General features: G+C 41.7%; 9 protein-coding genes across 16 annotated transcripts; 4 read left to right on the top strand and 5 right to left on the bottom strand.

The window, feature by feature from the left end:
* Window positions 1–15,643: 15,643 nt before the first annotated feature.
* Window positions 15,644–65,565, top strand: CHM (CHM Rab escort protein). The gene is made up of 15 exons (XM_056491423.1): window positions 15,644–15,726; window positions 24,361–24,427; window positions 30,033–30,105; window positions 31,248–31,372; window positions 35,011–35,425; window positions 36,488–36,604; window positions 37,237–37,357; window positions 39,555–39,780; window positions 49,517–49,594; window positions 54,388–54,492; window positions 55,325–55,388; window positions 55,949–56,045; window positions 58,257–58,349; window positions 60,728–60,894; window positions 63,572–65,565. Exons 1-15 carry the CDS (start codon window positions 15,678–15,680, stop codon window positions 63,767–63,769), a joined length of 1,995 nt encoding a protein of 664 aa, XP_056347398.1. The 5' UTR covers window positions 15,644–15,677; the 3' UTR covers window positions 63,770–65,565.
* Window positions 65,566–103,908: 38,343 nt separating this feature from the next.
* On the top strand, window positions 103,909–121,627 carry POF1B (POF1B actin binding protein). 2 transcript variants are annotated; one of them, XR_008840502.1, is made up of 16 exons: window positions 103,917–104,287; window positions 109,449–109,487; window positions 109,838–109,939; window positions 111,814–111,996; window positions 112,910–113,040; window positions 113,986–114,013; window positions 114,823–114,897; window positions 116,997–117,089; window positions 117,713–117,826; window positions 117,977–118,129; window positions 118,243–118,353; window positions 118,943–119,071; window positions 119,342–119,415; window positions 119,505–119,619; window positions 120,656–121,232; window positions 121,374–121,627. XR_008840502.1 is itself a non-coding variant. In XM_056491308.1 (15 exons), the coding sequence occupies exons 1-15, from the start codon at window positions 103,961–103,963 to the stop codon at window positions 120,659–120,661; spliced, it is 1,680 nt and encodes a 559-aa protein (XP_056347283.1). In that variant the 5' UTR covers window positions 103,909–103,960; the 3' UTR covers window positions 120,662–121,627. The 2 variants fall into 2 exon arrangements, 1 of the variants encoding a protein (XP_056347283.1); XM_056491308.1 differs by having other exon boundaries at window positions 103,909–104,287; window positions 120,656–121,627.
* Window positions 121,628–124,429: 2,802 nt separating this feature from the next.
* Window positions 124,430–144,732, bottom strand: ZNF711 (zinc finger protein 711). Of its 3 annotated transcripts, XM_056491307.1 has the most exons (10): window positions 144,275–144,732; window positions 139,584–139,688; window positions 138,327–138,857; window positions 131,205–131,363; window positions 130,278–130,424; window positions 129,577–129,714; window positions 128,409–128,456; window positions 127,750–127,893; window positions 127,118–127,287; window positions 124,430–126,688 (listed from the first exon to the last, which is right to left on the bottom strand). In XM_056491307.1, exons 2-10 carry the CDS (start codon window positions 139,660–139,662, stop codon window positions 126,110–126,112), a joined length of 1,995 nt encoding a protein of 664 aa, XP_056347282.1. In that variant the 5' UTR covers window positions 139,663–139,688; window positions 144,275–144,732; the 3' UTR covers window positions 124,430–126,109. The 3 variants fall into 3 exon arrangements, with proteins under 3 accessions (XP_056347282.1, XP_056347280.1, XP_056347281.1); XM_056491305.1 differs by having other exon boundaries at window positions 124,430–127,287; window positions 144,275–144,730; XM_056491306.1 differs by having other exon boundaries at window positions 124,430–127,287; window positions 127,858–127,893; window positions 144,275–144,729.
* A 1,001-nt stretch (window positions 144,733–145,733) lies between these two features.
* LOC130253249 (uncharacterized) lies at window positions 145,734–153,214 on the bottom strand. Its single transcript, XM_056491691.1, has 7 exons — window positions 153,058–153,214; window positions 150,774–150,879; window positions 149,735–149,908; window positions 148,887–148,986; window positions 147,884–147,972; window positions 146,976–147,114; window positions 145,734–146,544 (listed from the first exon to the last, which is right to left on the bottom strand). Exons 1-7 carry the CDS (start codon window positions 153,125–153,127, stop codon window positions 146,536–146,538), a joined length of 687 nt encoding a protein of 228 aa, XP_056347666.1. The 5' UTR covers window positions 153,128–153,214; the 3' UTR covers window positions 145,734–146,535.
* Window positions 153,215–158,795: 5,581 nt separating this feature from the next.
* APOOL (apolipoprotein O like) lies at window positions 158,796–168,671 on the bottom strand. 2 transcript variants are annotated; one of them, XM_056491345.1, is made up of 9 exons: window positions 168,620–168,671; window positions 165,320–165,424; window positions 164,650–164,769; window positions 163,634–163,688; window positions 163,408–163,506; window positions 162,969–163,060; window positions 162,536–162,622; window positions 160,865–161,021; window positions 158,796–159,194 (listed from the first exon to the last, which is right to left on the bottom strand). In XM_056491345.1, the coding sequence occupies exons 1-9, from the start codon at window positions 168,629–168,631 to the stop codon at window positions 159,097–159,099; spliced, it is 825 nt and encodes a 274-aa protein (XP_056347320.1). In that variant the 5' UTR covers window positions 168,632–168,671; the 3' UTR covers window positions 158,796–159,096. The 2 variants fall into 2 exon arrangements, with proteins under 2 accessions (XP_056347320.1, XP_056347322.1); XM_056491347.1 differs by lacking the exon at window positions 168,620–168,671 and having other exon boundaries at window positions 164,650–164,755; window positions 165,320–165,402.
* Window positions 168,672–169,363: 692 nt separating this feature from the next.
* LOC130253067 (connector enhancer of kinase suppressor of ras 2-like) lies at window positions 169,364–335,802 on the bottom strand. The gene is made up of 23 exons (XM_056491344.1): window positions 335,739–335,802; window positions 277,254–277,417; window positions 257,089–257,291; window positions 255,748–255,835; window positions 249,178–249,219; window positions 246,564–246,683; window positions 237,787–237,846; window positions 235,696–235,764; window positions 227,032–227,178; window positions 223,172–223,305; window positions 222,404–222,609; window positions 218,970–219,060; window position 217,914; window positions 217,530–217,775; window positions 199,261–199,322; window positions 198,107–198,266; window positions 196,752–196,825; window positions 191,332–191,403; window positions 180,964–181,034; window positions 180,146–180,249; window positions 178,333–178,840; window positions 177,353–177,552; window positions 169,364–176,698 (listed from the first exon to the last, which is right to left on the bottom strand). Exons 1-23 carry the CDS (start codon window positions 335,800–335,802, stop codon window positions 176,483–176,485), a joined length of 3,102 nt encoding a protein of 1,033 aa, XP_056347319.1. The 3' UTR covers window positions 169,364–176,482.
* An 18,758-nt stretch (window positions 335,803–354,560) lies between these two features.
* HDX (highly divergent homeobox) lies at window positions 354,561–395,046 on the top strand. Of its 2 annotated transcripts, XM_056491592.1 has the most exons (11): window positions 354,561–354,842; window positions 357,843–357,986; window positions 362,029–362,175; window positions 364,620–365,669; window positions 369,374–369,427; window positions 378,203–378,349; window positions 381,710–381,917; window positions 384,795–384,874; window positions 386,403–386,486; window positions 388,431–388,553; window positions 388,765–395,046. In XM_056491592.1, the coding sequence occupies exons 3-11, from the start codon at window positions 362,029–362,031 to the stop codon at window positions 388,888–388,890; spliced, it is 2,019 nt and encodes a 672-aa protein (XP_056347567.1). In that variant the 5' UTR covers window positions 354,561–354,842; window positions 357,843–357,986; the 3' UTR covers window positions 388,891–395,046. The 2 variants fall into 2 exon arrangements, with proteins under 2 accessions (XP_056347567.1, XP_056347568.1); XM_056491593.1 differs by lacking the exon at window positions 357,843–357,986.
* A 17,047-nt stretch (window positions 395,047–412,093) lies between these two features.
* RPS6KA6 (ribosomal protein S6 kinase A6) lies at window positions 412,094–448,831 on the top strand. 3 transcript variants are annotated; one of them, XM_056491373.1, is made up of 22 exons: window positions 412,094–412,268; window positions 420,298–420,357; window positions 423,910–424,026; window positions 426,561–426,642; window positions 427,379–427,459; window positions 427,949–428,028; window positions 430,798–430,904; window positions 431,168–431,205; window positions 432,268–432,410; window positions 433,170–433,240; window positions 434,509–434,597; window positions 435,018–435,082; window positions 436,531–436,633; window positions 437,658–437,782; window positions 438,059–438,181; window positions 438,630–438,719; window positions 439,340–439,498; window positions 440,521–440,682; window positions 441,073–441,149; window positions 441,841–441,958; window positions 442,984–443,124; window positions 443,948–448,831. In XM_056491373.1, the coding sequence occupies exons 1-22, from the start codon at window positions 412,194–412,196 to the stop codon at window positions 444,071–444,073; spliced, it is 2,232 nt and encodes a 743-aa protein (XP_056347348.1). In that variant the 5' UTR covers window positions 412,094–412,193; the 3' UTR covers window positions 444,074–448,831. The 3 variants fall into 3 exon arrangements, with proteins under 3 accessions (XP_056347348.1, XP_056347347.1, XP_056347349.1); XM_056491372.1 differs by having other exon boundaries at window positions 438,056–438,181; XM_056491374.1 differs by lacking the exon at window positions 412,094–412,268 and adding an exon at window positions 412,596–412,763 and having other exon boundaries at window positions 438,056–438,181.
* A 33,660-nt stretch (window positions 448,832–482,491) lies between these two features.
* On the bottom strand, window positions 482,492–485,258 carry POU3F4 (POU class 3 homeobox 4). The gene has a single exon (XM_056491362.1). The coding sequence runs from the start codon at window positions 485,171–485,173 to the stop codon at window positions 484,058–484,060; it is 1,116 nt and encodes a 371-aa protein (XP_056347337.1). The 5' UTR covers window positions 485,174–485,258; the 3' UTR covers window positions 482,492–484,057.
* Between the last annotated feature and the right edge of the window lie 70,520 nt (window positions 485,259–555,778).

Raw genomic sequence — 555,778 nt, 5'->3', positions numbered from 1 at the left:
TACTTACTTTGGCAGAGTGTTCAGTACAATCAAGCCCTGAACTCATCTGAGGTATTTATATACTGGAAATTATAGAAAGAGCAAATAACTGACTCCAGACAGAAACTTTTGGGCGTTAATTTTCTGAATATGATTGCTATTAAGAGATTAAATGAATCAGATTCAAACACTGCCATTTTAAAGACTTTTTTTTTCTCCCTTTGAGATTAATGCGACAATCAAAATCCACCGTGAGAATTCTTTTTCCTTTTTGACTTTAATGCTTTCCATAAGCTAAACATATTTCTAAATAAGACTGAATTTTCACAAGGCCAGAGGAAGCCTTGCACATCAACACCCAGCGAGTTGGAGTGGCATGAAGCAATATAAAATCATAAAGGCTGTAGTAAAAGCAGTACCCTTGAGAGGTGACTGTCCATGGAGAGAAGAACTGCTCTGAAACTCAGAAAATGCTCAAGGTTTGAGAATTAATGCCAGGCAGCTGTCCAGTTCAACTAAGCATATACAAATCAACTATAACCATGAATATTATTATTTCTCCGTAATTTTGTTAAAGACAAGGCAAAGTTACTAAAGCCTAACAATCACCCAGTAATATCTTGTCAGTTATAAAGTATCCAGATGGTTTATTTGAATGGAGTCCAGCAGAACGTAATCTGAATGTGTACAAACTACTAAGCCTCCCTATAGCTGAAATAAGTATTTCAGAATATTACTTTAAATGTAAGGTTTCATTATTTTGCTTCCTTTTTGACTGGTGTGCAAAACACTCTGTTTTCTTACAGTGGCAGCCATAGAAATATTGTTGTATTGTGTATTAATCCTATACAAAAATTGGCTGTGTTTGTATGGCAAGATGTCAAGCAAAGGTTCCATTTGTTTGTTTTTGTTTTTATCATCCTTGCATATGCCCCACTGGAGTGAAATGGGGAAGAGTCTTCCCTGGAGCAGGAGAGAGGAAAGCCCCAGTCAAGAGTGTTCTGGAAATCTCTTTTTGCCAGCTGGCAGGAACATGGCTGCTGCTCCCCATGGGCTCCAGGGAGAAAATGATGGGGGACACACCTGATGAGAGTGAGGAAAGCTAATGACAGCTAAGTGAAGCAGTAGGGTATGAACTAAAAATAATTATTCTGTTCAGAGGAGACTCAGTACTTCTATTTGTGCTCAGGTCCCTGTAGCCAAACATGAGGCAGGACAATAAAAATAGGAATTCCATAGATATCACAATGTGATTTTTTTTAAATGTATTTTTTTTTTCTATGGACATCATAGAGTTATGTCCAACGTGAGTAGATTATAGGAAAAAAAGTTGCTTTTTAGTAAAGAACTTGGATTTTCCCTAAAAGAAGTGGGAGGGAATAAATGTGAACATAGACTTACAAGGGTCAGAGGTAACTGCAGGTCCAAAATGAAAGATAAGAGATAACTGGAAGATGCATTTGCAATGCACCCTAATCATAATGAAATGAAACACCTTTTTTTACTGAATTCCAACCCAACAGGAGTCCGAGAGACAAACCCTTCTCCTTGTCCTTAGCAATGAAATTTCTCAGGGCCCAGTTGAAAGCTGGTCACAGAGCTGGTGAGCTCTGAGCTTAAATCCTGAGCATGCAAAGCCCTGATGGTGCTACACAGCTTGAAAAGGAAGAAAAAACAGTATGAGCTTTCTGCTGGGTTAGTATTTAATGCCTTGGATTCCTTGAGAAAGAGTACCTACAATTATATTAACAAATGTAGGCCACTGACGTGAGAAAGAGACTGAAATTAGTGTGTCATTCTTTGTGCCCACATTTTTCTAGATGCACTCGTACTTGACACTTGTCTTCAATTTAGTTCTGACATTTCAGCTGAGGTTTTTTTTTTGGAATTGTGGATTAAAACTTCCCACCTAAACATCAAGGATTTTACATAAAACTGATGAATCTAAATGTCTAAGTATCAATAGAAAAACGATCCCTTCTCTTAGGTGATTAAATGTATTGTATTAATGTGTGCATAACGCAGAATCAATAAATAATGAATTACCACTGATTGTAATTGAATGTTTTCATAATTTTATTGTCAGCCATGATAAATAATCAGTACATTTATACTGCATTAAATTAATTAGTGTGTCATTTCTATTACATACATCAGCAGTGAAGTAATGCAGTGACATCTGTTTCTAATGTTTTAAAGATGTGGTATTCCTTATTAAGTAAAAGGAAGAGTTATTAGAGGTATTTCCTGTGATTGGCAGTTATACTGGTACAGTCAAAGGGATCAAATAAAGGAACTTGCACTCTTGGCAAATGCTGCATTTCAACCCTTAATGGCAGCAAGTAACAATGATTGGAGTCAATTTTGCTTCTTTAGGATTTCAGAAAATCCTGCCTACCTTTCTAGAGAAAGCAAGACCAGATCTCTTCTCCCTAATACAGCTGGGAAGATTCTAACATGCAAAACAATTAAAGCTCTACAGAAGAACCAGGCATCCACATCCATTTCTGTATCCATTTTTCTGCCTCAGTCCTCTGTAAATACAAAGGAACTCCCTGCTAAGTGCTCATTAAAGAGTCTCAGATTAAGCCTTTATTGGCTGTGATGTTCTTATATGGAAGTGTCTGGACTATTGGGTCTGTAATCTTGGTTGGAAGTCACACTAATGTGACATATCTTAGCTTTGTGCTGCTGTTCATTATGCTACCTGCAACAGAAATAGGAAATTGAGGAGATGTTGCAAACAAGGGAATCAAAAGTGAAGGAGTAGAACAGGAGGAACAGTATAAATGGAAAGGAGTATCTAGCAAAGAAGCATGAAGCAATCTGTGCCAGAAGGAGGGCTGGTTTCTAAATGATTCCAGGTGTTATAAATATATTATAAATTTTATTTTTTTCATACTAACAATGGCCATCATGATATTTAATCTAAATGAAAACAGTTCAGACTCCTTTCATTCTTTCCAGTGGAAGTCTCACCCGTTGCTTCTGACTGATCCCTACTTTGCACAGATTTGGGCGAGTGGCTCCTGGACCAGCCATGTGCACCCAGCAGTTTGTGCCCATGGCTTGCCCTGGACCCAGGAGCTGTGGCTGCTTTGGGAGAGCCTGTGTGGGCAGGGCTGGTGGCTGCTCACTGGCAGAGTTGCACATTTCATACTCTGGGAGCTCCAGCCCAGCACAGCCAGCACCCCAAGGCTCCCTCTGTGCCCTGAGTGTCACTCGGGGCCTCCTCCTGGGCCAGCCCTCGGCAGACACAGCCCTCGAGGGAAGTCCTGCACTTCTCAGAACCTGCCCTGAACTCCCTGCTCGAGCTCTATGTGAGGCATGAAGGATGTGACCATTTACCACAGAGCCTGAGATAACTAAAGCACAAACATGCTCTCTCAAACAAGGTCCCATCCACTTTTCCTATTCATCAAAATGTCACTTGTGTTATCACTGGAGAGATGTGACCTGCCACGTTTGGCACTATCACTTGCTGTCTAACAGATGTGTAAATACATTTTCTGAAAGCCAGCAGCACATTTGTCACACAAAAATGTGAGTGGTTCTTTTAAGCTTGTTCCACTGAAATCCAGAAATAAAAGATGCAGTCATTGCTAATGATCCCCCACATTAATCTGGATTTTGATTGAGGAGGGAGGGCAGCAAAAGGACCAGAACCTCAGTGGAACAAGGCTGTTTTACACAAGATACATTCATTGTTAAGGTTCAATGTTGTTTGCACCTTTTCTTCTTCAGGAAAAAAAACTTGATACTATTAAATATGTATGGAAGTTAAAGCACATTTCATAGCAAAGCACTGTGGACACAATTCCATGTACTTCAATATATTCAGTAAGTCATCAGAGCCAAGTGCTTGTTACCGTTCCCAGAGGAACAAGATCAACCTCATCTCTCCACATTTGCAGGTCAGTTAAAGAAAGCAAAAGTTTCCTTGCACTGTCTGAGCATCTCAGCCCTAATCTGAAGGCACCACCATCTAGTGGGATAAGAAGGTATTTAATTTTCTTTACTTTTTTTTTTTTTTTTGTTGTTGTTTGTTTGTGGGTTTTTTTGTATTTTTAAACACAGACATCAAATTCTACTTCAAGTAGCAAAAAAAAAGTTTCTGGGATTTTTTTTTATTAATTGATACATATAAGGCTCATGTGGCCCTTCTATTACTTCTCATTTCTATTTTAACTGCAAAGCATTTTCCAATACAAACCTTAGGAGTCGTTTCCTTGAAAATAGGTTTTCATAAACAGAATTTTATCAATGAGAAAACAATTTATCCAGACTCTGTGGAAGTGTAATTGATTTATTGACTAAATATTTCCAGTATTTTATTGAATCTACTTTGTGGAAATCCAATTGGCAGAATTATTAATATTGTGAAAGTAATCATCTTGAGCTCATCTTTAAAACCAATATGTATTTTAGGCAGTAAAGATCTGTCCTTGCAATTTTCCACAGAGCCATTAACTGTCCAGCTTCTGGTTGTAAGCAGAGTCTGACCATTAAGTCCCATCTAAAATAAATCCCCAAGCTGAATGCAAAGCATTCCTTTTACCTCTAAGAGTCACCATCCCTTGTACTCTGCCTGTGCTGATACCTGACTGCTACCTGCTCTGATTTGGTTTTCCTTTCATGCATTTCCAGTTGGGCAGGGTAATGGCAGGGATTTTCTGTGGGGGAGGGAGAGCCATCAGGGTGAGCAGTGTGTGTTCATTTGGTTGGTTTTTACCACAGAACGTGTGCATCTGCAGCTGTTATCCTAAGATGCCTCCTTGTGTTCAGGTCTCATTGATCTTGTTACAGCATTTCACACACACAGGGATAATTGATTTACATCATTCAGGAGTCCAGATCTTTTATAAGCATGAGAGTAAATATTAAGAAATTACCATATTTTAGAATTCTATAGATACTTTGATTTTTTTACTATCTAAACCAGTAATTAAATTATGAAGATTTAAATACTTCATCACACAGATAATATTTTAGTATTCATAATGTGGGCCTGTTTCTGTTTCCATGGAAGTGAGTGGTATTTTTACCTTGGATACTACCAGACAATTTCAGTGTCTTACTATCTTCAAATTATAGAAAACTTATTGACATAAATGAGGATCAATGGGTATTTTGCATTGAACATCAATTTTATGATACTGTCTTTTCAAACCCTACATTTCTTCAGAAATCCATAAGCTAATATCAATCAGCTGCCAGTTCCTACTGAAATCAGTCTGGAGTTCTGAGGAAGAATCAGTGGAACTGGTCCAAACTGGTTGAGATAGTAAATGCCATTTTTGGACACTGATCCCTGAACCACATGCCTGGGAAGGCTTGAATTTAATTTAGAATGCAAATTTAAAAATAGGTGAGTACTTTCATTTGGGATACTGTTTGCAGCTTCATCAGCAGGATGTTCTACCTCACACTCCCTTACAGGATTAAAAATCCCACCTAAATAAGAAGTCTGGGAGGTACAGGTATTAGGAAGACAGTCTGGAGAGTACAGAAGGCAGGTGTAGGGAAGTTCAGGCCAGTGATTTGCACAACATCTGACTCCTGAGTACACACAGAGCTTGCAAAAGCCTCTTCTTCAGAATTCTCATCTATTTTTCAACTCCCTGAGGAGTGAGTCTGGTCCTGAGACCTTCCTGCCACTCTGCCAACTCTTGGGTCAACCTTTCCACAGCTCTGATGGGGATTGAAGAAAATATAATGTTTTTGTGGTTTTTTTCTAATTTAAGTAAATATTTAATGAAATTAGCTGCAGGATAGTCCACAGTTCTTTATAGGAAATGGAGGGAAAGGTTTCACTGGGGGCTCATTCTGCTGTTTTACTCCATCACAAAGCCCGAGCTGGTGAGGCTGAGTCCACAGTAGAATTGAGTCTGTCTGAATCTCAGTCAAAGCAACTCAGAGTGAGATCAGAATCAAATATTTAAGAGAAGTTTTGTTTTTAACTTGACCAATCTCTGTGTCTCAGTATGTTCTCTGAGCTTTTGGATAAAGTCATATGAAAGAAGTAGTGTCTTTCTTCATCTTCAGAAGACATTATTGACTTTACCTTTTGTTCCTCTTTCTTACTTTCCCATCAAGGTTGATGTGACAAACATTGATACCCCAGGAAAAAAAAATCTTACATAAACCTGGTTTTATATACTTTAACTTCATTGACTTTCTGATGGAATTACCAGTGACTTGTGGAGGCATAAGGATGCTCAGGCCATGAATTGAAAGTACAGGTTGGAACACCTGTGATCATAATTATTTAATGCATAACCATCCTGTAAGTTTGAGTTTTTTAAAAGTATCCTTGCCTATATTTATAATGTTAAAACCTGTTAGTAGTCTGGGAAACTATCACTGATATCTTTCATTAGTATTATGAATTTTAGAGTATTTTGCATTGTAAACTGAAAGTATTTCTTCATAATTTTTCTAAAGGGATGTCTTACAATTTGATTCCATTATGATTTTATATATGACAAGATCTTCTCTATTTTTTCCTGCAAGGTCTATGAATATAGAATAAAGCAAGGTTTAATAGACACTCTGCAATGTAAATATTTTTTTCCCTATAATGTAAATGTATGATATAGTTTAAATTTTAAAAATTGAACTGAGTGTTCTATTTTTAGATAGTGGTCTATTTTATATGATCAATAGAATAGAAAAAAAATGAAAATTAAAAAATGTTTTTTGTTTAGAGTGATAGGACTTCAGACACCAATTTTCTTTGCTATTTTAATAATGAATGTTGATTGAACACACTGTGGTCACTCCAGTGCATGAAATTAACCAGGAATCCTGGGTTTGCTGATATTTTCCATTCATTGAAACTCACTTGAATCCAGCATCTTTCAGTGAAATCCTTTTCCATACAAAATACATGCTAAAAAATCCAATTCCTGGGCATAGAGAGGAAACTTTAAAGTCTGTCTTTTGGCCAGAGGTTTTCCATGGCTGTGCTGCAGTCAGTCCATCTGACAATTCCTTTGCCTAAGAGCAGCCACTCAGGAAAACCCTTCCCACAGGCTCTCTTCAGTCCATCTCTTGGGCAGAGGCAGCTCATCTGTGAGTTCTTACAGCTCCAAGTGTGTTTTTTTTAAGGTATTTTTCTGTGTAGTGGCATGAATGTGTTTCTGTTTATCCCAAGAAAATAGGAAAGACACCATAACTTAACTGACAAAGACAAGCAAGGCTTCCCATAGAATCCATCTTCCCAATTCCTTTTTAGGGAATTCCTTGTCACTCAGGAAGCCATCTGAAAAGAGCTGTCAGGAAACTGCCATCTGCAAAGCTGCAGGGAGCAATTGTTTCCACAAGTCACAGTAACCCTGGTCAGAAATAGGATTTTAGCACTTGGCTCACTGGCTCTCATGGAAGAGTAAAGGAACAAAATAAAATGAAGTAACACCAAAAGTTAAGGTCTGGAAGATCAAGCCCTGTTTTTCACATATGCCAGGTATCAGGAATTACAGCTATTACCAGCTTTGATGATCCCTCTTGCAAAATGCTTTTCATAGTCATTTCAAAGTCATCAGGGAAATGGGAATTATGAAACTTTTATTTTGCTATGCACAGTATACAGCATTTGTAGTCTTGATTGCTCATCTCTGATTTGATGTGATATAAACTCAGGAAAAAGCAAACTGCTTTCACCAACAAATATTGTGGATCTGAACTGTTCATAACTGTCAATACTGATAAACTCACACAATATAGATTTAGTAGTCGAATACACAGTTTACTGTAGCAACATTACCAGGGAGTATAGAATTAAACCCCATAGTGCTGAAATACAAACTGTTATCAGGAACTTTGGAAATCTTTAGGAGCTCAGTGTCTGCATACAGTCCCAGTTCATTAATGGACTTTTTGAATGATACCCTCATCTGGATGCATGGCCACTTCAATTAGTTCACCTGCTGATTTGTGAGCAGCTATCCCTGTTTAACATCCCCAGATTTAGACAGCACCTCACTATTTAAAATCTCTTTCTTAGGGGCATTTCAAAGTGTCATCTCATAGTATTTATGTACCTGGTTTTCTATACAATTTGATTACATTTTATTGGGGAAAAAAAAGGATGTATGTAGTAGTTCTAGATCTGACTTCTTTTGAAACATTTTTCCACCTTTTAATAAAATTACAATAGCTTCCATGAAAAGTTCAGACTGAAAAAAGCAAATGAAAAACCCCAAGCACTAAAGCACAAAACAGAAAAGAATTGCACTGACATGTGAAATGTGTTAAAAATTCTTCTTTGAATCAGTCATTTAGGCATACAAAGATAATGATGATGATTACGATGACAATAATTATAATCAACTAAAATTTAAATTCATCCATTTTCTTCCATGCAAATACCAATTATATTTCTTTTCTTTAAAATGAATGTGACCATTTTAAGTAGTTATTCTTGCAAATCTTCCTAATAATCTGCCTCAACATTGACAACAGCACAGCATTCTTCTGAAGGGGGGGGGGGTGGGAATTCTGTCTCTTCTGGCTTAATGGAAGGGTCGAAATGAGGGTCTTTATATAGAATTAATATTCCCAGTGTGAGGAGCTACAGCCTATTCCTTTATTTACTCCATCAAACAGAGGAGAAAGTGCTGCTCCTCAGGTGCTAAGGTGGTACAACTTTCTAATGAGTACTGTGCACTATGATTTATGACATTCAAACCTAAAGTTCTTATTCAGACTACAAGAATTGACCTTTTATTGTTTTCATTTTGTGTATTATCACTCTTAAGAACATACAGCCTGGAGAAAACCCTGTTATCAAAGCAATGGGGTTGAAATTCAGGTTGCAGATATCATCCCCCAAAGCCAGATTAAAATGCCAACATCTTAAAAAACATTAAATAGTCAATATAGCTGGCCTACATATTGTTTACAGTAGGAGCATTCTTTTCCTAGATATATAGCTTAATTAAAGTTTAATAAGTGCAATGTGCAGAAGAAAAGGCAGCATTTACATGGAGTATACTATGTTTGGATTAATGAAAAATGGATGTTGAATCCTGAGTGTCCATCCTGAATTCTCAAAAGCATCACACATACATACAGTCTGGCACCAGTTCAAAACTTCTGAAAGAAAAACAAGAGCTAGTCTCATTTCTGTGAGCAAGCTGAGTATAATGTCATTTCAAATGCCTTAAAGATTTCAGTGCACCACTATTGCTACTCTCTGGCTTTAAAATCCCAAAGAGAGTATTTGAAACACATAACTTGCTTGAACTGTAATATTGGGAGGGAAATGCTCAATAAGGATTTTGCTGCATGTGAGTTTAGTAAATTCACTTATTAAAGAGGTGATTACACATATTCCTGGTTTATAAACTGATAACTTTCTTTTTAGCCACAGCTCTTTCACAACTAAAATCTGTCCCAAATCACCCTGCTGCAGCTGACAGATATTTTCATACATGCCCTTTCAGAGGAAGCAGAGGAAGAGGGGCTGGCAGCCCCTCCCTGGCTGGGTGTACCCTCAGATAATGTTAATGTTTTGCAGCAGCAAAGCCCAAACTAAATCTCTGCTTTTACACAGAGCTGCAAGTGGAGCCCTGACAGACCCAGCGCTGGAACTGAGGCAAATCAGCCTCCCACAGAGATTTGCTCAAAGTAGGAACAGTGTTTGCTTTATCATTTTTAATCACCTGCTTCCGTAATTTCAAATGTAGCTGTGTATTAATTTGATTTTTAGCAGTGTTATCACCAATAGCCTGATTTACCTGAAAGTCAGTCCCTGGCTGTTACTCATTCCTGACTTTCAGATTCTCTTGGCTACAGTTTGGTGTTGGAGTCCTTGGTGACACGTGTGTCTTCACAAGAATCCAAGCTGGCAAAAACTCATTTCAGCTGAGGCCTTTATAGTCTTTTGTTTATGGTTTCTCTGGTGAAGTCTAGGCAAAAATACTGCATATGAGACACATCAATTCCTTTACTTTATGGACTACTTTAAACCCTTTTAATTATATGATAATATTTATGGGGAGTTTCCTAAGGGACCTTTATCAGTTTCAGAACTTAAAGTCTTGGTTTATCCTCTCTTTTCATTTCAGCCAGGTGCCAGTTATGATTTTCAAGACTGGAGAATGCTGCTGTTTAAAAAATACTCAATAATCTTGCACTTGCCATTCTTCTCAAATAGGGAAATGCAAAACTTCCAATCTGTGGCTGGCTGATTTTGTTTCATTTGCTGTAGCATCCATCTCCCAGAATAATTCCTGTTTTTTCAGTATTTGTATGGGCACATTTTAAAATATTTATATCTATAAATTCGGTGAAATAAAATAACTGCTCCTATCTCCTGTTTAAGGCAATCTACATTTCACCTTCAGCTGTAATTATGGTTTGTTAATCAAACAGAAAAGACCAAGATGTTGAGGCTGAACTTTGCATGGTAAAACTTGTGCTGACTGTAATGAAGTAGGAATATGCACTAATGGCTGAAGGATCTGCATTCACTAACTGGCAACAAGTCAAAAGAGATGAATTTAAAAAATATATAAAAGAACGGGAATATTTCCAGAGAAAAGAGATTTATTTCTTACATAAGCTAGAGTTCCCAGATGTGTTGGAAAAGGTACAGTTTTCCTAAACTCAGAGAACATAAGTCTGAAAATCTTACTATGCAATAAAACTGCTTCCAGTAATATTGCAAATGCAGGAATGCAGTAACTGTAATGTCATTAGACAAACTTATCCATCTTTACTTAATCCTCCTTAAATCATAATAAATTGCAATCCTAATGAATCTTCATTACACAACTTAATACAGCAGTCTTATACATCCAGTCTGTTTCTCTTTTCTGGTGCTTACTGACACTTTCTGAAGTATTGTAATTGAGCAAGATTTTAGATGCTGGAATAGACAAATAATGGAACTGCCAGGACAGAAAGAATTAAACTCTGCTTTGTGGCATCCTGGATTTTGAACCAACCTGAATCTCGGGGCTGCTGCAAAGACTTTCTCCTTCTTCCTGGACACCTGTAGTTTTAGGAAACCCATAAAACTTATAGGTAATCCTTAATGTAGCTGTAGTGGAACTTTATTTCTGTACTCTGCCAGTTACATTGGCAGTGCAGCCTTGTCAAAACTATGATCCCGGGTTTTTTTCTCCTTGGTGCTCATTTTGTACAAGATAATTTTGACTGCCATGAGAGAATTTTTGCAGATTGTCATTCGTTAAAGAATGAAAAAGTAAGCTCTTTGCCTTGCATGGTTACAGAAGTCAAGTGACATGTAATTCTCTTTCCAGTCTCCCTAAGCAATCCCATAATTTATCCACTTACTAATCAAAAGGGCAACTTCAAAATGAGTTTCAGAGCTCCTCAGGTAGAGGATGTCGGTTTAATTATTCAGAGTTTTAAAAATATATTAAGGTCACTGCTCTACCAAAGCCTGCATCACAAGAATATTCATCCCATCCATGGGAACTGAGTGTCTGCATCCAACTGGGGCTTTGCAGTACAGGGTTCAATGCCACAAATATCACACAAGTTACATGGGCATGATTGAGGCTGACCACTGCAAGCTGTGACAGGAACACAAACCCAGATAATGGTAAAAAAGAGGAAGTTGGAATAAAAGTTGTCTGAGAGTTTAGAATCAATCTGGAAACCGATAATTTGTTCCCAAACAAGCCTGACTGTGGTGAGGCTGTTCATGGCTAATGAACAATCAGGGTGGTGCATTCCTGAGTGGGAGCCACTTGTGGAAGTGCAGAACTGCAGAGGAGAACCAGGCACAACTGCAGCACACACAAACACTGCCTGAACTAATGAGCCATTCCAGTGGGATAAATCAGGTTATTCACTGGATGTTTCAGGCAGCTGATGGGCCCAATCCTGCTGCTGATCCTTATTCAAACTGGTACTCAAGGAGAATTAAATTCTGTATCCATTGAGGGAACAATAGAATGAATAATGAGATTTCACACATGGAATCACTGCAGGATAAAGAGACTACATAACTCAAGAAAATTAAAATTCATCATAGTGAATATGAAGCATTTGCTGTTTGTTTTTGGAGGAAGAAGCATTTGATCAAATGGTGGGAGACTAGATCTCAAGATAACTAGAAACTCCAGAATTCTAACGCTGATTCTTCCTAATTTTCTTTTGGACTTCAGTGTTCCTACCTGGGAAAATAAAAACACTTGCAGTGCTTATGAGATTTTGCTGAGATTACTGTACTTCTGAAAAGCATTTTGGTAGAGTTAGATATTAACTACAGAAACTTTAAAGTAACAAGGGTAGTTCTATGGACATGTGAAAATCCCAAATAAAAATCCTACAGTAAAACATCAGGTTTTTATGAGAGATGTTTTGGTTGAGATCAAAGTTGGAAAATTTGTTCACAGAAAAAGTATTTAGAACTGCTAAAAGTGAGATCCTATTTTTGTGTGTCTTTTTGAACTGTTATTGCTAAAAATTCTATAAATTTTCTGCAATATATAGGATTACATATGTAGGAATTATTTCATAAAGCATAGGGAAAGATTTATTTAATCCAAACATTTTAAAAATTTACATTCAGTTTTTCAGTATGCATTTTGGAATGCATTTAGGAAATCCTAATTGATGAGACCTAGTTTAACAAAATATAGGGAAATTCAGTAATCAGGGCACAGGATGTGCAGTTTAATTACGTTGGTGTGCATTTCTATTTGTTTCTAATGTAGAGGATCTATTGGTAAAATGAATGCCCATTTTGTGGTCTGTTATGCAGAAAATGTTTAATCCAGTGTTTGATTTACTCTGTTAAATCTTCTTTATTGAATGTGCTTATTCATCCATGCAGAATTGGGTATGCTGCTTTCTGTTAATATGACATTGCAATTAAATAGCTAAAGAGAAAAACATGGCAAGATATTTTCTCAAGGTCCATGAAATTCCCATAAAAATTATTCATACTTACATATTTCATTTCTACATTTGCTGATAGTAAAATTGCACACTACAGAGAAATATTTTGGTGTTGTGTGGGACTGAAAAACCTTGCAGTTAAAGATCCTGAATAATCATTTTTGTCAAATAAAAAGTACTAAGGAGGATTTCTGGTCCAGTGGATAATGACTGTCATCACGAAATAGGATTGCACTGATTGCATCTTATGAATGAAGCTAACAGGAACTCACAGCACCAAACAACAGCATTTTGTGGTGGGATAAATACTTAAGCACTTGAGAAACAGTGAGACATTGACAGTGAAATAGCTCTGCTCCAGTGCAGTCCTAGAATTATATTAAACAGTAACAAAAGGATTTCGTGATGATGTTAGACTTTCCTGAGTGTGCAGGAAAAGGATGTGCAAGGGGAGTTTGTCTTATCCCATCTAACCAATATAGTGATGCTTTGTTCCTCAGCACACAACATGTAGGTCAGGGATGATCCAGCATTGTGAGAATTCTGCAGCTATATTTCTTTTATGTGTCAAAAAGTAGAAACGACAGCTCTGTCCGTGGAATTGCACAGGAGCTGCACAATGGAAGTTTTAATCAAAATCTCAGTGGGACAGTTGGAAATATAAATATAAGGAACATAAGACTTGATCTTACTCCTATCTGAATTCCTAACTCCTAATTTTTTCTGTAATGTGCTTATCAGCACAGTAAACAAGTGCTGATGTTTAAATCTCTATTTTTTTGTTTGTGCATGGTTGGATGTTTCCTGCCAGACTGTTTTCTGTGCTGCACTCTGCTCCAGAACGTCTGGCAGGGGTAACCTGGCCTCTGGTTTCCATTAGTCACTTTTTACTATTTTCACTATTCTTTTGCTATGTGAACAAGGAGCTTGTAATAAGGTGTTAACAGGCTGCTAGCTGGTTTATTGTTATTATTGATTCAAGGTGCTAAGACTTTAATATAATCATACACAAAGAATAATATTAAGAGATTAGCTTAAAGCCATATAAGCCATTAAATGCAAAATAAAAAGGAAAACTTTCCAGAAATTTCCAGCATATTCTGGCACAGGTGTTCTGTGCTGGGTTACTTTGCATACATTGCTGTATCTGGCTTTTTCAAGTCTGTGCTCTTGGTCCTGCTGTTCTTACATTCAGACTGGTGTTATGGGAGGGACAACTCTGAAGAAAGAGATTCTGGATTTTATCCAATTCCACTTTCTTTTCTTTGGAAGGTGAAGGAAGAGACTGAGAATAAAGTGTGGCCTTGGGCTTCAGAAGGAAAGAAAGAGTTAATGAACGAGTTGAGAAAAATAGAAAGGGTTTTGCACACAGAATATAGTACAGTCAAACATCTATCTGTTAATTAACAAGAAAGAACATAAAATTAATGACTGAAAAATTTTCTAACACTAATAGCTTTATTTTTATATCTGTGTTCAACGTGATGGCTAAAGGAAAAAAAATATTGCAATTGGGGGTAAGGGAACTTTTTTTAAAAAATGATGAAAATATTTTCTTGGATATATTAATAAAGAGCAGTGAGCAACAAAATCGAAAAAACAACAAAAATTGTTTTGGAAACAGTGAACATGCAGGGAAAATAGCAAAAGTGGAATTTGTTGTTTCTGAGGAAATGGTCAGGAAACCTCAGCGGAGTTCACAGTACAGGTCCCAAAGATGGTTGTGTTGGAAGGACCTTACAGCCCATCCAGTGCCACCCCTGCCATGGCAGGGACACCTCCCAGAGCCCAGACTGCTCCGAACCCCAATGTCCAGCCTGGCCTTGGACACTCCCAGGGATCCAGGGGCAGCCACAGCTTCTCTGGGCACCCCGTGCCGGGGTACCACCTCCCTCAAAAGAAAATTTAATAATTTCTTCCTCAAAATCAACCCGTAAACCATACAAAAACACGCGTGCTTGCATTAAAGCGATTTGCTTTTGGCTCAGTGAGTGGAATGCCGCCACGTAACTGTAGTTAAGAAACTTATTGATGGATGTAGGTGCGTGTATATCTATACATGTTCCCTGCTGCATCCCGCAGCATTGCTGCGCCTCTGGTCAGGGCTGGTTCTGGGGATGAGCAGGACAGCAGAGGGGTGAGGGCTGGTGGGCTGAAAGGGGACGGACTGGCGACACGGCTGCGCTGTCCCCAAGTGCTCCTCTCCCTCAGGCGGGTCCATCCCTCCCTCCATTAGCGCTCCAGTCCCTCAGGCGGGTCCATCCCTCTCTGAGCGCTCCCGTCCCTCAGGCGGGTCCATCCCTCCCTCCCCGAGCGCTCCCGTCCCTCAGGTGGGGTTGCTGTTCCCTCTCTGAGCGCTCCCGTCCCTCAGGCGGGTCCATCCCTTCCCCGGCGCTCCCGTCCCTCAGGCGGGTCCATCCCTCTCTGAGCGCTCCCGTCCCTCAGGCGGGTCCATCCCTCCCTCCCCGAGCGCTCCCGTCCCTCAGGCGGGGTTGCTGTTCCCGCCCCGAGCGCTCCCGTCCCTCAGGCGGGTCCATCCCTCCCTCCCCGAGCGCTCCCGTCCCTCAGGCGGGTCCATCCCTCCCTCCCCGAGCGCTCCCGTCCCTCAGGCGGGTCCATCCCTCTCTGAGCGCTCCCGTCCCTCAGGCGGGTCCATCCCTCCCTCCCCGAGCGCTCCCGTCCCTCAGGCGGGGTTGCTGTTCCCTCCCCGAGCGCTCCCGTCCCTCAGGCGGGTCCATCCCTCCCGCCCCTCCCGCCGGAACCCCGCAGCCGCTCCCGCCCTTTCCGCCGGCGGCGCGCGCGTGACGGCGCCTCCCAAGATGGCGGACAACCTGCCCACAGAGTTCGATGTGGTGGTGGTGGGCACCGGTACGGGCCGGGACGGGCACGGGGGGCAGCGCCGGCCCTGGCAGGGGCCCAGGCTCGAAGGGGCGGCGGGGGGACGCGGGTCCCCGGCTGAGGGGCGGCAGCGGCGTCTGGGGAGGGCGGGCAGGGTGTGCGAGTGGCTGCTGAGGTACCTGCGGTGACATCTCCGTGACACCGGCGGGGACATTCCCGCAGCGTCCCGGGCACTCGCAGCCCGCTGTGGGGCTGCTGTCCACACGGAAATGGCCGCATTTGCTTAGAAATGCTGTTGTCACGGAGAGCCTGTGCGGCCGGCTCTGAGAGGGATTTGCCAGGACCCTGTGACAGCCACAAACCTGTCCCCACACCCGGGATCGGGGGCTCCTTTGTCCGACTGACTCTGCCTCCCTTGCCAGCCCTTGTTCCCGAGCTGCCATCCTGCTGGTCAGGTTTGCTTTTGTGCAAGGAAAACAGCTCTGAAGAGCTGAACTTCTGTCTCATTGCAGTATATGTGCTATAGGCTGATAATATATTTTTTATCATATCCTGCAATACATGTAGTTTTAAATCTTTAAAGTTATTATTCTAATCTCCCGCTTTATAAATAACACAAAACTTTCTGAGTCCTCCTCATTAAAGCACATTTCTCTATGAATGACTGCATGTACCATTCACTTAATTCTGATATTTTCTGCACTTTCTGCATCCTGTACAAGTTCATCCTGTTCAGATGAATGATGGAGACCTGGAGTGTCTCACTGTAACCTACCACAGTGTAACTACAAGAGGAATTTTAAAATATTCCTTCAGAACTAAGATTCTTGGTGCTTGTGTATCACAATAATCTTGAAGCATTGGAATAGATTTCTGTTTCAGAACCCAGTGACAGTGACCTGATTCAGATTGGTCTTGATAAGCCCCCCACCTTAAATTCAGCATTGAGCTCTAGTCTCAACAGTGCATCACTGTTTATAGGTCCCAGATTTACAGTCAGTTTTTGTTTGCCTTTGTAACGAGGTCAGGGTATTGTTTGGAGCACAATCAGAAGGCATTTCTAAATGTTATTGTTTTCCATGTGAAATTTGTAACTCTCTTTTTGGAGTTCACTGATCTGTCCAATTATGTCCATGGGATTTAAGATTTCTAGCAATTTGGAATAGAATGAATGAGTTTCTTAAAGAAATTGCAGATTTCAGCATTCAGCAGAGAAAAGCAATGCCCATACAGTGTATGCGTAACTGTTTAAAAGATTCCTGAATTATATCTGGAGTTCTGGAGTAATTATAAAACCATACTGCCCCCATACTGACCAAAACTCTGCTAAAAATGCAACATTTAAGTTCTTGAGCAAATTAAGAGATCCCTTCTGTGTCTTAACCCTGTTCTGTGGAGTGATATGTAGTAATGAATCTGGCATTTTCACATGTGCTCAGATATGAGAACAATTTGAGTGTGTGCCAAGGTTGGTTAATAATGGGAAGCTGAAGTATCAAACTGTAAGGGTGAAATACTAAACATTGTGTAACTTCTGTGATGTTTGGGGATGATCCATTCTTTTCTGCTGTGAGTTAAGCAGTGTTCATGCAGCCAATGCAGAAACTCAGAGGTTTATGACAATGATATTAATGTTAAGCTATTTGCTGTTCTAGCCACAAAGGGAACAAGGGTTACCTGTGCCAGAGAGAGCAGCTCATGTGCAGCCATCAAACCCAATCTTCCCTGCTCTGGGGTGAGGTGTGATACTGGAGCTTTGATGGTGCAGGAGGGAAATTCTCTGAGCTAAAGTCTCTGAAATATTGCTGTATTTGGGGGTGTTGATTTATATTCAAGGATGCCTTGTTGGCCATCTGTAGAGAGTACTGCTATAACTGATTCCAGGATTCTCAGAATTCTGCACTTTAGGAGTTGTTTTGTCCTTGCATTCCTTTTTACTCTGAACATACAGAAGAGGTGATTAGCACTGGTGACTGACTGAGGGTTTTTCAATCTCTATTAAATTTCTCAGTATGGAAGATTGTTCAGAGTAGAACTTTCATCTGTCTTCTCTTTGGGAAGTGACTCCTGAGGGAATATTTTAGCCTAGTCTTCAACTCTCTGGTTTCTAATGCTGTCACCAGTGCTGAGTGTACCTATGAGTAGCTAATTGTCTTACCATAATAACTAGAATGTTTGTGGTTAATGGTATTTTTAATGCATAGTAGTAATTGTATTAATTTCTGCATGTGTGGCCTTTTCCTGGTGCATCTATTAAATTTAGTAATTAGACTGAGTGGTAACATAAGATTTGAATTTGTTTGTATTTCAGGCTCATTTAATTGTTTCCCTGTAGTAAGCTTAGTGCAAATGGAACCTCAACTAAGTTTTAGTCATCAGTGCTTCAGTTAATGTCTTGGTTCAATTAATTCATCAATATTGCTACGGGAAAAGGAAAATTCCTTTTAGAAGAAATTCCTTTTCCTTAACTCAGATATTTTCTTGCATGAGCAAGTTTAGAGCAAGGTGGATGTGGGTACAGATATACTCATTCTGAAGTTTCACTACTATCATGGAATTTCCATCCATAGCTCTAAAGAAAAGTCAATTATCTCATGACATGAAACTGATATCTTGAGGTTTTTCATGGCCAGCACAGTATGGGACTGAAAGCTGTTATGATGTTGTTGTTTTCTCCACTTCCTCTTTTGTTGCAGCCTTAAAGTCCCTCTCCCTTCCCTGTCTCCTCCAGTGCCTCCTACCCCTGCTTTCCTGCTTTTTGAACAGTGCTGTGCTCGAGTTATCCATCAGCCAGGCAGGAGTGGGTTTGTTAGATGGTTCTTGCCCAAAACAGGTATTATCCAGGATCATCAGTCCTCAGAGCAGCTCTGCTCCTTGGGAAAGGCTTTTTCGTGAAGTGGTTTTTATTGGTCTGAAAGCAGAACTGGGTAGCAGTGGCAGACCTTTTCTGTTCAGGCAGTTGTCAAATAGGAAAATTCATAGGCAAAACATTCAGCAGTGTTGAGTTTAGGGCAGAAGTGCCTGTAAGTGCCAAGATTTGCAACTTTGTGGCTGTGCAGAGTGGTGTGGATACAGGTGCAGGGTCATGTTTACCTTGGAATTTCTTCAGGGAGTTGGATTGTATTCAGTCTTCTCTCTGGCACTCCCCAAGACCTGTGCTAACTGCTGGGAAAGTTGTAAAGGATATGGCTTTTTGAAAGGTGGTGTATTCACAAGTTTGTCTGCCAGTAATTCTAATTTTTTTTCTAAAAAGGAGTTATTCTTTATAAAAGCAGTCACAGTAAATATTCTAGTTCTATGCAATTTTCTTTCCATTCTGGTTTTCAGTGGTTATAAATAACACATGAAATGACTTTCAAGGTAGAAAGCAGGAATCCATTTTGAAATATTCTATAAAATAAAGAGTGATTTATGGTTTCATATGATTTTGGCTGAAAGCACTCGGGCTTTGCCAGGTCATCAAAGTCCTGTCAGGAGAATCTATTATTTATTGTTCGATATGCTGGGAGTGGTGTAAGTACTTTATGTTTATCTTATGTAAGTGTAGTGTGTTAGGAAAAATCACTTCCAGATACTAGCACAGTTTGGAAAATATACCTTACAAAACCAACCCAAATATTACAGATATGAATTTTAAAGTAAACACTGAAGATTGGTATAAAAATAATAATTTCTAATAGTTTTATTGTTGCAGGATATTTTTAGAATGTGACAAAATATTTTCTAATACATCTTTTGGGCTGATATTTAGGTTACATTATCTTATGTAACTGCACAGTGTTCAGTTTCTATCAGCAGCTATTCAGAGCTGATGAAAGCTCAATGGAAAACCAGCTGAAGATGGATATTTCTTGACGTCAGTGGTCATTGTGGACTAACACAGTGATACTGACTTGTGATGTTGATGTCTGGAAGGAGGAAATAGACCCACGTTTTTATAATCAATTGTAGATAAGTTACTGCCTGTCCATTTAAATGTCAAACAGAATGAACACTGACTCACAGTCCTGTCCTGTGTCCTCTGTGTGTGTGTGTCCTCCTTTCATTTTTCAGTATTCTCCACATGTACCTTTATCTTCTTTACTGATTTTTTTTTTAATCGAAAATGGAGGGGTTGGTTTCTGGCCTGGCTTCCAGTCTGGATTTTGGGGTGTAGCAGAGGTGCTGTGATAGCTGCCTGGGAGGTTTAGGTTCCCACTGGTACCTCAGGCAGGTTTCTTTCCCAGATAGTGTGCAGTGTCCCTGGCTGCTCATGTGGGTACACTTATTGTTCTGTGAACCTTTTGTTGTCCTTCTCAGCTGTTTGTGTTCTGCAGCTTTTCCAAATTATATTGCTGATCTTACAGAATCAGAGCCTGTAGGACTCCTGTGACTCCACTGTGAAAAATACAGAGCAGGTCATCTGCATATCAAGGTGAAAAACTCCTTTAGAAAAAGGCTTAGTAAGGTACTTTGAAATTGCAGTGTGAATGAGGAGCAGTGGAACCAGGTTTGTGTATCCCAGTAGGAAATGTGGTTCCACTGCCTGGAGAGTGGCAGAGAGCTGCAGGGTCAGTCAGCTGCTCTGGGAAATGTTTAAAAATGTAGAAGGAGCAAGGAGCTCTTTTCCCATGGGGAAGCAGAAAAGGGAGTGAAAGTATTAGAAGACTCAAGTGAGAATAAAACTCAGTGTGTGTCTTTCTATACAGATCTTTTAATTCAAGTGCTTTGCTTTATCTGCTGCTATTGCTTTAAACCAAAGATCAGACTCAGAGCTGTAGTATGTGCTGGAGAACACTGTTCAGAGAGCATTGCTGGTGTGAGTGTGGTTTTTAGTAAGAAGTTAAATTTTTATTTCAAGCCTAAGTGGTTGTGTTCCTTTTCTAAATAATGCTCATTTACACCAACTGTGAGACTGAATGGTTTTCATTGCCAAGTTCCTCTGATGAGATACAGATAACTGTATGCATTTACAATGTAGGAGAATAAACTTTTTACATGTGACTTGTTTCTTGACCAATAACATTTTCTTACATTTCTTAGTGGACTGTCATTTCTGTGCCATACTCTGTAATGCAGAAGTATTTTCTGATACTGCTCTGCAATATGAGCAAATATTAAAATGAATGAATTTTATTAATCTTTAACTTCAAATATTACATACAAGAAGTATTTTAATTTGCAGTTAAATTATAAAATGCTTTTAAAATTTCACATATACCAAAACCATATTGTGAGTATTTTGTAGTGAGCTCCTCCAGAGTCAGCTGCTCTTTCTACTTAGAAGTTCAGATGCAAACAGAGTGTACTGCAGCTGGTCAGCTGTCTGACTGCAGAAGATTGTTTTGAAATTGTCTATGTTCCAACTTCTTCATATATTTCCCTTCAACGTTTTATATTATGAAAAAGCCACTTGTGATTTATTTAGTAGATGGAGTGGAGCAAATTAAACATTTAAGCCTTTTCAAGATGGATCTTGTGTAATTCAGTAAAAACTTATCATCTGGATGACTGCAAAACAGTTTGCAGTGAGCAGCTCTGGAACCAAGATGCTCCCACAGATATGAAGCTGTTTAGTTTAGAAATCTCTCAAGGCAGTGACTGCATCCTTTTCAAGGCACTGCAGGAGCAGCAAGTACAGCAGGAGACACAATGTGTAAGCCTAAAATTAATTTTTGATCACAGAAGTGAATTATAAGTTTTCATTATTTTGTAAGACTTCAGAAATTAATTTGCTTTTAAAACTGAAGAGAAAAAAGTTTTCCACCTTAGCTGTTATCTCAAACTTTAATTTTTTTCTATTGGAAATAAAAATAGAATTGGCTTTTGGATAACTAAATAATGTGTAGCTAATTCCTCTGATTCTTTTTTACATCTAAAACTCTGTTTTTGAAAATAAGAGTATGGCTGATTTGGTTTCATAGGGAAGCTCCAACAATTCATGTAATGGAGATTATCTTGGTCAGAGGTTACTGGAAACAAGCAGATGCAGACTTCAAGGTCAGCTTGCAGAGCCACCTCTTTGAGATTTATTGAGATGGATCTGCCTGTTATGTATCCAAGAAGGCTGGGGTGGGGACAGTGCTCAGGCAGAGGCAGCAGAGGGGACTGTGCAGATGAACCTCACTGTTCATCACAGGCAGTCCTGAGCCTGCTGCTCCTGCTGGGCACCCTCCTCCTTCCTGCCTGAAGTGGCCATGCCACCATGTTTGTTAGTTGAATTAGAGCTAATTATTAGTCTGCTTGCCACTTTGTTTCTTTCCAGCAGGAAGCCACAGGCAGCAGGAGGAGTGTGCAGTCAGCGCTAGAAACACTCCCAAGTTGGTTCTGTTTGACTTTGCACAGTGTTCCAGTGAGGCAGTGAATGCATTGCCTGCTGGATGGGTGGGTGCCAGGTACCACTTAGGAAAGTCTACCTGGAAGAACATGCTGGCAATCCAGACATCACTAATGAGTGAAATTACTAATTTTATTTTAATTCTCCTAAAGCTGGCATGTGCTGGCCTTGCTTTCTGGCCACATTCCCACTCTTACCACTGGGTGTGTGGGGGGCCACAGTGTCTTAGAAGCAATCCTTAGAAGGGTTGGTGAAGAAAATTGATGCCAGCTTTCAAGAGAGAGGAAGCTAATTCAGGGAACAATTTCATCCAAGGTTAATGGAAGAACAGACCTCCAACACAGTATCAATTGGATCAAGCTTCAAGCAATCAGTTATGCCCTGGTAGCTATAACTCGGCCCAGGGCAGCCAGGCAGCACTGGTGATGTTTTACAACACTTTCTCAGTGGCTTTTATCAATAAGGAAGGAGAAACAAGTTTCTCAATTCCATTTCTAGAGTAATACTCTCTGTGCCCCAATGAGGGACAGAAAAGCTGCTTTGGGAACTCCAAACAAAGAGTAGTTGTAGATTCTATTCCAGATAGTTTATAGAGGGAGCAAAATGAGCCATATATATAAACATGGGACCACAGCTGAGTGTGGAGCTCTCACATAATGACTGTACAGCCAGGGTGCCCTGTCAGTCCTGAAGTGTGTGCTGCACTTAGGTATTTTCTCCTTGTCTCCTTTGTTACAATGGGGTTTTGAACTCTTCCTTCCAAAAATTCAGCTCAGAAGTCTTTTGTCTAGGCTGTGAAACAAGCATCCCAGGAACTGCTGCAACTGTTCATCCCTCATCCTGCCCCTGGAGGTTAATTCTGTGTTAAACCTTCACTTGCTGTGGAAGGTCAGCAATGCAAAACTATCTTCACTTTTTCTGCTTTTTTAATTCAGAAAAGGATTTTTTAAAAAAATCCATTAGAAAAAGTAATCATTAAAACCAGAAAATTTGCAGGGAAGTTGGAGCTATTTTCCTGGGAAATTTGTCATGCCTCTCTTAAACTTCCTTCTTTGTATTGACACAAACATTTGTAGTTTTGGACATCACCAGGGAACTGCTCTCCCAAAAACCAACCATTTATCTGATTTGGAAGGAGGTCAGGAGGGGCAGATGATGAGGGCAGAGGTTGCATCTCTTTATTTTGATGATTGTGTTGGCCTTTGGTGATTTGAAGAGTTGGTGAAACTGTGGTCTGGTGTACCCAGCTCCCAGGGGATGTCTTCTAGACTGCAAGGCTGTATTTGTTGGTGAAGGCCTGGAATTCTGCTGGAGATGTTTGTCATGGCATGGGCCAGAGCAGATTGTGCCCTTCCACAGCTGCTTTTTCTCCTTCCAGTTCTGTCTCTGCACTTGCACCACTGCAGCTCCTTCTGGTGCTGCTGGAAATCAGGTCAGCCAAACACTCCTTTCACTTCCTTTAATCTCATCCCTTAATTGAATACATGGCCTAAGTGTCTCCTGATACCAGTCCCTAGAATTTTATTTGCTGTTCCTGAATTACTTGCTTTAACAGCCAGCAGATCATTGAAAAAGAGATTTGAGAGAAGTCAGTGCCACAGAGCTTAGCTGGTGAGCTGTCCTGCTTTTCTGAACCTGCTCCAGAATCCAAGGCATTTAACTGGGCATGTAAAATCTGGTGAGTGGGAGCAGATATTACAGAGCAGCCCCATTTATTTATTGAGCTCCAGTGGGATCCTGTGCCATTCCAAGCATGTGTTGCTGGTAGAGATATCACAGCCTTTTGGTGTGCTTTATTTGCTATATATTTTTTCTAAATATAATGAAAACACACTGATTCAGTAGAGTGTAATTGAATTGTGTGGGAGATTTTGATAGGAATACCACTCTAAGGACAATCATAGTCTTTTTGTTCACTTTGGAGTGACCAAAAATACACAAAAATGCCTTCAGGTAATACCTGACTGCATTGCCAAGGATGTGGTTACAGAGCAGCCCTCTAAGCTTTGGTATCATCATGCTGGCAATTACTCAATGTGGTGATGATAGCAGGGTATGGAGGAAAGGTGCTGGTGCCAAGCTTTAACTCAGTGGTGTTTGCAAGTGTATGTGCTATAAAGTTATTAAAACAATAAAAACAAAGTTGCATTTAAGAGGGTCAGCAAAATGTTAAAGAGCACTAAATAGTGTTCATTATTTTAGTAGCAAGAGACTGTTAAAAATTTCAGTGCCTCACATTGTAAAATTTCTTTGTTTGAGTTGCCTGCTTCTGACCAAGTGCTACCATTATTTCAATTTCTAATATATCATGGCATGCTAAGTTCTAAAAACTGCACGTGTCATTTCAGGTTTGCCTGAGTCCATTATTGCAGCAGCCTGTGCCAGGAGTGGCCAGAGAGTTCTTCATGTGGATTCGTAAGTGACTCCAGTAATTTCCCTTTTTGGGAGCTAAGCTGACTGGAGGGTTTCTGTGTCTCTGTCAGTGTGGGCTGCAGGAGTCCTCTCTTCATCTGGCACCAAGTAATGTTATGTTTCTGTCTCTGCCTTATTTTGGGGGTGTAATTTCCATCAATAGAGCAGGCAGTTTTTGGAAGCTTGCTCAGGCATTTGGAACATCACTGCTCTGGTGAAGGATGCTGTGATGGCTCCTTCTTTGCTACAGGCAGGAATGGCTACAGGTGTATTGCCCTTGATTCTCATTCCTGACAGAAATTATCCCATTCTCTTTTGTGAGAATGATGTGTTATTTCAGTTTTTTGTTTTCATTGGATATCAAAGTCTTTAATAATACTGGCCACTGGAACTTTGATTTCTGTTATCCATTCCTGTTTTTAGCTATGATGAATATCACCTTTTAACTATGTTGTTCCCTTCACTAATGGTCAGAATTCTGAATTCAAATTTTTCTCAGTGTATAAAGAAATGGGATTTGGGGTTACTGAAATAGCTGTGTTAGGTTGATAAATCTGTTGTTCCCTACAAAGGCCCAAGTTAAGTCAGGCACCAGGTATTTCAGACATATATGCATAAAGTCTTTGTTTATAGTTTACTTGCTCTCATTACCTTGTGTACCTTCTTTCATTACTTTTAATCTCCAGCCCTGTTTGCATTTATCATAATATACTGCATAGGTGATTATGGGAGATAGTTTTGAAGTGGTCTATTATAAAATACTGAGTTCTGAGTTTGATTTATAAACACTGTCCAGGCATTGCCATCAGCAGTAGCTAATCTTATTCAAAATAGTCACTTCACTGCAGTGTTGCCATAAATTGCTGTAGATTGATTTTAAACTGAAGTTAGCTTCTGCCAACTAGTAATTGAAGGAGCTCTATTTCTCTGTGCCAGCTATCTGTCTCAATAAATGTAAAATCTGTGGTTCTTCTCAGAGAGCTACATTTACTGTAGATATTAATGAGCTGTTGACATGTGGAATTTCAAGGATATTTGTTAAATGATTTAGAAAAGTAATTTGCAATTTAAAATGTGGAGATTGGCACTTAGTTTAAATTTGAAGCTGCTGGAGGAAGGTAGATCAAGACTAAAAGTGGATTACTTGAAGTGAATATTCTTCCTGTACTAATTGTGCACATGCAAAGGATTTTCTCCAAACCACTTGCTCAAGTTTCTGCTTTTGGTCCTTTGTTTATTTGCCTCTTCTAATTCTGTATCTGTGGTTCTGCACGAGTTTGGTTACTGAGGATGAAGCAGTTTGGGGTGAGGCATGTTTAGCTACATTTTATATTTGATATTCAGCATCTGGAATACAGCATTTGTAGGCTGCAGTTTAATTGTCTACATCCTTCCTTATTGGCTTATTTGTCCATGTGGAATTTAATTCAAAGGCAAAGGAGGGTCAAGATGCAGGATTTTACCTTCTCTTCTGTGAGAAGTAGACCAAACTGGGCATGTCTTGCTTCTTGACACCTTTCTTATTTTTTGACTGTACTTTGCCTGTAGAACACTTGAGGGTTCCTTGTGTCCAAAATTCTTTTACTTGAGCATCCAAAAGTTTTGGCCTTGCTCCTGTACCTCCTCAGTCCAAAAATCCCTGCTTTTCTGGCTTGTTCCACTTCCTGCCAGACAATTTGTCTCACTTTTTTTTTTCTCAGAACTTGCAACATATATGTTGTAATAGACCCTGTGTTTTCATACAGCCTTCTTTTGGATCTGCTGTGAGGTGAGGGAGCTGTGGGAGTACAGCAGCCATAGAGCAAAACAGGTGCTTCTTTAAGCAGGTCAATTTCTTTAATTTCAATAAGGAAAACTAGGCAAAAAATTTATTAATTCTGGTATCTTTTGAGCTTTTTTGAGAAAGTCCTTTTTCTGTTTATTCTGGTTTAGGATACAATCTCACAGCAAAGGTATTAGAGAACAAAGCATGGTCTCAGCTGAGCCATGGTGATTCTCTTCAGTCATGTTCATATCCCAGGATTTAATGGGATGTAGCATAAGTGACTGCCACCCTTTTGTTGGGTTGAAGGCTCTCAGGAGCTGTTTTGGTTAAACCTCTCCTCTTGAAAGCCAGGCAGCTCCTAAACACCATCACTGGGGCACAATGGGAGTCTCTCATCCATTTGCCTGTGTCCTAATAGGTAGCACAGGAAACTTTCTGGGGTTGAAACATGAATCATTTTGTGTTCAGATCCTTAAAATCGATGTGGCAGTAACTTCCTGTGCAAAAGACAGCTGCCCTGATGGGTCAGGACTTCTTTCTGGGAGATCAGATGCTGGACAGACACATCCAGGCAGCTCTTGGGGGAAATTGTGAGGCATCAGCAGCTTCAGCTTTGAGTGTCACCATGGGGGCTGTGCTGTGGCCCTGGAAGGGCCAGCTCCCAAACCAGCACTGCCCAACAAATGCTTTTGCTGGTCTTACATTTTAATTGTGAATCTCCTGCTTTCTGAAGTGCTTGGTTTCTCAAATTGCAGTCTTGTCTGCAGATGGGCACTTTAGATATTTCCTTGGTGCAGATACAGATTGTTAATCAGTCAGAAACAATTTGTGATTTCAGTGTTCCAGATTGGAATTTGCCAATTATTTAAAAAATGGTCTTGGTAACTGAAGAAAAAAGTGAAAAGCCAACACTGAAGAAGAGACAAGGTTTTGGCAGAGGTCACATGGTACTTCAGCTACATTTCCAAAAGTTTGCAAAACTTTTTTCTGCTGTTATCTCTGAACTGCAGATTAGAGATTTGAAAAATGTGAAGGAAAAGGAGCAGTGTTGTAATTCAGGTGAAATCCAGCTAACAGGAGCAGTCTTGAGCAAATATAATTTAAGAAGCTATGTATGGTAGGGAATGAAACATCTGTGCTTGGTAGAAAAAGTATTTTCCACCTCTGCTGTTACACCTTCAAAATGCTTCCTGTTCTTAGTTAGGGAATAATTGGATTATAACCCTAAAAAAGGGAGAGAATATCCATCTTTGTAGTTTGCTAATATAGCAAGAGGAGAGGGGAGCTTAGGCTTTGAGATTTTGAGACAATATTTTAGCTTTAATTGGGCTTTGATCTTGACCATTACTTAAAGGAATTCCCCAGTTCATCTTCAGGGCAATTATAGCAAAAATATTTGGTTACAAAGGAGTCCTAATTGTAAAACCATTAGTCAGCTCTTCTCAGAATTCCTCTTCAAGACTTGCTATAAACTTTGCTCATTATGTCAGTAATCATGTCTGCTCTGTCTTCCTTCTCTAGTGTTTTCAGATGAGAAAATTAAGCAATCCTGATTCATCATGTAGTGCAGAGAAACTAATTAAAATTCCAGGATAAAAAAAATCTGGAAATTGCTACTTGAGGAGCAGATGAATATTTGAGGTGGCATTACACAGCTTGGGAAGGGTGCTCAGACACCAGAGGAAGGGAGGGACAGCTGTGGTTCATTTTCCTTTGGAGAGGGAAGGGCTGTGCCAGCCACTCAGAATGGATGGAGCTCCACTGCAGACATGCAGTGCTGTGTTGGACACACTGGGGTGCCTCAACACTGGGTAAAACAAATAATTCCACAGGAAAACCAAGCTGATGAACAGAGGAATGTTCACATGAAAGGTGTCTAAAAGCTCACAAATAAACTTCTGCAACTTCCTGTGACAATAATGTTAATTTCTCTTACTGAAAGTTCCAACTTTAAATAGTCTAAATATGCATGACTTAATATTGGTGTAGATTTAAGAAACCCACTCCTAATTTTAGGCAGGTGTTTTCTGGCATTTCTGTGATCATGGCATTGCTTGTTCCAACTGCTATATATTGTATTCCATATTAATTTCCTTAAAAATAAATCTTCATGGCCATGGTTTTTGAAAATCCCAGAAATGCCAGATAATACATGGATATTGAACTTCTTATTCTGTAGAATTTGAAGAAACATGAAAAAATTACCCTTCACCATTAACAACTTAAACAAAGCTGGAAGTTATCATCACATGCCACTGCCAGTGTCTTTTGCAGATTGAAATCTCACAGAATTGGGCATTTCATAGATTTTAATCCTCATTTCTTTGTGTTCTGGGTGATACAAAAAGCTGTAGTTCTGGAGCTCACCAGGAAGAAAGGATGAACTCCTGTTACAGAGGACTGGAATTCCTCTTGGAAACTATCTGCAGATGGAGCTGTGCTGCTCAGTCCCCCCAGTTCAGGGCCTGGAGCACCACAACCCATTGGTGGAGCCACCTTTATTCAGTGAATGCTGAATTTTGTTGTCTTTGCAAAAGATGTCCTATTTATGTTCTTCACTCTTGCCTTGCAGAAGCTGAAAGACTTTTTTAGGTCAGTTTGTAGTCAGGAGCAATTAGGCAGTGCTCAGCAGACATCTGTCCTTCATATGCTAAGTAAGCACCGTGGTCCAGAGCAGCAGCCCCTGGTGCTGGAGCAGGGCTGACACTCCTAATGAAGTCTTTGGCAGTGCAGATAAGCCCTGTCAAAAGCATCCCATCGTAAATCTAGTCAGGAGAATCTAACCTGAATTTAGCTTTTCACTGTTATCACCCTGATCTCTACAATTGAAAAGTGGAGGAGGTTATGATAAGAGTGATTTAACAGCCTTCACATTATTCTTTAAAATGCAAACCCTAGCTTGCTCCCTACATTTTTTAATTTTTTTTTTTTTTTAGTGTATGCAAATCATTAGCTATCTGTTCAGGAGGATATTTTTGGAATGTTTGAGGCTTCTGAAGTGCCAGGACACATTGCCTGTACTGGCACTTACAGCCTGTTACTGTGTTCAGTAACACACAGAGTTAAATCCTGAAATAGCTTTTATTTTGCAAGAACTGGTGACTTTTTAAAATGTAATTGCTCTGTTATTTTTCTTCTCAGAGTTGTTAAGTATTTAAGATGTGCTGTGCATGACAACAAAAGCCAACTAATCCAGAGAAATATTGGTAGAGAAATTTTAAAAAGAGAGAGCAGAGACTTCCTTTGATTAACAGCAGAACTATTAATTTTCTGTGATTTAAAAGCAGTAAGTAATCTTTTTCAAGCAAGAAGGTGGTAAATAAAACTGGAAAGTGCTCAGGGAGGGATGATCACTTTGTACAAACCAGTTCCTTTGGCTCCACCTGCAGTACATGCAGTTCAGTAAGTGTTTTGCCAGAAGCATCTTCACAGTCTGTAATAGGCATAATATGTTGTGTAAGCAATAGATAAACAATAAACTGCACTTCCCTGTGTTTGACATAATGGATAAGAGAGCCAGTCTTGGCCAAAAAGCAGTATTATTTCTATTTTCCTTTTCTTCCAACACCATCCCATGTGTTGTTCTCAGCCTTTTCCATTTACCCTCCAAATAATCTGATTTTGGACTATAGTGTGTGTTTGCTCAGAGATTCATACAGTGAGGAAAATAGAAATTTTGCCTTTCATTAAGAGTTGCAAAATACTGTTTTTATCTATTCTGTCTCTGAAAAATCTTGCCATGTAAAATGTTTTGAATGTATCAGCCTTGGTTGTTTTTTCTTTAAATCTGGGAAAGCTGTTTTACCTGTCCATCAAGTTTTCCTTTTGTTTTTTTCTTTACAGGAGAAATTACTATGGTGGAAACTGGGCCAGCTTTAGTTTTTCAGGATTATTGTCCTGGATTAAAGAAAATCAGGTAAAAAAATTCCCAAATTGCTTCTTTTAGACCTCCTTAACATTGAAGCTCTGTTGTTTGCATGATATATTACAAGACAAATTACCTTTCTGCTTTTGCTCTTTGGTAATTTGACAGATCAAAGAGGTTTGTAGTTCCCAGCTTTACTGGCTGAGCCTCACCCATCTGGCCTGGCACTCTGAGGCTCTGATGTGCTGCCTTGTCCATCTGATTGAGACCAGCCTGGTGCTCAGCCACACTTCTGGGTTCTTGAGCTTAAAGAGAAGCAACTACACCTTTGTTTCAGTTCCTTTGTGATAATCTGGTCTTTTCCATTTCCTCTTTGATTATTTTCCAGTCTGCAATGTTTTCTCATTTGTATTCAGCTGATTCTTCTTTAGAGGGAGAAAAGTGGGTGCTGGATCCCTCCATTGAAATGTCCTGTAACCAGGACAAAAAGATAAATGCTGATAGTGTATTTTTCAATGACCAAAGTTTATCTGATTCATGATTCATAGAAATCTCCCAGGGAGGATATTTATTCAGGAGATGGAGCACTTGGGCTGGGTTAGCACATGGCTGCTCTGTTATTTACAGAAATGCTTGGAGCCTGTTGCGCTGTAGAAGATGGAAGTTTCTCAGCTCAGTCTCTCTCTCAGCCTGTTCTTTACACTGTGCTGCCTCCTGGCATAATCAGGGCATTTTCTCAGTGCCAGAGCTTTATATTCTATGAGTTCTGTTGTATGATTTAGAGATTCCTGCATGCACAGATTAATACAACCCCCCAGATCACCAGGTTTGTCCATAAAGTCTCCATTCAAAGAGTTTTGTCACAGAATCTGAAGCTACCCTGGCTGTGGCAAACCTGTCTTTTAGGTGATTGTATTCCAAGTTACATTCAACTCTCTACTAAAGCCTGTATTTCTTTTAACACTGTATTTCAGATTACTGGAGCCAATGCTGTAGTGCAAATTATGTAATAAAGTAGCCAGCTCTAACTGGTTTAACTCACAAAATATAAATAGAAAAAAAATTAGGATAGTTAAGAGTTTGGTTTTTTTCTTATATTATTAGATGGTACATATTATTTGTATCTACAGGGATTTATAGTTCAAGAACAACTTGCACAGTACAATATGTAATTTTATACTTGTTCTTTTAAGCAAAAGACAGATCTCAGTGATGAATGTGAAGACTGGAGAAAACTGATCCTTGAGGATGAAGAAGCAATTCCTCTTAGCAGCAAGGATAAAACTATTCAACATGTAGAAGATTTTTGTTTTGGCGAGTAAGTAGAAATGCAGAAATTCATGAATGATTTTGTATGCCCAGGGGTAAATGATCATATTGTGCTTTTGGTTTGAAGGGTCTCACCATGCTGCCATACTGCACATTGTCTCAAAAAGTAACCCTGGCCTCTGAATGTTACTCATGTCCTTGTGCTTTGTTGAAATCACTTCACTGCAACAATCTGATCCTTCCAAAATGACCTCTCTGGGTGCAGAGTGATATGTTGGCCAACTTTGTGAGTTTGTGATTTACTTCTGAGTAGAAAACAGCAGTGTTGTGTTTAGATATTAGTAGTAGTAGACAGCTGTGCACTGCCATCAATTAAATTTTTCCATTCTTAATTTGCCTAAAAGCTGCTATTCTCATAGTCAAAAATTAAACCCCTAAATACCTGTAAAATGAACCACATATAAAAGAACAGGAACACAAATGGACAGCAGGACTGTAACTATGAAATACTTCCTTGTGCTAAAATGATAAAGCAATATTTGCCCCTTGTCCTTCTCACATGCAATGAACTTAACTTACTGAAGTTCAATCCACTGAATATAAATTTAACTAACTGAACTGTGTATTTATTTATTAATCTTCTGGATTTTGCACTAAACTGAATGCTCTCTAGAATTCCTGAGAGGAAGTTCTTTGAGATAGTTCTGTAAGCTTAACTTTGAATCCCTTAGAAAATACCACAAGTAGCTAAGTGAAATGCTGACACATATTCTAGAGAAATACAGATTTCTTTCTGTAAACATCATAAGTAGGGGGAAAAATGGTGTGAATTACATAAATACAATCTGAAGGTCACAGGCTGGGACCTTTCCAAGGTTCACTAACAGTGAACTAACAGTGCTTGACTGGGTTGCAGATAAAATGTAATGCTTATTTTAAAGCAATAGCACTTGGGTCTTGTAATTATCATCCTATTGTCCTAATAAATATTGTTCAGAACCAGGATTAAATCAGATGGAAAAATCTCATAGTCTTTTAACTTTGTGTATAATGTTTGACTGATAGCTGGCCCCCCTAGCACTGAGATTTCACACTTAGAAGTGAGATTATACTTAGGTAAAATTATACTTTTAAACATTCAACTTAGCTCAGTATAGTGCTGTCTGCCTTGGTCATCACCAAAAAAACCCCAATCCCCCCAAGGGACAAGGATAAGATTAATAAACCTGGCAAAGAAAAAGTTCTCCAAAAGAACTTCAAACTTTTTGAGAGAGTCAATTACTGTGTTTCTGACAATTTACATGTTCTGCCTAGATTCTGTTGTTTTTGCTTAACTTTTGTAACTCCTATGAAGTAACCATTAAACATTTATTTTGAAAGAATAAACAGCTGGGTAGCAGTATAATATACACAGTGCAAATCTGAAATGAATGGCCTTAGAACAAAGTGCATCCATCAAAGGGAAAGAATACTGTGTCTACAACAAGCTGGATTGAAAAAAGGCAAATGGCTGAAAAATAAATAGTGAACACCTGTGCTGAATAAATTAACCAGCTGGTTGGCAATTTTTCATTTGACCTATCTGAAGGGGTTGCTGTTACAAGGCATTAATAAGACACATTCATTTTAAGATATTCCTTTGTTAGTACCATTAATTGATGAATGGTGGAAGATAATATTCTAAATTTACACAACAATTTGTCTGCAGATGTATTATTTTTTTCTGAATTAGGAGAAGAATTGTCTGTACAGAAGTTCAATTTGAGTCATTTTTATAGACAGTTCTTACATTATTCAGGGATATTTGGTCCTATAGGAAGGATGTCATGAATTTAGATTATATACAGTTTTTAGGCTCTCATTATAAAAAGTGTGGAGCTGTAAATCATGGAGATTTACCTATTCTTTAATGGGAAGTGAATAGAGATTTAAAATATGTTAATATTTCTGTTACACTACTTTTCAGAGTGATATAGAAAAATACAGTGTATTATGAATCCAAATTTATTTTGATTTTAAGAAGTAATAATCAAGGATGTTTAAAATGAGATGAACTACTCATTGGGAAAAGGTAGAAAACCTTATTCTGATATTTTGTGTTTTAAAGGTTTAGGATGAGTTAAAAAAAAGCTTCATTCGTAGTTACTGAATTACTGGCAAGAGCTTTTGCAGTTTTCACAAACACCATGTTCCAAAATCCTAAGAAAACTCCCAAAATCCAAATAGAGCCCCAACATTTAATTGACTTATATTTTTATTTGTAGCAGAGATAACGCTAAAAAAAAACCATTTGACAGAGTACTTATCTTTCTTTGATATTTTATAGTTACTTAATGTTGGCAATCTGAAGCAAAAAGACATAATTAATGTACAGAAACAGCCTTCTCTCATTAGTGCTTCCTTGTAGTAGTTCCTGTATTTCCCAGGGCAATATTTTACCCCAGTCATGAGTTAAGTGCTTCCTGGTGACTGTGCCCAAGTGTTTCATGAGTTCGTGTGAGCTCCATGAGTTCATAAATGAGGAGCAATTTTTAAAGGATCCCAGGTTTTTGTTCCTTTTTGAACAGAAATCCTGTCCCTGCTTCCATCTGCAACCTGCAGGTGTGTGAGGGAGCATTTTGGTATCAATGCTGAGTAATTCCTTGCTGTTCTGGGGATTTCAACCATCCTGTTAATACTCTGTGTTTGCAGGTCACCTTTAAAATCATAGTTCATTCGTTTTCAGCCAAGATTAAATTGTTTATTCAGTGCATTAATGGCTTGTGGTATAGAGATAAAAAGATAGCTTGGAATTATTGCTGAACTCCTTCACTTGCAATGACACTGATTTGATTCATCTCAGCTGGTAGTGTAAACTAAACCAAGTTCAAAAGTCCTGCTTTCTAAGGGAGGTGTCACTGAAGTTCAACATGAAGCAAGTAGATGAGATTAAAAGTGGAGGGCTGCTTATAAAGGGGAATTTTAAAGAAATGTTGTGGAAAGGAAATGAACTGTGCAGAGTAAATGTTTTGTGGGAATGTCTCTCCTGTGACTGGCTGCCTTCATCCACTGTGTATGATTTGGAGCACCTGCATGACAGCATTGCTGCTTGAACAACTAATTAGAATGGAAGGGCACAGCTGAAAAAGGAATTTGAAAGTTTTGCTTAAGGTTTGGGTCAAAGGGGTCTGGTTCTCAATGGCCCTGCTGGGATCATGGCTGCAGAGGAGCTTGGTTGAGTAAAGCTTGGCTGTTTTCTTCAGGACAGCATCTCAGCTTAATGACCTTAATGCATATTTGCATTTCAATTTCATGGTTTTTAATCCATAGGGAGCACCTAATCAAGTGACTGTTTTTATTTCAAAATACTCCATTTCTGTTGTTTATGTAGTTGTGTATTATTTCACCATGAAGGCCTTGATTTTCAGTTTGAGATCCTTCTGAGTATATCTAAAGTAAAAACTCAAATTTTGCTGGCATTTTTTTCTCCTCAATAAAAAGTCCTCTTGAATTATAGCTTTGCAGCCAAAGAACCAGAGTTTTTAGTGGGTGGAACACCTGGTTTGGCCAGGATAAAGAAATTCTAATGCTTTTCCTAGAAATGCTTGAGGTTTCTGTTCTGGCACCGACTCAAAACTTCAAACAAGTTTTTAAGACTCTTCAAAAGGACTTTTTCCCTCTCTTTTTCCCCTCTGTGTTTTTAATCAGTCAGGATTCAGCTGAAGGTGTTGAAGAAGCTGGTGCACTGCCAAAGCTGCCTGTGTTTGGAGCCCCTGGTGCCCAGGGGGTTTCTGCAGCGTCGCAGAAGGAGAATCCAGCAGCAGAGGGGATTTCTCTGGGATCAGAGCAGAGTCCAGCAGCAGAGGGGTCAGAGAAAGAGAATGCAGCAGCAGAGAGCCCTGGAGAGGAGCCACAGAGCCCAGAGGCAGAGCAGGCCCCGGGCACTGAGCCAGGGGCAGCTCCAGGGGACGGGGCAGGAACAGCCCCTGGCAGTGGAGCAGCTCCAGAACCGGCACAGACGGAAACTGCACCCTCCCAAAACGCTGCCCAAGAGCCAAAGAAAATCACCTATTCCCAAATTGTTAGAGAAGGCAGAAGGTTTAATATTGATTTAGTTTCTAAGGTAGGAACTGAATGACTCTTTCTGTTTAAGTACATTTACTTTGCTTAAAATGCTGACATTTGTTTTAAAACCCTTCACATTGAGACAGCACCTTTGAGGCAAAATAGTCACTCTTGAGAAGTAAGAATTGTTATCCCTAAAACAAACATGAGCTATTTTAATATGTCCTTAAGTATTTTATAACCAAAGAGATCAAAAAACACAGCTCAGAAATACCTCCATAAAAGTAAATTTCGTGAAATGTAGCACTTAGGTAGTACCAGCAAAATCTCTCCTTTTAAATAATACCATTAAAAAATTATATTTTTAAACAAGAAAAATCAATCTGCATGCAGATTTTTTAATCTTTTTAAAAAGATAAAAAATGTGTTTTGCAGCACAGGGAAGTCTTTTCAAAGTTGAATGCTTCATTTTTCATATCGTGCCTAAAAAGATTTTTCAAACCTCTGGAAACTGAAAAAGAAACTCTCTTCAACAATTCATTCAATTCTTTGTGAAAACACTACAAAATGCATTATTGCAAAATTTTGTTTCCAAATGTTGCAATGACATCTTGAAGAGGAGTCAGTGGGTGGCAGTTAAGCAGATAATGCTATTTAGTATCCTTTTTATACTCTGGCTGTCCCTCTGTGGGACACGGTGTTAATTGCATTAAATCCCAGAAATGCAGACACAAGATGTGGTCAGCAGGGTAAGGCCAGGAGTTTGTGCTGGGGTTTCCCAGGCAGCTCCCTTGTAGTGTCCTCTATGGTGTGTCAGGAAGTCTTTACCCACAAAATTCCTGTGTGATCTTGCAAAGTCTGTTCCTCAGGACCACTTTTCAATACAGACAAGTATTTTCAGTTCATAGTTACACTTCTGGCCTTTCTATATTTCATCATATATTTGTACCTTATAGAAAGATGATTAAATTATATATGACTAAACCTTAGCTTGAGAGGTACGGAATTTACCTGTGGAAAAGGTGACTCTTTGGGTGACTTAGGGAGAAGCTGGTGAGGATTTTGCTGGGTGCTTCACTGCTGCTGTTCACCCACCCCTCCCTCTCTCCTCCCTGAGCAGCTGCTCTACTCCCGGGGGCTGCTAATTGACCTGCTCATCAAGTCCAACGTCAGCAGATACGCCGAGTTCAAAAACGCCACGCGAGTCCTCGCCTTCCGGGAGGGGAAGGTGGAACAGGTATCAGAACACACTGTGCTGCTTCTGCTTCAGCTCATCTTCTGAAAGTCAGGAAGCTGGAAATTGCTTTTTTGAGAATTTTGTGACAAGAAGCTTAGTTACGATTCTAATTTAATTTCTGGAAGAAAAGGTGTTTGTATGTGTTATATAAAAATATTAAAATAATCAAACCAAACTAAAATAAGCTTGTGCAGTTCAGTATATTGACATAAATCTTTACCTCAGACTAAATGTTTAGGCCATTCTTCAGTTAATTCTTGAAGATTCCCAGATTTTATTTTTTAAGATTGTAACATAGACTTGATTTGTGTTTGTGTGACATACAAGAGAAGTCAGTGTGATAATGCCAAGACGAGATATTGGCACAGTTAATGGAAACTCTAGTCAGAGATGCAAGTGAAATTGAAGGGAAATAAAAAGGAGGAAGAGGCTGAAAAATATTTTTGAATATTCTTATTGTGGAAAATTGGTAGCTTTAGTTACAACAGAAAATAGGGGAAAGAAATATGTAAGAGAATAACTGTAATTGAAAACAGTAATTTGAAGTATTTGTTATTTAATCAGACTGTTGGATGATGCTTTTACAGTCATAATGTGGTAAGTATCTGAAATTATTAAAAAATATTTTGCAGGTGCCTTGTTCTAGAGCAGATGTCTTCAACAGCAAACAGCTCACCATGGTGGAGAAGAGAATGCTCATGAAATTTCTGACATTTTGTTTGGACTATGAACAGCACCCCGAGGAATACCAAGGTAGTGTCTCACTGAACAAGGCACACTCCCTTCCCAGGGAGGGACAGTGCTGAGAGCTCTCCTGTGTTTTCACGTGGTTTATTTTTACAGATTCATTTTTAAAGTATGCTTTCACCTTTTTGTGACCTTTTCACTTCAGTGTTAAATTCTTCTACTTAAGCACTTGCTCTTCTAGTTCCCACATCATTTATTATTTACATTTTTCTTTAACAGCAAAATTATATATTACAGCAAGGTTGCAAAATGCTTTTTATCATTTTTAAGTGTTTCCTCCCTTCCCCCAGGTATTTTTTAAAATAATGTGATGTATCTGAATTTTCTATCTGGTTTTTTGGGTACATGCTTAAATCTTTACAATGCGTTACCACAAAATCAGAAATGGAGAAAATGGAATTTTTTAACTATGAAAGTAAATGTAATTTAATGCTCTTTAGTTGTAGAGGGCAAGTTCAAAGTGCTTTTATCAACTGTTGGCTTGTTTAGATGAGAGGAAATCAGAATAGATTTGAGCTATAATGTGTGAAGAATAACGAGCACCAGGTCAAAGAGGGAAATCAGCTTAACAGGAGGAAGGTGCTTTGGGTTTGTGCTCCTCAGGGTACAAAGAATGAAGTGATGGCCTCAGCTCTTGGAGTCTAAAAGTAAACTAAGGCAAAGAGAAGAAATCTGTCAAAAAGAAATAGTGAGGAAAGAGGAGTACAAACATCAGAGAAAATTTTTAACATATGCGAGAGAAAAACAGTCAGTATCAAGATCTGGTAAGATTAAGAAAAGGAGAGTCTGTAATGAACTCCAGAAAATCCTGAAGGGTAAAAACTCATTAGGCTGAAGTGGTTTATTGATTACAGGTGATCTCAGTTTGCTGCTGCTGGAAGAAATGGAGGTGCTCAGAGTGAGGATATTGGTGGTATTTAGAAAATTTATTAAGTAAAAGAAGGAGATGCCACATTAATTTGAAATGAATTCATTGATTCATGTTCCTAAATAACATTAGATTTATTTTACTTCCAGAGATGGTTAAACAGATTTTGTTCCTACATTTTAAAATAGCCTGAGAAGTAATTGAGAATATTCTGAGTCAGATTAGGCTAATGTAAAAACTTCAGAAATTTAAAATTGCTCTTGATGAGATCATTGCATTCGTGGGAAGGCAGACTTTTAATAGGAAGAGTTCATGAGAGTGAAGAATTTATTTAAAAGCTTTTTTCTGTAAAATATGGAATTATATAAGTTTGAAATGAGGAAGACTTGAGAATTTTCTTAGAATGATAAAACAAAAAAGACCCCTGTCATTTTGTGGCTTTCTGCATGGCTGTACAAAGAGCAGTAAGATACATTTGTAATAAAGCAGAATCTCTAACAGGATATACAGCTTGGTAATATTGGTCTCTGCATTGATGGAAGTGTTTCTGAATTAGTTAGGAATTTCTCCAGGACTGAAAAAAGAGCAGATTTCTGAATAGAATGGAAGTATGCTATTGCTTAAATATAATCTTTTCCTGGAGAAAAATGTTTCAGTTATGAAGATAACTAAAGTTTTTCAGAGATGTATCAATGCCAACATGCTTTAAACATCTCCCAGAAGACTTGTGTTTCTTTGAATTTCAAAATGTGCCAGCAATAATATTATTTTAAAGGGAAGATGGAGTCCTTGATTCCTTTCTGCTCTCTGTCTCATCCACATTTATTTGTTGCCAGCAAATCATCAAATTGAAATAAATATTGCAGCTTCTTATCTCTGGAATGTGGCTCTGTGTGAGGCTCTGAACATAAATATCCAGTCTAGCATTGGCAGTGTGGATGCAGCAGTCCTGTTGTGGAGTGGGTGTCACTTGGGGTAATATTTGGGGTAATTTACAGGAAACAGCATCCCAAGGCACTTCAATGGATTTTTGTCCAGTTTCTCACTTTTCTCTCAGGACTGGGAAATGGAGTTAGATCAAGTCTAACAGAATGAATAGGTGATGCCACTGGAGACCCATAAAGGAGGTTTGTGATATTTCTGTCTTCTGAGAAAACTCAATTTCTGGGAGTAGTTTTTCTAACTTCCATTGACTTGGATGATCCATTTTCAGCAAGGTGTTTGTTGAAAAACTCACTTTTGTTTGCTGAAATCCACAAGCACTTGTTTGAGCTGAAGCACAGGAGACAGGGCAGGTGTCACATGTGCTCAGTGCCTCGTGTGCTTTTCCCCCAGATTATGAGAGCAGCACCTTTGCTCAGTTCCTGCAGACACGGAAGTTGACCCCCAGCTTGCAGCACTTCATCCTGCACTCCATTGCAATGGTGTCAGAGACTGAGAGCAGCACTCTGGAAGGTCTTCAGGCAACAAAAAAATTCCTGCAGTGCCTTGGCCGCTATGGCAACACCCCCTTCTTGTTCCCTCTGTATGGGCAGGGAGAGATCCCCCAGTGCTTCTGCAGGTAAGCATCACTTACCCAGACATGCATTCCAGAAAGGAAACCCTGGTGATCTTAGAGGTGTTCTTCACTGGGATAATACTTTGCAACATTTTTCATTGCATTGCAAATGCAGCTTGTAGTAGCTGCTGGCTGTGGTGGCTGCCTGTGGGCGAGTTAATAAGTGCTAGGAAATGAGAAAGCCATAATTTAACCCATATGTAACTGCCCCTTTTTGAATCTGACAGAGAAGACTCAGTGATATCTGTCCAAAAGGGTGGCTGTGCATTTGGATAGGTTGAAAAAATTTGTGAGTCTTCCCTGAAGCTGCAGGAAGCTGTTGTCAATTTGTGTTACTAATGAATGCTGAGAATGCATCTGCCATTCACAGGTAGATATTTAATAATGAACTGAATTGTTCTGAAAGAGGAGAATGGTGCCATGTGTCCATTTTACAGTCAGATCTAAAACAAACCTTTCTACATCACAGACTTTGATGTGAAATCATGTATTATGCTCTTGGCATCATTTTGTAGCCCTCCCCAGACTACAAAGTTCCAGTTGCTATGAACAGCAGAGGAGATCCTGTGCAGCCCTGTTCACTGAGCCACTGCTACATCTCACATCCCAAACAGCAGCCATATGCTCTCCACTCCAAAAGAAGTAAAACAGAAAAGCCCAGTTGGTTCCAGGATCAGCCAAGATCCACTTGAGCCCCCTGAGCTGTGGCAGTGACAGTGCAGTCCTTGCCTGGCTCCTGAGGTGTCCCTGGCCCGTGGCTCTGGCACAGAGCTGGTGCTGGGTGCTGTTGGGGACCATCAAGGATCCGTGTGCACAGGGTGGGCGGTTTTAATTTCACTTGTTTCCAACAGTTCAACTGCCTTTTAAAAGGCTGAGGGGCTTTTTTCATCTTTGCTTTTGCTGGCAAGCAGCCTTTCCATCTGCTCAATATGGGTTTAATGTGGTAACCTGTAGGTCTGAAGTAAACATTAGCTCTGGTTAAAAAAAGCAGCTTTGCCTGGTGAGGCCAGTTTGTCTGAGTGATATATTTGTACATCAGTCCTTTAAATAGCAGTGCAGGGTCTTACCTGCTTTGTTTGGTGCTGGACAAGTTCTGCTTTTTACATGTGTGCTACTATGAAATTGTGGTTTACAGCACGTTGTTGGGTATTCCTGTTTGTCTCTGTGATAGATTCTGTTTCTCTTCTCCAGAGCAGTACTTAAATTCCTGCCAGAAGAATGGCCTTAGCAGCTTGAGCCTGCTTGGCTGTGGATTGGATGGATGCAGTTATATGTTGATAGAAACATTCTGCAATAACTGTGCTCCATTCAATAGAAATGTTGTTTGTTACCATCTTTTGTCTGTTTTTATATGGTGATTTAAAGAAGTGCAGAGCTATGTAATTAGGTGATTGAACAGACAATTTCTGAACAAGAATTAGGGTTAGGTAACTACAGTCATGCAACAGAACTTGTGTTTCTGGATAGCATGGATGTCTTTGTGTCTTTATAGGACTTCATGTGAAGCCAGGTTTCTGTATGTGACCAGCAGATTAATAAATCACAATATTATCAGAGTCATTGAAGCACTACAGTTTTGGCAGTTCAGCCTTCCTTGGCTTCAAATACTTGGGGAAAAAAATAAATTCAATTATTAAAATTAAAATTTTGCTTGCTTTTTTTTCCTCTGTAGATTCTTATCCATGTAATTTTCTTGCATTCTCAAAATCCCTTTGGCTTAATTTTTTTTATTTAATAACCAGCACATGCAGTTTTCTGATCTGTAACAGCAATATATATTTCAAGAGTTAGCAATAGAGGTGTCTAGAAGTATTATAAATATTCTTATCAGAAAATCATTCTGTGATGACAGGAGTTCTTCAGATTGCCTGAACTTTCTATTTAAGATCACTGGTTGCTGCATTTTAGGGTTTTTTTTGCTAAAATGTGTAAGTTCTACAACAAAGAGGGTATTTTGAAGCAAATTAATCTGTCAACCCAAAAAGTAATTATACTTTTAAAAGGTTCATATTACAAACATTCTAAAACTTTAAGAAAAAAATTGTGTTCTGTTTTTAAGTGAACAATTTAGGAGGCAACTATAATATTTGTGAGATTAATTTTTAAAGGTGTTCTGCCCTGAGGATTGTGTCTTGCTCAAAGTGAGCCAAGAATCCCTCTGGGGCTGTGGAGTAAAGAGCCAACAGCAGAGCCTATAGATCACAGCCTACAGCTTTTATCACCAGCTTATCAGAGGAAGGTGTCACCTGGCCTGTGATTTCTAACCACTGTTCTATATTCTGCTGTAATGTAAACCTCTTAAGCGTTTCTTGCAGCCAGTTACACTGTGTGTTCTCATCAAGGCTACTGTTATAAATGGCACACATGCATATTGATGGGAATGAGTCAAAGACATTTGTAAGTCACATCCTTGCATCCCAAATGAATCCTGCATAAACACCACAACCTTTTAGAACTGCTGACGACACTCGAGTGAGCAGGAGCGCTCTTCCTTCTTTATTGGTTTAAGCAGGGATGGTTTAGGAGAGAAAATTAAACTTTTATATCACTATAATGTACATCCCAATATGGTGAGGTCCAGATGTGAGGTCTCTGTCTCCATAAATTGGAGTCGTGGAACAAGGAAGGTCATTGGAAGCCTCCTGCTCTCCTGAGCTGACAGGCAGCAAAACTTTCCTGGCCCTTAACAGCTTCCTTTGCTTCCTTGGTACAAAACTGTTCTGGCTCTTCCTCTATTGATGTAGCAATAGTCTGAGGTTAAGTAAAAGTGAATATAGCAATATCTCATTCTTGGGGAAAACCTAAACAAGCCTTCACATACTGTGTTTGCTTTGTGAACACTGAATTTGGGGCAGAGCAGGCAAAGTTTCCCTTCATTTTGGTTTCAGATTCTTTCCTCTGCATTTGTGCAAATATGAACAGAATGGAATTAACTTTCTGAGCAGCAGTAGTTTTTTTCCATGTGAACTTTTTAGAGGGAATTGGTGACTGTCCACTGTGTCCTCACCAAGGTTCTACAGGTGACACATTGTGTCTCTTGTGTCTTTAAGAGTTACCCAAAAACTGGCAGATTTCAGGGTGGCAGTAGGTGCTGGGATATCCCTGGCTGCTTTTCCACAGGAGTTGGTGATTCCCTGACTTCTTTGGGTAGTTGGTTAATGATGTGCATTTCCTATAAACAGACTTTGAACTTTTCCATTGTGTCTTCGATGGGCAGTGTCACCCTTTGTAGTAGTTCCTACAGATTCTGTCTGAAATTGTAATTTTTGTCTCTGTGACAGTGACAGCAGTAATTCAGTGATGGAGGAAAGATCTGATTAAGACAGTTCCATCTCTTTCAGTGCCCATATTTACAGGAAGATTAAGAGGCCAGGCTGAGATAAGATGGATAGTGTGATTGATTCTGAGGTTCCTGTATATCTTTAAAAATGAATAATCAGTTTTACCTTTACATGTGCACTGTTACCTGCTACACATCTCAGAGCTTCTGGGGTAGTCTCAGGTCTTTTAAAAGTTCCAGTTATGTCCCTGTTATGATCTAGGAAGGTTTTAGTGGTCTGAATTCAGGACTGGACTTCAGGAAACCTGACTGCAATAATTGACTAAAAATTGAGTACACCATGTTTTTCAGCTAAATCTATACATGAGTATCATGTCTCTGCATGTTAACAGGATGCAGAACTTTCCTCTGTGTGAACTGTATGATTCAGCATATTAATGAGAAATTAATGAGAAACTCAAACCATGTTAATTCCTGGTGACAATCAGATGTGACAGATTTGAGTCTCAGCACATGTGAAACAATCACAGCTGATTTATAAAACATAGTGAGATGTGAGTTCAGTCCTCCATTTCAAAATACCTAATTTTCATATTTATCTAATCTCTTATCACTTACAATTATTCCATTTCTTTGGACCAGAAAATGTAATTGGAATTACTGACAACTTATCACTATTCCTTGGGTTGTACTAAAATACTGAATAGTACCACTAGCTGCAGTGCTGCTTTCCTCCTAATTGTTTTCACTTGCATTTCAGGGAAATAATAAAACTTCAAATGTAGTTTGGCCTTTAAAGACAAAAATAGTCAAGCAGAGTTAGCAGGATTGTTTGTAGGATCAGTTGTTTGTTTTTCCCTCTAAGGAGAAAGTCTTTCTTGGGATAAACATGAGGGAAGTGAGATAATCCATCATTCTGAGACCTGTTCACTAGTGATGGATGGATAGATTGGTAAAGTAACTCAATAATCTTCATTTTTTTTCAGGTTATTCACAGATCAGTGAGCCTTGTCGTTAATACAGCTATGGAATGCTTTTGTGTCCTTGCCCACAGTATTTCTCAGAATTTGACAGGAAAAGACTTTTAATTTGGAAATAACCTTTGTTGTGAAATGCATTAAGTAGATGAAACTTGCAGAATACCTTCATATTTTAGATTTTATCTTCTCAGTGAGTGTTTGTCAATTCTTTGTTTAAAAAATTCCTTGCAAACATGAGAGTTGTTCTGCTCCTTGTTGTTTCTGACTAGAAATTGTGTTCTGCAGGAGTTTGTGCCTCGTGAAAACCTTCAGCCATTAGAATCTGTCACATGGGATGCTCTGAATCATGTGGATGTTGTCAAAGTGTATTGATTTCCCATCCCTAACTAGGCATGGAAAAGTTTTCAGTCAAGAAATTGTATTGAGGGGTGAGACTTACATTGTCCTGTTCTTGATCATCTTGGTTCATTTTAAAAACATATTTGGAACCTAAAAGCACAAATTAAAAAGGCTTTTGTGGGATGCTTTTTCAGGGTTTAATAATTAGGATAATGGTGATAATAGGAGAGAAATGTATCTTAATATATTGTTTGGTGTTAGCTCTTACCAGTCCCAAGGATATTCCTCCCTGGTTGTGTGGGGATGTGCAGATTGTGCCTTGCAAGGTCTTCCTGAGAATTCTGACTCAGACCTGAGTATTTGCAGCATTATCAGGAGACCTGTGGAAATGACATGATTGTTTTACTGGAGCAAACCTGAGATGAGGCAAACTGCATTTAGCAAAGTCCTTTTTCATTAAAATAAAAGACAGAGAAAGGTAGCTTCTTAAACTTGACAGAATTAGTAAAATAGCCCTTGAATTTTGTTGAGGGTTAAGAGAACTGGAATTTTTGTGTCTTTTCTGGAGGCAGAGAACACATAAATGGGTTTTATAGATGAGCTAATGTTTAGTGACTGGTTCTAATGCCTGGGTTTTGTGCCTTGCCCTGCAGTCCTGCTCTCCCCAGCTTTTCTGGGAGGGCAGAGCTATTGTGTAATTGCAGCTGAATGACCTTGGGTGAGGAGCAGTTGCTTCTCCAATGAGATCCATGGGGTTTAGAGCCAGGTCCCATCCTTCCACCTCCCCCAGAGAGGAGCCTCGGGAGTGCCTCAGCACTTCCCTGCCCTCACAGCAACACAAAAACAACTGGACTCTTTTATTTCCTTTTTCTTTTTTTCCCTCTCCAGCTCTGTGACAATTTCTTACAGTAGCCACAATGCTGTAATTTTTAGGCCACTTAACCACATTGCCTGCTGGTTTCTCACCTAACCTTCTTATAAATCATGTTTCTTGAGTTTAGAATCCCAGAGAGGGATTCTTAACCTTGATTCACTAAGAAGTAGGGTTAATTGCAATATCCTTGAAAAAAATAGGTTGATAATGTGGTTAATTTTAAGAAACAATACTTTTATATTGTGACAAGGGTCATCAGTACCATGGCACTTTTATCAGCAGTAAGCTGCTGGTTACTGCACTTGTTTAAATTACTACCAGCTGAAATGAAAAGACAGATTAAACATGGTCTTATTTTTGTCAACAGAATTTCCTCAGAAATCCTAAGAAATCTACACTGGCACAAAGCAAGGCTGAAGTATAGAACACTGAAATATATGATGGATTAAGATTTTTATTGCATCATCTTTTGACATTTAAATTTGGGAAATGGAATTTGAATCTTGGGCCTGTAAAAGGCAGCAGTGACTTCCCAAACCCCAAAATCTGTACATCACATGAGGAACTCAAATGTTGATACTCCTGAAGTAGCTGCACTTCAGTGCAGTGTGGTCATTCAGAATCCCTGAACAGTAAATACCAATCCTTGCCAGACTCTGATGAAATAGACTTAAATTACCCCTATTTTGTAATTATGGAGAGAAGTGCACAGAGGGTCTATTTAGGGTCAGTGATAAGTAGATAGAGCTTTGTGCTCTAACCAAAACCAAGCACACCAGTTTTTATCTTGTCTGTTTTACTGGCAGATGCTGTGTTCACTGCTAGAATATTTCATAGAATATAAATGTATATTTCTATATATGCAGTCTAAATTCCTTATAATTTCCTATATTTCTGTATATGCAGTCTAAATTCCATGTAATAAAAAGGAGCAATTTCTTAGTTTCAAAGTTAAATTTGGTTCTTAAATCCCTAGAAAAGCTGTGAGATATGAAACTTCCTATAACATGACATATGACTGGGCTACCTTTTCTTTTTTCCTAACTGCTCTCTCATCCTCAGTAGTTTTTTCCTGGAGCTGTCACCTTTGCTGCCTGCTGGGTCTTTCCCTATGAGAAGTTTGCTGGAGCTGGAATGGACCCAAGTCCTTGTTCTCCCCCTGCCATTCTAGCTCCTCTTCCTGCAGCATTTCCCAGTCACAGCCTGGTTTTCCAGAGGAAGGGGAGATCTGGGGAAGGAAATCATCTTACTGTGGGCTACAGGCTCGAAATACTCTTTGTGAGTGAGCTGAGTGCTGGTGGGTACCTGCAGGAGCTTTGTGGCTGCTTTACAACAGTCATGTTACTGATTGGATTTACACCATGGGCTGATTCTCTAATCTTACAGGACCTTTTTAAATTTCACAGGAATAATGAACACAGCCTACAGGAAAAAGTCAAAATATTTGACTCTTCATCTGCTTCCTTAAGCATTTATGCCATGTATTTTCCTTCCCATAGCTCTCCAAATGCCAGGACAGTTCAGGATGACATTGATTATTTTCTTCATTACTTTTTTGGTGCTTTTTTGCAGGGGGGGTGGGATTTTTGGGGTTATCCTGGTGGACACACTGAGTTTTGACTTTGGTATGAGAACCCTGTATTGGGAATATTAACCATCAATTTTTGTAGCTGTAGCTATTTAATTTGATTTGATTTGTCTGGACTCTGCTTGTTAATGTTTTTAGAACACAGGAAAGGCTGATGTTCTAGGGGCCTTTCAGGAAACAGAATTTAACATAAGAACCAGGTCACAGCTTGCTCTGTGTGTAAAAATAAATTGAAAGAGGACAATTCATTATTTCAGCACTTGCCTTGTTTTACTTTGATCTTTCTCCAAAGCTTGCAGTGCTCTACATGCAGTATTCAGCTTTAAGGAGAGAAGCAAGTAGTTTTTACTATAGGAAAAAATGCACAGTTAGAAAATAGTAATTTTTTAAATTAATCACAACATGCATTTTAGAAAGCAGAAGACAAATTATATGCTAGAAATAAAAAACAGGTTTTGGTGTAAAATTATTTAATACAGTTTTAAAATTCTTTCAGAATGAACTAAAGCTGAGACTGTAATTTGAGTGTGTTTGTGGTATCTCAGTGTTGGAAATCGAGATGTCAAATGGAGAGACATTCTATTTTTGTTCAATTAATATCACAGAGCATTACATCAAAGCAGTAAACTCCTCTTGTATCAACAGATGCAGCAACCCTGAAGCCTATTTTCTCTCTTGTTACATTAGTGTTTAATTAAAGAAAACAACTAGTTGGAGGCAGTTACTTTCAGTGAAATGTAATGAAGATTTATTTTGTAAGTGACCTTCACTGTATTAGCTGAATCAGTAATCAGTAAAATTAATAGAATAATCAAATTATATACAAACTCATAAATCACTGCGAGTATGCTGTCAAAAAATGCAGTTTTTAATATGTCCTATTGTTTCAGAGCTGTATTAAAAACTGCAACTGCTGATTTCTGCCTTGATGGGGACTGAAATGGTATTTAAAGGCTGGGGATGATGGAGGGCTACCAGGCCAAAAATTTTCACAACTGTTAATTTAGCTGTAATATGATTTGATGTCACCAGGGCAAAGTTGAAGCTGAGTACAGTGTTGTTGCTATCTTTCAGCAAAACTTGAATTATTGGTGGAGGCAGTCACCAGTTAATTAGAGTAATATCAGTTTAAATGTCTGTCATTTAGGGTTAATGGTATCAAAGAGTTGCCTTGTACTTCAAGTGCAGTCAAATCATCTTGAATAGCCCATTGTATCAAAGTAATGCCAGCACAATGATTTCATTTTGTCATAAATTATTAGGGTGCCACTTAGTTTAATATTTCTGTTTCTGTATTTAAATAATTTTGGCAAGTTCTTCCTAACTGTTGTTTTTCATTCTAGGCTGTTTTAATAGCTGTTTTGGCTGTTTGTGATTGTTTAGCAACACAATCAAAATTCCTTTCCATTTTCATTTAAAAAGAGACATTTTCTGCTGGCCTATGAAAACAGGTCATGCCCTCCTCCCCTGGATAGCAGGTTACTCTTGGAAAGAAATAATTCACATTTCTGTGCAGCCAAGCAGCAAAGTTCTTTCAAAGCACACTAGAAAAATAAACTGTATATATCCAAAACACCTGGCTGTAGTTGAAATCAAAGGAAAACTGTAATTAATGTTTTTAACTAAGGAATCCAGTTGTAGTTAAGTGAATAGTCCTATTTTTATACGCAAGATATGAAACAAACTCCTCTGAGCTGGTTTGAAAGATCCTGATAGCTGGTGTGTCAGGCAGGAAGCTGTGGATTGCAGACAGCATTAGAGATGATAAACCCATAGCTCTAGGTTCTCTAAGGATTCTGCAGTGGATGTTTAACCTTTGTGTCATCTTCAACAATCTCCAAACAGCCAGGGCTGGGAATTTTGGGATGTATCTCTGGTTTGCTGTGAGGAGCAGGGGTGTTTTTAGGGAACTCAGCATGTCCTGTGGTACTTGGTGGTGCTGACAGCTCCTTGGGCTGCTGCCCTGGGAGTGCAGAGAGGGGCTTGGGGACACTGTGCCCCTGGCTGGGCTGCAGCAGTCCTGCAGGTCAGAAGGGACTGTGGGACTGACTGTCTTTGAACTGGCTCTTCTGACATTCGAAGGACAAAATAATGCCATTTTCAGAGGTTTGCAAAGTGAAAGTTTTCAAATTCGTCATCTGTGAAGAGAGATGAAAATGCTTTCATTTCAAAATCACAGAATCACAGACTGGTTTGGGTTAGAGACCTTAAAGCTAATGCAGTGCCACCCCTGCCATGGGCAGAGACCCTTCCCACTGTCCCAGGCTGCTCCAAGCCCTGTCCAGCCTGGCCTTGGACACTTGCAGGGATCCAGGGGCAGCCACAGCTTCTCTGGGCACCCTGTGCCAGGGCCTCAGCTCCCTCACAGGAAGGGATGTCTTCCATATATCCAATCTAAGCTGTCCTCCTTCAGTTTAAGGCTATCTACCTTCTGTCCCTCCATCCCTGGTCCCCAGTGCCTCTCCAGCTCTCCTGGATCCCCTTTAGGCCCTGGCAGGGGCTCTGAGCTCTGCCTGGATCCTTCTCCTCTCCAGGTGAGCACTCCCAGCTCTCCCAGCCTGGCTCCAACCCTGCCATGCTGTCAGTAAATCAGTGTTACCAACAGCTCAGTGCTTTGCCTTGCTGACCAGTCAGACTGATTGCAGTGAGCAGTAACCTGTGTTCCCCCCTTGTTGCAGGCTGTGTGCTGTGTTCGGGGGGATCTACTGCCTCCGGCACGCCGTGCGCTGCCTGGTGCTGGACAGAGCCTCAGGAAGGTAAGGCTGACACCAGGAACCTTCTGTTTGTACACAAAATACAGGTGAAAAATGTCTGGAGTCAATTTAAAAAAAAAATGATTCTTCCCAAATCCTCCTTGGTATTAATAACATATCAACCTTGATTAAAAGTAATTTGTGTATAGGTCCTCCAGAACAAGGAAAGTGGGTCTAGAATATAGAAACTAAATTAATTTCCCTGTGATATTACTGCAGCTCCTGATCACCCAAGCTTGGAAGACAAATCATTTCAGCTGCCGGGGGGCTGGTGATGAGTGATGTTAGTTTTCCTTGTGGCCTTACCTACTCTAATTGATTTTCATCAGATGACAACAAAGCCCTCTGTTATTGCATTTTTAAAAATGGAGCTCACCTAAAGACTCATCAGATTAATCTTTGCTGATAATGCATGTCACTCCAAGAGAAAAGACTTTAATGAGTTTTTAGGTAGATTGTTGTCATAAACTATGCTGCCCTTTTATTCCAGAATAAATTCTTTTACAACAATATCAGGCCTGAAGGCAGGTTTAAAGTTAAGCTAAGAAAAATCAACAGAGTTTTTCCCATAGTGGCATTTTTCACACCTCTGTAAATTGTCATATTTCTGTTATACACATTTTATCAGTCTAACTGCAGACTTCAACTGCTTTAAAGACTCTGTTTGCAGCTTAGTTTATATAATTGAAAAGTTCAAGATGTTATGTAGACAATTTAGGACATTAATTTAGAAATTATATAGTTCCAATTTATTAGGAGAATGAGTAGTTAAATGAGGGGGTGGTGTGTTTACTTCCCCATTGCTCTGCAATTCCTTGAGCACAGTCCTTGCAGCTGCATTTGTCACAGCATGGTCAGGTAGTAGCTGTTTTCTCTGAAATGGGATAAACTCCAGATTTTATCTTTCTACCAGTTCCTGAAGATTCTGGAGTTCACTGCACAGTTGTAGACTTGGAGATGTAAATGTGTTTCATCAGGTGTGCTGTTCCAAATTCATTATTCATACGCAAATGAAGCTGTGCCCCTTTCAGAAACTGACATTTATTTTAACACTGATATTTGAACTGTTATTTGAACTGAAGTTTTATATTCCAGTAATGTTTAAATACTTAAATTGCTCTTGCAGGGGGACAAAGCTTATAGCTGGTAGCAACTTCCAAACCCCACTCTGTGCAGATCTTAACTGGTCAATGATACTGATTGCCCCAGTTTGCAGCTTCTTTTGCACATCCTGAAGACCTTTGAAATCAGTGTTTTGTATGAGGTTAGATGTGTTCCAGAAGAGCTGGAGTGCTGCTTTCCCATTAATCTGCCTTTATGTTTTGAATGTAAGTTCCACTGGGTTCAACATAGCTGTCAAGAGTTTTTTTAGGCTGCTTTTGGGGTTCACTTGTACCATTTTAGAATGAGATTTTTGTGGAGCAGAATTATTGAAATAGCTCTAAAGATTTTACAAGACTTTCATTATTTCAAAAACACTGAGCTTTTAATAATGCCATTATCTGATAGTGAATATGAGGAAGCACAACACATCCAAGATACCCATTTCCTTTATCTTCTGTTTTGTTCTTGCTGTTATCTCCTTCCTCACTGTGTATTCCCTCCCTGCACCAGCTTGTATTTCCTCTTGACTTTGGGCTTCAGTGTTTTGCCTAATAAAAATCAGCTATCAAGTTGTTAATGAGGCTATTTATGAGTTACTGAGCTTTTGAGTCAACAGACCATTAATAGTAATTGGTAAGAGGCAAATTCATATCTGGTTGTCAGTGCAGCTGGCTCTGTGCTTGCAGAGCTTCCCCAGGTTACAAATGGCTCACTCAGCACTGCAGAAATGCATTGTGCAGTGGTCATTACCAGTTTATAGCTCCTTCCACAGCCCTCCAGGCTTCATCCCTGCCTTAAGGCAGTGATTTTTTCTCTAGTCTTAATATTCCTGCTTTAGTACACATAAGGAAAATATCTACTTCTACCTACAGTCTTGATTTTCTTCTAAAACTTTTAGGTTAGAGTTAAATTAAAAGTCTCTAAATATCACCAAAGTTAATTCCAACTTTTTTCTAGATGTGGCTAACATTGCTTTTTCACATTTTCCTAGCCATGCCTCTATATACAGAGAACAGTAAATTTCATACCCAGCTCTACAATTATTTCTATCCTTTTTCTCTAGTTCTTTTTATAGTTTTTGAAAATAAGATTCAGGCAAGACAGGGTGAAAGAATGGAAATTTTAGACATCCCTATTTTAAGGTTTTGGTAATGCACTTGAAAATATCTGGGATTTATGTATTGTACCAGATCTGCTATTTTAATAAGTTTGTAGAACATCTGAGTTCTTGGTAGAACTGTGATGCTCTGTCAGAAAATAAAAACCACATTGTATTTCTGAAGCTGAGGAAAAAAACACATTGAATGTATGATAATGTTGTTTTTCTCTGTGTTTATTATATGTCACTTCTCTGTGTACATGTAAAATTTCATCATAACGGCAGGTATTTTATACTGATCACACTTCACATATGTTTCCAATTGCATAATTCTGTCTCAAAATGGAAGACATGAGATAAATGGACATTTATACATCTGTGATAAAAAGACAGAGCAAACATGCAGTAATTTACATATCTGCTGAAATACTGCAGCCTGGCTTTGTCAGTGCTGCTGAGTCCATTTCAAGGATGTCGCCCTTAGTCCATTAGTTTGGATAATGAGCCCTATAAAGTACATTTATAACTCGTGGCACTGCAAGGAGATGGATTCTAATTTTCATCCTTTTATCCAGACACATTGAAAGAAGGTCAATGGAGGGTTCTCTGTGATTCATTGTCTCAACACAGATCAGATGACAGAGACCTGATAATGTCAGTGCACGAGTGTTTGCTGCATGTGGAAGCACCACTTGAAAGGAATTTTCTCAGCATCACCCTTTGAAGTAAAGTGGGACTGAAATGAAAAGCTCTCTCTCTCTCTCTCAGTTTAAAATCTTATCACACATATGACCTGCTGCTATTCCTGAACAAAGGAGAGGAAACAACACTTAGCTGGGAAATAAAACGTGTCGTCGCTTTCGCTGGCTTTGAGTGATGCAACATGACATTTAATCAACCTTTCCCCTTCCATAATGTTTGGGGGGTGGTGGGGAAATTGTTTCATAAACAATAAGAAAGGTTATAATTAGAAATGAGCTGCAGCAGCTCGACTTCCTTGTTTATTTGCAGTATTCAAATGAGAGCTCGAGGATGAAATCACTGGGGTTAACAGTTGGGAGAAACTTGTTCAAGTTGCAAGTGAAACACACATTGGGTAGGATTTGAAACTGAAGAATGTTAGATGTTAAACAGTGCTTGTACTGCTGTCAAGGTACCTGTTGGATGTGAAAATAGGAATACATGTAGGGGCTAAATGCCTGGGAGGTCAGCATTAGAAGTCAGTGCTACAAAACATGTTTAAGAGTCATGAACCTCTTATATTTACAGATGAGGACTGTGTGTTCCCTTTTCAATTCTCTTCTTAGGTTATAGGAACAATAGGTTTACCAGAGCTGGTGGGAGCTGATTGCTATTACTTATTTAGATTTGGGTTTGTAGATCATTATAATCACAGAAGCTGACAAATAGCTTTAAGTTACAGAAATGTTGTTCATTCCTAAGACATAACTTACATGTCAGATATTCCACAGATAAAGTTGCACTAAGATAAAACACAGGTAAATCTGTTCATGGTCTCTGGCTCAGCATTGTGTTCTTTGGATGTTTCCCTGTGCATGCACATATGTAAGTGTGTGAGAAAATTCACTGGTTTAAGTCCTGTATACACTGTTGAAGCACTGATAAAGTCATTCAGAAAAGTTTAAGTTTTAAAAAAGGTAATTTTCATGTCCAAAGAAAAGTGAAGCTAATTTGCTTTATTTATTTATGCAGTAAATGTTCTGATAGTGTAGAAGAGAACACAGATCATGGATGTAGAATCAGCTGTAGAGGTTGCTTTAGTGAGTATCTGTGTGCAGCCTCCCTTTTCTTTGTTTCTTATATATGATGTAGCTTCATATGTCATATATAAGTGAAGTTTGTTCTTTCATAGAGAATCTTCCCCCTTAAAATCTGAAATCTGTATTCTCACTTAAGCTCACTGAATGGATTCATTTCTGTGGTTTGCATTTCTGTCCCACTTCTATTTCTGTCCTCGTTCTATGGAGAATGTTTGTGTCATTCTTAAAACACCAGGACTTAGTTAATCCCTTTGTGTGTAACTTAGAGATAAAGGGTATATTTAGTCACACAGCAAATCACTCATGGAACAGTCTGATGTACTCATTTGTCAGAGAGCTTTCCCAAATGTCCTAAGTTAATTTGCTATTTAATTTGTCAAATATTATTGTCAAAATAAACTTGGTTTTGGTAAATATGTCTTTCTGAGAAATAGGGTAGTACCTACAAAATAATTCACAATTTTATTTTTTTATATATTATGAAGTAAGAAATGTAGTACTAAATGCCAGTGTTGTAAGCTTATATTTTCTGTAAAAAGGGACTGATTTATTAAAGTTGGGATATCATTATCTGTATTGGCATTGCTTGTGGAAAGCTGCATATACCAGGTAGAATGTGTCACTCTAGGATTTGGTGATCAGTTGAATAGGTTTAGGGGTTCACAAGTTCAAGAAATACATAGCTAAACTAATTTAAGGATACAAATATTGTGCTGTGTAAATAAATTTTAACAACTTATGCATGCTTTTTTTACCTTACATCAAAATTTCTTATTGTGATTTCTTTGGTTGGTTTTTATTTTTTTAAACAGGTGCAAAGCTATTGTGGATCATTTTGGACAAAGAATAAATGCCAACTATTTTATTGTGGAAGACAGTTACCTCTCAGAGAGCACATGCACAAATGTGTCTTACAGGTATGTGGTAAAACAAAAAACACAATTTCTTTAAATAATGGTGTGTGAAGTACCCTGCAAGTCAAACTCAGGAGTCTCCTGTCCATATCTTTATTTTTGCAGTACAGTTCAGTTCTGTGCAAAGTATTTCTCTTCTATTAACTGGAGGATGTACTGTGTACTTTCTATAGTCAGGTTTTGTTCAGTTGACATTGAAATCATATTCCCCCTTTCCATATGAAAAATCCAAGAGCTCTCTAAATGTGTTTGGAATTTCATATTTGCTAGAATGTCCTTGCTTTAAATTTAGTAAATTCAGCTTTAGATGAGTACTAAACTTCATTGATTCTGTGATTTGATTATTGTTGCCAGAAGCACTGGGCAGGCCCTGCCTGTCAGAACAGGGCAGGTGAGGGATCAGCAAACTCTGCTGGTGAGGGCAGGGCAGGAGTTCCCTGGGCACTGCAGGAGCACAAACTGCAGGTGGTGAGTGAGCTCCACCCTGCTGCATTTCCCCTTCAGCCCAAGGCCTTCTGTGCTGCTGCTAATCTTGGTCAGGTAGGCAAAAGGACTTTTTAAAAAGCAGAAGGAGGCTGACACTGCACTGACTCATTTATTCATCACCTCTTTTGGTCATTGAACATACTACATTGGTGTTCCAGGTGTTTTTCTGCTTCAGCAACAGGCAAAGTATCCCTCTAAGAATCAGAGTAATCAAAGACATATAGTGAAATAGCTCTGCTATTACCATAACTATCATTCTAAATGTCTATTTTTTACTGTTTTGTTTTAATTTTGCACAATTAAATTGATTATATAATTATTTTTACATCATTCTTTTCTTTAATTGTAGGCAGATCTCCAGGGCAGTGCTCATTACAGATCAGTCTCTATTGAACACAGACTCAGAGCAGCAGGTACACACCAATTCTGTATCCCTTGTCTCATGTTAATATTTAGCTGTTGGTAGGAATTAAGTCATTAATTCAGTTCTCTTTGTGCTTGAATCAAGATCTTTAGTCAGATCTCTACAGGTGGTTGTTTAATTTGTTTCAGTGTCTATAAAACTATTGCAAATTTTAGTTTAGTTTAGTTCAATGACTGGGATTTTCCTGTTTGGCTCACACTATAATTAATAGAGTTTTCTAAGCTGCTGTCTTTAATTTTAATTTTGCTTGCTTTTAATAAACTGTTACCCTTACTATTCTGTTAATTATTTCCTTTGTCTAAACTTTTGTCAAAGTTCCTTTGGTTTTTTCAAACATTCCTTTTTGCTGTTTGAAGTTCTCATTGTACATTCTCTGATGCTTCTTTGGATTTGCTTTGTCAGTCTTTGCAGTCCTTAATTTTAGAGGCTATTAATCAGTGTTGTGTTCTGTCCTAATAAACTAGAAAAGCAGATTGTGTAATTGCAGTTCCTTTTCACCTGTGCTGAGGATTGTTGTGCTTTCCCTCAAGCTCTGCTTTCTCTCCCCAGGTTTCCATTCTGACAGTGCCTCCCCTGGAGCAGGGCAGAGCAGCAGTTTGTGTCATCGAGCTCTGCTCCTCCACCATGACCTGCATGAAGGACACCTGTAAGTAAAGGAGTTTTTCTCCCTTGGCTCTGGCAGCTCTGGAGCAGAACTGAAAATCTCTGTGTGTTGTTCCTCTGCTGCGCAGAACACAAGGAGCAGTGGCACATGATAATTTGTCTTTTTTTTTTTTTTTTTCAAAATTCCCTTAGTTGAACTATTAAATGGAAATACCTGAAATACACTGTATTTGTGAGCTTTTTATCTTCTGAAAGGATTCTGTTGTTGGTATTTTATGTGAACTTGAAATAAATGAGCAATAAAATGCTCATTTTGGATATTTATTGGAATGGAATTAGAGGTTACCTTACCTAATTCTTTTTAACAAGAAGTAAGTAACTGCAACAATAACCAATTTATTTTGCTGTTTATATGTTTGAACTAAGTTCCTTGCATATGAAAGAAGAGTAAATAATTAAGTCATTCAAAGTTATATTTCCTACTAAATAACAGTAAAAAAATAAGCTTATAATTAATTAATTAATAACATAGTGCTGTAAAGCATATTGTTAATATATATTATTTAAATAGCTGATTTCTTTTTATTAAGGATTCACCAAATATATACAGCAGGAAGTGAAACTAAGGAAGGATTGATGTTCCATTGATCTAAAATATTAGTTTCAGGAGGATTTTTATGGTGCTGAAATATTAAGGTTTCTGTTATTTACTTTTCTCCATAAATTCCTTTCATTTCAGAAGAGAAGGTACTGCCTTCCTTAATGAAATTTGTCTTCATATGTTGAAATAATAAAGTTCTATATTAGGCATAGCTGAGTTCCAGTTATGGGGCATATTTCATAATTTTTTAAAAAACTTTTACATCATTATCTCTAAATGGGTTTTAACCTGACTGATTTCTCCTTGGAACAATTATTTAAGATAAGTATACAAATACATCTACTCTTTGATCACACTGCACAAATGACAGGCACATCATCTGTATTGCCACTTGAGTGGAACCAAACTCCTTCACTTGCCCTAAAAATGGAGGCTGTAATGATGAAATCAGGAACTGAACTCATCGTTCTTCTTGCTGGGAGAATTACTTGAAGACAAATGTTGGCAACCACTGTAACTAATGCAGTTATACCTGAGTAAATCAAATATAATCAAAATATATACTGATGACTGTGACTCATAACCATAACCTTAAAGATAATAAAAAAGATTTTATAGAAAGTAAATGATGTGAACTTTAGTGATTTATAGCTGGGTTTTTTGAGGAAAGAATAGATTTTATTACAGTGTTTGGGATTGGAAGCATCTAGTTAAGTTTAGGGGGAGACATTGATTATCACCACCCTTTTCCTTATTTTAGCACATACTCCTTCAGACAGAAGGTTTGGTCTGGGTTGAATAAAAAAATGAATATTAATGTTTGAATGGAATCTGTATGTGTGCAGCCTGAAAGCAGAGAAGCATGAAGGGTTAAATTTTTGTTCCTGATGGAATTAGGGTCAAGATCTGTGTGATGTACTGGAAAATAATGACAACAAATACTACCAGGCTTCAGAGAGAAGAGACAAAGATGTCATCTAGATTTAAAAATAATACCAGAGCTGTGCACTGCTTTTATGTGGATCAGAAATTTACAGTAATGAAGAAAAAACTAATCACTTTAAACTGTACAGTGTTAGATTCCTTCATGATTCTCTGATGGACATTTCTCTGGTGAGAAGTTTCCAGGAGCAAATGAGTCCAGTTAGGAGGTTTTATAAAAAGCTTTAAGGTGAGGCTTTAAAATGAAAGAATGGCTGGAAAATCAGGTGAGGTAAAGCAGCTGGTTCTGGTTCTGAGCAGAGGCCAGTGGGACAGAAAAGTGTCAGGAGCTGCATCAGGTGATTGTCCAAGGAGGCAGCAACTGCAGAGTCTGCAAAACAACAAATAAAGGCAGAGTTCAGCAATAGTTCCTGCCATGAAGGGAGGGAATTCTTCCCATGAAGGGGATTTATTAATGTTATACTAAGGATTGCACAGTCATAGTGTACATCACAGAAGAAGTAACTTAGAGAATTCTGAGGTGTTTCCAGAGAATTTCTCTGTCTGCTGTGCATACACTGTATGCCCACAGTACAGCACTTCCCTGGCTTAAAGGAAGTGATTTTGTGAAGAATTGTGATTTCTAAAAGCCTGCTGTGCCTTATAAAAATTGTAAATGTTTGTCTGTCTGTGTGTTGGTGATTGGAATTAGTTTGTGTTTTCTTTTCCCAGATTTAGTCCATCTAACCTGTCCATCAACTAAAACTGCAAGGGAAGATTTAGAGCCTGTTGTACAGAAGTTATTCAATCTAGACACAGAAAAAGGTAAAAATAAATAAATGAGATATTATGATACTCTCTTGCATAAATATAATTTACTAAAGTAGCTGTTACTGACTTCTTCAGCTGTGGCTTCTGTATCCAAGGACATGACTGTAATTGTCTGGGACCTTTTTATTTTTCACACTTCCTTTTTTCCATGAAACATATTTGCTGTTCAGCACATCCTTGAAAGGTGCAGTAGTGAAATGAAATATTTATAAAATTTTTGGAAGCTGCTTGGGTTGTCCTTGCCTCTTATTCTCAGGCTGTTGCTCAGCCACTTGTCTTCAAGTGTTTCCTTGTTTGCTGTTTGAGTTGAAATTCTCTGAATTCTGCTGTAAACAGAAGCATAAAGTTGTTCTATATTGTTATCACAAAGACAGATTTCCAATAATGAACTAGTTGGCCCTAAATTCAAGGAAACCTTGGCTACTTTTCTGAACTTTGCCCTGAGATGGACAATTCCATGCCCCAGAGGAAAGCAGCTGCTGATGGAGCAGTTGTTGCCTAGAAGGAAATTGTTCCTGAAATACTTGGCTAATTCCACACAAGTTTTTGAAATTGAATCCTGAGATCTTAAATGTAACTATGTTTGTGGTAGATGCTCACAGAGTGGGTGATGTGCATATGGGAGATGCTGCTGTGTTCTAACCCTGGCAAAAGGCTGAAGGCAGTAAATCCCACTTCTGAGAGAAAGCAGTGACAGGGGTTCTGTTGGGATAAATGCAAGTTACTAACTGAGATGTGGGAGTACTTTATAATATTCATAATTGGTTTGCTTCTAATATTTAGAAAACAACTTGGGTTTGTAAATAGAAAACTTTATTAGACTGGAGAGTTACAAGCATTTCTCATTTTTATATGTGTTAACTTAAAGCCTGCTAATTTTCACCTTTTAATATTTAACTTCTGTCTTCAATTTTCAAGACAGTGCCATGTCTTTCAAAGACCTGGTGAAGAGAAGATCAGCTTAGTGTCTTCTAATCATTTGGGGAGGGGTAGCATTAATCTTAATGTTTGAAGTGATCCAGTTTCAAAATGATAGATTGTTTAGAAGCTGACTGAAATTCTTCTGTAGGAACCCTGTGATCATAGGGGTCCTCAGGTGCACTGAGGCACTGAAAAGCCAGTTTTCCCTGACACATAGGCCTTTTTATCATCAGGATGAGGTAGTGGTCGTATTTTAATTAAAATGTCAGAACAAATACTGTTGGAGTTATTGAAAATGAATCACCAGATAAAGTGAGCACTGGGCCATGGCAGGTCAAAGAGGCAAAGTCACCTGGAGAAGAGGACTCCATTCATTTTCCTGCCTAAATGAGGAAGAAGTAACTTTTATGAGCAATGTGAACTTTTAAATATATTAAAGAGCATCTTGCCCTGTATTAAGGCTCAGACTTTCACAGGCTGATGAATTTAATTTATATTTCAAACTGTACAGTATGGGTAGCACCTATTTTTTTTTTAACTATTTGACAGTTATAAAAAGATACTGAAGGAATAGCATAGATTTATCTCTTTTTTGTAATTCAACTGCTTTAAAATACTGTTTTGAATGCCATAGTTATCAAGAAGTTTCTTCCTTGGAAAGAAGTAAATCTCACAAGGTCTTTTACAAGCTTCATTTACTTTAGAGGAGGTAAAATACAAGAAAGGGGACAGCAAATATTCCAAACAAATAGTATCTATTAAGCTCAGAATCTGTGTTGTGTATTCCTCCATTGCATTGTGCACTGTGAAAAAGTGACCTTCATCTTCCCAGAGGGTTTTCTGCCTATGTGCAGTAGGAATGTGCAAAGTACAGCAGGGAGGGACAGATTTTGAGGAAACAAGTTGAGTTTGTGATCATTTTGTATTTTTGATGAGTATTGCAGCAAAGTACAACCCTCAGTAAGTGAAGATAAATACAAATTAGTCACTTATTTTCATTTAGCAGCACTGCCATAATTAGGGATTCTATGTACAAAGATAAAGTATGAAATGACACATCAGAAATATCTGTGCACAGGGAACACAATGCCTTGGGAGCCCAGGGAGGACCTGCTCAGTCTCTTGTGCTCTGGGAGTTTATCCCCAGTGAAGGAGATAATGTGAGAGGTTTAAATTTAAACCAGGCTTCTTGGTAGGGTGCTGGTAGTGATAACTGCTGCTGGTGTGGAGGGGGTGCAGAGAGAGGAGAGTTTGCATAGCTGTGCTTGGAGAGGAAAGGGAAAGAATAGTGAAGGAGAATCTCAGAAAGTTCAATAATTGGCTTTTTGAAGAATAAAAATATTTCATTACCATAATTCCATGGTAAAAACTTGACTCCCAGTATGCTAATTACATTTCTGCCTCATCATACAACAACACTAATTACTGCAAACACTTCTTTGCCTTTTCAGAGACTGAAAATGAAGAACTGGAGAAGCCCAGAGTCCTCTGGGCAGTCTACTTCAACATGAGAGATTCTTCAGGAGTTGAGAAGAGTTCCTATGCTGGCTTACCCTCCAATGTTTATGTCTGCTCTGGGCCAGACTCTGCTTTAGGAAATGACTGTGCTGTCAAACAGGTTGGGCAGAGCAGATTTTGGTTGCCAAATTTGAATTTTAAAGAAATAAGTCCAATACAGTCTGAGTTATTCTGCTATACAAAAATATACATGATAACTCTGCAAAACTGTAAAACTAGGCAGATGGAGAGATCAGGAAATGGTTTCAGGCTTTCACCTGGAAGGCAAAGGAGCAGGTACAGTACAAATCAAAGCCAGAAAATTCTGTCTACGGTTCAGGTTGGAAGGATCACCAAAGAAGTTTAATACTGGCAGCACATAGTCACAAACCAAAAACGTACTGGGGAAAAACCCAGCACAATTCCTGATGTGGTAGATTAGGCCTCCTGCCTCAGTTTACCTTCTCTTTGCCTTGGTATCTCTGTAATACAGAATTCTCCTTTCAGTGATCCCCTGGATAAGGAAGGTGCAAGTTCCTGGGCAGATTTACCCCAGCAGCCCCTGTGGGGTCAGGGCATTTCCAGAGACAGGAAAGCACTTCCCAGCTTTGGAGGGTTAAGTGTCACTAGGCATTTTTAAAGCTGTGTTTTTAATGGCCATATTCAGACAATGTGCATGCCATCTTCTAGCCAGTTGCAGGATTTTTTATGACTAAGTCATAAACCTCTTAAAAATAAGGTTCTGAAGTGGAAAGGCTGACATAGCCTGAGCTGCAGGGTCAGAACAGTGTCATTAAGGACTAATAGTAACCTTCTTTTTGCTTTACAAGGCAATAATTTGCCTCTCAGAGGGATAAAGAAATGTAAAGACAAAAATAATGCAAGACAATTATTATGGTAGCAGTTATAAATTGTAAATTAGTTCCTTTCTAAATTTGATTTTTTCAAACTGTTGTTTAAAACAGGGTATGTTAAAAACTGATTAAATAAACTTTAAACTGAACTATTTCTGATTATAACATTTCTAACATTTAGGTTTGTTTTCCCTTAAGAGCTTTTCTTCCCACCAATGAACAATGATGGGATAGATCAGGCCATGTTTAAATATTCTTGGTGCTGTAGTTCAGCCTTTGTGTTCAAGCTGTTGGCCATCAGTGAGAGAGATGCTGAGCAGATCTCTGAGGAGGAGCCATCAAGAGCCTAAATCACTGCCTTTTAGACAAAATAGAGAGAGGCTGTGTTTTTTTGAACCTGACTTAAATTTTGAAACAAATGGTCACAAAGTGAAAAAATATTTCAGTGTAAACATGTTCATAATTTGAAGTAGTGTGTGAGAGCAAAGTGAATAACAGGCTGAAGGTGAAGCAGGAGTCACCCCATGCAGGGACCTTGTGGACAAGTGGAGGAGAGAAGTGGCTGTAAGTTGTGTATCTTCCAGTCCCAAATCACTCTCACCCTCCTAGGAATGGGATGGGAATCTCCCAACAGGAGATATTTGCAAACTCATGGATCAGAACAGCCTAAAAAAACCCAGTGTTGTGTATTAGTCTTGAAGATACCTTGGAAAATTATATCTGATCTCTCTAATCATTTTGGGATTAGTGTTTTAGTGATACTTGCTGTGATTTATTCTTCATTACCGTCAGTATTTCTGAGTTCTGGTTGTCATGCTGTGTGGTTGCACTGCTGATACATTATTGGGAAGGCAAGGCCACAGCTCTTACAGACAACTCTCCATCTACACCTCGTATACAAATTACTGACCTCTTGTTTTATTGTAATTCTGTGTTCAGTTCCTGGGATGATACTGAATTAATGCTGGTGGTTGCATTTACTTGCCCTGAGGACAGGCTAAATGAAATGAAGATGCCATTTATGATCCTTTCAAACTCTGTATGTGTGGATCCAGTAAAGCATCTGGCTTCCAGTTTTCTGTGTTTTCACTGCTGCACCCTGACATGAATTATTATGAGCTAAAGTAATATATTCCCTGACATGTTTCAGACTTCTGAGGCATCTTCATGGTCATGAGAGGGTGTGCTAAAACTGTCAGGCCAATTTTGTCCTTTAACCTGTTTATTTTCTATATCTGGAAGGATTTCAGAGGTAATAAAGTGTTGTTAGTTTGGTCATGGTCCCTATAAAAGTTACTGTGAAAGTCCAAATGGTTTATCCACAAGTTGGGATGCAGTAAAGCAGGGACAGAATTTAGTTTTATTCAACTCCAACTTACTGGAGTTGCTATGCAAGGGTTTTATACCTGTATCCTTATGCTGGATTTACCTGGACACACATTTCTCAGCTGATACACTAAATATTGAAGGAACTATTGTCCTCCTTAATTACTTACATTATATATCAAAGTGTTATAATGAAAGAGTTGTTAAATTATTGTTTATTCTGTATTGCTGAGTTTCCTTGTTACATGCAGTGGATCCCTCTCTCTGGAAAGAGCCAAGATCTTTCCCATGCTTTGCATGCTAGGGATAGTTTTATAGATCAGCTGGCTTCCAAAAAAATCCTCTTTCTTGTTCTCAATACAACATAGAATGACCAGCATTTTTTACAAAGCCCCATGCTGTGACTTCCTAGTAGAACAATGTAAAAAGATGAATTGCTTTTTCTCTTTCGAGGTCTGCAAGAAGGAATGGATTTCCCATGTGTTTACAATACTGTCAAAGTACTAAATCACCACTGATTTGAAAGAACTGAGGTTAATCTTAAATATCTGTAAAATACTGCTTCAGGGTGTTACATTTCAAGGTAAAGTTTATGTTATTCTTCTTTTTCCTGAATAGGCTGAGACTATTTTCCGAGAAATGTTTCCAACAGAGGAATTTTGTCCCCCACCACCGAATCCAGAAGATATTATTTATGATGAAGATGAGATTGAGCCAGAAGAGTCTGGATTAAATAATTCACCAGAGACAAAGCCTGAATCCTCAGCTGAGGAGAGCAGTAGTGGAGATGGTGCTGCTGTTACAAAGGAAGAGTGAATGAATGAATGAATGAATGAATGAATGAATGAATGAATGAACGAACGAACAGTGTTCTCTTAGGAGGAGCTTGACCCAAACTGGAACATAAGGGAGAAAGGGTAAGAAGAAGAGGTTTAAAAACCCCCAGAGATGTGTTATTTGCCATTGCCTTACTTCCCTTAGCTTGGATCATCTTTTTAAAGTAGTTTCATTGATAGCTGAGGCACTTCTAAACAGTCATAGGTCCACCAGATTCAGTGGGGTTTGTAGCTAAACAAAAAAATACAGAATAAAGCATCTGAAAGTGCTAAAGTAGGATTCATGATTTATTGAGATGATTTGGTTTTGTTTTACATCGTGGAAAGAATCCTCCATCTTTTAAATAGGCAACAAGTCAAAATAAGCAAAAGAAAAAAGTGCAAGTTTGTTTACCAGTTAGAAGATGATTTCTACTAAAAATCCTTGGATCTCTGCTAATTAAACAGCTGAAGGTGAGGCTCACCATCTGTCCTTCACAGTGGTCTTATGAATGGCAATAATATTGACAGTTCTGGAGTGGCTTTATTGTATGGTTTTGAAACTGATGCCATAATCACATAGGAAATACAATCCAGAAGTTGTTCCTCACATGGAACTATTTTACATTCAGTTTTCTTAGTAAGGCCTAACAGATGACACATTTTTACTAGTGACTTCATTTACTAGTCAGGAAAATGGCAGAATTTAAACTTCATGCCAGATTTCCCAGCAAAATTTAAAGTCATGAATGGAGCATTCCTATTACTAGTCTCCCTGGATTTGTTGTACTGTTTGGGCCTTTAGTAAGCCAATAGTTACTTTTTGAAGCTTGGGGTCTGAGAAGTTTAAATGACCATCAACTGAGGGGGTTTGTCTTAGAGAGAAAGTTCAGCTGATAATTCCAAAGGTTTGTATTGATCCCAGTTGGTAGGATTAAAATTAGTGTGATAGCTGTAAACTATGCATTTTGTAATGATAAATCATGAAGCATTTATACAATAAAATTTATTGAACTATTTATAAACCTAGTTTGTATGAAAAAACTCCAAAATGAGAAAGCTGTTATAAATGACCATGTTAAACTTGCACTTTTTCTGAACCATGCTTGAAATCAGATATGAAAAGTATTTGTCATTAAAGATTTACTTTAAAATGCACACCCAGTAGATCAGTAGTATCTCTAGAGTTGATGAGTTGGAATTTAAACTTCTTCATGGAGGTGGAGCCAGTTCCAGCAGTGCTTAAATACTGTAAGTAAATCAAAAATGCCATTGAGTCATGACCATAGAGCTCTTCTGTACAGTGCCTGTGCCTGCCCTGAACCTGGCTCCAGGCCAGAAAGGGGAATTTATTTATTTTTTTACAGCATAACTGATACTGTTCTCTTTGTCCTGCATCATGTCCACTGTCCAGTTTGCATTTCAGGGTTAGTGTTTGCACCCTTTGTTGGATAGGTACATGTGTGTCTGTGTGTGCATAATCCCAAAGTCCTCAGAAAAACATGGCTGGAATGTTCCTAGTGTTCAACAGCTGTAACCTCTGGATGCTTGTGATTGAGCAGTTATTTATATATATAAATATATCTATTAATAAGCAGGCTGCCTCTCCATTTAGCTGTAATTTCTCTGTGTATTGGGAAGCATGAGTGTATGGTGATTGTATTTAACATCTGCAGATCTGTAAGAGCTAAGTGGAGGGAGCTGTCCCTGTTTGTCTCTCAAAAACAGGGATCATAGCTGAATCTCATCTGTGTTTACAAGGAAATTGCTTGATGAAAATTAAAGGTTTGCTTGCAAGTGCATTGTCCTGTGTTTCTTTCAACTTTTTTTCAAAGAAAAAGTTCATTTTTTCCTGGGGTTTCCTGAGGATTCTCTTGGCTGCTTTCAGCACGAGGACACCTGTAATTGCCAGTATGGGTGCCTGTGTTACCAAGTTTATATCAATTCATGTCTGAGTGCTCTGTGTCCATGTGAAGGCAGGTTTGGAAATAGTGCAGATTTGATTTGAGATCCAATGGAATGATGCACACGTTGGAGGCTGAGACTTTACAGTACATTGATTGCTTAAAAACTGTTTTCATGTCTCTTTCATGGGGTGAATGGAAACATTAAATGTTTTTCCTATGGTACTTGAGTACCCAATAGCTCACTTGCAGGAGCAGTAGATCAGACTGTTGATGCTGGTATTTTACAGAAATCATGCTCTGAAGTGCATTTTGTTCTTTCTTTAAATGATGTAAGTATGCAAAGTGAGGATTAGGCTTATTTGAAGTCGTTTTTAAGCCTTGTCATACAGGATGTATTCAAAAGATAACATGACTTTTTAAAAACTGGCAATTTATCTGTAGGATTATTAATAAATCAAGTTAAAGAAAGATAAGGTTAATTGAATTTTTAAACAAGTAGCTGTATTATCCTTCAAGCACCTTGGAGCTCATACAATATTCACACCTTTTTTTTCCTAAGGAGTGCTTTGATATGTTTGAATTCCTTTTTTAATGAGTACATTCTTTTTAAGTTGGTTAATTGGATTAACCCTTCATATTCCAAGAGTCCATTTGATGCCATTTTCCCTTCTATGGCATTGCCTGGGCTGTAGGACTGCAGGTGGTTACTGCTCCTTTGGAGGCATTTTCAGCCATGAAGCTGCTTCGTCTGCTGTTTCTGGTGATGATGATGCTTAGGGCCATTTGACAGGTAATCATTAGAACTTGGATCCTTGCAGACTATGGGGTCTTTTCTCCCATCATTGCAGGGGGATTTATGTGGGCAACTCCTATTAATGTTAATGGGACTTGCATGTGTAAATCCTCCTTGCATCAATGGGAAAATTGACCCCTGTAACAAAATATCTGCATGTTAAACTTGCTGATTCAGAAATATCCAGGCACTGCTGGAGCATGTGATGTTTTACTGGAATGCTCTGGGGGAATTTTCAGGATTTACTCTTTTTCATTGTATTTTATATTTTAAACAGACTGAATCTTGTCAGAGTTCCCTCAGTGATTCTCTTTGTGTAGCTGGGCGATGCAATTTCCCATTCCATACTGAGCACCTTGTACATCTCCTTGGGTTGGATCTCATTTTATTTTAGCCCCTCTCTCTCCCCTCTAAGTCTTTGTGCTTCAGCAGTGTGAGTTGCAACAGCTTAATTTCAAGAATAATTTGCTAGTGATGTATTGATTAATGACAAGTCAGAAGTATTAATGTACTGTTTTCACACAATAAGAGACTGGGTCACTTACAATCCATAATCTCTTCTGGAGAAAGGATAAAATTAATTTCCTCAACACTCATATGTGCTTCAATACCTTGGCAGTACAAATGAGAATGTGTTTTATCTGTGGATAAGTTTATTCATTCTGTATTGTGAATGGTGTTGTTCACTCAGTTACTTCTGTAGATATTTTATATAATCTCTGCAGTGCATTTTTGGGTTTTTCTTACCTGGTGATTTTATATCAGTAGCAAGTCATCTTTTGGATGTCTGGTGTGGAACTACAACCTTAAACTGCTCCAGAGATCTCTCCTGGCTTTTCTGCCATAGCAAGTGCTCTCTTTAGCCAAGAATTATCAATAAGCTTTGCAGATTCTGGTGGGTTGTCTTCTCTTTATGTTCATTTTTTAATTATTTCTGAGGATTTTGTGCCTGCATTAATGCAGTTGTTAATTTTCCAGCAGTTTGCTGAGATCACATCACTAAACAGTTGATTTGTGTGTATATTTCCTAACAATTTTTCTCTAAGGAGTGTATATATGAGTATTGTATGACAAAGTTATTAATTTGTGAAAGTTTATCACTTAAACTTTTGCAGAAACCAACCACTATAGAATGTTCAAAAGTTAGAATTATCTGTGTTGCCAGAATTGTCAAAAGCATGTGGGAGAATTGTGGTGGCAGAGCAATTGCCTGCTTTCCTTGGGCAAGCAATAATGCCAAGTGTCTGTGGTGAGATGTAGAAATGGTTGTGACACTGGAAGTTCAAGACACTGATATAAAACATTCATTTATTGCAACCCAATTTAATAGTGACCTTGCTGCAATGACCAGATGGAAATCTTAGCTGAGGTGTATGATTTCAAATCTTTTAATGTAATCAAAAGTTGCCATGGAGGGATTCCTTGAGCTGCAGAGGTGAGTGGTAGGAAATGGGCAGCCATGTGGAATTCATGTTGTCAGCCTCATCTCCAGCAACAAAACAACCCATGGTGGAAATAGAGCTTATTAGCAATTCCACCATTATGTTTATTTACAGACTGCCAGTTCCTGTTTGTAAGAGTGAATGGTTCTTCAAAATCTGGCTGGGGAGCCCAGCAGGAATGTTGTAAATCTCAGTGACATCTGAGATTCAGAAAGTTGACAGTGAAGTATCAGGAAGATGCAGTTGTTGACTGCATGGGAGTTCTGATCAGAGGGGACTTTAATAGAAAATACTCTTCCTGTCACAATTCCAACAGACAATTTATTTACACTACTTGCATACATTGACAAAAGAGATGGAAGGTATCAACCTGAGTGTATATCAGAGCCAGGTGGATTTGACTAAACAAATCACAAAGTCTCAGAACACATATTTAGATGGAGGTTTTCAGGATCTCATGCTTCCTTCTGAAGTGCCACCCCATAATTCACTGTATGTTTGGGTCTCTGGAGAAGGCCTTAGTGCTGTTCCTACATTCTGTAGGGTTAAGCTCAGGAGTGGGGCAGGCCCAGCCTATGGAGCCCCCTCAAACAGCACATGGCAGCAGCTGGTGTCAGACAAATGCACATTTGGATTTTGGAGGTGCTTTTGTGCTGCTCCAGCTTCAGGAAGTTCCTCCCAGGAGCTCTGCCTCCCTCCTGCTGGGTGAGCATGAAGCTGCTCTGGGAAATGGGAGCAGGTGGTGGCTCCATCCTGGAGCTGAGGTCAGCCATGGTAAAAACTCTGGGAAATGCTGGACCAGACCAGCACCTCAAAGCCAGTTCACAAACCATGGAACCAGTGTGGGTTTTGCTGCTGAGCTCGTAATTGTACCTCAGCTGAATGTCTAGAGTGAGGAAAAAATTCATAATCCCTGAAAATCTGAGTCTGAGATAGGATACAGGAGTCTTCTCTGAAAAAAACAACATTTTAAAACCCCAGATCCTGATCTGTTTTAGACTCTGTGTGCATAAGAAACTCAGTGAGGGCTAATGTGGAATTCTGCATCTATTCTGCCTCAAACCCAGCATATTTCTGGAGCTCACCCAAGGGAAAGCCATTTAATCACATGGGAGACCAGCTGTCAGCCCAATGCAACCAAACATTTCCCTGCTCTGGGAACTCCTCCCTAGCGTGAAAGTCACTGCAAGTCATGCTTGATTCCTTTGTTGGGAATAAATTATCCAGTGAATTCAGCCTTTTTTCTTGTGCAAAAATTTGTGTAAGCCCCAGCTAAGTACCTTCAGTGAATCATTTTTAGACTGTAGATTATCCACCATGGGATTCTTACAGCAACTTATTTAGCTTAAGTCATGGGCTATTTCCCTGCTCCATATTTGGATGCTAAAATAATACATAATAATGAATGCACCATTTTTAATATCACATCAGACATTTTTAAGAAAGAAAAAATGGCTTTATGAAAAATATTTAAAAATCTAATTTTAAGGAAGCTGTAAAATGAAAAAAAAAAAAAAAAGCAACCCTTTTATTTTGGTGACATTTGTACATGATGTATTTTCTTTCCATGGAAGTTTTAAGCCAGGAAACATTTGATTCCTTGCCAGACTCTCAGTCTGACTCCAAAGTGAAAATATGAGCATGGTAAAAGCCAGCAGCCCTCTCAGTTGCATTGGGGGATATTCCTGTCTGCTGAGGGATCACTTGGCATGCACAGGTCTGAAACAAGTGCACAAGTGTCATGGGTGGGGGGAATAGCAGGAATAACACCACCAGTAGATTATGGATCCACTTGGGACTCCAAAAAAGTGTGGGTTTTTTTTTTTTTTTTTTTTTTTTTGTTCTGGCACTGCTTTCCTCACTGAATGTGGTTGAGTCATTTCTCTTTAATGCTGTAGTAAAAAGGTGTAAAATAGTGACAGGTATTTTCTGAAGCCTTTTAGGAGGCCAGTGAAATATAAATGTATTTGAGAAAGAAAATGAACAGTGGTAATGATAACTGTGAAAATGGATAGCAGGAATATTTGAGTAGGGGAGCAAATGATCTGAGGAGAAAACCCAGTGTAACTCTTGTAACATGGCTGGGATAGCAGATGTTTGATTATTCAGGTCCCTCATTCCATCCCTGACATTTCCCATGTTTCTCAAGTGAGGTTTCACCAATCAGCACAAACCCTTTGTTTACTGCTTAATAAAAATAACCAAATTATCCTTATTTTATCAAATCTTTTTCTGATTATGCATATTTTGCTGGCAGATTGTAATGCGTATTGCTTCATTGTTTAATTAGGACTTAATGCTAATGTCATTAACATTCTAGTCGATAATTCAGTTGCCTATTTATAACATAATGAAAGTCATAACTTTTTGTAGTGTAGTGCTTCTGACTGTGCTGTTAAATTAAAAATAAACTTACTCTAACCTGACATTAGCTTTCAGTTTCATTGTCCATGGTCCAGTGAATCTGAAAAATGCTGCTGCATACACTAAACATGGGGGGTTTTAATTATTATTTTTTTTGATTGAGTCTAAGTCATCCTTTCCTTTGAGGGAAAAAAAAATAGACCAAACTAAACAAGAATCTCAAAAAACTGATGTGAAGTTTGATATAATGTCCTTGAAGACAATTGGGATTTGGAACACTGAATTTAAGTAGCTGGAATCTTGTCCAAATTTTATTCTGTGATACTGCTTCTAAATCAAGTAATTAGACAGCATTAACCTCTCAGTTTCGTACCACAAATATGGATTTGTTCTTTATTTGTGGTTATAAAGTGCAAAATAACTGCTGGATTTAACTCCACATAATCCCTTTAGTAGAGATAATGAATTCTGTGGATTTCTTTCTTTATGGCATTTCTAGGGAGATGTTCAAATAAAAGCAATGCGTTGGATGCCTGTGACAAGAGTCAGAAAGCACAGCCCTGTTTTGGATATTTCACTGTTGTCCTTAAGTCCTTAACTCCTAAATGCAGTTTATATTAGTGACCAGATCATGCACATTCTTACTTTAATTCACCTTTTTACAGCTTGAATTCTGCATGTTTATAGGCCTTATTTTGTAAACTTTGTACCATGTCCCAGTCTAATTAAAAGGATCTTTTTTATTGTGTGCTTTGCACTCTTTAACCTGTGAGTTAAGGAGGTTTAATGGTTCCAGGCCAAGAATAATGGAGTAATAAGTGGGAAATAAAGAGAAAAATGAGCAAGCACTGAGCAAGTGAGGAGATGCTGGAGCCTGACTCTGGTGGGGGCTCTGGTGGCTTCACACTGCACTCACAAAGCCACTTGAAAAGGTTTTTACAGGATTATTGGAATTTTTGCATTACCACATTCATTCTCTTTCAGAGAATTGACTTACAGCATCTTATCTGTCGCTACTGTATTAATAAAATGTCTAAACCAGCCTTAAAGCACAGCTCCTTTGTGGAGGGGCTTTAAGCAGGGAGGATTTTTCCAAGCTGCATGTATTTCTGAGTAATGTTGCATGCAGACTGGAGATTGCTTCTTCCATTGAATTGCATAATGAAAAATCAATCAGTTTAATGGTTGACAAACTTTGACATTCAAATAAAAATGTTGCTGGTATTTTCATAAAGACCTGTAGGCATGACTAGATTCAGCCACTTTAATTTATGCAATAGTGAATGTCTGCCAAAACACTGTACAAACGACTGTATAATGAGGTAGTAATAACCATGAGGAAGGGAAGGAAAGCAAGCAGGGGCCAAATCTCTCAGTTTTTACAGATTATACAATTTCACAAAGCCTTTCAATGTAAAATATGTTCCTATGGCTTCCTTTTCAACACCATGTTCTGTTTTGAAAGCAATTGCTCAAAATCATCAAAACAGACTCATCTGAGGCTGTTGTGTAGCATCAGATGACAGTGTTTAGTTTTTTACAGTGTGGTGGTTCTGTTTGTTAGTGGAGTTTTATTTTCCTTGATGCAGAGAGGAGAGAAATCCCAGCAAGGGAAGAGGACACCTTCATTCCTCACTGATTTCTGCTTTTAGTGTGTGCTGCAGCACAGGGAGTGCTGAGCTGTGTTTTCAGTGCTTTGGGCACTGCCTTCCCTCAGCACCAGGCTGGCCTAAGGAATCCCCCCAGCCTTGCCAGGCCTTGTCTGGTTACAGGATTTCCAGATCCATTCTGCTCCAGCCACCTTCACTTGGCTCTTCCCTGCCCTCCTTGGAAATTTCCTCTCTTGTATAAAGAGGTCTCAAACTGTGACTCTCAGCAGAAACAAAGATTGAGTTAAGAGCTGTCCTGGAGATTCTGCTGATGTCTGGAATTTAATACAACTGAAGTAGAATTCTGTGTACCAAAATCAATTCTTTTCCACTCACACTTGGGTTCCCAAGCATGGCTGGCAGGTGAAGGTGTTGAGGTTTGCCTGGGACAGCTTGTTGGGCTCTTTTGTTGTCTTCAAGGTAGTGGCTGTGTCTCTTTCTGTTTCAGTATTGTCCAGTAAATATTAAATTAAATAATGTGCCAGGATTCACACGTTATCCCTGTTTAATCTTGCCTTTTCTCAAAGGAAATAATCCTTTCCATGTCAGGAGAATATTCCCTTTTATTTCCATGGGATTCATCATAATTATGCTTTTTTACCACCTTTAACACTCTTCTGATTTCTGGCTTGATATGATAACTGATATTTAGTATCTCTGGTTTTTAACTTGCAAAAACAAATTGAAGAAGTTAATTGATTTCCCTATGGAATAAACAGTGGAGCACAGATTAAAGCATTGTTCCCATGTTATCCTTCCAGCTCAAATGAGAGATAAGTTACCCTATACCTTTGATTTTTACAGTAATTTGTGTGGTGAACTGCCAGCATTTCTCTCTCAAGAAATCTGCAGTTTATTTTATTGAAGAACTTTCCATTCCCAGGGACGTTAATGCCTAGATGGAATCTAGAATTGGCTATTCCGGTTTGGATTGGTTTTTCTTTTGTTTAAATATAATTGCCTGTATGTATTTGTGGGGACAGGATTTCTTTCCCTGTTCTACATGTGAATGAACTCTTAAATTGTGATTTAGAGAAAAGGCTGGCATCAAATTCCTGCTTCTGCCTTTGAAAATTACACCTAAAACCCTTCTGTCTAGGGAACCAATACAAATTGGAGCCACAGAATACAAGAATGTCAATCAGAAGGTCAGAATTCCTAAATGTGGTGATTTGTGTGGTCCTGTAGTTTCATTAAACATCAAGCACTGAATAAGGAACTTGGTAACTGCTGATCTACAAAATGAGTCTGTTCCATGGCTGTAAATATGTAAAATATTTGTAAATTTGTAAAATATGAGTGAACTGAGCCTGCTGCTGGCTTTACAATTACAAAATGCCCAGTGCACCAACAAATAAGCAGTGGGTATTTCAGACATTTCAGATAATGGATGAGTTGCTGGTTACTTTTCCTCGGTGCTGGAGTTGTAGGTGTACTCAGTAAAATCTCTGTAATGTCAGACAGTGATTAGTTATGTGAAAAATCAGTTGCAGTGGGTTTTTTGCATATCACCATCTTTTTTTGTTCACTGCTCAAATGTCAACTAAATTCTCATATAAAAACCACATCCTAATTGCTCCTAGGTGAAGCTTACCTGTGAAGAATTGCTTGGATTTTACTCCCATTTTACTTTGGCTAAAATTAATATTTTATTTATTGAAATTTCAGAGACCTGTGGGGGAAGGAATGTAGCTTTAAAATTCTGCCAGAAGATATGCAGAACTTTATTTTTTTCTAAACACAGCTTCAATTTTGGCAGGCCAGCCTAGGCTGCTCTGGAGGTAACATTGAAGCTGCAGCTTCATAACTAAAGAACTAAATAATTAAAAATGAAGCCACAAAACTTTCTCACTTCTCCTGACTAAAGCATCCTTCCTCAGCAATAGAACTCAAACAGTTTGCTAACCTCCACCACTTGTGTCAGCAGCCAAATTGAAAGTATTTTTTGTCACCTGCACTGCTGTCAGCAGAAAGAAAAAAAAAAAGAAAGTAGAGGAACATAATTTCAGCACTAACATAAGTATCAGAATGATTTACCTGTCTGTTCTGCTTCACTTTCATCTCAGCTTTCAGGGCTTCATTCATCAATCTTTTATTTACACACGCATATCTCATTTTTACACAGTTTCTCTCTCCCTGACCAGATGGCTGCGCTGGCTGCTCGGTGTTCATCAAAGGCAAGGAGGGGACACAGGGCCCTCGTGGCAGCCAGGGAGGATCTGGGGAGCTCTGCCTTCAGCAGGTATTCACATAACAAAAAAGAAAACTTGGACGTTTCAGGGAAACACCACAAAATTCTCAGCCTTTAAAATGCATTGCTGACTTTTATCCAGCTGGAAATGTTCTGTCTCAGCCAAGCACCAGCTTTGCTCCAGCACGTGCAGCCTCTCAGGGGCAGCAGCTTAGCAGGATACATATAAAACAGAAAGCTGCTCCAAGAAGAAAATACATCTTAAATAAAATGAAGAATTATTTTAACTTTTTAAGATTTGTTAATATTCATTTGAATATCATAAAGAAGTGCTGTAGTAGTTCCATGTATAACTCACAGTGCCCATTTTATCTTCATACAATTCTGGTTTTAGCACAAGCTCAGGGACTTTGTTCCCAGTGAGCTTTCCTTGAAATGTGTGCAACCCTTGAGGAACCAGCTTGGTTTAGTCATAAAATGCTTTCAAATCTTCCTCTAGCTCTTTACCAAATTGTCCTTGCTTAATTTCATATAACCTGTCCTGTCTGCTGTGTTTCTAACAATAATTTTTCCTAACAATATTTTGTTGCATTCTTAACTTCTTAAGTGCTATTCCCATAAAAACTCAGTCTATGGAATTTAGTGGAATCCATTCAGTTTTGCAGCTTGTTCAAAATTTAATAGACACAGAGAAATTAATATTAGGAGCCATGTTTCTATTTTTTATGAGTTTCATCATTGTAAATTAGAGATTTTCCAAGTGTGTGCTTTCTCTTTTTCTACCAGACTCAATTTCTAGTTTTCATTTGATAGTAAGGTTTGTGATAATTACTTATAGGCTTATTAACTTCAGGCAAAGAATAGAAAAGAAGAGGTTTGTAGGGAATTCCAGTCCTTTAGCCAGTCAGTATTACATTATGGATGACAGTAATCATTAGATGAATTTTATTTCATTCTTCAAAATCCATCTTCATAAAGACATTTTCACAGATGTATATATTTTAGGTGCAGGTTGTGCTACAACCCAACAGATGAGCAGAGGATTAGGAACAGAGTAAAATGTAAAATGGATCTGAGCCCTCACACAGGAGGCAACAATGGGAAATACCCTTGGAAAGGCAGGGTGGAAAAGTCTAATGCCTTCAATATTCTTATCAATAATGTAACATAAATATTGCAATAGCACTGACAAAGTGCTTATGGCTTAATCAGCATGGACAAGGACAGGCCCATTCTGCTCAGCAATGGGAATGGCAGCAGTGCCACTATCATGAGCTGTGTGTTAATGCTGCTGCAGCCCAGGGAAAGAGCTCCCAGCCAGGAGGGACTTTGAAAATCACCAAATGACTCAACAGAACCTCCCAGCAAATGCTGTGCAATGTAGGATAAATTTAATAATAATATAAAAATTGGGTTGTGCCCTGCCAAGGTCAGGAAGGTTTAAGTTTTGAGTCCCACAGTGTTTTCTCATTAGTTGTGGTGTTGAAATTGTAAACAGTGCTGAAGAACTTAGAGGGTGTAGAGAAGAGCTCCAAGTGTAAGCCAGGCTAATGAAACATCTCTGCATCTGAAAAAGAACTGAACAGGATAAACTGTTTGCTTACAAATAACTCCATTGGATCAAGGTTTGTTTGCTGAACCCCTTTCATGCAAGGACCAGAACCTCCAGCAAAGTCATCATTGAAAACTGTGCAGAAAGCAACCAGGGAGAAGTGGCTTTTCTTCCTCAAACAGTCCAAAGAATTTGAATTTTGCTCTGCTGTAAAAAAGATGAGTCCAGACAAGGAAGCAACAAGCTGCTGCAGCTAAAGACTGAAATCCCACAATACAGAAATCAGAGTAGCTCATTTAAAGGGAATTGTTGCTCTTAAGGTTAAAAGCATGTGGTAATTTTTAGATATTAATGCTGTGATTACAGACCTGTGTTTTAATTGGTTAAATTACTGCCCAGTAATAAGAACAGAGCCCCTGAACAAAGGGGACCTGGGAGGAACTGGAGGGGTTGAAGGGAAAATGCCCAAATTGCTTGCTGAGGTGATTTAATCTCTTTTCCAACAACCTATAAACTGTTTTTACTCAGACTGGGGAAGAGCTGATGGACATAAAAGAGTGCAAGAAACTGAGCAGCACTGAAAGAGATTTGATGTTAAATGAGAACCAGGAGCCACTGAGGTGAAGCTAAACTGAAACACCCTCTCCTCTCCTTGTCCAGCCCTGGGATCACCAAAGGAGCAAGCTCTGCTGGAGCTGAAATGTAAAAGAAACATGCATTTAGATCATTTCTTGGATTAAGATTTTTAGCAGTTTTTTATCTACTGCTGACAATAATTTTTAGCTCTGAGGACTACTTTGTTGTTTTATACCATTTAATATAGATTTCTAGATGAAAAAAAAATTCCAGTACTGAAATGTTGTCAGACCTGAAGCTGGATACATAAAAAATTATGGCTCAGGGCTGAAACTTAGAAATACAAGGTTCTCTGAATATAAAACAACAGAGAAATAGAGGTTGCAGCTGGCCAGTGTCAGTTCTGCCATTTCCCTTTCAATTTGTCCATACTCTTGATCTTTTTGACTGACAAAATAATGCTGGGACCACGGGTGTTTAGTTTGGCTTTTCTGTAAAAGCACTTTTAAAGTTCAAAATTTAAAAAAAATAAAAATTACTGCAGCTATAGTTGTAGATAATCACAATATCTGACTGGGACATCTTCACTGCATCTATTTTTTCACATTATTTCCATGGGAAGACTGTTTAAAAAAATTATTAAAACTAACAAAGAAACAAGAAACACCACAAGGTTTTTTGTAACCTTTGTTGGAGAAATAAATTTTTCTTTCCTGCTGCTGCCAGAACTGGATAGTAGTTGTAATACACAGGTTTTGGAGTAAAGGTACAAGAATTTGGAGCACTTTTAAAGGCTCTTCCTGGCAGCAGAGATGTGAGAGCCCGATTAGATCCCTCCTCCCTGTAGGTAGAGAACACTGCCATCTGCAGAAAAAAGGGGAGCTGTGTTACACCTGATGGCAGCAAACTGCAGAAAATTCCAAATTCCCCCGAGTGACAAGGGACACATTTCCCAGGGCCAGTGTAATAGGCTGTGAGGACAGCAGGGCATCACTTAGAGCAGAGCTGTGATTTCCTTGATGGAGTGTCCTCAGCAGGGCACTGGGGGCCAGGGATGCTGCTTGCTCACAATAACAATCTTTCTGAGCCTCTCAACTGCCCTGGAAATGAATACCAGCCCTTGCAGCATAGAAATGAGGAACTTCAATTTCTGCTGAATCATTTTTCTCTGTCCTGGAAGAGAATAGCTGTGATAGATGCACTGCAGGGAAAGAACAGGAGCTTCTGGAGTTCCATGCATATCAACAAGTTCCAAAACTGCTATCCCTCCATCTTTATTATGATATAAAAGCTATCAAGCCCCAAATCTCTCCTCTCCCACCATGATGGGGTTTAATACATGGCCATGTTTGTTGTTTGATGGTGTTGCTGCAGTGCTGCTGCTGGCAAAGCTCAAAAAGGGGGCTGAGACCCATTTTGGGGGCAAACAGAGCTCCAGGAGGAGGCTGGGACCTGCCCAAAATCCTGTCAGCTTTAGGTGCCTTGGGGATCAGATTTACCACTGCACAACCCATGAAATGAGGAGTTCTCAAGGCAAAAACTGCTGGAGTAAAACTGTGTGGGAGGGAAAACTGAGTGAGTGTTCAGGAAGGTAACTCAGGTCTGAGCATCCTCTGAAACCCTGAGCTCAGTGTCACTGCTGTGCCTGGGGAACACTTGTAAAGAGAAACACTGAAGGCACAGAAAACACAAAATCAGGATGTTTCTGCTTGAGACAGCCCCTACAATTTACAGATTTCACTTCTGCCTCAGCTCAGGAGTAATGTTATTTCCCAAAGCGTTTTGGAAAGGTGGGAAGGTTTAAGAGACAGTGAAATAAAGGGAGGATGGGGCAGGTTCCCTGCAAGGACAAACCTGGGGAGACAGAGGGGAGAACTCTGCTTGCCAGGCCAGGCTGGCAGGTCTGGGGCTTTTCTAACCAAAATAATTAAACTGAAGAAATGCAGAATTTTTGAGTTTGGGAAAGGATCTCAAACCTTCTCAAAGTACATTGGTACAATTGCAGATATTAGCAATTTTTATAGAGATGTGGCCACATTGACAGGATCCTTGTTTCTTGTGCTTTCTGTTGGCAATGCATTTCACAGATTCTTTATGCCCCAGTTTTAAGAAGAGTGGGTCTTTCTAGATTTAAATGTACTTCAATTTTCTGCCTCTGTTATGAGAGTAAACAGAATAATCAATTTACTCTCTTAAATATTCACTATTTTGTCTATAATTTTTCTCTTACTCATCTTGACTAAAGAAAAATGTCCTGTTTTTCACTCCTGTTTTTTGTTCATAGCTTTGATCATTTTTTTGCTCTTTTGCAGAGATCTCTGGTCCATTCTGTAAATTTTTTTTAAAAGACTGTGACCAGAATTGCAGACAATTGAGGAAGGAAGCTGTTTCACTCTTTTCTAAGACAGACTCATAGTAACATACCTTCTGCAAGCAAAATAAACTTATCTGGCTGAGGAAAATCCTTAAAATTCCTGAGAGTGCTTAGGAAGTGCTTGATTCAGTGCTCTTGGTGGGTTGATAACACAGAGTTTGCATTAACTTCACCCTCACCCTTCTGCTTTTTCTGAGCTGCTGGGTATCTGCTTAGATGAGGATTTTCCAGGGCTGTAAAGGACTTTATGGAACCTTTATGGAACCCCATCAAATTTCAAACCCCACCAGACTCCTTTGAACAGCCCATTCTTATTGAAAAGCATTTTTCTGTATCTCTGGATGTTTAGAGAGCTCTTTAAATACAAAAGAAATAATGTAAACAACTGTTTCTTTTAAGGGTTCATTCAGGATTTGGGCCCCTACTTATAAGTCTGGATATTTTAACTCCATTGCTTTCAAATGGAAGAATTTATTTTCATTTTATTATTGAATACTGTGACCATTGATGTTAATTGTACAGGGATGGTTCTTGTGTCCAGAGGAATTACTGAAAACCTCTGTGAGAAGGTTTTTTACAGTTATTAATTCTATAAATTACTGTCAAGGAAGTTCATGAAAACAACTCCACAGAAAGCTCAAACTGAGCCAGTGGTGATGGTCCAGAACCTTCTGTGGGCTGAGGCCAAGGGCTCCCACCTTTCCCTAACCTGTAATTAGCTTTGTAATTAGCATTTTGTGATGCTAACTCAGGTAACAGGAAAACAAACCTCCATGTCCTGCTGTGTTTTATACTGCTGGAGATTTTTATTCTCCTCCCTTATCAGACAGACTCAAGGTGCTGCATCTGGAGACAAGAACTCCCAGCTTCTCTTCCTGCTCACTAAACTATCAGATTCCTTGGCAATGCTGACTTCCATCACTTTGCCTCACCTGGACAGGAAATAAGTATGAAATTTCTAGAAATATCATGTCCAGGAGAAAACAAAAAGGGATTTTGCTGCCATCCCAAGCCCAGTTGGGAGGGCAAGGCTGCAGCTCATTTCTGCAGGCAGTTGCCATGACTGTGGATGTGCATTGGGTAATTGCAGCACCAGTGGCTGCTGGCATTTGCACACACATTTATCCAATTGGGATGTGCAATCAGAGTCATTTCATGCACAAATTCTGCATGCCTCCTGCACATGGAATTGTGTGTCTAATTGGTCTGAAAGTCTTGTTCACAATGGGTGTCTTGATTTTTATTGTTATATGACATTAAAAACAGTTTCATTTGTAGAAATGCAAATCTTGTATAATGTTAGCATTTAGAAATAATTCCAAGTTCTCTTTATAGATTTCACAAATTAAATATCTCACTGTGTGCTACCTGTGGGCAATGTGAGCTCAAAATCCACAGATTAATGACAGTTGAAAATTTAACTTTCTTTTTTGTTTTTGATAATTATAGCCTTAATAAATCCTATAAACACTCTATCTTTGTGTAGAAATTGGGCCACAAAATTGCCCTATTTTTGTTTTTTCTGTGCTACATAAAAAGAAAAATAACACTATGGTAGGAATCCTTGCATGGGCACATTGTTAAAATATTGACATTGTTTTATATTAAAAGAAAATATATTAAGCAATATATTTATTATTATTTTATATGAAAGAGAATTTTCTATAGAATTTTCTATAATTCTCAGGTTATAGAAAAAAATCTGGAATCAGTGAAGGCATAATTTCATTTGATGCAATAATTCAACATCTTGTTCTCCGTCTGTAAAGCCACTGCTTGCAGCATTCAGACAAAGTTTTCATTCACTTTTTTAAATGGCATAAAGCAGGAATCCTCCCAGTCATCCAGAGGTGGAGTTTTGCTTATTTGGAGCAGAAAATCCTGAGGAGAGCTGCCTCTATCACTGCTGGTGGTGTTTCTTTAAATGAAAATATTTCTTTCTCCCTCCCCTGAAGGTGCAGAGCAAATTCCATTTCTTTTTGTTTGATTTTTAAAGTGCTTTGGGGAGTGCCTATGCCAGTAAAACCCAGCCTGCTTGCACTTGTACAGCTGAGAGCATTTTAATACCTGCATTTGACCAAATTCTGTTTTTTTGTGGCCATTGATTAAAGCTGAGAGCATTTTAATACCTGCATTTGACCAAATTCTGTTTTTTTGTGGCCATTGATTAAAGCTGAGAGCATTTTAATACCTGCATTTGACCAAATTCAGTTTTTTTGTGGCCATTGATTAAAGCTGAGAGCATTTTAATACCTGCATTTGACCAAATTCTGTTCCTTTCTGGCCATTGATTAGAGCTGAGAGCATTTCAATACCTGCATTTAACAAATTCTGTTCTTTTGTGGCCACTGTCAGCAGCAGAATTTGGGGAACACATTAACTGAGCAAAGGGGGCCCTGGGCAGCTCATGGCTGGAGTTATCATTTATTATCTTGGATTTATTTCTACTCCAGCACTGTTTTTTCCAGGAAAGCACCAGCAGAGAGAGCTGTTCTCTCACTTTCCCACCAGCAGCAGTTCTGAATTCTGTCACCTGTGGAAATCAGGTTTCACACAGGATTTGGTGAATCTCTGACTCCAGCAGCTCCTGCAGGGCTTTGCACGTTCTGTGTCTGAAAACAAAAGGGTTGCAAATGTCCAGGGTACTCAGCATTTGCTCCAGGACTGAATTAGAACATGTCTACTCAGACATTTGGAGGTTTTATAGACATTCAAGGGCAGAAATTCTGCTCCTGTAAACTCAAATAATCCCATCAAGACTGACTTTAATGAAGGTAATTTCAGCATGTTTTATGGATTTTGCTTATTTTGAAAAATGTGATCCTTGTGATTATTTTTAAATCTACTTTGGAAGGCCAGGTTAATTTTTAAAGCATAATCCCAAATTCTGGCATCCTTGCAGCTTCTTAGGTCTGGTTTCTCTGTGCTCATCCATCAGGATGTCCTGAGCTGCAGTTCCTTGTCCTCTTTATTACTGTCCAGTTCTGCTTCTTCTTTTTTTTTCTTCTTTTGTTGTCCCAGCAATCCAGCACATCCTTTCCCTCCACTTTGCCCACACTCTGTTTTCTTTTCAGTCTCCCTGCATTTATCTGCACCTGGTTTCCCTTTTGGACACTCCTTGTTTCAGGGCTCAGTCTCTCTCTCTCCCCCAGCCCATCCCTGCTCTCTGTGCCATTTCCCACCCACAAGAACCCTTGGTTTTATTTATTCTCTCATCTCCACTTCCACATCCAGCTCCTTGTTCCCCTTGCCATATTTCCTAATTCATTGAGCCCAGAGGGAAGCAGCATCACTTTAGTGCAAGGTGTGTGGTCCCAGTCCCACAAAACCAGGGGGACACAGGCAAGTCCCTCTGGGCCAAAGGCTCTCAGAAAACCTGCCACAGGTTCTGATAAGCCAAACATTGACACCACAGTGGCTGGTGGTGGAGCTGGCAGTGTCTGCACCTTGGGATGAGGTTTCCCTGGCAGTCAGAGGATGGAAATCAGATCTGTGACACCAAACACATGGATCCCTTCCCAGCCACTGATGTTTTAGCTTTTATATTCTTCAAAATCTCTGCTGCTTAGTGTGTGACTGTGAAACTTCATATTAGGTGTTAGTAAGTTCTCTTCACAGGGTAGTGACAAAACAATTCCTTTCTAGCTGGAGAATCAAGGACACCTGGTGCCCAAAAAGCAAAAACAAGAGTGAGGGAAAGGGGGCAAGGCAGGGGGCTGAGACTTCACAGTCTGGGGCTGTGGTTGGATAATTGACCCCAATGTGCAGATGAACCAAAACTTATAAAAGTGTAAAAACTCGTGACCAGAATCCATCTGGGATTTGATGTGGGTGCAGCCCCAGCTGGGCTCTTGCAGTGCCCAAGGTGAATCCTGTCAATAAATTCCTATTTTATCCCTTCTGCTCTGCCTAGTCTCTGTTCCAGGTCACCACTTCCTCCCAGTAACCTCATTTGTAACACAGGGAACAATTCCTGCTGCCTTTGGGTGGGTTTCCTCAATAATTGGGTGTTTGAACTTGGGCTCTTGGCTCCTGTCCCAGAGCTGCTGGCCCTGCTGAAGGTGTTTGATGGGGCTGTTTGTCCCTGTCCCTGCAGTCCCTGCAGGCCCCAGCTGGGCACCATATGTCACCATGGTTTCTGTGAAATCCAGCTCTTTGACAGAGATTTTTCTTTCAATTAACTGGAAATTGTTGGATTTTCAACCGCAGCATGAGAAGTGTCCACTGGTGGGTGGAAGGTGAAGGCTTCAGGAGCCACGAGGTAAGGAGTGGTACAAGGTGATGTAAAATGGGCACAAAATTTGAGACCCAGCAGTAAAAATTTGTCAGTAGCACAGAATTAGGCACCCACAATGAGTGCCATAATGGATTTTGTGGATTATCAAATTATTACCTTTGCTCTGCTTCCTCAGAAAACAGAAACAAAATCTTTGTTAACCTTGCTAATCCTACATGCTCTTATTGTTTTATATCCAAATTACAGTGTCACATTTATTTTCATCTTTCCTGTATGGAATCATAAAGTCCCAGAATTATTTGGGTTGGAAAGGACCCTAAAGCTCATCCAGTGCCACCCCTGACACTTTCCACTGTCCCACATTGCTCCAAGCCCTGACCAACCTGGCCTTGGACACAAAAGTTATTTAGGACATATTCTCCTATTGATTTGGAGGTGTAAAAGTATGAAAACTATTGGTATATGGATGCAGTTTTTCTCTGTAGATTTTTAACAATGCAAAATCAGTGTTTTTCTCCAGTTTTCAGCCACATTTTTAATTTATTCATTCTGTGTTGTTCTCAGGATGAGGGTATTGATAAGTGCAGATACCTGAAGCAATTCCTTTTATCAAGAAAAAAAGTTTTGATTAAAGTATTTGCAGCATGGAAAGAACAAATTATGCAACTTTTACCTAATTAGTAGTACATATTTATAAGCACATTAATAGAAAAGTGTCTACTGCTTCCTGGGATTTTTGCATTAACTTTAGTAAAAATCCACACTGAGTCATGCTAACAGTGAATTTTTACTGCTTTAGAATGACACTGAACTATTTTGTCTTCAAAACCAGCAGATAAATGCCCATGATGCTGATTGCTGACAGGTAAACAAGGGATATATCAAATACCAGGAGTATATTTTCATGGAATCTTCATGTGCATTTAATTAATTTGGGATTGTAGTTATTGTGTCTGTTTGTATCAAGCCATGTAATTGTATTTTACAGATACACGTTCAGACACAATTTTTTGCATGCAGAAAGAAAATGTCATTAGGGAAAATAATTTCAGATCACCTCCTTTTGCATGTGTTGCTGGCACATAAGTGGCATTTGCCTGGTATGGAAAATCTGCTAATTAGCAGAGCAGCATCAAAGTTGGAATTAAAAATCCACCCCCTAGAATGGGTAGCAGGGCTTAAATGATGGAAACTGAACTGCTGGGGGTTGTCTAGTGTGAAGTCAGTGAATTTATTTTTCATTTCTGTGATAGTTCTATGAAGTCTAAAAACTGGTTGGTTTCTTAGAGGAAAAGCTGTCGAGAACTGAGATTTAACTGTCTCTCCCCAGTCCTTGATAAATGGGATTATGTGTGGCTTTCAGTGCTCTTCATTTTAGAAGATTTAGTGAGGATGTGAAATCATGAACGAGTGGCTCATGAACAAGTGCTCACAGCCCAGGGGAGGCTTCTTGATCTCACAGCTTGTTAAGGAGAAAATGATCTTGGGTTTGAGTGCAGCACCCTGGTATGGACCTGGAGAACACCAGAACCATAAAATCTCCATGAAATAATCAACTTGAGCCTTTCAGCCTGTGGCAAGTTTCTCCTCATCCATTCCTGTGCTGTGCCTGTGCAGTGAATTGCTCCAGGTGGAACCATCCCCAAGTCTTCACTGCAAGAAGGCAAATGCACAACCTGGCCAAGAGTGACCACTGCCCAAAAAAATACCTGCACATTTCAAACCAGCAAAGCAAGAGTGGCTGCCCAAATGCCCACCATCAGCTGTGTGAGAGCTCTGGAAGCCCAGCCCTGGCACAGGTTTGCTCCACACGTCTGTCAGATCTCAGGGGGGTTTGTGATGTCAGTAGAACATGTCATTTAAGTGTTGATTTTTAGGGAGTAAACACTAGAAAGTGAACAGGCTTGCTGCTTGCAAAGTATGCTTGAATGACAGCTGTTCTGTTTTCCTAAATTTCAGCAAGCAAAGTAGCTTGAAGTGTTCAGGAGCTAAATCTGTCAGCTTTCTGATACAAAGGAAATTTTGTGGGGTTGGAGCTCTGACAGAAGTGGGGGTGGAAGCACAGTGACAGAACAAAAATCAGAAATAAATACAGCTTTACTTTGCACTTTAATTTACATTCTTGCCATATTTTAGAGCCCAAGGCAGACACACTTTAGGGCACTGCTAGTGAACAGCATTTCTGACAGGCTGTGGGTGTTTGTGATCTCCCTTCCTCTGGACATGCAGGGACAGCCAGAGTCAGGGCAGGACTGGGAGGGTGAGGCTGAGCTGTGCATCCTCAGGGGGACCCAGCCAGACCCTCCCTGCACTTGCCATGGGTTTATCACACCTGGTAATAAATGATAATAATGACATAACCCCTCACCACTCTCAGTATCTAGTGCATGGTTAGAAATTAATAATGCTTTGGGTGTCATATCTTCGTTTCTGCAACTGCTGCTACTGGAATCTCTCAGATTCTATTTAAATTCCCTTTTTCTTTTGATGTCTCTGTCAGCATTTGAAGCTGACTGGTATTTATCAGAGTGCTCACTGCTTCCCTGCTTTCCCCAGTGCCCTCTTGCATAATGCTGACCTGCCAAAGGTGCTGGCAACACCAGACACACAGACTAATGACTTGGGCTGGCTGCTGAACCTAAAGCTTTTGCCATTTTGGTCGAGGTTATTTTTTTTTTAAATTTTCTCTGCAAAAGGTAAGAGGTGTTACCCCCAAAAACCCTCTCAGTGTGGAAGCAGCCACTGAGTTAGCAGAGCTGGGCTGGCAGACTGGGTTTAATACTTGGTGAGCATTCAGTGATACGTCCTGGAGGCCTTGAGTGAGTGAAAGAAATAATTTAATTCATAGTTTTCAGTGTATGTCTCCTGCTGGTAGGTTACTCACTAGAAAAGTGGCCATATTTTACTGTCAGTAGCACTGGAAAAGAAATAGTGCTCGTTTCAGTACAAATGAGAGAGAAGTGTTACCATAAGACAAATTTTTGACGAGTGTTCTTCTGTTGGTACAGATGGCATCTGTGTATTTTTATCACTATAAATCACTCACAGTTGGAGTCATACTTAGTCCAATATCTTGCTTTATGTTTATTGACATAATCACAGTTTTAGAGACGATATTAATCACTCAGTTCTTTGGAAACATTTGGATTGGTAGATGAAAAAACATATTTATTTTGAGAAAGCAAATGGTACAATTAATTTTCACATATTTGTACATTTGCAAATAATAAACAAACTATATTGCAAAGCAGTGAATTAGTACATTGAAACATTGATTTGTAAGCCTTGTTTTTCTCCTTCAGCACTGCAGGTGTGTGATAAATCAGGACTTCTACACCAGCAGGAAATACACCAGGGAGAGTTACCTACATTTAAATGCAAAGTGTATTTTTGCAGTTTCCCCCAAAAGTCCCAGAGTGTTGGTAAGATTCCTCAAGAAGTCTTGAATTTGTTTTTTATAATGTTATAATTTTTTTCCTGCTGACCACAGCAGCAGGAGCTGGTAATGGTAGATGGGAGGGGAGGGTGGGAGGATTACACAAAGGATCAAACCAGCTTTGTCCTTCCCTTCTTTTGGGGCAGCTGATCCTTGTTTGGGTGGGAGCAGAGGTCAGGTCACCCCTGGCAGGGTGGGAGCGTCTCCTGCACAGCCCAGGAGCTCAGAGGGGAGAGCAGAGCCACGAGCAGCCCTGCTCCCACTGCTGATTTCTCTGACTTGCACCACGACCTCCACATGACAGTGTGATAATTGATAAAAGATTCGTGTTAATCATAGAAATATTGGGGTTTGTATAAAACAAAATACTGGGGTCTGAAGTGTAGCATGAACACTAAAGGAAAACATATGATTAAATCATTCTGTTTTAAATCCCCCTGTTATGAGTATTATGTTTTCTAAATAAGTTGTGTCTACTGCCAGTTTGCAAAACCAGACTTTCCAATAGCCTGATAGATTTTGCAAAATCAGACTTCCTGCCTTTGCTCAATCAATGCTGCCTATCTACAAAAACCAGACTTCCTGATTTTTGTTGGTTTTTATCTACCAAGACCAGGTGGTTATCTGTGACTGACTATCACCCAGAGACTTTATGGATGTTTATTCATCAACACTGCTTACCTGGCAAAATTATGACAGCAAAAACCCAAAAAATATTGATTACAGGAGGCCATACTATAAAGAGAAGCTGCAAACCAAGGTTTGATGGAGAGTGGAGTGGGCAGGAACTCCTCGAGTTCCCCAGTGCTGCTTGCTCCATCTATATAAAATAAAGCAAGCTAAATTTTGCTGAATATCTTTTTGTTTCTCATTTATAACAAAAGGGACTGGGAATCCCTGCTGGTGATGCTGGAAATGTTCCCATCCCAGCAGGAATGAGCTGTGGGCTCTGCTCTGTGCATCTTGCAGAAGAGTGAAGCTGGCTCCAAGCTCTGCAAACAGTGGGCTGCAGCCTGAGGGAGAACAAGAATGATTTCTTCATTTTCTCAATGAAAACCATTTTGTTTGTCCCCTGCTTTCCACAGCTGTGTGGGGGAAGCTGGCACTGCAGATGTGAGGTGATGCCAGCTGGTTGTATAACCCTTGTGACCTGATCAAGACAGACAACTTCTTACAGGTTTTTTCACAATTAATGCAGATTTCCTCTTCTGAACCCAAATATTACCCAGTAGAATTAACTTTGAAAGAATGGTATTCAAATGATGAAATACTTAAATTCAGCTAAGATGTAGCCAGGTAATTTTGCACCAGTAACATTCATTGAAAACTATAAGAAAATTTTGTGTTTCTATAGGCAGACACACCCAACCTAACCAGTTTCAAATTTGTACACACTTGCATTAGCAAACTGAAGCTTGCTTTGCTCAACTGAAGCATGAGTCATAAAGATATCAAAGAAAATAACATCCAAAATTCCACCTGAAGAGTAACACATAATTAAAAAATTGGTTGACTCAAAGGAGCAGCCGTGTTCATGAGCAGAATTATCTCCAATGACCTTGTCTCTATCTAAATGTGCCTCCACACAAAGGGCAGCATTGCTGTCCCTGGGAGCCTCCAAGCACCTCAGCACAATTATTCCAAGAAGTCAGGATGGCTTTGGGGTGCAGGAACGTGGGAGGTGGATCTGGCTTTGGTTCTGGTTTCTGTAGAACTTTTATCAGCTCTAGTTTAGTGTTAATGACTCTGGATGGACCAGGAGGACACGGAATTTTTGTTCCTGGTGTCAAATCTGATCAGAAGCAGTTCCCCATCTTCACTGGATCAGTGAAATTTAGTTGCCACTGTAAAGGAGAAGGGACAAATTCTTCACTTATATTTTTCTGAGTATTTCCATTGAGTCCAGGGCAGTAACTCTGTATTTACTGCCCTGTGACTGAGGTGCCCCCCAGACCTGAGAACTCTCAGAAACAACTGGGAGAGGATCACACTCTGGAGGCTGTAAGGGGGAGAAAGCAATATTGCAGAAAATAATTTGCCTAATCTATTGTCTAAATCCATATTCACACATCCATACATTTCTATTTAGGTATTTACACTTCATAGCAAAAGGGACATCAAAAGTCCCCCAGCTGAAGCTGCTGGATCAGCTTTGCCTGGAGCCTCTGACGTGAGAAGGGATTGTTTACTACAAGGACTTGGAATTCTGCAGCACAGTGCAGGCAGGAGGTAAGATGGCTTACCTTGGATAACCTAAAATTTATATAAAATTCATAACAGAACCAGAGAGAAAAAAGCCTGATCCCATATAAACACATTTTCCTATCAGCTGAGGATCTTCACTGCATTACCATGATGGGTCTGACTCACTCAGAGAGGTTTTGTGTAGGAATGGCTTATAATAATTAATGTACTGAGGTGTTAATAATGTTTAGAATAAACCCAGATGTATTAAATATACAGTATTAACTATGTTTGTAAACAGAAATTCCTGCCATTAAGAGATAATTGGGTGTATCTGTAATTAAGTAACATTCTCTAGTGGAAATGACAGGCATTAAACTTCCTATATCGAATCAAATGTCATTAATATTACATACAAGACAGCCTTCCTTCAAAGGAACACCAGCCAGCTGTGGAAAACTTAATTTTTAAAAAAATGAGGTCTACAGTGGAGTTGCTTTCCTGACTAAAACATTGTGTAGCTCTGTGAACCTGCAGGGAGCTGGAAAGGAAGAGCTCAGAATTGAGGTATTAAAGTGGAATTCTTTGGGAATTTCCCCATGGGAGATTAAATGTCAGACATGTCTGTAATGCCCTTGCAATCCCAGTGACCTCAGGAAGGTCTTTACTCCTTCACTTGTTCCTTCTTCCACTGGGTCAGAGGTACCAGCAGGTGGTAACTCCTTCTATAATCTTTAATAATGTCATGATGCAATAGAAAACACAAAGCACAATGGGAACTCCATACAGAATACAAAATGTAATTATTTCTTACACTTGGTTAAAAGTATAGAGCAACACCAAACCAACAAAATCATATTGAATTCACATGTAAAAAACTATTGGTGGAGTTACAAACTGGGAATTGTCAGATATGAGAGAGCAGAGATTGTTTCCCCACATGTGCAGGAATGCCCTTGGTGAGCTGATAAGGCAGATTGTGAAATTTTCCTATCAAATTTTGCAAGATTGCTGCTGCAAGATTCCTGCCATCTGCACCTCATTTCAGTGAGACCAGCTGTGCTGGTGCTCCTTTGGCCACATCCATTTCATAACTGCAAAATTCATCTTTTTGGCTTGGATTTCACTCAAAATAAAATTTGTAAAGAAAGAAAAAATAGAAAATGGCAATCTGCACCACCAGCCCCTGCCCTGCCTGTCCCTCTGCACTTTGGGTGCAGTGATTTCCATGTCACCTTCTCCCTCTGTTAATGGGAATGAATATCCAAAAATACCACCAGGACCCTTTTATCTGAGTTGTGGTGGTGTACAGAGAGCACAGGTTAGACAATGGCAGGAAACAAAATATTACATAGTACTGAAGCAAGGTTTTATAAATCTGTCTCAGACATCACATATGAAAGAGGCACCTAATAGATGGGATTAAAAGTATTTCTAAGTATTGAGATGATTTAAAAATTCTTCTTGATAACTTGCTGACTCGAGTCAGAATGAAGAAACAGAAATTTACTGGCATGTATTTACAATTTTTATTGAGAAAACACTTGTTTAGATGCTTGATGTCACTAAAATATAAAATATTTGGTATGAAAAGGTATTAAGTTCTGTATGTGAAGTACATCAAAATAATTAAAATAAACCTTACAGCTCCATTCTTCTGTTTAACTAAAATGTTATTTCTATAAAGATTTTTCTCCCTACAGGTACTAAGACTGTCCTAATTATTTATCCTGACATGGTATTTAGATCAAGACCTGTAATAATCTGTTGTTTGCTAGGATTGTAACCAGATTTTACAGTTTCTATTTGTGTACAGAGGCTCAGCTGTGTGAAGCTCTGCTGGCAGGTGAGGACCATGGCTGTTCCTACATCTTCTTTGTGGTTTTTGACAAGTATTATCAAATGCCAATGCCTGACATTAACTAATCTTGGCCTAAATTTCAGCCTGGTGCCTTGACATCCCTGTTGCTTTGGGGAGAATTTGGTAGTTTTGAATGTCCTTTAACTGGGAATGTTATATATTGGAATATTCTATATTGGCCATCTCAAAAATGCAACCTGTGTTCTTTTAGCTTCTCTAGCATTAGCTGCTGAAGAAAGGGAATTTATCAGATGGAATAGTTAATCCAGGGACTGGCTCATGTGTTTGATAATGCAGCTTGTTCTGCAGTGGCTATGGACAGGTTGCAGCTTGCCTGTAATTATAGATCATATAAACACATTACAGCAGGAGTTTCTATAGGCACAGTTCCAGGAACAATCTGGGCTTGTTCTAAATAACAAATATAGCACCAGTGCAAAGTGTGGGAATGGGCACATCCCATCCAGTAAAAATGCTCCTGCTGGTAGGGCTCCCATTTGGCTGCTCTGCACATGAGAACACAAGAAAAACAAAAAAAAAAAATCAGTTAATTGGGGAGTGCTAGGAAGCTGTTGGAAGTAATTGTTTTGCCAAATTAGTAGTCTTGATGATAAGACCAAGTTCACAAGAAAATTCCTCACTGTCACTGTCTGGCACGAATATGTGATATAAAGGGAGGTTAATTGGCTGTTTTTAAAATAATTGAAAAAGCATCTTTTTTTTTGTGGAAGCACCTCCTTGCTAGCAGGCTCTGTTCCTGGGTGAGTCCAGGGAGGGATGGAATGTTTGCAGAACATGCAGGAGCATTTTTGGGTGGTTACATGGACAAGGAGATACCTGTGGCTCCTCGTGACTGCATTCCTTCCCTTCATCCCAGAGGGAATTTTCTGGCAGGGTGGCTCCAGGAATCCAGGCTGCCATTGTATCCCAGCATCCAAAACTGATGATTCCTTCTGCTTCTCCTTCTCCACTCCTCTTTTTATCCATATTTAAAAAAGAAAATGTGGCTGGAACATAACGGGCACCCTCCTTTTCCAAGAACTCTTTGTAACAGCCCAGGAAGGATTTCCCAACCAGCACCAGGGATTTCACTGGTGGTTTTTGGTGCTTGTTGGAAGTGGCTCACTCAAAACCAAACAGGCAAAACCTCACAACAAAAGAAATTTGCTCCAAATAACCAGCTGTAAGAATTGCCCAAGCTGTAAGAACTGGGAATGCACAAGGAAAAGGTACAAAACCTGCAGGAGGAACTGAGCTCCATTGACTCATCCTTTCTTTTTCACCCTAAATATTTCAAAACATCCACCTTTTTGATTTGGTTTTTTGTTTGGTTGGGTTTTTTGGGTTTTCTTAGTTTTGGTTTTTTTTTTTTTTCTTGGGTGAGGTTTTTTGTTTTGATTTTTTGACATTTCTGTCATATTTTCATTGTTTCCATGTTTTCTCCAAAGGCCTGGAGGATAAGGTTTAAAAAATACAATTTATTGAATGACAATTTATGTATATTCCTGTGCTACAGAAGAAATGAATGGATATATCCAATCCAGTTTCTTTTGTGGGAAAGGAAAGTGGTGTAAAAATCAGAGAATAAAAGTCAAGAATCTTATTTGGGGTCTGCAGCTGCAATATTACTCATGCCTTGTGATGAATCATTTGCCATCCCTTTACTTGGCCTGGCCACTGTAACAGGGTGCAAAGTGACAATTTTTCATGAATGTGTCCTGACTAAAAAGAAAGAAAAAAAAAACTTTATCTTTTTTATCTTTATAGGGATAAATAGGTCTAATACAATGGCATAGGACAGCTGTTATTTCATTTAGTCAGTAGGAACCGTGGGATTCTTTGCAATAATTCTCATTAAAGAATGAAATTTATCAGGATACATTCCAAGAAAATATTTTGGTCAGTACTGACACACTGGAATGATTGTCTGTAAGAACTTTTAGAGATACTGGGCATGGGATCTCAGCTTGTTCTCATAATAACTTGGTGATGATTCTTATCATTCTTATGACTATTATTATTTTTTTTTATATAGCTGATTAAATGTCATAACACTTGGCAATTAATGTCCTATTTAATTACAATAGAAGGACAGCTGTGAGCTGCAGTGATGACTGGCCTTTATTTCACTGCCTTTGAAGTTTAACTCCACCCTACAAAGCACCTTATTCCTGAGTTATACCCATAATTCTCTCTCTAAAATGCTTGCACAAGACTCAGCTTTGTTGCCATCAACTCAAAACAACACCAAGGTAACAAATCAAAATTTTCTGGGTCTGAGCCACTGTGAAGTTGCCTTGTCACTTATCTTTCCCAATGCACTGGGCTAAGATGACTCTGAAATGCATCTCTGCTCTAGTCTAGAAAGAAAATTGCACAGCTTGGTCCATTCTGTTGTTCCAGTGTTACCAAACATTTGAATGATTAAACTAAATTGCATATAAATACTTTATTAAATGTAGCCAGATCACTTATCAGAAAAATAACTTTATTTGGTAAATGTTCTATACTTTCCTCTCTAAACACCTTTCTGGTAATTTCTGTCAGCTCACTCATTTTCCCTTTGCATTGTATTGTGTTCAGTCATTGGCTCAATGAGTAGTGACAAAGCTACTCCCAATTCAAGATTTCTTTTCAAATGTTGTTTATGTTTTAAGAATCCCAGAACCAGGCAAATTCTAGAAATTATATTACAAAATCAATCTCAGTGGGAGAAGTAAGGTACAGAACATAAATAATAATTAATAACTGGGAAAATTTAGAAAAAAGTATAAGGCTCTCAACTTTATCTCAATTTTATTGTTTGTCTACAAATGCTACACAGAGCAAAATCTGCCATCATTGCAATGATGCAATGATGAATTACAGGGTAAGGTTATTGTATATAGATTTGAGGTAGTGTCCTGCAACAAAATCCTTCTGAAATAATTATAACAGTAATTATGACACCCTGAGGGTCGCTGTGGCTGTCCCTGGGTCCCTGGAAATGTCCCAGGCCAGGTTGGGACATGGCAGGGGTGGAATGGGATGAGTTTTAGGGTTCCTTCCAACCAAAATAATCCTGGGATTCTGTGAAGGTTTTGAATTCTAAATCTGAAATTTGGGATTTTCTTTCCCATTTTTCAGACTGAAGCTGGGGAACTCTGCTTTAGGGCTGTGGTGGGCTCCTGGTTTGACATTCCCAGGAAGGGAAGATCAGGGAACCAGCTCACCTGGCCCCACAATCAGCTCCCAAAACCCTGCCTGGCCTAAGGGCACCTTGTAACTCCTTGGCCAAACCCAAACACCATCTCTCACTGAGGAGATTTGGGGATTCTTGGGAGTAGTTTTGCAACCCTGACTAATTCTAACTGTGTGTGTTTGGTTTGCCCAGACAGTGAGAGCCTGCCAAGAGAGCTGAATTCTCCTTCTGTCAGGTATTTCCAGAGAGTCTCTCTGGTTTCAGTTTTTTTTCACTGGAAATGTCTTTAAGATTGTTAAATGTGATATCTTACAGTCTTTAACCTGTGAGAGGAAATAGCATTTTTCCCTCTGTTCACCACAAGCAGCTCTAGAAATAATTGCCATAAGAGGCAGCAAGGGAAATTTAAATTTAAAGATAAACTTAAGGAAACCAATGACAGCACTTAAGCCATGGAGTGGATTGCCTAGGGAGGCTCTGCTGTTGCCAGGAAGGGACTGACAAACTCAAAGATGCTTTTAGGTGTAGCTGATCCCTCAAGATGCTTCCACCTTGCCTTGTGAATGGATCAGGAACAGAAATGAAGTGTGCCTCCTTCCTTTTCAGCCCCAGAAATTCCTTTCCTTGTCAAGGCAGGAGTTATGACAACTTGCTTTTACTCTCCTGGTTTACTGGTTTATTACAGTTCAGTCTGTGTGGCTCAGGGAAGCAGATTTAGCAATTGTACATGGCAGAGATTGTCATGGTGCTTTGTAGTTCTTTCACTTTTCCCCAAGACTGACAAAGAATCTTTAAAATAAAAAATTCTAGCAGTCATTCTTAAAGGCTTGAGCTGCCACATCCATAAAAATACACCAACAAATGTAAGTCCACACAGAAATACTAAAGGACATCAGGAGAAGACATCAGGATGTTGGAGGAAGTAAAAACAAACCCAACTGTTGTCTCTAATACTAAATTTTCCTTTGAAATAACTGTCATAGGCAAATTCAGAGTTTGTAATTTCAACTCAGAAATTCAAATTGGTGAAGCCAGGAGAGTTTTTGCAAGTGGAAAGGTGTTTAATTCCCTGGGCTGGGGAATGATGGTTAAGCTCATTTGACAGAGATCTCTCTCATGCTCGAATCCCAGAATGAAATTCTTTGCACGTGTTCATGCACTCTGTGAAATCAGAGGTCTTTGTGCTGTGTTTACTGAACAGCTTTTCTGAGATATAAATACCAGCACATTCTGCTGGGTTTCTAACAAACAGAATGGTCTGCTCAGCCCCAATATGGTGCTGTGTTAGAGCAGATTGGATGGTACCCTTCGATGATGGGAAATGCATTTCAATCCCATCCAATGGCATCTATGGCTTATAAATTTAGAGAGGCTGTGGGTGTAGAGAAGCTGATTGTATAGCACTATTCATTACGTGCCTTATATCAAGTTTTGGCTCCTATTCTGTTCAATGATTGCACATTAGCATTCTTCTTGATCTTTGGTGTGTGATGCTTCCTGCAGAACTGGTTTGAACCTGTCCTCCTGCTTGAAGAATATTCTTTCTTCTGCTCCTGTCATTAGAAAAACTTATTATTGATAGTTGATGGTTTTCCAGAACTCTTCCCAGTTCCTAAAGCTGCAGGATGGATACTCACAGCCCAGCCCTGTCTCTGGAGCACTGATGGGAGGATGGGTGAGGGGCTGCTGGATCACTTAGGAAAGGCTCCTGGTGTCTCCTTCTACTTTGGCCACAGGCAGAAGGTTCTCCTGACTGATCACTTGGGTTGGCAGCTGACTTGCAATTAAAATAATGAGGCAATTATTGACTTCTGGGAGTGATAGTCTAGATTGCACTGACCACAGAATTAGTAGTTTGTGAATTAGTAGCTTGTGAGGAGCAGAGCTCTCTCTCTCTTCACTCTCACTGTCAGTAAAGCACATATTACACTGAGTTTATTTTAGCCCTGTGCTCTGTGGTGTAAAATGCTTTCATCCTGCTTTGTGGATAACCTTCCTTAGAGACAGAGAATTTGGGCTGCAGGGAATGGGGGAACATATTTTCTGATACAGTTATATGGTGGTTTATTGTTGTTATTATTATTAGACAAGATTTTTACCAGTAGCTTGAAGAGCTGATAAGTGAATTTATGCCAGGTATGGCAAAGACCATCCCCAAGGGCAGACCTAGTGTCTGAAACACTCTACCTCTAATTTATCCTTCTGGTTTTAATTTAGGGAAAAAAATTCCAAAATTTGTATCTTAAAATAGTTTTGTTTTTCAGATGGTATGAAAGCATGGAGGAGCAATACCTCCCTTGCAAAGGAAGTAAAAACGTTTCAAGTTGATTATCTACAGCCATATCTCAAGTAAGGACTTCCAGATATTCCCAAATATCTCATGTTACCTTTAAGATTTTATGCAAACAGACCACTCTTTAAACAGCTGCAAGTTTTTTAGCCTCTCTTAATTTGTCTTAAAGCCTGAACGTGTTTATGGCTGAAGTTCCCACTTGTTCCCTGATCTGACAGGACAGAGGGTCAGGGACTGGAGTGATTCTGTGTCAGGGCCATGCACAGCTCTGGGGACACCTCATCCCTTTCAGCACAAGAAACAAGGCTCTAACATCTCAAGAGAAGCAGCTCAACTCCTGGTTAATAACAAAACAATTTATCTCAGCATAAATTGAGATGGAAAATGTGTCTTTCTGAACATCAAAGTGTGCTTCAGGATGGAGCTGATGCTTCACCAGCAAGGTCCAGAAGGTGCTGCTGCCTGAGCAGTTTGTAGGAAGGGTTTTTGTTTTTCCATTTTTTCAGGACAAAAGAAACTGAGTGTTAAAGCAGATTCTTTAGAACTGAACTAATGCAGCAATAGCACATCAAGCAGAGAGAGGCTTGTTTAACATCTCCGTGGTGGGAGCTGCCTTTTTAACCTGTGTATATCTGACAAATTATGCAGGTGAAAACTTCTCTTGAAAAATATAATAATGCACAGAAAAAAAAGAGTAGAAGGATAGTAAATACAGTGACAATAGTAAAAGAACAATTATGTGTGAACCAGACAGCAGAAAGCAGAGCAGGAAAGCTGAAGTGTTACCAGTGTGTGAATGAGGTAATGTAGAAAACACAATCTGGAGGCATCTTAGTGAAATGGAAAAAATGTTTAAGGAAAACATAAATAATCTGATATAAACATAAAAGCACCAGCTAATGGGGATTGCAATAACACATGGAATGTGGGTACTGTGCACATGTGGACTCACAGTGGGGTAAATCACCAGCAGTCCCACAAGAGGGAATCCCTCAGAGCAGCCAATAGCCAGGGGTGACTGCAAACCACTCATTTGCCAAGCTTCTGTAAATGAGGAAACAGAAGGCAATTAGTGAAAGCCAAGCTCTTTAATCTCTCACTGCTCCCTGGACTTTGTTCTTGCTCTGGAGACTGGCTGAGTGTAAAGACCTACCTGGGAGGAAGGTGCAAAGTATCACCTTGTTCATTATAAACCGGGAACCTCCATATCCAAAGGGTGTTTAAAACATCATTTACAGCCCAGCTGTGTGTGGCTGTGTGATCCAGGAGGGAATTTACAGCAGTTGGGAAAAGAGGAATCAGAAGGAGTGGATAAAACTAGGAATCCCCAAAATGATGAGCTGTGTGCTACCCCACTGTGCACCAACATGATTCCTGAAGTGTTAATCAGGCTGAGATAGAGAAAGAAATAAACTTGCTTCCTAGAACTTTTGTGCTTCCTAAACCTGGGTGTATTTTGCTGGCTCAGGCAGTGATTTGTTTTGCCAGCAGTGTTGTACAGGGTTAGCTTTACTGAGGTACAAATAATTCTTCTATTCTAGTCTGGAGGCAAAACAGCTGCTGTGCTGGCAGAGTAAAGCAAGTCACAGATAGACAGTGGAGCTGTGTCAAAACAAAAATTCCTTCCTCAAAAAAATCCAGCAGTTGTGGGTTTAAACCGAAAAATCAAAAATAAAATCAAAATACACATTTGACTGGAATGTTTTGATTTTGACTCTTTTCCAACTTGAAACATAAATAAAGAGTAGTTATAAAATTAAGTGCAACAGCACACGCTGTCCCTATCAGCACAAGGATCTCACTTTTGGAAGAATAAGTTAGAACTTGTCAGGTGGCTTGTGGGCTTATAAAAAAAATCCAAACCACCAAAAATCATACAACACAATCAGGAAACCAGATATTCATCACTTTACATAAAGCTCCTATCTGAATTCTTTCTTGTGCTAAAAGGTTTTATAAGATAAAGAAAACTTTTATGCTCAAATGGGTGATAAAAGCCATAAAGCCTCCCAGTAAATGGAATTCTCATAAACAAAACACCAAGTCCCATTTAAAAGAACTGTTTCATGTTTATGCTGCCAAGTTGCTGATGGTGCATAAAGTTGTTCTCTTAATAATGAGTTGGGTAGAGGAACGCCCAGCATCCAAAAATGTGTTACCTCCTCAGAGATCTGCATTTTAATCAGCTGATGAAACAGATGTGGGAGGATTGTCAGGAGCTCTGGTTCTGAAATCCCAGAGAAGCAACTATAGATCTTATACACTTCTATAGGAAAAAAAAAAATGATGTTGGTTTCTTGCTTTCTACCTGCCTGGTAATAGACAATAGAAATGGAAACTTTCTCAGCAGTGCAAATGGCTCAAAATGAATAACTTTTTCAAAAATAAATTCTGCACAATGTTTTACCTCAGCAAAACCAAAAGCCTGCTAAATGCAACCATAACCTGGAAACTTTTCCATGTTGCATTCAGACAAACAGCATAAACTCTGTACTCACAGAAAATTGAGATTACAGGGGTAAATTGTAGGAATAGATCAAAACTTAGGTCACTCCAAGAGAGAGAAACTATGAAAAAAAAATCCACATTTTCATGACAAAAAGATCTATGTTATAATATTTACTATATATAGCCAAATAATGTGATATAAAGAGAAGCTCTGTAGGACCCAACATGGGACAAGGATTTCAGTCAGGATTTTCTCTTTGGTTGCTACAACTGCAGCAGCAGTAGTGGATAATTAAAATCTAGAGTTAAAATCTGGTAGTTTCTAATGGTCTAGAAGTAGAAGCACATTAAAATATCCCTATTCCAGTTTCTGTGCCCAAATTCCTCAGATATTCAGATACTTTGTTCTAGTCTCTGTATGCCTGTGATACACATTGACCAAAGAACTGTTCAGTACACTTGTTATTTAAAATTCCAACCATCCTTCATCCTCAGCCATAGAAATTTCAGAGCAGTTGAATAATGGAAATGATGATGCATCAGAAATTAAGTTTATCTTAAGTCATTCTTTCATCTTGAGAGGTTTTTGGGTAGAAAAACAGTCTCTAAAATCTATAGTAGATTTTATTTATGGCTGCTAAGAACTTACTCCCTTATTTTTAATAGCTTTATATTCTAAATACTTTTCTGTGCTACTTGCTTAATGATTTCAGATTTTATTTAAAGACAGCCCAGCTGTGTCTAAAACACATTTTTGGTTATGTACAAGTAACAGCAAAGGTAAACCCCAAATCATTGTCTTGTAGTCCCCAAAAACACCAAGGTATCAACATTTATTTTAGGGTGCCACAAGCACAGCTCCCTTATCTGCTGTAATAAGGAGCACAGCTCCTCAGGCAGTCTGCCCAGGAGAGGGAAATGCAAATTGTTGCTTTGGAATTGAACTGGTTTCCTGCTCTTTGGTCATAATGAATGTGATATCTTTCCACATGTCTGCAGGCCCTTTCCTTCATCAGTTCCCTTCCAGCATCCCTGAACTGTAAATTACAACTGGCAGCATAACACAGATATCACTGCTGAGCTCACAGGACTTTTACAGTGTCAGGAAGAAAGTTTAGCACCATCATTTTATTTTGTACTAGGCCTTAAAATGTTATATTTATCATGTAATGTTATGTTCTGAAGAGGTTTTTTTTTTGTTTGTTTTTGTTTTGGTTTGGTTTGGTTTTTTTTTGCATTTGATATTTGGCAAACAATAACTGGCAGTGTTTCATTCAGCTGAGGCATTTACTCCTTAGCATGCTGAATAAGGTCTTTAATGGGTAGGAGGAAAGTTGTGAGGGGTTTTTTCATCACCAATCTCCTGCATAGTATTAATTATTTGAAACAAAGTAAAGTGACTGTTAAATAATCTCAACAATTCAAACAGGAAAATTGTTAGAACAAAGGAATGACTTCTGCTTCAGGGTAAGTGCAGCACTGCATTATTCCATTTCATACCATGAAACACAATCTTGTGAGAAGTTGAAAATACTGAGAGCCATCACAAACCCAGTGTCCTTATCAAACAAAGTCATTTATTCTGTTTTGGTACTCCATGTACTGCTGCTATACTATAATACAAAGATCATTTTTCCTCTCTGGTTGCACAGCAAAAGTAGAAGTGTATTTGCATGTTCCTTGACAATTTTAGATTATAAATCATCCTAGCTACACTAATCAACAAATGCAATTTTAAAATCTAGATTTTTTTTTTCATATTCCAAGGATTTCCATTTCTTTTTGAAATGCATCAACTACAACTGATATCACAATTTATTATAAGGAACATTAATGGGATAAGAGAGCTTTCCTTCACTCTTTATGGTCTGATCATGAGCTAGTGCCAGCAAGGTAAAGGAGAGTCTTTAAACCATACCCTAAACTCTGTCCAACCATTTCTGCTCACAGAATTTTCTTACCACTGAATGTAAAAGGAGAATTATAATTCTGAAATCACTCAAGAAACATTTCAGATCCAGCCTTCCTAGTTATGCATCACAAGGCACCTTGTTAAAATACATTTCTAAGTGAAATATGAAATGATACAGCAGATAAAAGTCACTGTGGGTGAGCACACAGAAATGCTTGTAGGGAGCAGTGGAGCTGCTCTGAGCAGCCACTTGCTGCTCCAGTGTGGGGCAGGAGTGCTGCCCTAAAACAATTCAAGGTATTTCACCTCATGAGATTTTTGTTTTCTTCTAGTGGGGAGCAGAGCATGTTGTCATTGCAGAGCCACGAACCACAAGGGCAAAGGATCAGGCAGCACCAATCCACCTGCCATCCTTTCTCTCAGAGGTGGCAGATGGGGCTCCAGGTGCTGCAGAGCCAACACTCCAACACTCCACAGAGTTCCAGACCTCTGCTCAGTGCTCATCTGTTGTTTGCACCCTGCTGCTGCTCCTCTACACCCCCTCTGCCCCAGCCTGGAGCCCAGAGAGCAGAATCTGCTGGTACCAGGCACAGCCACAAAGCCTGACCTGCAAAACTGGCCTGTGACCATCCTGAGCAATTCTTCCTACAAACACACACTTCTGAACAGGGCTCAGTTTTGAAAAGCCAGGGATGTACTTGTGATTTGAACAGCACATCCCAGACATCTGCTCTTGTCTGAAAATGCCTCACATCATCTCTGGCAATTCCTGGAGCTCAGCCTTAGCTGGTGCAGGAGCAGAGCCCTGCAGCCAGGCTGTCCCAGCCTCTGAAGGAGGAGAAGGACACCTTGCTTTGATTCCCTCTGCCAGGTGCTGTCCCACCACCAGCACAGCCTGACCCAGGCAGCCCAGGGTTAACAGGAACAAAGTGGGGGCACTGGGCTACTGGATCAGGTCATTTGGGATGAACTGGGGGCACTGGGCTATCTCTGCAGGCTGGCACCTTCCACCAAACCTCAGGTGCACCATGGCTCTGCCTTCAAAGGGAGGATCACACAAACACAGCTTCTGCTCACCAGCTGGTTCTGACTTCACTCCTAGCTCTAAAGCCTTCCTTCAGCTGAAAGCAGATTTTTATCTGCCTCATCAAGTTGCTTATGGGGTGCTGCTGCCTGCCAGGCTTAACCCTCTGTGCCTCAGTCCTTCAGAGAGCTTCCCAGCCCCATAAATAATGTAAGTATAAATGTTTTAAACACTGTTCCTGGCCGTTGTTTTCCCAAGGGAGTATTTTTCTATTTTGTATCAAAGCAGTTTTGTTCCTTGTAAGCCCCAGCTGTCACACCCCAGTGCAGCACATCCCAGGGTTTGGACGTACATGGAATTTTGGTCACATTAGAATTCAGCAGCTTTGTTTGAGGCTCTTTTCATTACCTGGTACAGATCACCATGCATGTATTACTTGCTGTTGTTATTTATGACTCCAATAATCCTCACCACATCTACAAAGCTTCCGGAAGCTGTTGTGAATTTCCATTACAATGGGATGACTTGGGGCCTGCTTTCTGCTGACCCTGGTAGAAACTTCTTTATTAAGCAGGGCAACGTGCTGCATGCAGGCAACATTCCTGAGCTGGCAAACCAACAGTGTTCCCACATTTTATATTCCAGCACCTTTTCCCCCCTGAGGAATATTACTGCAGTTTCTGTAGCTTCCTCCTGTAGCACAAAACACTTTCTTATGGTCCGTGTAAAACAGAGGCTGTTGTAATCATATTTTACTGCTTTCCAAGAAATGCTCTTTTAAAAATTGTTGGTTAGAAGCCACTTAGAGCTTTTCCAAGCTGGTGAAGTAAGAATGAGGTTTTATATCAAGATTTTCTTTGTGTTTAGCTGCTTTGTAACCAGTGGGATAGAATTTACTTGAAATGCTTTTTATAAATACTCCTATGTAAAGCAGGGTGTCTGTTTGGGTTTAGTGCCTGGAGGAAAAGTGAAACTTTACGTATGTGATGGATGTCTCCAGATGTCACAGTGCCTTAAAATACTGGATTGTTGTAAGTGCTCACCCTAAAACCCACACCTTTCCCAATGCCTGTTGAGCAGATTTGGTGAATGCTTTTTAATTTCAGAGACAGAGCTTTCAGTGAATGGCCAGTGTAGAACAGTGCAGAAGGCATTGCTCCATCGCCTCAGGTGTTTTGTCCTAACATGGTACTACAGAAATCAGTTTTTATTCTGTGTGACTGAGGCTATGTGGCCTTACAGCACAGTAAGCATGTAGAGGAAATAAAACTGACAAAATTAAGAATTTCAGGTTTGTCATTAAGAAGAATATTCATTACATAAGACTCTACAATTATGTTATTGCTACATGACCTTGCAGAACAAAGTTATGTTCTCAGTTAGGGCTTGCCTGATGCTGCCAGAGGAATCCAACTCAAAATATGCTGGATTGAGAAACCAAGTTCACATTCTTCTCAGCAGAGTGAGATTTTGAATAAGTAACAAACTCCATCCTTTCTAGATAAGGGCCATGTGATATTCCATATGTAATGATGAGGGCTGGGAATGACAGGACAAGGGGGAATGGCTTCCTACTGACAGAGGTGAGGTTAGATGGGATACTGGGGAACATTCTTCCCTTTGAGGCTGGTGAGGCCCTGGCACAGGTTGCCCAGAGCTGCTATGGCTTTTCCCTGGAAGTGTCCAAGGCCAGGTTGGACAGGGCTTGGAGCAACCTGGGATAGGAAAGGGGTCCCTGCCCATGGCAGAGGGTGGGCTCTAAGGTCCCTTTCAACCCAAACCAGGCTGGGATGCTCAGAGCAGTTGGTCACTGCCGGCAGCCCGTGCTCTGCGGTGCAGGGCTGCAGTGCAGGGCTGCAGGGATGCAGTGCAGGGATGCAGGGATGCAGGGATGCAGTGCAGGGATGCAGTGCAGGGATGCCGGGATGCAGTGCAGGGATGCAGGGATGCAGTGCAGGGATGTAGGGATGCAGGGATGCAGTGCAGGGATGCAGTGCAGGGATGCAGGGATGCAGTGCAGGGATGCAGGGATGCAGGGATGCCGGGATGCAGTGCAGGGATGCCGGGATGCAGTGCAGGGATGCAGGGATGCAGTGCAGGGATGTAGGGATGCAGGGATGCAGTGCAGGGATGCAGGGATGCAGTGCAGGGATGCAGTGCAGGGATGCAGGGATGCAGGGATGCAGCGCAGGGATGCAGGTGCAGGGATGCAGTGCAGGGATGCAGTGCAGGGATGCAGGGATGCCGGGATGCAGTGCAGGGATGCAGGTGCAGAACAAGCTCCTTTCCCAGGCACAGCCTCCTGCGAGCCGGCAAAAGCGACCGCGGCTCCTGCGGGCGGGAAAGGCTCTGTGGCCAAGTTCACAACCTCCCGTGAAAAGAACATTTAAATTCACTTGAGCAACAGATAACTATGGGTGTGCACCCCCCCTACACACGGTGTAAAGCGAACAATAGCACAGGGGTATTGAACAGCGTGGGGCTTCGCTTTTCTCCCAGTGCTTGGTGTACCGGGAGCGCGGTGGGTGCGGAGCCCGTTCTGGACAGGTGTCGGTGCCGGTGTCGATGTCGGTCTCGGTGCCGGTGTAGGTATTGATCCCGGTGCCGGTGCCGGTGTAGGTATTGATCTCGGTGCCGGTGTCAGTACTGATCTCGGCGCGGCAGCCGGCCCGGCCCGGCCCGGGGTGGGGCCGGGGCTCCCCGCCCAAGGCGCGGCCCGCGCAGGTAAAGCCGGAGCGGCCCGGCCGCGGCCCCGCAGTCCCGCCGCGATGTTCGGGGTGCAGCAGCAGCTGCAGCCGCCCGCGCTGCCCCCGCAGCAGCAGCAGCAGCAGCACCACTACTACCGGCGGCAGCAGCACTACAGCACGCTGCCCGCCCGCCGGGCCTGCCCCGAGCCGCCGGCCTGCCCCGAGCCCCCGCCGTGCCCGGAGCCGCCGCGGCCGCTGCCCTGCCTGGACCCCGCTCCGCACCCGCAGCAGGACGTGCCCTACGACCGGCTCCGCACCTACGGGCCGGGCTGCCGCCGGGTCAGCACCTCCTGCTCCTCCCGGGCCGCCTCGCCGCTGGACTGCGGCCACGGCTGCGACCCGCCGCAGGTACACGGGCCGGGCTGGGGCGGGCTGGGACTGCCTGGGGTGAGGGGCTGACACGGACCGGGACACGGACCGGACCGGGCTGGGACACACCTGGGGTGAGGGGCTGCCCCGGACCGGCACCGGGACACGGGCCGGGACCGGCCCTCGGGGCTGCTCCGGACCGGCACCGGGCCACGGACCGGCCCCTCGGGGCTGCTCCGGACCGGCACCGGGACACGGACCGGCCCGCGGGGCTACTCTCTTCCCGGACCCGGTTCCTGCCCGGGATGGGAGGTTGCTCCGGACCGGACCCGCTGCCGCCCGGGCTGTCGAAGCCGGATCCCGCCCCGGGAGCGGCGGTGTGCCCGGAGGTCTCAGGGTCGGGACGGGTCCGGCCCCGGCCCCTCGGCTGCCCGGCGCGTTTCCCCGCACGGCAAAGCCGCTGTGGCCTCACCGGGCTGTCCCGGGTCACTGCCACCGCCCCCAGCGCGGTGTCACCTTTCCCTTTCCCACCCTTTTCTTTCCCCCTTTCCCCTCAGAACGCCGCCTTTGCCGGGTCCGTCCCCGCACGGCCCGGCTGCCCTGGGGCTGCTCATGTAAATCCCGCACAAGCCTGTGTGCTGATCAGCTCTCTCTGAATCCATGCTGCTCAGTCGGTTCAAACTGAGCTCGGACGCTCGGTCCGCGGCTGAGGTGTTGGAAAGCTTGGAAAGCTCTCACAATGCAGCTCAGCAGGTTTGTTGTGTGTGTATCCAAGGCACGGCTTGAAAGTTTTGGTGGAATTTAATGTCGTTGTAACACATGCAAATGGTATATTAAAACTAGAAACCAGTGGCTTAAGAACAGATTTGACTGCAAAACCAGCAAGGAGATGGGAATTTATTCTCAAACCATTTTTTTCCTCATACAGCAGAATATCATTAACATCGATAGGATTGCTCTGCTGTACTCAAACGGCAATGTACATTTATTTCAATCTGAACTCTTACTGAGTTTTCTTTCCCGAGTTATATTTACCTGTCAGAAAGATTCTGGATTAAGACCAATACGAGGTCTGAATTCCTGTCCAAGCAGTATTTGCATAGTTTGAGGGCTGCCTTCCTCTCCAGGATGGTTTATGTAAATCCTGGGAAGTGAGCGAGCAGCTGTGCTAATACAGGGACAAGAGAAAACAGTCTCAAGTTGTGCCAGCAAAGGTTTAGGTTTAGGTTTAGGTTGGATATTAGGAAAAAATTCTTCATGGAATGCTTGATTGAACATTGGAACACACTGCCCAGGGAATTGGTGGACTCACCATCCTGGAAGTGTTCAAAAATGTGTGAATGTGGCACTTGAGGGCATGATTGAGTGGTGGCCTTGGCAGTGCTGGGGAATGGTTGGACTCGATGATCTTGGTGAGTTTTCCAGCCTGAATGAGTCTGTGATAATATTGGCTTTGTAGGAGCTGGTAATAGCAGAGCCATTCCTTCTGCATCCTTAATTCTCTTTTGCAAGATATAGGGCAGGAGTGTAAACACAGGTCTCTCACCTCCCAGATAAGTGATCTGCTCAGCTAGGCTGGATGATGGTCTGGATTGCAGTTAATTAATTAAATATTCATTGGCATAAACACTGCAGTCCCAGGCTTCCTCTGCCTAGATAAGTACATGAACAAGGATTACAGACTCAAATGCTGTCGCTGCTCTATGGAGGTTGTTTAATTTTCAACATCTGTTTTAGTCACTGAATCCATTATGTCCTGCTGATGAAAACTAATTTCTTGCTGAAGTGTTTTGCTGGATGAGACTTTAAAGACAAGAGGGTGTAGCTCAGTCAGGCTCTGTGTGGGTTGCAGTTTCAGTGGTGGAGAAGGAAGGCGCCTAATACAGATTATTAGGAAGTTATTAAAGCAGAAAACAGTAACAAACAGGGAAGTCAGCTGGGAGGAGGCAGAAGTGGCACACTTGGTGCTGGATGGGAGTTAACAGAGAGAAGCCCTGGGAGGGGTGCAGGACGTTCCCAAAGAGTGGATCAGTCGCCCTTTGAGCCCATTGTGTAGGGCCACATAAAGTGAATAATGGGCTGATACCAAACTCACACCTGTGTTTGTTGTGACAGGAGAATTTGGGGTTAGTGGCAGCCCAGAGCTGCAGCTTCAGCTCTGCACTGCTGGTAAAGCAAAGGGCTGTCTTTGAGCAATATTTAATTTGCTTCTGCAGAGCTTGTGTGGATTAGCAATAAGGGACATGTACACCCCTGTTGGTACAGTGCTAGTGCCCAGTCATGTGGCTGGGGTGTGCTCTTGTGTTTGTGTACACTGCTAATGAGCTGGAGAGAGGGAGAATTTGAAACTGGTGTGTGCACAGAGCACATGTGCTGGTACTTGTTGTGGTTCAGGATTCAGGGTTTTTTTACTTTCTTGGTGTAACTTTGTTTTGTCCTTGGAGTAATTCACAGCAATTTTTGCTCTGCTTGATCTAAATGAGAAGTGTTTGGAATAAATTCCCTTCCAGTGTGGCTTATGTGTATAATCCCTTCTCCATGGTCATAAAAGATAATTTATGAAGTGGCACATATAAAACGTTTGCAGAGGGGAAAACCCTGACAAGGCTTTGTAGAGGTCCTCTGTCCATGAGAGAAATTTTGGGAGTCAGGTGTTTGTGTGGCTGGGCTCAGTTCTGTGACGTGCAAAGGGCTCCCATGAAATGCTGTAATATTAACCAGCTTTAGGGTTGGTCTGTGTTGTAACACAGCCTGCCATTTCCCCATTTCACCTGCCAACTGGAACTCATAAATCATGAGCAGATGACTAGATTGCTTGTAATTAGCAAGACAATGTGTTGTGGATAAAGGCCTTTGACATAGATGAAATTCTCACTTTCATCTCTAGGTTGGCTGAAGCCAAGGGTAACCTGTTGAAATTTAAAAAAAAAAGACTGAACTGATTGCTTCTATATAAAATTGGCACACAGTAAGGATAAATCTAGCAAATGCTTATTCTAAAATTAAAACATTTTATTTAAAAATCTTAAAGATTAGCAGAAATGTTCACGGAATTTTTAGTGTTACCTTTTACAATTCTCCTTATAAGCCCCATGGCAGGGGCTTGGAAGGGGAAGAACTTCAAAATCCTTTCCAACCCAAAACATTCTGTGATTCTGTAAAACAGACCCAGACTGACTGTCATAAAATTCCAAACCCAGTCATGCCACTGAAACCAACAGCACTGGGCTTTCCCTCTGCAATCACACCTTCCCCCTCCTTCTCCCAGTTAGAAAATGCTGCATCTCCCAACACTGCATCTTTGCTTGGAGAGAGCAGCCTGAGCTACACCCCTTGGGAATGCTGGAAAATGGGAACAGCCTGAGATCCTTTCCATGGCAGTGTCCCCACTGCTGGTGGCAGCTCCTTGTGCAGAGCCCCGAGCTGTGTGTGGGCAGCCCAGGCTGGCACAGACACAGCAGTTCTGCCTCTTGGTCCCCTCCCAGCCTGTGCCAGTCCAGCCTGCTCGGCTGGAATGGGAGAAAGGGCAGGCAAATCTGTCTTTGTAAAGCAGTTCTTTGAAAATGAAAGAGTTTGGGTATCTCAAAAATAAGCATAATTTTATCCAGGCAAAGCATTCTTAGGTTCTGTATAATATTACATCTACAATGAGACTGTTCTGTGAATATTATAAAGGTCTGTTTCACCTTAAAATGCTCCAGATTGCTCCATTGTGTGTTTATTCCTCTGAGACACCCTGGATGTGAATCCTCCCTAGGTCTTGAGTTAGTCCTGGCACATTTGTCCAACCTTTCAGTGAATTCCAAGGCTTTTGTTCTGTGTCACACAGTGGCCCTGTGTTGTCCCTGTGCTGGAATGAAGCACTCCCTGCTGTCCCACGGCTCTCTGGTGTCACAGCTCTGTGTTCTCCAGCTGTGCCTGCTCTGAGACCAGTGACCATTCCTTTGCTGGGTATTTCACTCTTTAGTTCCAGTTCTGCAGGTGCAGGGTTGGGCTGCATGTTCCACCTCTCTGTGCTGTCTCTTCTCTGTGTTGTGTCCCCAGAGCCCTGCTGGCACATGGGGTGGCAGCAGCACTGAGCAGCTCCCCAAATTTCTGCAACAGTTTTAATTTTGAAATTTCTTAATTACTCTGACTGCTGCAAAAACAGTTTCTTTTTTACTTCTGTTTCTCTTTCCTGGTGCTGTTATGATTCACTCTTGGGAGGTTTGGAAAACTGCTCCAGGCTTCCTAAACTTATGCAACAGTTGACAGGAAACCTGACCTACTTCAGAGCTGCTCTCACCTGGCTGAGAGTGTCTGAGACTGAACAACATAAACTTCCCCCTGGCTTTGGGGAAGAAATGATTCATTATGAAAATTGGAGGTTTGTGCTGTGAGGGAGAGCAAACAGTGTGCTGCAAACTGACAGATTGCCCAGTCCTTAGACTGGGTTCAGTGGGAGCTCTGCTTGTTTGGGTAAGGACCTGGAAGAGTTGAAGCAATGTGTGATTTATTAGAACTGGTGGAGGACAGTGTCTGCAATTGCTTCTAGACAGAGCTGGGGCAAAACCTGAGGAAATCTACTTGAAAGCAAAGCTGCAGCCAGGGACAGATTTTTGTAATTTGAAGAGGCACATCTCATTTTTCATTCAGGAATGTGCAGATGCTCCATGTGAGCATCATTCCCAGAGGTGGCAGCTGTGGAGTTGTGTGCACTGGATGTGACCCAGGGGTTGTTGGGCAGCTCCTCTACCTGTTCACTTCTGACTTTAAGCAAAATCCAAATTTTCATACCTTGGTGAAACAAAGAGTATGATGCATCTCCATCTACTTCAGCTGAGTTTGATGTGTAATACAAAAAACTGAAAATAAAAGGGATGGAATATCACCCATGGGACATAGGATCCAGGAAGTCTCATCCAGCTTTGATTTGTAGCCTGTTCTGCTGCACTTACAGAAAATATGGACTCATTCACTCAGACCTGCAAAGAGGGGATTGAGAAAAACCCAGCTCTTAAAATGCAGTGATGGAATGTGTCCTGTACATGAACCAATTCCCTTGGGCTATGAAGGCCCTGGGTTTAAAACATCTCCAGGTGATTGTGGCCAGTGGATCCCAAGGTATTTACAGCCAATGTCCATAATCAGGTTCCTCTGCCAGGAAAGGTGCTGGAGGTTGAAGTGCAGTAATCTCTGAGCCTTGTTTCCTTCCCTGCAGGGCACCATTCGCAGGATCATTATCGAGAACCCGGATCAGGTGAGGAAACTGTGCTGGGCTTCCCCCAGCTCCTCCAGGGGGTGAACACAGAGCACACAGCTCCCACCTCTGAGGCTGGGAGATGGAATTGTGAGGGATGAAAACACTGCACAATGGCCATTCAGGCCATTCCCACCTCTCAGCACTTAAATCTTTATTAATATTGATTAATTACTGCATTTGTTTCACATAGTCCCTAAGCAAGCACAGCCAGTTTGTTCCCAAATGGACACACACTCACACATTCACATCACATATATTTAAATTATCTATTTTTAGTCAAAATGACCCTAATCTTGAGTTTGCTGTTTCACAAGATTTAAGCATGCTTTTATTTACGTGTTTTACAGGAGCCATTATCCCCTTTTCTTAGAGGGGCCAGTTTCTCTCCTGGAAATAATGTCATCTATGAAAAGACAATAAGAAAATATGAGCTATTAAATCCTCTCCAAGTAAGTTGGGTGTTTATATTATCTATTGTTGGTAGCAGGAAATTGATGTTTTTGGGTTGGGTTGGACACATTCAAAGAAAATGGAGCAATATTTAAGGAGAGCAGAAGGTGGAATATTTGCTGTGTTTTTCCTAAGAATTTTTATTAACTAACAATGAAAACTGCTGTATCTCTAATACTGTCAGTCTGTATCTGAATAGTGGCTGTGAATTAGTTTCTTGCAGTAGCTTCACAACAGAACAACCAAGATGCATTTTTAGAAAAAAAAATTTTTTTTACTAACTCTTGAAAAATATATATTTGTCAAACCTGTCTCCAGTTTTATCTCACAATTGGTGTTTTGTCAATAGCAAAACTATTGCTCAATTTTTTTTTGCTCTAAAACATTTCCAGCAGGAAAAAAATTTGAAATTTAGCATATCTCAGAGTGATTTGCCTGAGTTTTTATACTTTGTTTTTTAAAACTGAACTTTTCATGCCTCTCTGGATTTTAGACAGCTGAATTCTCCATGATATCTAATCTCTGAAGTGGAAAGGGGAAAAAATGTAATTATAAATAACAGCTTCTTTCTTTCTGCAGATGATGTGCAAAGAAAATAATAAAAAATTGTGTTTATCCCTGGAAACCATAGCTTTACTTCTGGTTTTTGTTACCTGGGCTATGTTTAGATTTAGGTCAAATTAGGAATGTAGTTTTAAAGGAAGTTTTCATGTGTAATGGGACATCCATCTTGGGAAAGGTTTTTCACCTGTGCTTCTCACTGGCAGCTATTAAAACTGGAAGGAAAATTGGTGAATTACAACCTTGGAATACAAAAGTGGGAGACAAACTCACATTCAGTTAGGTATAAAACTAATTTTATTTGGATTATTAAAACATCTGGAAGCACCACCAGCACTGTCAGTCACAGACACTGTCACAGTCACATTGGCCAGAGAGGTTAATTTCCCTCTCTGTGCAGCACTAACAGGTCCTTCCTTCTCTATCCCAGGAGAGGCTTTTTGCACTCCAAACAGTGTCCAGCACTAGCAGGTTCTTTTATATCCCAGGAGAGGAATTCCCCACTCTGTGCAGAGTGTCCAGCACTAACAGGTCCTTTTGTGTGCCAGGAGAGATTTCCAGGTGTGCCCAGTGGAGCAGTGCCCACTGCTCCCGCTCACCAGCAGTGCCAGCAGACATGTTTCATTAATAATTGAGGTTAATTCCCCACTCCATGCAGCATCCAGCACTTACAGGTCCTTTTCTGTTCCAGAAGAAGCATTTCCCACTCTATGCAGAATGTCCAGCACTAACAGGTCCTTCCCTGTTCCAGGAGAGAGATTTCCAGGTGTGCCCAGTGGAGCAGTGCCCACTGCTCCCGCTCACCCAGCAGTGCCAGCGGACATATTTCATTAATAATAGAGGTTAATTCCCCACTCCATGCAGCATCCAGCACTTATAGGTCCTTTTCTGTCCCAGAAGAAGCATTTCCCACTCTATGCAGAGTGTCCAGCACTTACAGGTCCTTCTGTGTTCCGGGAGAGACATTTCCAGGTGTGCCCGGCAGAGCAGTACCCGCTGCCCCCGCTCACCCAGCAGACACGTTTCATTAATAATTGAGGTTAATTCCCCACCCCATGCAGTGTGTCCAGCACTAACAGGTCCTTTTCTGTCCCAGGAGAAGCATTCCCCACTCTGTGCAGAGTGTCAGCACTAACAGGTCCATCCCTGTTCCAGGAGAGAGATTTCCAGGTGTGCCCGGCAGAGCAGTGCCCACAGTGCCCGCTGCCCCCGCTCACCCAGCAGTGCCGGCAGACACGTTTCATTCACTGTTGAGGTTAATTCCCCACCCCATGCAGTGTCCAGCACTAACAGGTCCTTCTCCCCGCCCCAGGAGCGGCAGTTCCCGCTGTGCCAGGCAGAGCCGTGCCCGCAGTGCCCGCCCGCCGCGCCGGCCCCGCTCCCGCAGCAGTGCCGGCAGACACAGACGGGCTCTCCCTGCGAGCTGTGCCCGGGCCCGGGCGGCGACGAGTGCCGGGCACACCCCGTGAGGAGGGGCGCGGCCCCCCCAGAGCTGGTGAGGGCTGGGCGCGGTTTGTTCTCGGGCAGAGACGAAACTCCGGGAATGAGCGGGTTTATGGCTCTGCAGTCTCCGGGATTTGTGTTGGACTCTGAGCACCGCAGCCTTGTCACTCAGCACGGTCTGTGTGTCTGTCTGGGACTGTGTGGGCTTTCTCAGGTGCTGTTGGGGGGAAAGGCTGTTTGAGGAATTGTATTTCTCCTTGTCACAGACCTGTGCTCAGGTGTGCACTGAGATCAGCCCGTGGTGTTTAACTGTGCTTGTCTTGCCGAGCTGTTTGGTTTTGTTTTTCTTTACCCATCAATTCAGTCGGGTTTCACCTGTCAGTCTGAGGGATGCACAGCCTCTGCTTTGGGAGGAAACACACATTGCTCTGTAACCTTGGCAAACATCAGCTCAGGGTTCCTCTCCTCCCACGCTGATCCACCAGGGCTTCAAATACATTTCAATTTGATGCAAAAGTTGTTGACACGGATTCAGTGGAAACACAAAAGGAGCTTCCTGGTGTTCCTGTAGCCTGTTGGTGCAGCTGAGGAGGGAGTGCAGCAGGTCCCTCCTGTGCACCCAGTCGGTGTTTGGGTCACAAACACCCTGGGGACCTCGGTGTCAGACTGTGCAGAACCTTCTGGAGCCTGACACACCCATCAGCCAGCTCAGGACATTCAGCTTGGGCTGTGTTCCCACAGAGCAGAGGACACTGCTGTGGAAGCAGGACTTGGCCTGTTTCTTGTAGCTCTAAAGGAAGTCATTCCTCTCTGTAGAGTTTATTGAAAACCAGCAGATATGGAAGACTCCCTACCAAGAAAAGTGTAAACAAGTGCAAATGACTAGGAACAGCCAGACCCAAATCCTTGTAGCACTTTGATCCTGAGAAGGGATGCTGTTGTGATGTGCTGCCTGTCTCTGCCAGGTGAGCTGCCCCCAGGACCCCCCTGAGCAGCTGGACTGTCGCTTCTTTGGGGAGCTGCTGGCCGAGCTGCACCGCAAGAGCACCGACCTGTACAGCTGCCTGCTGCAGCACGTGGAGAAGATTGGGACAAGGTACTGTCCCAGACATCCAGCACTGCACAGCTGACAGGGACAGTGCTGGCTGTGAATTGGTTGTGCTCTTTGTTTCTTCCTGACAGCTAGATTGACTGAATGTTTTACACATTCATCTGATTTGCAAGTAACTGAGGTCACAGAAATGCTGTAAGCCAAGGAAATTTATTGAATTTGATGCTTAAGAATTATATAGCCCACATGTGTTTGTACATCGAGCAAACAAGAACTTAAAGCACACTCTGACATGTATTTCATGACACAATTCTATTGCTGTCTCCTGAAGAAACAACCCAAACATCCAGATTTTCTCTGTCCTGTTGTGATGTTGTGTCATGGATTAAAGGACAGCCACCACCAGGCACAGAGCTCAGTCTCTGCTTCCAAATAAACATTAAGCACATTTTCTGCAGAGCCCTGCAGACCACCTGTGGGAAGAAATGAGAGTCACAGCAGGCAGTGAGCACAACCTCCCCCTTCCCTGCCAATCACCCTCATTCTTCTCCCTCACTCTCCATCTTGTCTGGTGCTTTCCAATGTCACTGAATAAGGAAAGTGGTCCTGTAGCAGGGGAAAAAAGGGAATTCAACCATCACAGAAACGCTGAAAGTGCCAAGTCAACACTTGGGGCAGGGCAGTGCATTGCAGCAGAGTTGTGGGCAAACCATTACCCAGGCAATTAAGGGAGTAATTGGGTTAACTGCCCATAATTGGGATAACTGCCCAAAGGACTGGGACAGCCAGCCTGTGTTAGCCCTGCTCCTGCAGGACTCCAGCCTCCCCAGGAATTCCTCCACAGAGGGAAGGTCATGACTCTTCAGCTGATAAAGACCCTTCCTTGCTCTGTATTATCCAGATAATTTTTTAGTGATGAATACTGGCCTGAACCCTGACAGTTCTCAAGCAGCTTGGAGTTAACAGATCCTTGAATTTTGTGTTTTCCAGGAACCACGACATTGAATTCACGTGCCAGGTAAGGCCAGGCTGTCCCCTGACAGTGGGAGGAGGGTTCAAGCAAATTTAGCCAAATGAAGGAGGCTGGTTTTTTTTAGTTAATGCTCCCTGCTTGGTAAAATCATTCAGACCCTGAAAACTACTGCCAGGCAGGTGTTTGCAAATGTGGTAATACTGAAAGGATACTTCAAGAACTTGCATTATTCCAGTCTGAGAGTCAAAATCTGGAAGTCTCTCCTACTGTTCCAGTAATGGTTTCACTGGAAGATGACTTGCACAGGTACCTGTATTTTTACAATGTGTTTTTTGCAAAGGCTCTTTCACTGCCTGGCTAGTGAAGCTGCTGCTGAGCAGCAGGTGCTGCTCCTTTGAAGGCATTCAGTGTGAATGGGGCAGAAATACCTGTGCAGGGTTCCTGCAGGAGGCAAGGCCACTGAATCTGGGCAGCATCTCCTGGTGGTCCTCTGGGGTTTATTGGCAGCCCATTCAGAAACACAAGGTTTTACCCCATGATAAACTGCTGGGAGTTGCTTAGCATCAGCTGTTAATTCCTGACAGAGGATTGGTTTGAATAGTGCTTTTAAATGTTAAATTCAAGGATTTGAATATATGCTTCATGTATCATTTTATCTCACTTTGTACATGCCCCACATATAAAAGACTTTGGAAGTTTTCTGGATAGACTTTGATCTATTTTTGTTCTTATTTGCCTTGTACTAAGGATGTTTTTCATAGCAGAGCTGTGTAATTAATGAAGAAACCACATTACTATCTACCAGGCAAAATTCTTAATCAAGATGTCTCCCCTTTCCTCCCTTTTTTGCTTAGACTGAAGATATTGAAGAATTAATTCCCAAAGGACTGTCTGAGGCAACAAAGCAGCAGATTCGTTATCTCCTCCAGGTATGGGAGGCTGGCAGCCAGCAGGAGCTGGGAGCAGCAGGAGCTGGCTCACACACAGCAGGGCTTGGTACACAGCACCCTTCACTCTGCATTCCCTCATCCCTTTGTTTCCAGAGTGAAGGGGTGGAATGGTGGCTTTAAGGGAAGTGCCACAGTCCACTTGTGTGTTTTAAACTGAATTTTGCTGGGGCTTTCCTGCAGTTTCACTGGAAACTGTCTTGGCTTTGGAGCACTGACAGGAGAACAGAGACCTTTCATCTTTCTGTGTTGTGTATTAAGGCTTTACTTTAAAAGCCAAACGCAAACAGGAGGTGCTAAAAACCCAGAAGCAGAGGCTGAATCCCACCTGCTCCCAGCCCAACCCTGTGGCTGGGCATGGAGCAGGGAGTGAGCTGAAGAACAGCCCAGGACAAAACCCTTTACACCTGAACCACAACAGGAATGGTTCCATTTGTTGGCAGATGCCAAAAGCACAGCTCAGCACTGAGTTGCCAGGTGTGTCAGAGCAGGATCCAGAGCAGCCTCAGCAGGAGTGTCCTGATCTGGGCTCCCTCAGGTAGGGGAAGGGTGATCCTACCTGGGAGCTGCACCTTGGAATCATTTCCTGGTAAAAAAAATCCAATGGAATGAAGTTGGGAAGGAGCAGCCTGGTCTGAGTTCACAGCTGCCCTGCTGTGACCTCCCCCATCCCTTCCAGCTGGAATTCTGTGCTTCTCTTACAAGGAAGATGGACATCACCCCCAAATATTCCATGGGCTCATGCTGGCACACTGTCCTGGGAGGCTGGTTCAGCTCCAGGTGACAAAGCTGGAACAGGCATTTCCTGTTGTCTTTGTGTCCAGCTGGTTTTACATCCTCACAGCTGTGATTAGAAACTGCAGCCACAGTGGCTTTTGGGGAAGCAGGTGTCAGGATCAGAGTGCTCTCAGAGCCCTTGGCCAGCAGGACAGAGGGAGGGAAGGGTTTGCACAGCCCAGGATTCTGAGCTGGGAATGCCCAGAGGCTCCTCTGAGCACACACAGAATCCCACTGGAGAAGCACATGGCATCTCTGGGATTTAGCAACCTCTAGAACTAAGCAGTTGCTGAGAGGGGTTTTACTTATGTTTTTATACTCTAAATTTCACCATTTGACTCAATTCCTTCTTTCAAACTACCCTATAGTGTATTACACAATAAAACCAACAAAACCATAGGCAAAATTTAAATTCTAATTTAATTTCAAAACAAACAAAAAGGTGAGTTACACTAAGAATGAAGTCTCAGTCTCATGGCACCAGTGGGGATAAAGCCCCATATGGACAGAGCATGAGAACACATTCATCCAACCCACAGGAGGGTTTCACTTTTGTCTGGACAGGAAAAAAACCACAGATTTTGCACAGAATATTCAAGAGAGTCACAACTTGAGCAGTTATTTTGTGTGTCCAAGTCTATTTTTCTGTTTTAAATATTATAAATGTATCATGAAATGCAACAATTTATATTTTTACCTGAATCAATACCTAGCTATTAGAGGCTTTAAAATTAACATTCCAAAGGAATATTGGACTGTGGTCACTTCTTGTTTTTCTCTTTCATCCAGGTGACTCCTTTCATCTTTGGGATCTTTTTCCTTTTAAAGGGAGGGGTTGGCTGTATGAGCTTTTTTAATTTAAATTTTTACAAATGTTAATTAAATTCCTTCACCCTTGAGCCCAAAGCTTTGCCAGATCTCAAACATGACTCATTCCTCTGTGCCTTTTCAGGCAGGGCAGTAATTTTTAAAAATCATTGTAATCACAAAGCTTTGAAAGCTCAAATAATTGTGACATATGAACACATTTATTTTTCCCTTTATTGGTGTACAAAGGCAGTTCTTCCTTCTACTTTTAACAGTGTTGTCCTGTGTTACAGGGCAGAAATTGAACACTAGCACTTGCAGAACAAAGTGCAATGAAAATATTTCCTGTAGAAACTGTGGGCACTTCAAAGGATGTGCAATGGTTTTAGAAGTTACTGTCAGCTGTAAAGCAGTTTCTGTTCTACCTCTTGTCAGGCATATTGTAAACAAAGCTGCCTAATTAATCCCAATTATCCTTTTAATTTCTCCCCTCCCAGATGAGAGCGACATCGGACAAATCCCTGAGGCTTGTGCTTTCCACCTTCAAGAATCTGCGTGAGGAGCTCTGCCATTTGCAGGATGACCTGGGGGTGAGTCCTCTTCCTCCCTGCCCATGGCTCATCCAGCTGTGTCCAGGGCTGGCATTCCAGCCTGTGGCTGTGCTGGTGGCAGTGGCAGCTCTGTCAGTGCCTCAGGGGGGCTGGATGGACACGGGTGGCTTTGGCAGCTCCAGAGGTTCTCTGGCCTTCAGCCATCCCAGCCCTGCGGCTGTGGATGCAGGCAGCAAATTCCTGTTGGGGAAGCAGCAGTGTTCTCCACACCAGCCCAAGTGCTCAGCACTGCTGGGAATGTGGCAGCATTGTCCTGGAAAATGCCAAGCTGAGGGAGGAGGAGTTTGAACTTGAGCACAGAACAAGGAGTCTGTGCAGGAGGCTTAGTTTTGGGGTGGGTTTTGTTTGTTTGGGTGTTTTGTTGGCTTCTATTTAAATTGTTTCTGGGACAGACTGGAAGGGCAGTGTCCAGGCTCCCAGCACAAAGCCACAGGCACTACAGTATGTGCTGTGTACCTAAACCCCAAACTTCCAACAAAGTTGAGCATTCTCTCAGTTCTAAAACATCCCTTTATTATTGACTGAATGTGCTGCACTTTATGGGAAGAGTTTACTGAAAAGTTGCAGCTTTTGACTGTAAACTTTTGACTTTTGTCCTGCAGAAGCTGGAAACTGACAATATCTTGCTGAAGAAGGATTTGGCTTTTAAGGATTCTCAAGTAAAAGAATATGAAACAATGCTGGCTTCTCTGAGGGAGAACAACCGTCAGCAGCAGGTGAATCGAGAGACATTTTCAGTGTCATTCCAGGCAGCCAAAATGGGGGCAGTTTGCTGACTTCTGGGTACTCTGAGTAACTGCTGTCTGCTGTGTGATGCTGTTCCTCCCCTGAGGAATTGCTTGTGCTCACTGCCCCTGTGCTTTCAGCAAGGGCTGAGGGACAGCACTGCCAGGTGCCGCTCGCTGGAGGAACAGCTGCTGTCCCTGCGGCTCAGCGAGGGGGACAAGGAGTGCCAGCTGAAGGAGCTGGAGTACAGCAAGAGGGCCCTGGAGCAGGAGATCCAGAGCCTCAAGCTGCAGGTGAGGCCTCACCTGGCTGGGTGTAGGAGCTGAGTCCCAGACTCAGAGGGGTCAGTGTAGGAGAACTAACGATGAGAACTCTTTGCACAATAAAAACGCGTTCTGTGCTGCAGAGCTGCTCCAGCCCCAGCCTGCAGACCACGACGGACGAGCTCTCCAGCCGCTACGTGGAGATGATCAACAACCTGAGGGAGGACAAGGACAGGGAGATCCGCAGCCTCAGGGTGAGGGGACAGCAGGGACAGCTGGGACAGCTGTCCTGCACCTACAGCAGCACACAGATGCCACTGGCACTTCCTGGGTGGATCCTGCTTGTGCAGTTACTTTGCTCATACACTGGTGATGGTTTGAAACCTAAACTGTAATTTAAGAAACCCAACTGTTCTTTAGATGAAGAAATTAGGATCAATCTGATTAGCAGGCTGTCTAAAAGGATAATTTGTGTGTCTTGATAATGTAAGAACTTAGTGAAAAGACACTTAATGGGAAACAAAAATAAATCCCAGTCACAGCTGTATGTAGGAAATGTCTCTCATGGAAATCAGTGGTAAAAGTCTCCAACCCTGAAAGCCAATTCAACTGTTCAGTGTTGGTTTAGCTTTAGAATTACAAAATCATTAAATTAATACTGGGTAGCATTCAGTCTAATTAGCACTTTCTGACTTTCCTGTGTGGCTCAACTTCCTGACCTGAAAATCCCTGGGTCTCACTGTTGGTTGTGTTAATGAAATGCCAGCCCTGGAGCCCTGGGTCGGTGCTGAGGGGCCCTGCCCAGAGCCCCCCACACCTGAGAGCTCCTGCCTTGTTCTGCAGTCCCAGCTGTGCCAGTTCCAGCAGGACATCACCAGGAGAGAGGGGAGCAACAGTGACTTGCAAATGAGGCTGCACGAACTGACATCGCTGCTGGAGGACAAGGAGGCTTTTATTAAACAACAGCAAGAGGTAAAATAATACAAGTTATTTCTCTTCTAAGGGTTTTTGTGTTTAAGCCTCCATGTACTGTGTAGGTGGAACCTTACAGGATAGTCCCTTGTCCTCTCCTGGCTCAGTAAAGGGGGTTAGCATTTGTTCTAACTGAATGCTGTTCTCAGCCTTCTGGAAGGGCAGAGTTTCAGACCCTTGAGACAAATTTCTACAAATATTTTGTGGCTTTAGTGAATTGATACTTCAAAAGCATTACTTCACATCAGTGTTTGCTTTTGGTTTTCTCAGGAGCTTTTCAGACTGAAGCATGAGAAGTTATCTGGCAGTCAGTCCCCTGGGGTGACAGCCATCATCACTAAAAAGTAACGTGTTATTCACCTTTTTTAAAAATACATCATTTGGGCTTGCCTTTGTTTAGGCTCTGTTAAGTAATCTGTTCAACTCTCTGCAGGTACAGGAATCAATATCCTATTCTGGGTCTCCTGTCTGATGACTACAAGGTCACATCACCTGTCAATAAATCACAAACCATTGTAATTGAGAGGACTGGGGAGATCTGGAAACACGTAAGTTTACCAGGAGATGGACTGTTCCCTCTGCAATCCCTAAGTGTTCAATTTAACTTCAAAGCAACTATAACCCAAACTGAGAGCTCAGGGATGCCCTCGTGGTAATTTAACTGCAAGAAGCAAAGTGACTGACTGCCAGGGAACTGTCCTGGCTCTTGGGTGCAGGCAGTAATTGGTGGGTGTGGTACAAATAAAACCTTTTGTTGTTCTCTCTGGCACGTAATTACCCTGAACAAAAGCACAGCGTTGCTCTAACCCCGGCCCCGGGGTGTTGCTGTGCTGGGCAGGTAGGAGGGACTGTGTCCTGCTGTGCTCTCAGGTGAGGAGGGATTTGGGAGGGCTGTGCTCCTCTGCATTAGGAGCATTAATGACTCCAAGCTATTACTAAAACATACAAAGCACCACATCCCTGAAACTCCCCTTGAGCCAGGGCAGTGACCAACCCAGGAATGCAGAAGAGTGGTGACATTTTAAGGAGTGATTCAGAGTTAAAACAGAAAACAGGGCTGCAGAAGCTATTTCTGTTACAGGCAGGGCTCGTGGTGCCAAGTCTGGCTACAAGGAAAAGGCTGCAGAAATGGCTGGGTGGCCAAGCAGGGGTGGTGGTGGCTGCAGGCACAAGGTCACAGCAGCAGCTGGACACAAGCACGGGGGGACACAGCCAGGGGACAGTTCTGTGCCAGCCTCAGCAGATGCAGGTAACACACCTGCATGCTCCTCAAGGGGACCTTGCCTGCAGCAGGATTGAGACAGCAAAAGGCTCGGGTCACTGGCAAAGAGCAGAGTTTTATTACTGATCCCTAAACCTCAGCCAGGTGCATTGCAACCTAGTGAAATGTCAAGCAATGAAAAATATCAATAGATAAATGAAAAATAAAGTGTTTGATACAGAGGAAAGGCTCACTGGTCCCCTTGGACACTCTACAAGAGAAAACAAGTAGGTAATTAAATGAGATGCTTTATGGGAGGTAGTTTTGTTTCACAACAGAAACAGGTTTGTGTATTTCTTCTAACAAGCTGCTTTTTCTTTTAGGAATGAGAGAAACCTCAGAGCTGCTCCAAGGAGTTCACAACCACTAAAACTGCTTTACTTTCTGCTCTTCTGCATCCAAAAAGGTTCAGTCTGATAGTGAGGAAGGCTGGGAAAACATTAAGGACTCACTTTTCCCTCGGAAGAGTGGGATGCTCTCCCTCTGTGGACTTCAGCTGTTCTTGACTGGCTCCTGCCCTTCAGCCAGTCCTGAGGCAATCTAGGAGACAAAAGGAAAACACCTGAAACCTTTTCCTCTTGGTCCTTGCAGCCATGTTCTGTCTCCTCATGCTGAGAGTGGGAATGACCCCGATGTCAGTCCCACCCCTCCCACAGCTGCTTTCAGTGCAGAGCCACGGGCTGCATGGGAACTTCAAAAATACCTCACTGGGAACTGCTCCTTCCCTTCCACCTGCCTCTGTCTGGGAAGCTCGGACACAAAGGACAAAACTTACATCAAACCCAGCTTGTGACCTGGCAAATGCCGGCAGGACCCAGTTCAGTGAAGGGCTGGGCCAAGGCTCATTTTAGAGAATGTTTCTGACCTCAGAGGTGATGTATTTTCAGCCCCAAACCAGCTGTAAGTATTTATTTGCTGTGCTTCAAATTTTCAAGAAGTTGGTATATTTTTATATAGAAGAACTTTGTATAAAAATAGCTCATGGACTAATAAATTTCCTTATCAGACTAACCTGCCATTTACAATTTCTGCTCCTTGCAGGACCACAGAAATTCTTTCAAACTGATTTGGTGTTCATGATTCAGTAGTTGTCTGAGCAACACAGCACAGAGACTCACAGGGAAAGTTTGCAACACTGCAATCCAAAGGTGCTCTTCTATGGTGGGGTTCTTGCTTTGCTTTCCTGCTGCAGCCATGTATTTCTGATCCAGATAATAGGGACCCTAGGCAATGTTTAATGGGGAAACAATACTGGAGGCTACCTGTAACCATGAAATAAACCCAAGTCTAACTCTCTGCATCATTGTCTGTCTGTCCTGGAAACATCTTGTCTACAGCTGGAGGGGGTGGTGGTGTCTTGTTCCCTCTCCATGAATCCTTACAAGTGAAGGAAAAGGGCTGGCTCCCTTTTCTGGCTGCTGCTGCCTGCCCTCCCTCAGGTGATGCAGGATGTCCAGCTGGCCTTGTGCTCTTCAGGCCTGGGCAGAGAGCCACGAGTAAAACCTGTTCCTGCTGCTGCTCTTTGAGTGTGTCCAGCCTGAGACAGGGCTGCAGTTTCACCAGACTGGCTTCACAGAAAGGTTTTAATGAGTTAAATACCTCATTTGAATGAGGAGTGCCTTGCCCCTCTGCATTCAGTAATTATTCTAAAACAGGTTCTAATGCAAGCCCTTTTCTGCAGAGCAGTGAATAAAAGGTACATCTACACTCAAGAGCTAAGGTGCTCCTGCCATGGGACAGTGACAGTGCAATAAATAGTTGTAGTTACAGTGTCAGCAAAAGACTTTTCACCTGTGGTGATCTTAAACACAAAAAGGACTAACAGAGGAAGACCCCATGTTTGTTTAATGCCATCAGAGTTACCTGTGCAGGTGTCTGGGTGCAGGTGCTCCTTGTGCTCCCACCAGGGCCAGGGGTTTCCCACAGCTCAGATGAAGCTACAAAGAGCAGAAATGGGAGTTAATGGCCACAGCTGCTGATGGCTCATCCCAGCCATGGATGTGCAGAGCAGCCCCTCAGTGACACCAACCTGCATTTCCTCTACTCCATGGCACAGCACAGGGCACACAGGGAACTCTCTTAAGGAGGGACAGGGCTCAGACCAGGAGCTGCTGGGCATGGTGAGACAATTCCATGGCAAAGGCCACCATCAGGCAAATGCTCTTTTCAAATCCAGCTGCTCATCCCAGTGCAAACACCATCCAGGAAAGCTGCAGCCTGCTTAGAAAAAGCCTGGCCAGGTCTCTGTCCTGGGGGGAGCAAGGACAGCTCCTCAAAGAATCTGAAGATCACCAGACCCTGCAAATGCTACAGAGCAGAGGCTGTAACTCCACTTTGTACTCACAGAAAACACAAAGCAATGAATGGTTGTCAAAAAGCTGAATTAAGCCTAGTAGATAAAGCATATGGCCATTTATTTATAGGCTGGTTTTGTTTTCAAGCAATGTGTACTTAAAAAGCAAATTTAGTATATTTTACTATGAAGTACCTGTTACTGTGGGCTCAGCTGTCCCCTCTTTGCTGTGGAACTGGAACTGATTTATCTCGTGGTTTCTGCTGGAGTTTACAGAAACTCATTTTCTCATTAACTCAGCTCTGTAAATCCTGGTAAGAAGAATTTTACTTCAGCTCATTTCCCACCTCACTTTCAAGTAGGTCCACCAAGATGACTTTTTTTTTTTTTTTTAAGGAACAAATAATTAAAAAAAAGTCAGATACTATTTACTTTATATAATTACAACAATATACATTCTGCCCTGTCTTTATCTGCCAGAATGCAGAGTCTTTTTTTGCACTGAAAAAGAGAAAACTGTCTTGTTCTGACTGACATTTCTGCAGTATTGAAGTTTCTCTGCCTGAGCTGTAAAATAAAAGCCAAGGAGAGCCCTGGCTGGGAAGTCCCTGACAGCTCCAGCAGCCTCCAGCCCACACCCAGCACCTCACCTTCACCTCCAGATCTCTGCTGCAGCTCTTCCCTGTTTCCTCTCTCATTTATTACCTTTAATTGTGGGCAGTTGAAACCTGAGGAAAGAAAAACACAGCTGATGATCAGGATATGAGTCACTTTGAACTGCACCTGTCAGCCCAATAAAAAGCTGCATCAAACAGCTCTGACATTTCAGAGCAAGCCCTGCACACCTTTGTGAGGCTCAGCTTGCTCAAGCACCTGTCACAGCTCTCAAATATTTACTGGGAAAGGGCACTGAGACTGCTGAGCATTCAGGTAGCATTTTTTCCCTGCATTTCAGATTTAAAATTCCACTTCCTAGTAAAACCTTATGTCAAGAACAGCAACTGCCCTCCTGCTTTGATACAGAACAATTAATTACCTGATTATCTGTAGGGTGGAAAAATGAGCCAGCACAGCCATGGGCAGAGTCAGTGATCATCTTCAGGTTATGAAGAAACTCCTTCACTCCATGTGTTCAACACAACACTCAGGAACAAAGCACTGACATTGTCAGAAATCCACAACTTTAAATCACTAAGTTTTTGTCTCTTCTGACTCCTGGGCATACAAGGAAAAGCAGCAACAAAACCCAGATGAATTCATTCCTGTCTGCTTAATTTCTGCAAAAGCTACGAGTTCAGTGGCTCAAAGCCTGTTGGAAATCCTCCATGAAGGGTTCATTTAAGAGCACATGTTCTTCTTCAGCCTTTGAATCTGTCACTGATGTTGTAATTCAGGTATTCTAAAAAGACAGAGAATTTAGGATAGCAGTGCTTTCAGTATTTCATTATTCAAATTGTTCTATTACACAGGTAAAAAGACAAAAACCTACCTGGGTTTTCCCAAAATATGTGAGAAGTTTTTTGTTCTCTTAAGGGAAAAAAAAATTCAAAGGAATGTCAGAATCACATTTGATGATTATTTTAGAAATAAGTAAAACAAACAAATACATTACCTCTAAGTCCAAAGGATTAAATCAAACCCAATGTTCTCTCCTCAACAGTGTGACAGACAGACCTGCAGTAACCTGTTTACTTGAAATGGGATTACATATTAATTAGTGAATAATGCAATTAAAAACATCAGGCGAATTTACAGAGAATGGGACTTTCCTAAACACCATAAATGAAAAGGAAACTCCAAAAAATCTGGAGTGCAAGAGATGCATTTTATTGTATGCCCGTTACGATGAGTAACACATTTAGAAATAATAATCCCACAGAACAGTGACAATCTTATTTTACAGCGTGTACATCATTTTTTACAGCCACATAAAACACTTATTTGTCTAAGAGTTTTCCCAAATTTTAACTTTCTGAAGTTTAGAAATATAAAAAAAATTTATTCTCAAGGAACTGATTCTCATCTGGTGCAAAAACAAAATATGAACATTATCTGGAACACAAAGCCACAATATAGCATGAAGTTACAATTTCTCATGTGAACAGCTGTGTGCAAACATGAAGCAACTAAAAAAAGTAAAAAATACACATTATATGCATAACATTTATGACCAGGTTTTTCATTAAATAGCCCTAGACCAGCTCGTTATATAAGCGCCATTGGATTTGCAGCATGCTAACACAAAGCATTTTTAAAGGGATGCATATTTTAAATGTATACACTGTAAACTCAAGATCCACCTCCAAACTCTAGTGGCAGCAGATTTTTCTGGTTAAATACTGCATATATACTTTCTTACAAATTGAAAATGCATGTTTATAGCATGGTATAGATCTTTTTTTAAAAGAATCGATTAAAAGGTGCAATTTTATGTCTATATGGAAAATTTCATATTAGGAGGTAGGACAGTAACTGTCATACCTGTTAACACTGCCCTAAAGAACCTCTAAGTACTTTGTATTTTAATTAAAAAATCCCTACAGTTTTCAACTGTTTTTAATATTCTTTTTAAAGAAGACTTTAAAGTAGCAAGGAAAAAAATTAGTGTTGAGTCACAACACTATGAGCTGCATCCATTTTTATCCTTTAAAAAAAAAAATCAAATTCAAAGTTAATTTTGTTATATGTGCCATACTGAACAACATTCAACTTTAGTTTCAGGTAAAAAAAGGGAAATTATATACATATACATCTTTAACCCTAGCACCAGAACACCACCTCTGAGACCATAACATAATGCTCTATTTTAAACATCATATCCTGCAATAAAATAGGTTAGCAGCTTTGAAAACCAGTAAAAAAATGCTTCTTGGACCTAAACTAATAAAGGAAACCAAAAAGTTTCCTATGAAATGTTTAAAAAAACCAAAAACAAACCAACAAACCAAACCGAACAAGGGACACCTCCCCCAAATTTCGCCTGTTCTGGAATTCAATTTCTAGGCACAGTTGAAAACGTTGTGATGAAGTGTCTGACTAAAACTCCCCGTTCCAAACTGCACAAGAAGTGAAGAGGGGGCTCCTTTGCAAACCCTCTGTAGCTCACCCCAGCAGGGACCTGTTTCCATACTGGAGACACAGTTGGGACTGACAGAACAGGTCACACAACCAGCTCTGCCCTGTCCTCTAGACTCAGCAATGGCCAACACTGTTCACTTGGAGACATTCATCCATCTTTCTGCAAGTTTAAGACATTCATCCATCCTCTGCATTCTCTAGTGCTCTTTAGGTTCTGATCAGCAACAATCATAGGGCTACGAGATTCCCCTGCCAACCCTAATACTTTTTTAAGACTTTTAATACAAAGAATGTAAAGTTATGGTTTAATATCAAGCTTTGAAACCAGGAGAAACAGTTCGTGAGATTTATTTTTTTCCCCAATTAGCATATCACAGTTTCTACAGTTCCTTCTGGAGCTCACCTATCACATGATGGCCTCCTTGTGGTGCCTCATGATGTGCTGATTTTTCTCGGAGGGCCTGCGGAAGCCCTTTTTGCAGAACTCACACCTGTGGGGGTAGTCTTTGGTGTGGATGGAGATGACGTGGCGCTTAAAGCCGGACGCGTCCGTGGTGCTGTACTCACAGTACTGGCACTGGTACACCTTCCTGCCACTGTGGGTCTTCATGTGCTTCTTCAGTTCGTTCTGCTGCCTGAAGCCCCTTTTACACCTTTTGCACTTGAAGGGCAGGTCCTTGGTGTGCACGGAGAGGATGTGCCCACTGAGCACGAAGGGGTCGGAGGTTTTGAAGTCACAGTGCCGACACTGGTGGATCTTTTTCCCCTTGTGGGTCTCGCTATGCTTTTTGAGCTCCGAGGGCCGGTGGAAGCCTTTCTCACACACCTCGCACTTGTGGGGAAAATCCTTGGTGTGCACCGAGATGATGTGTCGCTTCAGGTCACTGGAGTTGGTGCTCTTGTGGTCACAGTGGGGACACTGGTGAGTCTTATGCCCTTGGAAGAGCTCGGTGTGCTGCTGCAGCTCCTTCTCGTCGGCGAAGGCCTGGGGACAGTGCTCACATTTAAAGGGCAGCTCGGTGCCGTGTTTGGTTTTGATGTGAGTTTTCAGGTTGGACTGGTCAGCACACCTGAAGGTGCAGTGCTGACACTGGTATGGCTTTTCCCCCGTGTGGGTCCTCATGTGCTTTTTCAGCTCCGAGGGGTGGCGGAAGCCCTTCCCGCACTCCACGCACACATGAGGGAAGTTCTTGCTATGGACTGCCAGCAGGTGCCTGTTGAGCAGCCCCTGCTCTGCAGTCTCATAGTCACAATATTTGCACTTGTGGAGCTTGGGCTCCTTGTCCCTCAGGATGAGTTTATTGGAACTCAACGGGCTCGCCTCTCTGTATCTTCGCGTGTACTCTGTAAACTCGTGCGTTTTATCAACTTTATTTATAAGTTTATGGCTTTCCAGATGATTGTGGAAACTTACTTTTTTGTTAGTTGTAAAGTCACAGTCAGTACACTGGTATTTCTTCTTGATCATATGATCGGGATGGTTCTTCATATGCCTTTTCAAGAATCCTCTGGATTTAAATTTTTTCCCACAAATATGACAAGGGTAAACTGTTAAGGGCTGTCCATCAGGACCTATTATAACAGCTGTTTTTGAACAAACAAAAACAAGTTATGAAGGAAACACATTTACTGAGTAAGAAGTTTTAAATCAACCAAGTGCTGTCAGATTCATGCACTTACACTTGCAGCAGAGAGAGAGTGGCTCAGTAGTTTAAAAACAACCAATCCACAGCACCTATAGTTTATATAGTTCTGTTTTAGAAACTGCTCAAACAGATCAGGAATATCACATGTGCACTGAATATAGCCATGGGTACTTTTTAATAGCTTGCAACATTCCAATGAATTGCATCAGCCCTGAGTGTACTGACTCTGAATAGCAAAAGATGACATTTTCTAGGCACAGAACTGGAGGGGGGAAGGACACAGGAAATATGCAAATCATCATTTATAGCTTTTAATTCTGCATCAGCTTAAAAAAGAGAAAAGGAATAGGACAGGAGTAAGTGGCACTCCATGACAATACCGTAACCATCCAGTGTTTACCTGTTTGCCATTGCCTGGCCTCTCCTCTCCTCCTTTTCTTGGTTTTTTGTTTGAGCACTCTATTAGTGCTAATGCTATCACAAATCTGCAGGTACTGTGTTGCATTACCGTTTTTGTTTTCTAATCGTGTATCCAAGTTATTTCCTAGAAACAAAAATTAAACACCATAAAAAACCTTAAACAACTTGTTTCTTTGGGACTGATGACTGGAATTGCACAGCAGCATTATCTACTTTTTAAAAACAAGAACTGCCCATTCCTCTACCACTAACATACATTATAAAGAAGTGTGCTAATAGGAACCACTATCTATCTTTCCTGGCAAAAGTCAAGGGTATGATTGTTTAAACACTGAATAATTTCTAGATATATTACTTTATTTTTATTTAACTAGCTTTTACTTCTCAACAACTGCATTAACTTTTTTCTGTCTGCAAAACTACAGTAAAAACTTGGCAGTGCCTCCCAACTTCCCCACCCCCTCCAAAGGCCTACAGACATCTAGAATTATTTTCATTCAAAACAGTAGAGAAAGACTGTGGAGTCCTTCAATATCTAATTTATGGCTCATTCTCTGCATCTCTGATTAGGAGCACTGACACAGAAATGTCTCTCCTTTCAAAGTCACTTTTAGTTTTAATGCTGTTAAAAGCTCTCACCTGCCGCTTGCCCATCTTCATATCTTCGGGGAAGCCTTCTTTCATCTCCTGCAGAAAATGGTATTTTAGTCATTATTAAATAACATTCTTTTTAAAGATGCTGCTTTTGAAATCCTGATAATGAGAGAAAACTAACTTAGCTAATAAGTAACAGGTTAACACCACCCAAGTGGAGATGTGCAGCTCGGTGTAACTGTGAGCCTCAGGAGAGAAAATCCCATCTCTGGGAAGAGTTAATATCCACCCCACCTGTGTGTGCATGCTTACCCTGCTGGCTCTCCTGCTTCCCATTATTAATATGCTTGTTTCTGCAAACTTTTAACCTCATCTAGCCCCTCAGATAGCAGTGCAGAGGTTATCTGAAGTGCACACTTTGCTCCTGAGATGGAAGCATGTTATCTGGCTGGAGTAGAACAGGCAGATAAGAGGACTTGGCCCTTATCAGCCTCTCAGCACAATGGAGTTCTGGAGATACACAAGGAATACCTCAGGAGCACATTCCTCATTTTACACTGGAAGTATTTGCTGCTTTGTGTCAAAGCTCTGTGGTTCTGAAGCACTTTACCAGCCCAAATGTTGGGCGCTCATTACACACCAAGGAAATTTCACTAACTTGCTTAATTAATTGTAACAGAAACTATGGATAACTTGGTACCCTCTTAAAAAACATTTAGCACACCAAAAACCAATGAAATTATAAAAAAGAATAGACAGAATTCACAATATATCCCAAGACACTTCCACTATTTGACGACAAATCACTATTTTGTTTCTCACCTGAAGGACTAAGAGGCTTAAAACATGTATATAAACTGAAATTATTAGAAACATATTTACACATTTACTCCTACTATTCTCTTTTTACAGTCTTTCCCCCTTCCTCCTACTAATGTAAAATACTTAAGGCTGTTCTTGTTGTTTAAGACTTTCAACATTAAGCATCAAACCCCACAAACTCTGTACATCTGAGCTGGGATCTGAAACAAAATCAAACTCCTAACAAGCTCTCCTTTCATCTCCATGAAACCCAACACACAGCAATCAGATGTGAGAGATCAGGAGCTGTTTCCAAACCCCAAGAACAAGGTGAGGTCATCTCAGAGATGCTGGCAGCTGGATGAGGGAGGAAATCATGGCAGGGATTTTCAGGAAAGAAAGAGGTTCCTACCGTAAGCAGCAGCCCAAGCAACGGGGACAAACGTTTTATTCACGCCAGAGTCCTCAAGCTGGGTGTCTGGAAGGGATGTGGCTTCTTCTTCCCCTACAATAACTTCCATATAAACTTCATCTGCTATTTCAGCACAGCCTGGATGAAGGGAGGAGAATATATCTTTAATTTTATTCTGCCTGTCCTAACTTTTCCTTCATTTAATTTGCTCTCGCTCTAATTGATACCCATTATAAATTAATTTCCTTCCTTTGGCATTTAGGGGATCATTGCTTATTCAAATATTCCTTAAAGAGAGGAAAAATGTATCAATAAGTATTAATCCAAAACAAATACCCACAAATATACACAAACTCATGAACTTGCAACTGATGACATTTTCACTTTGTCAGAAAGCTGCTTAATTCACAGTAGGAAAATAGAAAAATAAGAAGTTTGAGTAACCTCATTACCTTCATCCATGGACATATTAAATTTTATATAAGTAATGAAACGATTGCACACAGTATGCACAAAGTGCATCATCCACCTCACTTTAAAATAATTATAGCCTGCTTTTAATTTTAGGGAAGATGAACTTAGTTTTCTATTACTTCAAACTGAAAAATCCTTCAGAAAAAAAGTAAAAATGTCCTTGAAAATGATGCCTATATGGGTGTACAAACAGCATGAGAAACAAAAATGTTTCTTATTATGCTTACTGATATCTTCATCTTCCTGAGAAGAGTCCTTAACAGCCATGTAAACCATTTTTTCTCGCTGCATTCTCCCAACACCTCCCTGTTCAATGACTCCAGCTACAGAATGGCCATTGTGAAAGTCACTCTCAGTGACAATTTCTGTCCCACCTTGAACAAAAAGAAGTTACACACATTAAGTCAATGTGAACAAAGCCACTGGTAAGATTAATTTCAGATCCAAGTATTTTTTTGGACTTGCTGGGACCACCTCCCTGACAGCAGCTCTGAGAACACCCCTGCTGGGAATTACTCCTCAGCCATCAGAGATTTTGGTTCTCCCAGCTGCTGCACGAGCAGCCTGTCCCTTCTGTCCCTGGAGGCTGAGAGCCCAGCCCCAGAGGAACAAACTGTATTTTGGGAACAGGGCCTGGGAATGATCCAGAGGTTTCAGCTCCAGGAACAAACAAGGGGGATTTTGCTTTTCAGGAACAGACACAGTGAGCTGTGCATCCCCTGAGAGCACAGGGATTGCTGGTCTGTCCCTGGGGAAAGGGAACTGCAAAGAATTCTGAGTCCCTTGGTTCACCTGCAGACCCAGAAATCCTCCCCTCTCTCTGCAAAGGCCACCAAAGGATCCCACCAACAAAAGGGATCCACTCCAGAGCTCTGCTGTGCTGACACACTTGTCTTGCAAAGTCAGAGAGAAGCAGCAGCTGAAAAAACAGCTGCAGACACACAGCCACTTCTACATTTGGGTTTTGGCTGCCTGGAAATAGCCCTGCCAATCAAAAAAGAACTCCAGACTAATCCACACCCAGCATTTGCTGCCTCCACAAATGTCACATTCTACAAAACACTCTAGTCACTGGATTACATGGAATGAAGAACAAACAGAAAGACCCTGAAACACTTGACACTACTGAAAGAATAAATAGGATTTCAAGGTACCTATTTCAACATCATCTTCAGCTTCAGCTTTAAATATGTAGACTTTGATAACTTCTGAACCAAAGCCATCATCTTTAGCAACATCATCATTTGCCACCTCAGTACTGATCTTCAAGGGAGTGCTTCCTATATGGTCCAATTTCTCTCCAACATCATCCACTGCAAAGAGAAGAGAATAATAATGAGGCTCAAACACATTTTTACAAGTCAAAGCAATCAGTAGCATGATTTTCTCCACTATTCTCCCCATGCACAGGAAAGATTTGTATTCATAAGTAGCCTTTAAAAGCAGCTCATCTCAAGAAATTTAAAAGAGATTCCAGAAGTTCAGTATTTTATTGCAACTCAAGAAACACAGCAGGAATTACAGAGTGAAGGACACAAGAGGGAGCTTGTCATCAAAGGGAATGAGATAACTGGTTATGGCTGAAACTGATATTCTTAGCAAAAATTTATCAATAGTTAAAAATAAATATCTATACAAAAGTGTTAAAAATTAACTCAGAATTGCCTGTTACAGTCTAAGAGTTCTCAAAAGTTTCACTCTGATGCACAGTGATTAAAATTTGTGGGGTGTGATGACCTGGAGTTTATTCACAGCTAAAGAAGTGTGCATCAAAAATATGACTGTAGTTTCTCCCTAAAAGAAAGATGATTTTATCCACTTTATCACTTGAAAACATACACATTAATTAAGACTGATGCATGATACACAGCTGATTAAAAGATGCAGTGACAATAAATCCAAATACAGCTATGAGAGTCTGACTTCTCATTCTTTACACAACTCACTTGCTGATTATTTGGTTTATACATTCAAAATGTTCATTTAATTTCTAAGAAAAAAAAATACATCCAAACTATTAGAAGCAACACATTTTGATAAAAATGGCATTCACAGAGATACACCTCAAATTGCCAAGACAGAGGGCACTGAACTCAGCATCCCTCTGACAAATGTACTGACACACTTCTCACTGAGGATAAATTTAGCTCCTGTGCAGATGGTCAACACAAACCTGTGCAGTGCTGAACGCCCACTGAAATCCTCTAAACAGAGGAGAATCCCACAAAATGTAGATAAAATCTGAATGAAATGCATTCCAGGGAAACAGCATCTTGCTGCACATGTAACATTAAAATATTGTGCACTAAGCAAAGAAAAACTCCTTAAAATGAGCACTGAGGTGACAGCAGAGCTTCCATCTCCATGGGGATGCCCAGGCTCTGATCCCTGGGAAAAGCTGGTTTACCTGGCAGAGGTCCCCAACCCCCTCCCAGTTTCCTGCTCCCAGGGCACTGGGGGCTGCTCCCAAGAGCTGCTTTAACCCCCTTGGGCACTGGGCTAAACTGGAGTCACTTTAAAGCTGCTGGGGGTTAAGAGAGGTGGGAGGAGAAGGTGCCTCTCCTGCAGCAGGGGAGTGGGAATTCACCCCAGCAATTCCAAACTAAACTCTTCCCACTCATGGACAGGATTCCACAGACACCCACCCAGCTCACAGCAGTGGAAACCTCATTTCTATTCACAAATCTTGCATTGCACCATGTGAGCAGAGGAGTTACAGAGGACAGAGCTGGATAAAATGTAGGTAAGCACAAGAAAATATCTGGTTTAGTTTTAGAACCTCTGTGAAGTCCATACTTTGATGAAAATTAATATTCTGAGTTGGAAGGGACCCACAAGGATCAAGTCCCACTCTTTAAATGAATGACCTATATGTGGTTTGATCCCACAATTTTGCTGTTATCAGCACCAGGTTCTATAACCTGAAACATCACTGGAAAACATTTAAAAATGCTGGTTTTGCTGTTTGGTGGGGTTTGGCTTTTTTTTGGTAACTATGGATTAATTTCATTCTGAAAAAATATCAAACATGGATCAGGATAAAAAATTTCCTTGGGAGGAGAGTTTTTTGCTTTTTTAATTTAAAAAACTTCCTAAATCTCTACTGAAATCCATGCCAGGAGCATCAGCACCTTGAGGAGTGAGTCTGACACGTGCTGCCTGATGTTTGTGTGACTGGCAGGACACTGAACAGTCAGAGCACAAACACTGAGAGAGCCTCAGCAGAGAACCTGCAATTCTCTGACACTTGACTTTCCCAGCACCAGGAATTAAACCCCTTTACATCCACTCTGGGGGTGTGACTGCACCTGCTAATTGACATTTTTTATGCTGCCAGAAGGGGGTTGTCAGAAGAGACAAAGTGGAGATACTGAAATTCCCTGATCTTGGAATAAATATTTCCATACATTTACTAAACATGAATCTACTAAATATTTTTTTTTCTGCAAGGCTTTTAACATTTGTAAAATTTTCTTATGTATGTTCTGGAAAATGATAAATATAACTTTAATTTAATACAATGACCATTCCCACTGCATGTGTGAGTATTGGAAGGACTGCAGGTATTCTCAGTACAAGGAGGGATTTTATACCCAGCTCTGTGACTGCCAAAAAGAGAATTTCAAAGCTTACAAATCCTGAAAAATTAGAACTGGGAGGTGGTAATCAAGTTCTTTTCAAATCTGCAACTCAAGCAAGACCAATTTTTTCTAAACTCATATATTTTATAAACATAGCACGTTACCAGTTTAACAGGAATAAGTATTTCTGTCCTGGGAAGTTACTCAACAACAACTTCCTGCTGAACAGGGGAGTTACCACATGTGTGACAGGAAGTTTTCTTCATGGAAAAATTTCCAACTATTTAACTAATATTAATGTGACAGTGACTGTGTACCACTATGGGGCTGGTGAAATAATGTAAGAAAAAATCCCACCATTTTAGATAGTTATCAGGACATCAACTGCAATGCAATAAACATTACATGAAGGAAAAAAAAAAAAGAGGAATTCTTCAATTTTTGTAAGAATGTTTTCAGCAAAAGAGAACATCAAACATGAATACAGCATGTACACTCACATACTCATTAGGTTTTAATATTGCCTATAAAGCCCCCAAATCTTCAATATCCTTTAAAAATAGGGAGTCCTGTTTTAGAGGGGCAAACTTAGAACAGTATTTTAACATTTGTGGTTACTTCTACACTATTAACCATCCTGTGTATTCTCAAAAAAAATCAGTCTTCAGAGTTTAATCTAAAAAAATGGAAACCTATCAGGAAGTTTGGGTCTCCAGGGCATCTGGATTACTTTTCTAAAGAAGCAAATGTGTAATATAGCAAAATATGGAAAAGATCATCTGGGCTGAGAAAATGATATCAATATAGGCTGTTATCTGTAAGATGTTGTTTTTGGTTTCAAATATAACAAAACTGAATTGGCAATTACTTTTGCTTCAAGTGCTGTCTTATCTGAAGTAAATCTCATGGCTTCAATCTGCCTTTTAAAGAGATTTAGGTAAGAGGAAAACAACACAATAGGACAAGTAATCTTTGTCAGGTTCCAAAATATTACTGTTTTTTAGAACAGCTCATGAAAATATTCTCTTGTCTAAGTAAGGTTCTTACTTCAGTCACTGCTAACCCATCAGTGCTAAATTCTGTGCTGCTTTTCCCAGGGATAGCTCAGGGGAACAGGGAATGCTTGCTTCCTTTCTGTCAATGGAATATCAAAGTGTCTTCCAGCTCTGACTCACCCACCAGAAGCACTACATGTTATTATCTGGCCCCTTAAAATAAACTGAAAACACACAACAGAGAACCTCCATAAATAGATGCTGAATCCTCCCGAGTGAACAAGCTTTAAAGGAAAACTCAGCACACTCCCGGTGTTAAACTTACCTGGCTTGGCTGTTTTCAGGTGTGTGATGTCCAGATTCACCGTGGATTGCCAGCTCCCAATCCATGTGATGCCTCACATGCACTATGCTGGTGATGCCACAGCCACCAGAGGGGCAACACGAGGGCAAGGTAAGTCCCAGCTTTGACAATTCTCCGGGTTTTTCTAATGTCTGATCTACTTAAGTCCCATAGGTTCAAATAGAGGAGTAGGAATCCTAAAACGTTTAGCAAACGAGGCAACAGTGTAAGACACTACAAAGGAGGTGTTGGTGGCACAGTACCTTACCCCCAGGCCAGCTCCAGGGTGCTCAGTGGTGGCTCTGAGGTCACCAGCATAGTGCATGGGCCGGCACGCGGAGCGGGGGCTGGCAACCCGCCGTGCGTCTGAATATCGCAAACCTGAAAAACAAAAGAGGGGAGGCTTCACTCCACTGTGCCCTGCAGCACGGGGGTGCTGCTCACAGCTCCATCTCACTCTGACAGGCCTGGCTCAGGGGCCCACACTGCATCTGGGCTCAGTTCCTTCTTATCGAGGTGTTCTGATGGTTTAAAGCAAAGAATCGTGAACACCCCGTGGTATTCGTGTTGGGAACGTATCAAAAACAGACTTTTTAAGTCCTATGCTTATAAAGCAGGTTTGAAAAATTTGTCTGCAGAGTGGTGATAATCTTCCAATGAAAATTTCCAACCACAAAACCATGCAGAGATAGTCATACAACTATCAAGATGAACTTACTATTGTCCAAATAGTATTTACACAGAAAATGCAATTACCAGAAGTGTATGAAGTATCCACGTGGGAATGTCACCTCAAAATGGTGAAAAATCACCTTTCAGTAAAGTCCCTTCCAACCCAACCCATTCTATGGTTCTGCCATTTAAGATGTAACTCCCAAAAAGCATAAGGGAAATCAAAACTCCACAGTCAGTTCCTCCATACCCTAAAATGCCATATTTTGGTAGTTCCCACATGTGTTCCACAGAGCAACTCATGGTATTCCCTAAGGGCACATCTGGCATTTTATGTCTCCCCTTTTCAGATGCTAAATTTCATTAAAAGACAACTAAATATTTTGAAATTCTTTAGAAGTATCACTTTGCTGTGATTTACATTATAAAAACAGTTCAACAGTCTTATATATACACCTCAAATGAAATACTATAAAATTCACTTTCAGCAACATTGACAGCACTTGACAATTGAATATATATATAAGTAAATAAAAAGTTTTGACCTGCTTGATAAATTGAGACCTTCATCTATTCTACAGAACACATTACCTCCACAAATAAAACAAATTCAAGGGCAATATTTAAACAATAAAAAAAACTAACAACTGTATAAGAATGATTCATTCCCCCTGACAAAAACACAATAGCAGACACTTTGTGAGGACAGGCTGGCATCCCCAGCACAACACAGGCTTAAAACTTAGGGAACACAGCAGAGCTCCAACACCTTTATCCATGATCCAGATGAAGGGATCAGCTTTGTAGATGACTCTGAGTTGGGGAAGGGTTGATGCTGGAGGTGGGAAGCTCTGCAGGGGAGTCTGGACAGGCTGGATCCATGGGCTGAGACCAACTGTGGGGGCTCACAAGTGCCAGGTCCTGCCCTGGGGTCACAACAACCCCACAGAAAGCTCCAGGCTGGGACAAAGGGACTGGGAAAGGCCCAGGGGGTGCTGGTGACAAGGGCTGGACAGAAACCCAGGGGTGCCCAGGTGGGCAAGAGGCCAGGTGGGCAGTGGTGGAGTCCCCATCCCTGGAGGGATCCAAAAACCATGTGCATGTGGCCCTTGGTCAGTGATGGCCCTGGCAGTGCTGGGAGAATGACTAAACTCAATAATCTTACAGCTCTTTCCCAACCTAAATGATTCTATGACTGCCTTAATTTATCCAAATGATTACTTAAAATCCTAGATGAATAATGTAGCTCCCAACTGTGACTATTCAGGCACATCACAATTACATGTATATAAAAATTTCATCTGTTGAAAACCAGGTCTCAAAATGGCTTTGAAACATTGTGAAAGCCAAGCTTGAGAACTCCTGACAAAAGCATGAATGTGTCAGACACGTGGGGCCATCAGGTAACTGAAAGCTTCAGATGCTCTGGTCTAAGAGCAGGATCATCAGCATCAATCACACTCATCTCTCTCAGAAGGAATCCCAAAGATGACTGTACTTACAGTGACAAGTTACAGAATGAACTCATCCTAAGTACTGTCAGAAAAGATTTTGTTCAGTGAAACAACTGGCTGTAAAAATGGTGTTCCTTTCATTACAAAAACACACAGGATTTTTTTTTTGGTTGCTTTATGGACTCATTTTTAAAGTTTTTTTTCAAAAAACCCTCTTTTTGACCGTTAGTGACATAGTAATGATGGAAAGCTTTAAAAATCATTGCTGTTCATATGTACTAAACGAAAATAAATATCAAAATACATTTTGCATAAGGGACATAAATGCTATAAAAGAGGGAAATCATTATCATCACAAATAAGATGTGTCCTCTGTCATGAAATTTTTAATAAATGCAGCTTGTTGTGAACAGACTGACACTTTGACACACTTGGCATTGACTTTTTTTTAACATATTGCTTCTGACAAAATAAAATCTGTTTTGACCTAATCACATTTCAGTAAGTGATGTGAAGAAGTAAAAAACTTTAAATTACTTGGAATGTATTTTATCAAATTTGTGCAGCAGCAACAATTAGTACCTTGGGTATAATGTAAACATTGAGGAAACACAAAGTACCCAAGGTTCTTTCAGTGGCCAACTTCAACAGGATCATATGCAATTGGATGCTGTGTGGGAACTGGAATGTGTTAATGAGCCAATCCATTAATGAACATGACCCCTTATTTCCAAGTTCAGCCCAGAACAGCACAACAGACAATTAAATGCCCATTATAATTTTTAATACACTAAACAAACCACATTTTGTGGCCAAGTTGAGAAAACTTTGAGCTAGAGATCTTAAAAAAAATATTTGAGTGGATTCTCCTGATAAATCCCAGTAAGTTATTTTTACATGAATCTACATAGTACTGTAATATACCTGTGGTGCTCTTTAGAAAAAGGTTGTATATTCAAAATAAATGGAATGTTTAACTTTCCAAGGTGTTTTTCTTAAATCTCCTGGAATATCTAACAAACATTCCCACTCACTCACTCAGCAGCACCAATGTCCTTCTCTTCCTTGTTGTACCAGCGATTTTGCATCAAACCCCCAAATCCAAACAGCAGGAATTAACTGGGCACCAGCCTATTCCCTGAGCATTCCAAGAGTCCAGTTAGAGAATTCTCCCCACCAGAGCACTTCCAGCTCAGCTCCCTCCTGCTTCCATCTACCTCTGAGCACTTACAGGATATCATCAGGTAGTCTTCAGACGTGCTCTTGCCGTCGTCGTCGTCCTCGCTTTTGATGGTGACGGTGGAGCCAGGGACGGTGCCGGCTGCCTGGATGACAGCTTCTGAATCCGCGTTGGTCACCAGCACCTCCTCGGACACCATGCTGGGCGACTCGGCCTCGGCCACGGCGTCCTGCACCACGTGCTCCAGGTGTCCCTCGGGGCCCGCGACCAGGTCGGCCACGAACACCTGCTCGGGCACGCGCACGGTCTCGGCGATCAGGTCAGAGGCCAGCACGTGGTCACCGGTGTCCAGAGCCTCCTCGATGGCCACGTCGGCCTCCAGCACGGAGTCGGGGACGATGACGCCCTCGGTGACGACGTCGGTCTCGGCGATGATGTCGGGGCCCTGCACCACCTCGGCGGCCAGGCCGTGATCCAGGGTTATCCCGTCGTCCGTCACCACGTCCGACACCAGCACGGCCTCGGGCACCGACACCACGATGTGATCCCCATCGATGTGAGCCGTGCCGGCCATCCCAGCCACTAGCAGCAACCACACAGGGACAGAAACGTCACAATCTACGGTTAGCTAAGGAGGGAGTTACCACATGGACAAGTCAAACACAGATGTAAAAATCTGGTACTTCTCCACATCCACCCAATAAACACTGTCCAAAGCAACCCTTCTATACAAGTTAAGATAAACAAAACACACCAAGACATAATGTGGAGTTTGTCCCAAAATTAGGATCTGTTAAAAACTAAAGGCCAATTTACAATTCAGTCTCTTTTTTTCCATTCCCAGTTTGAATGTGAACCTTCACAGAATTCTTGTGTGAAGTGTGGTAACAAGCCATTAATTGCTGTTACAATAAAAGAACTCATCCTTTGGACTCCAAGGGCCTTGTTAAAAATAAACACTCAGTTTTATGCAATATTTACAGTAACATTTCCAACAACTCGCCATGTCATAAGGAATGGCTGGAGGTTGAAACCTGGTTTTCATTACTGGACTGGCCAGTCATATTTGCAGGCTGCTTTTCTAGACATAACAAAAAATGCACAGTGAACTATTTTAACACACAAACAGCAGTTTTAATCTTGAAAACACTCAAGAAAATGGCTCTTATCAGAATAAAAAAAAAAAAAATTAATGTTATTCAGTGTCAAAATTCAAATGCAAATATCCTGGGATAGACATGGTCCTTCCCAATACCTGAGATCATCTCCTGGATTTTACTCATTATTTTTAATAGTTAAAATGTTTACCAAAATCTTGCATGATCATAGTGTGAGGCATTTTGGATTCCTGTGTTTGCAATCCAAGACTTCCGCCACCTGGATCCATATTCAGCCAAATTCATTCACAAGTAACTGCAATAAAACAAAAACCAGGATTTATGTTTAACAGTGTTCTTGTGTTGATCAGCTTTACTAGATTGGTATGTTACACTAACAAACACAGAGAAGTATTTACCCAAAAATTCAAGAAAACCATAAGCACTACTTCACACAATTCACTTTACTATTTTGATTTCTAGTTTTTGACCTTAGCATAACAATAAATATCAGCAATTGTGCACAAAGCAGCTTCTGCCCCTGTCTGTACAGACTCATTAACTAATTACCAAGACTGGTGATTCTGGATGTATGGAACTACAATGAAGAATGTGGATAATGGTATTGGGAGTATCAATTTTTCCAATTTTTTCAAAAATTGGATATATGAGGAACTTCCAAACCAATTTTAACGTGTAAATTTAACTGGGGGTGCAGAGTCTCCCGGACAAGGTACAGCTACACAAAGTCACTCCCAGAGGAGAATGCTCTGTACCATTTGAGTGTTCCCATTAAACACAAGAGAGGAGCATAAAATCAGCATTCCAGCACTGCTACCAAACACTGAAGTGTGGGGATTCTGAATTCTTTTGCAATTTGCTGCAACCCAAAGGACTTTACATAAGTTCTCAGTGCAGACAAAGAAACTCCATGGAAGCACCCACAGAAAGAGCTCAAGGCTTTCACAGGTAAAAAATCTCATGCCTAAAAAAATCTCTGTTGCACAAGACAAAAATCTTGTACTTTCCTGCCCTCTTGTATCCAAGGACCAGGAAAAGTGACAGAATCAGGGAGCAAATACAAAGTTTTAGGAGTTGTGGGAAGTGAATGCAGAGTCACAGTTGAGAACTACGTGACCTGAGTGGGGCAGAGAGGAGCAGGGAGTACAAATCTTCCAAGGGGAACTCTCCAAAGTGTGTTGCTTTCCTGTTGTAGCACCAACCTTGTTGTGCTCTCCTAGATCTCATAAAAAGAAATTAGCAGTACCTCACCACAAAAATTCATTAAATCTTAGCATCAAAATCCAAACTAGGAGGGAAACTCCAATTACTCTGTGGTAGAAAACACCTGACAACCCCATTGCAGTGAGTTCTACCTCAAGAGCCAACACAGCCAAGGTCAAGGCAAGCTGGAAGAACCAGTGCCCAAAATCTGAGACACCTCCAAGGCAGAACCAAGGGGCCCAGGAAGAGCCAGGGCCTCCCACAATTCCTGAGCTCCCCCAGCAAAGGTGCCCAAGGAGGACAATTGAAAGGAAAAGCCACTGATCCACCCCAAGGAGGTCTGAATTAAAGAATATGAAAAAAGTCAAACATTATCCATGAGGAAAGTTAGCAAGGATTTTACTAATTCAATTCCACTCCAAAATCAAATTCTTTCAGCACTGTAAGGATCACAGAGCACCTCCAGAACCTCAGTGCAATGCTCCATCACTCCCAAATTATCACCACAGCCATCCAAAATTCTCCCTGTAGCTAATGAATCCTTGCTAGTACAAAATATAATGCAGCCCTAGAGCATAAATAGCTCATTTAATTATTTCAGAATTAAGGCAATACCTAACATTTCCTGACCACAACCTTTACATTCAGAGAATCCTTTTTTCAGAGTAAATGGATATGAAAAATTATCTTAATATCAATCTGAGATCAATGGAGAATATGTCAGACTTTTTTTCCTTCTCAATATGCAACTTATTTTCAGATTCAATAATTATATGCACAGCTATATTATGTATTGTGGCACATAATAAAATTTAATATAAAGTAGGACTGTAATTTGAATTTAAAATTCTGCAGGGAAAGTAAATTATCAGTAAGAGTATTTTCAATAGGCTAGAAAAAGAACCAAAGTTATGGGATGGCACCTCCCTAAAATCAGAGATGGATGATGACACACAGGCAACAACCTTGCTGAAGCTGTACCAACCCTAAGAAGAATGTTCCTGTAAACCTTCACTGCAGACAAAGGACGGACTTGAATCAACCACACAATCACAAATTTCTTTTTTATATCAGCTTGGGGATCTTCAAGGAATGCAGTGCCAGCAGGAAAAGCCCCTCCTGCTACTGCTGGAAGAATGAACCCTGGGTGAGGCCGTGGCTGCCCCAGCCCGGGCGGTTCTGCTCACAGGATGAGCAGTGCAGATGATGCAGCTTCACATGTCACACGTGCAAGCAAATCTTGTTATTGGGAGCAGCAAAAAAATGCAGTGCAGTGATTAATTGTGGTTCTTCTCAGCTTCCTCCTGTAGTACACTGTGTAACACACCCACACCACCACAGACTGATCCAATCATGGCTTTGGAAAGGGAGAAATCAGGCAAAGCCACAATTCCACACCCTGTCACAATCCCAAACTTATTTGTTCCTCTCTTCCTCTAACTTGTAACATCTCAAGTTTTTCCTCTCAATTCCTCTTCTCCTTTAGGTGTTTAAAGACAGTGAAAATGTTTTATTAGCATCAGCCAATAAAATATTCACTTTACATTATTCCATTAATTTTGTAATTGATTTTTTTTTTTTAATTACAGCATGCTATCTTGGCTCAGGAAAAAGCACATTATCATCACATCCCAAAATGAAGTATTTCATGCAACCTACACTGAGACTCTCAGAGCAATGTCTCAAGGCTAAATTTTTAAAATATGTCTGTATCTGGAATGGTTTTGCTTTTCTGAAAAATAACAGTACTCTTTCTAATGAGCCTGAGGTTCATTTCCAATCTATTTCAGCTCTTTATGCCAAAGCTCTTCCTTAGATGGGGCTCAGCAGAGACAAGCAACGAATTTTAGAGTAGAAGGGATGGATATCTGACCTCTCTGACTGCAACTGTAAATTACTTCTGCACATGGCATTTTTAAAAATCCAGGGTAATGGTTAGCAGTTTGGAATGATCTAAGGATGTAACAGCAACACTCATCTGAAAAACTGCTGAAAGTTCCCAGGATACAATGATCTGTTCTTAGCTTACTCTTCCTAGAGAAAATATCACAAAATAACCAGGAATATTTCCATTTTAGAGAAAGTTTAAGAAAACACGCAAAAATGCAAAGATCTTCAGCTAAGCATTTTAAGGAGGAGGAATAACAACCAATGCTTCAGCACTTCTATCCTTCCCAGGAAAAACAGGGTGTCATTGGTGTTCCCAGGGGGAAAAGGAAACTCCCAATCCCTGTGCTGGCTTCCAGGCATTGTTGCCATATTTCAAATGTGTATAACATAAACATTTCTACAGAACACCAATTACAACACGCCAATTACAGCTTAAATACATGCTCTTTATTTATGCAGCTTTAGGAATACATTTTGTGTGGTCCTGCAAATGTTAAGCATCTCCCCGATTTACATACATCTTTATTCCCAGTAGGTTCAGGTGGTGTATTTTCACATGAAGCCTACTTGCATGGTCAGACCTTAATCTCTCCTTTAAAATAGTGGATTTCCTCTAAATAATTTACATCTTGTTTACCAGCTCCAAAGGAAAACACATCATCATCATGCATTGCTGGTGTTTTGAATATTCACAAACCGCATATGCGATTTGCATTAAAGCAAAAGGACCAGGCTCAGACATAGAGCAATGGAACAATAAATAAACTTCTACGCCGTTGAAAAATACGAAGCAGATGCTGTGTAACAATCTAATGTCTTAACATTCAAGCTGAAAAACAAAAAAAAATATCCTCGTCTGATGACACAGTTTTCATTTTTTCCGCCCCTAATTCTAATGCAGCAACTGACAGAAGCGCAATGAGAAACGTCCTGCTTGCGCAAAAAATCTTAATTCGAAAACCCTAATTAATAAAACAACGTGCAGGTTTACACAGACCCTTGGCAGAGAACAGACTGGGTATAAAAAACCACCATATCCATTTTAAAGTCCTTTATTGTGTCCACCTAGGAAGCACCACAACAACTTACACTCTAAATCCATGCAAAACGCCAGACAAAACCAGCGAACGGGATTTCGTCTCGCTGCCTGAAAGGCGCTAAAGGTTCTCAATACAAAATAATAAATGGTGGTGGGGAGGGGAAAATTTTACATCTCCGCGTTGCGGCAATAAAACTTCCCGTAGTACGAATGGCGGGCAGAGCGGCCGGCGCTGCCCGGGGCTGCCGGTGCCCGCGGCTCCCGGCGCTTCCCGGCGGCTCCCGGCGCTTCCCTCCCTCCTCCCCTCCCTCCCTCCCGCGCGTGCCCGGCGCGGGCGCGCCCGCGGTGCCGCCGGGGCGGGGGGAGGCGGCGGAGGGAGCGCGGGGACAAAGGAGCGGCTGTCCCGCGGCGGTGCGGGCCGAGAGGCGGGGACAGCGCCGGGAGAACGCCGTCCAGCCGGGAATAACCCGCTGCCGGCCGGGATAACGCCGAACCACGGCCCCGAGCCGAGGCCTCCCCGCCCCGCCGGCGCGGCCGACATCTTGTGTTCCGCCATTTTCTGCCCGCCCGCGCGGCCCCTCCGCCGCCGGGCCCGCCCGCACCACCCGCCCGCCGCGGCACCGGCGGGCCCGGCCGGGGCTCCCCCGCCTGCCCGCCCAGGGGCGGCCGCGGCCCGCAGCCACCGCGGCGGCGGTGCCGGAGCGCGGCCTGCGCGGCTCCACCGTGCCCGTGCCCGTGCCCCGGCTCACCTGTGCAGGCCCGGGGTGCGCCGGGCCCGCGGGACGCGCCGGGGCCGGGCCGGGCCTGGGCCCGCTCCGCCCGCAGCCTGGGCCGGGCGGCGGCCGCGAGCGCGCGCGGCCCCGCTCCGCTCCCCCCGCACGTCACGCGCGCCCCCGCGCGCCGAGCAGGCGCAGCCGCCGCCGCCCCCTCAGACCCCCCCGCGCCCCCGGCACCGTGACGGGACCGCGGGGGGACCCCGCTCCCGCCCGGGGCACCGTGAGGGGACCGCGGGGGCACCCCGCTCCCGCCCGGGGCACCGTGAGGGGACCCCGCTCCCGCCCGGGGCACCATGAGGGGACCGCGGGGGCACCCCGCTCCCGCCCGGGGCACCGTGAGGGGACCCCGCTCCCGCCCGGGGCACCATGAGGGGACCGCGGGGGCACCCCGCTCCCGCCCGGGGCACCGTGAAGGGACCGCGGGGGCACCCCGCTCCTGCCCGGGGCACCCCGCTCCCGCCCGGGGCACCGTGAAGGGACCGCGGGGGCACCCCACTCCTGCCCCGAGAACCGTGTGGAGTAATTGGGGAGTTTCCCCCACACCCGTCCCCGTGAGGGCGGTGGAATATCTAGTGAATAAACCACTTACTATTTAAATAGCTCGGGCAACAGTTTCAGTTCCGTGGGTCTCTAATCAGCGTGAAAACCTGACTTACCTGGTTAAACGTGACAAGTAAATACAAAGTTAACCAGTTTTTTAATAAATGAAAGTAGTTAAGATACAGACATGAACCTTCTCGTGACAAGCATAGCAACTTGACTTGGAAACTTTGCATTACTCTTTGTCACATGATTCAGAGCCTGGTGTAGAAATCTGAGCAAAGGAGGACTTGGGCAATGCTTGATGCTTGTTCCATGTTTTCTGTTCCTTAAGGAATAGAAAGGAAGAGGAATCCAAAGCCAGAGCTGTGTTTCCAAGTCGGGTGAAAGGCAGAAGTGGATTCCTGGGAAATGTGACCCCAAGCCCTCAGATGCTGGGAGGGCATTGCGGGGCTGCCCCTGCCTGGGGTTTAGAGGGCAGAGCCACCCGGGGTTGGGCCAGCACAGGGGGGTGAGCCAAGGTTGACGTCCTGAGATGGGCATCCCCCGGTGACCCTGCTGAGCACAGCCGGAGTGCTGTGTCCGCTTCTGGGCTGCTCAGGACAACAGAGACATGGAACTTCTGTAATTCATCCTCCTGGGCTTCACCTCCTTAGCAGAGAACTTGGCAGACATTTGCATTACATTTGCCTCCTTTTTTTTTTTTTTTTTTGTTTTTTTTTTTTTTTTTTTTTGTTTGTTTTTGTTTTTGTTTTTTGTTTTTTGTTTTGTTTTGTTTTTGTTTTGTTTTAAAGGGTAAAGCCACATAACACAGCACACACCAAAGTAAATTCAGTAGGAAGGACATTCCAGTCATTTTGTCTAGCTCGAGCATGAGACAGACATTCTTATGACAAAATAATTTCAAACAACCCAATGCAACTCAGGAATGAAGGGAAAATACCTGGAAAAGGTAATGACAAGACTGAATACTGGGAGAAATAGTGAGAGACTGAGTTTAGCCAGCACCCTGGATATTGAGAGCACTGCCTTATCTGTTCCTCCTGCTCCTTTTTGGAGCAGTGGTGGAACATCAAATTGAACACTTGCATTCTGTGGTCACTCTGAGGTTGGTACAACAGAGATAGATTGAGGTCAACAACCACCACAGTTTGTCAGATTGTGGCACCACCTGAGGCTGAGAAGTGACAGAGAAAAGCAATTCACTGACACAATTATGACACCTTTGGATCTGAATTTCTGAGGCCAGAATGGTTTAAACTGATATTCTGGGCTCTAAACAGATGTGCTGACACTGTTTCTGTGTGTTTCTGAAATAAGAGAGAGAACCAGACTGACTTCTTTTATTTCTGACAGAATTTGCAGCAGTAGAAGAGATAGGACAGAGAGAGGCCAAGTCCTTGGCTGTGTTTGTACCACACTGCCAGGGCCAGACCCTTGTGCACTGCAGTATCAGGGATTCACAGGAAGCTGTCACCAATTACATAGTAAATAAATTAAATGTTAATGTCATGTCAGATCAGGCTTTCTTTTACAATTATCCTCATTACCTTCTCTTTGCAATAACTTAGTGCTCTCTAATAAAGGTGGCAATTTCCTCTGTGTCCCACCAGGGTGTCACTGCTCTCTCAGCACCTGGATTGTCCAGTGATCATGCAGCATTCCAAACCATTTGATCTAGGTAGCACATGCTCTTAGTATCTCTGTAAAGAGATGAGAATTAAATCAGTAGCATGACACAGACTCCCCAGTATGCTTGCTATTAAAATAATCTGTATCTAATCAAACTACACTTTTATATATTCCTTTTCTTAGTATGTGCTGCTTCTGGTGTGCACTCACCAAGAGCTTTGGAAGATGATTCTCATGCAGATAAGTGAAAGCATTACCACTGTGTGCACACAAACTGAAACAGCTTTGGAAATATTTAAAAACATTTCAGCAGGGTCTGTAACATTCCTGAAGAAAACACCTGCACAGTGAAAGGTGCCTGTAGCTTTCTGTTAGCTCACATCTTCACTTAGTGACAAACACTATCAATTTAGTGATGATTTGTATTCAGTTCCAGGGTGGATGATATAATTAATATGCAGAGTGTGTAATTAATATGCAGAGGGAGGTAATTGATACGTACCCGGTACTGTCTCGCCTCTGGATAAACCGGGTACGGCAAATCCTTCCTGGGATAGTCAAACTCACCCCGCTGGGCTCGGGACTGAGGGAAATAATCTGATGATGGATCTGCTGTCCTCAGAGGCTGATCATATACATGACTATGCAGAAGAGAAAAAGGTTATTAAAACCTTATCATAAACTGCAAATTGCACAAGGGGTTAGTTTAAACTGAAATAGAAAAATATTAAAGCTCACTACTGCATGCATGGCATTGAGGCAATAACATCTAAAAGGTCTTTTAAGTTCATTTTACTGTCAAGCCCTCATTCTGCAAACAGAGAAGACTGAATTTATAGAAGCAACATTCTCTTTAAGCTTTTATTTTCTTTTCACAACAAACAATGCCACAGTACCTAATTTTCCTTATTCCTACAATTATTTTCAAAAGGTTGTAAATCCACCACAGCTATACCTTCAACATTTTCAGCATTTATATTGAAAAAAACCAGACCTCCTTGAGGGACTGAAACATCAGCAAGCTCCAGCCTGTCTCTGCGGCAGAGCCCTGCTATGTGTGAGTATCTCACTGAGCTGCACCCTGGCAAACAAGTTCTCTGCAGAAGTTGCAGTAAGAGCTGCAGCAGTTGGCTGCCTGCTGAGGGGGATTCGAGTGAGGAAGCACAGGCAAGGAACTGTGTTTCTAAACAGTAATTAAATGAAGGCCTCTGGGGTTAGAGGAAAACCAGAGGAGCCTCTAAATAAAGCAGTATTTTAGGATTTGTATGTGAATAATCCAGTCAAAAGCTTTGCCATTTCCTGGGCCTTTGTTGCTTGCTGTGCCATTGGCAAAGCTGCAAAGTCATTCTGAGTCTCCAAACCAGGGTATAAAGTGAGAATGAGCACAAATGACAAAAAACAGCAGCATACCTGTAATTCTGCTTTTGATTTGGGAAAGAAGCATCATTAAAATCTTGTCTTTTCAGTACAACTTTTGGAATTTGTCCAACCCAGGTATCCTGTATGTAGGGGATCAGGTGGTTACATAGAGCAAAATGACAACACATCAGAATAACCAGCTCTCCAGGTACAGTATGTTAGTAGAAGGTATAAACCAGTTTTTCACTTGTCTGGGCTACAACTCACAGTCTGGGCTGTGAGAAAGCCCTAAGTCCTGCAGCCCTGGCCCAGAAAGTTTCTTTTTACAAAGAGTTTTCTTCCCTACCAAACTGCAGGATTGGGTCTCATTAACACCTTGGGAACAACAGCATCAGCAGGACTAAATTCTAAATTAGTTAAAAATTGAACAGCACCATCTCCTGGTAAAGGCTGGCTCAGACCTGCTGCATTGCCAAGCTATTGATACTCTACAGATGGATTTAGCAGAAAATAATAGCTTATTTTCTCCCTTTTCTCAGACAGCCTTCAATGTCTCCTTCTCACACACTCTGTGCTCTTTAATATGTAAAATAATCCACTGGAGTACCAAATGAGGAAATGAACACACACACACACAAATATTCCCTTTCAGTGATTCTTTGTATTTTATATTGGTTTTTAATGGTATTTATCCATCTTTTCTCTTAATACCCTCTCAAGTTCAAGCCATGATTTCTACTACATCTTGCCTAATGGGAAAACTGGAGCAGCAGAGCATGGTCTCTTTTTAAAGCTGGCTTCTAACTGGCCAAAAATGGGAATATTTGTTTGAACATCCTGTAAAAATAATCCCATGTTCTTTGTTTTCTCCTATGCAAATTAATTTCACTTAATCCTTCATGACGAGTTTCACCTTCTCTCAGCTGCTCTTGGAAATCAAATGCTAGGGAGACTTTAAACTCAAATTCCCTTTTTTTTTTTTGGTATTCCTGTCCCATTGTGCTGTATCCCCCAGGCCTGGGGGCTGTGCTGTGCCCCCTGTGCCTTCTCTTACCCCAGATGGCTGATGGTGCCCGTGCTCCAGGTCGGCAGCTGCGTCAGGACTGAACGCGGGGTTCTGCTGTGCTCCACTGGATGCAGGCTTTGGCTGCTTCCTGGGGGGAACAATGGGAATTTATGGAGGCTTTGGCTGCTTCCTGGGGGGAACAATGGGAATTTAGAGCATTAGCAATGGGGAGGGTCTTGACAGATGTTTTTGTGCTGCAGATTGGTTCAACAGCCATGTCAGAGCTTTAGATGTCCTGTGGCAATGGCTGTACAAGAACTGGGTATTATTGCAGCTTTTTTATGTCAGAGCAAGTACCAGTGACACACTACTGGGGCTCAGTGACAGAAGAAAAAACCCATATTGTCTGTGTTCTTGGGAGAAGTGTCACTGGGAAAAACTGTTTAAAGCAAAAGGCAGCTCAAATTGCCAATATCTGAGACCCAAGAGTGGGAGGAATCGTGTTAAACACCAAGCCTTTTGTCACGGGTCTTACTCCTCTTTTCTTTTTAACCTGAGGAAAAAAAGCCAGTCCTTAAGAGCAAGTAAATCAGTAATACACATTTGGTAGTGTTGAATTTAAGTAGTAAATGTACTTATCAATCTTTAAGGCTTGCCTGGTGAGCCCTAAAGAAAACTAATGCCTGAGAGTGAAATTCTGCATGCAGTGGTAAAATGCTGAGTGAGTGCTGAGTGCTCATGTCAGATGCTTTGAGTTAGTTTTCAATTGTATAAATAGTATTTTGGCAGTATGGCAACCTCATGCTCTTAAACATCCAGAAGTTAAAAATTAACCAGAATACCAGACTTCCCTTTTGAGTACAAAACTCCTTGTAAGTATACCCAGAGTCACTTACCCAGCTTTTTCCATTTTTGAGCAGTAGACAGTTAAAAATATTACAACCACTATGATAACCAGTGCAGCTGCAGGAAGAGTAGCAACTAAAATTAAAGTCAGAGTGTTCCAAAGGTGGTTACATTTGGGGCCCATGTACCAGTACTCCTTCCAGCCTATTCTGTAGTACTCACATCTGAAAATAAACATAAATAAAATATTCACTTTTAGCAATAGCATTTTGATTCAAAAGTATGCAAATACCAAAAAAGTTTAATATTTTGCTATACAATTATTTAGTATTCAACACTGCATGGGCCAAGAGATTCACTATTTTTCCTTTTGGTTTAAAGGTGGTTTTTATCTTAGTTATACCCATCTGTTTCCAGATGTGATGCAAAAGTGTTTTGCCAGGCTCTGAGTAACCAAGTCCAAGTTGGCATTTCAGGAGTCCAAGATAAGAAGCTTTGATGGGAACAGGGTGCAGTACCCAAGCCATGGCCTGGCTCAGGTCAAAGATCTCTGTCTGCTGTCAGCATGGCAAAGCTGCTGGGTGGAAGTGAAACCTCACATTTCTGGCTGTCATTATGATATTGATTTCTTAAAAGGGAAAGAAAAAACCCCAGCTACGTAATGGAGAATAAAACATTCAGATATCGTTTGTTTTTTTTTAACTCAAAAGAAAATTTGATCAACCTGAGAAAAAAAATGAACTTGCAATTACACAGCTAATTCAGTTCTAAAGTGAAATAGTTGAGAGAACAGGGAGCATGTAAAAATTAAGGTTTACAGTGATTAACGTACTAAAGTGAAATAGTTGAGAGAACAGGGAGCATGTAAAAATTAAGGTTTACAGTGATTACCTACGTTAGGAATTACATAGCCCACACATATTTTTAAAAAGAAAACACTGTGCCCAGGTCCCAGATTTGATGCTTTGTACCAGTTATGCAGACTGTGAATGAAAATCAACATTTATTTTCATGGATCACTTTGCAGCGTCTAAATTTAGCTCATCATTTAGAATATATTTAAACAAACAAACCAAGCCCACACATTACCTGCAAAAAGGTTTTTCATTTTTACACTGACAAAGAATATCTTTAGGACAGAATTTATTTGTATTACCCCGACAGGCCTCAAAGTCCTTAACTCCAGTGCAGTTGGCTGTGAATTAAAACAAAACACGTATTTATTGCAATTATACAGTAGCATACTGTCAGTGGGCTGTGTTGCTAACTACACCAGAAATTTAAGCTTCATATGTACTCTGTAGATGATACTAAATCTTACTTTCCAGTGACTTGTCCCTTGAAAATTTTGAAGCTATTTTAGAAACTAAAATTTACCTGCTTAAATTACTTTACTTTTACTTTACTATTACTTTAATTTACTTTAAATTACTTTGGAATGTGTATATTCCTTGTGTTGTTATTATTTTTATCTCATCATTTTAAGTGTGGTTGTGTCTGAATACCACGGTATATCATCTCTGGATTGTTGGCAAAGACTAAAAGTCATGAGATTCATTAGAGATTCCAACCTTCCAATTATAGTCCAAATTAGAACCTTTTTGTGTGTTTTGCATTGGGATTATTCCTTGGTTTAGCCTACAAAAGGATCTGGTTTGTTTTAATATTGGTTCTCCTCTCTCTCTTTATGCTGTGTAAACACTGAGCTGTAAATTATGTTCCAGAATCTGAGTGTTTACAGTATTTCACAGGTATTTGGCTGGCTAAAAATAACTCCCTCAGCAGCCTGAATGAGCCATCAAACACCAGCACGTCGGGCACTCCCACCCTACATCCTCTGCTACCTGCTGCTCTCCTGCTCAGGACTCAGACTGAACGCCAGGCACCAACCTGAACACCCAAAAAGCCCCAACCTGCCTCCAGAGCCGAGTGTAACTGTGCACAACTGTTCCCAGTGAGAGGATCCGTGTTTGGAATCAAGCCAGAGTCAGAAGTGGCCGAGATCTCTGAGCAGAGCCTTCGAGCACAGCAGGCAACTGCTGGAGCAGCTTTAATGTCATTGGCAGAGGGATTTTCCACCAGAACAAACTCCTGACTGATGGGTTATTAGCCAGAGAAACTGTGCTGGGAACAGTCTGCATTGCAAAAAAAGATGGGAGCCTCCTTCCTTTCCAGTGTCCAAGTCCATCTAATCCAACATTTGCTGCTTATCAGACATAAATCTAAATGCTTACAGTGACCAAGGCTTGTACCAATCCATTTACACACACTGCATGCTCTCCTCTCAAAAGGGCATCAGCACTGAAACATTTCCCAAGAAAACCTAACTACAGGTCATGTGTTATGGCTGTGAAGTACAAAACAATGCAAAATCCCAAATAGCATTTGGCATGATTCTTCTAGGAGATAAGCAATGTTTTTAGCAATCCCTCTGATCAGTAACACAATTACAATTCTTTTAGCAATGATACAAAAAAGACTAAGGCAGCAGAAAATCACCAGTTGTGATTCTGCTGGGAGAGAGGGTGTGTGTGCCCTTTGCTGTTAATGCTCTAACATTCCATGTGATAAAGGAACTCACTGCTGAGCCCTTCAAAATACTGTGCCAAGTTAGCCTTCAAGTGGTAACTTCTGTTTTTGCAAATGAAAGTTTAGAGTAGCATAAAAATACTCCTCAGATCAGAAACCAAAACTCTTATTAGAAAAATAGAAACTGCAGCTGGTTTACAGCACTATCAGCTTAGAAATACCCAATTACAAGTAACTGGTAGCTACCAGGTACAGAACAGTGATGATAAAATAAATTGATATATCAATAAAATATGTGGCAAATCTTCCCATAAAATAATTGCAGACCAATACTGGTCTACTCTAACAGAACAAGAGACAATTCCTTTACTTAGCTTCTCACTTAAAATAACTTTCCATCAGTGCATTCTGGTTGTCATGCTTTTAATTATTGATGATTTTCCCCGTTAGTATAAAAAAAAAAAGTCTAAGAACACTTGCTATAAAAATGTATGATTTTTTTAACCCATACACCAAGTGTTATTTTTCCCACTGAGAAAGAACCAAAGCATTAAACTCATTTAAAAATACCCTTCTGAAATTCAGAGTCTGCCTCAAACTGATCCCAGCCCAGCAGGATACCGAGTATCAGGTGTAACTGATATGGCTGGAACCTCTTCTCTGTGACACCAAACTCAGGACAGCAGCTGTCTCACCAAGGTTTTCACATTTGCATTGTTTTGCTATTTAAAATAACCCCAGCCTAAAGGCTAAGGAGAATTCCCAAGCAGCAATCCTCCCCAGAGGGACCCAGCAGCACTGCCCAGTGCCTGCTCTGGCAAGCACAAAGAATTCCAGATCTTACGTTGAGAAGTTTCGCTCAGCACGGGGCTGGCCAGGACCAGGACACACAGCAGGACTTTCAGGAAGGACATCCTGCAGCCAGCTGGGGAAAAAGATCCTTTCTCCCAAACTTTGCCAGCAGCAGAATGAACTTCCCTTTCTTCTGCTGTGGATTGTGGATTTTGAGCCTGTTTTACAGCATCCTTCTCATAAAGAATTACTAATTAACTTAAAACTGATATGACTTCCTGCTAACTTACCCAGCATATTTTCCTTTATGAAACCACAAGTCCATAAAAATATCTCATTAATCTTGCTATTTCTGAATTTTTGAAATCACATGTGAGGTATTCATTTAACAACCTAAATTTCAACATGCTAAGGTACCTGCCAGGAACATTTTTCCTCCTTTTAGGCTTATGTTACCTTTTACAGATAACAAACTTGGACTGTATTTGCAGACAATTTTGTGGAACAGACATTGTTTTTAAAGACAAAGCCATGGTCCTGAAGCCAGCTAAGAGGGATGAGATGGGAAGGAGGGAATCCTCTAATTGGATGCATCTACCATTAAGTTTTGTCAATTAATTTTTCATTTTTCTAAGAAAAGAATAGAAAATGCCCACCTGGTAAGGATGAGTGATGACAGAAATTCACACCTTAGCACACCTCCTGTCATCTTGCTTCTTTATTATTTAAAGAGTCCTGAAAAACTCCCAACATTCACTGCACAAGAAGATCCTGACTGTGTGGTCACCCCAAACCCTACCTAGGTTACACCCAAAGTTTGTGGAGTTTAACTCCATAATCACAAGCATTGTTCTTAGCACAATGCTTTCAAAATTAATCCACAACTGATAAAATCCCAATGTGGATTTGACAGGAGCTGGCTGCTTATGTAAACATGCCAAGCACAGTTACATTAACAGCAAAAGGTAAACTTTAACCTTTGCTTTTCAAAGGATAAATAATGATCTCTAAAAATCAATGCCTAGCAAATTCTTGAAAGAATGCTGCTTTGGCAGAAGCCCAACAGCACTTAATATTACAGCAGTAGATAAGAGATTCTCAGTCCTGCCAGAAGATTGCTTTACAACAGACCACAACAAAGAAATTAATATTTACCTCAGTGAAAGAAATTGCATGATCCTCCTTCAGCTGTAAGGCAGAAGTGTGAAGCAGCAGTTCCTGCAGATGCTCCACTCTCCTGGCTGACAGGGAATTCCCCTCTGGCTCCAGCTCCCAGCTGCTCAGTGGGAGCCTCACCTTGGCTGCTAAACAAACACCTTTACCTGGGGATGTCAGATTTGGTTCAAGGATGCAGAACTGCAGTGGGCAGTTTTTCTGGGTGAGATCTTTTAATGAGGCAGGTTATAAACCCCAAACCCTTGACTTTGCCTGATCATTGGCATTTGTTGGATGCAGTGGATTTGGACCTGGCCTCAGGAAGGGCTGCAGAGTCACTCTGTGAGCTGGTTTCTGTTTTCTGTGCCCATTTGGGTAACAGCAGAGACACTCAGTGCCAGCAGACCTGAACATCTGAGAGCCTTGTATCCCACAGCACACCCATTTCCTCCTCTTGGTGTCTGAGTTTCTGGAACTCAGCAGAATCAAGTGCCAAGTTACACATTCTGTAACAACATCCAGGCTCATTTAATTTCTTCTAAGAGAGACATCTAAGTAAACCAAAGTTAGTGATCAGAATTAATGGTGGAAGATGGAATTGCTCATGATCTTTAATTTTAACTCATTTCAGCTCTGGTTCAAGATGGCTTCAATCACAGCCTTCCTTGGCTGCAGCTTGCCATCAGCACACAGGTGAGTTTGGCCTCTGGGAATCCTGCACTTTAAAATAAAAACCACACACAATCCAGTGCCTACTGATTGTCCTTTTAAAAAGTATTGGCTTTTTAAGACCCCACTTTCTTTTTGGATTTAAAATATGTTTTCAGTATCTCACTGAGATACTCCAAAATTTCACTTCAAGATAACAACACTGCTGCATTGCAATACCTTTGCAGTATTTCCCAAGCTGTTCAAGAATCACAGTGACAATGTGCCATGAAAACAGCCCCATTACTCATTCACACAATTTTCCTCCTTTTGAGTAATTCACTCTTTAGGTTATACCACAGATTACATAATTTATGACCCTTGCTTGGCAAATTACTTTATCTGGAAGACTGGCACAGTCACACTGAGACAAACACATTTACCACCTGCTTCCTTCTTGAACAGTGTCTCTCCTCCAACATGGATAAAAGCTTCAGCTTTTCCAAGTCCTGAACTACATCATTCTTTAGAAAAAAATACCAAGAGAAGAAAATGGAAGCACTTCTCAAAATTTAGGCCACTGAGCATTCATCTGTCCTGTTACTTCAGTGATTTCTTCCAGGAGTGTTTCAGTACTTCAGGGGTGAAGTTTTTCCCCCAACATTAATAAACCAAGTGTGACTTAGTCATTAGAAATGAACTCTTAAAAAGTACTTGAGAGGGAAGGAATTGACAATTTTCCTACAGATAAAAACAACAGACAAAAATTAAACTTACTTTTAAAAAATTATCTTATCACCCTTTATTTCCAGGTGCTTCACAGTGATATAACAAAATAAAGTATCACAATCAGTTTTATGTAAATAAAAAATTAATACCAACAAGTTCCAAATCTCTCTATATTGAATACAATCAACCATAAATAAAAAAACCATGCATTAAATTAAATAAAGCTATTTTTGTATTATAAAATACCATGTGACCCCATTTTTAAGACACTGAATTTTTCACAAATATATAACTTATATAAAAATTACAATATACATTCTTTCTTTTATGATGTTACTGTATTATTGCATTGTGAAATAAACTGAAGTGACACTTAAGGATACATCTGAGAGGCAATTCAAAGTGTTTCCCTATAAATCAATAAAATCATCTCTCACAATAAAACTTTTCCCATGTTTTACATTAATTTGTCTATTGGGTCTGAAATGTTCAAGAGCCCAGGTCAGGCACATGGTTACCCAGGACTCACAAGCATGGCATCATGCAGACCTGAATTTGCTTTTTTAAAGCCATTGCATAGCACCTTTACTAGAAATTACTGATACAGACATGTGGCTACAGCTCCTTGCAGTCAGTGTGAAGTATTATACAACCCTTGGGGGTTCAGGTGCCTGAACTGAAAGCAGAGAACACAACTTCCCATCCTTTTCTCCCATATTCTTTGGCTGCAGTTAGGGAAGAGTTGTCTTTAGCTGTACTTGTTTCACAACCAAAACCTTCTAATTTTAACCCTGCTGTGTGGGGACAGTAAACAAAACCTGGTGATACAAAGGAATCCAACAGAAAACTACCCTGCCTTGAGGAGAAAGAGAAACCTCAAATGTTGAAAAAGCTAAATTAAAGTGACAATAACATCAGCAGCAGCATCACCATCGACTGGTGTGTGTTGGAAGGACCTTACAGCCCATTTCCTTCCACCCCTGCCATGGGCAGGGACACTTTGCACTATCCCAGACTGCTCCAAGCCCTGCCCAACCTGGCCCTGGGCACTTCCAGGGATGGGGCAGCCACCTGGCACACCCTGAGCTGGAATAATCTTGTGCTCACTCCTCTCACCAACCAAAAAATGACACAGCACAGGGAGTCCATTTTGTGAGCCACAGAACTGCTTCCCTCACCCTGTTGGTTCATCACACTGGCAAGAACACTCATTTTATGTCCCAGATGTTAAACTGAGGTTTAGTTCTATCCCCACGTTGCCCTAAACAGTAATTTGAGACTGAAATCCAGCCCAGGACAGCTCTGAGTGCCAGGGCCATGCACAGCATGAACAGGACCAGGGGCTTGCATGGAACACCTGACTGCTGCCTGCCCAACCAAGGAGCCAGTGGACATTTGCAGCTCTGACACCCCCAGCTGTATCACCAGAAGTGAGTGGAAATGCCCTCACAACCTGGGAGGTCCCAGGGCAGTTTTTGGCAGCAGGGAAGCAGCAGTGTCCCAAGGGCTGCTCTCCTGGGCAGGGCAGATGTGCTGGTTCCACACCAGCAATCCAAGGCAGCTCCTCTCCCTGCTCCCATGAGACCAATTCCTGGGCAGAGTTTTTCATTATGTCCTGAAAAATCTCACCACAGTAAACTGCAAAATCCAAATCTGCATCATCTTACCTTTCCTGTTGACTTGCTGTGGTAGCACATCACTCAAAGTTAGAATTTAACAATTTAGGAGTAGAGCAGATGGCTTTTCCTTTATGTTTTTATCCAGAATGTTATCAAAGGGAGACAGATAATACAATTTCTGGCATCCAGTCATGCACTTAAAAATGATAATTTCTTCACAATTTTCTCTTATGTCTTCATCTGTTTCCCTGGAAATGGTATATGAAGCCCAGCCATCTAATTTTTCTACTCCTCTCTCTGTGATGAAAGACTAAATGTGTCATGTCCAGCAGCTCTCTGAAGATTGATTTAATATCCTCTGATTGCTGCCTGAATTCTGACAGTAGCCTGGGCCTTTAAGAGATGATTAAAGAAACAAAACACATTAAATCCTGTCAGCTGTCCCAGCCAAGTTTAACTAATACAATTCTTCTTTCAAACCTCACATTTTCTGACTTCATCTTGCACTGAACTCTGTGTAACAAAGACCAACACTTCACCTGAAATTTGGATTTTAAAGTATCCATTTGTTTCTGACCCAGCCCAAAAGCTTTTCTTCTTTTGCTCACTCACCATTTGTGTCCTCTGCACATTCCATCCTGCAGCATCTCCTCACAACTTTGCTGATGCCACAGGGAACACCAGGAATCCTGCCTGTATTTCACTGGTCATTTGCCTTTGCATTAGCAGCCTTAGAGAAGGAATCAGGTTGTGAAATTTCTTCTTCTGGAGAGGAGGAGCAAATATCCCATCACATCCCAGTGCTGAGAGCACTAAGCAGCATTTCAGGCTTTAGCCTTCCATCCACACTATCTGTTCATATGCTTTCTCTTGCTTCCCCCTCAATTTTACAGCAAAGCCCACACTGTCATTCATTGAAAGGTAACACAATGAAGAGAAAGGGAGGATGAACAGAAGTACAGGGATAAAAGCAGTGTTTGAAAGTTTCATTCTAGGAAACTTAATTTCTAATATCATTCTTATGGAAAAACAGAATTTCACAGAAATTCTACCAAAATTAATGACATTTTGAATACAAACTTGTGGGATGAAAAAGTGGCTGCCTTCGACTTCTGCATTTTTACTGTCTGTCAGCACTTTAAACCTTGAAAGTACAGATTTCCAACTTCCTAAACATTTCTAATGGATTTTATATAAATTCAGTATCATTTTCATCCATTAAGCAATTTAAACACAGTTCTTCCAAGTATTACAAGTAGGTGAAAGCTGTTGCATAGTCTAGAAAGGATGTTTAGAGATCAGTTGTGTGTCTTTGCCCAACTTCAGAGACATCTGAACACACCAGAGGTGTGCAGGACAAGGAGTTGTTTTCATTCATCTTTGTGAAAGAGGCAAACAGTACCAAATTATTTTGTAATGAAAACAAAGTGACTCTTTTACACAAGCTTTAAAGCCAATTCTGTTCACATGATACAACCACGGAGATTTTAAGGATACTCAGACCAGCAGGAACTTGCACTTCATTTCAAAGCTGAAAGATAAAAGACAAAAAAGCCTCTGCAAACCCCATCCCACACATCCTTCATTTAGATCAAGGAACATCTGAGCCAAAGCAGAGATACGTTTGCATTTTCAAATATCCTTTGTGAAGTGACATTTATTAGCAAGTTTGGCACAGAGAAGCCCCACTGGGAGAAGACACTGACAAATCTTGTTTTCTCAGTGTCTCACTAATGACACTGAGTGAATTCCCACTGCTTATATGGAGTCAGGAAAAAAATAAGCACTTAAATGAATCATGTAAGTCAATAATACAAATTGGAGATAAGAAAATATCTGATGGAATTATACCTTACAGAGTATGTATTGTAAAGATTATTCCTTCCCTTCTTCCCTCCCCCTTATCTGTAACATTTTGCAGTTTGTAAAGGAGACTTGGCTTAGCTCCTGGTGCTGTACATGTCCACATCTTCTGGGCTGGACTGACCATGGTCTGAAAGTTTTGGATCAGCCTTAAATTTTGATGTCTTCACTGTTCCTGTTAGAGATAGTAAAGAAATATAGTTAAAAAGTAGGCATATACTTGAGCTGTAAGGAAAAAATGCTTAGTGATACATTTTGAGAATTTCTGCATTACCAAACACTTAGAAAAGATCAAAGTCTGTCTGTTCTAGTTCAAAGTGTGTTAAGAAGTGATAGAGGAGGATGAGGGCATGTTGGAATGCTGAGCACAGCAGTGGATGCAGAGCAGGGCTCTTCTCACTCTCCAACACCACTTCCTAACCCAGCAGAGGGAGAGAAGAAATTGTGATGCTTTGCCCAACACAGGAAAAGAGAGGGAAAGTTTGTGGCATGGAAAAAAATCTCCAGTGTTTCTTGCCCCAGTGCTCCCAGGAGCAGAGCTGGCTCCCAAAAGCAACCCTGCCAGATCTCCCCTGAAGCTGCTGCCAGATGGCAAGAACTCCAAATGAAGACAAACACTCACCTAGTTTCACTTCATGACTTCCAAAACCCATGAACTGAGTTCAGTAAAACCCTGAACCCTCCCACTCATGAAGGACAGTGCACAGGTTGACATATTTAATGATACTGCAATTCCAGAGGATCTAGGGGAATATAAAGGCAGCTTTTCTGGGGCTGTGTCCCTGTTCCTATCTGCTTCTTTTACAGCTACAAAGGGTATTACATTCTCCTGAAAGCTTTGCCCCATTTGCACTGAGAAAATAAACATCTCTGGCAACACAGATTCATTTAGGGCAGGGATATTTTTGGCTGTATTAGGGACATGAACTAATTCCACCTACAAAAGCAACGACACATCTATAAACACAAACCCAATAAAGACAGTTTGGCCTGGAGCAAGTGTAAAAACAGATCAAAGCATCCCACAAACTAAACCAGAAAAAAATCAGGTGCAAAGCAAAGATGTGAATGCATACTACAGTGAAAATAAAGGAAATAAAAATTAAAATCCTCATGCAAGTACATTCTGCTTGCTTTCCAGAAAAAAAAAAATCTCTGGTATCAATTCCTTCCTTCTAAGTGATTTCCTTGTAAACAAATAAAATTCAGAAGTTGACCTTAAAAAAGGTAACAATATTTTAAAACTAATTTAGTTCTCCTTTAACAGGTAATTCCACTGTTTTCTCTTAAGAAATTTTTGTCTGTTAAATGGGCTGTTACAAGATCTAGTTGATTATCTCAACCCCTTAAGATGTATAAGGAACCACTGCAGAAAACCCAGCAAAATAAAATCCAATGCTTCATTTCTCAATTCCACACTCCCCTTTCATTCCACTATGGATCATCTCTGTATTGTTAGCAGAGGTTAAAAGTAATGGAATCCATTTGAGACTTCAATTTTCTAATTATAATCCAAATTAAAACCTTTTTGTCTGTCTTGCATTTGGATTATTCCTTATTTTGGCCTATGAAAGAACCTGGTTTACATGAATATTGTTTCTCTGACATTATTGAGAGAGAACAGCAAATATATAATTCTGATATTATGACAGGGTCCACAGTGAGAAAATTATCACCTCCCTGAGGCTCTGAAATATGTATTAAATGACAGCATGTAAAATATGCTCTCAAGAATAATATGCACTGACAGCCTGTTCCAGTTTAGAGCCAGAGTAAGTGCAAAATTAAGTCAACTAATTGGATTTGCAAGTTGCTCTGAGATCACACTTGAAATGTTTAATTCACCTGATGAAGGCACTGGATCTTCATTACTGCAAGACTCTGCTGGAGAAGATTCTGTTCTGTTAAATGATGTTGACTCAACAGCAGACTCAGGTTTGGTACTAGAAATTCCCTTCTTATTCTTATCTTCTTGCATAATTGGTTTTGACTCTTGCTGCAGCTGTGAACCAAGCATTAATAAAAGAAAGCACATGGGTATATGCTTAATACATTATTGCAAAATAAAGCTTTCAAGTCTAGGAGCTTATCTTTTATGAAATTATTTTCAGATATGACATCATATGATGATATTCAACTAGTCAGCTACACACAAGGGACACAGCTGGAAAAAGTAAAATGCATGAAACTCCACAGATCAGACAGAATAAATTAATGTAGAAGGGAATTTGCCATGAGTTATACTTAGAACTGAAGCTGTGGTTTTACCTGAGACCTTCCAAGAACTGCAGAAGTTTATTTCCAGGTGAGGAGCCTTTAGCCTTCCACAAGACTGAAATAGCCCTGAGTGTTTACAGAACACTTACTACTCCTAGTTAGCAAAAGATGGAAAGATAAATCATGGTTACACCCTAATAATGAGAAATAATGTGTCTTGGGAAGAGGCTTCACTCAGGGTAAAAAATCAAGTTAATAAAAGTGTCTGTACCATATCAATTCTTGTTTTGCTATCAGTTTAATGACAGTTATCTGAATCTTGTTTTCAAAACTCAGAATTCCATTTGTGCTTCTCAGAGGAAATAAAAGGTGAGGACTGAATGCCAATGAGCACTGAAAATTTAAAGCAAAGTACTTCTACATGTTAATGCAACTGAGAAACTGAAATTTTCTTTGAAAAGAGCAATTAAAAATTACTGTGCAAAGCTGCAATTTTACTTGGGAAGTGCTACTTTTGTCAAGGTTTTATAAATTTCCACTTGAGAAAAAACCCTTTGAGGTTGGATAAAACCCATATTTAATTCTGGGATTACTAACCTAAATTCCATATTGGAAGAAGGTTCATATTGCCCTCTATTCTCTACTGAATACAGCTGTTTACTATGTCTTATTTTACTTCACTTACAAACCACAAACAACACAAACCACACACAAAATCCTCTAGAAACAGACAAAGTAGAGAAACCAGAGGAAATTCTGAGCAGAACAAGAATTATGTCAGAGATGGAAAGCCTGCTCTGAAAAAGAAGGTTATAGTGGGGAAGAGAATGTCTAAAACCCTGATTATTTTCATATGTAGTAGATCAATATAGAGATTACTGACCATTTATGCACTATGGCTGCAATGAGGACAGAACAAGAAGAAATAAATCAGACATTTACCAGACCTCCTGCAAGGGTTGTAGAAGAGTAAGCCAGTAATACCTACTGCAATCCTGTGTGTCTAGTCTTTATTCAAGACCAAAGTTTGAATCAAAATGGATCTTTTAACAGAAAAGGAGCTCTAAGAGAAACTCATTTTCTCTTCTGCACCTTGCATGCATTGTGGGACTACAGAGGAGATCTCACTATCTACTGGTGTGAAAGGTGCAAAAACAATTAAACACTGAAGTGACAAAAAGATCAGACTGGGGTTTGTGCCTTGCTTAACACCATCAGTAAACTTTGAACAGCAGAAGAGTCCCCAGCTTTCCAAGCTCCCCCTCAGCATGTGAGTTATCATTACTTCCCAAGTCCTACCTTGGTGGCAGTTTCCTTGTCTGCCCACAGTGACCTCACAGCCTCATAGGTCTGATGACTTGCACCAAGTAACTTTTTCCCTGTTACCTATTTTGTTAGAAAAACATAATTTAACAACAGCTTTTAAAATACAGACTATTCAAATGAAATTTGTCATGTTTGCATGAGAACATGCCTGACTCCACACTAAGGCATCTGCTTTTCAAGATCTAGTGCATATTTCCCTTACATCAAGCAAATTGTAAATAATGTTTCAATTGGTATTAGGAATCCACAGGAAACATTTCCATGCTAAATCCACCTACTCCAAATGAAATCAAACCCTGATCAGCAAACAGTGCTGGCAACGTTGGCACAATAGATGGAGCACCAGGTTAAAGGATCCAAACTTGTCCCACTGTTGGAAATGACCCAGATAAAACCAGAGACTTACCTTAGCAATGACCACTGACTGAGCTGGGTAACAAACAGAATATCCTACAGCAGTAAGTCCCAATGGATAAGCAATTTTCTTAAATCTAGAACCTGTACAAAGCCAAATATTTTGAACAATTAGACAAAAATGAAATGCAAACTAAGTAGTTGCAGCAATTAAATGCAGGAGACACTGATACTCTGAAAGAGAAATAATCCCAAACTAGGTTTTCCAACACTATGAAGAGTGAGAAGAGTTGTATCATTAGTCTGTCTAGTCCTGCTCTGTCAGCTCTCAGCCAGCTCCTAACAGCAACCAATAATGGCCCTTCCTCTACCAGGAAGGACTTTTTTAGTCACACAGGCTTTGGCCAATATTTCAGAAGAATATTCAGACCACTAGAACTGTTCCATGCTCCATACCCCACAGACCAATAATGAAAACAAGCAAACCCTACCTTTTCTTGCCAGCACTACACCAGTCAGGCCTGACACTGTAATTACAGCAGCTCTGGGAAAAAAATCTGGGGGAGGGTTGTCCAGGTAATCATAAGCATCTAAGAAAAACCACAAAAAGAAGCAGAACAATTCAGTATCAGTCATTTAATTTTATTTCCCATTTAAGAAATTAATTTTACTGAGAGTTTATATGAATGAAATGAGACAGACATGTGACCCGCCTACCTTTTCCAAACTGAATTGAATCCATTATTCCATTTTTAACAAAGACATACACATCCTACAAGGAAAGAAAAAACAAAACCAGAAAGTAAAATCTCTGGAAAAGTAGCTTAACATGTATCTCAGCACAATGAGACAAAGAAATACAGTGTAATTTAAAAAACCCAAACCAGTGACTTTCTAGAAAGGCTGTGCAGAGATCTACCCTCTTTGTGACAAACATTTATATTTTTAAAGCTTACATTGACAATTAATAAAAAAATCTCTCTAATGTCAGGAACTGCAAAATAGAAAAACACCTGGATGCCAACTGTATAAGAAAATTCAATTATAAAATACAATCTTTTCCCTAGAGACTTCCCCAGGAAAATTGAAAGAGCAACACCGAATTTGTACCACCAGAGGGCACTGCTACTCAGCGTCAGGAACTCACAATGATTAATGGCATGGAAAAGTTTGGAACAGATGTATAACAAGAGTATTTCAGTCATGCAGACACTGACAACACTTTCACAGACCAATGTAATCCCAATTTATAGAAAATACAGTTTGAAGACATTTTGAATTTTTTTCATTAGGGTCTACATTTTTTGCAAAAGCAAAACACAAGCACAAAATCTCCTGCCAAAAGCCAGGGTGAAGCTGCTGCTCCCCAGTACAAAAAAACAAAAAAGGCACCACAGCTCCCTCTCCACCTGGAACACGCAGTAACAGAGCTGGGAGGTGTTTCTGACAGCTCCTGAGGAACAGCCTGCTGCAACAGACACATGGCATGCATTCTCCTTGTCTTTTTGTCAGATACTGCTCTTTGGAAGCAGCTCCTTCTCCATGGACTGCACCTGGAATTCAGACTCCAATTTACCAACATAACTCCTGCTGCAGAGGGAGGGCTCATTTTTCCATCCACAATTGCTAAGGAATTGCCAAAAAAACCCCTCCAGAGGGAAGTAACGTGTTTTTTCAGTGGCTCAGTGTAGTGCTGAGGGAACTGCAGGAAGGGCTGGTGCAGCATCCCTTACCTGGCACCACCCAAAGTAGCGGCCGGCCGTCGCCCGCAGGGCCGAGAGCTGCTGCTGCAGGAGCCCGGGCTCCTCCTCCATGTACCGGGACCTCGGCGGGGGCGCCCTGTAAATGGGGAGCTGCAAACAGAGGCACAGCTGAACTGCAGGGAGAGCTCCCTGCTCTCAGCAGCTGCTGCATTTGAAGGGAGCTTTAACCCTCAGTGCTCCCATTACAGCAAACAAAGCTTCTACGTGGAATGAGAGAGTTCCAAACTGACTCTACTCAAGTGGGACTTCACTCTTTAGAAATTAAAACAAACAACTGTGTAGCTTCTAAGGAGTAGAATTACTCAGTATGAATCAAAGGCATGAGCTAGAATAATTAGAAGATGGATATGTGTATTACTAGAAATAGCACATTAGAAAAGGACTCATCAGTAAGATTTCTATTTTCACCTTTTCTAACTTCAGTTTTGAAATACTGTAATAATGAAAATGAGATAAAACTTTACTAATTTAGTATTGTTACACTTGGTGTCCTATTTGAGCTATAGTGGCCAGTTATTTATTATCAAGTACAACTCTGCTGTGTATTTTAGTTACTGGGTAATATAATCCAATGGACAGAGCAGATTCTGCAGATTTTTCTAGTATTATTTTAAAGACCAAGGAAGAGGAAGATTCATACCTTGTCTGGCTTCACCAGATGATTTTTTGATTCCTTTGCTGTTGCTGCATATACAGTAACACATACAAATGGCAGCCCAGAAGAAACAGCTGCCAGCTTTGCCACCTGGGACAGAGAGACCAAGAAAGGGAATCTTAATGCTGAAATTAAAATTTCCCTTGGAATTGATCAAATATGAGATTGAACAAGTCACTTTTTTGACCATTATGCCTTTTTTGAAATGTCTTCTGGCTCATAAAAAGATTTTCTCAAATTATAATGGTGAAGAAAAGGTTAAAGATCCTTGACAGGAGTTTTATTCTAAAATCCCAGAGAAAACTTTGTGTTCAAAGCCACGCTGATGCTTCCATCACCTGTTAGGGTAAATTCAGTTGTAATTTACTCAGCAGGCAGGAACTCCATTTCTGAAGAATTATTGAAGAAAAACTATTTTAAATCTATCATAATTCAGATTGTTTATTTCCATACAGCATGCTACCACAACAAGACACCAATTTTCAATAGACAATAGAAGGAAAACTGAATTTGAAAGTGACAGAGCATAAAAAACTTGCATTGTTCACTTAAAAAATATACATAATTTTAAAAGTCACAATGGATTCTGTCCTCAATGTAAAAGAGAAAGCAATACAGGGAATGATGAAAGTGGTCCAGCTCCTGACTGACAGTAATTGCTTTACTTTGGGTGCCTGCAGACAAACACATAAATGTTTAAAGATCCAAGGAAACAGCTGTACTGGCTAACATTTACACTGGCACAGTTATCCCAAGAGGGTTTCACTCTTCTCTACTGAAATCACAAAGAACCAGACTGAAAAAAAAGCAACATCACCTTGACTACACTAAAGAGGCTCCAGTGCATGGAGCTGTTTGTCCTGTTCCTTATCTAATCACAAGGGGCACTAAAAAGACCTCAATTAGCCAAGTTGCTTCTAGTATTAATTTATTGAAATTATTTTATTACAAGTTAATTACGAGGCATTATGTATTAAACAAGGAAAATCATATATTGTTTAGCTAAAGAAACCATAAAGCATTTTACCTATGAAAACTTCTACAGAAGTTACTGAGAATGAAGAAATGGCAGGATCATATTGTTATATCAAACATTAGGAAAGAAGCACAGAGAAAAACACCTGCAACAAGCTGGAATTGCATGTTCAGCCAGCAGAATGACTCCACAACATCAGCTGATAACTGACTTACAAATAAATAAAAGTCTTCTTTTTGAGGGATTCAGGAAATTGCTGCAGTTACAAAAGCCATGAAGCCAGGTGACATTTCTGGAGTTGAATTCTGCACAGACACAGAGCTAGGAAAGGCCAATGGCCAGTATTAAAAGATTCCCTGTAACACCACTGCCAAGTTCCTCACCTGCAACACTGATCACCTGAAGGATTGTTTTTTTTTTCCCCAGGCATAAAAAGCACACCAAAGACAAACAGACATGGCAATATTTTTGATGAGAAGCCTGAACAGCAATTATTTGCTGAAGAAATGCATTAAAAGCTCTCCAGCAGAAAATTGTTACAGCTACACCTCTTAATAGTAGAACAGGAGTAAGACCAATCAAAATATAACAATAAAACTGTCAAATGTACCTGGGTAATTTTGGCTTTAAGTTTTTGCATTTCAAACAATCTGCTTCAAAGTGTTGGAATCTTATCAACAATCAAAAATACAGATTCTATTAAAAAAAGTTTCAAAGCTACATCACTTCCACTCAGAAGATGCAGAATACAAACTAAACCATAATAAAACCATATACTTAATTTATGCTGATCTCCAAGACATTGTTTCCCACTGAAACTGCAATGTCTGTGTGCTTGCTTCCAGAACTGGAGGCAGGAAACTTGCCCTGAAGGCAGGAACTGCCTCAAAACAAGTGGAATCAAAGGAGTGGAGTACATGCAAAAATCTGATACATGGATTTACATAAAAAATATACAAGTTCTCTATCACAAAATGGGAATCTACCAGCCAGGTTAAAATAAGATTAAAATTTAGCAGCTATTTCATATAATATTTTCAGTTATGTGAAAATATCACTGAATAATTAAATTATTCATAATTAAAGAATAAAAAGACATAGGTTTGACTTTCTCCTACCACTCAGATGTCTTGAGGTGGATCACAAAACTCTCTCACATCCTTTTGGTTTAATTTACATGAGACATGATGATTGCCAGAAGTTTGTAGGCCAAACCCAGTATCCTAATCCAGGTATGCATTTATAAATATTTATAATGTATTTATAAATCTCTGATGACAACCACCAAAAACCCCCACACAAGGGGAACAGATCCTTCCACTTCACCTCAACTCACTAATACTCCATGGATTTGGTTTTAATCTTGGCCTGCCAGATGTTGACCCACAGAGAGTGAAATCTTAAGAAGAATAAAACTTTTATTAATAAATCTCTCATAGTAAATAATAAAGAAAATTAAATTATGTCACTTCACTAAAGGCATGGTCTGAATCATTCAGATTTGTGTACTGAGCCAAACTACTCCAAGATCACCCAGCCAGGCAGCAAAGCCAAAACCAGTTTCTTCTTCCATAACAAACAAAAGCAAAATACTTTAATTTCTCTGTCTGCCCTCGTTGGCATCAGCCTTTTCTCTGCAGATATATACACATTTTAAATCTTTTAAAAAGCAGATATGAAGATTCATGTCAGTTCACCTATTCATCAATTTGACTGCACAGGAAAACCTGTCTAAATATTTGTGAGAAAGCCTAGATCTTCACATACACGTTTTTTCTGTTTAAAGACACTGCATTATTCCTACAACCAGAGATATTTTAGGTACTTGTAACCCTGTTAGCTCGTAACAGCATGATTTTAACAGCTTTGTTTTAGCGATGCACAGCACCGCTAGCACTCTATCATGTTACTAGCGAACTATCATCTCGATATTCCTCGAGCTGAAGGTGTTTCGGGGGCTGCGAGTACATAGAGAAGAAGCAAGAGAGAAGCACTGCTTTTATTCCCTGGTGCACAATTTGAGCACCTTTCGAACCAGCTCTTTCTCCCTCAACTCCCACACCACCACAGAGACCTCTCACTGCCCCACTCCTCCACCTGACCCCGGCTTCCGTGGCACCGGGGGCTCCTTCCCCCAGCACGGGCGGAGCTGCGGGCGGGCCGGGCGCTCCCGAAGGGCCGCACGGAGCCGCCTCAGCTGCCCCGAGCCCGCGGGGGAGCGGGAGCGGAGCCTGAGGGGCAGCGGAGCCTGAGGGGCAGCGGAGCGGCGGGGCCGGGCAGCGCCGGCCGGAGGGCGGGCGGACACTCACCTTGGCCGCCATGTTGGACAGCGCCGCCTACGGCGCGCGGGAAGGGCCGCGCCGGGCGGGGCCGAGGGGCCGGGGCGGGACCGCGCTCGGGCCGGGCGGGATCGCCCTCAGCCGGCATCGCCCCGAAACGGGCAGGGCATGATCCCCCTCAGACAGGGCATGATCCCCCTCAGCCGGCATTGTCCCAAAGCGGGCAGGGATGGATTCCCCTCAGCCGGCATCACCTCGAAACGGGCAGAGGTGGATTCACCTCAGCCAGGGCATGATCCCCCTCAGCCAGGGAGTGATCTCCCTCAGCCGGCATCGCCCCGAAACGGGCAGGAATGGATTCCCCTCAGCCGGCATCGCCTCGAAACGGACAGGGGTGGATTCCCATCAGCCGGCATCGCCCCGAAATGGGCAGGGATGGATTCTCCTCAGCCGGCATCGACCCGAAGAGGGCAGGGGTGGATTCACCTCAGCCAGGGCATGATCCCTCTCAGCCGGCAGGGATGGATTCCCCTCAGCCGAGGCGGATTCCCCCTCAGCCGGCATCGCCCCGAAGCGGGCAGGGATGGTTCCCCTCAGCCGGGGCGGGATCGCCCTCAGCCGGCGTCGCCCTAAAGCGGGCAGAGATCCCTCTCAGCCGACATGGCCCTAAGGCGGGCAGGGATCCTCCTCAGCCGGGATCTCCCTCAGATCGGCAGCGATGCCCCTCAGCCCGCATCGCGCTCAGCACACACAAAATCCCCCATAAACACACAATCTAAGTGCAGATAATTCGTTTATTGAAGTCCAAATTTACAACCGAAGTTTACAACTTTTTTTTTATTTTTTCCCCCCAAAACAAAAGCTTTGTTTGAATTTAGGAAGAATAAATGTTTTTGTCTTTTGTTTTTTTTTAAATAATGTACAGACTATATCTCTTAAATAAGTTAATATCTTTGAAAAAAGAGCAATATGTTCCTTTTTTTAATGTTGCAGTGCAACTTACAACTTACACGTCTGTGCAATGTACCATGAGGTATATGCCCAGTGAGCAACACACAGTGAAGTTTTCCATTCATAAATTTTCATTGTAGACACACAAAAAGTTAACAAGTTATTAATCTGTGATAGAAAACGCAGCCGGTTACAGTAATTCACACAGAACTCATCTGGAAAGAGGGAAAAAAAGAAACCTAATGTTCATTGCCTATAGAAACTATTGGATCATCTCTCAGCATAGACAAGTATAAAATTAAAAATACTGTTGTGAAACTGAAGAAATACTGTGTTATCCAGGGGCTGAAACCTCGTTTGACCTGTATTAGTCTAGAACCATTGGTTTTTCTCTCTGTAGCATCCATGAGCTGAGGGATTTACTGCAGTACCGATGGAGCATCTGCTCATCAAAGCATAAGCACGATGGGCATTATAGAAAAATTGCAGAATGCTCAAAAACTTCCAACTCCAGCATTTTCCCTGGCATGGACAGGTGGTTTTCCATTGCCTCTCAGTTCATCTCCCAGCTGATTAGAAAAACAAGGCTGAAACATGGAAGATTACTCGTATTTGAAGCTTGACACTTCAAACTTCTCAAGATGGCTCTAAAATACTTATTTTTCTTAATGACAGAAAACATATATTTATTTAAGAAAGGATCATCCACAATATAACTTTGTGATAAATAACAGTTCTGCCTCTAATACATATATACATACTGCTTGTAAACAAAAATGCCCACAGGTCATGGAGTCTCCATGATTTTTATACAAGGCGCTATAGATTTTTTTTTTTTTGTTTTGTTTTGCTTTTTTGTTATTGAAAACAGTCCTAGTGAAAGTTTGGTTTATAACCTCCTATTGCTAACGAAACAGTAAGAATGTTTATATTTACAAAGAAACAAAGACCATGGAGACCCCAGAGCGTTATTTGCCAAAGATTTGAAGTGGGTGGGGTTTGCAAAATACACGTTGTCAGCACGTCGGACAGGTTGAACACCAGCAGTTCTTTACTCCAGTGCTTTGGTGTTTCAACCCCTGAATATACAAAGACATTACTACAGCCTACTTCACAGTTTAATGCAAGTAAAGTGCAAGCCATAGTACAAGGGTGTCATACATTTCCATACATGTAAGCATTATCTAAAAAAAGGCTCTATACAAGGTTTATTAGCTATTTAGTAACTAGATGGAAGTCACCTATGGCCCAGCAATTAATGGTCTTACAAGGATATTGTCTTTGTAATACAGTATGTGTCAAATATAAAACGTTTTTTAATTCTAGTGCATTTCTCTTATATCCTAACCTGTTTTCTCATCAGATTTTTAAGCTGAAATCCTTGTTTCTCAGTAAAACAGAAGTCTTAACTGGTAACAGGGTCTTACTGGCATTTTGGCCAGTGAACACAGTTTGTTAAGACGTATTTGTTTTGTGGTTGCTAGTGAAAAAATGCAGTAGTTAATATGTATAATGTGACATCCTTAGTTAATCTGCAGCATTCGGACAGACGCATTTACTGTTAGTAAAAAGATCTGTATTGATACCCTCACCAGCGCCTGAGGATGAACAGTATTCTAGAAATGTGAGGACAGAAGCTACAGGGCTTAGCTGGTCAAACAGCAGGTTGTTGACGTATTTGATCATTTTTACAACATTGCTTTCTTTCAAATACTGCTCATACAGTGGCATTAATGCTTAAAGTCCCTAACTGTCACTTCTAACACATGTATGTTCTTGATAAAAATAAAGATATATCTGTCTGGCCTGCATTAAGAGTGAATATGGTTCTTTTCCTGAAGGGAGTTTCTGTCTGAATTGTTTAAATATTTTTATTAAGAGGAGGTCCCAGTAGCATATCACCTGTCTTCAAACCTGATAAAAGTTTAAAAAATATTATTTATAAACCTCCTTCTGGATGTGCAAGAGTGGCATAACCCGTAAAATATAGAAAATAAGCTCTAAAAAATGTTTCCTTATTAGTTATATCCAGAGTGGAGAGTTCCCTGCCTACATGTTAGAGAGTGGAACTGATCAGAAACATTTTGCTTGTGTGCAATGGGAGCAAAGAAAGTAATTATAAACATCAACTAAGGAAATCCAACTTACTAGTTTTGGTTTAAATAGCCATGAAATTTCCAGCTGATACTGCTCAGGTGTGATTTTCAGATGGGATTTTCAGATCTGTGCCCACTTAACACCCATCAAGAGCCTCAGTCACACGGTGTGAATTCATCTGTGAGAGTTGTAGGACCTTTCCCCACAGCATCCTGCCTGGGGAACCTACCCTGAGCCTCAGCTTTAGTGAGGGAAACATTCTGGAAGAAAAAGAGATTTTTAATAATGAATATAAATGAATAGCTAATATTGCTTCTCCAGTCTTTCCTGTTATTACCCATTCTTTGTCCTAGGGGTATATAAACATCATCTGGCAGCAGGGAAGGTGATGTGTTGTGGCCCTAAGGCATGTGATTAATGGAAAATCTACCACGGGAAACCTGTGCCCTTCTGGCTGCCCTAAAGCATCATTTCCCTACTGTGAAAACTGAGGAGAGAATAAAATCCTTCACGAGACCAAGCCAACACTGATTTCTCTAACATTAAATGTAGGGAATGCAGGCACACCATGAATGGGGTTCAAGCTGAGGCCCAGCCATACAGGCCTGTGCTCTCTTCCTTAAGGAGTCTCCCTGGGACTGGGTCTGGAGACAGTCAGAACCACTGCAGAGACACAAGACTTTCTTGTACTGACAAACTGAGTATTTAAACTAGAATTAAATTGCCTGGTGGTACCCTAGTTCAGGGGAGCTGACAGGCATTGCAGATGGGGCTGGTTTTGTTGTGCTGTGTTGTGCCTTAGCCAAGGGCTGCTCTACACAAACCATCTTTGAAGGGCTTAGTACCTCCCCACTGCATGAAGGGTTTGTACAAACTGTTGCTGAATTATCACAAAATAGCTCTGCTGGCAGAGCTGTCCCTCCTCAAGAATCAACAGCCCACAGCTATATCACCTTTGTCATAAATACTGTTATTTTTGGCAGAAAGAATGCTTTTATCACTTGGAAGACAGCAAGACTACATGAGGAAAGAATATGGCAAGTAAGGTATGTCATAATCTTGGCCTGATTTACATTATTTGAGATAAAGATAAGAATGTTCCCTGTTCGCCTCAGATTTGTGTTGAGTTAAACAATTTCTACCAGATTCTTCATTTTTCTCCCAGAGGTCCTATTAACATTTAAAGTGAAATCTCCTAAAGGTCAGCAGCAGAATTGCACAATTTTTGAGGAGGGTGAAACCTCCCCAGAGCCACTGTAAAGTAACTCCTTCAAAGGTACCTGGACTGTCCTTCACAAGACCTTGGAGAATGAGTGTTCTGTAACTGCTGAGAGGAGTGAGAATAGGCTTAACTGGCCACGTACAATTCTCTGCAGCACTCATTTCTTTTTCCTTGGAAAAAGCCAGTGGAGCACCACAATTTCAGCTCAAAAGACAGCAGCCAGAGCTGAATATACTGATAACAACCCCCTCCTCCTGCTTCTTTGATTTTTGTTCCTGTCAATTAGAGCAAGCTCAGGGTAGTTTCCACTTAAAATAATGAAACCAAGTAAAATGTGTGGTTTCTCTCAGGAAGTGATGCCGAGAGAGCTATTAAGACACTTTCAAAGATCTGACATGTCACTGAATACAGAACAGTGTTAAAAAAGGAGGGGAATCAGTAGCTCAGGGGGAGCATTAAATCAGTTGTAATGAAAAATAGCCAGTAACGAAAAGACTCAGCTTGTGGAGTGTCAGAGAAAGTCTATGGGCTGAGACATTTTACCTGCAGGAATTCTGAATAAAGACACTAACTTTAATAAGATCCAGTTAAATAAAACACATCCAAACAACATTTCCATGTTGTTGTATATGTTTAAAACCAAGTTTTACCTGAGAATTCAGGCAGGAAAACTGTAAATTAATAAATCTATCATACAGATGCTGTTTATTTTCCTTGATGAACTCAACAGCCAAGCCTTGTTCTTTTCTTACTTAAAAATATGGCATCAAAACAACCACAACAATTCCAGCTGCTTTGTACAGTGTGTTTAAGTACCTGTTGGTCCAGGAGAACTGGACGTATTTTAACACATAAGCAGGATTTGGTGCATGAATTTTTAAATACAGTATCTGTATTGCACTTTGCATTCCAGTGAGTTCAAAGGTGGTGAAAATCCAGATAATTGTGCTGTGGTGACCGTGCACATTCCTCCCTGCAGTCCATTTAGATTGGCACCTACACGCAGAAAGAAGAAACTCGTGGCAGGGAGGGAAGGGCTGCAGGGTGGGGTTGAGTACTTGTGCCAGGAGGACGATAAGTTCCTGTGAAATGGCTTCCAAATGCCAGCTGACATTTGTGAAAGAATAAAGTCTTTGTATTGCTTAATTTAGCAATTAGATTTTGCTTGCTCTAAGGCACAAGCAATGCCAGACAAATGGTTCAAACTTTTCTCCCAGTTAATCATAAGCCCATTAGAGGGAATTTCTCCAGTGTATCTCATCTCATTTCATCTCATGAATCTCCTGGACAATTTATTTGGCCTATTCAGTGCAAATCACATTTGCTGAGAGCTGCTCTGCAATAGCAGAATGCAGACTCACAACTCCAAGAATTTCAGAAATGATGATTTCATGACACTGAAAGATTTTTAAAGATAAGCTGAGCAAAAGTATGAAGTCTATCTCATCTATTCATATTACAGAAATTCTATTTAAACTTAAAACAGAGATAATCTGTTTTCCCTACTATTTGTGTTATTTCTGAGGAATCTATCTTCCCAATTATGTTTCTCATTTTCAGCCTTATCTATAAGTAGTATTCTCTGTTTACTTGTGACTTCACTGAATATGCTCAGTTATGTCTTGAGTGATGATGCAGTGGCATTTGAAATCCTTTTGGAAAGCTATTTGGAAATAATATGGATATTTTCATTACAAAAGCACAAACCATCTTTTGGGTTTGAATCAATAGGAATATTTAAATTTCTTTAGGAATTTAGGTAGTTCAATCTGTGTAACTATTTCTGTGACCATTCATCACTGCTTCCATGTACAATATGAATTAATTTCTAAATGGATTCTATAATTTATGCTGTTGCTTGCTGGAAATGAAGGAAAGAAATAAAGCCTGGAAAGAAGGGAGGAGGCAAGGGAAAGGTGGTTTTAATTTTGTCTTTGTTTCTAACTATGCAACTGTATTTTAAATTGTTAATAAATGGATTTTCCCCAAGTCATTTGTATTATTGTATTTGCCTACAATAACCATTAGCAGGTGATCTCCCTGTCTTTGTTTCAGCCCAGGAGCTTTCCCATGACATTTTTTTCCCCCTCAGCTGCTCTGTGGAGACAGAACTAAACACCCAGGACACCTTCACCTGGTCTGGCTAATGAAATTTCCTCCTGGATACTAGGACCTCACTGAGATGACATTTTTTCCTCTATTATACTGAGCTGCATTAATTTTACAGTCCATGATGGATGAGAGACAATTAGGTTTATCTTGTACAAAAATTATCAGTGAATTTGTTCAGTGAAATGACATCAGCTGTATTCACATCCCCTTCATTCTGCCTTTTAGAACTATTCTAGCAAGCAGAGTCAAAGCAAACTGTGAATGGCTTTGAAATCTGTGTTCAGTAGCACTCAGAGCAATCTTTTTTCCCCCCAAAGAATACAAGTATTTTCCCAAAATATGATTCTAACAAACCTTTCTCACCCAGGCAAGGAAGTGAAATACACTGTGTGACTTGTGTGTCTTCCCAAACCAATCAATACAGATTGGTTTTCGAATGATGTTTTGAATAACTTCACCCACTTGCAAATGTACTGCTAGCAGTTAAAAATTATTGCCAGACATTACATAATTTTGAATAATGAACTCAGCTATAGATGTCAGTCTATCACAGAATGTAACTGATTAGTTCAGGAGGTTTTTTTAGCTTCATTCTCATGCTGTTTTTGAATTTTGTGACTCACAGTCATGTGTCACTTAAATTCACAGTGAAGAAACGATGAAAACCTGCAGTATGTACCTTACTCAGTGCAGATGTTTGTTTTCTTTCTTTCACCATGAAATACTTCAAATTCTATTAAAACCAGTTTAAGTTGCAGCATTAGTGAACAACCAATATTGTTCTACTCATATCTTAACTCTGTGCCAAACCTGCTTGCTCGTGTTCCTTCATTTAAAGGCAGGCACAGCACGTTACAAACACAGTATTTAAATGGCATGTACAGAGTGCCCATAGGGCCAGACTGGGATCTATTTCCTTGATGTACAGTGTACATTTTAAGGCACACTATAGGGATTGAGTTTACATTTTGATAACTCTGTCCTTTTATTTGCAAAGATGGTCACTACCTGGAAATGTTGCAAAAATAAATGTTCATCTCTAAGAGTGGCCAATGTAATCATGCCTTCATTTGTATATTTTTTCTCAAGAAAAAATGTGTGAAAATGTGAACTTTAGGGCATTTTAAAAGGAAATGTCAACTACCATGTTACATTTTATATACCTAGATATGTATTTATATATATCTAAATATATAAAATGATTGTAGGAGCTCATACTATAAGCTGAGTTTTCGTACAGTACTTTAAATATACTGGTATTTATTGTCAGTTACACTTCTGCACCGCTTCTTTCTAATGCAGAGCTTGATACGGACATCAGTTGATAATAGCAAACAAAAAAATTCATAAAGAATATTATTGTCTTATCATGCAATGTAGTAGGCATCCTGTGGCACTATTCTCTTACCCAAGTATTTACAGTACTGCTGAGTACCTCAGTAATAAATTCACCAGTGTTTGTCTGACTGCATCTGTCCGGGCACCCAGCAGTGACCAGGCTGAGGCTCCTGTCACACGTGAGTCTCGATGAAGGAGTGTGTGTGTGTCAGCATTGGGGCTGAGCTTGCCAGTTCAGAGGCTCCGTTTTGAGACTTCCCAGCAGCACTGTACTCACAAATGTCCAGGAAAAACTCGTAGTTCTTTAATTTCCAGTCTTTGAACTTCTTGGATGTTAAGTTGGGATCATCCAGAAGGCTGTTGATAACTGTGAGGTCCCCTTCCTTTGCCTGGCAAATTCCAGAAAGAGAGAGGACAGGTCAAAATGAGATTTTGCATTTCAGCACTTTATTTCTTCTTTAAGTTTAATGCCAAGTACTAGGAAAACTACTATGGAAACTTTGATATTTACCTAAATTCAGGAACTATTACAGCATAAACTGTTTGATAGCTCACTCTGTGGCATGTGCTACAACTTGCCTACATGGAGTGCCAAATAATCTCTTTTTTTCCCATAAGCTGAAACATGTTTGCTTTCCAGGATTTTTAGTTTCTTTGAAACTTAATTTTAAAGCTAGAAAAAAGCATTAACAATAGAAATGTAAAGAGATTAAGGACGTCAAGGACAAGGGGGAATGGCTCCCCACTGCCAGAGGGCAGGGTTAGCTGGGATATTGGGAAGGAATTCCTGGCTGTGAAGGTGGGGAGACCCTGGCACAGGGTGCCCAGAGGAGCTGTGGCTGCCCCTGGATCCCTGGAAGTGTCCAAGTCCAGGCTGGACAGGGCTTGGAGCAGCCTGAGATAGTGGAAAAGTGTCTCTGCCCATGGCAGGAGTGGCACTGGATGGGCTTTAAGGTCCCTTCAGCCATCAGCATTCTGTGATGCACAATTAGACTTTTCCCAGTTTACATTCCTTGCACACAAAATCAGTGATACAGCCTTACTTTTAAAGTGCTCTTGAGGACTCGGATGTGGTGCAGCTTTTCGTTGATCACTGGGTCGTTACATCGCACCACGAAGGACTTGCGGAACTCCTGCTTGGTGGAGGGACGCTGCTCTCCGAAAGCTGACAGACTGGCTTCTTCCAGAGTTCTGTAGAGCTCCTGCAGACCATCTGGGATTTCTTCAATATCTTTTATGTTTTCTGAAAGGAAAGAAAGAAACCTAACAACAAACCTGATCGTTGAGATGAAGTCTGTAAAATCAGCAATACTGCAACTTCGATACTACCTTAACCTATTACTCAGTTCTGCAATGTTAGTTTTGATGGGACAAGAACATTTGCACCATCCCAAAGCTCACTCTTTAGTGCAATGTTAATTTTGGTGAGACAAGAACATTTTCACCATCCCTAAGCTCAATTTTTGGTGCAATGTTAGTTTTGGTGAGACAAGAACATTTGCACCATCCCTAAGCTCAGTTTTTGGTGCAATGTTAGTTTTGATGAGACAAGAACATTTGCACCAACCCATAGCTCAATTTTTAGTGCAATGTTAGTTTTGATGAGACAAGAATATTTGCACCATCCCTAAGCTCACTTTTTAGTGCAATGTTAGTTTTGATGAGACAAGAACATTTGCACCAACCCATAGCTCAATTTTTAGTGCAATGTTAGTTTTGATGAGACAAGAATATTTGCACCATCCCTAAGCTCACTTTTTAGTGCAATGTTAGTTTTGATGAGACAAGAACATTTGCACCATCCCAAAGCTCAATTTTTGGTGCATTGGACTTTGGTGCAATGTAGGTTTTGATGAGACAATTTTTAGTGCTACATCCTGGCTTTTCAAGTACAAAATCCTGTTTGCCAACATCCAGCGGTTCAACCACAAAATCCTTGCTGAGAATAGTGGCAATACTGTGGATCTTGATGGCAGTACAGTGGACCAGAACAAAGTGGATCAGATCATCTCCCAGAGCTTACCTTCTGCACAGAAACTATTGTGCCTTCTAATGGGAACCGTCTCTTCCAGGTTGTCATCGATCCCCTCGATGGACTTTACGCGTCCCTTGCCGCGGACGTCTCTGTTTCGGGGAAGGCTTTGGCTGCGCTGTTTCTGGGGCCGCCCGTGGGAGCTGTGTCCCCTCGGACATTCCACCAGAGGAAAGGGCCCATCCTGCTCAAAATTGTGGCGCCTCTGGACGGGCAGCGTGGCTTGTCTCCGTCTGTCCGGTGACATCCCGGGCCGGCCGCTCACGTACTCCGCCTCCAGAGGGACAGTCTGGAGGAAGTGGAGCCCTGAGCTGGTTAGGGGGGTCTCTATCAGGTCCTGCCAGGAGCGCCGCTCTCGGTAGGGGGGTCTGCACCCCGAGGAGTGGGTGCTGCCCGCTGCGTCCTGCCGCGAGTCCTCGGCAGACGAGTGCGAATACGTCGATTCGCTGGAAAAGTGTCGACCTTGTTTGGCTTCAGGGAATGGACTTGAAGAGTTCACCTGGGAAGATACAAAAACATCCACCCATGAGATGGTGTTTTGAGCAGACCCAAGAAAATGACTGCAGTGTAAAACACTATATGGTATCAGTAACCGGATGGACTGGTGGGTTGGATTTGTCATAACATGAACCTCTGTAAACAGAAGAGAATTAGCAGCGACGACTTTTATACAAGTGCTCTTTTAACCACTCCCTATTCTTGTTTTGCACATTCTCTGCCCACAAGCAACTCCTGATGGAAACAAAAGTGTAACATTTCTGCAGGTTTCCTGAAGACTCATCCAGCTTACTCTCAGTCCAGCTGAGGACAGCGGAAGTCTCCAGAAGAAACCATAATTGGATTTCCTTTCTTTTTTTAGGGGCCAAACAGAAAAAAACAAAAAACAAACCCAAACAACAAAAACTTCAGCACCCAGGAAGATTTTTGGCTGGGGGACTGTTGAACTTGTGAAACAATTCGAATGAATTCTGCTGGGTCTGTGTATAAATTTAATTCAAAACCACGAGAAAGGCAAAAATGTGGAAAAACAGAAAGGGAGGGGCTTAACCTGTATCCCAGTTGATAAAACAGCATCACATGGGTGAAAATCAGTCTGAACTTCACCCATGTGATGCTGTTGTCTCAGTCACTCTTTCTTTGGTTCTGGCTGTGTGAGGATCGTGTCATTCACGCTGAAGAAAAATCTGAAAGAAAAATAGAGAACAGTCCTATCTGTGCTTAGAATCATAGAATAATTATCATAATTGCCCAGGTTTTGTCTAATAGAAATGTTTTATTTGCAATACTGTCATTACCATGGTATTGTACACAATCTTGAAAAAAAGAAACCTTTCCTAGAAAGATTTGTTCTTCAAAAAAGACCTAAAACATGATTACTGCGTGAATGTGAGCTGATCTTAATCCCTAGCACCCAGTATCCAGTATTCATAACTGAAAACCAGTCTCAATTAATACAAACAATCCCATCCGCCACATTCTTTTCATTTTCTGCAGTGAAGGCAAAATTTGAATATTCTGTTCCTGTTATGATGTGTAGTTTCACCAGTCCTACAAAAAAGGGTCCTATTTCCAGTCTGGTGGAAACAGATCTGTGTCAGGAGACATTTACCTCTCCTTCCTTTCTACCTGATTTGCTATGGAAAAATCCAGGTCTTGGCTTATGAGGAACAGCAGCAATTTCATTTTTACAACCACATCCAGCTTTGTTCTTTATGGTGCTTAAACACCCCAGGACAAGGGAGGTGCAGGCGAAGCCCAGAGGTGTTTTTGGTGGCTGGGGTGGCATGCAGGGTGTGTGACTCACTGAGGGGGTGCGGTGGTAGGTGTCACACAGCGTGGAGGAGCCCTCCTGCTTCAGGGTCAGCGAGCCGTCCACGTCGTCCTGGTCGCTTTCGCTCCAGTAATCTGCTGACAAAGCATTCCAGCTTTCACTCGGCTGCTTTTCCACAAGAAAGCAGATCCCACATTTTAGCTACATCCTTCCATGGCAGGGCTCGGCAGCCACTCAGGAATGGGCTGGTGGAAAGGTCTGGCACCTCAAACACACAGGGAGTGCAGGAACCTCCCACTGCTTTAGGGAATTGCAGAAGGCAGCTTGGGCACCTGACTCCCATTAAAAACCAACTTCTGCTCACAGACTTTCAAACAGAAGCCTCATTCCAGATGCTGAAGTAGAGCCAAGCCTGGACATTTAATTTAATTGGGCATAACAGGTTCTGCTGATGGGGAAAGAGCAAGGCTGGCACCTGAGCTCAGGAGGTCCAAACAAATATTTGCTGAAGCACACATTGCCCCAAGTCTGTGATGTCTGCACTGGTTTTAGGGGGATGAACATCCCTGAGGGCTGGGATCTGGCAAATCACACCTCACCCTGAACTCCACATTCTCTTTATCACTAATTTTAAATATTTTGTAAAATTACTCAGGATTTTATTTTCTTTGGTGGTGGCACCAATAAATTTAGTGCTTCAAGGATATGTATTCTTATCAAAATTGATATTTGAAAAGATAAGGCCATATGTTGCTAAAGAAGTCAGTTATGACCTCTCCAGCTTTATTGCAATACTGAACAGATTTTTACTGTCTGCTCTCTTCTCCTAATTAGAATCACTGAAGCATTACCTTCATCTGGGTGGATATCCTTGTCATCAGGTGTGTAACCAATTGCTGCGAGACCCAAACGATTCATCCATCTAACAGAACGATAAAAATGAGGAAGAGAGGTATTTAAAAGGAACATCTCATGTAAATCCAAAGGCATCCACACTCAACATCTGGAAAATCAGAGACAACAGCTAATGCAAAAAGGCTGTTAAACCCATGATTCAGATGTGTTGGGTGCTTGATAAATGGGAGTGAAGGATTTATCACATTTGTTCTGATTGCTACTTCTATTTATTTCAAGAACTTACCTGAATTGCCAAAACACTAGAAAACAAAATAGAATTATGATAATTATTGTCTGAAAACCTGTGTTGGGAAATAAGTTGTATTCAACTTGTATCCTCAGAAAGCTAAAACAGCCTGTGGCAGTTTGGTTATCTGCTAGTCTGGATTCACAATGCTGGTAATAGAAATATTTAGTGTTATTGAGCTGTGATATCAACATTATTTTCCCTTATTTTGTTTCATACAGACTTCTGGGTTTCTAAAACAAGACTTGATAAATTGCAAGTACTTCAATATTTGCATGTGGCATTGGATGTGCTAATTTCTTTCTTGGTCCCCAAATTATATAGTTTGATAGAAAATAAGATTCTTTACTTCATTAGGAAAATACTGTAGTTTATTTTAGGGAAAATACCTTTTGAGTTTTCTTTATGTAAAATTACTGTTTATACAATGCATAATTGAAAAACTAGGGAAGAAAGGAAATTATCACACAGAGGGAAAAGTCACTTCTTAATGTTCAGCAAATGGAAAATCAAGAATTATCTTATTTTCATCACCAAGGAGATTTAACCAAAGAAAAAAGCCCTAATAGTGAGATCTATAATGCCTGGGATGTTTTAAACCATTCCCTTCCTCAGTGACTAAACTCTTAATTATATCATTAATTTCCCAGAATGTTGATGTGAGAGTTTATCTAGAAGCAGCTCTTTTTTTCCTTTTTGAACATTTGCAACATCAAATTTGCTAATAATTATCTTCTTGGTTAATGAATATTAGAATGACAAAACCATCTTTCACAGGCCTCAAGTCAGACATTAGTGAACAGTACAAAAGGACGAGTTGTTATGCAGATTAAAACAAGAAAACTGCTCTGTGTCATTCTTTCCCACTTGTACTAGAGGAGAAAAAAAAGCTTTTAAGGACATATGTGACTGTTATTGTCCAGGAGAGTGGTGTGTGGGAGATGGGAGGCAGAAAATGAGGGAAGAGTGAACTCTCCACTAAAAATAGCTCACAGTTCAGCACGTATTGATCTCCTGCTCTCACAGCAGCAATGATCTTCAGCTGGAATATTGGATCCACCCTGAGTCACTGCCCTGCCTTCCACGGATCTGAGCACTTCCCTGAGCAGCCAAAGGGGACAACAACGCTTGCTTCTCACTGGGAATTGTGAGAGGCTTTAATTCACTTGCAAAACTATGACAATAAAGAACTGTACAATCATATTGCTTTGCCTCTCAGTATTAAGCCAGAAGTGAGCAAACTGGAGATGAAAATGGAAGTGATGATTAGTTTTCCCAAATACCAACTGCAGGGTGAGGACTGCCTACAGCCATTGTTTGCATCAGCACATCAATAACTCATCTTTATCATGAGGGAAGTACATTTTAAATGGATTAACAGATTTACTGAAGAGCTTTTGCACAGTGCTCACCAGCCTCATTTCCCTCCGTGCACAGTGCCTCAATTGCCTGGCATTTGCTTCCCTTGCAAGCAGATCCTTTATTGCAGGAATGGCAATGACATCACTCCCTGCTCCTTATTGAGCATTTGTATTCACCAGTTTTTCATCAGTTGTTCCCGAATTTCTAAACTCATTAGCACTGGAGCAAAATAGTTTTAGTCATACTTTGCCATATGCCTTTGGCAATTAAGCAGGATGGCTCAGTGCCTTGCACTGAGGTTCTGCTTAAGCAACAACGATAAATTAGGACTAATTACCATTTCCCAAGTTAAAACAGACTCAGCCATTTGTGTGGTCAGTGCATGGAGATTTATATTGTCTTAAATTTCTTGCAAAATTTTTTTTTACTGCTCTTTGTTAATTTGAGGGTGTCAGATCTTGGAAGCAAATATAGACTTCCAGTTGAAGTGTTTGGATTAACCTTGCAGAGCCAGGGATGTTCTGAGGATACCCAGAGTATCAGCTTTACACATATGGCCTCAATGACCAAATCTGCAATTAGCTGAAGTTAATCTTCCTTCTCTAAGTCTGCTCAGGCTTTTCTCTTCCAAAGGCCAAGATCATCCCCAGCAATAGTTACAAGGACTTACCTCATTTACCACAATTCAGAGTCAGCTCTTTGTCAAGCTGAATAAAGGGTTATCTGATGACATTCAGTGGCTTATCATGATAAAATCTCTTCTGATAAAAGAGCTAGAGTCTCCATTTTAGGTTTTGCGTTTTTAAAAAAAGCATGAGTGAATGTTTTTGAGGTTAATCAGGAGATATACAAGTGGTAAGATTTCAGCTCATTTTCTCAGTTAATTTTTTTTTTCCCAAGGAAATGCAAACTCAGTTTGAAAGGAACCCTGTATAAACTTGATGAATTTCCTTGATGAGCAAAACCACTTTCATTTTTCAGAAAACTGCAGTCAAGGTTATAAAAAGCTCTTTGTGGAGAGCTTGGAAAGGCAGGCAGTTGGTTCTGAACTCTGCCCTGGGTGCCCTGTGGGCAAACATTGGGGTCCAGTTGGGCACTGGGAGCCCAAGGGATGGAGGATGCACATCCCATGGAGCCAGGCACTGCAGGGCTCTGTGTGCTGCACAGCCCAGGGGATGGAGGATTCACATCCCATGGAGCCAGGGAGTGCAGGGCTCTGTGTGCTGCACAGCCCAGGGGATGGAGGATGCACATCCCATGGAGCCAGGGAGTGCAGGCTCTGTGTGCTGCACAGCCCAGGGGATGGAGGATTCACATCCCATGGAGCCAGGGAGTGCAGGCTCTGTGTGCTGCACAGCCCAGGGGCTGGAGGATGCACATCCCATGGAGCCAGGGAGTGCAGGCTCTGTGTGCTGCACAGCCCAGGGGCTGGAGGATGCACATCCCATGGAGCCAGGGAGTGCAGGCTCTGTGTGCTGCACAGCCCAGGGGCTGGAGGATGCACATCCCATGGAGCCAGGGAGTGCAGGCTCTGTGTGCTGCACAGCCCAGGGGCTGGACTGCTGATCTGGGCTCTAGAGCTGTGCCCCACCAGCTCTGGTGGTCACAAAGAGGCCTGGGCTGCCCTGGAAGGATCCCACATGGACATCCCCAAACCTCAACCCCAGGCAGAAAGCTGGGCTCCCTCCCCCCCAAAAAAATCCTGCCTTTTTACCTGGATAATTTCAACAACTCTTTCAAACAACTTAACCAGGATGTTTCACTGATCTAGGCCACCCAACAGAGTTGGGTTTGCATTCTGGATGGAAATTGTGATGACACAGAACAGCACTAAATGTCCCACGGATCCTCTGCCACAACATTTTACCTCCAGGATTGCACAAATCCCCACAAGATATAATCCCTGTTTTACCAAGTTGTAACAACCTACAAGGCACCAAGAAATGAGTTATTTTTTTATTGCCTGTACTCCAGTGAACCAAAGCCAGAGAAAGGTGAGCCTTGAGTAAAGTCATCAAAATGCACAAGTAAGTTTTGTACTTTGTCTCAATTAAATTCTAAATAAGTCAGACTTGGCTTTAATTCTTTCTGTTGGTTACAAGCAGACACTGTTGTCATTGCTTTGGGATAAAATAGAGCTGCCTGGTAGTATTTAAGTTTAATTTACTGAGATAATTCTGGTTATTACCCGGGGATTACAGCCCAGGGCTCTTCTGAGAGCCTGATGCTGCCCCAGGCCTGGGCTGTGATGAGTGAAGCACCAGGGCAGGGAAGAGCTGAGGAGCTCAAGAGCCAAAGCCTGATCCAGAAGAGAGAATCCTGCCTAAAATGGCCCAAATCAGGAACCAGGAGCACATTCACCTACTGATTGGGAAATGTTAAAGGGGAACAAACAACTGGGAACAATTACACATTGCTTTGCTCTCCTGACATTGTACTGAAAACAAGAATATGACACTCCTCAATGTACAAATTAATAAAAAATAAAAATCAATCAATAAATAAATAAATTTTGAAATAAATAAATGTCTGTTTGCTGGCTATTGGAGTTTACTCCTGCTGAGCAAGGGCTGAGCCAGCCCAAGGTCAGTGGGAGGTTCTGGGAGTGAAGGTAATTAAAGTTTCCACAGTGGCATCACACTCACTCCCTTGGCTGTTCATTTCTACAAAGCCAGCGTGGAAAAGCACAAATTAAAAAAAAAAAAAAAAACAACTTGGACAATCTCAGTTGTCATAAATTGGAGAGAACTATTTTGTTTCCTGTCAGAGGATGAAAACCAAGGGCAAGAGAAAAACCTTTTTTTTCCTTCCTATAAAAAAGGGTTGAAAAGTTACAATTTTTAGGTTATAGTTAGAACTGTTCCATAAACCCATGGAGAAGAGGTGAGGAAGAAGAGAGTTTCTGTGGCTCAGAAAAGTTTTACTTTCTAATATCCTCACTTATTGCCCAAACCAGGTGGCTGATTTTAGAAGAAACTAATTCAAAGGAATATAAAAAAATTATATGTCCTGAAAAGTTGTAAATTCAAGAAAAAGTCCAACTACTTCTACTATTTCTCTGTTAAATGTTCCTTTAAAAATGAAGTCTATGAAATCCTGACCCATTAACAGAAAGAACAAATAAAATACATTTCCTATCTTCCTTGCATCTTTTCATCATTCATTCTTGCCCTTGTACACCCCCTCAGCTTTGTGTTAGGAATGTTTCAGTGCAAAAATAGTTTTTCATCATTTCTGAGATTGCATCTACATTTGATATTATTTGGTTAAAAGGAAAAACTGGAAGTAAGTGGAAGTTAAATTCCACTTGAATCAAGTTATCTTTAAGTCTATTACAGATTCCCTTGAACCATTTATTTCATACATAGAATTCATTCAGTGCAGTTTACATTTAATTTCTGATCAAAAGCTTTGTATTATTTTTTTTTACGTCACTGGGATAATCAGATTCCAGAATTCACAGTAAAATTCTTTGCAATACACAATTCGATTTAAAAATAGATTTTGTACTTGTTATCTTGACTTCTCTGACCAGTCTTTCTTACTGAACACCTGAAAAATCAATGCATTTCCCATTTGGCTTCCTAAGGTAATCATTTTCACTATTTTCTATGATTATGCAGGTAATACATTCATTTAAGAGAATAAAGAGTGCTGTAATAGGGGTGGTTAAAATGATGCCTTGATTTTCCTCCACACAAAAGGAGCCCCAAACCATCTCCTGGTGAAATTGAACCCTGGGCAGGTCCTTCTCCATGAGCTCATCCCTCCCTGTGTATCAGCCCCCAGCAGCCTCTGTCTCTGCTGTTGGATTTGTCACAGTTGCTGGGATTTGTTAAGCAAAATCATTCATGGGATAAACTCTGAGTACTCTCTGGTTTGATAATTTGACATGACTGTTGATCTTGTTTCATGCATTGTCTTCTTAGATTTGTCAGGCTGGAAAAATAGGAAAAAAGCCTGAGACAGCTCAAGAATTGACAAGTGAACCAATCCATGCCCCCCTTGCATGTGCATCTACTTAATGAGAATTTTTTTTTATTTATTTTTAATTTTTTTAAACTTTCCTCTGTCAAACAAGTGCACAATTATGCCTCTGTACTCAGAAGTCTGGTTTGGTGTGGGTGAGGTTTTTTGTTTGTTTTTTGTTTTCCCCAGTGGATAACAGACAAAAGAAATTCACTTCTTTGTAGCAAATAAATTTAAATTACCCTTTGATTTCAGCATTTTACTGTACAAATACAGTTACACAAGTAAATATAGCTACACAAATAAGTGTAACTATAGTTTACACAAATATGTGTATCACAGAGAATAAAAGCACACAATAATGGATAGGCTGTTATTTGATCCAGAAACAATAATAAACCATAAGGAAATCACTAATATGAACTCACTCAACTGGAACTTCTCTTAGTCACTTATTCAAACTTTTACCCCAGCTTTCACCAAATGATTGGCCCAAAGGAAAGCTCTGGAGGAAGAAAACTTTCTTTACAAGCAAGAGAACTGAGCTTAGCATGGCATAAACTATGGGTGGGGTTTTGAGGTGAATTTTTTAAAGAAATGGGATGATTTACTTGTGAAATTGTGTAATTCTGCTTCCACATAGCTTTTAAAAATATCAGCTCAAATAGGCCAAATAATGCTGTTAAATATCTGTCTTCATCATAATTTATTGTGATTAAATTTCTTATTTCTATTGCTTATTTCTATTACTAAATCTTCAGATTTGGCAGAATTAACTCTTTATCTCCAGGCTAACATCACACCATGGACTCACCTCAGAGAGGTGCAGGGCTGGAATCACTAAATCTGCTCTGAGAAATGCAGCTGAACTGCTTGGCTCCCAGAACTCTGTCAGTTCACACTGGTACTATTTACAGCAGAATTTGATTAACTTTGTAATTTAAACTGGTGCAGAAAGCCAGTGCAGCCTGGGGGATGAACTCCCCTAATGCTGATTTGGATGGTGTTGGAAAATCAGAATTGTGCACTGCAACCTCCATCAGCAAGTGGGGACTGAATGAGAGGGAAATGGAACTTCACGAGTCTGGGGTAAATAATTCAAAAATTGTAGCAAGGAGGAGCCAGGTGACTCGGCCAGAAGAGGAGATTTGGAATATTCCAGCTCAGCCTAGGAATCCCTGGTGCAGTATTTTGCCCTGAGAGGTCACAGCAGCTCCATTATCACCCTGTGCAGTCCCATGAACATCATGGTCTCACCAGTCCTTGGGGCCTGCAGCTAATTCTGATCAGAAAATTGTTTTACTTGTGCTGCACTTAGGAGCTTTTATGTGAGAACAATAAATTAGAGGGCTGGTGTGGCCTCAGGCACGGATTTGAAACAAGTTTATAGAAACATAAAAGGAAGAAAGGAAAACCTGCTCTTTATATTTATTTACAACACCACTGGGAAGCTCCATTGCAGGGATTTCTGTTTGAAAAGTACCTTTCATGTTCTGCAGAATTATCTCCTGGCTTTTCATCAGGTAAGGGGCTGAGGGTAACAACTTACTCAGCTCTATTTGATAAAGACCTGTTAAATTAGGCCAGACAGATTTGACAAACCCCTGCTCACTTGTCCAGTTTAAAAGGGAAAATGTCTAGCAGGGGCTCAGGGCTGAAATTTGTAGTTGCCAAGAGCTTTTCTTGGGTGTTAGTTTATATAAAGTGGAGACAAAGTGCACTGAAAATGAAAAGATGAGTTAATCTTGGCTCACCATCTGATTTGGCCAAGACCTGTGAAAGAAACCAACATGCCTGAAATTTAAAGAAGAAAACAGAATTAACTTTAGTAATAAATAGGATGATTTAGGGAAAATCTTGAGCAACTCAGTTATACTCCATATGTGAAAGTAGACAGGAGACACCATAAAATTTGCTTATAATCAATAGAAATTTAATTCAGAATACTTCAATTTTCAAAGAGTTCTTTTTTAAGTTAAATATTGTGCTATAATCTTTCAGGTCTTGGAAGATAAAGGAGTGATCCCTATAAAAAAATCAATCATCATTTTGTTTCAGTAGCAACTATTTTTTATATTTCTTGAATGAATGCCAAAGATTTATGGGAGTCATTAAAATTGCAAACTTAACCCAGTTATTCAAATCAAAAGTGATCAAATTATTCAGCCTAAAATAGAAACTTCTAAAAAATTAATATTTGGAGTCCATGATGAGATTGCAAATGCACTGCACTGCAGACTTCAATGGCATGTAAGTTTTAAATAAAGTAGATATTGTAAAACAACCGAATATTAAATTCAATGCTAATTAAAGCCATAAACAGGTTATGTGTGGTGTGGTAGGAGATGAAGCACTTCTGGGAAATAAGGCCTTTAACAAGCTTGGAGCACCAAGGTAGAGATGAGCTCATCAAGTTCATTATTAATTCATTTCTAAGAACACGGCTCTGCTCGTGTAAGACCTGACAGAACAGCACGAGCATGAATTTTGCAAACCCAAGTAACACAGCAGGCAAACCTCAGCCACAGCTGAGTGCCTCAGAATAATGCATCCCTACCCACTGGGACCAGCTCTTCCTTCTGCAATGTGGGGTTAAAGGCCCTTTAAAATATTCCAGAGTGGAAAAAAAAATTAATAAACAGTAAATCTGAGGTGAGGAACTCTAAAAAGAGCTGTTAAAACAAAAGCTGGTGGTAAAGGCAGCTGGAGAAAGGATATAATTGTCCACACAGTGAATGAAGAATGTTCCTCTCCATACTGGAACTTCATTTTCAGCATGAGGGATCTCCCCTTCCATCAGCAGGGAAAATCCAGGTAAATTCTGTGCTGAAAACAGGAGTGGGACTTGCAGAGCATTTGCCCTATTTCCTCACATGATGGGGTTAGCAACTCTCTGGGAAGAGAGAGGTTTGTGAAGTCAGTATTTTAAACACATGTTTCATCTATGAATCTTGCTTCATTTCAAATTTCACACAGGGTCTCTGGGAGAAGGAATTCCAGGCAGTCTGTGAAAGCTGCAGGGGTGCCCAGGGATTTTACAGAGGCAGCAGAGTTATCCATCATTTGGGTGGGGAGTGAATCCCAATTGCTCTGCAGGGACAGCATTGCTGAAGGGAAAATACTGCACAAAATACTTCACCCTTTGCCTTCTTCCCAAAAAATCAGGGAGAAGGCTCTTGTAAGTTCCAGATTAAATGATGTGAAGGATGGCATGGTATGAAAAGACTGGCACCTTCCCAGCTGTTCCTGTCCCAAGGCCTCATTGCCATCCAGGCATTCCTGGGCTCCCCATGGAAAAATCAGCCGATGGTGCAAAAACTGCTCATCAGTGTGTCAAGATTTCCTGGTTTTCCTTGAGTCAGAACATTTTATGTATAATTTAATTTATAGATATGATTAATGGCACTTCAACAAACCAGAGCTGCCCCAGCAGCTGAAATCAAGGGAGACCAGGCAGAGAAAAACAAACCTGAACCACACTGCAGAACTGAGCAATGATACATTAACAACCTTGGAAAAAATATTTTTCAGCAACCTTAAACCCTGAAAGTATCCCAGTGCTGATAATTGAAGCTCATCACCCTCATCAGTGCAGGATGAACAAGCCTCAGCATTTTCACTCCAGCCAAGCTCACAGCCCAACATACCTGAGGAGCCATGTAAGCCACAGAATATAAATGTTCAGTTCAGCAGTGATTTTTAGGCATTAATATTCCAAAGGAAAAACCCCATCCTTTTTATCTGTGTTTCCAAGCTGGCAAACATTCAGAAGGACAGTAAGTAAGAACATCTCAAAGTTTCAGTTCTCTGTGCCAGGACAGACTGAAAATTCCCAGTATGGTGACCTTGTCCTAAGTGTCCTTTCCTTTCCACCTCAGCTGGGAATAAACTAATTTCTGATATAACAGGAGGAGGGAGGACATCTGACTCTGCCTTTTGGGATCTAAGGGCCTGTCCCACCTCCAGCCAACCTCTGTCTTCACCACTGAATCACAAAGGAGCACGGAGGAATTTGGGTTAGAGGAGCTCCCAGGAGGTGTCTGTTCCCACACCCACCCACAGCAGGCCCAGCTTTAATGTTGGATCAGGTTGTGCAGAGCCTTGTCCAGTCAGAAGTTTGGAATGTCCTCCCAGCACATCCAAGGACATTTAAAAACTCACTGCAACACCAAAAATGGAACTTTGCTTGGCTCTGCTCTGTGTTGGGGCAGTGATGTGGTGAATAACATGAATTACTGCTGATTTTCCCTGTTGTTGGGGGTTGTTTTTGAGATTGGAAGGGAAATAGATATACATACAAATAAATAAATAAATAAATATGCATATAAATAAATTAATAAATACATATACACACACACCTCACCACCTGGGTACACTCTTACAAACTTTGGTGTGGGTGCCCTGTTTAATATACCAGAAACATTGATCCCACTAAGACTTTACCTACAGAACATCACAAGGGTGATGAACATTAAGCCCATCAACACAAGAAAAAAAATCTAATTAACATAGATGAGACCAACACAAGTAACTTTCCTTTGCAGGACTAAGATCTGTCATGGCAGGAAAAGTCAGCAAAGTGAGGCACAGAATGTCATATATTTACTGAAATTAGTGGAAGACTAATTCCTGAGAGCACCATGAGCCAGCATTCCATCAGGCTGCAGGAGGATATTCCTGTGCTGATGAAATATTGAAGCACAGGATAAAGAACAGCCCAGAACAAAGAGAACACATTGCTCACCTGTTCATCTCTTCAAGGCAGTCAGTTGCAAAGTAGAAGCTCTTTATTTTGGGGTGACATGCTTTGAAGGCACTATAAAAAGAGCACAAAGAATAAAAACCACCTTTTCTTTCAAACAATTTGTCTACAAGTACACCAGACTGTCCTGCTCTGTGATTCTTCAACATGTTACAGGTTTCATAGGCATTGGTCATCTTCAGTCTGAATTTTGCTGCCTAAATTTAGAGATGGATTCCCCCTGATCTGATTTCATCAATATTTGTGAGCCTCATACATTCCAAAAATTTCAAAAGCCTTTAAATGACTTTAAAAATATAAATCTTTTTGATAACCACTAATGTTATACATCTAAAAAATTCTTGGGTGAATTTGAAAGGTTTCTTGAGTATATTCAAGTACATCTTAGTTGCATTCCAAAGATCAACTAAAGGAATAAATATTTGAAACCCCAATTCTTCTCATGTATTTAGATGACTTTTATGTTTTACAAAAAGAAATTGCAGGGCTGCCAAGCTGAGCTAAAAATCACTGGAATAATAGATAAGAATCAGATGGCATGGGTGATTATAGTTCACATAAAATGCTTTTTATGTGGTCTAATCCCTGAGCTCTCCCCTTGCTGAGCAATTGCAAGCTGCTAAGAACAATAATCACAGTTTTTACAATTTTTTTGTGTGTGTATAATGAAAAGGAGTTTTGCTATCAAGGAAACCAGAAGGTCTCAGCATTAAAAGCTATTAATTTGATTAGCTGTTTAAAAAAATGGCATGCTATCATTCATAACATTTATGTTAAAATACTGACATTTATATGGTGATTACCAGATGTAAGAATTAGATTAGGAATCATTACACATGGAATTATGAAGAACCTGTGATGCAACATTTCCACTATTAATAGCTTAAATGCAAATGAGTGTTTTATTAATTACTATGACTTACTGCAGTTTTCAAAGATAAGATGAAAGCTGAAGAAGCTTCACCTGGGAACAGTGATTTTTTTTATATTTATAATTAATAAAAATGCATCCAGCAACAGCTTTCCTAACAAAACTCCCACAGCAGAGTTGTATTTCTGTGCAGTTTCTTTGTCCATGAGATTAGAGATATAAAGGGTAAGGTTATCTTTGCACAGAGGGTTATCATTAAATATAAAAGGAGTCTGTAGAGCTATTTAAGTGTTGTTTTGGCATCTGGACAGTGGTAATTTCCACTGCAGAGCCTCACTGCTGGTACTTTGCAAATAAAAGCAGTGAGTGAAATCCCACACAGGGATTGGTGGTGCCACTAGATGGCATAGGCAGGTTAATTATCCCTCTTTTGATCATTATATAAATGCAGTTTTAAGAATGCTCTGATCAAATTTATGCCTTCTTTTAACTGATTGCTTTGATATGATTTTAGTGTCAAGAGTTCTTATCATTCTTAGCCTTCTGCTTTTAATGTGGAACTTTTCAATCCCCACATGCCAGCTGAGAACCAGCAGCTCCCACTGCTTCTATGGGAACAGCTGAGGGTAAGGAAGGTGGAATAGTTTTGTGTGTCTTTAGACAAGTGAATTAGAGCTGTACATGGCACATCTTTAATCACACAGGGGTTAGCAAACACTGTACTTTCAACAGGAATTCCTTACACTGCTACATCTTTGATGCTGCAAATAGAAAATCATGGCTAAACAAACACTCCTGCATCGTTCTGCTGCAGGTCTGAGCTCCCTGCAACATCTGCACCTTCTCCTGCTCCACTTGCCCAACCATCTCCCAGTGGGATTGGCTGGGATTGGAGAGGATTAGGTGGTGGGTCTAAAGATCCTAATCCTCTTGGCTAATCCTGAGAGAATATCACATGGTGGAGTTTCTGCTTGTAAATAGGATTATTTTCCTAGACAGGAAATTTAAATACATACAGCCACTCAAATGCCAGCGTTGGGGTTTCATGTCAATGTTAATGGGTGGAACTTAGTGTGATAAACAGAGTTTAATTTGGCTCCACTGTGCTCCTGTAATGTGATAAAATCTATGATTAGTGGATCATTTTCTAGTGGAAGCTGTCCCTGCCCATGGTAGGAGATGGAATAGGATGATCTTTAAGGTCCCTTCCTACCCAAATGAAGCTGTGATCCTGTGATTATTAGAATATTTTACGTTTTCACAGGAACCTTGCCTCAGTTAAGGCACAGAGAGGTGAAATCAGGAGTGTGCAACAGGTCAGGCACTGTCTGCAGGGCTCCTGGCTCCTGCTACAGAACTTGTGAACGTGTCACAAAATGCAGGAAGAGCAAGAATTTTGTCAGGATATATCAGTTAAATGCTGCAGGTCTGGCTGCTTTTGCAAAGGAGTTCCCACATGCCAGGTCCCTGCAAACAGCTCTAATTAGTTTCTGTATGAATGTTCCTTAAGATCTTTCTGTCTGCTGTTGTGATCATCTCCTGAGATAGTGAACATTAAAGCTGCAATAATGTATTGCACTGTTCTGTATCTGCAGACTGCAGAAAAGAGATCTTTATTGCTATGAAATGGAGATCCCAATTCTGTGCAAACTTGTGATTTAAATGTATTGCAGTTCTGTGATAGGGCTGCAAAACACGACAATAAATCCATTTTCATCTCCCAGCAGTGTCACTAAGATTATTATTAGGGAAATGTTTAGATACATTTCTAGTAGGAACTGGAGTCTCCAGGGGAACAATTTGAGATGTATAAATATGAATATTTTAGAGGAATTATATCTATATATTTACATCTGGCTTGGTTTGGAGGACCCCAGACTGGCTGCAATAAACAAGATGTGGAGTGGTGAGTGCCAGTTTAAAGAATAATCCCCTCATCCACTGGCTGCACTCCAGTTAATACAGCCCAGCAAGTTTCTTCCCTGTGGGGGCCCACCAGTGGCTCAAGGGAGCTTTTCTGTCTGCAAAAACTGTCCAGCTCTTTCCAGAAGTAATAAAATTAACATTTTTAGTAACATTTGAGCTGTACCTTCACGTCTGCCTGTACTACAATGACTTTTGTATAGAGCTCTGGCTGCACACTTTCAATATGAAGTGCCAACACTGTGGCATGTTCTTGATAAATTTAAGACCCAAATTTGCATTAACTAGGCAATGAAAATTTTCACTAGATGGAAGCTGTTGAAGGTTCAGGCAAAGCATCAGTTGATAAGAATTGATTATACCTGTGGCTCAATTAATCTTCATTCTTGGGCATTATAATTATCAGTATATTTGAAAATAACACAATATTTGTGTCATGCCACAGCATACAAACTCAAATAACTATAATTCCTCATATACTCTGTGATCACTTTTAATCAGGAGGATGCAGGTGTTGCCTAAAAGCAGTGGAAAGTTTTTCAGTGGCAATGCAAAAAGCCTCCTTTCAGAGGGACAAGGTCACTGCACCTCCAGCTTCAGCCTGGAGAGCTGACCCAGCCTGAGCTAATGCCATGGCTCCTGTAATAATCAGGGTTCCTTCATTAAATGCATTACTGAGGCAAGTCATCAACCCAGACTGAATGATGCATTCAATTATCTATATTCTTGTGAAGTCTCTCTTAAGGATATTCCATCACTGTGAGCCATGGACATCAGGAGCAGCCAGGTGAGGAGCAGAACTCCCCATCCCACAGAACACTGGCAAAAAGAAATCCATTAATTATCCCAGTGAGCCTTCCAATCCTTTAGTTTCAAAAGGGTTTGAACATTTCACATCAATAGCTCTAAAATAACAGAGATCTGAGGGGAAATCTAAATTAAGTTCCAAAATGTTCCTAGTTCTGCACTGAGGAGAGCTGATGCTGTGATTTTGGCTTTTCAGTGGGGTCAGGCAATGGAATGATGCTCACTCCTGGCCTGTGGGACAGCCCAGGAGAGGACAGGTAAGTGTTCTCCAGGTGTGCTCACAGGGGCTGGACACAGCCAGGGCTCCCATTCCCACATGCTGGATAAACTGAATTTCACTGCACTCCCAGGTGAAGCAGTGGCTGAGGTAAGGTGCAGTTCTTGTGATGGGGGAAATACAGAAATGGTCATCCATGAATGGAAATTCAGCTCAGGGAGAAAAGGGAATAGACTATGAACATCTTCATTATACTTTTACCTCTGGACCTGCCTCTTTTTGAAAGGATTCAAAGCCTGAAGGTTCTCAGCTTTCAGTTGTGTGCAAAGTTTTAGTTAATGGGACTTTTCCCTGTGCATATACCCTACAGAAATCCTTCTCTAAGCTGAGTTCTGAGGGATTGTGTTCTCATGCTTTGAGGAAAGCTCTGGAAGCTATTTCTAGCTGTGCACAATGACCTTCTGTTTGATCTTGGTTAATTCACTGAAATCTGTTAAGTGCTTTATGTTCCAACAAAAGGGTATTATTTTTCCTGTATTTTTGTTCAATATCATTATTAATATCTACTCATTGCTCTGAGGTATTTATAGTGCTCAGTTCATGTTTAATTTCTATAGTGATACCCTGAGCTGAAGGGAGAAATAGAAGTGTAAATTGCACTGTCTTTTACTTCTTTGACACAGTAATAATATCCCCAGACAAGAACAGGCAACTGAAGAGGTTTGATTTTCTGATGAGCAGTCTCTATTGTAATTCATATCTTCAATATTTCTACTGTATTGTACTCATAGTTGTAGGACTTGTTTCCTCAAACCAAAAGTGTATTCAGTCATTGGAAAAGCACAGGAAAAAATCTATGTATGCTTAGTTAAAAGTAGGAAAACAAACAGAAAACAAATGCAGATAATTCAGGAGATACCAGCAAAGTGCTACTCTCAAAGAATTGGAATTGTTCTGTTAAACCTGTTGATTGCAATCCCAACACTGTTTTCAATGAGGATCTGTTATTAAATATTCCTTAATTGTGTAAATATTATAATATGATTTTTAGGGGAGTGGAATATAGGAGTAGCAATATGCACATAAGCAATAATGCAGAATTCATTTTGAATATGGAACTTAAATATTTTAGCAGCTGAGAGCAACACAATATTGGGTAGGAAAAGCATCCTCCATAAAGAGAAAATTAAGATTATATTCACCATTCCCTGCTATGATATTTGTTATGCTATTTCCTATGGGAAAATACAGCCCTACTGAACCTGAGAAAGTTTTATCTCTTTACTAAAGTATTCATTGCTTTTTGATTTACTTATTTAACTGAAGCTGTAACTGGACTATCTGGCAAGCTGGCTAAAGAATTATTCCATTCATTTTAATCCAGTAAATGGAATTTACATTACATTACATCTTTTATAATAAAGAGAAATACTAAAGCTTAAGTGAATCTATGATATTATATTTACAGATTTCAAGGTTTTTCTCAGTAACTTCCTTCTCTGGACTTTGCAAGTGTTCAGTACTATGTATAGCAAACTTCCAAGAGCAATACTTTAAAAATATAATTTATATTACATTACTTACTGTTTTCGTCTGCATTCAATTGCTCTGTCTATCCTGAACTCAGGTAAACTAATGAATCCTTCTGCTTTTTCATCCTATTGAGTGAGAAAAAAAAAAAGTTGAAAAAGAGCACAGAATTGAAGAAGAGAGAAATGAGCAGCAGCTGTTTGGGTTTTGTACAAAGAACAACTACCAGTGAAAGGAAATACTGAATGTATTTTGCACATACTGCTTTTATGATGAAATGGATTCAATTCAGCACACAATGTAAATAACCTCAGTGAGGTAACTAAACTGGTAATTTCTCAAAATAGGCAGAGCCCTCCCAATCCCCTTGTGCTGAAAATCACAGGAAACCTTTCAGCCCCAAACACAGCCTTAACCAGAGGAGAGCTCTCAGATTCTCCAGCACAAATCTGCATTTTACAGCTGGTTTTTTGTCACTTTTTGCTTCTTTTGAAGCAATTCAGCAGGAAGAGCAGGGAGACAACACCAGGCAGGTCGTGTGAAGGTATTAGCAAGGGCACAGTGAATTATGGCTTGGATTGAGCCATGAGAGTCAGGGGGACACAGACAATGACCCCACCTGGCACAGGAAATGTCAAACACCAAAAAACTCTTGATCAGCCACAGCCTGGACCTCTTGGGCTACAAAACCCACAAAACCTGAGGGGAATTATGCTGCTAAACCCATCCTCTGGAAGGAAATGGGAGAGGTGGGGTAAAAGATCAGTAGCCAAAGCAGGCTGAGGAGCTCAGCTCAGGCTGGGATGCTGCACACAAATGGAAGAGCAGCAGAATTGTTGACAAATGAACCATTTTGGGCTTCTCCCCTCTGTTATTTCCCCTACATTTATGCAGATTGCACCAGCATAGGCCCATTGGTTTTCAGGAAAATTTCACCAAGAGCAGCATTTTACACATGAGAAACTGCAAACTCCAGACTAATTCAGCAAAAAGCAAGAGGAACATGGATATAAAAATAACTTCTAGATAAAGAGAATTACAAATTCAGATTTCCACATCTGTTTCACAGAATGCTTGACTAACACAAATGGTCACACTTCACACATCCCCCCACAAGTGAAACTGGGGAGAGCTGAGTGTGAACACTGTGTTAGTCCAAATAAATCTGTGGAAAAGGATTAACTACAGACATAATAATTTCTTAAAGACTGCCATAAACATCTGCTATTTTATTAAGCTTCAACATGGACTTTAAAAAGGAATTTCAACTGAAATATTTCCAGCCAGAGCATCCCAGACCTGGCAATTAAAGCAGCAGCTCATCCGAGCACGCAGTAAAAACAGATTTAAAGAGAATTATAAAGCTTAAGGTTTCATTTTCACTTTGTCCAAGCATGGTATGTACTCACATTCTGGTTTGTGTACCAGTACAAGGAGGAATCCTTCAGAATGAACCAGTACTTTTTCCATTTCTGGGTGAAATAACCTTTGGCATCCTTTTTCTTCCAGAGCCAGCCCTCGCAGTCGCCGTGCCCCAGGTCCTTGCAGGAAATTCGTCTCCTGCTCACGCTGGAGAGGGAACTCCCTGGAACACACGGGGTCAGAGGGGCAAAAATGTCCCATTTCTGAGTCAAAACCCTCCCAGCCAAATCCTCTCCAGACTCAGAATGAGCCATTTCCAAATTCAGTGCCCTGCAGTTTTGGTTTCCCCGTGAACGCAAAATGAAAAGTTTATACAATGCTTTATTTAATCTCTCCAAGGGCTGCATTTTTTTCTGATTAAGATGGACAGCGTCATTCCAAAGTAAAAATGCATTTATTTAGCCTCAGTCAGGAGCTCAGAGTGTGACAAAATCTGCACACAGATGCAAACATTACTTTTTTTCTATATATCTTCTCTTTAGCACTGTCAAATTATGGGAATTTTTAAACCCAATTTTTATAACCACTAAAAAAGAAAGATTGTTCACTTCCATAACAGTGCACATGCTTACATGATTTTTTATCCTGAAGTGAACAATATTTTAACTTTACAACATCCTGTTAAAGACATAGCATCAGGAATAGGGTTTTTTTTTATTTTTCTTGGTGTTATTTCAATGAATCCTAATTGAAAGGTTTAGGTTGCCTTGTAAATATTAATGAACCAGGTTTTAAAATAAATATGGTATAATTTATTTTCCTGGAAAAAGCTCTGTAAGAAATTTCCTTTACATATCAGACTTTTTTCTCTGAAACATCTAGTTTATGATGCTGCAAGAATTACATTTGTCCTACAGCTGTGAAACAGAGAAGAAATTTAGAGAATATAAAACACCATCCTTTGCTCTGTTCTCATCAATTTGCTCACAGATGCTCCTTGCCTTCTTCCTAAGGAAGAGGAAATCTTACCACCCACCCAAGCAACATTATAGCTATAAAACATTTATTTTGATATTTTAATGTGATATTTTCCTTTGTTCCTTACTATCACATTTAGAAATATTTGAATCGAGTTGAACTTTTGATACAGATCACTTATTATCAGAGAAAGAGCCTCATTTTCTAGTTTCAAAATGTTAACTGAAAGGAGTTACCTTTTGACCATTTTCTGCTTTTTACCCTGAGGGAAGCGTAATGGAATGACTGTAAGGAAAAAAATAAATAAATTATGAAACTCCAGTGCAAGTAACAGCAGTAACATGTAAGGGCTTTCATCCACTCCCCTCTCCAGGGTTATCACAGCATCACTGATCACAGCATCTCCCTTCTGTCATTTTTCTCTCACTACTTTCCTCAACATCATAAAGAAAACCACACTCTGCCAAATCTGCAAATTAAAATAGCTTAAAAAAATATTAATTATGATTGCAATGAAACCCTCAAGGATTCTTTGCATGAATAGCTGTGAAAACTGAGATATAAAGTCCCATGTGTGAGCTGATAAACTGACTGATATTTGAAGTTTGTTGCATCAACAAAATAATTATAAAAATATGCATTAAAAACGAAATATTCACCACAAACATTACATGCAAAATCCTGTGCTTAATGATGTGTCAAAGTCACACCCTTCCCACACCAAAACAGTTTTTTTTTGGGTTGGTGGTTGACAAAATAAGTCTCAGGAGAAAAAAAAAATAAATACATTAGAAAACTGTAAAAAATTAGAAAATTGAGACTGCAGGGATCAGCAGCTCCTGACTTGGAGGGCACCAGCTCTCTGTGCTCTCCTGACCTCAGCCTGTTCCCCCAGGACAGGAATGTTCCCCAAAATGTGGGAATTCTGGCAGGGAAAGCTCAATGAGTGAGCTAACTCAGCACATCTGCCCCATTTAACTTCATCTCTTCGTGCAAGAGAAGACAGAGATTAATGCTCCTGTGCTGGAGGAAATGTGGCAAAATACAGAAAATGAAACAGCAAAACTCTGAGAGAAAATATCAAAAGTGCCCAGCAGCTCTGGGGTTTTGTTGATGTATTGCAGATCACAGCAGCAATATTGATCTGCCCTGTGGGCTGGAGTTGTGTGGCTGGGGCTAAAACAATCTGCTCAGTGTTCCTCTTCCCAGAGAAATGCATTAGGGCAAAGCAGGTGTGCTCCTGAAAAAGACATTGCCACATTTCCCCACAGTTTAGGCTAGAGACATGTAGTGATGGAATAAAACCCTATAATGAAATGTGGTAAAATTTAAAAAACTGTGAGACATTAAATGTCTGGAGGAGATACCAGAAACTGCTGTGCATCATTTAATATAAAAGTCTTGAAAAAAATTTTAAAAAACCCACAACAAATCAAACCAGAGCTGAGTGTATCTTTCTGAAATAAAAAAATATCTTTCTTCTAAAGAGCTTAGTTAATTATTCTTCCTGTTTTGTTTATGCACACATAGAATGTACTCAAAACAAGGGAACTAGAGAAAGTGAAAGGCTTGCAATACCTTGGGAATCTGTCATTAATTAGCACTGCTAAGGTAAAAATTCAAGCTCCACATTCTGAGAGATAAAAGAAGCTCTATAATATAATTAACGTGGTGGCAAACACTGTGAGGAAACAGAACTCACAACTCCAAATGACTCAGAGTTGCTATGGGAGCCAGACAGATGATGGGGAACTCACTGGGGCTATCAGAGTTTCAATTTTTGCATCAAAACCACAACAGACAGTCAGAGAGTGCACACCCTGCCACCCCCACCCAAAAGCAGCACAGTGGAAACCAAAAATAGTGCTGGAATTGAATGGATGAAAGTAAATGAAGGAGAGGAGATCTCAGTGGAGTCAGGGGGTAGAAGTGCTGTCACAGAAACACGAAATGAAAAGGGAAACTGGTTCCTTGTACCTCCACTGGTTTTAACCTCAGGAGTTTTTAGGGAAAATTATTTAGAACTGAATCATCACAGCTAAAAAGTTTGGGTTGGGAGGGACTTTAAAGCTCATCCCACTGCACCCTCTGCCATGGGCAGGGACACATTCCATGGACCAGGTTGGTCCAAGCCCTGTCCAGCCTAATCAGTGCAAAAAGTTCTAAGTCAGAATGAGGAACTGACATTCTACAAATGAAGGTTCTGTTGCTTGTCCTTTGTACGAAATAATTGCAAAATTCTAAATTATAAAACAATATTTTTTTACAGCTATTTTCCATTGAAAATGGAGCACCTCAAAGTTGATACCACAAAAATATTTGAAAATCTTAATCCCTAATCTCCCTGTCATAGTATTAGCATTATTTAAATACTCTAAGAGTTTTAAAACTTTTCTTTACCTTCAGGGTATGATTCCCTCCAGAAGTTCCAGCCCAATGTGGTGTGTGATTGTCCTACAGACAAGGTTCCTAAACTTCACTGAATTCCTAAGTTCCTAAACTTGACTAAAAGTATTGCAGACACACTGACCTGCTATGGTTGCAGCAGCCAGTTTCCTCAACATGGAAATTATTCCTGGATTTTTGTTTTCATCTCTTTCATAACATAGGCAAATGTCAAGGTTTGGGATATCTTAGGTATTCTTTTAAAAATATGGCAATGAATTGAACAGCTGAGGAGTTTTTTGCTTATTTAAAGTACATTTATAAATCATTACCTTCCTCATGGATGTGTTTCCTGGATGGTCAATGGCAGAACTTGCATATCTAGGACAGACAGAAGAAAGATGTCAAATAACCACAGGAAAAAACTCAAAACTGATTACATAGTGCTTACAGACACACTATGAATTTCTAAATGTAACCACAGCATCCTGCAGCATAAATTCTATAAGATTTTGCTACAGGATGCCACAGATACCAAGAATTGACACTTTAAAATGCTAAAATATGATTTCTGGTAAATGTGAGTTCTGCAAAGACTGAGGAACAAAGCAGGGCAGCAGCACCAGAGGCTTTTCCTCATCCAGTGCAAACAGCATTGGCCATGATGGAAATAGGACACAGAATCAGGGTCAGATTTGTCTGATCTGGCACAGAAATTCTTAAACACACAATTCCCTTTCATGCTCTCAAAAGTAAGGAAAAGAAGAATCCTTAAAACTGTGGATGTTTTTGTATATGTCATGTAAATAGAAACAGAATGCAGAAATGGGAAAATGATTGAGGGGAAGAATAAAAAAGGAAAAAAAGGATTGTGGACATTTTAATACATTGCCAAATTCTGTTGGTCATAATAACAACAATTGTTTTAAGTCAGCGAGGCAGGAAGTGGCATTTTCTCATTTGAAGATTTCCATTGTTAGGAGAAATCAAATTTACCAGCAGCAACTTCTGCATTGTGGGTTAGAAACATCTATAGTCCTGAGGCAAAGGAAATTTCCTGCAGTGAAGGGATGGAACACATTGAAATGAAATTTGTAAAAGTTGATAGGCAAGACTTGAATGTTCTGAGCTGTCTGTAGGTGACATGGATTGAAGGAAACAATGAAAAAAAAACAAGTTCAGCTTCAGACATTTGGGGAGTGAATGGAAAGATCCCAAAATGCTGCTGATGGTGCCACTAATGCCCATTTCTGCCTGTCCCTGACAATGCCATCAATGCTGTTCCATCCTTCTGGGAACTTCCCCCAGATTTTGGGGCTGTTCCTTTTAATCCCATATGGAATTAAATGATGGAAAGCATCACTCTTGATGCTTCCACTCTCCTCTCAAACAAAATATAGCCTCAGTTGTGCATTTTCTGGTGGTAACAAACAATTCCTTAGCCAGGTTTTCTTTGCCTCTGTGCAACCACAATAAGGGCTCTCCTTGCAGCAATCACAGACTCTCAGCAGCAAAAATGTGTAAAGTGAGGGAAGCAGTCTGGAACTGGGGATAGGAGCAGCCTGCTCCAGGCTTTTGAACCCTTGGCCAGGAGCTCAGGTCAGGGTTAGATGCTCTAGAGTGCAACAAATGCCCTTTTTTCACTTGGGAACATTTTTCAGCAGTCTGCAGGAGGTTTCTTTGTTAAAAGATTTTATATTTATCAAATATCCCACCCCAAATCTAATTATTCCTGAAGCATTCAGATGTGCAGGCCACAGAAGAAGGAAATACTGATCTTTCCTCCTCTCTAGACCAGGAAATTTTCTGTATGAAAGAGGCAGAACCAATTTAGACACAGAGGACCCCCAGGATGGTGCATGTTCTGGTTGAAATGTTCTGTATCATTTTTGGTTGAGTTATTCTTCAGCTTTATTTTCAGGAAATCTGTTGTTACAGCAAAAGGAGCAAAAGGGAAAAGAAGGGGGAAGATGTGCAGTGATACAAGTTATAAGCACCTGGACCAATATTTCTTCAGTCAATTAAAACTGTTGATCTACTAAATAGGTGTTCATGTATAATTGTGCTTTTTGAAACAAACTTTAGGATCTAGAAAAAGATTATACCAATTAAAACAAACAGAACTCAAGAAACAAGTCAAGCAATTATTTCAATATGTTTGCAGAAACATTCCTTGCATAAATAATACCACATAGAAAAAGCAAAATATTAAGGAAATAATTGCAGAAATTGCATTTATTTATTAATGTAATTAATACAATTTAATAATTAAGTTAAAATTAGAGGCTCATTCTAAAATACTTATTATATTTTGGATCCTCAGATGGATTTCTGAGCTATTTCTGTTTGATAGAAACTTGAAATACTTAAGCAATGACAATTGAGACTTTGAACGTGCTCCACCTACCTGTGGGCCATATATTGGAATTTATGTGGATGGAAAAGTCTCCCTTTTATCCATTTTTCAGAACTTGGACTAACACACACATGCAGCATTTTGGATTTCTCTGCAGGAATGCATTTTTAATCACCTCATCTGGATCCATGATTTACATTTAGGTTACTAGAACTCCCATCTCTTATGTAACATATTCCTGTCACAACAAGTAAATTCTCACTGCAGATTAATTATTGAGTGTTTTGTAGTGAGTTTGAAATCCCTGGCTCAGGTCTCTGCCCTGGGCTGTTGATGCTTCGAGCTACTCAGGTGCACCTGTAAATCTCTGCACCCCTGCAGTACAGGTGCATCTGAACATGCAAAGTTACAGCAAAATGCCAAGGCTGAAAGTTATTTTTGAAATGTTCATCTCTTCTTATCTCTCTGGCATTAACCACAACTAAAAAAAATAAAAAAAAATAAAAAAAAGTAATTTCCAAAGCACATCATGCTTTAAAATAATGATTAAAATGATCTTTAAGCATTATTTACAAAGGCAAAATGTGTTATGAGAAAGAACTTGAGCAGCATTTTCATATGAAAACTAAACAAATATTGAGGAAAAAGTGTTCGCTCAAGCAGCAGCAGTGGCAGGTGTGAATGCTGCAGAGTTTCTGCCTCTGTTCCCCTTGCAGACCTGGTGCTGAGTGAAGCAGAAATCTGCACCCAGGTCTGCACAGGGATGTCACAGACCACCCATGGCCACAACCCACAGGTGTCAAGGCTTCCTAAAACTGGAAAAACTTCTAAAGGGAAATGAAATCAAAGCCCAGAGAGAGCCCTGCTAAACAGGGTTTGTGAAACAGCCCCCAAGAGGGCACAGGCTGCTGGCAAACGGGAGCAAATCATCTCAGGAGCTCAGCCTGCCTTCCTAAAACCTCAGTGCACCCACACATCCTCCAGCTGCAACTTCCTCAATTGGTGCCTTAAATTTTAGCTTTCATATTTTCCAGATTTAGTACTGCATTATTGTATAACTCTGAATTCCATATAAAGTGTCCCAAGTTCTCCTCCCAGCTCAGTCACACAAACAATCCTTTTCCAGCCCAGACCCAAGGACACACTGCAGCTCCAGCCCCAAAAAGTGCAAACAGAGAGAAAGGAGGAGAGAATCTGGGAGGGTGGGACTGCAGAGCCTGGAGCTGGGATTGGACAATGAACCCAGTATGGAAATGGACCCAAACTAATAAAAGTGTGAGAATTTGTGACTCTGGTTCTACGTTGGGTGTAGCCACAGCTGGGCTCTTGCTCTGCCCAAGGTGAATCCTTTGAACCTTTAATAAATCCCTGCTTTATTCCTTTAACTCTGTTTTATTCCAGCCTCTGTTCCAGGGAGCCTCTCCAGGCACTAAAACCCCAATTTCCAGCCCCAGGAGCTGTGAGGAGAGCTCAGTTTGTCCCCAGGGCAGTGATGGGCAGTGTCCTGCTGCTGGAAGTGCTGCCCTGAGCACAGAGCTGCTCAGGAGCCAAGGGTTTGGAAGAGCCCAGAGCTGTGAGGCAGAGATCCCTCATTTCTGCTCTGCTCCAGGCTGTGACAGAGCTGCCAGGCTTGCTCTGCATTCTTCCCATCCAGTGAGTTTAAAAAGCTCTGTGTTCCCAGGGACACCCTGCAGCCTCAGCTCTCACAGAGCAGGTCCAGCTCCTGCTCCCTGCAGCCTGGGGAAACTTCTCCATGCAGGAAACAACTTCCTTCTCCTTGGCTTTTTAAAAACAAAGGATGCAATAATAAATATCACAGACATATCTACAGGTCCCTGTATGTTAAAATCACAGAGTCCCAGGATGGTTTGGTGGGAAGGGACCTTAAAGCCCATCCAGTTCCACCCCTGCCATGGCAGGGACACCTTCCACTGTCCCAGGGTGTCCAGCCTGGCTTTGGGATCCAGGGACAGCCACAGCTTCTCTGGGCACCCTGTGCCAGAGCCTCCCCAACCTCACAGGGAAAAATTTCTGTATATCCAACTTAAACCCCCCCTCTTTCAATTATTGAAGATAATGGTATTTCACCCAAATACATCAATCTGCCTACGCAGTTTGTCTCTGGTCCCCAAAGCCTAACTCTAGGAGCTAAATATCTGGAAATTGGTGTTTATTCTGGTATAATCTGTTTAAATCACTTTAAATAAGGTTATTTGGAAGATGATATAATTCTGCCTCTTGAAATATTTTTCAACAAATTGAAAAGATATAATATAGTCATGCTTTGGGCCTGAAATCTGAAATGTGTGGGAGAAGGATTCTTCTATAAAAGAATATAAAAAGCATGGCCTTTTGCTGTGAAAGGTTGCCAAAGTTTCATCAAGTCATATGTCCCTGGAAAGTGTCTCTTGGCAGGTGCCCTGTCCTGTCCACCAGGGATGTTCCATCTGGATTGCCACGTCCCTGCCAAACAGGGCACGTGCAACCCACTGGGAAAAATCAGGTGCCCTTTGCTCTGGGAAGAACAAAATTTCTCAAAAGAAAAAAAGATCTTTGCAGCTCTTCCCTGTGGCTGCACGAAAATGTGGAAAAAGAAATAAAAAGGGTGAGACAAGTGGCTGTTTCTGGGAAGGGTGTGGGGTTTCTTTGTGATGCAGAAATTCAGGCAGGAAGGAGGGGAGGGCACAGCCAGGCTGGAAACAAGGAGAAATAAATGGGAGAGAGGAACAGGACAAAACCTATAAAAGAGTGGGGAGAGTAAATGGAAATAGATTTACAGGTTTTCAAAACTCAGCTGTAAGAGGTAAAGGCAAAAGGTGAAATTAAGTTGTTACTTCAAAAGGGAGCAAGAATAACCCATTTACTCCCCAGGTAACCCTGGATGCTGGGAAGTGGAACAAAATATTAATATTAAACTATTAATATGTTTAACCTCCTGTAAAAGCAAACCCTACACTTAGCTGAGGTGATGAACTCTGGCTCTGCAGAGGTGGGATTTCATCTGTGCCTCACTTTACCTTTGCTGTTCCACTTGGAAAAATGCAATTTTAACCATGCACAGCACACCCAGGGAAACAGCAGCAACTACATCACCTTTCCACTGCATTGTGGTGTTTAAAACACACATAAAGAGGAGAAAATGCTGGAAAATCAAGCATGAGGTGGTTACCACTGCCAGTGCTGCACCTCAGACTTCCAGCTGTAATTCAGGATGTTTTATAGCACTGGAGGGAATCATCAGCAGCTGTAAATCCTTTAGATTGGTCAAAGCACTCTAATTAATTATTCAGCTTCTTCAATAGGTTTAGGCCATATACAGGAAGAAAAAAACATAAAAAAGAATAATTATCATAGATTACAACTAAACTTGATTGGAATATATGATGATATAAAGTAGCTGTTGCTTCAAACATTCTTTTACTGTGACTTTTGGATGCAACATGAATATGAAGATACTTCATTAGATAAACAATGAAATGAATTTCAGCAATGAAATGAAAGACAAAATCACTGTTTTCTTCATTAGAATAAATTCAATTCAGACCTAAAGGCCAAACTGAAGACCCCATTCCTAATATCTATCTGCTATAAATCACAAATGCAAGCAGTAATTTTGTACAGACTGAATTAGATGTAGATGTTCATTGAAACATTCTGCCTGGTTATGAAAATTGTGTTAGACACACATTATGTTCTTCATCCTCAGAGTGAGTCTGAAATTCTGAATTTCAAAAGTAAAAAAATAGATTGGGCAATAAAGCAGTATAATTTTCCCCCATACAAATATTTTATAAACTTTTATCTGAAGAACTTTTTAAACCTTTGTAAGTTATATTTATGTTTGATGTTGGCAAATGAACATTTGCCAAATGATATCAGCAAAACCTTGAAAATTTATACCTCAAATACTCCAAAAAGTTTCTAAAAGTAAAGAAAGGAGTTGAATTCACAAATATAACTCTGCATATATTTAAATATAGAATAACAGAAGTAATTTACCTTTCAGGATCTCCACTGACTGTATCCCCTGCTCTCTGTAGAAGAAAAATAAAGAGCATTAAGCACGAATAAAAACCAGACTTCCTTGGTACTCTGAGCACAGTGAAAGAAGTGACAGAGGTAAACCACAGTCATTCTGCAACTCTAAAGCAAAGGAAATGGAACTTATTTCAATTTCCAGCTAAGAGTTATTTAAAAATTAAGATCATGCTTAAAACAGCTCATATCTGCACTTATAAACTAACTTCAGATTGTGATCAAAACTTTAAAATAAGGGAGCTAAAATTTGTTTGAATGTTTGCAAAAGTGTTAATATTTGAAGGGGAGTTTAAATGCAATGAACAAATATTTTAATATAGAATACAGAATTTTAGAAGAACAAGCTTTCTTTGACATCACTCTTACACACCTTTAAATAACTTGATTTACCACATTGGTTATTCCTCTGAGGTTTGGAAATGAACCTGTCTTGGCAGAGTAAGTAGCAGGTGATTCAAGGTTAAAAATAAAATCTTCAGACAGTTTAAGTTACTTTTAAACAAGTTTTATGATGGAGGATTTTTGCCACAGCTAAAAATTGAAATTTACAAAACATGAAATTACAAAAAAAAGAAATTACAAAAAACACCCCCCAAACAGGTTGTAAAATCCACATGTATTTGTTTATAAATGCAGAAATCTGCACTTGTGAAAACTTTGACTTCTGGATAAACCAAACAGGAAACTGAGAATTGCAGTAAGAGCAATATTTGTGTTTTAATGCCACTGCTTGAGGCTTGCAGCAGATGTTTGACCACAGATAATATTGAATCAGGAGCAGGGGACAGGATGTTTGCTGTGGGGCAGCACAGGTACATTTCTGCAGCAGAGTTTCTGTGGCAGCTTTAACACCCACAAAACACATTTTGCCACCTCCTCCTGCAAGAATTGTCCCTTGCCCGTGGGCAACCAGTGCAGAACCAGTAACCAGCTTTTATCAGCTAAAATATCCCAGCAGCAAAGATGATCCCTCTCAAATAAGAGGCCTCTGATGAAAAGTAATGAAATTATTTACACTAAAAGCAGGGAGCTCTCTGACATTCCTTCTTGAAACCAGGCAAAGGCAGGAGCTCCCCACTGAGTGACTGAGTACCAAAAACCCTAACAGGCTTTCCTGAGAGCCATAAGTGCCTCAATTCTCCTCAGAGGATGCTGAAATGTAGCCTAGAAAACTTTAAAAAAATTGAAAATACCCCGTAGATCTACTCACATTTTCTCAAAGCAGACTGGAAGAGCTAACAGCACACAGATAAAGCAAAAAACCTGCTTGAGAGGGGTTGTTTGGGTGCTGAAAATGCACTGCTAAATAGAAATGAACCAGTCTGAGCATCTCTGGAAATACTGGGGGCAGCCCAGGAAAATCTTGTGTGGCCAAGCGAGCAAAAGAACAGTGACAGCAGCACTACTGCTATAAAAATAGAATTTATTCCTACCAGAAGGCTCAGAGCTTTCCTTCTCTTATCCCTCTGACTTCCAGGGTTTCTAATTTTAGCAACTAAAAGTGGTACTACTAATTCAGTCATTCTATTTCTTAATTTCCTTTTCTAAAAATGCTCCTGAATAAAAAGTGAAGTGTTTCCAAATCAGGGATTATTCCCTCTCTCCCAAATGGGAGCCAGCCCACTCTCCCTTCCAAAGCTGAATTCAAACTCCCTCACCCTGCTCTGGCTGCTCTTTCCAGCCCCTGAATTACAAATTTGCATTGCTATAAGAACTCGGTTATTTATTTCCTTCCCAGGAAATGCACAAACCCCACCCCTGTCACACCTTGGATTGTGCCTTCCAGATTTCTTTTGATCAGATATATTTCATAAATAATTATTAGTGTGAAGGGAACTTGCATATATTTGGCTGCAAAAACACTTACTAGAGAGAAATTTGCTTCTGATAATAAAACACATTTTTCTAGAGGTCAGTCTTTCAACACCAGAAATTTTTCTGCATTACCAAGCATTAATTTCCAAAGATATTGAATAATGTAATCTCATTAACTGAAGCATAGTCTGTAGCAGGGAAATATAAAAAGACTCTATAACAATGTGAAAAAAAGAAAAAGATGATTTAACCATTGAACAACTCATAGATTATTGTAACTGATAATTAGTTGCTGTAATTTAGAAAAGAGCAAAGAAGAATAACTATATAAATACACAGGGAGAGAAAATTGTTGATATTAATACTTGAAACATAAAGAAAAATAATTATGCCTTTTTAAGTTTTTGTCAATAATTAATTTATTAAAAGAAAAAAATCTCAGTTCCTGACCAACTCTTCACCAGCACAGAGATTATTACCAGTAGTTAAGTGTGGGTTATTACAGACCTTTGTCATGTATTTATCATCTTTTATTTGACTAATTTTCTCCCCAAAGAAGCTCTCTTGGGAGAACAATCTTGTTGCCAGCTTGAAATATCAACCTTTATAAAGAAATTCTGATACTATAGATGGAAACACCCACACTCTGGCATTTCTATAAATGTCTACCTCTAGCTAAAATTAATTTCCTTGTGTAATTGGAATTATACAATGCTGACAATGCCTCACACGTGGAAGGCTCCTGTCTGCATTTTCAGCCACATTATAAATAACTTTTTTTTTTGAGCAGTTACTTCTTACCAGTTCATGACATTTGAAAAAAAAAAAAATAAATAAATTGCTTTTTCCCAGTTCCCAAACTAAACCTTTACTTCATCTTACTACAAGGCCACTTTCATGAGTAGCAGACATGTGGGAGGCTCAGGAGGCACAAGTCTTGTCGTGCTGTCAGAGACTATAAAGCACAAATTCTGTGAAATTCAGGTCACTGGCACCTATCTGCCTCCTTCAGTCAGCTCCACATTCCTGGGGCTCTGGGGATTCCCACAGATCTGCACCAGTGCAGATGAAAGGAAAAAAAAACCTCTCAGGTCCCACCAGCAGATCTGAGGCTCCTCTCCCACAGGAATCTCTGTAGAAAGTCCCATTGACCTGAAACTTCTAAAAATAACTTCTAAAAAAAAAAAAATCCTTTGAATCAGAATTTCTTCTAAGTAAAGAAATCAGATAAAGCTCTGAGAACAGCAGAACCCTGAGCTGCAGAGATATGTGGAAACATTCAGCACTCATGATTTACTTGTTTCCTAAAGCAAGAGGCAGGAAGAGTTGGTATGAGATTAGAATGGTTACTCATCTCAGTGGCCAAATTAAAGATATTTATTCCATCTATATATATCATTTATTCAGGTGCAAAGATTCAAAAGCTGCTTTATCATACTTTTCTTCCACTCTTCTACACTCAGATACTGAATTATTATAAATAAAAGTAAAAAAGGAAAAAAATATTTCTCCTTCTGCTTCTTTAACTCATACATTTATTATCCTGAAGATTTCTCTATATAATTTTTGTTCAACAGTTGCCTTCTTACAGGGGGCTTTTCTTATCTCTCTACCTCAGAGAGCTGATGCTTTCACCCATTGAATCTGCTTTCAAAATTATCATGCTGAGCTAAAAATAAAAGTGGCCTTTGAGGTTTTCCTTCCACCCACCCTCGTTGAGGGGAGAGATAACAAAGGCAGGAAATCACCCAGTGTAATCTACATTCTTGTACAGCTTCAGGTGCTCAAATTTGCTGAAATAAAACAGGAGGGCAGGTGGGGAAATGAGCTGAAGGCAGAGGGAAGGGATGCACTGGAATTTGGAATGATGGGGGGATGATGAGCACTGGTGGGGAACAGGGGGCAGCCAAGGGAGAGATCAGGAAAAAAAAAAAAAAAAAAAGAATTCCTTCCCCTTCCTTTTTCTCCCTTTCCCCATTCTCACAGGACCAGGTTACCTGTGGCCACAAAATGCTCCTGCCTCCCAAAACCTCTTCCCTGTTCTCCTGCTGGGGAAGGGAACAGGACAAGGCTGAGCCACTGAGAAGAGAGAAAAGTCAGAGGAGTCCCCAGAATGTTTCAGCTGGATTCCTACACATTGACCCTTTCAGCAGCAGGACATGGTATTTGTGTGATAAGGGAGAGATTTCTATTTGGTGCATCTTCTGGAGGATAAATATTGCAGTTATCATAGCAGTAATATCAGTTGTAGCTAATATTTATTAACAAATGGCTGTTAAATATAGCTGAAGACTATATATATAAACTAAACTGGGTTTTTTTGTAGCCTGGCAAAACAATAAAAACAAGGCATAAACTCATTTGCTAAAATAATAGAATGCAGTACAACTCAGTTGTGCTGTGGTTCTGTGGAGTCAGAGGACTCCAGAATGTTTAGAGATGGCAATTTCCCCATGAAGTCACAGCAGGTTAATGAATGCTTCATTTGCTGACTTGCACTGCTAGTTTGTAGTGGTTTGTTTGAAGACTGCAGAATATCATCATTTAAATATGCTCTAATAGAGCAAAATTACTTCTGAAAACGCTGCATATGTTTGGATAAAGGCAGCCTCATATTTGCTCTGTGCAGAGTGTCCTGACAGAACTACAAATACCAGGAATTCTGAACTTTTGGGAGCAGCAGGAAGGAGCAGCCTGTCTTGGGGCTGAATTTGCAAACACATCCATCCCAACCACCTGTTCCAGACAAAACCCAGCCCCTCTCCTGAGCTTCTGCAAGGGGCTGCTTCTTCCAGAAATCAAGGACAACCTGAGCTCTGGGTTAACACTGGTTTAGATTTTTTTTCCCCCCTGGATCCAGCTATGAAGTTATTGATTACTGAATGATTGAGGAAACCTAAAGACTGATGACATTATTGTTAAAAAGAACCTTTCTTAACGTTTTATTTCCCTTTATTTTTCCTTATACTGTAAAATACCTTTTAAAATACTTTTTTCCCCTTTGAGCTGTTTATAGATGAACAAAGAGTGTAGTTTAGAGAGTCAGATCTGGACAGAACTCTAAAGAAATACATTATTAGACATTGCTAGTCAAGGATCCATCTTCAAGCTTTCATGTGCACAGTCCCAATGAAAAATAATATTATTTTACAATCAGTACAACATTTTGAAGCTACAGAAGGCAGAAATACTTATCCTGGCTTCTCTGATCAACCAGAAGCCACACAATCATCCTCAGAGTGATTTCCCAGCATTACTGCAAGGTAAGGAAAGCAGGTTTCCCATGTTACAGATACTTAAATAAAAAGCAAAGACAGAATTTATTCAGCAATTCAGAAAGGAAATAAAACTCTGAAGAAAGTAATGCTCATCCCTGACAGCACAGTTTTGTTTCTTTCTGCAAGAGCAGGAAGGAATAAATAAAACATGAGCACTTTTCCTGCAAAATTGGCAATAAAAGGTTCCTCCTCCAGTCAGTGGAGCTGAACACGTGTGATTCTCCCAGACTATCTTAATTATTCTACTTATCAGAGCAGCACTCAGACTGCCTGTCATCCCAAAAAAAGCATCTGGAACATCTGGCACATCCCAGCGTTCCCCCATTACACAACAGCCAGCTTTACATTGGTTTTGCACAGGTTTTAATTCTCAGCATGTTCCATTAAAGTTTCTATCGTTTGTCAAGCTGCCTCTGCAGCCCCAGGAACAGTTACAGAGCATTTCCATCACCCTGTGCCACAGGGATGTGCTACCAACTTCCTGGGATCAGCAAGAAGGGAATAAAAAGTGAGTTAAGCAAGTGTAGCAATGACTAACCCTAAAACACCATCGTGCTTCAAATTATCTTTAAAATAAAAAGTGACTCCTGCTCTGGCACTCTCAGTGAATACCCTAAAGCAGCCATTATTTCTGTTTTACTGTGAAGGGAACATTGAAATGAAAAGAATTGATCTTAAAGCTCATTAAAAATTAAGTCTTTTCAACACATTGAATTCTAATTCACAAAAAAAAAAAAAAAAAAAAAAAAAAAATAGAAATTCCAATCTATTCCCCAGTTTTTTAATATATCATACTACAAAGCAAAATATCAAATTACTCTGTAGATAATAGGCCTGGAACATTTATCACCAAGTAAAACCAGATGATACATCATTATCCAATTGGAGAATTTAATGTGGTAACCAGCAAATTGAATTTCAGAGCTTCAGAAAGTTGTGCAAGTTTGAGGCAATAAAACCACAGAGTTGAACACTGTGTGGATTTCCAGGCTGGATCTGAAATGAGAACTTCAATTTTCTCTTTTAAGATGGAAGTTGATTGCCAGAGGGCAAAATGGAACTGAGCAACAGGATAGGCACAGTTTTCTAGAACTTTTTGTAAAGTCCTAAAGATTTTTCAAGATTTTTTTCTGTTTTGTTTTATGGCAAGAAATGCAAAGTGAAAAATTTCCCAGGTCTGGTCTACTGAGCTGGAGTCCTGTGTGATAAGTTGATTTTCTGCAGAATGAGCTCTGGTAATACAAAATTAAAAGCAAGTTCAGGTTTTAACTCTACCCTTCTAAGCCCATATTTAGGCTCAACCTGGTAAATGATGTCACTTAAGAAGTGAAGCATTAGTAAACACAGAAAGTCATGTTCCAAGAGATACTCTATTAATTAATAATTATTTAGAACAGCCTTGCTAATTGTAATTGACTCTTGCTTAGGTTCTGTGACATTGCATATCAATTAAATTAGAGTTATAAATATATCCTGGAAGGGGGCAGTGTTTTTTGACAGGAATATTTTACTGCAACATGCTTCATGCATCATTTTATATCCTGGGCATGCTGCCAATATTGCATTACCTAAATATCCATTTTATATAGGAACTCTGCATCCTCCCAGCAACTTATGAAATCAGGCTAATTGTTTAATTTTGGGTTCCAAATCAACATTCCTTCCAAAGCAATAATCTAGTGGTGAATCTCTGCAATTACCAATTTTGCAAATCTTCCTATGTCTGGCAATTTAAACTACTCTTAAGTAAGTGGCTTTCTGTAATTTTTGGTTACATATTTATGGAAGGGCTTAGAAAATTAAGCAATGGCTAAGTGATGCTCAATTCCTCCTTCCATCAAGCCATCCTTGTTTGATTACAAAACATTATCACCTTCCCTTCACCAAAGATGATGAAAATCCTATTTATCATCTCTGATTCCCACAGCACTTATCCAGGCTGAAATTTTGATCTGTATCCAGAAGTTGTACTGGGCATGTGTTAAGAGGAGAGGATTTCATGGAAATGTGATTCCAGCAGTTCTGCACTTTTGCCTTCCATTGAAAAACACAGAGCAAAAGTAAGGAGAAAAAGCTAAACCAGTTTTGTCAACTTTTCTAATACAAATGTAGCAAAAGCTGTTTTAAGATGATTTAGTCTCATTATCCAGGAAAGGTTTATATATCAACATGCTTATAAAAATCCTGGTAACAACTTTAGATATTAAGGAAATGAGCTGACCTACTTAAAACTTGAATTTATATCTAAGAACACAACAACTCTCTGTTACTTTTCCTTTTTGCTATCAAGCTGCCATGAAATGTTCTTTGATATTTCACATTTTTGTTCTGGGTAGCTCTCTTTCAAGATAAAAATGCCCATTTTTTTTTTTTTTTTTTTTTTTTTGCTTGGCTTTTCAGAATTCTTTCAGTATTCCAAGTGGAAAGACGTTAATGTGAATGATTCTGTGCTGGCAGGAACCCACAAAATCTGTGTCAGCAACTCTGTACTTGTCGACTCAGTTCCTCTTGTATATTTATAAGGCAGTTGACAAAGTGCCTCAGATATTCTGATTCCTGTGATTATCTCCTGAAGGACTGCAAAGGTCTCTTTTAATGCTGCTCCAAGAATTTGTGGTGATAAAAGAATTAATGCTGCTCTGTCAGTCCATGAATTATCATTTTACCTGTGCTACCTCTGCAGTCACTGCACATGAAGCTGAGTTTGGAAACAGGGACTGCTCTGACTTTTTGGGTGGACCAACCACTCCATGTTATCTCTTCCAGGAAAACTCCTGTTTTCCAGTTTCCTGCTTTTCTTGTAGAGCTGACATTTTGTGTCATTTGGGTATTTTTAAATATTCAATTATCATACAATAACATACTGCTAATTTATTGCATAAATTAATTGCACGATGGTGTGGAAATCATGCAAGAAAATACAACTTCAGTTCTGAAATCAAGGGTGGAATTTGCATCACACCCCAAATGACCCATTTCCCTCTCTTCAGGACTCAGGTGAGCCAGCAAATCATCAACAGAATTCCAAAAACTGACTGAAACCTGCTGATTCATCTAGCAAGTTATGAAATATTGTTGGGGTTTGTTGCAGGGTTGTGTAACAATTTTCTCATTCATGCTAATACATTGCCTGCTGATTTCCTCTCCAGGTTAGAAATCCTTTGCTTTGACTTTGTGATACTGATAATCTCTGCCAGAGAGATTTTAAATCCACAATTTAAATAAATAAATTTAAATAAACAGTAACTCCATTAAATTCATCTGTTTTTACAAGACACAGTAATCAAAGTAGAAATACAAAAGCTTATAAATTAATGTATAATAAATCATTATCACAGGCTGAGTGCAGGATCCCCAAAGACAATACAGTCTAATTAAACTAAACTCAGTGAGACTGAGGAATTAAGAGCAGGATTTTATTAAAGCATCTGACAGCAAATGATTCTTGCCTTGTGTTTTGCTGTTCTGTCCTGACTTTTATGAGAAAGCTGTCATGATACTGACACTGAAAAAGTGACTTTGACGAGGAATTTGTCATGACACCATCACTGAGCAGCCGTTCTCAGACTATGAAATACAGCAGGAAAACATGAACTAAAACACTGCCTTTATGCCTGGATCAATCCTAAGAGGAGAACATTTGAATGCCTGGATCAATCCTACAGGAGAACATTCAAATACCTGGGTCATTCCTAAGAGAACATCTAATTCCTGGATCAATCCTAAGAGGAGAACACCTGAATTCCTGGATCAATCCTACAGGAGAACACCTGAATTCCTGGATCAGTCCTACAGGAGAACACCTGAATTCCTGGATCAGTCCTACAGCAGAACACCTGAATTCCTGGATCAATTCTAAGAGAACATCTGAATTCCTGGACCAGTCCCATAGGAGAACACCTGAATACCTGAGTCAATCCTCCAGGAGAACATTTGAATACCTGGGTCAATCCTAAGAGGAGAACACCTGAATTCCTGGGTCAATTGTACATGAGAACACTTGAATTCCTGGACCCATCCTCCAGGAGAGCATTTGAATACCTGGGTCAATCCTGCAGGAGCACACCTGAATTCTTGGATCAGTCCTAAGAGAACAGCTGAATTCCTGACCAACCCTACAGGAGAATACCTGAATTCCTGGATCAATCCTACAGGAGAACATTTGAATACATGGGTCAATCCTAAGAGAACGGCTGAATTCCTGACCAACCCTACAGGAGAACACCTGAATTCCTGGGTCAATCATTCATGAGAACACCTGAATTCCTGGTCAATCCTGCAGGAGAACAGCTGAATTCCTGGGTCAATCCTACAGGAGAACAGCTGAATTCCTGACCAACCTTACAGGAGCACACCTGAATTCCTGGATGAATCCTGCAGGAGAACATTTGAATTCCTGGACCAATCCTACAGCAGAACATTTGAATACCTGGGTCAATTCTACAGGAGAACATTTGAATACCTGGATCAATCCTGCAGGAGAACATTTAAATTCCTGCGTCAATCCTAAGAGAACACCTGGATTCCTGGATTTCTTACAGAGGGCCATTTGAATTCCTGGGTCAGTCCTAGGAGATCACTGAGCCCTGGGCAGCCCCAGAGGAGCAGGGTGGCACTCACATGGTACAGGGGCACGGTGTTGCTCTCTGCCAGCGAGAAGCTGAGCACGTCCTGCTGCCCTGGCTCCAGCCTGCTGCTCATGCTGGGGGCCAGCACCGAGGGGCTGATGGGGTAGCTGGGGTTCCCTGCCCCTCTGCCCTTTTTCCTGGACCTCCTGCCCGTGTCCCTTTTGTTGTCCTTCTGCGCCAGAGGCTCCTCCTGGATCACCAGGATCTTGTCATCGCTCAGGTACCGCAGCAGAGAATTCTCAGAGTCAGTGGTTGGAGGGGGAGAAAGGCAGAGAGAAATATTAGGAAGAAGAAACAAGCATAAAACCATTTTGACTGTCTGCAGACCATCACTTTGTGACTTTTTCCAGTTTAATGTCCAGGGAATTGCCTGGACCCTGCTCCACATTTACTGACACCATGGGTTGTGAAAGGGAGCAGACACAGAAAACATTACTGGGTTGTATCATGCAGGGAGCATCTCTGGGACCATTCCAGACAGCAGGATTGTAATTTCAAGGAATTTGACAAGCTGGAATAATGGTTTTAAGGAGATGTGCAGCACGCTTGGGCACAGTTTCAGAATGAGAGCTGGCCAAGCAACAAGTCTGTCTGTGTCTGTAACAGTGAAATATGAGCTAAACATACATCAACAGATTTGGAATAAATCAGAAAATGCTTGTGCCTTAAGTGAAATTTATTTTCTCTTGGAATGGAAGTTTACTGAAAAAGGTAGCTTAAAATCCTGTGTTGAACTTCAAGAAGATAATTCATTTTTTGTCACATTTTTAGGAGTCAAGTTGAATTCCTCTCAGCATCCAGACCATTCCTAAAAGATTCTAAAAAGACAGTATTCAAGAATGTTCAACAACCAGTGTCACAATAAATATGGTTGTATATTTGAAGAATATTCTTTTGAATGATATGATTTCTTTTTACCAGAGGAAATAAAGGAAGAAAGAAAATGTGCAATCACTTTTCCTTCTTGCAAAGTTCATAAATCCCACTGGGATCAATGGAACTTTATGTGATTAGAACTGCTGGTCTGAACACTGATGGTACAATTGCTGATTCCTGTTCCAAATTTTAATTCATACAGATCAGAATGTTCTCAAAGGATGCTACCTTGCATCTGTAACATCACTTACTGTTTCCTTGTGCAGATTTAGAGCTGATTGCTTTTAACACATATCTGAGTCTTCAAAGTACTTTTGCCCTTGATGTCTATGTTTCTTTATACTAGGATTAAATTCCTCCTACTAATACAAATTTTTAATTTTCAGAAATAGAAAGAGAAAATCAGAGACACTAAACAGACTTTTATATCCTATGTGAAACTCAAAAAAATTAAAAAAAAAAAGAAAAAAAGAGAAAGATTTTTTTTTTTCCTGTGATGCTCCTTAAGCAGCAACAAAGAAAAATATCTTGGAGAACATCAGAGAAAAAAAGATACTCACCTCTGCTTCCCCTCTTGTACATGTTCTGTTCCTTGGGCTCCCCTATCCAGCTGTACTCAGTGGGCATCGAAACTGGCCTCAAATCTCCTGGAAACAAGGCAAGGAAAACCAATATAATTTTTGAAACCTGGGACTGGAGGGCTGTAGGGTCAGTAATGTCTATAAATTCCAGGTGTTTATAAATTCCACTCCATTATCAGAGCTGTGGCCTTTAGGATCAGTGAAACATCCCAGAGCCTCCTCCTCACCACCCTGACCTCAAGGGAATCACCACCAACTTTGGTGAAATTCCTTGTAAATGTTAAACAGATTACAAATTTATTTGAGATCTGTGCTCTCTAAAACCTTGTACTCATTAAGCAGGTGTTGGGAATAGAGAAACAGATTTTAAGTGGATGGAAAATTGCTGTAGGAAAAGTAGAGAGAGAATTAATACAGATAAAACAACACAGACCTGTCAGGGAAAGGTATATTGAGATTTTCCCATATTACACGTTTGTGCACACCATGAAATTTAGTGTATAAATAATCCTATGGGGAAAAAACCCATATTTTCATTGTCTGCCTCTCAGCTGAGACCACCTTTAACTACAAATATAGGATTCAACTCCTAATCCTTAGAATGACAATATCAATTAAGAAAAAGACCTCAATAAATAAAAATAATAATCACTAATATAAAAATATAGAGAAACAAGATTATAAATTATATATAAAAAAGAAAATAGGCATAGTAAGAAGTGAAGATCAACATAACCAAACTGAGCAGTTTTTTCTGTGAAGAAAGGAAAGCTCTGCAGCTCTGAAATGGTTTATACATAAATACAGATACCACAGCACAACAGACATCAAAAATAGAAATTTAGGACAGGAATCACACAAGGCAAATGAACAAGTGATTTTGTAAACTGCTCATTTCACTTCCAAGTCCTTTCCCAATAAAAAGGAACCTATAAATTGTCTTGACACTGCAGCTTGGATATTTTTCTGAGGAGCAAAAAACTGTGTACAAGGATAGCAGAATAAATTGAAAGAAAGAAAATAATTATTTATGATGTTTTTGCCTCTAACACAAAAATGGAAGAGGTTTGATATGCATTGCCACAAGAGCTCTTTAGACCAGAGCATTTTAGAGTCAGAAAAAAAACAGAGTATAATGTTAAGTAAAACAAAAAATGCACTGCAATGTTAAAAACAAGCTTAATTTTCACAAACACGTTGAAAAAAAATGGATTTTTTATTTACCTTCTTGGATTTTGCACGTACTATCAAGACCCATCAGCTGCCTGAGTATCCATCCACCTACCAGCTGCAGAGGAGAATTATTTCTAATAATGGCTGGAATCCTGGAGAGTCCAGGGCTGGAATTTTGGAGCAGTAGTTTGTGTCAGCCCAAGCAATAATGAAAGTGGCTGCTTGGCCATGAAAGGCTTCAAAAGTTTTATTTTCATTTCTTTGCCCCTGGCTCTGTGGTTCCAGCACCAGTTTATTGGAGCTGCCATAAATCCTGTCTTTTTACTGAAAGACACATTGTCACTTTGATTGATATCACCTCTCACTCAGAAGGTACAAAACATCATTTGCATGTCTGTTAATCAATGGATTAATTAAATCTGTAGTTTTAAAAAAAATTCTGGTTTAGCAGTCATTTTTGAGAGAAAGGTGTATTTCAGACTTCAAAACCAAATTCCTTCCGGATTTCAATCAGAATTGTCCATCATAGACCAAAAAAAAAAAAATCTTGCATACTCCTGAGATTAGGCAGAGAGCCCAATATTTTAAGTCACCATGCAGCAAGAATTGATGAAAGCAAGCCAAATACACCCATCTGGCTCCAATTTTAATCACAGTTAAGATTTCTCTTTATCTTTCATTCTAATTTTGTTTTGAAGTGATGTCACTCCACAAGGAGATAAAGAGTGAACATTTCTGGCCCTAAGATGGAATTCTATTCTTCAGCATCACAGCTCTTTCAAGCACCAAGCAGTTACTAAAAATATCCTGTCTATAACAAAGATTTGTTAACATTTCCTACTCTGGAAAGGTTCTGTGTGCATATACACACCATCAAATCCATTTCACTTGCCATCTTTACCAGAAATCCAGCTGCAAGCAGCAAATTACAGCAGCAGGAGGGAAGTTGTGTGTAACTGATAAACACAAGATAAATACTGAGAGCAGGAGGCAGAGAAACTGCATTAAAGAACATCCCTGGTAGCAAACCCCACACCAGACTAAGCAGCAGCAGAATCAGTGACTGCAATGCTTTAAAATTTTCTTTTTTCCCCCACTGTTCTCCCTTTCAGCTGCTGTTGGATCTCCCACCAGAACCACTTTTGGGATTCTCTCCACTGAACTGCAGCAGGATTTTAGTACCTGTGCTCTTCACTGACACATTTTCCTTTACTGCTCTGAGCTTCTGAGAGGTTTTCCCTTTCCAAAATTTTAAAGAGAAAAACTTAAAAAGTTGTTGGGGCTTTTTAACAAAATGAGAGGAAAAAAGGTCTCAGAGAAGGTAAAAAAAGTACTCATTGATGGCTTGCCATATATAAATAAATATATATATTTCAGAGTATAGCAGCTACATAGAGAACACCATGGTCATTGCTTTCTTTGAGGCTCAGAAATAATGCCATTTTCCAAATCAGACATAATTCCAGGTTTCAAAAGAAATCTCCTATCTAAAGTCTGTAAGCTTTACAAAAACTGCCCCACTGCCTTGAAATTAAAGCCACTGAAAAGACATGGATCATACACTGCTGTATTTCAGCAGTATTTTTTCTCAAGTTCATTAAACACCAAGAAATTCACTTGAAACAAGGAAGCAAAATAATTTAGCAGTTAGTTTTCAACACCACCTTTTATAAGAATCCATTTACTCATATAGAAGCAGGTGTGATTGTTCACCTGTACACTCAATAGGGATTTATATACACACAATATTTTTTCTATAGAAAAAATGCACACAATTTTTTTCTATGAGAACCAGAGTTAATAATTATTTTAATAGCATTTATATATTTAAGCAATCCTCATCCCAAGATTTTGAAATAGTTCCAGCACTGGTGAGTGCACTGTAGGACATCCTCATGCCAGGAATGCAGTGCTGAATTTTGGAGGCCTTTCCATCTTTCAGACACTTTTATACCACAAGGCAGGCCCTTCACTGAATTTTAACAACCCAGAACATTGCAAGTGGAATAATCTCCAGGAGTTTTGGAGGGGAAATTGAGTAAACCAAGATGCTGGTTTATCCAAATAATATTAATTTAATTATCATTCAATGCTCCAATATGAGCTGTGAAATAACTGAATTAATAACTTGCTCCTGACCAGGAATGTTAGTGTGCAATTTTTCTAATTATTCCTTCATGTAAATTTGTTTGCATTGTTCAGAGCCAAGGGAGGAGGTTGAGGAAATCCATCCTACCATGAGTGGGGGTTTTCTCCCTTCTCCTGACTCCTGTGGCTCTGCTCCTGTCGTACTCAGAGCCCCCAGGGTGACCTTCCCCTTCCACCAGCGTGTAGAACTTCCCACTCTCGTGCTCCAGGAAATAGTTGGGAGACTCAGAGCCTTTCATCCCAGACTTCCCAAATTTGCTGATGTCGTCACAAGACATGATCCCAATTTCATCCCTAAAAACAGAAGGTGATGGAGAAATGAACCATTCAAGGTGAACTTCCAGCCTCTCCCCAATGCTACAAATAAAAAGTCTTGCAATTGAAATGCTGGGGGAGAAATTCATAAGTTCATTCAACAAACAAATTTCATTCAACAAATGTAAATGAACAAAACCATCACTAGGTGCCACTTTAATTGTGAGATAAAAATTCAGGAGTTTTCTAGGATCTGAAGGAGAACATAAGGAATTGTTTAATATGAGCAGACAAGGGTTGCCTTTGCAGAAATCCTTGATATTAAGATAGAATTAGACATATAAAAGTAAATCAAACTAAATTATTAAAGATTTCCTTAAATACTTCATTGATTTGGGACTAAACCCAAGTTTTGCTCACCTAGGTGGAAGTTAAATCATTCAAAACAATGATATGGTGCTTAATGCATTTTTAGCTCTTAATTTTATTAATTATTCAGCTTGATGGTGGGGCTATTCCTTTTGGCTTTTGTATTAATCTAAAGAAATCAAAGTGTAAAATTTTATTTTTCAAAACCTGAAATCCCTTAGGACATAAATACCTGGGGCCATAAAGTCCTGACATAGGGGAGAGAATGAAAACATCCTGGAGTGCAGAGTTGTCCATTTTTGAGGACATGCCCATGGTGCTGGTTGGGGTTGTGGAGCTGCTCGTGGGGCTGGTTGGAATCACAGGCTGTAAAAAACAAAAGGGGCACATGAAAAATAAATTAATGTTTTCTGTGCTGCAAGAAATGACAAAATCTCTGTGCATAATTTTAGGAATTTTGACCTCTTTTTTGGATTAGCCATTTTTTTTAAAGTTCTAATGTTTCTTCCAAAAAGGTGTCTAGTGAAACTCTCGACTTCAAGACTAGTTATGAAAGGAACTGATAAACGACCATTAAATTAATTTAAAAGCCACCTCAAGGGAAAATCTGAGACTCAATCAAAATATGATCTTTAATCAATGCAGAAAATCAATTATCTGAGGAGAAAGGACACAGTGTATTAAATGCCATTAATACAGAAGTTAATTACAGAACTCTGGAATACTTGTACTGAATGAAATGATCATGTTGGTTTCAGTGGAAGATTTATTGTTGGCAAGGACAGAACATCTTGATTTTTTTAAAGAAAGCAGAATTCATTGTCCTTTGGCTTTACAGCCATGGTGATACAAATTCATGTTCTACAGTAAACAGCAAAGAAATACAAATTCACCTAAACAATAAATAAACAGCCTTTAAGATGTTTACTTTTTAAACTTTCACGTGACTTTGAACACGATTTTTTGATTCAGATGTCATAGAGAAGCTCAAGTCAATGGTCTGCAAGGATAGAAAGATCTGTAAGATACAGAGATATAAACCAAGAATTTTTTTTTCAACCAAGGTTCAGTCTGTGTTGATATCAAGAAATAGAAAATATTTTTATTTATACAAGTTCTGCTTAAATAGATACAACCAGTTTTCTACAGGTGGAGGAAAACCTCAGATGAAAACTGACTCAAAATTTGGATTAAAGCTAAACACGAATCTTTTTCTAAACAAAAGGTTTTCTATCCTCCAGAGGTAAACACTGAAATATTTTTGAATGTAGTTCAAAAAGTAAAAGTAATCCTAAATACCAAGAAATGATTTTTTTTTTCATAAGGATGTCAGTCTGCAAAGTAGTAAAAATTGTATTAGTTCTCTGTGTTTGTTGTTAAACTAAATAATAAATGGTGTAATTGTTCTGGATCAATTAGTTATGACAGGAAGGATTATTCCAATTCGAAAAGTTCTGCAAATAAAAAGAAAAAATACAATAAATGTTGTATTTTATTTAAATAAAGTTCTAGTGTGCAGAGCACTATTTGATATTGCAAATGAAAAAAATATAATTTTATCCTGAGTGGGAAAATAATTAGACAGTTTATAAATTCAAATAATCTACTATCTCATAATGTCAGCCAGAGACAAAAGGGGGAAGTAGTGTCACTGAAAGAGAATGGAGCACAAATGAAAACTCTGCTGTTGTTAATTGAGCATCAAGGGAAACCCTCAAAAGCAAAGCAATACTACAACCAGGCCAAGTAATAAATTTTATAAGGCCTCACAGATTCTGTATCATCAATAATTCATAAATTACCTATGTGGTATAATTTTAAACTTAATTATTGTAGAAAAATATTAATAACCTCAGTAAGTGCCTTAAGCAACAATAGAAAACACAACAACTTTTAAATAAAACTTCCTGCTGTGCACCAAGCTGAAGTAACAAATATGTTTTCCAGTTCTTAAATCCTATTTCCTTTTTCCCTTCCCTAATTATGCTCTGCTTTTGTTTTGGTTGGTTTGTTTTTTTTTTAACCAGTACTAAATCAGAATGGAAAAGTTGCTGCACGTGTGGACACTTAAATATATGGGGTGCACCATGAAAATAGCATGGGCAGAGAAATATGTCTGGATTTGGACCTGGAAATACACACACCCATGTGTGTTATCCTGTTTTGTGACAGTCTGACTTTTGGTGAATGTTTCTTTCTCTTTCTGCTCCCACTGAGTTGTTTTCCTGCAGGTTGTTGCTGTTTGGTCATTCCCTATCCTACTTTTTTTTGTCTTGGTACAAACCCTGTGTTCTCTGCTTATCCCAAAACCTGTTCAGCTAAACCAGAATAAAACTGCAGAACAACAAACAAAAAAACCAACCCAGAAATTGTCAGCACATGGGGCTGCTCTGAAGTGTGAAAACTGCCAAAGCCAGGAAAGGAGAGGACACAGGAGAGGGAAGTGAGCTCAGTGCTTCAGCAGCAACAAGCTGTTGTGTCAGCTGTCCAGGAAGCACAGGCTCCTGTCATTAAACTGAAATTTCATCAGCCTGCTTCCAAGTCATTACTGACAATAATAAACAATCCCAGCTCCAGGTGAGAACTGCAGGAAACAGGCAAACCCAAAACCTGCGTCCTGAAACGGCTCCAGGTCCTGACACCAGCTTGTCTCTGAGGCAGGAAGAATAAAAGGTCTGAAACTGCTTTTCCACACCTCGTAACAGAAGTTATTCTTAAGATGTAACACTAGCAGGGCTGTTTTTGTTTTCCCAAGTGGTTTATATTTTAATTTAAATGTCTCACCCATTATTCTCTGATACTGAGGAAATACACCCCAGGAAGGAAACATTCCAAGCACCTTTTGCTCCTCAGGGGCTCATCAGGACATCACAGAACCAGAACTGCTGATAATTCCACAAAAGCAGCTTGGTGCACTTTCACTTTTCTGGCTACCACCACAAAGGTTGGCATTTTTGTTGGAAAATGCTGTGCCACCCATGCACACACTGCTCTCTCTGCCTCCAGATCCAGTGCTGCTCGTGAATTTGGATTCTCTAATGTACAAATATAAAGAGAGGAGCTCTCTGGAAGCCCTGTGCAATTGCAATTTCCATTTGGCTGCCCCTGGAGGCTCCATCTGAAGTTCACATGAGCATCTTGCTGGAGCAAAGGATGTTATTCCTGCAGCATTATGACAGAAAAATCCCCTCAGGTGTCACAGGGGAAGTCACAGGGAAAGAAAGGTGGCCCTAAATCCCCCTGTCAGCATTCCTGGGCTGCAGGATTACACAAACTCCTGAAGGGAAATCACTGTGCAGGATTCAGGCACTCTGAGAAATGAAAGAATTAGAAAATGCCAGGCAAGGAAGAAATCTGCCTGGATAAGCTTGAAGGGTTTGTTTTGTTTCATTTGTTTAAAAACCATTCAGAAACACACCAAGCAGACAAAACAGCTCTGGGAAGTTTCCACATTATGGAAGTGCATCAGCTTCTTACAGGATATTATATGGGATTAAAGACAATCATCAACCTTAGTGACTTAGTGTCCAACCTTTCCTTTAAAAATGACATTTTGAGTTCAGTGTTTCAGCTAGTTTTTCTTGCTGTAGAAAGCAGTTGTGATGTTCACAGCTGTCTTTATTTTTTTTTTCATCAGCAAGCTTTCAAGGAATGGGCACACAAAAAAAATACCAGAGGTTCTGTTATCCCTGCTACCAAAACCTCCAACTGGATGAGAGGTGTGCAACAGAAGCAGAGTTCTCCTGGAATTTAATGGATCTGACACACTTGATTACAAACAAGCAGTTGACAGACTGTGAAATAATGGAAATAGGGAGGCACTGCTGCCTCTGCCAGGCAGAGCAGCCACTGAACCTTGCTCTTCATAAAATGATCTGTAAATGTTCTTTCCTTGTCTGAATTCCTCTGGCTCCCAGAGCCACCAAAACATGGAGAAAACAATCTGATCCTTGCCACACTTATTTACCTCAGCACTCTGCTCCAGAGGAGTTTGGGACAGGCTCCTGTTCCTTTCTCTGGAAGGTAAAATTTCAGTGTTTTCTGCTAATAAAGGATTTAGCAGGACACTGCAGCATTGCAGCAGCACCTTACCTGCAGTGCCAGGGGCTTCCACCTCACATTCTTCAGCAGGGCAGGGGCAGAAACCAGGGTGTTCTGAGGACGTTTTTTCAAGGTTAAAATCACTCCATTTGGGTCTTCCCACAGTGCATTTACTAGGTTCTTTAACTGCCAGCCAACCTAAGGAAAAAGTCCATAATTGAATTTTGAGAGCTTTCCATTAAACCTGAAATGTGAAGGAAATGTTCTGTTAACCACTAAGTTCTGTTACAACCTGCAAACACAAGCAGCTTTTATAAACCCTGTTGGTCTGAAATCATGCTGCTGCAGCTGGATTTTTTTTTTCCCTTTAGCCATATCCCTGAACAAGATAAGGCAGAAGTGAACACTGTTATCCTTTCAATAACTTGTGAGATCACTGAATATTTTAAATCAGAAAATGAGGTGTAAGAGTCATGAAATCTTTTCAGTCTGAGTTGCAACAGTGAGCACTGAGGAGGAAACCAGACTGGGAGAACATAAGTAGCATGTATGTAAGAGCTGTAAGACCCTGACTGGAGATAATAATAATTAAATAAATAAATAAATAAATAAATAAATGAAATAATATCCTTTAATAAATGATCCTTTCTTGGTTTACCTGTACAGCCCCTGAGTCTCCAAGTTACTGTAAATTGCAAACACAGCCATAAAAAAGGACATCACTGGTACTGTAAGGATGTACCACTCACAAAAAAAAACTAACTTAGAGACATTTCTTAATCATCTAGATTATTTAAATAGGTATTTACCGTGAATATTTATACACAAAAAAAATTATTTATACACAGAAAAATTATTTTTAGGGCTTTTCTCTTTCCTCTGCCCTTTCTGTCCCAGTCAAAGCAGATTTTTGGAGCAATAGTACATGGCCATGGTCCACACAGCAATTCCCAGACACAACCTTCCCAAGGCAACTGCAGCAGCCAGGAAATGAACTTGGGGGAATGAAGAGCTCAGTGAATCCCAGAGCAGGAGCAGCACCCAGAGATACCAGCAGGAAATATTTTATACTGGCCATGTTTGACCTGTCAGAGTTCACTAATAACATTTTAATCATCATTTATCTTCTGACCAAAGTGTGAATTCCCACTGCTATTAAAACCCAGGAAAATAAATTATTTAGGTGCTCAGACACAGAGCAGTCTACATTCATCCCCTTGTTATATCAGGTGGAGTTTATGATTTCCTCTTAGAGGAAGAAAATATCTGATTACATAAAAAGGAGAAGGGAAAATAATAGAAGACAACCTGCAAGAGATTTGAACTAAAATCCTCTCCTAAGGGCTGAAGAGAATTTGGGATACCAACTGTAAGCACAGTGGGCCAAAGCCAGGATCCCACTGTGATCCCCACCTGGGACAGAACTGCAAGAATTCCAGAATTCCAAAAAGGATTTTAAAAGCTTTTAAAAGTTCTGTTCTATTTTTAATGCTGCTGTTCTATTGAAAACTTTCTAAAAAGGAAACCAGAAAACAGCAGTAATTGTAAATAGGTCACATCCAAACAAATGCAAGGATGGCAGCTTGCAGCCCAAAACCTCCTCCAGTTTGGGCTGTATTTATTAAAGGACAGGAGCCATATTTTTTTTTTTTTTCTCTTTTACTCAATTATAGAAATCAAATGGAACTCTCTTTTATTTTTATAGATTGATGGAATTTTCAGATTGCTGAAATCCTTAGAGTTCCGTGTGCTCCTTTTAGGAAAGAATGATAAATAATTAAGTTAATGATAAATTATTCCAATGAGAACCTTAATGACAAAACCATTAAATTCCAAGATCTATCAGAGAACAGTCTGCAGTCATTACTACTGGGCAATGATAAAATGCTCTCAGGAATTTGGACAAGTTATTATAAATTGTATTACTAAAAATACCTTCGAAAAAAGAGAAGTCATTACAGTGGATTAAAAATCTTAGTTGAAAACCAGTCCTTGAGTCAGGTTTTGACATTTACTCCTAAAGAATCAGTCTTTAAAGCAATTACTGACTTCTAGCTCTGGTAAATGCATTCTCCAGAAAGGTATTTTGCTTCTTCAAGTTTTTTAGCACATTTAGTCAAAATCAAATTCTACAAAAGGGGTTAAGATATTTCAGCAAGGCAAGTTTAAAATTAGAATAATGAAGAAATGAAAGACCAATGTGATACTTTTTATTTTCCTCCATTAATGAAAAAGAATGCTAATTTAGATGCTAAAGATGGAAGAAACCCAGAAGAATATAAAAGAATTCACTAAAAATGATCAGAGAAAGGCAGATGTTTGAAATTTTTATAATTTACACTTCAGATTGCCACAATCATTACTTTTTATTTGTTTGTAAATCTTCAGTGTAGAAAGAAGAGGTCCAGGTAAAAAGTCTATATTAAAGGATTTGTTAGTTTTCTCATAGAAACTATGTGGTGGAAATTTAAGAATAAAGCAACCTAAAAAATAATAGTTCCAAAAATATTAATTGCTAAAATAAAAAATTCCTTTACCAGGAAATTCCACAATGCTGAGGTAATTTTGTAGACCCAAACCTGATAATTTTTTTAGCTGAGACTCCTTCACTAATGTGTTCAGAAAAACATGAAAAACATAACCCACTTTCATTAACAGCAAAGCAGGGTTTTTTAGTTCTCTAATATTTTCTTTAGACTCTCCTCATAATGACTTTGCTCCTTCTCATTCAGAAGATCTGGATTTGCATGAATGGGATTTGGAATGCATCCTACCAGCAGTAGGGATTTCAGCATCATTATAAATCCAAACTCTGTTCGTGCTGGAAAAGCACCTTTTCTCCCTTTTGAAAAGAAATCCTACCTGCCTGGGGATGACTCACTGCAGATCTGTATTAAAAAAAAAAAAAAAATACAAAAATTTCCTACAGATGCACACAAAAAATAAAAATCAGTGCATTTTTGGGTGTCTGCATGAAGTGCATGATATATTTGTCTATCAAAGGGAACTGAGAAAACAGCTGAAGTGTTTGACATGGTGCTGTTTATCAGAGGATTCCAGGGCTCTGAACCCACAGCAGTTATTCACCTCCCTGCCAATTTCTTCCAGACACATTATACCTGTTTGTTGTGGTTGGAATTTAGAAGCAAAATTCAGCTCAGATGGTGGAACTGGGAGTGCACAGGGGAGAGAGGAATCTGTTCCTTTCTCTGCTTCCCCCAAAAATTATGGGGACAAGGCAGGAATGGGGTTCCTCAATTCATTCACTGCCTTACCAAACCCTCCCAGGACTCTGAAAAATGGAAAAATTTAAGAAATACAGAACCACAGAGTGCACCCCCAAGGAAGGGAGGTGACACCTTAATTTGCTTGGGGGGCTTGTGCCTGTTCTGCTCCCTGGATCACCTCCAGCTTTGCTGTTACCTGGCGTGGGGAGACACAGAGCAATAACTAAACAGCAATTTAAAAGCTCCCTTGTCAGGCATTTGGTCTGGAAACCAGTTGTGCCAAATATTTTCTAAATATTTATATCCTACTATATTGCACAGCACCTGAAAACAAGAAATTCTGCTCTGACTGCAGTAACCCCTCACAGGAACCAGGACAGATGTTTCCCCTCATGACTCTCCAAATACATAAGCAAAACCATCTGGATATTTACTTGAACCTGCAAAGTTTGACCTCTCTTCATATTTGCATTAAAAAAGAACCCAGCTTGTGTAAACCCAACTTTTTTTAAGGAAGCAGACTATCAGCTTTTCATATTTTAAGTAATTCATTTTGCTTCGTTAGGGAATTAATCAAGGGAGCTGGTTTGATTAAGATGGAAATCAGAAATTATTATTAGACAAAAATGTGCTGGAAGATCATAAGATGTTTTCTGTCACTGAAGGGGAAGCTCGTCATTAACACCTGTAGCTGATTCACTCTCATTAATATTCGAGCTGCTCCTAACAATAATTGATGATGGAAAACCAAATGTTCTCCCATTATCTTACACAGTTATTTCCATTAACTAGCAGAGAAACACAGCAAGAATCCAAGAAGAAGCAAGATCTGCTACTGGAAGAGAGGCTTTACTGAGCCTTTATGAAAGGCAGAATGTGGAGAATAAGTAACATGTGGCACTTTGTTTGGAAACAGAAGGACATCTTTTGGGGAAAGAAGTTCAAATTCTCATGACATCTTTTGTCCTTTTTTATTTCTTTTTCCCCTGCTTGCATTTCCCCACACAGAGTGTGCTGAAACACAGATGGTGTGACCTGGCACTACATTTTACAGAATTACCTCCACCTAAAATGAGCTCCCATTAGGACTCATATTTACAATTCAGCAAACAGACACCAAGGGGATTAATTCAATGACTGTCTTCACACAAATAAATTAGTGCTGAAATTATTTCATTGTGCCAGGCTCTTGACACACTTAATTTCAAGCATGCAATTTGACAGTGAACAGTAAGAGAGGGCATTAGGCTGCTGATCATGTATTTAAATAATAAAGGATATTTGGGGTTTGAAGGGAAATTTAAAGGTCATTTAGTCCAACCCCCCTGCCAGGAGCAGGGACATTCTCAAGTGATTTTCTCAGAGCCCTGTCCTGGCCTTGGACACTTCCAGGGATGGGGCAGCCACAGCTTCTCTGATCAACCTGTGCCTGTGTTTCACTGCAGAAAAAATTCTTCCTTATCTGTGCTCCAAATCTCCCCTTTTTCAGCATAAAGTGGTTTCCCCTCTATGACAGACCCTAAAAAGTCTGTCCCCATCTTTCCTCCAAGCCCTTGAAAGCCCAAGATCCGTCATTCCAAAAAACAACCTCAAGTGTGAAAATGCAACTACTTTAGCTCAAACCAGCAGCTGCTTCAAGAGAATATAAAAACCATGGAACAGCACAGATTTATTACAGATCTTTCTGTGGCCTCTTGCTCTGGCACAGCAGTGTTTTCTGCCTTGAGGGGTTGTTTCTCTTTCTGGTGCTTATTGCCTCTGTCTGTGGAGAAAGAGGAATTCTGTCTCAGCCCCAGCTGGCTGAGTTAACCAAACTGAAATCCTTAAATTATTTCTCTTCCTATGAGACAGATGACACATTTTCCTTTTCACCCATTACATTTCTTTAATGCTCCTATCTAAGTTAACACCTCTGATAGCTGTAAATGACCTCAAGATCACACAGTATTTCAGACAAGCTATTACTAATGTCAAGACAATGGTGTCCAAACTCAGCTTCTCCTGGAAACCTGTTCCTGATTAATTCCAAGTTCATCTTTGCCATTTTCAGTCACATCAGCTCTATGGTGCTCAGTTGGTTTGGGATTAATTACTACACTCTGACTCTTGGAGTTTTGCCAGGTGCTCTTGAGTAACATCAAGCTTTCAACAGGAATTACTAAAAGCCTTATTATTGCTCTCTGTCCTACGAAATAACCTTCAAATCCTAACCCTCACAAGAAAAAAAAAAAAAAAAAAAAAAAAAGGAAAAGAAGAAGAAGACAGAAATTCAATTCAGTTTTCCCTTATTTACAAATCAATTCTCAAAATATTTTACAGGTGGTAAGGTAGATGAACCAATATTTATTTGCTCTCCAATATTTTCATTGTCTGAAAAACTATCCAAAAAGGAACGTTAACACAATTTAATTTTCATCATTTTATGCTGAAAAAGAGTTGCAATATAAAATCTACTATTTCAACTAAACAGCAGAAAATACACCACCTAAGGAGTAATTGTTAATTTTGCAAACAAAGAAGTGCTACACTCGCATCCTTAGTATTTCTGTATAATTTTATGGGAGAGGGAATAAAAATCTACAAGGCACTGGCAGAAGTGGTGCCTGTTGTTATTGTAGGGAAAAAGAAAAAATTAGGGTGGCAGTAATTTAGAATTTATAACTTAAAGTTCCTTATGCTGTTTTATTAAAATCTTATAAGCAAGAAGAACAAGCAGAAAAGCAAATAAGGAAATTGGATAATGATTAAATGATCTTAACAGCCAGTGGTGAATTGCCTGCTTTAATTAATTTCTTGCTTAAAGTACTATTATTTTTTCTTTGATCTTTGTAATTGTATTACAGAGTGGTCCTTGGTTAGACCAGATTCCACGTGGAAAGGCTTTTATTCCTCACTTTTTCAGTTGTTGCATTACATAATTTGGAAGCACCTTTCCATTAATAACTCCTGAACACTTTTTAACTCACCTCTCCATTGAAAAGCTCTTGGGAAGGTAAAATAAAACTTTACAAAGTTGTGACAATTCCCTGGGGAGTCTGTTCAGTGCCCAACCACCCTTTGCAGGGAGAACATTTTTCCTGAAATCCAACCCAAGCCTCTCCTGGAACAGCTCCAGGCTCTGTAATCTCATTTTCACTCTCTCAGCACCACAGTTCTGCCCTAGCCATGAGTGAATCCTTGCCCTGGACAGCTCCACAAACTCCCTGTGAAAAATGCAGAGTGCAACAGCTGGAATTTAAAGAGGATGTTGAGGAGGTCATGCATTAGGATGACAAACTGGAAGTGCTCAAATTATCCACCTTACTAAAAAAAAAAAAAAAAAAGTGATGAGCTAATTTGATTGCATCCTGAAAATACCTAAAAGAGAAACCTGCTCTCCAATTTAAGAGGTAAAAATACATCAAGATCAAAGGACTGCAAGCTTGTGCCAGACAAATATAGACTACAAATAAAATGACTTTTTTCCCCCCAGCAATGAGAATAATTAACTACCGGAACAATTTATTACAGGTTGTGGGAACATCAATGAAAGTTTAAAAACTCAAATGATCATATTAAATGAATATGAATTTATCTAGAAAATACACTGGCCTAGTTCAGTCAAAATCAGAATAAATGGTGCTGGCAGTCAGCTGTAGGATTGGGATCTGCTAAAAGAGATCCACACTTTCTCTGCTCAGGAAAATATTTCCAGCAGTGTCAGGACAAAACAACACTCTAATCATCATCAGAACAGGTTCTTCCAAAAACAATGTGTTGAAGGGGATTTATATTTGATATAATATAAAAGATTGGAACCAAAATGCTACAGAAACATCAATCTTAAACAAATGGATAACACAGATAAAATCTTCTCTGGAAAACCTGTGGGAACACCAGAGATCTGCAAGTTCTCTGACACCCCATTCATTATTTTCAAATGGGTTACACCCCCTTTTATGAGCTAATATTAGAATATTGATTATGTGGAAATTTAATGAGCTGTTGCCTTTGAATAATTCCAGTCCACTAATGGAAATAATGCTAATTATAAGCAAAATATGGATCATCATAATGTGGTAACTCTGGGGAAGGGGGAGCACAGCTGAGGGTGGTTTGCAAGGAGTGCCAGAAGTGACTTAAAGGACACATTAGAGATCTAAGGGATATTTAAAATATTAAAACTTCTAATCCATGAGGGGTGAGAGTGGGACATTTCACCTCTGAGCCATGCAAACACTCACTATTACTGCCTGATTTTCCAAACTGAACACCTAATGAGACTTTTCAAAGCAAGAATAAATTTCCAAAAGAACCAGTGCCATTTACCTTTTTCCTTGGCTTCTTAGAAACTTCAGAATGAATAATTAATATATTATATGGGGGTTTTTTAGGAAAAAAAGTCTTTTATGGCACTTGACACAGCTGTTGGTCCTGTGCCCTCAGGTGGAAAGGGATTACAAGTATCAACCACCTTGAGCCTGCTGTGATAACAGACATGGAAAGAGTTGCAAAAAAAGCCAATTCTTGAGAAGCTGAATGAGGGATTTCACCTATGGGAGTAAAGATTAAATCAGATCTGTCACTTGAAGAGTGTGTTTGATGGAGAAATCCAGTCTAATACATATTTCAGCTTGTAACTATGACAACTCTCTAATACAGATAAGAGCTGTGTGTTGCATTAACATTTAATGTGTAAATGAATAAGTTATACTTCTTTTCAAGAGAAAATATTTGCTCTCCAATCATAAGATTTTAATGGCCAGCCTTTCATATTTCCACTTCACACAAGTGACAGACAGAAAGAAATTTCTTAATTTTGCAGCTGCTTTGTCTGGAGATGGGGTTCACCAGGACTAAGTGAAATAGTTAAATCAGAAGTTTCTTAGGAAGTCATCATTGTCCTTGTCACAACTCATGCCTAAGAAATAATAAATAAATACCAGTGTTCCTTTCACCTGTAGCTCCAGCAACACTGGACTATTTAAATTATATTTAAATTACATACTGAGGTCCAGCATCCACGTGCTTATGGATATCTTAAAAATAAATCTCCATCTGAGAATTTCAATGGCAGATTTCAATCAACATTTAAATCATTTTTATATCTTCCCTCCAACAAAATCAGAATACATGGCTGCTACAGCACTTCTGCATTATTAATCTGGATCCTGCATTAAGCAGAATGCAAAATTCTATTCAAGAGAAGTTAAACCAGCTGGCAAGTGCATAATGAGAAGTCTAAGAACTTCAAGGAAATATTCTTGGATCTCCTTATATAAGAAGAGTATGATGTTGAACAGCAGCTGTGCAAAATGTAAATTTGGCTTAATCCCTCAGGGCTGGTTACAGACTCAATTTGGGCCTTTTCTTGTTGAGAATAAGCAGTGAATATGACATTTAAAAAGACATAAATAATAATAATAATATAGCTGGGCAAAGAAGAATAACTGCTTTTTACCATTGGGAAGAGGCAAAGCCTGCAGCACAGAATTTCCAAAATACTTACCACAGTTTGGTGGTTGACCTGGATCACCTCATCCCCAGCATGGATTTTCTTACACTGGTCAGCAGGAGACTGAGGACAAGAGAGAAAAATTCACTTTACAGAGAGGGCATGGAGGTGGAAGGAAGAGCAGGAATTGAAACAATAAATGCTGAAGGAGGCAAGAAAGCTGCGCCTAAAGTCTCATTGCTGAAAAATAACAATAACTGCTCATATTCATAAGGAACAATTTGTTTTTTCTGATAACATTCGATGAAGCAATCAAGAATTCCATTTGCCATTCCAAGCTAGAATTCCATTTGCCATTTTTGCCACTTGAGCTGCTCCACTGGGTTTGGCTGAGCAGCCACAGCCTTGTTGGGAATATCCCCACATCTCTCATGGATGATGTGAAGAACCAACCCCCACTTTCTCCTTTTTGAGGAAACTTGTGGAATTCTGGTAGCCCAGGAGCAAATGTGCAACAGAAATATTCCTGGAATTAAGCCTGACTTTTGACAAACCCTTTGGCCTTAAATGGGGCATGAGAGGTAAGCAGGAAAGTGCAGAAAACAACATTCACAATATTTGACTCCAGCTGATGTTTCTCAGAGCAGCAAAGTCCTGGTTCTTTCTCTTTTTAGCTGCTTTCCTGACTTGGATGAGGCTGAGCTAATTAAACACTGGCTCTGAGGTCAATTATCCCTTCAAAAGGAATGAAAAATCAATTTGCTGAAACACCAGAAGTTAAAGGTCTTTGAAGCTGGTTTATCTGCACATGTGATTACACTTCCAGCAAAACCAAAAAAGCAACTTCTTCTGGTGTCTTAGCAAAGAGTTTTGATAGCCAAAATAAAATAAATTAAAAAAATTCTACTGGCTGGCAATTTAGTAACTCTTCCTGTGAATTTCAATTGTAAATATATCAATATTTCCCCTACAAACTGCATTATATTTCTAAAATTAATTAGAATTACAGTAAAAAGTGGATTAATTACAGCATGAGTAATTCAATCTATGAACATAATCTCTCCAACATAATCAAGATGGATCAGTCATAATTTTCAGGACCCAAGATACACATATAGTTATTTTTAGACTTCTAAATGCTGCCAATGGTGACAATATGAACAAACAAATTTCAAGTTTAATTTGCATTAGAATTATCTTCCCAAATTGTGACATACAAATCATCTGGCTTTCCATGGGTTTGCACTGACAAAACCCATATAAATACTGCTCAATGTATGTAAATCAATTTAAATATCCCACATGGAGCTCACCCATATGGGCCAGCAGAGCTCTGGCATTGCCAGCCAGGATTTCCATCTCACAGAGCTCATTTTATGTTCCTTGGGCATCAGCAATCCCGAATTTCAACATCAGCTGTATAAAACCTAAACTTGTCACTTGCCCAGCTCTGAGCTCTGAACAGACCCAAGGCTGGATGGGAACAGTGACTGAAAGATGAGATGAAAACCAGAAGGGTCACGTTATAAAATCTGTCACAGTAATTAGATGGCAGCAGTTGAAGTCAATTTAATTTTCTCAAATTTATAATTATGAGCTGCAAGTTAAGGATGTTTACAAGGAGGATGTTTAGGAGCTGTGCTGCTCCTGTCACACTCTTTAATGTCCCTGGGATCTCTCACACAGATCTTTGAGCTCCAAAACTCTCTGTGATTTTTTGTTCAGTTTTTTTAATGCCTCTGGGGCTACAATGAAAATTATAATTCTCTTGTATATTTACTACACATGATAGAAAACATAAAATATAATTTACTTAATATAAAGGAAACCACTTGTGCCAGAGAGAAAATGTGTGAATGTTGTTAGGAAGGAGAATTTGAAGAATCACTGAGGGCAGAAGGTGAAGAATTTCCTTTATTATTGTGTTAGTTATTAATCATTTCAACACTGCTGCTTTTCTATGCCTATTCTCAAGGGTTCTAAGTATTTACAAAGGTAATATTATATATATACATAAAAAAGGAAAAATTATATTAATAAAAAGTGGCTTGGTTTAAAGCAAGCTTACATATCACAAAATGCACTGCAGATACACAGAAAATAATTGTAAGCATGATGGAAGTATTTTAAAATAAAGAATCTTACATTTTCTGTTGTTCCTGTGATTACATGTAGTCCATCATATGTTGATTTGATATACATTCCCTGGGGAAAAAAAAAAAAAAAAAAAAAAAAAAAGAAAAAAGGGTAATTAATATTTGTAGAAAAAAAATACTGGACGTTTGCATGCTAATTAAAATAATAGGTTTGGTCTAAGGACTGGGAGAAATTGTGGTCAATTAACATTTGCAAATTTAATTTTAAGAAATCTATATCAAGACCTCTATACATAGCAGAGTTTTCTCATTAATGCTTTTTTTTTATTCTGAAATTTGTGAACAGAGTTCAACAGAGAGCATGAGCATAAAAAACTTGTGCCTATTCAGTATCTGAAATATTTAACATAATCTCTTTTTATTACAAGTGACATAAAAGAAGTATTAAAATGGAAAGCATGAGCAGGAGTGGTTTTTAAACTTAAATGCTCCATTTTCAAGGAGTTCCTGATTCAGTAGAAACAAAGCCAGAGCCTAACTCAGGAAAGACAGGGGCAGAGCTCATATTGCTAATTTAGGGGGAAAATGAGCTTAGTGAACTAACAGGAGCTTTGTCATGAGTCCATCAGGAATTCTGCTCCAAGGAGGAGATGACAGAACCAGCAGAGACAGCCAGAGCAGGGATCTGTGGAGCTGAGCCCAGATGTCAGGGGGCTCAGTGCCTCGTGTGCCTCCCCATCCCTGCACACAGCACACTTACCATCACTTTTGGAAATCTGATTCATCTAATTGCTACACTGTGCTGCTGAGTTTTTATTCTTTCAATGTCAGCCCCAAATTTAGAGCCCCAGCAACTGTGGACACTGCTGAAGGCTCGTGGGGAACCTAATCTGTTTTTTCTCCCAGGTTGTTGAATTTTCTCAGCTCCAGCCTGGACCTTTTCCAGGCTGGGGATCTTTCTCAGAGACACAACAAGGAAAGGTAGAAAGAAAACACAGATGGACACCTGGTGTTGAGCACAGAGCTGTGTGAGTGTCTCATGATATTTTGCACAAAGCATGTTTTCAAAGAGGTGTTGCCTTCTTGGACCAATGAGTCTTTTCTTCTTTGTTTTTCACAATCTCCCTTATATAAATAAATTTTCAATAAATTGCTCCTTCTTGCTGCTTGGAAGAGCAGTTGTGTTGCCACTTCCCAGCCCCACAGCAACAAGCAACAACCAAGAACATTTTGTTCAGAGAGAGAAATTTCCAGACTCCTGAATGGTGATGGAGATCTTCAGGCAAGGAGGGGAACTCAAACACCACCTCTCACCCTCGAGAAAACCAAAAATTTAGAGTCCTATGGATAAGGTGATATTTCTCTCCTCAAGTACCTAAACTGGAAGGTTAAGAAGGGATGGAGCCAAACTCTTCCTGAGAGTGGGAGGATGAGAAGCAAGAGACAAGTTGGAGCTCTGGTAAGGATTTTTTTTTTTTTTTTCCCAGTTTTACTATCAGGAAAATAAAACACTGGAACAAGGCTGGCAAAGCTGTGGAATCTCTTTTGTGACTGGAGTAACCTCCTCTAACTGGGTGTCTTTGGTTTTTTCATGAGAAAATTTAACTTCTACATTAATGTAAACTAATGCCATTTCAGCAAGCTTTAAATTTATTGAAATCTTAAAAATAAAGATTGTCCAAACCTGGTTGCTTAACTCTGTTGTAAGAAACTCTGCTTTAGATTTTACTCCCCATCTCAGTTTTATCTTAAATTAGTCTTCTTTATAAACAACTTCATTTGTAAAAACCAAAGACCCAAACTAAATCTAGGCAGTCTGGAAATCAGCTTCATAAAATGGGATTAGTGGGAAGAAGGAAGCTGCTGGTGAACCTTCAGAATTTCCTTCTTCAGAGCTGTTTAATTGCATCAGTTTTGCTGCTCTGTTGTCTCAGTGGTCCCTCCAGAGATAAAAACAAAATTCTCTGTGCCAACCCCAAGACACAAAGAGGAGCACTGGGTCCTGGAAAACTGAAGGCTCCCATGGACAATGGGATGGGGAATCTCCATTAAAAATCTGGAGCAGAAATTTTGCTCATCTAATGTGAGTTATGCTGAATTTCCACAGTGAACTTCTCACGAGAGCATTACACAACATTCCTGCTCTTTTAGCACTTGGTGAACTTCAGGAAAACATTTCCAGCAACACTTTTATACCAAATTTAATATCACAGTCCTAACATCCCACTTGTTTTGATAAGATTCATTCCCTGCTCAAAAATCTTTAAGAGGACAGAGTGCTAAACTTTCACTGAATTTTACCACTTATTTATTCCTAAAGTTCTTAGACTCTTGTTAATCTCTATGTATTTTTGGAAAAAAATCAAATTATAATTTTATATTTCACAGATGCCATCAGAGAGACATAAAACCTGAGTAATCACACAGAATTACCCTACATTTTGCTATCTGCTCTTTCATCCTAGTTATTAAATTTTAAGAAAATACAAAAAACCCCAAACAATTTCAGTGAATGACTCATAGCCTTCAAATTATCCTACACAGAGCTTTCATCCTTGTTTTCCCAAAAGAAAAATAATGAGCTTGTTTCTTGTTGACCATTACAGGAGCAGAGCATCCCCCTGATGTACCTCTTACCTGAAAAGCTGGAAAGATTATTCTATGTAAAAAAAATATAAAAAATCTTAGATATATATATATATTTTTTTTTTTTTCATATGGCTCAGTTTAGGCAGTGACACCCAGAGAATTGTTGGTCCCTGGGAGTGCCCAGGTGCCTGCACAGGTTTGGCCAATGTGACAGAGTGGCACCTACCCTGAGATGTGATTTCTTTTTTTATTTATCCCCCCCCCACCCCAACCCAAGAATGGGGTTTTAGTCTCTCTGTTTTATCCTTGAATGTCAGCAATGATCTCAGAGAGAAGAACAACGAGCTGTGCCCCTTATCTGGAGATAAGGCAAAAGTCAAGGATTCTCACTGACTGTGGCTCAGACTGGTCAACATTTAGAAATAAATAGTTGCTCTTTAATAACTGATGTGTCAGACATAAACTCTGAAGAATGACACTGACCTATGGGAGAGAACAAGGAAATGTTTCTCAGGCATCAAATCAAGAACCCTGTCTGCTTCTGAGTAACTGCCACTGTCCCCTAGAGACAAAGTGAATTAAAGGTTTTTAATTAAAATCTGACCTTTGAAAACATATGGGAAGGCATCAGCCATTTAAAATCCTATTTTGAAGACACTTTTCCCCAGAAAACAGCATATCCAGTTGTCAGGGGAATTTCCTTGAAAATTTTCTTGCAGAATCATCTGGTTAATTAAGCAGGATAGAATGACAGCAGTGTGTTTTTCAGTGTCAACAATTATTCCAGCACAGGGAAGCAGTGACAGCCAAGATGCAGATTTGCAAAGCCACAAATGACCAGGGAACTCTTACACCCCTTGATCTTTTTCTCCATAAAAATGGTTCTTTAATCTTATTTCAACCATCAAAGTTGCACAGGTGCATTTAAACCAATGCCATGAGAGTGCTTTGAGAAGGTGACAGAGTTTCTTGTTTAAATTTCATACCATTAAAAAGTCCCTCTCAAATTTTTTTTCTGCCTTATATGTTGCAAAAATTTGCCCAAATTTAAACACCTCTATTTTCCTTCCTACAAGACAACTTCCACTTCTCAAAATACTTAAGATAGCAATTTCTTTTATTCTCCTGTATAAGCAGATTTGGTTTTGTTTTGGCTTTTAGGCTATGAGAACCTTTATATGTCAAGCATGATGGAAATTTGTCAGGTTTCTGTAAACCTTTAAAAATAATTCTAAATAATTAGATGAACACCTTGACAGTTTTAGGCCAGACATATTCCCACAAAAAAAAAAAAAAGCTGCCTTCATATTTTACTTTTTCTTCTTGCTTCCGTTGCAATTCCTTTCTGGTGAAAATGGGAAAGATTGGCTTCCATCACCTAAAATTACAAATGCCACAGAAGGAGAAGCACTATTTGAAAGGGTAGCTGGGCACTGGATGGATGAATAATCCTCCATAAAGGAGACTCTGTGCATGTGACAGCTTGGCTGTTTGTTCAGATTTTTTTGTTTTTCCAACATTACACAGCTGGTTTCATAAAAATTTTTGTTCCCACAATCTTTGCTTTCCTTAAATTCTTAGAATGAAACAGGAAAATATCCCTCTGCAGAAAAATTAAGAAGGCTCTGGATATTAGCAGTGTACATCTTAATTGAAGCATGTTTCTATCAACAGGGGAAAGTTCAGACAACAGAGAGAAAAAGAATAAAAAAGTGAAAGGAAGAGGGATAAAAGTCGTCCTTTATTTCAGAAGGAAAGGAGAAAACATTTCACAGACATCAGAAGATACAAATCCTAACAATGCAATACAAACCCCAACTGCCTCCCCTTTTAGGCTCTCCTGCTTAAAAGGAACCTTTAATCTCATCAAATAAGATTAAAGTGCATGTTACACAGAAGTATCTCTGGATATATGAGCTGGACATCAAGTTCAGAAGATTAAAAAAAAAATTTTTCTTCTGAAATAATACTGGCTGTAATAATCTCTCCAATCATCCAAGAGCAGAAGGTGGGGGAAAAAGAACCCAAACCTCAAAAAAAAAGAAATCATTCTCTGATCCCTATATCCCTATATCTCTATATCCAGCAGCTCCAATAAAATGCTGCCTGTTTATGTGACAGCAAAACTGCTCCAAAGCTCTGGGCATGGAAGGAGGTAAATCACAGCAAGGTTCTCCCAGCCTTTCATCAACCTCCATCCCCAAGGGCTCAGCAGCAGCTCAGGAGCTGCACAAACTCCTGGCTCAAGGGCTTCTTGTGGATCCATCAAGCCAAAAAATTTAAAGTGGGGAGGCAATTTTCTTAAATCACAAAGTTACTTTATTCTATTCGATTTCCTAAAAATTTATTGTGTGCATTTTCGGCCAGAGCGAATGTAATTCTCACATTTTAATACTTTTTTAGTGCAGGAATTTATTTCAAGTTTGTCAAATTGATTGTTTGAAACAAAGCTTTTGCCTTCCAGACATCTTGTTCGTGCTGATTATGCTGTGCACTTGAGATATGAATGGTATTACCATACCCAGCTCTACAATTCAGGAGAAAAAGTGCTTTACAATCCTTAAAGTTACTTCAAAATAAAATAGAAAATACATGGAGGGTGTTTCAGTATTTGCCACTGAAAAATCAAAATAGGGAGAAGGAGGAAGCAGTTTGACTGAAGGGGAAGAAATGGAAAAAGAGAGGAAAAAGCCTCTTGTATATTATATTATTCTATTACTATTTTATGTATTTCTGGAGGCCAACAAATGCCTGCAGAGACCAGGATGCAAACAGAGTCCCCAGGACTTGGAACAGAACCCAAGGCCAGTGTTCCCAATGCAAATTCCTTTGTCCAGCAAACTGCCAGGAAAGCAGAGCACACAGAGTGTCCTGGGAAGGCTGGAGATAAGGGCACTTTTTAATAAAGAATTCAAAAGAAGGTATTTCAGAGAGGGAAAAAAATTAAAGGGCGACTCTAAAGCTCATAAAAGTGCAGATGGAAAATAAGAAAATGCTGGAACTGAAGATGCACATTCCAAAGACTCAGAGTCCCTTTGTGAAAATGCTTTATGATCCAGAATTTATTTCCACAATTAAACACACAGACACAGCCCTGCAGGAGTTCTGACTCGGACCTGGAAATTAATTCTGGTTATGTGTGAGCTTATGCAATGTCAATTGGATTCCTGGCTCATCTGGGGAAGGAATTAGAAGGCATGTAATATAAATTTTGCAAATGGAGGTTTGAAAATTCGGGAAGACTCATAATTTAGTCATTCCAGATAACTGAATTCTTCCATAAATGTGAGTTTCTCCAATAATTGTGTTTGTTTTCTAGGTGCCAACCCTGCATGAACCCTGTTCTCAGTAGCTCTGAAAATCAGAGCTACACTCAAACCCAAGAGAGCCTGTGCTTTAAATTTATGCTATAAAGGTAACAAATGTTCTGAAAAATTGTACAGTAAGCCACTCTTAAAAAACACATTTTTGGTGATTTTGACACCAACTGCTGTGCATTAGCTTCCTACCTCTAAAACTGAAATTACAGTATCCTTTTCACAAGTGTGTTGTGGGGATGAATTAATTAGTGTCTGTGAAGCACTCAGTAAGGCCATATAAAAAATAAATAAAACAACTCACAATGAAATCAGTGACTCCAGGGACTGCAGAGCTTAGCTGAAGTGTGGTAAATCAGGCCTCAACCCCTACACTGAATGATAAGGATAAAAATGGAACTCTGAATACTTTCCATTCACTGAATAGTGCTCATTTTTCTCTTGAATGGAGCAGATATCCTGTGGAAAAAAATCTGCTATACAATCATGAGAAAGCCATTTGTAATTCATTACTCTGTTCTATATTTGATTCTGATTAATGTTTTCTTTTCCTTTTCACATGATTTTTCTTTTATTCCCATTTATAGTCCTTTTTCATATTTTCTTCTAAACAGAACACAGTGTCAGCAAAATTGATCACAAGCAACTTTCCAACCTAACACGTTACAATTAGGCACAGAAAACTCACTTATTCACTGTGATTTCACTTCATCTAAGGGAAAAAGGGGGGAAAAAAAAGGCAGAAATTGCCAGGCAATTCTGATTGCAGTATTTGTCTCATGTCCTCTGTCAGCAGTGCCCACTCTCTGCTCCTTTGTGGCTCTTGACTCAGGGGCAAGCTGAGGATGGAGAACCACACAGGGGCTCTCCCAGCCTGACTCCATCCAGCCAGGATCATTCCAGCTCAGGTCCTGCCTGCCTCATATTCTACCAGGAGAAAAAAAAAAAAAAAAAAAAAAAAAAGGGAATGGGAATGGGAACCACGCAAAAAACCCCAAGATCTCAGCCAACAACTCTCACACTGGTCACTCCAGAGCTTAAATCACACTCCAACTCTCTATGGGCAGCTCCTGCCAAGAGCTCCTGGCAGACACCAGGGAATCTCAGCTGCCCAGAGGAAATGCTGGTTTTGGGGTAGATTCCAGTCCTGTCCTCCCCCTGTCCCAGATCAGAGCCATCCCTGCATGGGAAGCATCAGCAGCACCAAGCCCTGCTTGCTGTGCTCCATCCTCTCAAAGCAAAATTCATCTGATAATGAACTTTCCCCTCATTAGAGCAGCAGAAATACATCCCATTTCTGCACAGAAAGGAAAGCCTGGCCTGCAGGGTGCATAATCCTAATGCAAAAGCAAATCTGCAAATGTCCTGACCTGTATTTCCTGGGTACCCTGCACTAACCCAGAAATCAGAGCTAGAGGGGAAACTGGGCCATAAAGGGAGCACGTTTGGCCATAAGGATGCAGCAGCACAGAGAGGAAATTGTGTCTGTGCTCAGGGTTACACACTGGGCTGAGCATCTGCGAGGCCAAAATTCAGATTAAATGTGGTTTATGCTGTGCTCTGTTGGCTAAATCAGCCTAAGAATAAAGTAAACTTGTGCAGTCACACAACACCCCCTCGTGTTGTTAAAACATGTCTCTCTCAGATGAATTTGCATCCCTCAGAGCAATGATGCCCTTGTGCCTCTGGCAGTATTTGCACATGACGTGTGTCACTGTTCAATGCCAGAACAAAGAGGAAGATGTGGAATTAACACAAAGGGTCTCAACTAACAGAAATTTAAAGTCTGCAAATCATGCTGAATTACAAACAGGAAACATGTCACAAGGTGTAGAGTGGCACTCAAATGGATTTTGATTTCTCAGTTTGGGAATTTTCTCTGGCTAAGACTCATGGCTGCCAATTTCACTCCCCACTTCCCCTTTTTTTTGCTCCTACAACTGCTTCCTTCAATGCAGAATTCCTGAATTACTCTTCTTGTAGGGAGAAAATAAAAATAAGCAGAGTGCTGAGAAGGCAGCTGAAGGCAGTCTAGGAGATTGTGCTGTGAAAATCAGCCTGGCTCTTGAGGAGAGCGAGTGAGAACATCCCAGTGCCTGCAGTGCCTTCCTCCCCAGCTTTTATTGGGATCTTGGGCTCCCAAGCACAATCTCTATTTTCCTACAGCCCACCAATATCAAATGGTTGCAAAGGCACTGCAGAGGGGAGGCAGAAATCTTTATCCACCAACCACTAAAATGTCACAGAAAACCATTGTCAAAAACCATATCAGTACATTAATATTTAAAAGCTGTAGCCAAATAATTCTGCAGAACATTTCACTGCTGTCACCCACCACTAATGCAGAGCAGCTGGCATGTCCAGAGCCATCCAACCAGGCTGCTCAGTGAGCAACAATTTACAAAAGAAAGAGATTTATTTTGTTCCTGGGATGATACTTCCAAAAGTTTTGTTTGAACTGATCATTAGGGAGTCATATAACTTCATTTATGCAAGTGCAAGACACAGATCTTCCACTTATCATTTTGAAAGCACATTAAGGACATTAGTTAATTTTATTTGTATGTGTTTGCATTTGGGGATTATTTCAGTACAAAAACTGCAATCTGGCTATCAAAGGATCACAGATTTAACTACTCATACAGTTATATGTGAAGCCCTAGGTAAAACAGGTTTTAATTTTTAAAAACTCAAAACAATCCCTTTGTTTAGATAAATGTCAATTAAACCACCTTCAGAAATCTGGTTCAGCTTACCAAAAAAAAAAAAAAAAAAAACAAAAAAACCCACAAAAAAAAGAGGGCATTGCATGAAAACACATTTTGATTTCTTGCTAAAAATCAAAAACCAAGTCACCCAAAGAGCTGAGGCTTGTGCTGGGCATTCTAAGAGTTGAAGCTGAAATTTCTTTGCTACTTACCAAGCCCTCACTGGGCATGATGCTGGTGAGATGAACGACCTCGAGGTGAGCTGACTGGGACACCAGGGAGTCAGAGGAGAGGGAAATGATGTGGTCACAAATCCCAGACAGGGTTTTACACTGCAAAGAAAAGCAAGTCAATAGAACCCCCAGTACCAAACTGGAACTCCAAGTGAGGAAGTTCTTACTCTAAGAACTAACCAAGAATAAAGAGATCATTTTAATTCTTAGCACTGTAAAAGCTACAGGTGTATGAAAATCAAGAGGAAGTGGTTAAGGGAACAGAAAACATCCATAAATGTCAGGAAATTGTACATCTATGTACAGTTCTGCTGTAGAAGAATATCTGTGTCTCTGAACTGTCCTCTCCACACTGTGTGCACTTCAAAAACAAAACAAACCAAATGAACTTCATCCTTGTGATTATAAATACAGTGGAAGTTGAGTGAAACATGCAAAAATAAATGTCTTATGCAACTGAATAACCTATTTTGGCTACCAAATGATGACATCATCCCTACCAACTGTGATAATTAGGTGAATTCTGCTCTTCAACTTGGAAAATTTCCTTTGCTACAAATTACCCTGGCAGAGAAGTGCCTTAGTTAACCCATTTCCTGAAGTAAAATTCTTATGCATCTTTGAACACATCCTTGAACTGATATTCTACATCACAACAACTATGCAATGATTTTGTTATCCTGCCTTCCAGCCAGAGGTCTCAAAATCTGAATGCAAATCCAGAGAAACACCTTCAAAGCAGGAGCCCCATTGCATGGACAGCAGCAGTGAGGCTGACAAATCAAACCCATCTGTCAGAGAAAAGTCTGTGGGTCAGGGGGGAGCTGAGCTCAACCCTCAGACAACATTCATGTGGAAAGATTTATCCCCAAATTTCTGTGAGTTGCTTAAAGCACACTCCTTCAAAAAGTCTATGCCTGAAAATGTTTGAACCTCATGTGAAAGAATTCATTTAACAGAATTTCAGGATGGGTTTCCTGTCCAGCCTGAGCTGTGTGCATCTATTTTGCTTTGGGGACTGTACTCTCATTTTTCCTAATTATAGCAAATTCCAGTGAAATCCCTTCAGGGAAGTTTTGTTTCAGGCATTTACAAAAGCATGAGGCTTTCTAATATCTCATTTGACACTATCCACAGAAGTTAAACAAATAAAGTTGTCACAATGAATAAGTTAACTGCCTAAATTTATAGGTTGTGTTCCCATTCACTGTGCAGTTACTCATCTGGAAATCCAAGAACAGCCTTGGAGCCCTGGCTGTGGCATCTGGATTTCCTATCAGCTGCAAGATGCAAAGCATCCCACTGAGCTACAGCTGAAGGTCACCATTCCCACAAATATTCCAGGCAGTTTCAGCTCAGGGCCAGAACCCCTGGGCAGAATTTGGGTCTCATCTTCTCCCAGCAGAGATAGAAAAACCTCAAAAAAATCTCTGGTGTAGTTGGTACTTGCACTCCTTGTACTCCTGTGTGTGAGTACATTCTTTATCCAGTACATTTTTATTTTTTTATATTTTTGAATCACTGGCATATCAAGATATTACCATCACTTCCAACTGAAAACCTCTCCATGCCTCAAAATTTGATTGCATTTGCCCAGATTAGATGCAGAATAAACAGAGAGAACAACACTTTCCACTTTCTACTGCAATGCTTTAACCTTAGAGCTGCCTCATGAAAATACTTTTTTTTAGTAAAATAAACAACAAAGAAGTTTTCAATCAGCTTGGTCTATGGAAGGTGTCCCTGTCACAGTTACAACTATGGGCTAAAAATTGTAAAAAAAAAAAAAAATAGTAATAAAAATAAAATTTATATATATATATATATCTGTGTGTGTGCACACCCCAAATCCCAGAAGGTATCAGGTGCTTTTAAAAGTTCTATTCCTATCCAGGTTTGCAATAGTAAGCTTTTTTTTTTTCCCCCCCTCTAAAAGTCACTGCATGCTTTCTAAATTTAACAGCACATCAATGTTTTATGACAGATTTTTAATCCCTGCTGGGAGCAGAGTATGTGCAAAAGGCTTTAAAAAAAGAAAAAAAAAAAAAAAAGAGTCAGGCACTTGGGCAGAGCTTGTCAAAAGCTTATCTGAACTTGTAAATCCTTTGAGAGTTCCCTTTCACCACAGGCTTTAACTCATCTCAGTGTCAGTACAGGTTTTCTGTGCTGGTATCAGGAAAACATAAAGTATTTGAACCCAGAGGCCAATATCTAATCAATAATCTTGAAGAAGATTCTTCCACTCCCCTTTGTCATCAGAATTTTCTGGGCTCTGAAGGCACAAAGTGCTCAGTCTGACAGGCAGTGATGCACCAGGTCTGTGATCTGAGCAGCCACCCTGGCAGGAATATTAACTGCACTGAATATTGTGCAGCTTCTAAACCTCAAACAATAATTCTGTATTTGTAATCAACTGTAGCTACAACAGAGAGCATTACTGTGGGGAACTTTAATTTTTAGCAATTGATACAATTCATCAGAAATTATATCAAAAGAGTAAGGAACTTTATTTTCCTATAGCAGCCTTATTTATTGAAAAAATCCTTTCCATGTGTGGGGTAAAAACAGAGAATACCAAAGCAGAATTACTTACCACATGAAGAATTTTATTTTCTGTTTCATACACTGTACAATCCTGTGGTAAAACAGAACAAAACCAATTAAATGAATGTCAGATTAAATTTCCTAACAAGAAATGAAAGAAGGGTTTATGCTGTCAACAATCTCTTACATATTCCTGATGAACTTTAAGACTTGTTGCTTTTGGAGTTGTCATTTTCTATTTTAGCTGTGATTTAATAATCAATCTTACACTCCATAATTTCAGTGCCACCCTTACCTTGCTTTTTGCTTTAGTGCTATTTACAGGGATTAAAATATTGTTTTTCTTTTATGGAACAAACCATAAAAATTCCTAAAAGGGATCTACTACCTCTATTACTTATTAATATTTGAAAGTTCCCACAGTGACCCTCTGGAAATTGGGACACAGCCAATTTGGGGTTTATTTTTTAGTTTTAGTTATACATTTTAATATGATAATATTAATAATATTATATATTAATCATAATATAATATGATTAATATATAATGTGATTATGCATTTTTGATTGTTGTTTTTATGTTGTTTATGTGTTTTGTGTGAGATTTTTAGGTACAATACTTGTATGGTTGGAAATTTATTGTTTATTTTTATTTTGGTTTTTTTATGGGTTTTTTATTTAATATAATTTATGTTTTAGTGGTTTTGAAGGGTTTTAATATTTAAAATATAAAAATATTTAGAAAAATATTTAAAATTTGTGTATTTTGTGTACTTGTTAGAAACATTGGTTTAAATTAAGAAATATATAGAAAAATAGCTAAGCATATGAAGAAACAGCAAAATATGCAGAAAAAACAATTATGCTGCAAATTATGGAGAAAAACAGCTAAATATAGTTTGGCTGGGGCATATAATACAAACCAAAACTTAAATTTATTCAAACATATCCACTATAACCCAAACTTATTCAATATTACTACACTATTCCATGTTGGAAAAAGCTTTCTACAGAGCAAGATATGGGATAATTTTAAAAAATTGTCTTCTGTGTTTCTTTTTTATTCCTTGAATAAGTTTCCAAGTAAAATTTAACTTACTGCTAATTCCTGCAATGTTCCTTCAAGTAACTTAAGATTCCCTCAGCTGGAGCCTGGTGATCCAACAGCAAGGCTGAGGATTTTATCCCTGTTTGGGCTCAAGAGCTGGACTTGATATGTGGGACCCTTCCAACTGAGAATATTCAAGCTTAAGATTCCCTCTAGTTCTCAAGATTTCCTCTTTTTTACTGGATTTTTAATATATTAGCAATAAGAGTTAATTTTTTCAGATCTCCCACGAAACAATTCCACCCCCCTGAACTCTCACTTTGGGCTGGGACACCCTCTGGGGGTCTCTGCTCCCTTTTTTTCCAGCATCCCAAACCCTTGGCTGTCCCCATCCAGCTCCCAAATCTTGTCCCTCCCAAAAATCCCTCTGAGGATTTTTTCCCCTGAGGCAGCTGCTCCAAACCCTCAGCCCAAGGAACTGCCCCTCCCTCAGCTCTGAAGGTCAATATTTATTTTGGAGGAGTGCTGCTCCTGTGGAGAAATTAATTCTTATTCTTTAAACTGTAGTCACTTAGAAAATCAAAATCAGAAGGTTGGGAGCACCAAGCAACACAGAAGAATTTATATTAACATTTCATGGTCAAGTATCCCTTTGATGTTTCCTCTGTATTCATACTGTTATTTTCTAGAGCACAAAAAAGAATTCAATTAGTCAGTTTGGCTGGCAATGCCCAAGGCAGTTTTTCCTACAAGTTTTGCACACTTCAAACAGCTCATGCACCATCTCCTTTAACCCTCCATGTACCAAGAGAACAAAATGATCCCAGCAGGGCTTCAGAGCTAATGCTCCTGTCTGAATGATTCCTTTAATTTCTGTGCTAGAAATACAGTATGAACCTCCCTCTGAACAAACTTAATTACTTCAGGTCATAGAGTAGAAGACTTATGTAGAGTAAAACTGAAATTTCACTGTTTTGTAGAGCAGAATTAATGGTAGCTGTACTTATGTTGCACGTTCAAGATAACATTAGCATGAAAAATGTTAATGGCTTTGGGATTCCTTCCAAAATAGATGCATATTGACTTTTTTTTTTAAAGCACATCAGACTAGTTTAACTGAGAGGTTAAAAGCACTTGCTGTGTTATACTAAAATATTAAGATATGTAGGTCACAATATTCTTCTGATTTATTTTTCTCTGATGCATAGCAATGCACTGGGGATCTCATTAAAAAAATAATCTTCCAGGACTACCATTTATAGGATGTTGATCTATTTTTCTTAGAAAATAAATAATAGTTATAGTCACATTCTTTCTACATTCTCCAGTAGCAAGATGACATGATAAAAATATTTGTTCTTAGAGTTTAAAATAACCTCTAAATTAGTAGCTGTGTTCTATTTCCCCTTTGTAAAAGGATAAAACCCAGGAATTACAAAACCAGTCACAGTGCTGCAAACCAGGCAAGGGCTGCACTGTCCTGAACATCCAAAATTAAAAAGTACAGCACACCTTTGTCTCTGACAAAGTGAAACTGCTCCTCTGCATATTCATAAAGAGAAAAGGTCAGTGGGACTTGTGCTCACCATAATCTAGAAAAAAATTTCAAATTGCTAATTCTGAAGGAAGGAAAAAATGCAAGTTCAAACAAAAAATTGCAGGCACCATAAAGAATGTTTTATGGCAAGGTCTTGAGGACGGTTAATTAACACATAAAAAAATGTGAAATATTTAGTTCTTTAACTTAGTCCAATAAAACAGTGTGGGTTAAGCCAACTAATGAAAAGAAACTGAAACCCTACAAAAAGCATTTCCCCCTAAAACACCACAGGTAAGTTCTACAGCAGTTTTGGAGTGGTGGAGATGGCAAAATGATATTTCAAAATAATTGTTGGCATGCATAAAATGAAATACTTCTGAAATTCAGGCTTTCAAAAGAAAGAGATAACCCTGGAGTTAGGCAAATATACAATGGCAAATGCACAGAACTGACTCCTTTCAAAGGTGGAGACTTGATCAGAGTGTATTTTTAGAAAAGAGTGAACAGATGTTTGATGAAATGTTCTTTAGCAAATGCAAGCAAAATAAGATGGAGGGGCTGAAAGCTGAAGTCTGCAAAGTTCAAACTGAAAATAACCCCCAGGTTTGGCATGGCAGCTGCTGAACCTCAGGATAATTCAGGTGGAAGGGGCTCTGGAGGTTTCCTGGTCCAAACACCTTCTCAGGGGAGGCTCATTTAAAATTTACACCAGGTACAGAAGTTACTAGAGAAACAACAATTCCAGTGCAAACTAGATGGCTTTAAAAAGCAGAAAAGCCATGTTTCATCCTAAACACAGTATTTGGCTAAAAATAGGGCAAAAATCCATTACAAGGTGTCTGAATTTATCTCAGTGAGGTTAATTAGACATTGATATAGGGAGAAAAAGCAAAATTTTGTTTGGTTTTTGTTGGAAAAAGTTGTGCTGACATCCTTTGGTAAGACACAGACTTTGTTTTGTTCTTGCAGGTCAATGAGTGTATCAGAAGATCTACCTCAGATTTAAACATCTTTGACATAATGAGGAAAAATGAGAATCCCAGCTGCCACCAGGACCAGGGAACTCTTCCTACTCAATGAAAAATTAACCAATGGCTGCATTTTATGAACAAAAATCCAAACCTGTTCTTCCCCAGTTCCTCCAGTTGTGATTCCCTCAGGGCAGCCCTGGTGCTATAGCTTGACCAAACCCAAATTTAGTTCAGATATTCTGGTGGATTCCATCTCAGAGCAGGCAGGGGGGTGAGTGCACCTTGAAACTGAGCTGTAACTCAGGGTGGAGCCAGCAGAGAGCTCCAACATCTCAATACCCTGTCCCAATGTCCTTTTTTGCATATTATTATACACACATTTTAATGGGACACCTCACCTCAAAATCAGGATGTTTCTGCAGCTCTGTGCATCACGTATTTCTTTTACAGTAGCTTAGTGAATGTGATCAAAAGGGTTAAGAAAACTGGGCAGAATAAAGCACATTTCCAAACAGAAATGGACAGCTGTAAAACTCCTCTAAAATGAGAGAATGAGGTTTTCTTTTAACCAGCATGAGCAGGTGCTGTTTAAAGTTAAATAAGTGACTACTCATCACAGCATTTGCATGGTGTGTCAATAATAATACATTCAAATGGATTTGATCTAAGGGAATGTCACTCAGATCACACAGGACATCTGAGCATGAAGATTCATAAGCACTTTCTATATTAAACTAAGGTTACAGGGTAATGTCCCCTGTTAAGAAAATTCACCTGGAGTGGCAGCTGCAAGTTGTGCACACAAAATGTGTTCAATTTGCACAAAATGTCAAAGACATTCCTCACTTAACGTGCCAGATCTGTACCCTTGACTGCTACTTTCACACTGGCTGAATGAGGTATTTAAAATGTATGTAATTCATAAAACAAGGAGTAGCTGAAAGGATCTGAGACCCAGGTTCCTATTAGTTATGCCTTTTAATTCACATTCCAGCCTACAGCTGAGCCTGCACTTCTGGTTTAGGTGAGACATTTCTGCTTTCACACATTAAGGTCAATTTTCCTCAGATTTAGTGGCAGCAAAGTTGTCTCTCTATGGCTGATTTGGTTTTATCTGCTCTTTCTGGTGCTAAGCTTAATATAACAAAAAAAAGATCTTACTAGACAGCCATCAAACAAGCCAGATCTGACAATAAGATAAAGAAAAGACAAAACTTGATTTTTAAACTGAAGAACTAACCAAGCATTGTTCATCTTGGAATGGAGTTTATCCTAAAAGATTGTTTTTAAGTTGTCAAAAGGAGGACAGCTTTGAGACTGGAGCTGAAGAACTGGAAAAAAAATAAAGAACCAAACTTGTGTTGGCAGAAGAGAAGAGAATTTGATCTGCCAAAAGCTGGGACATGGATGACAGAAGTGAAGACAGCAATTCAAAATTACTCTATTTTCACCTGGACCACAGGGAAAAATCAAACTCACACAAACAAAGTGCAATATCAGCTGAAGGACAGAATCAGAATCTGGACTTTTTATACTGTAGAGAAGTTCATTTTGCTTTGTCTGTAAATAAAAAATAGCCTCGTGCCATAAGCACCTTGTAAGAGAAAGCTTAATAAAGATACATAAATAATTAAATGCCAACACAGGAATTTCTAAACTAAGAAAAGAGAAGAAGGATCTTTGTTTTCTGCTGCAAAAATGCATAAAGGACAAGATTTCCAGGAAGAATAAAGCTGAATATTATAAATTAAGGATAATAGTGTGAAATACAATGACACATTTATCAGCTTTAGTGTTTTGCTCCAAGAACTGAAATAAAATTGAAATGGAGGGGGGGGGAAAAAGGGTTTTCAGAACTACTACTCCATTACTGCTCCAAAAAAAACATTTGAAATTGAGTTCTGTGCTTGGTCTGGTTGGGAAATGCAGGCAGGGGAGTTCTCTGCACTGGAGACAGGCCCAGCCTAAAGTCCCTACAAAAAACTGGAGTTTAAGCTAAGCTTTCTGCTCACTTTCCCCCTTCAACCCTGTCACCTTTTTCCTTTTCTTCTTTCCGAGACAGCCCTGCCTGAGCTCTGATCTTGCCACAAATTTAGTAACACTCATCAACAGTTTATCTGCTTACAAGGGGAGTGGCTCATTGTAAATATTTGTAAAATTAATTTACCCTCAGTGTGTCACCTCTTGTCTCACTTCAGGGGCTGTCTATTCTATTCTATTCTATTCTATTCTATTCTATTCTATTCTATTCTATTCTATTCTATTCTATTCTATTCTATTCTATTCTATTCTATTCTATTCTATTCTATTCTATTCTATTCTATTCTATTCTATTCTATTCTATTCTATTCTATTCTATTCTAGGTCACAGCTCCAAGCCTGAGTTCAAGGAGGGTTTGGACAATGCCCTCAGACACAGGGTGGGACTTTTGGGGGGGGTCTGTGCATGGCCAGGAGTTGGATATCCTATGATTCTATACATTATATAGAACTAAAGACCAGATAAATTATTTTCATGTACAAGTGGAGTGTACCATATTACAATTAATGAGTGTCAGTGATGATAACACTTGGTGCCATTATCTGTTCTGTAGTTACTTGGTTTAATGTTATGAATATTTCATGTCCATCCTAAAAAACTTCCATGCTACTGGCTCTCCTTTCAGTGAAGAAACCACAGTATGTATTTGTGTGTGTTTTAAGAACCTTTTTCTGAAACATTTTGGATCATTCATATTTTAATCTGGAATAACCTGTTAGCAGTAGCTAAGCTGTTTCCCACTGTGGCTTTATTCTTCTGTTTAATACATGCATGGTGGTAAATCATCTGATGTGAAATTGTCTACTCAAGAGAAAAGTGGATTATTTTTAACTTCAATCTATCTAGGAGGATTACCAAAGTCCAAAGATCTTCCTGCCAGTCCCAAAAAATGAGAGTATGGAAAGAACAGCGAGGTAATGCTGTAACAACTTTTGTGGTGCTGTAAAAGCTGTAGTTGTTTTTACTATTGCATTTTTAAGCAGTGGTGTGAAAGGACTCAGAGCAGAGAGCCACTCCTACCTGTTGCACAATGGTTGTTAGTTCCAGGCACAGTTGAACAATGTTGTTTTTCAGCAGTGAATATTCTGTCACGCTGACAAACGGAGACCTGCGACAGGGGAAGGACAGGTTTGTGCAGCATTAGGGACCACAATTTACACCATAGGCAAGTATATGTGATACAGGCATCAGTTCTACAGCACTGAAATGCAAAATCATCTCAATCTCCTGCAGCAAGTTGCAGAATTTTTGTAATATTCACTTTTGAAACAAGAAAAATTACAGGCAGGATGCAAACTGGATTTTGGCCAGAACATCAGAAGTTCTCACTCTTATGGAGAGTAGAAATAGAGGATTTCAAAAAAACCAAAATCAGCCCAGATTTTCTTTGTACCCCTTATTAAAAAGCTGGCATTTCTGGTATGACATCACTCCTCAGCAACAACCAGCACCTTAATTCAGAGAGCACAGTAATGCTTTACTTAGTCTCAGCTTCCTGCACACTCAGATTTTCTTCAGGCTTTCCAAACTCTGGCTGAATCTGACCCCGTTTGAATTTACAAGAACTGACAAGGTCATAGCCTGAGAGAATATGACTGCTGGCATTAGGTTAGGAAGATGTCACCAGGATTATACAAATCCTGTAAGGAGGGTGATTCACTCTCACTGTGGTTTCTGAGGTGCCATTTATACATTCCAGAGCATTCTGATTCCAGATAAAACTGTTCACTGCCGTAACTACAAAGGAAAACAAGCCAATGTTTGGTTTTGTTTTTTTCCAAACAAGAAAATTGCTGGTTTATGTTTTGGTTTCTGTCTTGCCACAGTCACAGAGATACTTTTAATGAAATTCTCAGCTCATAAATGCAACACACCAGTGGCTGGTTGAGCATTAACCATCACACATGTACCAAACACATCCAGCCCACTCCTGATAAATAGGAACAGTTAATTTTCAGACTATGCAAGTACTATCATTTATTTTGAACATTCTTAATTGATTTGCTCAGCTTTTCTGTGTCTTTTAGATGGCTGAAAGACAGCTCAAACTCCACAAGCTTTCCTTCCTTGCCCTTCATTCTGAGTTTTCTGATGTTACCAGTGGTGGCAGTGAGAATAGCACAGAAATATTCATTTCACACAAAATCCTGAAAAGAAACTCAAAAGGCATCTCTCCTGACAGAGAAGGGTACTAAAATTCACTTCCAACATTTCACAAAATTCTAAAAATTTAGAGCTAGAATTCCAGACCTGCCATTTTAATATTAGAATAAAAAGAGTACAAGAGGCAAAGGAAGAACAAATAGAAAACTCCTCCAAGAATTATTCTCATGCACAAGGGAGAGAGGAACAGTTAATTACCTGTCCAGCCAGGCAAGTAAGTTCTTGGCAGCACCAATCAGGTCGACTACAGAGGTAAGGAAATCATTTGGCAGCCGTCTGGAGGCTCTGCCGTCGTAGTGGCCGCTCCTCCTCCGACCTGTTATAAAGTTCTGAAGGTTTTTGGCCGAGGCATTCAGCTTGTGAGACAGAGTCCTCAGGTTTTCAGTCTCCAAACCATAATTCTGAGAGAAAGAAGATGGAGTGTGTGGTCAGCTTCATGAACCAAACAGTGAGGAGGAACATCCTGGATGGTGTTGGCTCAGAGACAGGGTGGCTGTGGTGCCTGGGTGGGGATGGACAGGAATATTTGGGGATGCAGCCAGTTTGGGACACAGCATCAGAGCCTGCACAGCTCAGTGGGTTCAGCCAGGGAAAGGCAGGAGGGATCCCCTGTGCTGAGTGCCAGCTCTGCCCCATTCTCAGGAATTCCAGCTGAGGGACTGCACTGTCCCCTCTTGTATTTTGGCTACAGGAGCAGTGCAAAGGAAAATGCAACATAGTTCTTTGTGCAATGGAGAAGCAAAAGAGAAATTTATTTAAAGAAACACTGCACTTATATAGGGCAGTTGGTGCAAAACAGAATAGAAAACACTCATTGGTCCAAGAAGGCAACACCTCTCTGAAAACATGCTTTGTGCAAAACATCACATCTCCAGCAGGTGTTTAATCATTGTTATAATTTCTTGTCCTTGAGCAGCCTGAGGAACCCAAGGCTCCAAGGCTGCTTTTCCCCTGGTTCCCAGCAGTATCCAATGGCACCCTCTGTGTGTCCCCTCCCTGCTGGGGAGCCTGGAGCTGTCCCACTGCACTGCATCCCTGCACCTGAGCAGAACACCCCTGCCCTGTGAGCCAGGAATGAACCAATTACAATCATCACCTTAAATGAAGGGATGAGACTACAATGGATTTATTGTTCCTAAATTCGTCAGACACCGTCAGATTTACAGAAGCAAGAATTCAGCCATAGCCAAAGCAGTCACAGGCTTCTTCATTACAATATTACATTTCAATCCAACAGAAAGTTGCTATGAAGTTTATTTTGTTTTTCTAAACTCTCACATTTACTTAATTCTGCCACATTGCATATATTTTTATCCAACAAGCTGTTGTCACATGTACACACATATGCTTCTATTGTAACACCTGAACTCTTAGCTTACCCTATAGAACTCCATCACTACACTATAAAACTCTTTATCATCTTATCTAATACAGTTTCTTTCTTAAGGCATATTCTTACTTACAACTATAGAAACATAAGCCTATAATTTTCTGCTTAATGTTCGTATATTTCTATTTTTACATCAATCCAAGCTTTTTTCCAAGGTTGCAAATCAAACCCTTCAGTATCTGTGGAGGTTTCTCTATTTCTGTTTCCCACAGGGTGCATGGCTTTGCTGAGAAACTTCCACAGGAGCAGCCTGTCCTGAGAGCAGCTGTGCTCAGGGAAGAGTCTGAGCAGAGAACAGGCAGGGACAGCAGCTCCAGGCTCACAGACTCTAACCACTGACAAGATTTTGTATTCAAGAGTTCTGAGCAGATTTTTGTCCATTGTTTCAGTTCTGATGGTGAGAGAAGGGTTGAATCTAATTGAAGGTTTCCAAACACAAGTCCCTTTTCTCTTTATCCTTCATCCCTATCTCAGCCCTTTTATCACCAGAGCTATTCCCCACTCAGACCCAGACAACAAGCACATAGATAGCACAAATCCATTAAATAATTCAAATTCACACAGAAAGTCTCAAACACTCTGAATTGGCCCAGATTTCTTGCAGCCCCCACAGGATGTAGGACATGAAAGAATTCAATGAGCATTTAAACAATATCAACTCTCAGAGTCTGAATTGATTTTCCACTGTTAATTTCAGCTATGCTTACATTACAGAGGACAACTGATCATGAATATCACACGTTAATATTTTTTGCCTAAACTTCTTCCTCAAAGCAGAAAATAAAGAATTGAAAAGAATACACTTCTTGGTACGTGCTAACATGGAGATTTGTACTAGAAATAATAATTTTCAACTCCAGAAAAGGGAAATACACCGACCAATAATAAGATAATAATAAGATGATAAACTGGGGTTGTATGGAAAGCAAACAAAGCACAAGCAAACACTTGGTGAAGTGGTTTGGACCTCTGACAGCTGGCACTGGGGACAGTGCCTTCCCTGCCAGCCCTTCTCCCTGTCAAAGTTCACTCTGAGGAATAAATCAAAGCCTTGCCTCCAGCTTGGAGGGAAATCTCCGAGAAATGAAACACTTTGCTACCTTGGCTGACAGCAAAGAATTAGATTTAAATACCAGGGAGAGAATGAATTTCATCATTAGCCCTGTATCACAGCTAAAACATCATGGTGAGGCCAAACCATCCAGTTCAAGATTAAATTGCTACAGATGAGAAAAAACTCTCTTCAACACTTTTTTTCCCAGAACAAATACAGCAAAGCTAGCAACAGTGTCACCAAAGAAAGTCATTCCCTTTTGGAAAAGTTTAAAGAGCAAGCTGCATGTGAGATTAGTGTGTCATGTGTTTAGTATCACATCTAATCTTTTATTGAGGCACTGAAGGGATTCCCTCCCCTGCTCTATTTTCCTCTCCACTTCCACTCAAGATGATGGCTGAGTGGATGCTCTGGGATGCCTTTTCCAGCTCCTAACCAAACCTGCTTTACCTCAGAGCAAATTCCATCCTGCTCACTCAGCAGCACATTACAAGGAAGATGAACCAGATCCTCCTGGTTGCTTATTCCTGTGGAAACAAGCAGGGAAAAAAACCTCTCCCAGTAATTTGTTATTGCATAAAAGCTCTGCAAACCTGTCACACAGCTTTTAAGAGGGGGTCAAGCAGGAAAGGACACAGTTTGATAACTGAATCTATAAATACCAGAGGGTGTTTTAGATCCCAGCAAGGGTAATCAGCCAGAGAGATCTTCTCCAGTCACTGGAAAACACAGAGGAGGAAATGTGTGTGAGGAAATCCACCTAGTGAACAAGTTCTTTGCTTTATCTTGAAGTTTATTGCTTACATGCCAATGACAACTTCAATTAGTGTCAACATCAAATTTAAAATGCAGAAAAACACAGATAAAATATATCCATAAAGATAATCAGAAGATGAAAGGAAATTTTTCAGCACAGTAGAAGAGCTGATGCAAGTTAGTGGTTTACCTGAGACTGAGTGGGGCACAATAAGGGGGGAAAAAATAAAACTATTATGAAAGTGACAGTAAATCAATGCCTTTGTAAAAGTCAGAGATATTGGGTTGCTCTAGATTTGAGTGTGTCTAAATCCAAGATTTTAATTTTTAAATCAAACAACTGTAATCAACTAACAAATGGGAAAATTGTGCTTACAAATGAACCTTGAAAGTATCCTCATATATTATATTCCTGCATCCTGATGTACCAAACCCACTGTGGCAGGAATTTAGGAGAGGCTGTGGCTTCTTCTGGGCTTCCAGAGTGAGCAACCAAAGTGATGGGGAATGGAGGAGATTGCTGCAGAGGAGAAAACAGCCAGGAAGTGGGTACCCCCCAAATTCAAACTGCATCAGTTATCATTCAGTGGACATGTTTGAAAACAAAGAATTGCAGTTTATGGCAATAATTGAGCAGGTGAGGAGCCCTGTGGATGGCACTGCCAGCATTCCAGATCTCCCCTAACTCCTGTGGGCACCTCTTGTCCAGGTGGAACTGAGAGAGTCTCAGAGCTGCCAGCCAGACTTCAGCTCTCACAGCCACACTTTCTGCTCCCCCTGTGTCAGATATGTGCTGCTCTTGTGAGCCATGCCATGGAAATGATGCTCCTGAGCCTGGAAAATTCTGTCTCCTGGCAGGAGATGCAGGTGGTTTCTTTCCTGCACTGTAAATCCTAGATAGAATTTCTGGTTTGCAAAGAAAGACAGAAAAATAGGAGAGAAAAGCTCTTCAAGGGACAAGTGGGTGCCATCAGTATAAGCAAAATTATTTTTCATCCCAAGAGCAGGGGAAAATAAACAAGGGTTGTTTCATTCCCTGGTTTTGTTTCAATGATGCTTCAGGTTGTTCCATCATCAAATGACTCAATTAGTGGAAATGGATATTTAGAAAGTTTAGAGAATGAATCCTGACTGCCAAAACAACCCCAGATGTTGCCTGTCTAGAACCACACAGCCACATAATTTGTCAAATTATCCTGAAATCTGGATCAGGAAGCTGCTGAATGAGAACAGAAAGTTGCCTGAAGTCAATAACAATATATTTCAGAAAAAAGGAGCTGGACAGGAACACTGCAGAAAGTGCCAAAGCACAGCACACCTTGAACAGAGGATCTGTTAAATGTTGAAGTTATTCCATATAAAAGCACAGATCAAACAGTAAGAACTTCTGTAGCTGCACTGACAGCATCATTAGCTGCACACACTCAAAGCAGCTACACAGATTATCTGATTTATTGTGTTTATCTGTGCTTCAGGCTGGAGCTCAGCAATTCCTGAGGCCCCATTCCCTGACAGGAGCTGGGAAGGAGGATTTCAGGAGCAGAAATTAAACACAAGTGTGAGATCAGAGGCAGACAAGCTGATTATGGAAGAATACCATTAGCAAAATGCCAGGATGAAGCTGTGACACCTCTAAGTGAGGTGTGCAGCTGATCTGGGTGCAAGGATAATTCCAAAATTCAGCTTTTCCCTCAATTCTCCCATTTCCAGGCTCTGTCCCAGTTCCCCTCTCCTGCTGGGTCTGGGCTGCTGTGCTGGGGTTATTGGAGGGAACAGATCCCCCAGGGTTTCACACCTGGTTGGGTTTTCTGAAGTACAGAAAACAGGTGGCTGTTGTCAGAAATGGTAGAATTCAGGTGACCAGGACCAAATGCCTTTTTTTCCCTGAGCAGACTCTTTTTTCCTAGTGCAGAGAAGATATAATTTAAGAGAGAAATTATTGGATATCCCTATAGCTAAAACTGGAATTTTGGAAACTGAAATCTAGGAAATCTGCCTCCAAACAGATATTTCCTCCTTTTAATGTCATAAACCCAAAATGCAGAAATAGCTGAACACACATTCACCATGACCTGCCCTGTGCCTGTGTCACAATTCCAGCTAAAAACTCTGTTTTGTACTCTCTGGTTTGAAGTTCCATTTCTAAATAATTGAGCAAATTCTGTTTCCATCTGACAATATAAGATCTGAGCTTTTTACATATTCAAAGAAGTGGAATCAAAAAACATCTTCAGCTATGGCTTCAGGTGCTCTCATACCTTACTGCAGGTAAGCAATAACATCACAAAGGAGGATTTTATGTTAATAAAGCAATCTGGGAGAATTTTATCTACTAAGATAAAATAGGCCAAATTATTGCAGCCAACATCAAGATAAAAAATAATGAATATAATGGGGAAAAAATAGCCAAGTGCTAATCATTTTTTGTAAACAGCAGCACCTGAAGATTAAAAGCCAAGCATGAAATACCTACACTATATGAAAAAATTATTTCTTCTGTGGAAACCCCTCCCAGCATTTTTTCTTACAGGTAGAGCTATAATGAAATTGTTTTGCTGTAATGTGACATACAGAGATAGAAATAATATATGCACATTGAAATTTAATAGGCACAGGATGTAATTTTTGCTAAATAGTTTATATTGCATAAGTAATGACTTTAACTTACCTTTAAAACAGATTTCTTTTTAATTATAGTAATTTTTCCTCATGTTGTCATTCCTGTGAGTAGTCAGTGTAATATCTATATATAAATACATGTATAAATATACAAACACATGGGTGCACACACAGCTTTTTCTGTAGGTGATACTTTGAGACTGCTACAATTTTCACTGAATATAAAAGAGAAATAAAAGGGCAGAGCAGGAGATCTGACTGAGGAGGTGAAAGGAAACAACACTGACTGAAATTCAAGCATCTTACATGGAATTCACCACATCCAAGGCATTTAAAACACCACAACCTAAATATTGAGCTGCAGTCCCATTTCTATATTTCACACAGAAGTTTTCAGAATGCTCTAAATTACTGGGGATTGAAAAGCCCCATCCCCAGGCACTTCTTCCCCTGGCTTTCAACCCATTCTCAGACCACCCATAAATTGATTTATTGTGGATGTGCAGCACCTCAGCAGCTCCCTGGGGATGCTCTGCTGCCCTCCCTGGTCCCCAGGGGCTGGAGGTGGCACAGACACCCCTGTCCCACCTGAGTCACAGCTCTGCCACCACTTGGGAAATTCCCCCAAGAGCTCTGGGATTCTCCCCTGGGACAGCAGAGTGCCAGATGGGATCCTGCAGCTCCCTGCTGTGCCAGGCTCTGCCACGAGAATCAGAGTTTTTGGGATAGCATGGAGCCAGTCAGCCCTTCATAAACCCAGGCAAACACAGCCTGTCTGATTATAAAAGCAAGAGTCACAATTAATCATGCACTCTGATTTTAGCATAAATAATTCTGACACATACAACTGTCAAAAGACGTTTTTTTCTTTTAAATTTCCTTTCTGGAGGGATGTATTTAAAGGTTAAGAGCCTTTGAAACAGTGGAAACCTGATTCTGGAAAACTTGGCTCTTCTCTGATTTCACTAAAATTTTGTGGTGATGTTTTTATGATACAACTTCAAACTGAATATGTGAAACAGCATAAAGTGGGTGAGGCAATGCATTTCCACCAGGTGTGTCTGGTTTTCTTCTTGAAAAATAATTTACAGGCTGATCATTCTTGCTCTGAACAGCAATTTGGAAAAGGACAAACACATTTTTCATTAGGAATCCTATGAATCAGTGCACAAGTTCAGGTCTAGAGACTGGAACCTAAAACTTCAAATTTCCTGCATGGTAAAAAAGGGACAATTATTATAATCAGATGTAAGTTATGACACCAAAAGTTAAAATAAATCAAAGAAACCCTTAGTTATTTTAAGGAGAATGTGTTAGATATAGTTCACTTAGTTTATACACTGACATGTTCAATAATTTATGCATTTTATATGTATACATAAAATCCTAGCACTGTTGTTTTGAAAACCATAAATGTATTAGGAAAATAATTTCCATTCATGCCTGGGGAATGCAACTCCAGTAAAATATGGCCCAAATTTGGTTCAGCTTTTTCTTTAAAAGCTTTTCTCCTTCTAAATCAGCACATTAGCATAATAATATATAATAAATATATAATAAACCTCATCCTTCTGCCTCTCTTTAACAACATTTGCCCATCATTTCAGTTAAACTGCAGTATCATAGCACAGTTTATGTGCACAGAACGTGACATTTCATCAAAATAAAAGTATGGGGTTCATTAATAATTATGGTAATTCTATGCAAATATGCAACATCATAATACAAATTAAAGTCTATTATTTGAAACACCTCAATGCTTTTTTATGTGCAGTATTCCTCCCCCTTGTTCTCCCTTCCATTATAATTATCTCACCTTGCTGGAGCAAATTGTGTCACAATTCTTTGTCTCCTGAGTCTATAATTTGGAACTTGTCATGGTGTTTCTAAGCACTCCATACACCTTCCTATTATCTTGTAAATAGATAAATTAAGTAGATCTAGAAATAAGATTAAATATTTTAACTTATGTAAAAAAATTAAGACTTGCATTATATTTTTTTTTCTTCAGAAGAAGCTTTAGCATTTGCATTGCAATTAAGACATATATCTATATCTAATCTATAGATCTATATATCTATGTAGATATATATCTGTATATCATCTCTATATCTATATCTGTATATAATCTATAGATCTACATATCTATATATATTATACACATATATAAATATCATCAAGCATAATTAAGGTGCCCTGCCTTTAACAAAGGTGATTTTTATTTCAGATAAGAATTAGAACTTGATAGTTTTTCCTTAACAATTGGAATCAAAAAGATTTCAAGGCCAACCATTGCAACAGGTATTTTTTCAGAATAAGGTTTTAAAATAAATTTATTTAACTTTATGGTATTAACTTTATGTTTATTTTTAAGACTTCAGAGTCAGATGATTGGGCTCCTGGTGAGAGCACAGCAGCAGATGAGGCCAAGATGGAGATGCAGATTTGCTGTTCAAGGATCTCAGGTTATGTAAGGCTTGCCCCACTCTAGGCCAGCCTAAAGCTGCACTGTGCACCCTGGGCTGATTGAGATGAGCAGGAATTAACAGATCCCTGATCTCCTGCCTGAACATTTTATAAGGAGCTTTTGCCTGGCAGCTCTTGCCACAGATCTCTGAGCAAACTGCATAAAAACTCCTTGCTCTGCTTAATCCTAATGAGGCAAAGTGATTTCCATTGTGGAATAAACAAATAGTCCCCCTAATTGGTGAGCCTGAATAGATGGAACATCTCCCTGGTTTGGGTATGGAAAGATGGAGAGGGATCTGTGGAGAGAGAGAGAGGAGCCACTGCTGGGACAAGTGCCCACACCACAGAACAGTGTGAGAAAATCACACTCATTACACACAGAACAGACTTTAAAATGTCCTACAGAATTAAACCAGTCCAATCCACTGACAGAGACATTTGTGTGATGGGTGTGCATATGAAAATGGATTTTAAAATTTCTCTCACTGTCCTAGAGGGTCACACAGTGAGATCCAGCACGTTGTGGCACATCGCCAACATGTTTTTGGATAAAGTCTGTAAAAATGTTGGATCTGCTACTCAGTTATGTAAACTCCTGCCTGCCATAATGGCATGAAGTATAAGGAAAATGAATATATTTTTAAAGTTCATGCCACTGAGTCTGCTGACCATGCCTTAATTACATTTTTCCCATGTATATTTCTTCTGTTTTCCTTTTTTCCCTCCCCCTTGAAGAAATTTTAATTAACATCTGAAACCTCCTTTTGAAGAAATTTGAATTAACCTCCTTACATTTTTCATAGTTTTAGATTACTCATTCAGCAAATCCTTGAATTGTATTCTGTTTGTAAATAATCTAAACACCTAAATATCATCCCAGCTATTTGGCTGTTTAATGCCCATTCTCACCAAAGCTTTAAGAAAGGAAAATTTTAGAAGAGAGAAGAGCATGTATCTCATTTCTGTTGTAAAGTATAATAAATTATTAATTACATATCTGAACCACCAGTTATTTCTGCAGGAGTGATGAACCATCAGATTCAGAAACAGGAGAGATTGATCCAAACCTGTGATTTAATTTCTGTGGGAGAACACATTTCCTGCTTTTCCTGTGCACCTCAGCAGCATCCCTTGGAGCTGTTCCTGACTGCTCTTCCACTCTGCTTTTAATTCACGTTTTCTGCTCAGCTCTGACTTCACCAAGAGTTTAGATCTAAAATCCCTAGAAACAAATTTTAAAAATCTGTATTTTTTTTTTAAAAAATTTTTTCCTAAACACATTTAATGATTTTTTTTTTTTTTTTTTTTTTTTTGAGCAAAACCTTAATATCGCATCAGCACTAAATGAAACCTTCTCACGACCATAACAACCTCCTAGAACCCTGCTGACAGTGGTGGGTGTATTCCAGCATCCTTGGCCTGTGCCAAGATGACATCTGGGCACATTTAACATCTCCAGTGTCAACTCCCAGGAAAACACCAGTGGGGAAATCAAGCTGTGGCAGCATTTCCTTTCTGATGGGAACAAAAGGGAGACCCAGGAGGATGGAGGGGGCTTTGAGTGTTCTGTGGCTTCCTTCCACATCCCAAGGATTGCTGCTTCCAATATTTTATTTCAGCATTAAGGATGGAGTGATCTGCATATGGCTTCAATTACAAAACATATGCAAGCCAGACAGCCAGGGTGGCTTGACCTCTTCCATATGTGTAGGAAAACAAGCTCTGAGCAATCTGCTGAGTGGGGATGCTGTGATAAACAAACAGCAGCAGAGGATGGCAGGAGATATTTCCTCCAAAACCAAATTGGACCATGATCTGCTGATTTCTGAAGGTGATTAGCAATTCCTGCCTGCATGAGTCATTTGCAACCTGCTGTTGCTGCTCCCCAGTGTGCACCCTGCTGCTGTTGATATGTCCTGTCTCAGAAACACCTAAATCACCCAAATTCCTCTTTGCATTCCCAGTCACCAGTCCAGGGAACTCCACTGGCAAGGATAAAGCATCTCAAGAGTTTGCTGTACATTGCAGTACTCTTTATTCACCTTTCTCTGCAGTACCTAAGGGAGCAATGCACTGTTTAGTAACCACAAACTTTCATTATTCATTGCTAAAACCTTGTGATCAATTAAACTTTGCTATTTATTTCATAACAGCTTTGTGTAAGAACCAACCATCCAATCCTGGAAAACCTCATTGTCTCATTTTTTTTTTAAAGTATCTCTTAAAATGATATGGCAGAAATGTAGGAAAACAGAGAAAAAGTGATTCACTACATAACACAGAATTAGAATTTGAATCAATGGTGAATTGTTCAAAGTTCAGGGAATAAATGATGAGCTGGTCTTAGAAATTTTACATCAACACTGACCATTTCTCTTGGGTCAGATAATTACCTTGGATCCCTGCAGAAGTGATAGCTCCACATAAAAACCACACCAATTCTGGAGAAATATTCCACATATTCATAACAATCCAGAGCAGCATATAGAAATTAAATTAGTAACAAGATTCGTTTGAATGGGCATTAATGAGAGCATGAAAAAAAGTTCATTTATCTATTTGGATTGTGAATTTGCTGAAGGCTGCTCAAACAACTCAGTCAACAACAGTGACATGAATATGCATGTGCATGCTCAGATATTTGCATGCAGATGAATTTATCCCTGACAATAACTGATCACAGATAATTACTCAGGAATTCAGGCAGCTCATAGACACTGATAATGTAGCACAGTGGTATGAAAAACATCTTGCTGGGGATTCATGAAAGAAATCGCCCCTTGCAAATTAGAAAAGCAATTTTTTGGGTAGGGAAAATGTCCTTTTTTTGAACTTTCACTGAGCTACTCCCTGTATTTCCTTGGCACAGAGAATCTCCATGGTGTAGTGCTTGCTACCATGAATTGCATGGGACAGATTTCAAACCAGATAGATTTGAAAAGGGAAAAAAAGAACTGTTGCTTTCTGCAAGGGAAAGAAGATTTTGCAATTGAAACACACAATGAATACAGGCAACATAGAAAAGAAGAGAAAGACTTAGGGAAAAAAATTAAATGATAATTTTAAATATTCATATTGTTTATACCTAAATATTTCAAATACCATTTAAGAAATTGTGCAATTATTTTTCATTTAAAGACTAAGAATTACCAATGTATTTCATGTGGATCGTTAGAAAGAATAATTTCTTTGATGGTTAAGACTTTCAGCACCTGAATAAACCAAGAAAATATCTGTATATCACCAAGTTCTCAGGTTATCTTAAAGAAATATAAATTTTATGTCAGTGTAATAACATTTCTTTCCATTTAAAGGGGAGAAGTTTCTCTCTTCCTGCACTAGTGTGTATTATTCTTCCTTTTTGTTCTAAAAATAGACTCCCTATCCTCCATAATCTAATATTCCCCTGCTATTTAACATAATTACCTAGGACTGAATCAATGTTCCATTAGCTGGATGCAGTCAATGGCTGTCCCTCAGTGCCTGGAGCATTCCAAGGATTCAGGCACAGATCTTCATCCACGCTGCTTTAGCATCCTCTGGGTGGCACTGAAGGGGTTAATTTTCCATGGCCTGCACCCCCTGCATTCCCAATCGCTGGCAGGAATCCTCGTGGACTCAGTTCCACTGGGTTTGGCTGGGATTGGCCAGAGCTCCCAAAATTTAGAGGTGTGGGGTGGGTGGGCAGCACAGCCCCAGGAAATCCCCCTGCCTTGGGAATTGCTCCCTTTGGGATGGTTCTCCCACCCAAATAAATTCACACAGCTTTGGTAAAGACCTTACATAAAGCTGCCAAATCAAGATCATCAACCCCAGCTGGCTAATGGATTTAAATTCTGTGTTCAGATATTTAATGCAGTATTAAACAATGAAGTGTTGCTGTGATGCAATGGACCCAAACCCTCTGCTGCTTTCTGACAGAAAACACAAAACCCTCGGTGCTCCAAGCCATGATTCTAGAAAACCAATATTTTCCTTTCATATGCCCCTCCTGAAGTCTTATTTCTGTGTTTGCAACAAGATATCAGAGTGAAAGAGTTACCACAGAATTTAGAATTTAAAATTAACTCCTCCACTAAAAGCCACGAGTCATTTTTATGAAACCAAAGCAAACTTTGCAACATCTGGATGTTTATGCTTTACTTGGAATTTTTTGTAAGATTTGCATGTATTTGATTAAAAGAAATGTAGAAATCCAGCAGCACATTTTATCATGAGTAAGAGATGACACAGGATGAAAATATTACAAGCATCCTTCTTTCTAATTGCTTTAGTGCAGAAAGAAAATGATGGAAGAGAAAATGTGAATGCTCTGCTGCACAATTTGTTCATGTGTCACTGCAAGGCTGTTCCATACACTTCACATTGAGATTCTAGAAAAGCAATAATTCATATAAATTAATTGGATATGTCAATTCTAATTGCTGCACAAAGGCTGGGTGAGCATCCTTAGGAGACCACGGGGGATTCTCCACTTTGCTGCAGACAAATCAAGTATCCAAATCTTGGCTGCTCTGAGGCTGGGGACACAGGAGAGCTTACACAGAGCAATTGAGGTTAAAATTAAGGTTAAAACATTAAAGTTGGCATTCCTGCTTTCTGCTCTCCACAGGTATTGGCAGGCTGGATTATTGTGCAGGAAAGGATGCCTGTGAAACCCAGAGACATCAAAGAAAAAGAAGCAATAAAGTCCCTAAACACTGCACCATGCCATGCTGGGGCAGCTGGTGTCAACAGAAACACCATGAAATGGAACAGGCTGTTGCTGTAAAGGTTTTTCTTTTATCCCTGTGCAGAGAAAATGTCCATTTCTTTATCCCCAGCAGTGACTGGGATCACTACCACCACCTTTGGAGAAACCAGACACCCTGAAATTACAAACACAATCCCTGACTTCCAGCTCCAAACCTCAAGAGAAATCAAAATTATGTCAGAAATGAGTGTTCCATTAATGACCCCTAAACCAGGGATAGAAGAATAGACAGAAACTATAATATAATATTATTACATTATCCCAACAGTAGCTGAAGTGAATTTCAGCCCTAATGCCCTGCCCTGCTGGACACACATGGTTTTTAACCCCAGCTCATTACCCACCTATTCATTTGCACAAATTTCTGCTCCTGCATTGGCCTAATAAGTAGCAATACAATTTAATTGCAATTATTATGAGGGGCTGTTCTCTGCCAGGGAGTGACAGGAACTCACTGTATGAAAAGGAATGAGATGTTCAGGATCAGAACAGCACTGAGCTTACCCAGACACAGAACCAACATGAAATACAGCAATGGATTATTATAAAGGGATTCTTTTATAAATTTCTAAATGGAAATAAGTCCATTTATTTCTCAGAGCATGCAGGAGCTCCTGCAGGAGCCCATTCACCAGCCAAGCCTGCCATGGATTAGGATCCTCCTTCTCACTGGTACTTAAACAGATGCACTTTGAGAAAATGACAAGCTTTGGAACAGGTTTAACACTTTGAATGGAACATGTTTCTCCCTATTTTGTGAAAAAGAATTATTGTGTGACAAGAGGAAATCTCTCAACTATGTCAAAAGACAAGAAAAACAGAAGTCTCTTTCCTCTCATTTTCCTGTTAACACTGTCTTGCTCCAGAGGCAAATGATGTGCATAAATGCAAGGAATTAGCAACAGTCAACACAGCAAATTTATATTTTTCCTGGTTTTATAAAACATAAACAAAACCATAAGTAGGAAGAATACAGAAATAGCCTGAAGTAATTTATCTGAAGCTTGATAACTCAATATCATTGTCTGTGGGCATGAATTGGATGCAGTTTCCTGGATTTCAGCTGGATTTCCCCACACTGAATTGTGTGCAGGAGCTGAAATAAAATGCAGTCAACTTCCTTTCTCTCATATTTCCACTTTATGCACCTTGTATTATGGCAAAGGATGAAACTCTCACTGGAATACCTGAATAGGATCATTTCCAATCTGTGCCTGGCTACAGGATATACACATCCCATAACCAGAGGGGTCTGTGTGGCCATGGCTGCTCTCCAGGGATGACAAATTCAGAGAGGATAAAGTTCTCTAGAGAGTCCAAGCCTAAGTTTCTGACATATTCAACACACAAACACAAATCCAAAAGTCACTTTTGTCCTAAATTCCTTGTACCCTGTGCTTGGGTACCTCCAAAAATTTTGCTTGCTACATTTTCTTACCACCACTGGTGCTGCTGCAATACCCAAAATATTCCTGCTGTGTGTTACTGTGGAACAACTGGTGTGGAATCAGTGGTCCTTGAAGAGAACACTGAGAAGCAACAAGAAAAATTCCCCTTTACTTTGTTCTCTGCTTAGATCAACTCCCAGAACTGCCTTTAGTGGGGTGATTTTAGAAAGGATTTCATTTACACAAATAATGTGTAATTGCATCCAAACTTTTCCAGCACACCTTAGCAAAACCATGAAATTTTTACTTCTCCACAGTAAGACAAAAGAGTAATGCACACTCCTGTAAAATCCCAAGAATTTAGGCTACTCTAAATTGTTTGTACAAACTTAATTATCTTCCTTCAATGTCCCCATCCTAAGAGAAATCCGAAAATGCCAACAGACTTTTAAAAGAAAAACAAAAACCAAAAACCAACAAACCCAATCCCATACAATCCTTAAAATCAGTTATTTTTCCAAGTTGCATGATTTGAAAGGCTAAGAAAGAATGAAGCAGCTAATTAAACTAATCAGAAGATGATACACATGTTCTAATATGTGCAATAATTAACCCACTCAATTCAATGGTATTAATTCAATGTTTTGGCACAGCATAATAAATAGCACTGGACTGCCAAAAGCTGAACTTCTTTTCCAGATGAAATTAATAAAGCTCTCTGGATTCATACATGTTTGTGGAGACAAAAATAATGTATGTCCCTCATTCCACTGAGGAGATGGAATAACTTCATCTCTCACCCAGAGGGATGGCATTCCATTCCAGAGAAAGGATATTTATTTCCATCTACTCAAGCATCAATATATATATAAAATGAAGATTTAAGTCTAGAATAATTACCTTTGAATAGCCCCTGAAATATGGGTGAAAAAGAAGTCTTTGGCACAGAGAATGACTTGTTAAAAGTGAAACTTGTTTACAAATCAGGTAAAGAAAAAATACTTCCTAATATACTTGCAAAGCTGACAAATCAAAAAGTGCATTATCAGAATGAAAAATTAAAAGGATCTCAAGAGAGATCATTGTAGGTGTGGCCATTAAAATGGTATTAATTTAGGAAAAACTTGAATAATTTTAATTCAGAAGAACAATGTTAACAATAGATACAGAGGCACTATGAAAGACTTCACCTTCCTCATGGTGTGCTTCAAAATAAATCACTGCAAAACACTTTCCAGCAACAAATTCCTATTGCTGTTGTAATTTTCTTAAGGAGATGTCTAATAAAGAAATATGTTAGAAAAGTGATAGGGGAAAAAAAAATTGTTTGGTAGCCGTGTCCCATATGTTATTTTAAATAAAATCCCAAATAAAAATAAAAATAAATCAAACTGCAGACAAAGTTTCTAATCTTTTTTTTCTCCTTGAAATCTCTCCACAGCATGAGGCCTTATTTCACAAGTGGAATGGCTCTGAATTAACAGGACTTTTAATTACTTGAGATACAATCTCTATTGGAGCATTCTTTTCCTTTCCCATTCATTTTTCATCCTTTCATTATCAATCTTTCTTCCCACTAGACTGTTTATATTTTAATTCATGCAGGCTTTAACAATATACTGACTCCAATACTGTCCTAAATAAATTAAATTAACTTGCAGATTTGAACAGCAACCCAGGTTGACCTCAAAAATATTTTTTTCTTACTTCCAGTATATTTTATACTCTATCAAGAAGTTCTTTTCCCCAAACCCTGCTACTTCTGCAGATCCAGCCTCTCTGCAACAGTCCTCCAATACTGATCCCAATTAATATTTCAACTTTAATAAAGTTACAGTCCAAATCCAAGTGGCCCATAATTTTTAGTCCCTAAATGTTATTTAGGTCACTTCAAATAAATAATTGCAGAGCAGTTTCTGAAGCAAGAAAGGACTTTGATGTTCCAGATTGGATTTTTTCCCCACAGCCATCATTCCCAATTTTCTTCATAATTAAAGCACAACTCAAAAATGTCTTTCCAGAATGGTCAAAGAACTGAAGCTGAAAGTAAAGCTCACCTGTGACTTTGCATTTCACAGCACATGAATTCACCCCTCAGCAGGCCCAAGACAGTGCCTGTACTTTCTTTCCTACAGATAAAGTTCCCCTCACCTTTTGCACTCTGTTTTTACCCTTCCATAAAGGAGATTATTTTAACATTTGAAATTATTTCACTTTCAGGAAAAATAAGTATTCTATAATAATAAAACACTTCTATATCATCATATTGCATGGGAGTATTGAATACTCTTATTATTCCCTTTTCACATTTCTTATATTTTTTCCTTTCCCACTGCAAGTTGTCTTCCAGTGTGGAATCTCTTCTAGCCAGGATTCTCACATGAATTTCCTATCTGAATTCAGCTTGCTTTCAAAAGAAAAGTGGATGTAAAAATCATGTCAAGGGCCAATGCACAACATAGCAAACCCTCCCTGCCTTTAATAATTTGCATTTGGGATCTGGCTAATAGGTGGTTTGGGAATGGAAGTAAAAAACAGGAATTTCCTCCTTCAGTTTTATTTTCTTTTTGCACTTAAAATTTTCTTTACAGGTCAGTATTTGGTTCTGGGGAGGTTCTCCAGTGAGTGCATCCCTGGAACAGCAGCCAAAGCACCATTCTTGGGGTAACCCCACTAAAACCCCACAAAAACCCCACCAAGGCCAGTGGCCCTTGGAAAAGGCACATTCCAGAGTGTCCCAAGGCTCAGCCACATCTCCCTGGGTTTCTTGGAGCAGCAGAGCTGTTCTGCAGGTAAACTCTGCCCAGTGGCAATTCCTGACCAGCCCTAAGCTTTGCTGGCAGATTTCTGCAGCTGGGATGGGCTGCAGGTCCTGCCTGGGAGAAATGGGTCATGGAACTCAGGCACTGCCCACTGCCAACCAGAAATCAATCCAGAAATCCATGCATGGAAAAAAAACAAACAAACAATTCTCATTGACATGGCCCAGGCAGGGCAAAAGCAGGGCAGGGATGAGGACAGGGACAGGAGCAGAGATTCCCCAAATCCATCTGGGACAGAGCAAACTGCTCAGGGTGCCTCCCTGATTTTAAGATCAGATTGTTGGAATTGGTGCTGCCCTGCTCTTTTTTCCATAAAATAATGTTGAAAATAAAATTCAAGTGTTTATGTTTATGAATCTACAAACAGAGCTTGTGCTGTGCACCTTGTCTATATTTCCAGCACACACAGAGTACATTAAAGTATTGATTCCTGACTGCCTGGGATTCTGTTTTACCTGCCCATAAGCTGTATTAAATTTGTTTGTAATGCAATTCAGGGAATCAGGTAAAATTATGTGTTCCTTAAGCCATTCTGATTGTAATAAATTCTTATATATTAACTCCTGTTTAGTGGCATAAATAAAATATCAGTGAGCAATTCCAAGCCACAATTTTTTCTGGTCACTTGGCCAGCAGTCAGATGTCAGTGCAAGAATATATTAATTTTTCAAGAGTTAGCACAGAATAAGAATACATCTGTGATATTTTAGAAATGTATTTCAGCTCACAAAGGCAGCACCTGCTCTCTGCTCATTCAATTATTGCATTATTCAAAATAATTAAAGCGAGATTCTTAATAATGTTTTTCCATTACATGGATCCAAATCCCAATAAATGAGTACAGATTTAAAATAGATATTATACTGAGTCTGGCAAAACTTTTCTGTGATCCTGCAAGAATTGAAGAAGATGTACAGAGAGGCAAGGAGAAATGTCAGGAGCAGGAGAACACCCCCAGGAGCAGAGCTGCAGGCAGCAGACTCACTCAGCAGAAAGCACAAGGAACAGGCAGAGAGAGAAACATTTAGAAGCAGGAAAAAAAAAGGAGAAAAAAGCATTTTAGAGTCAGAGTGAGAAAGGAAAGGAAAGGGCTGAAAGGCAGGAGGTAAAATAAATGATACCAGGAGCTGGAAAATCCCCATCCTGCTTCAAAAGGAAAAGTCAGGTCATGAGGCAGCACAGTGAGAGCTGCACTATTGACCAGCAGCAAGAGGCACAGTCTCTGTGCTTAAAAAAGAAACAAAAAATCACAATAAGAGAGTCAGCAGGGTCCTCCTTGGGGACACACTTGACTGAAGGGAGATGTTTTTGAGAGGAAAGTTCTGGGGTGCTGCTCCCATGGAGGGTCCAGGCTGTGCTGGCTCCCTCGGTGTGGAAAAACCAAGGAGAAAACCAAGGAAAAACCAGGGAAAACTCAGGAGTTTGTGTTCAGGTGTTTCCAAGGGGCTGCTGTTGGGTTCTGCAGCACACACCTGCCCTACAGCATTGCCCTGCTGTGAGTTGTTTCATCTGGAGGCACACTGAGGGTATTTTGTCATTCCAGGTCCAGGAAAGAAGATGACTAATAAGAAGTATTTAAACATGGTTTTCCCCCAGATCAACTGCATTTTACCTCACTTGTTTTCTATCTTTCTTCTTAGTGCCAGTTTCCCCTCTTGGAAACAATTCCTTTTTATCAAATTCCCATAAAATAACCCAGTTATTCAAAAGCAGAACTCCTGATAAAGAAATAAAATACAATGATTGTCATGTGTAATTTACCTATGTAATTTCACTGTTTTGTATTTTAATATTTTCAATATTCTTTCACCTGTCCATCTACATGAACAGAAGTTATTTTGTCTTTAAAATTAAGTTAATACATCACATCTTATTAGCTGGTTGGAATAAAATAGCAGAGGAAAAAGAAATTTTTTGATATCAAATACTTTGTTAAGAGGTTAACTGAATTAGTAACCTAGTAATTAATAATATGAATAAATAATCTCCTTCCAAATGCTGGCAGGTTGCTGAAAAAACCCAAACCAAACTTTCAGTCAACACACGTGTCTGTAGTTCAGATAAAGTCAATTTTACCACTTCAGTCTCATCTTAAAGCTCATTTTAAACAATCTTCCAGCCTAATTAGCTTTACCTTCTGGCTGCTTAGTACCATCCTTGTGAAGGCTGGCATGGTTAAACCACTCAGGTCCACTTGGTTCAGTGCAGTGTGGCAAATGTCAGTGAAACACGAGGGCATATGGCACATAATTACAGAACCATATGGATGCCAGGAGTGATAGTCAACAGCATTTGAATGCAGGACCAAGGAAGTCAGAGGAAAAGCAATCAAAGACCATCACACATAACCATTAAATGGATAAATATATTTTCTGTGCAGCTGAGAGAAGCCAGGACATGTCTGTCCTTTATTGAAGCAAAGCCACGGCGGCTGCTTGAGCATTCTGAGATTCCTGCAGAGGAATCATTTGTAGTTTGGTTTGTAAAATTTACAAATTCTGTTGGGAAAGATGTAACAGGAAAGCCTTAGTTACTGAATAACTATAAAACAATGGGATGGCCCCTGAAGGTAATCCCCTCTTGATGGAACAATGCCCTCTGCCAGAGAGCAAGCCCAAAGGTCAAAAGATGATTTTGCCAGGGTCCAAACAGTAGTTTAAAGTGTAACACACTATGGTAATATAAGGATTCCTATAGGCTGTATGTAAATGCTATAGAATTTGTATCTTGTATTACATTGGTTAGTGGAAATTAGAATATTCTAATCATGGAAGAAGATTTATTGAATTGTAAATGGGAAATTGCGCTCTTCTCTTTACTCTCTCTTCTTACCCCTCTCTTACCTCCCTCCTGCTCTTCCTCTCTCCCTCTTCTATTACCCCAGCACCCTTTTATCCCATTGCTCTTTCTCAACCCCCTCTCACTCCTTGTCCTACTCTGTGCTGCAGCTAGCAACGCTCAGTAAGACTTTATGTCCTTTCACTCTTACAATAACTGTAACTTTTAGCTTATACAGAATAAATGAGTTTAGTCCCTAGCGACCGTCTATCCTGACACAAAAACTCCTGCAAATGCAGCTGCTGGAGGAGGGAAGGAATCAGGAATCACTTACCAGGGCACAGAGCAGATCCACTGCCTCCAGGATCAGCTCCTGGTGGCCGATGCGGGTCACCCCCAGCTCCTCCAGCTCCTGGTGCGTGATGTGCAGCAGCTGCTCCCCGTTGATCTTCTCCCTCTCAAAGTTTTTGATGTATTGTTGGAGGCAATCATCCAGGCCTGGGTAGAAAAGCCAACAGCACAGGTTCAGACAGAGGGGAAAAAGCCCCATCAAACAGCTCTGTAGCTCACAAATAAATGGGAATTCAAATGTGCTGCCTTGTTTGGGGCTGTTATGGGAAACTTGCAATGGAAATTATAATTGAACCTACACAACTCAGCACATGCTGCTAAAGAGAAAAGTTTATATTATTGATGTTATTTTCAACATTCTCAAACATTTTAATTGTAATTCTGAACCTTCATGGAGATGAGGGAAGGGCAAAGCAGCACAGAGAGTGACATTATAAAAAACCTTTTTCTTGTGATGTCACAAAGACCTAAATATAAGTTTATCTTATGATTAGGAACAAATTCTTCCTGTAACTCTTCCAGGGCTCTTCAAGGTCATGGAGTTTGGCTGTCCCTGATCAGAAAAAGTTTTTCAGGCTCAGCAACCACCCACACAAACTTTGCTACACCCACTGCCAGTTCTCACCCCAGATTATCCAGATTTCTGAATCCAAACAACACAAAAATGGTTTTGTTACAACACCTCCAACTAAGAATGTAATTTCACCCATGCACAAAGAATTGCTCCATTTCACCCTGAAACTTGCTAGGGTGAGAATAACAGATTATTTTGTTTCTCAGACCAGAGAAGAAGCTGATTAACAACACTGAAAGATTTTTTTCTTCTTCCAAATCTGTTTCTGAACCACACACGCCTTGAATTTCCAGCCAGAACAATGAATTGAACACAGGGATCCTCTGCTGAAAGTCTCTCTGACTCTAGAGGTACATGAGGTTTCTCAGAGCTCCCTCAAGGGCTGTCAGATCCAACAGAAACCTGATGTGCACATGATTTCCTGGAGACCTACAAAATGTACCTTCAATAACATCATCTACCAAGCAAACACTGACTCTCAGTTATTTGCCCTAAAGTGATGCAAGTAAACCCAAGATCTGTAAAATTACAGAGATGCAGAAACCACAGAAATGACCAACTTGGGCATTTATGACAGAGCTTTGAAATATAATTTCTGCACACAGCCATTACCAAATAGACATCGAGTTTGCAGAACATCTGAGAAAAAGGGTTGAGACACATGGATGGGTGTGCTGGGTGTCACCCCTTTACACCCCCATTAACAATTCAAAAAAAAGGGCTGTGGTGGCTCCAGAATGGAATGAAACAAACCTCAGTCCACAAACACAAGGGGACACATTGAAATTTCATTTCATTAACTCCTCTTTCAACATGATCCAATTATGTACTCTGCAAACTGATAGTCCTAAGTTATGTTAGAGATAAAGCTCATTTACCAAGTAAAGTGCACAGCTTTATATCCACTTACACCTATGTCCCACACAAAGCCAGTACAGTGATAAAAATGTCATATTTTATGGTGTAATTCAGAAGTATGAGGTCGTTTGGGGGATTTTTAAAGCTCAAATCAGCAGTCTGTAACTAATACCTAAAACTGTTCTCTATTCTAGAATGGTCTGCAAATAGGAAACAACTTCTCTGCATCTGTTCATTATTTTTAATGATCTCATGAATGGTTTTACATAAGTATAGTTCAGTTCAATTGGCTGAGAACTGGTCACTGCAAATTCTCTGTTTATTATTTAACATTTTAAACCCCAAGCTGTTGCACATTTCTGTTCCCTCTTGCTCAAGAACAATTCTTAAAACCATTTTAGAGCAAAAATTCCAAACAGATTTGCTTTTAGTGGACATTGCTCCAAAACTCAGAAAAAAACCACAAAACTGCTGTTAGATATTAAATTATTTTCAACAAAAGCAAATTAATTAAAAAATTTAGAATCAATGGCCATAACAAGCACTTGTAGCATTAAGAGAGGTTTAGGAAAACCCAGCTGAACGTGCCACACTGTGAGAAGGGTGCAGTCAGATGTATTAAACCTGCCTTTGTGCCAGGGAGAATGTATGACAGCAGAGCAAAAACTCAAATTTGTATTATTTGTGCTGCTCTGTAATAGCTCCCCAGGGCACCTTTACAAGGCATTTACTTACTGGTGCAAACAGTGTGGCAGTTGACAAGAAAATATAGAAATATATCATTAAAGGGCCAGGCTGTCTCACAGAATGACAGCACTTAATAAATACACACCAAAAAAAGAGAGATTTCCCCACTGCTCTCTGCTTTTCTGTCTCTCTGGGAGCCAGGTACTGAAATGTGAAACATTCCAAAGCAGGAATTCAGCATCAGGAACATGTTTATTGTCAGGGCTCCAATTGTTTTTACATGAAAATATCCAAGATGAAATTAGAAAAGGCACAGAACCAGCTCATGTTGACTCACCCAAACCAAATGAAATATTTATTTCCTGAAGCCACTCAGGTTTCATTAGTGCTCTTCATGCATTTTCCCCCAGTATAATTTCTGTTTACAGGTAAGTATTGAAGCAGTTCAGATCCATAACCACAAAGAAGGAAAGGGCCTTAGCTCTGCTTAGATGTAGGTAAATAAAATTAACCATCTATTCCCAAGATACACAACATCAGTGACAGGCAAGAAACAGAAATTTGCAGTTTTCTTGCTGCACATTCTTATTTTATTTGTGCACATCTTGTAACTAACCAACATCTCCTTCAGAGTGCAATGAAATGATTGAAGAAAAAATGTTTAAATATGGATGTTTTACTTAAAAAGCCAAGGCTTAAAGCCTGTGATGAGACAATTATGGCTGAGGTTTGGAGAATTTTTATTTCTCCAGCCCAGCTGGGCTCAAGGAGTTAACTCACTTTAACAGAAAATCAATGAAAGTTGAAGACATTTACTAATCTCTCAGTGTTATTTGAGAGGACAATATAAGAAAAAAGGAGTTATCCATCAGCCCAAGTGCTGCCTGAGTCAGCTGGGAAGCAGCTCAGGCTGAACATTGCATTAAAAGCTGTAAAAACCCTTGTGCTCAGAAAATGTGGAGGGAAATCAGGGGAAACACCCCATAAACCACATCCACCTGGAAACTCTGACATTTTCCTGGAGTATGGTTGGATTCCATGACCTCAAAGGTCTTTTCCAGCCTCAAAAGTTCTGTGATTCCATATTCTCTCTTTGCATCTTTAAGTTAAAAAAAAAAATAATATTGAATCCACATGGACTAGGAAAACTTTATCTCCATATTCAAGAGCAGAGGAAAAGGAAGCAACTCTGATATGTTGACTGCAAACTGTGATTTTGCAAATAGAGTGTCTAAAGTCAAGGAAATGTGAATAAAAAGGAAGTAGAAAATAGAAAATTGTTAGGGAGAAAGGGCAGGAAAACAGCCAGTCAGCTTGAAAATGTATATTTTTAGAAATGCATAATTAAGAAAAAAAGAATAATTGAAACAGCAAAACAAAGCAAAACCTTAACAATACCTCTAAATCAGATTTAGGTAGTAACTCAGAGCAAACATTACAAAAGAGATGCCATAATTGAGGGCAATAAAGTTCATTGAGATTGAAATGAATATTCCCATCAGTGCAAACAAATGGCAGGTTTAGTTTCCATCAAAAACACAAACATGTTATGTAAATATCTGTGCCTTCCCATCTGCCATTGGACAGATATTGAAAATATTACCATTATAAAATGACTATAAAAGATGAAGGGAAAGCCCAAGTTGTTGCCTTTTATGCAGGAATGGTGCAGTTCTCACAGGAGAATTCCAGGAGCAATAAAACTGTCAATGTGATCCATCCCAGAAAGAATTCCTACATGTAAAATCTGTAATTTCCAATTTTTCACTGATCTCCCCATCACTTACATGCATTTATTCACAACTCCTTTTTCCTATATTTTAACAGGTTTTTGCAATTTACTGTAAACTATGCTGGTTTTGTAATTTCTCCTAAAAAATTCCTGCCCAAATGATGGGCTTGTTGCTGCTCCATGGGAATTCCCAGGGGGAAATCTGGCTGGAAGAGCAAACCCAGGCTGTGAAAAGAGGGGTCACAGTCCCTGCCAGGCTCAGCTCCCACAGGGGAACTCCCTGACAGAGGAGGGGATGCAAAACCAGCCCCCCACAGGAAAATGCTTTTAGGTTTTAGGGTGAAAAAGAAGGAAATCAGCTCAGTGGGAATGCACTGACCACTCCTGGCTTCAGCATTGCTGCAAGAGGGGTGAGACCCCACTGGGAAAATCTCTCTGATTGGGGGTCTGAGGAAGTATTCAATATTTTTTTTTCCTAATTAAACCATATTTAGGAATTGAAAGCACACAGCACAACACTAAACCCCCAGCTGCACAATAAAGAATCTGAGGTAGAAATGTCTGTGGGACCTGGAACCAAAGGACAAAAGCTGAAAGTCAGTGGGATGATCTGTCTCCTCAGAAGAATTACACTTTGGCCTGCCAAGACAAATTAATAACCTATTAATGTGCCTCATTTGACTAATAAAAGCTGTAAAGCAACACTATCTCTGCTCTTGCAGAATGGTGACTTGTGAAAAAAAAAAAATCAACAGATTGAAGTGAAACAGGGACAAACATCAATTTTCAAATGTTGTTGTGCTGTTGTTTCTGGATTCACAAGTCCAGAAAATCAGCTCTTCACTCATAGGAAATATAAAATCTCTCACTACTGTGCTGGAAATTCTCTGATTAACTGGGGAAGGCAGCACGAGCTTCTGGTCCTGTCACAACCTTCAGTTTATATATGCAGATCTGCTTAAATATATCCAGCATTTAACAACATCCACAGGCTGAATCCAAGTGTAATTTTTACAGAAAGCAGAAAAAAGTTTAGTTTGGTTTTTTTTTCAAGAACAAGGGATATTTTCCATATAAAGCAATATTTAGCAGCTAGCTAGAAAGATCTGGAAGGAATGGACTGGTTGGCTGACTGAGAGACTGGGGAGAATTCATACCTTTTCCTAAATGCAATTTTATTGAATACACACATCAATTCAGCCATGTTCTTGATCAAAACCCCTTTGATTTATTACCCTGGGCTCAGGCACAGTGGAGCCTTTCCAATTCTTATGTAACTTGTGACAAGGAAAATCATCAGGTGGGTATTTCTGCCGGTGACATTCAAAAGCTTTTAAAGAATTATTCAGTCCAAATAAAGAAAAGGCATAATCCTCAGGGCCATGTTCACACTAAGCTGACTCTCAAATACCAGATATTTGTTCTTAAGCTCTTCAGGAGGAAAAAAATCAAAACTATTTAGAGCATCAAGGAAAAAGGATCTTCATGCCAGGACAATTCAGGAAGAGACAGATGGAATGTTTGAAAACACTGTGAAACACCAAGCTTGGAATATTTCAGGCCTCAACTTTCCTAAACTTCAGAGTATATTTGAAATCTAAGGACTGCAGTATTTTGCATCTTTAAGCCTACATGTCACAGACCTGACCTAGAGAAACATGAGAAATTATGAATATATAGAGAATTCTAGCTACTGCCAGATTACGGAATTTTTTAAAAAGCACATTTAAAATTGCGAGATGCAGCAGCAATTCACAAATTCAAAAGGCAAAAAAACAAATTAAAAAAAAAAATCCCAATTATTCTGAAAAAAGAAAAAAAAAAAAAAAGAATCCCTCAATTCTGGCTTTATGTGACCTTTGAATGCTTGACTGTGCAAGTAGAATGTGTTGAAATGTTGCTTCCCGGCTGAGTTTCCTCTGCGTCACTGCCATATTCACAGGGATACAGATGGATGTTTTAGATGCAAATACAGGCAGACTTGTGCTGCTTGAATTTACAGCTCCTCATCTGCATGAACAGGAACTGGGGCGGGATGAGCACTCTGAATTAATGCTTCCCAGGCATCAATTGATACCAAAAATTGTTGGCTTCCATTCCAGGCTGCAGCGTGGGTGGAACCACCCTGGGCATAAACTCTTCCACGGGTGTCAGGCCACTGCTCCAGGCTGGGCAGCCCATGAGGTATTTCCCTTTTTCCATTTTTCTCTGGAGGATGCACAGGAGCACTGGGATCTGCCCTCTGCAGACACCCTCAGCTCCAGGATCAGCAGCTGGAGCAGTTCTGCATTCCTGGCCCTTCATTCCAAGGGCTCCCTGCTCCTCATCCCCTCCATCCTCACCCTGCAGCTGTCTCTGGCTCACAAGAACCTTCTCCTCCTCTTAGCACAACATTCTGGGGATTTTTCCCCTAAGAAAACCCTGTATATCTTCAACTCCCTTCATTCACTTCCAGCTTCCATTTCCCCACATCCCATATTTTCTCCTTCCATGCTGCCTATATTCTTTTATTTTCTATGTGAAAAAGAAGAGCTTGCCAGCTCTGCTCCTCTGTAACCAGCAGGGAAGCAGATTTGGGAGAGCACAAACTTCCAACCTTGTTCCTCTTCTGTGCCCAGAACAGGTCAGAGCTTCCCTCTTACTCACAAAGGGGCAAACTCCTCAGGGAATAGAAAAATCCACACCAAGTTCCTAAAAACTCTTGTTATTCCCCTCCAAAGTGTCCTCCCCAATCAGCATCACTGTCCTCTCACCACAGTGCATGTCTGAGACACAGACCAGCCTCCCAAATTCTACCCCATAAGCAAAACCACTTCACCACTGTAACTTCATTATTTTGTTTTCAGTATGGCTAAAGCAAAGGGCTTTCCTGTAATCTCAGTGCCTGTAAGTCCAAGATCTTTCCAGCAGCAATTTTCCAAGATAACTCTGTTATCAAGACAAAAGCTGGCCTCAAACCATCAATATTTTAAGAGTTCACAGCAGCTGAGAAGGTTCTGTAAGGGGATGTGTCAAGCAATATTAATAGCAAACGAACAAACTGCTGAACTAATACAATTTGATTTAATGATATGCCATCACCCTTAAATTGACATTCATATATATGAAGTAAATGACTTAATATAGCTCTGCCTTCATTACCTATGAATGAATAATAGGAAGTGAAGCCATTCTAACTTTGTCCTCAGCATCTGACAGGTGTTGTGGAGCTGTGGGATTACCATGGAAGCAATAAACAGCATTTTCAGGAAGCTTGCAGGAGCTAGACCTGAGCACAGAGAGGTTTCTGGAGGAGGAGTGTCATGCAGAGAGAATGAACCACATTTTCAGGCACAAGTGTGTGCTCCTTGCTGCCACATCTCCCAGCAATTTAACCTCGAGATGTGTCACTGCTGCTGTTACTGACAAACTTCTCCTAAAAGTGACAAAACCCAGAAGCACCTTAATTAGCCCTGTGTGCTAATGAAAACCTACACCCATCCTTAGCCTCATTAATCTTCTCCTTGATGAAGACACAACCACAGCCCCCAGGCATTCCTGCAGCAGGGTCTGGGGGATGCCCTGGAAATGCTCACAAGCCTCCAAAACCTCCAGGTTCAGACCTCCCATGTAACTGATGAAATTATTCCACATTCCAGGGTGACTGAGCTGAGGACACTGGGGCCCTGAATTTGTTGCATTTATTTTAAAAGAGAAATTCTTTGACCCACTGCAAGCCAAGTGCTTCTATTTCCTGCATGGACTATGTAAACACAGCTTTATTTATTTGAGACAGTTTGATGGGAGCCCATCCTGACAGAAATGCTGTTTCCAGCACAGACATCCTGGAATATACATCAAAAATAAAAAAAAAAAAAACTTTTAGAACCAACTAAAAAGACAATACAAAACTTTTTTGATCCTGTGAATGGATCTAGAAGAATCTTCATGATTATTCTCAAACCAAAATGCAGAATTAACACAATAAAACTCCCAAGTCTATGTGTGCAATCACAAAAGATCTCTGGATCAGGATATTTCAGGTGATAACAAACATCTCTGGGATCAGTAAGAACACTGAGAAGTAACATCCACCCTTTGTACATGAGGGACTGCATTTCCTAGAAGTGGAGAATTGATGTGAAGGGTTCACATTCCTCATTTTTGCAGCAAGTGCCAAAGGTTGTGTTCTGCTCTGCCTGGGTGTGAGGGCAGGGCCAGAGGAGACTTTTCCAGTTCTCTACTTCCCAGGCTGTGTTTTTGCAGTAACCATTAACTTGCTGCCAGAGATGGCAGGGGGAAAAAACCTCTCACTGCAACAAAACCAAACAAAAACCCCAAAACCACCAGGAGAAAAGAACAATTCTTAGGCAGAAAGAAAAACATTGGGGAATCAGTATTTGCTTCACTGGAGCCTGAGCACACTGAGGTGAGTTTATTTCAGCCAGTTTCCATCTCAGAAAGGTTAACAAGTCTAATAAGGAAGGAGCAGCATTAACCATGTCTCATCTACAAGCACTGATCTTAAAAGCAAAAGTACAAGAACAAATAAATATAACTGAAAGCTCCTTCCTCCACGCTTCTGAGGATTTATCCACTCTATGCTCTGCACAGGAAAGTCTTAATCACAGATTGACCTTCAAAAAACTCCTTTGGTATCACACAAAATCAAACAAAACCCTCACGCCCAGGAAGTGCTTGTACAAGTACTACAGGGATAAGCCCCATTTGTCCCTGTCTGAAATGTGAAGAAAAAAATTACTGAAGAGTGAGATAACGAGCCTGTCTGAGCTAATCAATAGAGAGGAAGTAACTTGTCAGACAAAATTCATGTAATAGCAAGACAAGACATTTAAAGTTCTGCAAAATGAGTCCTGCCCTAAAAGCACCTCTGATCACTTTGCACCAGGGCTGCACATTAAATTCAGCTCATCATCATATCAATCCCCATCCAGGCACAGGGTCACAGATGCCTCAGAACAATGACTTCCCAGCCAGAATATGCCTGAAAAACTGAAATTTTCTGAGCTACATCTGCTGGATGTTCTCAGCCAACCCAACTCGTGTGGGACAGGCAGAATCCCCAGGTCACATCACCCCTAAAATTGAAAATACTTGCAAAGATAAGGGGGATAAAGAGCTGACAGAGGGGACTCAAACAAAAAGTGCTGCAGATGTTTCAGTGCCAAAACACATTAATTCTTGTTTCAACCCCACTGACATATTTTACTAAAAATCCCAGATATCAAAAGCACAGCCAAACCCAGCGTGGGCATCTGGAGTGAAAAGCCCAAACAATTCAGATTTCTGCTCAACCCAATTTCTTCAGCAGCTACGAGTCCATGACCTAATTCATGAGTCAGAGTTTAGACACCTGCAAGATGCAAATTCCCAAAGCAGAAGGTGGCCTTGGCAATTCCTCACACAGCTCTTCAGAGAGGCCAAAAATCAGATGGCTGCAAGAAATAAAGAAAAGGGGGAGCATTTGATCTTTTCTAAGGGATATTCAGAAGCTTTGGTGATGGATTCTGGTGGCAACAAAGGCTGTGGATCAGTGGATCTGAGGTTTCTCTCCTGTTCCTTTTTTTCCAAGGATGCCACACACAGCACTGCAGCTCCTGTTTATGTCATCCTGTTGACTCTGTAAATCTGAATGATCTGAAATGAGGCTCTTTCCTGAAGCAGTTTGGAGGAATTAGCTCTGGCAATCAGTGGGGAGCTCAGTTAAAAGTCAGGTTGTTGGCAGGAATTGTCAATTGAGGCAATTCCCAAACTAGGAATCCATATTTTTATCAATACAAGCTACACAGAACTAACAAAAGCAGGGAAATGGGGAGAAATCATAGAGGAAAGAGCAGCCTGAAAATCCTCCAGAAGAAGCTTTTCCCCTTCCTTAATTTCCCTGTTTTTATTCCATGTTTCTGTTCCATGTTGATACCAGACAAATGTTTTATGGTTGTTATTGAACAAAATGAGAGCTAGAAATTTTTATTCACTTTTCCTGCAGTGCCAGATTAAGATAGATTAAGTCTCTGCCTTCAACAACATGATGAAAGATATTACTACATCTTAAATCACTATTATTTTGTGTTTTAATTTTGAATTCTAAATGTTTTACTACTTGATCTGGACATAGTTTATCCAAGATTAAATAGTTCTGTGAAGAAACATGAAACAAGCAAGAATCTTATCATATCTAAAGAACTAGGTAGCCTAAAATCCATGAATAAAATATGATTACATCTCAATGTAGAAGAAAAATCCATCCAGCAGAGCAATAATTCAGTACAAAAAAAGTAAAAATCGAGTGATTATAAAATATTTCAAAGCCATAGGATGTCACTCACTCATATGTTTGAAATGAGACTTTTTAAAATGAAGATTAAATCTTTGACATGGCAGCATGTGAAAAAGGGACATAGGGCAGGCCTGGAGCTGGGATTTCAATCTCTCTGACAGGGCTGGAAGAACTGCAGAGTTCCCAGCTACCAATCCTAGTTATTTTTATGCTCTGCACAGGTAAATTTAAAGCTTTTCTTTCAAGTCATCACACAAGGAGTAGGAGATACCCAATATTAATATGTCAGTGTACATGCTGTCCATAAACCCTCTAAATAGAGCTGCTGGTGAGAAGGCAAATGTAATAACTGTAAAAATACTCTATTGAGCAGGAGAAATCAATTCTGTGTCAGCAAAAGCAGCACAATATGAAATAATGTTTCTGGGGACATTCCCCATGGCTTCTTTTGCACTTCCCTCACAGCCATTCCAGCAAAGCCTGAAAAAAGGAAATTCTCTGCTTTTTAATTTTATTTTTTTTTTTTCATACAAGCCAGAGAACAGGATGTGAAGGACAGGAGAGGTGAGTTGGGTCCTTGAGCTCACTGAGCAGGTGGTTTGCTGTCACAGGATCAAGCAAAGTCTAACACAGAAACAATGAGCTCCTGGGAAAGGTGTTTTATACAGGCTCCTTCATAAAAGAGTTGTGATGAGAAAAAAGCAGGAAAATCAAGACTGAGATAATCCTAAAAGGTCAGATGCATGACTTTCATATTTATGAAACATTTTTTTTTGTGAAATCATTGCATGATTACCTTTATCTAAGCTGCCATTTCCCTGAACTTTTAGAAATATCACACGAAACAAAGACAACCTCATGCTAAGAAATTAAGATATTATTAATTTCTCCATTAAAATGCATTGTGCCACCTATTGCTGCAATTTCTTCTTCCTGGAAGACCACTTGGTAAATTAAAATGTAAATCTGGCTGTTTCAATCACTCTCAGCACATATGGAAACACTCAGTGCATCCAGGATCCAAGAGGTTTCCTATCCAGCATTTAAATATTAGGAAAAGCAAAAATAAAACTTGAAAAAAAAAAAAAAAACAAAAAAAAACAAAAACAAAAACAAAAAAAAAAAACCCTTAAAAAAAATTGGGAAAAAACCTTGGATAAAAAAAAACTTGCAAGTTCTTCTGTGAGGGTTATAATAGGTTTAATTTATAAAGGAAGTGTTGCTATTTATAACCAAGGGTTCCATCCCTCAGTGCCCAGCAGCTCTGGATGAGCTGGGCTCCTCTGCATTCATCCTCCCAAAAATCAGCAAAGAGCAGATCAGCTGGGGTGCTGATCCCACAGCCACAGCATTCCAGCCATTAGGATTTTACTTTTCTATTTTCCATCTATTTGTAATCCTGTAATTCTTGAGTGCATAACTCTGAACTCCACATCCAGTGTGAGCTGCTGCTCTCCCATTTTGGGCAGACACAACAATTCCTCTCCAGGCTGGGAATCAAGGACACCTCACTGCCTCAATGGAAATAAAAATGGGTTTTTGGGGGAGCAAACTTGGGGTAAATTACTTCATTACCTGAAGCTGTAATTGGGAGATTAACCCCCAATATGCAAATGGGCCAAATTTATAAAATTATGAAAACCCTGTGACCTGTCATCCATTTTTTGGGTGCAGCCCCTGGGTGGGCTCCATCTGCCCTAAATGTACCTGAAGACCCTTCAATAAATACAACAGCTTTTTATTCCCAAAACACCCACCCCAAAAATGCCCCCAAACCCAACCCCAGCCCCAGCAAAACCAGCACAGGGAAAGAAAAAACCAGGGAAAGAATGATGGAAATGGATTCACTCGTGTGAAATCATTTCAGGTTGCATTAATCACACTGCACAGTCTTAATTGGTCTCTTTTAAAAATGAAAGGTTAAGTGCATTATTGCCCTGCAGTGAGCACAAACTATTGATTACCTTCAATCTGAAAATGCTTTCTGTTATTTTACATATCTTAAGATTCTCCCTTCTAAAAGCTTTGATGAGCTCTACTTTAGATAAGACATCTCCACCATCTTATCCCTCCCTAGTTCATGGCCTCTGTAATTGAGAATTTAAAGGACTTCAGAAACAAAAAGTTGTCAATTTTATATTAAATTCAGCAGCTGTTTAAGACTGAATTTGGACTTTTCCTTTACTATCCTTTTGTCAATAACAAATTACATTCTCAAATGTAGTTTAAGTAACTTGATAATGTAGATGAATTGACAATAGTACTCAGTGTTTCTTTTCCCTACAAATTTATAAGTGGGACTAGAAAAATTCAAATTATGACCTTTAACACAAATCTAACCATGCTGTTTGCTCCCTGTGAGCAATTTGCAGATTCTAACTTAAAGAAAAAAAAAAAAAAAAAAAAAAAAAAAAAATCAGGTGCTTGCAAAAATGCTAAAAGTCATTTACAAAACTTGAACGTCCTTGACTTACTTTAGTCATTTTCAGGGACAGAATGAAAAATTAGTATTTCCTCTAGAGGGCTTCAGGATCTGTATTATTTCCCAAGTTAGAGTTGTATTGCACAGAGTGAAGCTCCTTGCTGTTCTGATTCCTCCTGCTCTGGGCAAAAATCCTCTCAGCCAGTGGAGTGCAGAGGTCAGACCCACCAAGGTTTGTGTCCTCCCTTCCCAGTGCTGCTGGGAGAATCCAGAACAGATGGTTATGTGATTATTTTTACTAGAAATGCTGAAGTTAATTAATTTGCACTTTGTTTTCCTGTGATTTTGCTCCTTATGAGAACCAGTATTTTCTTTAAAGTCTTGGTGCCATACTAATATGAATTTAAAATTTAACAGAGCTGTCTAAAACAATATGACAACTCATGCATCAAATAAATGTTGTTGGTGATGATGACGATTATTATTTTTTAATTTTTCTCTAAGGCTGTATTGTGATAATCCTGCTAACCAAATTTCTGATGAATTTATATACTAATATAAAATTTAATTGAAATTCAGGACTTCAAACCTAATCACTTAACTATCTCCATGTTTGCCTTTATTATTTCCATGTCTGCCACCAGAAATCCAAGGCTTGATCAGCCAAGATTTCTGCTCTACATTCTGTCATTTTCCTCTGTTTTTGTGCAAAACTTTGACTTTCTATGTCTGCCTTGCTCCTGAGCCACTGTTACCTCTCAGCTCCTACTTTTCAGGTTAAATCCTTGGCAGTTACAGGAAATCTTTTTGAGATGCATCTCAAGAATCTTTGGACAATGCTCTCAGGCACAGGGGGGATTTTGGGGATGTGCAGAGCCAGGAGCTGATCCTGGTGGGTCCCTTCCAACCTGACACATTCTGTGATTGTTTAATTTCATAACTGAAACAGCTGCCAGCCTGTACAGCTCTCCAAACCAAGCCCATTTTCTTTTAAAATAGAAGTTTAATTAGATTTATCTCCCGTTTGATGTTTGTCAGATAATTGGAATCTGTGGAAATCATAACTGGAACTGAAGTTCCCACCCAAAGATCTCCCCTTCCATGGAAAAGACACAAAGATATCTGAATTTCTTTTTTTTTTTTTCTGAATTCTGGTGTGACTGTGGAGAGTCCTCTCCTTGGTACCAGCCATTATTTAACACAGGAAGCTCTGCAGGGATGATTTGTGAGAGCCTGGCTTTGATTCAACCAGGAGCTGAAGTGCTTGCCTCACTTCTCTGTAAAATGCTAATCCTCCAATTGATTTCATGGGAATATTCACAACTCAAATCAAGCCTAAGTGCTCTGCTGGAGCCTGGCCAGGCTGAGCCCAGGCTGGCCAAAGCTTTGGAGATGGTCCCATCCAATTTCACAGATCGAAATTCATGTCTCTGGAAGGACATCCCACTGAAAATTTATACCTCACTTAGAGCCTCCCCCACTTGGAAAAATCCCCTACAGGAATTAATGTTTCCCCTGATACATATGAGTGCAAATTTCCTCAGTAAAGATGATTTTTGGTAGCTCAAATCAGAAGGATTTTTCTGTTTACATCTTCCAGAACTGACCAGTCTCAATGTTTTTCCACTCTAGGAACTTGATGTGCTGTGACTTGACACCTGATTGTAAAGAAACGTCATTGCTTGCAATCCTGGTAGGCTGCTGGTTGAAGAAAGACAAACACTAAAGAAAATTCCATATTCCATCTCATAATATATTCATTGTCTTCCCCTGTCATAACCTTTGGATAGTACTTTGAGAAATTTGTTACAAAACCCTTTAAAATTGTCCATAAATATTAGTTTACTCAGAAAAATACTGCATAACATTTTAGGGACTCATAGGGCTTTTCAGTGGACTGAGGGGTAAAAAAAAAAAAATCACCAGTGGATGAAAATATGAGAACAGTGGACACATTTCAAAGTGAAGTTACTGAGCACAAAGAGATGATGAAAAAAAAATTCCCTTGGACCATGAGTGATGGTTGGGTCAGTTCTGGAGACCTGGAGCCAGCTGGGAGCCAGCAGAGGTGGAAGTGTCCTGCTGGGCACTTCTCAGCCCAGGGACAGCAGTGTGAGACAGACATGAAAGGAATTCCCATTTCCATTTTTCCTGGACAAGTCTGTCTCAGCAAGGTCAGGCTGGTGAATGCAGCGAGTCTGAGCTGAAATCAAAGAGATTTGGCTGTACATCTGGGAAAGACAAAAGGTCAAGACAAGTTTCTTCTCCCAGGATTGAAGGAAAAATCCTTGGAGACATGGCTGATAACAGATGGTACCTCCACTCAATGGATGCTCTTTTCAATAATTTTATAATTAAAGACCTTCAAAAGGGGCTCAGCTGCCTCCACCTCCTGTTTTAGAGTCAGGAGAGACCATTCCATGAGCTCCACTGGCTCCAAAATGGAGTGATCACCCTTGTTTGAACAAGCAAGTGCTGGAGCTCATCAGGGAACCAGTAAAGGCATTTTCCCCTCCCTTTCTGCAGCTATAAATGCCCAATCAAACTCTAAATTTTACTGAAATCATCTTGTATGGACTCTCTTTATGCCACTCCAGTTCTATTACAAAAATATCTTTTAAAAAGGGTGCTAACCAGGCCAAAACCAACCTGTAACAAGTTTATTTTGCATGTTGGGGAAATTTCACGTCTCTTTGTCAAACAGGTTGTTACATCTTGCTACTACAACGTTGGCAATTGTGCTGTATTTTGGATATACTGTGAACACATTTTGATTGGGTTCTGGCAGGCTCCCAGTTAAGCTGAATTACAATGAATGCCAAGAACATATTACAATTTCTTTCAGTAAACACGAGGCACAGTTCTCAGGCAAGCAGCCATATGCCATGTTCTCACACACTCCTTTTTCAACCCCAAGAGCTGAATTTAGCTGTTGCTTACGAAAGAAAAATTTAAAAAGACAGTCAATGGATCTCCTCTTATGAGTAAAAAAAAAAAAAAAAAAGCTGAATTCCTTTCAGTGTTCAAACTCACTGACAGACAATCAGAGAAGGTTCTGATCTGTGTGGAAGGGCTCCTGGAGAAAGGTAATTCCATTTCCAGGGGACAGCAGGGATGTGGTGCCCCTGTGCTGGCTGGAGCAGTTTGGATTCCATGGCCATGCACTCGTTCCACCACCAAATCCTGCTGCAGACATCCTGCCAGTCTGAGCAGGGGGCTCAGACTGAAGCAAAGCCCCTTTGAGAATATGGAAATTTATCTGAGGGAGAATTTCAGAGTTTTAGTTAAAAATGCACAAAGTAGAACCAGGCTGGGAAGAGGCACAGCCAGAATTCAGAGTTCAGCCTTTGGTGAGGGTCTCATTTCTCACAATGAATATGGATGCTGTTAATCTTTTTAAACCTCACAGAAATGACAGCTCTCTACTTTGAAGCCTGTCCAGCAGAGAAAACACAATGGAAGAGATAAAATTCACCTTAAAAAAATTAAAAAAAAAAAAAAGTGAGAAGGAATATTTTCCAGACTGGAGCACCCTGCACAGCTGCAGTCACCCTCCTGCTGGACAGGGTGGTGGTGCTGCTCTCCAGCTCTTGCCTGCACATTCTGATGCACTTCCTTTGTTAGCAAAGCTCAGATCTCATTAGAATTCCCTGTTTCACAGGTAGGAAAACTGAACCAAAGAGATGTAAAGCAATTTTCATCAAATCACACCAAAGAGCAGCAGGAGAACTAGAAGCAGGCCCTGTGTCTGTTCACAGCTTTCATGTATGGGCTTAATTAACTGGGAAAAATTAGAAACTTCTAGAAGTGAAAGGCAGCTCCCACACTACCTGATCCTCCACCAAATTATTAATGGGCTCTGAGAGAATAAAGGGAAATTTATGACATGCACTTTGCCCTTTGCTTTTGGAAAAGAATCATTCAATCTTTGCAATAAGCACAGCTCAAGCCACATTTTCCTCTAATGCATTTTAGTTTGCAAGTGCTCATAGTCAAAATAAATTCCAAGTACAGCAAATGAGACATGGAAAATTACATCCACTTGGTCTACCACATCTTTATCACATTCTTCATGCCAAAAAATTCAAATTACTCTCTATTATGTATTCACACATTCTGTTGCTTGCTCTTTACCTCCCCTTGTTTTCCCACACATCTCTTGTTCATTTTGCAAATGCTATCTTGTCTTTTTCAGTTTAATCCTCTGCACTCCCATTTCTCTATCTCAGTACCTCAATTTGGAGAGGGACCCTTCTGTTCCTCCCATTTGCATCCTCAGCTCCAGCTCCTCCTTCCTAAGCTGCAGTTTGTGGTGCCATTCCCACTGAGCTGGGAGGCTGCTGAGAGCCCAGTGATGATGTTTGCAGCCCATCCCTCTGTGCCATCCACTCCATCCCCTTCTAAACTATTTTAATTCCACCCCAAGTATGTGCTGTTGCCATTTTTCTCTCCTCCCAAACAGCATCAAAATTCATCCCCTCCATGGTTTTATTACCAAGCTGATGAACCAAAAATACATTTTACTCTGTATTTCTCCAAAATTTAGATGTGCACTAGCACAGGATTTTCCCCAGTCCTTGTTTTTCCATTACTTCAGCCCAAAGGGCTCTCAGAACTCTCCTACAGCCTTTTCTCCCTGCAGTGGGTCCCCAGGGCTCTGTGTCTCCACAGCCTCAGTCTCTGATGGATCACTTCCAACTGCAGTAGGAGAAAAATCTGAAACACTCCAGGGAGATGCACAGGTACAATATCCCATAAACACATGAAGCATCCCAACCTTGTTTCCATAACTGAAAGCCATTGTGGAGCAGACCATGAGGAATTGTAATTCCTGTCTCATTGCACAGGAAGGGGGGATGAGCTGCTCCTGCAGTAGGACAAATGTTCACAACAGCTCAAATGTTCACACCCAGCCCCAGTGGCAGCCCTGCCCTTTCAGGAGCACAAACAGTGTGGCTGTAGGTGTGAAACACCACTCTGTGTTTGAGAGCTGAAAGTCTCCCCATTCCAGGGGCAGCCTCCAGGAAAACTCTGATTTCACTCTGCTCACCCCCAGGACACCAGCTGCTAAAGATGGGAGCAAGGCCCACCTGGAACTTTAAGTTATTTTCTTTTTCTGCTGCTGGATTTGCTGCTACACCTTGAACTTAAAGGTAGAAACTGATTAAAAGTTTCCTTTAAATTCACCCTTGTCTCCCAGTTCCACTTTGTGAAGCCTCACACACACACAAAAATTGCTTTCCTCTTCCAGTCTCACTCTCCATGTCCTTTAATTACTCAGTCCTGTCTCATCTTAAGCAGCCTTTGCTTCCCTCTCTCTGAAAAACATGGAGTCTCTCTGGGAATCCACCTCCAAACTCTTTATAGCTCCTCCACCACTTCACCTCCCAAGTCTCATGACGTTATTTTCCCTTTTCCCTGCCCTTTAAAAACTGGCTTCTTTCACATTCCACCCAAACTGCTCCTTTCATTTCCATAGCCAGAGCAGGCAGGGTGTGCTCATGAAACACATTAACAGGAAACTTAAAAGGCTGCATCAACAAAAAGGCTGAAATGACTGAGAACTAGACCAGTAGGAAATGAATGAAATACAGAAATACAACAGGCCAGTGCCATCTGGGGACTATTAACAGATTACTGCTACTGTGAGGAGTCACCAGTTCAGGGCAAAAAGATAAAGCAAAAAGAGAGGAGTGGAAAAGGGAAGAAGCTGAGTACTCCAAGAGGACTCCTGACAGTGCTAAGAGGGGCTGGGAGGAAGGGAAATACAAAGCTCAAGTGAATTGGGAGATAAATTTTTCATATTTTAATTTACTCATCCTAAAATTAATTAAAAATCTGTGGTGATTTCCTCCTTTTCTATTATAAATCTGTCAAAGTTTCCTTAATAATCAGTTTTATTGCTGCTAAGCAAAACCATTCTGCTCAGTTTTTGCCATGTATTAATGACTTGAGGCACATCCTACAAGCTGATTGTATTAATTATTTCATATTTTAAAAGTCTGGAATGCCAGACTGGATTGTCTTTTAACCCAGATCTACAAGAGGTGTTACCTGCCCACATTTTATCCCCATTACAGCTCTTCCTTCCCTAAAAACCACTATACTTAAAGTGGCCAAAACAGAGGGAGAGATTCATCTTCCTCTCCCGCCCACTGACACAAGAATTAGCTGCAGACTCATCTTGCTTAATTAATTTTTGTAAAAGGATGCAAAATTTCAAATCAGATCTTAAAGGTCACAATCAAATCAGCAGAGCAGCCTTCTCTCAGCACCACTCAGAAAAATTAGTTCCCACTTCCAGGTGTTTTATGCAAGGCATCCTGCTCCATCAGCATTTTCCAGCTCCTCACTTCCCAGAAAAATAAAGTAAATCACAAGATTTAGATGATCATATTGAGGGTGCTCTGATTTTCTGCTCAGCTCACTGCAATTCTGATTTCAAGATTTATCACAGATCAGTGGTTTTACATCAAGGAAACTTCCTTGGAAGAAACCCAAGGAGGAGGAGGAACAGTAGCAGTGGTGGCAGGACCTCGAGTGTGACTGATCAACAGATCTTCCTTCATGACAGACCCACACACAAGGAAAATAATAAAGTGGAGTTGTATATAACAAGTGAGGTGTCCCATAGGGACAGTTCTCCTTCCCTGCTACATCTGCTCCTACAAGCTTTCAGAAGAATTATCCTCTGCCTTGTCAGGCTTCGAGTGCCTTAGGAGATATTTAATTCACTGCCACTGAATTTAGCAGATATGCAGCTACCAGTGTAAGTTGCCAGCATAATTTCTGGGTTAACCAGGCACTTTTTCACTTCACATTATATTAATACAGTGTAAAAATGGGTATTGTCACGTTTATCAATTTATCAGATTACCAAAGTTATCACATTTTTCTAGCACGCTTGCAGTGCTTGTTATATAACACAGAATGATTTGCTGTTACCTCAGACTTTATTTAACTTCCACAGAAGTTTTTTCAGGCCTGTGAAACTTGATTCACAACTAGGAAGACTATAAATATCACAAATGCGCTAACAAAGGTAGATCTGAAGGCAAAATGAGTTGCACAAATGTGCAGTTTTGCCATGGAAGGATGAACACAGCAAGGTCTCAGTGTAAAGAACTGGAACTGGAGGAAGTAAGCAATAATTAGAATTTGAATTAGAATGATTGTGTTTTATTGTTCTCGAAAAAAAAGCTTGGAGCTATGTAAAAGTTATTTCAAAATTTGGTTTAATTTTTTTTTCCCAAAAACTCATTGATCCTCAGGTTTTACACACCAGAAAACAAGCAGTGCACAAACTGCTCCCTCCAATGCACACAATGTGCAGCCACAAGGTTACACATTAAAATTCCAAACACAAAAATGCTTCAAGGAGTAAAGGGTGAACATAAGTTTTAGTGTAAAGCTTAGAACTCCTCCAGCTGGAAGCAGTAAAAGATGGAAAATACAAAATTAAAATTACAGATTCCCTTTTCAAGGCAAAGAGTCTCTTTTTGCTGTTCTCATGAATGAGGCAGGGGAAAAATAAGCCCTTGGTGTATAAAAATTAAGGGAATCTTACTGAGCTAAAACAAGAATTGCCTCTCACATCATACTTAGATGTGAAATACCATCAGCTGATCAAGGGCCCACAGCTCCCACAAAGAATTGAGTTAGAAGGCAATGAGCCCATTTATAAAAGCCTTATTGATTCTTCCCAACATATCCTATTTTTTCATGTAAATCATAACTCTTAACAGCATTTCCTTCCAAACTTGCCCAGCAGGGAAATCAGATTTATTTCTCTACTATACCTGGGTCATGTGATAATCCCTTTTTAAAGATTTATATCTTATTTGCTGTCCTCTGTCCCTCTGGTATTGGGACTGACTTGAACAAACTATTATTGACCTGTCATCCCACATTTGAGGCTTTGTTGCATTTTGTTTGGTTTAGCATTAGAACTTTTAGAATGACTTCAGTAGAACAGCTTGTTCCAAACTCTTGTTGTCCCCCAATTTATTACATCAGCTGGCTGCTGGCACTTCCATTGGAGACAATGATCCAGACACATTTCCTCTAGAAAGTATCCTCCTGATCTCCTCCAGCAAGGAGTGATTTGTTTTACACTGTATTTTCAAGTCAGCAGACAAAAGACAAATATTGGTTTTAGCAAAAGAACATACAATGCTCAAATTAGGCAATTATTTGTAAAGCAGTTCTGATGAATATTGTACTTAAACTCAATCAGGTGCTTTTCCCAATATTTTTCCTCTGCTGTGTACAGGCCTCAGCTCCCTAATAGATGTAGATATCCAAGTATAGAAATGAATCATTAGCTGACAAATTAAACTCCTTATCAAAATGGAACTCTATTGTTAACAGATGAAAAATGAGTGGATCAAATGGCTGCACAAAGAAAATCCAATAAGGGCTCATCTGCACCCCATCAGCTCCTGCCACAGCACTTAATTCAGAGTAACTCACTCTCACCAATTATTTCATACCTGCATGGATTTTCCTCCCTCTAAAGTAATTCCAGGGTTCAGCTATGCAGCTTAATTTCTGAATTAGTGGTTTCCAGGGAATGTGTCAGCAGAGTAATAGGCTGAGGAAAATGAAAGGGGGGGAAAGGGAAGCTGGGAACTTTCTTGGAAAACAGCAAGAAAAATCCTTGGAAAACAAGTAAGGACATGAAATGATAGGGAATAAAGAGTCTAAAATTGATATGCAGTGTTCACACTTGGATGATGATCTTGCTCTGTAATTTTTTATTCCAATGACAGAACAAGAGGGAGGAGACAGAAGGACCAAAGTAAGACTCGAGTGTTTTCTCACACATGGGACCCATCCCAGCTGTTGAAAGCTTTCTAAATTTTGCTGTAAATGCCAAGAGACCTGTGCAGGTCACAGCAATCCCTGGGAGGGAGCAAGTCAATCTGCAGGGAACACAGGCAGTAATGGCTCTGCTAACAGGGTCCTGCTCTCCAGCAGCCTCTGGAAATTTGAGTTTTCCAGCAAGCAAGGAGAGAATCTTGCATTCAAGCAGAAATTTTGCAAACCAAAGCATTGAGATTTCTGCCCTCGGAGGTTTTACAGGAAATATTTTGTAATATGGAATGTAAATTGGAAGATGTGAGTTGGAGGGTGAAGTGGGACACAACCACTGCAAAGAGGGCTCAGGATTTTGGGATGTGGCTGCTCTGTGAGCCCAGCTAAGACCAGAGAAGGGAAGGTGGGAAAAGCTTAAAGCAGGTGCTGGAAGCTGCTCCCATTGCAGGATCACGACCATCAAATCTCTGTAGAGGTTTATTTTTGTGCTCTGGTGTCCCAGCCAGGCTGCTGAGCTTTCCTGAGCCAGGTTCTGTGTGTGCAGGGCAGGCAGAGGGGTGGATGGGGACAGCTCCAGATCACAGGGTGGCAGAACTGCAGCAGGTGCTCAGAAAGAAGGCAAAAGAAAAAAAGAAATCCTGCTCTCCCCATAAAAGATCCTTTCTTCCTTAAAGTAAACAGGGAGGTTAAACAGCACAACAACAAGGGGAACTTCTGAGGGAACAGTCTGCTGCTGCTCTGAACCCAGGATAAGCCTTCAAATGTTGGTTTTACTAAAAATGCTGCTCTAAAAGGGAAAAAGCACCTCTAACTTATAACCTGGTGCTAAAGTGAATCACAGCACTCTGAGGAAAATATGGATTTGTCAGGTGGAGTCATCACTTTCCTGCTACGTTGTGATGACTTTAAATGGCTCATCTGAAATATTATCAGTCATTCTGTAATTCCCAACCTTCAAACTGGAGCTGCAGGAATGCAATAGCAGCACAGCTTCTTCCTGCCTCAGACCTGAACTTCAGTGGCACCTTTCCTCCTCCTGGCAAAACCAAATTAGGAAAGTGCAAATTCATGCTGTTATCATTTTCTTCTTTGAGAATAAATATATACACATGTCTTGGGTTGCAATACAGGATGTGGCCAGAAATGTGAATTCTGTCCCCATCTGCTGCAGCCGGGTGGGGCAGTGACCCTGATCTCCTGGCACATATTATCTGCTAATGGGCCATCTTTAAACCAGCTGGGCAATCACCTTTATCTTTCCACAGCCCATCCTCCCTCCAGGAGATATCATCTGCTGCTGGCCCATTCAGTCCCACTGCATGACTGATAAAATTCCATCATCCCACTGGGAGATGCTCCAGCCAGGGGAGGAGCCAAGCCTTTCCTACCCAGATAAAAACTGAGATTTTGGACACCAAGGAACCTTCTTTCCACTGGATTCCAGAGGAAAGCCAGACCTTTGCACATCATCCCTGGAGCTTCAGAGGAAACTGCACCTTCTCCAGGAGCACTGCTCCAGCTGAACCACATCTGCCCCTGCAGGAGGATGCAGCCACCATTGAATGGGACTGTGCCAACACCCTGACTGACTGACGGGTGTCAGCTTGGATTCTGACTCTGGCAGGGGTTGGGGATTGTTCTTTGTAATACTGTACTTCTATTTTAATTTTCCTAGTAAAGGACTGTTATTCCTAATTCCCATATCTTTGCCTGAGAGCCCCTTAATTTCAAAATTATAATAATTTGGAGGGAGGGGATTTACATTCTCTATTTGAAAGAGAAACTTCTGCCTTTATTGGCAGACACCTGTCTTTCAAACCAGGACAATACACAAAAAGAAATTATGATAACATACTCATAAACGTCACTTTGTTGAACCACAGCTGATCTATAACAGGAATTAACTGAAAAAATTGAAAAGTAATCACCACACAGTGGAAAGTAAAATATACAGGCACCAGTGGGATATTATATGCTCTGGTAGCATCTGGGGGAGCTCTATAGCCACCACATCAGTATTCAAGGATTATTAATGTGAGTGAAATCTTCATAGGAAGAGTGTCCCTATCTGCCTGTAAAATCCACGGCATCCTGTGAGAAAAGCACCAAAGCCTCCCATGCTCAGCTTTCCATCACAGTCTCCTATTGAGAGCTCCTGCAAGTCGCCATCCAGAGTCTGAAAAGGCTTTGCTTGGCTTTCTCAGATGGAAAGAAAGGGAATAACAAAAAAAGAAAAAAAAAAAATCTGTTTTTTCACGCCTGGTTCACTTCAACCCTGAATTTACTCATTTTCATGGAAGGCAAAAATACATGAGTCAAAAGGCTCAGTAGGAGAGGGAATGAACACCTCCATGCTCAGATCTTTAAAAGGCATGTCCTTCACTTTTACAAATACTTCAAACCAATTTCTGCCATCTGTAACATTATCAAGCACTTACAGCTCCACAGAGTTTTCAATTCAGCGAATTTATTTTCATATTTTCCCAAAAGGTCTCTCCCAAATGCAGGTCCTGGAGTCACTGCCTCCAAAAAAACCTCTCAGCTGAAAACACAGCAGAGTGTGAAGGCCACCACTTCTTTGTGTATATTATTTTCATAATGTTATTTTAAGCAAAGTATTTCTTAAAATTACATTTCACAGCTTAAAAATTTACCAGCCAGTAATTGCTTTTAGCAACAGACAGAGAAGCCATTAGGATGATTTCAGTGCTGTAATCAACACACACTCCCAGCCACACAATTCTGTCTGACTCATTCCCTGCACAGACTCTAATTAACTTCCAAAGGAAAGCCAGGGGATTCCTGGTGGAGTAATAATGCTGTGGAGACATTATGCAAAACTTCACCTCTAGGAAACGACCTGGGCTCGCCCTCATTGCATCCCAAAAACCTCACAGAGAGCTCTGATTGCATTCCCTTCCCCACAAATTCAGTTCACCAAAGCAAGGGGAGAATTTGTGGGGTTTTTGCTTTTAAAATTAAAGCATGTCTGGAAAAAAAAAAAAAAAAAAAACACTGCTGAGGAAAAAAAAAATATAGATAAAGATGGATCCTGTAAGTGTGGGATCCATAAAATGTTTTTTTTTATGGGATTCAGTTGTCAAACTAGGAGCTCAGTGACTTCAGACTGAGGTTCTGAGACTCAGCACTGTCCAGCAGAGCCCTCCATGGACAGAGGGGAAAAGAGCCAGGAAATCTGAAATAATCACAAAAACCACATCATGGAAAGAGCATGGCTGAAAAACACAGCTGAAAAATCCCCCAGCTTTGCTCCCTGGAGAAGTTCTGGGGTTTTTCTCAGTGTATTTTAAATTTATAAAGAAAAATATGCTGACTGGACCTTGAAGTTGATCTTTAAAAGAAATTAAGGGAGGAGGAGGGGAATGGAAAAATAATAACAGAGCAAGATTTAGAAATTATCATAGTGCTGAAGTGTGTGTGTGGAGTTCAGATCCTCTTGGAATTACAATAATAATGCTCTCTGCATTGCTTCCCAACATAGTCTGGATTTCTTCTAAGTTCCTTGGAACATTCTTGTTCTCCCACTTTTAAACTAGAGCAAAATGATGATCAACAGTCTCAAGAATCCAGAACAGCAAACCAAAATTTTTGGGGGTGAAGGAGTTGGCTTTGGGGTTTGTTTACTTTCTTGTTTCTGGTTTTTTTGGTTTTTTTTTTTTTTTTAATGGGATCACCATAAATCCAGTATTTGCTTAGAGTGATGCAGTTTTAAGCCCTTTTCTTATCACATTAGAGCTGGAGCTTGATTTCTAAAGACAGACTGTGACTTGAATTTTCATTTGCTGACGCAGTAGAAAATTTTCCAGAATTCAGAGTTCTTAAGAGCATGTTGCCTTTGCTGTAATTAGGGCTGCAGGAATCCTGCAGAAATCAGGCTGACAAGCAGAACCAGGCAAGGCAAGTCACATCTCTGGCAAAAAGAGATTCTGTGCAACTTTTCCCCCTTCATCAGCAAAACCACTCAGAGAGGTCTCTGCCCCCCTTGCAGGATTCCTGACCCATCTGGAACTGGGATATAAACAGGATTAATGATGTGATGCTGCTTAAAATTAACCCTGCAGAAAGAGGAGGAGGGCAAAGAGGCATTTTCAGTTTTCACAGCCAACCCTGCACAGGGTTGTTACCATCACAGTCAGGGAGATGGGGACCTATTGAATTGGATTAAGCTGAATTTAATTAATCTCACTTCAGTTAGATTTATCTGTGTATTAAACTGTGTGTTCATCGAGTGGGAAAATGATAATCTTGCCTCTTCAGCAGAGATTTTTGTGTGTATGCTGAAAATCTCTGTATTACAGTAAGTACTAACTATGACAAAAATGGAATATTGCTGCACTCTGGTCCAACAGCTAATCTTGGAGTTTGAATTATGGAACTAATTATTCAATTAAATTAAATAATACCTATTAAGTTTACTACAGTGTGAAAGCAACTAACTCTATGTATGTGAGAAAGCCATTTACTACCTAGCTCCTTAATTAAAGCATCAATAACCATCATCTCCTCCTGAAATCTCCTCATCTGTAGAAGTCACCCCTATGTCACAAGCACATAAAAACAAGCAATGCTGGCTTTATTCAGGCTGTAATAAACTAAAATTAAAACCAACCCAAATCCAAACTTCATAGGCAGAGACTACTTGCAATAAATCCATATTGTCTAAAAAAAGATAAAAACTTGGAGAGGGTGTTCATTTATTACCTTTTAATGAATTCTTTGACCACTCCCAGTTATAATTTCAATCTCAAAGTCTCATTACTGCAGCTCCTTTGTACTCTAATTTCAAATGCATGGACTTGGTGCTAAAGGGGTCGATTTTTCACATTTGCCAACAAGATAAAAATGAAACAATGAACAGGAAACCCCCAAAGCCCAAACTACACATCTGCAGGCAGTTTTGTTAGGGACTGAATACAGTGTCTAACATCTTTATTTGCTGCATTTAGCCCCACTGAGTACAGAAGGTAAATTTCCCAAGTAGAACAAGCTCAGAAGTAGGTGAGACTTTCAGAGTTTTCTTAGGATAATCAAAGACTTAGTTTGATGAATTAAAGCAGAACCAGTAAGCCCAGCTGCAGTGACAGAGTCAGATGCCTCAGGACTCAGCCAAAGCTCATTTTGGTGTTCAACACAGGTTGTGGTGATGTTGGTTTTGGGATCCAGACCTTCCAAAGGGGTTTTCCCAAATAATGAAGTGAGGAAGGAGCTGTGGTGTCCCAGAGAAGGAAACTGCAGGAGATCATGGAGGTGTTTACAGCTGACCTTGCCTAAGCACCACTGAGCTCAGCAACAAATCAGAGCTTTAATCCCCTTCCCTCCATGCACACAAACCCCAAGATTAATCCAAAATATTAAAGCAAAATTTTACAATAAAACTTCCATCATGGAATGTAAAATAATAGTGGTGAATACCTGAGAAGGGGAGTAGCCAAGTATTGCACATAGCAAGCAAAATTTCTTACTTCTGACTCTGATATGAACCAAAGAACTTCCCCACTGAGTTTCTTAAAGGAAAACAAAACCCAAATCACAGAACAGGGGGTGAAAGGGGGTTCTGGGCAGGGATAGAGAGCCCAGGGTGAAATGAAATCTCAAATCCTCATTAAGGCAACAGTCAGTCTGCTTGGAAATCTGGTATTTTCAACAAAATTCACATTTCTAGAGCTGTCATTTAAAATATCTTCTCTGAAGCCACTGGGTTTCAGTAGCATCAGAGTTGCCATGTATGATCAAAAGAAGAGACCTCACAAATCCAAGCTCAGCAGTGATAAGGGACAGCTCATTAATTAATGGCTCATTAACATTGGCACTGAGACACAAACCAGAGAGAACTTTCTTTGGACAGAGAACAGAGTTTAGGTGTTTTTAGAATTGCAACACTGAATTACTTTCTGTATTGTTAAGGCTTGTTTCTTCCTTGAGGATAACACACAAACAATCAACATAGAGCTGCCTAAACCACAGTGACCAGGAGCTTTTACCCATTTCACACCTCAGAAATTACAGAACAGACTCTTCTGCAGCGGCTTATGCTATGGCAGAAATATGAAAAATGACAGACATTGCAAAAACTTTTAGAACTGAAGGGGTACAAAATAATTGTAAAGAAGAATAAATTATGTATTGTTTGTATGCATTAAAATGACTCATCTCCATCCAGACCATATAGAAGAACATTGCTCTGATGTTGGAGCCAAAAATAATCTGATATTTTCATAGTTTATCCAGAATATTCCTGAGTTACTTTGTACTTGGTTTGATAGCTGGGAATACCAAACATATCTGAAAGCAAATGAAATAGAAAAATCCAGTGAATATTGCATGGAATATTTGATATAACATACCTGTTTTCTTCTGTAACCATCACAGGAACCAAACTCCTGCTTGTGAGCCCAGCTGAGCATCCACAGAAAACAAAACACATTCCCCAGTGGTCCCAAACTCACTGACACAGTTTTTATGATCATGAACATACTGTGCTCTAAAGGAATTAAACAGGGCTTTTAAAAAAGTATTACTTAAAAAAAAAAAAAAAATCTGGAACTGCTTTACAAATACCCTTATCAGTACCAGAAGTAGCTTTGTGCTTAAAAACTAAAATTTCTACAATACAAATGTTTAGGGGATGGCATTCCAAGCTCATAAAAACTCTGGTATAGGTGAGCAGCTCCAGCAACAACCAAAACAAAACCATGTTTCACACTCCCCTGAAAAAGGAGCTGCTTGAATTTATAAAGGCAGAGCCACAAAATGGGAACAAATTCTGCACCTGAGAAAAGCCAAGCCTTCAATTCTCTCCCAGCTGAGGCTGCTCCAGCTGATCTGATAGCAGGATTTCACCATTAGCACATCATCTTTCATAATTAAACAGGAATTCAGGATTTATCACCAAACTTTGGATAGAAGTGGGTTCATCAACCTGAGAATCAGCTTCCTGCTCTGGCATTAGCAAACCCATTATTGACATTTCCTGAGGACATTTCCCTGCTCTCAGGGATCTAAAACTGTCATCAGCTGAAACCTCTGTACCACATCCCTGAGGCTGATTCAAACCAGCTTTTAAAACACACACAAAGCCCCCTGAAACCCCCCAAAAACAGTCAATAACAGTAGGAAGAAGGAAGAATTTTCCCCAAAAACCAGTCAATAACTCAGCAGGAAGAGGGAAGAATTTCCTGTGTTCAAACCCACCAAGGCTCAGCTCCATGTCTGTGCAAGCACAGAAAAAAGCAGAATAACATCTAATGATGCACTGGCTGAATTACACATCCTGCTCCTCAGACTGGAGGCAAATGTGGCATAAACATAAACATGGAATCCTCCAATGTTTATTTTTTACAGCTTGTGCATGAGAAATAATGTCCAGCAGAATCCTTCAGGTCTGGAACCAAATGCCAGCAGAATTTTCCAAAATTGCCTGCAGATGTCTGCTGGCCAAAATGGTTCCATGCAGGCCTGGAAAATCCATTCCACAGGACCCAGCTCCTCCTCTGGCTTTGAGGAGATGCCAGAGCTCCCTGCACTGCTGCTATTTTCACTCCTAAATCCCTTTTAGCCTCGTAAAAACCTGTTTATTCCTCCATTTTTATCATTATACCTGATTCCAATTCTCCATGTCTGTTTCCTTCTTTGTGGATCCCCCAAAATCTCAGAAATAATAAAAATCTTCTGTTTTTTTGCAATCTAACAAGTTTTCCAAGCCCAGAAATTTAGGATTTTCACCCTTTCAAAAGGAGAAGCTCAGGGGCTTCCTATCCACAAACCCCTTCCAAAGGGGCCCAATAAATTGTCAATTTTTCTATCAGTGACTACAAGTTGCTGAATTTATGCAGAATTAAATATAAATGTATTCATCATCTTAGGAATTATCTTTTTAAAGTTCTCTTTGCAGTTCTCATACTTTGACTGAAACCAAAGGAATGTCTGGACTGTGAATGCCCTGCACTGCTCTGTATTAATTCATAATTAAATAATTGAAGTATTTTGTTGTGTGAAAACACAACATTGTGTCACTTACATATTCCCAAAAGATGAAATAAATTTTCCTTCAATTAATCCATTTTCAAAACCATTTTACTCTTCTTTTAGGTCAAAATAATTCACACAAAAATATAAATATTGAATGTTTATATTTTCACGTGGTAGTCAATAATTTCCATTAACGTGGCCAATCATAAAAATGTGCATAGACAAACTTAACATCCCATAATTTTTTATTCTAAAATGAAGAAGTATAGTAAATAAATATACATGTACCTCAAAAAATGTTGTTTTTACAGACTGAGAAGCTTTCTATCCCAACTTCTATAAAACTTGTAATGGCTGATTTATTCTGATTCCACATACTATTCAAGAACTCAAGTTATAATGAAAATATATGAATGTCTCTTAGCTAACAAAATCAGAAAATCTTACTCAGCCAGCAATATTTTCAGCAAGACTGATTTCTGAATTTTAGCACCATAAAAACAGCTTATAAACAATATTAATTGCTATTTGTTTTTCCTTCAACAACTGGCCAAGTAATTTGCTTTCCTTAATAAAACAGCAGCTTTCCACAGCTTTGCCAAAAATGACTGGAATTAAAAAAATATGGAGGAATGGAACTATTCTGTTTGATATTCTGCATATCTTAGCAAAATTTTTAATTCATATTTTATGTCCTGGATAAATCTGCCCTCGGAAAATGCTTTAAAATGAGCAAATATCTGCTTTGGAGACAATCTGCAGCCATTGGAAATGTGCTATAAAATTTGCATTTTTGGTTTGGTTTCAAGCCCCTCTAAAGGTAAACTGAAAATTTAGCCAAATAAGCAGCTGAAAGAAAAAAAAAAAATAGGGAAAAGTTATGTTTCATTTAGAATTTCTCTGTAATTATGTCAATAAAAATAGCAACAGGAACAATTGCATAACTCCTCCAAACTCAACCCTTCCCCTTGTTAATTGAATATAATTAGAGAGGAAATACCACAATCCATGAAAATAGAAGTGAAATTTTGAGTTCATTCTGATTATAGCTGTTAAAAATCGAAATAAATAGATTTAAAATGTGCATTTATTCTTGTTTTAAGTCTTGTAACAGCTCTGCTTCAAACACACCTCCATTTACAGCAATTTTGTTGTTCCAAAGCCCCTTCAGAGAATACTTGTGCTGGCATCAACACAGAGGGAAAAACTGGAGCATGAATAACTCCTGGAATCACAAAGCCATTAAGGCATCACCACCATCTCCTAACTGGGAGCAAGTTTTAGAGATCTTTCAGGAATATGTAGGTCAGCATCTGTCATTCACAGCCCCCTTGACAAAGCTCAGTTTGATGTTTTTAATTCCTGGGCTCCTGTGATGCTCCTGATTTACCAGGAGGGAATAAATGGGATGTCACTGTTTGTGGGATAAAACTGGGAAGTTTTACAAAGTGATAAACTCTGCATGCCAATCACTGGATTAATTAAGTTTTTAATAGTAGGGGAAAAACCAAAATAAAAGTAGGTTTTCAAATCTAGGTTTGATTGACTCGCTCAGCATTATTCTTGAATAATTAAAATATCTGTTTGATTGTTAGATATGACTGCAAAAACATGCTAAGCAAATAAAGAAAAACTTATTACAATTGTGCTGTTCAAATTAATTTTTCATTCCTCATGAGATACCAAATCTCTTCTTTGTTCACACCAGCAAGAACTGGAGCAACATTATTGCCAGGCCTCTGATCTGGAAATCATTTTTTAGGGCTGAGGGAAAAGTTCCCAGGGAGGAACAGTGACTTTCTGGTTAAAAAAAGTGGAATTAGTCCCTAGAGATCAATCCATAGGAAAGATGTAAAATTGGTTATGGAACACTGCAAGCTAACCAAACCTTCCTCTGCTTCAAGTGTAGAGAAGTTCAGGAATAAAGGAATGAAAGAATGAAATCCTAATTCCCCACATCTGTATGTCCATAGCAGGTGTGTATCTGGAAATTATTGCCCTGGTGTCTGCAATGGAGCCTTGAAATGAAATAAAATGAATGAGCCTCAAACCTGTCTGGAACAAGAGAACCAATCTTGTTATGGTGGGTTGGCTTTGCTTTCTGCAGATTTATCTGAAATATTTTGGATTTCAGTGCCCTATTCTGCAGTTTTCAGTACAGGCACTTCATTTATTTACATTAGACTGATTTCTTCCTGGATGCTAAAACCAACCCTTGAACAGTTTAAAAATAACTGAAAAAACCAAGCAAAAGCAATCCCTAATGCCAAGAGTGGTCTTGGAAAAACAACATGTCCATGGTCAGGAGCAGATACAGTCAACAAAGCTCTTTGTAGGGCTGGAAGTGTTGATTTGTCCATCACAATTTGTGCAGATTTCAGCTCCAGGAGTATTTCCCTGAGCAGCACAGGCAGAGCCTGAGGTTGCATTGGAAGATTTTCTGCACAGCAAAACCTGGAGATATTTTTGGAGCAATGTTTAAATCCTGTATGACCCTTGCTCAAACCCATCACCAGTGAGTGCTTGCAGGCCAAAGCTGACCAGTTATTGGTTATACACTTCCTCCCATCACAAACATCTTGCTGTAAATCATATTAAATAATAAATAATAATAAAAAAATCATTACATTATAAATTATATTTTAAAACGACCAGGAATGCAGGCACGTGCTCCCACTCAAAAACATCCTCTGCACTAATGGATCAATCTCAGCCCTGAGCATGTTTTTACCCTGGAAACACTTCTGCTGCTGTGAACTCCTGAGCAGCTTCTTTTCTTCTAAGAGTGCTCACACTTGAGTTCCATTTCCCTTTTTATGTAGCAGAATAAAAATAAAAAAAATTGCATCTAGATAATGTTTCCCCTATAAAAAGGAATATCTTGTAGGTCTGACCAGGATGTAATCTGGGCCAATGTGATTGCTTTCCTTTGAAATAGACCTTTTTTTTCCCTAACATGAAAGTGTAAATAACAGCTCACCTCTCACACCTCCACCCTGCACATTTGGACCATTACTTGTTTGTTTAGGAGTATAATCTTTTTACTTGCACCAAAAAAAAATTAATTTAAGATTAATAGTCCAAAACTGCTAGATATGCCCTGGATGCTCCTATTTAAACACTGTATAATCAGGCCTTTTTTTGATCTCATTTCCCTTTTTTTTCCCTTCATCCCAAGACTCCTTTCAAGTGTTAGACAAATCTCCTCCAGCCTAACATCAAAACACACTGACAGGAATAAGACTGCAAGGCTGCTGGCTCCTCTCAAGCAATGCCACCCATTGATCCATGAATAAATGTTCCAGCTTCAAGGCACATCTCTGCTGCAGAGTTATTCTCTTTGGAGATTCAAAGAAGAGCTCCTTGTCTGGTGCCCAAAGATCTGAAAACCTGCTGGAGTAACTGGGGGATTGAGGAACTTGACATCGTGGTTTGCAGCGTTTGGCAGGATTTACCAGCTCTGTCTCTCAGGAAATTGCAGCAGAATTTCAGAGGAACCACATGCAAGATTTAAAAACTCTCTTTTCCACGTGTGTTTGCTGCCATTCTGCTGCCAGTTTAATGATTAGAATAAAATAAAAATTTTAAAAAATAGGTTAAAATAAAAATGAGTTTGTTTTCCATCACTCTGTTTTTATATTAGATAATATATTATGATCATGAAACTAAATTACAAAGGTCTTGCCTTCAGTTTGTTAACAAATGTTTTTAGTGATATTGTACCAATATTTTACCCAAAAAAAGTTCCTTGAGTGCTATACTGCCTACAAGATGCTGGGAATATTGAAGGTGTAATTGAAGCCTTCCAGAAATTATGCATGTAGAACATTGTTGAGAAACTCAGTAAATATTTTCAGGGATGTGGCTTTGGTTTTGCTGCCATGTAATGCACAGAACTCAAAATATGCAGCTCCAGTCATTTTGCCCCAAAAACCTCTGGGAATTAGTAGCCTGGTGTCTTAGACCTTGGTTTAAACCCCACCCCAGGATTAGCTCCTGGAAACCAAATCCTTCTAAGAACAGTTGTTCAGATACTTCTGAATCATCTTCTGGCTCTTAAATATAAATTAAACATGTTTTTAATGTCTGTGGCATTCACAGCTTCAAACTCTCACCAGCACAGAAATACAGACTGGGAAAAGCTAAACCATGGACATCCAACGTGGAGATAGATATAGATATAGATTATATAGATTATAGATAGATATAGGTATAGATTGTATAGATATAGATATAGATATAGATATAGATATAGATATAGATATAGATATAGATATAGATATAGATATAGATGATATAGATATAGATATAGATATAGATATAGATATAGATATAGATATAGATTTAGATATAGATTTAGATATAGATATAGATATAGATGATATAGATATAGATATAGATATAGATATAGATATAGATATAGATTTAGATATAGATGTAGATGTAGATGTAGATGTAGATGTAGATGTAGATGTAGATGTAGATGTAGATGTAGATGTAGATGTAGATTAGATATAGATATAGATTTAGATATCGATATATTAGATATATTAGATATATTAGATATATTAGATATATTAGATATAGATATACATATAGATATAGATGATATAGATCTAGATCTAGATATAGATCAATATAGATATAACAAAGAATTTGCCTGAAATTTTGTGCCACTATTTTATTTCGGGTCAAGTGCTCCAGTTTGTAAACAAAGCTGAATGAGATAGTCTGAAAAAAGGGGAAGGGAAAGCAAAATAGCAAATATAAGTGGACTCCTGACTGAACCTTATCTGAAGAGCTGTGATGAATGCTTCTATAATACATCAAATGCCAGTTAACAATGGTCTGCTGAAAAAGAGCTGGCTTTGGGAGATATTTACTCACGTCATTCTTGGCAAAAACTCAAAGTATGACTCACTCCTGGAACATTTATACTACAGGTTACAGTTAAAAAAAAAATCAGGTCTTATTATTAATACCCAAATCTTGTAAAAATTGTGTTTTTCTACATGACCCTCTTTTAAATTGTGGTGTTTAAAGTATATTTAATTTCTTTTTAAGGAAAAAAAAAAGTACTGTTTTGGAAGCAAGAACTTGTTGGTGAAGCAAAAATGGCACAGAATGAACCTGAGTGAAATTTATCTGAGCTATACAGTGGGATTGAAATATTGGATGAAACTAAGCTGCCAACCTGCAGATGGAATCAAAGAAAATGAGAAGCTTTTACTTTCTGCAGAGCTATTTCTCACCAAGGCCTGACTGCAGTGAATAAGGATTGTAAGGAACTGGGAAAGGAGTGGGAAATAATGGACTAGTGCTTCCCTCAACAGCTTAAAAGTAATATGGCTTAAACTTGAATATACCTCATCATTTTTTAGAAAATTACACACACAAAAATTGACAACAAATGAAGAATTCAAAATATGGTTGGGCATTTTATTCCATCACATTCTCTTAGGACAGTACATAATTACAGTTATTTGTATATGATATATGAATAAACAGACACACATCAAGCATCCTGGGGCTGAATATAGGTATTTTTTTAATTAATAACACCCAAGGGAGGAATTGCAAGTCCTCCAGTGAGCTGTTCCTTTTGGCAGAAGGCACATAAAGCTGTTGGGAAGAGCATTAGAGTAGGAAATCAAGGTGTGGATGAGGTCAGAAGAGAGTGTGGGGTCTGTTTTTTGTTTAACAGCCAGTTCTTACTCAATCTGTGCTCAATTTTAGAAACTAAACAGGCAAAGGAGGTGAGTGACAACTCTGCTTTCAGCAGCTCCTCATCAATAGCTGGAGAACAGCAGCAGCATCTCCCTCAGTCTGCACAGATCTGTGCTCAGTGCTGCATCTGTCCTGCCTCACCCACTGTCAGGGGAGCACCCCTGGGGGATGGTGATGCCTTAAATCTCAGCTTTTGTATTGTCCAGACTCTGCACTGCACTGGTGTGTGACTCTGAGCTCCATATAAAGTGTCACAAGTTCTCCTCCCAGCTCAGTCACACAAACAATCCTTTTCCAGCCCAGACCCAAGGACACGCTGCAGCTCCAGCCCCAAAAAGTGCAAACAGAGAGAATGGAGGAGAGAATCTGGGACTGCAGAGCCTGGAGCTGGGATTGGACAATGAACCCCAACATGGAAATGGACCCAAACTAATAAAAGTGTGAGAATTTGTGACTCTGGTTCTACGTTGGGTGTAGCCACAGCTGGGCTCTTGCTCTGCCCAAGGTGAATCCTTTGAACCTTTTAATAAATCCCTGCTTTATTCCTTTAACTGTTTTATTCCAGCCTCTGCTCCAGGGAGCCTCTCCAGGCACCAAAGTGATCCCTGTGGTGGGTACAGCCAGCACACAGACAGAGGGACGTGGACATGGCACAGCCTTACAGAGGCTCTCACATCCCCTGGGTATGTTCATGGCTCATCCCAGCCCCAGGCTCACATCCCAGCTGCCATCCATGGCTCTTCCCACTCATTTTGGGCACAGTTTGGCCTCTCTCACTTTGCTGGCATTCTTTCTGCTGAGGTATGAATGTGTACATTGATATCCAGATGTGTGTAACAGTACCGATGTATATACAGACCTGGAATTTCCTGCCTTGGATCTGCACCCAAGGATGCTTTGGGGTAGAAGGGATCTTGGAGATCATCTCATCCCACCCCCTGCCATGGGCAGGGACACTTTTCACTATCCCAGGTTACTCCAAACCCCAATATCCAGCCTGGCCTTGGACATTTCCAGGGATCCAGGGCAGCCACAGCTTCTCTGGGCAACCAGGGCTAGAGCCTCACCTCCCTCTCAGGGAGGATTTCTCCCTGATATTTAATCTAAACAGGAACATGAAATTAAGAAGGCAGGAATTGCCTCTGGAGAGATCCAGTTTCCAAACAACATTATGTGTTGGAAGTATACTTGTATTTCCCATATCCTACACAGAATATTTCAGCACAGCAAAATGCATGGAGCTTGTTCACATGATTGGGTTGTTTAGGAATGGAGATCTTGAGGAGAAGCATGCTGAGGCTGTAACTATTCAGATTTATACATTTAAAGTGTCTTCTCTCGACACCATCTTGGTATTTAAAGAAAATCATGTTTTAAATCCACACCAAAAAGCCCACTACCATGTACCTCACAGCCATGTAAAAATCAGCAGCAAAGTTTTCTCAAATGATTTTATTTATCTTGGAGACCCAGGCAATTAACTAGATGACCAAGTGTGTTATTTAATCAGTGACAAGTGCTGCAGCTCTTGCTAAAAGAGCTGGAGGTGGTAATGAAAACCCAGAGCTTTTCAGAACCATCCCTCACACCTTTCTCTGTGCATTGGAGATCAAAGAGGCTCTGGAGTCTTTTTCCAAGCAGCTTTCTGGAGGCTGCAGGGAGAACTGGATCATAATCTTCAGGCTCTTTTCTGCCCTGAACTGTTTCTGTGTGCTCAGGATATTGGATGTTTAAGGCCTCAATACCTGAGTACATTGATTGAATTTCTGAGAGCAGCTCAGTGTTAGGCTACATCATGCAACAGAATCATTAAAATATAGTTTATTGGAGCCAAGCATATTTAAAATAATGCTATTTGCAGAGGGATACATCCTTTCTAAAAACCTGAGAGGATCAAAACAAAACTATATTTAAGAGGAAAGCAAACACCAAATAAACACATGAGCCTTTAACATCAGGATTTGTGCAATGTTAATATTTTCCACACTCTAGGTGGATTGTATGGACAGATTTATGGGAATTTAATGCTGATAGGTGAGTACCTGGTGCAGAAATGCTGCCAAACTCACAGCACAGACCTTTCCCTTGGATTTATTAAATGCTGCTTACTGCCAGTGTTAGGGCACTGGATGCAAAGCTTGTAAAGAGCCCTCAAGCCTGAAGATTCATTAGAACAAAACAAATTCCAAGATCATCTAAATGCATGAGGATCTGAGCCCGGGGTTGGATGTGGAATTCAGGGTGTTTCAGGGGCACAGTGAGAGGCACCAACAGGTGGATTTATCATGTTCCCATCGAGTTTCTTTATCCCCTTTCAAAGATCATTCATCATTTCCCCACCACATTTCCAGGTGGTGGCTTTTCCTTAAACAGACTGTCAAAATCTTCATGTTCAACCTCTGCAATTTAGAGTGTCTAAACAGATCCAGGGAATTTTCAGAACTGACCTTCCACAGGAGCAGATCCTGAAGATTTGCAGCTACTTGTCAAAGCTGTAGTCACAGAATCATCGAGGTGGGAAGAGATCTCAAAATCCCTGAGTGCCCTTCAGCTGCTGTAATCCAGCAGGTATTTATAGAATTTATACATGGAATGTGGATCCCCAAAACACTGATGTGCTCTTTAACACTCTGCCTCCCATTTTAAAGGTTTCATGTCAATCAGTGTGCCTTGGAAATAGAATATATCAAATTAATTTTGAGTTAGCTTTGGTTCATTCCTGAGAGTTTGAGTTGGAAAAGCTTCTCCTGTGAAACAGTGGGGAAGGCTGGGAGGCTGTTTCAGTAAATTCTGTCCTGATGGAAGTTACCAGTCGATGAAGGCAGATATTGTCAGCTGCTGTTCTGGTTTTTATTAAATACAGTTGTCTCTGACTGCCCTCAGTATCAGGTAAATCATTCTTTTCCCAGTTCTGGGCTGAGAAATTAATGCAGCAGTACAAATTTAGGCTTTCACTGCATAACCTTCTGTCTGTTCTTTTCCAGCTGCAAACATGATCCTGTTAGAATCCCCCAGGTGCACAGCCAAGATCTCACCCCCATGACCTAATCTTGCATTTTCTGGGCTTCTCCTTCAGTGTTTTATTGATTACTGTGTCAACTGAGATCCCCACCTTTCACTCTCATTCATTATGCATCTGCTTCTCCTTAATTATTCCAAAGAATTATTTAATATTCTCCTTTTTCTGGGCAGATGTAACTAGGTTTACTACCTTCATTTTTCTGGAAAAGTGCCAGATACCTCTCTCCTCTGTAGTGTCTTTTTTTCCCCTGAAAACACACGGGCTGATGGTTTGCTTGCTGCAGTGATCTTGATGTGAACTGATTGTCCTTCCCTAAGTGACTTTTGCTTGCAGCCTCAGAAGGAAAGGTGTTCACTTTGTGGGGGATTCAGGCCAGGGGAACCTGAGCTGAAGTTCACATTTGCTCTGTGAGCAACACCCTGAACTCCTCTAAGTTTCAGGGGACTTGTGCATCGAAAACCACATAGATGGAAACGCCTGCCTGGGCTCCAGGAGCAGAAGCACTTTAAAGAAAACTGTTGGAAGGGCTGTGAGATAAACCCTTTTTCATCATATAATTCCAGTTTGTGCCACAGCCTGACTGCATTTCCCACTGTCACTGCCACTCATGTGCAAACCCACGAGCTCCTTCTGTGCAGACACTGAATTCTTTGAATTTTGGTCCGGTAGCAGACCTCTTGGCAGCTGGAGACTCCTGCTACTGAGAGATGACTCTGAACATTCCTCTGCAGAGGAGAGGGCTCTGAGTGGCTGTGATCTGCACAGCATGTGCTGATGTGCAGTTTGCTGCTCCTTTGTGTGTGGGAGAACACAGCTGGCAGCAGCAGCAGAGGCTGCAGAAAGCCAGAACGGCTCCCACACCACGGCAGGAAACATCTCCTGCCATTGGGAATGGTACCTCAGCCTCTGGTGGGTTTGCTTTGGGGTTAATCAGTGTATGGATGTATTTTCACAAAGCCCCTGCCTGGCCCCAGTCTGTTCTAGTCACCCATTTTCTGCTGTCACAAACTTCTAGAGGAAACTCTACTCATTATTTGCTTTCATTTTACAAACAGCTGTGACACTAAAAGACACTCTCTTCATGCACCTCCTTCTCAAAGATTTTCTGTGCCCTCAGAGCTTAGTTTAGGATTCAATATATTTTTAGAGAGCAATACTCTCTAATGCTAATTCTTCCTGCCCACACAAAATGAGCTACTGCTTCATGAGTCCTGATTTTCTTCCTTTAGAGTAATTTGATGTCCCTCAATGATGGAATATCATCCTTTGAGCCAAATTGAGCCTCCTCCCACACAGAGACATAACCACAATGTAAATACTTCTATGAAAATGTTTGAGACTGGTTGTGAACTAAAGGAAGATTATTTCTTCTTTATGGGTGCAATCAGAAATTTCCAATATTTGATACTCTCAGTGGTCATTTTGTCCATCAGAAAATCTTTCAGGCAAGACTTTAAGGAAATACAGGCATTTTATTTATTCTATTTTACATTTTATTTAATCCAATTCTCATAATTCTTATGATTTCAAAGTTACTCACAGAAACATGGAAATCAAAGGCAACTGGATGAGACAAATGCATTTTATTCTTCTAGAGAACACAGCACCTATGGGGATAAACTAAATGTGACCCTGAGAGCTGTCAAGACAAATTAACTGGTCAAAACCCATTTGAACAAATTCAAATTTAAACTGCAAAACTATAGAGGTCTCTCCACTGTCATACTTAACATTTAGACCTACAATGTTTAAGGAGCCCCATGTACCTCTAATTTTTTTTTTTTTCCTAAAGGACAAAGTTATTTTAAAAATAAACATTAATATCTGAAGAATTACTGAATTCTTGCCAGCAGCCAGAACGAGCTTAAAAAGTCAGGGAAATAAGGACTTCTTTTGAGATGGAAATTAACTCAGTAAAAATTATCAGATCTGCCAAACTGGTAACATGATGACTGGGAATTTCAGTGGTAAAAAGAAACCAGTCCTCATTTTTCAGGCAGATGACCCAAATGTCAAAGGATTGTGCTAAATCACAGGTACTTTGGAGTGAAGTCCTGTTGGTGGGAGAGGCAATCCCTCATGCAAAAAGGCTCAGCCTATATTCTGAAAATTGGCCAGGTCATACTTGTGAAATTCAATGTGAACTGTAGATGTTCCTAATTGAGCCAAATTAATTCAAGGATTAACACCCCAGTGAAGATGCTGTAGACACTCAGTGGGAGCCACTGACCACAGCAGTGCACCAGATGTGTCTGAAGTAAACAACACTGCTTTCCCAGGAAAGCTAACAACTGGATTATTATGCTGAAGGTTACTTCTAAACCTGGGGGTTTTTTTTCCTTCTGGAATTGAAAAATTATGTGGCCAGTTGGGAGCTTTTCCTATTTAGGAAAAGACATATCTTGAAAACCTATACAAAATACATTCTGTCATTTGTGTTTCCCTGGAGTTGTCATCTTTTAAAAGGGACACCCACGAGCATCCAAGAGAACCAGCCCTGCTCCTGAGAATTATTCTGTGGGATTTGAGAGCTACTTTTCCCTGATTCTCAGCACAGAGTAGTTATTTTGTGCAGTGCTCACCCTCCTGAGCCCTGTGTTGTTCCTTTTTGCAGCCTCACCCTGAAAGTGCCTTTGCTGCTCACATCGACCCCAGCCTCTCCCCAGAGCCTCCTGCTCCCACTTTCATGACACTTATCCCTTCTGCAAAGTGCAGGGCCCATTTATAATTCATAAATTAAAACCTCTCAGAGCAGCCAGGGGGTTTTGTCAGGTGCTGCTCTCGCTCCAGCTCCGTGCCTTGGTCACGGGAAATCCACCTGGGCTGGACCTTGGTGCATTTCTGAAAACCCTGGTGAACTGCTGATTGCAGGAGTTGGTTCAGCTTCAGCTGAACTCTGAATTCAGCTCCTGAACTCAGGATGAGCAATTTTAGGAAGAGGACGTGCCCATCAGCCAGCATTTAGGGAGTATTCTGGGATGCTGCTTCCTGTGTTTGAAGCACTCCCTCTTCTGAGACAAAATGTACTGAGGAATGAGCCCTTTAAATCTGTGTAAAATAAACAAATACTCCTCTGGAATCAAGTTAGTTACCATTTTATTCCATTTTTTTTTCCACCCCCTTAATTGCTTGCTTCCATTTTTTCCTGATGGAACACTTAAAGTGGAGCTGTTGGTTAGAAATTCCAAAAACTGAAGTGAAAATTGTGCAGCTCCACATCCTAACTGTTCCTTTTAATTTTGTAACAGCCATTAGAGGAAGGGCTGACAAATGGTAGAAACCTGGAAAAAAAAAAGGTGTCAGAATAATTTTTTGCTCTTCTCTTTCTTTTCCCCTACAAACGAAGCCTGTGAGATTACAACAGCCAGGGAAAAAATAGAATCAAGGGGGAGAGATGTGATGGAAATTCTTATAAAATCTATTCTATGATTACAGGTATCATAAAGTGTATGAAGAAACACAAGGGATTGCCTGGAGTTTTCTTTGAACTCAGAGGCATCAACACATGGCAGTGCAGACAGCTGTACCCTGTGTGAAGTGGCAATCTTCTCTGATATATTTATTACAGAAAAAGGGAAAAAATATTATATGCACTTCTTCAAGTGAAAAAGAGACTGGGTAGTGTGTTTTGAACTGAGACACAAAAGCAGTGTGTTCTTTAGATTAATGAGCTAATAAAAATCTATAAAGCAGGGAGTGCCAGGAGAGAAACCAGCAAATTTTACATATTCTGTTAATGTCTAACACTGAGTGGGATTTTGTGTCTCGAAGATCTCTGCAGTGCAGGACTGAACAGAAATTGAGCATAGCATTTTTGCTCTATTAAGTGGCAAAACCAAATATTTCTGTGTCTAGGGCTGGTTATGAAGAGATAGTTCTCCCATCCATGGGAAACAGGAGAATGGGACAATTGACAAAGTTCTTGGCAATGGGAAGCAACTCGCCCCTGAAATCATTCTGGTTTTGGACATCACCCTTGGCTTTAATTCTGGGAGTTCCACACCTGGAATTAATGCACAAAGATATCATTATTTGCACTGTCTCAGTGATCAAATATATTCACTGGAAACAGGAAGATCACCTGCTCTCCTCGCCCTGAGGATGAGATCCCCTGGCTCTGTTTTACCTCCTGAGCCCTCCCACTCTCCCAAATTCACAGCTCAGGAGCTCCAGCTGCTGCTGTGATCCCCAGGTGCCACCCAAGCAAAGTGTGGCAGAATCTGTCATAAATCACCTGTGCAGGCTTCAGAATTCCAGCTTGGGATTTGTCACAGTGTCAGATCCTCAGTGTAGAAAGAGAAGTTTGTCTGAGGAGATGTCCTGCTCTACCAGAATAATTTTCTGCCTAAAATTCATTCTTTCCTTCCAAAAAGGGCTATCAAAAAGGAACACTAAAGGGCTTTGACAGAGCTGATGACAGTCAGAGCTTTTCCAGGGAGTTCTGTGGCAGAAGATTCTTTGTTTTGCTGCAATTCCCCTTTGTGGGGCTTACATTTATTGGCTTAGAGTACTCGAGGAAGGGATTTTGGGTTTGTTTTGATGTTTGTTTGATCTTTGCATTCCCAGTTTTTGAGACTGATCAACACTCCAGACTTTGTGCAAAGACCCAGCTGCACCCTTCCAGAAGAGCTGGCAGCTCCAACACAATGTTCCAGAACTGCCCATCTGTCCTTCCTCAGGCTGCTCCTCCTCCTCTCCCCTTCCCGAGCTGTTTTTAGGGATAACATCCCAGGATGAGATGGGAATGCTGCAGAGCAGGGGCTGATGGAAGGAGAAGCACCGGGATTCACAGGGGTTTGCCCAGGAATGTGCTGGGAATGTTAAGGAGCTCATTCCTGTCATCCCTGCTCTATTTCCCACTCTCCCTCCTTTTCCATCCAAACCTGGATGCTGGGAACTGTGTGCTAAGGAAAACCTGACCCCAAGCTGGAATCAGTCTGGCAGCAATCACTGCAGCTCATCATTTTTTTTAACTGAATTTGCTTATCTCTTTCCATTTTTTTTTAATTTTAATTTTTTCATCTGCATCTCTCTTGAGGCTGGAGCCCCTAAGATATCCAGAATAGAATCTATTTGAAAAACTCCAGTCATTCATTTGAAAGGGAAAAACAAGTTTGTTCTTTCTAATAGGAACATTATTTAAATAACAAAAATATATGTCTAATATAGTTTATAGTTATAAATACTTTATAACTAGTTTATATAGTTTAAGATATATAGTCTATATAGTTATAGTTTATAACTTTAAGCTTGTCTATATAGTGTATATAGTTTAAGATACAAGCTTAGCTCTTGAAGCAGTGAAATTGTGAATTAATGCCATTAAAGCTGTGAAAGTCTTACTAAAAAGAGTTACTGGAGTCAAGGAATTTCTGCTCCCATCAGTTTTGGGATTAGAGCCAAGCTGAGCCCAGGAGTGTCTGGAGGTTCACAGGAACAGACAAATGATCCCTGCAAGAGCTCTTTGGGTTCACAGAGCTGGGCTCAGCAAGCTCCTAAACTTGACTTTAACTCCTGTTCAAAAAGATCAAAAAGTGCCTTTGCCATTGGGCTCTTCAGTTCCACCAACCACTGTGGATTTGTTTGGTCATGGGCACAAAAATACACAGAATAATCCCATATTCTGATATTCTGGGAGTGGTCCCAGGGATTTGAGTGGCCCAAGGGTGAACAAAGTGGTTCGAATTTTCTGATAATAAAAAGATAAAAGTGGATTTTCCTTGATGTTTTATAAGACATTTGCTTTTGTTTCTGAATCAGGTTGATTTTATAAGCAGTTTGTGGGATCATATCCCTGTCCATCATTGTTTTTCCTAAATAAATCCAGAATCCCAGAACATATTGGATTGGAAGGGACTTTAAATCCACCCAGTGCCACCCCTGCCATGGCAGGGACACCTTCCACTGTCCCAGGTCACCCCAAGCCCATCCAACCTGGCCTTGGATACTTCCAGAGATGGGACATCCCAACAAAAATCCCATTGTAACTCTTGGAAAGGAAAATTTTCCAACTTGTTGCATCCCTCAAAATAAATAAAGTATCAAAGCTGAGCATGCAATGCTGGAATATGTAGTCTGAGTAGTAAAATGCTTCACTCTATTAGAACTTTTTTTGGTACTGCATGATACAGGAAATTAATGTTTTTGTTGAATTTATTGAGTTTTTTAATCTAGCAGTGTTTCTTCAACATAAGTAAATACACTGAAGTATTTAAATGCTTCTGAATTCCAAGGGATTTCATGCTCCCAAGTGTAATTTCAGCTTTTAAAATTTATAAATATTTTATAAAAATACAGAATATATCACGGTTTAATTACTTAGGATGACTTACCCACTCTCTGAGAAGTTTTCTACAATTATGATCCACTTTTATCACAGAAAAATGTTGTTATATCAAGAAAGATGGTATCCACCCCTTTCCTTTCCTTTCCTTTCCTTTCCTTTCCTTTCCTTTCCTTTCCTTTCCTTTCCTTTCCTTTCCTTTCCTTTCCTTTCCTTTCCTTTCCTTTCCTTTCCTTTCCTTTCCTTTCCTTTCCTTTCCTTTCCTTTCCTTTCCTTTCCTTTCCTTTCCTTTCCTTTCCTTTCCTTTCCTTTCCTTTCCTTTCCTTTCCTTTTTCTTGTTTTCCTCACCATCTTTCTCAGCCTCATCCTAATGCAAATCAAGGACCTAATTTACATGCAATACTTTAATTTCAAGTAAGATGACACTGTTAAATATTTGCACTGTGTATTTTTACCAGCAGATTCTTCATCAGCCACATATTTCTGCAGCAGCCAATTCCAGCTAAAGTCAATGGGCACAGATTTCTAACTGCCACACAGAATTTCAGTTTTCTTCCTGACTGACCTGCTTAAAATAATTAGCTTTTTTCCTTATGCTGAGCTGACAGCTACCTGGGAACCAGCAGGTGCTCTCAATGTTAATAATGCTGTGCAGCCCAAGGCCTTTTTCCTCAAACTCTTAGCATAAAGAAGATTGCAGCAAGTCATATTTGTTGAATAAATTGTGAAGATGTTTCAGCTTAACAGAATCAGAGAGGAAATCAAAATACACAAAGCGAGGAACAGAGAATTAATCTTGTATTTTCCCAGGGGCTTTGGTTCCCCAAGCGCTTGGTTTGGGTGCTGAGATCTGTAAATGATTCCTGGTTCAGCTGAGCTCCTCACCAAACCTTACCCCAGCTGAGAGGAGAAATTAGGGGCAAATCCTTGACTGTAGAGCCATGGCATGGGTTGTCCAGAGAAGCTGTGACTCTCCATTCCTTGCTCAACACCAGCTTGGAGCACCCTGGGATGGTGGGAGGTGTCCCTGCCTTGGCAGGGGTGGCACTGATGAGCCCTAAGGTCCCTTCCAACCCAAACCATGCCAGGATTCTCTGCTCAGAACTCCCTGCTGGGTAAATCCATACAAAGTCTTGGCACTGCAGAGCCATGTGAATCCACAGCACAGACACATCTAGGAGAGGAGATAATCTACCACTCACAAATCAGTGCTGCATGAAACATTTTGTGAAAATGAGTCTTGAAAGCTGTTTGCTACTTTAAGCATGTCCCAAAGATGTAAACTCAGCACCCTGACAGTTTCAGAGAGCTGGGAGGGGTAACAGGGGCAGGAAGGTTCCATTCCAGAGGGAAGCACATGAAAATGGCTTTTTTCCTCTTATTTTTGCAACAATTATCTAATGATTTCCAACCCATATGCTTGTACCAGATGTCTGAACCTTCACAGGCCAAATCATATTTATTCCTTCAGACAAACTACTTCATATTACTTAATAATAATTCTCAGGATCATTATTATCATTCTCATCACTTCAAATCCAAACACAGCAAATATGATGGATAACACGCTTCAACTTTTCCCTTGATTAATGGGCTCTGTGTGTGCACAGAAACACTTCACTTTGGAAGATGTGATTTCCCTGGCTAAGCCATTGCTAGCCAGATCTTTCCTGGAGCATTTTCCCTGCTGCTCCAATTTAATGTTTCCCTGCAGAACCAATGGAAAAGTGCAAGCACCCAAAATGAAATTTTCCTGTGTTAGGATGCTAAAGGTATTAATGGTCATTTCTCTGCATTTTGCTGTGTCTTCCTGTCATCAATAAGAATTTTTACTTGTGAAATACCTGTAAAACTCAGAACCTTTATGTGCACCTCCACTTCAGCCCCTAAGAACTCTTTCTCCCCTTTAGCAATCCAAAACCAGCCCTGAACAATGAAACACTGGAGTTTTCCTATATTCCAGAGCCAAAAAAGAGTTAACAGTGCACAACGTAGATAAGGCAGTCATTACTCTTGGACAGTAAATATTTTTGTGCAGGTTACCTGATCTGATAAGGAGCAGAACCTCCCTGCTATCAGCAGGATGCTGATAATGATCCTGCTTTTCCCAGAGCCTCTCCTCCCAGCAGCTCTGAGCTGGGTGCAGGAGCTGCACACAGCCAATGTCATCTCTCCTGAAAGGCAGCACAGACTGCAGTGTGGCTGTCCCTTAGAGCAGGAGTGCTCCATCCAGTGAGAGCAGGCAGTGCAATCCTCCCCCAGGGTCTGCAGGAGGGGAGGAGGCCACAGCTTTTTAAATTATGTTTTTCTGAGCATTTTGACTGCTTCCCATCACCCCAGTCTGCTGGAAGCTGTTTGGATCACAATACCACACACTTTGATCAGGTAAAAAATGGAAATACCACCATGATAGCTTGGTTTGGTACAGATTTAGAAAAGTTATCAGTTTCTGAACTTAAATCCCATATTTACCTTTACATCAGTATATCCATTTCCAATTTGATGTTCTGCAAACCAGTGTCAGTGCATCTGCACATAAACAGTGCTTTTCACTTTCATAGAACCACAGAACCCCAAAATTACTTGGGTTGAAGGGACCTTGAAGCTCATCCCATTTCACCTTCCCCTATCCCAGGTTGCTCCAAGCCCCATCCAGCCTGGCCTTGGACATTTCCAGGACCCAGGGGCAGCCACAGCTGCTCTGGGCACCCTGTGCCAGGGCCTCACCTCCCTCACAGCCAGGAATTCCTTCCCAATATCCCATTTAAATCTCCCTTTCCTCAGCTTAAAGCCATTCCCCCTTCCTGGCACTAAATTCTCTTGATTAATTAAAAATTTCAGTTGCATATTTGCCTCTGTGCCTTTTTTCAGCAGTCATTGCTGCATTCACCCACAGCTGCCCCAGCAGTGCCCATGTCTTTTTCCAATTTCTGGGATTTCTAGGGAGGTTTTGTTTCAACTCCTGTTGGTATCCTCCTCATCTATAAACATTTATTAATTTTTAGAGCCAAACCAACAAGTAAAACACAGGAGTGGGAAACAGGAATTGCAAAGAGGCAAAATGGAAGATATAACAGAGGTTGGAAATGAGGCTGGCTTTAACAAACCCTGATTTACTAAATTCTGCTTTAACTAATCCTGATTTACTAAACTCTGCTTTAACAAACTTTGCTTTATTAAACTCTGCTTTAACAAACCCTGATTTACTAAACTCTGCTTTAACAAACTCTGCTTCTTTGCTAGTTAGAATTGGTTCTATCAAGACAACCCTTGGTAGATCACTATAAATTTAAAAAAAAAAAAAAAAACCAGACTATACCAGTGCATGACTGCACTGTGATCCAAAGTGTCCCTCAAGAATATTTCCTAATTAAACTGCTTGATCAGTTTTATTACCTTAATCAGTGCAGCCAGCCTGCAGGAGGTTCTGGCACTTCTGTATCAGGGATCCTGCTCTGCAAGACTGGATTTATTTTCAGAGCTGTCTCTCTCTCACCAGACTGACTTTTGGGCCAGGTTTACCTGAGTGTGAGGTTCACTAAAAAGAACTTAGCCTCAGCCAGATTTATTTCTACATATTGCAGAAAATTTAAATTAAAAAAAAAAAAAAAAATCTTGTTGTATTTTATGATGCAAGGGGTATTGACAGTCATTGGGATGGAAAACAACACAGACCACAGTGCATCCCAACTGGAAATATTATGGAATTCCTAATTCTTCAGTAAAAAAAAAATCTCAGTTAATGCCCCATTCTTAAGATTATTACAGGAGATTAAGGAAGACAACAGAAGTTATTTTCAAATACACAATTCCCAGTATTTTGGAGGCATCATATGAATTTATCTCAGAGCACAACTGATCATCCAGATATATAAATCAAGATTATTTGGCAAAAACCCTTGACTACAGCAAGTGGTAAAATGTCCTTCAGACCAAAATAATATGAAATAATCTTACCTTCAAACTCCTCTGTTCTTCTTAGATGTTTTTTAGAAACTGTGATTATTTTTAACTCTCCAAAGAATCACAGCTCCTGTTTCAAACTGTACTTGGCCAATATTTTAACATATCCACTACCTGGTGATTTTTTTTTTCTTTTGAGAAATTTGTGGGTTTTCTCTGCACCAAATCTCAATTATGCAAATTCTGTTATCATTTGGGGAATGCTTAGTCCTGGGGCTTCATTACCATGTTTTTGAGGAAGGTAAATGTGGAGTGGAGAAAGGCAGTGGCTCCAGAAGAAGTAGTGATGGTCTGATAGTAAAATATAAATTATTCAGGGATATTTTGAACTGCTCCAAATCGATAATAATTATGTTATCAGGCATGGATGCCTACTAGGATTAACCATAGATGCAATTTATATTTTTCTGCTCTTCCACCACTGTTGGTTATTTCATGATGAGGACAAGCAGAGACTGTTCCAGGATGGCTTTAACATTGTGTAAGGTTTCATTTTGTCCTTTTATGTGACAGCCTGCCAGTTTGCAGGGAAAAAAAAAAAAAATTAAATATTGTCTATCATTTTGCTCTGGAAAGATGGGATATTAATGAGATTTGAAAGAATAATGTGATGAGAATTTCAGCAATTCCAATCAAGTATGGCACTGGAGGGTGAAAGGAAAGCAAAGAGCACTGGGTGAGTCCCAGCAGGCTGACATTGCACAAAAACCCTGGACAGCTTTGGTTCACTTGGAATTCCTGCCTGGAACATGGAAGCTGGAGAACCACCAAACTCCTAATGGGGTATTTAAACCCCTTTGATAAAATGGCAAAGGTTATGAGGAATTAACTCATTCCAAAGCCAGGATTCCTCATCTAGCAGCATTCTTTTATTGTAAAAGTTGATAATGAAAGAAATGGAGATATAGAAATAGAAATAAGAAATAGAAATATAGAAAAGAAGAAACCCTGCTGAGAGGAGATCTTCTTAATGAAGAAACTACAGAACTACCTTCAGATAAATAAAATGTGATGGGGGACACACAATGAACATCCACAGTAACTGGGGAATAGAAAACTCCTCTCCACATGCTGAGAGGTATTGATGGCTCTTGGAATGATTCACAGATTGAATTAAAACACTTTCATTGGAGGATCATTTCAGCAATTTGGTTTCTAGTTAAAGTATTGCCTCGTTGCTGATATGCAAATAATGATTGCTGCTGCTGCTGCCACAAAAGGCTTTGATAATGTGGCCTGAGAATTTTCAGATAAACAAGAAATTGTTAATATGATGTCCCACTGTATCTTTCAGCAGCTGATGACTTCCTCAGCACATTTCCCAACGTTTTTAAGTCCACTTATGAAAACCCTGAGAAGGGTTTTCCTCAGTTTTTCTGATACAATTTTAATTCTTTTAACTTACCTGTTAAGTATTAGCTTTCTTTTTCTATCCTATGTGGAAATTTCCTGTCTATTATATTATTTATCCTTTTTTATTACTCAGATAATTATTTATTGCATCTTTGATGGATTATTCACTCCCTTCATTCTCCAGAATTTATTTCTGCAAGAACAGCATTTCTGAGCTATTGTCTTCAGTGGATCCATTTCTTTTTATTCAAGCAGTGAATATTCTAAACTCTGTTAGTTCTGAACTTCTCTTACATCACTCTACCTGTTCTTTCCAACCACATGATACAAATGCAAATTTCAAGGGGCTTTTTCTCTGCTTTGAGTGGTTTTTTTCCTCTGTAAAGTGCAAAGTTGTTTTATTTGTATAACTAAGGGAATTTCTCAACGTGGCTTGGCAAGGAAGAATTGAAATCTCTTGACAATGGGCAATCAAAATCTCTCCTCAGTGTTGTGTAAGTGAAGGTGTTTTCACGAGGAGCTCCTTGTTGGTGCTGAGTGATCAGGAACAGAATCCTGCAGAGGGTTTTCCTGGATTCAGGAATGTGCAGCACACTCCTGTGCAGTGTGAGATGATGGAATCCCACACTGATTTGGGCTGGAAGGGAACTCAAACCACATCCAGTTCCCTTCCCCTGCCCCAGGCTGCTCCAAGCCCTGCCCTTGGGCACTTCCAGGGATGTTCACCCAAAACTTCTCTGGGCATCCACTGGAAAGGATTTCATTAATATTTCACTGCTGAACCTCCCTCATGTCTCCCAGGGAAGCAGCATTTCATAGTCTGATAGAGACCTGAGGAGCATCCAGGATGTCCACAGGAGATTTTAACAGAGAATCAGTGAAACATTTGTCTTCTTCCAGCTGCCCCTGAAAGCTCCAGGAGCTGTGCTTGGCTTCTTGAGGCTGGTGATTTTCACCCCCCTGGGATTTTGGATGCACTTCACTTCCAAATCACTGCAGTCCTCTCCAAGATACTAAAATCTAGAAATTTTTTGATGTTAAATGAACAAATTCTTTCACAATCTAAGGCTTATTGCCATGTCATTATGAAAAAGGCAAGAAAAAAGTGAATGTGAAAAATGTGAATAAACAGGAGAGAGACAAAAGTGGAATGGGAGAAGCTGGTGGAGAGAGAGAGAAGTAAAATATGCTTTAATTCAGGTGATCATTGGCATGTCTGAGCTGTCAGGCTGACACCCAGAGTTTGCCATGGAAAAGAAGCAGATGTGCCAAAGGAATTCTTTCTAGAGCTGTTCTAGTTTAGCACACTTATAAAAACCACAATTTCTGCCTTAAGAACACCTGAAATCCTTACAGCTTTTCTGGGCTTTGTCTGATGCTTAGAATGAAAAAGATGGACATATTTGTAAGGAGTAAAGCTGAATGTATTTTGTGAAATTACTGTCTGCTACGTTTTTATTTCAAACATGCCACCTACGTTTGAACTAAAAATGCTCCACAGTCTTTTTATAATTCATCTTTGCTGGAAAGCAGTTGGTGGAGGATTTGAGTAGGAAAACCCAAACATTGCATTGGCCTTGAATCCTCCTGAGCACTTCCCTGCAGAGGGTCAGCAAGGATGTGTTTTGGGAGCTGTTAGTTAATCAGAAGTAATTTCATTTTGATTCATCACTAGAGCCCTTCACAAAAACAACCTCATAAATTTTTCCTCTCTCTGAATCCTTTAAGAGTAACTCCTGAACCTTCCCTTTCCTGCTCTTGCCCTCACTGCAATGGAATCAGGGAAGATTTTGTTTACTAAAAAACCTACTGCAAAAACAGCAACTTAAATTAGTAATGCAAAGCAGCATTTAGAAGTTATCTACAAAATCACCCTGGGTGGAGAGCATGAATGCTGATTATTGCTCAGCAATATTTGATACTACAGTGGTTAATTCAGTAAAATGCTTCATTTAATATCAAGAGTGTCACCAATTTCAGCACAGAGCCACAGCCTCCATTTCTGTCAGTGTGGCAGGACAGCAGTTCTGAAAAAAAGGCATTAAAAGGATAAGCTCTGCCTTTCTTGGCTTTGAAAGCTCTGTAGGTGCTAAAATAATTTTGCTAGAGGACAAATCACAGTTTACTTTTTGCTTTCCTTTTTTTCCTTCATTGCAAACAGAAGCTCAAGGGATGGAACCCACCAGAATGAGACATAAGGAGTTTTCTTAGGCAAGAATATTTCTCTGAGCATTTAGAAACCTTCCTTGAGGACAGGCCCAGCAAACAAGGAGCTGCCTTCCCATGGGTTCTGAGAAAGGATGTGGAGCAGAGATTTACCTGGGACTCCCCCACCCAGGCAGTGTTTCCCATGCACTGAAATTATATCCACAATGCATTTTTCTGCAGAATTCAACGTTTCTCAAACTGCCTTCCAACCTAGGCAGCCAGGAATCCTGTAGCACTGAGAGGTTCTGCTCCTTTCCTAGAAAATGCACATTTTACAAACTGGTAAAAGTGTTCCATGCAGAGTTCTCAGTGTTATGGCACAAGGGCTGATGTCAATTCTGCCAAAGGAAGGAAAAACTTAGAAACTGGAATGAGTGGGGCAAGAAAGTCTGGGAAGAACCATGAAAGCATCTTATTGCTGAGCAGGATCCAGTGTTTTAGCACCTCATTTAATGTGGTCTGAAAGTATCATCCAATCTCTCCTGAACTTTGCTTCAGAAGATGAACTGTGAATTAATGGAGAGCTGGAGAAGGTTGAGCTCTCCTGAATTTGCATTGCCACTCTGCCCTCCCTGGGATGGTCAGGACTGGGAGAAAGTTGGGGATTTTGCATAATTTTAACCCATGGTAAAGGTTACAAGGCACAGCAATGTGTGACACATTGTCTGAGTGCTGATATTAAGCTGCAAGACAATAAAGTAAATTTCTTTACATAATGACCTGAAAGATTAGTTACGCTTGATAAACGTGACTTTCATTGAGCTCAGACTTTTCCCTGGGAGCAGAATTACATTTCTTAGAAAGGTCTGAACATATCTGCTTTATAGATAGGGAAATTTCAGAATACAGTCCTAAATAACCTGATTATAAATACAGACCATTAAATAGCTAAATGTTGCTGAAATCTTTTATGGAGATGGTGCTAATCCAGTGGGTTCTTGGAAGATATATAGAGATATATAGACCAGTTTCTAATTGGTCCTCAAAGTGGAGTTAGTGAAGATGAGGTAATAGTGATAGGGATGCAGGAACACCTCAGCCAAAATAATTTCCATAGACAATTAGACTTGATTTAGGGAGGTCTTTGTACAATATTTAGCTGTGGACCAGCTGGCCATGACCCCAACCATGGCTGCAGCTACTGGGAGGACACAAACTGGAGCCATGGGATCAGCAAAATGTTTTGTTGTCCCTCCAGGCTGCCAGTGGTGCACAAGCTGAACTAAAAGTGGTAACAGTCCAAGCCTTGAGGGCACTGGCTCCTGGTAATCCTGCCAGTCCCTTGAGCTCTGTTTCATACCTCTGGGGCAGGGAGGAATGGGAATATTTTGGGAATGTTGGTGGGAGTGGAGCTCTGACCATCACCAGCTCTGCTGCTCTCCTCGTGAAACACAGCAGGAAGAGTTCTGAGCTTTGGACATTTGGACATCATCTCCCATGGTTATTCTGAGAAATATAAACTGTGAAATATCCAGGAGGAAGCCAGAGCTATGATCTCTTTGGGGATTCTCACATTTCAAAGATGAGGGTGATTCCTATGCAAGAAACCATCCCAAGGTCTTGTCTGAGTTGGTAGAAGGCTTGAGAAGACATTAGGTCACTCTGCAGGGGACAGACTGGGCACAGAAACAATTCCAGAGGGATGTTGCAGCTCTTCTCTGTTGCATTCAAACCCTCCTACACAGGGCATGGCCCAACCTGCCTGGACAGTTTATTCCAACATTTAACTGTGCTGAATATTGGGAACCTGTTCCTTGAAATCTGACCTTTGGCACTGGCATTGCAAAGCTGTCAGCTCGGAGGTGGGCTCTGCTGACCCTTTAAAAGCAAACAGTTTACAGCACTCAAGAGCTGCTCACAAAATTCATTACTGAGAAGCATTAAAGTCCAAAACCTGTGAGAGAAATCGGGGAGGAATTGCAGCCAATTCTGACTCAGTGACTTCCTAGAGACAACTGGAAACGTGGTGCCAGTGGAACACAGGAATCCAAGGGGGAGCCACAACGGCAAATTGTTTGTTTTAGCTGTACAGTCAGTGAGAGCAGAAGGAAAAGGGTGAAACCTTTACTTTAGGACAGCTTGGAAACTGAACAAATGCTAATTCTGCATTTGTGGCTCAGATCTCTCCCAAATCTATTTGTCTTCAGAAAGAGCTGAAAAGATGCTCTAAAACCTACATTTTTCTAAATAAGGGATGGCCTGGCTTGTCCACTCCAGTTTCAGATTGCATCTCACGGAATTGTGCTCCTGCATTTTGGGACCCCGAGGTCAGGGAGGGGGCTCAGGGAAGCCGAGCATCACCAGCCCAGCACCTCCAGGGCTTTTGCAGAGGGTCAGAACACTCAGCTGCGCTTCCAGCACCTTCTGAGGTCTGAGAAATGCGATGTCCTGCAAAGGGAGGAGTCCCTGGCTGTGACACAGTGCTCCAGCACAGGTAGTGATCTCATGGGAAGCAAAGGAAGAGGGAGAGGGGTTTGCCGGAGCCCGGCGTGATGTGAATGTTAACGAGCCCTCTCACGTCATCAGCTTCCCTGCTCTCCACTCCCTCCCTCCCTCCTTTCTCTTTTATGAGCCAGCCTGAAATCAGGGAATTACATGCTAAGGAAAACCCTTCAGCTAAACATATAATTATTCTGCACAGGATCAGTGCAGCACAGTTAATCAGTTTACCAACTGAATTAATTTTTTTTTTTTTTTTTAATGTCTACATCTCCTGTTGAGGGTGCAGAAATTCTGGATTTAAAGGGGGGAAAATGGCTCACAGTTGTGAAATGAGTATCTACAGCAGACCATTTATTAGGAGAGAAACCTCCACTGCAGGCTGTTTTGGCAGACAAACCTGTCAGCCCCCAGGACTTTGAATCACAGACTCTGTGTGGAGTTATTACAGGTACTTAAGGAATAGCTGGTTTCCCATTTTAATTTTCAGCTGCTCAATAACACTGCATTCTCTGAAAGTCACAGCTGTATTTCATGGCATTGTATTTCATTGCCTTTCCTTGGACTGCTTTGAAAAGTGAGTATTTATTTGGACAGAGGTGTCACTTCCCTGTAAATGAGTTCACATTTTAAATGACCTACTTGTAAACTGCTCCCCTTAGGAAGCACAACATCTCCAATGCTCCTGCTTGTAGAAGTACAGAGAATTCCCTTCAGACTTTGCCTCCAGTGGAAACACAAACTCTCACCCTTTTGTTAATTCAGTAAGGCATCCTAGCTCCCCTCTGCACCCTAAACCCCAGATCCTGTTCAGGACTCCCCTTCATGTTAAAATAGAGGGGTTTGGGTTTGGGGTGTTCACTGATAACCTGCACAGCATCCCTGAGTTTCACAGGGAGCTCCTGCACCAAAAAACAACAAAAATCCCCAGGTGAAGCCTTCCAGATGCACACCTTGGAGGGCAGTTTGCCATTTTCCCACATTAATATGTCAAACCTGAAACCTGACCAGTTAGAAACCACCCTGGCCCTGAAGGCACTGGGGAGCTCTATGGGTAATGTTTGTTTTCCATGGGGCCCCCATGGATTCTGAGCAAGGCAAAGGTTTTTCCTCAAGTACCTTTTGAGTCCCCAGGAAAACAGGTAAGTTATGTAAGAAATGGCTGTATACCAGGGGAAACACCTGAAAACCATTTGGAGATGTTTAAAATTTTGGAAAATTTTGGGGGAAAAAATGAATACTGACTAAAAACTGTTGCTAAAAATACCTTCCCATATTGCCAGCTCCTTTGAAACCTTCCCTTTTAACCACAGTGCCTTCTGCTGTATCTGCTAAACTTTACAAAATAATTTTTGTATAAAGACAGTTTCTTTAACACAAAATTATCTGCAGTTTTAACTTTCTAGAACCTCTGAGAGCCTCAGGAATCAATTTCTCCAGGCTTGCATGGCCTTTTCAGGTTGTCCACACCATCAGATGCAGTTCCCTAATTGAATTCCAGTTGAGTGCATTCCTGAGAAAGGAACTGTGGATAAACACAAGATGCCAACTTGTCATTACAATGTTCCTTAAAGCCTACCAATTTTTACTTTTTTGGCAAGTAACATTTCCTAAAGGAAAAGAACAGAAGGATGTCTCCTCTTGGGGGGGGCTCAGGCTGCAGCTGCTGCTCTCACTGGAGCTGTAACCAGGACAAATTCTGGGGTCTCAAACCATTAACATCATTCTCATGGCTTCCTTCCATCTTCTCTACAGTTATTTGATGCTTCTGGTACTCACTGCTGGTTAGTTTCAAAACCTGGGCTTTGCTAGCAGATTTTAGAAATAAGTTCTGATGGCTTCAAGGGATATGATAAAAGCAAGTTTTAAAAGCATGTTGCTATCATTTCCCTGGGAAATACATTATCATTTACAATCTCCACAAATAAAACTAATTGTCTGCATATTTTTAAGCCTCCCAAAGGTATACTACAGTGGCAATATTTGTCCCATTGTTTATTAACATGTTGCTATCTACAGTCAAGTTATATACTCATTCCTAAAGTGGTAATTTTTTGAAAGTGTCATTAATTTACCTTTTAATGCTGTGAAAGAAGTGACCTTTCAGAATAGAAGAACTACATAAAAACTGCCTTATCACTGTAAATCACTGCCTGTGCAGCCCTTGGACCTCCCTGGCACATGGATTTAGTGACTGCAGCCAACAGAGCTGAGCTACACAGCACATGGAAATTACAGGCAAACAGTGGCCACAGTTGGGCAATTTTTGCAGAGTAAGGTAGTTACAAGTAGTTTTAAATTGACTCCAGTCTGCCATTTGTGTGGGGTAGGTCTTTTCTTTGGCTGCAATTGAACAATGCATCTGCAAAGGTAAATGCTGGGATAAAAAGGAGGCTTGTAATATTAACATGAGGAAAATGGACAAATGTTAAACTTTTCCTGCTTGTGGATGTGCAGCTCATGTTACCAAGGAAAAGATCAACGTTGTGAATACTTCAGTGTTCATTGCATTATCTGTATCTATCTTGAACACAGGCACAGCTCTGGCAATGCTGCCTACTCCAGATATCCCTGTGGATGGTGCACTGAGCAGTCTGCTATGGAAATCCAATTGTCAGGCAACTCCAGACATTTAAAAACCTGCTGCTTGTATGACCTTCCTCCACTGCTCATCATGGATTACTGCTCCCCAAGATGTAATTAGTTTGTATCAGAAAGGATAAAAAAGCAGCAGGAAGTATTTTTTAAATTTAGCAACAAGTATTCCACACACTTTGACACTTAATTTACATTATAATTCAAGTAAGGAGTTAAAATAGCTGAGTGATCTGTCCACTTTTTAACTCTTTTGTGTACTGAGAATGAAGGTGTGGATCAGAAAACTCCTCTGCACATACATTAGGATTGGATATCACCTAATGACATTGGAGCCTGGGAATCAATCCTGTATCTAAAGCTTTAGGATCCATCCCAATGACCTGCTTAAGCCCTCCCAACTACCCCGAGCTCCCAAACACCTGAGAGACAAAGTACATCCATTCCCCCAGACACCGTTTGCTTCACAAGACTCTGCTTGTAAAAGAATAATTAGCTGATAATGGCAACGTGTCTGATGAGCACCAAAACAGCCCAATTTCAGCCAAGTGTGGAGATGCAGCTCGGCAAAATGAGATCAGAACCATCCCCTCATTACTGAGAATACTTTGGAAGCTTTAAGGACATTCGAGTGGGCATCCAATTCAACCCTTCCATAAGTTAACATTACAGGAATCATTTCCACGAGTAACCTACACCCCAAATTTGCACCTCTTCTCCTTATATAACAGAGATCCCCCGTGGCAGGAATTATTTGTCTCAAAGACAGACAGCTCATCAGAAGCGCTGTATAACAACACTAATGCATCCCACCGTGGGAATACATCCTCCCCCCACCCCGGAGATATTTAAACCACTCATCATCAGAACAATCCCTCGCCCTCCCATCCATCCCGCTCTGTTTGCAGCACAGCCGAGCATTGTCAGGCAAAACATGTCACAGCTGACGGCTGTGTTGTGAAACTGCGAATGTGCAGGGAAATCATCATTGCTGTCAAGTTATCCCGGCGAGTTTCCCCGGGAGCCGCGCTCAGCCCTGCGCCTTCCCGCGGCTGGGCAGCCTGGACAGGGCAGGACGTGTCCCTAAAGGAGCCTGGGCAGGGCAGGACACGTCCCTGAAGGAGCAGGATGCTTCAGTCCAGCTCCCGGTGCTCCTTGTGGTACCCAAACTACAGGCGAGCGCTGCACAGCCACTGCATCAGATCACCTGATATGAGCAAACCAGACCTAACCAGGGCAAATTTAAAGCAGCCAAACATCCCGACGAGACCGTGTGCGAGGCATAATGGAGCCGTGAGACACAAACACTTTGTGTCTGCATTGTCCAACAAACGCAGTTGATCCCGGCTCCGCTGTCGGCAGCGATTCCCAAACACAGCCCAGCCTCTGCTCAGCCCTGTCTCTAACAACTACCGGGCAAAGCAGCACAGGGATGATCACAACTGAATAAACTCTTCCCAAAACAAAGAATGCGCGGATGCAAATTGCCGGGATCCGAAGTACAGACAATAAACGATCCTACCTTTCATCCAATCCACTACTTGCTTGGGCGTCCACTTGCTAATAGGTTCCATAACGAGAGCCATCATCAGATCACTTTATCATTCGCACCAAAATCGGGGGAAAAAGGAGAGAAAAAATTGTATCAGAGCATGGCTGGGCTAGGAGAGCTGTCGGATTTTACAGTGCAGTTCAAAGAGAAGATGCTGCTTTGTCCCTCCAGGTTCCTCCTGCACTGATTCAGTAATGTATAAAATTACACTGCTTGATCAGCTCTGGCACCTCCCCCACTGCACACAGCCTGCAACACCCGGAGCACGGAGCCAGGAAATGGTGCAGTACAGAGCAGAGTCACTCACCAGAGCTGTGCCCTGGAACACACGGGTGGAACGCGGAGCTGCCCCGCCGGAGCTGCCCCGCACGGAGCCGCCGCATCCCGGCGAGCCCCGGCATCCTCACCCGGCCAAATGGCACTGCTGGAACCCGGCAGCAGATTGCCTCGGCTTCATCGGGAATATGCTGACTGCCACGCGGCTTAAAGTGAGATAGAAACGTCAGGGTATCGCCTGGCATCTGGCAAAATGCTGAGCATCTTCCATCTTTACCATGCAAAATGTTGCTGGAGTCTTGTACTGTGTAATCATGTAATTCAGAATGTCAAACACAGTATGAAAAGTATTACCCAAGGGAAACAAAAACTACTGGGAGAGAAAACTCTTTTTTTTTTTTTTTTTTTTTTTTTTTTTTCCCTGGCCACATTCAGAGCCAAGATATTTCCTATTATGAGATGCTCATTTTTGCTCATTTTGTAAAGAAAGAATGACAGCATCAAGGAGTCAATTTGTACTACTACAGCACTTTAGGATAGACAAGTACAGCAAGTATTTTGACTCTCAGTACTGAGATCATTAGTCAATGTCTCCCTTTTGTTATGAAGGAAAAAATCCTGTTTTAAGTATTCCTAACCCTGAAGTTTACTACCTTTTGACAGATGAAGGTGAGCCATTTCAATGAGACAAGCCAAACAGCACTTCTTGGACCCATTTGTGACTCTCTGCACCTCATGCAGCACAAATTCTGCATCCTGTGGCTGAGAAGGTGCTGCTGGCTCCAACCTTTAGCCTGAGATCTGCAGCCCCACTATCTTGTGCTAAGGGGAAAAACTGAGGGTCCAGAAAAAAGGCAGAACAAAGCAGTTCCACCTTTCTCTTCAGTGATCTTTCCCCTTTGCCTTTTTCTCCTGTGCTGCTGCAAGTTTCCCCAGCACATCAGGGGAAGAGGATGGTGATGTTCCCATGTTGAAGCCCCCAGGCTGAGATCTGTCCTTTCTCTCTCATACTGGAGAACATGAAATACCAATGGAATATTTATCACAGAATCCCAGGCTGGTTTGGGCTAGAAAGGACCTTAAAGCCCATCCCATTTCACCCCCTTCCATTGTCCCAGGGTGCTCCAAGCCCCATCCAGCCTGGCCTTGGACACTTCCAGGGATCCAGGGGCAGCCACAGCTTCTCTGGGCACCCTGTGCCCACCCTCACAGGGAACAATGCCTTCCTAAAATCCAATCTGAACCTACTTTCTGGCAGTTTATTCTCTACCCTTTCAGGGCTCTTTTTGATACAGTTAAGGATGCAGACAGGCATCTTTCCCCCCACTAAAGCATCTCCAAAGAGATGTGCCATTCTCAGCTCAGTGATGCACTCTATCCTTTTTTATTTTTCTTTAGCTTTGGGAAATAGTGTGATTAGTATTCTATGATGTATTTGGAGTGCTCAGAGCACAGATCTTCTTTACAAAAGGATTCACATCAATTCTCCTTCAAGAAGGCTGAACAGCATGTCAGCTTCCTCTCTGAGTTTTGGGAGACCACTTTCAGTAGCTTTGGTTCTGTCTAAATAGCTGTTTACAATGGACATAACAATGACAAAGCTCTCAAAGGCACAATACTTCTCTTTTTAGACAATAGTGGGCTAGCATTGAGAATAAATATTTCTATTAGCTATTGGAAACTGTACAAGTTGTTTGAGGGGCTATTCTTTCTTCAAATTCTTATTTTTTTTTAGTTCAATACCAGCATGGAAGAATTTGAGATAAGCTATGTTGCATACAAACTCCGTATTTTTGACACATTTGCACAAAAAAAAATCTTCATTCATGATTGTTTGGACTATTTCCCTAATTCCTGTCATTTGACAGACATTCTGTCAATGCCCCTTTGTCTCATATTTCCTACCCAGGCTTGACTGGGCACTTTTTAAAAAATATATTTTGACATATTTTTGAAAGAGGATGAAGCCTAAATTCAAAGCTCATCAATGTCAATGGGCATAATTCCATTCATTTAAATTGTCCTTGGATGACAAAAGAAGCCTCAAACTATTATTTTGGAATCAGGGCTTCCATTTGCACAATGAGAACCTTGTAAATCTTTCATGTTCTGTTACTGAGGCTCCTCCCCCAAAGAGGGTTTGCATTTTCATTTATTCCCACTGTTATTCACGGTGCTGGCTCAGGCAGTAACTGTAATTTGGCTGGAAGACCCTGGCTGTCAGATAAACTCCTGTGATTTTCCTTAGCATTACCACTCACAGCTTGCCTGTATTCTGGGATTTTACAACCTTCAGGACAACCATCTACTTTTTTTGTTCTACTTCTTGGAATAAAATATTCAAAGCAGTTCAAAAAGCTCCGTTTCTCTCCTTGCTGATGATTTATTCAGGTGCATTCTCTGTTGCAAAGATCAGTGCACGTGGCTCTGGTTTGTCACGAATCATCCCAGCCCCAGGGAAATGTTCCTTCAGCTACTCCCATGGGTATGTTCAGCAGGGCAGCCCATGGATGGTTCCACCTGGGGATTTCTTCTTCTTTTGTTGTTTCCAGGAAGATTTATTCCTCACAGCCATGGGAATGGCACAGAACATGGCAAGATCAGGAAAGGAGCCCGTGGCAGACCATGGGACTCAGTGATGGATCCAGCTGAGCACTAGAAAGGCCAAATGGAGTCCAGATTATTTCTGGAACTGGGGTTCAAGTCAGTTCAGAGCACTTTTTGATACAGGTTGTCCACTCTGCCTGCAGAGGTGAGGGCTCTGGAATGAGAATCATGGAATACTGAGCTTCATCCTCCCTCCTGACACAGCTCCAAACCTCCTCCCTCACCATTCCTGCCAGCCATGGGTCACTGCAGTGGGATCAAATGTGCAAAGTCACTAAAAAAGGAAATTTTTTTTAAATAGGCAGAACTATGTAATCCCTAAAGCTGTGCCATGTGTTTTTCTGCCTGTTTATTGCAAGGCTTCTGCCTAGATCTATCCCCCAACCTACCTAGCACTGCTTCCTAATGCTGACATAAAAGCAACAATGCATTCCCATGACTGTGTTTTTCTTCCAGGCTGAATGTAGCAAATCAAGAGAAAAAAGATCAAGGAACATCTTTCTCACTATTATTCTATCTAGGTCATGTAAATGAGAAATACTTTCTGACTGAAGTCTGCATAAGCATTGGAGCAAAGTGAGGCATTGAAAGGGAGAAAGGAAGCAGAGCTTTCACTACAACACAACCTTGTTGTCAAAGGCCTCTATAAAATAATCTGGTAATTCCAGCCCATAATCATCGCTGCTGCCTTTGACAGCAAAGGCCTAAGGCTGAACAGACTGGTGGAAAGGTTTGGAGTCCCTCCTCCTTCCCAGCAATAATGCTGAGAGTGCTGTAGCTTTTGAGCACTGCCTGGTATCTCTGGGATTGCTAATTAAACCATCAGTCTCTGTGTTTTCATGGTCACTGTGGGAGGCAGTTAAATGTTCTTGTGTATTTCATGGCCAGTGATAACTTTCCAATTAAGGATTATGCTCAAATCTACTTCCATAGTCACTCTCACACTTAAAACAATCACGTATTTCTCCCAGTTTTCATTTCGTAACAATTATTTTCATCTTCTTTGATGAAGAAATAACTTGCATGTTGTGAAATAAGTCCTTTAGGACTGGGTTAGTTTAATAAAGTTTTGACATGGCATTTGATGTCCATTATGGAAAAACAAGAGCATGCAGCTCCAGATTAAATAAGTCATGAATGCCTTGGAAAAGTGGTATGTAATGTTATAACTTAGGACATCTATAATTCATATTATTAATGGAAATGTAAGCAAAATCTCCAAGGAAATGACTGCTGAACTCTCAGTTATCATTAAAGCTTTTTATCCTGTAACATTTCAATGTTATACATTTATTTGTTGTGGAAAAGAAGATATTCTTAAAAAAACAGAATGGAGATGAATTGTTTGTTTTGATCAGTTCTGTTCTGAGCCAGGTTCTGTCTGATGTTGCCTCCAACACTTGTTGAGAGATGGCAGGAAAAGTGCCTCTGGTGAAGTTGCATGAGAGCAATAAATGTGCTGGGAGGAACAAAACCCAGCTTAGCTCTGGGAGAGGGATTGACAGATTCTGCTATTTAAGGATAAACCTTGGCCTTACTTAACCCTGGCTTTACAGCCTGAGGGTCTGGGCTCTGTTCTCCCAGAGAGCTGGGGGGATCCTGCTTTGAGCAGGGCTGAAAGGAAAGGGCTTGGATCATCCCCAGAGCATCAATGGGTAGGTCCTACATGATCCATCAGCCTTTATTTCAGATCACAGGATATTCTGAGTTGGAAGGGACAAGGATCAAGTCCAACTCTTAAGTGAATCCATCCAGACACTGAACCCAGACCCGTGGTGGTCTCAGCACCACGTTCCAACATCCATCCCTTGGGTGGGAGTTGCATTGTCATGTCCAGAAGCTGTGGCTGCCCCTGGATCCCTGGAAGTGCCCAAGGCCAGGCTGGATGGGGCTTGGGGCACCCTGTGACAGCAGGAGGTGTCCCTGCCCATGGCAGGGCTGGCACTGGATGGGTTTTAAGCTCCCTTCCCGCACAAACCATTCCATGATCCTGTAATTCTCCATCACAGCCCAAGCTGGTCCCCAGGTACTTTCAGCATTCCTGACTGTCCTTGGTGGAATTCTGTCAGCTGTGACCCCAGGAGGCAGCAGGTCTGTGCCTTGGAGTCTGGGATGGTGAGGATGGTGAGGATGGTGAGGATGTGAGGATGTGAGGATGGTGAGGATGTGAGGATGGTGAGGATGTGAGGATGTGAGGATGTGAGGATGTGAGGATGTGAGGATGTGAGGATGTGAGGATGTGAGGATGTGAGGATGTGAGGATGTGAGGATGTGAGGATGTGAGGATGGTGAGGATGGTGAGGATGGTGAGGATGTGAGGATGGTGAGGATGGTGAGGATGTGAGGATGGTGAGGATGTGAGGATGGTGAGGATGTGAGGATGGTGAGGATGTGAGGATGGTGAGGATGTGAGGATGGTGAGGATGTGAGGATGTGAGGATGGTGAGGATGTGAGGATGGTGAGGATGGTGAGGATGGTGAGGATGGTGAGGATGGTGAGGATGGTGAGGATGGTGAGGATGTGAGGATGTGAGGATGTAAGGATGGTGAGGATGTGAGGATGTGAGGATGGTGAGGATGTGAGGATGGGGAAGATGTGAGGATGGTGAGGATGGGGAAGATGTGAAGATGTGAGGATGTGAGGATGTGAGGATGGGGAAGATGTGAGGATGGTGAGGATGTGAGGATGTGAGGATGTGAGGATGGGGAAGATGAGAGGATGTGAGGATGTGAGGATGGTGTTCCACATTCTGGAGTGCCATCTGCTGGCACTGCACCCTCGGCAGCTCCAGCACCACGGCAGCCTCCCTGTTAATAAACCCCAATCCATTCATTCATTTATTGCATTTAATTTCCACTGCTGGCACTCACTGTTGTATCAACCCTAAGTATTTTTTTCTACAGGAACTCACTGTTCATCCCTCACAGGTATTAATATCCCAGTTTCTACATGTAGCCTCATGTTTTATCAGTGTGTGTTAGTCATAATTTATGGTACTTTACATTATTTGGGCACTAAAATAACAAATGGTTTGGAAATCAGGGCTAACATTAGAAAAATGCAAGAAATACTTGGTTTTTCAGGAATGTAGAGAAATTATTTCATTATCACTTGACATGGCTGAAATGGTTTTGTGCACTGCTTTTTCTTGGTGTATTTTAGTGTTCACAAAAGTCCTCTCTTGGGACTGAAATCCTCTATTTAGCCACAGAATACGTACATGGACAGAGGCACTGCAAACTTCCTCCTGTCTTGCATCACTTTCATCATAACATCATCTTTTTTTTTTTTTTTTTTTCCCCAGGAGCTGCCCTTTAGCTGTTGTTATACTTCCTTGATATCAAGAGTAACTTTTCTACAAAACAGATTCTCTAGACTGCACATCTCTTGGAAAAATGATCACTTTTCACAGCCCTACCCAGAGTTTAAAATGCAACTTCAATGTATTAATGTCAAAGATATAATGTAGAAAAATTAACTGAAAAAATATCATTCTTCTCCAAGAGAAATCCACTGATATCAGTGAAGACACTGTGGATGATTTTTTCTCATAGGAGATGAACTTTGTGCTCTTTGACTCAGACTGCAAATGAGCAGAGAGCACTGAAATATTTTCATATTAAGGGAAACAGGATCCTCTGTTTTCAGCCTGTTTGTTGATATCACCAACATGTTCAGAGTCTCCTAAAGAGCCCCAAATAAGAGGGAATGTCCTCATCTGGGAATCCCTGTGACAATCCTCAAAGCAGTGCCAGGGGAAGAGGCTTCCACCTTGCCAAGGAAGTTTCCATATGGGGATTTGTGCCACCACCACGAGTCACAGCTTCCCCCCAAAAAAACTTCATGAGGACACAGAATTTGGGGAATTCTTAACTCTGAGCTGGGAAACAGCACAGGGGCTCATCTGCTTCACTGATCTCTTCAGTTTGGCAAGCAGGGGAAAACTGCAGACAGACCCTTTGTTATCATTTCCCTACACAGAATTCCTCCAGGAACAGCTGTGAAGTTCTGCTCAGTTCAGAACTGACTACAGAGTGGAACTAAAGGAAGGAGAAACAGGGAAATATCTTGCAGCAAGTCTGTTTGAGCCTCACATGCAGCTTCAGAGGGATCCTGTGCAGGCAATTCCATGCTCAGAATGGATTCTCTCTCTTAATTCAGTTTTCCATGACATGGAGCTTACAGCACTGACAGTCACAGGGTCAGCATGAGAATTTCTGAGGGCAAAGCTGGGCAATCTCTCCCAAAATGAGTTCCAGCTCAACAGAAATCATATGTGTGTTGCCAAATTTATTACACATGGATCAATGGCCTTTATTTTGTAGGTATTATGGAGATCAGAATAAATTTTCAGAACTGTTTTTTTTGGCCCTAAAATCATAGGAATTTTAAAATTCGAGTGCTGCTAACTCCAGCTCCTTTTCTTTGAAGAAAATACAATATCAGAATATTTATTACTACAACATGTTTCATTTCCTGTCAATATATCCATATTCATTTATATACAGTATGATTGGTATTTGCCTTTCCCCTTCCTCTAGTAAATAAATGAAAAATATTTATTTGATAAAAATGAAATAAATGTTCAATGCACTTCCTCTGCAAGAACCACATAACAACTTTTAAGCAATAAACCATCTGCTTCTCACTACATTAGGTAAATGATATTACTTTGGAAAAAAAACAGTAATAATGAAAAACTTGACAACAGTAATAAAACTTCCAGAGTATTGATACCAAATTCTCTTGTAAATCATTACTTGCTGGCTGGAAAGGTGGCTTTGAAGCACAAGTGCCTGTTGATTTTCCTGATGCATTCAGGGAACCAACTCTGCACGTTCAGTGATTCTGTGGAACTTGGGCTGTATGTTCTGTGTGACATTTCTGGTGTGAAGAAAATACCCAGCAATGGTGGAAATGGGCTTGTTTGGGAGAGGAGGGACAAGCTCATGTTCATGTGCCCAGCAGAACCTGGGTGCACTCTGGGCAATGGTGTGGAGAACTATTCCACTGAGAAAAATCACTTTATTCTTTTGTGCTCCATCATTATCTCCTTCTCCACCATCCCACAGCAAAATGTGCCTTACAGAAATGTCTGAGCATGGCCTTCAGTATTAAAAGAATCATTCTGCCTTGCAGAGATATCTGATGGGGTGGCCCAGGATGTGCTGGCATGAGGAATGTCAGATTCACAGAATTGTGACAATTATTATCATGCCATCTTCTTTTTCCGCTGTGATTTTTGGTCCAAGCTTGTCTTTCATGCTGCCCAGTGTCTGGTGACAGCAAAAGCTTTTCTTCAAGGCATTCTCAAGATGGCTTTTTCTTTATCTTAGCATCCCTGCAAAGCCCTGCTATTATTAGGTCTTTCTAATGCCTTGGTTAAAACCTCAGAGATTATGCTCCTGCTTTATACTCCAGTAGCCCTCTTCATTCTCCATGTTTAGTTAGACTCAATATTTGCTTGGAGGACTGGCTGTGACTACAGAGATACTCCCAGCGTGTGTTGCCTTAATATGGTGAGCAGAGATAGAGATACAAGAATCTGAAAGCTAGAAAAAGAAAATTGGTGTGAGCCACAAACACCTGCCAGACTAACCTGACATGAAAACATCTGCTGCAGCCTCCACCATGGGCACTTCAGAAAATTCAGGATGAGAAGATTCCTATCCTGCCCTTGATACCTCTGTGAGTGATGAAACCTCAGGTCTGAATGCAGAGCTGGACATTTTTGATCCTTTCTGCAGCCACACACTGGCACGAGTTAAACACGGATCCGAAGGAAGGATGCAGAATAAAAAGGTCTCTTCCCTTCAGCCTGTCTCTGCACATTAAGTTGATTTGCTGTTTAGGGACGAGGAGATGATGGTGATGTGTCCTGTCGTGTTTTCCTCTGCATCCCAGCAGCATGCCCTTTGCTCTTAACCAGGAGCTTTGCATCAGCAACCAGCTCTCCTCCCGTAATTCATTTCTCAGGGCTCTTCCCCTGCTCTTTCCATTCCAAACAGCTCTGCCCCCTCTCACATGCAACAGTAGCTTTATTTTCAAAGAGCTTGGCAAGCAAACAACATGATGTTTTCCTTTTGGACAACCTGAAACCATGTTAGATGGTGACAAGGCGTGCTCTGATCAAGCTGAGGAAGGCATAAATTAATTGCCAAGAGCTGGGAATCTCTGTAGCTGTGCTTCAGAGCCAGCTTGCATTTCTCTCTCACTTTCTTGTAGTCACAAACTGCACCAGCTCAGCTCCAAAATAAAGGCCTGCCATCCAGAAACCCTGTTTATGGGAAAGGCTGTCAGAACCCTCAGCCATCTGCAGCTCCTGCTCCCTTTGCTGCTCCTGTTCTCCTTCCTTCCAAAATCTCGGTCCTCCTGCCCCTGGGAGGGAAGGACAGGGTGATCTGCAGCCACCAAGCACCAGCCACAGCCCTGCCATAAAAATCCAGGGATAGATCCCTTGATTTAGGGGTTTTCAACAGCTGTTGCAACAGCAGTTCTTGAAATACTTTCTGAAATATCTAACCCACCGAGCGTTTCCTCAGGACCTGTGTCCTTCAAGCCTTCCAGCAGCTCCTTTCTTCCTCATGGATGAGGAGTCTGTCTTCCCTTTTTCAGCCTCTCCAGAGACAGAAAATCCTGCATTTTTAGCTCTTCCATTAGTTGGGCTTGTTTTGCCTGTGAGTATGATCAGACATGCACATATCAAAATATCTCATCCTAAAACAAGGAGCCAAGACTTTTAACACAGACATGACCAGGACCAAACCTCGCCCTTGGAGTTCCCTGCATGTCACCAGCAATTCCCAGAGTTTCACCAGTTTTGTTCCTCAGGCTTCTGTTTGTTTCCCAGTTGAATCCAGCCCGCCAGCTCCAGCACTCAGTTTTCTCCCAAGGAACCCCTCTTGTGCAGTTTGAGCTGGTGTGGGTTTATTTTTCTGTTCAATGCAGCAGCAGCAATTTTTGGCCACAAAGCCTCTCTGCAGGTGTCACTGCTGTGAGCCAGTGCTGGGAAAAGGTGAGACTGGTCAGAAACCTGTTAAGAACTTGCCCCTTATTTCCTGCTCCCTGCAGACAAGGCCCTGTGTCTTCTGCCTGGAAGAGCTCAAGGATTTAAGAGACTATTTCGAGTTATAATGTTTAAATAAAAATCAAAGTCATATATTCCAACATTATCTCCCTCTTGCCCATAATTCCTCCAAGGCTCATCTCGGGATAATAACTTTCCATCATGTGAGCTACCCATTTAACATTTCCTTAACTCTTTGGGGAAGGGGTGTAACTGTGCAGCCGTCTTCAATTAATTTGAACGAGTTAGAAAAAAAATTGGTTCCATTCATCTATCTCAAACTATCCATATTATCTCCATCTATTATTTATAAATTCATTTTGCATTCTAAACTGAACCCCACACCGTCACTTATGTTTAATGCTGCCTGCCCATTTTCCTGATGAAGTGCCACATTTGCTGCATTTCTGCATCACATCTTTTTAACAAATGTCTAATTTCTGCAATCATGGATCTTGCTAAGAAAGTTCCTTCTCCTTTTGTATAGCTCACCAGTTTTGCTGTATTGCTGCTCTCTCCCAGTACATCATCATGAAACTTAGCAGGACATTTCTCATGTTAATTGAACGTTCTGCCCATATATACAGATATTTATAATCTCCTGGGGGAAAAACTGTTTTAGTGGCTTTTCACAGCACAATTCATTTTCTTATTTCTACTTATTCACAGAAAATGTTAGGATTAAAAATAGCTTAGGCTGAAAACTTTGTTGAAAGCATTTTCCCCTAAAATTACAAGTGACATGTTTTCACACTTAAGCAAAAATATGTATCATTAGCTGTGAAAAAAGTGACATTAAAAAGAGATTAATTTTTAAAGCATTAATTTATTGTAAAAAATTCATACACTGTCTGTTAATAAATCTCTGATGAACTTTTCTGGTAGACCATCATCCTGGTTGGAATTCTAATATTCAGACTGCAATACAAAAGTTAATTATTTTGCTGTTAAATTGCCACCAGAATCAAAGCTTTTCAGGAATTGTGATTCACATTCTCCTATCTTTCCAGCTTTGGGTTGCTGCTTGCAGACTGTGACCCTCTATATTGAAAAGAGCATTTTCAAATTCTACTATTTATCACAAATGTATGTCTTGGACACTAAAATCTCCCCCAGGCAAATTAATTTTTTATGCTGAATATAAGCATTCCCCTTTGTACAATTTTAGCTGTACCAAGTTAATAGCTCTAAAATATGACTTGATTTGAATCTCAATTTCCAAACACCACTTTGCCAGTGCAGCACCTAGAAAGTGATACAAAATCAAGGTGAGCTTTCACATGGATGTGACAGGGAAAGGATTGGCATTAGAAAGCAACACAGAATAAAATTCCCATTTCCTGGTATTCAGTTCATCATTCTTTATGTCAGGTCACTCTTGTGATTAAAAGCCAATCATGATTATTTGAATATTCCTTTCCAGTCAGTTGTGTCCCTTCTGTGTCCCAGAAATTTCAGCTAGATCACATTTCTTAGTTGGCTCAGGAAAATAATATCATTCTGTATTAAAAATGATCACATTTAGTCCATGAAGAATTTTGTTGCCTGGAATAAAAAACCCTTTGGACTCAGAACTTTCCCTTCTCTTCCTACAGACACAGACGTGGGGCTGTGGCAATCAGAAAGAATTCATGTATTAAACCCCTTAAGCACAGCATAAGGGCCTGCTCTGACTTGGAAAGTGGTTATGTTAATTAGCTTAAATTTGCAAGAATTTGACTCAATAGGAAGAACTTGACATTTAGTTTGAAAGGTCTAAATGTTACTGTAGAGTTCATACACCAGTATTGCTGGTAAGGTATTCTGTTGGTTTTTTTTCCTTTCCCAAAATACAAAAAGTTAATTTGCAAATGTTTACCTAATATAAACGACTTACAGGGGGGGCTATCAGGGCAGCTGACACAGATCCCGATTAAGTGGAATCCCTGGCAATAAACTCTGCCATGAAGTCGGGCTATTTGCTTTTCTTCAATCCTCCCAGGCTTTAGATGCTTTCAACTCTTCCCTAATCCTGGCTGAAGGGCACAGCTCCTGGGAAGGGGCTGCTGCTGCTTTTGCAGCCTCCCTGACACACCTGAGCACCACCCAGCCTGCAGATGCTCCGAGCAGCTCAGGGACACACCCAGGGCTGGGGAATGGCACCAAGGCACTTTCCTCCCCTTTTTGAAGCCTTACAAAGGATAGAGATCCTTTTCCTGCCGAAAGCATCAGGGCTGGACCTCCCACATCCCACTGAGAATTATAAATTTATTTCTTTCCATGTTTCACACTTCCAAAGCACATCCTTGAGGTTCATTGCCCTGTTTCCCTGCCCTCTTTTCCCTCAGCAAACAAAGTGATATCTGGCATCTCCTTTGTCTCCCAGTTTTCCTGCTGCTGTTGAAATTCTGCTTTGAGCACCGCTCCCCTGAAACTGCTCAGGTGACCACAGCTTCACTCCCTGTTTCTTTAATTCCCAGAGTCAGAAATTGATTAGTTAATGGAGCTTAAGCTCCGTGGCTTGCAGCACCCTGCACCCTTTCATTAGCTGGGAATCCGAGATAAACACAGTGATTTAGGGCTGCTGAGCAAATCCATCAGCTCCATAGCATGACAGGTCGCTGCTGCTTCTGCTCTGGGAGTTTTACTGAAATTCACTGCTAACAGCTATTTCCCCCCCCATATTATATCAAAAAGCTTTTTTTTTAATAGGATGTGTTAAGGCACAGTGGAAGCAGCTGCTTCCAGGGAGCCAGGAGTGGCCCAGGGGGGCTGGGAAGGGTTCTGGAAGGGACTATGGGGTTGGGAAAAGAAAAACCTCAGAAGGACAAGAGAATGAATGAGTATGTCAGAAGCAAAATGTCCATGTCAGTGTAAAATGTATTAATACTATTTTATAATTAAATTTATTAAATACATATTTTTTCATTGGAAAATACAGAGATCAAAGCCAGGTATTGATAGTGATGAATGCTGAGGAGTAATATTAATTAAGGTTTCATAACTGGAAATTCCTTGGTCAGCAACACTTTGATACTGTCAGGAAACTCCAATCCCACAGCCCATCCTTGGTGCACTAGAACATGATAAATGCAGCATTTTTATAATTTTAAATAGTGACTGCTGGAATTCCAGCTGTGGGGATCACTCTGTGTGGGAGTTACTCCTGTGCTCTAACACAAAACACCCACCAAAAAGTCAGCCAGGACTAAAAAGGCTTTTGATATGATTCAAGGGGTCAAGTTCCTGTGCTCTTATCTTGCATTTAAAAGGAGAAAACCCCATTTGTGCCCCAAATGCTGCTCTAAGTGCCTCACCCAGAGCTCTGCCATGGGGACAGCTGGGTGACAGTGACTGCACCTGAACCAGACTGGGCATTTTGTCTCACCTCAAAGGAGATTAAAGGCATTTCCTGGATATGGTTGTTCCTGAAGAAGCCTCCATCAGGCACCCAAAAGTACAAACTACATCACCAGGGATTGGGAAATAACCTTCCCCCCTCTTACAAAAACTTTATTTTAATGTCACATCACTCCATTTTATCTGGGCTGAGGTTAAACAAGATGAAATGGAGGGGAAGTAAAACAGGTTGGAGACAATAATGCAGTGCTACCACGAGTAAGACTTCATTTAAGGAAATTATTTAAACAAATAGTGATTCATACAAAAGCTGTCTTCTTTCATGAAAGAAATAATTTGCATTTAAACAAATACCTCTGTAGATGAAAGAAAACAAGGTTGCAATAAAGGGGGAAATATTTGGCATCAAACCATTGATACTTCAATTTTATTGTTATCTCAAAGACAAAGATGGAAGATTACTTTGTAAACATATTTCTTCACAGGATGGTTCTGTAATGAATGATAGCAGTCTGTGATAAGATCTAAACTTACAAAGACTTGTTGCAAAATAAAAGTGGTGCTGTGGGACTGAACAAACTAGGATATTTCATCTAAAAAAGCCAGTGGCTCCTCCTCAAGGAGGACACTTCCCCCTGGTCTCTGCCTTCTCTTGAAATCCCACCTGCAAATTGATGGATGAATCAGCCAAGCAGGGAATTGTCTCATGGATTTCCCTCCTTGCTGAAATCTGGCACTGCCAGACCTGGCATTTTTAGCTGATCTTGTACTTTTGGGAGGTTATGCTTTCAGCAAGACCCAAAGGGCTCACAGTGGGGTTAATGTTGTTTGATAATTCCATGCTTTCCTTTCAGGAAATGCTTGTGGTTTACCACTGGTGAAAAGATTTCCTTGGAATCATTCAGATGCTCCCCTTTCTTCAGCAGGAATGTGGAGCTATTGAGGACCACCAGGTGCTTTGTGCTGCTATTTTATTTATTAAATTGATTCCAAAGTTTTTTGTCTTCTTCTCTGCTTTTATGGCACTGTTTCCTTTAGAACTAAACTTACATTATATTTGATTGTATAATTTCTTTCCCTTACTTTGGCTTGCTATGATTGGGAAGAAAAATGAGCTTGACTAAACCAAACAAGGTAACAGAAGCAAGGAGAAACACTTGAAGGAACTGCTGGGTGATGGTTGTTTTTATTTCCAAGGACTTGGGACAACCACTACATTTATCCTATTTTTAAAAGGAAAAAAAAAAAAAAACCACTTTTCAGACTCTTTCAGCCCAGTAAGAGATAGAGGAGAAAAAATAAAGACCTGGTAATGAGGAATAGGCACAAGCTTTAATGGAGATGGAATAAAATGTAGACCCACAGGTAGAAAAGAAGCAAAGCAATGTTTGATGTTGGGAGACTGAGCAAACAGAAAAACCATCTTAACCTCTGGAGAAATACAAGTCAAAGAGAAGCAAAGTGCTGCCTAAACTACTAAAGTCTTTGAAGAGTCCAACTCAACATTTTCTTAGCTGCTTTTCTTAAAAAAATCATGGGAAATAAGAATTGCTTGGGCATCACCTTTAGGTGAATCATCTCACCAATTGAATTTGGGCTTATAGGGGGAAGATAAATGATGAAAGGAGGGGCTGTATAGATTTTTTTAATGATGGTTCTGTCTGGTTCTTTGCTTCCTCATGTCTGGTTTTGTTTGCATTTCTATTTAAAAAAATTTTTAACTTATTATTTGTACTATAAAATTCTCTATGCTAGAAATACTACTGAGTAAAAAATAAATATACAATAATTATCTCCCTCTTTTTAAAAATTGGTGCCTTGCATTTTTATATGTTCCTCAAGTTCATAATTTTCCCTGCTTAGTGTATGAAAAATTATCAAAAGCAATAAAAATGAAAGGAAACAGCATCCCTGATGTTTTTAAAAATATTCCAATAAGTAAAAAAGTGGAACAAATCCTTAAAATATCTACCCAGCCAGACTTTTTTCTATTTTTTTCCCCATAAGCACCAGCTGTTTTTTCCATACCAGCACAAAGGACATATTTACAAATTCAGTTTATGGGAGCTTTGTTTATGCACTGGGTGAGGATTAACAAGTAATTTTAATTAATATGGCAAAACCAAGTTCAAAGACAGAAAATTTATAAATCTTGTAAGACCACTAATTCTGGCTGGGCTTTTAGATGCAGGAAATGTGCCACATGGAATTTTCCATATTAACATTTTTCCTGAGGTTTACACTCTGTAATCCTTTCTCCATCACCACTTTGCACAGAACCTCCTGATTTAGCAGATCTTTAATCACACCCTTGTGCTCCCAAGGTTTAGTGTGTCTGTATAATATTTCTGTAAAATGAACATTGCTTTTGTCATTTTGGGTGTTCATTGAGCAGAAAACCTGGGAAAGAGCAGGAACCTAAACCAAGAACTTTTACCTCTGCAAATCCAATGGCATTGATAGGAAAAGAAGGACACACATATTTTGGTGGAAACAACTCGGATTTCACAAGAATAAATCAAGTAAAATTTTCCTTGGTGGCAGAATAAGGAGCCTTGTAGAGACATGAAGCAGTAAATGTTACATATCTTGGCTTTAGCAGGGTTTTTGGAATGGTCAGACACATTCTTGGAGTGAAACTGAGGGGACAAACTGCTGATACACTTTTCCAACAAAATAAAAGGACCAGAGGGGTTTTCCTGTGGCCACTCTTGAACCTGAAGTTTAATAAATCTCTTATCAGAGTTGAACTTCCCAAAGATTCAGGATGAATGATAGCAAGAAGTTCCCAAAGGGAGGATGGTCAAGCAGCAGATTAACTCCAGGCTCTTCAACACTGGGTTCCCCACACATCTTCCCAAGCTCAGGTTGGGCTCTTTGGGGACAAGGGGACAGATTCAATCCAGGTCCCTTTTTGGCTGATGCAATGCAGCCCCACAATTTAATTTGGAGCAGTGTCAGAGCCAAATTGCTCGATGGGATGGGGAATTACAAATACAAAAATTCCAGGTGAAAATGGGCTCTTTTCCACACTCTTTTCACTCCTTCTTGAAAGGTCACTCACTTTATGAGATCTGGCTTAGAGCTTTAAACATTACCTAAATAACAGCATCCTGAAGTGAGTAAAGCTGTGCTGGGAAAGGGCTCTGTGGAGTGGGTGGGTTTGCCCCTGTGCTTTCCTCAGTGTTTTCTAGACTCCACAAAAAGCCAAAGAAATGGAAATAGCAGCCATTGCTCTAAACTGTGTGACCAGAGCTGGTCAGGCTTTGGTCACACACCATATCTCAAGTCCTTGTCTAGGAATTTTAAGAAACTTCTCTTACCTGCATGATCTGCTACAAGTCTGAGTATCTACGAGCTGCTGGAAAAAGGAAAGGTCTTGGAACATCTGTGGTTCCTGGCTGGGTTCCTGAGTGTGGGCTCTGCTCCCTGTCACACGAGGGAGCAGTGCAGATGTTCCCAGCTGTGCCAGGAAATACCCACACCCAGCCCTGGCCCTGATGCTCTCCCTGCCCCTAGAACCACACCGGGGTAAATCACTAATGGTGAGCTGGGCTAATCAGTTTAATGAGCTCCTGCAGAGGAGCTGCAGCACTTTGATGCTAATTCCCTCATGGAAGGACTCCTTTCATGTCCCAGGCTACTGTTTAAACCACCAGACCAATCTGCCAGCCCCTGTTAATTTAAATCTGTCACAAATGAAGCAGGAAACATTTGGATATGGTGGCAGGAGAAGAATATTTGGTTTATTTCATCCTGCCACACTTGTTTTCCTCGTGGTTTGGCTCCTTGAGAGGCATGATCAGGCAGGGAAATAAATAACATGAGATTCTTTCTGGAGCAGCTTTGTTAACCTGCACGTTCAGCCTCCTCTTCTGTATTGTAAAGAACATTACTGTGATCAGTAAATCTCTTTTTGGGGCTGAAAGTCTGCAAACTGGTTTCTTTGACAACTTAAATACACATCTCATGTCTCCTTTCAAAATGATTCTATGAGTTTTTTGATGAAAACTGTAGAAAAAGCACCTGTGAGCCCATTGTTAGTCAAATTAGAGCCCTTGAAATATTGCTTTCTATTATCCACCATTTTAAAGGAGTTTAATAAGCTGCATTTTATCAAATACCACTGTATTTTTCAAGGGATTTCAGAAAGACTGTCTCACTATTTTTGTTTCCCAAGCCACAGATAACTTGAGAAGAAAATGTACCAAGTTTCTCAGGAATCGTTCCATAACTAATTCCAAACCAATTATTTTCTATAAAAGTGGAGCTGCAAAGGTTTTGTGGTTGCTGTATTTAATTTTTACAGGGCAAGTGTTGATGGCACACAGAGGGAAGGAACATAGCCAGGAGACAAAGCAGCACAACAGAAGATTCAGGGTTTAAATATATGGGCTATCCTTAAAATCCTGTTACTAAACTCAGGATGTTTACTACACCATAGAATTATAGAATGCTCTCAGATGGAAAGGACAGTAAAAAAACATCTGTTCCCAGCTCCCCAAAGGGATGCCACCACTAGCTCAGAAGTCAGTGTTAAAATTTTTAAACAATGTAAACAACTTCTTGCAATTTCAAAATAAACATCAACACTGTCTGCTTTTCTCCTCCCTGCCCAGAGAGAACCAGCAGCGATTTTTACTTGAGCCCTGCAGAAATATTTATTGGTATTTCTGATTAAAGCATCGCACAAAATTAATTGCCTGTTTAATATTTTAACATGGTGACTTTCAGAGGAAACTATCTGGAGTAGAATATGGCCTGTCTGGAGACTTTGTAATGAGCACAGGTCTCAAATCTGATTCTGATTTCTCAGTGCTCCTACAGCCAAGCTAACAAACAGTGATTTTAAATGACTTCTACCACACAGTCCATCAGTGTGGGTCAGCAGTGTCCTTCCTGCTCCTGTGCTGAGGAGGTTTTTTTTTGGAAAGGGGCTGGCACTGAGGCTGTACCTGGATCCTGAAGGACACAGAGAGTGTTTGTGTGTGTGGTTTGTGCATCACACCTTGGCCCCATGGGGTACCTGCCCTGCTCTGCCCACCTGGAAACAGCAGCATTTGCTCCCTTCCCAGAAATAAATACATATAAATAAACGAAAGGTTTATTTCTTGAGTGCCATAATACTGATGCAAATGAAGTTTCATGAGCCTTTTTGGGTTTCACTGGCTCCTTGTGAGCACACTCCAGGGATGGCAGCACAGGATCACCGCATGGCTGCGGTGGGAAGGGGAGATCACCCAGCCCGAGGCACCTGGAGCAGGTGACACAGGAAGGTGTGTCTCCAGAAAGGGACACTCCACACCCGCCCAGGGCTCTGCCACCCTCATGGAAAGAAGTTCTTCCTCAAGATGGAACTTGTTGTGTTGTAGTTTATGGGCACGGCTCTCGTCCTGCCGCGGGCAGAGCCCGGCACCACCCTCCTGGACACATGCACACGGACTGCAGACTCGTTCCCCCTCTCCCCGCAATCTGAGGACGGTTTGGCAGCAGCAGTCGCGGCGATGCGGCGGGCCCGGCTGCGGGGGCGGCGCGGGGCTCCGGCCGCGGCCGCCCCGTCCCCGCGGTGCCCGCGCTCCCGTGCGCGCCCCCCCGGCGGGCGGCGGGGGCGGGCGCCGTCCGGGCCGCGCTGATCGCAGCGCGCCATTGGCCGCTGTCTGCGCGCACGTCACGATCATGATGAGAATTAATGATCGGGGCCGCTGATTTCATTGTGTGACGCCGGGACCGACCCAGCCGAGCCCGGCCGAGCCCGGAGCCCCCCGCGCCGGCCCCGCGCTGCACGGTAAGCGCGGGGGAGCCGCCCCCCGCCGGGTGCGGAGCGCGGAGGGGCCCCGGGCGGGAGGGGCGCGGCGGAGGGGAGGAGGAGGAAGATGGTGATGATGGTGGTGATGATGGTGATGATGGTGATGATGATGCCGGCGATGCCCCCCCCGGGCCCGGCTGTGGGGGTGGGGGGAGGCCCACGCGGGCTCGCGCGCGCGGACGCGCCCGGCGCGCGCAGGCGCTGCTGCGCCTCCCGCCCCCCCCCCGGCGCGGCCCCGATGGGGGGGGGGGGGGGGGGGGGCAGCGCCGGGCGCGCGCCGGGAGCCGTCGGGGGAACTGCGCGTGCGCGCGCAGCCGCTCCGCGCGCGCCGGTGGGGGCGGGAAACACCCGCGCGCCTGCGCCCGCCGGGGCCGCTCTGCGCGTGCGCGCCGGGCCCGGCAGCGGCCCCTCAGCCGCGGGTGCCTCGGTCACGGGCGCAGAATTATCATAGAAACATCACGGGCACAGAAACATCGCGGGCACAGAGCCTGGGAAACAGCCGGGATCCCCGGCACAGCCCACCACCGAACACCGCCCCCTCCGCTGAACCACGGCGCTCGGTGCCACCAGCAGCCTTGCCTTAAACACATTAGGGATGGAGACTCTGCCACCTCTCTGGGCAGGCCCTTCCCGTGTCTGAGCCCCCTTCCTGTGGAGAAATTGTTTATAGTGCCGGTCCTAAACCTCCCCTGGCACATGTCCTGTCACTGCTGATATCCTCATTCCCCGTGCCTCAGTCACAGAATCCCACGATCCCTCAGGCTGGGAAGGTTCCTGAGATCACCGAGTCCAAGCTGTGCCCGATGCCCACCTTGTCACCAGCCCAGAGCACTGAGTGCCACGTCCAGGCCTTCCTGGGACTCCAGAACCTCCCTGGGCAGCCCCTTCCAAAGTCTTACCAACCATTCAAAGAAGAATTTCTTCCTAATGTGCAACCTAAATCTACCTTGGCAAAGCTTAAAATTGTGTCCACTTATGTCACAGGTTGCCTCAGTCCTTAATGCCCCGGTTCCCCCAGTGCCTCAGTGTGCCTGTCTTAGCAGGAGTCTGGAAGAACTTTAATAAAATTTAAGGTCCCTTCCAACCCAAACCCTTCTGTGATCCCATGGTGTCGGCCTGGCCAGGTTGGACAGGGAGCCTTGTGCTGCCACACTTTTATCCCCCAGGTGTTTGAGGATGAGGAGCAGGACGTGTCCTTGGCTGTGCTGTCCTGGAGGTCTCGTCCCTGTGTGCTTGTGGCACTCGTCTGCCCGGCTGTGTCCCCTGCTCTCTTAGCCTGGGGTTTCTCATTGTACTGATAATATCACATAATTCACCTACAGTAGTGCTGTGTCCTCCCAGCCAGAGTCCTGAAGCAGCTCACATGTTCAGAGTAATACTTTTTCACGTTTCTTCCCTTTTTTCTGACATAGCTCTTACAAAACACGTACGTGCTTTATTTAAAACACGTGGCTAATCTGGCTGCAGCCAGGAGTCTCATTTACATCAATAAAACAGGATGGGATGCACAAACCTGCAGTTGTGGTCATGGGTTATTATGTTATTAGGTTACTGAGGGCTGTCTTAATTTGTCCCTAATAAAGGGCTGCATTTTATAGGTAGGTCTGTAACACAATCCTGCAAACGTTGTACTTAGAGGAGAGGGAAGCAATTATGCTGCGAGTCATGGATATTTAAAAGTAGTTTTACAAGCTGGTCTGTACATTACACTCAGCCAAGCATCAGCTTCATCTACTGCACTTGGAACAGGTGGTTGTAACTGGTTTGGCCTGTGTAGGAAAGAGGCACCAACCTACAAATTCAGATTATTAAAGGTTGTTGCTTGATGTGTGCCCAGTATCTCCACAGAGTGTGTGAGTTGGGGGGTTGGTTGGTTGATTGTTTTCTTTCCATTTGGGATGTGCAAAAAATAGTGAGTTTTTGGCAGCTGTGGAAAGTGAATGAAATTACTTCAGTTCAAGTTTCTAAAGCTGGAGGAGCAGTGTCACTACTGCAGTCTTGTTTTATTTATGTCTATAGTAGTTTTCTTACCATGGTTCCAGTTTTGTCTCAGATTTATATTGGCACTGAGACTTGTTATTTTTTGCCACTGGAGATCTGTGGAGGGAACAAAAAAAAAAGATAAATTGGGAGTGTGCTGATTTTCTTGTTGTACCTCTTACAGATGGAGAGACTGAAACAGAAATAGTCTTTGTAAAGTGACTTTTTTCTAGGCAAATACCTTTTTGGAGCTGAAGTTAAAAAAGAAAACTGTCAGAAACCAGTTGTTTCCTTTTATCACCTTGTGTTAATCCCTGACAGTTTTACTTTTAGTTATACCATAAACATTTTTATACTTACTTCCTGGTGGCTTGTACTCTTTAGTTAATTGATTTATTTATTATTTATTTGACATCCAAGACTAGTTTCTATTGCTGTTTGAAGTAACTGTAATTATGGGTTTGTGCCCCATTTTTCAAATTAATTATTATTAGTATAAAGATTTACCTTGTAAATGTTTAATTGATTCAGCAATCCAAACATTTAAGAACTTTTGGAGATTAAGATCATATTGCTGTACATTGTAGGCAGAAATTATTTTTCCTTCATGAGCTGCTCCTTTTTTTTTTTTTATTTTCCCCCCCAGATCTCTTAAATAATTGCAGAACAGCTCTGTAACTCCTGAATTATTTGGTTACATTATTTTCCCATTTCCTTATAGTTGTTCTTTCTTTTGTGGCACTTCTTGACATTGTTTCCATTAGTTGCTAAAAAGGAATGACCTGGCTTCTGCAGGTCAGAGACACCAACACACTTGGCCAAGGCTGCCTTATTTTATTAGAGCAGGCAGATGTTGAATCCTTAAATATAGTTTTGCCACCTCTGTCTTTTATTAAAGTGAAAATTCAACTTACATTCATGGAATTTGTTTGCATAATGCTTTACCTGATTTTTGTTAAATTTCACAGAGTTCTTTCCTGTAACAAACTGTCTTTTCAGTGCCAGTGTGTTGCCAAGCAGCTGGACCCAGCTTCCCAAAAGCTCACATGCATGTTTGCTGAGCTTGGCAAGTCAAGATCAAAATGAAATTATGATAAAAATCCATGTGGATTTCTGACTTGGAATCTGAGGTTCAAGACAAAGGTGAGAAATCCTGAAGAGACTGGAGTGCTCTGTAGGTGCACAGATTGGGCAAAAGAGTTTATTTCCTTGGAAGTTACTGAGGTTGTTTTGAATAATAGTCTGTGATGATAGTGTGTGACCTGCTCATTCCCTTCATACTGATGTGGCTACTTCAATATTCAGTAATTTTAGCACTTTGCAAGTTACTTCCTGTGTTAAAGAAAATGTAGAGTTCATATCTTGTTCTAATTATGAAAACTGATGCTGAACATATAATACTTCCCAAAAAAGTAATCAGCATAATCCTTTGATGAACATATCCTGTGTTAATTTGTCTCAGAGACAGTAACACTATGTTATGTCAGCTGTTTGAATACTCAGTGTAGGTAAATTCCCAGGTGTGACAGGCATGGAAGTGAGCAGAAGCTCACTGTGCAGGTGGGATATGCAGAGGCAGCTGTTCCTGGATTAATGGGATGGCTCTGGACTCTGTGGTTTTCTAGGGGAGCTCCCAAACATCTATCCATTGGTTTATTCAACACAGGGTACTGCTTCAGATATTCGGAACCAGCACTGAAGAGCTGCTGATAGCAAACTGATTTCTATCTGCACTTTAGGGATGACATCAGAGAGCTTTGAACCTGCCAGAGGCAGAATATTGCCAGGAGTCCTTCACACTGCTGTGAAATTGGTGGAAAATGATACACAACTGTGTGTTGACTGAGGATTTGGTATATCCAAGACACAAAAACTTTAATAAATCTCACCTACTTATTTGAAGGTTTAGATGTTGGAATGTAACCTGCAGTTATGACTCAGTTCATAACTATGGCTGGAGGATCCTGTAGTCTGTTTATTTAAATCAGTTTGTAATGGTCTCTGCAGGGAGCCTTTGAGCTCTGCTTTACTGGATTCAAGGAGAGGCTTCCGAGGAATCTTACCAGGACTTTGGTTGGCAGGTGTAGTTCACAAGTGATAAAACCCACTGCAAAAATGAGTTATTAAAGCAGAGCATGACCTCTCCTGAGCTTAGCTGGGCCAAGCTTGTCATGCAATACTCAAGGGTTTATCTGGAGTTCAAGTGATTTAAACAAAATGCTCCACCCTGTCTTTATCTAAATTACAGATGTCAAAAGCAACAATGAAAGTATTTTAACACAGAAGTGACCTTGGATACAGAAAACCACATAATTAAAAAATGTGTCAAGGACCTGACACAGGTCTTCCGTCGCAGGTCATCAGGTCTGGCTTTAGAAATTTATCTTGCCATTGGAAGAGTCTTCACTGCAGTTGGTGAACTGTTTGGAGAGCATGAGGTGATGTGCCTGTGCATGGAGGCACTGGAGCTTTGGGATGACTTCAGCTGGGTCTGGAAAGATGGAAGTCTCAGAACTATTTCTGATGAGGTCATTTGTGGGAACTGATTTCCACTAACTAAAACAGGAGCACTGGTACTGAAAGGGGAGTAGACAGCAGTGGAAGCTGGGTCCTGCCAATCGTGCAGGAGGAAAAAGAATCACAAAATTAACTTTTCTGTGTTCTCTCAAAGTGACGTAAATAATTCGGTGGCCTCGTCACTGTGTATCCACAGGGGAGATCTGAAGGCAGTTCTCAACATGAGAAAGTAGATTATTATGAACTTTATTGATTTCTTAATGGACTAATAATTGTCTCCTCTGTTGCTTGCTATAAATTTCTTTAAGGAGTAGATTATTCAGAGCAAGAGTCTCTTTGCCCAGCTCTGGCTGTGACTGAATTAATGTTCTGGAGGAGGCAGAACTTGGGCAAACCTGCCTTGTAATGCAGCTGGTGCTGCATTTAATAATGCACTGGATTGAGAGGGTGACTAAGGGTTGAGAACAGAGGTAAAATGTGATTGAAAAATCATCTTCTATTTTATCTGTTACTTCAAAGAAACAGTAATTTTGCAAATTGGTAATCACTGATTTTTCTATTGCCTGTTGACACAGAGAGGAAAGTAAACTCTGAAATCAAAGCTCTGGCCTACAAACATTTTACTCCAAATTCTAAATATCAATCTCTTTCTTTATACAGGCCTCTTGAACTCTTAACATCCATTACCATTACATAGTATAACCATCTTGAAGAGTAAAGTGAAAGCAGTTGGATTTCTGCTTATGCTTTTAATAATTTTATTTGCTCTGTATTAGAAGCAGCTCTTGTGCAAAGATTAGGTAGATCCATTCAGAATTTTCAAAAATGCTTGGCTACAAAGGGTTCCCTCATCCCCTCTATTTTCCTACTGGATGATGGCAGGTTTCTTCTCCTTTTGTTCATTCTGAATTATTGTGATGCATGTGCTGCATTAAAATAACTTGTGGCTGGTGATGTTTTTGCTTCCCAAGGCACCAAGTAGGATGCAGGTTGTTCCTGGCTGGCACTTGCATTGTCTCAGCTGGTGGCCTCCTCTCTGAGACAAAAAAAGGCCTTGTCTTGGAAATCTGTGATGATGGGGCTCTTCCTTTCTGATACCTACCCAGAGGATTACATTCTTTGCTGTGTAGATTGTGTAACAAGAGCATCAAGCTCCAGTTTGCCATTAGGACTCTGGTGTGGGCTTGGTAATATTGATAATATTGGCAATAATGTTTGCTTTTCCAAGCCAGGGCATGAATTTTCACACATAACAAAGCAAAGTCTGGTTTAATATGTTCATCAAATTGCTGCCTTGTCCAGGCCACCTCCTCCTGTGTCCTCATAGTGAAACTCAGGGGGACCCAGTGCTGGGAACTGACCTGAGGAGTTGCTGCTGGTTGGGTTCCTGAGCACCACTTAGGACAAAGCTAAGGAGCAGGAACACATCCCAAGGTCATTGGTTGCATCCCAGGAAAACAGCCCTTACATGTTCTTAAAAGTGCAGATTTCCAGCCTTCAGGGGGTGTCATAGCAGCAGAACCTTTCTCAGCCTGGGACATGGGTGTCCCTCTGATAGTGTAGGGTTAAAATGTTTCTAAAATCCTGGGAATTGTACACAATAGATTCAGTGGGTGGAAAGAAAGGTTGGGTCTGGTAGGCCTGGGAAAGGGAACTAGGCCCTGGGAACAAATGTTGAGCTTTGTCTTTATTAGATCATGTGAATCATCATATGATAAATGATATGATTGTTAAATGTAATGATTGTTTGGTAATTGAATTAAATTATTGTTTAATTGTAATAAGAATCATGAGAAACGATGTATTCATAACAAGAATCATGAGAAAGGATGTTTGGGGGTCCTGATGAAAATTACAGGAATTCATGCTTGGATAAGATCAATGTATACAATAGAACAATATGGGTTTAATAATTAATATATAGATATGTAACAGAAAGGGTATAAAAACATGTCCATCCTGAATCCATGTGGGAGTCAGATTTGGGTTTGTACCCCTGATCCCAGAGCTCTTCAATAAAAGCACCTGCACATAATCATCCTGTGATGATGTGTTTCAGTGCTAACACCTTCTCTGTAAACTGGGTGGGCAGCACCAGGGCTGCCCAAAGCCATTCCTTTGGGAGTTTTCCCCCAGAGTGGTCTTTGATCCTTGTGAGTTTGCAGCTGGAAGTGCCAGTACTGACACAGCAGAAGGACCAGCTCTTGTGGAGTGCAGGAATTGCTGAAGTTGGAGACAGAGGAAACTTCACTGGTGTCAAACAGTCACCTTTATTTTATTGTGTTGTGTCTGTTTTTTTCTTAAAAGGGATGGGAAACAGATCTGCTGATGTTGGAGCTGATGTTTCTCTGTTCTGCCTAATGCCTTTATTTAGTTTATTTTTTTAAGGGAGAAACCTTTTCTTTCAAACTAGAGCCTCATGGATTTAGGAATATCATTGAATATTTATTTATTTCTGAAAAGCAGTCACTGTTGTTCCAAACATCCAGTTCACCTGTTCATCTTGAGTCTGTCACAATGCTGATTGCAAGAGGCTTTCTTGGAAAGTCAGGAAGAGTGTTGGTAAAGGATTCTGTAGAGGAAACATGTCAATCCTCAGTGTTATCATAGACACAAATGAGAGCTGTGCCTCCTGCAAGTGTTCCAGCTTTTCTCCTTTTCCTTCCAGATGAATCTGCGTTCTGTATTTACTGTAGAACAGCAAAGGATATTACAGCGTTACTATGAAAATGGAATGACAAATCAAAGTAAAAACTGCTTTCAGCTCATTTTACAGTGTGCACAAGAAACTAAACTGGATTTCAGCGTGGTCAGGGTAAGTACTGAGGCCTTCCAACTTTGTTAAGCACACACATTCATTACTTTACATAACATATAGAGAGGTCTGGAGTCTCTAATTTTATCCTTGTCTTAAATCAGACTTCAGTGTGTGTGTGACGTTCATTTTCACCCAGTGAGCCTATTTAGAGTTTGTTTTTACTGAAATATCTTCACATGACTGTTGAATTTAGCAGGGGCCTGGGTTGCAGAAGGAGAGATTTTTGTTCTTTGTCCTTTGTTGGGATTTTTAAAGTTATTATTCATAAAATTATAAGTTGGCTTGCCCTATAGAAACTTTGTATAATGTATTGTATCAAGGCAAGGTCACGTTATCAAGAAACTATTTTTAAGCTAAATAAGTTTCTATAAATCCATATATTTAGGGAAAACAATTGTGAAACTATTTCTTTTGATGCACTCTTGTCACACTTGTATTCCACATCACAATCATAAATATTGTGGTCCCTTGTGGTTATTTACAGTGAGGACCTTCTTTTCCTGAAAAACAAGAATGTCCCAGTGCTAACAGGAGCTCTTCAGAGTCTGTGAATTCCACAGGAAGGGAAATAATAATCCCTTTGTGAAACACTAGACAACAAAATGGCTGTTGTCCGAGAGCAGAAATAGAAATCCTGAGGCATTAGATGGAAAAATAACAAAGGGTAATGGAGCTCCCAGGAGCTGCAGTGACACTGGGCATGAGGAGGAGCAAGTGGGACCAGCTAGGTTGGTTTTTAATTGCTTTAACATGGCACATTGACAATAACAACCCAGCTCACAAGTTCTTACCTGGATTCCCCTCCCTCAGAACACTCTGGAAACGTTAAAAGTTACTTTCTCAGCTGGAGGTGGTAGAAGCTGTGAAAGTCAGCCAGGGATTCAGGCTCCTGGGGCAGACAGGCAGTTGTAACAGGAGTCTGGATGCTGATGCTGCAGCCAGGGCTGGTTTGCTATTTTTGTGCTGATTGAATGTCCTAGAGGAGGCAGCCCAGCTCCCCTTTCCTTGCACTTCTCTCCATCTTCATGTTCCCTTTCCTTCTCCATTTCCCTTCCTGCAATCAAGTATCATTCCTTCTGTTTTCTTCCCTTTCTCAGCCCTGTTTTGCAGCACCTCTTCTTACTTAGGAAATGCAATGGAAACAGATCCAGTGTTTGTCCTGCATTTGTTGTATTTTACCATGGTCTTACCTTTCTCTTCCTTACACCCCTCATTTCTGCTTCTCCTAATGCCCCCTTTTTTCCTTTTCTCTTTTTTTTTTCCTATAAAACTCTTGGTCAGTGATTAGTTCTTTGCAGAATGATACTTGAGTTGCAGCTGGCATTTGCGGATAGGATTATAATAGGCAGATGAATTCCCTAAATACAATTGATCAGGAGAATGGGACCCTCAGCAGAGGCAAAGCTAACCATTAACTGACATTTTACTGCATGTTACAAACTGTGCCTCAAATTGGACATTTTGTAAAATTTGACAAAAAAAAATAGTAGAGTGGAACTGTGGATGGCAGGGATGTTTTGTTTCCCTCTATGAAATTATTCAGAGTGGTGTCAATGAAATAAATTTTGAGAGAGGCATGAGAGTCTCAGGAATTTTGAGCAGTTGGGGCTTTGGAATTGAGGCTGGGGTTGTGCTGTGTATGAGTTGTGGATCCCAAGGAAGAGTCCCAGGGTTTTTGAGAAGCTGGGGCTTTGGAATTGAGGCTGGGGTTGTGCTGTGTATGAGTTGTGGATCCCAAGGAAGAGTCCCAGGAATTTTGAGCAGTTGGGGCTTTGGAATTGAGGCTGGGGTTGTGCTGTGTATGAGTTGTGGATCCCAAGGAAGAGTCCCAGGATTTTTGAGAAGCTGGGGCTTTGGAATTGAGGCTGGGGTTGTGCTGTGTATGAGTTGTGGATCCCAAGGAAGAGTCCCAGGGTTTTTGAGAAGCTGGGGCTTTGGAATTGAGGCTGGGGTTGTGCTGTGTATGAGTTGTGGATCCCAAGGAAGAGTCCCAGGAATTTTGAGCAGTTGGGGCTTTGGAATTGAGGCTGGGGTTGTGCTGTGTATGAGTTGTGGATCCCAAGGAAGAGTCCCAGGATTTTTGAGAAGCTGGGGCTTTGGAATTGAGGCTGGGGTTGTGCTGTGTATGAGTTGTGGATCCCAAGGAAGAGTCCCAGGGTTTTTGAGAAGCTGGGGCTTTGGAATTGAGGCTGGGGTTGTGTATGAGTTGTGGATCCCAAGGAGGAGAGGCCTGGATTTCTACCCTGTATTGTTCAGTCCTATATTTCCACCCTGTCATGTGCACTGCATAATCACTACATGATTTACATATTTGTAAACTTAGATCTCAACTCGAACACTTAACATGTCATCAGATCTGCTTAAAAATGGAATTGCTAATTTTTTGCTGCCTCCTTGACGCCTCGTTTTGTGTTTGTTGTCGTTGCTGTCGTGGTTTGCAGACGTGGGTTGGCAACAAGCGGCGGAAGATGAGCAGCAAGAGCGCCGTGGAGTCTGGGGGCACCCCCCCAGGGACTGCCCCTGCCACTCCCTCCATGCCCCCCGAAGCAGCAGTGAGAAACGTGGTGAACATTGCTCGATCCCAAAGCCAGCAATCCTCTTGGACCTCTTCTAACAACGACGTGATAGTGACTGGTATCTACAGCCCTGGCAGCTCCTCGGGCCGGCTGGGAGCCGCCAAGCACATGAACGCCTCCATGGCAGAGCTGCACAAAACCTCCATCCCGTGGCTGCCGGGCAAGAGCGACGCGGACTTCCAGCAGCAGCACATCCCTCTGGGACGGCAAGTACCCCACTGTAAGAACGCCTCCCTCTTAGTGGGGGAAAAGACCATCATCCTGTCCAGGCAAACCAGCGTGCTCAATTCTGCCAACTCCATCTACAGTCACACGAAGAAAGGCTCCTCGGTGCAGACGGCGGAGCTGGTGTTACCTCAGAAGCCCATGATCTGCCACAGGCCCTGCAAGGCCGAGCCGCTGGGCTGCCAGCGCCTGCACAAAGCCGAGCCGGCGGCGCAGGCGCCCCCCGGGCCGCGGGCCCAGCCCCGGGAGCCGGCGTGCGGCGGCCAGAACCTGGAGATCCGCGAGGTGTTCTCGCTGGCCCTCACCGAGCCGCCGCAGCGCCTGCACAAACCCGCCCCCGAGGGCGGCTGCCTGTCCATCGCCATGGAGACGGGCGACGTGGAGGACGAGTACGCCCGTGAGGAGGAGCTGGCCTCCATGGGGGCGCAGGTGCAGAGCTGCTCCCGCTTCGGTGAGGGCGGCGGCGCCCAGGGCCGCGGCGGGGGCTGCGGGGCGCAGCTGGGCAGTGCCAGGGACGTGCCCGACAGCCTCCTGTACCACGGCAGAGAGTTCCAGCTGCCTGCACGGACCGCATTGCACACAGCACCCAGCACCATTTATAGCACCCACAGCGCTGCCAGAAGTACCTTTTCTCCTCATTTTACATCTTCAAGTCAACTGAGGCTGTCACAAAACCAAAATAATTACCAGGTAATCCATCAGTTTATCTCTGTATTCAGACCTCAAAGCTGAGGCTGTAGATAAATGCTGTTTCCTTTCAGAGTTGGTAGCTGTTAAGTGGGTTCACCTTTCTGCAGGCCGTGCTCCTTTGGTGCCTTCCAGTGGAGATAATTCCTACTCAAACCCAGTGCAGGCAGCACTGCAGTGTGGTAACACTTCTGCCCATCCAACCCTGGTAGCATGTACTGGAGATCAGTGAGGATTTCATGGATTCCATGGATCAATTTTGGCTGCAGGAGGCTCAGACCTATGAGCTGCTCAAGCCTTTGTTATCCAGCACATGCCATGGCCTTTCCCTCTGGACATGCACACCACACGTGGCACAAGACATGGTTTCATGCTGACATTTGTGCATTTGCTCACCCCATTGATGTCAGCTTGGAATCCTGTACCCCTGTGCAGGTGGCAGTCTCTGACCTGTGTTCTGTCAGGGATTAGGGTCCCCTGTCAGGGAGTTAACTCAGCTTCCTTTCCCATAACATCTAATTCAAATAATCAGTTTTACATTCAATCCCTTTATTCCTCTTCCTGTGCCAAAATCCCTTTAGTGATACTGCGGGGAAATTAAATGCAGATCATTGAAGAACTAAAAGATGTTTAGGAGAAACTGCAACACTTGATACATTTCTTTAGTTCTTGGTATCACAAGGGGAGAGATGCTTGTGCAGGAAACATCCAAATTGGTACTTTTCCTGATTTTACACCATCTGGCATGACATAGCCTGGAGACACTGAGGTAAAAGTCTTTTGAGGCTGACAGGATGTGATTGTGTGTGTCACCTGCATGCATTTGCCTGTTACTGCATTGCCTTTTTAGTTTATCCTGAAAATAAACCATGTCGACAGCATATCAGCTTTTCCTGGGCTTTGCTCTCCAGGATAGAGATCAAGACTTTGTGAGCCATGGTTTTTTAGGGTTTTTTTTAGTTTTCTTTCCTTTTTTTCCCCTGACTGTTCCTGTCTCGTGACCATTTGAAAGAAAGCTTCTGAGTCCAAGTCAGTGCCACTTTTCACCTGAATTATTACTTTTCTGGGTAAACCAGAGGCTTGAAGAACAGAGAGTGAATTCTGGGGAGTAGATGGCACATCAGATGAGCTGTTCTCTCCTTCACTCTCAGTCTGTCAGTATTTGCTGTTACTTTTTTACTTGGTTGTAGAATTTCTGGAATGCTGTTTACTTTTGCCATTCCAGTTTCACAGGAGAAGAAAAGCTGTAAATGTGCAGATCTGTCAATAAAGGATTGGTAAAAGTGCTTATGGTTGAGTTAAGGACTTTTTTTAATTTTCATGAAGGGAAATCCTTTACTGATGCCTCCATCAATGTGCTCATGGTGCTTTATTTCACTCTTAAAAAAGCATCAGAGAGATTGATTTCTTCTATTTTAAATTCTTTTAAAATGAAATTCAGAATAACTTTGTTTTGGGGTTTTATGAGGTAGGAACTGAATCTTTTTGAAGAGTTAGAACAGTTCATGGTAGATGATATTTTATCTGCCTGTGTGGTGTTTTATGGATCAGAATAAGATCTCTGGAGCTTTGTTTTGGGTTTTATTTTTTACTTCCCTCTGTTGTAACATATCTGATTTTTGATAAGTGAGGAATTCATTTGTACCCAGCTGGCCTCCATGCCTGTCTCAGACACCCTGTTCTTTGGATTTGAAATGTGGATAGAGGGAGCTACTGTTTCCTTTCATATCCCTTTTCATTCCAGAGTTTTAAACTTTGGAAAAGCTGAGCAGGATGCTGATAATTCCCTTATTGCTGTGAGCATGCACCCTATGAACCCTTGAGGTGACACTTCTGGGTACCAGAGACTTTCCAAGGTGCTGTCTTGAATCCTTTTAGGCTTGTACAGGATGACACTTCCTTTTTTGTACTCAGTTTATGTTAATTTTATTGCCCATGTTTAGCTAATTTATCCATCAGCACAGAGATGAAACTCCTTAAACTTGGAGAAATCTTCTTGAATTTAAAAATAAATTAAACCTGAGCTAAATGATTATTGGAGTAGTTGCACATCCAAGCAGATGCTTCTTCAAAGTCAGGACTGTGTGATTCATGTTTTGATGAAGTAATTACTGTCATATATTGGTGGGGTATCTAATTAGCAATTAGTTATAGCTTCCTTACTGGTTCAATTAATCAAATTCATGTTAGTGTAACTTAAGACTAAATTTAATTAACTGATCAATTTTAATGGCTGAGCAGTTTCAGTAAACAAATTCTTCAGCCTACTTGCTTGTCTTAGTTTGACTTTGAATGAACTGGGATTTAGTCTTGGTTTCTTCCCCAACCCTAAGGGACAGGAATTGTTGAGAATCTGTGTATTGTTATTTACTCTGTTCCAAGCCCAGCCCTTGTTCCTGTTTGACAGAGGCAGCTCAGAACAATGCCATGCACATTGTCTTTCAGGGAGTCCTCTTGAGATGAACTTGGCTGGTTTTGGCCCCATCCCTGTCAGAACTTTCTGCATTTGTCTTCCCAGCAACCCTTAATGCTCTGCCACATAGATTTTGCTTTATTCCCATAGAAAAGCACTTTTTTATTATATCCCCCTTTAAATTAGTGCAAAGAAGCCACCTGGATGGTTCCTCAGGGTGCCTTTGCAGTGGATTCTGTGGTGTGAAGCTGTTTTGTGGGGTATAGGGTTCTAACAGACAAAACTTTACAGAATTTTGAAAAATGTGTGTGTGCAGTGAAAAAATTAATATTTTAGGCTCAAATCCTGATGCAGCTGGCCCTTGGGAGGGGAGGGTGCTCCTTTCCAGCCCCCCTCAACCCTCTTTATGCTGCAGTGAGAGAGGGTCTGACTTTGGGTGAGTTCCTAGTGCTTCCAGCCTAAAGCTTGAATAAAAGTGTTTTACATGCTTGTACAGCAGACACCTGTGCCAGGGCTGCTGTGCTTGTTGTGCTCATGCAGCAAGAGCCTTCAGTGAAGCTCTTTGCAAATGCAAAACCTCTCAGTGCAGTTTGGTTCAGTCAGCAGAAGTGCACAGGTTTTTTTCTCACATACATGTGTGTAGTGGCTTGAGGTGTTTAATCTCTCAAGCATTGCTTGTCTGCAGCAGAAGTTGAACTTAGATCCTAAATATAAAGCCTAAAATATTCCAGACTATGACACACCTCAGATGGTCAGGGAAAACATTCTGAGATTTTTATTTAGTAAAGTCTGACCTCTGGGAATGATGGAGAAGCAATAGGAATGGAGGCAGCTCTCCTTTGCTTTCCTTCTCTGTCCTGATATCCCTAATTTTTCTGCTGCTACTCAAATCTTTGACATCAGACATTGAGCAGTGCAGTGACAAACACAAGAGCATTTTTTCTGGAAGCTGAAGTGATGTAAATGAAAAAGATGTGAGGGCAGCTCAGTCCTCAGCCCTTGTCTGACTCCAGTCTGCTCATCCTGCCAATTTGGGACAAATGGAAAGGTAAACTGCTGTTGTGAAATATAAATTTTGGGGTACCAAAAGTAAAGAAACACCCACATTGTCACTGTGTTACCTTGTCCTCACCCAAAGAAACAGTGTTTTATTCTTGGTAGTAAAGGTGAGTGTGACTTTGATTTGGATCTTAACCTGTTTATAGACTTTGGTGTCAGAATTGAATGTAGAGTGCTGAAGTCTCAGTATTGGCTCTCACAGCAACCTAAGCTGTTCTTGTTTTCTGTTCTGCAGATTTCAGGAAACCTTACTGTGCCTTGGATTACAGGTTGTTCCAGAAAAAGAGCAGTAAGTACATTTCCATCTAATGCATCAAGTGAAGCAATGAAAAGTTGGTAAAAAAGCATTTTTGAAAATGTCAGTTCTGTTTACCTTGGGTGGCTTTTTGCCTTTTTCCTTTGACACAAACATTATCTGCAGGTGCAGTGTTTCACTTGAGGTGAAGTTGATGTCTGTCTTTAAAAGCAGGTCAAGGTCATAATCCAGTGTGAGGTGATGCCCAGGTAGGAATTGTGCTCTTAGCTGAAATACAACATCTGAATTGATAAGAACTGAGAGTTTTGAGCTCAGAACATGTTTTTTATATTGAAAGTGAAGTGGTTGTTAATTCAGGCAACTGAATACTTAAGAGAGTAACTCCCTCTGCAGCTTCTCTGCACATGCACAGAATTAGTCAGTGCTGGCTGTAGGAACTTGATCAAGTGTCCTCAATTCACAGACAGCTCCAAACCATAACACAAGGTATGAAACAGCTTTTGTCAGGGAAAAAAAAAACTCTGCCCAACTCTTTTGTTTAGTTAGTGCTCAGCATTTCCAGCTTGTCTTTGAAGAGGTGTCAGTTCTGCCTCCAGCCTCAGGTGGATGCTCCAGCCAGGCTCTCCAGGGGCTGCTCTATCACTCCTGCTCTGTCAGAAGCGACAGCTGGGGAAGTGTCTGCCTTGGTAACCAAATTTCCCAGTCTGTGGGGCTGGCAGTGTCCTGGCAATGTCCTGGCAGTGTCCTGGCAGTGCCTGGCAGTGCCCTGGCAATAACCTGGCAATGTCCTGGCAGTGCACCTGGCAGTGCCCTGGCAGTGTCTGGCAGTGACTGCTGTGTTGGCAACGAGGTCTAGGCAATGGAAGAGCCTTTCCTTGCTTTCTCCTTCTGTAACCAGAACTTTTTCCTTTCTTTATTATAATATTTTCAGTTTTTTAGTCTTCAAAAGGTGTGAGTGTGGCAGTGTTTCCTGTACAAGTAGGAACCTAAGGACCATCACATTAATGATGTTTTCTCTGAGACTTTTTCTAGGTCTCAGTTGAAGCACTTCCAATTTCTTCAGAGTTTGGTACAATCACTTACTTCTTTTTATACAGAGAGCACTTTATAACATCTCCCAGAGGAACTGGTACTTTTATACAAATCCTGTTGTGCTCAATCCATCTTTTTTCTTTCCTAAGTGCTAATTCTCTTGAGGAGGCTTTTTAAAATGCAGCTCTTTTCTGGAAGGCTCATCCCCTCTATCACTTAATGACCTTTTAGAGCATCTCACCAAGGAGCTGGGGAGTGTCCTGGGGTAGAGTTTCACAGCTAAATGGGGAGGTTTTCCCTCTCCCTCCCAGTGTCCTGCCACCCCATCCAGCTGTAAGGTAATCCAGGTCAGGTGTGTGACCTGTCAGGTACAAATTCTGCTGCTGAGGTTGTTTTTAGAGTTCAGTGCTGTTCTGGGGGTCAGGTGAGTGCCAGAGCCAGCTCAGATTTGGCAGGGGGAGCACTGAGCTGGGAGTGGGGTGATGCTGGCTCCTGCCTGCAGCACTGGGGGGTTGTTGGGCATTGTGGTCATGCTGGATACCCAACCCCAGCTGCAGAAGACATTTCTAGAGTAAATTTTAAACTTTCAGAGATGTGGAGATGTCTGTTCATTAATCATAGAGCCCCTAAGGTTGAAAATACCTTTAAGATCATTGAGTCCAACCCTCAGCCCAGCATCAGCATGGTCACCACTGCACTGTGTCCCCAGGGGCCACATCCACATGTTTTTTTAACTCTTCCAGGGATGGTGATTCCACCCCTGTCCTGGGCAATCTGTCCCAATGCTTTACAACCCTTTCAGTGATAAAATATTTCCTGATACCCACCCTGAGCCCTTCCTGACCCAGCCTGAGGCCGTCCCTCTCCTCCTGTCCCTGTTCCCTGCTGTCCCCTCCTCTCAGGGATTTATGCAGAGCCACAAGTTCCCCTCATCCCCCTTTTCTCCAGGCTGAGCCCCTTTCCCAGTTCCCTCAGCCCCTTCTGGTGCTCCAGACCCTGCCCCAGCTCCATTCCCTTCTCTGTCTTCAGCCTCTAATTGTCTTTCCTGCAGATCATTAAGAATGGTTATTAGGGAATTCCTTTTCCTTAGACCTTTACTCATTTGTCCTTTTAATCAATAAAGTGCATCAAACCCATTGGTTAATACAATCTGACAACATCTGTGTCCAGATGTGGATGCACTTTCCCAGTCTGAGTGCAGAATCAGCTTCCTTCAGGAGACAAGTTGAGGACTTGGCACTCTAAAACTGCAGTGTGCACACACAGGGGTAAGACAAGCAAAGGAGAAAAAGCTTCTACTTCCTAGAAATTTTGATTTCAACTGAAATTCTTCTGAATAAAGAGTGTGAAGGAACAGAAATAGAATGGATAGAGTTGTAGAAGTGCCATTATGGCAATTACTGCCATTCAAACAGGAAAAATGCTAATCTGTATTTTGGTTAAAATGGAGAAGATTGTCTTTTAGATGCTCTGAGTTTTTAATCTTCTGCCTTGATGTTTTGTTTCCCTTGCCCTGTCCTTCAACTGTATCAGGAGAGAAATAAAAGCTGTGCAGTTCTGCAGAAACTCTTGTGTGCTCAGCTCTGCTGTAGGATGATGTAATCCTGATTGTTAATGAATATTAGTCTAGAAATATCACCCTCTCAGTAAGTCATGAGAGTGTCTTCAGAAATGACAGTTCTGTGTTCTGTGCTGGTGCATGTGCAGTGGCCTTTATGAATGCATTGATTTTTGGTTTTTCACAGGGTGGTGGAAGGATAACAAGGATTCAAAAATAGCAGTGGTGGTACTGGTTAAGGAGAATTAAAAGGGAGAAAATATCTCCACTTCTGTTCTGAACTCTTGAGTGTACTGACTGTGCTTCAGATCTGTGTCATCTGAGGTCTGAGCAGAATGGTTTGTGTTTGTAGATTTAAAAGTGCTGGTGTGCTCTGGAGAGCATTTGTCACACAGGTGGTGACTCTGGTAAGCTGTGCTTAGTGGTGGAGTTTTATTTCAGGGGGTTGTGTGCCCTGAAGTTCACTTTGGGGTGGCTGGGCTCTCAGTCTGATGTATTTGGGAACAGGAAAGACCTGAAATAGGTGGAGAGGGCTAGATTTTAATTTTTGTTTAACTTTTGAATAAAACTCTGGAGATGGAGGCAATAAAGGTTCCCCTCTGCATCCTGCCTGTCACAGGAGTGCAGACTCACTTTGGGCAGGTGAAGGGGCTGTCCAGCTGTTGTGGGCAGGGGAACACAGCTGGATTTTGTGGGAGAAACACATCAGTACAACTCTGAAGAAATCTCTCCTTGGCCTGGGCTCTGCAAGGCTGAGGAAAACCAACGTGAGCTGAGAGCAAACAGCTCAGAGCAGCTTCACAGAGAAACCCCAGCAGGGATTAAAGCTGCCTGCAGTCACAGGGCACCTCAGCTCTGCCTTTTGGTTTAAAACTATTCCAGGAGGGGCTTGGGGGTTCTCTCCACCTTCCTGTGCCCTCCCAGGAGGGGGGAAAACTGTGGTTTAGTCGAGTCAGTGGGAGCCTGTCTGAGTCTGCAGGGAGAGGTCTCTGGATGGGAACACCGTGCTTGTTCTCATTTTGGCATTTAAAATACTGACTGAAGTGTTTCCTCCTTCTGTGAGATACTTTACTCAAGATATTTCTACATTGTTAATACCATCCATAGCATGGCCTGGCTTCTAGCTGGGGGCAGCAGCTCCCTGTCCCACAGCACTGCTGCAGGAATGCAGAGAGGAGCAGGTCTGCTCATGGTTTTATTTCATGATGTGCTGCATCTCAGTGCCACAAATCACCTTGGCTTATTGTCTGCTGTGAACCTGCAGGCAAGGAATTCATCCTATCTGAACTGCAAAACTTTCTGGCCCAGTGTGAGGAAGACATTATTAGATCAAGTAAGAATCATGACAATTACCATCTAAAATTTAGTTTACTTTGGGGCTGAACATTCACAATATCACAAAGCAGCTCAAAACCTCCAGAGGGTTAGTGGTCATTTTGTGTGGTTTGAAGGTTGGTTTGGAAATTAGAATGAGGTGACTGGGGCTCAAGGGTGTAATTTCTTTGCTAGACTGTTCATTGCATTGATATCTCTTTTTTTTCCATCTTTTTAGTTGAGTTTGATTTCAAAATAGATATTAACAGAATAGCTGTAATTTTGGCTAAGTGCTGAAGCAGTTACAACTCTTCTCACAATGGGGTGCTATGAAATATTTATCAGTTCTGCCTCCATCAGAGCAAACTTCAAGCTTACCCAGCCAGTGGGGAAAGATGCAAAAAAAAAAAAAAAAAAATGTTGCAGGAACCCAACAGTGTAGCAGCAGTGTCTAGCCTGAGCTCAGGATGGGTGGCATTGCTTTGTGCCACTGCTGAAACCTCAGGCTGAAACCTCAGGCTGAAGGAATGTGTAATCTGGCACAGCTTTAATGAGGTTAAATATCTTGGTGTGTTAAGGGAAAATGCAGACCTTCAGGATTTGTATGTGGGAAATCAAGAGATAATAAACAGAAAAGCAAGAACGATACTAAATGGTGGAAAGGAGAAATGTAGTGGAGTGATTCAGAAATCAGTTAATACATACAAATAAGATCTTGAGGTGGGAATTGATAATCTTCTGAAGAAAACAGATATTAATTAGTGTCAGGGTTCAGAGAACTCCATGCTGGTGTCACTGGGAAAGGTGAATAAGGCAAAATGGCACTGTGCTTGCACAGAAGAATCTGGGATTTGTTCATACTTTGAATACTTTGAGTGCTTCTGATCTTCCCATTCCTCCCAAAATATAACAGAGAAGCAGTGACAGGGATCAAAGGCGTGGAAAATTTGTTTGTGAGAGGTTTGTTTGCTAAAAATAACCATTACCTCAGCCCATTTCATCACCAAGTATCAGAACTGAATGTTGATTTAATATGATTTCACTGCAATTGAAATGAACACCACACACAGTGCTCAGCTGCAGCATAAATGCAAGTTATAAAACCTCTAGTTCTTCCATTTTTTTAGCACATCTTTGATTAATAATCTGAAATTTGTGTATAGCTTTTGTGCACGTGGCCTGAAAGATTTTCAGCTGGTGCATAAAACCCAATATAAAAAGGCAGGATAAGGACACTGCACTCTGTGCAATTATTCATCCCAATTCTAGACACTGGATTTTTACCACAGATATTGCTGCACTGTGGGGGGGACCAGGAGCTTGGCAAAGAGCCAGGAATGTCTCTAATAAACTGGGTCATCTCTTCCAGGGATGTTGTTGTTACACTTGGGAGGTCGGGGATAAGCCGGGTTTAACCCTGAGCACGGCACAACTGCTGATTCAATTTGCTTTTCCTTGGGAATGGACAGGCTGGATTGAGCTGGACAAAGCCTCTCCTGCTTTGTAAACTGTGGCCAACAGAAGTGGGAAATGGGCAGGATTCACCAACAGCCAGCACTGTGAAGAATAAAGCCAAGCCTTGAATCAGCAAGCTGTGTATCTGAAGAGAGGAAATGAGAATTGTATTCACAGCTGAGTTAATGGCTTAAAAAATAAGAACTGAATTACTGGCTTGCCTTCACCTATAAGTATTGTCATAAGCTTGAAGCTTGCCAATATTATCTTTTGATATTTTTTCCTGTAATGATGAATATTATGATATTTGTAGGGCTCTGAGATTTTCCTCTTGGTCCCTCATTTCCTCTGATGATACTAAGCATGAGAAGGTTATTAAGTAAATTGATGGAAGCTTAGTTACATGTACAATGTAGAAATTCTATCCTTTATTTTCTGACAAAAGTCATTATGTAATTTTTAAGCAGTTTATAGTGCAGGAGTCAAACTTGGATATGATCCATGTCAAGGGGATGATCCTGTAATTGAAGGTAGTTTGTGATTTCCCTCAGAAACTGCTGATAAGACCCATGGCACAGTGTGTGGCACAAAGGCAGATAATCTGGAGCTGAGATTTGGATGTGCTCAAGTGTCATTCACATCTCCTGAGCTGAAGGGGTGACACTGATCCCATGATGCTGGTGCAGCAATTGAGAGCAGGGTGTGTAAATGATCATCCTTCAGGATCTCTGAGATCCCACAGAGCTGCTCACTTGGCAAAGCACAGGGGCTCCTCAGTGCTGGTCTTGGCAGAAAAAAATGAGACAGACACTCCAGAGTAGAAAATTTAAATTATATTAACATAGTTACACAGCAGTTGTGAGGTGCAAACCATTGAATAGTGATCTAATAAGATTTTTATTGAAACATTTGCAGTAAGTCATCAGAATTAACACCAATCCACTAAAATGGGAAAGATCTGACTCTGCTTTTTAAGGAAAATTTTTGAAGGCCAGGTGCTTTTGGAAGCAGAAATTAAATTCTGCATTTTCCATTTAAAGTCCTTGTTTTGAGTAAGTAAAAGCTGAGCAGGCTGTGCACCTTCCTGAGCACCATACCTGTGGGAACTCGAGGCAGGCACTGAGTGTCTTTTGTCCAAGGCAGGATCCTCTTGCAGATCACTTTTCCTGCTACTGAGCCTTGCCCCACGTTCTTTCAGAAGAGGAAGCATTTCTGAATAACTGGAAAACCACTTGGCAAGAAGAAACCTGAGCTTCCTCCAGCAGCAGCTGGATTTTCTTTGGGTTTTGCTCTAATTTGGCCAATGCATCCACCAGAGTGGGAGAAGACAACCTGAGCAGGGTTTCTCCCTTCCCTGTAACTCCAGGCACATTTCCTGGTGCTGCACAGAATTTCACAGAATATTCTGAGCTGGAAGGGACCCCACAAGGATTGTTGAGTGGAACACTGAAGTGAATGGGCTGAATGAGAGAGTTGCACCTGGGAGTGCAGATTTGGGTGTTCCAGGGGGAGTTTAGGCTGTGGATGTTCAATGTGAGGCATTGCTGGGTGTTCTGGTCCTGCTGAGCACAGGGAGCTCTGGGAGTTCACTGAGAGGGCTTGCAGCAGTGTGAGCTGTGCAGAACCAGCAGGCAATGTAGTTATTTATGTCTGGAAACACCCAGTGTCCTTTAGGAGGTGAGGTTGCCCTGAGCAGTCAGCAGTGTGGACAGGCCAGGGTTCCTTGTTTCGTTGTGCAGTCTGGGCATTGCTGTCACTCCCCTCTGCCTTCCCTCTCCTGGGCACACAGAGCAGAGCTGTTCCCAAGCCCCAATCTCTTCTGCCAGCAGCTGTAAAAGGAGTTTTGCTGCAGTGGTCCAGGGATGGCTGTGCTGCTGTCAGGAGGAGCTCAGGTCAGGCGTGCAGCGAGGGCGGCGGCAGCTCCGGGCACACGGGCACCAGGGATTTGGATTTGGCTTTGCCCGGGTCTGGAGCTGCACTTTGCTCAGCCTGGAGCAGCCAAGTGGATTCCTTTTGGGGGGCATTCTGCCCAGGAGCATCTCCTGTGCTGGGCTGCCCAGGGCTGTGCTCAGCAAAGCAGCTCAGGGGTGTCCAGGGTGCTCCTCACCAGCCCCACTCTGCTGTGGGATGGGCAGGATGGCAACAGCCCCTCTAATTCCAGTCTGGGATGGTGGAACTACAGCCAGGAAAAACTCTGAGTGCCTGGTAGGCACTCAATTAATCATGGATTCATTAAAATTGGAAAAAGACCTCTATGATCATCAAGTGCAACCCGACTGTATTTGAATTTATCTGGTGCATCTTTTTACTGGGATCACTTTAGGAAGACAAAGGTTTGATGCCTCTGCTTTGTGTTCATACATTGAGGAGACTCAAGTGCTTCCAGCATTTTGAGAAATAGTAATTTTTAAGAGAAGAAAATTGCACCAATTACAATTTTCTGAAGATTAACAAAACCTAGAACTGGGGACTGTACAAGATTGTCAAATTATCCTAGTTCTGTAAAATTACTTTTTATTCCAGTTAAAATTATTTCTTTCTAGCTTTTAACAGTTTTTAAATGAGCAAACACAGAATTCAGCTATTGAAATCATGAACACAATTCAGCTACTGAAATAATGGTACATGTGGCACATGGGCTGTAGTTACCAGTGCAAACTTTGTGGTTGATTTTCTGTCCTATGAAGTGCAGAAGTTGAAAACATGGATTGACATAACAAAACTCTAGATTATAGGTAGAATTCTCAGTGAAAAGCTTTTGATAAAGCTTGGAAGCTCTAGTAGAGAAATACACTCTGTGCACACACCAGTTCAGACAGTGGTAAGATGTTTAGGAATTCTTTTTCAGTGTTACTCTTTTTATCACTGATCCACTATCACATGTTTTAATAAAAGTAGACAAAGAGTTTGGGAACTCACAGATAAACAGTGGAACCAATTTAAACTCAAGCTCACCACATAAACATTAAAGTATTCCCTTTAGGAAGTCAGAATCCTTTGAATTATGCATGTGTTGTAGTTTGCAGTAAGATAAAAGAACTTTAAGGGGGGAGGGTGAGAAACTTGAAAAGCCTTTAAGGAGTAATTTGCATAAATTGGGTGGAGAGAGTAAACAGCACAAGGGGGAAAAAAGTTATTTTCAGTAAGGCCTTATAGAATGAGATAAAACAAATTACCAAAAAAATCAGGTGGAGTAGAAACCAAGCTGAAGTGCCTTAAACTTGTGTTAATGCTGCCACTGCCTTTACAGCAAATCCCAGGGAACGCTGAAGTGTCCTGGATAAAAAAAAAGAAACCAAAAAAACCCAAATTCTTAAGGGAGACTTAAAAGAGAAGAAGAGCCATGGAGACAGTAGAATGTGTGTGTTACTGTGTGGGAAACCTCTGGACATGAATGCTCAGGATAAGCAGATTTTTTTCAATCTAACAGTATTTTTTTTATCTTGCAGTTACAGGACCGCACACAATTTAGTGACCGAGACTTAGCTACCCTAAAGAAATACTGGGACAATGGCATGACCAGCCTGGGCTCAGTCTGCAGAGAGAAAATTGAAGCTGTGGCTGCAGAATTAAATGTTGACTGTGAAATAGTTCGGGTAAGAAATCCAGAGTCTTCCCTTATCTTGTTGCAGGAGCAGAAATAGGACAGATGAAAGGCTTTAAAAATTTCATGAGGAAGCTTGAAATAGATTTCACGTATTACATAATGAATGACCATGTTGGGAAGTGCTCTCCTGCTCTTTCTGCAGTCTATATTTAGTAAAAGCCCTCAGGTAAGAGTCTTATTGATCAGCAGCAGAAGCAGCACTATGAGCTATTTAACATTCTCTTGAGTAAGATTTTAAGTTAAAGTGTTGCTTTTTTGAGGGGGATCCTAAAAGACTGAAAGGCACTATTTATATTGCTAATAAGATACCAAAAAAAGGCTTTTCTAAAGATACAAGGAAAACACTTCTTATTCATGCTTACAGGGAAAATTGTGTGAAAGGAAGTGCTCCAAAATAGGAAAAAGAAATATTTTACAAGACTGTCTTGAGGGCAGGTTGAGATGGGATGGAGGAGTTGTGAGTTGGTTCAGTTTGATGGTCCCTGTAGATGGCTGAGGGAGGCACAGGTGTGCTGGAGATCACCTGGCTCACAAGAACCTCTGCACATCATCCCTTCCAGAGGCTGGGACCTGCTGCTGCTGTGTCCTGGCTGAGCAGACACCCAGCAGCACCCCTGGGGTCCCACTGCCTCACCCCAGCCTCAGGAAATGGCCCCACTGTTTGCAGTCAGACAAGGACAGGAGCCTTCCTTTTACTCATGACAGGCATGACAATTGGGATTATTCCTTTCAGTTTTCAGCCTCTTTTTTCTAAATTCCTGACACTGTTGCAGAAGCAGGGCTGAGAGCTCTTAGTGAAGCTCTCCTGGTGTGGAGAGCTCTGCCTTGCTGCATCCAAATGATTCCAAAGCTGCTTTTAGGGTTGAACACCAATCTGGTTATTGGTTTTTATGAGCACAAAGGAGTTCTAAAAAACCCAATTGTACTTTTGGAGGCTGAGGAGAATCCCTCTTTTCTCTGTAGAGAGCCAAAGCTGCTCCTTGTTTTGCAAGGACTTCACTTTGCTCTCTGGAAGGTGAAGCTGTTCCTCCTGGTAGCTCCTCCTGGGCAGCACCTGGTGACACCCAGGCTCCCTTGGGAACATCCTCAATGGCTCACAAGGGGTGACACTGGAGTTCTGTGCAAACCTTTCCACCTGCTGCAATGTTTCTGTCCTCAGGGCACAGACCAGGGAGGGCTCTGGCATCACCTGCACCAGAACAGAGTAACAAATGACCCCAGGCACGTCACACACCTTGCTAGAAATGTTTAAGGAGAATTTTAGGGATAGAATCTCAAGCTGATTTCCCACATGGCAATTCCAGTCTGCTCTTCTGCTCTTGCCCTCACTGTTTTGCTTTTCCAGAATGTTCTCTGCTCAGCAGAGCACACAAGATGTGGAAACTTCTCTTCCCCATTTAATTTGAGACACTGTCAAAATATGCTCATCTTCTCTGACATTCTCAGTATGCTGAATGAAAGATTTTCTGCTTTGAAAAGTCTGTAAAAAGATCTGCCTTTCCCAAGTGCCTTTTTTTACTAAAAAAGAGATTGATTCGATTTAAAAATTTGTTAGCTCTGTTTGTTAAAATCACAAGATCATGGGAAGATTTAAAGAATGGCAATACACTGCTTGGAAAAAAGAGACCCACATCTCAAAGGGCTGCTTGTAGGGGGGTTTTCTTTAATTTTTTTTTTTTTTTCCAAAACTGTAGGTAATAGAAAAAAATTATCCAAGTAGCTCTCTGCATACCTCTTGTGCATTTTTCAAAGAGGAAAAATCAGCAAGTTGAGAAAGCAAATACCAGCTAACAAAAATTATTTGTTAAAAATAGTGTTCAGCATGTTATCTTTTAGCTTGTTAGAGATGCAGCTTTAAAAAGGTTTTTTTTTTCCAAGGCTGGCACAGCATGAAACTGAGTTTAGTAGTTGGGACTGCTGTTAATATTCCTTTATTTTTTCTCTTTGGTAATCAAGGTATTATAAGCAAAGAGTTTTTTACTCAACTTTTTCAGAAGAAAAAGAAGGAACAGGTCAGGTATTTCTGAAATAAGGCCAGAGTGATGTTTAGTGTGTTTTTAAAGAAAATCCTAAAATATTTTAATGTCTTGGGAAGCTCATTTGGAGCAGAGGCCTCATGAAAGGATGTGCATTTTGCCATGGCCTGATCATGTTTTCAAACCAAGGAACTGCTGCTGCTAGTTCTGGGGTGTAGATGGTGTGGAAGGGGGATGAGAGCCACCCCAAGAAGAGTAGGAGTTGGTAAAGAAGTGGGTTCCTGGCTCTGGGAAGGATTTTTGGTTGGTTTGATGGAATGAAGGGTCTGGGGTACAGGGGATGTTGAGCAGAGATGAGATGAGAAGGTGAAAGCCTGAGTGACACAAGGAAAGGGGGAGCCTTAGGAGGTGAGGAGTTGCAGATAATTTTTGTTACATCAAGTTAAACTCTGAATCTTTAATAAATTTTGATGTAGATGTTTCTTCATCAGAGAAGGCACATTAATGATCAGGTGTACAAATCCACTTGGAGAATTTAGAATGTGGGTCTTTTCTTTGTTTTATTTCTCCTTTGAAATTCAGGATAAATTGAAGCATCCATCTCCATCCCACCATGGCAGGGTTTGCAGGTTCCCTGGGCTGGTTTCATCTCCCAGACTGGTCCCAGTGTGCTCCTCTGCACTCACTGCAAACAGCTTTTCCTGAAGCTGTCTTACAGCCAAAGGGGACTGAAGGAGGAGCTGCTCTGAGCTTTATTCTTCCATATTCCTTTCTGCCCTCCAAGGGGAGTGCTGTAGATCTGTCACCTTGGCCAGTTCCCTCTGTGCTGCAGGAAACCCTAGAGCAGAGGGGTGTTGGGTCATTGGGTGCTTCAGTCCCCTTATGGAAATTACAGAGTAGGAGAACCTGGATCAAAGATCTTATGTTAAATTTGTTGAATAATTTAGGTGGGCAGAGACCTTACAAAGCCACCTAGTCCTGCTCTGTGTCTGGAGCAGGATTGACTTTGGAATCAAGTCAGTAAAACACGGAGGCTGGAGGTACCAAGGCTCCTATGGACAAACTGCCTCACTGTATAGCATTATTTTTTCTTTTATGTTCTCACTTTCAATCAGAGCTTCCCTTGCTGCCACTTGTGCCTATTGCTTCTTTTCCTTTTGCTGTGCACCTTCCTGTTTCCCATGGAAAGCTGAACCTGGACACAGGATTTTGGGAAGGAGCCTCAGGAGGGTCAAATACTGGGGAATAATCATCTCCCTGAACTGCTGGCTGCAGTCTTGCTCCTGTAGCCCAGATGTGCTGATGTCAATTGCTTGGGGGCTGTTGCTTTTGTTATAGTTTCTGATATCATTCATGTTTATTTCTCTTACAAGACTTGGATTGGGAATCGAAGACGGAAATATCGTTTAATGGGGATTGAGGTCCCACCCCCTAGAGGAGGTCCTGCTGATTTCTCTGATCAATCTGAATTTGTTTCTAAATCAGCACTTAATCCAGGAGAGGAAACTGCTACTGAAGTGGGGGATGATAATGATAGGAATGATGAAGTATCAATCTGCTTATCTGAAGGAAGCTCACAAGGTATTTGGAATGCAGTTACTACTGTGCCTATATTTTCAATTTTGTGCAGTGTGCATGCTTTGGATTCTGTTGTACACATTCAAAAACGTCTGACAGAGTCACAAGTGCTCCACCCCGCCTGGGCTGAAGGTACTGTTTGGTCTCTTTCTTCTACCTCTGTGTCTCTGAGTTCTGTTGGGTTTGTAACACAAAGATTGGAGAAGCCTTTGATCATAAGAGCCCCATTTCTGCCAGACTCATCTGAAATGAAATCAAGAGTTCACATTTTGCTGTTGCAGGTGAGAGCTGGGCAGACAGTACATGTGGGGAAGCCTCACTTCCCAAGGAAGCTGGATTTATAAAATGTTCTCTGCCAAGTGCTCAGGTCTTCCCAGCCAGTTGGAATGGCCATCCCTGGAAGTGTCCAAGGCCAGGCTGGACAGGGCTTGGAGCACCCTGGGATAGGGAAAGTGCCTTGACAGGGAGTGGGACTGTATGGGCTTTAAGGTCCCTCCCATCCCAACCCATGCTGTGATTCCATGGTTCCATCCCTGTGATCTGAGCCACCCCAGGCACTGGTGGGGCTGGGCAGAGCTGCTGGGACTCTGCATTCCCAGTTCTCCTGGCAGGGAACCCCTGAGCTCAGGCTGGAACAAGGAGCTGCCCAGGCCTCCTGCTGCTGTCTGACAGGCAAACACAACAGCAGATCAAAGCCTGAGCAGGAGCCTTGGAACTGCAGACACAGGGGGTGTCCTCAGTAACCTGCAGCTCTGCAGTGAGAAGTGCTACAGCTTAATTCCCTTTTCCCTCCCAGGAGCACATGGGATCGATGCCTCCTGCCCCTCCTGTCCATGAGCCCAGCACATCCCCCACTCACTAATTGCTCCCAGTGCTTCTGCTTGGAGCAGATCAATGGAGCCTTTGCTCTCCCAGCCTAAAGAAAGTCTGACCTCAGGCCTGCTGCTGCTGCAGTGTGCCAGGCTTGATCCTGTCATTTCCTCAGAACAATTGAAAGGGAAGAGCCAGGGGAGCAGAGAGCAGGAATGAGTTTGGGAGAGCCTTGTCATACTCAGCTGTAGAGGGAATAAGATGGTAAAGAAATGGGTCAAGTGGTTGAAAGCCAAGTGAGATGAGGAATCTCAGAGTCCTTGATTTGCCTGGGGTGTGGAAGGAGCTAATTGAAATCAGATCTGCTTGAGAGAAAATGGTGACAGGGATGAGTGTGAAGTGTCTGTGGTTCAAGTGGGAATAACTCCCTGTTTGCTGAGTCAGGCAAGGTGAGGCTGAACTCAGGTGCATTATTGGTGTCAAAGCCTGAACAAGTGCAGGGAAACAACAGGATTTCCACAGCATCCAGGAATCCCACTTTCATTCTCTTATTCTCCCACAACAGTTATTTCTGTTTATTTCTCCAGTTCAAAGGAGAAGAGGTTTCACTGCTGCAGCTGAGCTGGTTTTGAATTTCTTAGAAAATATTTCCCCCAATATTCATGGATTATAGGGATTATTCTAATGTTTGAGAGCTGTAGCTTTTAGTCCTAATTTATTAAAAAGCAAAAAACCACTTTGAAAGACTAACAAAAGCAATTTTTGGTCACCTAGAGTGACAGTTGATGACTTCTGCTTTTAAAATGTAGTGTGTAAATATAAAAAAATGAGCTGTGCTGTGATGCAAAATGGATCATTAAAGCTCTCATATTGCCTCACCTTTTTTAAATGTGTGTTAATAGAATCCACACTATATGGGGGAGGCCATTAGGGCTGTGCTGGGTTCTGTGAGCTGAGGATGAATATTCAAGGAGTTGGGAATGCTGCAGGGAGCTGCTTCCTTCAGCTGTTGAGCCCATGGGGTGGCTGTCAGGGTTACAGAGTTCCTGGTGCCTTGGGATGTCCCCAAGTCCCTGAGGAGCATCCTCCCCCAGTGACCTTCACCCTTCCTTGCTCCTGCTCCCCAGTGCTCCTGTTTGATCCCATGTGCTCCTGGCACAAATTCTCCTATGGAGCTACTCACTGGCAGATTGAGTTTATTTGAAACCATTCCCTATCAAATTTGCTCAGTTTAGAGATATTTAACTTAAAAGTTGTTTAAAGCCATTAACTGGCTCTGACATTGCCCTGTCTTTGGTAATCCCAGGGAAATCCTGTTCTCCCTGTGTTTGTGTGGAGGTGACACCTGGAATCACCTGAACCTTCTGCCCCTTCCCTTTTTCCTCTTTATATTTAATATGTGTAATAGATTTATATTTTAATATGCAGAAGTCAAGTAAATCTAGAAATAAACTTCAATTTGAAGGGTAAATAGATTTCTCTTTCTTTGGGTTTTGTCTTCTCCTGGGCTTTTGAGGTCAGTGGAATCATCTCATGCTTTGAAATAACAGGGTAAAATCTGCTCTGTTTTCAAGTGTTTATACATAAAAAAGGACTTTTGGCTCACTAGGGTAAGCATTTGCCACCATCTGATCAATTTTTGTTTCAAAACCCAAAACCCATCAGTGTCTGCAAGGAGTAAGTGGGATTTTAATATGTACCCCAGAATTTCAGGGAATGCAGGATTTTTCATGTAGGAATTTATTTTCATTTAAAAAAACCCAACTTCTGCACATCTCTGATGTGAAACTCTTCATCACCTTTGAATATTCCAACTTGAACCTAAAAATGGGAAGGTTTTGGTACAAAACTGAGAGTTTTGTTGTTGTTTCAGGTCACAGTTGGTTTGATGTTGGCCTGAAATGCTTGTGACAAGGTTTCTGTTTGATAAGGCAGATGTTTATGATTAGACATTGATACCATGACTTTGCTGTTGGATTTAGCAGCTGTGACATTTAGTGGTAAACACCATTAATGGTCCTTCAGCATAAAATTGGAATGAAATCTGACAAAAACAATTTATTTCTGCAGAAGAGACAAATGAAGCTCTTCAAAATGAAGAAATTGGCCACAAAGATGATGACCAGAATCCAGTTTCCACTGATAATGTGGTATGTTTACCTTTCCTTTTCCACCAATTAATAACTCCTTAATTGATGTTGAGGTTGTTGTCCAGCACTTGTGTTTTTCACTAGGTGATAACTTCAGTTGTGTGTGTTAAAATTCCTTCCTATCTGAGATTTAAATATTAAAACACAGCAGGAAAAATCCCTAAAACCTTCAGTAGAAATGGTTTGCTGAGATGGTGTCCAAGAGACTCAACTGCCCAACCTGAATGAACCTCAGATTTTGTCATTTGATACAACAGTGGACCAAAACCAAGGAAGAGTTTCTTCATACTTTGTTCTGAAAACACTGTAACAACTTTAAAAATGCCTTGAAATTGGATTAAAATACATTGTATTTGCATAAGAGATATGGTTTTCCATTTGAAATTCTACTCTGTTCCTTCCCCTCCTATCTTAAAAAATGTGTCTAAGAAGGGGAATGTGAATGTTTGGCTGTTATTTAGAGATTCTTTCCATGAGCTGAGCCTAAAACCAAAAATATTTGAGTCCCAGTGTTACTGAGGGTCTGATGGAGCAGCAGAACTCATGGACATCAGAGCTCTGAGCTGTTGTCACTTCAGCTGGGCTGGCAGACCCTGGAGCACAAAAAATGTGCTTTATCCTCCCTGCCTTCAGCACAGCCTTGGGAGCTTTGGGTCCTGCCAGGGAGAGCTGGGAATGCCCCTGGAAGGATTTCTCCTGGGTGATTTCAGAGAAATTCCTGGTGTGCAGGCATGTGCTGCAGGAAAAACCTCCAAAATAACACCTCAGAATGACCCATGGACGTGGATTGGGTCAGGGGGTGCCCTTCCCTACACTGGGTTAAGCCTAAAAAATAGGGAAATTGCTTTAATTTATTATAGACTGATTCATAAATCTTGACAACTGTCAAAACAATTAAAAACAGTAAAAAAACTTGGGATCTATTTCTGAGTCTTAGTCAAGCTTGGCTTTAACACTGTGCTTTAGGTATCTTTAGAAACCCAGTACAAAAAGCTCACAAAAATTTTGTGAATGAGGTGAAAATAGCCATATTTCTGCATTTGCAAGTGTCCTTTGGATCAGTGTCCCCTGCAGCTGAGGGCATTTCCTAGGGAAGGTCAGAGGAGAACTCCTTGGTTTCTTTAGGGAAGGAATAGCTCAGGACTTGCTGTACTGGCTGGTTTATCCAGAGGGTTAAATGTCCAAACCTTCCTTTGCAACAGCAGAGCAGAGCAGGGGCTGTGAGGGGATAAATGTGCAACTTAAAGTGAAAAAGCTGGGCCAGGGAGCTCCTCCTGTGTAAACAGCCCCAGTCTCCATGGCAGCAGCTCCTGCTGGATTCCTGCTGGATCTGCTGGCTGAGGTGCATGATTGCCATCTAATGGGGGCTCAGAACTCCTCAGGAGCCAGCACAGAGCTCTCTTGCCTTCATCCTTCATCCTTCCATCCTTCATCCTTCATCCTTCATCCTTCCTGCCCCTTTGGGATGAGGATCCTCATTTGTTTTTCTCCTCTGTGCCTTGGAATGAGCTGTTTGCTTCTGTTTCAGAAAATAGAAATTTTAGATGATGGAGAGAGTGATCTGACCAGCAACTCTGAAGTGGATCAGATGAGTTCTCTTTTGGATTACAAGGTGAGTGATGGGGCCATGGACAGGATAATCCCCAGGAAGTTCAGGGGGTGGATCTGTCAGGAATTCTGCAGCAAAAGCTTGTGGGATCCTGAATTCCTCTGCTGTGCACATCATGCTCTCATCCCACCCCCAGCCACTTTATCCATGTTTCAGCCCAAATGGAGCAGGAAAACCCCATTTCTACAGAGCTGCAGCTCCCCCCATGTGTCCCAAGAAGGGATTTATGGAGCCACTCCAGCAGAATTGTTCCTTGGAATTCTGTGATGCTTTCCCTGGTGCTGCCAGCTCAGGAAGGAACTGAGCAGCTGGAATCCTCTGCTGGAGTGGGGGAATCTGAGGAGAAGTCATTCCCCAGGACATGCCTGGGAGTGGTGGCTGTGGGAGGGAGGGAGGAGAAGCAGCTGGATCCTGGGGGTTGTGTCTGTGCTGCCCTCCCAGGAGTTGCCAAAATTCCACATTTCCTTGAGTTTTTACCTCCATTGCTGATTTTTTCTCTTAGGAAACAGGTCTGTTCTCCTGACAGTAATCAATTACCAAAATAATAAACAGATCATCTCTTCAGAACAGAAATTCCTCCTTCCAGCAGCATTTTCCTGGGAAGGGCAGTGGAAGATGAATCAGGAGAGGGAATGACCTTTTCTTAATGTCACCTGTCAGCAGAGTGAGAGCCTTGTTGTGACAGTGCCCTGCAGAGCCAGCCTTGTTGTTTGACAGCACTGATCACTCCCTGAGTTTTCTGCTTAAATCTGAATTCTTCCTGGGCTGGGCAAAATCCACAGCTAAGGCAACTGCTAAGTATCCATTGGGAAGAACTCAGCAGATTTTTTATGGAAGCCTCAGAATTGCAGCTCAAATATTCCTCTCTCATTCCCAGAGCTGTTATCAACTGGAACAGTGTGGTGAGCAGTGCTTTCACTGAAAAAAATGTAAATTTTCTGGGGAAAAAAACAACAAAAATACAACCATCTTTGCAAACCAAGTTTTGTTGCAAATCTTTAGAGCACCATGTAGTCACAGCTTTTCATGTCTACTAAAGCTGAATTCCAGCCAGTGGGAGGATAAATATTATTTTTCTTCATTATTCTCTCATGAGTTGGTGCTATTAAGCACAGCCCTTCTGCAAAAATGAGCAATGCCTTTGATCTTGTAACCTAAATAAACAGTTTGATTTTCATGATCTTTGCAGAGGTGAATAACCAGAGAAAATGTATTTTAGCTCTGCACTGATCAACAGGTTTAGCATTTTGATCCAATTAGTTTGAAAGAGAAGAGATACTTGGAATAAACAGAAATACTTACCAAATCTGAATTTTTAATTAAGAGATAGTATAGATTAGGAAATGCATTTTTAGCCAAAGCACACTAATTATTGATATTTCCTCATTTTGTAACACATTACATTTAGTTCCAGCCCCATAAACAACTCTGCAGAGGTTGGAACTAAATGATCTTTAAGGTCCCTTCCAAGCTGTTCTGTCACTCTGATATTCCTGGTTATTCTGTAACTTGTGGGATCCTGAGGAGCTTGGTGAGCTGACACTTGATCCATATCAAACCCAGTTGCACTGGAGGATTTTATCTTTTAATTCATGGTAGCTTTGAGGAATTCTCAAGTCATTTTCCCTTGGTTTTGTGTCAAACCTTCTGCTGCAATAATGGAATTTATTTGCTGTCTCTTCTCACTGCCCCCTGATCACTTCTAGAGATCTGGGCTTTGGTTGTCATTGTCATTAAAAATAGATTTTAGTGACAATTTAGTTTTAACCCAGGAGTTTTGAGGTGTGCTTATTCCTGTCCCCATCCCTGTAGGGATTTAATAGACATGTGACACCTGGGGACATGGTCAGTGCTGGGGATGGTTGGGCTCAGTCTTAGAGGGATTTTCCAGCCTAAAGGATTCCATGGTTCTGAGATAATTGCCAGAACTCTCTGGTTTCCCCACAGAATGAAGAGGTCAGGTTCATTGAGAGTCAGCTGGAGAACCACAAACAGAAATATTTTGAGCTGCAGACGTTTACCCGGAGTTTGATACTTGCAATTAAATCAGATGATAAGGAACAGCAGCAGGTAAATCCTGGAGCAGGTTTGATATCTGTGTTTAATATCAGAAGGTGTTTGTTCTTTTGTGTTGTGTCCCTCCCTTGGGTTTATTCCAGAGACTCAAATTATGATTGTACAACTTGATTCATTTTCTCACTCTTTGTTTAAAGCACTGCTGACATCAAAACCACACCTAATCATGAATATACTCTATATTAGATATGTTTTTCCCTTGTAGGCTCTGCTTTCAAACTTACCTCCTGAACTTGAAGAAATGGATTTCAACCACACATCCCCAGAGCCCGACGATACCTCATTCAGCCTCTCATCCCTGTCAGAGAAAAATGCCTCAGACAGTTTGTGATGGCTTTTTCTTGTGGAAGAGACAGAACAGCCAGCCCACAGGAGGTGCAGGGCTCAGGGGACAGAGAGGCTTTTGCTCTGCAGTGTTCTCAGCCCAAGGGAGGCAGCCTGTGCTGCAGGGCAGCTCCTCCCAGCCTTGCAGTGCCCAGGAGTTGGGAATGCTGGCTTTGGAAAATCAAAGAACTGCCTGAGGGAAGGGTTCACTGGTAGCAGCTTGGGTAGGATTAACTTGGACTCTCCAGTACAACTCTGGCTCTGTAGCAAAGTCTTTTTGAGCAGGAGTGGGAAACAAATGTTGTGTGACACAACAGCTCCAGTGCTCTCCAGGCCTGTTTATTATATTTTTCCCCATTTTTACTCAGGTAGGTGGACTAAAAATTGGGGATCCAAATAGAATAACAGGCTTTCTCTGAGTTGTGCTTGAAAACCTGAAATTAAACTGAAGTGTTTTTTGTTTTCTGACTTGAGATTGTTAAACCTTCCGTTTTTCTGACCAAAATAGCTGAAGAAACCTTGAAAGGCTAACTGAAAAAAATGAATTATTGTTAATAAATTATTAATGCAAGGAAGCAGTGATAAGTGTTGGAAGAAATGAGGTGGAAATGGGAACCCTGATAGCTGCAGGACACAACTTCCTAGTACAGTAGCAATGGGATTGGATGTTTACACTCATTAGAGTTTAATGATTGTAGTCACAGTTCTTATTTGTCAAAGCCTGAATGCTAAAGTTCTTATTATTATTTTAAGTCTTGGTTAAATATTTTTCCACAAACTTTGCTCCAGTTTACCAAGCCAGTCAGAATTCCACAGCTGTCATTGCATGCTGAAAGGTTTTCCAGTGTTGGGAAGTGAGTTTTGCAGGTCTGGTCTGAAGCCCTGCCTGGTGCATTTTTTGGCAAGTGCCATTTCTAAACTGTGATCTGAATTGCAGGCAGGAGCTGAACTGAATTTCTTCCTTCCCAGAGCTGTTGGCACTGAATCCTTCACTCCTGTGGGGGAATGGATGGCAGAGATGTTCAGGTGGACTCAGTGGGGTGTGTTGGTGTCCATGAATGCCTGGCCCTGGCAGTGGTGACAGGCTGGTGACAGCCCAAGGCAGGTCTCAGTCCTGGAGCTCTTTTCCTCCAGGATGGTTCTGTGCATGCTGCCCATGGCATTGATGCTCCAATTCCAACCTGGATATCCCTCACAAGCATTTTTCACACTGGTACTTCAGTCTGGTAAAAAACCTGATCTTCCCATTTTAAGCCAAATAATAATTGACTCTGGGGAATCCTTGTTCATGCAATGAGTAATCCCCTTCATTTCAGTGGGAGGTCCAAGGTGTAGCTCAGAAAATCCAGAGTGTTGGGGAAATATTTACATCTCTCTTTTCTTTAATGCTGGGATTAAACTGGGGTTTTAGGGTTTTCTCAGTCTGATCAGTTCCTCCCTAATCACTTGTACAGCTCTTTTTGTTTAGAATCAGTAGTGAGCTCTGTTCTTTCAGGTTTTTAGTCTCTCCTCTCCTTGGGCATGAGGAGCTTTTAGCAATACTGTTAAATACCAGCTGCAGAAAGGGCAGGAACAGCTTTAAAAGGTCTTCTGAAAAACCAAGAGTCTCAGTTCTGCCCCCTGTACAGTTCTGTAAATTCCCAGCAGAGCTTCCCTTCCACAGGGAAAGCCCAGAGTTCCAAGCTGCTGTGTGTGAGTTGAGGCATTAAAACTCAGAGTAGAGATGGAGTTTGTGAGCAGAGCTGACAGTGCTGTCCTTCACAGGGGGGATAGAGCTGAGCTGGAATTCTGCTTGCTCTGAAAAACTCATTTATAAAGGGTGTTCTATGGCAGGCTGACAATGGTTCCTGTTGCTGTTCTCTTTAGAAAGGAAATTTGTGCCACTGACAATGAAACCTCTTGTTTTTTGTGAAATCTAAAAAAACAGTGCTGGGATTTGCCACTACTTGGTCCCTGTTTTCCTGCTTCTTCCACTTGAATTCCCATGACAGAGGGCAGGATACTCTTAACAGGAGTTCTCAGTTTCATGGTCAATGAAATCATCTACCTTCCTGCAAGAAAAACTTCCATTGATGGTTCCTGTTTTGCTGTCTTGCTGCTATTTCATGTCCAAACAAATCAAAGGAATGAATTTTGAATTAACTGTTTGCTAGATACAAACAATTGTGTCAGTCCCTGTTCTCCAGGAATCTGGAATCCTGCTGGAGAGAAGAGCAATGTGGGGAGACAGAACACAGCCTGGGACACTTGACAACACTACAGGATAATCAGGAAAAACAGAGTATAAATTATACCCCTGAGTAACAGAATCTGGGAAGGAAGATGCTCCACAGCTCCTTGGCTGGGTTTCTTTCAGTATCAGTGTGTATTTCCACCAAAATCTGTTACCATTAGAGGTGGTTAAATGTTGGTGGAGAGCAGTGGGGGTGGCTCTGGGGTGGGTTTGGGTTCAGGGTGTTTCCCCTGTCTGTAGGATGGTTACAAACTGCATTTAGTGCAGTTGATCATTTCATAACCTCCCACAGGAGATAAAGCTCCTCCTGTGCTTGCCAGGGTGACAGAACCCAGCCCCCTTTCTGCTCACTGAGTGACTAATGTGAATTATGGTGGTTTTGTCACCTTTCCGTGGCCATGGGTCAGTGTTTGACCATCCTGCAAAGTCTCTCATTTACTTTGCCCATGAACAGTGACTTCCCTGGTGTTGTTCATTCCTAAAGCATCCATGGGAACATCAGTGATGTCTTTCTGAAGAAACCCAGGTGGGAAAGTGGCCCAGAGCAGACACTTTACCCAGAGCAGGACAGGCTCTCCCTGGGGAGCTGCTTTTGATGCTGGACAGTTTGCTCATGGTCAAAATCCTGATTCCTGGAGCTCTGCCTCCTTTGCTCTCCCTGCAGGTGATGCTTCAGTCACATCCATAGGTCTGACAGGAGTAACAGTATCAGGAAATACTCCAAAAAAACAATAAGTACTCCAGTAGGTGAATTAGGGGCAGGTTAAAGGTACCTGAGCAGATGAACCTAAGAGGTTTCTGGAGTGCCTGGCCCTGGAGGCAGCTCTGCACTTTAATCTCTCCAAGTATTTCTTTTCACTAAGGCAATAAAAGGTTTGAAATGAAGAGTTTGGGGCTGTGCAGCCCTGTGAGTGAGGAATGTCCTGGTTCTGTCTTCCCTGAGAGGAGAAGCTGTGTTTGCTGCTGGGCTCAGGCAGGGGGAGTGATGAACAAACCAGCAGCATCAAGGACATCCTGGTTTGGGATGGGAATCCCTGCTTGGGATGGATCTGCCCTGCCCTTTGGGATCTGCTGTGTCCCTGACCCTGAACACAAACTGCAGTCTGACCTTGCCCTGAGTCCCTGCTGGCCTCTGCTCTCGGGTGCTGCTGCTGTCAGGAGGGACAGGAAGGTGCATGAAGGGAGCAGCACAGAATTCCTGGCACTGGGACAATTCACAGCTTGTTCCAGCCCAGAGCTTGATGTGCAGCCCTGCCCAGCTCCCCCAGAGGGAGGGAGGAGCCTGGCTCAGACTCTGCCTTTCCTGCCCCAAATCCTCCAGCTCAGCAAAGTTAGGGAGTGAGGAAACTCCACCTGGCTGCCAGAGAACATGAGCTGCACTGTGGGCCTTGATTTCTTTAATCAAAAACTTCTTACCACATTGACACATGTGAAATCTGAAAATTTGGGGGAAAAAATAATAGCAGCACTACAAAATGGGTGTTTTCCATGGAAGAACAGGAGTTTAGTCTGAGTATTTATTGCTCTGGAAAACAGCAGCTGCTTTGGTCAGAACAGACACAGGGCAGAGCCTTGGGCTTGTGGGGGTTCTTTTCCCACAAAGGAGCAAATCCTCTTGGCTGAAGGATGTTCCTGGAAGGAAAACAGTTCAGGTCAGTGCTTTGGCTCTGGGAACAGTTTCCCATGTCACTGAACTAAGTCAATAACTCTTTTCCAGCTCTGATTTACATTTTACACAACACTACCTCTGAAACGTGACACCCCTTAAACCCACACAGAAAATGTGAATCTAGGAATTTTTTTTAACCTTTTATAGGCAATAAATTGTTCCCAATGTGCATCCTTCAGTTTGTGCTTGGTTTTTGCTGAGTGTGAGCCATCACTTTATTTTAGTGCTGTTTTTCTGTATTTGTGTTCATCACAGTCTGTGGAGAAGGAAATAATGGAATATTAGGGAGAAAAGCTTAGCATATGTTAATGGGAGAAAATATTTCTGTTAAAGCTGAAGGATGGTGGGGTGGCTGTGCTGGTTTTGGTGCAGTTACTGTGAGAAATTAGTATTATCCTTAATTCTAGTATTAGTGATTGTTGGAACATTGCTCAGTGCATCAGATGACTTAATCTGAGAGAGCAGTCAGTGATCTCAGCACTGTAAGGAAAAGGATTTTACACTTCCTGAGACATCACAGTTCATAAATACCTCTGCAGATTTTTGTTTCAGTTGTTTCCCTTTTTTTTGGCATAACTTTATAGAGACCTTGTAGAAAGAATTTTGAAGTGTTAAATGAAAATGGGTCAGTAACAAACTGAGGTCAAATGTAGATTTAGACCATGTTTGTATTCAGGTTTCATCTGAAAAGAGTTCCTTGAACTTCCCCCATCACATTTCTCTCCCTGGAGTGCAGGGGAAGGGTGGCAGGATGCACAAGGGGGATGGAGGGAAGGAGGCACAAGGAGGCAGAAATGAAGGTTCTGGGTTTTAATCAAGATAATTTCAATAAATTAAAAGGTTTCTGTGCTGTGGAAAACAAGAGCTTCTGCTATATCTGCAGATTTTGTGAAATACAGTTCAAAAAGTCATTGGCAAATCCACTGAGTTGTGCTGGGGGAAAATTGTCTTCTCCAGTAGGAATTTTATCATTTCTGGGGTTGTTTCTGGAATTACTGAGTGTGTGTGAACACTCAGATGCAGATTTACAATGTGCACAGATACACTGAACTTGATCACAGTAGCTCTACAAAGGTATTTTAACTTGAAATGTTAATGAATTCTTCTCAAATATATTTCATTTGCTCTTATTTCTCTGTCTTGCTGCATATCAATTGCATAGTTCTGAAAATTAGTCAAATACATCCATACAAAAATGGTTTATTGTTTATGTCCTTGCAATTAGTAACTTTTAGGCTTGGAAATTTATGAAAATGCCCATAATAATATTTCTAAGTAATCTTGGCAAATAAACAAACTGCTGTATTTCTGAAGAGATCATGAATCTTCTGCCACAATAACTTCTGCTTTATTTTCACTGTAGGAATCAGTTTCATTTAAAAAAAATTGAAAATTAAATATTACTGTATTACTTAGATGTTTTCCTTTGCCTGCAAAACAGGATAATTAATGATTTTAAATCTTCTGTCATTTCCTTCTGGGCCAATTCCTTAAGCTTTGTAACCTGAGCATATTCCTGAGTTTCTGTGTGAAAATCTTTATTTATATTGCATTTTTATGATTTGTATCAGTATGTGTAGCAAAGAAACTACTACAAACCTTCAACTGAAGTACCTCCACTATGGTCCAGGACACCTGATCTGGGCATTTGGAGTGCCAGATGCCCAGAGAAACAGTCCAGACATTTGTATTGAGTTGGTTTTCTGTGTATATAAAGGGTATTTATAATCTTGTATTAACAGAGTCATCATTGGAAATGCTGATTTCCTGCTTTAGAAGCCTGCTCAGCTATTTTTATATAAAACGTTGGTCTTCGCCTTAATTTTTTTTTTTTTTTTTTGGTGAAAAGTTGTGCCATAGATATTTTAACTTATCCACAGAACCTTGACAGAGTTTGCTTTGACTCCTGATAATTAATTATTTCTTCCTCAAATTGTCCTAATTTGTTTTTTCTTCCAAATGCATCTCAAGGTTGGTTTGCTTTCTGAATTTTTTTTTGGAAGATCCCTTCATCTGCATGCTTTGGTAGCTCGAGTTTTTCCCCTGTAGTTTATTGTTTATAGTTTAGAAGAACCTTTTATTGAAAGCCCCTGAAGTAATGCTTGTACAAATGTATTTAGGGTGGCCCAGATGGTCAGAGAAAAGGGCTATTTAGCATTGGTAAATTTGTCTACTGACTCAAGGATATTTTTCTACGTCTGTCAAGTTTGGGACTATGGAGAAATGAAATAAAGGTGAACTAACTCCTTTTCCTACATGAACTTCTCAGTTTCTGTCTTTATTGTGGCTTTATAAATGTTCAGTTCTGTTCAGAACAACAAGAATTAAATCCATGTCAAGGCTCAGCCCATATAAATTAATTTATTTATGGAGTGACTTTTCAGAATTAGAATTTTATACAGAATTTTATACAGAATTTTATATAGAATTTTATACAGAATTTTATACAGAACTTGGAGCCCTCTGTCCCAGGAGCAGTGAAATGTCCCTTCCCAAAATGGGATTTGTGTCCAGTGAAGGTACTGCACACCCAGCACCGACCCTGCTCAGTTCATGTTGAGCTATGGGGTTTTTTAAAGCTATTTTTAAGCTAAATGTGAGCTCTTTGTGCTCTTTTCATCCCATCCCTTGGCATTTCCTAAGTTAAAGATCTCCAGAGCTAAATCCTGTCCCCAGTGCAGTGGATGGAAAGTGGGGACGGTTGTTGGAGCTGATGTTTGGTGGCTCCAGGAGCAATCCTGGCGCTGGAAGGAGCAGCCGGGGTGCGGGGGGAGGGACAGGAGTGGAACTGGTTCAACCCAGGGATGGTGGAAGAGCCCGAGGGACCGCACGGAAAAGGGATTTGGTGCGGGCTGCGTGCTCTGGTGCCGGGCAGGGACACGGGAGTGGGGTCCGGGCGGATCCCGAAATTCCCAAATCCCGAAATTCCCGGGTCCCGCAATTCCTGGGCCCTGCAATTCTCTGATCCCGAAATTCCCGGGTCCCGCAATTACCGGATCCCGCAATTCCCGGATCCTGACATTTCAGGCTCCCGCAATTCTCGGATCCCAAAATTACCGTGCCCTGCAATTCCCGGATCCTGAAATTTCAGGGTCCCACAACTCCCAGATCCCGCAGTTCCCAGATCCCCCGAGTCCCAAAATTCCGAGATCCCGCAATTCCCGGATCCTGAGATTTCAGAATTCCCCAATTCCCGTATCCCGCAGTCCCCGGGCCCCCCCAATCCCGTATCCCCCAATTCCCGTATCCTGCAATTCCCGGATCCCCCAATTCCCGTGTCCCTCAATTCCCGCGTCCCTCAATTCCCGCGTCCCCCAGTTCTCCTGTCCCGCAATTCCCAGATCCCCCAATCCCGTATCCCCTAATCCCGTGTTCCCCAATTCCCGTATCCCCCAATTCCCGTGTCCCTAATCCCGATATCCCGCAGTTCCCGTGTCCCCCAATCCCGATATCCCGCAATTCCCGATATCCCGCAGCTCCCGTGTCTCCCAATCCCGTGTTCCCCAATTCCCGTATCCCCCAATTCCCGTGTCCCTAATCCCGATATCCCGCAATTCCCGATATCCCGCAGCTCCCGTGTCCCCAATCCCGATATCCCGCAATTCCCGATATCCCGCAGCTCCCGTGTCCCCCAATCCCGATATCCCCCAATCCCGATATCCCGCAGCTCCCGTGTCCCCCATCCCGATATCCCGCAATTCCCGGTATCCCGCAGCTCCCGTGTCCCCAGTCCCGATTCCCGCAATTCCCGATATCCCGCAGCTCCCGTGTCCCCAATCCCGATATCCCCCAATCCCGATATCCCGCAGCTCCCGTGTCCCCCATCCCGATTCCCGCAATTCCCGATATCCCGCAGCTCCCGTGTCCCCAGTCCCGATTCCCGCAATTCCCGATATCCCGCAGCTCCCGTGTCCCGCCGCTGCCGGCGCTGGCCCCGCTGGCAGGTGGCGATGTGGCCGCGGGATCACCGGGCTCCTCTCCTCCTGCCCGGCAGATCTGCATAATCCTGCTTAATTAAACTCTCCAAAGTCACCCAAACTCCGAGCTCAGCCCCGTCCAGCTTGGGAATTTCGGCTGCCGAGAGGGAGGGGAAAACCAGAGAGAACATGGACGGAGAGGAGTTAAACCTGTCTGACCCTAAAGATTTAGTAACAAAAGTTCTGGGACTCTGAGCTCGGATGTTTTGGGAAAAGCCCACCCGAGCCCGGTGCTGCTGCAGCTCCATTGCCACCTGGTGGCAAAAACCGCCAGGAATTGAGGAAAAACGCCTTGAATTGCCACCATACTTCACATTTCAGAATGAACAACTATTTTTGTCTCAATGAAAAATCGAATATTAAAATAAATCTGGAGTTTCGTGAAGAGGAGACTGAGATCAGACTGAAGGTGCAGCCATAAACCAGGAACATATTCCAGTTTAATTTCCCCAGGTGGATTTAGGTTTGGGGGCACCAAAGTTCTTGCTTTTTGGTTATTTCTTGCTGGAAATCTGGAATAATTTTGGACTGTGTAGAATTTTTCACTAGAAAAAGCTCATTTGACTTTTTTTGAAGGAAAATTTCTGTCCAACCTCATTATTCCCTGGCAATCTTCTCTCTTCTGTTAAACATGAAATTTTCAATTAAAAGCCCTTCTTTCCTCTGAAGGTTTTGGGCTTGGTCAGAATTAAGGGGAATTTGAAATGAATTTTGGAGAGTCACTCAGCAGGTCCCAGCCCCTCAAGGATGGACAGAGCAGGACAGCAGCAACCACACAGGAGAGCCCATTTTGGGAAGGCCAAATCCTTGGAATGGCACCTGGGAATAAGACACTCCAGCAGCTCAAGGACCATGGGTTAATTACCATGAATTTAATGTTCTGTAAATCATTTAACAGTTGCAAACCCATTACAACCAGCCCCCCAAGCCTTCATTCCCATAATAGTAATAAATGGCTCGCTGTGATCTGAACTATAAACAGATTTCATGAATTCTGCCAGAAATTGAATATTGAATTATTTCTTTATGCCCACATGTCTTTCCTGGTTTGCTTAATTCTGCCAAATATTTAGCTCAGCCTTCTCTTCTCTCAGCAACCCACACTCTCCTGGCTACATCATCCCATTTTTGGACCATTATTTAAAATTTCAGGCTTTTTACAGAGCCTGGCCAAGGAATCCAAACTGATGAGGGAGGAATGAAACAGCTGAGGGTGCTCAGCTCCTGTGTGGGGATGAGGTCGTGGACTCCTCACCAAACACCTGCACAGCCAAGCAGCAGAGTTTTAAGCCACTAATGCTGGCACAGGCTCCCTGGTTTAGCCCTTTTTGGGAAAAATCCCACTGGAATGAGTATTTTACCTAATCTGGGCCATGGGAAGAGGATGGACACATTTCTGCATGTTCTACAACCACACTTCAGAAATAGATGATTTTCTGAGTTTCTGTTCTTTAAAATTTTAATTAATCTATTTTTTTTTCATACAAAACCCCAGAGTGTGTGGCTGAAAATGCCATTTCTTGCTGCCATGGGGGCTGTGAGCTGCTGTGATCTGTGTCCTCTGCAAGAACCAGGACTCACAATTTTCAGAGCAAGTGCTGCTGATGGCCTGAAGACAGGTAGAAAATATTGACAAGATGTCAGCAATTAGCAGTAAAACCCTTTTAATTTGTGCAAACATCCCCAGATAAAAGACTCCTTCCACCTCTGCAGTTGGTTTTCAATTGGTTTTGCCCTCTTGAATTCAGCTGAAGGAGCTGAGATAAGAGCTGCCCCATTCAGTGCCCTGTCCTGGGGAAGCAGGAGCAGCTGGGGCTCCCTGCTGTGCTCCCAGCCCGGGGACAGGTTTGGGGACAGGTTTGGGGACAGGTTTGGGGACAGGTTTGGGGACAGGTTTGGGGACAGGGATGGGGACAGGGACGGGTGGCAGCACAGCTGCTCGCTGCTCCCACGCCAGAGCCGTGTGTTGATTCACTCTGTAATTGATTTGGGCAACTCGAGGCAATCGGTTTCCAAGATACCACATCCTTCAGATATTTAAAACCCCTCTCGCTGGCAGTGCATTATATTTAAATGTCGATGGATGATCTGGGTGTGTATTTATAGCTCAGATGGGCTCTGGGAATGGGCTGTGCGTGGCTGGGCAGGGAGTGTGTGTGCCTGGAATTCCGTGGGGGCTGGGGCAGTGGGGGCCCCTCTGAGTCACCCCAAAATCAACATCCCACCATGGCTCAGAGCTTCTGTTGGCTCCACCACACTGGGGTTCAGTGCAGCTCCCATTAACAGCCAGGCCATGAGCAGTAATTAGAGACTGATTGCAGATTTCCCACCTGGGGCAGTGACCGGTCCAGCCAGGTGAGGGACATTTTATTTGCTGCTCCTGTAGTGACAGGGACATCTCTCCATCACCTCCCACCTCCACACCACTGCCATGGCTCACACAGGGATCACCCCCTTCCAGCAGAGAATGTTTGCTTCCTGGAAAAGGAAATTTCCAACGAAGAGAGAGGAAAGAAGAGATTGTTGTCATCTCACTCTGAATTTCCAACAACAACAACAAAAGTGGAAATATTGGCTAAATCAGTTGGGTATTATGAGACCTGGAGCTGCTCACACATCTTGTGAGCTCAAGGGTTTCAATGTGGAAAGAAAACTTGTGTATATAGAAAATGGGACAGCTCAGCAGGCAGGAGAGGCAGAGATAACCTGGGAGGTGGGTGGGGACAGGGACACACAGGTCACCCCATCTCAGAGTGGCTCTGCAGAGCAGGAATGACAGGAGCTGTAAATACACCAAGAATGGAGATAAAGGATTGGATTTGTGGCCTCCTGCCTTTGCCACCATCATGATTTGAGCTTAAAGGGGGGATCCAAGATCCAGGATCACACATCAGCCAAAGGCTGGACTCAGTGACCTCAGAGCTCTTTTCCAACCCAGAGGATTCTGTGAAATCTTCCTTTCATCCGTCCCTTGGGTGTGTGTATCCTCAGGAGGCCACAGCAGGAAGGGAACAGGACTGATCCAGCTTGGAAGGGTTAACAAAGGTTAAACTGAGACACCAAGTGTCCATGCACGGTGGGGAAATGGAAGCTGGTAAAACAAGAAGAGCTGGGAACGCTCAGAGTGCCACAGCCATGGACATGGAGGTCCTGGGAGAGGGAGAGCAGCAGGGAATGGGAGCAGAGCTCAGCAAAGCCTGGGGTGGGAGGGCGGACCCTGGAGGAGCTCCAGGAGCTCGGAGCAGTCACCTGGAAAGAACAGTGTCACTTGGAAAGAACAGTGTCACTTGGAAAGAACAGTGTCACCTGGTGTCACCTGGACAGGATGGTGTCACCTGAACAGGACGGTGTCACCTGAAAACGATGGTGTCACCTGAAGAGGATGGTGTCACCTGAACAGGACAGTGTCCCCCAGTGTCACTCAGTGTCCCCGGTGTCCCCTGGTGTCCCCCAGTGTCCCCGGTGTCACCCAGTGTCCCCAGTGTCCCCGGTGTCCCCCAGTGTCATCCAGTGTCCCTGGTGTCCCCGGTGTGCCCCATGTCACCCAGTGCCCCCCGGTGTCCCCCAGTATCTCCCAGTGTCCCCAGTGTCTCCCAGTGTCTCCCAGTGTCTCCCAGTGTCCCCCAGTGTCACTCAGTGTCCCCAGTGTCCCTAGTATCCCCCAGTGTCCCCGGTGTCCCCCAGTGTCCCCCAGTGTCCCCGGTGTCCCCCAGTATCCCCCAGTGCCCCCCAGTGTCCCCAGTATCCCCCAGTATCCCCCGCTGTCCCCAGTGTCCCCCAGTGTCCCCACAGTGTCCCCCAGTGTCCCCAGTATCCCCCAGTATCCCCCAGTATCCCCCAGTGTCCCCGCTGTCCCCGCTGTCCCCGGTGCCCCCAGTGTCCCCAGTATCCCCCAGTGTCCCCAGTGTCCCCGAGTATCCCCCAGTGTCCCCAGTGTCCCCCAGTGTCCCCGGTGTCCCCCAGTATCCCCCAGTGTCCCCAGTGTCCCCGGTGTCCCCACTGTCCCGCTGTCCCCGCTGTCCCCGATGTCCCCGCTGTCCCCGCTGTCCCCAGTGTCCCCAGTGTCCCCAGTGTCCCCAGTCCCCCCAATGTCCCCGCTGTCCCGGTGTCCCCGCTGTCCCCGCTGTCCCCAGTATCCCCCAGTATCCCCCAGTGTCCCCGCTGTCCCCGCTGTCCCCGCTGTCCCCGCTGTCCCCGCTGTCCCCCAGTGTCCCCAGTATCCCCCAGTGTCCCCCAGTGTCCCCAGTATCCCCCAGTGTCCCCAGTGTCCCCGCTGTCCCCGCTGTCCCCGCTGTCCCCGCTGTCCCCGGTGTCTCCCAGTGTCCCCAGTGTCCCCAGTGTCCCCGCTGTCCCCGCTGTCCCCGGTGTCTCCCAGTGTCCCCAGTGTCCCCAGTATCCCCGCTGTCCCGGTGTCCCCGCTGTCCCCGCTGTCCCCGCTGTCCCCAGTGTCCCCGCTGTCCCCGCGGTCCCCTGTATCCCCGCTGTCCCGCGGTCCCGCTGTCCCCGCTGTCCCCAGTATCCCCCAGTATCCCCCAGTATCCCCCAGTGTCCCCGCTGTCCCCGCTGTCCCCAGGCTGCCCCAGTGTCCCCGCTGTCCCTTGGCTGTCCCCGCTGTCCCCGCTGTCCCGCTGTCCCCAGTATCCCCCAGTATCCCCCAGTGTCCCCGCTGTCCCCGCTGTCCCGCTGTCCCGCTGTCCCCGGTGCCGCGGCTCGGCGGGAGCCGCTCCGGGAAGCGGCGCGGGGCGGGATGTGAGCGCTGACAGCGCTGCCGTGGGAGTAGCTGTGGGCTGGGATGACGGGTGATTTTTGGCTCGATAAGGAAAAAATAAAACCCAGCCTTTTTTTTTTTGTTTGCTTCACTATGAGCTTCATACCGTGGACTTTTCACTGGAATGTTTTAGGGCTGGAATACAGGCAAGGAAAGGAAAATCCGTGCACAAAGTAATGGTTTGTTTAAAAGAAGTGTAGTAATAAGCAAAAATTAAAATACAGTCCATTAGAAAATCCCCTGCTTAAGAGGTTTTAAAAGCTGTTTTTACCCTTATCTACTAAAAATGTTGTGTTATTTATATTTTTTCATATCCTAAAGGTTTTACAATGGCAAGTATTTTTGCTGGAAGCATTTCTTAGTTCAATGTATGAGAGCTTCAACGGATCCCACTCATGCTCTGGATAAACTGAGTCATTCCAGTTTTCTCATGCCAAGATCTGACCTTTGATAGCTTTAATTTACTCTTTTTGGGTGACTCCTTGAATTGTTTCGTCATTTACAACAAACCATCGAGGGTTATAAATGTGTTTAGGGCTGGTCAGGCTGGTCACTGAGGGGTTAAGGACACCTGTAAAGGAGCTCCCCCTGTTCTGCAGCTGCACGGAGCAGAATGAAACCTGTCACTGTGACAGGCCAACAGCTCTGGGAAAGCACTGCCAGAGTCTCCAAGCGAATTTGGAGGGAGCCAGAACCGCGGGGTTGGAGTTAAACAAACAAGGAGACAAACAGGGAATGACAATTCTGGGCTCCCCTGAGCCCCCCGCAGCTCTCGGCGGGTTCAGCAGATCCATCAGAGAGACACGAGGGGAGTCAGAGGGAAATGCTGAGCAATCAGAGTGGCGTTTTATGGAGGAAAATCCTTTGTGGAGAAAATATTTATGGCAAATGTTCTGTACAGAAAACTGATACCATGTGTTTATCCCATTAAAATCGTATCTAAGGGGTCTTGGGGTCTCCTGCCTGTTCTGTGCTCAGGTAATTATCTCCCTCACTCAAAAAATGCCATTAATTGAGTCCATTGGGTGCAAAAAATGCTATTAATTGAATCCATTTGGTCCACTGTGTCCAAAAAATGCCAATAATAGACATAAAATGGGTTCATAGTTTTATTTGTAGCGTTAATACATATGGAATCATCTCTGAGTGAAAACATCTTCCACCTAGAGTGCCAAATAGCCAATATTAATAGCTAGGTGCAACATAAAATACTTTATAAGTGTCTTATTAAAATGCATGAAGCAAATGAGGACTTTGTCATAACGGAAGAAATACATTACTTCTGTTGCTGCAAGCTTAATGATTGCTCTTAATCACCCATTGTTTGGTGATTGAAAATTTGGAAAGGTGTTTTAATTTAAATTTTTCAGCGTTCTCAGAGTTCATGTGCTTCTGAAAGGCATTGCTGGGAGGCAGTTGTGGCACTCACAAAGGCACAGTTTCACAGCAAATCCAAGCTGCTGCTCGCCCAGCCAAACGCTGCCTCAAGAGCTCAGGGACAATTTTAGATATCATTTAACAAGGCTGACTTCTTCTCCGAGTTAATTTGAACTCCAGCCCTTGATCATCTGCCTCTGTTTATGCGCAGTTATCCACCCTTGAAAATTTTTCAAATTAATATTTCGCTGTGAATATTGGAAGTATTTTAATTCTGACTATCTCTTTCAATGGCTCCTGTAATTACAAGGTATGTCATTCATTTGAGATTTAAATCTGCTCCCTTCCCACACAAACCCAGCATTATTTCTTTTTTCCTCAAGATTACTGTTAGCAGATTTTAAAAGTGAGGCTTGTTAATTTTTTGTATTAAAAAAGAAAATCCTCCTCTTTGGAAGAGTCCTGCCCTGCTGCTTTTTGCTGGCCTTCCAGAGGTGGTACCAGAGGCATCAGTACCACACTGTGTTTGTTGCAGGAAGAAAAATCAAAGATTCTCCTTTTATGAGATAAATATTGGTGCTCAGAATTACATTCTTTAAACTTGCTTCAAAACACCAAAACTGGTGAAATGCAAACTGAAGCTAGGCTGGAGCTGAGGTTTTGTAGCTTTGCTAGGGAGGTTGAGGCACCCCAGCAGAATTATTCTTGTGTTCAGAGGTGGTTTATTGCTGCTGGGCTGGGCTGTGGTTAGAGCCATTCTAGAAGTCTGACCTCATCCTGTGAGATGTTTCCTCCGTGGAGCGCTCCTGTTTCTCACTGAAGCCAATTCACAACATTTACTAAAAATCCCTCCCATTAAGGGTGGTGAGAACCTGCCTCTCACGTGGCCTGGACTGGATTTTTTCCTTATCACTGAAAGTCTGCTCGTCTGTCAATTTTTTAGCACTTTCGGCTGTTCTGCCACAGCTCCATCGATGCCTGTGACAGCTCCTCAGTGAGAGGACAAGGAGCTCCTTCAGTGTCAAAGTCAACTTGTTGAAGATTCTTCATAATTGCTTGTCCCTGTAGATTTACAGCAAAGGAGGGAACACAACAAAGAACTGGGAATGGTGGTGAGCCCTGTCCCTCCTTACTCAGCACCCCGTGGCTGCTGGTGGTTATTAAGAACAAGGTAATGACTTGCAAAGTGTTTTGTGGCATTTCTCTGTAGGAAAGACACTGATTAAAGATCCATTGGCTGGCAATTGCTGCTTCAGGTTTGTCCTGGAAAAGCACAATGTGACTGTGACAGCGATGACTTTGCTGCTGTGCTGTTGGATCGTGCTGGAGGATGGGCAGTGAACTCTGTAGGGAAACGCAGGGTCCCGAATCCCTGAGGCTGGGAAAGACCTCTGGGATCATCGAGTCCAGCCTGGGACCGATCCCCATCCTGTCCCCAGCCCGGAGCACTGAGTGCCACCTCCAATCCTTCTTGGGACGCCCCCAGGGATGGAGAGTCCAAACCTCCCTGGGCAGTTCCAGTGCCTGACACCCTTTCCATGGGGAAATTCCTGCTGCTGTCCAACCTGAGCCCATCCTGGCCCAGCCTGAGGCCGTTCCCTCTCCTTCTGTCACTGTTCCTGGCTGTCCCCTCCTGTCAGGGAGTTCCCCTGATCCCCCTTTTCTCCAGGCTGAGCCCCTTTCCCAGCTCCCTCAGCCTCTCTGGTGCTCCAGCTCCTTTCCCTTCCCTGGACTCATTCCAGCCCCTCAGTGTCTTTCTGGCAGTGCAATCAGGAGCAGGTTGGAGTTTTGGCATATTGGCATTCTGTATTTTACACACCTGTGTAAGCCCAGCTGAGGGAAACATGAGTTAGAGGCAACTTGCATCGTTCCTTTTCAACAGCTCTGTTGGGGCTCGAGAGGCTTCTCAGCCTAGTAAAGAGTTTCAAGTAAGTTCTAGTCACTTCCCTGCTCATCTCCAGATAATACTGTTATTTGTCTAATTGTTTCTATTCTTGTGTGTTTGCTATGTAAAAATGCAGTAAAGCCATTATGCAGGAAAAGAAAAGTGGTTGGGATGATTATTCTGTTATCAGTCATGACTAAGATGAAGAGAGATATACTAGCAAGACATTGTTCCTAAAATAGTTATCTTGCAAACAAGAAATGTCAGTCAAATGAGGATTAAATTAAATTCCTGATAGCAATTACTTACAGAATTATCGTGCTCCCATTGAAATTATTATGAATATTGTCACCAGAGTTAATGGGAAAAGAAGTTGGGCTTGAGAGACTGATTCTGAAATGTATTCCAGAATTGTGTCCTGCTGAACCCAAAGTCACAGGGCTACAAAGAGCATCCTTGGCTGGAGAGTGGCTCCAGGCTCAGGGCAGTGGGAAAAGGTCAAACTCAGAGCTGGGCACTTGCAGGAAGTATTGAATGGCCACAAATGAGTGACCTCAGTGGGAGCAGAACTGATGAAGTGCAGAAATGTGATGTGTGTTCCAAATAAAGAACTGATGAGTCAAGTTGTGCCCCAATTGGAACAGGAGCAAAGTCAAGACGGCTGGAAAATAACCTTGACTGTGGTGGAGAAGCAGCAGCAGGGGAGCTGTGGTGACCCCCAGAGCAGCAGGGGGCTGGGGGGGTGTGGGTCTGTCCCTCCAGCAGTGGGGACCCTGTCAGCACTGACTGCTGCAGCAGTTATCTGAAGACCCAAAGTGACACCCCTGAAGTGGCATTCACGACCTCCTCTCTGCTCCTCATGCAGCTATTACTCATCCAGTCAAGTCCTTTTGTTACACAATAAAGAGAAAACAACTTCTAAATATGTAGTTTTAAATCAGTATCTTTATACTGCAAGACACAAACAGCTACTGCTGAATTATTTCTGACAGATACTAAGTTCCTATTTCATCTTTCAGGTTGAGGCATTTTTCTAAGCATGGCTCAGTAGGAAGTTAATTATAATCTTCCAAAATGGGAAGAATTTTCACCTGGGATGATTAGGATACTGGTTTGAGGCATGGTATGTGGGCTCCTAGCTAAAGTTAGGAACTGGCAACATCTTTGGCTCTCTCTCACTGCAGAAGTAACACCTTCTGCTGTCACAAGAACTACCCTGAAGATGGAGATCACGATGATTTTGGATGCAATCAATCCCTTAAGTATTCATCATTGTTGATACATTTGCATATTGGAACATCATGGTGGTTTATTCTGTGCTCTGAGGCAAAATTTGCTCTAAATTCCAGTTGGATTTTTTTAGGCTTGGTTTCAGCTTCAAGGATAAATCAGGTTTGAAGAGCTATAATGAAGCAAGTTCTGGAGCAAGACAAAAGTATGTGAGATTCAGGTTTCTTTAAAAAAAGGATCAATTGCTTGTGGTAGATTTGCCATCTGTTGGTGTGTGCACACTGCTGCAGTGACTTATTTCAGTATTTAATTACGTTTTCTGACTGCACTTGGCTCAGCTAACCTTGGGAGTTTCTATCAGAAATACAGTTGGTCATGTTTTTGTCAGTAGCTTTTGGAAAAAGATGAATTACCAAAGAAATTCTTGTTGATGAGTCCTTAGGAGGAGCTTGGACAAAGCTGGGCCTTGAGGTTTTCACTGAGTCATTACATGGAGGGTGCAGGATTCCTGTGGTCTGTGCTGGGCTTTCCTAAGCTCAGGCTCCAGAAGTGCCCACAGAGCCTGAGTGTCCATCCCTGCAGTGTCACCCATGGGTGTAAAGCCAGCCCCTCCTCACTCCATCCCTGCTCTGCCCTCGTGGTGGGTCTGTGACGTGCTCTGAGCCCCTTGTCTTGTCCCACAGCACTTGGGGAGCTGGTGACTGCTCATTACTTTCCTTCTCTTTGTAATTTGTGCACATTATTGACAACTATTTTAGGTTTATTCCAAATCAACAGTGAAAATGTGTGCAGAGAAACAGAAATTTCCCCTCTCTTCAGCTCTGAGTGAGTGACCAGCCCAGGAGTCCCCAGCCTGGGGAATGGAGCAGTGCCCTGTGGGGTGGTGGAGGTGGGATTTACATCTGTGTGAAATCCCAAAAAATATGCAGAGGGGGGGTCAATCCCTCTCCCTTGCAATATAAAGCCAGGGAACACCTGATCCAACTCAGCAGCAGGCTCAGAGTGAGGTACTTTGGTGATAAGGGTGGAATTTACAATCACTGTAAATGTAGATATTCCAGAAAACTTGGGCAGACTGATGGAAGAAATATCCCACAAGACTGTTCTGTGCAGGATCTCACCCTTGGTTTATGAAACCTGAATTGCTTGAGCCTGAACACAAATCTGGAGCTCTATTTTTAGATATTGCTTACCCTGTTTGTGGGTTCTGTCTGGCATCTGCTTTCCTGCCCAGTGTGGAGACAGGATACTGCATCTTTAATTTGTATTTTTCTTTGAGGGTGGAGAAGAACTGAGATGTGTCAGTTGGCTGGTTTGCAGCATTCACTCAGTTTTGGGGGAAAAATATAAAATATAGAACATGTGATTTCAAAATGCATTTCAAAATGAAGGAAAACTTAAAGGTTTTAAGTGAAAACAAGTACACACAAGCATAAAAAAATCTCATAGGATCTTCATTCACTGTGCCTATCTACAGTTTTCATCCCCTACTGTCAAAGCTCTGTGATCAGCAGAGATAAAATCATTGTATTTTCCATATGGCTGAGATATTTCTTGAGCTCATTTTGGACAAATGTGGTAAAATTTGCTGCTAAGTCTGTCCTGTGGTTCCAAAATATCCCCCAAAATATGTTTGTTTTGACGGTGAGAATGAAATAGTAGAACTTCCTTAAGGTGTTGATCTGGGAGCATCATCTCCCAATTGGCTTCCTTTTTTTATCCCTAACTGAGCTTTTAAAACCTTACTATGGAAGCACAAAGATGAGATGGGGAAATAGAATGAAGCTGAGGCAGGGATTCACCACGGGCCTCTTCCTTTGCACTTTGTACTCTGACATAACCACAAGAGTGGAAGAGAGGTTCTGCTTGTTCCCTCCTGTGAGTGACTCCTCTTGTCTTCACAGAGTGGGGCAAAGCACACAATGAACTGTTTAACGAGTTCACACTGTTTGTGTTTGATACCACATCTCTGTGAACACACATAAATGAGCTTGGCTTAGGTGCATATTTTAAATGTCAGAACATACAGGGTGGGTTATGGACTGTCACACTTTTGTTTCATATTCACACTAACATAGCATTGACCAAAGATTTTGTCATGATGCTGTTCCATAACTTAATCTGTATACAGATGTCTGGTATTGGAATACTAGGGTTTAAAATTTTGCTGTATTTCCCTCCCTAGGACCTAAGCAATTTCCTGTGTATGCAGAGGATTTCCACATTTTAATGGGCATGGCTGTCCCACCGAGCCCATGGAGCTCCCCAGACTCTGTGTGAAGCAGTCCCTCCTCTGGAGCAGCTCTGGCAGGGACTCAAGGATCCAAGGACACATTTCTGTTGCACCAGGACAGTTGTTTTTCCTCCTGTAGGAGGGCGAGTGGCACGAACAGGACGTGCTTTGTCCCCACGAGCATTCATCCACACAACAGGGAAGGGCTGTGCTGCTCTGACTCTGCCAATGTGCTGAAATCATATTGTACAACAGATTAAGGGTGAAATGATGATGAACTTGAATAAACTCGCCCTGAGGAATTAACTTTATCCCCCAAACCAGATTCACAATCAATCCTAGAGTTCAGTTGCCTTGAACTGAATCCCCAAAGCCAAATTTGTACCTGTTCCCTTCCAGGGGTGTTACCAGAGTGGCAAAAACAGAATGAAGCAAGCAAGGGCAGCTTCCTCAAACTTTGCTTTTTGCAGTTTCTTTCCTGAGCTCTTGCTAAGTGAGGCACCATCCAGATATTCCACTATTCCCACTGCTTGGCTTCCCAGGAGAAGCTCTGCTGTCCTTGCCATGGTTCAGGTTCAGTGTCACCAAGCTGGGGAAGGAGGGGAACAAAAGACTCTGGCCTGATGATAATATTCTTATTTTTCCTTTCCTGGAAAACTTGCTGGGTGAATGAACACAATGTTTGGAGGATTCTTCTGAAATAATCTTGTTTAGGGCAACTACAGATAATTAGAAAACTGGAGAGAGAATATGAGTCTGTAATTGGCCTCTCTGAGAAATGTCCTGCTGGGAATGACATGCAGGAAATGTGCAGGGATTTCTAAAATTCATAAATAAGCTGTTGTTCATATGTTCAAGTGTGTGATTGATGATTTTCAGGGAAATTGAATAACTAAAGTAAGTATGGATGCTGTCAGGTGGCTGCAGGTGCATCAAAGGGACAACTGAGTGCTTGGATTTCATGGTTCTGATACTGAACAAGCTGAAGATCCCATTTATTACTATATTATTATTACTTTTATTTTTATTATTTTTATTCATTTCCAATTAGGCTCAGCAAAACACTACTCTCAGCAATTTTACCATGCTGTAGAATTAATTTTGAAGTGAATCTATATTAAGAAACTAATTATTTTGAACCCTTCATCTAATCAAAGTCCCTCAGAAGTTCTCATGCTGCTCCTACAAGGAGCTGCTGAGGGATGGAATGGGCAGAAGCTGCTGAACAGTGGAAGGTGCTGAAATGTCAGAAATACTCAGCTGCAAATTGCACAGCAGGGATGTGATACCCCCAGCTGAAACCTGGGCACCAAATGAGATCTGATACTCCTATAGGCAGATCAGATGCTCTAGAAATAGGGGCATATAATATCCAGGTATATAATATCTAAATATTCATAGGAAATCCAAGACATGAGGCCCTGGTCATCCTAAGTCAATGATTTGCTAATATATTTTTGATGGTTTGTGGAAGAGAATTTGAGGGGGATCTTGCTGATTTTTACCTTTCAGTGTCATATTGTTGCCTTTTTATTGAATACCTTTTGCTTGTTTGGTTGTGAGACCTAGAGAAACATAAATTCTGAATTTCCTTTTTCTTATGTCTACACACATAATAATTTCCCTTTTCTAGCCTTTGACACAAATAACAATCCTAACTCCTTTAATTATTGCTTTCCTCTGAATTTCTCAAATCCCTGGGGATGCAGAACACTCATTTACAGCCTGTTATTATTTGGAGCAATGGGAGAAGTCAGATGAAGGAAAACAGCATCTGCCACAGGAGTTTTAGACAAAAGTTCTTGTTGAACAACAACTTTCAGAAATCATTTCTCACTTGATTTCCTTTATATTTAAATTAAGTGCCTAATGGCACTGATGAAGTATGTACAGATTTAATCTCACAGAAGACTTGGCCACACCAGTGTCACCAGTAGAGGCACTGGGATATGGCTGTGTGCACCAACAGCCTGCAAATTTGTCCCTTCATCTCCTGTCACTTAATTGCTGCAAAATCTTTGTATTCACACACTCCTACCACAACAAAAATAAAGTGACCCAGCCTGAACAATTCTATATTTAAAGCATAAATTCTCTGTCGATGTTAACTACCTGTGACTTTGCTCCTCCGTTTTCTCACCTGATTTTTATTTTCTGAAGGACAAACTTTCCCGGCACACACTCCAAAACATTTGTCTTCCATGGTTGAGTTCCAGACCTTTAAAAATAGGCTTGCAATGGAAATGCTGACGTGCCAGCTGGCGGCTGCTGCAGTGACACATTCACAATAGGCAACTCTTCAGCCACGGGGAACTGGGAATGGGCAGCTTTGGGGGATTGGGAATTGGATTTAATCAAAGACTGGAGCAGCACAGCATCCTACACTTGTCTGTGCAGTGGTTGACTTCTGAGCCAAAAAAAAAAATCAGCATGGAAAGTGTTTCAGCTATGGGGTGCAGCAGCTTGTTCCCTTGTTTGAGCTCATTTCATCAAAATTATTTGGCAATTAAGAACGGTTTGAGTCTTTGCTTTTTCTAAAGGGCAGGGCTTATTGATAAATCATACAGCATATTCAAACACAAACTGTCACTGAGGCACTTTTCTATGCTTTAAAAACATACTTTTGACAGCATCATCTAGTGTCTTCCAGCTCCTAAAATCGAACGGGGAAGGGGGAGTATTTTTGCATTGTTTTTCACGTTTTCTCCTTTCTCTGCCCCCGTTCGGCAGCGCTGCTGCTCCTCTCCCGAGCACATGCCTGCGAACAAAGGCGTCGGGGCCGCTTTGCTGCAGCCGCCCGGCCCCTCCTCGCTCCCCACCGAGCGGGCTGTGCCTCCGCCGCGCCGCCCGCGCTTCCTGTCCCCGCACCTCGCACTTCGAGCAAACAAAACCCAACCAAACTTTCAGTGTTTTTTTTAGTGGGTTTTTTTTTTTTTTCCTTCCCCTCTGTCAGTTCCGTGGGAGGAAGAGCCTCCCCGTGCGGGGCCCTCAGCGCCGATCAGTGACTGCGCGTCCCTCAGGCCTGTCCCGCAACCATCGCTGTCCCTCATCCCCAATCCCTTTATCACCAATCCCTTGATCCCCGTTCCCTCAGACCTGTCCCCTAAGCCTCCTCTCCTCAGCCCCATCCCTCATCCCCAATCCCCCTCATCCTGTGTCCCTCACCCCCAATCCATCCACCGCAATCCCCCTCAGACCTGTCCCTCATCCCAAACCTCTCCATCCCAAATCTCCTCATCCCCAAATCCTGCATCCCCAATCCTCACTTCCAATCCTTCCATTCCAATCCCCCTCAGACCTGTCCCTCCATCCCCAATCCCTCATTCCCAATCCCCTCATCCCCAGTCCCCCTCAAACCTGTCCCTCACCCCCAATCTCCTCATTCCAAATCCCCTCCATTCCCATCCCAATCCCTCCATCCCCAATGCCCCTCAGACCTGTCTCTCATCCCCAGCCCCTCCATTCCCAACCTCTCCATCCCCAGCCCCTCCATCCCTGATCCCTCCATCCCCAATCCCCTCACCCCCAACCTCTCTATCCCCAGCCCCTCCATCCCCAGCCCCTCCATCCCCAGCCCCTCCATCCCTGATCCCTCCATCCCCAATCCCCTCACCCCGATCCCTCCATCCCCAGCCCCTCCATCTCCAATCCCCCTCAGCGCGTCGCCGCCCGCCCGCCCGCGGCCCCGGTGACGTCACCGCGCGTCATTCCCCCCCCTTCCCCATGCAGGGGATTCTCCGTCCCGCCCTGACGTCACCGCGGTGCGGCGCAAGCCCCGCCCCCGCGGGCCGCCATGTTGGGGGCGTGCGCGGGGCAGCGCAGCGCGGCGCCGCCCCCGCCGGCCGGCAGCGCCCGCAGCCCGCGCTCCGCTCCGCGCCCCGCGCCGCTCCGCACGGCCCCCGCCAGCGGCCGAGCCGCCGCGGCCCCACAGCCGGGACATGGTGCCGTGCGCGCCGCTGGACGACGAGCCGCAGCCCTGCCACAAAATGGAGCTGTACGTGAGCGGCGCCGAGGTCAGTGCGGGGCGGAAGGAGGAGGGGGGGGACGGGGCGGGCCGGCTCCGCGCCCCGCCGGCACCTGCGCCCGGCTCGGCCTCCCGCGGCCCCTCCGCGCCGGCCTCGCCCCGCTGCCCCCTCAGCCTGCCCGCCGCCTCCCCCGGCCTGCGCTCGGCCGCGACCCGCGCCCGCCCTGCCCTGCCCTGCCCTGCCCTGCCCTGCCCTGCCCGGCCGCGGCCCCCGCCCGCCCCGCCGGCCCGCGGGCCCCGCCGCCGCCGCCGCGCAGCCCCGCGGCCGCCCCGGGCCCGGCCGTGACACGTGTGGAGGTAGCGGCACCGGCGCCCGGGGGAGGCCGATGCTTTGTGTCGCCACCCCGCTGCTTCGTGTCACAGGTGTCCGTCCCTTCGTAGCATCCAAGGGGTTGTAAACTCACTTTTATGGCCGTAGCTCCTGTGAAAAGTTACTTTAAGTTCTGCTGGAAATTTGCTCGCGCTAATGTGGCTGTGCGTCCAGGTAGGTTGTCACTACGGAGGTCCCTTTGCCTTTTCCTGGAATAAATATACTTTAGTTATCGTACACACAACGAGCAGAGAGAATCAGGAGCGCCTGGCTGAGGTTTGGATGCTTACACATTGAATAACTAACTCTGCGTTGGTTATCATCAACACAACGAGCAGAGGGAACCAGGAGTGCCTGGCTGAGGTTTGGATGCTTAAACGTGTTAAAGAACGAGGAACGACTTCGAGGTATTGCTTAGTGCTCGAGGTGCTTCATCAGCAAGGAGCAAATGCAATTGAAAAGAAAATAAAAGGTAAAACTGGTTCTGTTGCAATGATTCCCGTGTCTCAGCAGAACGTGGTGCTCGAGTATTAAAACTCTTGCACTTTGAAATCAGAAGTGAAGGGTTGTGTATCAGGTATCGTCAGCTATGACAAATAAAAGATTACACCTAGGTCTGTTAGACACACAAAAGATGTTATCTAAATAAAGCTGCTTAAAACTGGTCAGACTTGCTTTCTCTAGTGCACCAGACTCTTCTTATTGTACATGAAAAGGGTCTGTGGCAAAATCATCTCGAAGCACAAAGTCTGCAAGAGTGAAAAGACGTCCCTTAAAGGGTCTTGTTGAATTTTTTTTTTTCCTGATAAAAATTGAAAGGGAATAAAACCCCAAATTTCTTAGTGCTTTTATTATATGGGGATTTTAGTACTATAATTACTGGATATACATGGCTGCTACACTCTAGCACTTTAAAATGTTCTAGTGATTAATAGTACTTGCTGCAGTCCCTCTACCTTAATATTGAGAAATCCTAATTATGTTAATGAAGCTACAGGATCAGAAATTCAGCAGAAGTATTAAGGCTTATTTGTTCCTACTGTCTGTAAAAGCAGTTTGTTGTAATTGAGGTATGAAACTTAGCGAGGGTCTGAGAACTTTCTTGGTCCTGTTGATCAGTTCTTTAGGAAATATTCAGAAATTATGATACATCAGTGGTAAAATACTCAAGTGTAGAGAGTTACAGCTGAACTGGGATGTACGTCCCTGGGTGTATTTTGGCTGGACAGGCCAGCAAGGGGAGGCAGCAGAGCACAGGACAGGGGTGTCCAGCTGAAAAGGCTCTGTATGTGTGTAACATTAGGAGGCAACTGTTTGCAACAGTCACTCTTTAAGTTGTGTTTTCCTCAGGCCTGAGCTATTTCACAAGGTCTGTGTAAAGCTCCTCCAGTTGTGCTCTGATTAACAGGTGACCTGGTGTCTGTTGTGTCCTTGTTAGGTTTGGCCAGCAGCACTTAAAGCCCTTTTGTGCCAAACCAGTTTCAGGTTGAGTGTGAAGTTCCCAAATTACAGGATCAAATACTTGTGTTGTCATAACCCTTTCTAAAGTGATCTCAGGGGTCTGCTGCACTTCTCACATGCTGGATTTCTGCATCCACATGGCTTGGGGATTCAACAAAGCTGTATTTTATCTCAAAATGAATTTTAGTTTGGACTTTCACTTAAATTTTATAGAATTAAGCCTTGTATTGGCAGTCTGAGAGATCTCTGACCTTAGCCTTGCTGGAACTACAGTCAACAGAGCTACTGTGAAATAGATTTTTATTTTGAAGATTAACTTGTGCCGTCTGATGCTCTTGTCCATCAGCTGTGGCACAGGAGGAAAAATCTGAGGAGTAGTTTTCTCAGAGGACTTTGCTTGTTGACTAAATTTAGGATTATGTTATTAGCAGTAAGTGCATTTCCAGTAGCACTTGTGTTGACTTGGAGTAAAAACACCTGGCAAGGAGCGGAGGTGATCTTGAAAGTAGGAAACAAATTTTCATGCTTCAAGTCACAAGAACAGCATGAACTTTTGGAAGAAATTGTTGAAGGTCAGGATCAAGTTATTTTGCCCCCTCATTTTCTTTTTTTTTTTTAATTTTTTAGTTTTCTTTTCTTTTTTTTTTTTTTTTTGGAAGGGGGGTGTCTTTGAAGTGCTCAGAATTTGGGCTGTGCGCTGTTCATGTGTTTATATTCCTGTGACAGAATCACTCGTGAAGCTGTTTTGTGACTCTGGGAATTCCTTAAGTCTGGGGTAGGAAGGATCAGTGTTGTGCTGTTAAAGCTTCAGATATTCAAGGAACTTCTTTCCCCCTGGATATTGGATTAATAAGTATTTCCATGGTAATAAAAATAGGTATGAGGGTGTTGATCATAATCGACTGTTGTAGATTATTAAAGTGTAATTACAGTATGCAAAGAAACAGGAAAGTAAGCATTAACATTTTACTGACCAAGCTGAATGAAATGCAGAAATAGTTGGAATTGGGCAGAATACAGGAATTTGGGCACTTTCTGCCCCTTGAACTGGGGGGATTGCATTTCCACCGAGCTGTGTAATTGCTGTAAGCACATGCTGTTTGCAAGACATGAATATTGTGAATTGCATAAATGCAGCCTCCTTCTCAAATACTTATTTTTGCAATAAATACTTCAGGAGCCAGTTGCTTAATTTGCCTGATTGTGACAAGCAAGACGAGACTGAAACAAGAAAGTGACAGAAAACCAAAGTATTCTGCTGGAAAACGTGGCTGCAGTGAAAGTTGCTGCTCTCCAAAAGGCGTTTTGGTGAGCTGAGCTCTGCTGCTGCTGTGCATTAGCTGCTGCCTTTGCCAGTTGAAATAAATACATCTTTGATTTTGGCCAGTGTTTTCAGTGCATCCTCTGGAGCACGTTCTGAGCCCGGTCTGTCAAAGGCCACTGAATTTTGTCAGTGTTAGGAGTTGCATAACTCCTTTGTGAGTAATTACTGGCAGTGACGTGGATGACTCAGCTCTACCTAGTTTTGTGCATCTCTCAGAATCTCCACAATCGCCTGGTGTTGTGTTCAGGAGAGAAAGTAAAACGCTGCCCCTCGTTTGAGTGCCCTCAGCCATTGCAACAATGTACAGATTTTGTAAAGATCTTGGAGAATAAGTTGCCTTTAAAAAAAAAAAAAAAAAAAAGTATTCACATTAATGCTCTTAAAGGGAAAACAATGAGTGTCTTTATGCATTGAAAAGTGCTGCAATACAGTAATAATGATGGTGGGTTTGTATCCCACTTCTGAAATTAATTTTGGAAATCTGCTATAGTATTCTGAGTCTCTGACAGGAGCCAGCAGTTTGTTGCAGGTAGCTCACCTTGCTTCCTGCAGGTACCTTTGGAGACACTTCACAATAACCCTAAATCCAAAGAATGGTATGATTTGTTTACTCATCATAGGTAGAATTCTGTTATTTATGTAGTACTTCACTACATTCAGAATAAAATTTGAAATAGTTGCTTTCCTCAAGTTTGAATCTTATCCTTTTCCAGAATTACCTGCCATTAAACATGATTTGGAGACTGGCTGCTTTATGCCCTTTGATTCTGGAGTTAAGATCATGTACACAGCAGGAATGAAAAGATCTCAAGTCCTGTGCTTGGGGTCAGCTTTGTGTCTTGCCAGAGCTGTGACTTATTGGAGGCACATGTAATTCTCCCTTGGTCTGATAATGGGAAGGATCAAAATATTCTTTTAAAATCACTAATTATATGTTGCTGAAGGTTTGGTGTCCTGTCTGAATGTATGATTTATTTGCCACAGGAAAAGAACTTTGTAGCTCTCCCTAGTAATTGGTTATGGGTTTTAGGTGTTTTAAATTATCTCCCTCTTTTACTTGGTGTGTTAAAGAGTGTGAGGGAGTTTATTCTTCCCTTTGTGGGGAGAATTGAGGGACTGAGGCTGGCTCAGAGTTTGTGCAGGTGGGGTGTGGATGTGTCCAGAACCCTCAAATTCCTCAGACCTATCTCAGGAAGTCCTCAGCAGGCCTCAATGTGTTGCTAATTAAATTAATGATGTAAACTCTCTATAGATGTAATTAAGAATAAATGAGGAACAAATGTTATCATCCTGTCAGGATATTTTTTTCTAAAGTCTTTTTGACATAATTGGGATTTCTGATGTCAGCTTTCACTCAAATATTTTGAAATAAGTATTTGAAGTGTTCCTTCTGTGTGTGGGGAAGGAAACTGCTTGTTCCTGTTCATGTGGGAGAGCTGAGGTGCAGCAGAAACTTCCCAAATGGAGCCCAGGGAAGGAGAAACTGGGGAGGATACAGGAGCTCTTGGTAATCCTTGGGTAGAATTTTACCTGTTTGAAGCCAGACAAGATTTTAGGTGAGTGGTGCTGAATACTGCTTTTTACTTCTAATTATAGTATGATGATAAAATTCCCAGGTCTGCTTTTTCTAAAATTTTTAAAATTCTGTTTGAATGCCTCAGTCAAGACATGTAAAACCAGGGCAGGATGAACTTGCTTTACATCTTCCACTGCTTTTCCTGGAATTAGGCATTTTAGCTGACCTTTTGCCTGACTTCTTTCAGCCAAAACCCACCAAGTCCTAAAGCATTTACCATATAAACAGTGAAAACATCCTTAATATGGGGGGGGGCAGATGGTTCAAATCTTTGGTAATACTGGGAATTCTCTGTTCTGCTGTACTAATCAAAGGGAGAACATGTGCAGTAGTCATTCAGCCCTTTCCCAGCCCACAGAAGCCCTTTGGATATTCTCCCAAGGGAACAGGGATGGTCCCAGAGACACACTGCTCACTGTGAGGGACTTGGGACCCTCAAAAGTGAGTGTCTGACCTCAACTCTGAGCTCCTCTGTTTACATAGTTCCTTTTGTTATTTTATACTAATCAACAACATGGGGTACTTTGTGTCATTTCCAGAATGTGTGTTTGGAAAGTGTTGTCAATGTTTGCCTAAATGTCTGAGTTCCCTTTGAGTTTTCATGAGAGTTAATATTTAAAATGTTCAGTTGTAGGACTTCAGCAGCACTGAACAGCAAAATGATTGAGAGATGCAGGAATCTCCTTGACAATCATAGTACTGGCTTCTTTCACCTGTTCTTTTTATAGAGAGCTGTGCTTTTTAATTCTCCATAACAAATTAAATTTGTGCATTCGTAGATATTTGGTAAATAATGACTTAGAGATTAAAATTGTTCTGTTCTATGTATGTTTGTGCAGAAATATTCATGATTAAATCACTAAAAGGAGCCTCACTTGGCTGTGGAAGCTGCATTTTGTAGCTGGTTTCCACAGAGGTGGGAAATAAGTATTAACTGTCACTTTTCTTTTTTTGCCAGCTTCTGGTTATTGAAACTTGGCCAGTTAAGTGACTGTACAAGACAGTAATGATTTGATTTTTGTCATTGACTTTTTTTAGCTGAATTACTTCACAAGCTACCAGACTTTGGGTTATATTCCAACAAGTTTGCAGATTTTTGTTCCTTGGTTATTTTTTTTTTTTTTAATTTTTTTAATGGGCAGTGACCAGCCTTCACAAACAAGTATGGCAAAAGTGTAGTTGTGTGTACCAAGCAATAAAAACAGATTCATGGCCTTGAACATCAAATTCTTTGGACTAGAAATTGGCAGGTGTCCCAGTCTGTATCAGTACAGATAGACTGGACAGGAAAAAACAAACACAAACCAAGGAGCAGCAGTGAAGAGGAAAAGTGTACTATAGGAAATTGTTAATTAGGATGATTACCTGCCATAAAAATCTAATAGCTTGGTGTACTTGATTTGCCAGCAAGTTGAAGGTACATTAAATGATGTTCTCAGGAACAACCTAGATAAAATAAAACACTGATTTTGGGTTCAAAACCCCATTCTAGCACCATTTTTTGTATCTGTAGTTTTCAGTGTATCTGCAGTTCTTCTGGCTGGTTGGTTCCAGAGCTTAAATTTAAGTAACAAAACTTTGAAAATGTTGCCCATATTTATTGAAAGAAAAATAGAAATGCACAGTAAAATCACTTCAAATTAAAATACATGAAGGAACAATATTATTACATTTCTGAGCACCTGGAGTAGTTTATTTCTAGTTCCAAATAAGCTTTTTGGACAGTTTTGGTGGGCTTCACATTGGTTCACACTTGAATGTAATCTATGGTGTTGTGAAAAGAAATTGTATGGAAAAGAGGTTAGAGGTCAGAGGTGGACTGAACTTTGGTGTTACTTCTGGATTTATTCAGTTAATTTGTACAGTAGCAAGCATAGTGAGTGTCTTGTCCCTCTCTGTCTAATTTGGAAAAAAAAATTTATGCAAAAAAAGATATGTAGCAAATGAGTAGCTTTGGTTTCTGGATCCAGGGTAATGCAGGAGTGATTTTTGAGTGTTAGAGGTGGGGTAGCACACATGAGAGATGAATGATGGGCATTGGGTTGGAGGTACACTGGTTAAACTGAGTTGTGATAAATAGAAACTTGTTGAGTGAAAATAAATGAAGCTTTATGGTATTTCCATGATCTGTTTTTCTGTTTTGTTTCGGTTTTTTTTTCCTAGTGAGTATATAGTCCAAAAGTAAGTGCTGGTATCTTGCTAAAAAAATTGGAGATTTAATTTTATCAAAGGCATAAATTAATGAATTAACTCTTCAAAGCTCTCCTCAAAACCAGGAGTCTGTAGCAGCAGTGGAAGTGGTTGAGGGTTTGCCTGGGTGTCACAGTTGTGGTACAAACCTGTCCCTGCAGCCCCACCTATTCCTGCAGATTCTGGGTTTGGTTCTGAACAGAGCAATCTCTGGGGCATTTCTTTGTAGTCCTGTGTTTTACCAACTCCCATGCTGACACTAATACCATGTGCCACTATCTTAGCAGAAATTTAAAAAAAAAATTCTGAAGTACAAGAAAAAAAGTTGTTACCCAGCCCAAGAATTTAATTGGTTCAACTTCTGTTTTCAGAAAAATGAATTTGAGTTTTCTTATGTCATTTCTATTTAGTATTTTAGTGTGAGACCTGTGCCACATATAGGTAGAGCTGCTGAACAATTAATATATAAATAAATTAGCAATTATTACTAGCAAAATCCATAAAGGCATTCACCCATTTTTGTCAGGTATTTCCAGTTTTTAATGAATGCTCTGCGTGTCTGAACAGAGCATGGTCTTCGTATTTCTGGTGTGTTTTTTTTCTTTTTCTTTTTTTTTTTTCAGCACTGAATTATTTGTGACTTAGGGAGTGCTTAAACGAAGTTTTAAATTTATTTTTTTTTTTGCTGCAGCTGTGGACTTGGTATTTTTAAAAAGGCTTGGAATAATTTTTGCATCTTTTCTCTTTAAACTGCAAATTAATTTTCATTATAAGACTCTGGGTTTCTGAAAAGCATCTGCAGCATAAGTTTTGTGCATAACTGAGGAATTCTGCATTAGTGTCATCCTGTAGGGGTGGTATCTGTAGCTTTTAAAGGAGTTTTAAATTAATCCCAATTAAATAACACTGGCATAATAATAATAATGATGGCATTTACAAAGGGAGATGCTAAATGATACATAAGGGAGATGCTAAATATAACTACTGAGTAGTAATGTTTGTTTGAAACTACAGCTTGAAATTAGAGCAACCCCACCACCAGTTTGCACTTGTGTGCTCTGAAATGTAAATTGGTCGAATTTTGAGCTCTTATTAATTTGAAATTGCTTGGTCTTAATGATGTTTTTTCTTTTTTTTTTTTTTTTTTCCCTCTCCAGCTAAATGGCCTTAAAATGGCAGATGAGCCAATGGAAGAAGGTGAACCATATTCCTACCATGTAAGTGTTTTATTCCTGCTCCCTTCAGCCACCTATTAGCATGACCTCCTGTTGGAACAATATTTATGCATTCCCTGCTCCTTAATAACTTTTGAACCCATCATTTCATTTGAACTGTATCTGAGGAGACTGAAGTCTCAAAGATGGCTTTGGAAATTAGTACCTGGATAGGGACTGTAAATGTCTTGTTTGGGAAAATCTGCTGCATGAGGCAGAGCTTTCTGGAAAGGTTCCCTGTGCTGGAGGGAGCATTTGCTGATCCCTCAACCTCAGAAATCTCAGGCCAACCTGGAACCTCTCACACAGAGTGCTGAATTCTGCTCTTGCTGCAATCATTTGTTCTGCCTTTGTAGTTTTTAGTGTAGCTGCTGTACCTTCAGCTCAAAGGTACTTAATTCTGCTTTTTTAGAACAGAATTAATGTCTACACCAGTATGTTAGTTATGTAGAAATATCCCAGGTAAGCCCCCCTGGGTTTTGTCCAGTGCCTGTTTAGGAGATGCTGAGGGTGAGTGTTCTGTGTGCTGGCTAAACCTTGGACTAAAGTTCAGGCTCATCTGTGTGTGGTGAAATGCCTGACTTCCCATGGAAATATTGGCCAGCATTTCACAACACTCTCATCCTTGTGTTTTTAAGCAGGGTCACAAAGGTATCTGTTGCCCAGAGAGTCCCTGGAAGAGTTCAAGGCCAGGCTGGACAGAGCTTGGAGCAGCCTGGGATAGGGGAAGATGTCCCAGTCTATGGCAGGGGGTGGCACTGACTGAGCTTTGAGCTCCCTGCAGCCCAAACCAGTCTGGGGTTCTGGGAAAAGTACATCTTGTCACCAGCTGTAACCACTTTGTGTTACAATAACAACATTTATAAGGAAGGGTTTAGAGAATGAAGTCTTGGGCACAGACCCAGGTGGTGCCTGGACATTTCCTGTTGTGCAGGGGTGAATAAAGCATCAGAGTGTCTCACCTGTAGCAAAGAAAGGAGCAGTGGATTGTCTGAGTTCTCTGCTACTCTTGGAGGAGGAGGAGGTTGCTGAGCTCTCAGGTGCTTGGTGCCACATTCCAGGGAGCTGTGACAAAGCCATGGCTGATCCAGTGTTTCCTTTGGCTCCTGGTGAACCTGCTGGGAGCAGGGAAAAGTTCCCTCTTGTGCAAGGCCACTGGGTAGGAGATGGTGCCTCAGAGAGGAATTTGCTGCTCAAGCAGCAGAACACAAAATGAGATAACCAAATTTGCAGTTTGTGGAGGCCAAAGTAGAAATGAAAATGAAAGTGGTTTGGAGCTGCTTAGCTCTGTGTGCTGTGGTGATCAAGAGGTCTCTTTATACCTCAATCATGCCAGTTTTTAGTACCTTAATGGATAGGTAAGTAAGTGAAATTATATAAACATCTTTTGTGAAGATAAAACACTTTATGAAAAAATAACTCATTTCATCCACCTCGAGTTAGTCTTTATTTGCATGGAAAACATTTCTCTCCTGAGTTCACATTTAGAAATCCTTTCAGTCTCCTCAGCAACCAGGTGTGATGTCACAGGCTAATGGCTCGAGGTGGGTGATAAACACAGGAGAGGCTGAACTCTTAAAGAGCTTTTCTCATGCAAAGTTTCACAGTGTTAAGGAATACAAATTAGGATGGTGAAGAAAAAAGGCTTCTAAATAGAGTATTTACATATTTCATAGGAAGAAGCAGCCATTAAGTCTGTTGTACAACTTGGTGTGTAATTAGACAACTTGCTGCTTTCATCTGTCATCAGATGACTTCAAAATGCTGCTGTTCTTACCTGCCTTAAATTAGGCATGTGTTTAAAAAGTAAAGGAAAATGAAAAGATAGGTGTATCATTTCTCTGAGTGCATAAATGCACAGTCACCAGGGGGAATGGATGAGGGGAGGTTGGGATGTTTACAGTGTGTCATCAGTGTGTGACAGGGTTTGTGACCAGAGAGGGAAATAAAGTAGCTTGGTTGTGAATTGTAGAATTAACTTTGTTTTCCAGCAGTGGCTGGTGTTAATACCCACCTTTGTGTGGGAAGCAGGCAAAACAAACAGGCCTTTCCCAGAAGGAGGATGAAATAAGAGAGGGGAGGAGAAAGGACTCCAGTGCAGTAACAGCTGGACTACAGTTTGGGAATATACCAAGATGTTTGTTTGAACTCTTTCTTTCCCCCTCTGGACAAGCAAAGCAATTAAGGCAGAAGCAATTAATGCAGTGTGATGATTGCTTCTTTTTTTTTCTTTAATTACTGCAGTATATACAAATTCAGATGAGCAGATTTCTACTCTGAATTTCTGTGTAAAACCAGAATTTCATCCAGGTTCTTCTGTATGCACTGTGATAAAGCTGGTTAGAAGTTTTAATGCACAGTCTTGGGCAGTAAGTTCACCTGACTATAGAATGATGTTTTTTTCAAATCCAGCTGTTTCATCCAGTGTTCAGCTCCTTTCCTGGTGCTGTTTGTGCCACAGGAGGTTGGTGGGGTGTTTTTCTGGTCTCTAAGAGAAGCTTCCAAACTGAAGGCCTGAAGAGAGGATAGGAGACAGCTGATAATCATTTGATCCCCCAAAAGTGAAGTACTTCAAATCAGATGGGATTTGCACTTGTGATTTTGTTGTGTACAAGAACTTTATTGGTATTCTTGATAGGGCTGAGGGTGTTGCTCCTTTTCCACCTGCAAGCTGAGGTTGCTATTGTGGGCCTCAGTTTTTAATTTCAAGGGTGCTTATTTTGACACCTTGCTTGTTTTGGCTCTCAGAAACTTCTCTTACACCATAAAAGCTGCAATCCATCATGAGATTTGCTGTCATCAGGAACATTTGTCTTTGCACAACTGGGGCTGCTGTGCCTTGCTTTGCTGAAGATGAGAGGGACATGAGAAGTCAAGAGAACATTAAATCACTCACCTGGCTCAGAATTCTGCCCTCAGCTGCCTGAAGGAGGTCCCCACACAGGATAATCTTCCCAGGAGCTCTGCACCCCAGAGCTGTTTCTTCTCTTGGATGCAAGAATTCTCAGAGTCCTTAAGATGACTCATCTCTTATTTATGGTCTTCAAATGCTGCCTGTTCCTCCAGCTACAAATGGATGACCAGAGTTATTATTTGCTGCTCTGAAAAGCAATAATTACCCCAAATGATGAAATTCAATTTGGCTTTCATTAAGACTTATTTCAGGAAGGGGGAAAGATGAGAAGAGTAATCACTGGGAAAACTAAAGCTGCTAAGCAGAGGTGAAGCACAGAAGTCTTGGTTTAAAAATCTGTGCATTTATTCCTTTCGTGTAAAATAATCCAGCTTTTCTGTAGTTGAAAGGAAATGACCATTCTTTGAGGATTTCCTTTCAGTTTAGAAATTTTAGATGCATCTATTTAAGGAAAGATGGATGGGAAAACTCTTCATTGGAAAAGTCTATTTCTTAGTTTTCCTAAGTCTTATTAGAATTTCAAATATTTTACTAAAATAAAACTCAACAAAATAAAATCCAGGTATTTACATGCATTTTTAGCCAGACTTAGTTACTGCAGGCCTGTTCACAGTTGTATTTTGTTTGCTTTGAAATCACAGGATGAAGGAAGTGTGAAAGAAATTCCTATTACACACCATGTGAAAGAAGGATGTGAGAAAGCAGATCCAGCACAGTTTGAGCTACTTAAGGTTCTTGGACAGGGATCATTTGGAAAGGTAAGATGATAAACTTGTTCCATAGACCTGTCCAGACATTCCAGGGAAATAGTGGCCAGCAGAGTTGCTGGGAATGTTTGAAAATGTATTGAGTAATTGAATCCTTTCCCAGCCTTGCTCCAGTGCCATGGACAGAACCTTCTGAAGGAAATTGTGGTTTGTGTTTTAGTGATGGGACTTGACATGCTGGGAATGTTTGGCTTTTTTCAAGACACAAAATCTGTATTTATGTAGCTGCAGAAGAATTTACTGTGGCAGTTTGGAACTTAATGTAAATGTATTTCAGGTTTTCTAGTTTGCTGTATTTTTCAAGTGATCTGCAGCTAAAAGACACTAATTATTCAAATGGCACAGAGAAGAAATATGGCTGGATTTTGTTACAATATTTTCCTTTTGTAATGTGCCACTGGGTGTCACTTTGCAGAAATGAAGTTGAAAATCTGATCTCTCAGTCACTGTGTTGAAACACAGTAGTTGAAATATTAATCCTAGTGTATAGGAAGGTAATTAATTTTTTAAAACTAGACAGAAACTACATCTTTTGCAACATCTAAAGTAGTCAATCAGCTTTAAGTTTTTTCCCATTTTCCTGTTCATCTGCTGGTTCTGTGTGTGTCTCTAGGCAGGAGCAAACCTCTGCATAGAGTGCAGTGAGAGAGGAAGAAATTAGGAAGGCATTCTGTGCATAAGTGGTAGTGTAGAGAACAGACTTTAAATATTCCTTAATATTTTGAGGTTTCAGAAACATTTCTTTACCTGGTAATGTTGGTTTCCAATTCCCTCACACACTTCTCCCTATCAGAGCCTGAAAGGCTCCATATATTTACTCCTCCTGAGATGTCTGAAGCTGCCTCAGGGTTGAGCACAGCTGGCACAGGCAGCCCTGACTCAGATTGGGCTTCCCAGAGCTCAGGGTTGTGCCAGGCTGAGGAGAGCTCCTGTTGGGAGCCCAGCTTGGGCTGACGTGCTCTGGAGCCCTGGAGTGCCTCTGCAGGAGCTGTGCCTACTGCACACCTCAGCTCAGAGCTCTGCCTCTGCTCTTCCACTGAAAAGACAAAGCACACCAGGGGGATCAGTGGCTGCTGCCTTCATGGCCTTTTCTCTTCCCAGTTTCTATTCCCTGGGTTCTTCCTTTGCCTTGGCAAACACAAGGGTGGTTTCCTGGAGCCTGGTTTTGACATCACTGCGGGATTTAACACTTCCACAGAAATAAAGAATTAAACCCCCTGAGTTACTGAACTTCTCTCTTCATTCTTTGAGGAATGATGTGCCTTCTAAAGCAGGCATGGAGTTAGGGAGGATTTGCCTGCAAATTGAATAAATAATAAAATCACTTCTGTAGTTTTCAGCTATTTTGAGTTTTATTAGCTGAAATTTGTAACTTATACATGAATTCCATGTGTTCTCACAAGTTGTTGGTTATTAAGACTAAAATATTCCTATCTACTTATTATTTTATAATCTGTTTGTATTCATCTACAGCTGTTTTGCTGGTGTTCAAATGACTCCCTTTACTATTTTCTATCACCTTGGCCTATAGGAGAGCACTGTTGTAGGTCAGTTATTGGACAAAACTTACAAAAACAAAAAGCCAGACAACCTTGGAACATGATGACATTTTTCTTCTAACCAGAGCTTAAAATAAAAACAACCCCTCTCTCAACCTTGTACAACTCAGTCTTGATAGTGCTTGAATTTCTGATTCTAGAATGGAAAATTTGACATGGTGATTCAAAAAAATGTATATAATTTCTAGATGTAAATAAATTAATTGTAAATGAAAGTCTGGATTAGATCAGAGAGGTAATTTTGGAGAGCTCTTGGCTTTCTCTTGTGACTTGTATGTTGGTTTTTACAGCAAAACCTAATCATTCATAACTAATAACTGCTATTACAAGAACAGCAATTTAGAAGTAGGAGCACATATCAAACCATTTTGTAAATTGGAATTTCTGGTGGTTAAAAATTAGTGTAGCTCCATGACTTTGTACTGCAATATTTTATCTAATATGCTTTTCTCAGTGTCAAGTTTTATCCCATCTATCTTTAAAACTCTTCTGGAGAGAAGAAAGTAGAAAAACCTGTTGGAGTTGCTATTCCAGAGGGAAAGGGTGCTTTGATCTTAAATGGTGAGGTTTCCTTGCTTTCATCTCACCACTTGTACAGAATTCATTAATAAAAATGAATGTTTCATATTTGAGACTTGGGTCTTAAACCTCAGAAACCTCTTGGGAGGTGGCAGACCAGGCAGAATTGTCATTCTCTAAGAAAGTGATAGAAAGAAACATCTTTCTGTAAGAACTTCTTTGATAAATCAGGAAAGAATCCAAATTTTATGGCCAGTGTCACACTTCAGAGAGCTTTGCAGATCTGATGATCAAGGAATATAGTTTTGCTCTTCCTTTAAAGGTGTGTGCTTGGTACAGAGCACTGGGTGCTGCCTGACATTAATGGGAGATTTGCAAATGCTTTGTGAGAGTTTGGGTATGATTACCAAGCTTGCAGTGATGTAAAAATGGGCTTTGTATTGCCAGGTCTTCCTCGTGAGGAAGATAATTGGGCCTGATGCTGGGCAGCTTTATGCAATGAAAGTGTTGAAAAAAGCTTCTTTAAAAGGTAGGTTTGTCTTCCAACTGGCATTTTTGGACTATGGGGTTTAGGTGCACCTGTATTTAAAAGCTTTTTGTAATCTTAAATATTTGTCAGTGAGTTCATAACTCTTTTCTGACAGGAGGTTTTTTTAGACTAACTTGTAAGTTCATGTTTAAGTATTATTTTAAATCTGGCCAGGTAGCTTTAATTATGTGGTCAGAAATGCTCTTTCAAAGTTTAAAATTGGATTATTTAATTCTGTTTAGACTTTTCATTATATGAAAACAAGTTAATTTCATAAACAGTTTTGCTTTTGTCTTTTGTTAAGTCAGAACTCTGCTGTGGTTAAAATTAAGTCATTCCTTTGTTCCAAGAGCCAGAACAATTTAATTCAGTGTTTTGGCTTCCAGGAGACATTTGAATGGGTGCAAGTCCACTGTGTGTGAATAGGACTGTAACTGTTAAAGTGGAAAAAGTAATCTTAAAAATATTTAATATTCAGCACAGAGAATTAATTCAGAAGTTGAAATGAGGAGTGTAGATGGGAGCTTTTTTCTTGAAAGCAATACAGATTATCACAAAATATGGGGATGTGCTGGAAATACGATGAAGCAAAGAAGAAAGTTGGGGCAGGCAAGAAACAAACCAGTTTGGGTGTCTGACAGGAGTTTTGTGGGCTGTGCTTTAGGCAGCAGAGCCTTTGTGCTGTGTGTTGAAGTGCATTGGTTTGAGTGCTGCTGTTTCTCCTGTCTGCCCTCAGTTCGGGACAGAGTCCGGACCAAGATGGAGCGCGACATCCTGGTGGAGGTCAACCACCCCTTCATTGTCAAACTGCACTATGGTTGGTACAGCTCCCTGCTCTCTGCCTCACTTCTCTCCTTGCTTGAAGGCACAGCTGCTCTTGTTCTGTCTCACTTGTGGAGGGTTAGGTTCTAGCAACTTGGGAATAAATAAAAAAAAAGAGTGTAAATACATGTCTATATAAAAGTTTTAGATTGAGCTGTTTTGTAAGAGCTTTCTGAATCTCTGCTTCCAAGTTCTGCACAGATTTTGTACTTTTCATTGATTTCAACCAAACCACAGTAATTGAGGTTCTTGCTGTTTCTCTGTTTGACAAAGGAGAAGTAAAAGAATATTATTTTAATCCTCTCTGATTTTCTTCTGTGGAGAAGTGAGGATTCATTCAATAAATTGCCTCACGTGCTGCTGAATTATTTCAGTTCCACAACAAAAGTATTGCCTGTGACTGAAATTTCCTAGTTGTAAAAGCATTCAGATCTCTTTTGTAGCTTTGTCATACAACTATTGATTTTTATTTACTTTTTTTAAGCCTTTCAGACTGAAGGGAAGCTCTATTTAATATTGGATTTTCTCAGGGGAGGAGATGTATTCACACGATTATCCAAAGAGGTAAGTACCTACAATTTTATCTCCACTCACTCTTAGACAGGGGTTGGGTTTTGTTGGTACAGGATTGGCTTCTAAACCTGTTTTCCCCCATATTTCTTGTCATAGTGAAGTTTTTAATAACTTTTGGGTTTTCCTTACATATTCTAGATTCTGTTCTATCCTTAAGAAACCCAAGTGTGTATTGATGAGTAGCCCAAGTTTTAATTTGGCATCTGCAAAGTACAGTTCTTTTGTCTAAAAATGTTTTGTTGCTTGGAAACACAACTGAAGTAAATGAATATTTAGCACTGAAGGAAGGGGATGTGTAGTTCTCATGCTCTTAGTCAGCTTAGGTGCTCCTGGAATCCTGCAGCCCTCAGAGCTTTCTGCTGCACTGTAAAATTGCCTCATGCTGCAATCCAAGTGCTCATCCTGAATCCCACAAAGTGGGAACACAGAGTGCTGCTGAGCCCACTCCCCTCCATCCAACCCTGGCACACAACTGGACCTTGAATTTTTCATTTCTATTTTTGTTTCCTGGAGGTAGAGCTTCAGAGAAGGGAATGGGATACAGCCACAAGCTGTTGTTATTTTTAAAAAAACATTTGGCATCAAATATTTATTACATGTTACCTTAAGTGTTATGAACACGTTTAGAAGACTTATTTTCTTTTGGCAAACCTTTTAGAAAGATCTAAATTTTTAATGGCAGTTTCTCAACAGCTTCACAGCAAAAGAGGTTTTCAGTGTTTTCACCACTGTAAATCCATTTATATTGCCAAAGCACAGGAAAAGCCACTTTCTTAAATGACAAAACTGTGTTATCTGATTTTTTCAGGGCATGGAGGAGGTTTTCTATTCCCATAATGTAAGGCCAGGAGAGAGTTTCCCCCCCCTTATACTTCTCATAAAAATAAAGGTTTTACTTAAGAAACAGCCAAAAAAGAAAGAATTTAAAGGCATTTTTTTAAAAGCTGAGCTCAGTAGCACAATGATTATGTCTAAGAATTGAGTTCAAAATTAATCAATCTGGAAGCTAAAATGGCTGTTAAAAACTTAAAGTGACTGACTTGTCCTGGGTTATTGGAGCAGGAGGTGGGAAAGAGGTCAGGCTCTGCTTTGATATGGAATGTCTAACTCCAGAGGGAATTCTGGAATAGTAGGAAGAGCTATTCTCCTGCACTGTCCCACCTGGGATTATCCCCTATGGAACATGCTTAAATAAGGGGTGCAAGGATATCCATAAGAACTCCAGCAGGGCTGGAAGAGGGATGTGTTCCCTGTGGGAATCAAGAAGTTGTAATTCTCAAGTTTTCTTACTGCTAAGACTCCACCTGTTTTTTGGAGCACTTCAGTTACCTTTTATACTGGCTTTTATATATATAGATACAAAAAAAAAAATATCAGATTTTTATTTTCTGGTGTGAATGTGAGGTAGTTTCAAAAGTCCATGGTAAAACACAGCCTATGGACAATGCACATAAGGGTAAGTTCCCTGTGGCATTCCATACTTTGCACACAAGGATTATTTTAAATTAATTTGGTTTAGTATGAAGTTATGAAAAGACTTTTGTTGGTCTCTAAATTCTAATGTGGGTATGAGAGTTCAATCTGTGGCAGTGAGATGAGTGTGTAATGAAGTTTTTATTGGTAATATTTAATGAAGTTGACTTGCATCATGTTTAACTTGACCCAGAGAACAGCTTTAGATGTCATTATGGGGAGATGGTAGATTAGCATTTAGCATCATTATATTCTGAGATTTGCATTTTGGCTGCTCCAAGGAGTAATGAAATCCAAGGAGTAATGAAGTCCAAGGTTTGCCTTTGCTCTTTTGAAAGAGATGAAAGCCAGCATGAGCATTGCTCTTTAAAGGTGTGAAGGTGACACTGTGTGGAGTGAAACAGCTTCATTGTTCACCCCAGGTCAGCACCTGTCATTATGGAAATCAGGGAATATTCTGTGCCTGGAGAACAGATCTGACCTGAGCAGTTCAGAGTGCAGAGCAGCACTGAGTCAGGGAGCACAGGTACCTCCATTTCAGCCATGCTGGGTGGCTGCACTCCCCATTCCTGCTGGATTCAGCAAAAAAAGGAATAGGTCCCTTAAAGTCCAAATTCAGTCCAGCAATTTAAAGATTTTGAGCTCCTCCAGTAATTTGTAGAACATGACAAGAGCCAAAGCAGGCACAGTTTTTGTATATTAAATTAGAAGCAACCTGTGGAGTGTTCAGGACAGAAGTGCATCTCTGCTCTAGAAGTAACATCAATATTTCAGTGTCTCACCAGGGTTCTTTAATTTTATTTTTTCTTCCCAAGAGCAAAGTAGCTCCTTCAACTCCCAGGCTGTCATTGTCATTGCCACTGTTTTATTCTGCTTTTTCCTAAGTGATTTTTGTTTTTTTTTTCCCCTAAATCTTGTTAATGTGAATTTACACTCACCCAATACAGCAGCCATATATTAAATTTTATGATGCAGTGGAAAACTGTCTGGGATTGTGGCAGGAGGAGTGCTGGGTGTCAATTACACCAAATATAACAATTAATTTATTATCTAAAAGTTAATTAATGCTCTGGTTTTATTTAAGTATTGCAGGTAGTTCTTTGGGTACTTTATAATTAGCAGATAATATTAAGTAATTTCTCTTGGCTGAACTCATGAATTATGAGTTCACAAGGGACTTTTAAAACTAAATTTGAAATTTAGGCAGACAGGACTATATTTTTTTTAGATTGCAGTTTTAAAAACTGAAGACAAGATCAGAAGGTAAATCTATACAGTTCTTATTAGGTTATGTTTACAGAGGAAGATGTGAAATTCTACCTCGCAGAACTGGCCCTTGCTTTGGATCACCTTCACAGCTTGGGAATTGTGTACAGGGACCTGAAGCCAGAAAAGTAAAGTAAAATGTATTTTACCACTATTATGTGTATTTTGCTTGTTGCTTTGCCTTTTCCACTGTAAAAAATTAAAACTATTTCTGTTAAGACTTTGTAAACAAATGGAAAATGTAACACACGTATCTGTGTTTTAAATGGAATAATATTTGCTTGTTAAAGTAATAACATAATTGGATATAATAATTTTCAACTTACATTTTAAATGTTTTATGTAAACATTGCTCTTTATGTGTTTGGTGAATGTGAATTTTAATTTTCAGCATTTTGCTTGATGAAGCAGGACATATCAAGTTAACAGGTAGGCACCACTCATTAATTCAACCCTTTGTAAATAAGTTGGGTTTTTTTTTAGTTTCTGTATTACAAATTTTAAATGCATATACAATTGCAGAAAATGGTTCTGTGAGAAACAATCCAAATACATATATTCCAGAAAATTATGTATATAAAAGACTGACTATGTGGAAAACAAATTACTATAAATTTCTGAACTTCAAATTACATTGAAGGTGATGATTTTGTACTAGAGATTTCATCATCTATTTTAATCTAAGATATTGCTGTTAGGTTCCAAGAGAAAATGAAGTTTTTTAAACCCTCAAAGACTTGATAGAATAATGGAGATGGAAATCAGGTTTATAAAATGCACCTCTTTTAAAATTCTGCTATATTTAAATACAATTCAGTCCTAAATTTGTCACTTCCTTCTGAAAGTGGAAATAATGGATGGATCATTGATTAGCAATCATTTTTCCCTGTGAAAAAAGGATGTTTGAGAGCTGAGCCAGTGTCAAGGACTTGTGTATTCACTGTATTCAAAATAGGGAAAAAAGTGTTCTGGGAATGAAATATTCTGGGAATGCAGGGCTGTTCTGTACTGAACTTGAGGCAGGTTACAGATCCATGTTGCCTTATGTAACAACAATATTTTTAGTGTGATTTTATTCATCATTCAGTAAGACCAGACCATGCAGGCTGCATTCCCTTTGAAACTGATTTTTACTTTTATTCAATTTTTGTGTGAATAAAGCAAGCAGTTAACAGAGAAAATGAGAACTTCTGAGTGTCTTAGAGCTCTAAATGTGTAGGATTTCAAATGTCAGGTTATTTCAGTAATAATTTTGATGGCTAATCATGAATTTAATGACTTTTAGAATGGTTTTGGAGATGTGTAGTAAAAGAAATGTGCTGTCTCCTGATACCTGCAGTCTCTTGTTTCATGGAGAGCCGTGCTAATCATATTTCTCAAAATAACCAACCCAAACCTCTCAAGGCTTGCATTTGGAATTACCATATATTGATTTCTTTATTTTCCCTGCCATTCTTTACTGGCTGTACTCTTGTGATGCTGTTGTTGTAGACTTTGGACTCAGCAAGGAATCAGTAGACCAGGAGAAGAAGGCCTATTCTTTCTGTGGTACTGTAGAGTACATGGCTCCTGAAGTGGTAAACAGGCGAGGGCACAACCAGAGTGCTGACTGGTGGTCCTTTGGGGTCCTCATGGTACTGTATTTGCCTCTTGCTTCCCTTGCTAAGCTCACACAAATGCACTTAGAATAAGCTTGTCCAGTTCTGATCAGGGGTGTTTGGGTAAAGGGGGCATTCAGTGACTGAATTGCTGCTGGGTGGAATAAAATTGGCTTTTCTCCTCTAAGGAATGTTATCAGGCACCTGAAAAATCTTGTGTCATCCTTTAGTAGTTAAAAGCAGTTGTAGACAGTGTGAGACTTCACTTTGTGTATTTATTTTGCATGTTAGTTGATAGTTAAATGTAAAAACAGACTTGAAGTCTTGGTTTGAAGGAATATTAATGGCATTTCTGTGAGCCAGTGGAAGGAATGCTGGAGTGGAGTAGTGAGATAAGTCTGGAACTGCTGCCACTTCTGCCCTTCTTGGGATGTGTTAGAGCATCAGCCTGACACAGAGATGGACTTGAAAAGTAAATTACTGCTCTAGAATTTACCATTCTTGCAGTTTTTGGAATATGGCAACATCTAAAACCTGGTTAGCAGGAGATTTTGTTACTTTCAAGTAGCTTCTTGATGTGTAATATTCCTCCCATCATCATCATGCTACACTTGCCACTGTTATCATCATGTAAACTGCAAGTGAGAGCAGAATTTTTTATGTGGGAACACTTCCATAATCTTTTCAAGGTTCCACCAGTGTGATGTAGAGGTAGGAAAGAGTGCAGTGCTTAACACTTTGTTTCAGCAGTTGGGGGAAGAAGTGTTGATTTAGATTAACATTTGTTCTTTCCAGTTTGAAATGCTTACTGGTACCCTGCCATTTCAAGGTAAAGATCGAAATGAGACTATGAATATGATACTGAAGTAAGTATAACTCCTTCCTTTCTCAGAAGTAAGAAAATGTCATTTTAAACATGGTTTAACAACTTGTTATAACTCCTTGTGCAGCCTGGTCTTGTGGAAGGTGTCCCCATGACGGGGTGGAACAAGATGAGCTTTAAGGTCCCTTCAACCCAAACCATTTTGTTCTAAGAGCACTGAGCTGCAACAGGAGCAGAAAGCAAAACCCCTTGATAAGCTTTAGATCCCAGACTGGGAAGTACCATTAAGTATCCCAGCAATTAAAATGTCAGGGGTGAATCTGTACTTTGTAGGCGTGTAATAAAGATAAAAACAGTGCAGGGACTGAGAGCAGCTTGATTTTCACTCCTGTTGTTGTTACACTCCCTTGCTACTGTTACAGCACACCTTGTTTTGTAAGCAGCAGGTGATCAGGTGTTGCTTTGTGTACAGATGTGTGGAGAGCCCTTACGTGCTCAAATTCTCATCTGAAATTGCCCCAGTTACAACAGAAGCTGTTGGACTGGACAGACTGGGTGAGCTGGTGCTCAGTGAGTGGAGCTGTTGGGCAAATGTGTTCTCATCTATCTGTGCTCAGCTAACAAAGAGTTTCCTCCTGGCACAGGCAGAGCCTTGGGCCCTCTGAGGGGTGATGGGAAGGGCAGGAGGGAGAAACTCTGTTCTTCCCAGCACAGGGCACTTGGAGCTTGCCCTGAGTGGGAGCTCATGGTGGTGCTGCCTGTGAAAGGATGGATCAGATCATGAGCTGCCTCTATTGCAACTCCCAGTGATGCTGCAGTTTGCACAAGAATTTCCTGCCTTGGCATTAGAGTTTCCATTAAATCAAATAAATGGTAAAGTCAGTGAGCTTCTATATGATAGCTCAATGAGCCCTGGAGGAATAGTAGCAATTACTTCAAGGGCAGGTAATTTGGTAACTCTTCTGAGTTACTGGTAGTTATTTTGGTAAAAACCTCCTGGTGACATAAAGATATCTTTGAAAATACTTAACATATTCCTGAGATAATTATTTTACTATGTTTCAGCATAAAGCTTGCTTTGGGGGCTTGGGTGGGGTTTGGTGGTTTTGGTCTGATGTGTTTGTTCTTTGTTGGGTTTTGTTTTAAACCACTCCTGTAATAGGAAATTTAAAAAGTTGATGAGTTAAGTATGTGCTCTCTACAAGGCTTTGGAATAGATCCTTGATACATCAAACTGTGCAGTGAAATCTATGTAGACAATTTTTACTAAGATAAATTTCTTCCTCTGACTTGTTCTCTGTTTTCTTTCAGAGCAAAGCTGGGAATGCCTCAGTTCCTCAGCCCTGAAGCACAAAGTCTCTTGAGGATGTTGTTTAAAAGGAACCCATCAAATAGATTAGGTTGGTTGATTTATTTGGATCTTTAAATAATCAACTTAGCTTAACTTTTTATTTAAAAAAAAGTAGTTGCTAGAGACTCTCAAGCTCTGGGTGATCAGTAACATTTGGATACCATTTCTTGTTAGCTTGGATCATGACTTGCTGGGTTTGGCCAATGAATGGTCAAAATGTGGGATCAGTGACTTAGGAGTGAGCCAAAGCTCTGACAGTGTCACAGCAAAGGATATTGACACTGTATTTATGGGCTTCTTGTGCTCCCTTTGCCTCCCTGGGTATTTTACATCCTTGGAATATTTCTGTATTCACAGTTCTCTCAAATAACCATGTCTGTGCAACGTTTTTAGAACTGAACTAATTTTTAGTGCAATCTTCAAAGACTTTAGCCACAAGTGTGTTAAATACAATATTTCTTTTGATCAGGAGCTGGATCAGATGGAGTTGAAGAAATCAAGAGACATCCTTTTTTTTCTACTGTTGACTGGAATGTGAGTACAAAAAGATCTGAATGGTAAAGCTGTTGTTAATTTTTCTGTGTTGTAGCATTTGTACAAGTATTTACATCTGAATAGGGCACAGCAAACACTGCATTACTGCTGACTGGCACATCCTGGCTTCTGTAATTCCTTGGCATCTGGAGCTGCAGTATTTACTGCAGATAGAGAGTATTAATTATAAATTATGTATTTTTAAATAATTAAGGGTTGCAGCATTCTCAGGCTGAAATGGTCCATTAGAGCATTTGTAATTAGGAGAGGCTGCTGGTGTTCCCAGGAATCCTTCAGGAAGTGTCTGTCCAGTGCTCCCCTGCAGGCACAGCAGCTCCCTGTGGCTGGAACTGTGCTGGACTTCCTCTGCATCACTCCCATCCCAGTCCCAGGGCAGGAATTACCTCAAGTGCTCCAAGTTGATCCAAAGTTTACCAGATCACAACTCCTGGCTTCAGTTTCTCATCAGCACCTTATGATTCTGTGGTTCACTCATCTTCTGAGCTGTGTTTGCCAGAAATGTTCTCAAAGCCAAGGTGCTGTGTGAGAAATAAATCCCCTTTGCTGTGATGCTGCAGTGGTTGATGGAATAAATGAGATGTGGCTGTGCTGACAGAGCTGCAGCCACACAGGGCAGTGCTGTGCCCTATTTCTTTGAAGCCCTTCATCATTATCTATTTATCTCCTGAATTTATTTCTGAAAATTGATTTTCTAGCTGTATTCATGCAGCAGCTACCTCAGAGTCTGTTTAGCAATAAGATTTTAGTAACAGCAAAACTTCACTGCTTCATGTGAATACACTTCATCAGTTGTTGTCTTGTTTGGCTTGATTATTTACTTTTTTCCTTTTGAAACTCCCATCGGGGAAGTTAGAAAGCTCAGCAGTTCTACTCTTCCTTTTTACTTTTTTTTTTTTTTTTTTTTTAATTTGATAATAATTTGTATTTCTTTCACTCCAGAGGTGTTGTTGACACTTCTGTACTTTACTTCTTTATTTCTTTGGGATGAATTTAGGTCCCCTTTTCTTTGGTGTTCATTGGTTTTGTTGTTTTGGTTTTTCTAACTAAAATATGCTAAATGCTTTTGTACAGGAAGGTTAAATTTTAAAAAAAAACCTGCAAAAAATAGGTCTGATAGAAGGAAAGAAATGGCAAGGAAATGCTTTTAGAACTTCCTGAATTTTGCATGGGGATTCAACATCTTCTGACATGAAGTTTTCTGTTCCTCAGCTGTAAATGGGATTTATTGCAGATTTGAGATCTTTTCCCTGATTTAGTTTGGTGGATTAGGATAAGCCTGGAGTAGAGATTTGAGAATGGGCAGTTCCTTGCTAAGAGGGATGTGCCTGACTCTGGTTGAGATCTTTGTCCTTTACCCTTTATCTTGGCAAAATAACAGCACCCATGGAAGCTGCACTGACTCTTGGTTCTATGTCCTTCTCTTTCAGAAACTGTTCAGAAGAGAAATTCAGCCTCCATTCAAACCTGCCTCTGGAAAGCCAGAAGATACTTTCTGTTTTGATCCAGAATTCACAGCAAAAACACCAAAAGGTAACATGTGCATTGGCTATAAATTGGTGAGGTCTGTGGGACAGGAGGGTCAAATTAATGCTAAAACAACAAGCAGAAAAGCCAGGGACAAAGTTAAAAGGAAAGGATGCACCAGGGTTCCAGTGCTTTGAAGGAGGATGTTCCCCTCAGCAGGTTTCTGTTCTTTGAATATTGTGCTGATCTTTGACTCAGGAAGGAAAAAGTAAATGGAATATTAAAAGCTGGACTATGGTTTCTAGTTGTGATTAAAGTCAGGCACGCAGTGTTTGAGGGGAAGTATTTAATATTAAAGTAAAATCAGTTTGATTGCAGCAGTTCTTTTAGGGTTAGTATTTCATTAGAGTGCCTTGCTTTAAGAAACATTACCTACTATCATTATTATTGCTTGATCTGCTTCAAGTTTCACCTCAGGTTCTCTTTTGTGAATTTTTTTTCTTTCCTGTTGCATCATCATGCTTTTAAACCCATGTTTGTTTGGAGAAGGTCTGTGCTTTTAATAGGCTACACAAAATTAATGAGCTGTGCTCACTGAGATTTCAGAGAATTCACAGGATATAACCTGAGGAAAACTCAATTCTAATAATTCAGGGATTTTTTTTAGTAAAAATTTACTAATTGGATAATCCTGTTTTGCCTCACTTGTGCCTTGCCAGCTGCTCTTTCACCACTGAACCAGCACATTCTGTTGTTGCTCTTCTGTGTTAGAAGGCTGTTGAGCACAAGACAATGATCTTTATTTCTTTTCCATAAGTACTTTTGTTTCAATAAACTTCTTCCTTAAAGCATGTGTTCATACATAAATTCCTGCAGTGCTTTGCACTTTTATCTAAAACCCGGGAATAGTTGTTTGTATTTGTTACTGAAGTAAGAAAGCACAGATAACAAACTAGAAATTTTATTCATTATTTAACATTGATGTTCCTCTTGTTTGTTTCCCTTCCCTCAAGATGGTTTTTGTCACGTGCCTCTCCTAAATGTTGCTGGGATGTAGCCACACTAATCCTGTGTGTCTGTGTGCCCCCAGATTCTCCAGGGGTCCCACCCAGTGCAAATGCCCACCAGCTCTTCAAGGGATTTAGTTTTGTTGCAACTACTACTGTAGAAGACCATAAAATATCACCCCTCACCAATATCCTGCCCATTGTCCAGGTAATGCTTTGCTTTTGTGAAACTTCTTTGGCATGTCAATGACTTACCAATATTTAGTATTTACAGTTATTCTTGCTTTGTTATAAAATGTGTCTTATTAAATACTTCCTTGGGATTTTTTTAATTTTCAAAAGTGAGTTACTGTTGCTCTGGAGGCAGAATTTCAAAGAAAAATCATGAGCAAGCAGGAGAAACTACTGCTGTTAGTACCAGTGTAATGGCAAGGAGAATCCTGCTGCTTTAGATAACTACTTGCCTGTGTTTTTTTTAAAGCAGCTTCATGGAAACAGTGCCCAGTTCACTGATGTCTATGAACTGAAGGAAGATATTGGTGTGGGCTCCTACTCAGTTTGCAAGAGATGTGTCCACATAGCCACAAACATGGAGTTTGCTGTGAAGGTATTGGCATTAATTCCATTCTGACATTCTGAAAATATTGGCTACTAGGTTGGAAAACTTATATTTGTGAATTTTCCAGTTACTCTGTTTTTATGTGTTTATAAGTTACAATCTTGAAAGCTGAAAATCCTGTACAATGGTGGGAGCACCTGAAATAAAATGAGATTCACAAAGGTGGAACTGGGCTGCAGGGAATTAGTGATGCTTCAGACCAGTGCATTTCCTTGTTCAGTGGAGCAGGATAGTCTGCATTAATGATAGAATTTTAAAAAGGACAGAGCATGAAATGAATAAATAGGATTAGAAGCTGGAAGATGAATTACTCATGATTAGTAAGAAGTAATGAACTCTATATTTTTAAAATTCTGCTGTTGGAATGGGAATACAAAATAGTCTTCATTTAATAGACTTTGTTTATGCAAGTTGTTTTTCCTTTTATATTTTGCAGATAATTGATAAAAGCAAAAGGGATCCCTCAGAAGAAATCGAGATTCTCATGCGTTATGGGCAGCATCCAAACATTATTACTTTAAAGGATGTATGTACCTCCTTTTCTGCTGCCTCTTACTAGACAGTGCTGTAAAAATAAATGCAGATGTAGGCAGTTTATTTGGATTCATTAAATTTCTTTTACATAGAAAAATCTACTGGGAGAGCAATACGTAATAATAGAGGGAGTGTTTCAAAATACAACATTGTCCTGATACTGATTTTTTCTAAAGGCTGCTTAACCAGCCTGAAGTGAGAAATGATGTAAAGGTTAGAAATGCCATATTGCTTCTTGTTTCAAAGGAGCAGCCAATGTGTTGGTAACCTGAGGAAGCAGTGGCCTGCATGTTGTCCTGTCTATGCCAGAATGGCCCTGGAAGGGAAGAGCAGCAGGGAGTTGTAGGGCTGCTCTCCTCTTCCAGCAGTTGTTCTTACACTGAAAAATGTAACTCAGAGTGATGAATTAACAGCTTGAATTGGGAGTGATGAATTAACAGCTTGAGTCATGAACTCCCAGGATGACACACGAGCTGCCTTGCACTCCCTGCCTTGGCAGTCCCTGCTGTTTGTGCTGCCCGCTGCTGTGGGAGGGGGGTTTATGGGCATGTGTAACTACAGATGCTGCCTTTTACTAGCTCTGAGTGTATTCTGTGTTAAACCTCTCCCCAGGTGTATGATGATGGCAGGTTCATCTACCTGGTGACAGAGCTGATGAAGGGAGGGGAGCTGCTGGACCGGATCCTGCGGCAGAAATTCTTCTCGGAGCGCGAGGCCAGCGCTGTGCTCTTCACCATCGCCAAGACCGTGGACTACCTGCACTGCCAGGGGGTGAGAGAGCCCTGCCACCCCACCCTGCTGGAAAAGGGTTCACTGCACCACTTCATTAGTGGCTTGTCTTTATTTTCTTCTGTCTTCACTCAGAGTCAGGATTAAAAACACAAAGGAGATGAATTTTCTCGTGTTCGGACTTGGTCATTTATTAAATCTCATTTAAAGTACAGAGAGTTCTGCTACCCTTCTAGCTACCAGCTAAAAGTGAGCAAAATGGACTTGAATTTAGCTAGTTACAAGGACTTTTAAAGCTAAACAGTCCAATAAAGAGCTAACACCTATTCTATTTATACTTTTGACCCAATAACCAAACTCCTGTGACCTGCAGTGCAGCATTAACCATCCAACCAGAAACTACCTGAAATCATGAAGGAACAAGAAAAGGAAGCCATGCCCAAGAACTTCCATCTTGTCCCATACCTATTACTATATATTAAAAACTCCATATTCCAAACCCTTCACCATATGAACACCACATACCTCTATTCAACTACACATCCATGATTTTAACTCCATCACTCAAATTTGGAACCTTCTCCAAGGCCTCAAGTGAAAAGCAGTGTTCTCCTAGGGGTCAGTGTCAGAAAGAACAGAAAGCTCAAAACTCCCAGGTTTCTGGGTTCCTGGCACACTCTGAGATTGCCACTCCCTTGCCCTGTGTGCTTTGCTTGCCTTGTTTTCATATTACAGGGTTTTGTATTTTATCACAAAGGTGAATAATAGAAACAACTTCTCCTCTTATCCTGACAAAGCCTTTGGACTCTACATTTTATAAAACAGCAGATTTTTGTTCTGTTCTCCTTGTTGCCAAATGGTGATGTTGGTTCCAGTTGCATTATGAGCCAGAAGGTTTTTCTTACATTACTTAAACTAGAATTTTTGTGGTACTTTAAAATTATATAATTGTTTAAAACTCTTTTATGTATATTAATCTAGAGAACAGCTTTCATAAAATGTAAATTACAAACAAATGTACCTGCCCCCCTCAATGATGGCTTTTCAAATGTCTTTGTTTAAAGGTGGTGCACCGAGACCTTAAACCCAGTAATATTTTATACACTGATGATTCAAACAATGCTGATTCCATCAGGATTTGTGATTTTGGATTTGCAAAACAACTTCGAGGAGAAAATGGATTACTTCTAACTCCCTGCTACACTGCAAACTTTGTGGCACCAGAGGTATTTCAAGCTGCTCTGTGTTTTCTTTATGATGTTTTGAGTGCATCAAATGCTAAAACTTTTCAGAAATGCTTGGGAAAAAAACCTCAACAATTCTGCTGCTTTTCTTTAAATATAATCACACATGCTTTTTAAACACTGGTGCATGTGTTTATAATAAACCTGCTTTAAAAACAGCAGAGTCCACCCTCAAAAATGAGATGAGAGTCTGGTGAAAATTTTAAGAGATGGAAACAAGAAATGTTGGTATTTACTGCAACCTATATAAGAAAATCAGTAATCAAATCTCTGACATGATCCAGGGATTGACTTACCCTTCCTTAGGCTGTGGTGTTGTTTTGGGGTGGTTTTTTAACATATGACAAGTCTTTAACACTCTTTGTTTCATAGGTTCTCATGAGACAGGGATATGATGCTGCATGTGACATATGGAGCTTGGGAGTTCTCCTTTACACAATGCTGGCAGGGTGAGAATTTTTCTGAGCTGTTTTGTTTACCTAAAATCCCAGAATGTTGCCTGAATCCTTGCTTCCATAGAAATGGTGAGGTGTTGGCTCATGGAATGACACAGACTCACAGGTGGGACAGCAGCTCTGAGTCAAAGCCAAATAAATCACATTTAGCCCACAAGTGGCATCAAGGTTTCTCTTCCCATAGGACTTGGGGGTGTCAAAGACTTCCCCCAGTTTTCAGGAGGGAATTGAGTCTGTGAAAATATGTGGTGGGTTTCTTTTTACCCTCCAGCCTCTTGTCCTCCCACCCCATTCCCTTTCCTCACCTCGTGTCTCCTGCCCCTGCTGCATTCCTGTGTAGAACACTCTGGGTTGTGATCTCTGGAGTTTACTAAACATCCCAACCTGATGAAGCTCTAGGAAGCACCTAGTGGCCAAATGAGAGATGTTTGCTGAACCCTGCTCTAACAGAAAAAGAGCAAGTTTGTATTCTTATGGCTAAATCCTGTCTATTGGAAATTATTCTCTTGATAAATATGTCCTTCCCATTTAATATTTTAACATTAACTGTTAATAGTATGTGTATATATTCTGTGATATGTTTCTGTTTGTAGTGGGATATTGCATCTGCTTCATGAGATTTTACCAATTTCTTGCAGTTTTTATCTCTAACAAGGTGTTTTTGTTGGTTTTTTTCTTTCACCAGCTATACTCCATTTGCCAATGGTCCCAATGATACTCCTGAGGAGATCCTAGTACGGATAGGCAGTGGGAAATTCTCTCTAAGTGGAGGCAACTGGGACACTGTTTCAGATGCAGCAAAGGTGTAAATGTGTTCTGGTTTTTTATTTTTGTGGAATTCCAATGAAATCTACTGAGCTTTTATCAGCTAGACTGCTCTATAAGTGTAGTTTGTTATTATTATCTGCAGACTTTATCTGCTCTAACATTTTATTTAAGGACTCCATCTGTAATCAATATGGATTCCCTGGGATGGTGTTGACCCACTCTGTGGGTATCTTAATCCCCAGTGGTACCTTTTAAAAAGATCAGCATTAATATTAAATATTAATGTTTAAATATTTTTCCAATCCTTTGGAACTGCACTATTTGTTCATTTCAGTAGGAGTGATTCAGAATGCTTGTTGGCTGCTGCTGTCTTAGCATGAGAAATTCACTTCTGTGTATTTAAGAATGCTTCACATTTTGTACCTAAAACAAAGGGAACATTCTGTCAGCTTGCTCATATTTTGGTTTTATTTCAAACTGTTGCTGTCTCTGTTCTGTGCCCTTCCCACCCACCTCTCCTTTGGACCAACGTTGTAATTAATCAGTAGCTTATTGCTAATGCTTCTAACAGGCAAAAACAAGTGTCCATTGCTGTTGGCTTTATGCTTTATGTGGCTTCTTAAGGAAAAATTCCTTGCTGGTGTCTCAGTGTCTCTGAATTCAGTTGTAGTAAGGAGTCAGCAGAGCCTAAAGTGCAAAATGAACAAGGAGAGAGATTTGCAAATAATAGCTTTCCTCCATAAAATCTGCCTGCACCATTTTAATAGGATTTCTAGTCTTTTAAAGATTATATTCATAATAAACATGAAAGGCACAACAGTGAGTTGCTTTGCAACCAAGGCTGGCTCTGTTGAACAGCTCCAATAGTACCACACATTGTTCTCAGCCTTCTGCAGTGTCAGGGCACAGAATGATCCCGTTTGTCTGCTGTTCTCTGTGTGCTGGCATTGTGATAATCCCTCCACATCGGGTGCTTCTCCCATTGCTGCCATCCCTGCTGCTTTAAAGGCCACCTAGGATGATTAGGACTGAGCAATCTCTGTGTTTCCCTCCCCTGCAGGACTTGTTGTCACACATGCTGCACGTGGATCCCCACCAGCGGTACACGGCCGAGCAGGTGCTGAAGCATTCCTGGATTGCCTGTAGGGACCAGCTGCCTCATTATCAGCTCAACAGGCAAGATGCCCCACATCTAGTAAAGGTAAACCCACCTGGGATGCTGCTTCAGCTGGGGCCTGTGCAAGGGGTTTAGTTGGTTTACAGACAGAAGTCTCATTTTTTCTATTTGTTTTTCATAGTACCAACACATTTAAGTTACACAGTGAAACAAATTCATGGAATGGTGGAATGGTTTGGGTTGGGAGGGACCTTAAAGCTGGGCAGGAACACCTTCCACTGTCCTAGGTGCTCCAAGCCCCAATGTCCAGCCTGGCTCTGGGACACTTCCAGGGATCCAGGGGCAGCCACAGCTTCTCTGGGCACCCTGTGCCAGGGCCTTCCCACCCTCACAGGCAGGAATTCTTCCCAATATCCCAGCTAACCCTGCCCTCTGGCAGTGGGAAACCTCTCCTCTTGTCCTGGCCCTATATACCCTTGTATAAAATCCCTCTCCAAATTATTGGTAAATAATTCTTTTTAACCTCTAAAGGAAGAGATTTTTTTATTTAAGTCTTGAGCTGTCTCTGAAGTGAGGACCTGAGTGGCCACTGAAGTGACTGTATTTGAGAAATTGGTGCTAATCTGAGTTGAAAGATACAAAGTCTGACCTACATTAAGAGGTGACTCCTACATCTAAGGGATGCAAAAGAAAGAGAAGTGTCAGCCATACTTTTAGGCATTGGAAGGATTTGACAACAGATGCTTTTCTTCCTAACAAACTAGAGAATTCACATGAGCTGGCATAAGTCTTGTTTGGTTTTAGTGGAGTTAATTGAGTATTTATATTTAAAATGTTGAATTGCTTTATTTTCTGATTAAAACTTCTATATATATGAATTATGATGATGTGTTTCCTTTTTCTCTAGGGAGCCATGGCTGCTACATATTCTGCACTGAATCACAAGACATTTCAGCCAGTGCTGGAGCCTGTGGCAGCCTCCAGTTTAGCTCAGCGAAGGAGCATGAAAAAGCTCACATCCACAGACTTATAGATCCACTGGGACACCTGAGCAGACACAAGCAAGGGGGAAACCCAACAAGTGGCTCTATTTTGCCTGACCTGTGATCAAAAGGCATCTATGGTTTCCTGCTACACTACTTGAATTCTGTAAAAGTCCTTTTTTTAAAAAGAAAAAAAAAATCCACAGGTTCATACTGTGTTTGTTTTACAGGCCGTATCTGTTAAGTTAATTTAAACATCAGGTACACCATAATGAATTTCTCTACACTGTCCTTTGAGATCTGTTGCAAATATTCTTTCACATTCTGTATAGTTTTGCTGGGTTCAGTTAAAAAAAAAAAATGGTTTAGGGGACCCTTGCCAATGACCAAGTTGTACATAAAGTGTCAGTGTGAGTTTTCTTTGCTTCACACCTTTAGACCCTGCTGTGAAGGGCAAATTCTTCATTTTGTAATTGGGCACTTCATTGATTCAACTCAATTCCTTTTCCTTGTCCATGACTATTATGCAGAGTTGGGCAGTGTGATGTGCCAGAGTTAATTCATCACTGTTGATCTGTGTTTGCACGGTGCCAGTAACTGAGGAGTTTGTGTGAAATAAATGTGCAAGATCCTGCACTTAATTTGAGCTCTTGTGACCCAAAAGAAATGCTGGTTATGGCCTCTAACAGGAAAATGAACATTTCTGGTTGTTACCACAAATTGTGTCCTGCACTGAGCTGGAGAAAGTCAATATGTGCATAAAATGTCAAAATTCAGGCTCTCAGAAACATTGGTGCCACTTCAAAACAACATCATGCAGCTCAGTCCTTTGTTATTCATATTTGCCATCCATTAGTACAACTACTGTGTTATTTTCCTCAGCAGTCTTTCCACTAAATACACCCAATATTAGGTTTGTTTGGTATATGAGACAAACTGACACTTTATTATAACCAACTTGGCACTTGGGGTTTATTTTTTATTTATTTGATTTTTTTAATAGAAGGTTGCTTCTCTCTGATTCTCTCGCCGCATGTACAAATATTACAGAACAGAAATGCAAAATTCTCTTTGCCTAACTGTAGGGGTAGCTTGGGAAAATAAATAAGCCTTGCTGTGTGCCCAGATAAGGGAATTCTGATCAAGAAATTTCACAGTTATGGACAAATTCCTTTCAGCATCCTATGGCCAGCACTCACTCGCCCTCTCTGTCTGCTGTTAGGACTTCAGCTGTTCCTAAATGTTGGGATGGAGGGGAAATTCATTTCAGGGCCAGAATTACCTTGGGGTTTCCTGACTTAAAACCAATGCTAACTGCTGGTAGTTCATTCAGAGATACACTTAGAAGTGTTTTCAAAAGTTGTAGACACTGAACAACTGTAGTGACATAGCAGAATGATTTTAAATATTAAATATATTTAGTGACATTAGACTGTGAAGTGACCAAAACTCAAACATAGTTCAGACTCATTTGCCATCATGGAATTTTCAAGTGCTAGACCCCAGGGCTTTCAGAAATCAATGTTTTGAGACAGCAGAAGAAAACTTCCAGGAGAATTCTGGCCCAAGCACCAGCAGTGGTGGTGATAACTCAGCTCTCACAAGAGGTCTTGGCTGGTTTTTGCTTATACCTGTGAAGGACTTGGTGGTGTTGGAAGTACTTTTAGATAAGCTGCTTTCTTCTTTTGTGGTGGGGGAAGATGGACATTATCTGGCCAAATAGTTAGGTATGAATATATATAGATTAGAGACTTAATGATATAGCAAACATAGGTGTTCTCTTTGTATCACACAGAACATCCCCCAGATGGAATTTCTTGAGTGCTTGATAGATGTTGGAAGCTTTAGGGGCCATTTGTGCCTAGTTTTGAGGTGCCTGTTTGAAATGCTTGAAAGCTTATCAAAGAACACAGCTGCTTCCTGGAAAAGCTCCTTGTTTAGTACAAAATCTGCCCCTTTTGCAGCTGCTTCATCCTCCTTTTCCAGCAAGAATACCTGGAAACTTCTTGTCTGCATTCTGTCAGGGTCATTTTTATGTAAACTTAAGGATGACTGCGAGAAGAATTTGAATTTACTCAAAAAAAGAAGGCAAAAGTGGTAGAAATTAAATCCCCTGAGTCCAGGTCAAGGTGTGATGTGGGTTGAAATGTGGTCCTAAAAGCATGTTGGGGTTAAGAGGTAATGCAGGGCCTGGAATACAATGAAAATGTCAAACTTGAATTGTCCTCAGCTTTCCTGTAAGGCAGCAGCTGGTCTTTAATGGCTTTACCCATGAATCATTTAATAGTGTTTCTGTTGGTATTTTCTTTTAGCTTGCTTAGAAGCACCACAGTATAAGCACCTTAAAAGCATTTTGCACAAGAGCAGTTGGAAGCAGCTGAGGGGACTCAAGTTGTTCTTGATGTGCAGCACAAAAGTGAGAGGAAAAGAACACAAACAAGGTGGATGTTCTGATTCATTGCAGAGTATTTAAAACATCTCCTGTAAAGTTATCCCTGTTTTATAGCACTGCTGGCCTTTAGTGCAGGTGGTACTCCAGGGGTAAAAGCAAAGTTTCAGTGACTGCAACATTACAAAGTTATCTTATTGTGGGGAAAGCATATGGGTGTGTTATATCTGACAGGCCAGTGTACCCTGGTATGCCATTTATAATCCTTATTTTGGGGGAAAAGTTCCCTTGCTCTGACTATTTCAGCATATCAGTCTTGCAAATATTTGGGATATGCAGGAACATGAAAGTTCACTTGCAGTTTACTTTTACTGTATTTAATGATCATCTTTGTGAGGTTCCTTTGGGAATTCCTTGCCCGTTTCTCATCCCTTTCTTTCCCAACTTAGGTTTTGGTATCTAAAATAGCATGGTCTGCTCATGAGCTGTCAGTTCAAGGTTTGAGAGGGAAGAGCAGGTACTGGGAAAGTGCTCTGGCTGCAGGGAAAGGTTAGTGGAAATTATTTCATATCCTCTGGGCACAGTTCAAGTTTACAAACTGGTGATGTTCTTACTGCCTTACTGAGTTAGAAAAAAAAAATCAAATTTTTACAAAGGCTCCTAATTACACAGAAGTAGACATTCAGACTAAAGGAATTTCCTAAGAACTAAATCTTAAATGATAGAATATTTTGGCCATGGCTTCCTGCCAAAGAATCTCCTGCTCTGGTGTTTGGTGATGATCATTATCAGTAAGTTCCAGCTCTGGTGCACACAAAGAGCAGATTCCCGCTGGAGTGGGCTCAGGACCTTATCTCAATTTGTTCCTTCAGTTATCCTTTGGATATAAAGTGAGGAGCTCTGTTGTATTCCTGTTCCATATCCAAAAACTGCAGTGGCACCACAGTGAGCTCCTCAGAGCTTTCCTGGGTCCAGTCAAGGCACTGATCTGTGGCTTGTGAGGTTTTCTTCATTTTCCCATTGAGCTCAAAATGAGTGAACTCCCCTTGCCCAGCCAGGAGGTGCAGGGGGCTGAGCCTGCTGTTCATTTGAGGCCTCTGTTGTTTGAATGTTCTTGCAGCCAGAGAAGGCATCCAGAGCCTCACCCAAGTCAGTCATGTCGAGCTTGAATTCTGTCTTCCATGTTTTAATTCCTTTTCCAAAGCTGATCTTCAGCTGTCCAATAGTTAAAATAACTCAGCAGGTGGGAGTTCCTTGCCATGTACTTAGAGACTGCTCTCTACAGCTGTGTTAAATATATAAAGTTATAATAATTCTCCTGGTTTATATCAGTGAAATTAGGCTAAAACATCAATGCAAACACAGGGTTTATGTATTTCTGTAGCACTTAAGCTTTTCAGTCCTATCCAGAACTAAAAGTTTGCAAATATTTGTGGGACGGGAGGGAAGGGGAAGGAGGAGCAAGTTTTTCTTTCTCAAAGTTTCCAGAAAGCTTCTGAAGCTGTGACTATAGTAGTCCTTATGTAATCCTACAGGAGCTCTGTAGGGTTAAAAACATAAAATTCTTAAAAGTTTGTTCCAAAGCTCTTGTAGGTGTGCACTGATAGCTGTTGGTAACTGCACTTCATTCATACCACACCAGCCTTCTGCATCAACATCTCTGTCCCTGCCCCAGTTATTTTTTAAATATTTGCTCCTCCAAATCTGACTGTTCCTTGGGAATAGAAGAATGGATGCAAATTTGAAAACCCTCACCCTTAATGTATGGCTGAAGCTGATTGAGTATTGTAATAATTTGCATAATTAGAAAGTCCCCCACAAAATCATCAGCAACTTGTTTTCTTGAGATTTTTCCTGTGTAATGAAGGCAAACTTTCTCTGAAAGCTTTAAAAGATACTTAATTGATTATATCTCTTAATTATTAATTTTTGGTCAATAGCTTATTACCAATAGTGAGTTTGAATAACCCTGAATCCTCTTGTGGGGTTTTCACACGAGGACCGAGGATGCTGGAGGTGGATCTGCTTTGCAGGACCAAGTGTTCAGGTTTGGGTGTTTTGCATTAGGCTTTTGAGCAGTGTTTGCTAATTAATTAACTAATTGCATTGTCACAATGTCCCAAGCACTTTGACATCTTGCACTGATGCTCTGGTTAGAGCTGAAACTCTCCTGGCACGTGGCTAAATCTCCATAAAGGGCATTAATTGAGAACAGTGTGCAATGAATTCCATGCTCTGAGGTACTTCAAAGATGAAACTCTACACAAGGTCCCCGTTATCAGATATTGTAACTGTCATTTCTTTCTCTTAAGCATATTGTGGATTTTGTATCATACTGTATTTATTTCATTTAATTTTAAAAGAAATGTTTTCTTTAAAGCTCTGTATATATTGACATTAAAGTTTGCATTGTACTACGTTCTCCTCTTCTTGCAAGGCTGGGTCTGGCAGTGCAGTGGTGTTTCTCTTGGCACTGCTGCCTTCAATTACAACACACCAAAGACAACCTCAAAATTGTATTTATTTTTGTCAAACTCCCTGAATAATCATAAAGGTACAGTTTTAATTAGCTGGCAGTTCCTTGAGTACCAGAATAAAAGGGTTGCAAATTCATAACATTTGGTAATTGACAGAAATCCATCACTTCTGCTTTGGATGTTCTCTTGCTTCTGTTTTTCAAATGGATATAAAAAACAATGAGCAAACATTCCTAAATTAAATGTATATGAATTATTTCATAAACCTTGCCAAAAATCTCACATACATCAAGAGCTATTTATAAAGTTATATTCATCCAAGTGTTTCATGCCACACTTGCAGCAAAACAGACATTCAATGGTAGGATTGATGTGTTACCTCAGGGTGGGACCATCTACCTCTGGGTTTTTTAGGTACCTATTAAATTTGCCTCCATATATTAAGAGGAAACAATTTTCCTGCAAAGATATGATCCTTTGAAAATAGACACTTGTGTTACAAGTGGCAGGAATGACATTAAAAACTGGGTTTGAAATCCTCCCGAGGTATTTGATAACTGCTGCTGCTGTTGGTGTTCACAATGGTTTATAGATACTTTATTTTTTTGAATGCACAGGAAGGTTTTTCCACCTTTGCCTCAGGTCCATCTCCCAGGTGCTGTTTGCTCACACAAGACTCTGCTTTTACCAGCACTGGTGGCAGAAGAAGGGAGGGATTGGAGCCACAGAGGAGGCAGCAGGTACAGGTTTCCCAGATTGTGATGAGTTGTTTGATTTCATTCAAGGTAGGCAGGAAAAACGAATCAAATTGAACAAAAGCATTAAAATACTTTTTAAAAGCCCTGAGTCTCAGGTATTGAGATCTGCAGGCTTGGTGAAGATGTTGCTGGGTGGGAGGAGACAAGGCATGGGTTAAAAGCCAACCTTACTGAATGTTTGGAGAAACCAAGGACAGAGATGAGCCAAGTGTTAAAAAAGAGACTCCAAAATGTGCCTTAATTGTATCCTGCTTTTTGTGTTCCTGCAAATTTTGGTTCTCAGGAGCTGTTTTCCCTATGATTCATCTCTGAAGCTTTATGGCTGTAAGAGGCTCCTTCCCACATCTCTTTTGTGTTTTTATGGGGTGCAAAATGTCTTAAGGTAAAGATGTTCCCACCTTTGCTTGCCCCAGCCATAGCAGGAAGAGGGAGCAGGTGTCTGCTGGCAGTTTTGCCAAAATATGGATTTAACTGTATTTGTTTTAACTTTTGTTTAACAATTTCTCTCCAGAACCTCTGGGGAACTTTTCTCAGAGGCTGAGGCTTCCTGTGGGCCTCTTGAAAGACTTTTGGCAGAGCTGATCTTAGTTCTGCACCCCCTTAAGGCAGTTTGGGTGGGGGTTCCCTTGCAGCTCCCTGCCCTTGGGGTCATTTCCATTTCCAGCCTTGGAGCTGAAATCTTGAACTCTCCAGAGCTGGTTTGGGGCCTGCTCTTTGATTTTTTGCATGCACAGTGTTCTACTCCAGAGAATCCTGTGCCAAGCTGTGTTTAAATAAGAAGTGTAATTCCCTAATGCTGGCTGGTTGTGCAAATTCCTTTATTCCTGAGCAGGTGCATTTTGGTTTTTTTTCAGCATTTCAGCATCCAGGTTTGTGTGCTGGTCTCTGCAGAGATGGCTGGAATGACAAAGGGAGGGATATCTCTTAATTTAAGAGGGTTTATTGCTTTTAAGGCTTTTGTGGGGGAATCACAGCATAATTTTGATGGGCTTGTGCCTATCCCATCCCTGGAAGTGTCCAAGGCCAGGTTGGAAAGGGCTGGGAGCAACCTGAAATAGGGGAAGTGTCCCTGCCCATGGCAGGGGTGGAAAGGGGCTTTAAGGTCCTTTCCCATTTTATTGAATCTCAAATCTTTTTCTGTGGTAACTGCAGTTGTGGAGTGCTGAGCCCTGTGTGTCCCTGGCTGTGCTGAAAGCCTCGTCTGGGGCTCTGGCAGCTAAACTGCAAGTCAAAGTGTTAGAAACAAGTGCTGTGTTATCATCGGCTTGTTTGGGGCTGAACTCAGCCATTCCAGGGTGAGAAAGCAGCGAGGGGCAGGGATGAGGAGCAGCGTGGGGAGAGGGGAATGTGATCCTCTATTGCTGTTCTCTGGGGGAGCGGGGTGACCGTGACCCCGGACCCGCTCGGGATGTCAGCGCTGCTGGTCTGGTCTGGTACTCGTGTCCGGGGATGTGCGGGACCCGTGCCGGCATTCCCGGTGTTTTCCATGCCCGTATTCCCAGTGTTTGCCGGCATTCCCGGTGTGTGTTTGCTTTGCCGGTATTCCCGGTGTTTGCCGGTGTCAGGAAAATTAATCCGCAAAAACCAGAGGTTTATGTCCAAAAAGGAGACAGAGGAGTCCTTTTTGCTTTATTCGAATAAAGGGAGAGGCCATGGGGCATTCCCCTGGGATCTCTCGAATTTTTGGAGGATGCAGCCTCCTTTTATCCCAATTTCCTGGCCGCTTTTCCCTCTCTCTTTCCCCATGGCTGAGGTACTTGAGAGGCACAAACTTCCCGGAACGCCTGACACCTGAGATTCCCCTCTAATGTACAACCCTCCATTTAAACTTTTAATTCTTATACAATTCATAGTTTTTCCCCGTTGCTTCTTTCATCTTCCGATATCCAATTTCATTTCTCAGCAAACCTGCAGCTTGTTTGTAAAGGCAAATCTCTTTTCCCATTTATCAATCAGCGGAATCCATCCCACTGTTTCTTTTACCTCTCTCAGTGCTAGCCTTACCTACCAGCCGATCTACAAGCTTGTTTGTAAAGACAAACGTGAGATTCCTCTCACCGGTATTCTCGGTGTTTTCCATGCCCACGTTCCCGGTGTTTCCCGTGCCCGCTCCGGGCGGGTCCCGCCGAGCCGCGGTGGCTCCGGCGCCGCCGCTGCGCTCCCCGCAGCACCCAGGAGATGGAGGCAGCGCCCCGCAGGCGGCCCCGGAGCCTCTCCGAGCTTTCCTGAGCCATCCCGAGCCATCCCCAGCCATCCCGATCCTTCCCTCCGGGACCGATCCCGCCCGGAGCCCTCCCGGGGTCAGCGCGGCCGGAGGATGCACGGCCGGGTACTGGAGTTCAGCTGCGCTGTTGGATTTAGTTTGTGTTTCTCATTTATTTCTCCTTGAGAATCTCTCCTGGTTCTCTCCTTTTCCTGCCTGTGGGATGTGATCCCTTCGTGTCCGTATCCCCAAGAATTTAATAGAGCATCCTGGTTGAAGGGCACAGAAGCAGCTGCAGGACCAACCTTGGAGCATCTCCCTGAACGCAGAGTCACACCCGGCAGGGATTTCCCAGTTCTGGGAAAGGAGGAGGGGCAGGAACAATGGAATCACAGATTCCATGGAACTTGGAGGGATCCACGTGGATCTCCGAGTCCAGCTCCTGTCCCAGCTCGGGCAGGGTTTGGCCGGGAGCATTCCCGGGCAGCACACGGATCCACAGGGAAATGTCTGGGCAGGGCTTGGATGTGGAACTTCCCCCTCGCTGCTCTTCCTCTGCTCCTCCTGGTGCAGCCAAGCACAAAAACTTCTGGTTTGGAAATAGCAGCACGATAAACCTGGGAGTTTCTCATCTAGAGCAAAAACCTCAAAATGCAGATTTTTGAGGTAAATACAAATACTTTGCATTCAAATAGAGACCAGGTGTTTTTAGTGATTTTTTTTTGAAAGCTATTAAACCCTAGGAAAGGTGATTGAAACACCTGTATGCTTGTAAACAGAACTTTGTGAATGTCTACTGTTTACATTAGGAAATTTATTGCAATTTAAAATGCTCTGACACTCCAGGGTTCAGCATCTGGAGTAACTTGTATGATAGAAAATCTCATTAAATTCTGATAGCAAGGCAACAATTTAGGAATAAAAATTAGTTCAGATCTTTGCTTTGCCAGGTTAGAAAATCCCATTAAGATCAAGCTGAAGGTGTTCCTGCTTATGGCAGGGGGGTTGCACTAAATGGGTTTTAAAGATCCCTTCCAACCCAAAAGAAGGGATTTCCTTGTGCTGCTCAGGCTCCTGCAGAAAATGAACCTCAAGTTAATTAACAGCTCCAGCTGCTAATTCCCCTTGCACCAGCCCAGAAGAGTGGGTTTGCTCATTCCCTGTGCCCCATGGAAAATGATCCAACTCCAAAATAGCTGAAAGAATTAATTTAAATGAGCTGGCAGTGCTTGTCAGGGAGGGAATAAGGGCAGATTTGAGGAAATTAATAACTAACTCAAAGTTCCCAGCAAACTCCTGGCATAGGCAATGTAAACTTGGTTTCAAATTAATTATTGCAAATAAACATTTGAAATGCTACAGGCCAAATTAATATTTCAGAATTCTTCACTATTTATTACTGTGCTTAATTTTCTTACTTAAATATAATTTGGGCCTACGGCTGTTAAGAATTTAATTTTTGAGGTACTTTAATGAATTACAAAACGTGTTTTAAACAGAAATGAATAGCTAATAAATGCCAAAAGTGATTAATTTTCTGAAATGTGTGAAGGCCTTTGTATTAAATTTTTTTAAAATGCCCTAAATTGTTGGAAAGCAAAGAGAAAGAAAATACAAAGTGGATCAATTGAAGTCTGGAATAATTTACTTTAATCACAAAGAGTTTTCCCTTTGCTGTGGCTGCATGCTCTTCCATGAGTCTTCAGTCCTTCCAGGAGTCCCCAGTCCACTTTTTGTGTCCTTTAGATGAGATGGTGACAAAAACATGCTCTGAAGACACCTTGCTTTGAGCCCCAACTCCCTGGATGAGCAGCACTTTACCCTGTTAAAAACTGATATATCCAAGTTTTTCCTGGGATGATACAGCATCAAAGGTGCATGTTTTTATAAGGCCATGACTTTCTGATTGTTTTCATATATTGGAGATATCTTTAAGTGAAAATGAAATTGTGAGAATGAGCTTTTCATACTTTAGGTGAGCTTTTAACATAAATTTTGGAACTGGGGCTTGTGTGAGGTGTGAGGTCCCACGAGGTGGGATTTGTGTGCACAGCTCCCTGCACTGTGCATGGCAATACCTGCCATTCATTTCTTGTGGTTTGAAACTGAACTTGATTTAGATGCTTTCATCCCAAGGGAAGAGACATTTTCTGAAATCAGCCCAGTGGTAATTGTTAAGAGTTGAGAGTGAACTCACTGAAATTCCCCATGAATCAGTTGTGTGCTGCCAATGATTTATGCCCCAGCACAAGCCTCAAACATCCTCACAAATTATCCAGGGCTGAGAAGGGGATGATTTGCTGCCAGTGGCACTTTGGAGGCTGTTGAGCAGAAGTGTTTTCCAGCAGCTCCTCTTGTAGGAAAGACCTGCTCAGCACTGGGGTCAACAAAACAGCAATTCCTTCCAAATTTCCCTTTTTTTTGGGAGTGCACAAATGAGTGAACATCCCAGCATCTCAACAAGGAGTAAACTCTGAGCAGGGCTGGGTTTACACCTCCCAGTCCCTCCCCAGCAGAAGACACCAAACCTTGGAGAACCAGCAAGGTGAGATGTGACCTGGGTGTCCCTGCTGCTTGACAAAGGTGGGAGATATGGGGAAATAAACATTATTTGGGATCCAGGGATAAATAAAAGACCAGATGGAATTCAGTAACTGGAGGAGACTAGAAAGGGATCTTTAAAACAAAACAACAAAATTCTTAAAGGCTTAGAGGATGAAGTTATTCTAAAATCACCAGGAAAGAAATGCTAGAAAATCTCTGTGAAATTTTGGCATTTCTTGGCAAGTTTCTTTACCCTGATTTATTTTCTCTTTTATTTTTTTAAGCTAGGATTTAGAAAACTGATGAAGTCCTATTTTTTTGTCTTCTGAGCTTTGAAATTTCCTAAATTCTCTTTACTTTGAAATTATTTTTCTTTGGAGCCTTTACAACACTGGAATCGATTTCTGTTTCTTTTCTTATTAATGAAACCATTCATCCAAGAAAACTTTGGAGAAGAGAGATCTAATTTACAGCCCTACCCCAGTGAAAAGAAATCAGGTGAACAATCAGCTGGACCATCCAAAGGATTATTACTATTGCAATATAAGCTATTTAAGAAAATGTCTATAGGGAAATAGCTGGAAATGTAATAACTTAATCCTAAATATCAGGAAAACAAAGCAAATTACTGAATGTAACATAAAAATGGGGACTGGAGCAGAGGCAGGTGCTCAGCTGGAAGGTCTGTTTTAGGTAGGAAGTTTTTGTTTGGCAGCAATTTTGGGCTGATGATGGCCAGGATGGCACTCAGATTGCTGGTTTATTGGGAAAAATCTCTTTTTTTAGTGTTTGGATGGTGTGGGACTTGCATATGATGTGCTGTAAGGCCAGGGAGGTGATTGATCCTCAAGGTGAGGTTGAGTTTTTGGTGTTTTGGGTGTTTGCTGTGGTAGGTGCTGAGTTTCTGGCTGAACTATGGCTGACAAATAGACAAATTCTGCTCACTTTGAATATTTCAAATGCCAGAATATCAAGGATCCTGCTCACTCTTTGTTAGTACAATCCCTTATCCTTTAGAAAGGTTCACATTTCCATCTGGGCTGTTTTGTAGGGATGTCAGGAACTGTGCAAGCACATCACAGCTGACCTAAGTTTCATTATTTATTGCCTTTAACCAGCGTTTTCAACCCCCCCTTTAACCAACCCTGCCAAAAATGGCTTCTCTTTCTGGCTAACCTTGGAGGAGGGACGTGAAGCTGAATCCATGAGCTCATTTTAGGGTGGAGGAGGAGCTGGTGCAGCCCCAGAGGAGGAAACAGCCAGTGGTGACCATGCACACTCAGTTTTACCAGACATGGGAACAGCCACAGGTTGGAAGGGCAGGACTGTGCCTGGATTTGGGGCAGTTTGGAGCCTGTTTGCTGTGGATCAGAGTGACCCCAGTCAGGGGTGCTGGCAGAAGTTTTGGGGTCTTGTGGCACAGGATGGATCTCTGCTCTTCTTGCACACCTTGCCAGCAGAGGCAGCAGGATGGAGGAAGGCTGAGGGAGGGATGGCAGGAAAAGCTGCAGCAATTATTCATGCTGCAGACCCAGTGCTAGGAGACATGGGCTCGGGCAGAGGGAATGTCTAGCACTGGTAGGACGAGATCATTGTGCTGCAAGTTGAATGAAAGGAGTTTTTTTTTTCATAACAAAGATAAGACAGGCAGTGAAAGACACTTTTTTCCACGAAGGAAGAAGGCCTTATCCTGCTCAAATGATTTAGACAGACTTGATTTTCTTGGAAAGCCATGAGTCTCTTCATGGATCATTGTCTCCCAGCTGAGTTGCTCAGTGAGACCTTTGGAAAGAGGGAAAAGAGACCCAGAGGGACTGAAGGGAGCCTGTGACCTTCCACCACTGCAAGTCTGGAGCCATGGAAATGTTTGTCAGCTTTAAAAGAAATGGTTGCACTTGAGATCCTTTCCTTGGAAAAGTCCCTCAATCTGGAGCCACATTGAGGAGTGATTTTAGCACAGATCTGCCAGGACACATGGGTTCCTTTTCCCTTTCAAATAAAATATGGAATTCAGCTGGGGTGTCTGAGCTTTTTGGGATATTACAAGGAAAACATTCAATCTTCTTATTTTTAATTCAGGAGAGGTGAGCTTTGTGTGTAATTGGTTTTCTGGAAGCAAAACAAATATGCTTTTAATTCTGGGAGAAAAACAGGGTGACAAATCCTCCATATGAGAACCTGGTGTGGGGAGCAATACTTGTGTGCAGAGAGGAATGCCCAGGCACCAGCTCAACCCAAACACGTGGCCACCAGCCCCAAGGGCACTTCTGCACTAATGGGGATGAAATCTGGGCTGATCTGCACCATCACTTGCCCTGGGTGAGGTCAAACTCTGGGCTTAATGCAAACCTAAGTAAGTATCTCTAAATTTACTTCTGATTGTTGTGATCCCATACTGGTCAAACCCAAATTCTCCCTCCTTGAGCTGGGAATTATCCTTTTCTGCTTCTCCCCCTTTCCTCTTCTTGACACACATTAAAAAAAAAACAACTGGTATCACCCTAGGCTGAACTGTGACTGACATTGTGTGGAGTTCGTGTTTCCAGTAAATGAAATTCAATCAATAATTCCTGGTTTGTCAACAACACCAAAAAAGTTGTTCTGGTTTGGTTTTTAAAAAAATTTCTCAGTATCACAGGAATATAGATAACAAAGAAGGTGAGAAAACAGGTAATTTAATGCCAGTCTTTATGTTTCTGCCCATTAGTTTGCTGTTTATTGGAGGGATTGAGGCAGAGGGGAATTGCTTGGGCTGCTCTCACCCTGCTGCTGTCAGGGAAGAGCTCTGGGGTCACTGGATTTCCATGGGAGGCTCATCCAGGGAAAACCCTGAACACATGGGACACCTGAGAAATATCTTTTTTTAAGAAAATCTGTATGAAAATGCAGAGCATACACTGCCCTGTAAAGGAGGTTCTTTGCTGTGGGGGATAAAGGGATTTTTTTTCTCTTTGGAAATGGTTCAGAATTTATTGTTTGGTGAGAACATCTTTTATTCATGTGAATGATCCATAATGTGAATTCCTCCTAAATCATCACTTTGATATTAATAAATTGGCTAATAATGACTCAAAGCCTGCATGGTGATTCTTGACCTCTGTGTAAGGGAAAATTCAGAGGGAAATTTGGAGCCATCACCAATTGTTTGAAATCAGGCTGTGGGGTGACCACAGTGGGGGCTCCACTCAGGGCAGTCAGAGCAGGGTGAGTGTCACAAGGCAAAGGAAAATAAGTTGATTCTAAACTTTGTTATGTTCAGCATTTTTTTATGTAAGAAGGCTCAGAATTTTGCAGAGAAAGCAGACACAGGCTTTTGTTGCAAACTATAAAATAATGTTCTTTTCACTGCTGGGCCTTATTTAAACAACATTTACCTACTTAAGATATTAAAATTAATCACTGCTGTTTACATTAGAAAATAATCTGTAATACCTTTGGTGGTTTTTTTCCCCATTGTTTCTTTCCTGGAATTTGTTTTTCAAGGAATTGAGGTTCCAAAATGCTCAGGGGAGCTGGGGGGGGTCTCCTTCCTTCCAAGCCTTGCTGCTGCTTTGGGCTCCCCTCCATAATCCCCACCCAGAGGGAAATTGGGATGTTTCCTTCTGGGGGAATGGCTCCTGCAAAAGAGTTTTGTGTTTGGCTGAGGAGGCTCCTCCTTCCAAGCAGCAATTCCCTTCCTTCCTTGTCTCTTGTTTATGAGGAAAACATAAAATCCCTTCCTGCACTTAAAGCCATTCTGGTGATGCTCTAAATCCTACGCTTAAGGATGCATTTAATTAAAGATTGACTATGGCATAAAGTGGAGGTTAATTAAATACCAATCAATCCCTGTATAAAATATATATAAAGGGGTTTGGCTCAGGCAGTAAAAGGACCTCCAGGAGGAGATTCCCCTCTTGCTCACTGTGCAGCTGGAGAGTGGCTTCCCACACTCTTTTCCTTGCTGTGTTTGCCATTCAGGATGTTGAAACCCTGCAGAAAATCTGTTTTTATGGAAACAAAGCCATGGTCTGACCCACTCCTGCTGCTCAGAAGAGATTTCACAGGGACTTTTCCATCACCACTTTGTTATGGTGATGTTGATGTAATTAGACAAAACTTTCATTGATGAAAGAATAACTTTTTTGTTCTCCCAAAAATTTTTGAGGAGGTCTTTTAAATGAATCCAGAGTATCCAGAGTAAATAAAACAAGATGACTTTTCATGGAGCAAGCTGTTGAGCTGTAAGTGCTTTGTTGTAGGATACTGTGTTTGCTGAAATTCAGGGGAGCTCCAGGGAGGAGAGAAGTTTTGGAGGGTCTGGAAGAGGAGTCCAACACAGGAGAAGCCTCATGTATTTTTTATATTCTTTTCCCCCATCCTGTGTTCCCATGAGGGAAATCTGCAGTTTGTGCTCCTGCACTGGTGGGTTTAAGGTGAGATCAAATGGACAGACTTGGAATAAAAGTTTACACTGGATCAAGAGCAGAGTTTAGTCTCTCCTAACTAGACTAGTTCTTTAGGAGACCCTAAAAGAAAGACTTTAACATCCTTCCTGTCCTCATGCTCTGTTGTGCTTCAGGAACAGTAAATGGTGAAAAGCAGATTTCCTGCTTCAGAATAGGGCTTTCTTTTAAATAATTTAAAAATCCTTGATTTATAGTGGTTTAATACTTTTTAATTGGACATTCTCTTGTTTAAACTACCAAAATGAAACCTATCAGCTTTGGTCAGGAGCAAAATAATATCATTTGGAAATACTTTAATTTAAATGATCAGTTCTGTTTAAAATATCATTGTTCTTTTATTTCTCATAAACCCCTTAGATTCTGAGCTTTTCTCAGTGGGTCTTTTAGAGATTTCCACCTCCTTTAGAAATCTGCTTTGCATGGCTGCAGTGCTGTCCTTCCAAGGAGCTCAAGGCACTTGCTCAGCATGGCAGAGCCTCTCAAAAGTATTTTTCCAACCCTGCAGAAGGAGAAAAGTAAACTCAAAGCCTGTGAAGAAGCAGCCTGGGATCCAGCAGCCCATGTGAGCTGCAAGTTGCAGAAATGAAGTTGGAAGTTAATTGTTCCTGCTGCTGAAGGGCTCAGGTTAGTTGCTGTCTTTACACTAATTTTTGTACAGTCTCAGTGACCTTCATATCATATTAACAGTTTTATATTATGTTAGCAAATTGCTCTGCCAGAGCTGCAAGTCTGATTGCATTCTGAAGGTCATTAATATGATATGAAAATATTATTGTATTCTCTCCTTTCATATTTTATTAGTGATATGGAAAGCAATAAAGGAGCTGATTTTTGCTGGGAGGTTCCCCAGGGAAAGATGCTCTACAGCAGTGGTGTCCCACACTGGCTCCTAATCCAATCTCAACGGGAAGTTCAATTTCCTCATCATTAATTATTTAGCTCTATTTAACTGCTGTAAATTCTCAGATTAATTTTTTTAACTGTTGAGTTTGATGACCTCCAAAGACACTGGTATTAACCAGTGCAATATGGAATACAAGTGGAACCCACTCTTCCACCAGGATTTGTGTGAATAATGGCAAATTTCATTTTTCTGCTGCAGGAGGGAAGGTTGATTTCATTACCACCTTTGGTGCAGCTCAGAATTGCTGCAAGGAGGAGGAAGGTGGTGGCAGCTGGGACATTCCTTCAGGGTGAGCCTGGCACTGGAGCTGTCCCCAGGACATTTCCAGTGGTCACCAGGCCAGGGACAGCTGCTCTAACCCCCACAGCTCAGCTTCTACCAAAAAATTTCATTTATTAAACAGTGTAGGGTGGAAAAGTCCTGACATGTGAGCAATGGGTAAAACTGGCCAGGCACCACCCAGAGCCAAGGGTGAAGGCAGGAACTTCTGGGCAGGTTTTGGTTATTTAAGGTTATTTAAGAACAAGGTTTTGGACTTGCAGAAAAGTGGGTTAGAAACTTAAAAAGGGATTTTAATAGAAAAGAAAGGTTATTGCTTGCAGAGACAAATGATTTTTGAGGTAACAGTGCTGTTTGAGAGTGACTTCAGCCAGAAGGGTGACTTGGCTAAGCAGCAAGTTGAATTATTAAAGAATTCAACTTTAACAGCCCTTAACTCACCCTTAGGGTGACATGTAACAGGAGTTCATCAAATGTCACCACAACAACATTGGATTATGACATCACAGCACCCAGATGCCGAGGGTTGAACACGATTTTGCCAAGCAGAAAGTTCCAATGTTTGAATTTATGCCTTTTCCTTGCCACAGTGGGAGGCTGCTCCATGTTCATCAGCCTCAGATCCCGGGAAAACATTTCCAAAATAGGTTTGTTATCGGGTTATTGGCAGTCAGGGCTGGCAGGGAAGTTAGTCTGGAAGTTAGTCTGAAGTTAGTCTGGAAGTTAGTCTGAAGTTAGTTCCCCCAGCCTGGGGAGCATCCCAGAGGGGTCCTGTGCAGCACAGGAGGGAAGGAGGGAGCGCAGGGGAGAAGGACAGGATTTACTACTACTACTATTATTATTATTATTATTATTATTAGTATTAGTATTAGTATTAGTATTTATTACTATTTATTACTATTTATTATTATTTATTATTATTTATTATTATTTATTACTTATTTATTGCGGGGAAAGCGGCGGTGCAGTTCTCGGCAGCGCCTGCAGATGGCGCTGCTGCACCGGGACCGGGGCGGCGCTGCAGGCAGAGCACGTGACACCCCCAAAAACTGCCCTGAACCCAAAAACTGCCCTGCACCCAAAAACTGCCCTGAACACAGAGCCCCAAAAACTGCCCGCACCCAAAAACTGCCCTGCACCCAAAAACTGCCCTGAACACAGAGCCCCAAAAACTGCCCTGCACCCAAAAACTGCCCTGCACCCAAAAACTGCCCTGAACCCAAAAACTGCCCTGAACCCAAAAACTGCCCTGAACACAGAGCCCCAAAAACTGCCCTGCACCCAAAAACTGCCCTGAACCCAAAAACTGCCCTGAACACAGAGCCCCAAAAACTGCCCTGCACCCAAAAACTGCCCTGCACCCAAAAACTGCCCTGAACACAGAACCCCAAAAACTGCCCTGAACCCCAAAAAACTGCCCTGCACCCAAAAACTGCCCTGCACCCAAAAACTGCCCTGAACACAGAGCCCCAAAAACTGCCCTGCACCCAAAAACTGCCCTGCACCCAAAAACTGCCCTGAACACAGAACCCCAAAAACTGCCCTGCACCCAAAAACTGCCCTGAACCCCAAAAACTGCCCTGCACCCAAAACTGCCCTGAACACAGAACCCCAAAAACTGCCCTGCACCCAAAAACTGCCTTGCACCCAAAAAACTGCCCTGCACCCAAAAACTGCCCTGAACACAGAACCCCAAAAACTGCCCTGCACCCAAAAAACTGCCCTGAACCCAAAAACTGCCCTGCACCCAAAAACTGCCCTGAACACAGAACCCCAAAAACTGCCCTGCACCCAAAAACTGCCCTGAACCCAAAAACTGCCCTGAACACAGAGCCCCAAAAACTGCCCTGCACCCAAAACTGCCCTGAACACAGAGCCCCAAAAACTGCCCTGCACCCAAAAACTGCCCTGCACCCAAAAAACTGCCCTGCACCCAAAAACTGCCCTGAACCCAAAAACTGCCCTGCACCCAAAACTGTCCCTCCATCCCTGAGTCCTGTCCCTCCATCCCGTGTCCTATCCCTCCATCCCTGAGTCCTGTTCCTCCATCCCTGTGTCTGTCCCTCCATCCCTGTGTCCTGTTCATTCCCTGTGTCCTGTTCCTCCATCCCTGTGTCTGTCCCTCCATCCCCTGAGTCCTGTCCCTCCATTCCCTGTGTTCTGTCCCTCCATCCCTGTCCCCATTCCCTCCATCCCTGTCCCCATTCCCTCCATCCCTGTCCCCATTCCCTCCATCCCTGTCCCCAGTCCCTCTCCAGCTCTCCTGGATCCCCTTTAGTCCCTGGAAGGGCTCTGAGGTTTCCCTGGAGCCTCCTCCTCTCCAGTGAGCACCCCCAGCTCTCCCAGCCTGGCTCCAGGGCAGGACTCCACCCCTGGAGCAGCTCCGTGGTCTCTGTTGGATTCCCTCCAGCAGCCCCTCATCCTTTACATCGGGATTTCCAATTTCCATCGGGATCCCTCTCAGGATCTCACCTGAGCAGGGCAGAATCCCCCCCTGCCCCGCTGGGTGAGCCCAGGCTGTGCCGGGCACTCCCTGCCCAGGCTTTGCTTCCCTCCAGGTGTCACCTGTGCAGGGCAGGAGCTGCCCCAGAGCCACCACGGGGCATCACCAGGGCGCTTAAACTCGGGCTGTAAAACCCCAGGAGAGCTGAGCACAGAACAGCCAAGCCACGCTGAGCCCCGGTGGGGATTTTATGGCCAATAATAAAGTTCTGCGGTGTCTCTTACAGGAGAGAGGAGCATGTCAAGTGTGATGCTGCTTAACGTCGTCTGAGACAACACTGAAGGTAAGACCCTGTGGGCTGAGCCATATTTCATCACAAACTGAGCCCTTTAACCAACAAACTTGTTCTGGGAAAGTTTCCAACTCCGACAATCCCTGGCGTTGGGGGTGGTGGGATCTCTCATGCCAGGAGCATCAAAGGAGTCTCTGGAGATGCTTCAACAGAGGACAGGAGCCTGAGAGGGAGACTTCAAAATCCTGGCAAGGCTACAAAAAAAATACACTTTGGTCTTAAATTAATGTAAAATTTTATGAAACTGTCTCTCGGAGATTATTCCCAATGTGGAGTTAAAAAATAAACAAGCAAACAAAAAGTAACAACAACAAAAAAAATCCCTGGCTGGTGTCCACAAAGAACAAGTGCTGTGGTTTCCAACTCTGAACGACATTATCCTCCAGGAACTGCCTCTTTGGGATGATTCCACATGGCCAGGCTTTATCTGCATCCTCTGATTGAAAAAATGGAGACATCCAAGGTCTCTGGAGAAAAAAAAAAAAAAAAAAAAAAAAAAGAGAATTTATCTTTTGACCTAAACACTGATTTATGCAAAGGTCCTGCACGTGCCCTGCCAGGGCTGTGTCCACTCTGGGCATTGTGGGGCTCTGCTGACTCCAGGCTCATCCTGAGCAGCCAAACTCCCCATCCAGGGCCTCCCTGGGGCTGCAGAGCTGGGATGGGACGTGTCCATCCTGGGAAGCAAACAAGAAATACAGAGGAAGAGAAGAAAAAAAAAAAAAAAAAAAGAAAAACAAGACAGAAAAAAAAAAACAAACCAAGCTCAAGAAGAGAAGGAATTAAAAGAAAAGATAATAATAATAATATTAATGACTAATTTTAATTAATAAGTGGCTAATTAATTTTCTAAGCACCATAAAATTGCCATAGCAGCCTAATTGCTTTGCTAGTGTTGCCACCAGGCAGGGAGGAGATGAGGAGCTCTAATCCCCTGGATTTCAGCCTGGGAGGTGCTGCTGCAGGGACAGGCTGGGGGCTGCAGGGGCAGTGCCACCACTGTCACCTGAGCAGCTGCCCCAGGAGCAGCAGGGCTGGGCTGGCTCTGACCCCAACAGGGACCACAAGTGATTTGCAAACGGATTTCCAGTTTGCCATGATTCTGGAAAAGCATGAAGACACCATGGGATTACTGCAGCTGCTTTCATCCTCTCTTTCAAACCCTCTTGCCCTTTTGAAAACACTTTTTTGACTTAATGCCAGCACAGATTATTGGTTTTATGCTTCTTGCTCTGCAACAACCACGTGCTTACAGGGAATTACTTGTAGGAACTCACTTCTAGGAACTGGGGGTGTGGAGACAGCAGCTTCCAAAGCCACAGGAGCTCCTCTCAAAGCCCTTCAGAAGAGTCCACACCACCTCAGACTCCTGGGATTTGTTTCTCTGGGCACACCATGGTCACATTTGAAGTAGTCATTCAATGAGATGGATTTTTCTCCTGGGCTGTTTTTACCATCAGTTCTGTGAGGAACAATTTGGATTTATCTGCCCCTCTCATGTGCTGAGTGTGTTTTTAGGAATGAGTCCTTTCTTTTCCTAAAAGTGGTAATCAATGAAACCACATCATCATTTGCCATAATCTTATTACTAAATGGGATTTCATCTCATCCCACAATTCCTGTAGAAAAAAGCAATGTCTGGTTGGGGGCTCTGGGTTCTGTGGGGTACTGCACAAATTCTATTATTTCACATAATTTGTGCTGCTGACTCTTCTGTCTCTGCATATTTATCTTCCTTCCATTCCTAACAAACTTGTTTTTTCAGCACTTCTTTGTCATAAGGATGATGAGGATTAGCTAAATGCATGTAAACATAACCATAAAAAGGGGGGAAATTACACTGCATGAGCAAACCTGATACTCTTCCCAGTTCATTAGAATTTAATGAAGAAATACTCAGTGCCCAACAGGGGAATCCTAATTCATTATGTCTTTTGAATTCTCATTAAGCATATGCATGGTGACTACTGGAAACCTGCACCCTTTCAACTCTGTTGTCCATTACCCTGACTAATAAATAGTCATTATACTTAAATACTGATGAGGAGACTCGAGGAAGTTTTATTCCTGTAATTAATTTCCCCTGGTTAACTCCTGATGATTTTCAGTGCCTCTGGTGGTGGCTGAATCAAAATCCTTGCACAGGTGGGGTCAGAGAGAAGCTGCTCTAAAAGATGGAGTAGAGGATGGACCACACCAAAACCTCTCCACACCTCGAGGATGTGCTTTAGGTTTTAGGGGCTCTGCTGCTTTTTTACAGAGAGAAAAGCTTTTTATCCATTTAAATCTCTGGAAGTGTCCAAGGCCAGGCTGGAGCACCCTGGGACAGTGGAAGGTGTCCCTGCCCGTGCCAGGGGTGGCACTGGATCAGTTTTGAGCTCCTTCCAAGCCAAACCAACCTGGGATTTTAAGTGGTGTGAACTGGTTTGGGCTCAGTCCCTGAATGGTGATGGATGTTGGCTGAAGTTTTCCCAGAGCTGATGCCTTGCACAGTTTTCCACACTCCTGGGTGAAAGCTTTCAAACAAAGGCTGTGTCAGGGAACGTGGAATTACTGAATCCTTCTGATTTCTTACGTAGCTTAAGGCAACGTTTAAAAACTTTAAAATGTTTAAAATGTTTAATTGCTTGGAGCTGTATTTTACTCCATAAGTGGCAGAGGGTTTGTTCATTCCTGTATCCCTTCCCAGTTATTAACACTTTTTATCTTTTACCTTTATTACTACAGCTAGCTGATAACTCTGGAAGGAATATCTGGGGTGCAAGAAATGACAGGGGAGAGGGAGAGGGAGAGGGAGAGGGAGAGGGAGAGGGAGAGGGAGACTCGAGTTGTTTCCAGAGCTCGGGCTGCCCGTTTGCCATGGGTTGGTGCCTGGCGCTGGATCAAAGCAGCTCCCGAAAGGAGCCCAGCAGGAATGACAGCCCCGGCTGCTGCAGGGCAGGGCTCCAAGCAGGCGGGGACAGGAGAGGGCACAGGAGCATCCCGGCTCCCCCAGACTGTTACAGCCCCTCTGTGCTCACCCATGGAATTATACCTGGTATCACACCTTGGAGCCTCTCCAGGAGAGCTGGACAAGGGATGGACACAGGGAATGGTTTCTCACTGCCAGAGGACAGGGATAGCTGGGATGTTTGGGAAGGAATTCTGGCTTTGTCCCTTGCAGGATAACTTTAAGTCATTCGGTGTTTTCACAGCGGTGATAGTTCTGTCAAAGGGTTCTCAGTGCACGTAAAAATCACCAGTGTCTCCTGAATCAATGGGAATAATTAGGAAGATGATCCCAAGCAGGCTGGAGTTAATGGGTGTGTTTTGACCGGCCTCGGTGTCTTTCCCAAATGTTCCCAGCGGCCCTGCAGAGACTGAGGTGAGTTCCCTGGTGGAGATGGGCTCAGGCTCCTGTTATTCCCCGTGGGAAGTGCTGTGCAGCCTGGCTCAGCTGCCCGGGGCAGGGGTGGTGTCCCCATCCCCGGAGGGATTCAAAAGCCATGTGGCCCTTGGGGACATGGTCAGGGTGGCCCTGGCAGTGCTGGATTAATGATTTCACTGGGCTTTTCCAGCCTGAACAATTCTGTGATTCCCTGCTGTCCTGGGCTGAGTTTCCTTCACAGCTCCAAATGATACCCACTTTCCCAAGGCATGTAAATTCTTCTCAGATATTTATTGGTTTATATTCGATTTTATTTTGCTTATAAAGGTGCCAGTGAAGACAGTAAATCTGTATATAAAAATAAACCACATTTTTGGTGTGTTCTAACCTGGACTGTTCTTGTTATGCCCAAGGAACCCAAGCTCCCTCTCTCTCCGAGGCTTTAGGAATTATTTGTGTCACTCCAGTGACAAATCACCACTATAATGAGGTTTTATCCTTTTAAAACAAAGTAACTTTTATTAATTCCTTGATTTAATAATTGAAGCCTTGACTTTTAAAGGAGGGGCAGGTGTTTGTTGTGATTAATAGGATACATTCCCTGCATATCACAGAACTTTACTAAATCTTAGTAATGGTGTGGGGGTCAGTGTCACTGTTATTATAGAAATGATAATTATATCTTTGGGAAGCTGTCAGAAAAGTATCTTTTCTAGGAGTCAGAGTAGTGTAAACAGACTGTACAGGCAGGCACTACCCTTTCCATCAATAGGTAAACAATCTTTGTTAAGCTCATCTTGATAGTCTTATTTTGTTGCCACATTTTAATTACTCATCCTGTCTGTTTGTATTCCACTGCGTTTTGCTGAAGATACAAGCTTTAAAAATCATTGGTATTTAGGAAAATCCAAAGCTGGGGTGATGCATGCTCAGGTGCTAATTTATTTACATCAATTAATTTCAGGCCCCTGATGTAAACCAATTAGTATTCAACACTTAATGGAGTCATTATCTGTCAGATTAGCTTTTAGAAATGCTTGTCACTGCTACAGGACCAGGCAACAGAACTTTGCTAATAAAACTAGCAGAATTAATGGAGTGAACAGCATAGATAATGACTTAATGTGGAACATACAGTATAGAAAAGAGACTGAACAACTGTCTTCAAGAAATTAAGATATCATTGAGCTGGCTACTTTATTCCAAAACTGAGCTCAGAGGGCTCTTTGGAAACATCAAAGGTGTCTTGCTAAGCTTTTGGAAAGTTTATTTCCTAATAAATAACTTCCACCCTCTGTGCCCTCGTGTGCTCCAGCCCAGCTTGGTGTGGCACACACAGAGAGGCTCCAGCTGTGCCTCCCTGCTGCCACCCAGGACTGGGAATTCCTGGGAGCATCCAGCTGACAGAGCTGTGCCTGTGGGTGTCACTGCAGCTCCCAGGTGAGAGCTTTGGGGGGCACTCATCACCTGCAGGGCTCTGGGGCACTGCAGTATTTGCCCATTGTTTTGTCCTTCCAGGTTAAATTTCCTTTTTTGTGTGTTTTGTAATTCTCTTTGAGGTCAGGCTGGTCATGCTGGTGCCTCGGGGACAGATGACACCTGTGCTAAAGTCATCCCTGCATGGAGGGAAATCACAGAGCCTAATTCCTATTGAAGCTTTGAAAAAAAAAAAATGCAAGTACATCCTAAAAATCATAATGGTGTATTTGTACAGCAATTCCTGTGATTTTGTGCTTCACTGAGAACTGTGTAGATGAGTCTGGTAATTCTGATCTCACTGCAGTCCTGCACCTTCACCCTCTCTTGTGTCCTGATTCAGGGATCAGGGCTGGTCTGGGGCCATGGGGTCATCAATATGTTCATAAGGGCAAGAGGAATTCCTCTGCATAATTATATCTGTGACTGCATTTGGAAAAAGGTCACTAAAAGTGGCTAAGCCATGGTGATGGTGTTCATGTTTTCCTTGCCACAGCACCAAAACTTGAACTCTGCCATAAAAAAGAGAGAATGAAGCAATTATAAAGCTGTGTTATTTACTGTTCTGAGAACAAATTGTGATGTCCTGCCAGCTCTGTGCTACTCACCTGAGTTCTTGTTCTTGCTGGGTAACCAGAGCAGTTCTTACAGTTTTAGGTTATGCACCTTTTGGGAAACACTGTGGAGGAGCTGTCTTCAACCTCAGGGATAATGTCAGACATTTTAAAACTCTTCCTTTTTTAAATAACTGCCTTAACACCCTGTATATCTCCCCTGTCCTTACAGAGATGATGCACAGTGATGGCCATTTATGCCTAGTTTACAATTATATTGGTTTTTGCATTGATTGTTGTTGTTCTCCTTGACAGTTTTTCACCTTTCCAGAGGGACTCAGTTTATGGCACAAAATCAACATTTACATTTGATTTTCAGCACAGCAAGAGGCTGCTGAGAGTGACTGGGTGGGAAATGGGTGCTTGTGCACCTCCCTCCAGGAAAACCATCTCATTTCATCTCTACTGCCCAAGAAACTTCTCACCTTCCCCAGCCCCTAAGGCTTCTTTCCAGGAGTATTCCAAAGGAGGAGGGAGACCAAATGTGACTCCCAGGGTGTAGAGGAGGTGATGTTGCACTGCCCTAACTTCCCATATTGGAAAAAGCCCTTGATGACAGCTAGACATGAACTGTCCTGTCCCTTTCATATCCATCCCTCTTGGAACCACAAACATCTGCTGTCCCAACACCCCTGTGACTGAGGTTGTTTTACAGAGAGTATTTGTGGATTTGTTTTTCAGTAATCGCAGCAGAAAATCCTTGGCTGTGGGATTTCCTCCTCCAGCTGTTTGTCTGTGGGAGAACTTGGACCATGAGGAAGATGTTTGGAAGAACCTCAGGAAGGTCCAAGTGGTGACAGAGGGATGTGCTTGGGGTCTGGGTAAGCTGGCATCACTTTGGAGGGGTGGAGGGCCAGCAGCCACAGCATCTCTGTCATCTCTGAGCAAGAGAAGCTGATTTCATGAACTTCTGGCTCAGCTGAACTTCCTTTTAATATCTGTAAAGAAATTTCAACCTGGATTAACCTCCACTACACTCGGATTTCATTGTGAACGTTTTTTACAGCTGTTCAGAGTTTTCTGCTGTTGCAAAGCGAAATTAATTTGGGGAACAATAATTCCTGGCTTCAAAGCCTATATCCATATGGCTATCAAGGCAGTTTGTAATTCCTTAATTGAAATCATAGATGATTGCTGCAGCATCCTCAAAGGGGCTGGGGGTTTTTTGAATGTTTTTTTGTTTTCCTACTACTTATCCTTTATCATCAGCCCAAATATTTGCTGGTCTTACCTAAGACTGGTGATGTGACCCTGCTGTGTCCTTTGTAGGGCACAACATGAGGTGTCATGATTCAGATCTGTTTTGTGGTCCTACCTACTGGAGATGCCCCTTTGAAAGGAGAGGAAATTGCTGTTGGATAACATCACTGCCTCCATCACAGCTGGCGCTGGCTGGTGCAGATACGTGTTTACATTTTGCTTGGAAAATGTAAACACTAATTAAGCATTAATGTTAATGGGGCCTGGGCCCCTGGCTCTGCTGCTGGCACTGCCCTGGCTGCTGTCCATCTCACCCCACTCACTATCTGTGTTTCCTGGCAGAAAATAAGGATAATTATTTATTCCTTTCCAAAGAGGGAGGGAAGGGACACAGGGGAGGGTCATGTAAGGACAAAATATTGTGTTACTGGGAATAAAACCAAATCCTATCAGCCTGAGAGAAAGGCAGGAGTGGTTGTGATCCCAGGTTCCACTGTGGGTGTGATCACTGAGTATCCTCTGTATTTCATTTTATTGTATTTTATTTTTCTGTTCTCACTGCCTGCATCCCAGCTCAGGCAGTTTGCTGGGAAAAGCCTCTCCAGTTTGCCATGACACAGGCTGGGATGGACCAGCAGTGAGTGCAGCATCCAGCCCTGCTGTGGGGCAGAGAATCTACCTGGCAGGTATAATTCTCTGTAAAAAGCCTTTCCTGTTCCTGCTCCCTCCTCATGCTCTGCTGTGGGATGAGCTGGTCGCCGAGGAGCCTCCCCCTCTGCCTGCTCCTGCCGTGCTTGTGGCCGTGGCTGTCCCAGCTCTTTGACGGCAGATTTTCCATTTTCCCTTCGCTCAGCCCCGGCGAGAGCGCTTCTAATTAAGGAGGGTAATTCCTCCCAAACGGGTCCTCTCCCTTTGTGAGCCCGGGGGTTTGCCAAGAGAATAAAAGCCCCCTGATTGTCCCCTCCTTTCAGCCCTTCCCTGATGAGGAGTGTTGCTACACCTAATAAATTAAAGGACACAAAGTTAATGAATTTTTCATTTGAACTCACAGCTAGGTATGGATTAGCCAGGCTGACGTTGCTGAAGAGCTCAGAATTAGGAAGGGTCCTACAGGGACATTTTCCTCTTTGCTCAAATCTTTTCATTCACCTTTTCAAGCATTATCTTGCTGGGCAGAAAGAGTTCTTTTCACGCCGTATAGCCCGTGGGGTCTGCTTTTTTTTCCACATAAATGTGATCATTCATTTTGTTTGTCTAATGGATAAAAATAAAGGGCAGTGTGAGTGACATTCAGACAGCTTTTCTCCTCAAAGAGAAGGGATTCATGCGATCCTGAGCAGCACTCTGGAGCACACTGAGCATTCAGACTCCCAATTCCTTTAAATTCCAGTTGACACCAGAGGAAGGTTGGTTTTCCTCCCACTTGAGAGGGGCTGGGAGCTGCTGCCAGCTTGGCCTTGTAAATAAAACTACACTCAATTTACTTAAAAATTAATTGTAAGTTAATGTCAAAGGACCTGAACGATTCAGATTTATTTTCTGAATATTAATTTCAAAAGCTGCTTTTAGTGTGCAAAATAATTTCTGCTTCCTGAAGCCAAACCTGCACATGCTCCATTCAGAGAGAAACATTAATTTGTTATCCTTGTATTCCCTGCCCAAATTAAACCTTTCCCTAAGAACTTCAGTTTGCCTCTGGACACTCTGAAAGACACATCATTAAGAGTGAATCAGATTTTTGGTTAAAACCAGAAGCTGTTTGAGTGCACAGGAGCCTGGGGAGGGTTTGGGGTCCCTTCCCTCATGGAGTCCTTACTCTGGACCAACCTGAAACCCCATTCCCAGTGAGCTCTGCCTTTCCCACCCCCCAGACCTGTGGCTGAATTAACTCAGAGATCATTTCTAACTAGAACAGCAAGTTCTGTTGGGATCTCTTGTGATGCTTTGACAGGACAGGGAGGAGGGACAGAAATTACTGCAAAAATTAAAAGAAAAAAAAAAAGGAAAACCCCACAGTAAATCCCACCAGACTCTTGCATGTGTCAGGCATGTAGATCCCTGGGGAAAGGGGGAAGCTGGAGCTGCTGGGCAGTGGGATGGACAGGATGAGGATGCTCCCTGCAGATGATGTTTTTATTGAAATTAAGTTTTTATTCAATTTCTGCCCTAAACCTTTAAGTTTTATTGCTTTGTAATAACTGTATGTTGCACCTATAACTGCATTTCAGCAGCAGGTTATTTTAAGGCCTTTGGGAAGAACCTATTGCCCATTTCCAGCAGAAACACCCCATGCAGGAGAGATTCCCCCACTTCATAAATAATTTGGGATCAAAGATCCAGGCACTGGGTTAGGCAAGGCTGAGCATAAATCTGGCTTTAACTGAGATTCATGTTTCTATTAAAAAGTAATTGCAAAGAACAAACCCTGATTGTCTTAATAACTGATATTTATGTCCCTCAAGCAGCAGAACAGATACATCATTTTATACACAGCTCTGGAAACAGGATTAGCACTGCTTGCATCCCTTTTTCCATTGCTGATCCTACCCCTGTTCCCTTATCTTGGATCTCCCAGAGCCAATACAAGTTACCTAGAATTCTCTTTTCTAACCTAGAAACTACTGTCACCTTCCAGTTCAGGTAAGAAAGAGCTGGAAAATGATCCCAAGAAGGGAAAATTTCATTTCTGGTTTTGGTGACAACTTTCAAAACCCCCAGCACAAGTGATGATGAACAATTCCTGTTCCTGTGGACCTGCCTGTGTTTGCACCATCTGCCAGTGGGAGTATTTGGAAAACTTTTGGGGGTGGAGGAGGGTTGTTCTGGAGGGAAATATTCCTCTAAGGATTAATTTTGTGCAGATCTCACTGTCAAACACTCCAGCAGCTGATGCCCTTGTAGTGATGTTCTAACCAAGGTTTCTCCTGCTCTAATGGCAAAGGAGAAGGTTCCCCAACAGCTGCCAAGGGGGCACCTTAATCAAAATTATTAGTGAAAACTAATTATAAATGATGTCTCAGGGATTCAGGTTTTTTGCTTATAGGTTTACCATTTCCTTCTGACTTCTTTTTTACCCCTAATATGAAAAGAAAGTTATTGCAATCTGTTGATGGCAGCAGCACAGAGTGGGAACAATATTCCAATGATGGCTTCTCCAGTTAAAATATTTCCAAGTGCTGCTCTTCCCTCTTTTTCAAGGATGACTACTCTTGCTGACCATCTCTGTGGGTTGTTTTCTGATTTTTTTTTTTAAGTGAATGTAACTTCTTGGATCAGAGAGAATTTCAGTGTACACATTTGCTTTGTGGCACTTCCTAATCTGTCCAGGCTGATTGGCAACTCAAATACTAAAGAGATCAATTTCTGAAAGTACTTTTTAATGGAATCAAAAGAGATTCCTGAGGAAATATTCAGAGCCAGCCAACATTTCTGCATCATAAGTGTGCTGTGTTTCTTCCTATTTCCTCCACTCATTATTACACTCACAAACAATTCATCGTTGATAATTAATATTAATTCCATCTGCTTAATTGACAGAATTACCAGGGGGTGACGAGATCAGCTTGCCAGTATTAAATAATTTTTACCAGTTAGTAGTGCTCAGCTTGTTGCTCTGCTGATTTCCCAGTTGCTCCATCCCCTGCACCTCCAGGCAGACGCAGGGGGAATGGCAGAGGTTTGGAACCCACAGCTCGGTGCCTTCTTTGGGAGAACACCTGATTATCCAGCCATGGGATCCTGCTGCTGCTGGAACACCAGAGATTTCCACAATATATTGCTTGGGTACATCCCATGATGTTCAGCACTATTAAAAAAAACCACAATTTTTGTCTAATCAGGAGCTTTCCTGCTCAGCTCAACAGCACTGCTGTGCACCCTTCATCACCCTCATCCACAGTGGTGTTTGCTGTGGGGACACACTGCATTCATATTTTCATGTTCAAACACAGCAAAAATTACGTGAGCTTTTCTGTGCAACAGCTCAGACACCCTCCCCCCAAAAAATTACAAAAAAAAAAAAAATTCTGCTCTAGAACGCAGACCAAATATTTAGCACGTGGAACGGAGTGAAAAAAATAATGCTTGAGGAATTTAGTTTATTTTTTTCAATTGATTGAATTTGTAAAGTCTCTTTTCTTTTCTGTAGTACAAGAATAGTGACTCCTAAAAGGACCTTCAGTGAAGATTTTACTGCACAGCTGGCTCTGGAGCAAAGAGCTGTGTTAGCAGTTCAGGAACTGCAGCACTCAGCCCCAAAAATTTGCTGTCTAAACCCAGCACTGCCCTTACATACCAAAGCACCCCCCACCCTTCAGCCCAATTAATGGTTTTTCTCTTTTTTAATGTTCTTTCTCATTTTTCCCTCCCCTAGGCTGTGCTGTGCCAAAGCACACCCAGCTGGGCATAGGTGAAACCCTCCCATCTCCTGGCTAACGCTGATTTAACTGATTTAACCACACACCTTTTCTCACCCATCAGCCCTGTTCTTCCTGTCCTCTTCTCCCATGTCCCTCTGCTGGATATCACATATTAGTTAACATTAAATCATGTATTTCTATTTCTGTGATATTAATCCTGGCTTGGTGCCTACCCTGCATTCTTAATTCTTTGCAACTGATAACATTTTATGTAAGTATATTTATTTTTTAATACTCTATTACAAAACAAATAAAATAGGGTGTTAGTGATATAGCAGAAAATAAAGCAAATATCAATGACATCATTATATTTGATGTTTTGGCTTTACTTTTCATACACTTGTAATAACTGCCATTTTAATGACCTGTTATTTTCATTACCAACTATCAGATCAGATGTGATTTTGAAAAAACAGTGTAATTTTCCAGAGTAATTTGTTTGGGGTAATAGTAGGAAATAATACACTTAATGATTTTGCATATTTTACTTTCACAGCTCTTTTTAAACAGGAGTTACCTCAAGCTCAGTCTTTGAGTAGCTCTCAGTAGCCCAGGGCTGCTGCTGGTTTGGGAGGTTTTGTCTCCAGAGTGAATTCCTTCATCCTTTAGAGTTGACAGAAAGTTTCAGGAAAGTTCAGTGTAAATCTGTGGTGACAAGCAGAGGTTTTACAGGGGTGGGATGAGACCTTGGAGGCTGTCAGGATGTTTGTAAATTGTCCCTGTTCCTGGGCACTCATTGATGTGCCACGGACACACAGTGGAATTAAGACATTTAGATATTAAATTAAGGTACTTAGATATTTAATTAAGATATTAGAACAGATAAAAAGCAAAAATAAGAACAGTGTTTGATTGGGCTGTAGAGATGTGAGATGTGAGAGCCAAGCAAGGAGCTGGCAGTGGCTGAGCAGCCCCTGGAACAGGAGTGGTGTCCCAGCACACAGCTTTGTGCTGGCAGCCTCCAAAACGGGGCAATTTTTGCATTTCAACCTAAAACCTCTGAGGATTGATGGTGGGCATGTCTAATCTCTGTTTGGGCTTCCCAATTTCTGCAGCTGGTCAGTGTTGGGGATGGGAGGTCTTGGTGCTTCTGGCTGGGTGATCTGCTGTGATGTCATTCAGGCTTGAGATGTCACCTCTTTGTTTTTGGCTATTTCCCAGCAGGGAGTGTATATTGTGCTGGTTTTTGTGCCCTCATTGCAACAACCCTGATATAAATTCTTCACAAAGGAAACAATTCAGCAGTGGGAATTCTGTCTATATCAAGTTTTTGCAAGCTTGGAATCCTTCTGTACAATCCTGCTTTTCGCTAGAGTGGGCAGATCTCTGTAGGTGATGCTACACAAACCAAACACTGCACATTAAAAACACCCAAAAAAAATCCTGCCCTGCTCAGCCCAAACTGCTCCCAGCTGCAGCACAGAGAGGATGTAACACACTCCCTCACTGCCCTCAGAGCAGCACCTCAAACCAGCCTCACACTCTGCCATTTTCCCTTCTCTTTCCAGTGTTTGTTATGGGAATGAGGTATCATAATTTTAATGCCTGCTATGGCCTGTGAAAGACCATAAACATTTAATAGACCCATAAACACTGGCTTTAACCTTTTCACTGTGCTGTAGCTAGACTGGCATCCCCCAGGTCAGCACTGAGGACAGGAGGGATCAAACAGCACCAATCCCAAAAAGGTCAGAGCAGCCCAGTTTATTATCCTCTTCCTTGGAATATATGAGGCATTACAATTCCCTGGCTTAGGCTGGGGCAAGAGGAAGGAATGGCACAAAATAAATCCCTTGGGAAGACAGTTGTGGTGATGGGGATTCACACAGGAACCACTGAACTCATCCCTTTTACCACTCCTGTGCCCACAAGAATCAGCAACAACTCAGGATGAGAGGTGGATGTGTTTTCTGGAGGAAGTAAGGGAAAAAAACTCAAGTATTTTCTACTAAAATAGTTGTTTGGTATTGTTTCATTTGATATGCTTTATATTGGGCAAACCTGCAAAAAAGTATTTTATAGTCAAGGATGAAGAAGCAGTTACAGAGCAGAAAATGTTAACAGCAAGTTTGACACTTGGAGATCATCTAAACTGGTGTGCAGCACAGGAAATGGGCATAAAGCTGGACAGAGCTTAGTTTTGAACCTGGATTTAGGATGGAGGTCCTGTGACAAGGCAGAATTTAGTTTTGAACCTGGATTTAGGATGGAGGTTCTGTAACAAAGCAGAGTTTAGTTTTGAACCTGGATTTAGGATGGAGGTCCTGTAAGAAGGCAGAGTTTAGTTTTGAACCTGGATTTAGGATGGAGGTCCTGTAAGAAGGCAGAGTTTAGTTTTGAACCTGGATTTAGGATGGAGCTCCTGTAAGGGGTGCTCTCTCTCACTGGACTAGATTGGAATTTCTCCAGCACTGTTTCTGTCTGAGGAGTGGCATTCAGGGAGATTCCACAGGGTTTGCTCCCAGGAAGGAAAAGTCCTGCACAGAGGGTTGAGAGCCAGCATGGATGTGAGATGTGCAGCTTGCTGTGCCCTGAACACCCAACCCCGTGCAGTCAGAGGCAGGAGAGCAGATCACAGGGAGGGGAGCCCAGGGCTTTTCCCAGCATCTGTTCTGCTCATCTGCATCCCATCCTAGGCTGCCTGGGAAGGGGCCACGATTTTCCCAGGTCCAGCTGAGACAGCTCCAAGTGATGCTTTACCACAAAGGTTCTCCACCACAGAGAACTGGGAACTCAAAAAAAATCAGAGTTTGTCATTTTCTCGTGCACCATCCTGAAAAATCTTTGAACTTGGGCTTTGTACTTGAAATCTAATCCTGTTATAAATATCTTACTATGCAACTGCATGTTTTTCTGAGCAAACCACTGCCAGCCACATCACCATGTATTCATTTCTGCAGAGATCTTGTTACAAAGGCAGATTTTCTGAGGCTCTACTACAGATTTACTACACTACGAAGAACATACGAGAGTAAACCCCACACCATTACATTTTCCACTAAAAACTCCTCATGGCTGAATAACTGGGAGTGTGTTGCATCCTCTCTCTGCTGCTGCTGGGAGAAGTTTGGGCTGAGCAGGGCAGGACTTTTTTTTTTTTTTTTTTTTTTGTGGTTTTAATGTGCTGTGTTGGTTTTGTGTAGCATCATTTACAGAGATCTACCCACTCTAGTGAAAAGCAGGACTGTACAGGGTAGAAAAGCTTGACATGGACAGAATTCCCACTGCTGAATTGTTTCCTATGTGAAGAATTTATATCAAAGATAATAAAGTTTTAAGTCAATAGTCTGAACATATGCAGAGCTATAATCTTTATAGATTTGGTAATCCCCCATGACATTTACAGGACAGTTTCTGCAAACTCAGAATTCCAGAGCTGAATTAGCATTTCTGAGGTGTAGGAGATCCCCTGTGTCCGTGTGATGTGTGTGGAGCAGCAAAGAATCATAAACTCATGTCTGACAGTGTTTGTATTTAAGCATGAACAACTCCATTTCAAGATTTAGGGTGGGAAAAAAAAAAAAGAGGCTGTGGCTGATTTTCCCTGTCTGGGAGTGTTTTCTGGCAGGATTTTGCTTTTTTCCCTGTCTCCCCCAGGCGTGTGGAGCCTTGGGAAGCCCGGCACAAGGCCAGCCCTGCTTTGCCCCCGTAACTCACAGAATTTGTGCCACAGAGTGGGACCCCCAGCACCTGCTGGGAGCCTTTCAAACTGCTTTAACTGGATCACAAGTTCCCAACTGTAGATAGATGTAACAGAGACTAATCCCATAATCTGGACAGAAGTACAAGCCCTGGATGGGGAGCAGCTCGTGTTACCTCCAGTTGCCCTTCAGTGATGGCAGGGGAGCTCAGACACTCTCATCTCCCCCAGCCATTTTTTGGTGAGTAAGATCTGTGGTCTGATTTGATTTGATCTGATTTGATTTGATTTGATTTGATTTTTCCTTCCCAAAGTCTGAAGATGAATATGCAAAACAAAACTTCATGCTTTGGCCAAAAAGGAAAACAACTTGGGTTCAGAAATGGCGCTTCTATGCTGGGTAAATATTATTTGTACTCGAGGCGCAGAAGTCAAGGACTGGCATCATTTAAAAAAAAATAAAATTCAGTGATGGAATAATGGGGCAGCATTTTGGATATCTAAATAACACCAGGGGTGAGGAGAGCTGCTGCCCAGCTTTTCACAGCCCCTGTTTGAAATGTTCCCCATTTTCAAAGGTACTTTAGCAGCCCCAGCTCCTCGGTGTGGTGCAGTGTGCCAGCAGAGCATCGATCAGGAGCGCCGAGCCCAGAGCCGCCGGTCGATGGCTCTGCAAACCCAGAGCTCCCAGAAATGAGATTTACCACTGGGCTTTTTAACTTCTTGTTGACAGGCTCTGGCCAGTGACAGCTCTTCCTCACTGTTCTCTTTCTCTGCCATCCCAAGATTTAATACTGTTTTACCACTCTAATTAAGGATGTGATTCTACAAATATTTGCGAGCAGCCGAGGCGCTCGCTGGGAATCGGGAGCCACGGATCCACCTACAGATCCCATGTCAGCCATGTGCAAACCATCCCTGCTCCCATCCCCACCACAAAAATCGAGTTTTAAATCCTTCTGCTTGTCCTGCTTCCCCAATCTTTCAAGCTCAACCCCAAACCCACTTGGGGTGAGATTTCCTATACTGCTCTTCAGCATAGAATTCTGGATTTCTTTCCATGACATTAAACCAAAAGTTATTTACTTTGGCCCTTTCCATCTCTTACAGTGTTAGCAAAAATAGATGCTTATTGCTTTAATAAAGGTTTTGATTTGGAAATTATTTACCATTTAGACTTTGTACGCTCTAATTGCTTTTGATTCTTCGGAATATCTCTAATGCAAAGCAGCTGAAAGATTGAGGTTTAAAAATGGGCTCTTGCACATTTGAAGTAAATTTTATCCTGCAATCAGTCGTAAAGATCTTAACTGCAGCTATCACATATCCTAAATATGTAATTGCTGTGGAGCCTTTCCAGTCTATTGGTTACAGGATGCTGGAAAAAGGGGAAAGTGAGTACGAATGTAGGTCCTGATGTCTGTGGGTATTTTGGGGGGATACTGAGCAGGATTGGTCACCTGAAATACTGTATATTTATTTTTTTCTGAGATGGAACCTCAGAATTCAGTTGTGCAAAGACTAATTAATAACTCCATTTGCATGGTGAGCTCACTGATTACAGGGAAGCTGCTCTGGTGAGTAAACAGTGAATTCTGTCTGGGTTTTGGGATCAGGGCATCCATCCTCAGCCCTGCTCCTGGGGGAAGAACTGAGGTTTTAAACGTGCCTCCATCCACATGTGGATCTGCCCTAAAATCAGTGGTGGTTTTGGTACATGGATGCAGCCCAAGAGGACCAGGTTTCTCTCATCTGTTCTGCCTGGGGAATCGATACCTAAAAATACAGAAAGAAAAACTCAGAATACTTGATTTTGAGCGATTTGAAAAACGTCTTGGTCAAATGTAGTCTAGGTATGGACTGACTAGTCCATATTTTGAATGATTTGTAATGATCAGCCTAAAGTGAAATGGCACCTCTGCTTACTTCTAGTAATTTTTTTTTGCATTCAAGAGAAGCCTCTCCCATGTCCTGGCCATCTTTAAAGAGCACAGCTTACAAATATTTAAAACTTAACCCACAGGAAGCCTCTGTTTTTTGGTTGTTTTTTTTTTTAGTGCAATATGAAAAGCATGAAAAACTCAGCCTCAAAAGTTGCTAAAGATGTTTTATTGTTATCAGAGAAACACTTGCTTTCAGCCCTTTCTTTAAAGGACTGTGTGAGATATTTACATACTAAATTAATGTGAATGGCTGCTAAGTACACACCAAAATTCTTCCAGCTGGGAGACACGGGTGTGCAAAGGCCAGGCCACTTGGGTTCTTGAGGAGAGCAGAGGGAGAAGCTCCCCCAAGCCCAGAAGCTGCTGAGATGGAGCTTGGGGGTGGGCAGCTTATATAAACCCTGGATGTGCTCGTTCTGCAGCTACTTTTTTATAACAAAGCCCAAATTTGGAGTCTCTCATTCTTATGATTCTACCCCGTGCTTCTCTCCACCCCCTCCTGAGTTCTTTTTTTTTTTTTTTAAATCCCTAAATTCAGAAGGTAACTGTGAAGCTGAAGTTTCTCTCTCCCTGCCCGTGGTTTGGTGGGACTTTGGGATGCTGGGCTCCACCCTGATGGGCTCAGCACCCTGAAGCCTCCCCAGCTCACCATGGATGATGGGCAGCCAAGAAGACAACAGTGATCTGTACTTAACATTAGGTGGCACAAAAGAGTTTCCTTTTGCTCGCAGGAACACTGAAATCGATGGGCAATAACCAGCAGAGATCTTCTTTTCTTTCACCGAAATTCTCCTCTTTTCTCCAGCTTTCCAGCAGCCTTTTGAAGTGCTTCTGTTTATAAACTTACTTGATTTCGTCTTTCATTGCATCTCTTTTGTCTCAACCTAATTTGTTTTAAAATAAGACATAACCCAGCCCTCGCTGTGGCTGTATTTACAGAGCAGCCAAAGGGCTCTAAAACGGGCTAATTTCAGTGAAACGCCTTCTGTCCCTCCTCCAAACCAAGGCTGTCTTTAAGAGCCTTGCCATTCTGTGCCCTGCATGTTCAGAGCCACCGTGAGCACCCAGAGCTGGTTTTAACCTGCAATCGGTTTTAACCTGCAGCTGGTTTTAACCTACAGCCGGTTTTAACCTGCAGCTTTTCCTCCGCGTCCTCAGCTGGGGCTGTTTACAAACCACGGCTTTTTACTCCTGCCTTGGTCCCCACGCCACGTTCATCCTGTGAGAAACCGGCCTTTTGGGGCTTGTATTTCCTTCTGCTGCTGCTGTGATCCTTCTGCCAGAGCCGGGGGTCGCGCTCCCTCAGCGGAGCCAGCGCAGGCCCGGCCGCAGGCCCCGCTGCCCTCAAGGCCGCGGTGCTGCAGCTCACAGAGATTTACCAAGGAAATAAATCACTTTTATGGTTCAGAAACAATGCATCGCCCACTGTTCACATCCCAAATCCCCCTGGCTCGCAGGTACGGGAGGGCTGCTGTGCTGGCAGTGCAGTGGGAAGGCGCCTGTCCACTCAAGGGCTGCTTATGAAGACGAGAGCTCGCTCCCTGCTCCGGCCGCCCCTCAGGATTATTCCTAAAGGTAATTTTTTCCCCACTACACTACTGGCAGAAGGGCTGGGCATTGTTTTCAGAATAGGGGGAGAATAAAAATAAATAAATAAATGAATAAATAATATATAATAAAAGGCCGTTCTGCTGGCGATCCCTTCAAGTTTTCACCGCTCCCCTGCCTTCCCCCAGCAGCCAGGCGGCCGCAGCTCTCCCGGTTCACGGCGCTCGATGTGATTTCAGCTTTATTGTTCCTCCCCGCCGGGCGGGGGAGCGGCCCGGGGCGGGGACGGGGCTCGGAGCCGCGGCCCCAGCGCTGCCGGCCGGCCCGGGGTGGGCGGGGGCACGGCACGAACAAAAGGCACTGCCCGGTGCCCGGCACCCGGTGCCCGGTGCCCCCCGCCCGCCGCCGCTGCCCGGGGCCGGGACCCGCATCCCCGGGACCGCACAAATACTGATACACGCACAGCGCTCCAGCCACGGGCACACGCTGCCCCGGCCCCGCAAAAGCCGCACACACATTCTTCCACCCCATAAAAACGCTTTTTCCACCCCAAAAAGCGCTTTTTCCACCCCAAAGCCGCGGCAGGTGTCAGGGGCACTGCCGGCACCGGCCCCTCGAGCCCCCGCACCGCGGCTCGGCCAGCGCACAAACCACGCACCCGCACTTTTCCAGCTATTTTCTTTTTCTTTCGTAAAAATGTTTATTTAAACCTTTTTTCTTTTTTGTATTTTTTTTTTCCTTTTACAACAATAAAATATTGCGTCAATATAAACCCCTTGACTAAAACTGGTGGACAACCAAACGTTACAGCCACTCGTGTGTTTCGTTATTATTTTTATCCGACACCCATTTAGGCTTCTTTTTTTTTGTTGTTTCTTTCTGAAACGTTTTCTTTCTTTTTTTTTTTTTTTTTTTTTTTTTTTAAACATAATGCGGAATTTATTGAAAATAAATAATTGTTGGCAACTGCAATAGGCAATTTTGGATAAAATAGTTGAAAAAAGCAACCTTTAATGAAAATAGCGTTTATTATACATCAGTTACTAAATGAATAAACTAAATGATCTTTCTTTAAATTAATAACTTCCAAAAAACGTTTAATATACAAAACTGTACAGTTATAAAGTTGGCAGAAATAGGCAGGTCCTCAGTGTCGAGTTTTTTTTTTTTCTTTTTTTTCTCTTAATTTCTCTTTTTTTTTTTTTGCCTTTTTTTTGCTTTTTTTTTTTTTTTTTTTTTTTTTTTTTTTTTAGCGCTTACTGAAAAATACTTGAAAAATATAAATGTCGAAAGGAAAAAATCTGGAGGAGGGGGAGGGGGGGAGAGAGGAGAAGAGGGGAGGAGGGATGCTGTGCGGGAGCTGCGGAGCGGGGACCGGCCCGGCCCTCGGGGGGAGCCCGGCCCTGCCCGGCGGCCCCGGGGGTGCGGGAGCAGCGCGGGGCTCTCGGGGGTGCGCGCACACACACGGACAGACAGACGGACACACAGACACGCGGACACCCCCCCGCCCTTGGGGACAACACAGCCGCGGGTTGGGGAGGGGGGGGATAGGGGGACAAGGGGGGGGGCAGCTCGGCACTTCCCTGCGCCCGAAATAAACGGCGTTGTTAGCATTTTAGTGACTTTGTTTTGGTGGTTCAGGGTTTGTTGTTTTGTTTTGTTTTGTTTTGTTTTTCTCCCTGTTTTGTTTTTGTTTTTTTCTTCCCCGCCCCCCCCTCTCCCCTCCCCAATAGAAAAGCTTTTCCACAAATCCAGCATCTCCCTGCGACGCGGAAAGAAGCTCAGCGTGAACCAAATGCGGGCGTTTTCTGTCCCCTTCCCTCCCTCCCCGCCGACACCTCATTCCTCTTCACTATCGAAACAAAATACAGAGAAACCGATTTCCGAAGCGAAAGCGCAGAAGGATAAAGGTGTTTTACTACAGACCTCTCAGTCTGGCGCTGATCAAAAAGCCAAACTCATCTTCGGAAAGAAAAAGACTGGCAATTGCCACGGGTTTGGTTGTGATGCTTAATTTCGGGTAAATTTCTTAGAAATAATTATTTTATATATATATATAAATTTTTTTTTCCTTGGGAGAAGAAGTGTGTGGTGGGGGGCGAAGGTCAGGCTTTGCGACCCGACCGTTTTACGGTGTTGGGAAGTTCTCGAAAAGGAAGAAAAAAAGCTGTAACAAATAAGCCTGTTCTTCACATCGGTGCGGGGCTCCGAGCCCCATCTCCTCGGGCTGGGGGTGAGGAAGGGCCGCGGCCGCCCTGCCCCGGCCCCGCTGGGGGACACTGCCGGCGCTCGGGGAAGGGAGCAACGTTTGGACTGCTCAATTCGATACAAATTAGGTCACAAATATTGTGTACAGTTTGTAGTAAAACACCTCAGGACATTTAAAAACGCTATATAAGTCTTTTAAAAATGCAAAACTAGTCTATTGTAAAACAGATTCACCTGAAATACAGCTGATATAACCAAGGCGCTGGAAGGTTATTCATAGGCACACATCTGTCTTTCCTTTTCTGTCGGGTTTTTCGTTATCTTTTTTTTTTTTTTTTTTTTTTTTTAGTTTTCTATTTTTCCGTGGGTTTTCCCTTTTTTTTTTTATTTCTTCCTTTTTATTTGGGTTTTATTTCGCGGTGGGGTTGGTTGGTGGGATTTTTTTGTGTCTTTTTTTTTTTTTCCTTCATCCTAGCGGAGAACCGAAAACAAACCTTGTCTGCGAGTAAACAACCGTGTGTGATCAGCGGAAAGGTCGGAGAGAGGAAAAAAAAAATATTGCCGAGGCGGCGGCGGGCGGGGACCCCTCGCCGCGTCTCCCGAAACCATAAGTTAAAGCCCGGCGGGCAGTCCCGGGGTCGCAGTCCCGGAGCCGGGCGGTCGCACTCCCGGTGCCGGGCAGTCCCGGGGTCACTGTCCCGGAGCTGGGCAGTCCCGGGGTCGCTGTCCCGGTGCCGCTGTCCCGTGGCCGCGCAATCCCGGTGCCGGGCAGTCCCGGTGCCGCTCTCCCGGGGCCGGGCAGTCCCGTGGCCGCAGCCCGCGGTCAGAGGTCGTGGCAGGCCGTGTCCGTTTTCACGCCGTGCGAGTACACGTCGTGCTGCGGTTGCTCGCCCGGCGGGGTCATGCGCTTCTCCTTCTGCCGCCGGTTGCAGAACCAGACCCGCACCACCTCCTTCTCCAGCTGCAGGCTGTCCGCCAGCGAGGAGATCTCCTGGGCGGCCGGCTTGGGGCACTTGAGGAAGTGCGTCTCCAGCACGCCCTTGACACTCACCTCGATGGAGGTCCGCTTCTTCCTCTTCCTCCCCTGCGCCGCGATCTTGTCGATGCTCGTGGGGCTGCCGGTGGAGGAGTCGGCCTCCTCCAGCCACTTGTTCAGCAGCGGCTTCAGCTTGCACATGTTCTTGAAGCTGAGCTGCAGGGCCTCGAAGCGGCAGATGGTGGTCTGCGAGAAGACGTTCCCGTACAGGGTGCCCAGCGCCAGCCCCACGTCGGCCTGGGTGAAGCCCAGCTTGATGCGGCGCTGCTTGAACTGCTTGGCGAACTGCTCCAGCTCGTCCGAGGTCGGCGTCTCCTCGTCCGAGTGGTCCTGGCAGTGGTGGCCGCCCAGCTCGCCGTGCTCGCCGCCGGCCTCGCCGCGCAGCCCCGGGTGCAAGCCCTGGCCGGCGGCGGCGGCGGGCGGCGGGGTGAGCCCGCCGTGCTCCAGCATGCCGCCCACCGCGAACCCGCCCTGCGAGTACACGCTCAGGGGCTGCCCGGCGGCGGCGGCGGCGGCGGCGGGGGGGGCGGCCAGCGAGGCGCTGTGCGCCGGGCTGGCGCCCCAGGCGCTGGGGTGGTTGGCGTGGGGCGAGTGGTGGGAGACGTGGGGCGAGCGGTGGTGGATGATGGCGCCCAGCTGCAGGTCCTCGCGGCCCGGCTTCACGTCGGGCTGCTCCAGCGGGCCGCCCGCCAGCGCCGCGGGCCAGGGCGCGCCGTCGCTCAGGCTGGTCACCCAGTGATGCCCCAGCGGGTGCCCATTGCCGGGGACGCCCTGCAGGTACTCGCTCTGCAGCAGCTTCTGCGGGCTGCGGAACGGGCTGCCCTGCTGCATGCCCGCGCCCTCGGCGTGGGCGAGCGCGCCGGCGCCCAGCAGGCCGTAGGGGTTGGAGGCGGCTGTGGCCATGGCCGCGGCAGCCCCACGAGTTATACTGTGCCGCCGCCGCCGCGCCAGCCTTTGACATCCACCGGCACGGCGGCCCGGCGGCGGCGGCGCCGCGACTGGCACCCGCGCCGGCCAATGGGGGCGCGCCGCCGGCCGAGCCCGCCAATGGGCGCGGCGCGTGGGCGGGGCGAGCCCCCGTGGGGCGGGGCGGCGGCGGCGCGCGGGCGCGAGGCAGGAAGTGAATCACTCCGCCGGCACCGGGGGCCGGGCGCGAGGCGGCCCCGCCGCTTAACTCCTTCCGCGCCGCGCGGGGAGCGGCGGGGCCCGAGGAGGGGAGCGGGGGGGCACGGCTTAAATGGGGAGCGCCTGGGAACGGGGGGGCGCGGGGGGCACGGCTTAAATGGGGAGCGATTAGCGGCGGGCAGAGGTTAAACGGCGGCGCCCCGGCGGCAGCCCCGCGGGACCACCCCGGCGCTGCCCCCGCCCGCCGGCCCGGCCGCGCTCCGCTCCGCTCCGCTCCTCTCCGCTCCTCCCCCGGTGCGCCTGTCCCGAGCCGCGCGTCCCCGCCTGCCCCGGGTCGGCAGGAAAAAAAAAAAATCGAGAAAAGCCCCAAATAATAAAAAACAGCCCCGAAACAAGGAGCTTCCCGGCCTCGCCGCCGGTAAATCCCGGTGGATGCTCCCCAAAGTTCGCGGTGCGCCGCCGGTGCGCGCCTGGCGGTAGGGCTGCAGGGTTAAAAAAAAGAAGAAAAAAAGGGGTAAAAAGCCGTGCGAAAAGGGAAAAGAATGGGGAAAAAGGAGCGTGCGGTGCCCGGGACCCCCCCGCGGGAGTAGCGGGGGGAGCGGAGCCCCCGGCTCGGCCGGGCCCGGCGGGCAGAGCTCCGCACCCGCGCAGCCCCGCGCAGCCCCGGGACCCCCGACCCGCTCCCGAGTTCCAAAATGACCTTTCCCTGCATCGTTTTGGAGGTAGCCGAGCTGCGTAATTATATTTGCACTTCCAGAAGACTGCATCAGAGTCCCCTTATTGGTTTGAAATTCCATTAAATATATTGCAAGAGCTCCTAGGTTAAGCTTGATTTAAATTTGCATACATTTTCATATATTTAGCAGAAATAAAAGAAGGCTTGCAGCTACCAGAAAGTCATTAAGGCATTAGTTTCTCTGAGAAGACAGATCTGAAGAAAATTCAAGAAAATGAGAAAATAGATCTAAATAAGGTGAGCGCTCCTCTGGTTCCTTCCGAGCCGGGTCCCATCGCTTTCCTCATTATAATAATAATAATCACAATAATTTCTCGCCGGGACAGCGTGTGAGAGGGGTAAAGGCAGGGCTGGGTGTTGAGGAGCAGAGCGGGCTGGGGCAAATCGCGATATATCGGGGACTCTGCGTGTCCCCGCCGGGCCAGCGCTGCGCTGCGCACCCGCGGGGGTGCGGGGAGCGGAGGGGGGCGGCTCGGAAAATAAATCAAAAATAAGGAAAAGTAAATACAGAAATGAAGTTTGCGGGTAGAGCGGCGGCGGTGGCGGCGTGCGGCGGGGGGGTCAGCGGGAGGGTCGGGACATGGGGACACGGGGACATGGGGATGTCGCCGCCGGAGCCGCGGTCCCGGCGCGGGGCGGTGCGGGGCGCGCAGCTCCGCGGCCGAGCCCGCCCGAGCGCGGGGAGGGCAGGGAAGGAGTTACAGCAGCAGCCTCTTCCTCGTTGGTTTTTTTAGCCTTTCCTTTTTTATTTTTTCCCCTTTCCTTTTTTTTTTCCTCCCCCCCTTCTTTCCTTTTTTTTTTTTTTTTTTCCCCCCCCCACTCGCCGCCTTCACAAGCTCCTCGAAATAAACATCACCGCAGCCCGCGGGGGAAAAAAAAAAGAAAAAACACCAACCCCCCCCCCCCTTCCAACAACATCAAATCCGCACTGTATGAAAACGTAACTAAATTATTTAAAATTAATTTGCACTTTAACTTCCGAAACAATTTTTCAAATCCCATTGCCCGTGAAAATAGATGTTCAGATCCGCCGTTTAATTAAGGCAGAGTCTCTGGCAGGGAAATAAAACCCCGAACGTCCCATTTTAATCTTTGCTGCAAATGTAGCTAAGGCAGAGCCCGGCTCTGCTCCTGCCGAGGCGGCTCTCACCTCGCCTATAGCAGAGTATGGTGGATTTTATAGTGTTTTATCTGCATATAGTTAAATCTTCTTGCTGTTCTAACTAATCTGCTGGAGAGGGTTTCTTTAGCTCTTTCCTGTCAGTCTAACTTCCCAAGTGTAACAGATGCCGCTCTCAAGCGGTCCTTTCTGCTGCTTTTCTTTATTCAGCCTCGCATTTTTCTCCCCATGATCTGGGTTTCCATAGAGAGAGGAATAAAAGGGGGACCATGGCCACAAATCCCCTGCCCCATGCAGAATAAAAGAGCCTTATTCAATAGCCGACCCCGTCTGGACATGGGAGAAAAATAAGTACATGCAAAGCTACTGTTGCAAGAATTTGTAACTTATTTTTCATAGACCGAAACCCAATAAAGTTTTTTTTTATTAAAAAAAAAAATTAAAAAAAGTTTTTGGGTTCGGACTGTGCGCTGGAGCCTTTCGGCTCTGGGTGCCCCCGCCCCGGAGGGACCCGCGTTTCCTCCGCAAATAACTCGCTTTAATATCTATTTTTCCTGCTAAATCTTTGGCGTGAAAAAGCTCGCACAATAGCTGGAGGCAGCCACCGTCCTGGGGCAGCGAGAAGTCGCTATGGAGAACGCCCCGCTTTGAAGTGCGGGAGCTGGGATTGTGTCGAGTCCCCCTGGCACAGGCGGCCCCGGGGCTTTCTGGGGTCACCCGGCTGCGTGGCTCGGCTGTCGCCGTCCCCTCGGTGGCACCGGCCGTGTCACCCACGCGTGACACCAGCCCCACACATTCCCCTTTAAGAGCTGCGCTCGGGATGCTCTCCCGTTCCCCACCCGCTCCACGGGCTGGAGGTTGGGACCTGAACCCACCAACGCGTTTATTATTATCGTGACAGAGCTGATTTTATTATATTTAAGAGATTTTTTTTTTTTTCTTTTCCCCCCTCCTCTCATTGTTCACCCGCGGGAGGGGAAGGAGAGAGAAAGAAAAAAAAAAAAAGGTCTAAAAGGGGTTCGTTTTGATTGTGTTTAATACAGCATGAAGCTCGGAGCGGTAAGCTGTGCCTCGGTGTCGTGACCTCTATATTGAAAACTTCACCTTCAACACAAGTTCACTTTAGAGACAGGACGAGTTAGATTGCGCTTGGTGGGAACAAGTGCAAATTTAAAAACAGAGTCAATCATAACGGGGGTGGGGGCTGGGAAAGGGCAATTTAACCGTTTCTGGAGCCAGGAGTTAAGGTTTGCATTGTGTACATCCAGGCGCTGGGGCTCCTGCGGAAGCCCAGCCGCCCATCAGTGCTGAGAAAGCGGCTCCTGGAGCTCCGGAGAGGCTTTGGGAACACCTAACCAGCGTGGGGGAAGCTTAGGAAGCAAAAAGGAATTTACAGAGTATTAGCAGAAATTAGCCAATGCCGACACAAGCTCAATTAGTTCTTTTTTTTTTTGTTTTTTTTTTTTTTTTTTTTTTTTGGTCTCTGTTGGCTGCTCTTGAACGTGAGTAAATGCTGTGCAGGGAGAGAGGAGGGAGAGAGCCACACTGCCATCTCCGAGCCACAGCCAGGAGATGGACTGACAGATTGCAAATTAAACTAGTCCTAATGTAAGAATGAATGCAGCCCCCCCCAAATCTCTCCCAGCACCAGCCCGGCAGCAAAGAGCCCGGCACGGAGGGAGCGTGGCTGCGGCTGGGCTGGTCCGGGGAGGGACAATAAAACCAATCCTGGGCAAGAAAAATCAAAGGTAAATAGTATTTGTATTCTAACTGCTGCGATTTCCGAAGCGGTTTGGGCGACTCTTTGCTCCTCTGCTCGAATCGCCTGTTATTGTTATTATTAATATTATTAATATTATTATTAATATCCTTTTTCTTTCCACGTTGTTGATGTTTGAAAAATGTACTTGCTGCGGGAAAAAAAAAAAAAAATGTCGTTCATTTTGTGCACTACCCCGTCATGTGCAGGTCACTGTTATTTTTGAGCTGGGTCGGTTGTCTCGAACATTTGGTTGATGGAGCAAAAAAAAAAAAAAAAAAGAAAAAACCGTAAATATTCCGGGAAGTCTCTCCAAAGTGCGGGACCTGTCTCGCCGCCTGTGAAATGCAGGAATTGGGGTTTGTTGTGTTTGGTGGAGAGGTGTGGATGGGGAGAGGCGGCGGGGAAGCGGCTGCGGCCCCGCTGCGGCTCCTGCTCGGTGCGTGGTGCTCCTGAGGTCACGGCAGGAGTTAATGGACCCACAACAATGCCGATCCTTCCCTTCTGCGTAGGCACTTCCCTCACCGTGCCATTCAAACAGCCGTGATGACAAGAACGCGCTGGTTTCATCCCGCACCGAGATCCCGTGCTTTTTTTGGTTGTTGGTTGTGTTTTGTTGTTTTGGTTGTTTTGTTTTTATTTTTCCCGGGAAGCTTCTCCCAGCAAACGGGGGGATGCGGTCAGAGATGGGCACCCCCAGCTCCTGCCACCCCAGAGGCCATCCCGCCTGTGCTTTAGAAATGATCCAAATACAATTCCCGAACGGACAGATTCCTGCTCAGATATATTTAAAGGAGAATGGGTTGGATTTGAGCACGCACTAACTGGCTCGCTAGTTAACCTCTGTTGACTAATGAGACATTGAAGACAAATCGCTCTGTTCCTTGGATGACAAATACCTGCGCTGCTGTTTGGTAGCTTACCGAGCAATTTCCATGTGGGGTTTGGGTTCATGTGTTGTGTTTTCCCTTTCATTTATTTATTTATTATTTATTTAACTATACGCTTTTCCAGCTGTAGCAGTCGGCGTGCAAAGCATCCAGCGATGCTCCTGATCTCGCAGAGGGATTGAAACGCCTCCTGCATTTTGAAGCGCCTCGTCATCCTTAGATTTACGTTTATAAATACGTAGATGCTGCTGCTAATTCTTGGTTTTCTCACAGACTTTCGTGTGTTTACGGCTCGGTGGAAAGTTTCCTCCCCGCTTCCTTCAGATCGCGCCAACCAAAGCTGTTGTAAAAATGAACTTTCAGGCCAGGCTGCGTTGCTAAAAGATGTTTCCTTCGTGAATCGAGCTTGGGCAGTGCAGGATGGTGATGGTGAGGCAGGCTGGGTGTCGTTCGGTCACGCGGGGCCGAGACTGCGAGCCCCCCGGGCCCCCCCCAAAAAAAACCCCAACAGCCCCTGCCAAAGCTCCATCCGCTCCATCCCCAGCGTGTGCGTTCCCTGGCACCTCCTGGCAGCTTTTTTCTCTCCCCCCCCCCGCCCAGCAGAGCCCCGGTGAAAGGCTCTGGGGGCTGCAGCATCCTTTCCCCTCCGTGCCCTGCCCGGGGCGGGGGGTCCCGAGGGCTGCGGGGGAGAAGTTCAGGGGGAGGCGGGCGAGCGATAAATCACCGCGGGGCACGGGGGAGAGCACACGGGGGAGTCGCCATCAAAGCGGGGGAGACAGCCCTGGGCTGCGAGAAATAAATGGGAATAAATCAAAGTGGGGGCTGCCCGGGGCAGGGGGTGCCCGGAGCCCGCCCCGCTCCGTCCGGGAGCGCCGGAGCGGAGACGGGGAAAGGCGCTCTGCAAACTTTTAATGAAATCACCGGCGGTATCGAGTTTTGTGGGTTTTTTTACCGTGCTTCAGACATTGGAAAGTGTCCCTCTGGGGATGGGGGAGGGGGCAGAAGGCAGCGGTGCAACGCGAGCTGTATTGGATATTGAGTTATTTCATATTTTAGAAAATCAACGGCGCCTCTGAGGGTCCTCCAGAGAGGAAAGGACTCCGGGGGAGGCTTGAGCCAAGCCACAAAACTGGGGTTTAGCCATGCAGGTATCAGTTTGCAGTCCCTTCGTGGAGCTCTAGGGGCCCGTGTTATCCCCGCGCTCCCCGATGGAGAACCCCGGGAGAGCCGGCTCCCCCCTCGGACAACCCGCTCTTGAAGTGCCACGTCCAAGTATTTCCTATTTGCCTCTTCTCCAAACTGTTTAGAAATTACTAGTAGCGGATAAGTAAATTGCAAGTAAACCTAGTGAATTAGGATGATTCTCTATCAGTTTAATTTATGTTTTATAGTTAGTTTAGCCTTCTGATTTGATTGCCTTAGTAATGTGAATTGCCTACAGCTGCTGATGATACAGCTTTAATTCTGTTTTAAAGGTCATGTAAACATGTGCCTGTAGCATAAGGAATGCAAATTCAATTCCCTTTTAATGCTTCCTCACATTCACTTCACAGCCTTCACCTAGAAAATTAGCAGGATTTAATAGGGAACCGTGTGGCTGTTGTGATTCCATTAAAAGCCCCTCTCCCCCCAGGCGTGGCTCTCCCGGGCCACCCCACGCCCGTGACGCGGACACCGAGGCGCTTCCCACGCTCTTTTTGGCGGAAATCGAGGCATTTTCCACCCCGGGACAAACTCATCCCCTTCACCTGGGAGCTTTAGCCGCAGGTGACCATCCCAGGGCTGGAGAAGCCGGCGGCGCCGGGAATTACCCCTCAAAGGAGCCGGAGCATCACTCAGGTGTTCACCTATGCGTAAGGCTGTGGTACAGCCGCGTGTTCCTTACGTCACGGTGAAAGACGGTGCTGGGAAAGAGAAAAATGGGTAAAAAATCTTGTTTTGGGCCGAGGTGGGCTCTCCACATCAGCAGGAGGAGAAGCTGAGCCGCGATGCCAAGGTGATAGGTGTAAATGCGAGACGCCTGCGCCTTGAAGACGGGCATTTTCAAATTAATTTTTAAACGCAGCCAGCCCTGAGTTAATCAGAGATTGCTTCACCCAACTGCAGAGAAAAAAAGAAAAAAAGAAAAAAAAGGTAGAGCCAGAAAAAAAATTATTATAGCACTGTCTTCCCCATGGTTCAAAGGGTTTTAGTGAAGTTGCTGGGAAGTTTCGCCTTTGAACGGGCGGGCTCTAACGAGCGGGGAAGAGCGTCAAAAAAAGCGACTCTGGAGTGGCTTTGAAAAGGGAACGATGAGTCTCTGACAAGCGAGGGGCGATTCCGCGGCCCCTCCGGCCGCAGGGACCCGGGCGGTCCGGGCGAGCGGGGCCGGCAGCGCCGGGACCGGGGCACCGGCAGCACCGGGGCACCCTGCGGGCTCCTCCGCTGGGACAGCGCTGTCACAGGGGGTGCCCCACACCCCCTTCGGTCACGGCGTGTTTTCCTGCGCTCAGGGGGGGCTTCTGCGTTACCCCAAACACTTCCCGTCCGCCCGCGGGATGCGGGCAGCATCCTCATCGCCACCGCCCCTGCCTTCATCCCCAACTTCATCCTCATCATCTGTGCCTCTCCACCAGCATTCCCAGCTCTGCCTTCATCCCCATCACCCTTGCATCCCTCTATCTTCATCCCAAATCACCCTCTCGTCTCTCTATCTGCATCCCCATCACCCCTGCTTCCCTCTATCTTCATCCCCATCACCCCTGCCTCACCCGCACCTTCATCCCCGTTATTTGTGCCTCTTCACCAGCATTCCCAGCTCTGCCTTCATCCCCATCACTCTTGCCTCCCTCTATCTGCATACCCATCACTCCTGCCTCTCTCTCTGTTCTCATCCCCATCACCCCCATCTCTCCATCTTCATCCCCATCACCGCTGCCTCTCTCTGTCCTCATCCCCATCACCGCTGCCTCCCCAGCCCTCATCCCACCCCCCTTCCTCCCCACCCCTGCCTGTGCCAGGCCCTGCTGGGCCACCCCACTCCCCTCTTGCTGTGGAAATGGCTCAGTTGCCCTCAGGTGCCCCCCGGAGGCCCGAGGATCCGCGGTGCTGAGGGCATCTGCCCCCCCTTCCTTGCAGTGGCAGCAAAGAGTCCACCCTGTGCCTGTCCCTCTCCTTGGCAAAAATGAGCGTTTTTTATCAAAATCTGAGTATTTGCAGTAACAGCTCATTGGTGATTCTGCTAATGTTGCACACCTCATTAAATAGCCCCAAACACAAGGAGGTTTAAATGACTTTATTGAATTAAAAATAGCATAGGAAATCACCTATGGTACTTTCATCAAATAATTACTGTAAACTCTATACATACAGTGAGAGATCCCTTTTAACAAATCTATTCCTAAAACACGGGGGGGTTCTGCTTAATGGCTGAAATAACTTAGAGCAGCACAACTCGCTTGAAACATCGAGCCACACTCGGGCACTTCCTAATATGTTCCTGTGTGTTTCCCTGAGTGTTTTTCTTCCTTATCTTTTTTATATCTGAAGTTCTATTCCCCTCCTCTACTCCATGTATTTGATCATTTTTTCAAGTCCCTTGGCTGAACCAATCTCTTTTCATGCAGAGGATAAAAAGAGAAAAACTTCAAAGTAGGTTCAGGTAATTAACAGCTGAGGGGAATATAATCTAAACCATAGGCCCTGCTTTGCACCCAGGTCTGCTTTCAGAGCCAGCCGGCAAGGGAGTGCCTATTCCCTATAGCATCCAAATCTGCTTCCTCTGAACAGCTTTGCCAGGCCTCCAGTTATCACATCTGCATTTCAAACACCATGTCTCTGGCATTAATTATTAATTAGCCTACAGTCACCCCAGAGGATTTAAGTTCCAGCCTGCACATACTTATTCATTGACCTCTATCTTAGTTTTTGTTGGAAAAAAACCCACTAGAATGCTTAATAATTTCCTTTCTCTCAGACCCTCTGTTCCAGTTTCATGGCAGGGAAACAGTATATTTTGAGATGGAAAATCACAGGGCTGTCTAGAAATTTGTTTAGAGCAAAACGCTATGTCAAGAGTTTGAACAAACCATTTCAAAAGATTTAGAAGGAGTTTTGCTGGAGTATTTTTACCTTTGACAAATGAATTTATGGATTTCCCAGAACTGAGAGATGGTGGAGACAAATGCAAGGCAGTGGAACAGTGCTCCACGTGCATTTAAAAATACAAACTGGGTTTAATTACTGGGTAGCACATTTAGAGGATCAAACCAAGGCAAACGTTTATGTGAAAGCTCTGGTGTTTACCCTGCTATTGACACTGGTAAGAAGGAAAATAAAAATGCTGTTGGAAGGCACAGGAGTGCTTGGGCATTAAATCTGAGCTCTGTCCTCAGAAATATGGAACTGGAGGAGCCTGTTTTTGTATCAGTCCCAAGGTAGTTTGGAAGGGGCTCCTCAGCCATTAAAATAAGTACATATCTCACTGCTGCTTTTTTTGCCATTTTGTGTCTTCAGATTAAGGTTCCAGAAGTAAAAATATCAGAGTGATCAGATAGAAACTGAGTTATATGATTCTCTTTTTTCCCAAAACTCTATGAAAACCAAAGTGCCTGTTAGAGTTTGGATGAGCTGTTTATTGAATATTCTCTTTTGTAAATAGATTTTAGTGCTAAGGTATCCCACCCCTCTGATGAGGCCTCTTTTAATTCCTCATACAATTATCCCTAGATAAACTTTTTAAAATGTCACCACAGTTTCTTGTTTTTATTTGTGGTGCTGCTATCTGAAATAATCATTGAAACATGAAATATTGCTCCACTTTACTTCCTAAGGAAGTGTTTAGTCTGTAATCACGAGGTCAGAATGGTTGACTTCTATGCCAGCCTAAAATTGATTTTTGAAAGCATTTAATCTGCACCTAAGACTCTTTGAATTCCTGTTTAGTGGAGGATATGGAAAAGAGCTCTGAGACACAAAAATTTGTACTTAAACTGCCAGGCTATCTCGGGAAACAAAAATGCGTTTTTCCAAAATTGCAGCTAAACCAACCCTTTTGGAAAATCATAAGCCTGTGCTGAAATGAGCACCTGAAAATAGATGTAGGGACCAAAACTGTTGACTTCCATGAGGGATCTCTCTCCTCAATCTCCCTGAGAGTTTTGAGGAGTTGGTTTGTTGCTGCTCTTTTATTATTTTCACATTTTATGAGTAGATCTGGGGAGTGTTCAGCTGCAGTAATAACTATTCTTTCCTCTGCTTCAAATATTTAGAATATTTCTTACATTCAATTTAAACAGCAAAAAGTGCCTATATTTCACAGGGAAAAGAGGAACAGGCAATACTTCAAATTTAATTTCCAGGAAGATGGTTCCCATTTATAAAACAACAGATTGTATCTTGGTGCTGAAGAGGGAGGTAGATCCAGACTATTTTAATGAGACATCCAGGACCTTTTAATCACTTCTGCAGTGATACTAATACCAGTAATAACAGTGATAATGGAAAAAAAACCCTGGTGTGAAACCAGGGCTGGAATCTGTTCTCGGTAAATGTCAGAATGTTTCTGAAATTAAAACTTCGTGTTAATGTAGCTCTGTTCCATATGAATATTAAAGAGGAATAAGGACTAAATTTCTTCCACAGCAGAGTGAGATGTTGTTTTAGAAAACAAGCACATGGCAGCTCGATCTGCAGGATGGATCTGGGGTGATTTTAGGGGGTAGGGGCAGCTGGGCTGGGTTTGAGCCCTCTGCTGCTCCCTCCTCCTTCTGCCTTCGCTTTACATTTATTGCCATTTATTAACCAGGTCCTTGGGATAAAGGTTCCATGCCCCAAGATTGGAAAACTGTTACCAGTGCTGTTAAATTACATTTCTGTGTGGTTGTAGAGCCAGCAGTGAGGAAAGCATGAATGTACAGATACAGTGGGTTTGACATGTTGTGAAATATTTGTACTGCTCACGTTAGCAGAGATGAATTTCTATAAGAAGCCTACTTTATGCTTCATTTTATATATATTTGCATTTATAGCTTTCTGTTAAAGCTTAAATATTTTACTCTGTTGGTGAGATCTAACCCTTGGCAAGTCTGGAAATGCTTTGACCTCCATTCTTATTACACCCTTCACTTTTTTTCATTTAAAATAACACCTGCAATAGTTTTCCAGCCGTGCCTGACATCCACCAAGGACTGAGCTGGAACTGCATTTTGTATTTTGAATGTTTCACACGAACATGTTTGGAATTCAGATTTGGAGGCTGCAGATCACTTTTTATGTAGAGAAGCCACATGGGTAATTCTGATTTTCAATTACTTGAAGAGTGATTATGGTAAAAGACTGTTGATTCCTTGTGTGTTTGGGGTCCATGGGCATCTCTTGATGAAACCCTGGATGCAGTTTGAGGGAGTCTTTGCCACCTGTGCACCTGTAGGTGGGAACAGAGGATGGGTGGGTGGAGATGTCTGCAGGTATCTCTGTGTCAGCAGAAATGAGGTTTGGTTAGATTAGGGGAGAATGTGGGGCTGGACCTTGAGCTGACATCACTGGGCAGGGTGATGCTGAAATTTGGGGTGCAGGGCTGGGTTACAGGAGCAGAGGATGTGTGTAGTGTCACCAAAGGCTGCACGAGTGACACCAGAATGATTTTGGATATTGTCTGAAATAATTGAAGCCTTTGGAAGATCCTTGTCCTCCTTGGAGGTTTTGCCTGGCAGTGAACGTGCCCTGGATGTGCAGAATTGGTGTGATGAGGGTGTGAGCAGGGAGGATCCATGAGGAGCCAGCAGATTGCTGTGCCCAGGGGGTGCCACAGACCCTCAGCCTGTGGCTGGTGACCATCACCAGGGATCTCTGTTCTCAGCCTGAGCCCCTCCTGAACTGCACCTTGCTACACCCAGACCGTGCCTGTCCTCCTGAACTTCCCTTTCAGCCCCAAAACCCCCCAAATGTGACATCCTGAGAGCCCTTGCTGACCCCTCCTGGTTCCTCACTGTGTGCAGAACCCCGGGTGTGTTTTTGCTGTTCCAAGGCAGGGAAGGGCTCAGGCTGAGCCTGGCAGGTGGCCAGCACACAGCCCCAGCCCGTGGCCACCTGCAGAGGGTTTGGGGTGGCACAGCCAGGCTCATCCTGCTCCTCACCTGTCACCTCCACCTGGAGCATCACGCTGGGCTGGGCACTGAGCTCCTTGGCAGCACCCCTGTGGAAAGTTTTAAAAACTTCTCAAAGCTCCCCATCCTCCCACTTTTGTATTTTCCTTTTTTTTTTTTTTCCTGATTTATTTTAGTTTCTCTTTCTCCCTCCGTGCAAAAATCTCCAGGGCTCCTTACTGGGAGTTTTCAGTGGAATTAGTTAATGGAGCCAGGTTCAAGGTGAATTGTCACAGTCTGGGTGACTTCAATCAGCTGGTTGCAAATAATGTGCTTTCTAAAATAAAACCTTTCATCACTAAAATCATACAATATTGGAATGGTTTGGGTTGGAAAAGACCTTAAAAATTGTCTCATTCCAACCCCGCTGCCATGGGCAGGGAAAAAAAATATGAACATCATGTTAAAAACCATTTATACACACAGTCTAAAGAATAAGGATGATATTTGGGAATTTCTGGCTTTTATTATCGTTGCTGTAAGTTTTGAAATCCCAAACCAGAGTGTATGTGTGTGCCATGTAACTGCTACCACCAAATCACATGTAACACTCCATGGTAATTGTGTTCATAATTATGGAGTTAATTGAATTTCTGCAATAGTTAAAAACGGGCACATAAAAGTCTCTCAAGATTAAATGTTTCAGTTAGGGAAGAACAGGCTCTTTTGGAATATTGACTAAAACAAAAGCAATTCTCACATGCAAGTGAGCTTAAGAGTGATAAAATAACCTCCCAAAAATGAACCTTGTCCAAAAATGCTGTTCCAAACTGGGCATCCCACAGAAGCTGGGGATTTTTGCAATGCCCTAAGAAGGAAAAGCAGAGTGTGCTGAGGTGTTTGTGAGCTGGAGAGCCACGGCAGAGGAGCTGCAGCCTCTGCATCTGCCAGGCTTGGGAGGTATGAGAGTGCTCTAAAAATGTTCTGCTGCCAAATTAGCCCTGCTGTTAACAGGGTAATATTGGAACAGTGTGTTAGAAAGTCAGATTTTGCTTTAGTGTTTGGAAAGGAGAGGTTGCTCTTTCTTTTTTTTTTTTTTTTTTTTTTTTTTAGTTTTTTAGTTTTTATTTTGTGATCTCATTGGTGTTTTAGTGACACTTTGGGTTAACTTAACTCTCTGATTTCATAGAGGAGTCACAAGATGTAAAACCACAGAGAATGTGAACCTGTGGGTCTGTTGCCTTTCTCCTGTATATTATCAACTGATTTATCTTTGGAGAGGAAAGAATAAGGGAAAGAATTCCCAATATGTTTGATATTAAACCTGGATATCTCACCATGGGCAGAGTCATCCTCCTGAAAATGAGAAAGGATTGATAAAATGTATTGGACTTCTCTCTTCTCTCTTCTCTTCTCTTCTCTTCTCTTCTCTTCTCTTCTCTTCTCTTCTCTTCTCTTCTCTTCTCTTCTCTTCTCTTCTCTTCTCTTCTCTTCTCTTCTCTTCTCTTCTCTTCTCTTCTCTTCTCTTCTCTTCTCTTCTCTTCTCTTCTCTTCTCTTCTCTTCTCTGTGTAATCACTCCTTTTTTTTCCCCCCCAGGAAAATAATTTTTAAAGTTTACTTATTGCAAGATCAGACAAACATTTTCAGCAATGAAATAATACAAATTTGTTAAGAACAGCCCCAAATGTCAGCTAGCACAGCAATGACCCAGCCCTGTAGGAAATCCAGCTTTAATACCTCTTTTCCAAAGGATCATATGTGGAGTTTCATTATTTTCTGGTAAGATTCACAGGAGACTGTTTCTTTTAATATCCTGTTTTTCCTACTGATGAGATTGGCTTGAGAGGGTAAAATATAAAATATTGATAATTAGACCTCAGGTCCCTCATCTTTGGCAGCTGAGAGTTTTCATTCACTGCTCTTTTTGTTAAAAGTCGCCCGTTCCTTTCAACAAATGGGCTTTATTTTAAATATTACAGATGTGAGCTGATGGAGTCAAAAAAGATGAAGTCCCCCAAAGTCCCCCAAAGTGCAGGGGCTTTATTTGTGTGATTTCTGCCTCGGCAGCCCCGCTCCCCTCCCCCAGCAGCGCACTACAAAGAGTGTTGTACAGGGACTCCATTAATCCTACATTTCCTAGATGGTATCTGAGGCACAGTGGGTTTCCACAGAAATTAATTTGTCCTGACAACAGGCCTAAAGATTGGAGTCCAGGGATCACTTGGCAAATTCCCTTTAAACTGAGCACAATAATAAACAGAAAGCTGATAATGACAGTTCTGAAAGACCACACAGAGGCCGGCGGCCGAGCCGAGCGCTCGGCGCGGATCCGCGGATGCGCCGATAACGGAGCCGGAGCTTTAACGCCTGATAGGAAAATGAGCCCCCTGATTTATGCACACTTTAATATCCCAGCACTGGGCAGGCCTTGCTCCAGCTCCCACAGAGCTGGTTTTTAACTCTTTTCTGGAATGAAAGCCAAAGTTCGAGGCTGATCCGGTTCAGCCCATTTTTGTTTAATTTTAGCAGCTCCAGGACCGTTTTTCATTTTCCTCTGTGCAATGTGTGAGCATTAGCAAAAGTTGGGTAGTGAGCAAGATTATATTTCAAAGAATGAACCAAAAAAGTTCTCCACCTAAATCTGTTTTCTTTGAGATGTGGTAGTTTAGGGTTCAATCATCTCCTCTGCGGTAATTCCTTCTTAAATATAGTAAAAAGTATTTTAGACAGAGTTATTGCCTGCTTGCTTGGTTTTATTTATCTTTGCGTATTTAAATGCTGTTGTTTTCCCCAAAGTTAAGGTCTGAAAATATATACTGATATATAAAGTGAATAAACAAACATTCAGTGGATATTTTAGAACTTGTCAAGATAAGAGCGTTTCAAGCCCTGATATTCATTAACATAGAATTTAGAGTTTTGATGATAATTAGGATTTGTGGCATGTCAGGAAAGCTCTGCCAGTTGCATCTCTGAAAAAAAGTAATCATAATATTAAGAGTTAGGACTGATAGGGTGATGTTGAGTAAGAGAGATGTTGTGTAACTTTTCACTGTTCAAGCACACGGTACATAACAATTTAAGCAATGAGTTAAAAAAAGAAGGACAAGCTAAAAAAATGTGTGGAACATTTGATTTTATTATTGAAAGATACTTTCAATAATACTTTAAATTAAAGGCTAATTTTGTTCTCAATGTCCAAACTATGAAATAACAGCCTATGATGCAGAGGGGACTGTGTAACTACAAAAAGATGATCCTAAAGGTTTTTCCCAACCTCAGCCCCTCTGTGATTCTGCAAGGCAGCCTGTTCCCTTGACAGGTATGTCTGTGCACCTGAACAGCAGGAGTCCTGTTTGATCACTTTTAATGGGGCAGGTATTTCTCTGGAGATGAAAACCCAGCACTTGAGAAATCCAAACTCAGTGATCCTTCACCACGATGTCTCCTCCAAAAGCTCCCACCTATGGAAACGCTGCTGGAGGTGAGCAGGGATGAATTGCTGTGGTTGAGTTGTGCCCAGGAGGGCAGGAGCAGGTGGGTGCTCCATGCCCATCCCTCCATCCCTGCTCCCAGAGGATGCAAGCTGGAAATGCACCAAATTGAATCACTTTTAGCACCGAATTATCTATTTCTACGTCAGATAGAAGGCGGGGGGTGTGGGGGGCATGGCTGCGTGGTTACAGGCTTGGAATGTCCCTGCCCTCACCATTTGCCAGGCAGAGGGTTTATAAATAAAAAAGTTCTGTCTCACGTGCTCTTCCAGCACAGCCAATGCCCAAACTAGCCCTGATTTGATAAGAGCAGCACAGGGTTCGTTAGGTAAGAGCTTAACGAGCTGAGAGGTGGGACTGCGTCATGCTGGCAGAGCGGGGTGTTTGCACCCCACCTCCCTGCTGAGAAACAAACCCTTCCACTTCCAGGATTGCCTTCAAATTAGTTTGTACACTACAAATTAATCAATTACCGCCGCCGTATTTTGGAGATGAAATCCAGGCCGAGCAGGGCAATTTGTATTTGTCACACTTAAGGGACTCCATTGTACTGAAAAGCAGAGGGTTTGAGAACAACTGGCTTTAAAGCTGTCGAGCTCCTCTTTCCAGAGCCTCCTGCAGGAGCAAATTGACTGGCTGTGCCTCTCAGTTCTGCAGAAGAACAAACCCAAAAACTCCCCTCCACTTTTTATATCAAAACCGCTCTGCGCGTTTCAGCGTACGAGCTATTAGTTTTTTTGAATTTGGATCAAATCAGGCATTTTTCCCCCAGCAAATAGTCCTCCAGTGTGCTTTATACATTTGATTCAAAGGCCTGTGTATTATTTGATGTTCTTAGGAGATAAACAATAAACTTTTGAATATGTTTTTTCCATTTGAATACAAGCCTAGGGATGCTTCACCCTGCATCCTAAAGCCTGATTTCCCCTGGGACTCATTATCATGCAGCTCACATGTTCAGTCACCTACACTGTTGAACTTACTATCAAATAACCTTCGAAATGTTACTAGTTATTACGTGTCAGAGGGCAGATTTATGATAAACTAACTTTGAAACAAAATAATGAATTCTCAGCGTTCTGTTTCCAGCAGCATTTCTGGTAATTTGGCCGGATTTAAATTTTAAAACAGTAAGTTGCCTTTTTCTCTTATTCTGTCATATAAAACAGCTCCCTCCCCTCATGAAATTTCTCCCTCCTTAAATATGCTTTACGAGGATTTGAGCAGTGCCTATAAAGAATAAAAATGAGAACATTTGTCTGGGAGCTACCAAACTGCCCACTGGAGTTCATTTGTGATTAAACTTTCAGAGCTTTCTAACTTGGTGAAAGTTAAATTAACTTAACCCTTAGCACAGTCCACCTGTATCCAAAACACAGCTGGGCAGTAGATGTTTGCAGACAGAAATATTTTCTCCTCCTGCCTTTTACTGCCAGTATTTTAAGGTTTTGAGTGGTGTTCTTGTATTAGGGTGGCAAAAATCAATAGTGTCTTCTCAGAGAGCTGGTTTATGGCAGACCAGAAAGGCTTTCCAAGAGGATATTCTGAATTTCAGCCCCCAAAGTCCATATTTAGGGAACTAAATAATTGGCCAATTTTCATGAAGGCTGAGCATGACTTCAGGGGATCTGTGGGCACTTGGCCTCTTTCAAATGGCAGCCGGAGCGACCGTGACTTTTAATGAGATTATATCAGAGGGAGGAAATGCAGGTAGATAAATGCCATGCACCCATTTCGGAGGTGACTAGAGGAGCAAACATCTGCAGATGAAATTTAAAAGCACTCACTATGTTTAAAAAAAAAAAAAAAAAGTCTGGCTAATTTGGGGGAAAAATCGGCGCGGCTCCTCTTGGCATCAGCGGGGTTTTTGTGGCTGCGTTTCGGATGAGCACGGGGCAGATTAATGCCTGCAGGATTTTCATCTCCTACCAGACAAAGTCGAGGCTTTGAGATGGGGCTGATCTGTGAGACTGCAGGAAGGTGCCTGACCCGGGGTGGCTCTGTGAAGCTGGGGACAGAACCTCCATCTCCAGGGCTCCCTCTCATCTCCTTCGCTCCCCTCGCCCTGATTATGGTTCTCCAAGGGCACCACGGGCAAAAGTTCCTTAGCAGGCTGTCTATTAATATTTATGCAGCAATTCAGGAGGTAATACATTGTTAAAATACAAGTTGGAAATGCACCAAATTTAATCACTTTTAGTACTAGAAATTATCTATTTGTAAGTCAGAAGGTGTGGGGGGGGCATCGTTATGATATTTTATTTTTTAACCAACTTATTTGCCAGTTGAATTAAAGGGCAGTAAATGATCTCGTGTAGATAAAGTTTTTCTGAGGAATGCAGGATATCTCTGTGAAATTTAATGTGAGGAGTTAAAAAATATTTAAAGTAAGCCCTCAGTGAGTCAGGACATGCAGGGATCAGCTGTGCCACGTCAGCCAGGCCCTGTGCTCATGTGTTGGATCTGCTGTGCACAGAGGCCACTGGGATTTGCCCTTTGCTTCCATGCAATTCCTCCTGCCTGCATGGAGAAAGAATATTTTTATCACTGATATCACTTCATTTTTGCAGCTGTCTGCTGGCATCAGGTTAGTAATATAAACTCTGTCAGAGAGCAATCTCTGCCTTCCACAGGCTGCAAAATCCACAATTATTATTTAGAGTTAACCTCCTCAGAAAGTGGCCCTTACTGAAATTGTTCAACCCCAAAAAGAATTGTTAGTTATTGTTATCTGAGGACCTCCTACAGCCTTCCCTTGGTCAAATAAAGCTCTTTTTGTTTTCAATAAGACTTTTTTTCTGAGACCAAGCTCCAAGCTTTCATGCAAGTAAGATAAATCCAGTGAAAGCAAAACATTAATTAAAATGTATTAAAAAAAAATTTAAAAAGAAAACGTTTGAGAAGAGCATGGTGCTCAAATAGAGCACTTTTTTTTCAGGTCACTTGGCTTTCTGATGTCATTTCTGGCAGCTTCGTTAGCCTGGCTCCATCACGTTCTGCTCTGAACGATAACGTGATGGGAGATGATCAAAGTGAGAATGCAAAAGGCTCAGGACATTTAAAAAAATGTTCTATTCTGGAAATTGTTCTAAAACTATAAACAGATTACATTAAAAATCTGTCTTACCCAACATGGTTGCTCATCATCCATTTTTAGAAGGAGCTATTGAGAAGTTTGGGTAAACAGCCTTGAAGTCTTTATGATGGCAGGCAGGAAATTTCTCTGGAATTTTAGGCAACCCGAGCCTCTCTGAAAGGGAATGTAACCCATTTCTGCTGCTAGGTGCCTTGTTTTAATCTTTATACTTAAAAGTGGCAAAGCATATGGGTCAGATCACCCACTCCTGCTAATGGACACAGTTCCCTTGGACTTGGGTGTCCAATTATGCCAGCTAAAGATCTGTCTGTTGCTGGGCTTTATTTCCTTATTTTTTCTTGTCTTCCTGATCTCTGACCCTTTATCAAAGGAATGCTGTCTATAATATGATAATAATATGAAATTCTGAGCTCTCTTTCTAACAATATACCCTAAAGAATTGTCAGGATGCTCTCCTTTATGGGAAGAGCAGCTGATGAGCAGTTTCAGCCTCACAATTGTCTTTTCCTGGTACAGGGAGAAAGTTTGGTACCTGTTCCTGGCCTTGTGGTGGGATATGAACCATTTCTGCATTTCCAAGGAGCAATTGCTCTGTGGGCTGAGTGGGTGAATAAACTCATTGTCAAGTCAACAAAAAGACAGGAGGCCATTTTCCCTGATTTTAATGCATTGTAGTGCTTGGGAAAGTGAGAAATTAGTGAGGTTTTTAAGGGCTCCATCCTCTGGTGCTCTCAATCAGTGTGAGGATGTGGCTGAAGCAGGAGGAAGAAATCCACCTTGGGTATGGAATGGAGCTACACGGCAGGATTTGACTTTCTGCTTTGATTTATGGGCTGAATATAAATGTGTATTTTAAGGAGTCATTAGATTTTGTGGTTTGAAATATGCAGGTTTGTGTAGGAAAGGGTGCCTGGGCTCCTTGTACAGCCCCAGTCACTTCTTTATAGCAGAAAAAATGGCAGAGAATTGTGTGTAGGAAGAAAATCCTTCATCTCAGGCTCTTTACACCAAATAAGTGATGGGATGGTCAGGGATGGCATGATCCATGAGAAAGTAAGGAAGGAAAATAAATAGGGAATACCTGTGCTGTGCTTCATTGTGAAACATCTATTCCAGGTGTTTTTATCTAAATTTTTAAATTTTTATCTAAATCAGTTTTGGTGGTGGTGATAGGGAAGTGCTTGGGAAATGGTGGAGCTTGTAGGTGCAAACAAAGAAAGGCACAGCAGGAAAGAACTCAGCCAGCTGGGACATCCTAAATGCTGGAGAGACACATCAGGACAATCCCTTGATATCCACAGGGAGAGGTTTTGGCACCTGCCAGGCTCCCCTGTCCCACCCTGCTGCAACTGGAGCTGCTCTCCTTGGGTGGCAGCAGCAGCTCCAGCTGGTGACCCTGATGCTGGCCCTGGGCTCTGCCTTCTCTCCAGCTCTCATTTGGGTAAATGCTGCTCTTGTTTACAGTAGTGGCAATCTGGAGCAGCCCCTCTGCCATTTCTCCAGAGCAAATATTGCACTTGGGGTAATTCCCATCTCCTGCTTGGTGCCTGGGAGGTGAGGGAGGCTCCTGCTCAGCATCCCCATGTCCTGCTCCTGGTCTGTGAGCCCAGGTGACTGCACCAGCCACACAATTAATCTGTGAGGATAGGGAAGCTGCCCTTGGTCTTTCCTCCCCCTCTCATCTGACACGACCTCCCTTCCCAGCTCCAAACCCAGCTGTGGCTCAGGACCACTGGATCCAGCCCCCTGCACCTCATGGCTGTGGATTCAGCCCTGGAAAATTCTGCCTGCCCATGACAAACTGTGCAGTGGCTCTGTGATTTGTGTAAGCTCGAATTTTCCACTAATTCACTTATATATCCTAGATGGAAAACACAGCCCCAGGGCTGCTATAAACCACAGTGCTGCTGGAGCCACAAAGGGCTGGGAGTGGCTGGAGCGTGGGGGGCCAGGGCAGCACCAAACCCAGGGATGCATTTGGCACAGGGACAGTGGGAGCAGCTCCAGCCCTTCCCTGAGCTGCTCCAGCCTGGTCAGAGCAGGGACACAGCTGTGTCCTGGCCACCACAGCAGCTCTGGTCAGTGCCCACTGCCTGGAACCAGCCCCTGTTTGGTGGCAAACATCCTGGCTTGCTGTGCTTTGCTCTCCTGCAGCCTCCCTGCACCCCAGGGCTTTGTTTTGTGCTGTGGTGCAATTCCCCAGCATTAATTTTCTGTATAAGCCACCCATAGATAATTTGAGAGCGTTTTCTTTTGAGCACAGCAAGAGTGGCACATGGGCTGATTCCCCAAATGATTGCTTGTCTTGTGACAGAGAGCTGTTGACCTGCTCCTTTAATGTCACAAGTCTGCATCTAACTGCTCTCTTAATCCAACCTACTTCCTTCTTTTTAATGAAATTGTCCCTTTAGCCTTTTTCCTGGGCTGGCTTTTCAACACTAACATTAGAAACAGGCTGCTCAGTTCTTTCCTCTGCTAACATCTTGCCCAGAGCTAACTTGCAGCTTCACTCTGTCAGCTGTAAGATATAGATATACTGTTGTCTTAATTACTCATATTTCTCCTGCTGCTCATAATTCTGCTTGTTCCACCAAAGAGCTCTTCAGAGAGCTTTACAGCTTCCCTCTCCCTTTCTTTGGGGGTTTAAAGGTTGTCAGATATATAAACGATCCTTGTTGCAGAGCTTTGGTGGTGACAGTGTCCTTTGTGGAGAAGATTTAGGGGGATGGGAGGACTAAATACGGATGTTTTAGGCTCCATCTCTGAGGAAGGAGAGAACACACATCGTACTACCTTGCATAACAGAGCACCAGGGAGGGTGTTTGGCAAATCCCCTCTCTAATGAACAGCCAGGCAGCTGTTTCTTCTTGCAGCTTAAAGTGCAGATGCTGATTGTCAGGAGAAGGGTTTTCTTTATCCACCACTGATTATCCGTGGCTGTATCTGGCTGACTGCTATTCCTCTAAAAATGCTGTTGAAAAGGGACTGGACTCTTGAAAAAAAAATCACTGCTGTGCCACAGGGAAGCTGTACTCCTTTGTGGTTTCAGCTCTCTCTTTTATGATTATATACTACTGTTTCTGTTATCTCTATTAATTAATCTGTCTGCCACAGCAAGTATTGCATGTTGAGTGATGTAGAGCAGACTGACAACGTGACATCCATGGTTTTTTGGCACAGGTTGAACAAGTTTTGTCACCTCTGTGAGCTCTCTAGCGAGTTAAACCTTTGGCCAAAGTCCTTTCCTGGCTACTTTGGGTCCTCTCTCCATTTTAGCAGCCCTCAGCTCCAAGGTAGTTCAGTGGCAGAACAGATTTTAGTATTCAGCTGCTTGTCTCAGTTCAGCTGGCTGACAGGTTCAGGACGCAGCACTGTGAGTTTATTGTTAATTGAATAAATTAGGAGCCTGTCAAACTGCTGTGGTTGAGCCTGTTTCCCTCATAGAGCTTGTGCTGGTGGAGTGGCTGGAGGTGGGACTGTGCTTTCCATGAGTGGGGCTTAATCCCCTCACTCCAAGGATTGGAATGGTTCCAGGTTTTGTTGTGGTTCTTTTATATATCATTTTATATATTTGTATAAGTTTTTTCAAATAATTATCTGGTGAAAACACTGTGCAAGAAATATCAGGGTGGTGAGAGGTGGTGACACCAAAGATAACACACAGGTTTCATCTGCTGTAAAAGCAGTAACAGGCAAATAAACACCAGGCTGCAGTAAGTCATGACCAAACTCTTCCAGTAGCACAGGTGGGCCTGAAGAATCTGTTACAGGAGCAAATGGAAGCAGAGGAGAGAAACTGGTGAGAGAAATGAGAAATAAAGAGTAATTCGGTTCTGTGCAGAGGAATAGCACAGGGAAAATAGATCTTCAGGTCAGATAGATCTTCAAGTCTTGAAGAGCTGAAAGGGATCAGAGAGTTGTCTCAGGCAAGTCAAGTTCCAGGCAAGGTCACAGGAGTGAGGACACGAGGGAAATCCTGCAGCTCAACCATTGCCTGTAGGAAACTCAGTCAGGGAGCAGCATGTGGAAAGCACACCTGCAGCCCCAGCCCAGACTGGACAAGGTGAGCCTGGCCCTGCTAAAAGCCCAGGCCCCCTGAGGTTTGCCATGGGAATGTGTTTGGTGCAGAGAAAACGGAGCACGGGCTGTGATGCTCAGTGTGGGCATCCCCTGTGTGTGCAGGGTGAGCTCTGCTGGGGCTCCAGCACCGCCTGCCTGGCAGGGCAGGGCAGGGCACAGGGCACAGGGCACAGGGCAGGGCAGGGCACAGGGCACAGGGCACAGGGCACAGGGCACAGGGCAGGGCACAGGGCACAGGGCACAGGGCACAGGGCACAGGGCAGGGCACATGGCAGGGCACAGGGCACAGGGCACAGGGCACAGGGCACAGGGCACAGGGCACAGGGCAGGGCACAGGGCACAGGGCACAGGGCACAGAGCACAGGGCACAGGGCAGGGCACAGGGCACAGGGCACAGGGCACAGGGCAGGGCACAGGGCACAGGGCACAGGGCTCAGGGCACAGGGCACAGGGCACAGGGCACAGGGCACAGGGCACAGGGCACAGGGCAGGGCTCAGGGCACAGGGCAGGGCACAGGGCTCAGGGCACAGGGCAGGGCAGGGCAGGGCAGGGCACAGGGCACAGGGCACAGGGCACAGGGCAGGGCACAGGGCACAGGGCAGGGCACAGGGCACAGGGCACAGGGCACAGAGCACAGGGCACAGGGCACAGGACACAGGGCACAGGGCTCAGGGCACAGGGCAGGGCAGGGCAGGGCAGGGCACAGGGACAGGACACAGGGACAGAGCACAGGGCACAGGGCACAGGGCACAGGGCACAGGGCACAGGGCACAGGGCACAGGACAGGGCACAGGGCAGGGCAGGGCACAGGGCACAGGGCACAGGACAGGGCACAGGGCACAGGGCAGGGCACAGGGCACAGGGCACAGGGCACAGGGCACAGGGCACATGGCAGGGCACAGGGCACAGGGCACAGGGAGCAGGGCACAGGGCACAGGGCACAGGGCACAGGGCACAAGGCACAGGGCACAGGGCACATGGCAGGGCACAGGGCAGGGCAGGGCACAGGGCACATGGCAGGGCAGGGCACAGTGCACAGGGCACAGGGCACAGGGCACAGGGCACAGGGAGCAGGGCACAGGGCACAGGGCACATGGCAGGGCACAGGGCAGGGCAGGGCACAGGGCACAGGGCACAGGGCACAGGGCACAGGGCACAGGGCAGGGCAGGGCACAGGGCACAGGGCACAGGGCACAGGGCACACGGCACAGGGCACAGGGCACAGGGCACAGGGAGCAGGGCACAGGGCACAGGGCACATGGCAGGGCACAGGGCAGGGCAGGGCACAGGGCACAGGGCAGGGCACAGGGCACAGGGCACATGGCAGGGCACAGGGCAGGGCACAGGGCACAGGGCAGGGCAGGGCACCAGGTCTTCTTCAGGAGGGCTCTGGGGCCACCACTGAGCCTGGCACTGCTCTCAGGGCTGCTGGAGGCTGCAGAGTGCAAGTGGTGAGTTGGTGTTTGGCTCTGTTTACTCAAGGTTTCCTCCTGGAGCAGCTCTGGGGGCACAGGGCTGGCTGAGTTGGTGGCCATGCAGCTGCTTTGGCACCCTGGGGCCGGGCAGTCCCTCCCTCGCAGAGGTGCTGGGCAAAGGCACTGACCTGGTGCCTCAGCTCTCCAAATTTAGGGATGATTCCCCATGAGCTCCTCTCTGCAAACCCAAGGGCTGTTAAAAGAAGAAGGTCTCGTGACTGTGTGGTGCTTGGATGCCATGGCAATGTAATTAGCTGCAGAGCAATCTTACTAAAAATGTCCTTGGTGGAGGAGAGGACGGGGTGGGAGAGGATGGATGTTAAAGGGGAGGAAGTTTCCAGACCTGTGGCCTCACCACAGCTTGGCTGCTTAAGCCAAGTCCTTCAGCTCAAATGTGGATCCAGAGGTTCAGAGCATAATGTTTACTACAGTGTCCACGTGGGAGAGAAAGCAGCACAAACTCTTGGAGGTGTTAAGGGATTTATATAACAGCTTCCCACCCCCAAGCCTTTCCAAGCCTTTGGAAAATTTTATAAAGTATCTTAGGCTAAAAACCTTTTTGAGCTGCTGGATAACTTGAAGCAAACTTCAGAAAAGTATTCCCATTACTTTTCCCTTGTTCTCCTTTTTTTCTTTTCAATGTTATCTATGGATCCAGGAACTCCCAGGCTGCTTAATCCAAAGGAGGCAGACACGGGTTCTGCATGGAACTGGGAAAGCCTCGGTGCAGGAAAGCTGTGCTGCTGATTACCTTATCTCTGTTACTCTGCCAAACCCTCAGAATTTGGCAACCTGGCTCTTTTCATATCCTTTTTTCCTCCCTCCCTCATGACCTCTGTGGCTGCATTTGCCAAAAGTTCCCTCTATTAGATATGAGGCTGTGTATCAGCATCCACAGGGCAGATGCTCCCAAGCTGCTGAAGTATTGGAGAATTCCTGAATGCTGGAATTGTGTGAAGCATTTGGAGTTCAACTTTAGCTCTGGTGAGCTGGAAGTTACAGCAGAGTCATTTCACCAAGTTCTGCTCTCAGCTGTGTCCTCTAGAGAGGAGGAAATCAGTTTCTATTGTTTGTGGTTAATCCTACTGCACATTTATATAAGCAATTATAGATTTTAGTTTTGGGTTAAATATGAAGACTAACCATAGTAATAAAATTAAGGTTTCATAGGGATATTTTTTAAAACTTCAGTGAGCTAGTGCAGTGATCCAGTGCAGGGTGAGCCAAGATTTTGGTGGATTTCTGTATTCAGGCATTGTTCTCCTTTATTTGAATTTTCCTGCATTTTAGGACAAAGCACAGGCAGCCGTGTTTTTCATCCAGATGAACAACACAGAACTCAAGGAGTTGAGCTGAGATTGGCTTCCTCTGCAAGAAAAATTTCTCTCTGTCACCCAAATCATAATTTTAAAGCATAAAGACTCTTTGTCAGGACAGCAGCTTTTTAACTCCTTACATTTTGCAACCTGTTCTTTGCAGAGCTAAAAAAAATAAAATATCCCTGTTTACTGAAGTTGTTCAGAGTTTGCTCTGGGTTGTAAAAAGTCTGTAAGGTCACCTTGATTGCTGCACATCAGTGTGGAACCAGCAGGGTGTTCTTGAGGAGAAAACCATTGCTGTGATTTAATCCAAATCTGTTTAATCACATATAATCCACAGAACTCAAATATGCTCACCCAGGATCCAGTTTCAGAGCTGGACTGAAGGCAGGGAAATCTTGTGTTGTCACAAGTCCTGCTGACATCAGTGGGGTTTCTTATTGATGCAGGACTTAGTGCTGGCACATGCAATCACAGCAAAATTTGGGGTTTAGCATATTTGTAATTTACTGTATTTTTAGGAAGCTGTTGCTTGGAGGTGAGTGAGCAAATGAACTCTGGGCCACGTCCAGCAAAATCTTGGACTGAAGAGTTGTGCCAAGTGCCAGGGAAAAATCATACAATAATCTGAAGTAATTTGTGGTGTGATTAAAAAGAAAAAAAAAAAAAAAAAAAAAAAAAAAAGTTAAGGTTTGGTTTATATTTTTGTCTCAGAAATTTCAGCTGCTACAAATGAAAAAAGATCCTGTGCTTCCCTCAAGGCATTCTGTGTTGGGTCAGAAATGCTTCAGCAACAAACATTGTAGGATTTGTCAGCATGAATAACACCCAGATGTTATTGCAGTGTTGCTGGTTATGATTTTCACCTCCAAGATCCCAAAATCTACTCAGCCCCTGTTACTGGGATGTGCACACAGCTCTGTGGCCTTGGAGCTCTGCATCCCAAACCCTGCATCCCAAAACCTTCATCCTAAACCTGCATCCACAACCTGCATCCCAAAACCTTCATCCTAAATCCTGCATCCACAACCTGCATCCCAAACCCTGCATACCAAAACCTTCATCCTAAATCCTTCATCCACAACCTGCATCCCAAAACCTGCATCCCAAAACCTTCATCCTAAATCCTGCATCCACAACCTGCATCCCAAAACCTGCATCCTAAAACCCTTCATCCAAATCCTGCATCCAAACCCTGCATCCCAAACTCCTGCATCCCAAACCCTGCATCCCAAAACCTGCATCCCAAAACCTGCATCCAAAACATTCATCCACAACCTGCATCCCAAAACCTGCATCCCAAAACCTGCATCCCAAACCCTGCATCCCAAAACCTGCATCCAAAACCTTCATCAAAAAAACTGAATCCAAACCCTGCATCCCAAACCCTCCATCCCAAACCCTGAATCCCCAAACTTGCATCCCAAACCCTGCATCCCAAACCTGCATCAAAAAACCTGCATCCAAAACCTTTATCAAAAAAACTTTCATCCACAACCTGCATCCCAAACCCTGCATCCCAAGCCCTGCATCCCAAAACCTTTTCAGAGCCAGGGGAGCTGTAAAGAGCTGAGCAATCCTGGTGAACAGAGCCCACACAACTGTGCAAAGTAATCCCTAAAAAAAAAATGCTGGAAAGGGCAAAAAGAAAACACCACACTTTCCAAACCACTGAGACCCCAGGCAGGCTTCAAGGTAAATACTGGAGTAAATAAATAGTGCAGGATCTGAGAGGCTGAGCCCATACCCATAACCACAGTCTGTTGCTCATCCAGTGAAATAATAAATACAAGGTGAACTTTTTTCAGCTTGCAAACTGTGTCACCTCTGGTGCATTTCTGACGTGACTCCTTTTTTTTTCTTTGTGGCCATTTTGCAATTTTCTCTGGGTTTGTTTTGATTGTAAATAGGCACACACATTAGCTAAAGCCAGATAATTTTCTCCTGGCCAGCTTTGCCAGTAAATCACTGAGCTATGTAATTGGGTTTGTATAAAATTATGCACTGCAAACTTGGGAATAAGTAAAACAGAAACAAAAAGTTGATTTTTGCAAATAGTACCTTTTTTTTTTTTTTTTTTTTAACATTCAAAACTTCTATTTGATTCCATTTTTCTATTCCCTATCATGATCATTCTTTACATGTTGAATGAAAATCCAGCTACAGGATAAATTCAAGCAGAACTGATAATAATTTCTGGTTTCTCTTGTAGGTGGAGTTGAATGCAGTGGTTAACTACAAGCAATATGTTCTGAAGATGATGGTGTTCAGACAAATACCCAATTTGATTCTGATAAATTGGATGCAAGACTTTGACCAGCATGAGAAGAACAGGTGAGAACCCTTGAGACTGATGCAGAAATAATCAGTATTTTGATGGTCAGGAAAAATATTGCTCCAGCAGCACAATAGATCTTCTATTAGAAACTCAAAATACTAATTACAATCTGCCTAAAGACTTATTATAAATGAAGTGGAGATAGAAACATGTTTATATTATGGGGAGGCTTATTTGCAGATAAGCAGGAAACCAGTCACACATCTTCACAAACATAATTTTAGCTGTTTTAATTAGCAGGTTTGCTTTGATTTAATTTAATTCAGCGATTCCTTCTATCTTTCCTGACACATGTGCAAATCAAACGGGCTGACCTGGCTCCTGACACGCCGTTTCCTTTCTCCTTTCTGGATTTGTTGTTGTTGATTCCGGCAGTGTTTAGGGTGCAGGGATGGGGTCAGCCCCCAGATGGAGGCTGGGGATGACAACTCAGCATCTGAGGAGGCTTTTTTTTCCCCCAGCACTGCAGATTCCCGAGGTGCTGGATGTCAAAGGCCACCAGGAGTCCCAATAACCTCCAGTTTCCAATTCTATTTAGGGCTGGAATGACAGAAAATATACCTTTTTTTTTTTTTTTTTTTTTTTTTTTAATGTGTATAGTAAAAGTGAAGAGTCTTTTTCTTTGCTGTAGAGCCCCACATGTGCATCAGCTTTGGGTGGAAAAACAAGCTTTAAAGCTGTCAGAATTCATATATTTAACATTTGGAGATTTGGTTGAGTTTATTTAACAGTGAAAGTTGTTATTGACAGAATAAGAACACGTAGTCCAGGATAAAATCACAACATTAATGTGCTGACAAAACCCCAAACTGTGTTGACTTTGTTGAGCTTTTTGTTGGTCTGAGGGCTTGGAAAGTGTTTTTTCTTCTTTATGTCAGAAAAAACGATTGTTAATACGCCAGGTGTTGTTCTCCCTTCCCTCTGCAGTCTCACAGCTCTATGATAGGTAATTAAAACAATCACTGAAATGTTTCAAAGCTGCTGCAGCCTTTACTTGACTTTTAAAATTCCTATTTGAAGAAGAATGTTAAAATTAATTTGTATCTGGCTCAGCAAAGTGCTCTTTACTTGAGCAATGGACTTTACAACATTGCCAACAAAAAGAATGGAATGAATATTATATTTGCCTTTATCTAGGGTTATTCTGTTAACTGTTTTATACTGGAAATTAATTTCAATATCATACAGATGCCTACAAGTCTTGAATGCAGCAGTTTTAGCATGCAGCCACAGCTCTCCTAGTTCATAATTGTGGTAAAAATAAGAATTCAAAAGGAATAAACTTGCCAGGACAATTAAATGATTCTGCCCCCAGATAATAGAAGGACAGAGTTTATATTCTTTGACTGTAAAATCTGCAAGGGGAAAAAGTGTTGTTAAAGAAGTCTGGTGTGGTTATTTTGAAAAGAAGGGTAATTCTACAAGTTTGTCTTTCTGCTGAGGAAAAATACTTCGGAGATGTTGGGATAGGAGCATTTTTGATGTGGAAAAGCTCCTCTGTTTTTCTTGCCCATCTCTAGTTTTCATATTTCAGTTCCTGCTGCTTTTGTAGGGTTTTGGAAGTCTTGTGATTCATCTTTTCTGGAATTTTTGATCCTTAAAAAACCCTACATCTTTACAAATGAGTGTTTTATGTCCCTGTAAAGCAGATCCTTCTCCCTCTTTTCCTGACTTGTCCCTCTTTGGGATTGGCACTTCCCTGGCATGGGCAGGAGTGGTGGCAACCACTTCAAGCAGGAAAGACAAGTTGAGGAATTTTTGAGGTGAATGGAATTGGTTCAGGCTTTGAAATAACTGATTTAAAAAAGAAAGAAGCCAGGTAGGATGGAAGGTTTTGCATCTCCCTCGCTGGTGTGGAAGCAAATATGTGAATAAAGCAAATGTTTTTACATGTTTACTTATGGAAATCTGAGAGATACCAGGGAACAGCGTGCAAACCAAAATATCAATACTGACAAATTCAAATAAAGACTTTTCCCCATTAAATTTCCAACACACGTCTATTTGTGCAAACATTTCCCATTTATGAAAGAGAGCAAAACCTCATCCTCTGTTTTTGCTCCTTTGTGGACATTTTTAATTCCTTCATTAATGTTTCTAAATCCTTTTCTTTTAACCACACACAGGTATGGCAAACAAATTTACAAATGTGGATAAAAATACAACTTAAATCCTCATCTGCGTCATTGCATCAACACAACTCAATCTGACAGTGTGCTCTTGCCAGGTGGAACAAAGAGCAATAAATTAGTTCTGAACATTTATGATCTTGCATTATAAAGACTCCAACAGACTGTGTTCAAAATCAATTGTCAGAGTGATGGGGATTAATAACTCTGGTTCTGTAACCTTTTCTGTATCTGCAGCCTGGCTAAGGGCACGTTTCAAGATCTGCTGCCATATTTCATTATTGCAACCTCCGTTTGAAAGACCTTTCTGATGCTTAAAAAAAAGAAACAGATTAGTTTTTAGTAGGGCTGGATGAATAACTCAGAATTAATAATTCACTCAGTGAATTTTGCCTCCCGTTCTGTAGGAAGAATGAAGAAAAAATAGTTGTCAAAATTTTTCTAGTGACTCATTGGGGTTTTTTTTATTAATCTAAAGTAGAAATCAGAATTCAGGCCGTGCTATGTGTTTGTGATTGATCAGTCAGGTGATATTGGTTTAATTCCCCAATTAATTGAGGACAAATACTAGAATAAATTTCATGATTAAATATTTGAGAGGACAATATTTAAAATATTCCATCTGCACATGAGCTTAAAATGAGGTTTGGAAAGAAAGTAAAAATCCAAGAGCACGAAAACTGTTGGAAAGGAAACATAAATAAGGCAGGAATGTGGCCAAGCCAAGTTTATTACAAGACACAAATAAGCTTGAGGCTTCCACAAAGTTTCCCTTCTTATCTCCAGCACCTGTTTTGGGAGTGAAATGTTTGATGCCAGTGAAACCACGAGCAGAAATTGCATCTTCTGCATCCCACCCATGCCAGTCCAAGAGGCATCCGTGTTTTCTCCTGCATTTTCCTGCACTTTACTTCACTTTCTTCCTAAATAGAGATAAAACAGTTAAATATTTCCCCAGCAAATCCCCACATGTGATCTGCAGGGCCGTGCATACCATCAAACTGTCATTTCCTTCGATTAACCTCCCCCTGACCTCCTCCCCCGGGCACTTCCCCATCCCTGCTCCTGCTGCTCTCCCAGGTGAGTGCCTCTGTCACCCAGAGCCCAGTGGAGATGCTGGGATGGAAAACTGGGCAGGATTTGCACAGCCCAGAGCTGGAGGTGCCCAGAAGTGCAAAGGAAGCGCTGCTCGCATAAGAGCAGGTGAAGAAATTTGAATTTTAAGTCTCTATTAAGTGTTTATGAATATTGTGAAATATTTAAGATCATAAAAGGTTCATGACTGAGATCTCCAGGACTTTGCTGGTGTAACTCCTTCATGTTCTCAGAAAGGGTCATTTTGTGGAGAATAAAATCACAACCAGGAGAGGATCAGAGTTAATGAGTCACCTCCTTACAGCAACAGAGTTTGGAAATTGCCAGGGTAATCTTTTTTATAATTTTGAAACCCAACAGGTCTGTGTTTAATCTCAATTTTTATCTACAGGTAGTCTGTAGGTAAAATGAAAATGAAACTTAGAAAGGCCAGAAGAAATAATTCAAACAAAATTTTCAGTTATCCCAAACTGAGCTTTTTATTTCCTGGTGGTTTGCAAGAAATGTTGATGTTTGTGTCAACTTGGGACCATTTTATTTATTTATCTTTTTTGTTTTTTGTCCTGAAATTCCTCTAGAGAGAAACATGGAACTGAGATATTATGAATCCAGTCAGATCATGCTTTGGGCTGACAGCAGAGAACAGCAAAGCCTGCATTGAATCCATAACTTCTGCTTATGGAATAAAATATATTTTATATGATAACAAAGGCCATGGGTGGTGAAGAATCTCTTCATCCCAAGGTAAGCTGGTAAAATGGCACAAGCTGAAATGAAGCATTTTGGTTCTAGGCTTAATTTGACTGTTAAATCTCATATTTTTGGCTGAGAAATTAAAAATGTGCCATCAGAAGCCTCCGATTCCTATGGATGAAGATGGTTTATCCCTTAAATCAGACTGTGATGTAGTAAATAGAATCAGAAAATTCCTCAGCATTTCATCACAGGCATAATTTACAGATCTTACAGGATTTTTGTAGATAGAGAATCCTGGAAATGCTTCATTGGAAAAGACATTTAAGACCATCAAGTCTTTTTTTTTTTTTTTTTTTTTTTTTTTTTTTTTTTTTTTTTTGTGAATCCCACTTTGTCCTTTTTTTTATTATCCCATTAACACTTGAAGAACAGTCTAAGTATGCAGCATCCCATGATTTCCACTCAACCCCTGAGATCATGAAACCTGTTGGAAAACAGTTTTAAAGCAAGAAAAAATTGCAGTGTAAAATTCCTGTGCAAACATTGAATCCATTCCTTCTGCCAAGAGTTTATAATCTATTTTTTAAAGATTTTATTCATGCTGGCTTTTGTTTTTTCCCCCTTTCCAGTGGGAATGTTACATTTATAAATCAGGTGGAAGCAGAAATTGCAGATGTACAGTGACACCTTCCAGCATGATGTGATTTGTGGACCAGCAGCACCAAGTTCTTGAACTGGTGTGACTGGTTCAACTTTGTTTTAATTAATACCTAAAAAAAAAAAAAAAAAAAAATCATTCTATAATTCCTCAGATACTGTAAAAAATCCCATTTTTGGAGTAAATGTGACCTGTTAAAGTTTTTGCAAATGATTTCCAGAAAAAAAAAAAAAAAAAATTGTGGAATATTTTCTGTGCAATCCTCCCCCAAACCAATCTGCAGTGACGGGGCTGCACTCACCTGCTGGAGTGGGGAATTTAAATGGAAGAACAAAAAGAAACTGAAATTGCCTCAGGGATTGAGGTCAGGTGAAGGTTAATCAAAGGAAATGACAGTAAAATGGCATTCAGGGCTCTTGGTACATTTTTAATCATTCCTCTCTCTGTCGCTCATAAAAGACACAAAAGATGTCCAACTTTTTTTTGCCATTGTGTTTCGTTAAGGGTGACTTTTATTTTTGTCTTGATTGTTTTAAAATAGCCTTTCTTTTAGATTTCTCTCATAGATTTAGCTCCTGCAAACTTGCATTGCAGTGCCTTAAAGATGTGTGTGGGAAACTGGGAATGTGTGTGGGGGGAAGAAGAATGTTAAGAAAAGGGAGTAATTTTCCCCAGAATATCTCTCATTTTAGCTTCTCTTTCTCAACTGATAGATTTTTGAAGGATTTCTAGAAGTCATGAGTTTAAGGAATAAATACTCAGAAAAGCTAAATATTCACATTATTACACAAGTGTCAGGCTAAGTGAAGTTCATGATTGCAACTACTGGAAACAAGAATAGTTTCACACTCTGCTATCTACAAGTTATTATTCTTGTTTTAAATCTAAGTATTTTTTTATATTTTTTGTAAAAATATTTGAATAATCTCCACGACTGCTATGAAATTGTGAAGTCATGTCAGAATTTGCAGGCTGCTGGTTATATTCTGGTTTTGTGTGAGTGAAAAGGGCCCATCTGGGAACTTTTCTTTCCCAAGTTTGGAGCTGTCACTTTATGCCCGTCACCTCAGATAACTTTGGCATAACTACAACAGGAACAGGAGCAACTTTATGTAACTTATAACTGCCCAAGGCAACTTTTAAAAAATGTGAGCAATGCATTTTTTTTTTTTCAACTCTGTTTGTATAGACTCCCTTCCCCCTGTAACACAAAGGGTCCTAAATGGGATGGATTAAACCCAAACAGCTTTTAACTGAGGTAGCTTGGTGTAGCAAATGTGTTTTCCCTGCTCTTTTCATCAGTGTTTTGCACTGAGCCCCTTGAATGATGCAGCTGGAGTTGAGCTTAGGCAGGACCTTGAGCCAAGTTTAGGCAACTTAAGCCTTTGGGGAGGTTTAAAAACACATCCCTGCAGCTCCATGCAAGGAGTGTTCCCACTGTGAGTTGCAGGAAAATGAGATTTTATGCATAGGCTCCACACTTTGGGGTGAAAAAAAAAAAAAAAAAATAGTCTGGAAGTGATTTCCCTGTGTGTCCTGGTGCTGGTGAGGCCAGGATTGCCACTGGGAATGTGGCACTTTCCCTCCAGATCCCACTTAGCAAGAGCTGCCACATGGATGCCAGATGGGCTCCTTGCCAGGGAGGAGGAGGAGGAGGGAAAGCCCTGCCCACCCTGCAAACGCTGCTGAGAAAATCCTGTCAGGGAATTAGTGCAAAAACTGGGGGAAATGGGAAATCTGTGTCAGAAAGGTTGAGATGAGCTGAGCTGGGAGCCAGGGAAGGGGAGAGGAGCACGGTGGGCAAGGCTGGGCTCTGGTGCTGGGAGGGAAGGAGCTCCCAGCAGCAAGTGCCTGGTTTTGCAGGCACAGAGAGATGAGGAACCCGGGGGTTTCTGTGTTCACAGGGATTTTCTGGTGCTGTAACATGCCAGGTTTGTGGAGGGTGCTTTTCAATGCAGCCAGTTCTGCCCCTGTAACTCCCTGTCTGGTAAAACCTCAGTCCTACTAACAGAAATCCAAATGAACCTTGGCAAAACAGGAATATCTGTTTAAGAAAAAGAACAACATGTGAGAGAGATGATTTAAAATGAGAATTGAGTACCTGAGTTGGAGGCAGCATTAGCTGCTGACAGCTGGAAAACTCTTGGACTGAGGGAATGGGATTTTTCCACCTGGTCTAGTGGAAGATGCCCCTGCCCATGGCAGGGGAGTTGAAACTGGATGAGCTTTCATGTCCCTTCCAAACCAAACCTTTCTATGATTTTTTATTTAACAAACAACATGAACTCAGAATTTTTGCTGAAATAAATACAAACCAATCATGGCCAGATCATATCTCTATTTTTAAAACATCCAATAAAAATATTTAGTCTGTTATAACCCTGCATGCCCAGATTATTCAAGTATGGCAAAGATCCAGTTGGTTTGAGCACTTTTATTGCAATTAAATCATCACTCCCTCTCCTGCCCATGGAGCCCATCCTGGCCCAGGGCTGATTGTGAGGACAAGTTATGGTGTGAATGTAGCTGGATTAATGGGTTTGGGTGTTTGCCATGTTGCAAAGTGACTGTGGGATAAAACTGGGAGTATTTAGAGTTTCCCCATGGGTGGGAAGTGGGGTTTGTGGGCAGAAGGGGGGTCTAGTTCAGTCTCTGCTGAAGCTGAGGTGAGGGCAGCGAAGCAGCTGAGCTGAGGGGAAGCTCTGCTTGGTGTCTCACAGTTTTTCAGGCTGATTTTAGCATCTTGTACCGAATTACCAGCCTGGGAGGGGGTTCAGGGTGAGGAACCTCACTGGAGCATCACAGGAAAATGATAAAATGTGATGGAGGAGCAGCAACAACTGATGGCTTCACATTTCCTTTCGCTCCCTGGTTTTGGAGAGAAACCTTCCATGTGAGTCTCCTCAGGTGATGCCTTGGTTGCTGTTGGAATAAATTGCTTGTCTCAGTTTGATCCCTGAGCCTTTTGATAAAAATAAAAATGGTTTGTGCCTTATTAGAAGCATGGTTGAGCCCAAGCCCTGAGAGGCTGTGCTGGGTGTGAGGGCTCAGGGAAGGTCAGGGATGTGCTGAGTGCAGAGGCTCTGGTGGCTGCTGGCAAAGAGGGTTTGTCTCTGCTGCTCTCAGCTTTCCACCTTCATCTGCCACCCTTCCACCATCAAGATGCAGGGATGTTCAGGAGAAAACTCACTCTGTCTAATTGCAGATGCCCAGTTTAGGTTGCTCCTGGCTGTAACAAGGCACAAGCTCTGCTTGCTGCAGTCTCCACAGTTGCAGAGGCAGGTTTGCATTTGAGCCCAGCTCTGGGTGAGCAGAGAGCACATGGGAGCACCCACACCTCAGACAGGGCTGTTCCCCTGCCAGAGCTGTCACCAGGCCACTGGGCTCTCACTGGGCACCAAATCAGGTCCCCTGTGGGGGCAGAACCAGTCACTGCACAGCAATTTTATTGTGCAGGTTTCTCTGATAAATCCTCAGTGTAAGCCAGGTTTGAAAAAGAAAGGAGTCAAAGCCTTTGAAAACATTTCTAAGTGGGAAAGTTTCACAAGGAGCTTGGGGTGAAGCCCAGTTTTCACCAGATGCCCAGTCAGGTGGGAATAATCTCCATGATATTCATGGTCATCACTTCTGGAGCTTTGTCCCATTGGAATCAGGGAGAAGCAGAAGGCAGCCAGCTCTATTTTCAGATCAGGGGGGGTAGACCCCCTTCCTGAGGTGATTTGTTGTACCATCTGAAGTTAATTTAATGCTTTAAATAGAGACAAACCAATCTTGAGGGATTTAAACCTGATTCCAGAACCACCTGGACACTCCCTGAGCAGGGAGTGGTGCCTCCAGCCCTTCCCATTATCCTGTGATGGTCTGGAGCAGGGCATTAACAACAGGGCATCTCTGTGGGGCTGGTTTGGAAACAGGAGCTGCCTGGAAGGAGATCTTTGCCATCAGGGAGGTTGTCCCTACTGAAATCATCAGAAATTTGGGAGGGTTGTGGCTGCCTGGGCAGCCCTGAGAGCCTTTGGACCTTTTGCTGAGGCCACCTGTGGTTATGGGTTTAGAGAATGTGTCACTGTTTTACTCTGGCATCCCTTCAAAGTCCTAATTCTGTGCATCAGTGTCTTTCAGATGAAGAAAGTGAAATCCTTTCTTGCCCCTGGTGTCTGAGTAAATTGATATCAAATTCTCTAATGAAAAGACAACTGTTGTCAGCAGAGGCAAGCAACAAGAAAATCTGGGACAGGAGGTAACTTCATGATGGATTCTACATCCTCAGGGGCCTTCTAAGCTCTGAGGATTAATTTTCTATTATATCCACGTGTGGGGCTTCCCTTAAATACACTTCTACTAACAACTTAATACTTTTTTCAATTAACAGTATCATAAAATGATACAACTTTTTTTGACATTCTGCCACTTGGAGGCCAAGGCTTTCATCATTGTGACTTTTCTTGCTCCTTTTTGCTTTTCTTAAATGAAGCATCTTTTTGCTGCCCCATTGAAGCCATGGTTTGTGGAGAAAAAGGAAAAAAAAGGGAAAAAACTCCTTGGGAACTGACCTTCTGCAGGAGTTTGCACTCTGGACTTGCAAAGCCTCCACAAGTGCCTCTTCTCAATACTTTAGCTTAGTTGTCTCAGTGTAATTTATTATCTTTATTTTTTTAGATTTCTTTATCTATTCTTTATTTTACCATCTCTAGTTCTGTTCAGCAACTCCAAGAATTCTTTCAGGCAAAAAAAGGGGCATTTTCACTTGTCTACATTCTTGACTATGTGAGATGAAGCCAGAGCACCAGAGATCCAGAATGTCCTGCAGTGCATCAGAATTTCACAGTGCATCTAAAAATGAATTGCTCAGGCTATGAGCCAATGGTTTATCAAGAAGGGTTTGGATAACTACAGGTTACAACCTATTTTAGGAGAGTGGTCATTTTGGAGTTCTCCACCTGGAAGTGTGGGGAGTTGGAGAAGGAAAAATCGTGTGAGGTGTCTGAAAATGACCTGAGTGTGAGGAGAGGCCCCAGCCTTGGTGGGGCTGTGTTCCCCTTTGGAAAACTGATGGATCAGTGCTGTGAGGTCACTTCTGGTACAACAAGGCTTGAGAGAACTTCTTCACCTGGGAACCCATAGAACCCTTTTGATTTTGTTGGCACCAAGGAGAAAGGATGCTCTGATTTCAGCTCAGAACTCTAATTTTAGGAATACTACCCCAGTTGCCCCCATGTAAACCAGTATTTTTTCATGTTTTTATGATTTTGTAACCAAAAATAGATATCTTTAATGCAGATATGTGATTTTATGTTGTTAAACCGGGAGAAGATGAATTGAGAAGTTGGAGGTGATTGTTGAAGGAGCTTGGACAGAGATGGAGATTCCCATGGGAGAGCAGAGGACCAGGCAGGGGCAGGGGCAGGCAGGGACCAGGAGCTCTGTCTGCCCCCAGCCAGGAGGGAATCATGGAATGCTTTGGGTTTGAAGGACCTTAAAGTTCATCCAGTTCCACCCCTGCCATGGCAGGGACACCTTCCACCATCCCAGCTTGCTCCAAGTCCTGCCAGCCTGGCCTTGGACACTTCCAGGGATGGGGAGTCTACAACCCCAAGGCTGGGTCAATAGAAGTGCTGGAAAACAAGCTGCTTTCCACATTTTCCATCTCCTTCAGTGAGGAAAAGAGGGAAAAGCCTTCCTGACACAACGTTCACAGGGGACACGTCACCGAGTGCCAGCGCAGGGAGCATGAACTGATCCCAGTTAATCTCCCCTGCTTCCTTCCACACCTCCATTTTATAAACTGAAATTGGCAGGGAATTATGGCCACAAAACCTGATTTCTGCCTCAGTTCTGCTCCTCGGCACAGAACTACCTGACAATTAATATTTGTGTATACCTTTTGAAATCTGTGACCTTTGGGGACTTGACAGAGCTATAATATTGGTCTTTGTGTGCTCGCCTGGCTTTTAAAGTCCCTGCCTGGTGGATGTAAGTTCAGTGGATACAGATCTGAAACTTGATTTCCTCAGTATAGCTGCATTAGCATTCAGCTGTGGGTATGTAAGATAATAGTATTAAAAGCAACCTTCCATCCTGTTGTCATGGATGCAGCACAGCCCAATCCTGGGAGCACTACACCACCAGTCTTTGTACAATCTCATTTTTATCTACAAATTTTGATTTAATTATACCAGAATTTCTGCAGCCGTCTATAATATATGATTTTATTTTCCATTTCAAGCATAAAAATATAAGAATTGAGCAGCTCGAGTTCTTTGTCCAGCTCTCTTTTTTTTTTTTTTTTTTTTTTTTTTTTTTTGCATTCCAAGTATCTGTCAGTATTAGTTATGAGACTGTGTGAAATAAGTAGCCATGAAAGATGCCTGCTTTTATGACAGAATGAGTGGTTTCATGAATTTTAAAGGAGCACATTTGTATTTTCTGTTCTTGAACTACATGGGCTACTCGCAAATATGACAGAAGATAATTGTTTGAGGAATTATGATGCCTTTCAAGATTTTGCGGGATATTACTATTTTCATAATCTTCCATTTATCAGCTTCTGCGGCTTGATTTATTTATGGGCGTAATTTGGAAATTAAAGTACTCCCACTCTGGCAGCAAAGGTACACGTTGGCTTCGTGTGGCTGGCGCTCCCTCCCCTCGGCAAAAATAAGGGATGTGCTGATTTTTGTGTCGGGGCTGGGGGCAGTCAGGTGTGATCCTGGCCCACGTGAGGCACGAGGGAAGAGCCCAAAGCCTTGGGATGAGCGGGGATTTCAATCTGCAGCAGCAGCCATGGCAGCAGGCAGAGCGTGTGCTGGGTTTGTGGGGATTTGAATGAGGCCATTGTCAGCAGGGATTTGGTGCGAGCGAGTAAAGGCTTCGAGCCTTTAATTGACTCGGGAAATCTTTTTAGTTGTGATTAGAGGGACAGATTCTCAGCTGGTGAGGACTGATGGTGCTCCATTGAATCAATTTTCATACCCTGTCTGGAGTCAATGGAGCAGGGCTCATTTATAACCCTGTACCTGGCCTGTTATTATTAAAAAAAACATACCAAGCCTGATATCTGAGTGGTACAGTAACCTTCTATCAGGGAGCTGCTTGGCTCAATTTAAAAAAATTCATCAAAATCAGGGGTAAAATCCTTGGGCTAATAAATTCAGTGGCATGAGCTATTTCCATTTGGTTGGGAATTTAAGTGTGGAAACCTATGGCTGTGTCCTATTTGCTTGAAAGCTCAGTGATGGATCTGCCATGCTTTCATATTTAGCATAAGGTTGTCTTCTTAAAGACTAAAATGAAGCATCTCTATATCTATCTGAAGCATCTCTATATCTGTATGAAGCATCTCCATATCAAGCATTTTTTAAAGACTAAATGAAGCATCTCTATAGTTTTTTCTGGCTTAGCCTTGAAGTATTTTTATTTTTTTCCCTTGGTAATATTATCTCACTTTCCATCCCTTGATAACTGCAGAGAAGGATTTTATTTTATGGTTAAAAAAAAAAAAAATCTGGATATCTTTCTGTATTAAACTTGTCCCTAACATCTGAATATTATCACTGAAAATCCCCTCTCGAAATTCTGTGCACGCCCATAATTAAACTGCTCTGAAAGGTGCAGTCAGGAGAACCAGGCACCAACATTATGGAGTGAAAATTAAAGAGGCAAAACATCAGAGTGTCTACTGTATGTGCCTGCTGTTAGACACTCAAGCATGGAGAACAGGATACACCTCTATGGATGGATGGCTTTCCTTATTAAAAAAACACAGTAGGACTCACAGTAGGGGAACACACTAAAACAAGGCTTTGTAGTAATTTCCTTGAAAGAAATTTCCCAAGATAGCAACTTAAAAAAGCTTTTAATCTCACGACTGGCTCTATAGTGAGTTTTGCTGGAGCTGGGATAAAAAAGGGTCGTCAGATTGCAGCAGATCTGGTAGAGCTGGTCTGAAGCCTCTTCCCTCCCAAGAAAAGGATTAAACTTCCCTTGCACCAGAATAAGGGTTGAATAGATTGATGTGATTCTGGCATATTTAAGAACATTAAATACATATCTCTCAAGTCTGAAATGATGTGGGAAAACAGAAACCCCTTTCCCAGCTGGAGCCCTTGACCAAGCACGCTGCCGTGCGACACCGAGCCCAAGCGTTAGATCAAGGTTCCTTCTGCATGGCTAAATTTGAAACCACTGCCCCTCGTGATTTTGAGCTGATATTTTATTTTGGGTCTCTGAGCAGTGTCCTTTCTCACTTGGGAGGAACATAAAGTATTTCTCATAAAATCCTGAAGAGGAATCCAGCAGGACCATGTTCTGCAGCAGCTCGTTGTGCTGCACTGGGCCAGTAACTCCCTCACTGGGATTTACCTGATCTGTTGTCTATTCTACACGACTATTAAACACCAAAGTAGAGGATAAAACCCCCCAAAATCTGGCTAAATCCCCATGCAAACCTGCTGGAATGGCCCATGTGTTATAGCTACCTGATAACCCTGAAAGTGCCGTGGCTGCAGCTTCGTGCTGCTCTTGGTGCTGGTGCCCAAGCCCAGGGCCACGCTCTGAAATCTCCTCAACCTTCTCCTGCCCTGTTTGGGTGCTGTGGCTGTGGGGAGGTGGCCCCAGGGGTTTGGTGGAAGGGGCTGGAGGTGCAGCAGGAGCTGCCCACCCTCCCTTCAGGCAGCAGTAAGTGCCCAGCACCGTGTGTGAGCATCAGGGGAGGAAAGGGAACATCTTGTACCTATCTTGTGTCAGCGAGCTGAGAACAGGCAAGGAACATGTCTGATAATGTGTTTCACATTGAAATAATTAAAGAGAATTGTTGCTGGAGGGAAATGTGCCTTTAAAAATTAACCCTGACATCTCTCCGACAATTTGGAGTGTTACAAGAGATCCTTTTTTCCCCTCTTTTTTTTTTTCTTTTTCCCTTTTCTTTGGTTTTACTACACTTGATATGCATTTTTCAGCACTTTGGAAAATGCAGAACCTTTGAAAACTTCCCTGTATGAACAGTCTATACTTACAAGAGCAGCCCCATCTATTTTCCACTGAACTACTGGTAGGACTGATGTTTAAAGGAATGGGGCTGAAGTAAATGACACGTTCTGCAATGCCCTGGAGCCTCTGCTAGTTATTATTGTTTGAATCTCTGTCTTGATTGCATATATTGCAGTCTTCTATCACACAGGGAGCCAGTTTTGAAATCTGAATGCTGTTCCTCAAATAACCATCGAGCAGCTCGCTTTATTATTTCTTCTTACACTGAAAAAAAATCCTTGGAAATTGAAAGTAGTCATTTCCATAAAGAACTCAAAGTTTAAAAATGTTCTTTTTGAAGGAGCTGGAGAATTTGAAAACAAATGTTAATGTCTATAAACGCAGCACTACTTATTTTTTTTTAAATTTGAGCTGTGGCAACACCAATTGCATTCCCATTTTTGTCATCTGTAGGAAGTTAAATATACAGCCAGGTATCAGAGATCAGGAAGTTTGGTGTCACTATATCATGGCTATAAAAGTTATTTACGAGTTGAAGAATTGTGCAACTTTTTATTGGGGTGTGTTTCTGTATTTTCTGTTCTCTATTTGATGATGATAATTTGTTAGTCCAGGGGTAGGAAAGGTTGGGTTTGTCTCCCTTTGTTTATTTACTAATTTGAAGCTGCATTTCCAGCCTGGAAAAGGCACAGGAGGTGGCAGGTCTGGTGAGGATGCTGAGGCTGCTTTTCCTCTCCCATGTGGCAGGAGCTGCCTTGGACCTTGTGAGTTTTCCAGGCTCTTTCCCTGTGCTGGTCCCCAGGAGGAACCTGAGGTGTTATTCCAGACCTGAAGGCTGGAATTCTGCAATTCCCTGGCCTGAGGAATGGCTGAGGTGCTGCTGAGGCAGTGCTAGCTTTCAATTCTGCAGCTAAGAAAACAGGGATGCAAATTGTCCTTCAGATGCTGCAAAGTCTTTTTGTTTTCAGGTTTTTTTTCTTTATATATATATTTTTTTCTTCTTTTGAATAATGTGTGGCCTGATGGGAGGCAAACAGTGCAATGTACAGGAGCAGGAACACACTTTTAATTTATATCTGCAGTTCCCAGGTTGCAGGACAGATTTCTGGGTGACACTCTCTGTCCTGGAGCACCAGGGTTTACACTGACAGAATTACCTTGCAGGAACCAAACCCTCCTGCATTCCTTAGCCAAGGAGAAGAGATTCAGCCTCATATTTCCTCTTCCCTTGAACTTTTGACAATTTGGGCACAATCCTCCAGGATGCTGAGTAGCCCCGTGAGCATTTAACCATGATGGTTCTGATGCTTCCTAAGACTGGGTGCTTCCTTAGAAAAATTTAAAACACAAAGTACTTTAAAAACGCTCCTTAGAAACATTTTTCTTGGCTTGGGAAGGATTTTTTGCCTTCTTTATAAAACCAGCAGCTGAAGAAGTATCTGTTAGCTGCTGGGATATGTGCTATAAGCCTGGCTGTACACAATATTGCTGGGATGTACTTTTTGGCTATTAAAGGCTCATTAAAAAAATTAAAGTCCCCACAATTTACAATATTTTCCATTGAAATAACGTGTTAACACATTTCTTTAATCAGTGTGTAACTGTCAGGGGAAAGAACAATTCATCTAGTATATGCATACATTAGGAAAAAAAAATTATCAGATTTAATTTTATTTGTTTTATATTCAGGGCTTTTTTGAAGGAATTCCTGCAGGGAAATGGTTAATCTATTTTTAACTAAAGCTTACTTTTGTAATCTATCCAGTGCTTAGAGTTCTGTCATTGATCTATGATTTATGTGATTTAAACCACCTCTTGGCTGTAACATTGGTTTCTATCCAAGATGCTGAGCTGAATACTAATTACAAGATCAAATTTATGCTGTTGGGCTAAGCAGCTGAAGGAGCTTTCCATGCAGGACTCCCTTAAACCACGCCACCGTTGAGCATTAGTGGAATATTTGGTGAGGGGGATGGGAAAAAAGCTGGAAAAGGGAAAAAAAAAAATACAGCAGGAAAGCTGAAGTGTCCTTTGAAAGCTTTATTTTTAGTTCTCTTGAATGAGTGCACAGTGCTGGATGCAGAAATTCAGTGTGTGAATATGCACATGGGGCTGTTTTTCCAGCAGAATCTCTCTAATTCCCCCTAACGACTGGGAAACCCACTGAGAAAAAGCCAAATGGCACCAGCAAGCAAACAAATAAATATGATTGAGGAGATTTTATTCCAAGATGTATTTTATGCCTTTATTTTGACAAGTATCACGTTGTCAGAATGATTTATGGTATTTCAGAGCATACCAGTAAATGCACTGCAGGATGGGTCCTTACAGGAAGAAAGTCTGGGTAACAATAGCTTTGCTTTACCTCTCCTAAAAGCATTTTTGCTGAGAAATCAGCCAAGAGCACCAATTTTATAGAAAACATAGGTTTCCCTCAGTAAAAATGAGTAACAATTCCATTCTCCTGCATCACCTTTGCTGAGGAGGTCGGGACGGCAGCAATTTTCTTTGGGGGAAAAGAAGTCAAAGCCTGTTCCAACAGCCCAGAACCCAAACCCCAGTCTGAAAAAAAAGAAATTTCCTACTGGAATTTTATTGATTGTAATGATTTTTGAGAGGAAACATGCTCCAATGCACCATTTGACTTCCATCTCTGCTGGTAAAATGTTGAGGTGTTTTGTTTTGATGGTGCTGAAATATTTTAGTTTGCTCAGCCTCCTTGTATTTTTTGTTTGTTTATTTATTTATTTTTAGTGTAGTTTTCCTGTTTCCTAATGCTTTGCCTTGTGTTTTGTTCCAATTGGGCAACTGGAACATTTTCAGCCTCCCACTGCACCTCATTAAAATGGAACATTTCCATAAAACGCTCTTCCAAATTCAACTTCGCCGGAATCTTTTAAGGAACATTTTCAGAGATCTTTTAAGAAAATTTAACCTTCCTCACTGGGGAAAACATTGGGATTTCTCACAGAATTCCAGGCTGTGACCATTTCTCCTGCCTTTGTAACTGGGGAGTGGCGAGCTCTGCCCTTGGGGTTTGGGAGACGCGGTCTTGGATCGTGCACAGGGGATGTCCTCAGACACAGAGCAGGAGAAGGATTTGGATCCTCTGCTGTTTTCCCTGTGGTACCCCCAGTGTGGATCACTGTCTGGAGCCCCATTTTGGGGCTGTGTGTCCCCTCTCCTGGCAGAGGTGATGCCTGGAACAGAGGCTGGAATAAAACAGAATTAAAGGAATAAAGCAGGGATTTATTAAAAAGCTTCGAAGGATTCACCTTAGGAAGTGCAAGAAGCCATGGCTCTATCCAACATGGATCCAGAGTCACAAATTCTCACACTTTTATAAGTTTGGGTCCATTTCCATACTGGGTTCACTGTCCAATCCCAGCTCCAGGTTCTGCAGTCCCACCCTCCCAGATTCTCTCCTCCATTCTCTCTGTTTGCACTTTTTGGGGCTGGAGCTGCAGCGTGTCCTTGGGTCTGGGGCTGGAAAAGGATTGTTTGTGTGACTGAGCTGGGAGGAGAACTTGTGACACTTTATATGAGCTATATACCAATCTCCAGAATCAGGAAAATATGAAAGTTAAACTTAAGGCATCAGAGGTTCCTGGAGCCAGCAGGTCCTCCCGCCCCGGCCGTAGGAGGCCCTTTAGTGGGGAATTAGTTTCCTTTTATCCTTATTCTTGCTCACTTTAAAAACAAAACCCAAAGCAAATAAAAAGCCAGAAACAGAAATAAAGCAAACAGAAAACCTTGAAGAAGTTTCTTCCAAGGGTAATTTTAGACTAATGACCTCTGGTTGTGTATCTATTGCTCATGATCTTCCTCGTTTATTATTTCTCACATTTCTAATGTAGAGAAACTCATATTTCAGTTAGATCATTTTTCCTTTTCAAAATTATATTGTTTATAGTCCACTTGATGTCATACTTGCTTTTAATGTGCATTGTTATAAGCAGTTTGCAATGTGGAAATAATCCCCATTGTGCACATTTGGGGAAAAGCTTCAGAGTATCCATATGGACATGTGATGCTGAAATGGGATGTGCTTGGGGACAGTTTTATTAAGAAGTGCCACAGCTCATGATCTCATGTGTGTATTTTGTTGTCCTGTGATGCCATCCTTACCTGCCCTCTCTATACCTACAGATTCATCCCTAAATGCTGCCAGTCTTAAACAGAATGAATTTCCTTACAGGCTTCAGTCTGCAAAAGGGAGATTATTAAAAATCCTGGAACAGCCCAGGGGCACTGGAGGAGCCCCACGTTGTGGCTGTGATTGCAGTCAGGTCACTTTGGAGCTGCTGGATGTGAGACATTCCCTCACTGCTTCTGCAGGGAAATAATTTGCACCCTCGGTGATGTTGTTGATCTTGAATGATCTGAGGTAAAACAACAGAAGTGAGGATGGGTCTGGAGTTAATTGCTGTCATGGTCTGAGGGACTTCAAAGGGATGATTTCAGCAGAAGCCTCATTAAATGGGTTGGGTATTTTTCTGTGCAGAACAGGTGGCTGGAGTGCTCCAGAGGGAGAAGGGAGGTGCTTGGGGATGGGAGCACCTCTGGGACTCTCTGTGCCCATGGAGCCACCAGGGCAGGGAGGGGCTCCAGCAGAGACTGCCAGGGTGGGACAGCAGACCCCAGGCCAGCCCAGGGGGTCCCCATTCTTTGGAGCCCTGGCTCGTGGGATGATGCTGTGGAAGCCACACAGGACCTGTGTGGCCTCAGGACAGTGGCTGTGCCCATGGCCAGGCACTTCCCTCCCTGCACCTGGCCTTGCCCTGATCTACACCTGCCTCTTACAGAGCAAAAACTCACTGAGGAGCAGAGAAATCCCCTATAAAACAGAATAAAGAAACATTCTAGGGGAAAGATATACAATATTCTGAATACATATATACATATACACATTAAATATTTGTTCTATTTTCCTTTTCTTTCTCTGCAGCAGAACTGTTAAATTATGGGTTTGCCAGTGAATTGAGGGGATTTCAACTGAAAGTACAGAAACTAAAATTGTAGTGGTGTAACACATCCCTGTGCTTACACCTGGGTGTCTAAAATGTGATTTATGCCTGATAGATATGCAGATATTTTGTATATCTTCATATATATATATCAAAATTACACAAGGAGATTTATTTCCTCAGTCATAGAACCATAATAGAATGGTTTTGGTTGAAAGGGGCCTCAAAGATCATTTTATTCCACCCTCTGCCATGGTCAGGGACACCTTCCACTGTCCCAGGTTGCTCCAGCCTGGCCTTGGACACTTCCAGGGATCCAGGGACAGCCACAGGTAATCATGCCAGGGGAAATCCAGATTTTCTCTGCTTCCATAGGGATGCTCCCTTATCCCACAGATGCACAATTGATGAGTAAAATGTTTGAGCTCAACTGAGGCTGCTGAACATTCAAGATGAGGAAAACCCACCACACAAATTAATTTTTTTTGCCCTTGGGAATCCATTTTTTCAGCAGCACCCAAAGACAGCTTCTCCTTAAGTTTAAATCCCAGCAAACAAACAGCAGAGAAATCCAAACCACATCAGGCATCTGGGATGCCCTTCTTAAGGAAGCAGCAGCCCTGGAAGAGCTGAAGTTCCTTTAAAGCACTGCTGGGTTTTCACAGAAAATGATTACAAGTTCAGAGATAATTTATAAAAGAGCGTAGGAGCTCTGTAGTTTCTGCAAACCAGTGGAAATTAATAAAACCCAAGGCTGGCTATTAGATAAACCCGAGCAGACAAAGTGAGTGTAACTACCCGTAGAGGGGCTGACATGATGAATGATGATGGATCCAAACCCATCTGAAGTTCTTTAGGAATAATAGCAGCATAAACTCATTTCTGTAGGGCACCTAAACGTGCCTGAAACAACAGTGTATTGAAGGTTGCATATTATGCTAAGGAGGACAAGTATTTATGATTGGAAGGTGTCTGGGCTGGGATTATCAGGTTTTGTAAACCTTTTCTTGCTTCTTTAATCTTTGATTTAAAGATCCATCCAGGGATTAAAGGGCTGAATCCTAGAATTGTCCCACAGAGATAGTAAATACCCTCTCACCTCAGTGCCTGGTACTACAGGTGTGTGTATATATATATGTATATATATGTATATAGGTGTTTTCCTTCTGGAGGAATGAATGTTTTTCTTGGGGCACCTGAGTAGCAGGAGGGAGGGTGGGCAACAGCTCAGCTCAGTTAAATTAAGCTCTGCTCAACTAAACTCCTTCCTAGGACTGGGTAAGAAAATTCCTCCTGTGTAGTGCCAGTTGTGTCCAGTGAGTTTTATATTAATGCAATTGTAAATGTTGTTGAGTTTGCTGTTTGGGGGGTCTTCTGAGTGTTTTTTGTTTTGTTTTTTTTAAATTTATGGTCACAGAGGTTGTAGTTAAATGTGAAGGCTGAAGGAAAATAAAGGCAGCAAGTGTAGAGAATTTAGAGAAATGTGTGTAATCACAAGGGGCACACAATGGAGTTTTAGAATTAAAATGTTCCTTCTGCAGAACTGCTGCCTTCCTGTTGTCTTTGTGCTTCTGCAGTGTTGTTGAGAATGAGAGATTTTGACAGAAGTTTTTCTGAGAGTATGACCAGCACAACCTGCGTTTGTCTCAGGTTAGAGGAGAGAAACTTTTGTGCCATGCACTGATAGATTTCCCAAACCTGAGGGTCTCCAGCTCTCCCAAACCTTTGCTGACACACTGCAGCAATGTGTTCTTGTTGATTCTCTTAGGTCTGTAAGAGCCTTTGAGACTGAGCTAATTTTTTCAGCGTTGACTGTGGAGATTTGTGACTTCAGATGTGAATGTCCCTTTCTCAACCCCGCTGCCAGTGACCCACTGCACAGCAAGTGTCTCACATTATAAAGTGCTTATTCACAGAGGGCTCTGACCAAGGCTATCTGGAGGGTGGGAGATGCTTTCCTGGCAATGGGATGTGAACGTTGTGGGGCAGATCTTCAGCTGGGATAAAAATCCTGCTCGGTCCCTGCGGCTCAAAGGACGTCTGTTAATTCATGTGGAAAATTCGTGACCCTGCAGAGATCACAAAGTTCAGTGTCCTTGAGCAAGTGCCACACTTTGCAGTCAAGATCAAAATGTCTTTCTCCCTCGAATTCCCTTGAATTTTGGTTTTTCTGAAAGTCCTTTAAATTGTTTTATACTGAAACCTGCAGTATTATCCAAGAAAACTTTGAGGAATGCTCTGTGTGTTCTCCTGTTCTCTTTTACTGAGTTATTGAATTTCCACTCTGGTAGGAATGTGGAGCCCTGAAAGCTCTCCTGGCTCCTCTGCTCATGGGCTGGGCAGAGCTTGAGCTCTGGTGTGACCATTATCACCAAAGCAGCCACCCAGGACTTTGTGTGGTTATCCTTGAGGGAGCCTCAGGCTTTGATTTCCAATTTACATCAAGCATTTGAGGAAAGTCTCTTAGCTGGAGGATTTTGGAGGGCAGACTGGGAGCTGGTTTGCCTGCCAGGGGTGTGCTCTGGGCACTTCTCTCTTGTGTTTAGGTGGTGAATTGAGGGGTGGGATTGCCTTGTGCTGGAGCAAATCCCCTGAGCAGAGGATTTGCAGAGTCCTTGGCTCGGTGCAGTGCAGCCAAGCAGCCTCCAGGCAGTGCAGCTTTCCTCCTCTCCTTTGGGGAGCAGCAAGGCACTTGGAAAAATGAATCATCTCCTGGCACAACATCTTCCCTCCCTTGCTGCAGGAGCTTTTTTCTCTTCTTGGGGTATCAGGCTGCTGATGTGCTTGTTCACCTCTCCAGGCACGGGCCATTTGTCTGGAATTCAAACCAAAACCCACGAGGGTGAGGTGCTGTGGAGGGGAGCAGTGACCTGGGGACAGGAGGGACCAGCAGCATCACTTCACACTCTGGGTTGTGTAGGAGGTGGGGACAAGAGCTTTTGCTATTGCAAAATTCCTGTTTTCAACCAGGGAATGAGCTCTTTGTCCATCATTCAGATGTGTCAGAGGATCTTCATCTTTTTAATCCCTGGCCCTGCTGGAGCTGATGTGGAGTGCAGTCCCATGAGGCTCCCCCTCACTAACACCTGGGTTTTTCCCCTTAATCCAGGCACCAGGACCCAAGTGCAGCTGTGTTCCACAGCCCTGCCACGGTTGAGGGAGTCTGTTGTTTCTGTGTGATTCTTTCTCCCTTTATTTCTTTATTTTTAATGTGTTATACAAATGCACACAAACATCTTGGAGAGCTCCCCCTTCCCATCAGCTTCTCATCTTGGCTTCTACTGGAAGTCAGGTAAAGTTCTCTTTACTACTGTGAATTTTATCGACTTGAAATACAAACAATTAAAAAGAAGTGGTTTCAGGCAGCAAGGTGGCCCTTGAGTGCCTCAGTCAAGTGTTGCATTTATGCACTGAACTTTTAATTATTTTTTTTACATTATTCTCTTGCACTTGTTGCTTTATATGAGCTGATAAAATGAACCATTGGGAGGAAATGTGATGTTGGACCACAAAATGCTGTCCAGTGGACAGAGGTTTAGTGTTTCTCTGCCCATCTCTTCCAAACTTTTTGGTTAATAATGGCTTGCCTTATTATATAAAGCAACTACAGACCTAAAAAATGGTGGAAAAGCTGAAGTTTGAAAATCTGAGTACTCAGTGTGGGAGAAAACTTTGCTCTTGAGAAGGTCTCTCACCTTCCCTTTTACTTACAAAGGGTTTCTCCAAAGAGATGAGTGCTGGGAAGGTGCTGGGAGCATGGCTCTGTCCTGAGCAGCATTATAGACAACTCCAAGTTTATGGATAAAAACATCTGTGAGTGGTTGTTCACAAACCATCTGCTGCTCTCTGCTCTTCAGCTGGGGGGTTCTGGCTGGGGTCAGACCCAGTCTCTGCTGTGCTCCTCACTGGGGCTGTGCTGCTTCCCCCTGGTCCTGGGGGGGACAGGGGACCCCTGTGCTGGCCCTGCCTCCCCACAAGTCCCTGCTCTGGGCTGGGTCAAGAACCTGAAAGCCAAGACCTGTTCCTAGCAGCAAATCCATCAAATAGAAACCCTGTGCCTACTTGAGAGCCATTGTGTCATTAACAGATGGGCTTGATGGGCTTAGAAGCCTTTTCCAACCTGACTGGTTCTGTGATGAGCAGCACTCTTGGAGCACTCCTAGGCACATAAATACCCAAAGGTGGCCACAGAGCAGGTGGTGCCCAGCAATGCTCTCCAGGCCTTTCTCCTTTTCCCAGCAAGAATCTTTATCTCCAAGCTGATGCCAACCCTGCTGCCTCTGCCAGCTCACTTTGTGTGGTGCATTTCCTAGTTTGTGCTATTTTGGCCTTCTCCAGCAGAAGGTGTGGTAGTCCTTCATGAAGGGCTGTGGAAGTGCCCTCGGGTCCTCCTTCCTCAACCACTGAGTGCCCTGCCTGAAATTTGTCTTTTCCTGTGGTCTGAAAATCAGGATGGCTTTGCCCTGTGCTGCCCCATCCCCTGGCCAGCCAGCAGCTCCTTCTGGAGACTCAGGCTCCCTGGATTCCATTAACATTTTTGTTAATGAAATACTGCTTTGTCAAAGAGTCTTGAAAACTTAAAAGGGTATTTAAGCTTCTTCCCGTGAGTCAATACCATGTAATGTCAACATTACCACGAAGGGATAATTCAGAGATGTCACACAAAGCTTGTGTTATGCCATTTGCAGTCTGGCAAAACAGCTCAGCATTTATGTTGTTTAATCCATCTTCAGAAATCTTTTGTTCTGAAAAAGTTTGAGATCAATCTTGTCAGTATTTACTGACACAAAGCTGATGTAAGTCACTGTGCTGCTATTGACTTCATCTGAGTCCTAACGATTTACCCCAGGCTCGAATTAAGCCCAAATTAGGCATATGGAAAACTCAATACCAAACTTTGAAGGAAGATGGAGCTGAATGGCACAGATCTTGGAAATGAGAATGTGGATGGGAGTAGACTGGAGGAAAGAGTTTGCAATGACCTGAGACAGTACAGACACAATCTGAAGAGACTTAAGGAAGAAATAACCTTATTTAAGCTTTGCATTGATGAAATAATGTATTTCCCTGGCTGGAAGGAAAGAGGAAATACAGAAGTGGAGTTCAGATCTGAGCACTGGCAGTGAGGCTGGGGGCACAGGGACTGAATTCCACAATGCACATGCTGCAGTGACCTGGGCTTGTCACTGTCACAACAATTCTGCTCAAGGTACACAAACCCTTTTTTCCATTTCTCCTCCCTTTCTTTTTTTAGCAATTCTGCAATCACACCCACCACAGAAGAAAGCTGTTTCATCCTCCTGGACACTGCAGTGATGCTGTTTGTTTTACCTTTGTACTTTTTAATCCTTTTGCATTAAAGCTCTCTGTAATTGATGTATTTGAATGTAGTGAGCAGTGGCCTCAGCTTACTTTGAAGAAAATAGCCTGCCTTACTTCATCCTTGGCTGAATCCAAAATGCTTTCCTGTGATTATTTCTTGGCTGTGTTAAACCTATTTCCCTTTCAGACTCCACAGATAGATGGGGTCAGCTCTGCAATATCTGAGCTGATGTGAAGTTCTTTAAAAATTATTCACATATTTTGGTGGCAAAGGTTTAGTGTTCCGTTCACATGCAGGATTTTTGTTTCCAACCAGGCATTGTGGAAGCAGGCAGCATCCCAGACCTGTGGAGGAGCTCAGCAGGAGGAGAAAATGGGGGAAAATATTCCCAAAGTGGTGTTCTGCTGGTGGCTCAGGTATGCTGAGGTAATTTGCAGGTTCTTTGGGAGTAAGGGAGACTTTCTGGCTCAATTGCACACAGCAGGAAGAAAAATAGTGTGAGGCTCTTCATTTGTAGTTTTTTGCTGTTTTACAACCTGGGAAACACTCAGGGCATAAATCAATTGCTCTTTCAGCAAAGAGGTCTTGCAGCCTCCTTGCTCCAGGTGAGGTCAGTGCAAGAGCAGTGGGAGTGGGGATAAAACATGGACAGAAGGAAGCACAGTGCCAAAGCAGGGTAGGAAACCCTCTGAGAGCAGGTTTGAGCACAGAGTGTGCTCCTTACAGTGTGAAAGGGCCTCAAAATGCTCAGCTCTCCTGGAGAGATGCCTGGTCCAAACAGGGCTGTGCTTGAATTCTTGCAGCACAAGAACAATTTGGCAATTAAATTAAATTTTAGCCTTATCTCACAGACCCTTGATCAGGTGCTTTAAAGGAATAATGCTTTTGCTAAGTAGAAAAATGTGAAAAAACCTCACAAACGTTATGTAAGAACAGGAATCAGACATAAAGTTTATGATCCATCTTGGCCTGCTGCTATAACCCAAACGTGGAGGGAGCACAGTGAACCTGAAACACCACAGTCAGCACTGCAGAAAAATGAAGCATGGCAATGGAGGGGAGCTTTAAATTGAGGTTAAAAGGAAAACAAACTCAGGGACTTCAAATAAAAAGAAAAACTTGGTATGGGGAGTAATGCACGTGTATCTGTGAAGAGCCATTCAGGCACAGATTGTCCCAAAGGCTTTGCAGCTTTTAATAAAAACACAATGTGAATAAGAGGAGGCTGAGAAAGCAGGGCAGGATGATGTGCATTTTAATCTAGTATCTAAAAAGAAAAAAGTCCTTTGAAACAGCAAAAAGTGAAGAAGTGTTACAGGTGGGAGAAACTGTGCAGGGCTGGGATTTGTGGCTGTGGTGTGGATGTTGGGAGAGGAGGGATGTGGCCACATCAGGTGTGTGGTGGCAGCAGGAGCAGGGACAGAGCCCCTGCTGACTCAGGACAGTGGGGTTAAATCCCAGAGATGGCACTGCCCTCTTCCAGTAGCAAATAGGAGATTCCCTTGAAGATGCAGAGCTACTGCATCTCATAAAATCAGGTGTTACAGTGATTTAACCTAAATTGTTTTTAAAAATACCAAGTGCCTGATACAAACACTCTGCAGATAATCCATAAAACCTTTATGCTTCTCTTTTTCTTAATCCTTTTCTGATTTTTCTTACCCTTATCAATGATTTTAAACATCTCTACCTGAGCATGAATCTCCCCTTGTCTCAGCTCTCCATGTATACATTTCAGACAACAATATTTTCTTCTGTGCTTTTCTATATTTCCTGTGGAAATGATAAATTCTGGGGCAAACAGCTCAGAATTGCTCAGTGTTTAGACAGTGCCCATCCAAGCAGAGCCTTTTGTTATCCAGGAGCTTCCAGCTCTGATCATGGTAATTTCTGAACCAGGCAAAATATTTCCTCTCTATTTCATTAAAGTGAGTAATTGAAAGAAATCAGTGTTTTTGCTGCTCCATCCTGTGTTGAAGAAGTGTTTATTGCAGTTTCCTTGTTTCAGGCAGTTTGAGCAGAAGCCTGTGGTGGTCCAGCTCATTGGGAACTTTTGTGCTCAAACCAGGAGGATGCTGCAGCTGGAGCTGATCCACCAGTAAGTTTTCTGGAGGCCATTATATCTCCCAGAGTTTTGAGGTTTTCTCTGAAGGAGATGTTGCTCTGTGTGTGAGGGAGAGAGAAAGAGCATCGCCTGGAGGGTTTCAGTTATCACACTGCCTAAATACCCCTTATTTTTAGTCAGGGTCTTCTGAATATGAGATCCCCACTACAGGTAGGTGAAGTGACCTCTTTGGGTTTGAATCTGCTCCTCTCTGGCGGATGCAAAGCTGCAGCTTTGAACAGGAGCCCCCTCCTGCTCTGTGCACAGCTCTTTGAATTGCCCCTGATAGGCTTCTGAGGCTCCCCGGCTGCGTGCCAGGCTCTTTGAAGATGAATGCCCAGAACGAGGGAAACATGAAACAAAACTTACTCCCTTATGTCAGAGTGAGCAGCAGATTCCTCAAAGACCTGCAGCACAATGGTGCTCTTTGGTGGCTCAGAGGAAATAGGCTCTGGTTCCCCAGCTTGTCAGAGCAGAGCAAAATTGCAGAGCAGGGTTGAGCCCTGGGTGGTGGAGCAGCAAAAAGAAGGATTTGGGGGGCTCCTCAATATTCAAGTCTGGCAAAACTTGTTTCAGGTTGGCTCTGTTGGGTCTTGCTTGATGAAGGGAAATTTATTATTATTAATTTTGCTTCCCCCAGAAGTTTGCTGTGTGTTCATGGTGGCAGATGTGCCACATCTTCTTGAGGGGGAATATTTTTCTTTGTCTCCATGAAAATCCTCACCCCAGCTCCTTAAACTCTCCGTATCCACCATAATTTTTTGGTACTTTTTGGTGGTGACCACCCATAGTCCTGGGAGCTGAAAGCCCCTTAGGGGAGTGGTACAGCTGTAGGAATTTTTTTGTATTGTTCTGAATCTTTCTGTGGCAATTGACACAAAAATATCCATGAATGTCTTTCTTAAACCCGATGGATCTGTTCTTCTGGCCCCAGTGTGTGATCCAAAAATTTTGATTAGCATCAGATGGATGAATCCATTTCTTTAAGGGGTTAATGGACTTGTAATGCAAAAAAAATTGAACTGATGTCTCAGGAGAGACTGGGTGTGGGAACAGAAAGGAAGGGAACAGGAAAATTGATTAAAAAACACCAAGAGAGATTTGTTAATAGTGGTTGGAGATATTCTTCTCACCTGTCCTGGGTGACTGTTCAAATGCAGATGTGTGAACTCCTCTAAAGCAAATGAGGAAAAGCAGAGCCCTTTGGGCCATAATTCTTTTCCATATGTGATAGATCCCTCTTCCTTCCAATCAATTAATTGCATCCTAAAAACATCTATTTCTCACCATTGACTTTAAAGGGATTTTAGATGAGTGGCTCAGATATAGCTGTCTACACAGTAAGTGATTAAAGTTGGGCTAGATGAGCTGGCAGACTACACGGGGTTTTTTCCTTCCTTCATGCCAACCCTAAATCAAAAGGCATCTCATCAGAGTATTATAAAATACAGCCTTCAGAGGCAGAGCCTTCTACTTCCATATTCTGGCATCTGAAGGGAGGAGGGAGACTCCCATCAATTTAGAGAGTGGTAAAGATTTCATCTCCCTCTAGAAATCATGGCCATAATGGGAAATTCAGACATTTATGAGATTTGCTTAGCCAAGGCAGAGCTGAGCATGTGGATGTTTCTGTTTGTAGTGCTGCAGCAACAGCAGAATAAGAGACTATTTTAGGGGTTATTTTCATTCTTTTCCCCTCATTTGATTAAGTTAATAGCCCAACTTGCACCTGGGCAGGGGCAGACACAGTCTGTGTGACCTCACAAAACAAAACCCATTATGAGCCCTCTGCCTGTGACCCCAAAATGGGGGAAAACTGGGAAATGGGGCTGATTGCAGGTGTTTATTAATGTTTATTAAGTGTTAATTCCCAAAGAAGCATTTACCAATTCAACAGTGAGGTATTCTCACAAAAAGCCCCTTTCAGGTTGTGCCTGGTTTATGTTTGAATTTTAAAACCAGGAAAGGTGGGAAGAGAGATGAGCAAGTTACTGGCAATTGGTGAATATTTCCCTTGGATTTCAAAAGTTGGCAAACCTTGAATATACTATAAATACCTTTTACATACCATAAATATCCATATATTTTAAGGCAATGTGAATTCCAAGGACAAGAGAAAGCAGAGCAAGAACTGACTTAGTTTTAAATCAGAGAGGGACGTGCATTTGTTTCCTCTAAATGTTAATTCCTCAGCATAATGGGTAAAGTATCAAATTATTATTTAAACCCACAAATAAAGTGCAGGTCCCTTTTCCCATCTCTAAGTAATGTTCTCCTGCCAAAGGACAGGCATGGCTGTATTTTTTCCTAATGGAATCTGCATAGCTTTGCCCTGATAGTCCACTGCTGAATATTGATGGTGCAATAATTGGCTCTTTATTGGTATATTGTGTTTTCTTGGAGATTTTTCGTCTTCCTGCAGTAAATCCTTTTCAAGTTTTGCTCCTTTTATGGTTTGGTGTTTACAAAAGTTGATAATTCTGGTGGAACTGCAGGGCTGTGAATAAGGCTCAGGATTTTGATTTGTTGTGTGTCGTGTATTGGTAGTTGGTATCTCTGCTTTTATCTTTTTTAGTAGAAATCTCTCAGTTGTTGCTGTTTATATTTAGCAGGAGAAGTCAATCTCTCTCCTCTATCTGTTTTCTCCTATTTGTCCCTGGCTTGAAGGGTTGGTGGCTCTCAGTGGTGGATAAATGCAAGGAAATCTAATAATGCCTTTCTAATATACCCATTTATCTGCTATCATATTTTATTTTAACTCTTCATGCAACTGTGCAATCATTGCTCCATTGCTGTAATTGGATTTCAAAGTATATTTGTGCCATTTAATTACATCTATAGCTGCTCTATAAGTGCATTCAGAGTAATTAGTAATCTTCTACTTTTTAGTGGAATTATATTTTATATCAACTGTGCTCATTTTTCTCTTCAAATTCTTCAACACATTTGCACCAGTTTTGCTTTTTACACTGGAATTTCTGGCATAAATAATCATTAAGGGTTTTATTTTTTTTCCCCCTCCCCACTGTGAATGTGAACAGAGTCTAATCCAGCTTTCACTGGAGTCAATGGTAATCTTTTCATTTCCTTCAGTGAAAACTGGATCAAGTTAATAGATTGCAAATTGCATTCAAGGCAAAGTCACATCTTACCATAGAAATAGTTGTGTAGCAACTCCTGGAGTATTGATGGACTGTTCAGAATTGATTGTTTCCATTTTTCCTTACTGGGTATTTTATAGATTCTCTTATCCAACTTTATTAATTTTTTAGTCCATAAATTATGGCATTGCAATAACATTTAAAAGATTCATTTTAACCTGATTTTCAAGACAAATTAAGAACTTTTCCACTTGAAGATTTTTGTGAGTGGATCTAGAACTTTGCTTTCTAGACCCCAGATTTATCTGTTCATCTCCATTAGGCTGCTTGGGAATGGGCATTTTTAAGTTTTAAAAATATTTTGTCTTAATTTTTGATTGTGAACCAAATATCTGACAATTTATTTTTTTTGCCAGCTCTCTGTGTCACTTCAGAGCTGTGTCAGTTCATGGACAGATTTAGCCCTCTTGCTGCTGAATATGAAAACCTGCAAGCACTTCTCTCTAAAACTGTAATTCCAGCAAATTACATTCCCAAGTAGGCAGAAATTTATGATGTTCATTTTTTTCCATCGTGTCAATTTTGCCACTGTGGGGTGGTAACTATATGTACCAAGTAAGATCTTTATTTTTTTAAAAAAAATTATTGCAACTGGCTTGTTAAGGAGTTATTTTTCTCTTCTGAACTGCTCCCAGTCTGTTGATTAGAGGTTTGCTGCTTTGGTAATGTGCTTCTCCTCCAGGCTGTTAATGATTACAGACACCTCTCTAACCTGTAATTTTGGGGGAAGGTTATTGACAAGGTGAGATGACAACAATTGTAATTGTTCCTATGGCTTAGAAATGTCCTTCATCTTTGCTGGCCTCGTGTCAGGACTCGGGATTTGGAGTGAAAGTGGAGCTGCTGCCCAGGATTAGAGACATTTCCTTGTGCTATTTATTCCCAAATTGTGCCAGTTCATAAGGTTAGAAAGAGCACTGTGAAGGATGGTAAATTGTTATTAATTCTTAATGAAACATTGATGCAAATGGAACCTATTCCACCCCAGCAGAAGGTGACTTTGGCAGGTTGAGGATGGAGCCCCTTGGATCTCCAAGGGTTGGTGTTCATCCTGGTGTGATTTTGGAGCCTCGGGAACTTTTGTGAGCTGGAGCATCTTCAGTTTCAGAAGGATAAAAATCTGTTTGTTCATCCAGCCTTTGATTGAAAAGAGAGACATTGAACCATTTGTATTGGAGTCTTTGTTGTGTTTCCAGCATAGGGAAATTGTTTATGAGCCTTAAATGGAAAAATACCCTTAGCTAGGATAATAATTGCAGTTATAACTATATAATAGCTATTCTATAGTTGCTGAATAATAATTTCTTTACTGACCATTTGAATGGAGCAGCATGAGCACCCATGCACCTGGAACTCAAACCCTGAGTCCTTAAATGCAGGTATTTGATGTCATGAGAGGTGCCTCACCACTAATGGGAGCCACATTCCCACATCACAGGGACACTCCTCATCAGAGGCTGGATTTTTCCAGTGCTTGCCTTTGAGCACTTTGCACTGAAATTTTGTCAAAGAATGACTGGTGTTTTGCCACTTTAAAACCATGGAAACATCACAATGTTCTTTTAGAAATGACTCCAGGAATTAATTGCAAATGACTTATTAATGAAACAAATATTCAGCTGTCACTGGAACCAAACTCCACGATACGCTTAATGATTATTTTTTGAGAAAACACTTTTGTGTTTGTTTAATCTGCCTCGTGTTAACAGCAGTAGGAAAAGAGGGGAAGCATTTGGTGTCGGAATGGAAACTTGAAACTGGCAAAAAGGAGAGGAAAAACATCAGCCAATGATTGGGAAATAGGTGAGAAGCCCAAAGAAAGAGCAGACCCCTAACAATTATGTTGGAAAGCTGCTCCCCAGACAGGTCTGGTTGGGTAATAAGGGTTAAATCTGGGGACAAACAGGGGAATCTGGAAGGGAAGGGTTTCACAGCCACATTAATTTCACCACATTCCATGTCTGGGAAATGAGCATGAAAGAATTCTCCACGTATGGGGTGGGCAAATGTTTGCAAACTGCAGAGAGGCTCTTAAATGAATGTGAAATATCAGCTGCAGCTCTGCAAATGACAATAGAAATAAATGCTGCTAATTAGGGAATGTGCATTCCTCATGGCTCTGGCATTGGTCTGGGATTCAGCACCGAGCTCCCCTGCCCAGAACTGTGTGCTGGACCTTCCTGAGTGCCCATGGGCCACCCAGGGGAGATTTTTCCACAGGCAGCTGGCTGAAGCCATGCATTTTTTCCAAGAGTTCTCCTTTGCAAGGGCCAGACATAAATAGGTAATCAAGCTTTTCCACGGCTGCTGTTTACAAGAGCAGGAACACGGGGCAGGACACGAGCGAGGGGGATGCGCCCGCCTTGGGAGCGCAGCTCAGGTGTCCTTCTGCTGGTGCTGCTGAATTATTTACCACTCAGCAAGAGTGTGCCTGCCTGAGATAGTGAAAGGAGGGAATCTGAGGTGAAACCCCATCCATTTACCCAGAGCTGACGCTGGAATATTCATTATCACATTAAATCCAACCGCAGTGAAAATGAAGGCTTCCGTTGATTATGTGCTTGCATAAAAGGCTTCTTTGGTGGCAGGCCCGTGTGCCAGAGATCTGAATATAAAATCAAGTAAGTGGAAACCATTTTTTTTTAATGGTGAATTTGCCTTTTTGGAAGTTATGAGACTTGGCAGGTTTAAATTATGTTTTAAACCTGCGGTGGATTATGTGATTTTTCTAACTGGCCGCAAGCAATACGAGATGAGCACATCCCACCCCAACCCCAGCCACAGGCCTGAGCCAGGATTTCCAATGCAAATAAAAAAGAAATGCAGATTTTATATGCAGGGAATGGTGCCTATTTATCTCAGTGCAGTTGGTTTGGCAGGGTTGGTGAGGTGGTCTCCTCTTCCCAAGTGCTGGGTCTGCACTCACCTGCCTTTCCCTGTCCCCTTCATCCCGAGTTTGTGCTGGAGCAGAGCAAGAGCACAGCTCAGAGAGGGGATTGAAAGAGCCCATTGGATTTATGATTGTGGGAAAGCACAAGGATTGGCCAAAAAAGGCAAGCGGGTTTTTATCCATCCATCCATCCATCCATCCATCCATCCATCCATCCATCCATCCATCCATCCATCCACCCATCCACCCATCCATCCACCCACCCACCCACCCACCCATCCACCCACCCATCCACCCACCCATCCACCCACCCATCCATCCACCCACCCATCCACCCATCCATCTACCCACCCAACCACCCACCCATCCATCCACCCATCCATCCACCCATCCACCCATCCATCCACCCATCCATCCATCCATCCATCCATCCATCCATCCACCCATCCACCCATCCATCCATCCATCCATCCATCCATCCATCCATCCATCCATCCATCCATCCACCCATCCATCCATCCACCCACCCATCCATCCATCCATCCATCCATCCATCCATCCATCCATCCATCCATCCACCCATCCATCCATCCATCCATCCATCCATCCATCCATCCATCCATCCATCCATCCATCCATCCATCCATCCATCCATCCCATGCTTGCTCCTTCCCTGTTTTCCCCCTCCCCTGGGGCTGGGAATGAGCTCCCAGGAAAACTGGCACAGCTAGGCCTGGGTTTGGTGGCCGTGGGCATGTACAGGGAGGTGAGAACAAAACCTATTTCTGCTGGTGCTGAGAATGAGGATTCGCCCACAATTAGTAATTTATTGAAAGGTGTGACTGCATCAGCACAAATAATTTAAAAGTAGATTAAAAAAAAAAAAAAAAAATCAGTGTTCTCCATCCCATAATACTTACAGAAGACTTTATAATTTGGCAAGCAGCAGGTAAGAAACAGGATGATCAGAAACCAGATTTGCCTGGTCAAAATGGAGATGGATAAATCTTAATTTGGAGCATGATTGAAGTGAGGCCATTGTCTTCCAAAAAATCATGGGCTTTTTTTCTGGGAATGCTGGAGATAGTTTATGGCACATTCTTCCCTTTCTGCCTCCTGTTCTCATCTGTAATTGGAAATGTATTTTGTGAGAGAGAATAAAACAAACATCCAGTAGATACAAAAAGCATCGAGAACCTTCAGCTTTGGCTAATCCCTGTAGACAGCACAGAGAAACAAAATGATCTGTACCTATAAATGAGAAGCAAAAAAAAAAAAAAAATCTATGTTTAATAAACATTTAAAGGTAGAATTACATGTGCCACAAATCCCCTTTTATATTGCACTTAAAATCTCCTTACCTGCCCTTTAGTTTTCATGGTTTTCCTTATCTTCAGTGTCACTTAATCATATTTCAACAGGATTTGCTTCCTCGCTGCCCATCTGCTCTCCCTTTCTAGTGCAGCATTAATGCCACAACACCATCCCAGCAGCTCCTTCTATGCCACTTTGATGTCAGGCACCTGGGGATTCAGACTTTTTTCATTCAGGTTCAGACAGAAAAGAAAAATACCTGGTTTGGGGGAGTGACAGATCCTGATTTCAAATGGAAATGTCCAGAGCAGGGCGGTTGGTGAACAAAACTTGGATTCCTGTGGTTGTGGGATGTTGGGATCCAGTGGCCATGGGGAGCTTCTCCTGGCCCTGGGGAGATGCAGGCACTGCTCTGCTTCAGCTCTGTGCTGAATAAGGGTCATCCCCTGAGGATATTGACAATTAATTAATGGGTGCAGGACACAAGGCTGGGTTCACCCCTGGACACCCACCTGGATTGTGTGGCTGCCCAGCTGGATCTGTGTTTATTGAGTGAGAGATATCATTTGGAGAGTCTTCATGTGGTTTATTAATCTTAATTAATAATCCTGGATTAATAATCTTTGTATTTATACCTTTCTTATTTTCAGAGTTAAGGAAGACTTAGTGTGTGGTGTCTCACCAGTTTAGGAGCACAATGGTGTGCAAAGGTCTCCTAGGAAGGGGAGAATGTTGCTCTTTAGTGTTGACAGGAGATCTCTCAGAAAAGTTATGTGCTGCTTTTGCACTAAAAAATGTGAAAAAAAAAATAAAATAGAAACCTCTTCTAATTCCTTGTGTAATTGTAAATTAGTCCTTAGGTCATTGGTGGAAACAGGTCTGTGGCACAGCTGCGGATATTATTCTCTCTCACACCACTACCTTTGGTGGACATTAGGCTCTTATGATAATTCATAAAAACCTCTTTTTATGATGCCTGCAGTGATCAATACTTGAACCTCTATTCTTGAAACATTTTTAAGTTAAATATCAGGGTGGAGTTTTTTTCCTTATAAGAAAGTGACCCAAAGTGCAGTTAATCCAAATTCTGAGGTGTTGGTGCCAGCAGAAGTCACTCTTGATATCTCCAAATAACATTTCTGTCAGATCTCAGGAGGCAGAGCAGGGCTTGGCTGGCTGCAGGATTCCAGAAATTCCTCTGTATCTGAGTGGGGATCAGGCACAAACGATGCTCATTCATGCTCAGTGCTGTAAGCACAGAATCCATCAGAAATTGGGTGTGCTAGGGCAGTGCCAGGGACTCTGCCCTTCCCTCCTGGAACGACTCTGGACTTGCTGCTTGCTCAGGCTGGGGTTGCCTGAGCTGGTTTTGGTGGGAACAAACCCAAGTGAGGTGGGACCACCAGACTGATTATCTGGGGAAGAGGTTTCAAGAGGAAACATGGGGCAGAGGAGAAACCAGCACAAGGTTGGTCATGGGATGGCACAAGTGAAAGGGTTAAGAAAGGAAGGGCGGCTTTAGCAGTGGAAACAGGAATTAGCAAGAAAATGGAAAATCAAAACCACTCTGAGCCACATGGAAAGCATTGTTTATTGTTATAATTATTAACTATTGTTATTGTAATTATGACTATTATTGTATTAACTAAAGGCTGACTTGAATCTTACAAACAGCTTCTGTCAGAAAAGGAGAAAACAAGTTTTAAATGTTGACTTTTAATTCTACCCTGTTTATTAAGGACTGTTAGTTCTGTTTTGCTTGTAAGCAAACAGAGTGAGAAAATTCAGCGGGATAGAGATGATAAAGATGATGAACCACTGAAATTTGGTTCCACACTGGGCACATAAAGGAGAAAAGGATGCCAATTAATGCATTACTAAAAGAGAAATGCTACTAGAAGTAATAATAATGGTTCTCTATTATTTATGGTTGATTTTAGAAAAGGGAGAGTTCATGTTTATCCCAGAGCAGTCGACATGAGCACTGAAGGAAGAAAAAAAACCCCTTTAACCAGGCAGAAATTTCAGTCGTGAGCTGTTAAAGGAAGTTGAGCTGAATATTGAGGAAAATTCAAAAAGATAAAAACGACTTCAATTTGGTAGTTCTTCACTGGTTCTGCAGTTTGGCAGCTGTCAACATCTCAAAATATCATCTCACCCAAACTGTTGAAAGAAAGAAACCCTTTGATTTTTCCCTTGAGACTCCCAAGCTGAAAATGGACTCTTTGTAGTCTCAGCCTCATTTCAGACAGTTTTTTTTTTTAAAAAACATTCTTGCTGGCAGAAACAACTAATTCATAAATAGACTCTCTGTTAATTAAATAAGTTTTATCGTTTTAACTTGCCTTTTAAAATGAAAAAGAAAGTAAATCTCTAACATTTCCTACTTTATTATGAATCTTAAGGGACTAAGCATCACATTTCTTGCATCATTAATAATGCAAATTAGTTTTTGTTTGTGTCTCCTATAAGTTTATAGTTAGGAGTAAATATTTAATGCACAGATCTGGGAAATCAAATCATGGCTAGTGGAAATTTTCCCTTAGAGTTATTGAAAGGTAATGTAAGAAAGATGGGAGGCACTGTGGTTTCTGTTTATTTAACCTTTTTTGCTCTTGCTTTCCTTTCAGTAGAACTCTTTGTGACTTGTCATTAAACACTTCTCTATTCCTGCAGTATCTGTTTTTATTATCTTTACAGTAGCCACAGAATTCAGCTTTTAATACCATTTAAAGGAGAGGTTAAACACATCTGTAGCCTACTCAGGGCTGTAAGGATTGTAGTTTTGGTCCTGATTATTGGCAGGAAAACCAGCTGATTATTTCTAATAATATTTAAAAACTTGTTGACTTTCTAGCAGTTTTTCTTCGTTTGCTTAATGAAGCAATGGCCAAATCAGATTAAACTTTGCCCAGGGCGTCCACATCGTGCACAGAAATGCCTTGGGAGGGTAAAATGCTAAAATACTCTGGGCTGTTTATTTGTTAGCACAGGGTAGACTGAGTTTAGTGTACATATCCCATATTGGGCTTTCCCCTCTTTTTTTTTTTTTTTTTTTTTTTACACAGTATTCTTGCAAATATTGAGCCACCCTCCGTATGAAATGTCTGTAGGAATGAGATTATTGCAGACAAATTACAGCTGTTTCCCCACCACATCTGGGCTTTCTGCAGTGACTCTTCTCCTGTGTGTGGTGGATAACAAAAAATAATAAGTATCCTGTTATTTTGGGCGTGAAATCTGATAGTGAAAAACACACCAGGGAGAATTCTTCGGTGATAAAAATTTAAATAGACCCATTTATCAATATGACAGAGATTTGACCTGAAAGTTAAAGTGTTTGGAAGTTAAGTGGGGTTGTGTAAAGAAAGTTGAGGCTGCTCTACAGATAGACCGTGGGGTTTGTAAGTTATTAAATCAAAATAAAAGGTATTGACAAAACAATAAATTGCCTGGATCGCCCCATCTAATAGGTTCTGGGAGCACTAAACACATTCTCCATGCTAAGGATGTGTGAAGCCTGTTCCTTTCTCATACTTTGTTCTTCTCCTTGAAAACATTTGCACCGTGGTTGGTTTTATAACAGGCTTGGCACCAAAGTGGGGCTGGGGATGCTCTGCCAGGGAACTGGCTGGGAAGCAGGAGCAGGAGAAATCCTCATAAACCAACAGGATTATTGGACTTTGCAGGTGGGGTACAGATCACTCTCTGGGGGATTAAAATAATAATAACAAACCTGATATCTTTATTGGGAGAGGTATTTTACTAGTATCTTCTGTGGAGAGAGCACTGCAGTGCTCTTTGCTCTCCTCAGCACCATTTCCACGATGGGAATCTGTGGGATTCAGAGGAGGAGCAGCACCTGGCAGTCCCTGCCAGCAGGGCTGTTTTGGGGAGCAGTCAATGCCACCTCCTCATGTCACCCCTAAACCTTCCATCACCTTCCTGGGTTTGCTCATGGAGGGGAAGGAAAATATTCTGTGGGACAAAGTGGGATGGAAGGGTTGGGAATGGGAGCTCTTCACTCCCACTTCACCAGCTGGGCTCTGCTTTTCCCCCTCTCCACAGGGCTGGGGGTGAGTTCCCCCCATCTCCAGCCTCCCTGCCGAGGAGGGAATGAGGCTGGCTCTGCTTGCCTTGAAAATGACACAGATTTGAGACTATTTCCCCTCCCGCAGATCTCAGCGCTGAGAGGAGCATGGAAGACATTACTATTTATAGAGCACAGTGCTGTGCCCAGCGGGACATCCCCCAGCAAACATCCTCCCACTTTGGAGGTGTGGGATGCTCTCCAGCCCCCTGGCCCCCAGATGCACTGTCCCCTCTCCCAGGGGGTGGGAAATCACACAGGGGCACCACCCATCTCCCTCACCCCTGTTTTCTCTCTCTTCTGCTGAGATGAGATGAGATGAGATGAGATGCTCACCCCCTGCTGCCAGGCAAAGCAAGTTCTCAGCACAAACAATGCAAGTTTTAAGGGAGGAAAAGTGCCCCAAAAAAATGGAGACATAAGGAGGCTGCAGAGCATCTGCATAGACTGCTTGTGTGGGAAAGGAAGATGGAAATTTGGTTTAACTTAAAAGGGTTTGGGAGTTTTAAAGGGACAAGGACCAGCAGTGGGACCTGGGATCTGCCACTCCCTGCCTGACCACCTGGGTGTTCCTGTGTGGGTCTGGGCTATCAGAACCTCTTCATCTAAGCTTAATCCTGATATGGAAAAGATAGCTGACAATGGCAATAAAAATAACAGTAAGCAGTTGGAAAGGCCCAGCTCAAATCGTGCTCTGTCAACAGCTTTGCAATCTGTATAAATATGAGAGGAAAGACAAACAGCTGTGATTTCTCTTTAAGAATGTGAGTATCCATTGTCATAGATTTAAATTAGGATGTTTTACTTGTACTGTATGTAAATTCCTCCTTGGCAAATAACCCATGTCCACTAATGTATGTGTATTTTGGGTCTGTATAGTTTGGGTCTCTGTGAAATACAATGAAATTTGATAGCACACAGAAATACTTGCATGGAATGTCAATTTTTTTTTTTGCGTGTGCTTCTCACATATCCATAAATGAGTTTACACATTTCTAATTACTCATTCAGAAAGAGACTTTACAGCACTTTTAAAAGAGAGCCAATTTTTTCCCTACTGTGTTCTGTTTTTACAGCTTGTGGAAAGCTTATTTAACGAAAGTTTAAGTAATCAGCGAAAGTCATTTCTGAGCAAAGACTGACAGATATGAAGCCTCTTTTCACACTTCATAAGAGGTGGAGAGGGTAGCCATAAAATTTACAGCTGAATAGTACTCTGTTCAGCTTAAGTTATAGAATTATTAGTGTTCCAGGCATGTGAGAGGTTTTTAGGTTTAGAGTGATTCTCTGTGTTTTGTGTGGCTGAGCTCTGAGTGCAATACTAATAACAGCCCACCCCTCCAAAGGCAGCGACCTGCACGTCCCAAGGGGCTGATGTTGTGCTAAAAATATGTGTTTGCAGCTAACTGAGCTTCATGATAAATTAATAAAACCCCAGCAACGTGTTCCCTTTGCAGAGACTCACCTCTGGCTATGCAAGCACGAATTCCCAGGATATGGAAATGAGCACATGGGGTGTGGGGTGAGGAGGGAGTGGGAGGGAGGTGGCACTGTCAGCATCTCTGTCCCAGCCCCTGCAGCACAGGGACAAGGTTTTGCTGTAGGAGACCTGGATACAGAGTGTGGACAATCAGTGACTTCTGCAGGTCCTGACAAATTGTGTTTAAAAGGGCTCAATAAAAGTGGGCTGTGCTATGAGACTGAGAAATGGGAAATCTCTGTTCCAGCTGATAAAAAGGAGCGTGGCTTTTAGAGGTATTTGGAGGCATTTGAGTGTGGATTGTTCGAAATATCATGAGGTGGCCACATGTTGTAATTGTGGGTATTACATACAAATATTTTTCATTGAATCAGAGAATGGTTTGGGGTGGAAGTGACCCCTAAATGCCACCCAGCCCAACCCCCTGTCCTGAGCAGGGACATCCTCAGCTGGACCAGCCTGCTTGGAGCCCTGTCTGAGGTAACTTTGAATGTTTCCAGGGATGGGGCACCTTCCATCTCTCTGAGCATCCTGTGCCAGTGTCCTGCCTCCTTGGTAAAAAAACTCTTCCTTATGGCAACATTGAGCAAACAAAATCAATTACTAAAGGAGCTTCAATATTATGCTTGGTTTTCTATCCTTTCAACCTGTTAGGTTCTGTTGGTTATCCTGTTAGGCTTTAGCTGTACCTGCTTACACAGGAACAAACAACAGAAAATCTTAAAAACAAATTGTGTGAGATGGAATCAAGTGTCACTGCAGCCAGCTTTGAGGTTGGCCAAGAACTGAATTAAGGAGGCATCTTCCATCCTCACATCCTCATCCCTGAAGAACAGAGACCCAAGGAGGTGACCCAGTGTACAGCTGCCATCAGTACATGGTTTAAACACACAAAGTGTAAGGTTTATATTTTTTTAATTCACTTTTATGTGAGCCAAATCCAAGCAGCCTCATAAAGCTCACTCTTGCACCAGATTAAGAGGTGTCTTGATAGCATTTATTGGTGGTTCATAAATCATGGTGGCAATTTGTTACTGTCCACAAGCTGCTTTTGCTGTTGAGGTTTCAATCATGAAGATGTACAGTATTATTCCAGGCACAGTTGTAGTCCTGTAGTTGTAGAAATTATGCTGAGGTGTTTTTGGAGGCCTGAAATTTGTGGAAAACCTGTGTATATAGAATGATGTTGGAAAGCTGAGACATGAGGTAACTTTAGTTGCTGTGTTGAGAAGCACTTTAAATACATGGAATATTGTCCTGTGTCTTCCTGCAATTCAGGAAAATCCTTCATCATGCCAGTGTGCAAATTCCCAGGGTTTCCCTCCAACATCTACTTCAACTCAAGGTTTTCTGGGTGCTGGACATTTTGATTTCAGGTAAAAATCTCAGTTCCAGGGGCAGTGCTGGGATTTTTCAGGCCCTCTAGGTTTCCAGTTCGGGTTGTTAATACCAACAATTCCCAGTCCTATTCCCTTGACTCCAAACTGCATTCGGGAGGCGTTTGGAGCTCCTGCATTCAAACAGTTAATTTTCACTATGTTCTGTTAAAGAAAAGGAAAACTGTCACCCTGTCATTTTAGAGTCTGACACTAAGCTTGTCAAAAGAGACAGCTGTTAAACTGAATTACTGTTGACACGCAGAGAAACGGCCCTTGCCAGATGTAAAGGACATCTGCGGCAATGAAGTGGTACAGGGTGGCTTTTAAAATGTGGTCACACTGGTATTTGAATAGAGCTCCATGGCATTAAAACGTGGCCTTGACTCAGGCAGTTTAAGGCAGCGAAGCAGAGCCAATGCCAAGCACAAAGAAGGGCTGATCTGTTGCTGTATCCATAACTTAGGCATGAATATGAAAACAGTGCAGTGTCAAAGCTATTAAGCTCTTATCGTGTATCCAGGAGGATGTGGGTTTAAAACACAGTGGGAAATATTTTTGTATTTCTGGCTCCTTGGCTGGGCGGGTAGGTGAAGTGGAAATTCATAAGGTGGATTATGCAGGGAATGAATGGAAATAAGTCGTCTTGTCTTCAGCTAACAACTGCTCAGACAAGAATTGCAAAGGGCATTAGGCTTAGGAGGGGAGGCTGGATGTGCCTCACTGGTGCTCCTGATAACATTCCTGGGATGGGGAGCACGTGGTGGGTGCTGGGGAGGATCCCCTCTGGAGAGGGGGACCAACAAAAATGAAAATCATTTCGAGAGCTGCAAAATTCTGCTTGTGTGTCTTAATGTGCTTTTCCTTAAAAAGAGAATCAGAATACGAAATTAATATTGTAAAAAAAATAGTTATTATGAATATTTTAGAATTTAGCAATTGAACCAACAGTAGGGAATTCTGCACATTATATAAGAGTGCAAGTTTTTGATTTGCATTTCTTTAGTGTAGGAATAAAGCTGTTTGGGGAAAAAAAAGTATCAGTTAAGCAATTTTGCTAAATGTATGAAAAAATGAAATGTTATGAGATGAAGCATGTATTCATTATGAAATTAAATTGATGTTTGAAGCTAAAAAAAAAAATATTCAGGCCAAACATCATTTTGAATATGTTAGCAGATCATATCTTGATTCAGTTGTGTGTTTAGTGATAGCAGAAACCAAAGAGTTTCCATCTGGAGGGAAGAAGGCAAATGGTATTTCCAAATGACACAGGTTAACCTGCTCCTTTCTGCAGGAAAACAGCACCACCAGCCACAACAGCTCTAGACAGGAAAAATTATTGAAGAGGTGGGGCTAAGAGGGGTTTTCTTCTTCAAAAGGGGAAATGTTGTTTTCCAGGCACCTGTGTGCTGAAAGGCTGGTGTCAGGTGAGGTGAACTCATTCCTCTGCAGGGTGGTGGAAAGACCAGGGTTGGTTTAGGTCTTGGGATAATTTGGGCTGATGGTCTGCATTTCTCCAAGGGCATCCCATTCCCATAGAGAACACCCCATTCCCATAGAGAGCACCCCATTCCCATAGAGAACACTCCCTTCCTATGGAGAACACCCCATTCCAATAGAAAACACCCCATTCCCATGGAGAACATCCCATTCCCATAGAGAACACTCCCTTCCTATGGAGAACACCCCATTCCCATAGAGAACACCCCATTCCCATAGAGAACACCCAATTCTTGTGGAGAACACCCCATTCCCATGGAGAACACCCCATTCCTATGGAGAACACCCCATTCCCATAGAGAACACTCCCTTCCTATAGAGAACACCCAATTCTTATGGAGAACACCCCATTCCCATGGAGAACACCCCATTCCCACAGAGAACACCCCATTCCTGTGGAGAACACCCTGTTCCCATGAAGAACACCCCATTCCCACAGAGAACATCCCATTCCCAAAAGAACACTGCATTCCCATATAGAACACTCCCTTCCTATGGAGAACACCCCATTCCCTTGTAGAACACCCCAATCCTATGGAGAACACTCCATTCCCAAGGAGAACACCCCATTCCCATAGAGAACACCCCATTCCCACAGAGAACATTCAGCACCCTGTGCTGCCACTGCTCACCACCACAGTGCCAAGAGCTGTAGGATCTGTGCTCGTGGTCCCATTCCCGTCTGGAGTTCAGGGTGTGATTTATGGGGGGCTCTGGGCAGGGCTGCTGCCCAAGCTGCCCCAAGGCCACCAGCACGTGTGGCCAGCAGTGCTCCCACCACTCCACATGGCCAGGGTTGGCTGGGCCACAGCAGGGAGGGTGTAACAAGTCCAAACACCCCTGACTGAACATGGCCCATCCTGAAATCTCATTTATCAGCAGCTGGCAGAGCTCTGCCGTGTACTCAGGAGTGTCAGGGTTTAACCTCTGTGGCACAGGCAGCAGGCACAGAGTGTTTGAGGAGTCAGGGCATTCTGCTTTTTTCCTGCTGGGAAGCACTGGAGAGGAGCAGCCAGGCTGAATGTGCTCCCCTAGGATCAGAGAAATCAGAGAACATGGGTATGTTTTGGGGTTCAGGGTGTTGGGAGAGCTGGTTCCTCAAGAATAACTTTGATGAATAAATTCTGAATGCATTTTAGTCTGTGGAATGCAAGGGAGCAGGTGGCTGCCCAGCAGGACCATCCCTGGGAGCCACTGGAGCCTCCAGCCTGCTGGAGTAAGGGCAAGACAGATTT

This window comes from Oenanthe melanoleuca, chromosome 4A (genome assembly GCF_029582105.1).
Source record: "Oenanthe melanoleuca isolate GR-GAL-2019-014 chromosome 4A, OMel1.0, whole genome shotgun sequence".
NCBI lineage: Eukaryota > Metazoa > Chordata > Aves > Passeriformes > Muscicapidae > Oenanthe > Oenanthe melanoleuca.
The sequence above is the reverse complement of the archived record's forward strand: the minus strand, read 5'-3'. Positions and strand labels throughout refer to the sequence as shown.

Excerpts from the sequence above, each read along its gene's own strand:
- CHM (XM_056491423.1), top strand. The coding sequence starts at position 15,678 with ATGGCGGACAACCTGCCCACAGAGTTCGATGTGGTGGTGGTGGGCACC. Across the intron at positions 31,373-35,010 it reads GAAGATTTTTGTTTTGGCGA|TCAGGATTCAGCTGAAGGTG; the intron begins GTAAGTAGAAAT and ends GTTTTTAATCAG. Across the intron at positions 35,426-36,487 it reads ATATTGATTTAGTTTCTAAG|CTGCTCTACTCCCGGGGGCT; the intron begins GTAGGAACTGAA and ends CTCCCTGAGCAG.
- POF1B (XM_056491308.1), top strand. The coding sequence starts at position 103,961 with ATGTTCGGGGTGCAGCAGCAGCTGCAGCCGCCCGCGCTGCCCCCGCAG. Across the intron at positions 109,488-109,837 it reads TTATCGAGAACCCGGATCAG|GAGCCATTATCCCCTTTTCT; the intron begins GTGAGGAAACTG and ends CGTGTTTTACAG. Across the intron at positions 109,940-111,813 it reads AGCTATTAAATCCTCTCCAA|GAGCGGCAGTTCCCGCTGTG; the intron begins GTAAGTTGGGTG and ends TCCCCGCCCCAG.
- ZNF711 (XM_056491305.1), bottom strand. The coding sequence starts at position 139,662 with ATGGATCCAGGTGGCGGAAGTCTTGGATTGCAAACACAGGAATCCAAA. Across the intron at positions 138,858-139,583 it reads TATGATCATGCAAGATTTTG|TGGCTGGGATGGCCGGCACG; the intron begins GTAAACATTTTA and ends GGTTGCTGCTAG. Across the intron at positions 130,425-131,204 it reads TGAAGATGATGTTGAAATAG|GTGGGACAGAAATTGTCACT; the intron begins GTACCTTGAAAT and ends TTTTTGTTCAAG.
- LOC130253249 (XM_056491691.1), bottom strand. The coding sequence starts at position 153,127 with ATGTCCTTCCTGAAAGTCCTGCTGTGTGTCCTGGTCCTGGCCAGCCCC. Across the intron at positions 150,880-153,057 it reads GCTGAGCGAAACTTCTCAAC|CCAACTGCACTGGAGTTAAG; the intron begins GTAAGATCTGGA and ends TTTAATTCACAG. Across the intron at positions 147,973-148,886 it reads GGCACCATCAGCCATCTGGG|GATACCTGGGTTGGACAAAT; the intron begins GTAAGAGAAGGC and ends CCCTACATACAG.
- APOOL (XM_056491345.1), bottom strand. Across the intron at positions 162,623-162,968 it reads AGTCAGTGGTCATTGCTAAG|GTAACAGGGAAAAAGTTACT; the intron begins GTAAGTCTCTGG and ends CTAACAAAATAG. Across the intron at positions 161,022-162,535 it reads ACAAGGAAACTGCCACCAAG|CTGCAGCAAGAGTCAAAACC; the intron begins GTAGGACTTGGG and ends CTTGGTTCACAG.
- LOC130253067 (XM_056491344.1), bottom strand. The coding sequence starts at position 335,802 with ATGGCTCTCGTTATGGAACCTATTAGCAAGTGGACGCCCAAGCAAGTA. Across the intron at positions 227,179-235,695 it reads AGGTCAACCACCAAACTGTG|GTTGGCTGGCAGTTAAAGAA; the intron begins GTAAGTATTTTG and ends CTTTTTCCTTAG. Across the intron at positions 198,267-199,260 it reads TCAAAAGGTAACTCCTTTCA|CGTGAGCAGGAGACGAATTT; the intron begins GTTAACATTTTG and ends TTCCCTCTCCAG.
- HDX (XM_056491593.1), top strand. The coding sequence starts at position 362,029 with ATGAATCTGCGTTCTGTATTTACTGTAGAACAGCAAAGGATATTACAG. Across the intron at positions 378,350-381,709 it reads TTGACTGTGAAATAGTTCGG|ACTTGGATTGGGAATCGAAG; the intron begins GTAAGAAATCCA and ends TTCTCTTACAAG. Across the intron at positions 384,875-386,402 it reads CAGTTTCCACTGATAATGTG|AAAATAGAAATTTTAGATGA; the intron begins GTATGTTTACCT and ends CTTCTGTTTCAG.
- RPS6KA6 (XM_056491372.1), top strand. The coding sequence starts at position 412,194 with ATGGTGCCGTGCGCGCCGCTGGACGACGAGCCGCAGCCCTGCCACAAA. Across the intron at positions 428,029-430,797 it reads TCACACGATTATCCAAAGAG|GTTATGTTTACAGAGGAAGA; the intron begins GTAAGTACCTAC and ends AGTTCTTATTAG. Across the intron at positions 441,150-441,840 it reads CTTTACACAATGCTGGCAGG|CTATACTCCATTTGCCAATG; the intron begins GTGAGAATTTTT and ends TTCTTTCACCAG.
- POU3F4 (XM_056491362.1), bottom strand. The coding sequence starts at position 485,173 with ATGGCCACAGCCGCCTCCAACCCCTACGGCCTGCTGGGCGCCGGCGCG.